This window comes from Echeneis naucrates, chromosome 17, assembly GCF_900963305.1.
Source record: "Echeneis naucrates chromosome 17, fEcheNa1.1, whole genome shotgun sequence".
In the NCBI taxonomy this organism is placed as follows: domain Eukaryota; kingdom Metazoa; phylum Chordata; class Actinopteri; order Carangiformes; family Echeneidae; genus Echeneis; species Echeneis naucrates.
In genome coordinates, this window is record NC_042527.1 from 13,561,811 (window position 1) to 14,095,838 (window position 534,028).

Here is a 534,028-nt window from a genome sequence, read left to right on the forward strand (position 1 = left end):
TCAGCTTCTTTGCTCCGGTGGTCTCTAACTGACAGGAACTCAGGCACTATTTGTTGTCTTTAGGCCCAATAAGTCCATCTGGTTTTGGTTTGGCTCCTCGAGATCGCCCCTGGAGATGTGGATGGAGGAGACTTAGGGGTGAGGTGGTGGAGGGGCAGTTCTAGGAGGCATTTTTCTCCTCTTAAATTGAATTTCTCACCATTCTAACTTGGGCCTTGTACCAGAGATTGAGCGAGAGCTTAATGCATCGGGCTTCCAACCCCTCAGGCTTCTGAAAAGCTATTCAAAAAAAAAAAAAAGTAAGTAAGAGCAGGCATAAAAAGGCTTGGAAGAAATCACTATCACCTGTTTTGCCAAACAACTCACATGTTCATAGTAATGGCTATTAACTGACTCGGATTCCCTCTGCCTGTGTTTGTAATATAGGAATGCATGAACTCTCTCTGAACCATTCCTGACATGAAATTCCTTTTGTCTGGTGAAATGATCTGTGAAAATGAACAAATAGAAGACTAAACAAAGCTGTCAGTCCTCGATAGGAAACTGTAGATGGACAATAGCTGAAATTCTTCTGTACAGTGGTTCATTTGAATGTAAAAATGTTATTGAGGAAATAATTTTAATAAATATGCACTATGCCAGAAATCAGCAACATCTGTAGCAAAGGTCCATGGGATGTTGATGGCCTCCGTATTAGTAACTATTATGAAAACATTTTTGTCCGCTATTTTCCTTTACACTAGTTACTTATGTCTTCTATGTCATATCTATCGTATCTTCTTATTCGACTGTCTTTGAGACCAGACCTTCTGTAAATATTTCCGTCAGTTTTTATTTTTAGCTGCACATCTCTCTTCTTGACCGCTTTAAAAAAAAAAAAAAAAAAAAGACTCTGGAGCCTGAGCTCAAGTCAATTTCAGGTTTTCATGCAGAAGGAAGACAGTTTGTCCATCTTTCTTGTCATTGTTCAGTGCATGATATATAAATCAAACTGGAAAAAGAATGAAAATAACCTAAAACTGTGAATTATTTCTCAGACCCTTACAATTTTATGGCCATGACAGCTTCCAAACTACTGGATGTAAAAGTGGCCAGTTTGCTTTTCTGGTATTTCTGTACAATTAAGTACACGTTTCCCACTGTACTCTCCCATAAAGTCTGCACGTATCCCTGACTAACCCTGTGGTTCTGTGAAATAAGACATTCCCATCTTTTAAAAGCTACAGCAGGCTAAAAGTTACAGTTTTCTTTGTGGAAATGTGCTTGTAATGTAAGAATGATCCTCACAAACTTAAGTTCAACTCAGTGTTTCTTCATTCTTTTAAATCCATCTTAATTTTTGTTTGTTTCTCAGCACCTCTCATGAGCTCTGGAAAAATCCTTGATAGACACTTTTCTCTCCAGTGTGTCTCAGTGAAAACCTTCTTCCTCTAACATGATCATCATCCCCTGTAGTTAGTTTATTTTCTCAGGTGAATAAACTATATCTCATGCACTGACTGCTTCAGATGCTCTTTATTAGGCTCATGGAATCAGCCATACTTTCATCTTGGGAACGGGTGTGTGTTTATGTGCTTAAGCTTTACAAAGACCTGGAATGGGATTGTAAAATTCTAACTAAAATTGACCACGACATTGTCACAGAGAGACAAAATGTTTTATGTAAACTGTGTTTAATCGTGCAGAGATTATGTTTTCCTCTCAGTAACCCAGCCAGAGTTGAAAGGCATTGAAAAACCTTTATGTGATTGTTTCGGAATTAAATATACTGAAGAAAACCAAGACGCATGTTGAAGACATTTGGTTGTGTTTAGATTAGTTTCACATTAGGAGACCACAAATTGGTTCTAATTTGTTTTTGAGAGTGTATCATCACCAAAGCTTTATAAATGTACCCATTCAAAGATTCTACCTATTAACAAATGGTATAAAAAATATTTTTTTTCTTCAATAAAAATATTTCTTCAAATAAAATATGATCTAAATTAGCAGACATGCACCAATATTTCTACACCTTTGGGTATTTAAGGGGCAATGGTTCAAATTCTAACCTTCTAACTTCATTTCCGCAGTGACTTATACTTTAGGTTTATTTGGGGTATTTCTTCACCACTTTAATGAACTCGTGCACCATCGTAATTTGGGGCACTCTGCTGCAATGTGTGTTGTCAAACTGAACCTTGTTAAAAACTGAATAAAAACAAACAAGTCACAATTAGAGACACAACTTAAGTTTAATGGGTGTGTACACACTTCACAAATACATGCTGAATTCGAAATTGTTAACACTGTGAGGACAACTCCTTTTGCTAGCACTTTGTGTTCAAAAACAATTCCATTCAATTCACATAAATGTAGTTCTGAAAATATTTTATCCACTGAGGAAAACTTAGGTAGGTAGTAAATTACTAACAGCTACTGAACCTTCACAGAAGGCATTTCTAAGGTAACTTTTTAATGTTTAAAAACCATCTACAGTGACATGGATACACAGTCAGAGTGGCACTACAAAAAAAAAAAAACGGAAATGTATTAAAACTATTATTACTCTATTTGTCAAGTTTAAGTTGTACCGTTGGATTATATATCAGCACATAACATGCGACAGAGAATTAAAATGTTACACCGAGGTGATAAGACATAAACAGTGAAATGTATTTCCTTTATGAACATGAGAATGAATGAGGATGAAACAAAAGACGTGGAGGTCCAACCACACAAGCCTTTTCAGGAGAACTAGAGGGCATTAATGTAGAATATATCTAAATATAAATAACATTATAAAGTGCACATACTACAGCTCCTAACACCAAGCACACAAAATCCATCCTGCCTATACATATAACACTTATCCTATACTATGATCTACAGTTAAGCATCTATTTACAGCCCGAAAAGAACATTTTTCACTGATGGCCCAAATGATTCGATGAATCATGCTGTAGCCTTCACACAAACGCAGTGGAGGTCTGTTTCTGAAAACGTACGCTGTGATCTACAGTTTCAGCAGAGAACAAGGACAGCAGCAAACAATGACAGCACGCTGTATTTGGTTTTTAGATAACTGAGAGTAAGTGGTTGTTTTAAAAGTAGAATCGATTTGAGCACCATTTCAAATTGTTATCTGTGACATAATGAAACAAAAACATATTACTAAACTATGCCAGGCAATAAATTACCACCACAAACTGCAAACTCAACACTTGAGTTATTACTCTCAGTTATTTTTTATCACATTTATTGCGTGAAAACTGATTAAAGTGAAAATATGAGCTCTTTCCATATCAGAGTAAAAAGTAGTACAGTACAATACTAACAAAGGAGTAAATCTCACTTTAATAAAAACACTTATCTCTGTTATAATTTCCTTTTATATTGGTTATTTTTTGGGGCTACATTAACTCATCTATCACATTTCAGGAAAATACTGCAGATGTACTGATGATCTGAAATCTAGGTAGCACACATAGACAAGAGGGTTGGTCCAAGTGGCCGCAGCCGGAGCCGTCACATTGCTGTAGAGCCCTAAAAAGAGATGAAGATTAGTTATTATATCTTCAAGCTCTTCCAGCTGCTATGCTGCCCTGCAGAAATCTGAGTCATGCTTCCCCCTTGTGGATGTTTTAAAAAATATTCCTATAAAAAGGTGGGTACAATATTTACCCCCTCTAATACCAGAATAAAAGCAACGTGACACAGAGACAATCAAACACAAAACAAAAAACAGACCGACCTTAACTATTAGTCACGGGTACACATGATGATCGCCGTGATCTGCACATAGTTTTCTGTAAAATTGAGAGTCAGCAATAATATTTCAATAGGGTGTGATTAATCAAATCAAAACAGATAAGCAGAGTGGCACATAGAATACGTGTTCTTATCTCAAAAGAATATGTATAAATATAGTATTACATTTAATATTTGTCTTTTTTATATTTTTCACTGATCATTTTATCTTTTTTTACTAGATATTACTTTCAGGTTTTTTTATCAGTCTTTTTCAGTTGCTGGATTTCTAAAATTACATATTCAAGACTTATATTTCTGGGAACTGTTTCCCTAGTATTTTGTCATTTATGATAAATGCAGGCCGGGGCTGTTTATATTACCTTTGTATAAAGGCGGTGATGAAGCACTGAGTCAGAGAGCCAAGGATGTCTTAAGGCCTCAGATGCCCCCATTCTCCAACTGGAGAGAAACACAATGATACTATTCAGTGCATACAACCTAGTGTAACCACATATATATTTTACTTCGCAACAAACATACAGAAATGAATGGAGAGAATGTGATACCTTTTATTTACAATGAGAAGCTTAGAAATGAAATCTTTGGCCTCTTCAGACGTTTCAATAAATTCCTGTTCCTCAAAGCTCCACTGACAAGCCAAGATGTTATTCAGAGTCGCATTGTCGTCATCACCAAGGAAGGGACACAGGCCGCTCAGACTGAGAAGAAGAGACAAACAGTCATTGGCATTAATCTCTTAAAAATGCGTGCATATGCTTATGTATCAACTTACAGCATGTAGGTGATGACACCAAGGCTCCACATGTCGGTGTTAAATGACACAAAGTCGTAGTTGATGACTTCAGGGGAAAGAAACTCTGGCGTGCCGAAATTCACTCGCAGCTTCTCCCTTGGTTTGTAGCTATAACATTGAATAACAAAGACATTTTATTTTTTGGAGGATTACACCCAGCAATAAAAAGGATCAAAAAATTGAAGCAAATACCAATACTTACATCCTGGCCAGACCAAAATCGATGATTTTGATCTTATTCGTTGCTCTACTCACACACAGAATATTTTCTGGCTGAAAGCCAGAAAAAAAAAAAAAAAATACTAAGTATTTTCACAGACAGGTTACAATGAATCTACAGGGATGTATAGGTGCTTTCCCTGGAAAATATAAGTGACTTGGTTACCTTTAAATCCAGATGTAGGATGTACATTTTGTGCATGTGCTGCAGACCTTCGCAGATCTGCCTGATGAACATCACAGTGTCCAGCTCCATTAAAGTGTAGTTTTCATCAATGATCCTGTCAAACAGCTCCCCGCCATCAACACTAAGACAAATCAAAATGTGTGCAGTTAAACTTAGATTAAACACAAATGCATAAAAACACAAAATAATGCCAACATTTTTAGATTATTAATGGAGAGTATCATTTTATTTTAGCAAAAGAATATCTTTCTCATGCAGAATGAATAAAAGTTTAATAAGTGAACAGATTTTTTTCTGGGCCCACCAACTTAAGTTGATTAAGGATAACATCTCGAAGAAGATAGATAACCTGATTTTAAATGAATGAACAAGTGCTTAAAATATAAAAGAAAGAGCATACTATTCAAGTACAAGGATGATGTCATTCCTTGACTCATAAGCTGCATAGAGTTGGATCAGGTTGGCATGGTCCAGGTTATTCATGACCTGGATCTCATTCTTCACCATCTCCTACCAAAGACACAGGCGCAGACAGATGCAGAAGCAGATGAACAGACACAGATGCAGACAAACGTGGACATGCCGACACACAAAGGAGCACACACACACACACACACACACACAAAAACATAGACACGGAGAGAGGTGTCAGCTGTTCTCTTTTATGAGACAATGCATCTTCTCTTCTAGGTCAAATATTTCTCACTTAGGTGAGAAGTATTCCCTTTGCTTCTGTGCTGCCTTGTGGTGGACTAGTATGCAGTGCAGACTGTAGCTAAGCCCCTTTCCTGCTTTTTATATCATGAGGTGTAGCTCTTGATGCACAAATCAAAATAGGACTCATTCATTATCATGACAGTGTGTGTTAGGTGCGGTACCTTTTCTTTCTGACTCCGGGCTTTGATGACCTTTGCTGCAAAAGTGAGACCGGAGGAGTTTTCAACACATTTGTGGACCTGACCGAAACGACCACTTAGAGAGAAAGAGAGAGAAAAACAATCCAATTGCCACAGCTGCTCTATCAACGCTACAATCTCAAGCGTCAAACATCCTTAGAGGCCTGCAACCAGTTGTGAAACAGGGCTGATGCAGCGTTTCATTTGTTTTCCCATGACAAATCAAAAAGTGATCTTGCTTCGAGTATCGTGCTTAATCTGTTGTTTCATTACATCTGAGCTGGGCTCTGTCTCCTCTTTGAAGACCTGGATTAACACTTAGTGATTAGCTACCAGCTGGCACTGGGGGTACAGTTTCACATACCACTCGGTCCTGAAGTAAAAATAACTGCTGTGACTCTGAAGTTATGAACAAGGGGAGAGAAGAGCAGAGGAGGTGAGGGATGGGGGGGGGGCGGGGTTATGCAATTGAGCTTTATGAGAATTAAAACTCTTTCTCAGTATTTTATATTTGCAATTCATCAATCACTCACTGGTATCTTTTTTTAACATCACACATGAGTACAGTGCTCACCCGCCCAGGACCTCCTGCCAGTTGATGGTGTAGAAATTGCTAATTTGGTTCGGTTTGGCCGACACGATGCGGTGATTGAAAGGGGCCGCTGGAGGAGGGGTGTTGTCTGTAGTCGGATTTTGGGGGACAAGAGAAAATAGAAAAGAGAAAATAATCTGGTTTAATTGGTTATGGGGAATGTGAGAACACAGGAGATTTGGTGTTTGCCTTGACAGTCCAGAAGAGTAACCGTACTTTGGCACATTATATCTTCTTGTCTTTGTGCCACACATCCTCAGAGCTGGTTGCAGCAACTTAACATTCTCAGACGGTCAGTTATGTAATGGCTCAACACTAGTTTGGCATTTCTGTACTGCAGTTTCTGCTACTAACTTTCTGCTAAACCATCATCAACAGCACTGACACCAAAACATCAGCAACGACTGATCGACTGATTTATCAGCCTGGCTGGTTTCATCATAGAAGCCCATATATTGTGTAACACAACTATAGGCTCCTGTCTGTTTTCACTAGTGTGCGTTACAGTAAGTCTCAGGATCTTGACCTGTGACCAAAATGTAGATTTGATTATTTTTAATTTTACCATTGCCTTACAGGAGTTTTCTCTGCACCAAAAAAAGGATGACATCGGGTAAATTCAAACTTTCATCGGTCTACCATGCCAAGTTTTCAGTAACTCTTAACTTACCAATGAAGTACTGCTCGGCATCATCATTATACTTCTCTACTGTGTCATTTTCATTCCTCTCTCTTTCCAGCCTTTGTTTGAGGTTCAACTGGATCTCAACTCCATCTGCCCTAAAGATGGCCCAGTCCTCAGACTCAGGCTTATGTTCTTCCTCCTTGATGTCCTCGCTCTTCTCCTCCTCCTCCACCTCATTGTCCTTCACCTCCACCTGGCTCTTTGTGTGTTCCTCAACGACAAAGTGTTCCTCAGTGACAAAGGATTTAATAGTTTTGCTGCTGATTTCTGCTGTCTGCTCTTGTTCAGGCTCTGGAGATGGGCTGGCTTCTGTGTTATCAGGGCTGAAACACCAACAAAGCTTTATGTTAGGAGTTTGGTCTTGAAGTCTTTAATGACTTCATGATATGTCAGATCAGTGACACAATGCAATGCCTAGATACATGGTGAAAACCAATTACAAATACAAATAAATTGTTACATTAGTTTCACATGCCCCAAACTATCACGCTATAAAATGCGTCATGGGGCGTATTTTTACTTGTGAGTAATATCTCAGCATCTTTTTTTAAATAGTTGATCCAGTTACAGTTTCAGTTGTTTTGTTTTAATCAACAGAGCTCAATTCAAAAACAAAGCCTGAGGATGAATTAAGGATGAAATGAGAATTTTATTGGAAGCTATTTTAAACCATATTATCATTAACATTTTTTATTGATTAATTTTCACTATCTCATGATTGAAGCTCTTACCCCAGAGCAGCTGGTTCTTTTTCAATGTCTTGGGCAGTCGGGAGCTCGGCGATTTTTTCTAATTCTACAGCAGAGGTGTTCTCCTCCTCCTTTTCCTCTGGGACATCCTCTTCTTCTTTCACTACATCCTCTACATCGAGCGTGGGCTCATTGTCTGTAACCACTGGCTCTCCTCCTGGTGCCTTTTCTTCCACTTTTGCCTCACTGACCTCCTCAACTACTTCATGCTTCTCAGCCACCTGTGAATCTTCATGCAGGTAGTCTGCCAGATCACAAGCAGGTTGTTCATCAGGTTGTTGATCTTTAGGGGGCACTCCAGTTTCCAGATTCACACATTCAGGGGTGAGCTGGTCAGCTGACTTCTCTGTATTCCCCCTGTTGAGTTTTTGAACCTCTTGAAGCAGCAAAACCTGCTTTTTCAGATTGATATGATCTACAAAAAGGCAAAAACAGAACTCTGATTTAACCGTTTACATCTTGCTAAATTGCATGCTGTTCTAATGATAGCAAAGCGACAACTTTTGGAAGTTAGAGTAAAGCGTATTTCGATCTCAGCACCTGCAGTATCTGGTGGCTTTGTCTTCTTTTGAGTTTTTTGAGTTTTAGGGCTCAAACATGGCTTCTCTGTCCCATCTTTGGCTTTATGGTCTTTCAACTGTGAAATGCGAATAAAAACAGTCAAAATAAAAATTTGAATCACACACATGGTTTTCAATGATGGTCATGGTCTTTACATTTTCAAAGATATAATGTAGTGAAATATTACAGCAAAGGAATATTTTGACATTTTCGTCTTTTATAGAATTCCACTTTTTAGTTTTTGCTCAAAATTAATGATTTTGGGCAGATTGTGAAGCTAAAATTAAAGAAGACATTGTGTCTTCCCAATGTAACAGAATTTCGTACTATTAGACTTTTCCAGTTGAGGATATCTGTACCATAACGTTCAACATATGCAGCCAGCCCAATAATTAAAACATGGAGAACAAAGTGCCAGCCTGAAGCCAAAAATGCAAACACAATAAAAACTACAACTTACAAATAAAAAGACATGTTCTGGTGTAAATATGCTCTATGAGCACGAAAAAACCTACAAACTTTCCACATTTGCGTGAGGCAAGGAAATGCTTTGGTCCGTGGATCTTTATCCTGTGAGAAGGTTGAGGAGTACTTGGCACACATGCAGCAGTTATCTGTTGATTCCCTTTACTGGCTTTATTAGAGGTAGTTTTCTAGTAAAAAGACAAGATGGCAATGCTTAGTAGGGTTATATGAATGCACATGAAATGGAATAAATATTACATGTAAGAATATCAATATGACTCATTGATTTAAGGCAGGACCACGTAAAAAAGACAGCATGACAAATTAATCAAAAATCAAATACATACTTCAATAAAAATGAAAATGACAGGTAGAGTTGATGAAGTTAGGGACATATTCAAAAGGCACAACATGGATGAATCAATAACACAATGAAATGACATAAAGTCATTAAAAGACAAAATATAAGCAGCACTTCCTCTGGATTCAGTTTGCAGATTAGCACATTTATTGCACGTATCCATGCACGGACACGCTCGTACGGCATGCCTTTGATTATTCATGGCAGATGGATGGACAGCAGCAGGGCAGTGAATTTATAGCTTATCGTTTGTCGCACACTCAGTGACAGAATGCAATGCTGACCCTGAGTGGAAAATATTACAAGTGACAGTAAGCTGTTGTTCAAATTTCTCAGCTGAGGGAGCTCACTAAACACTCTCTGGTCGGGTTAGCATGGAAAAACCTGTCTTGAACCCCTGGGTGTCTCACATTTGTTCTCTGAACACTGTGGTGAGATAAACAGAACAGGAGATATTTCGAGTGCAGTGTTTCCCTGGTGACAGCGGCGTTTTAAGGAGTTCGACCCCTGATTGGAAGAAGGCAAAGCGAGGCCACAGTAACAGGCTGAAATCTCACACCTCCGAAGGTGGAGTAACCACCTGACAAGTGCTCTGACGACAACAGAAATCCCCTGAAATGTGACTCACACCGTAGCCTTCAGATAGGTATGCATTTGTCAATCATCACAATGTAATCAAAAATAAAAATGGATGGGTAACACTTTCAATTGGCTTGAATTCAATAGTCAACTCATAATCTTGAACATTGTGCACCATGACATAAATATGTGATAAAATTGTCCCACAACGTCACAACCACTCAGGTGAGAGGAAAAGAGATATGAGTCTAACGTCTGCAGCAACATAAGTGACTGGAGTGTGGTGATGTCTGTAAGTGTGACTCACCACTTAGCGACCTTTAAATAGGGTTATGGTCCGTCCTCAGATTTAATTATTAAGGCCAATGCCTTTGGTTTGATTTTTGGATGTTGGGCTTGCTTCAAAGCTTTTGAAGCCTAAAAAATGTTAATTTGAATAAAATTTAAAACACTCATTCTAGGTAATCCAGTCAAACCAAAGATTAAACTTTGGGCATTAAGTGAAAATTTGAATTCAGTATTCAGTCGTATTAATGCCAAGCTCAGTTGCGCAATAGTAATCTTAGGGTAAGTACATATTTACTTTTTGACACAGCATGCTGTGTTAAATGCAGGCCTTAAGTGGAACCTCTAAATCAAAGGTACTTTGACAGACTTATCAGCAGGACTCCCCGTAACATTTTTATGAACAGTCATTTTGGACCACAGGCAGTTTTGCACTTTACAAAAAATCACAGAGCACTGACTTCACTATAGCAGCGCTTTACAGCGGGGGGGGGTTTACCTACTGGAAAAAGTGATGTGGAATATACCAAATCACTGGCACAGGACTGTAACGTACAGTGAAACTATGACTGACAGGGAGCAACGTGGCTAGTTTAAGTGAGTCAGTGACAGAAACGAGCTGCTGAAGAGAGAAGGCGAGAAACGCTGACTCATCACAATTTGTTGACATCTGATTCCTGGTGAGTTGCAGGGGTTAAAGCTCTCTTAGACCCCAAACACTGCAGCACAATCCAAAAACAGCATTTCTAAATTGGGCCACTCACATTTCACCCCTGGCCTCATAGAGGCTCTCTCGTGCCCTGGCAAGGTGGTGGTGCTGGGGTTGGTGCTGGGGTTGGGGGGTGGGCAAAGAAGTCGATGTACGCACACGATGAGTAGAGAAAACATTTTGAGTTCAATTTGATATTATATAACTTCCAAGTGAGATATTTATTGTGGATTAACTTACATAATGCTGTAAAATTAGTGCTCTTAATCTCTTTGACTTCACTCAGCAGTTGGCAGGTGTGAACATGCCAAAGCCTCCAGACACTACCTAGCACCCCTGGTCACTTCATGGAGAACTGGCACACAGTCCAGACCACATTTACATCCAAGTGGTTGAGTGGTCAGCTTTTCTGCTCTGATCACTTTCACATGTTCTGCCAAGAAAACAAGTTCTCAATGAGATCTAAGAAATGAAGACCAGCATGGAAAACTTTATATTGCATCTTTTGCACCACGAGGTGTCCATAGTGATGGATGGGCTCAAATGCCTGGAAACGTACTGCAATACAAAGTCCATATGATCATTAACAAATTGAATACAACACAATATAATGCAGCCTCTTCACATTTGACTACACTGGAGATACACACTGAAAGCAAATACATTTTCTTTCAGGGTTTTCTGGGCCGTAAACTCACCTTTTCAGGCTTCTTGGTTAATGCTTCTGTAGATGACTTTCTCTTGGTAGCTTGCTTTCCTTTATTGTCTTTAGATTTGAAGCCCTTTCGAGCTGCAGGGCCTTTTATAATCAGCTCCATAATTCTCGAACTCTTCACCATCTCCCCAATGAAGCTGATCACTTGCTGCATGCTAAGGACCAGCTTTTCCATTCCTTCCAGCTTCTGAGCCTGCTGCTCGGACCGCTGGTTCACTACCGACATGATGGAGCTCATTTCCTGGCATATCTCCCTCACTTCTCGTCCTATGACCTGGGTATGGTTCACCATGCTGGGCGGCAGATGGATCTCCTCTTTGTCCACCTTCAGAGTTTCCATATCCTTTTCAATGCCGTCAATGTCCTGAGACATCCCATTGAGTCGGTTGAGAACCTTCTCTTGAATGTTGATGAGCTTGTCCATCTTGCTGCTCATTGACTCGATCCGATTTTGGATGAGGTCTAAGCTTGCATTATTGCCATCTCCCATCATCACCAATGCACTCGTGGCTTCCGGTGATACAAAAATCACGTCAGGACACCAGCTTCAGACAAAAATAGGACTAGGAATGTCTGTGAAACAGACGAAAATGTTTTTCAAAATTCGTAGCCAGTTCTACCCTTCAGTTCTCCTCATTGGTGTACAAATGAATTAAAAAATAGAAATGTGAAATGCTAAAAAAAAAAAAAGCAATCCAGCAAGAAAAGATTCAAAAATCATAAATCACCAGCTACAAAGATTTTCAATCTCAAATGGTCTGCATCTCTCTAAGTAAAAAAAAAAATCAGTTTCTCTCACACTTTTTCCCTGTGCCTGCTTCTCTCCACAATAGACATGGTATTAAGAATGGAGTGAGCCGGTGTCCCTAAATGTAAATGGACAGCCTACGTCAGCAGGGGTCAAGTTTTCGGGGTGGGAGCTTGGCACTGCCTGGCCTATGAGATATTTGAGAGCTGTCGCTCACTTGGAGGGTGTCAAAATGGACATTTCTTCAGCGTGAAAGCGGAACAGTGCTCATTCAATTTAGCATTTTTTCTTTTCAACTGTCAAAGACATAAACACACTGTACCAAGTGGTCCACATTCTTGAGCTGACAGCATATGGTGTCCAAAAATGGAAAAGGGTAAAGATGGTGTTTTTTGGGGATCTTTTTTTAAGCAGAAGAAATTTTGAGATAATTTCTAATGACTGACATCTTGAAAGAAATGGTTCAAGTGGCTGTCATGCCATTCAAGAGACAAAAAGCACTGGGCAGCTGGTTATGTGGCATTGTTGCATGCAATTCTCTGTGTGCGATTGTGAATGAGAACCATGCAGATACCCTTCTTATCTCTTGAAGGCCGGTAACTTTCCACCAGTGTCTGGGGAAACGTGAGGAAGCCTGTGGCTTTTGGCTCGGGGGACCTACAGTAAGATATTTATCCTTTCTGCTGAAAGAGGAGATGGGTGACGCCGATGACTTATACGATACCACTGACAAAAACATCCACTGATAACCTCCCTGAAGTGAGGAAGGGATCAGTTTTAACTTAGCTCTTGTAATATGACCAGAATTCATGTTCCCTGTAAGTCAAAATATGATTTATCCTAACCACAGATGTGTGTTTATTTGAACTCACAGGGTACAAACAAACTGAAACTGCTGCAAAATTATTCAAAGCTTAAATAACCAGGGGCTGAACTGCTCCCACGGATGTTTAATCAATCTTTCCTGACAAGTTTGCCTTCACAAACTTCACAAACCCTCTTTGCTCCCACAATTCACAGATGATAGAGTGGAGGGGGAATCCAGATTTGCCCAAGCCACCATGAAATACTTTTGACAAAAGAGGCATGGACTGCACACTGAGCCACGGTGACCCAAGCCAAACTCGTCGAGCTCTAGTTGCTCGAGCCAAAATCTAGGCTCATGGGCGCGGGGCCCAAGGAGGGTTCTGAACTTGACAGATAGAGAAGTATCAAGCGGGGTGAGGTGAGGGAAGGGAAGACTTTATTTGTCAGCTCACATTTCATGACAAGTCATCATACCAGGTTGTACATTATGGTCCGTCTTATTTAGAGGACAACTGAGCCGTGTTGTGAAAAGCCTTGTGTAATTTTCCTACAAGAACAGTCTGAACCACGTGTCTTGATTTTCCTCTGGGTTCACTCACATTAAGGTGGCCGGAAAGAAGTGACTTTGACGGGGTAGAAACACATGGGAGTGGATCCAGCCATGAATCAGTCAGGGACAGACACCTGTCTCTGGATGCCAGCAGATGATAGAAATGTAGGTCATTTGCAGCATGTTGTATCAACCTGTGGGACACGGACCGTCAACTTTCTTGCGCAGTAGTGGCCCAAGGAATAAATTTGTCATTCCACACAAGCAGCAAGAATGTTAAGTATGTTGTCACTGTTTCTTTAAACAATACATATATCACATTTGAGTGATTCATGGACTCAGCCTGAGAAGTCACAGCTTTTTTTTTTCACAGCTGGGCAGAAATGTCCAGTCATGTACACATTGTGCATCAATGTTGCTCTAATGGCACTTCCTAAGAAATGTTTTCTTCTTTTTTATCTATTTTGAAAATATAAATCAATTTAAAAAATTCTATTCAATTAAATTCCGACGAAAAAACTCAAAATTTCAAACACTAAATAACAGGAAAAAGAGATGTAATTTGTTTTTTGTTTTTTTTTTTAGCATGCATGGATTTGCTTTGCATTGCTTAGAGGTAGAGAGATATTTTATGGTGACTAAACCCTGCAGGGGATATAAACAGACCTCGGGCCTCAGAGGCTTATGACATAAAACAAATCTCGAGTTTATAACACCTAAGCTTTAGAGTGAAGCCAATACCAAAGAAAGTAACAGTGCGATGACTATTGCTCAAAGCCTTCTCTCACCTTCTCTGCCAAGTCGAGGAATGTGTACACACAGGAGGATACTAGATGGCAGCTGGGAAATCACTGCCCTGTCTACTGATACATGATTAAATTGTTGTTCAGTTAATGTGACATCAAAATTATTTGGATGAATGGAGACACTGTCGAGATGCTGCATGAATGCCAGGATAGCCTGTGCCAAAAAAAAAAGAAAAAAAGATGAACAATTCTACGTATGTGTGGTTCGTGGCTGACCTTGGAGTTTAAACTTGAGGACTTCTAGAGGGGAAAAAATACAGAAAAAAAAAGGTTTGTTTCATTTAGCAGAAAGCCTTCAAACATTTAGGCCACTACCTTCGTATCCATAATGATGATGAAATCCAAGTCTTGTGCTTTTTCTCTCTATTGATGTTGCTGAGTGTCTAGTCCAAGGTGATGTTGTCCATCATCAAAAGTTTTTCTGACCAACATCAAAAGCCTCATGGATGGCATTGCCTCTAGGACATGAATGTAGAGCAACAGGGCAAAAGGGGACAAATAAGTTCAAGTGTCAGTAAGTGCACTGCGTAACTCATACACATGAAGGGGTGCATGGCTGATTTGTGCAACCTGCGTGGAGCTTTACGTCAAGTATTTGTTTGGCATTTGGGAGAACTGTTGAACTGTTGGAGTGCCACCTCCCTCACTGAGAACACAATGTCCTAGGAGCCAGTGGGGTCTGTGTGTCATGGCTACTGTCCAGTCACCTCTCCAGTCTTCACTCACACATTGCACAGGCTCCCAGCTCTGACTACGTTTTCTCTTGAAACTTGTGGGCTTAGGTTTGCGTGGCAGCCATGAAACTTTACTCCCTGTGCTAATGTCTAAGTCTCTTCTGTTCTTTCCCCTTCCTCTCCAGTTTTTTCTTGGCTTATAAATGCATTTTGCTGTTGCATCTTTTGGTTTTGTTTTTCATGGGGTATAAAACCACATTGGATGACATTATGTTCATTCAGTACACTTACATAGATTTTTAAAGCAACAGATACACCTTTTTCCAGATTAAATCACGACAGAAATTGTCATATAAAAACAAGAGACATTGCTGTACATTAAGTTTTTAATAGCTCCAAACTTAAAACTTAACCTTAAACATTTAACATGAGTATACTATAATGGAAATATAATATAGTAACTTTTTGTTCAAGCTTACCTTTAATTATATGTTGCTGTTAAAGCATTAGAAAAGAATTCTCTTTAAATTGTGAGGGAATATTTCATTTGTACGGTATTGCCATTGACCAGTGTTAAAGTAAATAATCTGAGTTATCTCTCACCACTATTTTTCTTCAGACATTAGATGGCATTGTTGTTGATCTACCAGGAATAGTACTAACTAGTAAATAGCTGATGCATTAAGGCATTACATTAAACATAAAAAATGTTGCACTAATAAATACTCTTATTTAAGACAACCAAACTGACATTTACCATTAATACCATAGATGCTGGCAACAATTCTTAAGAGCCAGCACTGAAATTGTTTTGCCCCAATTAGCTGTCCAACATTCATGCTCCCATCTAGTATCTACCAAAACATGTGTCTTTTTGCTGATAAATGAGCTGCTGGATGTTTATTCAGTTCATTCAGCTCATAAAATCCCACATGTACTATGTCAAAGTTCTGTGCCTCTGCTTTTATTATCATTATGGAAATGTGAGTACTGCTTTACATTGAAGATGTTATAAAGGTTATTAAAGGTTAGTGAAGGAACGCAAAGACAGCCTAGTCACATACTTGTGGATCTCCTATGGTAAATGTCAGCAGGGATCTCCTAAATGCCACGAGAGGAATGGAAACAGGAGATGGTGAGAAGGCTTCAACTCGTCTCTCAGGCACGCTATCACAGCAATAGAGATAACTAAAAAATGTTGTCTGTGTGCAGTCCATGTACTTATATCAAGGCAGCATATTATGAATTTTGCAATGTCAAACTGGTAAAGTCACAGCAGGACACATCTCGTTGTTTGAGAAAAACAATTTACCTATGAGGTAGTAATATTAAAGGGTAATGGCACTGGTGCTCCTGTAGCTCTGATAGGGACGTCACCATTAAAGCGATGCAGCAATGTTTCAACCACTAGGTGGCAGCAAATGCAGAATTTTGAGCCTTCAGTGTGCCTGTCCTATTCTGCCAGTAGAGCTCACTGTAACTTCGCAGAAGATTCTCCAAACTATTAACTCGTAAACACCACAAGCCACTTATCTCCTGTTTTATCCTGCTGCTATCCATAACACACATGCATCATAACAAACATTCCTGCCTCTTACTTTAGAGGCTGAGATTCACCTTACCACTTAAAGGATAATCGCCATATGCTGAGATAAACTAATTAAATTAGATGTGAAATATAGCTGGAAAATCACAGGATATAAGACTGTAATAGAAAGCACTTAGTTGCACAAATACAATGTATTTTAATGTAAACACAAAGATGGCTTCATGTCCAGGTTAGGTAGCTATATGATTATGATTGTCATGCGAAATATCTAGCCCAACTGGTAAAAGATGAACACAATATGAACGTATTCACAAGACAGGTGGCGGAGGGTAAAATAATTAATCATAATTACAACATAAACCCAATTCCTTTAGCAATTTGTCTATCATAAGAAATGACCAAAAGCTGACCCATCACAAAATCCTGATACAAATATTCATCACAACAAGACCAAGCCTCTGTTCTCTGTTGACAACTCATCTTTCGTGTTTAATAGAACTTGTAAACTGGATAGCAATTTCAGGATTTCAGGCATAACAGCTTTTTCATCCAGTACCTGAGAATACTGAAATTAAGAATAAACAACAAATAAATTGGAAGCACTTCAATCTAATGAGTCAGTGTGGCGATACAGTAGGTGTTTCAGGAAATCATTCTAGGGCCATCTACCTTATGCTATTATCTGTCATCTTAGTGGCTACAACTGTGTAGATTTTTTTTTTTTTTAAATAAAATGATACTCCATCCAAAAGGATGGAGAACAATAAAAAAGGTCATAGCATTAACATGTCAGTCAATACTTTCTCTGACTTTTTTTACTAGGACATTCCTATGAGAACAGTAAGAACAGCAGGATCACATAAGGAAGGTCATTGGAGCTACTACTCCTCTGACTACAATGCAAAATCAGTACAATTAGGAACAGTTGTGGGCATCTGGTTGCTAATCTCACATTACAGCTGTAAAATCAGGTTTCAGAAAAAAAAAAAGCAAACAGAGCTCTTAATATGGTAATGATTTTCTCTAGCGCAGTCACATTTGTCGCAGATGGAAACAGTGACATGATGGAAAAACATGCTTTCATCTAAAAGTATCAATGTTTGCAGTTAAACACCTCCCATCATAAATATGAGTTTGTGTGTTTTTTAAAAATGGAACACGTCCTGTCAAAACTGGGGTTTGATGTATGACATACTGTCTCAAAGGGAAAGTGATAATACAATAAAGATAATTTTTTTTCTTGACTATAGAAGAGGGTACATCTTTTTTGTATTTAAAATTTTCTTTCATCCACTTCGTTGTTAACTGAAGCATTAAAACAACACAAATTTTCACACGCTGACACTCTGAGACAAGTTGACATGCCAGACAATATAAACATGTTCCTCAAACATCCTTGTACATACCTGCATGGCAGGCGGAGTAGATGCTCTGTGCCTCCCCCTGTAGCAGAGTAAATCACCCAGCCTGCGCCATAAGTAGGAGGCGACCACACACATGCTCTTGACCAGCCAAACGTCCAAGCCTGTGACAAATTTCTCCACAGCTTTCACTTTGCTCCTCATCCTTCCTCTAGAGTCTCACTTTTCCGATCTTTAATCACAACCTACTCTCTGGAGCTTACGAAGAAGAGACTCAAGTGGAGGGTTAGAGGAGATGACAGCTCCGTCTCAGTGTAACGACCGCCCAAACATTATCCTCCACGGGCTCTTTTAATTCAGACAACAACCCCCCTCCCACCAGAACTTAAAGCCAAAGGACAGGCAGTTTGTCCTCATGACAAAAGAGTGAGAGTGACAGGTGCCAGCACAGGGTGTCTGAGAGATATGTCCCCGAAGATTAAGCTGCCTTTTATATTTCTCCTATATTTCTCCCTTTAAATGAGCTATATGAGGATTGGTCTACCAAAAGCAAGACTTACAACACACCAAGAAGATTGAAAACTGAAAGGATTGTGATAGGGGGCTCTCATCTCCCTGTCAAAACAGACACTTGGATGTGGTGAAAATAAATAGCCTGTGCTATTGGATATGTCATACCGTTTGACACGTTGTATCATTGTATCATTTTTTATTTTTTGCAAACCTAAATCATAGAATCTAGTGTAAACACAAGTGATTTATAAGTCATTTGTGTATAGAAACATACTAAAGTGCACATCCAGATGAGCACTTAACAAAGGCTAGTATGTTGTGCTACAGTCATAAATTTAAGGTGTTAAACCCATAAGGCCTGAGGGCCAAGAGTCCTACATCTGGCTGACGGTGACCAGTCACAGCTATGTGCAGCATGTCTGGAAACCTCCCCAGCCTCCTCCGGCTTCTTCACCGTCTCTGCCAAATACAATAATGAAATCACTTTTGGATGGGAGCACTGCTCTGTCTGCTGTTATGAATCTGTTAGCTGCCGGGTTCAAGCTACAAAATGTCATTAGTCGCCATATGTTGTATCACGTAAAAAGCTACGTTTGACACTATTGCTGGCACATCTTGGTCATAACATACTTTGGCAACTGATAAAGTTAATCTAGCCAAAACTATTTTGACAGTAACTGCAGTGAGGTGAGCAGACACTACACGTGGTGTCATGTTTTGTCATTTAATACTCTGTCAGCTTCAGTCTGTACCGAATCATAAGTGGAAACACAGACACATCGGACTTTTGAAACTTTACTATATCATCACTTCCTGTTTGTCTCTGTTTATATATTGGGGGAATAAGTGAACTGTTTCTTACAGGGGAATCTTTTATATAAAATACATTGGCGCCCTCTGCTGTTGCACCTGTGGCCTCAAAAGGCTGTTTCAAAAACCACCACTAACCCTCATTCATGTTCATCTTCATGTTCTTATTCGTTTCTTTTATTAGGATTCAATGAAATACATGAATATCTGGTTCAAAGTTAATTTCCCAGAAGCAGTAAATGGTTTAAGTCAGGGAATAAGGCCAGCTGACTTGTACTTGGCCCTACTCCCTGAGGGGGGACACTTGGCCGCTGGCCTTTTCCTTCTGAGCTTCCTCGCCATCTTGCTGGCCTGGTTGACCTTTCTGGTAGGTGTCTGTTGGCAAGATCTTTCATCTGCGTAGAGAAGGACAGTAAGACTGAGGAAATCTGCAATTAAGCAATAATTAAATTACTTATAAATAGCAGCATTTTAAATTAATTTCTAATTATAAAGTGCACAGAGTAGTCTACCACCATAAGGCGTGATTTCATTTTACTTATTGTAAACTCTGTAGTAGCTCCATAGACTCTTTATTAAACAATTCCCTGTATATTCATATATATTCATATATATATATATACTCTATACAGGTTTTTGTGTTAGTTTGAAACACAATGCATTATCAGTAATTAAAATTAAATTATATCTTATTAATAAATTCTACCCGTAAAAGCTTTATACTTATTATACATCACAAAATAAACCTATTTGAAGAGTTTACATAGTTTAAATCTAAATGTTTTAATGAAGAGCAAAAGAAGTTGATTTGACATACTTTTAGAGAAATCTTTAGTTATTATATTTAACTCTGGAGAAAGAAGTAAGTCTTCATTTTAAACACCGTTAAAAGTGACACGTTTCTCCCGCCGAGCCTCGGTCGCCGTTTGGTCACGTGATCAGACGCACACGTTTCGTTGGAGAACCAACATGGCGGACCAAAACACGACCAGCTCAGCGGAGGCGGTGCAGTGTCCCGTTTGTTTCAAAGACTTCAACCCGGACACCATTAACGGACACCTGGACGTGTGTCTGCTGAAAGGCGGAGCCGACGGCGGGCCTCCCATGAAGAAACCGCGCTTTACCGCGGGAGCTTCACCGGCAGCAGCCGGGACGTTTTCTCTGTTTCACACGAACCGGAGTAAAGTTTCTGTCCAAACCGAGCGGACTGATGTGCACCCCACCAAACCAAGCGGGGCTCCCAGTGCTGAGCTTTCAGCAGCGGGGACACAGACTCCATCCTCCTCCGGAGAGAGGACGCCGAAGGCAGCACATGGCTTATCGGCCCGGACGCTGCTGGCCGTGGACAAGCCTCTGGCCGACATGCTGCGGCCGAGCAGCCTGGAGGAATACTTCGGTCAGAGCCGGGCGGTCGGCCCACAAACGCTGCTCCGCTCGCTCCTGGACGCCCAGGACATCCCGTCTCTGGTCCTCTGGGGGCCGCCGGGCTGTGGAAAGGTGTGGAGGTGACAGCCGATAGATCAGATCTGAGGAGAAATCCACAGAGTTGACAGCAGCAGGACACACAAGCTCATACATCTATAAAAACAGAAGTATGGGGGAAAAAAAAGAATATAAGATAAATGAAACTATAGAGGAAGGCATGAGGAAGTATATTGCAAACAAGTAGGTAATTGAACAAATATATACATGTCCTCTGTAAAAAAGTACCCATACAAAAGGCAGGGCAAGTATTGATAAGGATGTGTAGATTACTAAATGTGGCTGTGATGGAATGATGAGGAGGAAATTGCACGTGTGATGTTGCTGGTCTACTTGGAGCAGTACTTGTTGTAAATCCCCATGTTGACTGGATTTTTATGTATTTTCCCACATATACCGTCGTTTTCTGAAAATGGATGTTGCATCAGACATGTTATCATTGAGATGATATGAACTGCTCTTATTCTCTGTTTTGATTATCCAATGTTGATCAGGTTTTCAGTTCGGTCTTTAACATATGGTTTCATAGACTGTGTACAAACAATTAGCTGTAGCCGAAAGTGACGCACAACTGTCCTTCTTGCCCAACTTGAAGCTCTTAATCTAAAATCTAAAATAGGCTACTGCCCTGATCTTCTACTATTATTGGCCCACTCTCAATAAGGACTGAAGTGAGAGACATAAAACCTTCCCAGCATGTTGACAGAGTCAATTATTCAATCTGTGCCTGCCAGGTTGGTGCTTGCCATGCCTCTTTGTCAGACATGAATATGGCCTGTTAATGACTTCTTAAGTATGCTGAGTCACTTGCATGGATTGTTGTACAGCAGTTTGTCATGCTTTGACTTTGTCAACATGTTTTGGTTAAACTTGACCCCTTTATTCCCTCTACCAGTACCGGCGCTTAGGTGAAGTGTGGATGAGATTTATGAGACTCTCAAAACAGGTTTAATTACATGGACTGAAATTACATTACGAGGCAGATTTTTCACTATGATTCTTTCTGGGGTGGGCGGGGGGTTGTCAGGTTATTTCCTCTGGGGCAATTCTTTTTGCCTAAGTCTTTGTAAAATTACTTGTGTATATGTTTTGTTGTTGTCTTTCAGACCACTCTAGCTCACATAATTGCTAGCAACAGTAAAAAGAATGGCACAGCTCGATTTGTCACTCTGTCTGCAACCAGTGCATCCGTCAGTGAAGTCCGAGAGGTGATCAAGCAGGCACAGAATGAGCTCCGACTGTGCAAGAGGAAGACCATCCTGTTCATCGATGAAATTCACCGCTTCAACAAATCCCAACAGGTACAGTACTTAGCGACTATGTTAGTTTGAAACGTTTGCTTCATTGATAAAATGAAGCCTTTTTCTTCATTCTGTATTTGTGTGTATCTGTAGGACACCTTCCTTCCTCATGTGGAGTGTGGGACAGTAACACTGATCGGAGCAACTACAGAGAATCCGTCCTTCCAAGTGAATGCTGCTCTGCTGAGCAGGTGCAGGGTGCTGGTTTTGGAGAAGCTCTCTGTGGAGGCGATGGGCTTGATCCTGGACAGGGCTGTAGCCACACTCGGTATCAGAGTCCAGGGACCAGATCAACCAAATCGTAAAAGTCAAGATAAAACAGATGGAGATGAGTAAGCACACCTCTTGTGGCAGAGTAGTATTTACAATCAACTAATAAATATTCTGCTTTGAATGATTTTTATGTGAGTTATTTAAGAGACTTGTTTTGAAGTATATGGTTTCATACCTGCGTCATCAGGCCCAATAACAAGTAGCATTCAGGGTTTGCCATTTCTCAGGTGAAATATGATCATGATGCAGTGGCCTTGTTATAAAATGAGTACAAATTGCTGATATTGATATATCATTATTTATTTCTCTTTTTCTATAAATTCTTTTCACAGAAACTTGGCACATTAAAAACAATAACATTCACATGACTTTCTTTTCTCCAGGCCTAAAATTTACATTGAGCAAAAAGCTCTGGATACCATAGCCTACCTCTGTGATGGTGATGCAAGAGCAGGGCTCAATGGTCTGCAGTTGGCCGTCCAGGCTCAGGTGAGCTTGGCCCAGCAAAAACTGTCAGGACAAAATGGTTGTCTTCAAGAGATACTGGTGAAGGAAGAGCATGTCAAGCAGGGTCTTCAGAGGTCTCATATCCTCTATGATAGAGCTGGTAAGCCTGAATCTTTCAAATCTTTCAATCTTTGTTTTGTAGTTATCAACCAAAGTATCTGGTGGCTAAATTTGTTTTGCAATTCATATTTTCAAAATGATCACTTCTATATAATGTCAATTGATTTTCTCACTAATGTTGATATTTCTCTGTGTTTGTATCCGTGATACTTAAAGGTGAAGAGCATTACAACTGTATCTCAGCGTTACATAAATCATTGAGAGGCTCCCACGAGAACGCCTCTTTGTACTGGCTGGGCCGCATGCTGGAGGGCGGTGAGGATCCCCTCTATGTGGCTCGCAGGCTGGTTCGCTTTGCCAGCGAGGATGTTGGTATGTGACACTGCAGAATGAAAGCTTTTTTTCATGCAGGGTCACTGTATTAAGTAAAAATAATTAATGTAAGTCATTTTACCCTCGCCCGGCAAATTTGTGCACTGCGTTTATGCCTATCAGTGAAATGATACACAGTTGCTACCTGTTTTGGCAGTAAAAGAGGGACCTCTGTAATATCATGGAGGCAGCCACAATGTTATGGCTGAGTGGTGTATCACAGGACAGAAAATAATGGATTAAACGGAAACAGAAAATCTTTCCAGAAAAAGATGGCCAAAATCTTAAATATCGTCTGACTGTATGCCCTCCTTCCTCAGGTATGGCAGATCCCTTTGCCCTCCCTCAGGCTGTGTCTGCTTTCCAAGCTTGCCACTTCATCGGGATGCCTGAATGTGAGGTAGGCTAAACCTGGTCAGGGTTGTACACAGTCCTCCATCGGCTGCCATACCTGAGTCAGTTACACAATAACAGATGTATATTATTCCTTCTTCTGTTTGTCCTCTGCTCAACAGGTGATCCTGGCTCAGTGTGTAGTGTATCTGGCACGAGCACCCAAGTCTGTGGATATCTACAAGGCCTACGGTAATGTGAAGGCCTGCTTGAGGAACCACAAAGGCCCCCTGCCTCCCGTTCCCCTGCACCTCCGCAACGCCCCAACAAAGCTGATGAAGCAAGTGGGCTATGCAAAAGGCTACAAATATAATCCAGCCTTCAGCAGCCCCGTGGATCAGGAGTATTTACCTGAAGAGCTGAAGGACATTGACTTTTTCACCTGGACACCTGCAGACTGATGGAGCGCCACCATGTGTAATCTAAAGCTAAGGCTGCTTGTTTATCTTGTTCGTTCATGTGTGAATGTATATACAGTTTAACTTTATTTACTTTACTTGTGGATACAATCATAAGAAATTCCTTAATTAATTGAAAATAACAGCTCTACAGTAAATATACCCAACATTACTCTTTATTTCAATAATTTATTTTTGAATGTTTACCGTGTAAACTATCTTGAGGTTTATTTTTTTGTTCATGTAATTGTTCATAAATCTTTCTTTATATTTTCACTGTACTCCTGTTAATGAAATTGACAAATATAATATGAATATTTCTTGAAAGCTTATTGTGCAGTCACTTCTTTGGGTAAGGGTCAGTTTCTGGCCATGGTCTGTAAGGAAATGACATGATTACGTTCATATATTTAACAAGAATCCTACATTTATGTGTTCGTGTGAAGTGATTGTGTTAAGTTGCATTTGTGTTTTCCGTCACCTCACTAATCCAGGGGATGAAGGAAGCCACCCGAGTAAACATTGTGTTTTTGAGGGGTATTACATCCTCGTCCATCCACAAAGCTAGTCACACCCTCAACATACCATCTGCCATCTCTGTTCTTACAGTTCAGTGGGCCGCCAGAGTCGCCCTGCAGGGTGACAGCAGATATTACAGCACAGAAGAAAATGGTTTTATTTGAGTTACTTCAAATCAAAGAGTTGCAATGTTCCTTACATGGCATGCTGACTTGCTTTCTCCTCCTGCACAGACCATCGTTGTTTTTGCTGAGCTGCCCCACCAGTCGCTTTGATTGCAGACACTGTGATCCACCACAGGAAGTAGGGCCTGCTGGAGTGTAGTTGCCTTGGGGCCTCCAGCTGAAGAGAAAACGACACAGTAACTGTCGCAGCTAATAATTTTAAGTATAATTGATGCGTCTTTGCAGGTCTCCGATCAATAAGCTGTTTTTGTTCTGGCAAGGTTGCACTACATCCAAATTGATTTGGGCGTAAGCAGACTTGGCCGCAGATCTTACAATAGAGACGACCCCAGCCTGTGACATAACAGGGCTGGTTGTGGGCAAGAGTAGCACCATGCGGCGGCAGGCAGGCCGGCTGAACCTTATCGCTGATAACAGCACTCGTCTCCAGCTTGAGTAGGGCAATATCATTCCTGTGCAACAGTATGAAACAAATAAGATGCATTCAAATATATGTAAGTGTTTATATTTTATGACTATCTCACAGACTTCTGGACTGTTTCTTCTATTTATTGATGCACCCATTTATATTTACACAGCTGCTGCTTTTCAACAGAAACACTCAAGGTAAGCACTTTTTTCAAGGACATATTTACTGTGGGTCTCTAATGGTCCACCAGAGAAGCAGTAAATGGTTTAAGTCAGGGAATAAGGCCAGCTGACTTGTACTTGGCCCTACTCCCTGAGGGGGGACACTTGGCCGCTGGCCTTTTCCTTCTGAGCTTCCTCGCCATCTTGCTGGCCTGGGTGACCTTTCTGGTAGGTGTCTGTTGGCAAGATCTTTCATCTGCGTAGAGAAGGACAGTAAAACTGAGGAAAGCTGCAATTAAGCAATAATTAAATTAGTTATAAATAGCAGCATTTTAAATTAATTTCTAATTATAAAGTGCACAGAGTAGTCTACCACCATAAGGCGTGATTTCATTTTACTTATTGTAAACTCTGTAGTAGCTCTAGACTCTTTATTAAACAATTCCCTGTATATTCCTTTCTATACTCTATACAGGTTTTTTTAGTGTTAGTTTGAAATACAATGCATTATCAGTAATTAAAATTAAATTATATCTCATTAATAAACTCAACCTGTAAAAGCTTTGTACTTATTATACATCACAAAATGAACCTATTTGAAGAGTTGATTAATTTCTCATTATTTATTATTCATAGTTGGTTCTGCAGGTGTGACTGAGGCTTTCATGTACCTCAGTTACTCCGGGAAAAACTGTTGTTTCTGGTCCAAATGAAAGAAAACCGTTATAGTCACGTCTTATTGGCAGGTTTAGCTGTATCTCTCATGTTAATACTATCCACGGGTTTAATCTGAATTTTATTTCAAAGCATTTCTATTTCAGTAAAGTCCCCAATGTCGAAGTGTCTCATCAGCACTTAAATGCACACAGGAACATACCGGAATTTAATCTAAATGTTTTAATGAAGAGCAAAAGAAGTTGATTTGACATATTTTTAGAAAAAAAAAGTTATTATATTTAACTCTGGAGAAAGAATTAAGTCTTCATTTTAAACACCGTTAAAAGTGACACGTTTCTCCCGCCGAGCCTCGGTCGCCGTTTGGTCACGTGATCAGACGCACACGTTTCGTGGGAGAACCAACATGGCGGACTAAAACACGACCAGCTCAGCGGAGGCGGTGCAGTGTCCCGTTTGTTTCAAAGACTTCAACCCGGACACCATTAACGGACACCTGGACGTGTGTCTGCTGAAAGGCGGAGCCGACGGCGGGCCTCCCATGAAGAAACCGCGCTTTTCTTCATGAAGAAACGTGGTGATACACACCAGGTAATAATAAGACCAAGATGTATGATGTAGAATGACCCGATCGTTATGGAGAAATAATCCAGGTAGGGTGAGGATTATACATCATGGCCATGTCTGTACGTGTTCCAGTTAAGAATACGGCCACGATGTATAATCCTCATCCTACCTGGATGAGGACAGAGGATTATTGTACGATGTATGTACATCATACATCGTGGCCGTATTATTAGCTGGAACACACATTAGCTTGCAGCCAGAGTTTGGATGTCTTCTGTGGACAACAGTCCAACTCATCACAGAATACAGGTCGGTCTGTCTGTCTGTCTGTCTGTCTGCCTACACACACACACAAAACATTAACAACGAGTAATGTCCCGGTCCTTGTGTGTGTTGTTGTGTCTGAAGCGGTGGAGTACTTATTCTAAATTTGCAGTCAATATCCTTGTGCAGAAATAAAGCCAACGAGTTAAATAAATTCCTCTGCCACTTTCTCTGTTACCTGACTGCAGCTTTAGCCCTCTCTGTCTCTTCCTTTCTGATAGAGCTACCAAACGCAGCTTTCTGTCAAAGATAACATTTTGTGTCGGGCTTTAATATAAGCTAGGCTAATGGACGTTAGCATTAGAGCTGGCCAGTTATCTTACACAAGCTAACGGCCCTGTTTCTTACCTTGCTCTACGTTTCTCGTCCCAAATTCACCGTCACAACCTTTAAAAAACATTTGTATAGAAAATTTCTCAACCCTTTATTTTCTTATTCTTCTTTCTTTTCCTTTCTGATCACCGGACTGATGCTGACTGGACATTTTCCTACCGAACTTCAGAGAACAGGCTAGCATAGCGACAGTAACCAAGGGGGGCGGGGCTTAGCGAAGGATCGGTGGGCAAACCATTTGTTGTGGGGGGGACAATTAGGAAGAAAACAAGTAACTTTACATGTCCCTTTGTCCTGCATAAAGAAATCATCTCAGTGGGTGATTCCTTTGTGGTTTTACTGGTCTAGTCTGTGGACGCGTCCTGTCTCCGGTCTGGTCTCGGTCCGTTCCTGGAGGGGTGCCGTCACCCGTCCGGTCTGGTTCGGCCTAGGTCCTGGGGGGGGCGCCGTATCTGCATTAGCCCAGTCCATCACTCGCAACCAATTAACTCCGTAGACACGTTCAGGTGCCCACACCGGGAATGGACCTTTACATACATACACATTACATACATACATTTACATTCATATTGAACATTACATACATTTAGGTTACAGTAATTCATACAATCACCATTACATTACATTTATACATGTATACATATTAACACCATCATCATCATCATCACTAACCCCGGGGTTACATTACATCATACACTACACATTACATTACATCACCTACCCTAGCCTGGAATCGAACCCCTCCCACCTAGGTGCGCGGCGGCAGCGTTGCCGCTGCGCCACAGCGCTGCTCGTGTTGCAGCCTACATTTTAGCGCTACTTAACCATTTCACATTTACGTCACGTGACCTAACCGTGATGACGTGCCACCCAGAGTGAGCTGCGATTGGCTCCAGCATCCCACGTGACCTCTTCTTAGCTTCGAGTCCACGCCTGTTGACTTGTTTATAATTTTTATGAGTAAATAAATACCACGCTTTGTTGCTGATTTTTTCTTGTGTATATGCAACAGTTTAACTGGTTGATCGAGCAATGATAATCATGTAGCCTATAGCCTATTTGTGGTAAATGTCTGCGACAGGTCGAGCGGCTCGGTGGCGCAGTGGTACCGCTGCCGCCCTGCGCCTGTGCGGGAGGGGTGCCTTTCCTGGCGAGGGTAGGTGGTGTGAATGTACAATGTAATGTAACATGTAAAAATGCACAATTATTTTAGTAAAAGATTATGTAATATTTGAGTTACATAAGCTTCTTACTTGTTCTTCTTCCTAATTGTACCTAATTGTACCCCCCCAACAAATGGTTTAGCCACCGATCCTTCACTAAGCCCCACCCCCCTTGGTTACTGTTGCTATGCTAGCCTTTTCTCTGTTGTCTGAAGTTCGGTAGGAAAATTTCCAATCAGCATCAGTCCGGTGATCAGAAAGGAAAAGAAAAGAGAATAAGAAAATAAAGGGTTGAGAAATTTTCTATACAAATGTATAAAAACGTAACAAACGTAAACAAAACGTAGAGCAAGGTAAGAAACATCTTGTGTAAGATAACTGGCCAGCTCTAATGCTAACGTCCATTAGCCTAGCTTATATTAAAGCCCGACACAAAACGTTATCTTTGACAGAAACAGCTGAGTTTGGTAGCTCCATCAGAAAGGAAGAGACAGAGAGGAGAGGGCTGCAGCTGCAGTCAGGTCACAGAGAGAGGGTCCTGCTAGGGAGTTTAGTTGTTTGGTATAGTTGGTTAGTATGGTTAGTCTTTGTACTGGCTGGGCCGCATGCTGGAGGGCGGTGAGGATCCCCTCTATGTGGCTCGCAGGCTGGTTCGCTTTGCCAGCGAGGATGTTGGTATGTGACACTGCAGAATGAAAGCTTTTTTTCATGCAGGGTCACTGTATTAAGTAAAAATAATTAATGTGAGTCATTTTACCCTCGCCCGGCAAATTTGTGCACTGCGTTTATGCCTATCAGTGAAATGATACACAGTTGCTACCTGTTTTGGCAGTAAAAGAGGGACCTCTGTAATATCATGGAGGCAGCCACAATGTTACGGCTGAGTGGTGTATCACAGGACAGAAAATAATGGATTAAACGGAAACAGAAAATCTTTCCAGAAAAAGATGGCCAAAATCTTAAATATCGTCTGACTGTATGCCCTCCTTCCTCAGGTATGGCAGATCCCTTTGCCCTCCCTCAGGCTGTGTCTGCTTTCCAAGCTTGCCACTTCATCGGGATGCCTGAATGTGAGGTAGGCTAAACCTGGTCAGGGTTGTACACAGTCCTCCATCGGCTGCCATACCTGAGTCAGTTACACAATAACAGATGTATATTATTCCTTCTTCTGTTTGTCCTCTGCTCAACAGGTGATCCTGGCTCAGTGTGTAGTGTATCTGGCACGAGCACCCAAGTCTGTGGATATCTACAAGGCCTACGGTAATGTGAAGGCCTGCTTGAGGAACCACAAAGGCCCCCTGCCTCCCGTTCCCCTGCACCTCCGCAACGCCCCAACAAAGCTGATGAAGCAAGTGGGCTATGCAAAAGGCTACAAATATAATCCAGCCTTCAGCAGCCCCGTGGATCAGGAGTATTTACCTGAAGAGCTGAAGGACATTGACTTTTTCACCTGGACACCTGCAGACTGATGGAGCGCCACCATGTGTAATCTAAAGCTAAGGCTGCTTGTTTATCTTGTTCGTTCATGTGTGAATGTATATACAGTTTAACTTTATTTACTTTACTTGTGGATACAATCATAAGAAATTCCTTAATTAATTGAAAATAACAGCTCTACAGTAAATATACCCAACATTACTCTTTATTTCAATAATTTATTTTTGAATGTTTACCGTGTAAACTATCTTGAGGTTTATTTTTTTGTTTATGTAACTGTTCATAAATCTTTCTTTATATTTTCACTGTACTCCTGTTAATGAAATTTACAAATACAATATGAATATTTCTTGAAAGCTTATTGTGCAGTCACTTCTTTGGGTAAGGGTCAGTTTCTGGCCATGGTCTGTAAGGAAATGACATGATTACGTTCATATATTTAACAAGAATCCTACATTTGTGTTCGTGTGAAGTGATTGTGTTAAGTTGCATTTATGTGTTTTCCGTCACCTCACTAATCCAGGGGATGAAGGAAGCCACCCGAGTAAACATTGTGGGTTTTTGAGGGTTATTACATCCTCGTCCATCCACAAAGCTAGTCACACCCTCAACATACCATCTGCCATCTCTGTTCTTACAGTTCAGTGGGCCGCCAGAGTCGCCCTGCAGGGTGACAGCAGATATTACAGCACAGAAGAAAATGGTTTTATTTGAGTTACTTCAAATCAAAGAGTTGCAATGTCCCTTACATGGCATGCTGACTTGCTTTCTCCTCCTGCACAGACCATCGTTGTTTTTGCTGAGCTGCCCCACCAGTCGCTTTGATTGCAGACACTGTGATCCACCACAGGAAGTAGGGCCTGTTGGAGTGTAGTTGCCTTGGGGCCTCCAGCTGAAGAGAAAACGACACAGTAACTGTCGCAGCTAATAATTTTAAGTCTAATTGATGCGTCTTTGCAGGTCTCCGATCAATAAGCTGTTTTTGTTCTGGCAAGGTTGCACTACATCCAAATTGATTTGGGCGTAAGCAGACTTGGCCGCAGATCTTACAATAGAGACGACCCCAGCCTGTGACATAACAGGGCTGGTTGTGGGCAAGAGTAGCACCATGTGGCGGCAGGCAGGCCGGCTGAACCTTATCGCTGATAGCAGCACTCGTCTGCAGCTTGAGTAGGGCAATATCATTCCTGTGCAACAGTATGAAACAGATAAGATGCATTCAAATATATGTAAGTGTTTATATTTTATGACTATCTCACAGACTTCTGGACTGTTTCTTCTATTTATTGATGCACCCATTTATATTTACACAGCTGCTGCTTTTCAACAGACACACTCAAAGTAAGCACTTTTTTCAAGGACATATTTACTGTGGGTCTCTAATGGTCCACCAGAGAAGCAGTAAATGGTTTAAGTCAGGGAAAGCTTTAGCCCTCTCTGTCTCTTCCTTTCTGATGGAGCTACCAAACGCAGCTGTTTCTGTCAAAGATAACATTTTATGTCGGGCTTTAATATAAGCTAGGCTAATGGACGTTAGCATTAGAGCTGGCCAGTTATCTTACACAAGCTAACGGCCCTGTTTCTTACCTTGCTCTACGTTTCTCGTCCCAAATTCACCGTCACAACCTTTAAAAAACATTTGTATAGAACATTTCTCAACCCTTTATTTTCTTATTCTTCTTTCTTTTCCTTTCTGATCACCGGACTGATGCTGACTGGACATTTTCCTACCGAACTTCAGAGAACAGGCTAGCATAGCGACAGTAACCAAGGGGGGCGGGGCTTAGCGAAGGATCGGTGGGCAAACCATTTGTTGTGGGGGGGACAATTAGGAAGAAAACAAGTAACTTTACATGTCCCTTTGTCCTGCATAAAGAAATCATCTCAGTGGGTGATTCCTTTGTGGTTTTACTGGTCTAGTCTGTGGACGCGTCCTGTCTCCGGTCTGGTCTCGGTCCGTTCCTGGAGGGGTGCCGTCACCCGTCCGGTGTGGTTCGGCCTAGGTCCTGGGGGGGGCGCCGTATCTGCATTAGCCCAGTCCATCACTCGCAACCAATTAACTCCGTAGACACGTTCAGGTGCCCACACCGGGAATGGACCTTTACATACATACACATTACATACATACATTTACATTCATATTCAACATTACATACATTTAGGTTACAGTGGTCATACAATCACCATTACATTACATTTATACATGTATACATATTAACACCATCATCATCATCACTAACCCCGGGGTTACATTACATCATACACTACACATTACATTACATCACCTACCCTAGCCTGGAATCGAACCCCTCCCACCTAGGTGCGCGGCGGCAGCGTTGCCGCTGCGCCACAGCGCTGCTCATGTTGCAGCCTACATTTTAGCGCTACTTAACCATTTCACATTTACGTCACGTGACCTAACCGTGATGACGTGCCACCCAGAGTGAGCTGCGATTGGCTCCAGCATCCCACGTGACCTCTTAGCTTCGAGTCCACGCCTGTTGACTTGTTTATAATTTTTATGAGTAAATAAATACCACGCTTTGTTGCTGAATTTTTCTTGTGTATATGCTACAGTTTAACTGGTTGATCGAGCAATGATAATCATGTAGCCTATAGCCTATTTGTGGTAAATGTCTGCGACAGGTCGAGCCGCTCGGTGGCGCAGTGGTACCGCTGCCGCCCTGCGCCTGTGCGGGAGGGGTGCCTTTCCTGGCGAGGGTAGGTGGTGTGAATGTACAATGTAATGTAACATGTAAAAATGCACAACTATTCTAGGAAAAGATTATGTAATATTTGAGTTACATAAGCTTCTTACTTGTTTTCTTCCTAATTGTACCTAATTGTACCCCCCCCAACAAACGGTTTGGACACCGATCCTTCACTAAGCCCCACCCCCCTTGGTTACTGCTCCTATGCTAGCCTTTTCTCTGTTGTCTGAAGTTCGGTAGGAAAATGTCCAGTCAGCATCAGTCCGGTGATCAGAAAGGAAAAGAAAAGAGAATAAGAAAATAAAGGGTTGAGAAATTTTCTATACAAATGTATAAAAACGTAACAAACGTAAACAAAACGTAGAGCAAGGTAAGAAACAGGGCCGTTAGCTTGTGTAAGATAACTGGCCAGCTCTAATGCTAACGTCCATTAGCCTAGCTTATATTAAAGCCCGACACAAAACGTTATCTTTGTCAGAAACAGCTGAGTTTGATAGCTCCATCAGAAAGGAAGAGACAGAGAGGAGAGGGCTGCAGCTGCAGTCAGGTCACAGAGAGAGGGTCCTGCTAGGGGGTTTATTTGTTTGGTATAGTTGGTATAGTCTTTGTACTGGCTGGGCCGCATGCTGGAGGGCGGTGAGGATCCCCTCTATGTGGCTCGCAGGCTGGTTCGCTTTGCCAGCAAGGATGTAGGTATGTGACACTACAGAATGAAAGCTTTTTTTTCATGCAGGGTCACTGTATTAAGTAAAAATAATTAATGTAAGTCATTTTACCCTCGCCCGGCAAACTTGTGCACTGCGTTTATGCCTATCAGTGAAATGATACACAGTTGCTACCTGTTTTGGCAGTAAAAGAGGGACCTCTGTAATATCATGCAGGCAGCCACAATGTTATGGCTGAGTGGTGTATCACAGGACAGAAAATAATGGATTAAACGGAAACAGAAAATCTTTCCAGAAAAAGATGGCCAAAATCTTAAACATCGTCTGACTGTATGCCCTCCTTCCTCAGGTATGGCAGATCCCTTTGCCCTCCCTCAGGCTGTGTCTGCTTTCCAAGCTTGCCACTTCATCGGGATGCCTGAATGTGAGGTAGGCTAAACCTGGTCAGGGTTGTACACAGTCCTCCATCGGCTGCCATACCTGAGTCAGTTACACAATAACAGATGTATATTATTCCTTCTTCTGTTTGTCCTCTGCTCAACAGGTGATCCTGGCTCAGTGTGTAGTGTATCTGGCACGAGCACCCAAGTCTGTGGATATCTACAAGGCCTACGGTAATGTGAAGGCCTGCTTGAGGAACCACAAAGGCCCCCTGCCTCCCGTTCCCCTGCACCTCCACAACGCCCCAACAAAGCTGATGAAGCAAGTGGGCTATGCAAAAGGCTACAAATATAATCCAGCCTTCAGCAGCCCCGTGGATCAGGATTACTATTTACCTGAAGAGCTGAAGGACATTGACTTTTTCACCTGGACACCTGCAGACTGATGGACGCCACCATGTGTAATCTAAAGCTAAGGCTGCTTGTTTATCTTGTTCGTTCATGTTTGAATGCATATACAGTTTAACTTTATTTACTTTTACTTGTGGATACAATCATAATAAATTCCTTAATTAATTGAAAATAACAGCTCTACAGTTAATATACCCAACATTACTCTTTATTTCAATAATTTATTTTTGAATGTTTACCGTGTAAACTATTTTGAGGTTTATTTTTTTGTTTATGTAATTGTTCATAAATCTTTCTTTATATTTTCACTGTCCTCCCATGAAATTTACAAATACAATATGAATATTTCTTGACAGTTTATTGTGCAGTCACTTCTTTGGGTAAGGGTCAGTTTCTGGCCATGGTCTGTAAGGAAATGACATGATTACATTCATATATTTAACAAGAATCCTACATTTATGTGTTCGTGTGAAGTGATTGTGTTAAGTTGCATTTATGTGTTTTCCGTCACCTCACTAATCCAGGGGATGAAGGAAGCCACCCGAGTAAACATTGTGGGTTTTTGAGGGGTATTACATCCTCGTCCATCCACAAAGCTAGTCACACCCTCAACATACCATCTGCCATCTCTGTTCTTACAGTTCAGTGGGCCGCCAGAGTCGCCCTGCAGGGTGACAGCAGATATTACAGCACAGAAGAAAATGGTTTTATTTGAGTTACTTCAAATCAAAGAGTTGCAATGTTCCTTACATGGCATGCTGACTTGCTTTCTCCTCCTGCACAGACCATCGTTGTTTTTGCTGAGCTGCCCCACCAGTCGCTTTGATTGCAGACACTGTGATCCACCACAGGAAGTAGGGCCTGTTGGAGTGTAGTTGCCTTGGGGCCTCCAGCTGAAGAGAAAACGACACAGTAACTGTCACAGCTAATAATTTTAAGTATAATTGATGCGTCTTTGCAGGTCTCCGATCAATAAGCTGTTTTTGTTCTGGCAAGATTGCACTACATCCAAATTGATTTGGGCGTAAGCAGACTTGGCCGCAGATCTTACAATAGAGACGACCCCAGCCTGTGACATAACAGGGCTGGTTGTGGGCAAGAGTAGCACCATGTGGCGGCAGGCAGGCCGGCTGAACCTTATCGCTGATAACAGCACTCGTCTCCAGCTTGAGTAGGGCAATATCATTCCTGTGCAACAGTATGAAACAAATAAGATGCATTCAAATATATGTAAGTGTTTATATTTTATGACTATCTCACAGACTTCTGGACTGTTTCTTCTATTTATTGATGCACCCATTTATATTTACACAGCTGCTGCTTTTCAACAGAAACACTCAAGGTAAGCACCTTTTTCAAGGACATATTTACTGTGTTTCTCTAATGGTCCACCACAGTCCAAGTGTGCCAGAATATATGTAAGATGAACATCATACCCACAAGAAACACAGTTGTCGTCCCATTTCGGATGGATAAACATTTTTTTCACCATAATGGACTGTTCAGGTCCCTCTTCCTTTGTCATATCATGCTCAGCAAGAACCACCTTGTAGGTATGGAATCTGGGTTGTGGGAGGAAAAATAGTCTATGTGTTAGATGTAGGAATGATGATCAATGACATTGCACCTACATCCCACTCATGTTAATGTGAGAATGTTATATTACCATGGCACAAAAAAAAAAAAAACGTTAATTCAGAGCTCATACATATTTTTATTATTGTTTAACTGAGATAAGCTTGTCCTCACGTAATGCAGTGAGCAGCAGTCAGGACCCAGTCAGGAGCAATAAGTGTTCCTCCACATGTGGGAAAGAAGGATTCCAAAGACACCTAAGAAGAAATAGGAAACAGATTCACCTCGGATCAGAACAGTCAACAATGCTGTTGGTGGAAAAAAAATTGTTTGCATGGACTCACCTGCCATGGCCAGCTGTACGGACGGGCTTCTTCCCCATTCACCACTCGGCTGCTTTTGGGCTGGTAATTAGGTACACCACACCCAGACACTTCAATGCAGTCATACACAGAATGCATAAGAAACAAATTAACTAATTGAGAGCCAAAGTGTGTCCAACAGTGTATGGCTTTCACTCAAATCACCATATCTGCTAGTTGTATACTGATTTCTGGCACAAACCTCCTCCAACAATACAAACAATGTCCAACAATCCAACAATGTCAAACATAAACTCACCAGCTGTGACAACCAAGAGGAAATAAAATGCCAGTTCCATCTCTTAATGATTGAGAAGCGTACTTTTAGCATGCAGAGGTATTTATGGGCTGCAGTCAAGACAACCCCTGATATGATCTGGGAGTTTTCCTTCCACTCTCCAGGTGGCAAAACTGGTGTGTGTCAAAATTATGGCTCAAACTTTTACTGTGAAAAATATACCAGCTGCCAGATACTGCAAATATTCAGACTGGCCTATCCCAGCAATACACAAATACTCCACCAAAGTTTCAATATTTTTCAGTGTTATTTTTTTTTTTACTGGCACTCAGATGTGTTGATAAATAAATGAGTGCTAAAGCTTAACACATGTCATTCCAACATCATTTTATTTGTTTAAACTATAAAGGTACAGGGGTAAAGGGAACAATTCCATTTACTGCCCCTTGAGTAATAAAAAGTGTATAAATGCTACCTTTTTAGGAGGTTTGGATTTTACCTTTGAAGAGCCTATAGAAAGAAACTGTTAAGGAAACCTTAAATTGATAACTGAAGGATTAGACACATTTGTTAAATGTTTGTATTGGTTTTAGGGAATTGTGTATTTGTGTAGTTTAATATATAGCGTATTCAAAAAAAGCTTTAAACATGTTTAAACATGCAAAACATTGCGTAGTGTATATTTAAAAAAAAATGAAATTATCATCATGAAATAATGTTACAAATTAATGTCGAATACATAAAAATACACGAGAAGCAGGGACTCCTTGAAATCTTAACGTGTTAATCAATCACGGTCCAATTTGATGAGATTCATTCATTCATTTCCTGTTAATTTAAATGTTCTTCCGTTTTACAGCCAATCGGTGTCGCTGTGAACACTCCTGTATACTTCCGGTCACCGCCGCAGAAGAAGAAATTGTAGTTTAAAAATGGCGCTGCCCGGTATTTCACTCGTGCGGCTGAGAGGACTGACCAAATTCGCTAAATGTGTTTACACGGGAGGTGCAACAGCGTCCGACTGCTGCCGAGAAATGCGGTGGTACACGACAAAAGCCGGAAGCTTTGAGAGACGCGGCGCATCTGATTTTCAGACGAAAAGAGGTGAGTGAAAACTGCCGCTAGCTAAGTTTGCTAAGTTAGCTTGGAGTCAGTGTTGGACCTCAAGGACGCCCATCCATCCGGTATCTGGACCTGTCACTGTTATTATTATCAGTGTTGTTGTTATTAACAGTCGGAGTGGGGGTTTTTATATACCTGTCTGCAGTGTCGCGGTCAGTGCCAGCTGACTTTGGGCTGGTTACATCAGGATAGGTTGGTCTGTTGCCGGCCACCATTTAGAAATATAAAGACAAACAAATATTTACGACACTCATGTCTGTGAATTTCTCACATCAATTATAAATATGTATGTGAGAGGAAGTGGGGGCATCCATAGGGGGTACGTGTCACACAGGTTTGTACCCGAAATACACTTGCTATCAGGCTTTGGTGCACTGCACTGCGTGCTCAAGGACGTCCTTCCTAAAACATCCCGAGACATCACCTTAGTCTTATAGTTCAAGGTTTGCTTCATATAAGAATGAAATGGATAACATTTGGAAGAAAATACTGTTGTAACGTGTGTGTACCTTCATTAGATTAGGTTCTTAAAAACATCTTAAGATGCAAGAAATTCTGAAGTTATAGTCACCATTTGGTACAAACATCAGCCAAGAAGTTATTATTCTGACATCAACTCTCTGAACTGAATGTGTTTTGACTTTTTTACTTTGTAGTTAACATTCCTGCAGACCTGTTGAAGGAGTTTCCAGATCCTAAAACCCTCTTAAATAACACAATTTCCCGGTCACTGGGAGTGAGTGACCTCTCTGACCTCATCCACTACAGCTACGCTGAAGAAGTGGGGATCAAGGTGAGAACCAAATTTGTCACAATATACAATTTCTGGATACGTCAATTCCTGTTAGCTATCCCATAGTGACATGTTACTTTGTTACTTTAGAAAGCCACAGTCACACTGCTGTGGCCATTTAAGATTGAAGAGGATGGTTATGCCTCCAAGAGGAGTGATGCAGAACGTTTTGCTGCTGCTGCTGTTTGTCTCAAGCTCAGAGTAGGATTTCACACACAAAAAAAATAAATAAATAAAAATCCACATTTCTCTTTTTGCTACTCCTCTATAGTGATTTGCTTATTTTCTCCTCGTTCCTTTCATTCTGTGCAGGAAATGGGTGTGATTGGTCCAAACAATCAGCTCCCAAGAAGGAAGGCTGGTCGGGGAAGAGGAGGGCTACATTCACTCATTTATGATGAAGAGGATGATTCATTGACAGGCATTGTCAATGTTTCCAAAGCTAAAACAGGCAAACAAAAAACCCCAGTGGAGGACCCCACAAATGTCTCTGAAGCACTCTCCCTTTTTCCTCAACCGAAATCTCTCCTGGGTAGGGTCATCCAGGTGGCCACATCATCTGAAAGAGTCAGGGTTAGTAGTGCTCATCTCTACCACAATGAAAGCCTCTCAGTCTCATTATCATATCTTCTAATCCCATCCCTCCATCATTAAAGGAGCTAATGAAGTTCAGAGTAACAGGGGGAAAGCAAAAGAAGTGTGAAATGACCTTGCTTTGGCCTGAGGAGATGACATTCATGGCTACAGCAAGCAACAGAGTGACAGCAGAGAAGAAAGCTGCAGCTCTTGCCTGCATGAAACTGAAGGTGGGAATGGTTTCAAAGAAATGCTGTCTTTAAATGTTAGAACAACACTAATGTGTCATGTCATCCTGTTTAGGAGCTGCAGCTGCTGGATAAAAACAATAACCCACTGACCCATGCCATGTACCACCAAGAAAAGGTGAAAGAGGCAGGGGAGAGGGAGAAACGTCCCCTCCCTCTGGAAATTTCCGGTGACCTAGAGACTCGAATGAGAGAGTACCTCTCACAGGTGGGTGATGATCAGGTCAGAAAAAGCAACAAAATGTTGTGCCACAAATGTTTTTAATCCTACAGTAACTTTTTGACCTATATTAATTTGGGAACGTCACAGGGATCCCAACTCACAATTTCAGAATCACTGTCATAAACAGCAAAATGGCATTTTTGTTGTGTTAATGCTAAAGGCTTATCTCTCTCTATCAGTACCCAGTAGCAACAGAAGTGCAGAAACTTTGGGAGGAGGAAGAAGCAAGAGAACAACAGGCAATAAACCAAGAAGATGTAGAAGAAGAGGACTTTGTGACAGACGCCATCACGGGCAAACCGCACAAACCTTTGTCGAAACAAGAGGTTCTGCAGCTTAATGCAATCATTCAGGAGGAATGGGAGCAGGCAAACCCTGGACTGGGTGTGGAGCTCCCAGTTGATGCCCATCGTCAGAAAGTGATTTCAGCTGTGCAGTCTTCCAGGGTGGTCGTGGTTGCTGGTGAAACAGGATGTGGCAAAACGACGCGGATTCCCCGCTTCCTGCTGGAGGAATGCGTGCGTGGCGGTGAGGGAGCTGAGTGTAACGTCCTGGTGACCCAGCCTCGTCGGATCAGTGCCGTGTCAGTGGCCCATCGTGTTGCTCAAGAATTGGGCCCAGCTCTGAAACACTCAGTGGGATATCAGGTAGATAGTTTTTCTTAATGTATATTATTTCAGTTACAGCTTAAGTTAATTTCAAGGAAAAAATGCTGAACATTAGCTGTGTTGATGATTGTTAGTAATGAAATGAACAGATGCAGAAATGCTGTGGGGGAAGGGGGTGTATGTAGAATAAAAGTAGGATTGAATCAAAATTGTCAATTAATTGACAATCTACCCATTAAAAAATTATTTCTCTTTTAGTGAAAGGTTCTAATTATTTAATATTTTGAACTGGAGAAAATTCATCAGACTTGCTTCAGTCTGGTTTCTTGAGATGGAAAGTGTGGCTGATTATTTGATTAAGTTATTATTCTTTGTAAATAGGTGAGACTTGAGAGTCGACCCCCAGAACATAGTGGAGGAGCTCTGCTCTTCCTCACGGTGGGCGTCCTGCTGAGGAAGCTGCAGTCAAACCCGTCCCTGAAGGGAATCAGCCATGTGGTGGTGGATGAGGTTCACGAGAGGGACATAAACACAGATCTGCTGCTGGCCTTACTGCATACCAGCTTAAAAGAGAACCCCAACCTACGAGTGGTGCTCATGAGTGCTACTGGTGACAATGAGAGGCTGGCTCAGTACTTTGGAGGCTGCCCAATTGTAAAGGTGCCAGGGTTCATGCATCCAGTGACTGAGAGATACTTGGAGGATGTGTTGAGAGAGATGGGACGCCCACTGTCAGACCAAGAGAAAGATGAGACAGATGGGCAGGTGAGTCTCAAGTCTGAGTGAGTTTGTTGTATCATGTACTACATCATGTTCAAATGGTTTTCTATCTTTAAGGGAGGGAGAGATGAGATTGCACCTGATCTGGATTTAGTGGCTGACGCAATCGAGCACATTGACAGGCATGGGGAACCTGGTAACTATCACAAAATGTATTCCCTATGTAATAATGCTGAAGAAAGTACTGTTTAAAATGCTAGCAGTGGATACATTTCTCAAACTCTGTCCCATCACGCTTCAGGTGCAGTGCTGTGTTTCCTCCCTGGATGGCAAGACATCAAGGCAGTCCAAGAAAAACTGGAGGCGAAGCACCAATTTTTGTCAGGCTCACAGATGATCCTGCCATGTAAGAGAAGACAGACATCTCTTAAAAAGATTCTCTCGCCATGAATAAAAATGTAACTATTGCTTTCCCTTTTCTTTTAGTGCACTCTAGTTTATCAGTGGCTGACCAGCAGGCTGTCTTCCAGCGACCCCAAAAGGGCCAGCGGAAAATTGTGCTCACCACCAATATTGCTGAAACCTCCATCACTATAGATGACATCGTCCATGTGGTCGACACTGGAACTCACAAAGAACAAAATTATGACCCACGAACAAAAGTTGGTAGATAACAGGCTTGTATTCTGCATTTAGTTCCTATGAAATCTTTAGCTTTGTAAAATGGCAACCAAGCAGTATTCAACTCACTTCATTTTGATTTTCCAGGTGTCCTGTCTGGATACAGTTTGGATATCTCGTTCCAATGTCACACAAAGAAGAGGAAGAGCAGGGCGCTGTCAGCCAGGACAGTCCTACCACCTGTTCCCACGAAAACAGCTGCAATCTCTGACTCCTTTCCCGATACCTGAGATCCTGCGCACACCGCTGGAGAATTTAGTGATGCAGAGCAAAATCCACAGTCCTCATTGCAAGGTATAAACACAACAAAAGATTTTGCTTTTTTTTTTTATTGCTATATTGCATTTCCTTGTTTTTAAATAATACCCAATGTCTTTTTTATTTATTATTATTATTATTATTATTATTATTATTATTATTATTTATTTTATTTTTTTTATATACACAGGCTGAAGATTTCTTATCCCAAGTGTTGGACAGTCCAGAACAAGAAGCTGTGAGAAATGCTGTTCAAAATCTACAAGACATAGGTGACTTAATTGCAATAACTTTTGCTTTGGCTCGTGTTGACATTTTAACCATCTCATGGGTCTAACTTTACACATTTATACACTTCTGTGCCAAATGAACTTGAAGGTCAGCGTAAATTGAGTGTTTGTATTTTACAGGAGTTCTGGACAACACAGAAACCCTGACTCCTTTAGGCGAGCGTGTTGCCTGTATGTCATGCGACCCTCGGCTCGGCAAAGCACTGGTCCTGAGTGCCATGTTCAGATGTGTTCTACCCATGTTGTCTATAGCTGCCTGTCTCACCAGAGACCCCTTCCATAACAGCTTGCAAAATCGAGCACTTGTCAACAAGGTGAGATTTTCTCAAATCCACATGAATATTCATCAGTATATTGTTTAAAAACAAAAAAAAAAAACACAACCGTTCATTTGTTGAACATAGATTGTCATTCAATCATCTGTGTGTTGCGTTTGCAGGCAAAAGAGGCTTTGAGTGGATCGAGCTACAGCGACTATTTAGTGTTTAGTAGAGCTGTGTTAGGTTGGAGGAAATGTCAGCAGGAGGGCAGCAGAGAGGACAGGGACGAATATCTGGACAATAACACCCTGTCCAGGGCCAGCCTTCGATTCATCAACGGTTAGTTTCAAATATCAGTTATGTTTTGTCCCTTTAAATACAGATCTTTTCTTGTACAGTTAAGAGAATCTGTGGCATGTTTGTTACTCATTAAATATGCAAGTGATAAAACTGACAAGTCAATCTGCCTCTCTCCAAGGAAAAAGTACTTTTTGTAACCTGAAGATGTGGCATATCATTTTTCACACCAGTTCATATACTTCAGTAGCAATTAATGACATTCTGTCTATGTCTGAGAGGGAGGGAGACTTCTTCATGATGTTGAAACAGTACCTCTGTATGTCTGCCACAGGGGCACGTGCTGCTGTAATGGCAGGTCTAATCCCAATACTGACAGCACTAACTGTTATCCACAGCTGCGATGGAAGTTCCTGGTGATTTGTTTTGGGAATGAAATGTGTACACAGAAGCGCATGGCATGTGTTCTTGAAAGGAAATTTTTGAGCAGTAGATTACGGTTAGATATTTTATGATGAAACGTCACCTTTATCAAACTGAAACAATGTGTGGAAGAGTTGAGGGACCTGAGGGGGGGAATTAGACCCACTCTGTGGGTCAGCTTATAGTGCCAACCTTTACTTACTGACTTGCTTCACAAGATGATTCCTGTGTTTGTGGTATGTGGTTACAGGTCTCATCTCTCAGTTCAGTGAGAACCTGTATGAGTCTGAGCTGGTTTCTCCTGCCAGTGAGTGCCAACGCCACACTTCTCTCTACAACCAACACAGTAACCAAGATGAGCTAATAAAAGCTGTGCTGCTGTCTGGATTCTATCCCAACCTTATTCAGGTACATGGCAGCTTCTCAGAATTGAGTCCAGACGTAGCTTTAAAGCGGTTATTTCCTGCTGTGCTCCTTTATACTGTATATTCAGAATTTTTTTTTTTTTAAACTGTTTTCCTTTTTATATATTGTAGGTAAAGAAGGGAGTTGTTACCAAAGCAGGCCGCTTTCGCCCAAACAGTGTGCTTTTCCGCACACTCACTGGACCAGTGCTACTTCACCGCTCATCAGTAAACAGGTTTGAGCAAGCTAGAAGAAAATTCAAGTGTGTGTGTGTGCGTGCGTGCGCTTGTGCAAAAACTTTACATCTTTGTGTTGCAGAGGGAAGGACGACTTCCCTAGCCGCTGGTTGACATTCTTCTATGCCGTCAAGTCCAACGGAAATGTTTTCATCAGAGACTCTTCTGTGGTCCATCCATTGGCCTTGCTGCTACTTACAGACTGTGACATCAAAGAGACAGGTAGGACATGTGCTGCTGTCCACTAAAACCTAAAGCACGTAGTGTCATGATTCAGAATACAAACCCACAAAAACTTCATTTGTTTGGACTAATGGCATTTTTCAGTGTCACTGCAAATTTTTCATGTTGATTCAAGACAATAGTAAGCTCTGTTCATTCAGCAAATGTTATAGGTGGTGTGAATCTCAACAGATTTGTTGCATTGCTGTTCTTTGAGTCTGGCAAGAAAGATTATCTCAATTCTTACTGCCCCCAAATAATTGATTGGCTCAGTTGAGTTTCAAACTAACACTATAGCTGTCAATGAGCAATGAACCAGCTTAAAAAAAAAAAGAAAATAAATGGAGATGTCTGCAGCATGGCTTCCTTCTGCCACTTCTCTTCACTGAATGAGTATTAAAAAACATTGTAGCTACTCCTCCATTTTCAGATTTAAATCATCCTTCCTTCAGAAATAACATTTGTGTTCTTATGTACCAGTGCAAGGAGACAGAGTGGAAGTGTCATTTCCTGGCCACTCTCTTGTGCGCTGCGAGTTGACACGTGAGACGTGGGAACTGTTGTGGGAGCTACGCACTTCCATTGAGACCATGTTATACCGAAACCTCAGCAATCCCAACAACATGATCCACAACTCCTCTCAAGATGGAAAGCTCATCTCTCTACTCGTAGAGCTGCTCAACAATACAGACTCGAACCCTTTGGCTCAGAATTACAACAGTGACAGTGAGGTGGACTGACAATAAATCACTTTCTACACATATGGCTGGCTTGTACAGACTAGTAAATGAGATGGTGGTTATTATTTTTTTTTATTATTTTTTTTTTTTAAATTGGCACTTATGATGACCTGATCGAGACTCTTCAAGAGGAGAGCTGGACTGTTGTACTTTTTGAGGTAAATGATAAGCTCAAACTGAGGCTTGAACAAATCTGTTCATGTGGCTCTTGGTGTGGAGTTCATGGTTATTTGCTTTTTGAAAAGCAGAAGTTGAGTTTTACTCTAACGAGTAAAGGCAAAGGATGATTTGACCATAGGTCACAAAGCACTGTATCCAGTAACTCATATTTATTGTAATAAATATTCACGTGTTAACATGAGTAAATTAGGTTTCTTGTATTTGCCTTTGTGCTGCTGGCTTTGTCTAAGAAAAATCCTCCATGAACTGTGTGTGAAAGATACTGAGGCGTTTCAGTAATTCCTCCATGATGTCTGCAGATGTTGCAATGCAGAATCTGGAAAAAAGGAAAATGAAGGGTGTAAAATGAAAACTTGTGACAGTGCAGTTTAATTTATTGCAAATGTGCTCATTTATGTGAAATGGACAACTTAGCCCAGTTAACTGGAAAATATACCTTATGTGATAAGTGCCCTCCTTTTGTCCATACTCTGAACCAGGTCTCACCAACACACCAGATTCCTCATAGAGTCTCGTACAGTAGTATGTGTCTGGTTTCATACCCATTTCCTAAAGCATCCAAAGATCATGTCTTATAACCAGTGCATCATATATGTGACATTTGAACAATGAGATTTTTCTTGTTATACAGTTTATACTTTCTATAAGATACTATGGTTACCTCGGCTTTCTCAATGGCTTTAGGTGGAAGATGCAATTGGGGGAATGCAAACGCTCCTCCTTCCACTGGCTGGCAGCAGAAACCCAGCATATTGTTGACAACCTCAACGGCTCTCTTTGCATTATCAGCCACTGTAGTCCTGATATTTTGCATCTCCTCCAGAAGCGATTTGGAGGCATTAGACATCCTGCAAACCAGGGTAGTAATATCAATATCTGTCCTCACCACATTATAAAGAGGGTATGAGGGATCTCCTGGTTGGGGAGGGTTTGCCATCAGATCCAAGGCAAACTGACCCAGCACAGGCGCACTGGAGTCTTTTGAGAACAGCACATAAATATATTTCATAACAGTGTGATCCAGATTTACCAACTCCACATATCCATCACGTAGACCACACCTGGTGCGAGAGGCAATAGCAACTAACCAATCTCAGCATGTACATGTTTAATAGATGTGCAAGATATTTCAAATCTATGACATAACTATAGATGAATCCCGGGGAGGCTGCTGTATATCCTCCAATTGAATGATGAAACTACATTCATAAGCAATCCCGTAGAGCTGCACACAATTGTAAAAGCATGTATTAAATAATCATATAATGTTTATGAACTATCACCAGGACTGACTTACTCTCCCATGAAGCCCTTGGATGCTGAGTGGAAGGACGCCAGCTCCACTGTGTCTGAAAGAGGAGGCCCCATTTCCATCAAGACAAACTCAGTCTTTTCCCCGTTGAAGCAGTCTTGATAAACCTTCGGAGAAGGACGCAGCAAAGGCAGATGTGTTAACTTACTTAGGCTGAGTTAGTGTGTATAAATGTTTCATTACGTGTGTACAGATAATAATGCTGTAAGACATCTATCTCGTCAGCCAGAAGGAAGAGAGACCTCTCTGAAACAAAGTGGATAACCTCTTGCATTGATTTCCTGCTTTGAACATGACCTTAAGTCATCATCGCATGAAAACAACTGTGTTAATTACATGCTGTGGTACAAATTCATTTGTTTATTTTCAGATGACAGACTTGTTGACCTGTTGGATTTCCAGGGTTGATGACATACAGAGCAACAGGATTGCAGACTCTCTGTGCCGACTCCAGAGCTCGATGTAGCTCCTCTATCTGCAACTCCCAGCTGTGCTCCTGATTCAGGTAGTAGGGGACAACGGTCGCTCCCTGTGCCATCATGGACAAGGTGGCAATGTTGTAGCATGGCACTGGGGTGAGAATGCCTGTTCTGGGTGAGGCCTTTCTGTTCATCAGGATGGTGACAATATTCTAGTGAGCACAGGAAAAAGCTGGGTTACCTTGAAGAAGATGATGCTTTACATGAGGAATGTTGTGGGTCAAACATATGTAAGGATCTTTGTAATATTGACTATTACCGTGAGTGCCCTCTGTGAGCCTGCACTGATGTAAATATTTTCAGGGTGAGATGGAATCCCACCATCTTGTCTTGTAATGAATTCAGCGACCCTGTGAACTATCTCTGGTATACCTGCTGTAGCTGTGTAGGAACCTGAAGACACAAAACTTTTTCTGATGCACTTACAAAACTCTGATTGATACAAATAATAATAATTATATATATTAAAAAAACGCCAACTTAAGCATGTAAAAATGAAAAAAAAATATATATATATATTTTGTTCTTTATTAACTTCAGGAATCAGACCTCATTAATAACACCACATACAAAGCCCGTACCTACAATCCCTCCATCACATTCCCTCAGCAGCCTCTGAGCCCTCTGCATGACTTTTCAGAAGCTTAGGGTACACACATGCTGCAAGAACCTACACATTTTGAAGACACACATCAGAGAAAGAATGTGGTGTTAGTTCTGAAGAAAATGCAAGGACTTGCATATGCTGTTCTTCTACAAAAAAAATAAATGGAAAAGAGTCACAGATTACCTGTCGGACAAATGACAGAGGTTTCACACCTGCTCTCTGCAGGTCACCCCAAGAGAGATCTATTATTTCTTTGTAAGGCTTTTTCATTCCCTGTTGACAGGCGATTACAAATCATCAGTTTGACATGTCAAAAGCTGAAAAACTGACTAAAATATATTGTACATTTCTTATCTTTACTTGACTGATCTCCTGTTGGATGTGGTTGGCTCGTGCTGCTAAGACTGCACACTGTAACAGCTTCATGTTCCTCATACTTGAACCAATCTCCTGCAAAACAGACCAATCTGCTCCAACACCTTTTGCCTCTCCAGAACAGACCAGGGACTCTAATTAGTTGAACTATGTCTTGCTGCAGCCTCTAGGTAATGTTTTACATGGGAGAAATTTGGTAATATGTGCCCTATTAAACCCCCTTCTGTCCTATAATAACACATTTGATATCTACCTCCAGAAAATGATTTTTGTATCAGGCACTTTGTTTATTCTTTGAATACATAAGGTGTCCCTTGAGAGACTTATTAGCAAATTTTATGTAGTGCCACCACCAGGTCTAACTTTCAAAGTAGAAAGAATGTATCTTAAACTTTTCATCCAAATCTTTTCAAATTTCGTGACCACCAGAAAAGGATAAACCCTATTTGGTGACCCCATGACCTTTTATTTATTTTTTTAGGTTCATATTTGTGGTCAGTCACCATAAAGTCTCACTCATCCCTTCTATTTTCTTATTTGGGTTTGGGACTGACAGTGGCAGAGTTTTATTTGTATATTTTTTATTTAATTTTTGTTTGTTTGTTTGTTTTGTACAGTCCAGCCAAATTGCAGATGTAGCTGGACTGTGCATCACATGCTGCCCAAATTCTGATGCAGGTTTAGTCAGCATATATTGTCAGAATGGACACAGCCTATGAAACACAGCAAAGCATTCATCAAGCGCCACCATGCAAATAGTCATAGTTCTCATTGGAATCATTCTTTCCCTCGCCCCATGTCATGTATCAACTCAAAAGTATCAATCCTGCACTTGCAGATGTAGGGATGTGAGTTTACACACACTAATCAACATCTTACACAACTTGAACAGCTTGAGGTCAAATTGACCCCAGAGGAACACTGATGTGTGCAAAATGTGTAGGGCAAAATGAAAAAGTATCATCATTATAATTTTCTGCATAATTATTTGTCCCCCTTAAAATTAGGAAAGGTCATGAAATATGAAGCCAAAAAACTACAATCAACTCCAATTGTTGAAAGCAGGGTTAATGGGTAATGCAGTTTAGATCAACTCAACCCTGAAAGACCTTTGGAGTTAACTGTTGGTCTCGATAGCAGGACTCCCAGCTAAAACTACAAATATCTTCCTCGGAGTATAATACCAATCTGTGTTGTCACATTTCATGATAAAGGATAAAGATCAAGAATCAAAAACAAGAGAATTATACTTATTTATGTTTCAGGATAGAAAAGTAGGAGAAACTGCGCAATCAACTGGTGATGATGTTGTCACATTATACTTAACTTATACTTACCAATATCAAAGTGCAGTTCACCAGATGCAAAAATTTGTTATTATTTTATATTATATTATTTATATTATTGTTATTGCTGTTATGTAGAAAAAAAAACAACAACAACAACAACCAAAAACTGGTCTTAAGCATGAAGGAGAGAAATTACCAACCAGACAAGTTTAATTTTCAAGCAGCAAGCCCATTAAGTCCATAAATCAATTACAAACAAAGTTATAGTTCGGATAGACTGTAAGAACAAAGCAAAAGGCAAATTTCCCCCACAGGGTCAGTAAAGTACATCAGATCAAATCAAATCTGAATACTCTGCCGTGAAATGTCACTGAAGTGTTTGGTTTCATTTAAAAAGTGGACTGATGGGGTTAGACAGCAGCCATTCATTTTTATTTCAGCCTGTGTGTGTGTCCATCATTCTGCAGAAGGTACTTTTATTTCTTTTCCCACTTTTTCATTTCCTTTGTGCTTGCATCGGCAATTTAGGGGCAACTTTGGGACGACAAATCTGAAATTACATGCTTTAAAATATATATTTCAATCATGATTGTTTGTTGATACCTTTTTGATTCATCGTGTTATTCGTTTGTTTTTCTAACAGTCTGCTGCTTCACGGCCACGTTTCTCTCCGGACAAAAATACGAGCCGTACTCCTGCACTTCCTGTTTTGTTTTTCTTTCGCTTCGTGTTTGTCTCGGGTAGATATGGACGAATCTGCGAGGAGAGCGCAAAAACACAGCCTGCCCGTGAAGAAACGCGCTCCCGTCGGTCACCGGTGGACCTTATAAACCCCTCCAGAGCCAGCGGGGCAGCAGCAACACCCGCAGCCTCATCCCGCCCCTCGGTGTCCGCGACATGGCTCTCAGCTCCGGCGGCTGGGCTCCCCCGGCCCCGGTCCCCGCCGCCTCCCAGCCGGCTGCGTGCGGCGGGCCTCCGCCGGCGGCTTGCTGCAGCACCGTCCTGATGTCGGTCCGGGTGTCGGTGTGCCATTCGGGGATCCGGCCCCTGTGCCTCCCCGGAGCCGGCAGTGAGACTCTGCGGCTCCAGCTCAGCATGGACCCGAGCCGGGCCGGAGAGTTCAGGCTGGCGCTGCGAGATACGAGCGGAAACCGCAGCGTGGTGAGAGACCGCACACACACCTGACTGCTGTCAGTGAGACCTGAGATGTGCTGTCATGAGTTAGTCCGACTGGGTCCTATTTATATTTGACACCATCGCAGGCCTGTAAACGCCATTTTATTTTATGGTGCATTGAGACAGAGGCATTCAGATCCACAGATGCACATTTGGGGATAAAAGCGTAAAAACAGTTTCAGTGTATTTCCCTGTTTATGGCAGGAAGTTGACACATAGACGATGACTTCCCTCTTGGACCCACTTTGACAGCTGTCTGCAAAACTTTTATCAAAGCCCCAACTTCTGCCTTAATTTCTTTCTAATTGTGTGATAAGTAGTAATAAATTATGAACACAGTAGTTTAGATGGATTTTAGTTTCACTGTCATTTCTGACTTTCCTATCAGCTGCCACTCAATCATTTATTTCTTAGATTCAGAGCAGTAATGGGGAAGTCCGTCAGCTCTGGTTGTGTTGGTCCACAGCAGCAATGAGACTCCTGGACTTAGTGGGAAGACAGCTGGGTATTTTCCCTCTCACTTGTCAGCTCTCAGAAACACGGCCTGCTGGCTGTCCCTCACAGTCGGCTTAAACCAAAAGATGACCGGGCGTTTTCCATTGTGGAACTCTCCTCCACAGGAATTAATGCCTAAAACGCAGCTGAAGACCCATCTGTTCAAACAGGCCTTTGTCTGGCCCTCCTGTCTCTATTGTGTCTTTTTTTTTTTTTTTGCTGCTGCCTTTTGAAGCACTTTGTGACAGGCTATGTAAAAAGGTTTGATGGAAAAACGTCTTCCTCTCCCTTGTCAACCACTTCACAGCCTGAAATATTACATATCTGCCAGGATATACTTCATACTTATGTACCGTTACACCTCTGTTTCTCTAAATGATTGAAAGTAGTAGTGTATTCTGCACGAGTTGAGCACCTAATGTCAGCTGGGATTGGCCCCAGGCCCCCGACCCTCGGCCCCCGTCCCATGACTCTGATGGATAAGCATTAGCTAAGTAAAGGGATGTTTGTTTTGGGAAACTCCTTAACACCCTTCAACACGATAAGGATATTACTTTACTGTGAACTGTTTCACATCTACATAACTCTTTAACTTACCTAAATGCTCAGTTATTCATTATATTAATGATTTCAAATAGTTTAAATAGCCCGAAACATTCTTTCCCTGTTGGAAGGTTTCAATCCAAATGTTTTGTCACAGCACTTTCCTACTTTTGTAATTGAGTTACTTTTAGAAATGTAAGATGAAAAATGTCAGGAAAGCTCAAACACAGACACATTTCATTACAAGGGACGCTTCTTGCTTTTTCACTATTGCAGTTAATTGCTGACAAGTCTCAGCCGAACATTTGCATGACTGATCAGGCTTAACGCTGACTTCACACTCATCTGTCAGTTTTTCATCAAGCTCCCTCTGTTCCAGCTTCCTAAAATCAGACATATCATTACATAAGCAGCTTATCCTGTAAAATCTGACAGATTTCCTCAGGACAGTTGAGATACTTTCTGATATGTATGTTTTTGCTTTCATCCTCGCTCTTTTTGATGATCTGTCTGAGGTAGCAAACTTTTCATGCAGACATCACATTGTTTGTTTTTGTGTGTGTCTGTGTCCCAAAAATACCATCTTTGCTGCATTTGTCTACTCGCTCTTCAGTCAGAGACATAATGTTTCTCGCCATTTCCCCAGTGAGAGTCAGAGTCAGATTATGTTGTAAAATCTCTCTACTGCCACTATTAAGACAAGATGAGCAGGATTTCACTCGCTTTACTATATTTTTTAGAACTGATTCCTTTTTCTCACATTAAAAATGACATGTATGCACAAATTCCAAATATTTTGTGCAGTTATTTTCACAATTGATAAATTGTTCTAGGTATTTTTCGAAAAACCTGTTTTCTGATTTTTTTTTGGACTGTTAAAGCGTGATTGATAAACCAGTCACTTTGAAGAAGTCACTAAATATTTTCCCATTTGATACAAACTGCTCTTGCTTTTCTATTTCATAAATAGAGATGACACTCACGACATTTCCTGCATTACTGCTAAGGAGAATGGATGGCAATTTGTTTTTAAGATTTTTTTTTTTTTTCCTATCCTCAGTTCATTGCAGAGTTTGACCTGCGCTCAGTACAGTATGAGGTGAAGTCCCCACGATGCCATGAGATGCGTCTTGCTGCTCCGCCTCACGACTGCATCCGCTTCAATTTCCGCTGTGACCGAGAAGCTGAGGAATGGGCCACGGTGGTGATGTCGTCACTAAGAGAAGCACACAGAGGTCAGTGTTTTTGGATATTCACCGACCTGCTTTGTATATAACCCATTGTTTTTACTGTTCAAAAGCCAGTAACAAAAGGTTAATATCCAACACATTCTACAGTGACTGAAGGACTAAATATTGATAATCTCATTTATTTCTACATTAGAGCACTGATAGTTATAATAAATTTGGAGTAAAAAAAAAAAAAAGACAGACAGAAAGACAGAAAATAAGCTCAGGCAACAAAATGTGTATTCTGCTATCAGGTAACAATCAGTTTGACAAATTTATAGTGGCACAAACATGAGTAAATTTCAAAAAGATTTCAGAAAGAAATTTGTCTCCTCAGATATAAAATACAGAGAGCAGATGTACTGCACCTTTAGCTTTTAGGGCAGTGCCTCACTGTCTATTAAAAATGTATAACTCAGTTGTGGCCAGTTTCCAAATTAAATTAATAAGTAAATCAGGGTTATCTGCTTCATAAGCAAAACCAAGAGGCCAAAGACAAAAAGACCAGCACCATGTCGACTACTTATGTAAAACACCACAAAACTCTTCAACTGCCGACTGGGACACGAGCATGTATCCAACAATGATCAGTCTTTAAATTCAACATTAATAAGAAAATTCTGGCTTTTCATGGACATGGAAACTTCTCAGACCCTTTGCCTGTGATTTGCTGATTTGTACTTTTGAACCTTCAGCCTCTGCAGCCAAAGTAAATATTGATATCTATCTATTCTTCTAACAGTTGCAAATATTAACACGTGTGAATCAGACGGCAGGCAGAGCCACACGGCAGCAAATATGGAGCAGTGGAGCACGGCCTCGCTGCCACTCACCGGTGAGTACTGCTTTTCTTTTTCATGTGTGTTTTTTTTTTACTCTTTATCCGTACACAAAATAAAAATGTCTCCTTTGATTAATTCCTTGCTGTGTTCAGAAGAGTTGTGCTTGGAGCTCACCAGGGCGATTGAAGCAGGAGACACTCAGGCTGCCTCCCAACACGCATCCGCTCTGGCTCGCCAAAAATCCGCACTGACCATTCAGTTGTCTGAAAAGAACTACGCAGACGCAGAGATTAGGTGAGGATTTAGTCACGGTCACTACAACCAGTCAGTATTTCAGTTGGCAGTTTTAATTACAGTCCCTACTCTGTGTTGCAGTTTGTGTGTGGTCGTGGAGGATGTTTCGTCTTCCTGCTGTTTCACAGTCAAAGTGTTTCCTTATATGACTGTAGCTGCACTCAAGCAACAGGTTAGAAAGTTACCAATAATGAAAGGAAAATATCATGTGGTAGTTTTGGCAGCTCCACTGATTCCATGTGCTTTTCTTCTTCAGGTGTTCCTCGAGTATGGTTTCCACCCTCGAGTGCAGCGCTGGGTGATCGGTCAGTGTCTGTGCACCGAGCCGAGGTCGTTAGCATCCTACGGGGTGCAGAAGGACGGCGACACAGCGTACCTCTACCTGATCTCCGCCAGACAGGCCCGTATTACCCGCCAGCTGTTCCAGCAAGACTTGGAGAGCGCCCTCCTCGCTCCACCTCTCCCACCAGGCAACGGACCCACCTCCCAATATTGGAGGGGTTACAGCACTCTGCCCTCAAGGCTGCCACAGAACAACCAGGGTTAGTTTGATGATTATGCCCTTTATGTCCCAGTTCAGGCAGGAGGTTACTCTTTTGACTCCCATGTTGGATTTAGAAACATAAGCACGAAGTTAAAGTGTAACCTTTCAGCTCTGTATGTTCAAGGGTGTTGATGTTTACATAGCTCTCTACACAAAGCACAAGGAGAACCGTGAAAAGATAGTTTCAGTAGCTGCCCAATTAGTCATCAAAAGTATTTCTCTTATCATATGATTCATTCACAAGTTTTGCAGGTGACACAAAGTTTGAAAATAGATTTTCCAAATGACTCTATTATTAAAATTTGTTTGTGTATAACCTGTAACCTGATTACAGTACAATGGAAACACTGGACAATGTCTCACTATCTTCTGATTCATTGTAAAGACTTTGCTGAAACCAGAGAGTGGAGCTTTATGAATTTTTTTTTTCTTCCCGTTTTTGTCAAATTCAGGCAGCACAGGCGGAGGAAGTGATAGATCAGGTGATATCAAAGATGTTCTTGACATAGAAAATCTGCAACTGAATGATCACTCCAACAAAGCCAGCAAGACACAGGTATGTGACCAGTTTATGCTGTTAGTAATTTAATGCCTCATTACCTTCATCCACATCCTCCAATAATTGAACAAAGTTAGGATTGCTGTCTAAAAGTCACTGTATCTCTGAGCTGTCAGACTCGTAATAAGTGTATCACCATTTCCCAGCAGACAGAGTGGGCTTGTCCCTCATGCACTTTCATTAACAAGCCGTCTCGTCCAGGCTGCGAAATCTGCGCTACAGCCAGACCCGACACACACATTCAGCAGGTACTGCCTTTATCAAGCCCCTTCTTTTTAACATTTCTCCTGAGTACCCGTCTCTCACCCCCCCTCCCCCTCCACCTCTCACACAGGAGAAAGGAAGGAAAGAAGACCGTGGAGAGTCTGGTTTGAGCAGCAGCTGACTGCCCATCATCACGGTCTAGTCCCAGTTTTTCACTCACTTACACACACATACATTTTGACAAAAAAATACTTACATCAAGACTGTCAAGTGCACTGAGAGTTCTCAGACAGCTGGCTGTATGCTGAAGACAGCAGCGTTTGAAGCACTGTAGCATGACAGAGGCTCAGACGTCGGTCAAGGTAGATGAACCGCGGCATCAGTTTTGACTGTTTTTCTGGACATGACCATGACATACATCTGAATTTGGCCAGACTTATTTATTTTACAAGTCGTTTGTGTGGAAGTGTGTGTGTGTGTGTGTGTGTGTGTGTGTGGTGGAAATGAAACACACACGGCCTAATATTTATTTTTGGGGAGAAAAAAGTGATTTTCTTTGCAATTGATTGCAGCTGAAGTTGAGGGAATGTTGTACTTTCAGTTTCTGCCAACTGTGAAGTGAAAGGTGAATCCTTGTGCAGCACGCTGTTCCAGTCTGATCTGATGGTGCCAAAAATGTTGGAAATAAAATCTGAAGAAGGCCAATGAACAGAGTAATGTTGCGTTTACAGGGTTGTGAAGTGCTTTTATTTTTTATAACATTGTACTAAGTGTATTATTTTTAAAAAGATGCAGAGAGTAATTAATGTACATTTTAGCAACTGGTTTTATTTGACCTAATTCCTTCCGAGCTGTGACAAAAACGGGATGATCTGTTTTCAGTACATAATACTGTAAAACTTGCATTAGATTAATAAACATAACAAGATTAAAAACGCTGGGAATAATTTTTTGTAAGATGCAGATTGACTGAATTTGCTACAGGTTCAAGTCTTAATTACTGTGTAAATGCAACTGGTTGTGACGTTATTGACGTATTCCAAATGTTGTCTCTGTAAGATGTTTTTCAATGAGCGTTCCTTAATGTTGAGGTTCTATGCAAATGCAGTACAACAAAGAGAAATATTGTTCTTCAAACACAGACCCAACTATTTCCTGTCCTTTATTTTGACATCCATAAATATAAAATAAACATTTCAAAGACAGCTATCAAAACAAATGGCTTGTAGAGATAAATGTGGATAAGCATAAAGAACTCAAGATTTTTTAAACCTGGGACAAAATTTTCCAATTTGTATTTGTATTTTTCAAATTTGTATTCTGTCAGTACTACTTGTGTACTTGTATGTAGGTAATGTCCAAGATCTGAATACTTCTTCCACCACTGAAAATTAAATAACAGTAAACAGTTGAGGCACCAGTTGACCAGAGAGTTAACGGAGCTACATAACAGCCAGATCCAGTTAAACAAAAAGGATGTTGTTCTTTAACAAAACTGTCTCTGTATCGCAGCAGCTGTTGGGCAGTTTCCAGGTATACCATCCTACTTCAATAGTGGACTTTTATACCAAGCGCTTAGAAAAACAAGGTAAAAAAAAACAAAACATAAACCCTAGTGTTATCCATTGGAGGACAATGGTTTATTGTTTTACACCGTTTTGTTGTGTCCAAGCTCCTCCAATTATAATGCAACTGAAAAAAAGAATAGAATATTCCCAAGGTAATACAAAACTAAGAATGATACACCTAAATGTTTTTTGGGTTTGGGGTTTTTTGTGTTTTTTTTTGGGAGAAACTGATCCAACCATTAAGTATTGTTAATTGTGAGAAGATTGTCCCCACTTAGACCAAATTATTTGTAAGTAATGTTGTCTGTAAAAAAAAAAAAAAAAAGAAATGTCAATTTTGCTTAGTTAAAAAAAAAAACTAATTTTAGTCCAGTGTTCTAAAGAGGAAATACTCAAAAAACTTAAATACCTATAGTATATCCCAAAAAGAGTTGCAGCACTTCCAAGTCAACTTCCAATATCTCCAGTGCATTTAACGTTCTTCATAATGTCCCTGCTGAATACAACCCTGAGAACACCTCAGAGGTTTTCCCTTCTCAGTAAAGTCTCCCATGGATCAGCAACTGGCATCTAATTCCAGAAGAGGATGTTCCAGAAAAGCAACCAACAAGGGTAGACCAGCAGGGTTATGAGCGGATAGACCAGAGAGCCGTACAGGGAGTGGTCCAGGATGCCCTGCGAGATGACTGACAGGAAGAGCAACCACCCATCCTGGAAGCTGATGGGCATTTCTTGTAGCTCTTGGAAGAAAAAGACAGAAAAGAGGAGTGTGCAGGCTGGACTGAGGATGACCAAGATGAAGGCGGACAGAACCCTTAGAGGAGAAAAAGAAGAAAATTGAGTATTACTTTCATGGGACTAAACTTGAGGAGTGCTGAGCTACTCCTCATGATGAATCTGAGAGTGTTCCATACTTTGGGACATGAGGTGTGACAAAGGCAGCCACGGGCACCAGGGTGAGAGCCAAAATAAAGCCCAGAGAGAAGTTTATGAGGGCAGTGCAACCCAGGAGCACAGCGAGGTACAGCACTGCGACCAGTTTCAGCACTCTCCATCCCTGCTCCGTCCCCTCACCGGACAGCAGTCTGCAACAAGCAACACAAGAAACATCACATCCACAACCAAATGCAGCCTGTGTCGTGCATCAGCTTGAGGGAACAGCATACAAACCAAATTCTTTTAATGTTTAAGAATATAGATAAAATTTCATCATTTCAACAAATGGGCTAAAGAAGGATTTGTAACTAGTTTTTGCTTTACGATTCTACTCACAACTTATTTCTGATTCTGTGTGTACAGATTTCACTGGACCTCACTCTGCACAAGCTGCAGCAAAGTTATAGAATCTGAAGGTTGCTGCAGGTGACAGTAGCTACCTGTGTGTGTTATGAGGCAACGCCAATCCTGCTGTGTAAACTGCTATAGCTGTCAGAACCACAGCTTCAGTCTCAGACACTGGGAAGTGTTCAACTGCCATCTCCTGGAAACGGATTGGCAGCATGTACAGAGCAACTCCAGTAAGGTGGCTGATGACCAGAGGCGTCAACAGAGAGAGCACTCCTGGACTGGACTGCGAAGAGGAAGCAAGTTTGATTTAAGCTGAAACTTGTCAACTCAAGCCATGTAAATACTTCACAATCTGCCACAGTTTTGAAGTGTGTGCCTCTCACCGGCTCAATGTCAGTAACTCCATCTTCTGTTCTTTGTGGTGGAGTTGAAAGTTGAACCCACAGGTCTAAGGCCTGCAGCATTGTCAAGGGAAAGTTTGGCAAATATCAACAGCCAAAAGTCATCTTTTTACGAAGTAATCTAGCCCTATCAAATACATTATTAAAGGATACACGTAGAAGCAGGATAACGGCTAGCAGGCCAAAGGCAGGCATGTAGTAACCAATAGAAACAAAGTGAGAGAGTGATGGCATAAGGTAGAAGAAGTAGGACTGGTGCAGGCGCTCCAGGAGATTATTCAGTTTACGATACATTCCTTCCAGGAGCCTGAAGGATATTTGTTAGACAAAAATAACTGTTGTTAACTTCAATTTAATCAATGTATAATGTATAAGAATTCACCAGCCAATTGTTCTGACCTGCCAATGGTGGTAGCATCAGTCTTGTACTGGCGGAAGCTATTGACGCCCTTGATGGTGGCAGCCTCGATGTGGTAGCGTAGGAACAGGCCATGGTCCCCCCATGGCCGTCCACTTGCCTGTTTCATCACCATCAGCATCATGGTCTGGACTGCGTGGCTGTAGCCAGATACACTGTCCCAGTCATTCCTCTGCAGCTACAGAAAGAGGAAAAAAAATCCAAAGGGGACCTGTCCGTCACCAAGGTAATCACCACTGCTTTGACCAAACACATGGGGGGGGGGGGAAGTGACCCTTACCTTGCCCTGGATAGTGCAAAGAACACCTATTTTCTGGCAGAAGGCATAGAAGAGATTGGCTAAATCCAGGTTGGGTAGCTGACCATTCAAGCCTTCGAGTACCAGGTCCAAACTGGTGATGATATCACTGCTGAGCTCGAGGGACAGAGCTGCCTGGATTGAACCACCACGGCCTTGCAGTGGAGACCAGTCCATTCCTAAATGAACCAACACAATTGATATTGCAGCAGAAAAATTTGATGTCTTCGTTGTTTTTTTTTTTATAAATCAGCTGTGACAGAATGTGCCTGAATGGCGCTGAAGAATTCAATACATGGCGGGACATTTGTGGTTTTGTTTTATAGGTGGTCACCTGTTGTGTTGGTGTGGTGGTAGCCCTCCAGCCAAGCCTGCATACCGATCAGATCATGCTCATTCACAAGGAAGATGATGTCCTTGGCCCAGTATATCTGATCTATTGAGGAAAACAATAGCCATTAAACCAAGAGATGCAAGTAAATTGTCCTTCAGTGCGTCACATTGTGTATAACACAGGCTAGGAAAGAAAAGAATTGGCCGGGTAACTCACTCCTGAAGTATTCTGCCAAACCAAGCAGCAATCCAACAGCCTGGTTGTTGTTGTCGCCTGGGCTGCACGGAGCACTCAGCACCAGGGCTTCAGTCCGTGGAGCTCTAGGGGCTCGAAGGATCCCATATACATTTGTACCTCTCACCATCTGAATATACCGCGACATGAAGAAGATCCAAAAGATGACGAAGAGGAGAGTGCATAACGATAACATAAAAGCAATACAACACAGCTTTCATCACAAACTCACATATCTCTCTTTGTTTTCATCTGGAAAGGGAAGAGTGCGGGAGAAGCGCTGAGTAAACACTTCCAGCCCTTTAGCCTGCATGGTCTTCATCAACCACTCCACCGGCATCCCACTGCAGAGAAACGAGTGGTCAGACTACAGCAAGGGTTCGAGTCACAAGAGCAAATGCTGCTGGGCTTGTATGATGGCTCAAATGAGAAAGAACAAAACTAAGGGAGAGCTTTGAAGCCCAACCAGACTAATAAATGACTTTTTAATTTAAGCTGCATGTTGCTCACCCTGTTCTTTTCTTATGAGCTGAAAACTCCCTGCCTGTGGCCAGAGCCCTCTCCCCAGCTGGAAACCGCTCCTCCACCATGGTAGAGCCCATGGCATTCTCTGACATGTATGTCCGCAGAGTGAAGGGCTCGAATGCTAAACCCATGAACCAGGCCACACCCGCCATGTAGCAGACGATACTGAGACAGAGACATGGAAATAGCAAAAATCATGTAAGTTGTACACACAGATCCACAGCAGGTGTAGTTATATAATGTTACATCAGGCTCATTGGTTTGTTTGATAGTTTTCTTTGGCACATTAAATCAGAGATCCATAAACAATGAATGGATAAGCAGATAATGGGACCATTCAAACATCCAAAATGGTCCCATAACTCAAACCCAGACGCAAGGCACAGTGTTGAAAAGATGCAAAACTACAAAAATGGGTAATTCTTCATCGTTCAGTTTTCGTTTTGTGGTTATGTTGTGCTTTAGATCAGTTTGTATTGTTGTCGTGGGACTGACTGAATCATTGGCTGACTCTTCCTGGTCAGTGCAGTTGTTACACCAAAAACTCACCAGATCGGGGTGTTTAGGCGGGTGAGCAGGCTGATCAGGGCCCGTCTCCTGTTCGGGTCTGACAACAGTCCCATGTTGTCGTCGGCTCTAACACGGTCCTGAAGCCCGGACTCACTGGGCACTGAAGGCAGCACACACACACTGAGACTATTATTTCAAATTAGTAATCAATTATCGATGAAACAGGGAACAGCAAAAGAGGGTATTGTGATTTTTGATCCAAGTATGACTCGGGTCAGTGTATATGGATTTACTGCATCCATTGATACACTGAGGTTAGCTTGTGTGTGCTAGCAGCCTGACTTCCGTCAAATAATGCAATGAATTAAAGCACCGCCCTCTGCACAAACCAAATTATTTTAACCATTTATTATTATTTTTAGCCCGTTGGTTAATTCCTTTTTTACTCAGCATAATATAAACGAGGACATACCTCCGTCCAGCACACAGCCGGTCACATCCACCTGCAGAGGTGGAGCTCCTTCACAGCGGCAGCTGTTAAACGAGTCGCACTTCCTTGTTGCAGCGGAAACATTAATGGGGCGGACCGATATCCGGTTCATATACAGGAGGAAAAAAATATGGGAACGACAGATCCAAGGCTTAAATATGACGATACATTATTGTTGTTGTTTTTAATAATAAAAGTAATAAAGTGAGTCATGTTTTACTCCATCCTGTGATTCCCGACAGTGTAAATGACACAATGAGAACCCAAACCAAACGGGCAGACGTCTTTGATAAGAAAAATGAAGTTAATTGAATTAAATTAAACTACTCACAAAAAAAAAAAAAACCCAAAAGAAAACGGATGCATAGTTCACATATTTATTAACTTCACCACATATATACAAAAATACACAGTAATTGTTATGAATGCAAAAAACAACAAAAAAAACAAACAAACAAAAACAAAATTTCCATCATTCAACAAGTCCAATTAAGATTCCCAGGTGCAGCACCCCACCCTCACTCTCCAGTGAGCATTGACACTTCCTGGAGATGCTGTCGCACCACATCATCCAGCACCTTACTCACACCTTTACAAGCTGTCATGGCAGCTTCAATCAGAGTCTCTAGGTGATCCTGATGTAGTCTGGCATCCATCTGCAGCAGAGCAATCTGTCCACCCCGGGGAAGCAGTGCTAAAGCCAGGGAGCTCACTCCTCCACTTTCCTCTGCGTAGCAAAGGTCAGCAAGTGGTGTCTCATCCACAAACCCGACAGTACAAGCACATACATAATCCCGCATGGGGATTCCAGCATCAATCACCGCCAAAGTGGCAGCATTCACACACACGCTGTAGTTCCCTCCATCTGACTGCAGAATCTGTTCAGACAAAGACATTTTCATAATTTGTTGCAGAGAAAATTTTAATTGATTCACACAGATGAGCTGATACTGACCTTGACATAGATGTCGATCTGAGATCGTGGGTAGAGCTGCGTCATCACAGCAGCTTCAAATGTCTGCTTGAGGTGGAGGCTCATCTCCGTGGACTTGCGGTCCCCGTGGGGTCTCCTCTTCCTCTCTGCTGTGCTGAATGTGGCCATGCTGTACTGACAGTTAATAACAGCCCGGTCGTGAAGAGTCCGGCTGCGGGAACCTCGCATCTGGGCATGGAAAAACACAAAAGAGTGGGTTTCAATCACAGTTGTTGTTGAGGTCAGAGCTCTGTACTTCCCTTTCATTGAATTGGATGGAAGAATTACGATTCTGCTTTATTATAACTGAACAACAACAATTATTATTATTATTATTATTACTATTATTAGGGTTAGACTTATGTAATTGAATTACTTGACTGATCATGAAACACGAAATAGGGTTATGAAGATTTCCATTCAGTCTTCAGTCTGAAGTTTTTTCTGGGTCAGTTATGTTTTCAGGCTCAACCAAACACAGATGTCGCTCATCTGGACAAACAGAAAAAACGAGCTCCAACTTGAGTAACGGAGCTTCGTTCTGATGATTTACACTGCACAGACCTTACTGATGGCAGCTGCGGGGCTAATTTAAGCAATAATCCCCTGATAAAGTCAGCCCCCCTTACTGATCCACGGGCCTTACTTCGTGTGGGCCGTACACCACAGCCAGGGCTTTGGTGTTTCCCTGCTCCAGATACGCGGAGCCGTCCGCCTGAGCGAACACTCCCATCCGGGCCTGGACCTTCCGCAGCTCGGTGGCTTTTCGTCCGTCTAGTCGGTAGCCCTGGTCGGACAGCAGCTCCAAGCCCGCCATGTTTGCTCAAAACTCCAAATGAACGGCGACGGTGCACCCCCACGTGTCTCCAACTGTACTACATTACCCACAAACGCTCTCTGGCTAGAAGCACTACGGCAAGTCCGAAGGTTGAAAAATGTGAAGTCCAGATTGATGGTCGGAAACGATTCAACAGTTTTGTCCTCTAAAGTGATAATCATTGTTTCAGAATGAGCAAAAAAAAATATATATAAATGAAAGTATATCTTGATAAAAGACAAAATAATTATGTAAATTATTCTCTTTAATGTTAGGAAAGTATTGTTTTTAATGCATGTGTATTTATTTTTTATGAAACTGTGCAGTTTGAATGATTTCCATGTTTATTAAGGGAGAAAAAATATTCATAAATTGTATATATGTATATTTTCTTTATGTCTTTCCCTTGTCCAAGTTTGAAACACAGGAGTCAATTCCTAGTATGTTTACACATACCTGGCAATAACAATATTTCCAATTCTGATTCTAATTGAAAAAATAAGTATGAATTTTCTAAGACTAAAATAAAACTCTTTCTTCAAATCATCCAGATCCTGGAAGAACTGTGGGTTCAAACTAGTATCACAATCATCAACTATGCTAAATACTGTGTGACAAAATTCAGATCATTTTTATGTGAGTGCCACATAAAAGGAAGCTGTGTTAATGGTCACAACTGAAGGAGAGTTGAACATCAACACTTTTAAAAATAAAATTTATTAGCATCTCTAATGTGTATAAATAAAAACATATATGAAACAATGCATATACGTATAATGTAATGAGCTTAACAATAACAGGGTTACATGTGATACAAAGGAGCAGTCTTTTTTTATTAGACAGTGTATTTTGAGGAAAACTGTACCTTCAAATCAAGCTTTCAATTAGGCATCCCTGTAAGTTGCAAATCTACATTCTTTGACAAGAATGAAAAAACATAATCTGTTTGGAGGTGGTAACAGGGAGAATATGGCAAACTGCAGTTTTGTGTTCTCATCTTTTAGATTTTAAAACATCTTTGACTTATTACATTATAAATTTAATAATTCTTTTTAAAAAGGTATCACTAACAATGTTGAGGCAAACAGCCACAACACTAATCACACTGGCCTTCCCAGCTTTACATTACACTCAATAAAAACCCTAAAAGGATTTCACTCACTGTTTTCCATTTACTGAAGTCACATTGTTCCACAGACTCGTAACAGTAGGTCGTTATAAGCAGACCTGAGATCTAGGGACAATAGGACTATAATGTCAGACATGGTGACAAACAAGGTTAGGATACTAAAAGACAAATTTTCACATGTGACTGACAGACCCAAGAGGATCTAACAAACTGGATTTAGATTTTACTAATGTAACAAGGTTTGTCATTTTCTGCAATTGGTTGCTGTGCCAAAATACAAAAAGGACAGTGAGTGGATGCTTCTGTGGGGGTCTGAGGATTTGGCTTGCTAAGGCAAAAGCAAAGAAAGGACCTCTCTTTTTATGTCTCCCAGTTTTTTCTATTTGGTCATGCTTTAAAACACATGATGTGTCCAAATGTCTCAAAATTGATAGTTATGCACATTGGACATATACTACCTCTCAAAGCTGGCCAGTGCTTGATGTGGACTTGTAACAAACCATTATATATAAACACCACTGACGACTAGAGGGGGTACCTTTCAGCCAACGCAACTGTCACAGATGAGTCAGTTACAATGTGTGGACTACTGGCCATTGTCTCAGTTTTTCCTTATAATTTCAAAAATATCACATTTGTAAAGGGGGAAAACAACATCCAATACTACCTGCTTTAAAGTAAAAAAAAAAAAAAAAGTGGATAGGTACAAAAAAAAAAAAAAAAGTGTCTGCGTTAATACACAAGTGTATGTGACAGTGAGGTTATTGACACCCAAGGATCATGGCAACCTCATTCAGCCTCGTGGAATGAAGGGACTATGTAGTAGATCTGAAAAAATGATGGTCTCTGCTCCATCCCAAGTCTTTAGAAGAGTGCAAAGATCCCCTTAATTTCCCTGATTTATCCATGTTCCCACGTCCTAAAACTCTGCAAACTCCTTTGCGCATTTTTCTGTTACAGATACACGGATTTCCTCCTCTTCATAATCATCAAAGTTGCTGGTGTCCCCTGGGCCTCTGCACTTTGGTATGAATGGGGCTTCCACCTAAAGAATAAAATAAATCCAAATTTTAACACAGGTATTCATATATATGCCTGTACATTCAGTCAAAAAAGGAGATACAGAAACAATGACAACTGCTACGCTAAACTTTCTGAACTGACATCTAATGGAGTAAATCCTGTGAACGGCAGATTATCACTGTGTGAAACTGTCCTCTCCCATGTCTAGGCCCAGCAAGTTCACATGGGTTCTCGATTAATTACCCACAACTGTCAATGCCATTTTTCAGGCAACTATATACCTCTAAGGTTTTTGTGGAGGCACAGTAAACAACCCATTCTTGAGGCTAACGCTTGGTATGTCACAAATATCAAGGCTGAGATGTACGATTTCTTTAAATGTGCCAACTGAGCTCCTTCAGTAGTAGATCCTCATAACAGTTATTTAATTTCATCTTTCTTTTAATCTTTCTATATTATTTTAATTCACAATCAGAAAAATCACAAATGCAAAGGAGTAGGTGAAAACCTTAACATCTTGTGTTAAATCATAAGCAGCATAGTATAGTATGATTGTTTAAGAACTGAAGAACTGAACAGAAACAGAATGAACCTACCAATAGGATTTAATAACTACTTTGATTAAACAAAAATTCTTTTGTCCTGTCTTGCAAAATGGCATGTCCTCACAGCCATCAGTGGAATTGGGTGCTTTCCAAGACAAGCATAAGTCTATGATAACCCAGTCTGAAAGGGATTGTCATGCAAAAAAACAAAAAACACCATTTCTCATTTCCATGGAACCAGGAACCATTAAATAAATGTGATGAATAGATCCTGGGTAACATAATAGGGTAAAATAATACTGTTGCAGAATCATGGCAGGGAATTTTCCAACTAGCAAAAATCAATATTAACAAATCAATATCCAATTAACTTGCTTTTATAGGGGTAACAGTGTTTGGTGTCACTACAAAATGCATTTGGCATCTTGCCTTTCTCTCATAGATTGCGATCCAGTCTGTTGTGGAAAACCATTTGTGGCCCTTGATGTCATTGACTCCATTCTTCAAGTTGCCATAACGTTTGGTCAGATCCACCTGCAGCAGGTTTCTCAACAGGTCCTTCAAGTCAGAGCTGAAGTGGGAGGGGAATCGAACCTACAAATGAGAAGCAAGAACTATATAGACTTCCCATCTGTTTTAAGTGCAAGCACAACAAAACATTTACCTTACTTATTCTCAAAGCAGGGCTAGGAAGAAAATTTCTGATTAGAGGACTTCTTTCTCCTTCATGGTGAAATTTCCAAAAACAAAAACATGCTTACCTTTCCAGATACTATCTTCTCATAGATCTGAATAGGCTGATCTGCAAAGAATGGAGGGTAGCCAGCTGCCATTTCATAGATGAGAACTCCAAGGGCCCACCAGTCCACAGCCTTGTTATAGCCCTAAAATGGTCAAGACAGACACCCTTTCCTTGATATGACATTCACAAAATTGTGTCCTGCATCTCCAATTGCAAACTATAACATCCAGACATATTGCTATTTTGGGCCCAAAAATGCTACATTTTTATCCTAAAAGTTGTAATTTTCCTACATTATTCAAATACTTACTGAGTACTGAATACTAATTGAGGCTTGTTAGGAAACTAGTGCCACTTCAGCCCAAGTGACTCTCTTTATTTGTGTAAAATCAAATGTACTTTTTCTTTTTGGTACAACTAGCGTGAGAGTTCATTTGCATTACATTACGGTCCGCTGTCACCACTGAAAGTGGGGAAAAAAATTGGTGTCCTTCCTCTTTTACAGATTTCCTGTTGATGATCGTTCCACTGTGAAAACAGTCAGCAAAAGAACCTGACATATACCTGTTTCAAGGTAGCTTGACTTGTTATTTACTTTTGTGCCAAGTGATCAATCAAAAGTTGAGCACACCTGATTGATGTCATCTATTGTGAAGAAGCAAATTAAGGTCTTTTCAGAGTACCAACTGAATTGCATAATTAAGAACTGTTTTGTGGGCCTGTTGATGCAGTTACAAGGAAAGCAAACATTGTAATACTTGTGAAAACATTTGTATATTCATCATCTGTTCAGATATAAAAAGAACCGAAACAAAAAGAAGCAGATTTTCCATACTTTGCTGAGGATGATTTCTGGTGCCAGGTACTCTGGTGTCCCACACAACGTCCAGGTCCTGCCTTTTACCCTCTTGGCAAATCCAAAGTCTGTCACCTAAAAGTCAAGAGCACACACACACTATAAACACACATCTATTTACAATGCATGTGCACAGTGTGGACATATATGACACAAGAGCATTACGTATTTATTTGTTGTGTTCTAGCTAACCTGAATGTAGCCATGGTGGTCAATGAGAAGGTTCTCAGGTTTCAGATCTCTGTATATGAGATCTAGTGAATGGAGGTACTCAAATGTCAGCACTATTTGGGCAGCATAAAATCTTGCATGTGGTTCACTGGAAAGGAAGAAGAGATAAGCGTGTTCATATCATGAAAAAAGCAAAATAAAAACAAGAAACCCATCCAGCTCAAGTAATTTTATCAACTGATCTTTATGAGCAGGGAATTTAAGATGAAATCAAAGGGGCATTGCATCAGATGCTGCCCATTTTAAATGTAATGAGTAATACAAAATAATACTCACCTGAACCTTCCAATTCTTCTCAAGTGTGAGAACATTTCTCCTCCTGGAACGTACTCCATCACCATGTACAAATTGGAGTTGTCCTACAAATAAAAAAAGCACTTGAATAATACTGATAATCTACAACAGGAATTGAAATTCTAAGATTTCTAAAAAAAAACAAAACAAAGAACAAATTCACTGTACCTTAAAGGCATACTCAAGTTTGACGAGAAAAGGGAAGCTCACAGCCTGTAATATCCTCTTCTCATTTAATGTGTGTTCTATTTGCTTGAGTTTCACCACCTGACACAAAAAGAGATAAGACGACCTTGTCAGGCAAATCTCACTTACACTAGCGACAACTGAGAAAGCAAACACTGAGCAGAAAGGAAGCCTTTGGTTATTTATTTATTTTACTTGTGTCCTCTAGTAACCCAGTAACGCAAAGTCGATAGCTTATAATGCCACCTCTTAGGCTATTTGGTGGATGTGGAAGTGGCTCAAACCATTTATTGATGCAGCACATTTGATTGCTAATATCAACACCTTATTTATTTGAAAATGTCCCTTGATGCCATGATTCGTACTTTCACTGACCTTCTGCTTGTCCAGTATTTTCATAGCAAAGTATTGCTCTGTTCCTTTGTGTTTCACCAGCATGACTCTCCCAAATGAGCCAGTACCCAGGGTCTTTAATCTTTCAAAGTCATCTAGGCACGTTGTGCTCTGTGGAAATAACAGCGTGTCAGACTTCTCTGTGAAAGAGGCCACTGCAAATGTTGAGTAAAACTGTCACTTAGTCTGACCTGTGGTGGGCATTCCCATTTCCGTAAGAAATCCTCTTTGGCTTTGGCTAGAAACTCTTTCACTGAGAAACAAAAAAAAAAAAAAAAAAAAAAAGTCAGGCTACACTTTGGACACAGTTTGAACCATTAGTATGAAGACATGTTAAGGACTTTGCGGGTGGAGCCGGCAAAAAGATACAACGCTAGGAGGGAACACACGAGGGAAATGTAAATTAAATGCAGAAGAAAACAGGGCAACATCAACCCTCATCTGGCTATAAAATAAATACAATATAAAAAATACCACATACTGTGTTCTAAAGGTGAGGCAAAACACACACACAAGACAACATCATTCAAGACGGACAGACTAGTGATGCATGCCAAGAAACTCAGTCTATTGATCATAAGCCTTATTCAAAGGGAACACGCCAACAAAACTTAAATATCACAGGGTTGGTTTCTCTGAGCATCTTGTGCATCACTTAATACAGGTTGAGGGAAAGCTATTAAACACAGCATAAAAATGGTAAGCAAAGACAAACCAATTTAATGGGAAACAGCAGACAGCAGATATCCAGATTGAGAGAATGTGGATAGTAAAAACACTGACTTATTATCAAAGCACACATTAAAAGCAAGCACATTCAGCAAGTTTTCACAATGAGACCAATGCCGCTCTGCCATTTGGGTCATCTTTTGGAGGAATGAGCATACCAAAAGTCTCTATTGATCACCAAGGTTTTGCAGGAACAGTCACCCACATGGATGGGATGATACAGAAGAAAAGACAGAGAGAAATATAGAGTTCATGTACATAACAACAGGTACAACAACAACAGGTGTATCAACAAACGTGAAGCATATGTAATGAACCAAAGCAACAAGAATGAAAACACAACTGAGATTCGCCTTAGGAATTCAAACAGAGACTGACTGTCTCCTATGGTTTTCTCAAAGAACAGGTGCATCCAAATGCCATGTAGCACAAATTCAGTCATGCATATAAACACATTGAAATGATAACAATCCACACTGGAGTAACTGTACTACAAAACTGTGTAAAAAAAATTGCATCTTATTTGAATTACTGAATTTGCCTTTACAAAATAAACCTTAATCAATCTGTAGTTCCATCAGTTAGCTGGCTGACGCAAAAAATTGAAACTATTTTGATGAAGGATTAAGCAGTTATTTCAAAATGCCAAATATGTCCTAGCTCTAAGCTTCCCAACTGGGTGACTTTTCTTTGACCTTTGTGACTGGTAAACTTCTGATTAAACAAAAAAGAAAATTTGAAGATCTTCCCTTGGGCTTCAGGAATCTTTATTTATATATATATATATATATATATATAAAATTTTAGACATTACATAAACCAAACAAGTTCTACAACAAAATTTCCAAACCTGGGATGATGTCCTCAAATGCAAATGTCATGTTTAGGGCAAACAACTATATGTGCAATTTTTAAAAGAAAAGCAGAAAGAGTGTGAATTTCTACTTTATATTTTAAAAGAAGAGAGTTTATAATTTATATCTAAAATGGAAACATTTGGAGACCATCAACAAACTGTTTCCATTCTAGAGTGATATTTTAACAGCCAAATGGTTGATCAATAAATTGAGGATTAATTTATAATGGGCTGTTATTTGCAGTCAGATTTTTTTCCCCATGCAGAAACTTTAGAGAATTGAAACATATGAGCTCTTTCTGTTCATAGCAACATCTACCCAGCATTTTGTACCTTGAGGGACAAATAAATGGTTCACAGCCAGCACACTGGGCAAACCCTTCCTGACAGCAACGCCAAAATCCAGACAAGCAGAACATGGTTTACTTATGTCAGTCTGTCCTGTTGCACTAGAATATGAAATGTAATACATTGGCAGAGCAAAATAAAATGGGTGTCATGATGTCAACTGTCTAATCTTCCTTTGACCAACTGATCCCTTTAGCGGCAGCTATATAGAGTAAACAGAGGTGGTCTTGTGTATAAACGGCGCCACAGGTAACCAGGTCGTCTTGTCAGAGCGGTTACACTCCAGACAAATCTGCAGCTCAGGGCACAGCATCAGCTTAAACAGGTTTACCAGTTAGCCACGGCCCAGGATCTCAGGATCATATTTACACTCAAAAGAAATTCTTGGCAGCACGAGAACTATTGCTAATCTGATCATCTCTGTCTGCCTGAGTGTCTCTGGTTGGCAGAGTTCACGCTGTGCCTGCCTGGTCTCTCTCAGCATGTCAATAAATCTCAGAGGAACATTTTCCCAGCATCATACAGTACATTACTTTAAACAAACTAAGTGTGTCACAGAACAAGGGTGGTTCTGTGCACAGGTTTAGGAGGCTAAAAATGCATTAGTAGTGGAGAAGAGTCAGTGTATTTGTGGCTGATTTTAGACAAAAACAAATACAACTGATTCTGCAACAAGCAATAAACATCTACAGCTTTTATGTTTACTACCAGGCAAGGGGAAACATGTATGATATACTGCATGGGATGCTCCACACTTACCAGCTGCACACATCAAAGCACACAAGTGCAAAGTAACACTGGCCTGGGCCGAGTTACGTCAAACCTTTCAAAGCTTGTAATACCCCTTATCCTCTGACGAAGGTCTGATGACAAGCTGCTCCAGTCAATGACAAGCTGAGTGTGAGAAGTGAGCTGGATGGACCTTTACCACAGCAAGATTTGAAATAGGGCTCTAAATAAGCCCAAGCAACACAACTGGAGTGTGTGCGCGCACATGCCAGGGAGACAGTAGTAGGTCCCAGTTTTATGAATGGAAAGAGGGCATTTGTCATTTCTTCACCATATTTGGTAAGAGTGCTGCACGGAGGGAAAGCTTTGTTTATGCAGCCAAGAATAAAAAGTAGCAGTAAAGCCTGAGGCAGAAAGTCCCACAGTACCTTCTAGTAAAATTTATTGGCTATTTATAACAATTACTCATGGGTTTGTGGTTTACTGCTGCAGATTTAAGACCATCAGTGCAAAGTTTCTGGCAAACACAGCTAGCCTGTGCTGAGAGGAGGCTGCAACCAAACACACAGTAAGAACCACACCGTGATTGCCTCAAGATGAGGATGACACTAAAACATCAGAGATGACAAGTTGGCTGGGTTGGCCTTTTTTTTTTTTTTTTTTTTTAAGTCACAATTCAAACATGTGTGAAGCTAACTCTGTGAGCACACAGGCCTGCACAGCTACCAGCACCAAGAGGCACTGAAATGACAGGGGCCTTCAGAGGGCTAATCCCCCCTCCTCATAGCTTAAGTTAGCAGGCTAGCTGGTCAACAAGCCTGATCCTTCTTGTGGTCCAGCTGGACATCCTTTTAACGGCGTGAAGCCATCAGTGAGGTGTCACTTTATCTGTACCGAGTGTTTTCAGTGCTGATACCCGTGAAAAGCTTTCTCGTTAACGCTGTCAAGTCAGAGCTGCTCCTCTCCACCAAAACCACCACATCCACGGGGTCTTACTGCTGCTTACAGGCCACTGACTAATCTCGAGTGCAAAAAAAAAAAGAGAAATTTTTAAGTGTTGTTTTTTTGTATTTAACAACTAAAACGTGTGCAGCGCTGGTGTGATAACTAACTAACTAACTAACTAACTAACTAACTAACTAACTAACGGACGGACCGTCGGCCCTCCTCTGCTTCACTGTAGCCGGACAGGACAGTGTTAAATGCTACACGGGGAGCTAGCTGCCTTACGGCGGCTGTGGGAGTGTTAAACCGGGATAAAACACGGCAGGGAGGCCGGCCGGAGCCGAGCAGCAGCCCGGACTTACCGCTCTCCAGCTCGTTGCCCTTCTTGGCGGTGGCAGCGTTCCCCATGGCGGAAGACACGGCGGGCGCTCCGGCGGAGAGGAGATGATGGCGGTGGCTACGGCTAACCTTCCTGCACCTCCCCTCCCTCCCCACCGAGAGCTCTTTGGAGATAAAAGCAAACACGAATGGATATAAATATATGTGTATATATATATATATCTACAGATTCAGCTCAAACGCCTGGAAGCTGAGTGTCCTCCCCCAGGCTCTCGCTCCCTCTCCGGCTTCCCTCTCGGAGGTGTCCGCTCAGGCTAGCGGAGCTCTGTCTGCTCGGCTGACATGAAGCTAGCGGTCACTTGTGTTTTCACTGAGCTGCCTCCCCCTTCCTTCCTTCCCTCCTTCCCTCCTTCCTTCCTTCCTAGCTTCCTCCGCCCTTCCTTGGTCACAGATCTCAGTAAAGATATCAAACATGAACAGCTTCCGCGGTTTTATTATTATTATTATTATTATTATTATTATTATTATTATTATTATTATTATTATTATTATTATTATTATTATCTGGATCGCCTTCACAGATAATGGGGGACATTTGAGCCTGACTTTATTTCAAACTATCAGATGCCTCTTCTGAGTTTGATTTGTAATTTGTGACAACGTTGGCTATTAATGGATAGCTGACAGTTTCTAAAGTGATATGTTGATATTATGATCTCATGTTTCACCGTCGAGCAGGCTATTTTCTTGAAGTATTCCTGGAAACTTTTACAGCATCACTATTACACTTTCTGTAAGCTTCTCACAAGACGTGGGAAGCTAATCAGATTTATTTCTAAATATATTACAGAATACTGCAGGACTTTGCATATAGAGCAGGTCTGGACCAAACTCGAACGAATTAGTTAAAGAGATCAACAAATGAAAAAAGTAAAAACTTAGTTGAATTCGTGACAACGCTGAAAGTAGATAACGAACAAGAATGACTTGACAGAAGTTTTCAAAACACAGTCAATGTCATCACAAATAATCCAAAAATCCAAAATTGTATTTAAGTTTTAATATGCAGGATAAACATGTATTGCACAATAAGAATTGGGGGTAAACAGAAGGATAACTTTAAAATGTTAAATACCTCCAAATGGCAGATTACTGTTTTTGCTTTCAGTTCCTGCTACACCAGCTGTGAATGGCTCTATCTGCACTTTCTTATTGCTAATAATCAAAGAAGACTTTATGACTTTAAAATTATGATTAAAAACTTTTGCTGTTTAACATTTTATTCACAAAGAAAATTAGCATTTATGTGTTTACAGATGCCAGCCGTCTTAGAATTGATGGAGAACCTTATTCTATTTAGCTCCAATCTCATTAAAATGCATCTAAAACACGATACAAACAAACAGGGAGCACTAAAGCAGAATGTTTGGAAAGTAAGGCTAATTTGTTTGTCAAAAGTAGAAGAAAATTACAAGCTGAATGGCTCCAGTCAGTGATATCTATTGTTTGATCAGCATTACAGGTGGATTTATGTGTTTTAGTAAAGTAAAAGTAAAAGAAATAAACTCAATCAAATTATTTTTGATTAAAATAAAAAAGAGTTGGCACATATAAAATAACTTTGCCATACGGCACTGGTCATTGCCAAAACGACCAAGATCACCTAAAGGGAATTGTACCTAAAATGCATAAGACTGTCCATTTTGCCAGCACAGTCTCAGACTCCTCCTTGGGCCAACATTCCCCTCCTCAAAATTTGGCCTCATTTTACTCCATGCACTCCAAATGACATAATTGCATACACTTACAAAATGATGTAATGACGGGGCCCTACAGTATTATTGCAGCATCCTAAATCATTGTAGCAAGCACAATGAACTCACCCACCCACAGCTGCACATTTGTTTAGTGCAGTTGTAGTTAACCTTTTTGTTAACTGCTCCAAGTTTGATGCGGTGGAGTGGGTGAAGTGAAGTATAAATTTGAGGTACTTGTAATTTACTCAGCCATTATGTTCTACATTTTCTGCTCTCACTTAGCAAGTGGGATCACATCTAAATACACTTCCAGTAAACCTAACACAATTGTTGGCATATGATGACTTTCTGAAAGTGTGAAATTAAAACCAAATAAATTTGAAACAGTTAATAAATATTCTAAATATTTTATAAGCTTTAAACAAGAGGTGTTGTGAAAAAACAAAATGGTTTCACCAAAAATCCAGAAACTATTAAAGATTTACATGATACATGAAAGGTTAGAAAAACAATTACAAAAAAGATATAAAAGCATTAAAGTGGTGAGTGTCAAATTACTTAATGCTTGGAAGAAAAACAATATAGAGCAAGTGCTCATACAAAGTAATAAACTTAATGTGTGAAGTTCCATAAAAGGCCCTAAAAATAAAAGTAAAAAGGGTGAAATAAAATCATTTCATCCCAGCAATAAATAAAGTTACATAACATGTTGTTAACAAAACAGAGCCTGAGCCAGATAGTCTAGTGGCTGCTTGCTAAATAGTTATCTGATGATGTGTGGGGGTGCACTTTCAGAATAAACAGCCATAATAAAAATATGGACACAGATATGACATGGTGCTGGATACAGCAATTATTTAGTTACGAGCTACTTCTCTGAATAAAGTGTCCTATACATAAATACACAGAAAATTTAAAAATACATAAAATGAAAGCCATCACCAAAACTAAAACAGTAAAATATAATGTAACCCCTCTTACGTGCAATATGGGTCAAGTATAGTATTGCTTCTTTTGTACATTGTATGTACATTTAGTGCAGTGGATGATTTGAACTGCATATAAGCTGCATCTTGTAATCTTTGGTTTTGATGAGTGCAAAATAAATGATGATTGTTATATATATACATATATTTCCCTCTCTTTCAGCTTTTCCCTGTTTGACATCTCCACAGCAGGTCAACTCTGTGACTTGCATGACTCTTCTGGCCACAGGTTTTAACTGTGATGCCCTCCCCATTTATCTGAGTTTGGCACCAGCGTTAACCTACAACGTGTTTGCCTCATGGCTCGGGTTTGAACCCAGGGCCTCACGCAAAGCATGCACTCTACCAGCGAGCTATGTGCCGAACATGTTTTTCTTCCTGATAGGTCCTTGCTGTTTGCACCGTCCTGGGATTAAATGTTCAGGTAAATAAATAGTAAATTCAAAATTAAGTTCAGTCAGCCTGTGGTCCTTAACACCAATGGTTAGTTTATGATTTATTGTATAGCCAGAAATAAGCCAAAGTGTTCACCCAGGTGGTTGGATTAACCAAAGTCCCTCCACAGCTCTATGCAGATATCTCGGGTGTAATTATCACCAACATTCCTCCATGAGCGTGTCAGTGAGGTTCCTCCCTCACTGACACGCTCAACCAGCTGTCATATTTTGATAAGGTGTCTCATGATTGGTTTTTCCTGTTTCTTTGCAGTCTTGCTCCACAGCAACTCATTGTATGCTTTTTTTGGTTTGGCTTGGTTAGGTTGTTCGTCTGTATTCTCATCTTTGAATTTTGTCGCAAGGCACTATAATATTACTAACGAGGGTTTTTAAAATTCAACCTTGTTCAGAAATGTATTTTTATAGCACTTCTCCAAACCAGAAATTAGAAAGGACAAAGTGAAAAAATAAGTAGAACACCAAACAGAGGGTGCCACGTTTACTAAAATTGAAGGTTATGAAATAAGCTTACAGAGAATAGAGCATTAAAAGGCAAAAGATTCACCAGTTCAAAAGAAATATGTTTTAAGAGACACTTGAAAAGAAGACGCCCATTGTGCAAGACCAAACAAATTGACTGTGGTATCGATTTTCTAAATTAAAAATCTATTTTTATTACCAGCGTCCCGGTACTGTCCACTTTTGTGCTGCCATTTTCAAATCTCCTCAGTATATTTAGAATATGACTGAACTACATTTGTGTGTAGTTCACCCACAAAGGAAATATGGGGCAATCATTATTTTAGCTTTTAGTTAATTAAACTCTTGATGGACTGCATATCACAGCGACATAAAAATTCTGTCTAATTTTACTATGTGCTTCTTCATGTTGCCAAGCTTGGTTTGTACTGTTTTGAGATTACCTTACAGAAGAGGGCAGCAGATCACTGCTACACTATCGCCGAGGAAAACATGAGCCATTTCTGCGTACTGAGATGTTTTGACCACAGTCACACAGACTTGATGTCATTTGTCTTGATTAAAGTCATTCAGTTGTTTTCAGCTTTGCAGTCTTTGCTCAGATGTTCTAATGATATTGCATTTGGCTGACGTGAGTGTTTTGGCTGTCTACTGGGTGTGTTTCACATTTTTCTTGAAATCTAGTTACACTTTTTTGGGGCAAACATGTGATGCCCATTGTGTCAGTCTATGCTTTTTTTTTTTTGTTTGTTTGTTTTTTTAGCATTTTAAAAAGCATTACTGTCTCCTCAGTTGCCAAAAAGAGAGGAGAGTGTTTCATTTTGTTTTCCTTAAAATCTGCCCAACTCTGTGTAGAGATATCTTTGGTCATTGAGGATGATGCTTGTCTGTTTTCATTCTTTTATCTCCTCATTTCTCCTTTTCTTTCTGTTTTCCTCCCAACAAACAGCATGTCATGTTCATCCCAACTGACCAGCTGCTCTCCATATTGGCTTTCTTGTGTTTCTTGCAAACAGACTGGGCTGCACTTCAAAGGGAATGATGTATGCCCTTAAATGAATGAACGAGAAGCCAAATCTTTTGTGTTTTCAGATTTTGACTCTTTGGAGCTTTAGCTGGCTTACTTTATATGTACCTGTGGGTGAATTTAATTACCAGTTGAAATAGAGCCAGCGTTCTTACACACATACACGCAACACAAATTGCAGATAAATGATGTACAGGGATGCTAGGTTAAGCTGAGACTCGCCAATCAGCTTACTAGATCATTTAAGTTCAGGCTGCATCGGCTCATTTCAGCTTTATGCATTTAACTAGTTTTAATCACAACGGTAATCCTGCTGATTTTGTTGCGAAATCTGATTCCAGAGATGGTAACATACAGTAACTTGAAAACTCATTTTAAGCTTTTATTTGTTCAAGCAATTGGAATATTGGGCAGAGTGGCTGCATTTCAGACACGCCCTGCTACACATTCACACAGAAGCTGCCTGGCACAACCACAAATTTCCTCTGATGGCTGCTCACCAAGTCTGTTCCAGTGGTTTGGGGTTGATGAGCCTTCTGCCACACCACATAAGCTGAATTTACAGGGAGTGGGGTGTGGGATATTTGTAGTTATCAAGCTTTTGGTTCTCACTTGATTCCTAATGTTCCTTCCTGTCACTGAGATTCAAACTGATAAAGCATTATAATGGAAAGATTTTTAAAATTATATTGAGGCAGTTTAGATGTTCTAAGCACTGCTACTGGTAAAAGTGTATAAAAATGTAATTTTTTACAGCTGCCACATACATGGTGGGGTTGGCACTGCCCAGCATGGTTCCCTGCTACCTAATCACTGTGCTGCTGATGAAAAAAAAAAGAGAGCAAACTGATTAATGTGTGTGCCTTAATTTGTTTATGTCGGCACTATTTCATGGTTCTGAGACAGTTAAAAAGAGAAAAGAGGTTAGATGTTGCAGGCAGACAGTGATGATCTGGTTATCTCCTTCTTATCAGTCACCAGCTCCTATTAGGATATTGCATGTGGTTCCAGGACATTACCCATTTCCTCCTCTGTATATCAAAGTCTCTAGGTCCCCCTCCCTCCTGCAGCCTAATTCACTCCAGATGAGCACAATGGGACATTTGATTTAGTGTGCAAAGACACATGTATACAGCTGTGTCAGCTTGCCTCAAACAGCTGGCGCAAAGCTTCAGCACAACTTTTAATCATGCATTTGTTTATGTAATTAAGATAAAAAGAGAAAAAATACGCACCGAGAACTATGTTATAATGTCCTCAGCTGCAGACTGATCAGATATTTCTGTGTGATGTAGGTCCTGTCTTTGTTGTAGCTCACACCGCTAGCAAATGTTCATGGCTTAATGACATGCAGGTGATACAAATCATGTGCAAACTGCAGAAGGCCTTCCAAGTGTGTGTCAACAACATGACAACTCTCCCAGCGAATATATTTCTGTTGAATATGTACTTTGGATGCCAGACAAGAGGCCCAAGTGACTTGTTGCAATGGCCCAAATTCTGACTTTGTTACCCACATGCATTAATTCTTTCATCCATTTTTATTAAGATGTTTAAAACTTGACTTTGAATTTGGCTCTATAAGCATGTAGAACACGCTGTATTCACTCCTTCATCAGCTCCAAGCTGGGTGAGCGCTGGGCATCAATGGATTTCATGTATATACAGTTTGCTTGTCTAGGAATTTCTGAAAAGCATGAGGGCTCTCCATTCAGTTTCTATTCACTGAACCAGGTCTCCTTTTTGCCTTCATTTGGGAAATATCTATATATTTTGTTCTTTGGCTGGCTCAATGGTGCACTACAACGTAAATGCCTGTAATTTCACAACCACAAGATAATGTATTCTTGCCAACAGGGGATGGTCTGGAAGTGCACAGACAGTTGCTCAGACAGCTAATTTGGGATAGATGCACAATATCCCTTTGAAGTTCTGCTTTAGTGCAAGCTCTTCAAAATTCCCCTCTTAAAAACACAACGTACAAGCTTCTCTGCAGCACACTTTTAACCGCTGAAAGGAAGCTAATGTTGCATTTGATTAGGGGAGGGTTGATTCATTAGCTAAACGAGTCACGTAATGGAGAGTTGAAGGACAAAAGGGTCCAGACCACCTAAATACTGTTACACTCATATATACCAGTTGAAAGAATTGATTTAGTGTATTCTGTGGCTGTATTCTATGATTTTTGGAGATTTTTTAATTGATTGATAAGGTGATTCTTGCTTACTGTGAGGGATGAACATATTGGCCAGGGCAGTGCAGCGACAGAGAAACCCAGTCAGTGTCTTTTGCACTGCAGTGTTTCAGAGATGGCAGAGATTATGGGAGGATAACACTGCACAACATGGTTGCCCCAAACCAGATCAAAGTCAAGACAATCAAAGCCAGAGTGAAAGCTACAGCAGCAAGCTCTTTTAAATGTCTGCCTCCCCCACCCCAACTGAGTGAGAGCGTTACCCTCAACTCAACTGTTTCCATCCCCAATCTTAAACTTCTGGGACAGACATAAGCCGTTTTTTTTGCATGAATATTGGACAGCAGAGTCGGCCGGACATAAATCCTTCAAAGCAATCCAAACAGAGCAGCAAATGACCTATGATAATTTTAACCCTCAGCAGCCATGCTGTAAAACCCCCATAATGCCAGAACAGATAAGACATGACACAAGTCGCAATCATTTATTGCCCAGGGTTTAGGCTGTAAGTTCAATGTGATAAACAGCTTGTCGTGACTCATCATTGGTTTTACATGAAAGGGTACAACCTCAGGTTTCACACACAGTACGGTCATAGCAGAGTTGGTGTTTTGACCCAATCACTCACAAAGGTTAGACCAGAAATCCACTGACACCTCTACATACATCTGTAAAGTCAAGCTTCCTTGACTTTTCAGCCTTTGACCTCTTGTCCATGTGTTGTTAGATTGATGGATGAATTTTTTCCACCTCCCAGACAGCTACTGGTTTCAGTTTATTTCAGAATGGTATGACCATCAACATCAGAGACCCTGCTTCAGAAAGGCAATCCATCATAATGGGCATTTATTCATTTTTATTCATCCGCAATAACAGGTTCATGGTAGCATGGAAATGCACTTTAAAAGCCTGCATTGTAGTGAAAAAGCCCTCAAACACTGATAAGAGGCTCAAACAACTAAAATTTGCCTGGACCTCAAAGCTAGACAACTGTTTTAATGTCCCAGAATGACAACTTTAAGGAGCAAAGTGAATTCAAATTTTGAGGAATACAATGCAGCCATGCAGCTCATAGCTTGTAGACATTTTTAGCGCATGTTTTTGGTTTTCTGGTCTGCATGTAGACTGTATGTTCGCAGCAAACCCTATGTTTTAAAACCATGAGCAGCTGTTTCCAGGCCATAGGATTGCACGCTGATTGCCAGAATTAAATGGCGGAGAGCTGATGTAAACTAGCGCTGGCGGGAAAAACACTCTGAACATCTAGCGTGCTGAAACCCCCAGATGTTTTTCACAGCAGTCTGTGAATGAAAACCACAGCTCCGAGATGAGTGAAATCCTGAACCTACATTTGTCAGGTTACCAAAAAGAAAACATAAGGAAAAAACTACACTTGGATATTGATATCTCTAGATACAAGCTTCATTTGAAAAGTAAGACGATAATTGTTTGTTTACATATTAGTCAGCATGTCGAGCAGACAGTGACGCCGAGCTGCAATACTCCTCCTGGAAGTCATAAATCTGAAACTTAAGCCATTTTAGCCCAGCGCATCAATTTGCGCATGAGCTGTATGACATATAACCTGTTCTAAGACAAATTCCTTTATAAGTTTTATGAACAAAAGGTTCATTAGATAATAAAAATTTCAACATTGAATATATTATGGCCCTTGAAGGAAAGTGTCTCCTGCATTTGAGTTACTCTATGTATTAGCAGTAGGCAGCCACAGTAACAAGGATCTATATCAACCACCGAAATGATTTGCAAAAATGACTGCAGTATGACTTTCAGTGTGCACCACCTAGAATATGCTTCAGCGCAACCAATAATGGAATAATACATTAATTATTGAAAAGGAATATTTAGTGTGAAAGATTAAGTATACGAAGCAGGTTTTGAAACTCTGCAAGTCCATTTTCAAAAGGAGTTAACTTTAAACAGTGAACGGTAGCTAAAATTATATCAATCCATCTAAAACGCTATATGTGTTGGAAAATGGTTGGCAGTGGAATGTAGACAATTTACTGTAAATGGGAAATGTGCAAAAACTCTAACTTTATGCACCTGTAGAATTATCTGTAATCTCCATGCTGATGCTGTTCTCAGATGTTTGATTTTGCCCCGGGGACAGAAGCATCTCCCAGAGAGAGGTTTACCTCAGGGAGCGTGAATCAAATGTTTCACTTGGAGCTGAAGCAGTAAAAAAAATACCTGTATCAATTAAGAGCATCAAAACTGATTACAGCTGAGATCAAACCTCTTCCCCCCCAACCCCCGACCTGGCACTGCTTGTCAGTGTATCAGACAGCAGCTTTTGGAGTCCCTATAATGTCGGTGAGAGCAGCGATGAGCCCGCTGAGGGGGAGCTTTCATTTTGATGATGTTTCATCAATGTGTTTGAAGTGTTTCTTTCTTTTGGGGTCCTTTTTTCTTTTTTGGCTGCGCTCTTGCTTGGTTTGCAAAACCTTTCAGTCTTGGTGACTCGAAGCAATATTTTTGCTGTCCTTTGTCCTTGAATATTTTCTTACCAATGTGAATAAAAGCGAGCTGACAGCTCCTTATAGTGCTCCCTGAAATTCCATGGTATCTGAAAGTACAATTCAGTTAGACCAACTACAGGTTAAGTGGTGCATTGGCTGGTTTGTGTATTAAGCTTGAACAGAAGGTCAGATTGAATGACTGTGCAGATGAGAGAAGTTTTATCAGATTCATCTTGAGAAGGTTTTTGATTTAACTTTTGCTCTCTATTTATTCTCAGTAGTGCACAAGTTGCCAGCAGCTGCTGCCTACTTTTATGATTTTTTTTAGCATGCCTTTCTATTATTTTAGCCATTATTAGCCTTAACAATCATGTTTTCAACAAATGTGACAGTTCAGTTTCTAACTTTTGTATTATTCTGCTTTTCCGCCCCTCAGTTTTCTGTGTGCTGATTAAATGACTGTTTGGCAACAGCGCAGCAGACTGTGGTTGTGTTTCGTACAAATAAAACGATTGCTGCCCATGCTCTAAATATTTTGCCATTTCAATCCTGCATAGTATGCTTTGTGTCTGCACTAATAAGACATGACTGTGTCTGGACTTCAACTCCATTCACATTATTGCACATTATTGTTTTCAAACCGTTCTAAATTTTGTCTTGGACATGAGAGACAGGTTTTGCCTTAGGTACCAGTGTTTAAGGGGGAATGGCTTGTTAAGCAGCTTGAAATCAGAGCTGAGACATCTGCAGAAGCTTTTCATACATTGAGTTCAAGACACTGGAAATTCCTGGAGTACTTTCTTGATATTTCAGTATTCAGCGTGACTTCAACTTTCCTCTTGTAAATCTGAAATGTGGGAGCAGTATTTTCAGCTCATCTCAGTAAAAAAAAAAAAAAAAATCTCCTGATAGTTCTGCTTCCTATGTTCAACATATTTTTGTAGCTTAGGTCTGCTTGGTACCTTTGTAATTAAGACCAAGATTTATCAGCCCGGAATCAGATGAAAGGCTCATAAAGCACTGCTGAATTTAGACGTGTGCCAGGGGCCAGCTCAGTTACAGACTTAATTCATACTTCCTTTGTTCCTCTCCAATCTCACAGGCAGCTTCAGGCAGCTGAAGGACTAGTGGGTCGAGTGACAATACAACATGTATTAAACCATTTCCAATGTCCATATGCGGTAACTGAAGGCTTCAAAGATCCAACAATTTGCTTTTGACAAGCAAAAAAGAGCCCTAAATAACATTCTTTTCTTGAAGACATAAGGCCACTGTGGCAATTAGCTGAAAGAATGTGTTCAATTCGACTGCATATAAATCACTAAGTGTTTTTTGTGAGTATGCAGTAAGGACGTGAATGTGCTTCATCATTCATTTCACTTCCCCCTTTTTTGGCTCAAACCTTTTAATAGGCTGTTTCAAGTCTATTTCTGTAAACATGGCAGAAATTATGCCACCTAACCTTGCAAGTGAAAGGATTCTGTTTGTTAAACCTGTTTAATATTCCAGTCATTCCCGACCAGACCATCTGGTGGCAGTCTTTTCACTCTCCCAAGTGGAACATTACTCTTAGTGATCTTGTTGCCCTATCACTTGCTACCTCATTAAAAAGAGTGATAATAAATCCCACCGGTTATGCGCAATGAAATCGTATTGATCATCAAACATATGCACATGCATAGCCTCGCCGTCATATTCACGTGTGCGTATCAATCCACAAACAAGTCCCTGCAGGAGCACTACAAACCACTTGCCTATTTCAATATTTCATTTTAAATGCCTTTTCGCAGTCTAGCAGCTTTGTAGCTGTTCAGTACATACAATCCATACGAGCATAGCCAAGGCTGGGTTTTCAAAATACACATCCAAGAGGAATGTTTAATCAGCCAAGGTCACTGTGTGCTGCCATGCACTGTTGTTGAAGGAGGTTCTGGGAGAAAAGCGGGACCATCTCTCATCTGTATTCTTTTCAGATGGCTTGTGTTAGTGGGATCATGCAGATATGGGATTTTTCTCTGAGAATTAAAACCCAGATGTGACGCTAACAGACACACACATCCACACACCAGTAAAATATTATTTATGGCTCTGCAGTCAGCATAACTAATGCCTCGTACTCAGCAATCACTCACCGTGAACAATGCAAAAATAGTCTTCAATTTGAACTTGTTGGCAATCATCCAGTTCCACCCATGTCCCCGAATATATCTCCTAACTCATACACACACACACACACACACACACACACACACTCAAAATTGAATGTTAAATATTAAATTACTTCAGCGAAAGCAAAACAAAATTATTTTTCTTTGATTTTTATCTCTCGGTGGCCCCATTTATTTCAAGATGTTAGTCCAAGCGTCAGAAACACTGCATTAATCCAGCCGGTTGTTTTTTTGATAAATCCTTCACCATGTTTTATACTGCTTCAGAGTGATGCTGAATGCCCTGGAAACACTGTTGTTTGAATTTTAACATTTCCTACACTGTTAGACCCTATAAGGTGTGAACAGCAAATGCATTTGATGAGTTATTTCATGCTAAGGTAAAAAAAAAAAAAAGTCATATTAACATGTATTCATACATGTATGTAATTCCACATAGCCTGTACAGCAACACACACAGATAAGATGGCAGTTCATGTGGCGTATAAGGGCCTCTACTCACAAAGACATATTCAATGGATTTCTCTTCATTTAACACAATTATGGTGAAATCACTTTTGCATCCCTCCGTCTGCCATGATTTGACATGTTCATACATTTTGTTGTGTGGCATAAATTCCAGCTTCATCCTCAAGTGGCAGTTGACTTTGCTACTGAGCTGCCTAGAGCCATTCGCTGTTTTACATTAAAACAGAAGCTTTGATGTCCCCCAATGAATTGTGCTGCAATAACAATGTCTCAAACAGAGATAAGATCCGCACATCACAGGTACAGGCAATGCAATGCAACAGAATGACAACAGCGCTTCGTGTAGCATTTGATTATGTCGTTGCACCAAATAAATAAGGGAAAGGCGTGAGAGTAGACGCCAAGCTGTGGTTTAATAAGTCTGCAGTAGCTAGAGTGAGTCACAGCAATTATTTTTGATTTCTTCTTTGCCAAAGAAAACTAACACCCAGACTTTTCACACAAATACCCCAAATTCTTTTCAAGCCAAGTCTGTCCGATGAAAGCAAAGACGTTGGGCAGGGTGAAGGTTGGATACAAAATACTAATGCAAAAGAGATGAGGGCCTTTGTCATTTTAATGTTTGCCATGTCATTTTTTGGCAAAACACACCGTTCTGTTGGGACCCTGTGACTGAAACCTTTTTGAGTCTCTGCCCATATTACTGCATTCTCTGTCCTGCCATTATTATTCCCCCACAAAGGAAAAGCACTCTGAGCCTGTGCCAGCCACCTATACTTAGAGCGGAAGACATTAAATGGAGACATACCTGAAGTGACACAAACTTGGCAGGGCTGAAATAGTTTCCAGATAGTTAATTAACCTTAGTGGCTTGTACAGGGGTCTTGCTTGGCTGGTCAGTCCCAACCTGTGCCGGGATAAATACAACCAGTCATGTTGACATGCCACAGCTCATACATGTCATGTGCACACTGCCAGCTTTTGCACTTTGTTTAGAGCCGAGTTCACAGGGTATTTTCATCAAGGAGGGGAAAATGGTGCGTAGCCACGATGTTATGCAAACATACGAGAAGTCTCTCTGCCCATAATTAACTCAAATAGTTTGTAAAATGGTGTTTGTGTAGAGCAGGTATCCACTTATGTGTATGCTTTTTCTTAATTTTTGATAACAAATGTATATCATCCATATTCGAAAGGTCAAATTTAATTTCCCCCACTGGGATTTAGCCATGCACATAGTTCGTGCTTTATTTGCAATAGTTTGAGAAGTACCCATGTGTTAATATATCAAAGCTCGAACCACTCTTTACTTTTAGATTTTAGAGATTTTTTTTTTTTTTTTTTAAGATTTAGAAACACTTAATATTTACTTAAATAAAAGCATTAACCATAAATTATCCCTGCTGATCAGAATGTTTTTTCCTGAAAAAATGCTAAATGCATGTCACATTTTTGGAATATTATAGCTGAACCATTAACATATAATAATATTTAACTTGTCGGCCATAAGAGTAAACTCTTTTGAAACGTGCACATCATTTCAGTACAGTTCTGATAAATAAAAACTGTGCTTAAAAAAATGTCCGATATACTTGTCTGTCTTCGTACCAAACGCGTAACAGTTACAGAAGGGCATTAAAAATATTCTATAGAAAAGCACCATACATATCATGGAGACTGTTTCACTGCTTAAGGGTTCATTTTGGCAGATTGAATATCTTTGGGGTTTTGTTTAAAATACGTCAAATTGTGTTTGACATTTTTCACTATGATCTAGCAGTTTATAGATCAAACTATGAAATGATTAATAAAAAAACAGATAAATTCCTGAACACATGATTGATTGCTGTATTCTTAATAAGGACAGATGGACTGCGAGGGGAATAGATTCTTGCACTATTGCACTACTCTGCTGGATTTATTGCTAAGAGGTAGTGAAAACCATCCTGATGTCAGAAGAGTCATAGTGGTTTGTTGCATGAAGTCCAGATGTCACTCCACTGTGATTTTTATGGAGAGAAAATGTCAAGCTAGGAGGTGGCAGCTGGAAGTAACCATTAAGTCCACAGTGCGACATTTATGCGGATCCCTCTTTTGGTTTTCAGTATTTCCATATTTTTCATCACCCCCACCACCACACACACACACACACACACACACACACACACACAGCTACCTTTTGACAAGATTTTTAAAAGCTGCATCTTGAAAATCAAAACGGCTCTTGGACTGGACTGAGAAACATCTGGTAGGCAACACCTCCCAATTCCTGGGAAAACAAAGAAAAGTCATTGCATTTGTTGAAAGAGATTGCATGTGTCAGGGGAAAGAATGTAAAGTTGGTGGAATGAACCTCGAGCTGGAATGAGGGGATGATGACACTTATGGCTGCGATTACACAAACGAATAGAAAACAGGTGGAATCAGCATGTGCCCATGAGAGACACTCAATGTACTTGTGTTAATTTTTTACAAGCTATTTCCCATCCTTTTTTGTTTGGGGGGGGCAATCCCACTTTTTTTGGGGTTGTGCACAGAGGGGGTCTCTTCGCCAAAGAGCCTCCATGCAGTCACCTCACAATACGTACGGCATTTTTATTACTGGCTTTGTCCACTTAGACCACTCCTTTAAGACAACGCCAGTTAAATCAATGCAAGCTTCATCACACCAATCTGTTTAGTTCCTCAAAAAGAGGATGAAATGACCTTTGTCCACAAACGTGAAATGGCAGCAATATTTTGTCGCAATTTGTTGAGCAATCCTAGTCATTTTGAAAAGGTGTATTGGCATCATATCGATGCCAAGAACAATGATGGCTGACGTCCCAAATTCTTGCCTATGCAAGCTCTACAAACATGAATGCCCCCTCCCCCATTGCCTGACGTGTTCTTGTCAAATTGCACACTGATATTTTGTTTAAACAGGGCTGAGGTGATTTAAGGAACCCTAACAGAAGAAGACATGCGGTTTGTATTCTCATAGCTGCCTCAGCTTAAATGTCTCCAGATTCTTTATGGAAGGGATTTTAGGGGTTGGTTTGCTGACGTTATTTACATGGAGAAGGTTTTGTAGCCTCCTTGTTGGCCAGAACATCAGGATTTTGGAATTTTTTGGCAGTGACCTACATCTGGATTTCTGCACTAGAGGGTGCCCCACCCCCTGACAGCCTCTTGCAGAGCCGCAAGGCAGATTTTCCCTCCTTCCTTTCCTCTGAATTACACTGCAGTGCACACAACTGTGAATCTAACCCCTTCGGTGTTCCCTGTCACACCTATCAGAGCGGAGTCCGGTGAAATCCTAAAACAACACTTGCTCGTTGTGTCACTGTTACAAATGTGAAGCAAAGGAAGGAGAGACAGAAAGCATCCTGTGGGCCTTATTCTTCATGCTGTATGTGGAGCAGTATGTGGAGCACCCAATCTGGTTTTCATCCTCAGTGCTCCACCCTGGCTGAAATACAATGGATTGGGAGCAGGCCTGTGACTTTTAACTCACTCTGCAGATTCTATGCTTTGCCGCCAGTCTGGCCAATCTGCAGCCCAGAAAATTCCCTTGATGTGTCAGCCAAAGCAGCTTTGAATCCAATCATAAGGCCATAGGTTCCCTTGTAATAGAACATCCATGTTCCTTCACTTAGACACAGGGGCATTGCGTTTCTGGTCAGAAATGTGGAAAAAGACAGATGATTTTTGCCATGAATCTCAGCTCTCAAAGTGATGTTTTGCAAGAGACAGATAGTTTAAAAAAAACTTTTCAATAGCTAATTAGTGACGTCCCTGGTGTTTCTCTAGATGGAAAACTGTTTAAGTAATTCTCATTTGTTTTCCATTGTCAGCAGCTGAAATTTTACCAAATTTTTTAAATGCAGTCAAACGTATTAGCCGGCACGCTTTCCGGAGTAGGTAATCAAATCTATATTTGTCTTAGTCATGTCCAAGCACTTACTACAGCACGGCTTTCCATTACAGAACAGGAATGGACAGTTTAATTAAAGAAAGCTGGCGTGAATGAGTGAAAGGCGGACTTTGAAAGACCAGTTGCTCATCCATCAAACTTTGAACCGCTGTTTCACAGACTTCGGTGTCTCCACAGTGGGTTTCGAATGATTTTTCTTGTTGTAGCCACCGAACAAACAAAGGCACCCCTGTAGATTTATGTCTCATCCCTCTCTCTCATATTGGACTCTGAGGGTTTTAAGGCTGTAATTAAATTCCAATCCCCACTCTCACTTCTCCACTGACTGTCCCCGTTACTGTGGGAGGTTGAGAAGCTGGGTTTTACCGCCTGTTGTGGTTTGTTTGAAAGATCCAGAGTTCTCTGGAAACCCCAGCCCTTTCGATAGAATTTACACATGTGGTGCAGGGAGAGAAAGAGGTCTGCTTGTTCACAGACACAGGACTAGTGTGACATCCGGTCTGGTCCACCATTTGAGACATTGCGCCATGAGTACGAGTTTTACCCACATTGCCACCTCTGCCTGTGAACTGCAGTATTTGACCTTTCTCACGTCAAATTCAGGGACTGCCATTCCAACACATGCCTATTTCATGTGCATGATAGTGCTTTCAGGGTGTTTAATGCCCATATGAATAAACCTATCACTGTACCTATCACAGCCCTTCCTTACCAGACGGCCACCCACTGCCAAAGCACAGATTGGTGGCTTTGGCCTGTAGCAGAGCCAACAAACTGGAATCAGCTGCACCAGCAGGCTGTCAGTTGGGACTCCTGACAGCGATATGAGGGGCTAGACTGAGCAAGTCCAGTCCAGCAGGGACCAGCAGGAGAGGAAGGATGAGTTCTGCACCACTGATCCAGAGTGACAATGATGGACAGGTTCAGAGAGGGGAGCTGATGGGCAAGGATTTTCTCCTGTCTGGACAGTGTTTGAAAAGATGGACATGACGGTCGTAGGGATTCACAGTCCAATGGGGCAAGTGTGTGTGTGTGTGTGTGTGTGTGTATGTATATGATGTATGTGAGTTACTGCCAGTTCCAGAGCGCTGATGTGGGTGTGCTTGCATGTCAAATGGTCAAGCAGAACAACAAATGAGAACGGTGGGACTGACATACAACATCCAATCCTTCTTAATGTTCAATTTTAGGTCCAGCTTAGACAAAGTCGTACATGAAACATAGAACAGCATGTAAAAAAAAATAAAATGAATAAAATAAAAATCAACCACCAGTGCTATTTACTTACTATTAATTAAATGTTTTTCAGGAATAAATCCTCAAGTAAAATTTTCAGATGTCTTTGGCCAATAATGTAAAACTTAAAAGTGTTTAATGTATCACATCACACTGCAGAGGAGTAATGCAGCAAATCCTCACAAATGATAAAACTGGAGACCCTGGAATATTTGTTAGGAAATGATTTATATCACTTGTCTAAATTATTGCCAAATATTTTTCGGCGAATAATCAACTAACTGTTTGATGAAAAACAGCAATTTATGAAACATGAATGTTGGCAACGTTTTCCATTCTATTTATTTATTTATTTTACCAAACTGACTCTGAAGCTGCAATCATGGCAATAATACCAGGAATACAGGGACACATTTGCTCTTTATAGAGTTGGGAGTAATCTCTATCTTGTTAAAAAGAGTTATTTGTCACAAAACATGTTCCTCTGCTTCATCAAGAGTCAGGGTTCCCTCTGACAAGTAATTACGTCAAGAACAAACGTTCCCAAAGGCAGCAATTAATGTTGAACTCATAAGGCAAAATGATACCCCAGAGCCGTGGATCTAATATGAACATTGGCGCCTCTTGTTGTGCCATTTAACCAGTTGTCTGCTTTGAAATCTCATACACTTACAGCTCATCTAACAAAGTTGTGTGCACGATGTGTGTTTCATTCACTAAGTCTCAATATTTCCTCTGCGTCCATGGTTGCTGTCCCAGAGACAAATGATATGGGCTGTCCTACCCAAGGACAACTTACACAAATAATTTTTTTTTCTACAGGAGCAGATTTTTCTCAGATACATACATTATAGAACAGTACGACTTCAGCACGCAGCACAGCTGTATATCCTCTTTATGATGAAATTAATCGTTTCTGACTACGACTTCTCCTTCAAGATTTGCAGTTCCTCCAGGAAATGCATGCCAAGTACATGTAGGACAGATACCTTTTTCTTCCCTCCTGAATTAAGCGAAAATACAAGCCCTGTCATCGTCATTTCCCCAGAAGGCTCTCAAGGTCTTCGCCGTATTTCAAGCACCCATGCACAAATTTGAAATATGTTAAGCTCAATTCAGCTGTGGTCAGGAGACGATTATGAAATCAGGACACGATAGGCTCGGTTAGAACAGTGAAAGTGAAATGAAGGTTGAATCCGCCCAACGAGGAAGATTGACACACAGTATTTGGTTTGTCTGGTTTGAGGGACAGCTTTCTGTTGTGAGTGAGGTGGTCAGAGACAGCTCAGGGTTTAGGCTTTAGGGGCTTTGTAAGGTTGTTAAAAATGTTCCTGCTCACTTTTCCAGCTGCAGCATTTTAATGGTGCGTTAAATGACAGTTACCCCCCCAAAATGTCATCAGGGAAAACAAGAAAATCAAAGGGGGGCCAAGAACAATCCTTTTGCATTATTCGTTTTCCCATTTTTCTTATTGAATTGCAGGGGGGGTATATTTCTACATATGTTTACTCAGAATTTTGCAACCCACATCTCATTAAGCCTGCCATCATGCTAAAAGCTCAGTGGGCCTCCTGGATGCAGAGGAAGGGTTTTTTTTTTTTTTTTTGCACTAAACAGTACTGCGTGTACGTTAACATGGTCAGTGCTTAGCCACAGCTGGCCTTCACTGAACTTATGGATTTCAATGGTTTGCTGTTCCTTTCTGTTAAAACATTTGAAATGTATGAATAAAATAAAAACTTTTCATTTCACTAAAACTGTTTGGTTTTTTTTAAACTTTAAACATTTTCAACTATCGCTACAGCAGCAGCTAAAGCCATAAAAGCTGGTTTTCTAATACCAAGGTGATTTACCTGAGCGAGGTGGATTACTCGGCTTGGTTACATTCAGAGGTGATTCTTGGATCAGCACTCAGTTACAAATGAAGTGGTCTTACCAACACCACCTAGCAGTCCACTCACCCTTTTTTCTTACAAAAGCAACAAACAAAGCAAAACACAACTGTATATTTTGCATAGGCCAAAACAACAACAGCCATGTTCTCTCCAATTGAAACAGTGCACACATGGTTGACTGACAATACAACATTAAAAAAATAAATAAATAAATCACCAGCTAGCTAACAGTTTCCTTCCTGACAATGTTGAAAGTATGAGGCAAAATGGGGACTGGAAATAATTATAAGATGTGGGTAATGAGGGATAATGTATGAAAGTGTGAGACACTTTCTTTGAGCTGCTTACCGGATTCAGGGCCTGTGAGTGAGTTGAGCTAGCCGACCTGCTTCAGCGCTTCAGGGCAGCACAGGTGCTGGGAGGATCGTACCATTTGCGAGGAGTGGGGGTGTTCTTTTCAACGATATGAATATACTAAGTTTAACCTACAAACAATTGACTCTTTCTTGGGACATTATTTTAGCTTGTGAAAGACGAATTAAAAGTGTAAAACAATAACTTTTCAACGCAACTTTTGGGGGTGCTGAAGCACCCCAAAAGTGGGCTAGCGTCGTCCATGGTTACATTTCACTTCAATCAAATATCTGGATTAATTTGTAGATCAGTCATTTTAAATTCCAATTAATTACATAAGGAAAGGAAAAAAAAACACAACTATTTTCCTTTTTGATTTAAACTTTTCTGTTTCAGCCTTTCTCTCACTTTCAGGCACTGCAAGTCAACCTCAAACCAATTTCGTAGCGTCCATTAGATGCTGAGATATTTTGAAGTAAAAACGCTGACCTCAAGCTAGAAAGAGCATCAAGCATCATGAAAGAATACATCAGTCACAGTCAGACATTTTAGTCTGTGCCAGTGTCGAGGACGAACCAACATTGTCATCCATAAGGCCACGCTTGCAGCTAAAACTACACAATTACACAATTTAGCATGTAAGATAAAATATTTACCATTTTTGGTTTTATTGGAGCAGCACTTTGATTTAAAATTGTTAAAGGAGGTTTATTACTTCATAGACTTCAGAGAAAAACAGCTCACTCTCAAGGCCAAATACTGTATATTCAATTTATCTTCATTATTTTAAAATAATAAAAAAAAAAAAAAACCCAACAGGACAGTACAGAGAACTTTTCCAACGCGCTGCAGGCTGTATTGAGCAAAGACCTTTCTAACAAAGTGATAAGAGAAAAAGGGGGGTTGCTCAGTGGGGGAGTTTCCTTTTATACTTTTACTGAAAAGACCCTTATTGCCCTTTTGCTCTCACATGTGTAGGTTTCTGAGATGTGGCTTCGCAAATCAACAAATTTCTTTTTTCCCCAAGAGAAAACAGTGTTATGTCACCAAGACAGGAACAAGTGTTGTACTGCACTCTCCGCAGACTGAAACGTTAAAGAGCTGTGGAGGTGTGGGGTGAAAGCTTGGAGATTCCCCGGGCTACGTCAAGCTTTTTAAGTTCAAGCTTTGATGGAATTGAGAACACAGAGCTGCAGCTCTGACTGACTATCAACAAAATATCATGGTTTTCTTCAACCTCTGATGCTCGAATAAATGAAAGACATTCTGTTTTGTTTCTCAACAAAACAGAATGCACATTTGTATTTATATTCATTTTTTGTTTGTGCTATATGAATAACATTTGATTATTTTTTCTCTATCCAGAAAAACTCTCTAGTCTGATTGAGCTTTCTGCTGATTCACATTCATACAGCCGCTCATAACCAGGAAAGACTATGGAGCCTTTGGAAGAAAGATCAAGAAGCTGTGGAGCTTCTGTCTGGGGACATAAGGCTCTGCACTTGAAGTAGTAATTTAAAAAAAAAAGGAAAAAAGGAAAAAAAAGTTTTTCAATTCAAGTCTCAGTGTTAATTTTTTTATTTGTATTTTTTTAAAGGAGGGAACAAATTTTTATTTCTGAGTGTGTTAGCTGTGGAAGTAATATTCTTCTAAATTACCTGAAAAAAATATGGCTTTGTTGCTATAAAACCTAATACCAAAATCAATACCACATGCTCTGCCTTTAAACTCATACTATCATAAAATATATATTTGAAATTTAGGGGAAAAAAAAAAGTAATACTAGTCATACTTAATTTTTTCCTCAATTCCTTTACTCAATGTAAAAATGCACGTTATTAAATGTCTTCATAAAAGATCATGAAGTTATATCTGCCTGGTCATATGGAAATGCTTCCCTCTTCCTGTCAATTTTACATGGATTTATATTTTACAAGGAAAAGGAAGTGACGCACCGGGGGCTCTATTCTCTTCCAACTGGCCGGGAGACCTGGACATTGCTTCACGGCACACTGATAGTGAGTATTTGAAACAGCGGTGGATCTTCTTTTTGAAATACGATCTTTACCTTTATAAAACTGTCAGACATGTTTCCCCCCCCCCCAAACCATCAAAATAAAGCATATTCTTCATTGTGTATTGCAGCAAGTGCAACAAACACAATTTCCAATAAAGGTCAACTAAAACACACTGATTTACAAAAAAAAAAAAAGAAAAAACAGTCAGGGAGGATTCAGATTGCAAAGCTCTTCCCCAAACAAAATGTCACAATTAAACATTTCGGTTCTTTCATTCTATTTTTTCTGTGTATTTGTGGGTGGTTTGGAGCAGATGTGTCTGTCTTAACTTCTAAACCAAATATTTTGATGAAATGTGAACCTTTGTTGATGTAGTCTGTAGAAAAGGTCATTTAGTGTCTACAAGAAAGCAATAATAAAACATGTCACCATGTGCAGCAGCTCGGTGCATTACGGCTCTGCAGATTCTAAGATGAAGCCAAAAAGCCTTAATTCAACTTTTCCTCTCTTTCCTCCTTTCCCTTTTCTGAACCTGTCACTTTGATTTTCAAACCAGTGGCCCAAGAAAACACTGCTATGGGCATCTTTTGAATGCAACTTGGAGCATGACATTGATTATCTTAGCTATATAATGATCTCCACATGCTACTGTACAACTGTAGTCCACATTCAGGTTTGGTACATCCCGGGTGAGTCATTATGGCAACTGTAAGTATATTAGCTGTGAATAAGTCTTTTACATACAGTATTTGTCAGAAACACCCTGACGTTTAATGGTTTAAATGTTTAAATGCCATCCAACACTTTTACACTTCAAGTTTAGAGCAGAATATGTCAGAAAAAAATAATAAAATCAGAAGTGTCTCATTTAAATATTTGGTCATTTTCTGTCCATTGTAATAAATTGCAGATGCAAAATAGGTACAGATGTGTTAGTGTAATGGTGGGGTTTTTATGTAAATAATGGCTATACAGTTTCAGAGATATATGGAAAACATCTGGGCAAATGATCTGCAATTAAATTCCACTGAATAAAACCAAAGAGCCTTTTCTTGAAGCATTTATACATATTTCCGCAAGGAAGAAAAAGAAAAAGGAGAGACCTCTGTGTTATTTATCAAAGGGCTTTCTGTCCAAGCTGTCTGTGACAACAGTGTCTCTAAATTGACAGATTTGAGGGGGGGGGGGGGGGGGGGGGGCGCTGGAAAAATGACCATGTTTTATATTAAAGGGCGTTTCTTACATGTTTGAAGTAAAGTCAGACATGCTTGACTGGAGTGTAGTCACATATTCATATATTTTTTTCCCTCTGTCTCTCAGCTCTGCATTTTTAAAAAATTACAATCATTATGTTTTGACTCAAATGGCCGAAAACTATGGGACCGTTTGCCTAAATGTAGGAAAATTCCTCTCCTGAGCATTTTGACTAATAGCAGTCATATTTTATGTTTGTGTCTCGGGGGGAATGCATTGCTGTTATTTGAACAGAAACAACCCAACAAAAACAGGGGCCTCTGCTGAGTGTTTACTGTATAATGGGTGTGACAGGCTACCTTAGACCAACTCTGAGGTCACTGCTGGTGTTTCCTACGAGGTATGACAGTTTTACAGCTGCGGGGTTCAGACTCGGATTGTTTCTGACATGTTAGACTGCTGCTGCTCCACGTCTGTCTCACAATCTCTCCCTGTCTTTTTCTTATTTATTTATTTATTTTTTGCTCTGACTGGCTCTACACAGTCACAAAGAGGCACACACACACACACACACACACACAAAGGTCAGAAATCACATCATGCCTTTCTCAGCCAGACTCAAAGAGGACTTGTGAGCATATTTTAAGCCTGAAGTCTTAATCTCTCATAATAGACCTCTTTGTGAAAGTTGAGAAGGAAGCCCATATTTCTTTTTAAACAGCCCTCTGTGGGACAGGGCTATTTAGGGTGATATCCTAGCAAACATTAAAAAAAAGAAAAAAACAAGCTGGAAATGTTGGAAGGCTGAAGTTCAAATATTTTGCAGCGCAGTTAAATTGTAATAATTGCATTGGGAGACAATGTGGAGAAACATCCCACTTTAGCAGCGCAACACGATCTTCACAGCACCATTTGGGCGTTACAATATTGGTATGTGCAGGCGATTCCTCAACAACACAAGTTCACACATTAAGATCCACAACACAGCTTCCAAGGGATTTATCCATTATGTGCCACGAGCTATAAAAATGCGAGGAAACCTGATTTCTCCTTGCTTTCCTGTTTCTGCAATGAAGAAATTCCCACTCTTTTACTAGAGCTATAAAACGTGCAAAGGAGCGGGATCAGCCAAGGCTGTGCTGTCTTTTTCAGCGGGACGGTGGCAGCAGAACAGGAGCAATTCAGATGTTCTTTATCTTCCTGCTGCAGAGTGAAATGTAAAGGAATGTAAGCTGTACGTTTACAGGGGCCCTAAGGAAATATAATACTCCTGCATTGTGACTGTGTGAATAAAATTATGCATAGTTTCTGCACTAGCTAAAGAAACTATTTCTGTCCAAGAATATAAACAGTTTCTGTGAGAGCAACTTTTTATGTTCATGATAATGTTATTATTATTCTGCTTATTTAATCAAGAACTTGGTGAGACAAAAAGCTGCCTGTGTGAACATAATACTCAGTTTCAGTCTTGAGAAAAGTTTGGGGGTGATTCATGAAGGAAAATAACAAAATTTTACATGGAAGTGTACACATAGGTTGTGCGCAATCAGCACATGCATACAAATTCACACAGACCACATTCTGGCTCAAACTGTGTGATCTGACTTTGAATGCAACATTTTGTTTGATGTGTTTTTGATGATGGACATGAAATAATGTCCAAATCACTGGAGGCTGGAACTTCAAACAGATCCAAATGAAAACACAGTAATGTCTTCTCGGACGGAGCCTCATTGCGCCTTCATTTGCCACTGCCCCATGGAAGCTGGGGTTCGACTGGGAAGAGATAAAAGATGAGTGGAAAAAACGAAGCACTTTCATCTCCGACAAACTTTGACCACTTTTTCATTTGCAACGCAAACACTGCGCGGCTAATATGCTGCATCATAGCGTAATCAGATAATCACAGATGGTAATGTTGAGGAGACGAAGGTGGAGGGGAGCTCCTTTGAAGAGGATGAATGGCTGGAAATCATCGCAGCAGGATAAGGAACGGCCAGGATGTGCTGATTTTTTTTTTTCCATTAATCAAGAACCCCTCCAGTCTTGTGGTGGAAAGGACGTGATCATCTATATATTGTTCAATTTCAGAATCCAACGCTGTCATAGGCTAAGAGAGCTAATGCAGAGCACAGGTGACTTAGTGATAATGAACCAATATATATGCATCATGCAAAAGTGATCCGTGTGCTTGGGAAAGGGAGCTCAGCACTTTCATTCATCACAATTTTATCTGTTATGAAAAAGCAGACAGGGGAACTTCCTCTCCTCGCAGTGACATCACACACACACGCACACACAACCTGAAGGGTTAGTCTCAAGCGGAGCCTGCTGTGATTCTATGGTGTTTATAATAAGGCAGATTTCATAGACAGTGCCAACCCATTCCCGGTGAACTGCGAACAGGTCATCAACTTTGCATTTAATTTGATTTATAACTCAGCTGAACTATTCATAACTGCAGGGAAGCCAACTTTCTGTTTAATTTACAGACTGGTTTGGTGTCTCTCAGGGCTTTTTGGATGGCTCTGTGTAAACTGAGAGGCTGATGTTCAAACAACAGGATAGAAAGCCATAGTGGACTCAGAGCTTTGCCTTGGCCTCTGCGTCAGTCTCCTGACAGCAAACTGGCACCCAGCTCAAACTAATAAAGAGCACCACCCAGATCCCACTGCGACTGCACATACTGCATGTCTGCTGACTGTGTGTGTGTGGTCAGTCGGAGCAGGATACTCCTGGAAAGCTACGGATGAAAGACGTGCTGAACACTAAATCTGTTAAATCTGATGAGCCTCCTTCTTCGGATGATGTGTTACAATTCGCACATGGAGAGATTTAAACGGTGACACAGAGACTGATCAAACATGAATACTGTCTGTCTTGCTAAACTTCATGATTACTGTTGCACAGTTTGTGTACACTGGAGGGTAAACAATTAGGCTCGTAGCTTCCATTATAGTCAAAACTCCCATAAAAAGAACAAAACTAACAATGAATTCACAGGACAAAGCTGGAAAACTAACTATAATTTATCTCCATATAATGTGATTCTTTCAAAATTGCACCACGTATGTAGAATATCAACTTCGGCCCAGTCAGACGGATCCCATGACAAAATCTTTCCCTCTGTCTTTTCACTGTTGGCAATAACAAAACATATCCATATTTATGGATCACAGCGGATTTTTAATACGAAATAAGAATAAGCAACCAGACATCTGCGAACAAGAAAAAAATTTCACATTTATTTGATATCAAACAGGAGTTGATTTAAATATCGGTTGATGATGGGCTCTTAAAAAAGAAACAGAATGAACCTAATCAGTGCTGCAACGACTTTTCACACTTTCTAACCACATTATTATTATTATTTTTTTTTTTTACCATTTTCCTTCTGAATAGTTCAGTTAATAAATTAATTTGTGTCAAAGGATGAAACACGTCCGCAAATACGGCAGAATCTCATTGACACAAGCATAAGTCCTTAAAACCAGACAATTTCTTTCAAGTAAAATAAATTACACAAGTATCCAATTCACTCCAAATCTGTGCATGGCCCGGTGTTAACAAATATACGACTGGCAAAAATTCATCATTCATGAAAGCAAAAGCACTTCACAAGCAGAGACGTGAGCATGATTTCATATGGACTGATATCGCTCAAAACTTTTTTTTTTTCTTCATATTCAAACATACTACAACGAGTCAAGTGTGAGAGGAAAAAGCACATTTCCACCATTTTGATTAACCTTGTCTGTAGAATTGTATTAACATTGAAAGGGCATAACTACTGAATGGTTGCCATTTCTTTTTTTGTCTTTTCTTGTTTTTTATTTTTCTTTTTTTGTTTTTCTTTTTTACTTTTTACACTAGTGGTACAGCAAAATATATTTTCTTTAGCTGTTACTTTGACAACAGTTACATGTGCAATAGAGAAAATATAAGGCCTGAGTCTGAATGAGTGGTTTCTTAACATTACAGTCCTGACTGTGTAGTGGAGCCACACTAGTTCTAGTTCTGTACTTGATGACTAAAAAGACCCTGGTCCTACAAAGTCCCCCAGAAATATATCAGGAGTTTCATAGTTCTTTGTTTGGAATTTTTTTTTAATCCCTTCTTCTTCAGCACAAGATAAATGCCATACTTATTTGTGGCATAGCATCCTGGTGTTATTCTCTGCATCTCTTCAGTTCAACAGCAGAGCTTTCCCAGTCCACATTTGTCTGGCCTCGGACGTGTTTTTCATGTTAATGAGATCTGTGTGCAAAAAGTCATTTATTAATTCCACTTCCCACCCAACAACATTACACTTCCTGTCCGAAGAGGAAGCGCATGCAGAGTGTGGAGCCAAACTCGCTGGCTCTCTCGACACCAACCAGAAGCACCCATCTGTTAAAATCCATGCAAACAAGTACCACCTGCTCAGAGGCTGGTAATGAGCTGCATTTGTCCATCGCTAGGTGCCTCCACCCCCGGTGCGCATTCTTCATTGTTGGGTGGGATGATGCACCCGTCACTGGTGCCTCGGTTTATGTGGTAGTATGACAGGGGTTGAGGCGCATCGCCGAGCTCGGGCATGCTTTTATGATACACGTCCTCACTCTCGCTTCGAGGTGAGGGAGAAAGCTCCTCCTCTTCCTCTTCCTCTGGGGGGTATGGTGAAGCTGAGGGTGAGGGTGAGTCTCTCAAGTTTGGCATGCTGGTGTAAAGGGAGTCTCTATTATTGTTGGGTGAATGGGAGCCCATGTCCTCCACTGCAGTAACAGTCTCAGAGCCATGGTCGTCCTCCCCCTCCAGGCCCCTCGGGGCCTTCTGGGCACTGTAGAGCAGGGAGTGAGTCCTCTGGGGCAGAAGGGGGGCCTCCAGCACCTCCTTGTGGTGGGGATGCAGGAGCAGCTCCAGGGTAGCGTGACCTCCTCTTCCACTTCCTCTCTGGGGGGATGAGGCCTCGGCATGATCCGCTACAATGGCGTCATCCTCGCTGCCGCTCCCACCCCCGCCTCGGTCCACTGTCACTCTGGTCTGGGGAGGCAAGGCTCTGTCCCTCTGGGCATTGCGACCTTTGGGGGCGCCGCGGGGCCTGAGGTTGTTATGGACAATCTCTGATATGATCATCTTCTCAAAGGCGACATCATCCAGGTTGAGGCCCCCCAGGTCGCCTGCAGCTCGAACACTCACGGCCTCGTAGTCGTCGTCTCGCAGGGAGTAGCTATTGTTGAAATTGCCGTTGAGGGGGAGGGTGTCCATGGCGCTGATGTCCCTGCTGTTGCTCAGAGAATGCTGTCCTGCAAGGAAAGGTAAAAGGAGCATGTGAGACCTAATTTTCTGCCTTTTGGTGGAGTAAAACTGTTTCCACTACACCATTCACGTATACATGATACTGCTCAGGACACTTCACTCTTGTGCTCTTTGATCTCTGGGTTAATTAAAATTTTATACAGATACAAAACCTTCTAAAATTCAAAGGAGAACCCAATTAGCTGTCCAGCATGTCCATCCTCATTATGGGTGAATCTCATTATAGCCAATCTATGAAATTATCCTGAACAATATTGGAAAAATGAGAACAAGCGATGACAAAAAAAAAAAAAACACAACAGCAACACATTAAAGTTTTAAAGTAGCTGACGACCAGGTAACAACATGGAAGCATACAAAAAAAAAAAAAAAAAGGAACAGACGGGATAAAAGTAAAAAAAAAAACAAGCTGATGAGGAAGTGTTGTGACATGAACAATTAATAAAACATTCCACCTATTCAAAGAAGGCAAGACAAGAGAGTAATGTTGAACACAGATGGTCAGCCACCTCTCTGCACTGGGGCCCCACAAGCACAGCAACAACCCCCACACAGCACAACAGACAGGCACGGTGCAATGACTCACTTTGCCACCACTCACATCAAGTGTGTCTGCTCAGGCTATCTGGCCTAAGAACAGCTGATGTGCAAAAAAGTAAAACAGATGCTTTTTTTCAATAGCAGCAGAAACAACAGAATCACCGAAATAAGACAAAGGTGGAAGCTCGTAACATCCAGCCTGGATTCAGTCGTTCAAACTCAGATTGTGTCCTTGCAGTTAACTATAATTTAGCCCCTTTGACGTTTGATACAAAGTGTTGTAGGTGTTTGGAGATAGACAGCGAAATGATGTTTAACAGTTAGAGGGAAGTAAAGGACAAATCAAGGACGACTGAATCCGTGGACTCAGCAGGTGAAAGGGTTCAGCAGCAAGCACAGTTGTTTTTAAAAGTCTACAGTCAAAGAAGGAATATTTTCTGAATGACATGTTTTCTTTTTTGCCTGTTTGAAATACCCATCTGTCAGTATTGTGTGAGGAAAAAATGCTGACGCGCGCACTCTCACATTCACACACTACGGACTACTAATTAATTTTTTTGCAGCTCTATGACTGCGCTGAAACAAAAGGGGGAGAGTGGAGGAGCACAGTTTGATTCGATATGAGGAGTATATTTTCTAGGTAAGCTATGGGCCTGTAAGGGCACCACTGACATTTTGACGACACGGATGTCGTCACAGGCAGACGCACAAAAAAAAAAAAAAGGGAAAACTTTGATCGCAAGTTCCAAATGAATATGTCAGAAAACGGATGACAGCAAATGAGGAAAAAAAACAAAACAAAAAACAACAAAACTCAGAAAACAACATCAAAGACTTTTCCGAGTAGGGTGACAGGAGCGCAGAGAGCGAAAGGGCAGAAAAAAAAAGAAAAACAAGAAGGGGAATTATTAGACATCGATCTAAATACATTCTACTCATATATTTGCATTTATTTATGTGCAGGCAGTGATTTTATAGCAGACAGGTATTGTCTACCAGGAGAGGCAGGAAATGATGTGAACAGAATTGAACTGGACACGGCAACAGCTGCACTCTGGGAAGCATTCCAGCAGAGATTGATCCAAGATGTTCTCCTTACAGGTTTTACTGCATCAGAGGAACATCTGCAGAGTATTACTTAGTATTAATACACTTATAATAGAGGACACGCTCATCCTTCCTGCAGGGAGCTAAATGTAATCGCTATAGCAGAAGAAATTTTTAGGGGGGAATGAAGAAGAAAAAAAAAGAAGCTCAGGTTAAACTTGACAGTCTCTCAGTGCGGATTTCATACTTGCTTGGTTATCTTCACACCAGGTTTGGACATTTGTGTGTCACACTGCTGCCCTTTCTCCTCAAACTGGTTTCCATATGTTAAGTCTTTGATTTATAAATTTTTTTGGTCACCACATCTTGATCTGCTAAATAAGTATGGTTAGTGTTCCCTCTGTATCTTGTGTCTTGTGATTACACAAGATGCAGCAAGGATAGAAAAAATCCTTCTATATGTAAAGGACATGTTTATGCATGACAGTCACAATCACATGCTAATTTAATATTGCCACATTTTATTTAGCTCCTGTTCTCCAATGTTAACTTATGATTATGCTACGACGCTTCAGTAATTTAACATTTTAGGGCCGTAAAGCTGTCAAACACACACGCATGTACACACTTACACACTAACAACTACCTCTGGCTTGGCTATTGCTGAACTCTGAGGTTTTCTGTGGAGGCATTATCTGGTCTCAGCCCTGCTTCATTATCTCTGGCTGTGAATCGCTCTCACTGTTCTTGAAGCCTCACAACAAAAAAATAAGACCATGGTGGCCAGGATGAGGTTAAATCTATATGTTGCTTCAAATTCTCTTCATACAAATCTCCTCCACACTGCTGTTTTTGCACATTCCCTTTTATGATCAAATGCCTGTATATCTGAGGGCTATGACTCTGCCCGCATTGCGTCATGTGGTTCTGTTTTTTTTTTTTTTCTTCTTCTATCTTCTTTAATTGGATATCTTTTGCTCTGCCTGTGTGGAACTAGGTCACCATAAACACTGGCATGATCAAAGCAAATTATAGCAAATACAAAGATTTCACCGTGTAAAGATAAGGTAAGGTGAGAGCCTAAATGATCTGGACCAGACTGTAAAGTGCATTTTCAGCAGGGAGGAATTCCCAAATGGCCGTTCGGAAGAGGAGATGAGATAGCACTGACGTTTCTGAGCTTTATCTCCTTCTGCGTTTACAAAAGAGAAACTTGTGCAGATAAGAACTACAGAAAGGGTGTGAACAAAGAAGAGCAAACAATAAATCTAGTGTAATTAGACTCAACATTTTCATTCATGCTGTGTCACAGCCATGGCCTCAGGAGTTTCCATGAGTTTAACATTCAGACATCTAACATTCTTGAAGGTATAGTCGAACATCTTGGGAAATGGGCTTACTGGCTTTCAGGCAGAAAGTTGTATGAGAAGATTTCATGGTTGTTGGCTAAATATGAAGCTTCAATCAATAAAAGGTTTGCTTATTTCAGCATGAAGACTGTAAACAGAGAGAAGCAGTAGACTGACTCTGTCATATTGTTACCAACCTGCATGTTTCTCTTTGATCTACTCAATCTGGTTTAATTAGAATTTAGAAACATGGAAATAAAAAAACAAACAAACAACAACAACAAAAAAAAAAAAACGAATAAAAACACTAATTGGCTGTTCATGGTGAATTATGTGCCGGATTATTTCTTGGTAGATGACCCCCTGAGGAAAATGGGTGGAAGTGCTATCCATCTTCTCATCCAACTTACTTCAGAAAGCGAATAAGTATATTTACCAAAATGTTGAAGGAACACAAATCTAGGTAAGAGTAAAAGACGGACGGTGGATGTGCACCTGGGGAGTGAAAGGTCGGTGGAGAGGGGGTGTTGCACACCACTGTTTCTGCCAGGAGGTTGTTATAAGGGTTAGTGTCGTGTGTTCGGAGGAGTGGGTTAGTTAGGAGGTAGTTGCCAGTCATCCCTGAAATAACAGGAGGACAGAAGGAGAGGGAGAGAGAGAAGAGAAAAGGAGAGAAATCAGGAGGGGGAGGGGGGCAGCAAAAGGAAAAGGAGATGGAGGCATTGTACTTCACGGTCTGCTGCAGGGTGCTGGGTAGCTGTCACCATAAACACACTAACGTCCACTGTCCAGAATCAGACATTACAAAAGATTTATGACCTGAGATCTGTCTGCCTTCTGGTGTACACAAAGCAGTCATTTAAACGATTGTCGAAAAAAACATTATTTTGGAACTGACAAAAAATATTATCCCAACAAGTATAAATCAAAGCACCAAAATCAGCTGCAGGGTTTATGTAAAAAAAGTTCATATTAACAAACTCATCCACTCCAGACACTAGACAAAACATGTCTAAATGGTTTGACATGAATAATACAGCATCCCTATCATCCTCAGCGTGCTTGTGTAAATCCTGAAGAATGTAATAACTACTCTCAGTCATTTGGACGGATGGCTGAGAAACTCTGTGCTGGCATGTGTGCTTAAAAAAAAAAAAAAAATCTCAACTAATTCCCAACTACAGCCAAATCTGCGCTGGCACAGTCTGGAGCGTGAGCACCATGTTGCCAGGATCTGTCCCAAAACCTCCTCTGACCTCCATTTGACTTTCCTCCTATCTCCCCCTTCCTACCTTCATGAGACTAGTCACTGCAAGGTGAAGTCTGTTGCTGTGAGATCAGGGTCAATACAATTTCAACTCAAGTCCTAAGTAACAGATAAATATCACACTCCACTACTCTCTCTAGTCCTCTCCTTTCAGATGATCCCCGTAAGCAGCAAAAGTGCAGTAAAAAGCTGTGAAGTTTGATTCGCAGACATGATTTAACACTGTCATTTTGATTGCTTGACGATAAGAGAAAACACTAAATTAAATTGGTTCTTATCTCCCTCTTTTCCGAGCTGCCACAGAGCCATGTAGGCTGTATCCATTGATGTGTCTATTGTGAATTCTGAGTCTTGTCACAAAGAGAATAGTGTATGCGCCTTGTCTGGTGTTGGCGGAAGAAAGAGTTGCTTACCCTGGTTGAGTGTGGAGGTGCTGTTTATGTCTCCTGAGATGAAGGAGGACTCCGACTGCTTCCTCACGGTGTCATTCCACATCCTCCTGATGCGGCTCTGGGTATGAAAGAAAAGCAGCCATTGATCAGGGCTCAACACGGTGGCACTGTTATTCAGCGCATTTAGCCCTAAGAATTGAGTGGCTACATGAGTTTGTGATTCAAAAGTAGATGGTGCACACGATGTACCAACTACTTGATGACACGGTTGTGCTATGGTCAAACAAATAGACACGCCGAGAATCTTCACAGCTTGTAATTTGAGACATCAGCCCATAGAAACTTGTTTTTTTTTTCCCTCTAGATAGAAAGAGCAGAAGCTACCGTGACATTCCCAGAAGCACTCTTAAGACAGATCTCACCAAGTCAACACGGAAGAGATTTATAAGACACCTGTACGTCCAGTTCAACTGTATGTTTTTATCTGTTACATACTTTTCAAATCCTCAAGGATCCTACCAAACACTCATGAGTGCCACAAAATCTATTTTCACTGATTTAAAAGCTAATTTTAATGCTGTCTGCCATCTAGTTATTAAAAAAAAAAAAAAATCCTATCCCTGTATATATCACCTTGGTTGACTTTATGGCTAAGCTTTAATGTAACTGTGTGAATCCTAAAATCACTTTAGTCAAGCTCATATTTATTTAATCATATGCAAATTAATCCTTTGCCAATGGTACAATGAAAAGCGCAAGAAGAGAAAACGGGTCAGCAGAGTGATAAAAGTACTCTGGCATCGAACCGTGTAGCACAGAAGTTTCTGCCTCAACGCCAAACTGTGTGTTTGGCTGCAAGAATGAAGAGGTTCAGCTTTACAATGATAAGATTCAAGGACAAGGTTGGAAATAAACTGACACATTTGAGTCGCACTGTACTTTCTGTGAAGCTGCCATACCCAAGGCTTCTCATATCCAAGGATGTAAATCTTTAATATCCAGTGCGCCAGCTTGTCCCGATGATGCGAGGGTGTGTTCTGTAACTTTTGGGTGAACACCTAACCTCTGTGTACAAAACAGAAACTTTGGGCTAAATGCGGGCAAAATCTGCTGGTCTCTCTTTATTGTTTTTGACCTCTCTCTGAAAATTTTCTTTCCAAGCATCACCAGAATTAACTAAAAAATTAGGTAACATTCTGAAAATAGCTTTTCTAAACCCTGAGACCTTGATTCTCAGTGCTGAACACGAACCTGTGTGGCGGATGAGTAGCGGGCTGTGGATCGGGAGGTGGCCGTCTTGGCTGAACTGTGGGGGCCTTCGGATGGCAGAGCACCGCAACATTGGGATTGACGGAAACATTTGCTGTACTCTTTGCGAACCTGCAGAGGAATAAAACAAACAAACAAACAAAAAAATCAGGACAGACTGAGAGCACGCAGAAAGCGACACAATCCCCCAACCCAAAATCCTTAAGAGGTGACAAACCAAAGGGAAGACAGGAAAATGCTACGATAAAACATTGAAACATTATATAAGAAGATGCACTTTAACATTAATTGTCTTAAATAAGAGTGTAATTTTAATATTTACTTGATTAATCATTTAGCTATTGCTAGTCAGTTTATTTAGCTTATTTAGTTTATTTTTTAGATTTACCAGGCACTTTTCTCTAACTATTCTAACTTCAGGTTGATGTTTTCTAGGTTCTTGCTTTATTTATTAGCTGCAGACTTTCAGCACCAGGATATTCAATTAATAGATAAATAAAAACAACAGTCCATACATCTAAGAAGCAAAATGTTGTGACACTTCTGACTGACTAATCAATTTTACCTTCTTCTGGAGGAGGCAGTGAAATATGAAGATGAACATCCCTTGAAGAGTGTTGAAAATAGTGAAGAGGTACGCCATCACAATGGAGGATTCATTGAGGAAGAACAAGCCAAAGGACCATGTAAGTCCCAGCAGACAAAGCAGAGCAAACGCTCCCAACACCCACGACCTAAGACAGATGTTAACAAGCGGAAGAGGAAATCAAAATGGATTTCTTCCTTGCCTGGCTGGGCATTGCTCTCCTCCTGAACAACATATGGTTAAACATAAAGAAAGACAAAGAAATTCTACCACTTTGCAAAAATGTTGGTATATGGACGTGTCTGAGACAAAAACTGGCTCTTTGGTCTTTCCTTGTAGATAACGGCTACAGAACATGCAGGCAAAATAAGTTTTGGCTCAGTGGCATCAAAGAAACCCTCGAGGAAATAAGATAATTGAACAATCATTTTCAGTAACGATGGCTTGTTGTTATTGAGAGGCAAGCTACTCTGAGCAATGTGTCATTTAGAGATTATCCACAGAAAAAAAAGAAGCTTGGTTCCTGATTAGATTGGCTGTTCAGTTTTTGTAGAAGAATATTTTACATCTGAATAATCATGCTACATTCATATTAAAACGTTTGACATGAACAAAACAAATATTTGAAGCAGATCATAATTAATAGCATTTAATTTGTTTTGACTGCTTTAGATAATGTGTGAAATCTCAAATGTAAATGCAAAGAAATGCATGTTTTCTGCGTGCTGGAAACAAATCTTGCAGCCAACTCAATGCCTTTATTGGGTTTGAACCAAAATCAGAGGCTGCCCAAAAATCAAACGCCCACATAGCATATGTTGACCTGAACTCAGACATATTGTTGATCAAGAATCCAGGCAAGTAATGGCAATGAATTCGTCTTTTTATCAAGCAAATGCAGCCCGCTGGAAGCAGGGAAAAGGGGAGTTTGGGAGTTGGGTTTTTACCACTGTTAAATCATTAAGGGCAGTTGACTCCGTCTGTAAACTATGCCAGCACAAGAGCAAAAGGATACCAAAGGTCAGAAACACAGTTATGCAGATATAAGAAAGAATTTTAACCCCACATAGTGCAAATGCTCAAAGCATAAAATTAACTAAAAAGACACTACATTGGAACCAAAATAAAATCTGAAAGGGAACATTACTGGCCTAGTTGGACTTAAGCGAAAAAGCAATTATATATTCATATTGGCAAAAAGCAGATTTCAAAATTTAAGGTCAGAGGCAAAAGCAGTAATGGCATGTATTATTTTTCTTCTCACACATAAGCGATGGCCCGACACACAAAGTCCCTGACCTGGCAACCACAGACCAGCTACCTAATCTTCTCACCTGATACCCCCGAGCCTGGAAGAATCGGGTTTCATGGAGGTGGAATGCTTCACCATTTTGTACATCGTCACCACCAGGAAGATGACATTGACCTGTCAAAACAGATGTGCATCAGGGTTAACAGACTGCACTTAGAAAGGTATCCGATTTCTGTTGCCAACAGGACAGGAAGGAAGCATAGAGTGCTGGATAAAATGCTATGCCATAATAAAGTAAAAGTAGAAAAATGTAGAAAAACGGACCCTCTAACTGTGAAGCCGTTATATATAGTATAATATATATTTTTTATGACCCATTCAATAATGTGCAAGCAACATTTATGGTTGTGTTTGAGGTGTAGTTCAGTTCTCTGTTTTTATATTATACAATCCAATTGTTTGGTTCCCTAAAGGAATACTCACATTATTCTATTCATATGATGACTCTTATCATTATTTTCAACTTCCTTGAATCAAAAGCGGGAACTTAGCAACGTTTTTCTTGTCCAAACAATAACACCAAATCTTCATCCAAAAGAAGCTGGAAGCCTCAAATGTTTGGTATTTGAAATAAACGACTTCAAAACAGTCACTACTTTTCTGTCAATGAACTAATTGTTTCTCCTCCACCTTGGGGCTCTTAGAGTGTGTTTATGCAGAAACTTTAATATCCAAAGCTGTCAAGTAGTGCGAAAATATCAGTGTTTTTCTTTAACCTGTTGAGGTGAAAGTATAAAGTGGCATAAAAAGTACTAAAGTATAGAAGAAGTACCTCAGAGTGCTGTATTTCAATAAATTTACTGAACTTAGTTACATTTCAGGACTCGGTTGACAACTACAGAAGATATGTTTCACATTGACTTTGGGTATTGCTTAATCTATAGTGGTTTTGGCTTTGTGTATTGAGCATCAACAACGGCATACCTTTTCCGAGAGGAATATGAAAATTTAATGCCTTGGTTCAGATCATAAAGTACACAGACTTCCAAGGAGAATAACAACAGTTAGAGGTTATTGCTTTGGTCTCCTTCACACAGCTCTGGCCTTCACCATAAGCTGCACTGAGACTTTCTCTTCTCTCTCTCTTGTTTGACATTATACTCAATCCCGAGGTGCAAATCCTCATCAAATATGAGAATGTATATCTGATGACCTCCAAAGCAGATTTAATGCATGCCAGGCAAAAGCTCTTGAAAAATACCAAGAGGGAAGAACAGAACCAAATGCCATATTTTAGAAACTAGTTCACTGAGGCCAAGAAAAACATTTAAGTGATTCAAGCCGTACATCCAGAAAAGGTTGTTCTAATGATGTCTCTATGTAGGCACTGCAGGGCTCATCACCACTAGGAGAAATGAAAGAGATGTGCTTCAATTTGGTCCAATGTAATATTAAACCTTTTAAATGATGAGCTGTAAAATTTTATTTTACTCAGATATATCCCATATTTGCCCTCAGTCAGCATTTTTCAATAATCAACAATACTGTAGTTGAAGGAAAATAAATAGAAAAAAAAAAAACAAAAAACAACAACACTGGTGGGTAAAGAACAAAGCAAAATGATCAAAATGCTGTTTCCTGAGTTTATCAAAGACTTCTTTTTCAGTTCATTTGCAAATAAGAACAACAGTTCTTTTTATTATCCCACACAGATGAATTGTGAAATACTGAGCAACAGAAAAGGGCCTTTAAGTAGAAATGCAGAGTGTCTGCACAAAGCAGAAAGAAACGAAACAGCAGCAGGGGAAACGACGTATGAAAAAAGGAGTGGCTAGACAGAAAGAGGCTTTTAGATCACAGCTTTCAGTAATGCAGTGTTTTGTCTCTCAACCACTGGGGCCGATTTACGTCCGCATGAGTCGAGAGGCTGGAGATGCATTTAACACAGCTGTAAGTGATGACACAGATCTGATGAGACACACGGACGGACGGACAGCGAGGCGAGAAGGCAGTGAGGCAGGGAGGGACTCTGCAGAAAGCCGAAGCAAACTGCACATGGACTCCCCCTCATGCCTGGTCTCCAAGGGTCCGTCCTTTACAATATTAAGGTGTTGCGCTACTCTGCCAAAACACAGCACAAAAAAAGCCCCAGGCATTGCTGATGGATTTTCATGTATTTACAGCCAACGTGTTTGTCATTACATCTACCTATATGGATATGGAGCATGTATTTGTTCAGGACTTTTTGCATGCAATCCTGTGTGCGCACGCACGCGTGTGTGCGTGCATTGTGAACACCCATTGCACCACATGAAATATTAAAAGGTGAAGATGGAGATGTCCATGTACTGGGATTGGCTGGGGACGTGTCATGATCCTCAGCAGGTCTATGAGCTGTGGTAATGGCTGTCTGGCCCACCCACTCATTACTTCCATGTTCACCCCCCCTCCTCCCCCTCCCATCACCACATCACCCTTGTTTTCCCACTGAGCCAATGACCTTCATGCCTGAGACGATTTCTCCTGATAGCAGGAGGGGAGTATTCTCCTGATGTACACCGAGTAACAAACAGCTCTACGTTGTTGCCGCTAACCTATTCTGATTGCAGAGGATTTCATAGCTGAGTGGACACTGATGTCCTTGTGTCAGCTATAATGGAACCGCTTTCCTTTCATGCAAATTGATCTGAGAAAGCAGAGCCATGACAGAGAGAGGGAAAATCTATAAACTGTTTTTCAAAGCTTCGAAAGAAAAAGGGGGAAAGGAGAGATATCACACGTGTGCAAAGTACCAACTTACCACTATAATCAAGGTTACAGGCCCAATGAAGCTCCAGATGAAATGGTTATCAACCCTCAGCCAGCATCTACAAGGAGCAAAAGGTGATACTCAGTTCATTAAATCATCTCAGTGCCAAAACAAAGTTGTGTCTCATCGATCAGAGTGCAGAAGAGTCGGCTAGATGATATTCCACAGCAAGGATAGAGTCCTCTGATTACACAGAAGAAATCCTGACTTTAAGGAAGTACTGGCTTTGTGCCATGAGAGGCTGCAGCCTAGAAGACAGTGGCTGAATGACTCATGACTTCACAGTCTGCAAATGTCTACAAATGTGTGATGTCTGAATGGGTGTAGCTAAATCTGCTCCCAAAAGTAAACAAAGAAGACAGTTCATGAATGACTTGCCCCTCAGACTGTGTTTCTCACTGGGAAACACAAATTAAGTTAAGACTATAAAATCAAATAGAACTGGAAAAAGGCAGTTCACGTCAATCCCATAAATTAGAGGATTGCTGTCTAGCAAATCATACATTTTGCTGAATGGATAACAAACAGAAATTCAAACTTTTAACTAGCAATCATGCACATGCAAAGAATAAAAACCCAACAGGCCAACACATTCATTAATGTTGCAACATTGCTCACATCCTCTTATTTAAGCAGTGACAGGGTGTTCATTTGCCAAGGAGCAGAGGTGGACCATGCTTCATGATATCACTGTCATTAGAACTCGTGATTGCTGTGTGGGTGTGTTTTGACTGCTGGAAGGGCAGACGCAGACTAATGTTGCTGATTTTTATACCACAAATGAACAGTGTCCACACTTACGCCCGCTGTGTGCCGTAGCTTCTGTAGTCGATTGCAGCTGAGATTCCCACCACCACAGCTGGGATGAGGTACCCGGAGATGTAGTAGTACTTCCTGCGAGAGAACTCACTCTCGAACACCTCGACCAGCATGAGGTACAGCTGCACGCCCTCCAAACACATCCAGGCGAATGCCGCCAGGAAGCAGAAATGAAGTATGCCGGCAATGATGGAGCATACCAGCTGACATGAAAAGAAAAAGTTTTTTAATGGGATGTATTTGGCATTTTAAGTGTTATTTGTTTGTTTAGAGATTTCAAGTTCAGTGACCAGAGACACTAGCCCATTTTAGCAAGATAACTGTGTTTTTAGGATCAAGGGAGTGGCTTTGCATAAAGCTGCTCTCATCAGTATTTGTACTGTGTGTCAACAAAGGCTAACTAACGCTTTAAGAATCTCTCAGTTCATTATTTAATCGCCATCAACTTTATGGTTCTGGCTTTCACTGCAGTCAGCAGCTGAAAAAGCCAGTAAGCTACTCATACTGAATATTAGTGCAGCATTTCAGAGGATGAAAAATCTTTGGTGGAGACCAGAATGGAGCTAAAAGACTGAATATGGTCTTCTTACAGGTACAAAGATGTGGCACCAGAGCTGATATGCCGGGGGTATAAATAAGCAAGTCATATGTATTAACTATGTGAGGTGACGAAGTAATAATAATATTAATACTGTCACTATTGCTGCTAATAATAGGAATAACAAAAATAGAAATAATATTCATAAGAAGAAGAAGGAGAAGAAAGATTTTGTGATCCAACTGCATTCTCCCCATATGGTCAAGATGTTCCACAGTACAGCACAGTAGTTATTAATTAAAAATACTTGTATCATCATCCAAAATGGTCCTGAGACCAAAATTATCCGTTAAATGGTAATTTAGCAAAACTAATCTAAGTTACATTACCACAATCAAACAAATAGCATGATTTTTGAGAGTGACTGTCACGCTGAACATCACACCTTAAACTGCTGAATGAAGCTGAAATGGAACAGATATATGATATTTGAATCTGTGAAAACATGGATTTTCTTGGCCAATATTAAAACCCCTTGAAATGGAAATGAAATAATTTCAAAAGGTTAATCACATCAGATGAGACATTTCATCAGTAGATTGAAAGCGCAAACTTTCTGCTGTACCTTTGGTTCCGTCATGTTGATGCCCACGAGGAAGATGAGTTCGCCGATGAAGAGGTTGAGGCAGAGGTTTTTGTGTATGGTGTTGCGGTCACTCTGCAGGCCTCGGAAGAAGCAGAAGGTGAAGAGGCTGATCGCGAGGCAGACAAGAGACACGGCGATGCCCATCCGTGTGATGACGGTGAGAAGGAGCTCATGGACGCTGCCCTCCCCCTGAACAGAAACAGAGACTTTCAATTACATGATAACTAATGAATTAAGACATAATGACGGGCGTCATTTGAGCACACCATGATTGCTCTTGTGTTTGTTGGAAGCAAAAACTGATGCTGCTATTATTGTTATTGTATGTATAAAGTTCTTACACCAGCATTTTACTGTAATTATCCTCATAGCAACCATTTTACACCAACTTTGTTAACTCTGATTTAGTGTCTTCATACAGCAGTAAATACAGCGATTATTGCTCTCTCTTCCCCCTCCTTTCTCACCCCACCCGTATTTGGCTCTATCTGAGGTTTCTTCTGTTAAAAAAGAGTTTTTCCTCTCCAGTGTGTGTTTGCTTATCGTGGAAACAGTTGGGTTTCTCTCAGGAATATGATAAGGTCTTGGCCTTACCCTGTAAAGTGCCTTATGATAATCTAAGTTATGAGTTGGTGTGGATAAATAAAATTGAACTGAACTGACTGCTGACCCAATGGAATCCTCAATATACAACCATGTAATGAAAACCTTAATGTCTAGGCTGTGGAATCATCCAAATGCTCTCTCAATGTGAGCGATGGAGGACAAAGTCCACAGTCCTCATTTTTCAGAAAAAAATAAAGCTGAAGGCAATATGAAATTTTAGTGGCTTTGATCGAGTCAAATCAAGCAGATTTCTTCCAGAGTTCAAGTCCTTTTAGTGTGAAATTCCTTTGCTGTGTTTCCCCATTGAGCTGCAACAGACAGCATCTAATGCTAAGAAGAATTTTGAAACTAAAAAACCATTTTGCAAATTCTGTCATGACTGTTGCATGTGATGACATTTGGCACTCCAACCAAACATGCTAAGATCAAATTATGCTGCCCATGTTGCAGAAAGTGATACTGAGTGAAAAACTGCCACAAAAGAACCAAAAGTCACTTGATGTGATGTCCACATGTGGGCTCAGTTTTTGAGGTCGCTGTGTTTTTTCATGTTCCAGAAGACCTATAACCTATAAAGTTTCAAGATGGGAACCGAGTGAATATGAAAATAGCAACATCAGCCATACAAAATATCACTAAAGAACATGGTGGCCTGAAAGTGAGGCAATTCTTCCTGTGATATTTGTAATTTTATTGAGGGCAGGAGTTGCAGCTGAGGTGATGTGTAGGGAATTGGTGTAAGGGTAAGCCTAGCCTCAGGGCTCTGGTTTCAAACTATGGTTGAGGTTGAGGTTAAAACAGATGACAGGGACAGAGTTCAGGAGTTGGGACATATTATTTAACAAACCACAAACTTATCCTCCTCATTTATTACTGGCTAGGTCCTACTGACACATACTATTTATCATGTAATTGGATTGTAATTGCATTTTGTGACCAAATGGATCCTATACCACTTCAAGAGGGGTGGGAACATAAGGAAAGGCTGAGGTTATTGTAGAATTTCCCACGGTTCTCTAAAATGTGTGCACAGAAGGATATTAGACATGGACCACAGGTAAAATATAATTACTTTTGATAATTGTAGAGCATATCCTATCCTGATCCACAATCTCGCTCTTTTACATTAAAAACCTGCTTCCTCTTCTCCACCCATCCCCCCCCCCCCCCCCCCCACCACCACCATTACCTTCCCTTCCAGCAATAATCTAATTATCTTGATTGAAATGCCATTCTTGTTCTTGCCGTGTGTGCACAAATTTATCAGCGAGACAAAAGAAGAACATCTAGCCAAGGCAGGAAAAAAAACGAAAGAAAGAAAAAAAATTAATCATGAAGCGAGCACAACTCACCACATTCCCCCGATGAGCCATGAGGATGGCAAAGTTGGTCAAATGACTGCAGGAGCAGGTTGTGTGACTCTTGTTGGTTTCCAGCAGTTTACAGCCCTGAGTGGACCAGTATCCCATCATGCTCCGCTCAGAGTAATTCCAGAAGGAGCAGTTGGGATTGTAGTAATGCTCCTTCTACAAAAAAACAAACACAGAGAGAAGAAATTATTAAACATACATGACTGTGTCCTACAATATGCATGCTGCACCTGCATCATATATTTCATATCTATAAATGTAAGGCACCGTATATCAGTATATCAGTGTATGTGATGTGGTGACGCTGTATCTATTTGTTTTAGCAGCTGGTACCTGTGCAATTAAAAACATGCAATGCAATGGACTTTTGTATGGTATCACACAAAAGGAAAAGCTGTAACGGTAAAATAAAAATAAATTTGAGTCCTAATATGTTGAGATGGGAGAGGGAGAGGGGTTATTATGGAAATTGCTAAGTATGCACAAGATCAATTCTCTTTGTACAATATCTTCAACAAGAATATTATGTCAAAGTGCTGAATTTGCTGTTCACTCTGAAAGTGTTATTGTCTAAACAGCCCAGCTCAATAGGGTGGTCTGGGGGAGTCTCAGGAGGGGGCTTACATCCAGGTGCTCCAGCGTGAAGATCACAGGGTCGGCCACAAATACACGGCTGGACTCCTTCGTAATAGAAGCTGAAAGGATGTGGGAGTTGACGATGAGGGAGAGGTTGCGTTTGTTCAGGTCCCCGATTCCCCTCAGTGTTGCATTCTCCGTGCTGAGGAACTGACCAAGGTGTTTGTACAGCACAAATACCAGCTTGGCCACACCTGCAACCGTCAATAATAAAGTCATTAAACATACAGCATCTATTTACTTAAAAGAGGCATACAGTGTTTTTTCAGTGGACAGAAAAAAAAAACTTAATGGGCCGCCCATGGAGCTGAGACCACAGTTGTAATAAGTGTTTCACTACCAGTGGGCATGGGGGCCAGTGTTGAGCAAAATCTCAATTTGCACCATGGGTGAATTAAAAGAGAGGGGGGAGAGTCTACTTTGCTATTTCTGACAGTGAATGCAAAAATGCAGAGGTACAGCCTAGTGAGAGCGAATGCGTCACATTTTTATTCACCAAAACGTTTTCAAGCTATGTTCTCTTTAATTCAGGAAACATCTATGCTGTTGAATAAAGAATGGCTTAGTTTTATTTTACTGAAAACAAGGTTTAAATTAATTAATTTAGCATATTTCAAAAATCAATCCAATATTCTCCAGCTGTCCTGCGGGATATGACATTCTAATAAAGGAATAGTTGAACAATTTGGGAAGAAGAAGCAATTGCAAAAACATCAATCACCACAAAAGTACAACTAGTTTTTTCATTTCTGTTCATCTACAGGTAAAACAAAACAAAACTCAATATATAAACTAGTCAGCTTTCAAGGTGCTGTTGAGCCAAATGAACATCAGAAAGAGCTAGACTAACTGTCCCCCCCAGCATCCAGTCTCTATGCATCACTAAGCTAATTATTAATCAATAAAAAAGTCAAGCCATTGTTTTGAAGAATATCCAATTAAAATGATCATACTGTTGGAGGGACATCAGTTTTTGTTATGATTACACTGCTGCACCTTGATTGCAGCAAACCAACTCTCCCATCAGGATGTGCTTGTACTTGATCAGTGTCCATAAACCCAACAACCATATAAAAGGTGAAGAAAAAGCAGAAGCCAATCATCAGTACATGTTGTTGCAGTAGTCGAGTGGTTCTCACCATTTTTGCTGTTGACTTTAACGGTGTTGGAGGAAAGTTGAAGAGATGCTCCACCTTTGCTTGTCTGTGGAAACCTGAAATCTTGCACCTGACCATCGGTGCTTAACACGTATACTTCCAACACTAAGAGAGGAGAGCGGTGAGAAGAAAGTGGGAGGCAGAAAAAAGAGACCTGTCGGCAACCTTTCAAAAGGCGTACATGGCATTTAACCACGCTGTAAAGTTAAAGCCTGGCGGGCTACGTGCATAGAGTCCAGGTTCATTGTACCACTAACGGAGACCAATCTTATCAGCAAAACCCTGTCATTTACTTAAAAAATCATGTTACCAGGCTGCTGGCTGAAATTGTGGATACCTCTGAGGAAGAAGAAGAAAAAAAAAAAACAAAAAACAACAAGGGCGTCGATATAGGTTGAGCAAATGCAAGTGCACAGCCGACTGCAGCATGAATGTCAAATATTCATAGGATCAAAAATATCATTGAGCTTTTACTTTTGCTTTTTCTTTCCCCTGTGGGTTCAGATAACTCTTGGCTCGAAAAAGCAAATCTCTGAAAATCCTCCAAATTCCTGCAGCCACTCTCTCCGGTATGTCAGCTGCCGGGTGGTGCTCCCTTTGATGTGTGAAATTACTGAAGGGTCAGGAGGACACACGTATCAGCACACTTCCTCCCATCCGAAATGGCCGCACTTCCTCAGATAGATGGCTTCTGACAGAGATGAGGAATTGTTCTCTCTGCCTAGTTTTTAGCTCCTTCTTAGCTCTCGCCTCCTTTTTCCCCCGCTCCTCTTACCCTAGATGCTTGTCTGGAGGTGCCACAGCACATTGCTAATTAGGACGAACAATCGTTTTTTAGATTGTTTCCAACTCTTCATAGGAGGTCACATAGCTTATGTTTTCATACGGCAGTGTGCTTCTTCACCTGGCTGTATTTGTGTTGCTCCACTGGAATATTACTATTACTACTATTATTATCACTGTGCAGATGAGCAAGAGCTTGACAAGCTCATAAAAAGTGCTTGAATGCAAAGATTAAGGAGCATTAATCAGCGCTTTTGGTAGAGACAGAGCAACTACTCCTTATCAGTTTAGCTAACTACCCCTTAATGGGAAGGCTTGGAGAGAATGGACAAACTGCTCTACTAATGGAACGATGCCATTCAATTGGTTCCTTTGTTTTCCCCAGAGGTCTGGACAGTTCATCTTGCGGCACTCAGTGAGGTGACTTTCCAATGTAAGAAAAAGATTAAAAAAAAAATTGTGGTACGAGACAGAAAGGGTAAGTCTGAGACCATAACCATGGCAACAGAGTTATGAGCAGAACTATGAAAATGACTTAAATTAATGTCATTGTGTTACTAATAAACTGCACGTAAGGGAACATTGCGTTCTTTTTTTTTTTTTTAATGTGAGACAGATGTGGCAGTTTTTTACAATCTTCAAGAGGAACGGTTCTCTAGGTATGAAAGGAAAAAAAATAAAAAAATCACTGTGAAATCAATTTAACCACAACCAGTTTAAACGGTAAGGCTGGATGGGGTAAACAGCCAAAAGAGGAAAATACCTTTCAGTATTATTGTGAATGACAGATGTGTGCATTTTATCTATTTTATAGTTATTGGAGAGGAACTTACTGATGTTCTCTGCAGGTACTTTTACGATTGCTGGCTCGATCAGGTTTTCTGCAAGAACAAATGCCCCTTCTTCCAGGGTATCCAGTAGCATTGTCGCAGCGTGTGTTTGTTCTGTTGAATTCATGTCTTTCCAAGATTTCAGAGCTTCCGGCCTCAGGAGGTTGTCAACAGTGTCCACAATTGCCTGTATCCATGGAGACAAGTGAAATGTCAGCTTGCTGTTTCCTCCCATCATAACCTCAGTTTCATAACAAAGCGTGGGGACTGGGCAGCAAATGATTGAAAGGGCATGCATGGCCAACAGTGAGAGCACCAACAGCAAGATCACTCTGAGTGAAGCTGTGAGGGTTCAAGGAAGTCGTGGATAACTAAAATTATAATGATGATAAAAAAAAATGCAATATGTATTATTCAATGTTCTGTACATGAAAAAGAGGTCTAATCTGGGGGGAGTCATTTTTAGACCAATTTCTTTTTCGAATAATAATGTAAAAATGCTTGGGGGTAAAAAGAAATACAAACCAAATGTTTCCTTCCCGTCACAGAAACAAGCTCTCTACAACGTGTTCTCAATTCCCAGTTTGAGGCAGCTGTTTTTCCAAAATAACTATTATCCCCATGAACAATATTCTCATGTCCATGACAGAATCTGCCCATAAAGGGCTTGAATACTATTCTCTCAAAAGAGACTGGTGGGGGGGCATTATCATTAAATCCATGTCCAGAGCGGCAGACTAAGTCAGGACGGGGAAAGAGGGTTTTCTGATTGTTTTCAATGGCAAATCCTTTCATTTCCTGCATTCAGATAAGAAGTAAGTAAGCCAAACATTCCACCAAACCCACACAAGTATCATATGTTGATAAAACAAGAGTTTCCCTTGACCTTGACGGGGCGAGTTCACGTCTCCTCCCTGGCACAATCAAGCCACAGCTAACTTTCTAAAATCTTGCTAAAGGCAAACAGTTGTACAGAGATCCAGAAACATCCAGGGCATCCTGTGGTGTGATAAATCAGAATGACAATTTAACCATAGGTGCCATTAACCACAGCAAGGCCCATCACAATACCGGTAATTAACCACATCAAGTCAATTCTCACTGTACCAATTAGTCACAGCTATGATTATCCAAAACACTAATTGACCACAGACAGGATTATCCCTTTGCCTGGAATAGCAAGAAAGGGGCTCAACCAAAGTCTGCACCAATATGTGATTAACCGCAACATTTAAACTCACGTTAACCACAGCAATGATGACGCTACGCTGACACAGAGCTTTGATTGCGCCTTTATATCTCCGTCCTAAGCACAGAAATCAATTTCTGTGGGCCTGACCTTGCAGCCAACTGGAAGCATGCGAACTGTGACTATGAGGGGAATTAAGTATGTGTGTGCAAGAGAGAGCGGCGACTATTACAGTGGTGCAGCCATTACAACGAGACAGACACTAAATGGTCTTCCCCCACTTCCCCCATCCTCAAAGGAACCATGAAATCCAAAAAGGGGTGGGGGTGGTGGGGCTGTCTCTAATTTGTGTAACAGAAAGTATTCTGCATTCTGTTCTCATTGAATCCTCTTTAATTCGTCACTGGGTGGAGGTCACTTTACAAATCACAGGGGCGTTACCAGGGGTGCCCCTGTGGCCCACTATAACTAGAAAAATATATTCTGTGCGGAAAATTCCATAAACAGGCCAGCACATGCTCTGCTCTGCTCTGAGACAAGAAAACAAGCTATCAGCTTTTGGAGACTGAAGGCCAAACTGCGTGCTGTCAGCATGCTAACATCTCACAGACGCTAAACCGATTATGTTCAACGTGTTTACTTTCTTACTTTACCATGTCAGTATTGTACCATTCACTAATTGGTATTAAACACAATGTAGGGAAAAGATGCTGATGAGGATGCTGGTCATTTCACAGCTACTTAGTCATGAACCATCGTCCGATTCATCCAATACCTGATTTGTTGACTTGTCTACTTTCCAATACAGTAAGTATTTGCAACTGCAGCAGAGGGTGTGAAAAAGAGCTCATGGAGGCAGTTCTGGTTTATTAAGAGTTTTACTGCCTGAGTGTTGCAATTTGCATCAGAAACTCTGCTTTTTGTTTTAGGTTTTTTTTTTTTTGCAGCTTTTATGACAGAATTTGCCTAAATCATGATTTTATGTTTTCTTATGCGTTAAAGTAATCTAGCAATAATTGCCTGGGTAGCCATGGATACATTACATACAGCAACTGTTCATAGCTAATTTGGCTTAACTTTTTGCAGTGCTAATTTGAGCAGGGCTACGAAAAGGGTGGGGCATCATAATCACTATTAATAACCAGTCATTACGAATCAACTTCTGGGAGCTGTGAATGCCTGTACCAAATTTCAACCCAACGCTTTCAGTAATTGTTGAGATATTTCAGTCTGACTGTGAGTGCTGGTCCAACTGGCCCACCAACAGAAATTGCTTCATATCAACATGCTATTAGAATAGCTAAAAAAAAAAAAGCTTCTGAACCAGCTGAGGGAAATACATTGCTCTTCTCACACAGGAAAATAGCCCACACCTTCTGGGAGTCTACATGAGCCACTGAGAAAAACACAAATCTGATCATTTGTTTTATGCCATGCAAGACATCCAGCTCCAGAGTGTTTACAGCCTGCCCTTGTCTTTCAGCAGAATCTACCCAAGGAAATAAACTTTGCCACAACAGAGGAAAAGTGAAGCGTCTGGGGTGGAGACCGAAAAATCAGAATGGATCACAAACATATTAATGGGCTCAGAAATTAATCCCACAGATAAAACACAACTGCGACAAGATTTTTTATTTTTTTACTAAGGGGACAAGTGAGACCAGAAATTGTACAATGTAAGCAAGTGAAAATTGAGCACACTGCCACTTTGATCACACTTCTGGTTGACAGGGAGGTGCAATTACGACCGTGGGAAGGCAATTACTCACACAACGCATAAAGAGCTGACAAGAGAGGCAAAGAGAGAGAGGAAGAGTGGGGGAGGAAGAAAAGGAGGAGAGAGAAAATGAAAGAAAGATATACAAGTGATAACACACGGAGGAGGGAAAGTAGGACAAAGACAGAGTGATATTGACAGTGGCATCCTCTGATGGACGGAATGACAGGAGAACAGACAGCCGAGTCAGATGAGGAAGCAGCCATATCTTGTACGAGCAGGCTCACCAGGCACATACTATAACAAGACAATCAAGGACACTGGGACTGACAGTGCTGCATGCAGCTGGTTAGACATTAAGGATTGGGGTAAAAAAGCAACATGGAAAGCCCAGTAGTTATACCTTCATGTATGCCCTGCACGTCTTCTCTCTTTTTTGAAGCTTTTCCGTACAACAAGAGGACCCCGCACAAGAGACAGATTAAAGAAAGAGGTGGTAAGAAAACAGGAAGCATTAAATCATACCACTTACCATAAATTACAGAACTAATGAAAGGAAGAAAAGACAAAGGCCGAAGAACTGCAACCTTAAATTGCCGAAAAGGCTCAGCTTTTTTGGGGAACAGTGTTTGAATTCTAGGTATGAATATGGATCACAATATAGTGTGAGGATGACAAATGCACAGCAGTGTGGAGGGGGAAAAAAGAAATAAATCTGGGAACAGATTCTGATGCTTCCCATTAGTGATGCTTTAGAATTTGCAGAGAAGATAAACAATGCGGGATGAGGTCATTTTTTTTTCATTGCATGGATTATTATAGCATCAGCTCTTCTTTAACCTCCTCTCCTGTTGGTCTCTTGATATATAATAAAAAGCCTTCTCCTTCTAATTGAGACAAACCAAAGAAAGATACATGCACACAAAATGCCTTGTGTATCCAGACTCCAACTTCCTGGTCATAAATAAGTCATGAAAACACAGTCAAGAAAAAAAATTTGTCTTTAGCACAATCTCTTATGGACACCTTGTGGAAAACAGCTGCATGAAAGTTTAAAAGCAATGAAAGCTTCTATCGACAAATCATGTATGTACTTTCAAGGGAATATTGTTTGGGTTTCTGAAGAATGGCTTCCATTTATTTCTATATTGTAGCAAATTCAGACACCTTTATGTTTACATGTAGAAATGGTTGCAATTGGCTTGGCAGCTGATTTCATTACACGGATGAGAAAACTAGTTTCCATAGGAAGGGCAGGTAATTAGAAAAGTTGGATTTTATTTGACTACAGATTTTCTGACCATGTGTGTTTGTAACTGGATTTCAATTAGCTTTTTGCATAAAAACAAAACAAAACCACACACTCACACACAACCCCCCCCCCCCGCCCCCATTGGTAAACTGATACTGATTTCAGACACCACCCTCTAACCACATCAGAGCAGTGATGTCACAACATCCTGGGATACGCCTGAGCACCACTGCAGAGATTTGTCAGTGTTTAGTCGCTATTATAATAGATCAAATTTGCTTGAAGGAAAAGCTGTGCTCTCTCCGTTACAGTAGGCAAATGCCAAAATTATGTTGGAGAGATCCGTGTACTGACCTGCTCCATGTATAGTATATGTGGGTTTTACAGTAACCGGGTCATTAGAGTGTGTGTAAATGCATTGTTTGATTTCCTGCACAGGCTGATTTCACTAAGTGTGTGATCAACAATGTCAAGCATTCATTTTTGTAAAATTTTCATTGTCAGAGCTGAGCAGTGCAGGCTTGTCAAGTCAAACTGCAATTAGACTGCATTATGAAGCAGCAGTAATGTAACTTTGACAAAGATTAATGCAGGCTTGATGTTCACTATGACAGTCTATCGCAAAAGACTGCTTAATAGATTTTCATATTGCACAGAGATGAATGGAAACCAATGGTTTCCTGGAACAGTAGAGACAATTAATCAAACAATCGCAGATGCAGCGGCATTGTTGGGAGAGTGGTTAGTTGTGATGTAAATTGCATGTGATTTTTAGTAAAGAGGATAAAACATGCAAAACTGTTGTTGCGACGCTTTAACTTGTGTCATTGTTTCGCTATTGTTATCAGTCAATCACAGTGGTGTTGTTCTTGTCAGTGCTCATCATTTGTGATGTACAAATCACTGCAAAATTATCATTGCTCCACTAAGAAAGCTCTTATCTTTTTTCCCTGCAAATGCATAATTGCATTTGAAGATAGGAAGATAAGGTGCATAAGGGCACCAACGACAGTCATCATGTCAGTGCAAATCACCTTGTTTACAGAGAAACTGTCGTCTAGAAAGTCTGAATAACAACGCAATTTTTCAGACTGTCACTCATCTCTCCATGGGACTGCCAGCAGCTGAGAGATGTGGGGTACATTTTGGGCCTACTCTTTTCTTGCTTGCAGGAACTCCAGGAGCGAGCAGTTCCAAACTTGTCAGCAATGAAGAGGTGTTCTTCGTGTTGGTGGGGGGGCTCATGGCCATTATCTCCTTTAAGGTGAGCCTGCGTTTCCAGACTCAGTAATTAGCAGGGAGCTGCAGAAGAATGAGCTTCCTCTCACGGCTAGACCTGCCTTCGAAACCCCCCCACCGACCTGAGACTGGATATGTTTATAAATATGTGTGTGTTTCTGTGTGTATGCAAGGTAGTTGTATGTATTGGTAGGTGTCCTGCTAATGAATGTCCTGAGTCATGCTGACACCAAGCTGGGCCAAAAGGGGGACAAAGTTTAATGAGAGGTTACAATAGGCCAGACAGGAATTTCACAGTACCTTGTTGAAGCTGCGCCCAGCTGAGTCCTTCTCGCTGGGCCTGAGCTCTTGCAGCTGAGCATCCAGAATGTCTACGAGCTGCTCCATCAGGCGCACCGAGGAGCTGACGTCTCCGGCAAACACTGGGCCCTGTGTGTGGCGTGCCAGCTCATTGGCTAAATTAGCAGCATTTTCACCACTTCGAATCTAAAAACAGCAACAAGGAAAACAGGCGGTGTCAGTGAAGCCAGAGATGAAGTTTCTGCAGTGTGAAGCTGAAATAATGTTTCTCATGCACTTCAATCATAATCCACTGCAACAAAGTTTGTTAGGTAGCAAAAAGTTATTGTGTGCTAAATTAGTGTTAACATGTAGATACTGCATATTTGGCAGTCAACATAAGAGATAGATGGTACAGAGATTTAAGGAAAGAAAAAAATAAATAGTCAGTGAAACCGCGCACTTATTTTCTGATAAAATACTCACACTGCTTTGAATTAGCTTTGAATGAGCTATTACCCAATTTCATACCACATGCTAATATTATATAGTATATATTATAGAAAAGCCTTCAGGTAGGATGCTTTTGCAGTTAATATATAAATCCATGTCCATTTACTGTTAAGTACTTCAACTTGCCATTACTCAGCCTCAAAGCTGTAATTGAGAATCAGAGATATCAGAAAATTCTACTACTTGGCCAAAAGTGGTCAAATAGACTCCGTCTTTTGGAACAATCTCAAATACTGCCTTTACGGTACTAAATTCTCTTCTTTTTCTCTCCCTGCTTCAAATTATTATACGCCTATGTATTGTTGAATGGATGTGGACTTTTGTTAGTTGCCTTTTGAACAGCGCTGCGTGAATCCGTAGGACTCATTTGGTGTTTTTCCAGTCAACGAGAAAAGGCATCATTGCAATATGTTGAGTGTTTGTATAACATGATGGTCCGCGCAGGCTACCAACACTCTTATCTAAACATCTACATTAGATTTCTACCTGCATGGCTGTTAAATATCAAAGTGGAAAAGTCACAGAAGAAAACAGAACTGGCTCTTTGAATTTCAGTAACTGAATACGATTCACTTATTCCTGACGTTTTTGATAGCTCATTACTTTCGGCTGCCACACTGTAAACTACTGCACTTGGGGAAAACAGAAAAAAAAAAAAAAAACTGGCCAGTTCACTGCTGAAATTATAAAAATAGACCCAGCAAGAAAACAGGTCATAAGTTGTGACTCCATGCTTTATTTTCGACATATAGCATTCTTGTTTGCCACTATGCTGCATCTAATTGACAGATTCCAGGTTTACCTTCTGTGCCACTTGAGTTACCCAGTGGGAAGTGCAGTTGCTGAGGTCTGGCCCTTTGGAGCACCAGGTCCCTGCCACAGTGCAGAGGAAGGAGGCGATGCCTGTGGTACAACAGAATAAACACAACAGTTGGAGGGAAGCCAAAGCCATGCTCAGATAAAGTTTCTCCTGCTGATCCTTCATTCATACAGACTCTCTGTTCAGCAGGAACAACAATTTCCAAACAATTTGAAAGCCTGGAAGCTTTGTACAGTCTATACAAAAAGACAAACGGAGGAGGGATACTAAAAGACGATCAGATTTCTACATAGGAAACAGGAAAAAAGAAACCCCCACACTGATTTGGTGTTGCTGTAAAACATTTTATATTTTCATATTTGAATTGTATGAATAAAATACAGTATTGCTCTTCTAAGTGATTATACTTATATAATGTTTGTATTGATACGTCACAGTAAACTCATTCCTTTCAACGCCGCAGTCAAAACTGCGTCTCTCTGCGTCTATCGCTTTCATCCTCGAGCAGTCCTGCATTACACAGTGACAGTTCTGTCAGTCTGTGTGATGGGGTGTAAAGGTAAGATGTGAGCGATTCCTGTTTGAGTAACATTGTCAACCGAGACGTCCAGAAGGGATTTTAACTGCAGGATCTAACTATGACTGTACTGTTTGGCTCTAATTATAAAAAAAATTAAAAAAAAAAAAAAAAAATCCTGATTTTGTAGTTTCCCAAATACCGTCCAATCATTTGCACTCATTTCTCTCCAGGTTCATTAGGGACAAAATAAAAAAAGCTTCCTCTTCTGGAAGAAAATAGGTTTGAAAATTACATAATACAGGTAATATTATGTCATAACCTTTTTTTCTTAAGTCTTATCTTTTTTTTCTTTTAAAGGCTCTATTGAATAAATAGAGAGTTTGACAAGCCCTTGTGCTGAAATGTCACAGACTCAGCACATCAAAACAAATCTCGAAACAACACAGTGACACCACAAGGACAAATAAAGCCACAGCTTCTTCCATGGTTTTTGAAACTTCTGATCATTTGTATGCTTAAAGTGTGATTTTGAGACTTTGTTTAGTAAACTTGGTTGTCAATGGAAACAGAAAAGAACACCGCACCGCAGATGATAGTAGAGGCTGCTCAAGGTGGTTAAAATAGCGAGACCAGAACCAGATAGAAAATAACAGAAACACAATTCAATACTATCTTTGCAACATAATAGTACTATTGAGATGCTAGAAATGCCTAGTTATTGTTCTCTATCAGAAAAACATTGCTTTGACTCTGTGGCAATTTTTGAGGTGGTAGTATTTGGTGCCATTAAATTCGATGGCATCATATTATAATTAGCGATTTTCAATGCAATGTGTTTTCAATGCAAAGGAGGATATATGATTTAAAATTCAGGAGCTGTAATTGGCCTTTAACATGGTTGCTGATATTTTAGGGAAAAATATTTATCTATTTTCATGCAGAGAGTTGAATCGATACAGCTTTCAACTCAAATCCAAAATGTACTTCTTGTTGGAAAAAGTTACAGCCCCTTGAAAAACAAGCTGAACTTTTTAACTAGACTAACTTCATACAGATTAAACAAACAAGATGCAGCCCATTATTGCTTATTGTTATTTTGTATCAGAGGTTTTGGTGAAACAAAGCTAAGGCAGCTGTTTCCTGCTCTTTCCAGACTTTTTAAGGGCCCAGGTAATAAGGCTCATGGCACCAACTTCATGCCAAACAATTTCAAGGATATCAACATAATATTTCAGATTCATTTATCCAACATAGCGCAATGGGTGGATTGCTTACAGAATACAGTGTAAAGCCATAGAAAATATTGGGGAGAATAGAGTTATTACAGAGTTATTATGTGTCACACTGTGGCCTACCTCTGGTCCCTTTAGGACAGGGCCTCTCCACACTAGTTCCAGTGTGAGTCTGGGGCCAGTCGATGGTTCTCCTCCTGGTTGCCTCACAGAAGCGTCTGGGTGTCGGCGGTAGCTCTGGGATTGTGGGCTCAGCTGTACCTGAGCCACGGCTGTCCTCAAACGGATCTCTCCCGTCTCTTGGATCTGCTCCTGCCACCGTGGTCTCACCATGCCCTTTTACTGTGGACATGGCGGTGGTGGTGACAACCGCAGTGGTCTTTGGTATGGACGACGAGACGGTGAAATCTTCTATGGTTGGCACTAGAGTGAGAGATGAATGGAGCTGTTAGAGCTTGAGTCACAAATGTCCTTGCCTCGAACTCTCATCATTTCTAGACATGGGGAAAATGCATGTGCTCTGAGTCCCATGGTTTGTTCCTTGTTGCCGGAATTACTGCTGCTCATAATTCTGGGAAAATAAAAGCTTCATACTGCTTTCACCTATAACTCCACCACTTTTCCACCCTTTCCCCAAACAAAATTAAGGCGAAACTGCCAATGCAACACTATTTGTCTCCTGCTATTTTTGGCGCTTATAAATAAGAAAAGCAGAGGTGGTAAAATATCCTTTTTACGTAGCTGTGATTTCTTGAGCTGATTAAATGTCAACAATGAAGACAGCCTGCCTTCATTTAGCTTTTTTCTTGGTGGTTCATTTCTTTCACTTTGATAAAGCAAGTGAGTGGAAGGAGAACCGAATTGTGCCCAACAAAACTTACATTACCAAAAATGTGATTCCTCTGTATTCAGTCCATGCCTACATTGCAGAGTAAATTTAAGCATGAATGTCTACATGGACATTTATTTATGCATCAGTGTTTGCTCCATTGCTCAGGTGCGGTACTGCCTGAAATCATTACATTTACAGATGGATATCTGATGAGAGCCTGGAGATAAAAAATGAGCTGAAAACAGAATAGGAAATCTATACTTTTTTTCAGGGATGAATAACCAGTATATATAAAAAGGAAAGGGTGCTTGACCATCTCTGAGGATATTCTGGATTCCATGTCTCCATGTCTCCAGTATCAAGATCATACATTTTACCCACAAGAACCTGATTATATTTGAAGATAAAAGCAGCTTCCCACAATGAGGTGTGTCCTCATGAAAGGCACAGCGTTGTCTTCAGGTTCCCGGGGTGCTTCTGGAAAAATGCAATATCATGCTATCTAGCACTCCATCATGAGACATGTATCTCCATTTCCTCAGGGAAAATGGTGACAAAGCCCACATTTCACACTAATCAGCCAGTTGGGCGAATCTTTGGCTTTTTCTTTCCACTGAAATATCCGAGTTTATTACAAAGCTGATATCTGTCTATGTGGTCATGAGGCCACAGCAGGTAGAAGAGAGGGAGGGCACAAAGGTGTTTCAGCGATGCTCACCATTAACATAAAACCTAAATCCACAAATCACCCCAGTGTGTGGTTTAATTGTGACAGTTTTCTCAGTCACCTTTTCCCTTGGCACAAGGTCCAAGATGAGTTACCTTACACTCACTCAGTCATCGTGAGTCTGCCACCCACACACAGCTAACGAAACCACAAAGTGTGTGGTTTACATTGGCACATGTTAGCACCCACAGCTATAAACATGTTATCACCTACCTTCAAGAAAAAAAGTAAACAAAATAAACAAAATAAAAATGCACAATACACAAATTGGCCAATAATGGAAAAAGGAATAAATCTGAAAACTGAACTGGCTTTGAAAGTATAATGCTCCAACAAATGACTGCTTCGGATATATTGTTTATTGTGGGTGAAGATTTTTTATTGACTGAGGAAATGTGAGATGATTCATAGGCTAACTCAGCTGATTTAATATAGACACATAATGCAATATAAGGGCAAGTGTAATTGGGTTTCAGAATATTAAACCTCTCCCTACTTGAGCAAACCTCTGCTTTTTCATGGGTTGATATAAACGCTAATATGCTTGCATCCCTTGATTAACCCACACCTGAGACCATATTAATCCAGATCAAGAGCCCAGTGAATACTTCAGCACATATTGTCATACAGTATCAAAAAATATTATGTAGAGTTTTGTTTTTGGGCTTTGTGTGTGTGTGTGTGTGTGTGTGTGTGTGTGTGTGTGTGTGCGTGCACGTGCATGCATGTCCCTTTATTTGGTAAATACTACTAGCATATTTTACCTTTAGTGATTCAAATAATTTTGAGATTCTGCAGAAATACTGTCACTGTAATGTTCATACATTCATCTAATGATTATTTTTGGCATTCAGTGGTCAGTTTATAAAATGACAATATAAATCATTCAATGATAAAGTCATGTAGTATTTCAACAAACAGCCCAAAATGTAGATAAAATTCAAATCTATTTCCATTTTGAAACAAGAACAAAAGCCTGCAGTTCTCCATTGGAAAGGTGATGTCACTTATCATAGACTAATTAATTACATTAATTCATAATAATCATTGGTAACAATCCTAATTTCATTGATCACTCACTCTCCAAAGGAGAGAAGAGCTTAGGGAACACTGAAAGAAGATATCTTCTTCTAATCTATAAAATAAGCATCAAGTGATTTCACGCTATGACTGACTTTGACATTGTCTCTAACATGTTCGCTGTTTTAGGCAGAATCATTTTAATTAGCAGGGACAGTCAGATGTCGACTGAATGATTTTTTTTTTTTTTTTAAATCAAAGACAAGATTCAGTCTTTGTGCGTGTTTATAAGTCAGTGTGTCTGGGGTTTCACATCACACTGTGAATGTGAATAACATCAAGAACATCAAATGTAAAGCATATCTATTCAATACTACATCAAGTAATGCAGTTGTCAGATGTTGATGCATCTGTGAGCTCATTTTGATCTGTCCATGTGCAACAATTTTCTTTTGATTGCGAACAGAAAATTCCCCTCGAGTAAGCGCCCTGTGTCCTCTGATAGCACTCATCCAAGAGAGGGCTTCACCAATTAGCTACCAATTTTTCTCAAGAGGCAGTGAAGTCACTCTTTATGGGCAATCTGACACCAAAGGCATACTGTTGCCATATGCTGAAATATACCTCTTGTAAATAATGGAAGAGTTTGAGATTTAATACTTGAAAAATGACTGTCACCAGTGTCTAAACAAAGCTTGTAAATTAAAACTGAGCTAAAGGGAAGGAAACCCATTATGCAAGATCATCAATCAAGACATGAAGATGAAGCAGAATTAGTTTTATCACTTTATAGCCCCCCAGAGTCTTTTATGTATCTGCAAGCAAGATGACAAAAAATATTAAATCATAATCAGATGATCACAGGCCGAGAAGCTCTAAAAGGGCATTTTTAAATATGAAATTGTATTCATGCATTGAGCAGTAAAAAGTATCTACTTGTCTATACAAATTCCTGGATAAAAGGACCATAAGCTGCCGAATACCTATTATTAGAGAAGCACAACGACAGCTCACAGCCAAATATAAGCAGTTTTAACTGGCTTAAAATTGGAATAAGTCACTTTTAAGGCTCATCCTCCATAGCTACAACAAATTGACCCATATAGTTAAGTATAGCATAGAAAGAGATATGAAATTAGAAGAGCTCAGTTGAGAAAAATCAGCCCTTAATTAGCAGGGATACATCTCTTGACCATGTGAAAAGACAAGCGAAACGAATGAGCACGACACCAGATTACATGAATCCATATAGAGGGGTATGTAAAAAGTAGCCTAGCACATATAAGGGGGAAGAATCCAATCACATTAAATTCAGAAACAATCGCTAACAATAATTAATTTCAGTTATTTATGTAGAAGAAAATGCTAACTATTATCGGACTCCAGGTAATGAAATGGAAGGATGTACTGCTTTTCTATGATTCTTGTAAAAGTAAACTGGACAGAAAATGGTGTTTGAAGATTTGAAGACATCTTCTTGCACTTGGATGCTATAAGGGACATTTGTTAGTATTTTTTGACTTCTTCCATATCAAATTATTAATTGTCTAAGCGGGTGATTTACGTAGTCTGTCAATATAGTGGTCAATTTATTTTCTTTTGAGAAAAATAATTAGCAATCAGCTCTATTTATTTCTATTCAGCTCTTGTAGCAGATTAAATTAAATTGGAAACATGTTAAAAATATTAAACAAAACTGGCAGATTTTCACTTATTTTAAGACAAACAGCATTTCAAGAGTCAGTATCTCATTAATCATTAATTATTCCAATGGAGCGTGTGAGTGTGTGATGTTATAGCAGGAGTGCTAATTAAATCTTCTAACACTGATGTTTAACATTTGGTGACTTATATATACTTTTACTCATAATAGTTTGGAATGTACTTGTCACAGGAGGTTATTTTTACATTACGTTATTGATGCCTTTAACTGAGTCAAGGCTCTGATACTTCCTCTGGCGTTGGGAGTCGGCTGAGCTTCCAAAGTCAGTTTTATGTTTTTACTCTTTGGATTTCACGCTAATTAAACAGTCAGTCTCAGACCTTTGCTTTAATCAAAGTAATATGTTTGTAGTGACACTAATTATACCCACTGTACCTATGCTGTACGTGAGGCTTTATATTTGCATGTCTCTTTATATGTTGAACTTTTCAGCTTAACTCAATAACAAGACTGTCTCTGCGGAGAAGAACTGAGTAAGAGCTACAGTTGGTCTTTTTGCCTCTTTACCTAGAGCCAGTGCTGGTAATTAATGACAGAGAAATAAATCCCACAAGACATGAATTTTGCATTAGGTTGTTTATATGCGGACATGCTGTTGAGCTTCATTCTAGCCTACAAGGCAGGAGCACACGGCTTGGCTTGGAAAGTAAAGATGCACAAGACAACTACAAAAGCAATTTCTTCTCCAACACAGAAGAATTATATATTTGAAAGTTTGATCGTAAATGAAAAACTCATGTTTGGAAAGCTAATTGGATCACTAACACGTCTTCTTCTAAAGATCAGTAGACAGAAAAAACTCTGCTGGGCATATCCTGTTTCCGTGTGGGTTAATTTATGAGACCTGAAACTGAATACAGAAGGTGTAGAGTGATCACAACTAGACAGTAAGTGAGGGGAAGGTGACAAAAAAGCTCACAGTAATGGAGAATGGAAATGGAAAATGTTTGTATATGCCCATAATGTCCACTTAAATCTATTCCTACCATTCAGCAGCCAGAACAATCAGAGCCCTTTCAACCCTCTGATGCCTTTGCTTCAGCCTCTGTTTCTGTTGGCAAACATCACACTTCAGAGGGTGGAAAACAGGCTTAGTGCATGATGCAACTATAAATGTCCTCCATCTTGAGCGCTCACCTGGAGCTGACGTTGGGGGAATATGAAAGCAACCCAAAATGCAGCAAGGTGCGCTGCTGGGTTTACCCACAAAATGGCTAAAACATCACCTTGGTGAGGACAGATACACGTGTGTGTGTGATATGAAGCAGCGTTCTCTTCTTGACATTTCACTTCAGCTCAGAACCCACTTCTGCTCACTCCTAGGAGATTACTCAAAGTGGCTAAGCCTCTCGGACAAAGCCATTAATTTTATGCCTCTTGTCTTCATGGCCTCAGATCAATTCTACCTCAAAGACAAATTAATTTTCTCCTTTCTTTCCTTGTTAGTTTAAAATGCTATTGGCAACTACTGACTCGTCAGATCGTTTTTTTTTTTTGGTTTTTTTTTGGTAATTCACTGGACTGAAATCAGAAATTTTGCACATTTTGCACACTTTGAACAGAGAATACACTCCCCGTTTGTCCTTCAAAGTTTTATAACAATGAGCAGGTTGGTGTGCTTTTTATTGGCATACTCTTTTTTGCAGAGAGACCTCTGAGCAGGTGGGCTCTGTAAGTATTGATCATTGCAGTTTGGTGTTCACAACTCATTAGTAGAGCATGGGCATTTTCTTTAAATGTGTGTGAACTGCTCGGAACAATAAAAGGAGAGATCAATGTGAGGTATGATCAAATCACTTCCCCCACAGCCAGAATTAGCAGAAACCTCGAGTGTTGTAGATGCAACACAAGGTAGAGGGAAATACCCCTAAGCCAGCTGGCACCTCAGCGTCTATCTCTAGGATGAACACACTGCAGGCAAGGTTGCTGCTGCTGACAGAAAAGGACGACGGTGTTCGTGTTACATGAGTTCCGCAAAGGAGAAAAATATACCGGGTTTAGTGTTCGAGTTAACTTCACTCTGTGGTCGATGAATCTTAATGGGCACAATTAATTTCCTTTACGCCTCAAGTGCCCCTCAGTTTCAGAGAGAGAGAGACATTTTTTCAGCACCATTAGATTACCCTGCAGAATAGGTTGTTTAATTCTACGCCATATCATGGGCAGCAATAAATCCTAATAGCTACACAGTAAAGAAGTTAAAGGTGTAGGTCTGAAAAAACCCTAATAAACAAGAACCAATTATTTCAAGTGCCATTCGTGCACACTGTTATGTTGCTTCTTGCATCATGTTTTGAGATGCTTCCTTTCCCCTTCCTGAAGTCGCAGTGTTCCAAACTGTTCCCATAAAACACACTAAATGATGCACAGTGGCATGCTGTTCTGCTGAAAATACTTAGTTTGATTGGATCGCAATGACAAAATAGTGGCAGAACAGAGCAATGAGTAAAATCAACAACTGTGTTTTGTTGGCTTCCTTGATTAAATGCACTGTTCCTGCAGCAAATGGCAACACTATGCCTATCTAGCATTTATGTTTACCGAGCCATTACAGTAGCTGAGAGAGCACATTAAACCCTTCATTGAAAATGCTCTGTGATGGCCACTTTCCTTCACTCCCTGAGCATCTTTTGAGACAAGAAGGGTAATTATGATAATTCACTTGTTAATTACATTTACATACGTCAGGACGTGAACAGTTGAACAGGCAGTTTGCATGCATGGAGAACTCATTTAAGTTTGAGTATTTTTCATATTAACTAGCACATACTCTTAATTGAGGCAGCAGACACAAACTTGGAGCTCCCCTTTGGTGCCCAGTTATCATGCTGAGGAGATTCCAGAGAATGGCAGGAAAACAAACCGACATGTTGACAACAAGAGGCCAGAGTTCAAGAGCACACACAGCCTCCATTGAGACATCAACACCAACCCCCTCTTTGGTTGGGAGGGGTTGTCAAGAATCAGATTTCCCCCAGTAACCCCTTCCAAATATCCAGAAGTTGAAAATCATAACCTAATCCGGACCAGTGCTCGGGGGAAATCTGAGCCTGCAACATAACGTGGAGTTGGCACAAGGCCCTTGTTTTCTCACTTCATAAAGGAGACTTAGGAGCAGCTCTATGTGATAACGTTGCTCCACTCAGGTAATTAATCCCATCATTGGCTGAATGTAAGGTCCCTGCATGAGGAGATGTTTGTCACCTCTCAGCACTTCACGGAGTGTCACCTAACTGCCTGACAAGATCCTTCACTGTAATCGTTCTCTTAGCAGCCATTCTTGAGCTCTGAGTCACCATGTGGTACAAAAGTTGTGCACACTTCAGCCTAGTGGTTTTAAAATATTGTGCCACAAAAGAATGGCCTTTATCGCCTGCAATATATATATAAAGAGAAAATTCACACTAAGATGGAGAGGATAACCTCTATCATATTCTGCAGTATGCTTCTTGAATGTATTTCTAACATTGTGGGGAAGTTCAGGAGGGCAGTGTTCATAATGACTTTGGATGAGGCTTGAGATTAAATAATTTGATATTCAGATAGAGTGACTGGCTCTGTTTGCCTTGTGGTAATAAAGAAGCAGATATTTGTAGCGACATGACGCCACGGGGGAGCGATCCCTCTGTCCAAGGTGAATCTGTAATTTCTGTTCCCCAAATGAGCCCTGTCCCACAGACTAACACAACCCTCTTTTCTCATCACACCTGATCTGTGACATCCTACGCTATGGCCCGGCGATCAATACACTGCACAAAGACTATAAACTAAACAATAGTTGGAAGTGCTCTCACCTTCGGCAGGATCCGGCGGCCCGAAGTCCAGGTCATAGCGCAGAATGTTAAAGTTATTCCACACATAAAGCTGGTTGTCCCTTGGGTTGTAATCCACAGCAGTGATGTACTGATACTGGTTAGGGAAGAGAATGTCAGTGTACTCGCCCTGGCTCAGCTTGGTGTTGTAGACGTAATCGATTTGGCTCCTGCTGGCCTCGCTCTCGTTCTCTTCATAGGTTGAGCGGACCACGTGCAGCACGCCACACACCATAAAGGCGTTAGAGGCAGAGCGCTTATCATACGCCGTTTCCCATGTGGCCTCAAAGCGAAGCGTGTACGGGTTAAGCTGGCTCACCACAATGCGCCCGTTGTTCTGCTCTGTGGCATAGATAACCCATAAGCCCCTCTCATCTACTGCCAGGTCAATGTCTGTCTTGCCGCCCCAGCGGTATGGTGAGGTGTCATGATAGTTGGCATTGTTAACAATAGCCTCGCCGCTTTTGATGCGTGTGCGCAGGTCAAACTTGACAATGTTGCGAGTACGTTCCTTGTTAAAGAAGATGGCACCATCGTAGGCGACAAAGCCTGTCCCATCAACCCGGTGCGGCAGTTTATAGGTGGTCGTCTGGCGACTATTTTTGAAGTCCTCTAGAGAGGCGTACTCGATGAGGGTGTCAGTGCGGTATGGTGTCCAGGGCATGAAGAAGACTTTGTCTCCAGCCTGCAGCGGGTCTTTGCACCATGACCCAGCTTGCTGCTCTGCCTCAAACAGGAAGGTGGCTGATCCTACACCCTTCAGAGTCCCAGGACAAATGAAAACTGGTGACAGAAAAGAGAGTGAAACAAAATGGAGTAAGGACACATCTTAAAGAGAAACATCACACACTTGACAGGCAACATTCTCGCTGCTGTACAACTCAAGATCAGGGACTGTGAGTTTGGAGGAATATTGTAACTAGTGCTTTTTATGATTACAAATGAATAGGGGGGGGGGGGAGAAAATAAATGAATATGCCATTTGATTATTCAGAATGAAAAATGTGAGGTGGAGAGAACTTGCATCTCAAGGGTCTGCTGCTACATCCTAACAGGGACAAACAAATAAATAAAAATGTGAACAAAAGAGATTTTAAAAAAAAATCCTGCAAATGAAAGACATGGCAAATGGGAGTAGTAGGGTTCACAATTTCTTTGTTTTATTTAAATACCAGTCTATCTCTCTGTTGTCAAATGCCACTTGAACATTTGGGTAAATGAACAGATTGCACATGCATACTCACATGACTGAGGTCAGAAATCAAAATTGTAAGGGGACAGACTTCACATCTTGTGAAAAGAGTGAATAACAGGTTTTCAATGGTGGTGGCGGCAGCAAAGCAGAGGTAAAATGAAAGTGGAGGTCGGGGGATATATCGAACAAGTGGTAAAGGATTTTCACTACTTCTGTGGCAAAGGACAAAAGTAACCACTGATGGGTGAGGGAGGCCATGGCACAGTTCCCATTTTGATGGTTTTTAATAATTGGTTCTGGATAAAATGAAACAAAGTAGATTATTGTTTCATTTACAAACTTGTTTTCTTTTTTTTCTTTTTTTTTTTAGTTTGTGCCAATCTCACTCAGCCATCACTGCTATTTCACATCACGTGCTATGGGTGCAGCAGAAGTTGGGCCAAGCAAACTACAAACTGAGCCAAATAAGAATATATATATACACAACTAGTCATTATTCAAGGGTTGAGAAAGTGCTAAGCAAGAGCCCCTGGAACAAATCAACACCAAACAGTTGGTGTTTTCTTTCACATTCTGAGGAGAAACTACATTCAGTGACCGTGGATGTCTTTTGCAATTCTGTTTTGAAATTCATTTGAACTCCATGGGTGCAAACAATCCTCCTATGGGTTTAGCATTTGACAGGAGAGGCAATCAGGAGAGGGGGGAGAGACGTGAGGGGAGCTGTACTCAACACCACAGAACAAGGAGCCAAAGGAGGGGGAGGGAAGGACCAGACCACTCATTTACCTTTTTGCTCCACTTCTATTTCAGGCATTGGAAAAGAAAGCAAAAAAGAGTGCAAAAGGGAGAGAAAGGTTATCATGAGACAACTACCAGGTACAAAGAGAAGAATTTGTTGGAGGACATGACCATGAGATGAACTGTAGGGCTGCTTTGGAAAGAGGAACTAAAGAAAAAAAAAAGGTTAGTGTTAGTGAAACGGCTTCTCATCCTAGGGTATAAAAACAGACAAGTTATGACTGGAGACAAGCTATGTGCCATGTCTTCCAATGCATTAAACTTTTCATCCCTATGGTCATTAACTGCCAACAAAATAATGCATTGGCCACTGTAAAAGCAGAATAAATCCCTCTAAAAAATGTTTCGCCTAAGTGGCAGGAGGAAAAAAAATATATAAATCAGAAAGTCCTGGTCGAACTTAGATGGATAACATTCTTAGAGTTATTTTTGGCTTGTACCAACTGAGGATGGAATTTGTTCAAGCTTAGCAAACACAAATCAAAACTTGATTCCGAACTTGCTCGCCCACACACAAAAAACTTGACACGGTGCTAATGTTACAGACCAAACTCCTAAATGAGCCAAGAGGAGCTGCAGCACATTAGATGACTGATGAGCAGTCGGCCTAATATGGAGATTCTCTAGTGGACAGTTGAAGCTGCATACGCTGAGTGGAGGTGGCTAGAGACAATTTGAGAAGTTTAAAAAATAAAAAATAAAAAATAGAGCAAAGATGTTAGTTGAGGGTGGGGGGAGGGATACCAGAGGTTAAAGGGAGGTCTGTTTGAAAGAAGAAAATAAAGAGGAGGATATTTCTGAAAAGGTTTACAATTCATCAATCAAATACTATGTACTTTCAGAGATAAAGAGATAAAGCTCAAGTCTCTTCTTAGAAAATGCTCAACAACAACCTTTGGAGGTAGATTAACTCAAATCAATTAGAGAGACAGAATTTAAAATAGTGCAGATTTAACCAGCGCTACAACACCTTTTATAAAGTCATTTTTACGACAGAAGAGAAGAGCTGATTTACCTGAGAAAAAATGAAAAATCTGCCTCACATTTTTTATCTCATATCATCTGTCATATGTTTTCACGGCTTTTGACTGAATGGGCTCTATTAATGCAAGACCTGTCACATTCTTAATCTCCTTGAGACACACCATCTATATTTAATGCCACTGAAACCATTTAAAGGGTCAGTTCACCCAAACTACAAGAAGCTTATTTACCCAGACACCCTTTGTCTTATTCAGTCATGCAGATAGTTTTGGTTTTATTTGGCTGAGTTCAGAAATATCTTTCTCAGAGATTTCCGCCCAAATATAATAGGGTTGTGTTTGTTGGTCTCACAACAGTGAAAAAGAAATATTTTTATGGGGAGCATTTTTTTTCAACAAAAAGTAATTCCAAAGAAAACTGCTCACAGGGAGTTCTGCAGATTATCTACAGTAACAGGAACATGTTACAGAGGCGACATTCTGCTGTTGATTTTTTTTAAATGTCATTTTTCAGAACTGTTCGCGGCAGAGGCTAAATCTACTTACTACTGCTATAGCTGAGGAAAGGTGCAAATCACAGATAGAAAGGGACGCAGTGATAGCATTTTATAAAGTACAAATCCAATATTGAATCTGCTTATCACATTCAAATCCATCAGTAAATTTAATTAGGATTAGTTTTCAATGATTGCAATCAAGTAAAATTGGAACAAAAACACATTCAGCGCAATGCCACAGCTTTTACTGCCTAACCTGATTTATTTTCACAACCTTTGGCAACAATTAGAAAGGCATTAAATGTTAATTAAGCTTGTATTACACAGTGATGGACAGTGTAACTTCCTTATATACCCTTTTTTTACCATGGGCTACTTTTTCCAATGACTTCAAGCCAGGTCATACATCTATTAAGTTAATGATCTTGAACAGTGATATATTACGTAAAAAAGTTTGTCTGTATTATAAAAACGGCGGTGGTGGTGGTGTTTCTTTTCCCTCTGAAACATCATGGGCTTAGTACAGACGTTGGCTTGTAGAGAGCACATTAACAAGATAACAGCCAAGACTTTAAGCCTCTGCAGAATTAACATTAATTAACATGTAAAATAAGAGCCAATAAGAGATTTGTTAGCCTTTGAGCTTAACAAATTCAGGTATTCTGCCAACGGGGAACCAGATCCCAAATAAAAGTTGATATCAGAATCCAATTCTAAAGACAGATATCTGCAAACCTGTCCAAATATAACCAAGAGGTAACAAGAGGAATAAATGCGGTATTTAATAATTGGGGTGAGCTGACCCTCTAACTTCATGTTTTCACATTACTTATCATTGACAGCTCTAAAATCTCATTCCAAACACTCCCACAAGTTGAAGTGTCATCTGTAAAATAAATGTACACACTGTATTTGCAGAGATCGTAGTCATAGCACATCTGTCTAGTCTATGGACACTTCAAAAACAGACAGTAAGAGTTCAGTATGAGATTAGGATGGCAATACTTACTATAGGGAACACACTCATACTGGACCTCTAAGTACTTGTAGGTGCCAGGGCATGGATCAGGAAAGACATCAGAGCCAGTGACAACCACACACTGCGTACGGTTGTTGCACCTAGAAAGAAAAAGATTGACCAGAGATTTCATCATGACTACCCATAGCAAGACTGCTCGGCAAAGACAATATTAAATAACACAGAGTGGGAAAAGCTCATCGTTACTGCTACAATGAAACTGACGAAATCCCAGCCAGGGCTGTCACATATGCACTCTAGTTCAAAGGTTCAAACCTTGTTGAACAAAGAGAGGAATGAAAACATTAAAGAAGAGCATATAAGCGTGCATGAATCTGATAATGAATAACCAAATGGATGTTAAGATTTAGCGATGACATTTCCTTTAACAGCGTCTTCGTACGGCTATTGAAAGGGAAGACATTCATTAAAAGTGCGCAAAACAGGTGGCTTGTCCTGCTTAGAATGGGGTAACAAGGGGTATGGGGGGAATGGGGTAATGGGGGGTAACCTCTGGTGAAACAGAGCTGCTCCTCTGCAGTGAGTGAGTGTGTCATTTTGATGAGAGGGTATTTGCTTTCCAGTATGATATGTAGGCCTTCAGTGAAAGGCCAGTGTGTCTGTGTGTGTGTGTGTGTGTGTGTGTCTGTGTGTGTGTATGTCTGTGTGTGTGTATGTCTGTGCAGATGTTTCTGGATGAAGGAGGAGGAGGAAAAAAAAAGCAGAGGAGACTGAGTTTGTGTAAATAATGTAAAGGGTGAAATTGGCCTCACTTCAATCAAGCTCTCTTGAGGCAGAGGACTGAAAGTAATGTCAGCAGTCACAGTGGCAGAGGCAAACAGGGAAAAATTGGCATCAAAGTAGGACATTCAACAATTTTGCAACCTGAGATAAATATTTCAAAAAGTCAGAAGCTATCATGCAAGTTGGACACATTACAACGTCTGAAATGAAACTGAGTAATTCAAGAGGCTCTCTGTCACTCAAAAACAGGACTGTGCCGCACAACAACCACACAGAGCCTCGTTTGTGCACCTTTAACTATACAGGTTGTTTAAGTAAAGCATTAGAATATGTGCATTATTTACGTATATGCTGTAATCCATCATTGCATCTTCCTAATGAATACTGATCCCTTGAGACTAACGGATAAATAAAGATTACACATTAATAAAAAGGTGTCAAACTCCATTATGAAGTTACCAAATGGCATCAGCATAATTGGTGATGATTTAACCGTTGACAATATGGTGCCGGCTGCACTTAAAAAAATTCACTGCTACGGCTTCACAGCACTGAGAGCTGCTGCAAGAGAGAAGGTCACTGCATTAAAATGTGAACAGATGAGAGCGACAGACTCGTTTCAAATGCACCCACAGATATTCTTTTTCAGCTCCATGTTTAGACTCGGGAAGTGTGGCCGACACTAGTTCCCAGCTTCCACAAATAGATTTACTCGGTTTCTGTACTAATGGAAAATTGTGAGATCATTTACTTGTATATCTAATTTTTACTACTTTGTGTATATCTGCATATCTAATTACAGAAGACAATAATTTCCTCTGTCCCACTAAAATGTGACAGTTAAGCTTGACATAAAAGAGATACCATTATGTTGTTTTGTGTGATATATTGCACTGTGTTGAATTGTTCTGAGAGGGCCTACTGTGCAAAAAAAGGATTTGAATCTAAATGCACATCTACTTTAAATGCTAAGTCAATAAATTTGTCAGTACAATGTTTGGAGATGGACTGGAAGTGTGCCGGGGGTTTGTCAGGGTTTTCTCTGCTCAGACAGCTGTCTGCTGCTGCCTGAAATAAAAATGATGAGAACAGGAAGGGTGAACCGAAACGGTAAAAGTAAAACACCAAGATCTTTGGCAGAATTATAAGCCACCAAACGCCATTTGATGATGTAGTGATAATGCGAAGATATTGATTAGCGTAGCTTTAAGTAAAGACTCCAAATCCTCCGACCACTCCTGGCTTTGTTATAAGAACTGACTCTAGGGTTTACTCTCCTATAATGTTAGAAATAGTTAGCATTTAGACACGCTCTCTCTTCTTTAAACTGCTGCTGAAGTCACCTCATGTAATCTTTACCGCACTGAGCACAATCTCATGGCAGTAAAATGTCTGAGTGTTGCTCCCTTTCTATCCAGGAGCTGCACCTCTGGCCAGGTAAAAGATTTTAGACGTTAGTTTTCCAGGGTCAGCGATTGGGGTGGCCATTAAAATGGCAATGGTGAAGTTAATGCAAGTCAGCGAAGCAATATTGTTTTCAGTACATTGTGTTGGAATAGTTTGTGCCTGCACAAATAGGTAGGGGGCAAGGCTAGCAGTGAGAGAGGGAGGTCAGACATGCAGTCCATTTACAGCACTATCCGAAGTAAACATTACCTGAATATTAAGCAGGCAGGGTAACTTGAGTTGCCACCAGTTCCTCATTGAATTTTATTCAACCACTCTTCTTGTGAAGAACCAAATGTTTTACCTGACAAAACACTTTGATAGATGTTGCAAATGCAGCAGTTTCATTACTGCCTGGTTGTATTTGTTGTGAAAAACGGACGACTCATGAAAACCCCTTTCTGCAATTTCCATTACCAACAAAAGTGCCACTCTGTGCAGCAGACTTCCTACTGTTTCCATCGCCCCAATCTTTTTTAATATGTTTTTTATCTGTCTGCAGAGCTATTGCCTTTTGTTAATCTTCGTAATGTTGGCAGAGCATGGCGTCTTAATGTGGTGCAGTTTAAATATTCTTCTTCTTGTGAGCTTGCTGCAGACTGAAGGAGTGATCAGTGTCTCCCAATGCTTTAACATCCCTGGTTATCACATCAACCTTAATTACGGTCAGGGGCCCATTTCCTCTGATCTGAATCATTAGGATAATTCTGGTTAAGGGCTTGTGGTGCACAGTCTTCTCAAAGCTTTCACTTGCACACTGCCTCCAGGGAATCTTCTATGGAGATAGGTTTGAAGTGTGGCTCCGGCAAGTGAGAGTCAACTGACATGCTGCACAGTGTAGCAGGTTGCAGTCAAACCGAAGGGCATGAACACTGTCAGTGGTGTGTTCCTGTATGAGTGTACTGGGACTTGGCTGTAAATTCAGAAAGACAGAGTAAGTACAGCAAGACTTGATCTATCCCTGAGCTGTTGTGTGTTACTGCACCTCATGGGAGTAGATACAATAGTGAATGAAACAGTGAAAAAACCTAGAGGTGTAAGAAGGAAGGAAGGGGAGATGATGCTTGGAAGCTTAAGGGGAGGGCAGGTTAACACAGAGGAGTGCATTAGAAGATGCTGAACTGTGCTGGTTACTATTTATGAAGTTCATCAAGTGCCTTTTAAAAATACACACCCCTCCAGGGGTAAGGAGCAGTCAAGCTGATGTGTTGCTGTGCTGTCATTTGACAGCGAAGGCAGCGTCCTGTAAGAGGGTAACTTGGATAAAAGACATGATGATGGGCATCGCTCCCTACCTGAGACAAAGCCACTTCAGTCGCAGTACATTGTGATTAAACAAAAGCAAGCCCAGTGTTCCAGGCAGAGAGTTGAAGGGTGTTCGTGTGATTTGTGTCTCTGAGCTGCACTGATTATCACTCAAGCAGCAGCAGCAGCAGCAGCAGCAACGTGCAGCTGGTGTGAAGGGCTCGGCCACATGGATGTCGATTCCTGCCTGTCAAGAATTAATTTGTGCCCTAGATTTCTGAATTGTAAAATACCACCTAGATAATCTAGTCAATGAGAGGCTAAAGAAAAATTAAAAGGTGTGTGGTGTTGATTAATTGTCCAGCGTGTAGGAGGCTGAAGAAGATGAGTGATTTTTGTGTACAGAAGTAAAAAAAAATATTAATAATTAAAAATATATATATACACACACACTACCAGTCAAAGGTTTGGACTCACCTTCTCATTCAAATCAATAGGAAAGTGTGTCTAACCTTTTGACTGGTAGTGTGTGTGTGTGTGTGTGTGTGTGTGTGTGTGTGTGTGTGTGTGTGTGTGTGTGTGTACATATATATATTAAACAAAGTCCATGCTTTTCCATCCCAGCTCCTGGATGTTTGTGAAATAAGATCCCTCCTCTCTCTGCAGTGTTTTACCTTTGTGATATAATCTTGTAGGCATCAGGGAGGTAGCAGTTGACATTCTCCATCTGGAAAGGGTCAGCATCACAGATCTTGTCATCGGTTCGGCCGTAGTTGGCCGTCTCGATCATAATGACATCACTCCCCGGGCAGCGGAGATCAATTGCATATCCTTCACAAGAGAGCTCTCTCCTGACCAGCCCAAAAGGCAAGGCCGCGCGGCTGAACCCTGATATACACAGAGACAGAGGAGAAACTATAAGCACATGCATGAAAAAAAATTAATGAGGATCACTGTTTCAATACAATAAGGCCACACATCATGCAGTAAAAATCCACTGGCACAAAATAAATAGGCAACAGCAGTCCAATGTTTACCACAGTTTTAAACAGACGGACTATTACACACAATACAGGAATGGGGAAAGACGAAACAATTCATCTCTCCATCTCCCTGTGGTCTTGGATGTTGGCTAAGACATCAGATTGTATGTCACTGGAGACCAATGGTAACCTCATAAATTCTTGTGCAAATACAAAAGCTACAGAGCATCAGGAAGGCTTCCACCTAGAGAACATCCACTGCAGAGCCAAATCTTTTAGAACTGAGAACAGTTTGTTTTACAGCCTTACAAGCCCTTTCATTTGTTTCTTTTGCTTTACTTGCTCTGTAAAGTAAGATAGAGAAAAAAAAGCAGGATCCGGGCAGAATGGAGAGTAATACAATCCATTTTACAGTGTCGGAGATCGAAGAGGGGACAGTCTGGAAAATACGCGGGGGGAAAATCTATACTTGGAACACAGCAGAAGAGAGTGCCTAAGAAAATGAACTATTTCACACAAATCTGTCCCCCCATCCCCTTACCCCACTGCCTCAATTCAGAAAATTACAGTGAAAGAGGTCATTCTCCAGCATTTCCTGTAACACAGCAATAAAATGCCTTTGATTGAAAGAAAGAAGGGAAAAAAGAACAAAGGAAGAAAGAAAGAAAAATCCATTATCTGGAGGTAAAAAGTAATTCTCTGAAATTCTGAAAATACAATTAGTTAAAAATTAAAAATACAACATGCAAATGTGTTCCATTTAAGAAGCACAAGCAGAGCACTGCATGAACTGTCAATAATTGCTGTTGTTTGCAGCAACAGTGGGTCCCTGAGGGGCCAGCTTCCACTTGCATTTTCTGCACTCCACTCTTCTAATTAGCCCTTCTTTCAGCCTGCTACCTTTTCTGTGCTCCCATTGGCTCCAGAGCATTGTCATGCACTAACACTTCAAACCCTGGGTTCACTTTGCCCCCTCAGTCTAATTATCTTCACTCTTTTGATGGTCAGGGTCCTGTGCAATTACCCTTGTTTGAACACCTCAAAACTGGATTGATTCCGGATTGAGATTCCTGCCCTGAAACCTCAGACCAATATGCCTGCTAGCCATTTCAGCCTGCTGTGCTTGGCTCACTTATAATGATATTCTGTGTCAGTCTGCACATGTCACAGCAGCAAACAGAAAAAAAACCCCAAACACAGACACACACTGACATCTGTGAAACATACACAATGCTGAAGTCACTGTATATTTGCACACCCTTGTAGTGGTAGCAGTATAACAAAATATGTAACTAATGGTATAAATTCTCTGGCACATGGCCACTAGACATTTCATTATAATACCATGATCTATCTAATGGCCAGTAGATTTTGCTTAACTGGACTGTTTATCACCTCATTAGGAGACGTCAGTGAAGCCGAACCATAAGTGGAGGGCTGTGGGGTCACTTCATCTATTCCAATAACCACTACAATTACCCAAACCTTTCAGAAAACCTGTCCAGAGTAGTGGATGATAAAACACAGAGTGAAGTCTCTGGCTTTATTGCGGAGACTAATGATTGTCCTGGCTGCCATTTCTCATGGAGGGAGTGACGGGTTTATCACGGCATCTACCAAGAGCAGACAGAAAAAAATGCATTTTGCAGGGCTTTAAAATTCTGAGCGAAGAGATCTTGGGTTGGCAAAAAACACCCTTTCAAGCTGTCCACCGGTGACTCTGGCCATCTATCAGTCCAGCGTGGCTTGATAGCATGCTGTTGTCAACACAGGCCCGACGATTGATTAGGCTTCCGTCTTGCTGGCCTCCCTCTCCCTTGCCAGCATAGATCTCTCTGGTCGTAGGCTAACACTACATCAATTAGAGGGAGTATTTTCACTGTACTGGAGGCCCAAGAAACAAATTGCTTCTTCTACAAACTGCAGACCGTCTCTCTCATTAATGACCATCTTGTCAACTTAATTGAGCTAGTAATGACAAATCTGTCTAAAATGTTAAAATATAAAGGAGATTTTTCTCTGTTTAGTGGGAGGAGTGTTAAATTCAAGGCAATGTATTTTTGCTCAACTTAAGTAGATTTTGCTTGAGATCTTAGGATTTAAGTGCAGCTAAGACAGAAAGACTCTGAAGCAATAAAGGTTTCTAGACATAGGAGTTCATTTTCCCAGTTTAAACAAATTTTGCAAGATTCCGGAAAGAGGGGATGATTGTTTGTGTGCACAAATGTCAGCGTCTTAAGGAGGTATAAGAAGCTCTCCATCTCACATTCTGTACTTTGTTTGACTGCTAAAGTTCGCAGCAGTTGAAGACTGTGAAAGAAGGCCACCAGCTGCAGGGAAAAACACTGTCGAGAAAACTGCAGGAATAAATCCCAGATTATATTTATGTGCACTTGTTTACATTTTTTTCTTTAAAGAAAGAAAACCAAATGCTCTTTTTATATCTGCACATCAAATTCACATTAAATTACATAATCAGTGAGGGAACCAAATAATGCTTTATATGTAGCATTCAGTCAAATCACCATGGTAACCAGTTTGACTTAGCTATAATTGGCTATGATCCCTATTCCTGGCCTTGTTGACACGGCGCCTTATCATGCATTCTGGTCAGTGAGTGACTGCAAGGAAAGTAGCTTTTCAGATTCCTCCCCCTGACCTGCCTGCTAAGCCGTCTATTGAGCTCAAGAGAGCAAAGCAAAGACTGGGACTGCTTCTCAATATGTTGCATTCTGGGAGTTTTTCTTCTCCCTCTGTTGACAGCCTTTAATTCACTGCCAGCCATCCTCCCCCTAACTCTCATAATACATATTTTGTTTTCTATCAACACCCTTGAAATTGGAAGCGGCACTGTGGCTCAGATGGGTATGCCTGAAACATCCACAGAGTTACACTATGTGGCTTTTAAAAGCCTGGTGATAAAACGAAGAGATAATGGGGGTTTGGTGACAACGAAGCACCAGAGTATAATGCACGTGCTGACATTCAACTTTGCTGGTCTGTGCGTCAGCTCTTTGTGGTGTAGTCGTGACCAACTTTAACCCTAAAAAACTCCATAGGACATCAGACATTGGGGGGGGGGGGCTGGAGGAATGTTTGATCAGCATTAAAAAAAAAAAAAAACTGGGCCATTTTTGGAGGGTAGACAGTGTGGCGAGGGCTGGCACAGACAGAGAGCAAAGGCGCTGGTTGACGCTTGTCATCCCCCATTAGGGTTCCTTTGATTGGCCTTTGTGGTCCTGGAAACGGCAAACAGCTGCATGCAAATGGCCCTGTTTGCCCAAGGCTGGCCCCCATTGTTCTGAGCTTGGGTTTGACAGGGACGCTTTCTCTGCAGCATAAAGGAGGGTGTAGCCTTTAGTCAAATAAGAGTCCCCCCACCGTGGTCTCAGCAGGAGTACTTCAAGATTGTTTGTCTTTTTATGTTGTTTTATTCCCAATATTACTGGTAGCCAACATCTTCGGAAGAAAGAGCAGATCTTAGAGTCAAGCTTTTCCTCCACCAGCGGGGGACTGGCTCCATAATCCAATATTCAGAGTGACAGAATGGTCATACAGCACGTTTTGCCCTGATGGAGTAAAGATTTTCCATGGAATGCAGTCGGAAAAAAAAAAGAAAAAAAAAGAAAAAAGAAGAAGTGATTTGAATTCTTCACTAAGGGAACAAAGCTTCATAAATGTTTTGCCTCTTTTCCCAGTCTCTTTGTTCTGAACTGCAGTATTTCTAATCTCTTCGATCAAACATTCTGATTGCTGGCCAAAGAATAAAATTTGCTTGAAAATTTCAATTGAAGAGACCCGCTGTGGAAAAGCTTTATTGTGTGAAATATAGCAGACGCACACTTCACTGTCCCTGCACATGCTTCTAAGTTGACAAACTAAATACTTGCACTAATTGGCAGTGCACATAGACTTAATTTCCATATTTCCATATTTCTAAAGCATCCAGCATTCTTGCCTAAAATATAAAGCAGAATTTCACAAATGCACTGCATGGCCACCCATCACATGTGAGAGACACGCAGAGTCAGAGTGGGAGATGAGAAAGGAGATTTGGGATTCACAAAATAACAAGTGCTTTTCAAATACAGACTACACCCTGAGAGCTCTTCACTTTGCCACAATGGCTCATATTTCATTTCAACTCCCGAAATGCGGTGAAACAGTGAAAATGTAGTTGGACATATGGTACCATTTCCCATGACACTTAAGTCCGCGTGCCGATCCACCTTGCTGGGAATTGTTTCTAATACGGTGTCAGACAAGACCACAAACCCTGGGGCTACACCCGCCTTTCCCAGATAACTGCTATCAGACACTCTTCATTCCGATATAAGTATTCTAAAATAGAAACTGGCAATACGGGATCGAGTCTATTTGTGGTTAGACAAAGCGCTCCGAGTCATATCCCTTTTCTCTTTCTGATGTTGCATGAATTTTGTGTTGCCATTTCATATTCCAGAGCCATCAGCTGTATTCGTGGCCTTTCCTCTAATTCATCTCCCCTTTTCTTCACTTAAAAAAAGCAGTGGGTGGGATGAGAGTATCAAATGCGGCACGCTGAAGCATGTCTTGTTGAACGGCTTTAAGGGGAAGGATTTGCCATATTGCTGAGACTGAGTGTGATAGACCCTGCTGCTGCCTCTTAACTCCTCAGGTGGGTCCATTTAGAGGAAGTGAGATCCTATCATGCCAGATGCGAGCGCGTAATGTTTTTTCTTCCAGTGAATGAATTTAAAGGGAAAGTCCTGTATTTTTCAACTTGCCATTTATTTATATTATTTGCTATTCTCCAAACCCCTCCTGCAGGACTGGATGTTAAGAGTGGTGGCTTTTTTTTTTTTTTTTGCCATCACGTAATTAAAATTCGACAGAAAAAGTGTAAGCAGTTTATTAAAATGGGCTTATTGGCTTTCATGCTTCCTCCAAACTGAGTATTTCTTGTGTTTCTTTGTCCATATGAATATCTGACAGATGTTTTTCTGATACAGAAGTTGTAGCCTTTTCAGAAATAGCACAAGTTAAGCTAGTTAATTTTTCACTGGATGGTAACTTGATATATCACTTTGCGGTTTTTCATCATCCTTTCACAACATATTGGAAGAAAATCTTGATATTCCATGATGCATTTGAATGTTACCCATGTCCTTGCTTGACAAATTGCTAGTTAGGAAGCTAGCATTAGCATTAATGGCAGTTTACTCACCAGACTTGCTGATAGCTTCAGGCAGCCATGTAGCCACAGCATAATTGGCAATCTGGCACCTTTAAATGAAATGTGCTACTGTTTGTATTCACTATCGTGGCTAACAACATGTACTGCCGCTGCAGTGAAGCTTGATGCCTGATTATTACCTTTTACACTGGTTTCCTTATTTCCTCCAGGAAAAAACAGGGAACAGGGAAGCAGTTCGCTTTCCCTCCAGTTAGCAAAAGAAATAATCACTCTTACAAAAAAGACAAAATCCCTTATGGAGTTTCTGTAGTTGCTTTTTCCAAATGCTAAATAAAAATGATTTGTATTTTATGATTCCAAGTACTTAATGTGGACAAACACACAGGTTGCTAGATAACCCATCAAAAAAGTTAGTTAGCAGCATTTTAAGCAGCAGTCTGATTTTTCTCTGTTTGTGTCATATTAAGAGATTTAGGCTAAAAATAATCTATAAAAAAGATGAAATACATCTGGGAAAGCTCATCTCACAACTCTAAGAAAAGCCTAAATGGCTAAAAGCTGAGGTTGAATAATACCAGAATTTGCCTTACTACATGCAAACCCTTTTTCTAAACAACCCCACAATGTACACAACACACTTAAAATTCACGGACTGTTGTGATTTGATGTTGAAGAAATCACCGTCTGAGATTACCTAACACACACAGTCGATACGGTGGATTATTTTGACTCTCCAGAGGTGGAGGTTCAGCTGCAGAAGACTGCAGATGAAGAATTCTTCCCCATCGGTGCAAGAAGTAAAGGAAAAAAGGGCAGAAAGTGAAGACTAATGACTGTCTTAATTTGGCTTGAAGAATCACTCTTTTCTCAGATTGGTTGGACGATCCCTGATCCAGTGTGTGCACATCAAAGAGAGCCAGCATGGAATCGTTTCTTTAGTTATCCATATAATCCTCTAAATGTAGAGAAGGTGAGTGCTCAATAAAAGTCATGACAGGAATAATTCTGTTGAAAAGACACCTCTGGATCTAAAATTTTCCTTTGTTGGTCCACTTTGATTAAAGGTGGTATAATTTGATGTTGTGTATTGTGATTTGAGATAACAACCTTTTTTATGACTGTCATGCAGGCTAAACATGGAAGAAGAAGAAAACCTATATGCTCCTGGGAGAATGTCATTTTGACAGAATTAGTTCATTGCTTGTTCAACTTTTCACATGTTGTTGCATTATAATCTTTTCATTTTTAAATTTTTTCTTTTGCATGGGAGTTGATGAAATATGCAGAAAGATGTGTTAATGCAACTCTTCCAAGTGCGGCAGGGGTATAGTTTCACAGGTTTGATCTACCCAGAGTGCTGCTTAACTCCCTGTAAGACCATATTTTACCCCGGTATTTAAACCCCTGCTGGATTTTCCGCTCAAGAAAATGTCTCAGAATAAGTCAGGTGCTTCCCTTAGGGTGGGGATGTAGAAGAAAAAGAGAGAGCATGAAGTGCAGAAACTGGAGGCGGATGTGGATTTGTCTCCATCACATGCTTGTGCCTCTGTTCTTGTTTGCTGGGGCAGAGCATCCCTATTTCACCCTCCTAATCAACCCCACCATCTCCTCCATGCAACCCTGCCTATACAGAGCCAAGCCCTGGAGGCTTCGTCGGTATGTCACAGACAGGGTGTCAGAGGAAGCTGCAGCTGGAACACGGATTACATGAATAATGAGCCACGGACTACAAGGAGGAGATCAGGGCCTTGAAACAATAATGAACAGGAGTGTGATAAGGTGGTTATCTTTATGCAGAGCCGGTAGTTGTCTTTGAGACAGTGAAGTGCTAACTTTCGTTTGGCACAAGTTCATTAAAGTTTTGAGTTTCAACTCGAACCCACCTTTGAGGTGGATGGAGCAGTGCAGTTGTGGTTGCTATTATGCAGATGAGATGGTGCAATGCAATTTTGTTACTCGTTTTGGCATGAAATTGTGTTTCTGTGGTTCATCCCTGCACAAGAAATGTTTGTGGTTTAAGTTAGTTGACACCGACACACAAAAAGCCCTTTTCATCTTTTTTGTAATGTTTTGTTTTCCCTCTTTCTATTCTGACGTACAGTACATTTTCCATCTTTGGCACATTTCAATGCAGTTTTTAATGCAATTAGGACAGAGTCGGTGCTGGCTTACATTAACGGGTGATTCTTATCAGGAATGTCTTTGGGACACAACCTATGCTTGTGCTATGTCCATTTTCAGGAATTCATACACATACCCAGAATTAGATGTTCCAAATGTTTACATCTTGATGGTTCAATTTTAGAAATTTATCTTTATCAGACTTTGTGCCAAAATAATGAAAATAAACATGATCTATCTCTATGAAGGAGAGACTTCACAGCCTGCTCCATCCTGCAAAGCAATAGTTAGAGAAAAACAGCTGCCAAGTTAGCATTACTGCTTGAAAACGAATCTGCTAACATGTGACTCTTGGTTGTTTTTTGAGTTTTTATGGGAACATCACACAGATGGATATTTGGTAAGAACATTAAATTGAATACTGGTTATTGACACTTGATATTAGTGAATTTTGACTACATGATGAAGCCATAAGCGTCAGCTGGTAAAAAGGCATTTTAAACGGCAGTGCTGTAATTATTTTGTTGGGTGGCAAACCCAAATACACATTACAGGATTTGAGGAATCTGTGATAACAGTGTTGTCATGTAGAAATTGGGTCCTTCGAAATATGGCCAAGTTATGGTTATGTCATCAATAAGAATTACTTTATAACTGGGCTTGGTTGCTTGCTTGCATCTTCACATACTTGAGGTTTTTAGTTTGGCTTTCTTGTAACCACTATATTTTATATTTTATATGCTAAAACTAAATAAAGGTGAAAATATCTTGCTTTGTTTTGAATTTACATAAACTTTTCAGATGATATGCACCTTTTCTGCATTCACTTTCCTCTGCAGGTGCAGCCATAGCTTGCGAGATTACCCAAAACAAGCCGATATCCTTAACTATGTCTGTCATACCGGAACAAGTCATCCTTGCATGTAAAGAAGCTCCCGTTTTTATCCATTCAAACTTATTGCATGCACACTGATTGCTCTACACAGGTCCATTGCGTATAGAGTGATAGGGAAAAGCCTTTGTGGTCTTTCATGCAGCTCTGCTCAGAGTTTCTCAGAGATTTACCAGGAAAGTCAGTGAAAAAAACCCATCCAGGCGCATTCCTTGGCAGTAACCCGCTGCTATCTCTGGAACACTGACCACTTTGATTGACTTGAGAGTGATGACCTTGCCCCGTTCCCTTCCACCAGCATTCCGGTCAATACGAGCAGAAAACAGGAGTGCTGATAAGAGACGCACAGATGGGGAGATCTTGATGACAGACAGTTTCCTGCCCCTCATCTTTGACGAGGCCATTGTGCCTTGCACACTCAGTAGGGATATATGCTAGAAGAGGGGGTCAGCTCTCGATAGTATAAGACAACAAAAACGTTCTTTGTGCTTCGCTGTTTCACTGACTTTCTTCTTGCTGCGTATTTATTCAATTTCCTGCATGGCAGGAGAGAACCTCCTTATCTTTGACTGTTTATACCTGAAAATCGGCTGGTGGCCTTTTGTTTGCAGGTGACCCACCCTGAGGTGACATTTAATTCCTGGACAAAAAAAAAATGTGCGGTCATGCTCTATGGCACAGACTGTCAGCCTGAGGAGATTACTAATACAGTGAATGCAACAGAGCTGCATTCATGGCCCCCAGTGAGAGCTAGCCTGCACAGAATGAGGGAAAAAAGCCAGCACACATCATTACATTGATTTGAATCATGTACTGCCATTAGCCTTGCAAAAGTGAGCGAAATGAATACGAGACCAATGGTAGATGAGACAAGAAGGAACCAGTTTTATCTTCTATTTACACACAAGTCCCTCTCTGTCTGTTTCTCTCTCTCCGCCGACTTAAGAAGATACATATCAGAAAATCTGTGCACACACTACAACACACGAGTCACAGAAAGTGCCCAAAAGGACTTTTTAACTAATCCTTTTAATTTCTTTTATTGATTGACTTTCCTTTTTCACTATCAACACTGGTTTCAACACCAGCATTTACAGTGTAAATCATCCTCAGAACTGTTTACAAAAACGAGAGACCTGAGCTGTTATGACATTTGTGATATGAATCAAGGTAGAGACAAACACTAAAATTTTAAGCAATTTCAACACTGGCAAAAAATTATTGAAGCCTCAATCTATTTGTTTTCCTTTCCAACAACAAAACAAAAGACTATTTGTTCAAATGGCCCTTGTTTTCATTTACTTACATGATGCGTGTCCAAAATCACTCTCTTTAACAGATTAATCCTTTAAAGGTATGTTACAGTTAGAGAAAAATAAAGCTTGAGCGGCTTTGCTAAAATAAAATGAAAAAAAAAAACTAAAAAAAATCACTGCCACACGTATTTAGTCAAAGCAACAATCTGCTTTGATTGCTTCAACAGTGTCCCTTTGGTGTTAAATATTATATGCTTGCTTTTGTTCCATGCATGCTTGTTTAGCTCTTGTGCTTTTTGTTCAAATGAAATTAGTTCTGACATACCTCTAAGCGATTTTAAAGTATTGGGTGAACATCACACTGAACCTTGCTAAAATCTAACAGGTTCTTGTTGACTCTCAAAATACGTTTGTCTCTGTTCCAAATCCGATTTGTAGTGTTGGCAAACACCTCCCCACATACAAAGGAGGGGAAAAAAAACTTCTACATCTTTCTATAGTGTAGACTTGATTTTATTTGAAACCCTCCTGCTACCTCTCAAGATTAAATGCATTACTTTGTTATGACAGCTGAACCCTCCTGTGAAGCAGTGAGTTACAGCAAGCAAATCCAAAAGTTTAGATTCCGAGGCAAACTACTCTGTGGTTAAGTCGGACTCATCTATTATTTGAAATAAGCAGCCAGGAGTGAAAAAAAAAAAATACAAGTGTAGACAGCAGTTAAGAGAGGAAAGACTGAGGAAGGCATCTGGTCCAATGTTTATACAACTTGTTACCATAAGAGGTGTGAATTAAATGGCTATAAGATGCTGTGAACAAGTGAGATTTAGAGCATGTTTAACAAATGAAATTAAACTGTCAGAAAACTGTAGGCCGTAGCCCATTAAATTTAGTGAATGCTCACCAGCCTGCTATATAACCGTGACTTTTACAGTCACATTCAAGCACAAAATGAAGCACAAGTCTCTCTCCAAAGGAAAAAGGCACATTCATATATTGGATGGAAACATTTCTTGCTGTTTTTGTTTTACCAAAAACGCACTCAGGAAATCAATGTTGCAATAAATCTAGGATGACCCTATCAGGGGTTATATTGTATTTCATTTCCTCTGAGTGAAATACTGATCCTCAAGATTCATGTGACTGCAGCTCATTTCAATTTCACGTTCTCTCAAAATTCAGAACTTTCCAGATCTTCAGTATTATTAAAACAGTATTTTGTTGCACAATGCTATACAGATATATATATCAGGTTCACTTTACAGAAACTAAGAGGCTACACTCTGCAGGGATACTGGAATATGCTGACAAAAGTGTATTAGTCAATAAGGGTAGAAATAAAATCTGAGAAATGCAGGGATTTATCCATTACGCTGCTGTTCTTGATCTGAGGGAAATTACTTTCAATCTCAATGATGATCCCTGTCTTATTTAAAATAAATAAATAAATAAATAAAATACTTGGCGTTATAGACAGGCAATCTCCCGATTTTTCTTTTTTTTTTTCCCTTTCTCTGCCATTGTTCTTGTCACACAGATTGACCATTCATCTGTGAATCTCCCATGGTTTTGCTGATAATTCATGATCGCCAGGCTAAGGACCGGCAGCATTTGATATGAATTATAAAATGGCAAGCCAAGCATATCAATGGATGACAGACTGGATGTGTATGGCCAGGGGCCAAAGGGGAGTTACAGCACAATAGCTTCCCTCCCATTCAGTCAACTCTCAGACTGGAAATACCAGTGTGGCACAAGGGAGGGTCTTCCATCAACACAAGGTATGGCACAGCTTGAGACAAATGTTGAGCTGTGTTGTATTGTTAACCTTTGCAACCTTTTGGGTAGAAACACAGACATGCTGGTATGTTCAAGGCTGGAATATTTCACAATCCGTAACATATATGTAAAAAAGAACTGGAAAAAAACCCAGACTGGATCGTTTTTTCCTATACACGATTATGGCAAATACTTATGTAGAAATACCCGCTTTTGCCATTTTAACACAAAAGCCCAAAACTTCATAGTATAACCCCAGATAAATCTTGATGTCTGTACATTCTTTCTATAGATAATTATGCCCGTCGACATGCCTTTGTTTCCACTGCTATTGAATTTGGTCATCTTCTCTCATATCTGCAGACTGGGCAGTCCGAAGCATCCAAAACAAATCTGATACCTGCATGACCCAGTTTGTTCTAGCAGGAGCCTTGTTTTGTATATCAGTTATATAATGGCACAGGGATGTGGAGAAAACACAGTAAACGTCACAACATGAGAACAGAGTCAAGGTTTACATCGAATATAACATGATGTTCATCTGTTTCTTTGTCGCAATGTCAGAACTTGGATGTTTAGAATAATCTGCACTTTTTCCTGCATTCCTTTTTATTTTTACAAGAGGATCCACCTTTAGAATAAGATTGTCTAACTACAGGCAAAGTGACTGTAGGAAATTATGCAAACGTAATGTTTTAAGTTGTATTTCGCTGATATGAACCTCACCGTTTGGTGTTACCTCTCCCTCAGCTGTATCTGAGATGCTAATGCAAACCAAACACCCCCTGCTGCTGGTGCTTCCTATTAAAAATGCTAAACTGGTGATTAATGGGGTGGCTCTTATTGTGAAGCAATCACAAGAAGCAGAATATATCTGTCACTGTTCATAGCCAAAACTGTGACTGTTCATTAACAAAACCGCCCTTGTCATTTTAAATTCCCAGGGCCTCAGCGAGGTATACAGCTTCTCTGCGCCCTGTGGTGCACCATGTGGGTACAGCTGCTTCTGGCATTATTAAAAAAAAAAAGAAAGAAAAAGAAACACTTATTAACTGAATTTAAAACCTACGATAAATGTCCTTTCATCATCCTTTTAAGTTAATATGGCAAAGCTGCTTATTACTTATTTCCACATCAAGCACTTTTGGAAAAACATTATCATTCAATTGTAGTCAGGTTTCAAATGTAAGAATAATATTCACTCGTGGTTTGTTTTTGGTCTCTACCAGTTCCTTTTGCTGCTATGTGCTTCTCTGTGTTCACCAGCTTGTCTCACTGTCTGTCTTCTGTTTAGTGTAGAACAGGTAGTGTACAGTTGGTTTTTTGTGGGCTTTGGGTTTTGTTTCATTTTTTCGTATCTTTTTCTAAAGACAGCTGCCCGCTGCTGAAAACCACAATGCAGGAGTAGTGAGAGTGAACTAAAATAGATTTTTTTTAGTGGAGTACATATACAACAGGTCGGCCATCTGTATACAGAGGTGTGTAAAAATTGATTACTGTCACAGCAGAGATTCTGACTGAGGTTCATTCTTTCTACAGGATGGAAAAGTCAATACCAAGAGAGGGAAAAAAAAAAAAAAAAAAAACCCACTTTTTTTCCCAGGTATGTCAGTGAGAATTTCAAAGAAGGGGGAATGTTTTGGGTGAATACGATAACCTGATTATACTCTCTCCTGGTGAGGGACAGACGGTAATTATCAGGCAGTGCTTTCATTGCAGGAACTCTGATGGAAACGTAGATCATAAGCGCTGGGATACAGGCCCTCAGGCCTGGACAGGCTGGAGGTGAGTGGCATGTGGATAGAGCCAGATATTGTATTCAGACTGCCCCCCCCCCCCAAACACACATACTCACACATACACACACACACACACAGCCACACACATTCCTTTATTGATGGATGGGCAAATATGCATTCTCAAGCCTGAGAGTCCTCACATCAACTGAAACTCAAAACCTGAACTTTCTGCATACCAAAGCAGTATTCCACTATTCTGAAGAAACTCAACAAGACTATCAACTCAACTTCAGTAAATCAGAGGGCAATACTTCAAATGCCTCACTGAGACCCTCTGTATCTAAAAATTCTGAAATGATTGGGTAGCCTGATCGAAGCTGCCTTTGTTAAAAACGTGTATACTCGAGCCAGACCTCAAATAAAATTGGATGAAAAATGTATCACAGGCCAAAACAGCAAGATGGAGAAAAAATGCCAAAATTCAATAACAGCAGAGGAACCCCCACAAAATAATGTGCCTCATCATCTATCTGTAATCAGGGCTTGGCACATGAAACATTTGACTTTGGGTTACTTTATTTCCCCAGTACAATGGGGCTGAAAGGGAAAATGTAATGATCATGATCTAGCACACATACCAACATCAACGGGTTTGATGGCCATTGAACAGACAGGGCTGTTTTGTGACAAAACTTGTAATTATAGCCAAATGTACTAATCAAAAGTGAGAGAAGGGACCCAAAAGAGCCTTGGGATATCATTGTAGATAATTAAAAGGACAGACATTCATCCCAGTTCACTACTCTGGCACCAAACCAAGTGACCTGCTTTTGATGGTTTCAGGTATTCTGAATGATCAGAACAATCAGATTTAGGTGCAAATAAAAAATGTATCTGTTCTCCGTGGCACAGGAACTTCAAAGTCCACACAGACAATCCACTGCAAAGCTCACCATACAAAGAGACACGCTGTTGTGCTGGAAGTGAGGAAATTTGAGTGAAAGTGTCCATGAGTTGCCTGGGACATTCAACGGGTTCAGAATAAAGCCTTTTTTTCAAACTCCAAGGGTAAAACACTGAAGAGGAACCTGGAAACCTTGATAGGCGACAGCTCTTCACATCTTTTGTGCAACCACAACAATGTGTGCTAATAAACTCAACACATTCATAAGCAGAATAATAAGTAGCTTCTTGAAAAAAATAAATACAAATAAATAAAAAACACCCAACAACATTAAAACTACTTTGGAAATAGAACTCCAGTCTTACTCACCTTGTGAACAGTGAAAGCAAACAAGGAGGAGCAAGACGCAGTGAAACACTGGACACCTCCCCAGTGCAGAGGCCATTTTGCGGCGTATGCAAACAATCCAGGAGCCTGATGGCTAAGAATAGTCGTTCAACTAGTCGCAGTGGGTTAACTGAAAACTGGAGCGATGTCAACGGTTGGTAGTTCTTGGAGAAGCATCACCAGTCATCCTCTCATCTGGAAGACAGAAGTGAAAAGTGTATAAAAACCGAAGAAATGGATTGTGATCATTAGCATCAACACAGACTCTTTGCTATGCTGTTGTGGGTTCAGTTCTTCCTCTGGCATCGCAACGTGTGCACCACAACACAAGAAGTCACATCATGCAAACCTGAATGCAGCGAAAGGGAAACTCTTGGTTGTTAATAGTAAACAAAAGCATTTTTTCCAAAGAAATATCAAAACTTTGTTCCCCAGTGTTTGTGAGGACATGACAAACAGAGCAGAGAGCATGTCTGGTAGCTCGGGACTTCTTCATTACTCGGCGGTGTGTTGCATCTGAATGTCTACACTGTCTCATTCTCCAGCTCTTCCCTGTTCCACCTTCCCCATTTACTCCCATGTTCCCACAGGAGACTGCTTGTCGCTCCAGCAACACATTAACACAGGAGACTTTACAGTCACGACTGCTTTGTGAGTTACTTTTGTCTCCTTCCTTATCAAGGGGTGGCAAAAACTGTCCTTTTGTCCGCAAAAGCAGCAAAAGGTTAGAGTCTGAGACGGGCTAACACACCAGACAGATAAGCTGCTTACCAAAATCAAACACCGAGGAGGGATGTGATGCATCATATGTGAAATGCCACACAGACGCAGATCCACAACACATGCAGACACACTCATGTGCATGCCTGCACAAAGAAACAGCCAAGGACATGCACACTCCTGCCGATGTTAACACACATGCAGAAAAAGGATCTTCTCAAGCAGACACACACACCAACACAGACATATTGTATCTTGTTTATTCCCTCGTGGTTGCCATCCAGCATCTCCCCGACGCACAGAGACACATATGTAGCCACATTGTACCCAAGATCAGTCACTTGGTAGCCGTCGCTATGCAGTGGAGGGCAAATGTTTCCCATTTCTGATGCTGCTCCTCCAGAGCCACTCGTCAACCGCCCTGATTATTTTATAATGAGCCTAAATTTGAGCAGCAGTGCAGTCAGCTCTGATCGCTCTCTGGGCCTCACTAATGTGGCTGGATATTTCTGGCAACATGAAAACCCACAAAACATGTGAAGCCTTCACATTAGCATGTTGAGTAATAATTTAAGTCACAGTTGAATTCATTCAATACGCGACCAGTGCCTGGTTGGGACGTAAAAAGCCCACTGGATCACCACATAGCCTGACACAGCTTGAGTTTGCTTCTTTTTTTTTTTCATTTTAGAGCACTCTAGTAGCGCAGTTGTGCAGCACAGTCTGTACCAAGAAGACTCACATGAAGTTAACTTTGAATTTATCTATTAAACTTGGGCGATTTTATTGGAATTATGGTTTTATTTGTCTCCCATTTGTTTATCTGCTGGTGGCGCCGAACCAGATAAGAGTGAACTAGAGATTGCTCGTCCCCTACCAAGGCAAGTCTCACACCATGTGAAAATGAGGCAGCGCTCAATTTCACTCAATTTACACTGAAGTATTCTAACAAGGCTGCCACAAGTTCAATATTGGACTGAGCTTCAAATCTCCAGAGACACATGTGACTTCTTCCTCAGCAATTTATCATCCCCAAATATAAGGCCTGGGGCCATGGGGTAACCATAATGGTGTTTGACAGGAGGAGATTGGAAACTGTTGGGGGGGACAGACCCCAGCCGCTCTGGCCTGCTGGGCATTCTGAGCCACTCAGCCCCTGCAGACACAAATGGTAAGGGCCAGCCAGGCCTCACGGATGAAGCCTTGCCCTCAACACCCCGGGGTTCTTTCTCCTGGTCGGCCATCATCCCGCTGAGTAACATGACTCCTTTCTCTCCAAAGCCGGTGGCGGACACAGCCGTGCTCATCTTCCTAAAACACTGTTTTGTTTGGTGCTATTTCTGCTCGGAATTGGTCTGGACTAGAGTTAAAAGGATTAGGCGATTAACATTAAGATGCTTCACACAAGCACTGACAGATGAATCATAATTTCACATCAGGGGATGGGGCAGGGGGGCGGGGGGCTGACGGTTGTGAGGGGGTAAGATGTTCTCAAGCAGAAAATAGTTTGAAGAGGTAAGCGAGGCATCGTTAACCCCTCACAGATTGTGTTTTGGCGTTTTCTGCTCTGAGCATCCCCCTCTGAATGGCCGGGAATTGAGGTTACTTGTTACTCAGCCAGTGATTTTCACATAATGATTATCATGTTCCACTGAGGCAAAAGTGTCGAGAAATTAAAGTGCATAGTTATGAATAGCTGTCACCACCTACACCAGATCTAATGAGCTCAAACATGCAACATACAACAGAATACCACTGACTAATTAAAAGTTATTCATTTTCATCTCCACCATGAGCGCCACTTCTTCCAAAAAATACACGATTATATATTCCCCTGAGTCTTTTCCTCTTTCTGTTAACACTATATCTTTCTGGAAACGAGACAAAAAAAAAATCCGCCAATGGAATGAAAAATGGTATGCAAACATTCACAACATCTGTTTTTCTTTTGTCTCCCATGCGTACGCCTTGGAAACCCAAGGAGAGAAATCTATCATCAGTTAAGATAATGGAGAAAATCACAGTCCACAGCAAATTTTTCACATCAGCCTGATAGAAATAATAAGCAAGCATTTAAAAGAGGATGGAAAGCAATTAAAAAATAATGAAAATAAATGGATAGAAGGAGACAGCACACATGTCTTCACATGAAATACAAGGCTGGGCGCAACAGCCGCCTGAATGAATGTGAGACTCCTTTGACAAAGCTTGTGTCTGCCTCACTCACAAGCTGGAGAGGAGTCCGGTGAAAGAGAGAGCGAGAAGGGGGAGTTTGCGAGTTTGTAAGCCGGGTGGGACTAAATAGATGGGAGAGGGAGAGCAGAGGAGGCGAAGAATGGAAGGGGGAGAAAGAAAGGGGCGGTAGGGTCACAGAGGAGGATTGACAGCCTGTGAGTATGGCCTGACCTCCTGAGTTCGCCTCCAAATTTTCTCCACAGGCTTAGAGAAGACAAAAATAAAGCCCAGGAATGTTAATTTATTTTCAATTGTCAACGCCAAGAAGAGAGAGATAAAGAGCGCATACATACATATCAAGTAAGACTGGAACAAAACTAATGCGCAAGTCCAAGTGTAAGCTGAAAACCTACAAGTGAAATAGAGAGCTGGCTCTGTTGAGCTGCATCTTGCCAGCACAATGATTCGTCTTACACTCTTTGAATAACTACTAATTTGGAGAACTTTCTGTCCCGCCCCCATGCCCTACATTCAAGGAAAAAAAAAAAAAAAAAAAGACACAAGTGAGAGGGGAATTGAAAACATCAGAAAATGGTTGATGGGCAAGAAGTGGGAGACAGGAACTACAGCAACTAAGAAAACACAGCCTCCAGACACTTTTTTTTTTTTTTCGTTACCCGGTGAATCCTGATGTTCCCAAGAAACTCTTTTGTCATGACAGTCCTGTCAGGGCTGAGCTTTCAGTCCCAGCAGGGACATGATGTCATTTCCTTGGCTCCATCACTGATGTATGGAAGTTGGCATAAACTGCCAGAAACAGAGATGGGATAAGATATAAGACTATTATGGTAACAAGGTTATAAACTGCGGTTTACAGCTGTACACACAAAAACAAGATGGGCTTCTTTTAAATGTTTTGATCACTGAAACTAGTAAAAGAACTGAGTAGATGATCAGTGGAAATTTATATAGTTTTTTTTTGGCTATAAATTGGAGAAACAATTGATTACCTAGTTTAAGGCCCTGGGAAATTGCTGTGTATTGTTTTATCGATACTCAGTTTAAACTTTTAAAAGCAGCACAATATGACAAAAACTTAAATCTGCTTTATTCAGTTTTTAATGTCTGCAGTGTGGTGATATCTTTCAGGCTGCAGCCCATGATGCATCTACTGATTATTTTCTTAAATAATAGTCGAAGAAACGCCAGAGAAATACTGTATGTCTATTATTGTCCAAGGCCATATCTTCAAATGTCCAAAGATATTCAGTTAATTCTCACAGCAGTGTGAGAAAAGCAATGAAGATTAACATTTGTAACCAGAGGCTGTAACAAATATTTGGAGTTTTTCGCTTTAAAAATGACTGGAACAATTGAGTTCAACAGAGCTGCTGATTCATTCATGTCGACTAAACAAGTTATTCATCTAATCTTTGTCTGGGATGTTTTGGGTGTTTTCTGTTGTTGCACTATGAATTTTAGGAAAATTTGGAATTAGTTCCTATAATCCAATAAATACTACCTGTTCTGGCATAATTACTGCTTGTTTCAAATCAAATCATTTAATTATGGGTTGTTGTTTTTTTTTTTTTTTAAGATGGCTAAAAGATCAAGGAGCTTCTATTTAGGTCTGTATCATTCCTGAAACATTTAAATCTAGTCCAATTCAAGGCACTTCAACTACAGCTGTCCTGTTTTTGTTTTGGGGTAAATGCCTCTAGATTAAAAGGCGACCTCAGGGAAAATACTTTTACTTTGAGCTCTTCTTCAGTGTAGCTCAAATAATCCAAACAGAAAGCCCCCCGCGAAAGGTGCAATGCTTCACCATCTTGTAGCGAGCGCACAACAGTTGGTGTGTTCAGCGGCTTTTGGCCAATGATTGAGGCAATAGATAAGATGAAGTGCCAGCGGGCAGATGGACATAGTGAAGCAGAAGGGTGGGGGGGGCAGCAAAAGAAGCTTATTTAAGTGATGAGAACAAAGACGATCCCCGCTGAAGTACCAGGTTAGTGTCAAGCGAAGTGAAGAGGTGGTGTGTTCAAAAGGAGCAGACGGGCAGAAAATGGGTAAATGTAGATGTTTCTGTCAAGGTCTGCGGCTAAAATTAAGTGTTAACAGAATAATGAAAACTCACTCTGGTGATTTTCTCCATCTACTTCATCAATCTGTAATTACGTTATTCTTAACAATCGCTGGCTATGGATACATGTACATTTATCAGCAGCTAAAATAAACGTGTGGTAGAAAATTTGATTAATTGAATGTACTATTTAATTATATACAACTACTAGCTCTGGAGCTAAATAGCCACTTCTTCTTGGCATTGAGAATAATAGGTTGACCTCAGAGCAGTTGGTTAAGCAGGAGGGTCACCAGAGAGGAACAAAGAGCAGCTCAGCACTGATACAGAAGAGAGAGGTTTTTCCTTTCAATCGGTCTCTTTATGAAATTACTGAACGCCTCACTTCTTGCCTCCACCACCTATAATTGTAACACTCCCCTGAACACACTTCATTCACTCATACCAACACACCCACACACACACTGTTCACCTCTAACTCGCTCCAGTGTGAAAATGTGTTTTGTACACAGAAAAAAAAACAACTGACAAACAAACATCACCCCCACATAGAAAAAAAAAATCTCTCAGTCTTTAGGTGTTAATGTTCACGCTTTCTGAAGAAAATTGTAGCGACACAACATTTTTTTTTTTTTTTTAAACACAGTATACTCCCATTGTGTGCATTCGTGTTCAGTGAAATGTGCATAAAGTAACTGTTAATACCTAACATCTGTGATGTTAACGTACAACATTCAGGCAGGGAGAAATCTGTGTAATCAAACTCCTGCATTACAGGACTGTATTTGTATGCTGTCATGGCAAAAGAAAAAAAAAGTATTCCAATAATCAAACATAATTTCCACAACTGACAGCAACTTTCAACATTGACAAGGCAGCAAAAGGAGAAGAAATGCTGCATCTGGACGAGGGTGAGCACAGCTTGAGTTAAGAGCAAGAAAACTGTGTGGAGTCCTTCTTTCCATGAAGGGAATTACACATTATTTGAAAAATATCTCTGGGTTGTCGTTTTGGAGGGGGACTAGCTGAGAGTTCATCACAGGTAATTTCTGCTGGGCGCAGGGGGTCCCAGATTTGGTAGGGCACTAAAATGCACACAAAGTTACTGACATGGCAAGATTCTGATGGGGCCAAAATTTACAGACATGCTCCATTTTTGATTACATTTCCATCACATTCCCCCACTAAAAACTAATCCCATCCAAACGGAGCTTATGACACAGTGGTACAATGACTAAGTGACACGTTTGTTGCCTAAAGGAGACACCACAAAGTTTTTTGCACTTAAAAAATATATGCAAATTGAGCAAACACTATTAATCCCCAAGGGGAGCGCGTGAGGAGACGGGAGTAACTGAAAAACAAATTAGGATTGTGACAAGGGTGAGCAAAGATTTGGTTTTAGCTGTGAGGTGGCCACATAGAGCTCTGGGTCATGTTTCTTGTATTTATGCACTTATATCAGTACAGAACAGTACATCATTCATTATTTTGATGTTGACAATTAAGCTCTTCTTGTAAAAATGTTGAATTTGCTCTGTAAAATACAGAATTATTGTTACACCTGTCTGAATAGCGTTGAAATGAGTCAATCAACAAAATATTTATGAGAAGAATGAACTTATGAATCACTTCTAAAATAAATTTTGATTCTACTCTTGAAATCTTATACTTGTATCTGAAGTGAAACTGAATATTTTTTAGTTTAGGACAGAAAACATTTGAAAACAGTCTGTGTGGACTGGAAGGACATTCAGATTTTTCATTATTTTCAGACGTTTTAATTCACAGTGACTAAAACTTATGGTACACCATCTACAAGCAATATAATCCCAGCTTGTATTTCAGCCAAACAGCTGTTAGATCATGCCAGTGTCTGGTGTCACACAGTAAGACTTTATTTTTAATCAGAAGAACGTGAACGAGTAAGCAGACGTTTCCCATCATCCAAACAAGATGCTGCATCTTTCCTGCCATTCACGCTTCATGCTCAGAGCATTTTCCTGTTGATTTTAAACGGCTCTTGAAAGTTATATGGCCTCTTGCCCACGCAGACAACTTCATGGCTCCTTTCACATGACACGTTCATCCTCTTGGTTTTGCGTTGTAAAAGTGGATTAGTTCGAAATTCGTTCACATCTACTGTCCAAAATCTGGTCTCCTTCACATGCACTGCCTATGCGCGATGAACAAATAGGCTCCATTCCAACTGTGGACGGTATGTGTGGTCTCTATTCATTCAGCATTTGAGGCGACTGACATGCATTAATTTGCCTTAATTCAAGGCTGTCATGGTGCCTCCGAGGCAGCATGATAGGTATCGAGTTTTTGCCTGAGAATTTCTTAAATAACAGCAGTCAGCAGTTGTTGTTGTGTGTGTGTGTGTGTGTGTGTGTGTGTGTGTCACAAGTCACTTCTCACAAGGACTGAAATCATTAAAACAATATCATAACAGATCCCTGCTCTACACAAGCACTTCAACGGCATGAATCCAGCCTCCAAAATGACCATCCAGATGAGTTAACCTCTCCTTCAACAAAAACTGAATAACATAACCTTCATAAAGGTCAGATTCATCGCACAGTGTTAAACTGAATTTGTTGGCGCTATGAACACAGTTTAAATCATAACACAACCATATGAACTCAGAGAGCAATATTCCCAAATACATTGTAGATTCTCTCATTTCTGTTTCATATCTTAATGGACTGAATAGTTTGGGATTTTGGACTACTAAGCAGTCAATCCAAAATATATCTGAATACGTTATTTTAAAACCTTTCACTATTATAACATGTGACATATATTAAAGCAAATTATAACAATGAATGAATGAAAACATTGAAAAGAATTAAAGTAATTATTATTTACAGCCCTGAAATTTAATAATTGAATAATATTTGTATTTTATTAGCAGTGTCAATTTTGATAAATTGGCATTGTTTCACAATGTCACAATATTCAACTTTCCATCCACATAATCCACAGCAAACACCATATGAGAATGTAAACATCGTGTTTCATTATGCTAAATGGATGGTAACCTGAAGACCCAAGTGCAGTGCTTTAGTGAGTTAAAAAACATAACAAGCAGTGGATAGAAACCCTGTTGGTTAACTATAAACACTGTAATTTTCTTACACGAGTGAAGTGTCTGGTTGTCTGAGAGGTTGAGGAAGAGGAAATTGACCCCTCTCTGTGAGATTTCCCATGATGTTAAATGATGGTTAGACCTAGTGACGTAGGGGGACCCCTTACAAAGAATTTCATTTAATCCATGCAACCACCGGCACTGGGTGCAGCTTCAGCAGTCCTGTAAAAGTTGCCTTATATACCTCAGCCGTTACAAAACCGTGTGGAGTAATCGTCAGTCCTAATGAGTCCCATGAGATGGCTGCCAATACTATTATGGACCCACCACCACGTTTAACAGTCGGCAGCAGACATCCTCTGGATCTCTCTGCAGGTAAAGCCATCAGCATGGGGGAGTGTGAGAAGCATTTAATGGCACTTTTTTCGATTTTCTCAGTCATTTGCTTTTTACATCAGGTAATCATGGTGCATGTGTGCGCCTGAAGAGGGAGTCTACGTCATTAATATCTGCTTTGTATGCGATGTGATTGTTTTTTTCTTCCCGAGTTTCTGAGGTCAAAGTTTTATTGTGTATTCTCAGCAGTGCTGTGTCAGTGAACATAGATTCACATCCATGTTCCTTTTTTTCCCAACACTTTTTATTTCTTTTTTAGATCAAAACAGTAACGATGAAGTACCGAAACATTCCTACTCTTATGTAGTTGCAAAGTTTTTGATTGAAAGAGGTAATAGTTTTTTTCTCTGAGGGAAATGCCTGGTTCGACAGTAATCACCAGCTATTTGCTGGATGTGTGTGACTGCTGCTTGCTCCTGCGCAGGTAGCATACAGTCAGTTTATCACTGAGAATAGCTCCTTGCAGCAGTTCAAAATGGCAGTGACATAAATCAAAACAGTTAAAGATGTTAGGGGCTGAAATCTTTCACAGAGCTGTGAGAAACAGCGAAGATTCATATGATTTAGCCGCATCACTACACAAATCTCCTTCATATTACAAGTATAATTCTCTGCAATTGTTACGTAAAGATAAAAGGAGGGCAGATTAAAAAAAAATATTAAGAAAAATCAAAGGCTTTCATCTGTAATGCTGTAAACTTAAAATAAAAAGCACTGAGTTGGACTTTCAGATTGCTCCCAATGCTACCTTCACTCATTTTAGTTTCCGTGGCCATGCGCCGCAATTCAAGTAATGACTGTTCACAATTTCAGGCTAAAACGTGGTAATTAGGCTCTTTGGAAGCCGACACATAACTGATAATTTAACAAGATACTGTTTACCACCGAAGAAGCCTTGTTTGTGTGTGTATATCATTGTGCATTCACGTTGATGAAGGTCTCCATGTTAGGCTGCAATAACTAAATAAAGGACATTAACAATCTTTAAATAAATCAAATTGATCTGAAACATCATTTTTAAAAGTTCATTATGGTCTGTGCTGTGTGCAAACATTTATTACGGGATGATTGTTTCAAGTCCTCTGATTAGAGAAATCCATCTCTAGAGATGCTGTATTTCACCACGGCTGAAAATATCCAACTAATATCTTTTAGCCATATTGCCCGGCTCGACCATTTGACTGTATTGATTTGCAAATGAACCATGGACTTAATATGCACACATGCACTGTAGACCTGGATGGGTTTTGTGATTATTTTCAATTTAAAGTCATTTCTTTCTGTTGGTTTTGTATTAATTTGTCCACCCACTCTGTCTGTTCCTCTGGAAACTAACACACAGGCATCAATCTGCAGCATTTCCAGAGGGAAAGGGGAACCGGCTGGACTTGTTTTTCTTGTTTCTTTGTCCATAATTACTTTCCTGTTCTTTTCCTGCATCTTCAACAGGCACAGTCTCAGCATTATTATTTAAGAGTTACTGCCCCTGATTCAGCCGTAAACCACTTCATTTTCATTTTGAAAGATGGACCACTGCAGATTTACCAGAGGGCCTGAAATATCTCTTCCTTTATAGCAGATAGACTCACCCCTGCTGTTAGAAAAAAGCTGAAAAGATGCTTTTCTTAAAAACCCCTCAAGGATGCAACCTACGTTGTAACAATTCAATGGATAAGAATACAACATAATTACACAGCTTAGTCTCTAAACAATTAGATAGGTTTACAAAAAAAAAAAAAAACAGAAATTCAACATAGGCTAGATTGCATACTTTCTATGAAGATTGTGTGTTAAAGATTATTTTCAGGTTCAGAATTGTGATTTTTAGTGAACAATGTCAACATGTCTAAACAAATGTTAAAATGGAATTTAAAATGTTGCTTAAAGGACAATGCTGCTTGCCAAATTATATGCTTTAGCACTATTTCCATCAGTTTGTTCTGCTCGGCCCATTGTAATGCAAACTGGAGGACCACACGAATGAAATGGAACAATGATGAAAGTGCATACTTCACAAATCGGGACAGCTGTCAGTGTCTATGGGTGTGTTTAGCAGTTATTGACAGATATTAGCGAAATGGAGCTATGACTGCAGTACACACAGGGATTGACACAATCATTGTGTGTCTGCAGGGTGTCAAGCAGTTTATCGCTTATGAGGCAGCTCAAACATCTGCGTCATCCTTTAAAATCAGTTGTGTACTTTAATACTACTGACATGCATCGTCCATTTTTGCAATTCCTTGACCAGTGGCATACTCTATAAGTCCAAAGTATTACTTAAAGTATACTATAAGTCTTTCTTGCTGTCTCATTAGACCTGCTAAACCCCCGAACCCCAAAGAGATTCAGTTTGCAAGAACAGAAAACAGAGAAGTAGTAGAAAATCCATCCAGCAGCCAGAGATTGGTTGGTGTCTTCCCCAAAAAGCAGCTGCAGATAAATTTTCTTTCAACCAGGCATACAATTAATCAACTAATCATTTCAGCTCTAGTGGCTACAAACTTTAATTGTTTGCTTAAAGTCAAACAAATAAAACAAATATTTGCGCTGCACCTGACAGCTTCACAACACATCACATCACGTCACTGTCAGAGCATCCAGTATTGGTAAAAAAAAGAACCCAACATGAAATATTTGCTTTGACAAAATATTAAAATAGACAAGCCAGAGTGCTGTGTGCTTTCATACAAAACAACAAATAAAAGCATGAAACACGCAGCCACCATACCACTTCTCAGTGCTTCAAAAACAGAGCAGACTTTTGGAGATGCATTGCTCCCCCTTTGCTGTGGCATAGCTCAATAGTAGAGTAAAGGATGCATGCTTCTTTTATTTTATTTTCAGCCCCCTGTCTCTGTTTTTTTTTTTTTTTTTTTCTTTCCTCCCCCAGTACATCATTCCTTTGGGTGTTTGTGCGGTGTCCCTTAGTTACCGGATAAGAGACCCAGCAGCTCAGAGAGTTAAAAGCCTGCCCTGTCCCACTCATACGAACAAGACCATCAATAATTCACCCTCTTCGGGAAGCATTATCTAACAGCCTTATGAAATTTTAAAGATTGTGGGTGACAACACGGAACCATGAAGAAAGTACTCCGTAAGAGGACACTCCAGGTGGCAACAGTGTTGGCAACAGATATGTTAAAGTGGAGGCAGAGGAAAACTCATCTGCACCGTCGTCTCCACCTACCCGGCGAGGCTGATTTAACCATAACACACAAAAGACAGACGCCTGACCGAATTAAGAAATAGTCAAAGGGAAGACATATCTCTTGTTTCCACCAGCCCTCTGAGTCTCAGGTGTGTGTGTAAATGTGTGTGACTGAAGCACAGGGGTGGAAGCGTTTGCTCGGCTGTATTAACGCCCAGGCTCATTCTCATTGACAGTGAAATCCCTCTAAGCCTAGATCAATTACACCCAGCTCTGGTGTAATTAAAATGTCCTAACAAAGGTCTTAGGACCACAGGACAGAAACCTTACCATTGAAAATAAGCTCAGTCCAATCTATAGCACCAACTCAGAGAAAAGAGTTGAGGATTAGATTCAGGCTTTCTGCAGCAATAAGCATAAAATGTCCCCCTGCATTGCTGCTGCATTTAAAATAAATAATTTTTATTCTTTAATAAGGTCAGGATATGATTTATCATGCAAAAATTACATGAGCTCACATGAAATACGCTCATGCTGCTCGATTTTCAATCAATGCACGTGCATAAGATAAACTAGAATTGTGCCTCCAACAACCAGGCAGGTTGCAGTTCATGTCATGTCTGCCCAGACTCATTTAATACACCTACTCAAGACTTGGCTACAGTTTACTACGTGGTGTTGAGTGGATTTGCAGAACATAGTTATGTCCCACTTTGACCTTTTGAATATAGAATGTCATCCTTTTATCCTGTCAGAAGCTCGTTTGGCACTGTGAAATGAAAGTACTAATGTGTTCACAGTGATGGACCTGATGTGAGATCACAGTCACCTTGACCTTTCAACTTTGAGCACCGGGGTCCAATCAGTTCATCGCTGGGGGAACAGTTACGCCAGCTTTAAAGAAAGCGCTATCACAAGGAGATCAGTGATCAGCGAAGACTCACTGATAGAGAGAAGAAAAAAAAAATGCTTGATTTTGTATCTGAAATAGAATTATCTGTTCTCTAAAGTACATCTGATGCTTGACAGTACTCTGCTGAGAAATGACAGAATGCTTATGCATCTCCTAATTAAAACACAGCAGTGAAGTGATTAGCAATCACAACTCCGCTCTTCAAATATCAGGATCTGATTTGCTTGGCTGATCAACAACAAGCTTCCTCCTCTTGATGCAACTCAAAGAGCCTGCAGTCCTCCTCTCTCTGTCGTCAGAAGGCGTTTGAAATGGAGGAAATCAGCAAAACTCCACAAGGAAAGGGCACAGCTGAATTTTCATTACGGTCCTCTGTTGTGTTTTCAGAATGCCATCTCCCTTTTTTTTTCCTAATGTTGACTACCAGTAATCTCACAATGGATTACACACTGCCACTGACGCACACGTCAATGTTTTTGGGTTTATACAATAATGCATCATAGAATGAAACCCAAGAATAAAATATCAATAACACTACATATGGCAGCCACAAAAATTAAAGTTGAAAGCTGTTCCCTCATCGCACTGAAGAGGGACTATTCTGCAGATGCAGGGAGAGCAAGATGGCTGACTGCACTGACACATTGTGAAAGCATGCCTTGCAATTCGAGGTAATAGATTCTCTCTGCTGTGTGACTCCCACCACTTCTCATTTTCTGTGACAACGCCTGCCAATCAAAGGCCCTGGGAACGTTCAAGAGCTTTTGACAACATATCCTCACCTTGAAAACACATTGCCTCTATAGTACGACACCAAGTGACACCAAGTTGGGCATCAAATAGCCATTAGACATGGCCGACAAAGACCTGGCAGACTACAGGTGAAGATCCTTGAAAATTGGCATTAAAAGTATTCATTCAATACATAAGGGCACAGAAAAATCAACAACAAATGCCAGCGATAGCGTGGGAGGTGACATTTAAATGCTAGAAAGAAGAGGCAATGCATGAGAAGTGCAAGGCATGGGGAAGGATTTTATGATCTGGAGTCTGCAGCAAAAGTGAAGTTAATGAAAGAAATTAAAAAAAACACACACATTTAATTTAGCCTTTCAATGCACTGAATAACAGGGGTCTCGGGTAAGCAAATGTCCCTATGCTATTCAAGTGAAAGCCTTTATTAGAAGAATTCAGGCTGTCTTTTATACGAGTGTGGGCTGATATACCTGTAATGCTTTTTCTTTTCACAGCAAAATGAGACGCAACAATGTTGGCGTCAACAGCCAAGTGATTTACATTTTTATACAAATCATGAATGCCATGAAGAAGGACAGGGGAGATTTTCTCTGCAGCAAAGCATGGCCTCAACCTCAATTTCTAAGATAATTATATGATACTATTTAGGAATTTCAGGACGAGAGAAGCATTTCCTCGGTGGAAGACAGATGACCTGTCAGATATATCTAATGCCAACACAAAGCCCTCAGCTTTTAATCTGTACACTTCCTGCGACCTATACTGTGGCAGAACCAAATAAAGCACACTATCTTCGTATCCCCCTGAGACAGAGCGGTGTCCTCATATGCTAATGTCAGCCAGTGTTGGAGAAGACGCTCTGAGGGCGGCCCAGACAACTCACAGGTCAGTGCTAATCTTCTAATATATGGAGCCTAAAGACCCGGGGCCCATCCATCACACACCGCCGACGGCTCACCAAGTGGGAGAGACCCCCACGCACCAAAGGGTTAACGCATACCCCAGTGAGACCGCCGATGATCCATCACTCACGAAGTAGCCTCTTTTTGAGCGGAGAGCCCTTTAATATCACAGAGGGGGCAGCTTTCTTAGCAGAGCCTCTGCAGTGAGCGCATATACAACCAGCGTGACTGCTAGACCTAAGCTCGAAGCCTCTGTTGATGATTAAACATCCATTTTAAAGCAGTGGGGGAAAGTTAACTGTCATTTAGAACGCAGGAGGTGGCGGTATGGAAGCAAATATTTCTCCTTCACTTGTATTTTCTCAGTGAAAAGGAGCGAGACCGTATATCCATCCATCGGGTTAACTACCCTAACGCATAATCATTCGTTCCAGTCATCTGTCTCTTTATTTTTGAGGCAAGCCACAAAATGGCTATGATAGTCCTTCGCAGTTAAATGAGAAACTCACTCAAAAGCACTTTGTTAAATAAACAAAATGCCCTTTCTTTTTTATTTTTTCAACCCACTCCATGCTCCCTCTACTTCTCGTTCTTCTTCCGATAGCTGGAAAAAAAATAAATAAATAACAAGATTGTTGTTTTGGTCCAATTTCAGAATGTTTATTTGTCAGATGGTGAGGCTTCCTCAGCAACGCCGGTAAATGTCATGTTTGGTGCCCTCAGCATCAGACACGACATTCCAGACTCCAGACCATTTTGCTGTAACACTTACCCAGGAAGAAATCCATCTTAGAGAGAGAGAGAGCACGGATGCCAATTTCTCCTCCAAAAGCTGCCTCTACAGACCAGAACACACGTGCCTCTTCCCTTCAGCAGCCTTTTAATAATTTCAGGAACCAAACTCGGCCCAGCACACCACGGGATGGTTTCCCCTCTCAATTTTTGTTGACCTAAACTTACTACACTTGCTTTTTCTCTATCATTCCTGCCTCCTACACATATCTGAGCACCAAGGCCCTGTTCTCTGGGCTTTTTTCTCAAGTCCTTGTTAAGATACATGGGAAAGTACTAACAAGGGAAGAAGTAGAGTGGTGTCTCAGTACAAGAGGAAAGGAAAAATAACAACATTCATCAGAACATGCACCTAACATACCAAATGGATGGTGTGCAATGGTTGTAGAGAACAATCCAAAAAAACATTATTAAACTCCCCCCTTCTCTCCATTCGCGTTTGTCCAACTTTTCACAGCAAGCATGTTACAGGAACTGAACAAGACAGCTGTCAAGCCCATCCACTGTGAGTGAAGATGGCAGGTGAAGTCCTGTTTTCTCTCTCTCCCCCTCCAATCTGTCCAGGACCAACACTTAAAGCTGCCCTCCTGCTCTACCCTAAGTTTTGCAATGTTATTTTATCCCAACAATGGGAAGACGGGGACTGAACAAGCTCTCCTCTCTTGCAGGTTAGCCAAGCAGTTGGCTCATATTATTGCCCACGAGCAGGAGGACCAAGACGGGGCCACCAACCCCTGCTGTGCGCCCAGTGGCATTTAAATTTCAAGTCTCTGTATAACAACATCTCACATGACGGACTTTCATTCGTTATTGACCTATGCTGATCCTGTTTTCAAAGTAAGGGCACACACAAAGACAAGAAAGGACTTTTGAGTTTTTCTTTGTGCTTGCCAAAAATGCATGGTAGTGTCAATTTTCATCAGTTAAACCTCCCTGAGACTGTATAGCACATTAGGCCGTGTATCATGTAGGAGGAATCCATCAAAATAAACTCCATCTATCATTCTCTGATTCTGATGTCCTTTCTCTGACAAACAACAGCTGCACAAATTGGGAAACAAATGTTTTCTCTGTGACATAAAAACTAGGTGCCCAGTCTGTCACAAAGCTTGGGTGCTTTGGCTCTTTACATTTACAGTCAGTGTATGTGGAATCAAACCATTTGTGTTACAAGAAAGTACTAGAACACAATTTCTTTTTTACCTCACTACAGTCACTGGGGAGGGTCCTCTTTCGTCTTGGAAATAAGATATAGACCCTTGTTGATGTTTTATGCTCACGATGAGAGAAAAAAAATAGCGGAGAAAATGTTTTAACGGATGAAATCTTTTTTAAAATGACCACAATGCTGAGTGGCGTCCAAGATTTCCACTAAATACACGGCTTTTGGTGTTTGATAATAGCCAACAAATTCTCAGAGTTCACAGTAAATCCGATTCCAACAAAAACACTTGCTTTTCTCTCTCTCTCTCTCTCTCACACACACACACATATGACCAAATGCGGTGTCCAGCAATCCAGTGAGTAGCTTCCACCAGCAGCAGCAGCAGCAGCAGCAGCAGTAGCAGCACTCCTTTAGAACAAAACTGCTTAGAGGAAGGGGGCTGGTAACTCGAGTTTTCCCTATTGAAATGCTGACACTTTGATATGGAAATTGGCAGTTACAAAAACCCGCTAGAATTCACACTAGTATGCATTGAAACCATTTGCGCAATGTGACATGAGATGGCACTTCCTTCCAAGACAACACAGACAAATGGACCAAACCAACATGTCTGGGGCAAGTGGGAGAAGGAATGGAGGTAGAGTGAGCGAGAGGGTGGAGGCAACAGAGCACCCCCACCCATTTCTTTCTTTCTCTCTCTCTCACTTTATTTGAATTCCTACCAACTACTGTCCCACCATTTAAGATGAGCTGAAATGCAGGATCTTCAAAGCGCAATATCTACATTCACCATTATGGCATCCCATTGTAGCCCGTTGGCGGGGAGGAGACTTTTTCTTTGGCCTTCAATAAAAGCGGGTGGCGTGACACAAAATCTTGTCCTCTGCGGTCGAAATACTTTCCTACTCGCTTGGTACCAAGACAATTTCCCACACTGAGCATATGCCTTATATAATTTACATACACTACTGTCTTTAAAATTGCACATTTGCTTGGATTACCAAAAAAACTGGATTTTAAAAGTCATCATCTATATTCCCTGTGTGAAGGCTGTTATATAAGTATATGCCAAGGAGGCTCTCAGTTTCCTAACTTGTCAGTATGACTTATATAATGTTGCACCACTATCCTGATTTGGCTTTGACAGTATGGATTATGTGTAAATGTGATTTAACCTCGATATTTCAGTCAACCACAGCCAGCAAGAAAGCCTATGTGGCTCTATTTCTAAAAGCTTTACGTGAGAATGAGATATGGTTCCTACCGTCTGTAAAAACTCACTATGTGTTTGGCTTTGTGAGTGTGTGTGTACATGTGTGTGTTTGTGAGTGAGTGTGTGTGTGTTCCATCATCACACATGGCTGACTAGGGTCTGTAAATTATACATGCTCTGTGAAATGATCTTATTTTATAGCAACAAAATGGAGAAGTAAATGAAGACAGTAGCTGACATCCAAGTACTTAGCTTCTGTCCTGCACTGGGTGGAGATGTTTGTGGGAGCTCTTTTTTTTTACACCATGTTATCACGCTGATTATCTTCACAGAATAGCTAATGAATCTACTCCTATCAGATTTTTTTTAAACAGGCTTTTGATTCCCATCCAGGACCTGCTTTGTCATGGTGTACACCCTGAATAGAAAAAGCCATTTGTGCTCTCTTATAACATCTAAAATGTAATCATTTTAGCTGAAATCGCCATGTGATTGACAATGCATCAATTGGTTTGCTTTTAACTTCAATTATATCCAGATGCACAAACTCAAATGTACATTGAGAAGATGCAACTTCATTTTAATTCAAACTCAGGCGGCTTCAGACACCATAAAATAAGACCATATACCAACTCTAATGTATCGATCTCATCCCAACAGGTATTTTTTAGCTGCTGGATGAACCTGAGGGCCCAGCCTTCTGACATTTGCCTTTTCCTGTCCTGAGAGTGTAAATAAACGCTGTTGAGTGAACGAGCCGTAACCGGAGCATCTCTCCCCGAAAGACTCACCCCATCCCCGGCTACTTACAGCGGGTCGCCGCGCAGAAGGAGCCTCGTGGATCCGGACGCGGAGTGTGAATTTCGGATCAACAGCCAGGGGAGCCCCCTTTTCCTCTCCTCTCCTCTCTTTTCCCCAGAAGAGGCCCCCAGAAACTAAGCGGCGGGTGTCACAAAAGACGGCTGGGGCTCGGCTGCATGCTCCACTTTCTTCACAGCGGACAGACGGCGGCAGGTATCGGCTCTTCTCCCAGCCGGCCGGCCCGACAGCGGAGGGATAGCTCCATGGCGAGGGAAGGAAGGAGGAGTGTGTGTGTGTATGGGGATGTCTGCTCAAAAGTACCGATCGTTACTTCCAGCCCTTCTCCCGACAGACTGCATTAAAAAAAGAAAAAGATAAAAAAAAAAAAAAAAAACAAGGATCACTTCAAGGAGACGGGATGCGCCCCGGTGTCGGCGCTGAAAATGAAAACTCCGGGCACGTCTCTCCTCCTTCCCCCCTCTCTCTGTCTGTCAACTCCGTCTCCAAACCTCCAGCCGGTCCTGGTCACAGATACACCCAGCAGAGGCTTCTTCTTCCTCGGTGTGGCTCTCGGTGTGCTCCCGGTTCTCCTCCGCCCCCCCACTCTCTCTCTCTCTCTCTCTCTCTCTCTCTCTCTCTCTCTCTCTCTCTCTCTCTCTCTCTGCTGGGTCGTCCACACGCCGTGCAGACGGTCGGAGCTCCGGCCGGACTGGAGCATGAACCTGGGGAGCAGGATCGGAGCACCGGTCGCCCGCTCTGCGGCAGCTGGCCGGGAGGAGCCGCACCGAAAACCCGGGGCGGATCCCGCGGATCGGATCCCTCCCGGTGTTAGTTGTGACAAACTCGCCATCGAGGCTAATACGAAAATCTTTATCGGGCGTTCAGGCTAAATTCAGATTCATCAGAGTGCAAAAAAGCGCAAAAGAGTTGCTGCTGGGTCTCTGTCCTGCAATAACTCAGGTTTTCCCGGACTGGGATCAGGACCTCCCCTGTTTGGTGTTTTGGTCAGCAGCAGAGTACAGGGCCATTCATTATTTAAAAAAATGGTTTATATGGATAACAGAGTGTTTTTCATTCCGTCAAGGTTTCAGTTTTGCAGGTAGGAAGTTGTTAAGTTCTTTTAAATTCATACTTTACTATTTAATGAAAGGACCCAAACCATACAGAGTAACGGATTCGTTTTGTGTGGTGGACTCACAGATACTGTACCAAATGCAAAAGTGCTTAATTTTTTATTTTATTTTATTCTTTCATATGTAGCCTCCTCTTTATGAGCGATAAGGCAAGAGAAAGAAAAACATGATTGTTTTAGTTGCCATTCTGTAAGATTAAATTCAACTTCACTGTCCCTGTAAATAGTATGTACCAATTTAGTGTCTAATTAGGCAGCACAAATAGCAGCAAAGTACATAAACTTCAGTAGAGATAACTGAATGTACCGTGGAGCTGAAACAATGAGTCAATTATTCATCTCCAGCTACAACTGCTTAAAGGTTCAAGTTGTTTTTCAGCCAAACATGCTCCTATTGTCTCCTTCCACTTTCTCAGTTGTGATTGCTGCTTTTCTTGAATAAACTATGATACTATGAAGAAATCATCTCGGGCTTTTCGATGTATTGTGTCTGTATTCTCTTGATTGAGGGATTAATTCATATGTCAAAAAAGATCAGTCAGCAGATTTTTTTCAGAATGAAAATAGTTCCAATAGTCCAGCAAATGAACACATCTGGAGTAGATGTCAGGGGAAGCAGTGTGACATGCAAAGCACTGCATGAAGCGGCAGAATGTGCAGGAGAGTCTAGTTGTTTTATATACAGTAAAACCAGTTTACATCCTCACTGGGAAGAGAAACAACAGGGCTTAAACAATAAATCCAGTCCAAAATCATCTAATCAGACATACTGTAGCCTGATGTTCAGTCAATTTCTGACTGTGATACACTGACAGACATTTTTTCTATACATCTATATGTTCATGGCAATAATCTGCTTAATGCAACGCCTTCCTTTGACATTGACTGAAGTTGATGTGGAAAGGCATCTGAAACATTTAATCACTGAATCATTTAATCCATTGAATTGCATTCCTCCACTGAATCCCTGGATAATACGGTAAAAGCACAGCTAATAACAGCTTCATGGATATACTGAAATATGTTTAATTTGGTTTACAGTAACTTACCACATCACCATGTGGAATCCCCTCTTGTGAATATTTCATAAGATTTACAGATAAATTCAGATTCCTCTAGATTAGGAGTTTATTACTAAGAAAGCCAAAGTGGCTCTTTCACTCAAGCATAACTTGATCCTTCATTTCGCACCCCACCCCAACAATACTGTATGTGTATGTGCATGATTATTATGTGTATGTATAGATTCTTTACTCCACAAGCATGTGTTTTATCTCAAATCAAGTCTATTATTTTATTTTCTAAAGTATGTATGTAGATGTCCTGATCTTCTAGACAGCCACTAGTTTTTATTCATCTCTTATAGTATGACAATCAATAACAAATTCTTAAATGTTGTATAATGTACATATTTTTGGGGGAAACTGAATACATACTTGATTGTAGATGGGATGGATTACACAACACAAGAAACCTTTTGGAGTTTGTTAGATGATTTTTATGCCATCTGGAGATGAATGGAAACCAATGGCTGCCTGGGATGGTTGAATGAATGCATTCAAATTTCTTAAACATACCAGCATGGTTTGTAAATTAGTCAGCTTTCATGTTAAGTATACACCATTTGGAGCAAATGGGCTAAAACATGAAAAAACTCCTAGTGGGATCCGTTAATTTCACACGGAAAAACAAAACTTGCTGCACCGTAAACATCATTTCCATCAGGGATATGTAAAATTTTGAACTGTCACATTTGATTCCAGTATGAGAAACAGTATTAGATAGTAAGATATGTACTGAAATAGTCTGCCTCATTCAGTATTGCAGTATTTGGTAAACATACTTAGTATACAGCAAACTGCAAAATGTGCTGTTTCAAAGTTAGAAGAATATTATTCTAACAGAAGTGAATTATATCTCTTACCGATCTTCCAGGAATATCAAGACAATGTTATATGGATTTTTCAGACCACAGGTCAATAGCTTTGGTCATTGTGTGTATACTGAACAGAAGAACAGTATTTATATATAATGTATTGCCATATTTTCCACAGGCATCTGGCTTTTAGTGAGAAAAATGATCAGTGATGCAAGCAGGAATTTGCAGTTTCTGACCCTGGCTTCCTTTCTAAACCACATCATTCCTTTTCTCTTGGTCACAATGGAAAGCGGGTAAATTAAATCCTGATTTTCTGGTCGTGAATTGAGAACAGAGCTGTGACTGACTTGGCACCCTAAAAACACATGAAACTATAAATGAGAAGACTGGAAATGATTCTGCTTTTGTCAATAGAAATTACACTTCAAAGCTGAAAGCCAATTAGAATTTTCACTGTACGCTGCAAAACATTGGCATTAAATTGCCGTTTGCCAACAAAAAAGATACAATCTTAATAACTAACTGAAAAACTGTATGTTTGTGCAAGACAGATCTCTAATTATTTAGTCAAGATTTGTTGACTGCTCAGCTCCAGGCAGAGAAACTGGGCACAGAAGAAATAACTGGTTTCATAATGTGAAGTTTTATTTGTCACCAAATTAAGGGTGTCATTAGAGAACATCACAGCCATGGTTTGCCAAAGATACAAATTACATTTCTTCCTCATGAGAGGTGTAACCTGTGTTGTACTACCAGCCATGTCCTTAGTGAGCTCAGCGGGGCCTGCACAGCCACCTTTCCTGTCTGAGTTCTGTCGTTTCACCTATAAATATCATGTGAAACTTCTGTTCTCATTTCTCAACAATCAGCGTGCTGGACGGAAAATGATCTGCCCAGCTTTGTAACATCTTCCTCAGAGTCCAGCCCCTTACAGCTTTCTTTTGAACATGATATTATTCCTATCTTTAGATGCCCAATTAACAGCTGTGATAAAAAAAAAAAAAAAAAAAAACTACCCCAGGGGTGGAAATTCAGGCAAAGGACATATTTGCCTGGGAAAAGTAGATCTGAAAACAAACAATTGATTGCCAAACGTGGAACTATTCATGTCCTAAATATCATTTCTCTTCTTTTCCCTTAGTGAGCTAAAGTACATCGCTGGGTCAGTGGTCTCTGTTACACGTGGCTTCAATAAAAACGGTCCCCTGGCCGCACAGGGGAAACGCGAATTTGGGTCAGATTCACCAGGTGGAAAGTGAGAGGATTAGTGCAGAGCTCGCATGTTTTCTGAGGCATTCTTTTACATAATAAAGAATAGCCAAGTAAAAGAAAACAGATGTAATGATGCTGATCCACTGGCACATATTCTTATTTAGAGAAACAATGTTTATGTATGGCCAACTACTGAAAGTGTAAACTCTCGATTTCATTTGAACTGACCCAGGAGAGCATGGCTTGCTGGTGTTTTATTCATTGTGGTCAAAGCAGTATATATGTAAATACACACAGACAGGCCTTGTCTCTGTTTTTCTTTCGTTCTTTTTTCTTTTTCTTCTTTTTTTTTTGAGGACTGATGAAGCTGTCAGGAAATGCCTTGTTTTGCTTTTTCTCTGCAGTTTGTCATTCTTGCATTCAGCGGGCGATCAAAACCTTGAAGTAGCAGCACTAAAGAACAAAAAGTGAAACTGTTTTGTTGCTGATTCATCTAAAAAGAGCAAATGCATTTGATGCGTGAGAAATCTTTATTATAAGAACAGACTCTATGGCAAAAATTATAGGTCTAGATGAAACCATGCTTGAAGCCAAGTTTAGTTTAAAGCAGCAACAAAACAACATCCTTCACTATATTGCCTTGTGTTTTGTCATCCAATTTTGGCTTATCTTGTTTAGCAGTATGTGGTTTATCTTGTTTTTGTGTTTTTGTGTGATGTGAACGCACACTTGCGTTACCTTCATTACTTATGTATCTCTTTACACTCTGCATTCTGCATCGCTGATCTGATACCAGTTCTTCTACTTGAAAATTAGCCGCATAAGCTCAAAAAAAAAAAAAAAAAAAAAGCCCGCAAAAAACAGGCAAAATGGATTGAAACCCAACGTCAGTTCCACTTCTTTTGACTTTACATTTTGATCCATTATAGGAGTGCTTAATTGTTTCTTAGTTCCTTGGCTGCGTAGTTTTGTGGGTGTGGGTTTCAAGAGGGACCCCACAGAGAGACACAGAAGAAAAAGTCCCCCCTCACCTCGACACGTTGTCTTTCTTGTCCTCTCATGCTTGGTGTGTGTTCCCCATCAAATGTGCTGCTCAGATTATAGGCAAAAATCCCATGAAATAACGTGTGGTGTTTCAGCAAACATTTGTGCGGTAAATAAAAGGCTTGTTGGGAATGTCGTGGTGAATACTGTATGTCACGAGTCATTATTAGGTGGTTTTACTCATTAAGATCAAAAGCTCTGAATTCAAAGGCAATTTCAAGCCCTAAAGTGGAGAGTCCATGTATTGTGGATAGAAAAAAGGAAAAATCTGAGGAGTTTTCGAAGAATTTTTGTGGGATTTGATAAATGCTTTACTTTTGTACAGACGGAAACCATGTCTGCTTTTTTTTTTTTTTTTTTTTTTTTTTTTTTGTGCATGTAAAGGAGGCAAATTCTTTGTGGCACCCGCTTCCTATGTAATAGTGCAGAGCAGTTTTCTACAGTTTGGTAATCATAGGGAAGTAGACATTTAAAAAAAGGGTGGGAAGTGTCATGAGCTTGATAGTCATTTAATGATGGTTCCCATGAGGGAACAGGCCCAATAATAAGGATCAGCCCGCAGTGCACCACATTTCTGACGTGACAATGACTTTATTCAATGAGCAACAGGAGAATTGGCTTGCACCAGCAATTCATCAATCCACTACCACATCTTTTTGTACAGTATATTTATATCAATTGTTTATATTTTGTGTGCACCCATGAAGAAATTATCTTTCTCTGTCCCCACAGGGTTTCAAATGTGTGGAATACATTCAATTATTGTTACGCTAACCTAAGGGAAATTGATTTTCCCTGAGAGTAGCAGTGCAACATTTTCTAATTAGTTATTTGCAAGGCCTGTTGTGTTATTTTTGTGAAATGCAATTTAAAATTTCCCAGACATATTGTTATCACTGTTGCAACATTTAATCAAGGGTCCAGTGTGTTGGCCATGTGATGTATTCGGCCACCTCTGACTGTGCAGCCATAGGTAGCACGTATTTTTAACTGCTGTCGCGAGCTCGCTGGTGCAATTAATTTTAATTTAGCTGTACATTAATTCTGCTTAATTTCATTATTATACGTTTGGCCATATGAATAACGTCTCCCACAGCTTGGAGTTATAGACCTTAACGTTTCTAAAGGTAGATGTCGTTTTTAACTTGCAAACATAAAGACATCCTACATGCATTACATTTTTTTTTTTTTTTTGCTTGAAAAATCCCTTGCAAGCCTAAAATAACTTCGGTAGCTATGCTGTCAGTCTGAGTGTAAGAAGAGTACTCAGTTATTAATTTAAGCCTTTAAAGTTGCTTTGAAGGATGCATTCAGTTTCAGAACCATACTGTATTTTCTCCCCGCTAGAAGTGCTGTATTCCTCCACTTTCCCCCATGAGTATTGTGTCAACTGCAGACTTTACTGACAGAAGTTAGATCAAGCATAGAAAGCAAATTCAGTGCTGTACAATAGATAAAATCTGACAAGCAACATGAATCCAGACTTGTCTCCACCCTAGATTTATTTTTTTATTTTTTTGCTCACAAAACTTTGCCTATTTTTTGTCATTAGGATGTCTGTAAAAGTGCTCTTATATGGAGAAAAGCACCAAACAAATAAATGTAACGCACCAGAGCCACTGCTTTCCAACTGACGTGATTTGCCTGAAAATATATCAATGTGTCTCTGTCCAAAAAGCAGCTTATCTGAAAAAGGCATGTAAATATATGCTTGAGCATTTTAAAACACTTGGTAAAGCATTTGGGAACATTTGGTTTTAAAGCAGCTTCCAATGGGGAATGTTTATCTTCGAGTATTGTTTTAAGGGCCGTTGCTGTGTTGTTTTGCAGCGAGTCCACCCTCTTCCTCATAGAGGCTAAAACACTGCAAAATGGAAACAGATGCTCATTGTTCCAGTGTGAAATGGCCACAAAAAAAAAGAAAGGGGAAAAAAAGAAAAGAGATTTACAGCATCTAATGATTCTGTTGAAAAGTAGCTGATAGTTAAGCTTTCTTCGCACTGTGGTGGTATTCACATGCCAAGTCAGTAATTTTTCTTTAAAAAAAAAAAAAAAAAAAAAGCGCAGTAGAATAAAAATATGCATCACTAAAAATATCTTTTAAGTAACTTTCCTGGTAGAAAATTCGGACCCTTAAGCCAATATCTACGCCGAAGTAATAGCATACAGAGGGTGATTAATATATTAGTAAAAAAAGGAAATAGGTCATCTTTGCGTGCCAGTCGAAGGAATCCTGTCAGTCAAGCAGGAGTTCTGGGGCATCCTCTATTTTTAGCACCTAGAGCGAAGATGCATACCATACAGTGTACCCCTGACACAAACACAGACATGGTACATAATAAATCCACCAAACAGGAGCATATTATCTTCTCCAGGGTTGGTTAGAAGTCATTAATTTGCAAAGCAGCTCGCAAGGAAAATTGGGTGAAATAAAGCCGTTAAGTAAAAACACACGGTGGAAAAGAAAATCCTGAATCATGTCGGGGCTTTTGCGACATCAGTCCCCTTCCTGAGATAGCTTCTGTTCAGTTAGCCTTTGTACCGTATCACATTTCTCATAAAGCATTTCTGTAATTTGTCTTTCAGAAACGCTTCAGCGTGAAGCAAAAGAATTTTCTCTGAATAATTTTTAGGTAACTTGTTGCACACTATGGCTCTTGATATTACATTTGAAGACTGTCTTTTTTTGTCATCATAGAACAACAATATACTGGCATTAAAGGGCCCACATGTCAGCGGTACACCAACTCAAATGTTTCACTTATCGTCTCTGATACAGAGCCTTGTCAGAACACAAAGACATTTTTGACTCAAAATTTGGACAATCAAATAAAATGGTAGTGTGTTGTGACAGCGTGTGGAGGGCAATGTTTTATTATGCTTACACTCTATTAGTGACAGCCGTGTGTTTCCTAGTGTGGCAAGTCAAACTGACAGATGTGAAAATGGCGTAAAAGAGCGCAGTTTCACCTCCGACCTGAATATAGTTTTATACTGACAATGCACAATGTTTTTCTTTGCCCTCAAACAACTAACTCAAACACATAAAACCATTCTGTTGTCCAACAGTGTATCAGAAACGTACCAAAAAGAAGTCAGATGTTTTCATGTACTCCACATATTTAGATTATTATGGACCAGAGAGCAGCATATTGCACTGTTCAACAATGTAGTGAGACCAAACAGGAATTGGCTGGGGGTCACGAACTCTCAGTTGCAGCAACGAATAATGGCTAGAGGTGTTTTTCACTCAAGTTGACCTTCCCATTTTTATTCATTTGAGTTGAACTGCTTCATAATAAGTGTATGAATTTGTGAGTTACAAGGTCACAGTGACCTTAAGCGTTTGACAACTACAATCTAATCAGCGGAATGACTATTTGTACCAAAGGCGTAGACGGCATATCACATTCAGAGGGATAAAGCGGTAAGGTCAGAAAACTGTGAGGTAATTTGAAAGGCCACCATAATCTTGACTTTTGATGTTTGTCTGGTTAAAATTAATCTCTGTGCCAAATTCAGGACAAAGTACTTGTCAGTAATGTCCACCTGTGTTGTACTGAATCCAGTCAGTATGAGAATTTAAAGCAAAAAAGACAGTCATCTACGACTTTGCAAGTCTGGCTGTAAAATTTGCCTTCATGCTCGGCTTAATGTGCTCAGAAGACCTGACTCATTTCTTGCCTGCCACTCAGTCGTTTGAAGCCGTCACCCCTGCACATCTGTTTTCTGCAGAGCGTTGCTTCAAATGATCATCACAGCATTTCACAGCCACAGGTACGTCGGCATGCGGAGAGCTGCCTGAGAGAGGCTTTCGGAGCATGTGTTTCAGGCAAAGTGCAGGCTCTCGTTATCTGAAATTGTACCAATTGATGGAAAATACAGGTACAATGCGTTACCTGGTGGGAGCAGAGGCAGAAGTGTGGTATGAAAGTGATTCGATAGCTCCATTTTAAAGACAGAATGTTTGACGTGAAAATGCACAGACGTGTACATGCTGTAGCAAATATGTCCATTTTCTTGTTTCCTGTTTTGTGTCATCATACTTGCAGAAACTCTTTTAAGTGGCTAACGACAATGGTATTCATATTTAAGAAAGCCATGTGAATGAGTATTGGCACAACTGTATTTTGTGACCGAGAGTTATGCTGAAGCAGATGAGGAAGCATGATCCGGAGTTACTCAGGCTCTGTACAGGATTAGAGTGGCGAATATGTTGGTTTTTCAAGGTGTTTATAGCGACTACAACAATCTGGGCTCAATTCAAACATGTCTGATTCAACGGCAAATTTCATGCTGCGACATTTGTCTTGGGACTAAAATGAGAGAGAACAGCAGGCAGAAAAAATATGTCAATCATGGCTACTGTTGAAGGCTCTGCCTAGTTTGGGATTTATGCCTTTCAAGTGGGATTGTTTCACATTTCAGTTTTTCTACCTGTCCTTTTATATGTATGCCATGTGTGGAGTGTAGACACACTACTGCGGTAACAGTCAGGATTATGGCTTCACGATAGATACTTTACACACACCAGACTGTTAGACGATGGAAGACTGTGAGACAACGATAAAATGTTCATATTAAAAGCATTTACCCCTCTCCAGGCGCCAGACTGTCTGACACTGGCTCAAATTGATTCTTAATTGGGTTTGTATGGACCTTGGACCTACTGTTGATGAGCACAGTGAAAAGTGGACATCTACTGCTTGGACTCACGCTCCGCAAGAAAGGTGATAACACCACTGACCTGGCAGAGAGGAATATTACTTCTCACCCCTGAAACGTAATAATAATTATGAAATAGATAATTCTCACATCTTGAAAACAGATTTAAAAAGAATGATCCATCATCCTGACGTAGCAGAACAAAGCCACTGACTCAAAGGGATGCCATTACTCATCACAAGTCACAACCAGTTGGCATTAACCAGCTGCATAGCTATATGTCTTTTGGAGAGGCTTGGTGCTATGTTGGTAATAATAAATCATTCACTCGCTGTGGAATGCGAGTCAGTCCTCTGGAACAGCTTGGTCTTGGTAGAGGTGATTTTTCTGTTTCTGGGCTGACATTCCTCATTATCTATTTTGGCTTTCCTTGCATGGGCACTGTGTCATGGAAAAGGCTGTTTAAAAACTGAAGAATGAACAAGAGCAGGACCTGAATGGCCCCCCCAGCCCTCCTCCCCACCTCCTATTGCTACCCTCTCCGGTGAAGCTCCACATGCCTCTGTTTGAAGAGGATGGTTATCCCTACCTTTGACTTATGAATTTTTTCTCCCCAACTCAAAGAAGAGGCTTGTTACCCGAGCGAGCAGACGCAGGAGAGAGCCATACTGCAAAGCTTTATTCAGGCTGAGGGGAGAATCTGCTGTGGATTAAGCCTTGTCCACAGTCTGGTCTGGTCTTAATTTCACTCCTTTTGTGCAGTCAGGCTGGAGGGGTGCTTCTGATTACTGTCTATGCTTTTGAAGGCTCACTCCAATTTTATCAATTTCAGGAGTCGATAATAGTAATAATAATAATAACAGCATGATTTTTGAATGACTTTCTTCCCATGAAATCTCAATATGCTTTATAATCTGTACGTAATAAACTGTCTGTGTCAATGTAATGAGTTTACAATGAGTTAATCTCCGCTCATTTTTTTATGTCAATAGTGTTTCCAATGTATGCATGTGCTAATGTTGGAATAACATAAATGTCCTGTTGTACCCAGTAATGTACCGTATAAGTCATAGTACCTCATAAACTGCACGTTGCCATAGTGATCTTATAAACAAATTAAAATGACTGTGAAATGCTGACCATCTTCCAAAGTTTGAAGTAAGAATTGAATCTGTGCTGGAAACAGTTGCTGAGCTATAGATCAAACTGGAGTGAATGCACTGTCCATTGACTTTAATGCAATATATAACTCATAACCTGCATTTGGCTTCATAATGATCTTGTTTGGGACAGCACGCAGTCAATATTGGAGTTTTTACTGTATGGTTTGGATATAAGTGCAATGTTTGACTATATAACAATCCCATTAGTAATGATAATGTGATAAATCTATTATTGTAATAATGTATAAAAGATAGAGCCCTGAATTGAAGCAGAAAGCAGTGGGGCAGGCCAGTGACTTAACCACTTGGTTTCTAAAGTGTCTGCAGTGCAATACCCCCTCGTAGGTGTCATAAATTGGCCGAGTCACCCTGAGCTGCTGGGGTGGTCCTCCACCAGCCCTATCTCCGGGTGGGCTAACGTCATCCTGCAGGCCCGGTGTGCTCGTCAATGTCGCTTTGCTGCTTCTATTCTGGTCGCAGAGTGGAGAGGAGTAAGTGGGTGAGTGTTTCAGTCAAAAAAAAAAAAAAAAGGAACCTGTTGCGAGTGAAGGTATGTTCCAAACACATGGTGGTCTTCTGCTCATTTTCAAAGCACTAAAATGCATTCAAAGCAAGAGCAGAGGAATTTACAAGGTGGGACTGCAAAGTGCTTCCGTTTGAGGATTGGGATTCACAAACTGATATTCCATGAATGTCGTGTGTGTGAGGTACGAGGGCCTCAGGGAAGTATTTGGTTATCTTGGGGGGGAGGTTGGGCAGGAAATGGCTTAAAGAAAGTCAAAGCTTCCAACACTGATCTTTTTCCTAAATCAAGAATTACTAGTCATTAATCTTTAAAACAGACATTTACAACCACAATTTTATGCCAATAAATCAAGATTTGGGGGTTTTCTTAGCAACAAGATATTTGTTATCTGTGCCATTGGAGCTATTTGTAGGTTGTGGTAGTAAAGTAATCCCGAACCAAATGTTCAAATGTTTCAATTTAAAGAGTTTCATTGTGATTCTCTCGGTTATTAATGGGATACAAAAGAGAGGTTATTATGTTGTAATTATACTCTATTAATTAATATGCCCAAAAAAAAAACAAAAACGCCAACACATTACTATTTCCACAGTGGGTTCCAAATTAAGATGAACAATTTCTATGTTTTGCTTCTCTTCTCCTCTGCAGACAGAACATTCCTATGTTATGCGATAACCAAAACCCTCTTCCAGGACGTGTCCACCCATTTCTTTATATCCCGTAAATAAAAAGATTGTGATCTATTTGTTCTTTTATATCCCTCGTCGGGTTCTGGGACATCCTTAGATCGTTTGTGTGAAGTCAAATTTGGCTTTTTTAGACATTTTATTGCATTCCTGCTCCAACCAAATTGCTCTTGTGCTTTAACGGGTAGATGTTTCTCTGCATTTTCACTCAGAAAGAGCTGCTGCTGCCAGATTTGTGGCCTGTTGCAGCCCAAAAGAACAGCACCACAGGGAACTTCAGAAAAACTCACTCAAATTTCAGTTTTTGAAATACCGTAATATTTTAAGGGGCTGAGAGCATCTCCCACCCCAATATTTCAAATCAGAGATTGAGTGGTGCTTCGCTCCAAAAAGAAATAAGAATGGCCTCCCACAGAATAAAGCACCGAATAACATGAAGTCCCATGAACTGTACCGTAGGCTGGCTGCATGTTGTTGGGTGCACGTGGTTACCGGCTGACACTTAAGTTACCCCTTGACAGGTGCTAAAGTCTTATGTGTCTGAGGGCCAGCTTAAGAGTTTTCTGCCTTTTTACAAGCCCAGCCTTGGTTTGTTCACCCCACACATGGCAGTGTTTTACAGTGCTCTGGCAAATGGTGCAACACGACTGCACTCTATAATACTACAGTGTCCACAGAGTGAACGGAGCCATTGTGGATTCGAGGAAATACAGAACCACTTCACAGCATCTATATACAGTACAGTACTATGCTGTATGATAATATATTGTTTTAGGTCTGAAATTTTAAGTTAAGCAAGTGTGTGTCTGTCTGTATGTTGGGAAAGACTAGAAATGCAGCCTAGATAAGATTGTCGGCAAAAATCTTGACAAAAAAAGTGTTTTGGAGAAGGAACAATTTAAAAAAAACAAAAAAAAAAACAAAAACACTTTTGTGCCAAGAATTAAATAAGCAGATCAATGCCACTGTCCCATCTGTGCAGTGACTATGTGGCTGGAATCCGCAGTAATATAACTTAAGCCCCTCTAGTATCTGTACAAAAATAAAATAGTGACAAGTTGCTCCTTTATCAGGACACAACCAGGCAAATAGTTCATGTGCTTCCAGTCTTTGTAGTAAGCTAAGTTAACTGTCTGCCGGCTGCAGCTTCATATTGAAAGAACAATTATAGACAATATCATACTATGCAAGAAAACCAGTATGTGCATTTATGAAGATATTCTTTTTATCTACATGTATTTTCTATCTATACCCAGACCTTACATTGACATCTAGCAAAAAAGAAGATATATTGTGGTAGAAATTCACAAAGGCTGTGTTCATTCTTTACAAAATATCAAACTATTCAAAAGCATTTTATTATTTATTGTGCACTTTGTGCCGAGAGATAAAAGAAGATATCAAAAATCGAAAACCGCAAAAAAGTTCAAAAGACTGCTGATTCCACGAATTCCTTCTACATATGATCACTTTAGCTCGGTTAACACCAAGGCCTATGTGGAACAGAGTAGTTTTACTCCCAGCGTGTTCAGTATGCAGTAAATGTATACAAAGCTTGCGCTGTCATGTATATGCAGCATACATTGATTTGTTTTGTGTGGGTTACACTCCAAATCCCCCATCTCTGCTTCTAATTCTGCTCATTGGAAATATGCTAATGAGATCTGTCACAATCGCTGATTCCCTTTGAACTTTTTATTTCGTCACGGGCTGACTGAAACGACAGAGGTAAAGAGCAGGAGGTTTTCTGCCGCAAGCCCACGGCCCCTCTTCCACCATCTGCCGGACCTCATTTGATTTGAATAATAAATGACAGACTTTCTTTTTTTCCTGTCTCTCTCTTTCGGCTACACAGAAGCGTTCCGGCTCCTCACGTTTTTTGTTTTTGTTTTTTTTTTTTTTCTTTCCTGCAGTTCAAGGGAAAAATGGCTACCAGCCATGACGGAGGATTGTTGTCTCCGCCTGGAAATTCCTGTCGTGGGTCTGCAGGCCACTCTAGCCCACAGACTATGAAGCCTGCTGCAGCACACACAGTTTACATTGTGGTTCAAAGATTAAATGCATCCATCAGAACCTCAGTGAAAAGAATTGGACTCTTCCTTTATTTTAAGAAACTGCTCATGAATTGAAAAGCTTCTGCATCCTGCTTTTCTTTCAGAACAAAAAGATATTGAAAATTGTTTTCATTCTGGCTTAATTCCTTAATGAAAAAAACTTCAGTCCTTACAATCAACACTGAAAAATACATTTTATCAGCAGGATATGCTCTCATGATTACATTCTTGCTGTTGATGGCTGCCAGATAAGAGTAGGAGCCCATTCAATCATTGGTACATGACATCTTATGGACTGGTCACCCAGTGCAGAGGATACAAAAGGCCAGTACCTGTGGCTATGGAGCTTATGGTAGAGGCTTTAACTTTTCTTGCACAGATAAAGTTCCTGGCTGTCAATTTACGGAGCTCCCAGCTGGAGATGTGCTGAAGCAAACCTAATTCAAACTTTTCAAATCTCAGAGACACACAGCAGTGCCCCAAATAGCAATAAAGCCACTGGCTTCTGCCCTCTGGTGTACTTCCCGTCGCCACACTTTATAACCCCGGTTCTCAGTATTGAGATTGGAACATGGGCTCACCAATGGATTCAAATCGAGTCAATAGGAGCCTCTTTCCCCTTCAGCAGTCAGCATGTGGAACTCAAATGGCAACGCAGCGCCATTAGCATTCACATAGTTTGTTAGAATTCAATCCATTGTAATTTCCACTTCATACGAGGCAGAGCCGCGATGTAAATCTTAACAGAATGTTAATCCCCTTTGTGTCAAAAACAAAACAAATGATTCTTCAACTTTACAGTGTACATTTTTACAACTGTAAAAAGCTATGGTATTTATTAAGAACCAATGTCCCGGACATTCTGTCAAAGTGAATACTGGAAGAGTACGTAAATCTGGTCCCCTGCTGCGTGCCTCCGCCAGCTTTTAGAATGATTGACCTCTGCAGGTTTTCCAGAAGCATGGAAACACAAAATGCCCTTGACACACTAGGTATGAGAGAAAAAAGGGAAAAGCAGCTGAAACCCGAGGGATCAGCCAGGGCAGTGAAGCAGGCTGTTCCATTTCCCCTTTGTTTCAAAACTACTGCCAAGCTCTGAGTAGGCTTGGACCCATGTGCCTGGTCAGGAACAATGAGAAGCAGCTAGAATTGATGAAACAATTATCAGCAAAACCTTGCAATTAACCACCTCTCCAAATTCTACTCTGCATGAGTTGCTGCAAGAATATCAGTTTGGGTTAAGCATACATGGGTGCTATAACAGAACAACAGACTCTAATAGGCCTGGAGGGTCTCTGGGACTCCTGGGATACAGAGGTGGGCCTCCCTTTCCCTTTTCCTGTTTCCCTTTTCCGATCAAAACTATTAGTAGTGATAATAGCATAGCGGGCATACCAGCTGCTGCCTCGGCGAAGAATTTTCAATATCATACCTAAAGTGAGATTACTAGTCCATTCCAGTCCTCCCTTCTGATGAGCAGGCAGTGCTAATGACTGGGAGTTCTGTAAAAACAATGCGCATTTTCACCTTTGATCAAGGCCAGATGCTTGAGAGGGAACGGAACTAACATGAAACAGCAGGCGTTGCAGCAGGTTGCAGCATTTGGTAATGTTTTGAATCATTCCTGATCCTGAAATGGGTTTTCAATGTAATGTGACATTGTGGTGCAGCACCTTTGGGTACCTATTAAGTGTAATTTCATGGTGAGTGGGGCTTGTTAGTTGTACTGGTAAATACATATCAGCTGAGCCTCCATTCTGGAAAACTATTCTGTCCCAAAAAAGAAGAATGCGTCCAGATACGTGATCAAAAGAACTATGTCATAATTTTTGCAATATAAAAAATGAAATAAAAGAGCACAGCTACAACTGTGACAGCTAGCCAATGAGAATACCACGATTAGCCTTAAAGTATAAAGTAAAATATTTATTGGCATGGCTCCACTCACATCTTGTTCTTCTTTTTTTTTTTTAAAGATCTATTTTGGGGCTTTTATGCCTATATTTTAGTCAGTGTATGACAGAGAAGCTGAAAGGACAGACGGACAAAGAAAGGGGAAGGAATGACCTGCAGCACGGGTCGGATTCAAACCAAGGATGCTGCAATTACACAGTGTGCACACCCAACCAACCCAACAAACCCACCAACTCTGCGCCTGTTATTCAGAAAACTAAATTAGGCAGCAGCTAAATGCAGTCAGCGTGAACACACACACACAAATTCTACTCAAACCTCACTAAAGCTAAGCTAATTAACAGACTAACAGTGACTCAGGACGAACTGAATTCAATTTGGTGAAATTTGGTTAAATTATAGAGTTAAATGTAATTAAGTGTTGACTTCCACATTACAATTAAATAAAAAAAATAAATATTAACAACAGATCATCTTTAAAATAACAAAAAATTTATTCTATTAATATGAGCAATAAACTGTAAATAATCATGTTTGCAAATATCTCCTGATTGTCAGCTTAGGCAAACACAAAACGAGCACATCACACTGTTGTAAATTTTTTGGCTTGATACCTTAAAGCATTAAATCTTTTTTCCCCAGGTGTTCCTCTTAATATCTGCAGAGAAGAAAGGATACTTTTGTTTAGCTTTTGTTTATATAAAATGTCCAAAATCCAAATTTGTGCCTCAAACAACACACTGAATATTGACCTATGGATTCTTATTTAGCCTATATTATACAGAAATTGATGCAACTTGCAAATACATATATTTAAGTAGGTATGTGCTAAGACCATGTCTGAGGAAAACCAATGCCTACAAAATGTTTTATTCATAACTGCTACTCTATCCCCTGGACAAAGCAGCTGCAGCAGTGGATACATTCACCAATAAACAAACATGGGGACATTATGTTTCATGCTGTGCAGTCACACAACTGTTCAGGTGATTTAGTTTTAACTATGATCTTGGGGCAAACCTTTAGTTTTGCTTTTTCCATCTTGCTTTTACTATTTCCAATGAATTTGAATGTGTCTTTTGCACTACCAGGTCTGTGCTCTTTGTGTACAAATACAAATGAAATTGAGAGACTTGTGGTGCATTGGCGCACATTTGTCTGACAGTCCAGAATTATAGTAGGCAGACTGGATCCGGGCCGTGAGCAGGAGGAAAGAGAGGGAGAGTGAGAGGGCCCCCGGCAAGCTGCCCTGGCTTTGTTTACAACAAAAAGCCATTGTTTGATGTGGCTGCGCAGCCGGCTCCAAAGCTCCCACTCCCACAGGATGTGCTCTGGGTAAAATGCCAGACAGAGGCCACTGCTGGATGACTTCGACCTCGCCATGCTGGGACTCAGAGCAAAGTCCTCCTGTGGCCTCTAGAGACTTAAAGAAGTGTATGAGACTACAGCAGTTTGATGCGTTTTTGTATTGCATCCCTCTGTCTCCCAGTGGACTTCAGGTATATTTGATTTCACAGAAAAAAGTTAGGGCAACGATTTCAGTTGTGTGTGAAGTATCGAAATCTTTTACTTCTGAAAGTGGAAATATGACAATTTTAAAACACTTACAAGTAAAAGCCCTGCAGCCACAACCTTTCTGAAGTAAGTAAGTAAGTATGTAGGTATTATCGACAAAAAGTACTAAAAATATAGAAGTAAAATTCCATTATATAGACAAAATTATGATATTGGATCGCATTAATGTGTAAACACTGGAATATTATAGGCAACATTCAGGAGGATTAATGTTCTTCAAAACAATACATTGAGCTCTGTAGGCTCAATTTTATTAAAAGGTAATCTGAGTTATGACTAGTAATTATGATATTAATGGAGTGGAGAAAAAAACTACAATATTCTTTTCTGAAATATTAGGCTAAAGTATAAATTAGCATAAAATTAAATATGTAAAAGCAGTCAGCTGTACGGTTACATTTATTGTATGGTAGATTTCTTGAAAATAACTTGTGGGAAAAAACTTGTTAATTTGAATAAATTATAATGACAATTTGGGCAGCACAGCAGCATAGTGGTTAGTGCTGTTTCCCCACAGCAAGAAGGTTGTGGGTTCCCTGTCCAGGCCTGTGGTCTCTCTGTGCAAAGTTTGCATGTTCTCCCCGTGCCTGCATGGGTTTCCTCCCACCATCCAAAGACATCATATTTGGGTTAATTGGTGAATCTAAATTGCCTGTAGGTCTGAGTGAGTGTTTGTTGGTCTCTGTGTGTCTCTGTGTGTTGGCCCTGTGATGGACTGGCGACCTGTCCAGGGTGTACCCCACCCTCGTCCAATGTGAGCTGGGATTGACTCCAGCAGCCCCCGCAGCCCGGAAGTGGATAAGCGGTAGAAGATGAATGAAATAATGTGTGTTTAAATACGAAAATAAAGCTATTATCCATACCAAATATTTTCACAGTCCACACTCCCCAGAAACACAAAGTAGTCATTCATTCATTTTCAATTGCTTTCCCCGTCAGTGTCGCCGGGGGGTTGCTGGAGCCGATCCCAGCTAATGGTCCTGGCAAGGGTGAGGTCCAGAATGGACAGGTGGTCAGTCTATCATAGGGCCGACATATAGAGACTTACAGAGGCAAACAACATTCATACTGAGATTCAAGCCTATATTCAATGAAGAGTCACCAGTTAACCTAAACATGCATGTCTTGGAACTGTGGGAGGAAGCCAGAGTAACTAAAACAACTAGAGGATTTCTTTTTCAGTGACGCGCTGCCTGATGCTTCTTTTCTCTGCTAAATCACCAGCACAACTAAGCAACATACTGCCAGGTTACAGACTACTGCAAATCCAGAGAGCCCTTAGTGCATTTACGATACAGCTGTTCAATCGAACAAATGTAGGCCATGTAAAGGAAGTGCAGTCAAAGGAAACTGCAACCAAACCTAAAGCTTTATTAATCTTTTATCACATACAGTGTCTTTAAAGGAGTGTCTGGGTGAATGTCAGGGTGGAAATGACCTAAAGAGTCAGGGTTATTATGTAGACAACATACTATGTTATTTTTGAATCCGTATTGCTGAAGTAGCAGGTAAATAAAAAGTAAAGATAAGGCTGAACAACCAGTCTGCACAGATGTAAAATCTGAAGCTAATGCTCCTTAAATGTCTCCCAGCTCTGCTTTGTTGATGTATATTTTGGTAGGAAATCCTTTAAGACTCTTGCTAAATGTCTTTGTGTTTGGGTAAATTCTTTAACAGTAAAGCGAGCACAGGGCTTTGGCTGCATAAATTTGAGAGGAACGGCAGGAAAGGAGAGTTTCCTCACATGCCAGTCAAGATCTGGTGTGGCACTGAAGCCACAAAGGTAGACTGTAACAGTAGCCGCTATATGGTGATAATCTCTGCCTGAAGCAAGACTGGGCAAGCAAAGAAACATGTGCTGGTGAGCCAAGCTCAAATCCCCCATGACCTTGCCCTTTTGCTGCAGCCAGGATGAGATGAAAGGAAGTGTTGATGTCTCTACTGCCCCCCAGAGGTGCCGACTTCATAGGCAGGAAGGAGAAGCATCTTCAAGGCTAATCTTCAAATAGATCACTAATAGCCCGTGTGCTGCACTAACTGTTAGACTAACTGCACTTTGAGACCAGGGTTATTAAACCCAGACTACAGTTTAACAGTTTAACGTTTAACATTTGGGAGAGTAGTGATTTACTGCTCTTGGACAAACAACCGATCTAGACAAGAGGTTCAACATACTGCAAGTCCCCTGCTGTTTCATACCGGATCCATTCTTTCAATTTTTCATGTCTGTGGAAGTACAAAAGCCCTGAAAAAAGGCTACCTGTAAAGTCCTTAAGGAATCCTAAGAAACAGTGCTGAGTGAACTGTTATGGAATGAAATATGTCCCTGGTCCTTTCTCTTAAGATTTGATGTTTCTGTGAGGATTGGACAAATGCAGCACAAGGGATGAGAGAGGAAATAAAAAAATATATACATTATATATATATATATATATATATATATATATATATATATATATATATATCACTGTCCCAAAGATTGTATAATTACTGTCCATTTCTTTCTTTCTTTCCTTCCTTCACACAAGTTGGTTGGGATAGTTTATAGCCAGCTGTTTCATCTTCCAGCAGTCATGGCTGGAATTAATAGACCCTTAAACACAGGCAGCTGTGCATTTTCTATACTCTGGCTTGTGGCATCAGAAATGACATTTGTTATTTTGATATGATGAAACATCTCTCTCCCGAGTGGTGTGGCTACGACTGTTTCATCTCCCCGAGAGCAAGGCAGCCGACAAACAGCCCTGTATGCAAACTCAATCAAATGATCTTATTATTCCGAGGTGGCTTTGATAAAAGCTGGTGATTTTGAGCAATTATTTCAAGAAACATACTGTATATGAAACCACATTATTTGCTTTTTTTGTGAGTGCATAAAAAAAAGATGGAAAAAAAATGTAAGTGATGTGCCAAGGCAGTATACAAACACAAACGCTTCTATTCATTGTCAACTGTCATATGCAAATGATTGATTAGGATCCTTCCTCTTCCAGTGATATGCAGCAGAATTCTTAATACTGCTTCCTGCACCATGATGAGTCAGGGTAAATCTATATAGTGAATATAAATAAGATTGTGCCTGCAGAGCTCTGTTGTGTCTATCTGCACCTTCTCTCTCAGTAGCAGCAGACTTTCCACACTGCAGGAACAGAAATCTGGTAGCCTGAACTGTCAGTGACCTAAGCAGCGTATACCTCTTGCTGGATATCCTCAGCATGTGTGTACGTGTCGGGCTTGTAATGCACACCAGGAGCTTGTTCTGCCCCATGCAGCCGGGGCAGCTGGTCCAGGACTTGTCCTGAATACATATGCCATCGCCAGCTTTTTGCTTGGTGATCGATACACTGTTAGCAGCTGTGCAAGAAAACTGCCATCTTATATAACCAACTGAGGTATAGTCAGAAGCGCCCACAGAACCACCACCTGCCTACTGCAATGCTCCACTTTCATATTTAATCCTAGTCATGTTTGGTTGACGAATTGCTTATCACAGCAAGAGAGTGTGGGCACTTCATTAGTTACATCTGTTTAACACGAACACACAAAATCGGTCAACTTTCTACTGTCCTGTGGAAAACTGTCAGTCAGGTGTGTGAGCTAACTTTCCAAGCCAATGCAATTAATCATCTGTGTTTTTCAATAAAAACAGAAATCAATATTTGCTGTGCCTACCTTTTGCCCTTTGAATTACACCAGTTGTATTCAGTACACTTGAGCACAGTTTTTCAGGGTACTTGGCAGGTAGTTGAGGATCTTGCCACAGTCCTTCAGTGGATTCAGACTGCCTCTGTGTCTCTTTCTTCCCAGAATGACTCTATGATATTGAGATCAGAGCTTTGTGGGGGCCAGACCATCTGTTGCAGGATCCTTATTCTTCTTGACACCATTTTTTATGACTCAGGCTGAATGTTTGGGGTCATTGTCAAGCTGCAGAATAGATTTGGGACCTTTCAAACTCCTCCTTGATGGTGTAATGTGCAAAATGTAAGAATCTAAACATATAAAGTGCCTTAAGCATTTGCACAGCGCTATATGTACATGTTCTCTTTTATACTTCTTCCATATTCAAAAAGTTCAGCAGTATACGTTATGATGATAAATGATTTACTTTCTTTAACTCTCAGCACACAGGTCAATTTTTCTACTGACAAACATTTCCTGAAACTATTGCTCTTTCCCTGGAAGGTCAGTTTATGTGAAACAATTTATATAAATGTCTTTGTAAATCCACTGACAGAAGCGTGTTATAGGTAACCGCCATAGGTCACAGGTTTGTAAATGAGTTGATGCGCAACAAAAATGTACTTCAGCTACATACAAGTCAATGCAGCCATGCAAATATATCACCATTTACCTAAACCATTATAGTGGTTTCATAATTTATTCTGCTGTATGTACTGTAAAATATATTGTGTAATGTATTTAATGCTGTTTTTCATTTATATGATCTTAATGTACACTGAAATTTTTTTTTTGTGTTATTTACATGGCACTTAGAAACTGTCAGTAAATTATACAAGGGCGATCATCAAGTGCACTTAACTTGCAGATATAAGTTTCTGAAAAATCTCTGGCTGAAAAAGCCAATGGGTTTTCAAGGTAATTTGTAAATACTTTTTCAAGCTTTTATTTATGGACTATCTACAAGTTGAAACGTCATTGAAACAATGACGTTTAAAAAAATGAAGCAACTGTTTAATTTACCAACACCTTTATTTTTCATAAGAGACAAAACATCTGTTCACAGCTATATTCATATCACTGGAACAGATATAACATCAGATTGTCCTTTCAACTTTTATATATGTTACATTTTATGCGACGCAATGCATAAGTTCACAATTCAAAATATATTCTGCTTCATTTGAATTTGGAATAGTGTGCATGTTCTGTGATGAATACCTGAATCGCCAGAAGGCTTTGCTTGTGATACAGCTCGCTGTAGTTGCTGCTTGAGAGGGCACTGTGTCAACTGTAGAAAGTTCTTGCTTTGGGCCTAAGGACAAAAAGGACAAAATGATACATTAAAACTAAGAATCATGTAACCAAAATAAACTGTCAAACCAATTTTTGATAGCACACTGTCAAAATATTGCTGAATTTTTTCTCATCTAAAAAAATTACACAAATTTCATACAGACTCTGAACTGTTTCCACATATGTTATATCTGTTTCTGGTCTGTAGTCTCTGGTCTCTGGGGGGGTCCGGTCTAGTCTCTAGTTCAGTTCCTGGAGGGGGCCTGGTCTCCAGTTTCTGAAAGGGTCCAGTCTGATCTGATCTGGTCCAGTTCCTGGAGGGGTCCTGGTCTAGTCTCTAGTTCAGTTCCTGGAGGGGGTCCGGTTTAGTCTCTGGTCTCCAGTCTTGTCTCTAGTTCAGTTCCTGGAGGGGGCCTGGTCTAGTCTCTGGTCTCCGGTCTAGTCTCTAGTTCAGTTCCTGGAGGGGGCCTGGTCTAGTCTCTGGTCTAGTGTCCAGTTCAGTTCCTGGAGGGGGTCCGGTTTAGTCTCTGGTCTCCAGTCTTGTCTCTAGTTCAGTTCCTGGAGGGGGCCTGGTTTAGTCTCTGGTCTCCGGTCTAGTCTCCAGTTCAGTTCCTGGAGGGGGTCCGGTTTAGTCTCTGGTCTCCAGTCTTGTCTCTAGTTCAGTTCCTGGAGGGGGTCCGGTTTAGTCTCTGGTCTCCAGTCTTGTCTCTAGTTCAGTTCCTGGAGGGGGTCCGGTTTAGTCTCTACGGGGGTCTGGTCTCTGGTCTAGTCTCTTAGTCTGCTTGTTGGCAGACTTGACAAGATAATCGGGAATTGAACCGCAGCCTTCTTATTGCGGGGCAATAAGATAATAACACTGACCACTCCGCCATCGTGCTGGTGGATGAACCACCAGGGGGATATAAATTTACAAATCATGCAAATGTACTTCGCGTAGCTACATTTGACATTAAATCCCTCTCTGTCAGCAGACTGTGGCAGTGAGTCCGGGCTTGACGCTAACTTTTTTTTTTTTTGTCTGACCCTGTGTTGTAGACTCTGAATCTTGCTAGCATAACGATAGCTTTGTGTCTTATAGATGAACCTGACTCAAGTTTCTGTTGCCGCAGCATCATGTAGGACGTGGAAGAAGCGGACTCCCTTGGCGGAAAAACGCTGAATGACTCACCTTGAGGATGATTTATCCGCTCCTGCCTCCATAACACCTGACCGCCGTCGTCATCTTCTCGGGTTTTGGCGGACTACGAAGCGCATGCGTCCTGAATTCGCGTTACAAAGCGCATGCGCGGATTCAAAACACCCAACTGCCCAACTGCGAAAAACCTTTAAATATTATGTGAAGAGATATAGTAAAACTTACTCTTCCCACACAGTTTATTTATTCCATGAATAATATGTATAGTTTTACTTTAATAATTCCAGTTCTCACTCATACTTACATTTAGAAATTAAATATTGTGACAGTGAACCTAATAAATATTACTACAAAACTTTTTTTTTTCAGTGTAGCAATGAAAAAAGTCATCTAACACTTCATGGCAATGCTCACAACATCAGCTCAATTACAATGCATCATTAGCTAAACCAAAAAATAAGAAAATACTGTCAAAGATAAATCCATCTTACTATTTTCCATCATTTTTTGATTACTTAATTCTAGCTCGCCAGCAAAAAATATAATACAGGTGTCACAGAACAACAGCAGAAGGCTCCTTTTTAATATCTTTATTATCGTGAAGGGGAACATTTGACAGCCCCACTGCTTTTGAAATTATGATTAGGATAATTAAACAGGACCAGCAGATATCTTTAAACATAGTACTGGAATCTCAATCAGGCCCATATCCAGGATCTCACCTCTTTGCAAAACCAAATAAATCAGGAAGTTTGGGAGAAAAACACTTTCATATGAAAAGCTAGGCACCACTTTGCTGTCAGCGTGAAATAACATCAGGCATGTGAGAAAAACAAAAGACCTGACAATATGCAAATTCCAGTGGCACTACTTCCTTATCAAAGCCTCTGATTATGTGGGCTAAACCCTGTCTAATTGCAAACGCAGCTTGTTAGTAAATGAAAGAATGGTTTACTATGTGATGTCTAACTCCACACCTTTGAAAAAGCATTGCATGTGCTATAGGGGGTAATGGCTTCCACCTTTAAGTGGTGTCAAAAATTCTAAGGCCTCCAGGAGTCAAAAGGATGCAAGAGCCATCAGTCAGGTAGCAGCACATCACCGTGTTGACTCCCACTGGTCTTAAAAAGTCAGCCAAGACTGCCACTTGCCACTGGTAGATAGGTAGACAGGAATGAAGATAGATGGCTGGACCAAAGGAACTAAATCATCCTTTGTTTCTGTTGCTCTAGGCTTGTTATTCATCTGTTGTACTGTGGACATTTTTTCAGCTTTATATGTGATAGAATTCAGCTCAGTATACATTCCTGACATGAATGTCAGAAAAAAGGTATTGCCAGAAAGATAATAAAGAATTTAACAGTAAGTTTGGGGGAAAAGAATTGATGATAAAAATACGTTAGAGAAAATAAATAAATAGATAAAATATGTGTGTGTGGGTAAACACGTTTCGGTGTGGGAATGTGTTCAGTATCTCTAATAGGGTATGTCAAGATAATTGTAGCTATGATGTTTTAATTATGTGTCCCTCAGTATGTGATATAGACTCACAAGTTGTGCAGCTGCATGCCTCCTAATTGAATCTCCCACTGGCAACTCCCTCTGTGAAGTTTGAGACTAACAAAACAATTTCTTTAAGTATATCACAGACTCTTTCTTCTGCAGGAATCCAGCACTTCCTGTGTCACCCTTTCTCTCCGCGGTTAGACTGTGGTTTCTGTTTGGTCAGGATCTGTTTCTGCTTTCTATCTTTGATGGAAAAAAGACATTCTGGCAATTTCTATCCATGGTCCGTAGCAAAATAGCAATTAAATTTGTTTTGAGTTTTGGTTTGACTCACCCAGTGTTCCAGATAGACATTGTTTGCTAATTCAATCACTTGACTCTTGCTGATTAGTGGTTAGAAAGCAGCAGCCATTTGAGGTCAAACGGTATTTGATCAGGAAATCTCAGGATCTGCAGACACGGGGGGGCGGGGGCTCCATTTGATGTCCAGTTCTAATATTTACGATGGACAGTCTGGTTTTAGTTTGTTATTTCATTAATGAATTAATTTTTTTTTTTTTTATGAAAGTTGAAATTGAAATTAAATTCCTGTTCAGCATCGAAGCGATCAAAATGGCCTATGCACTCGGCACACTCTGGAAGGTTTTAGTGTTTTTATGACATTTTCTATTTATTTTTTGGTAATTAGGTCATTAATGGAGATGAAATAATTTTGATTGTTGATTCTGTTCATAATTCAGATTTTTATGCTTAAATTGCTCTTTTTTTTCTTTTACACGGTTAATTTTAAAGCCAAATTATTTAAGGTTCTATACCTCCCCCTTTTCCTTAGGGTCATTTTTGCAGTCTTTGTTATAAACTACTTCCTTTTTCAATCATTTGGAAGCAGAATTTTTCTCAGTACAACCTGCTCTCCCAGCTGATTTATGATAAGAATGTAATTTATTTCTAATTTATTTTTGGAATGCCCTTAATTAATTTGTTTGGTTTAAACTGCACAAATGGGATTGTGTTAATTAGATCAGAAATTTCAGGTGAAGTAACTAGATTCGTAAATCTAACTTCACCATCAGGATTTCATTTATATTGATTATTTCATACAAATTTACTGGACTCAGATTCTGTTATAACCCCATGTACGGTTAGTTTTATGTAGGCACTTATCTGGCAGTGGATCCATTAATGAGGAAGGAGTCGATTGTCAGTGACATAGAGTAAACAGTCTATGGTTGCAGTCGACTACAGTTCGGCATGAACGAATGATAGAGCACCACGAGAGTGTAAGAAATTTTATAAAAGTGAACAGAGAATACACTTAGTCCCCAACAGGAAGGGAATCCCCAAGGGAGTGATTTATATGCTTTAAATTGCTTCGAATTAGAGGAGTCCTTCCCCAGAGCCAAGACACTGGTGGTGGTGGTGATGAACGTGAGGATGAGAACGTCTTGATGAGAGGAAAACTCCGGATTGGATTGTTCGATTGGAGACAGTGTGGTGTCCATGCTTGGGTCGGGGGTGGGCTGTGCAGCAACACAGCTGAATCACAGCAGAGAGAGCCAGTTTAAAAGTTCGACAGCTTACGAGTGATTGGCTGAAGGCAAACATGTCACACTGTGATCGGATGAAAACAGGTGGAGCTCATAGATAGCGAGAAACAGCGCTTGCGACTCAGAAGGCCTGCATGAGGGGATAGTCCTCATCACTGAACTTTCACTAAGCTTCATTAATCACAAAAGCTTAACGAAATGTGAACCTCCCAAATGATTCCCGGTTCGTTCTGCTACTGAGCGTACACATACATAAGAAGCAGCACAGATCCACTAAGCCTTTCCTTTTTGTTCACAATGTTGATTTTGTTCATGGCAAGTGTTTTGGGGTTAAGTGAAAAAAGGGCTGTCCAATCCATCTTTGAGAAAACAATTTGGTGAAGACCTTTATGTTTTTCAACATGCCAATGCCCTTGTGCTCGAAGCCAGCCCTTTAAAAAGAAACCCAATCCAGTATCTTCGGGATGAACTGAAAGCCAGACTACAAGACAGCCGCTATTGTCCAACATCTCTCACCAATGCTCTTGAGGCTGAATAGGAGAAAAATCCCTGCAGCCAGGCTCAAACACAAAAATGGAAGGACGGAAGTACAACTATACAGGTGCTCTAATTTTGAAGTTGGACGAGGTAAGGCTAATTTTAAAAAGATTCTATGTGCTGCTGGGTATATAAATCCCTAACTGGTCATATTGTCTAAAACACGTTTGACCCATTTTGAGTGCAGCAGCATATTTTATGGAAAAAAGCCGGCTTCACAGTATAACGAAAACACCAGATGTGGTGTAAAAAACAAGTGATCTCATCTAAACAACCAGCTCTGCATTGTTCAAGAGATTTTTGCAGGGGATATGTGAAGCGTGAAGAAGGCCACATGTAGTGAAATGAGAGACCTGTGATGAAAATCCCGGAAAATACAACTCATTCTTTCACAAATAATTGATAGACTCCAATAATTTTGGTAGTGGAGGTAGATTGTAGTAGCAAACATGCTGCTGTGAGTGTAGAGGTTCTCACAGCATACAAAGGGAAAGTTGTTAGTGTTCATTGGCCCGGCAGCTCTGCAGAGGCCTGCGGATAAGCCGTAAGCCAGAGCACAGCAGATAGCCAGGGGTGAGTTGAAAGCTCAGACAATAGGTTAGTTAGGCTCTGAGGCAAGCATCCTGCTGTAGCGGCAGACAACACCAAAAAAATGTGTCACGCAGCAGTATGCTAGTGTCACAAACAACAGGACCCTTATTCACACTCACAGGGAATAAGGGTCAGCTTCATGGAAAGAATGAGTAACTACAGAGTGAAGCACTTGAGAGGCGTTAAAACAGAATGACCAACAACTAAATAGGTTAGCAAGAGGTGTGATTGCTGCTGGAGTGTGGAGCGAACAGATCGAGATTTCTTTCTGTCCCTTCCTTCTCTATGAAGTGAAGGGGCTGGCCGGATAATGTAATTGATTCCAGGAGTGTTGAATGATGCAAGGAGGACTAAAATGTACCCCAAGAAACCTGACAGTACACGCCGGAGAAATAAAAGAAAAAAGGAAAACAAAATAAATGCAAGTTGACAGGCAAAGTGGGGGACAGTTAGGCTTAGTGTTATTACCATGACAAAAAGAAAAGAGCGCAGTGTTTGCTCCCTGCGTGGAGGGTGAAGAGGTTTAAGGACAGAGCAGCAGGAGATGAGGAAGTGGCACACTGAGCTGTGTGTGTGTGAGTGTGAAGCGCCGTGTGCTTGTTTCAGCCTGCGGGTGTGCACGTGCGAATGTGTGTGCTCCCAGTCACTTTCCATTTCCCTCTGTCAAGTGTGTGTATGTTATCAGACCTCTTGCAATGCCTCACACTTTGTCTGCCCTGATATTCATACTTCCTAACTAGAACATGAACTAGTCAGGCTTGCAGAGGAATTTCTCCCCTTCTCATGACTGAAATCCTTAAGTATGTTTGTTGTATGCTCACAAAAGGCCTGAAGCGGCGTTACAGATTGAATTAGATGCAATAGAGACAAATATCAAAGACTGATAACTCCTGAGGGGCCCTTCAGGCACGCAGGAGACTGATTACTCCTGTGCAGGGCAAAAAGTGACATCATCTTTTGCTGGAAGCTGTTAGGTGAAGGACTAGCAGAGAGCATACTTCATAGACCATCTTCACATGCCTCACACACAACTCGGAGCATTAGCAAGGCGACCGGTTTGTGTGTCATTACGCAGTTGGCTGTGCTGCTTTTACATGAGCAGACCACATCAAACAGTAGAGGACAGGGTTAATCTCTGCCTATGGTAATGCCCAGAGGTTTGTGCAGAGATGCAACTCTGCAAGCAATCCTCTCTGCCACATCTAATGACATAGCTAGCTCAAGCCGTCTTTTACATTCTCGCCATTCAATATCAAACAGCACCTAATTCATTACGAAACGACAAAGAAATAATTGGATCAATCTGCATTGGAGAGTACTGAGGAGTTTCAATCCCAAATTAGATTTCCACACAGCATAAATCATGATCTGTTGTGTACGACTGCAGGGTTAAGGTTACAGCATTCAGCCTTTGTTGTATTGTACAAGGTTTGGAGGCTTTGAAGTTTGTAAAAAAAAAACAGGTTCAATATAATTCTCCATTGAGATTAGAGGTGGAAAATGAGAAAAGTAAAAGCTTAATGAAAAAGACTGTCTAATAATCAGCCTACATGTGATGACACAGTTGTCAATAAGTAAAGTAATAAACATACATTTGCTGGCCACTGCTGTTATAAACGCACACTACACAACGCTGAAGCAATCACTACTCAGTAAACAGCTTATCAATTCATTCATTGTAATCTTTTTTTTTTTTTCTCAGGAAAATTGTGAATGTGGTGAAGAAAATGGAAAATGTTATGGTTGGCTTCACCGAAAAAAGGAAAGATTTTAATCTGAGCAATTTATAAAAGGGTCAAATGTGTCAACTAATCTTATTAACTTTTTAGGGTAAGGTAATATATAATAATAATATAACTATCTAATTATTTTTTTTTATTTTGTTTCAATTTATGAATATTTAATTTTACTTGGTTTTTTTTCCCAATTTACAACATTTTTCCATTTAAGAGCTCCACAGAATCTCTCCATTTCTTACAAATTCAAAAATCGATGAATGAATAAATTAATAACAGCAGAGGTTGGCTACTTCCTCAGGTTATCTACAGTGTTAACTAACGTGGTGAATTCATGAGCTGTCTGATTGGGCTTTGCAACTCATCATCAAAATATTATCATGTTTACAAAATGAAAATACTGTGCTTATTACCAGCTTGAAACAAACAAACATGCAATTAATTTTTATCAATTGACAAATATAATTATCTGCTTAAGCATAACGTCTTGTATCCCAACAGATTTGTGTTATTTTTCTCCTCCTTTTTTGGCCAATATTTTCAACATGTTTGGATTTGCTTGCGAGGGGAATTAGCAGAAGCAGCAGAACCCACCACACCTTAGTGCCCCAGACAGGTGGGTTATGTTTTTTTAAACTCTTGTTTTTGAGCACCATACAGTGTGACAAAATCCACAGCAAGTGATTTGCAGAAAGTAAGTCAAAGCAGCGGCAGGAAAGCTGCAAATATTTGGCAGCACTGCCCAGTTTTTCTTTTTGAGATTGACTGTTGTATACAACAAACTGAACTCCTATAGGGCTGTTTCTGCCCTGATTATACAATAAACACCACAAGGTACCAGACATATATTATAGAAATGATGTTATTGTGAAAAAGACAGGAGGTGACAACATGCAGCGATATAGATTTTTTAGATAGCGCTCTATACTCAGAGCATTCAAAGAGACTGCCAGAGTTATCTTAACAAGAAACCTGACACTAATGCAAGTCAATTGGACAATGTTGTTATTGTGTTATAGGCCACTACTGATCATGTTTCAGCTGCTGTTGGCTCCCGTTCGCGCCTCGACTTGCTAAATGATGGTACAGGGTGTTGTGCACATTGCAGCTGAGAAGCCCAACACAGTTTATACCACTGTTATATCTCTAATTGCCCAAATGTTTGTCCAAATACAGGATGATGGTAACAAACTGGAGGGTGTAAAGCGTCAAATGTGTTGCATCATCATCAGTATGACATGCAACGCAGCAGTGGCATGGTGTGGTGGGAATTATACAGCAGAGAGACATTTAAGAACGGGGATTATGGCAGAGAGTGTCAAAAGATATTTTAGTCACAATTACTGCTCTTTTGTTAGCATTGCTAAAACCGTCTTGCTTATTCTTATGTCAGCCATAAGAAGAAATAACTGACACATTCTTTCGTTATCAAGACAAAATTAAGACATTGGATGATAGTTGGAAAGTGAAGATATTTCACAAGTTAACAAAACAAAATATTACAAATATTTTTGACTGAAAAGACTGGCATATAAAATATGTTGGAAATAAATCAATATTTCAAATTCAAATTGTTGTTTGGATGTGGTTAATACGAGACTTTAACCCCTCCCCCCAACCCTCCCATTTCTTATTTTAATAAATAAAATAAATAAATGAATGCAAATTTTTTTGGCATTATCACTTCCAACTCTACATAGTTGAATTAACACCTCACCAAAATTAAAAAGGTAAGCATTATAGCCTCCATAATGGAAGAGTTTCTTGCAGTTTTTTGTGAATAAGATTGCATCTGTTTTCGTTGTAGATGTACCCAATAAACCAAAAAAGTGTGTAATGTACATAAGGTGTGCAACGTGATTTTAAGTTGAGCAGCAAAGTTTTTGCCTTTGTTGCATTCTTCCAATATGCAATATATAAATGCATTTTTTTGGTCCTGTGTTATCGTCACCTTTTTTCCCCTAAGTTCTTTTCTTTCTCTGTAGACAGCTTTGGCTCTACTCTGATATTTCATTTTAGAATTTAACTGTCACTATTAATAACTTTGGTGAAAGACATCTGCCAGAAGGGCTTCAAGTGTTGAGCTGCTTTAACTGAGAAAACAGAGGTTACTCTATTTTAGGAAGACTTTATTTATGATAAAAATGTTAACAAACATTTAAAGCTAACAAAAACAGATTTCAAAAAAATGTTTGCCTATCTCTGAATCAGTTTTTAATCTTCCTCATCAAGCAAAGTTTAACCTTCATCTGTGGCTAAATGGAGGTTACAGAGGAATGATTCCACATCACTATTAAAGAAGGAACTATTTGATGTATAGCACAGGAGGGAATTTATAAAAATTAAAAAGTCAACATTAAAGAAAAAGAAGTCTGCTGTTCTTTTGGCTTCCCTGTCAGTTTCCATTACCTGCGTTGTATACACTGAGCTGAACTTTGAACGCTTCCAGAGAAGCTGCTTGCAACCCTGAGCATCATGGAGCACTCCGTCTTTGGCCTCTATAAAAAAGTATAAAATCTCAGATCTCACTTGTGAAAGCCTCCCTAAATTTTGGTCTAGCTGCCACCCTTCACCCTGTAGTCAATTTGAAATAGTAAAAGCACATTCAACCCTCGACTCAACACTTAAATGGTAGATGCCTCTTGGCACAGTTGGGTTCAAATGCATTTGGAGAATTAAGATTAAACTGATTTCTCAACGTTTTTCTTTGTTACTACAGTTACTTGACAATAGTGTAAAAATAGTGATCATGTTTTTAAAAACATGCAAATTAATGCTTAACACTTCAACTGCTACTTTTTGAGCAATAATTATGTGCACTCCTGTAGCAGTGTTAAATTGAAGCCTCATGTCATTTCTGGCCATGCTGAAGAATTAATGAGTTTTTTATTTCCCCAGCCAAGAAAAATAAAGGCTGCCTCTTTCTGTTACATTTCTCTACAGTGAAAAGGATTTCCAAGGAGTCCAAGGTTTCTTGTGTTTAACTGTAAGTTATTGTGGCACCTGAATGAACATATATACACACAAACATACACTGCGATTAACTGTCAAAGAGAATGTACAGAAGAGAGAAACTGTCAAGTTTTCAATGCAAAGACTAGGAAAAATAAGTATATTAAAAAAATTGATATTAGGGTGAAGGGTGAAAATATCAACTTCAGTTTCCCAGCCTCCAAGGTGATCTCTTTAAATGGTTTATTTTTTCTGAACAAACAGAAAGATAATCATTTCATAGTGCTATAAAGCAGAGAGAAGCAGAAAACCTTAAGTATTGTAGAAGCTGGAGCATGAGCGCAGACCAGCCTCAAAATAATTAAATCACCATCGAAATAGCTGTTGATTCACTATCGATTACCTAATCATAAACCTCTAAGTCAAATAAGTGGATCATTTCACGTTAACACTTTGGAAATCCATTAGTCTTTACTAGAATTAAAGTTTCTGCAGAAGATTGACAGTTTTGCAACACTGGCAATAGGGCGTCAGACAAAGGCGGAAATTGGGATGCTGTTCGGCAGGAGATTCTCTATTTCTGCAGCTATTATAGGCGAATTAGACACGCTGCAGGCCTACTTTCCCCCCCAATGGAAATGACCCACATGGTATAATTTAGGAAACATGCAGTGGACAGCATAAATGTTCCATCTCCCCCCGTAATCCCTCCTGCTGAAGATTTTTAGTACAGTCTGCAGTCATACACGTTGATGAGCGTTCTATTCAGAGCCACTGTGGCTGTATTGTTATTGAGTAATGGAAGTTTTCCTTTATTTCACTGAGGAGGACATTTTAGGAGCCTGTTTTCAAAAGATTGGCTGTAAAGTTTGTTTTATTTCATTTCAACTACATTCAAAGATACAAATCTTTTCGAGAGGTATAATGTCCCTAATATCAACATCCATTTCACCTGCTTGCCATAAATCTAAGGGGGGATCGTTTTGGTTTAGACAATGAGAAGTATTGAATGGAAGGAACAGATAGCACACTAAGCAGAGCTCATTATTGTGCGGCTCTGTTTTTTTGCAGGAGATAAATCCAGCAGGGCGGTTGCTCAGGCTAATAACTATTTTAAGTCCCAATAAAGCCCGAACATCTGATATGACTTAGGAAGCTGATAGAGGCTTGGCATGATGGAACTTGCACAGAATGGTGGAACCCTTTTGTTGGAGCCATCCTGCTACAAAAATCCCCCTAGACAAACATAATCACCTTTCCTCTTTTGTATTTATTTATGTCTTATTAATGTTTACGAAGAGATCCAAAGCCAAATCTGTAACTCTGCAGGCTGGGATTTACCAAAGGTAAATACGGCAAAACAACGTTTTCCATGACTATGCCAACGTCTTCATCAATCAAAGCTTTTATTACCTGGATTTGATAATAGGGCAAATGTGGGATTAGTTTCATTTGCTGGCATAGTTCCATTACATTTAGCTACTCTCTTTTAAGCAGATAAACATGTGTTTCGCTCAGTTTGCTAATTACTACAATTGCACTGCGTTAACCTTGAGACTAACACACTGGAAAGTACTCCAAACACTAGATTGCAAGTAAATTCTTTGCACATGGTGAACAATACAGGCCAATGATTTACAACTGGACAAAGTCGATGCTGATAATAACATTTCTAAGATCATTTTTCACCCTGGCTGGCTATTCATTAAGGTAATTAAATTCCCTTTTAAATATTTTCTGGATGCTATTGGAGCCCATCTGTTGCCAAGGTGTTTGGCCACATTTACTTGTAATTTGGCATGAGTAAAATTCAATTGGGTGGTAAAAGCAATTTTCTTTTTTCTAAATTCAGATGAGTCACAGTGTGTTTCAGGGTGTTTCAGAACATTAACCTGTCATTAATAAATTGTATATGTTTACAAACTGCCGATGACCGTCTGCTCTTTTAAGTATTTGTCTCATTTAATGGAAGCTCACATGACATCTAAAACTAACACAACATCCACAAACCAACCTAAATCCTCCTCCCTTGTGTTTTGTCTATGAATCCATTGTTAACAGCCCTTAGATGAGCCACAGGTAATTCTGCAAGAGCGCACGCTTGTCCTAGTAGGAGGTAGTACACACATTATCAGCCCTAATCCTCTTATTTCCTTTCTCCTTCAAAAAATGTGTCTTCCTTTCGACCTCATCAGAGGAGCTAGTATTTCTATACTACATGCCGTCTGGCAGCTGCTTGTAAGCTCACACTTCATTTTCCGGGGTCTCCATGAACCTCAAGGTCCAGAGAAACACAAATAACACATGCTGCTGAAAATATAGAATGTCTTTTTCCATGTGCTGCTCATCTGAACTATAGGCTGAATTACAAAAAAGATCTGGCTGACAGAAATGCTTTGAAGGTTTTAGTCATACCCAAATGTGCTGGTTTTCCTCTCATGCTCCTCGTCAAGGTTTCTCCCGCGTGTGTCTGGATCGTAGATGTTGAGAAAGGATCTGGTACAAAGAGAATTACAGATCAACTTCAGCTTGACAAGACATGAATACAGCCAAGCACAAAGAGCCTAAACAGCGTTACCTGCCCTTAACATAAGTAAGAAGCACATTTCCTTTCGGATGAAATCTGCAGAGAGGAAATAATGCCTGTACGTAACTACTATTTCCAAAATCTCCTTCTCTCCATCTTCGATTAAAGAAAAACAAAACAAAAAAATACTTTGCTGATTTATAATTCATGATTCATCCTCTTCAAAAATTGTTATGAGAATATCATTAGAGGCAGTACAAAATTCATGAAAGTGAGTCTACACACAATGAATGAAGAGGCACATGGCTGTGGTTTGCAGCACAAAGCAGGCAGACAAGGCGTTTGCAGAATGAAGCAACACTGAGGGTGTTGCTGTGATCGTCCTCGCCAGGCACAGCGGGTTTATAAGCAGACATCATCCTTTTACTATTTATACATTGGACAACATGCAAGCCCTGTTCAGAGGACAAAAAAGCAAATCATCAATAGCAAAGATCGAGGGAGGTTAGCAAGGACCCAGTAAGTGAATGGTGGGGGGGGGAGACACAAAGCAAGCAAAAAATAGCACAGCACGGCATTCAGATACAGAAACCGTGTGATGTTGGAGACAAGCTTAAAATGTCTGTGGGATTTTTTTTTCTCTTTCCCACACACCACTGTGTCACTTTGCACAAGTCAGACGTCTTCTCGAAGGCAAAAAAAAAAAATCTGTTTTTGCCATCTCATATTTCTTTATACAGGAAGAAATGCGGACTGACCTAATTTCTCCCTCACTTAGCATTTAGCAAAAATTTTACGACCAACACTAAAATGGGGCAATAAGGCTCAAATCATTCCATGACCACGTATATGGATATGATTAGCCCATTAGCTTAGTTTAGCTGTAACTCTAAATTTCTCCAATCAGGTGCAGGCTATGTTAACACTGAGCAGATGTTCTTGTCAATTCGAACTCCCCATGTGTTAAGTCTCTGTGAATGATACGGGTGATTTAACATAAAGAATTCACATATAATGAATTATGAGTCGAACATATTTGATTCTCACACTTAGTGTTGACATTTTGTGTTTGCGCTTGTAGATTTATTAGTTGTCGTAAGATAATTAGGCTTTTGATGGAAAAATGAACTATTACTGACATTACATGACAGTTAACACTTATTTCCAAGCAAAGTTAAATTTGCTTGCAAAACTTGGACACTTTGATTAAAATTTTTTTTAGAAAAAAGTCAGAAGCAATTAGAATAGATAAAATGCATAATAAATACATAAGCTCACTGTTTTTCACTGAGACAGTCTGGTAGCGAAAAGGTAAGTGAAACACTGTAGAAAATAGAAACGTTCTGTACTGAAATAAACTAATTCAACAATACTCAGATAAAGTTTTATTTGAGTATTTCAACATACTACAGCTTTTAAAGAAATTGTATTATTTCTACTCACATAAGAAAATATCTAATTAAAAATTGTTAATGATGTACTATCATGTATTAAACTGGCCATGAGTATTAATTGAAGAAAGAGTTATAGTTGCTAAAATTAGCTTCAACTGAAAAATGATGGTTAGATGCATTGATAATTACAACCTTATATCTGACAGAGGTCATGCCACATCAGTGTCTTGCCTTTGGTACTTTTGGCCATTTTTCTCCTTCTGTACAAGTACAATGCTGAATGCAGAATGTTTCAGCTTAACAGTGAGTTTGTCCACACTGTTGTTATTTTTACTTTAGTGAAGGACCTGAACACATACCATAACACAAACCATTTGCATAAACAACTACACTCAAAAAGACTGCAGCCACACACACGATGCAAAATTCAAAAAATGTATGCAATTTCCAATACAACTTAAAAATTACAGCATGTGGGATAGGATGTCACATTTCACTCCCTGTTTTTGAGCAGGGTGAGGAGGGGGGGGAGGCTCAGAATTAGCCTTGATATGTTTTTTTCTAAAACCACTCGCTGTGTGACAAACAGATATAAGCTGTTAATATTGAGGAAGAAACTAGAAATAAGTAAGCAAGATGATGCGAGCAGCAATATGAGAAGGGATCCAACCATCACATGGACGGAAAATTTAATGGAACTAAAACAAGAACAAACTCTACGTTGCTGATAATGGCAGCACAAGCAAATGCGTAGCTGCAATTCAGTAACGGAAACCTCATCATCCTTTGTCAGTGATGAGCTGCAGTAAAGGGAGTCTGGTCTGCAGCAGGCTGTACTTAATAAAATAACCACTGTGTGAGAGAAATCTAGGCCAGAGCTGTATTTCTGTTTACCACTCTTTACCCCCACCCCGCACTCTGAGGACTTTTTGAGGAAAACAGGTGCGAAATTCTGTTCCATCTTATGAAAAATTTGCAGAGTTCTGGTCCTTGCCACATTTCAGACAAACGGCAATCAACAAAGTCTCTTTGTCATGCTTTAATTACTTACATAAACTATTTTATCTATCAAATCTGTAAAACATCAATGAGTTTTTCACTCCTCCACGTACGTAGCACCCACTCTTGCCTCCATTGTCACTTCTCTGATTTCCTTTGCATGTCAGCTGTGTCTCTCTCTTCTACTCCATCTGTTTGCCTATGTTATTCATCATCGGTGTTCTTTCCTTCTCCTCTTTGCACTCCCTTGCTGATGCTGAAAATCAGTAAACCCCTTTGAAACAAGTAATAAAATAGAAAATCAGAATGTGATTGTGCAGCTTTTAATTGTGTCTCTCTTTTCCTTCTCTTCAGCAAGTAAGAGAAAGGCAGAGGAAGAGGAATATACCTAGTACACTGAAGACAGTACCAGGAAAATGAAGGGCCTATTTCACAGACATGGATTAAACTAATCCTAGTCTAATACACTGAAAAAAAAAGAACTTTGGCTGTCTGTCTGTGAAACCAATCCTTAAATCTCATTGAATATAAAATGTCTGATATTTCTGCTCTACACTCAGCTGTATTACACAATACAGAGGACCATTTAGTGCAGATACTTTATTAATAGCGTAGATCTGGGTCATGTTGATTTCCATAAATGTGTTTACAAATGATTTGGAGAGGAAAAGATTTACATTAAACAATAAAATCTGATGGTTCTCAAATTTACTGCGTGTTTTGTTTGCTTACCCAACAATTCAATCATAGATCTCCCTCTCTAGTTTTCCTCCTCTCTGATTGCTTGCATTTGCTTAATATATTAATCTATTCTCTTTTATCCATTTGCGATTATACCAAACCTTAGCTGTATCTCTGTGATAGCAGCCTATACAGTGCTGCGTTGCCATAGTGTGAGTTCAGTCAGAAGGCGAAGAATTAATTGCGATATTCCTGTCCAAAGCATTTTCTTTTACATTTAACTGACAATTCTGCACAGGGGGAGTTACAGTAAAAGCTCCAAATAGTCGCCAAATTGTCATCTCGCTCTGCCCATACTGAAGATATTTCAGAATCCATCCACAATAGCAAATGTAACAATTGTGTTAATTATTCACGATTACATGATCTCAAATGTATTTTGCTCCCTAAACAACTGTATATGTACGCAGCTAATGTGAGCCTGGCACAGTGTAAAATATTTAGATGTACAAGCCCATAACACTTATTGGACCGCCACACAAGATACTGCAGTCAATACTAGAGCCAGAAAATGATCAATGAAGACCGCTGTGCTGGGTATGAATAATATGTGCATCACTGCCATTCGATTGAGCCAAACCTTAGCTCATCTGTCCTTGACACAAGTGTCTTAATGCTGCGTATTTGGGAATCTTTGATGTGAGAACATTGCCCCCTGCTGATTCAATTCTGAACTCTAATGGGGGCCTGTACGTGCTGTGCTGACTGAAAAAGACATGAAAAGGGCTGACATAAATGCTGCAGAAAAGCAGCTCTCAGCTATTTGTCATAGCTGAGAGCTACCTTTACTTTTTTTTTTTTTTAGGTGGTTCCCTCAACTGTCTTATCATTCGATAACTTCCATTTAGATGTGTTACTTTCTGTTGATATTTGTTTGCAGCAGAGTGGTTGATGGAATCACACAGAATAAAGTTTGCGTTATCTAAATTAATTAATACGCATCCTGAATGAATATTCAATACATTTCAAAATCATACTAATTGATTTCAAGCATCTGAGCAGCATTAATTTTCACTGCCATATTAAAATCTATTTAATGCATATATATATATATATATATATATATATATATATATATATATATATATATATATATATATATATTTAGACGACCATCCTTTAGTCACCAAGTGTTATCAGAATTTGAGTCAAATCTTCACTTCACAATCCTCACTGGTGAAGTGAAGCACATGACATCACCTTGCTTTATACCCTGGGCCCTGAGTTTTTGTCTGTAATTCATTTTCCTTTACATGTTAAACAATTTGTCAATCAATCAACATGTTGATCAACAGATTATAAAACAGCAATTAATTGATTCATTCCAAAAAAGCCCAAAGATGGCCAGCATAAGAAAAGCTTAAAAAAATCCAATTCATAAAGCTAAAAGCAGAAAATGTTTGGTCTTTTATTGCTGCCTAAAAAGGTCTTATTAGGGATGCTGCTAATGATTATCTTAATATGAAATATGTTCCTAGCAATGGTTTTGAATTTACCTAATCATGCATTCAGGGTTTACAAAAGGCCAAACATCCATCATAATATCCACGAGAACAAGGATAGCTTCCAGTTGAGGACCCAAAGATGTTCAGTTTGCATTAGGGTAAGATAAGGGCAAGCAACTAAACTTGATTTCAAAAGTTTATCAGAATATAAACATAGCTGCCAATTATTGATTGACAATTAATGAATTGATTGTGCAATGGTTGCAGCACTTGTTCTGATTGGTTGACCTGGTGCCAGAATCACTGAGCTAATGAGAGATGCCATGGATGCAGGTCTAACCGCAGGCGTCAGACAAAACATCCCAAACAGATACCACTGATATAAATAACCAAAACTGTTTCTACTTAAACTAAGAAGCTTGTTAAGAATATAGATTTTCTGAGAGTTTGATAACACAAACAGAGGCTCCAGAAGGAATGCTGCAAGCTCAGCAGATGAAAAACAAAGCTTCTGCATTCCTTTGATTTGTGTTTTTTCCCCTATAAATCAAACAACAGCTGTCAGAGATAGTGTCAGTTTCACATACCATTTGGACTGAGTTTCATCTATTACACAGGAAAATATAGATTTCATGACGACATTCTTATGTCTGCTTCTTGAATCATCCAATATTATGGCTGGAAGATTCAAAAAATAAATGGTAAAATTGCCTGTTGAGAGAAATTGATATTCTTCCAGCACTACAGCTTCCAACTGATGATAATCTGTATTCACACAGTCTGCCATGTTAGATGAAAGCCTTCAATTAGCAGTCACTTCTATTCAGTATTTCCTATCACGCCAAGGCGTATTTACATTTGCTGTCAGAACCAAAGGCAGCTCCCCTCTCGATAGTAGGAGGAAATGCTCCTGGCGAGAATATAAGTCACCCTGCTGTGAACAAAGAGTAAAAACAAGTGTTTTTGTTGTAATCAGAGTGGTGGACTTCTGATGCCTGATGCGCCTTACCTCATGGCCGTAGATGTGAGGAGGTGTAGGTTGAAGTGTCATCCTCTCAGTCTTAACCCCGGATTAAAAAACTGAGACTGAAGCAAAGAGATGAAACACCTCTGATGCTTTGATTTGCAGCTTCTTGCTGGCGGGGGTCTACACAGGTCCTCAGCGTGATGCCTGCCCCCTTACCAGGTGTTTCTACCGGAGACAAACCAATGGTTGAATTGCCCTCTGTTATACTTGAATGGCACAGGTGGATTCAAAGCGAATTCATCTAAAACAACATAGTAACTCACTTTACGTTTTAATGCTCTTAAATAACATGGCGGCATCATAAGTCTGGCTATGAGAATATTATCTTGGTATTTGCGTGGTTGGCATCATGCGCACCGAAAAGCAGTGCCTTGGGAAATTCTTTTCTGGGTATAATAAAGCATCAGCAGTTGGCCTCATCTCTCACAACTCAATAACCAAACTCACACAGAGATGCTAAGGAGCATCTCAATTCCTTTCTGTATTTGTAAATTGGCCCAGTGTGGAGATTTTCATCCGATGTGATTATTATTAGTATTGTACTGTTGTTGTATGGGGGGGCCTGCACATAAAGGAGCATATTTTCAAAGCCATGCAGAGACCAGTGGGAGTCCTTTTTCATTGAAAAAGAGCTAAAGGCCAGTGTGGAGCAACCCCACTTTTACTCAACCCATGTGTCTTGCTGGGTCAGCCCAATAGCGCTCCAGGCCAGCCAACTTTCTGATGGACCCCTGCTGGTAGAAATGAATTGAGATATAAAATTAACTCCTGGTTCATATAATGTGGCAGATTGATGCAAACATATACCCCACAACACACTGTGTAAACAATAAGTAAACCTGCAGATGTAACAATATAATGGCTACAAATATGAAAATATAGCTTCAGTGATTAGTCTGTAATAAAAGTGACTGTTTTCTCAGTTGTTTCAGGTTCCATAATTTAAAGGAAAGAGTAATTGGATTATGGCAAACACAAACGTTTTCTGTAAGCTAAAGCTCATTTGATTAACATATATTACTTTTGATTGATTAATGCGTAAAATAATCATTTGTTGCAGGTTTTATCCAAATTTCTCATAATATTGATAAGGATATTTTCTCATGTAACCAAGTATCACAATGAGAAAATGCATGTCCTATCACTTAGAATCATCAAAGTGATACTCAAAAGAATGAGCTTTGTTTCACTGTTTTGCATCTCATTAAAAAAAAAAAAATTGCTTTGTTGTTCTCAGATCATTGGAAAATTATAACATGATGCAACCATATCCTCAAAATACCATGGAGCCAAAAGCCTTTAAATAATATTACATTAGAAAATTACTTACAAATATCCTTTGAAAAGCAAACACTGAAAAGTGATAAGATAAAACATCAAAGATGACTTGCTGTTCTTTTTAAATTTGAAGTACTTTAGAGCTAAATTACTGAAGACAAAATGATGGATACATCAAGAAGAATCACGATAAAACATCCCAGAAATTTGATGTAACTCAAACAGTAGGAATCTGTTGGAGACTGTCGGTGAGTTGTTAGTTATACCAGACAATCTGGCTATAATTGTCAGACTGACTGCTCTCCAGCACAGTAAACTTTTTTTTCTCCACATACTTTGCATTTATCCTTGGTGGCAGAAGTATTTACTAAGTAAAAACACTTTTCTACATGGTAAAAACACTACATATAAGAAGCAAAATCTAGAAGTATCCTACAGTACTTCTATTTTTTTGTAAGGTGAAAATGCAAAGCAGACAAAAATTAAAGCACTCAAGTACAAATTTGTAGGTTAAATCTTGTTGTCTTGAGCTTAAGAAATGCAAAGCAGCCACAATGAGACACAACATGTAGGACCCAATCGAGCACACAGAGAAATACACGAAATGACACAACTTCAGCCTAGGCACGCAAAATTAACAACAACAAACATAAAATAACTGCTAATATGTGCAAAATACCTCGGAGACGCACAAAGCAACACTTAAGGATCAACGAGACGCTAAACAACAAAAATCACATAATAACTCCAGAGACATGCACAACAATCACAAAGAGACACGAAACAAGGATTGCAAATAACAAGAAAGAGACACAAAACAACTACAGAGATGTTTACAACGACCCCAAAGAGACACGATACGACCAGAAGGAGACACAGAAACAACTGCTAGGAGGCGCAAAATGACCATAAAGACCCGCAGCCTTGCGGGGTGGGGCGGGGGGACCTACTTACCCGTGCCCAGGGGGGCTATTTTCCAATAATCCGTCCATGGCAGTCTGTTCGGGGGGGGGGGGGGGGGGGGGGGGGAGGATGATGATGATGATGATGATGATGATGATGATGATGATGAGGAAGTTGTATCCGCTCTCAGCACCAATCAGCTGTGAGATTCTCTCTGACGCCCTGCCCAAACAATACAGGCAGCAGGAACTACAGAGAGCGACATTTAGATTCTCTAACAGGTCGTGTTTAGTTTTAGAAATCGATTAAAAATACTCTGACCGTGTTTTCCGACCCAGTGCCGTCGGGGCAGGTGACTATAATCGCCGCTCAGACGATGCGATAGCACAGAAACGTCATCCAGCCTCGGCTAACTGCTATTAGCACAGAGCCCGACTCTAGCCGAGTTAGCTAATGTAGGCTTCGTGTGAACTCTCCTGCTAGTTGTAAAAAAAAAGTTTTTTTAGGTAATCTTTCCGGGCTGCGTAACGTAATGTCGACGGGCTTTTGAACATTTATGTGAGCGGGGCGTTAGTAAACAGGGCAGCTGACAGCAGTGGCCCGATGTGTTTTTATCCGCTAGCTCCGGGTACCTGGTTGAAATTCAAGCTAGCAGGCGAACGTTGAGTTAGCTTAGCGGCTATACTAACCTCAACATCCACAAAACTGGACAAAACATTGGATTTAGTCGGGTTTAAGTCGGGCTCAGCGGGTTCGCTGACCCCTCAGAAGAAGATGAAGAAGAGGAAGGAGTTGAATGCTTTGATCGGACTCGGGGACAGTAAGAGGAAGAAGACCAAAAAGGGCTCCGGTCACCGACTTCTCCGAACCGAGCCGCCGGATTCAGAGTCGGACTCCAGCTCGGACGACGATGAGTTCAACAACCTGAGCGGCGGAGCCAACTTTGGGAAGTAAGCAGTCCGTTTCATAACGTTTTGTTGTGCAGTAAGAAATCTGCCATCCAACACTAACTGTGAATTTAAAACAAACAAAAACAAACAATACTGCAAACGGAGCTGAGACGATCGGACGAGTCTTTTAATTAATTAATCAAAGTACCTCATGTAAGAAACAATTAAGATCTCAAACATTTGCAGGTTCTATCTCTTTAAATGTGTTGATTTCATGCAACTCTCTGTCAAAGTTAACAGTGAAACAGTTATGATTGGCTCGTGGAAATGATTTAAATAAGTCAGTGAAATGGATCACCAATAACTGTGGGTTAATTTAATGTTTTTTTTTTTAATATACAACAACTACTACAATCAGTATCTTTCCTGTTAATGATCACGACCTGCAGTTCATAGGAAAACTGAAAACAGGAGCAGTGGGTTGGCTTTTCGTAATCTTAAAAACAGCTCTTTTTCCACACTCATTATGCTTTATTGTCATATTAAATTATCATTTGTTAATTCGTCTTACCCTTTTAAGGTACACATGGAATAGTGAAGCTGTTTCTGTTTCTGTTTCATCTGAAGCCTATTGTCAGCCAAATTAAATTGATGTAAAAGTCAGCATGGGTATGATGTGATAGATAAAGTGTGGAACAGTCTGTATTTTGAATCTGAATCGTTCAGCACTGATCTTCATAATTCTCACAATCTGAAAATATCTCCTTAGGTAATTTTGAAATACAATGGAGTTGTAATGTCTAACATTACCATGTTTCTCTTTTTCACAGGAGAAGCTACACACAGTGCTGCAATGTCTGCTATCCCTTGTTTCTGTTCATCATATTAGCTGCCTGTGTCATGGCTTGTGCTGGACTCATATGGATGCAGATAGCCCTGAAAGAAGATCTCGACTCACTGAAAGAAAAACTGCACAGCAGTAAGTGTCATTAAAGTTACCTTGTGATGCCCATAAAAAGTTCACTAACCTTTGGATGGTTGAACTCGTTATATTCCAGGCAGCTATTACAGTCATGCATTCCTTACTTTCTAACATTGCTACTAACTGTTTTAATAACAGTGGAATCCAGCCAGAAGGTATCATCAAGTGAAATCCCAAAACTAAGTGAGGACCTCAAGAACAAGGAGCGAAAGCTTGATGCCATTGAGAATGGGGACAAGGGGATGAGCAAGCTCTGGTCTAACCTGACAGAGATGAACAGAAAGGTCTGTTTCAATTATTGCTAAGGGGGGCTTTAAAAAGTTAAAAGGTTTTAAAAAGCCAAAGAAGCTTGAAGAAAATCAGATGATACAGATTAAAAAAGGAAAGCAATATGTATGCTGTAATAATGACGTATAAATGCACATTAGTATACCAGTATTCTGCCACCTTGAAGTTAGAAAACTACCTATACAACTTTAGATTTGTTTGTTTTTTTCACACACCGCTACTTTTCACTCACTTCTTACTGACTCCTATTCACTCACTCACTGTTTTGGAATTGCAGCATCATATTTGCTGGTGATAGGACTGACTGTGTGTGACAGCTACACATGGGCTTCAGGTTACACATATATTTTTAGAGAGGAGTTTCACACAGGGTTTAAGTTTGCAAACACTGGAGTAAAATACTCAACCAGAGTTTACAGTAACGCTTTGATTAGATTTTTTATTTTAATTTTTTTTTTTTGGTTCATCAAATTTAAAAATTACACTAGTATTGTTTTCTAATCATGTGTAACTGAATGGTGTGTGTCACGTCTCCTGCAGATCAGCTTACTGGAGTCCGCTGTAAACCATTTGAAGGCCAACTTGAAATCCGCCGCTGATTTAATCAGTCTTCCAACCACAGTTGAAGAACTACAAAAGGTAAACACAAAGCAAAAAGAATGGAAATAAGAAATCTGGTTCAGAATCAATTTGCTATTCTGTTTCATACTGATTGTGATATTTGACCTTGTAGAGTGTTGCTACAATTGGCAGTACACTAACGAGTGTCCAGCATGATGTGAAGACTATGCAGACTGCACTTGAAAATCAAAAGAAAGAAGATGACTTGAAGAAGACAATGGTAAATTGTAGTCAGTCACATTTTCAGTAGTTTAACAGAAAACAACCGGCTGCTATGATAACATGCGATGGGTCTCCATGCTTCTCATTCTGCTTTTTGCGTTGAAGTTGGATGTCCCTTACATTGTTGGGCACCTTGTCTTATTTTATTTACCCCTTCACTTTGCTGCAGTTATTTCTAGAGGCTTTTTCTCTAATCATTTATCATTCATGTATGGGTGTATGGAGCACAGTGTGTAAAGAATGCATGTCAGTTCATTGATCTTAGATGAATCACGTGAATAACTTAATGCACCAATGTGTAATTACGAACTACATCTCTACTCTTAGATATAGTGATGCTTAAGCATATCTGTCTCATATAGAATCGAGACTAATCCATTAACATATGGCCAAGATGAGTCTGTTGATGAAATGTCAGTTGATCTGCTTAACGGTAGCTTGGTTCCAAAGCAGAAACAACAGTGAACTATGCCATTGCCAGATTAATTTGTTTATCTGTTTACCACAGCAAGCATGCATGTCTTTTGCGGTTTAGGCACTCATACAGTCACTGGGTTAAGAAGGTCCTGTCATTTCTTGGATCCCTGTGTTGGGTTTCCATTCATAATACATGAAACAAGTGCCAATCTATTTTTGGAGCTTAGATGCTTTTCCTGTGTAAAACTAGGTCAAACATGTGAGACAACTGCAGAATGTTTTCTCTACTTAATTTTTCATAAACACAATAAGACAGGGAGAAAAGAGGTTGACCAAATAGTTAGCCACTTGTCTACTTTTTTTATAGTGACCTGAATAATTGAGGTATGTCAATCATTGCCTTCAGGCTTAGATCACGACAGCCTTTTTTTTTTTTTTTTTTGACGTCAATTTGCAAAAAACTTGGGTCACTTTTTGACTTCCATTTACTTAATCTTTGAAGACACTTGTCCTCAGTGCTCTTGTGTTAGAAACAAGAAATCTCATCTAACAGCCAACTTCAGGTTGGTTAACGGTATTTTTCATTGTCATAGGACATAACAGACCTGAAAAAGGCAGTGAGTGAGACTAACAAGACAGGGGAGCAGCACCATACATGGACAGCCGAGCAGATCCACACTCTCCTCTCAACAGTCGCAGATCTTGGTCAAAGAGTGGTCTTGTTAGAGGATGGGTCAAAGCAAAACGTGAGTCCTGTAAAGATACACATTTACTTCTTGCATTTTAAAGTTTTGTTTGTTAATGTTTATGCTCAGGTCAGAGAGTTGTGATCCATTTTACTTTTCGTCTTCCAACTGTTTCTCAGATAAAAGAGAAAGGTGCAGGAGCTCAACCAGTAATCACGACTGAAGCTCCCGCAAAAGAAGTGGCAAAACAAGCTACCACAACCAAAGCAGCACCTGGAGATGTGCAGGGTACGGTGGTGGATACAGTGGGCTGCCATTTAATCTTCCCCATGTTGAATTTTTATATAATTTTCTCATATTTCATTTTCAGAGATATCCACGCCAGTGACAGAGCCGCTCATTAGCAGGCGTCCACGCTTCTTAACCCCGAACCGCTCCAAGAGAAATGCCCAGACGAGATGCCCAGAGAGGATGTCCCTGCCTGGTGTCAGTTCCCTGAAAGGTGCGTACTACGACTACAAAACTATGTGTTTGTGTTGAAATATATAGGCTGTTATTGAAATTCTATCTGACCTGACACTAACAATTAAGGGTTGTTTTTTCGTTTTTTGTTTTGCTGAAAAAACTGAATATTGGATTTTATCCTAAACGGTTTTGTGTCGTTTTGAATAAAAATATATTTTGCTTGTCTTTCACCCCCCCAACAGACTTGGAAGACATCTTGCAGCAGGCGGGTGTTGGACATAATTCCCCCATTTTAAGTTACCAAGACCTGAGGAAAATATTTGGAACATCAACTCCCAGGGCTCATATCTTGGAGTGCTTTGACAATGACGGGGACCGGAGTTACTCCCTGATGGAGCTGAAAATTGCTGTTGGTGTGTGATCATATTATCACTGACAGCATTGAACAGTATTGAAACGCTGTGGGCTATGGCGATGCAGAGCTCCCAACAGTCTTCTGTAATTGCTGCACTTTTGTAAACTGAATATTTATCAGATTGTGGAACAGTGGCGCTGGCATGCCCCCAACTCATCTCCCCCTCTCCTCAAGCCATTTCAACACAACCTCACCACATAATCTTAAATTTGAACCGTAATTGATATCCCTGTATTCAGAAATTAAATTCTTATTTTAGCAAATCTCTTGGTTTATAAAAATAAACCATGAAAAATAGCAGTTGTACATTTTTTTGGGATTTTCCACTCTGGTCGCAAATCTGCTGTTTCCCTGTACCTTTTTGTTTTCTTCTTTTTCAGTGTCATCTCGATGTAACATTTGTGTTTTGCTTTTGTGAAGACTGTAAATGCCAGTCTGTTGAAAACGTCCCCACCATCTACACAAATACTTGGTACAAATCACCTGAACCTTATTTATAGAAGACCAGATAGAATTTTATGAATGTTTACAAATGACTACTAGAAACTAGGTTTTTTTGTGAAACTTTGGTTTTGTTTTTAGACAGTTTCCTAACATATCTGAAATATACAACTGAGCATAAGAATAAAGATTTTTGTATGCTCTTTTCTAAGATTAATCTAAAGCTTCTGATTCTATCATCAAGTGTTTTCTCATTTATCTGCAGGCTGTTGCAAATCGGATTTTTTGTTTAGTCAATGTGTACATTAATTTGCTTCATCTTTAGTTTATCATCATCTAATTTCCGCTGTTTTCAGTTGTACTAGATTTGAAGGGCTATCAACACTTTGAATTAACCTGGAAGAAATTTAAAGTGGTAACTCGTGAGACATATGTAGCAATAACTAAATGACAGATGTTCCTTGTTTGAAATTGCAGTAGACAAAAAACTCACAATGTGTAACAGGTAGTATAAGACGCACTGACCATCACTCTTTACTTGATTAATTTTGTTGTTTTTATGGACATAACAATTGTGTATTTACATAATGAGTTCATAATACTCCAACATTGTTGTACTCTGTAAAAATTGTGTAAAAGTATTTTCAGCCACTATCGTGTGACTTAGGTTGGATTGGTAACATTTGCTTTATGAATCTTATCATTGTACATTTTTTAAATAATTCTGTTGTGCTTTGCATGTTGCTTATAATGTAACATGAACAAATAATTTATAAGCATAGTAAAGGACTTGTTTTACAGGACAATGGTTAGTTAAGCTCAAAATGTAAAGTAGCTTTGGTCATCAAGACTAAGACTTTTGGTCCATGCTGCTACTGTACGCGAGAGATTTTATGAATGTGTTTTTGTGTGAGCACCAAGGAATAAACACACAGTTAAAGATTCCACCTCTGATCTGCCTGGTGTTTTAAGACAATATGTGAGGAGCCTTTGTCTACTGGTGGTATTTCATGTCTTTACTAGAATGCTGCACATCTCGTCTAACTCAAGTCCAGTCTGAATTACACAAAAAGAAACAACAGGGTCTTTTAACATATTTACACATCTCTGAAAGACTTGTACAAAAGTACCTCTCTTCGGTACTTCAGCAACATTGTGAATGAAATCATTTCCCAGACTTATGCCAGCGCCCCTTTAGCCCTCCAGTCCCTGGACAACAGCCCCAGGAGCTGCTCCTCATCCTCCTCTTCCTCATCAATGTTGTCATCAGTCTCCATCGGTTCCTCCTTTCTGGACGACTTGCTCTTCACCACATCGCGTTTGTCTCTCAGCAGCTCAACTCTTTTGTAGCACTCAATTTGCTCATCGATTTCGTCGATCTGACGTTCAAGGCGACCTTCCTCGTCGTCCTCAGCCACGATGGCTTCTGATTTTGTGTTCACCTGTCTGATCTCCTTCTGAAACTCTTCCCACTCCTTGTCCATCTGATCTTTGGGCGCGTCGACGTTGCGCACTTTGGCGTCTCTTACTGGGTCGTCGAAGAAGCCCTCCGGCAGCGCCTCAGCCGTGTTGTCTTTCTTTTCTGAGCTTTTCTCCTGCACCTCCGGTTTGAGGATGGAGCCAGAGTGGGAGATAGCAGGTGTGGATGGGATGGAGCTGTCAAAGAAATCAGACGGAAGCGCTGGAGCTTCAGCCCCCTGAGGATGATGATGCGGGTTTGTGCCTGCCGCTTCCCCGTCTGCCTTATCGTCATCATCCTCATCATCATAGACTCCAGCCAAGAGGCTCAAACCTGCAGACTTCTTGACGGAAACGCCTTCTTTCTCTCTGGGTTTCTCAAAGAAATCTCCCGGTAGCCCTGGCGACAAGGACTGGCCTGCAGCCGGCGCTGGTTTCGCCCTCTTCCCGTTAAGGTCCTCGCTGTCGGATGTTTTCCTCTTGACCGGTTGGTTCTGTGGAGCCTCTGGTTTACTCTTGGCTTCCTTCAGCTCGGCTACCTTCTCTTTGTGTTGTTTTCCGAGGACGTGAGCCGGCCATAGCAGCTCAGACTTCACCTGCACGCTGCACAACACGCAGCTAAGATGGCCTAGACTGTTGTATTTGGCAAAAGGAGACTCTACGCGCTTCTTGTCCGATGTTTGCCTTTGTTTTTCTCTCATCAAGCGCCGCAGTTCTTCTTGATTAACAACTTTCTTCCCCTTCTTCGAAGCTGCCATTTTTTCCAAAACAACTTCTGGGGCTAGCTCCCTGCTGGCTCCTTGGCGATCTGAGAGTCCGTCTCACAAAGATGACACCAACTCCACGAACTCGCGTCCAAACGGGAGGGGGTGGGTATCTGATCATCTCGCGAGATCTCCGAGCTAGCTTAGTCGTTAGCTGTCGCTACTTCGTTGAACCGTCTGAATTTTGCCGCAAAGCAAATAGAGCCGATGCCATTTAAGAAAAAGAATATATATAGATATATTACTGAGAAGCAATGGAAGTGAGTAGTCGCTTGCTGCTCGTTATTATTCTTAGCGGTGTGTTAATTTAGTGCGTCTGTGTTTTGTTATGTTTAGCATTCTTTTTTGTTTTCGCCGCCGCACCCACCGTATTCATTTTCATTGCGGGCTAGCTAGCTTCCAAACTGTGCCGGGAGCAGATGTTATGTCGTGGAGCCGGGCAGCAGGTGTAGCCTTAATTTGACTAAAACACAGCAGCCAGCTACGACAAATCTCAACTTGCCAAGACGCCGGGGTTAAATCATATCTGCGGATATCGCTAATGCTGACTCGCTTCTTGGTTTATTGACTAGCCCGTAGCCAGCCGGTACTTCAACCTGGTACACCGATCAGCATGACAGGTGAGAAGATCCGCACCATGCGAAAGGACCACAACAAACCAAACAAAAATGACGAGATAATGGACACGTACGATGACACCTCGAACGGGACTATCCCCAATGGCACCAGTAACCATTTCAAATCCAACAAGGCTTTTCAGAAATCCGTCAAAACCTCCGTACTGCAGCATCAACAGCAGCTCAATGCAAACAACATTAATGGAAACCCATCATCGATCAGTACCATCGTCAGTGATAATAACAAGAACCCAATAATCCTGAAAAGTGAGGGCTTGGATTTCCCTGTTCATGAATGTGTGTTCAAGGGAGATGTGCGTCGGCTGTCCTCTCTCATCAGGACCCACAGTATCTCTCAGAAAGATGTGCATGGTGAGCTTTTCCGTGCTGCTATTATCAGGCTGCTTTCTGAATGATTTGCCGAAAACATAACACATAATATTCATGTTTGTGCTCATTGTGCTTGTCCTCTCAGGGAACACACCTCTTCACCTGGCTGTGATGCTGGGCCACAAAGGTAAATGTGATCAGAGTTGATGTTTTATTTTTTTATTTTAACAGCTGTTTGGTCGAACACGGGATTAACGAAAATGAACAGAAAGCTTCTAAAAAAGATAATCCACCAGTTTCAGTTTGAGTCCAGAAAATTACATTTGCCCTGCATCTGTCGTGGCTTTATTAGAGGAGTTTCAGGGTTCCTCATTAAAGGCCATTTTAAAGCACAGTCATTTGTTCCATTTTGGGAATAGCATTCTTACTTCTGCAGTGCCCAGCGTGTCTCCTCTGACCCATGCAGTCTTATACACAATATAATAATGATCTGAGAAATTTAAATTATTCCAATGCAATGCAGTTTATCAGCACAGAACCTCAATTTCATTAAGAAAAACAAAGCAACTTCTTCTTTAAGAAGTTTCTTTTTTTTATTAATGTGGTGTTTTATCTTTATTTGAGGTCAAGTCCTCCTCATCATTCATCTTTATCTTCTACCACTTACTCATTTCTGGGTCGCCGGGGGTGCTCATGTTGGGCGGGGGTGGGGGTACACCCGAGACAGGCCCGAGGTCCTCCTCATTAATAATGTAAATGTGGTCAAGAGTTTGCTTTTAATTAGTATTATATCAAAGAGTAAATGGATTTTGGCTACAACAGAGTATTGTATGCTGATGGCCCCCTTGAGTATGGCTTTATGTATATGCACTACCTTATTTACCGACCACACTTGATGCACATCAGGCAGTGTATGGACACAGCTTGAAGGTACAACATATCTGGAAATGTTTTTGCTTCGTGATTTGTTTTATATACTTGCATTGAAAGATCTAAAAGATAAATAACCAATGAAGGGTGGAAAAAAGAATGGCAGGACTCCTCTTCCAGGACAGCCGAAGTTGTTGCTGATGCTGATCTTAATGAAGTGTAGATACATACAGAATGCATGACAAATGAGTTCATTGACATTTCTCTCTGTGATAATTTCATTTCATTTCAGAATGTGCCCTCCTCCTGTTGGCCCATAATGCACCTGTAAAGATAAAAAATGCACAGGGATGGAGTCCTCTAGCAGAAGCAATCAGCTATGGCGACAGGCAAATGAGTAAGTCATATCAGTAGGACACTGAAAAGCTGTCTGCTGTCGTATGGTTTTGAAATTCAGATGCTTTTATTATCATTTCTGGAGCATACCTGCAATTATACACTCTCAATGTTTTAACATTTAGGTTGAGTGCTGTGTGTCTTGACAATTTAATAGATTTTTAATAGCTTAGTGTGTTCTGGAGTTTCTACTGTATTATGCAGACCAAAAACTGTAGTCAAAGCTCAAAAATGTATTCTAAATACTGGAGATAGTCACAATATACATGTGAGTGAAAGAACTTTTAAGAGCCATATGAACAAGTCAGTAACTACATATAAAGATGCAAGTGGTATCTGGTTATCCCAACCAAAAGCTAAAGGCAGGATTTTGTCTGAGCAGTCGTCATCCAGATGGGCTGGAACACAGCCTGAACAACGGCTTACTGTCAGGAAGCCCTGAGCTTACGGCCTGGTCACCACACTGCTTAATGATGGCACTGCTTTTAAATCTGACATCCAGTGAACGGAGTAAAATGACATGTGAAAGGCACCAGCTAATACCACTTTAAATCACTGTTCTGTCTTTTTATTTAGGTGTGTGCTTAATTTTGTGTAATTCACAAAATGGTAAAATAGTACATGATGGCTGGGCTATCTTTCTAATCAAGACGCCAAAACTAAATATTTTATGTCCGATTTTCTGAATAAATTGAGATCACTAAATTTCAGTTGTTGGTATTTCAAAGATAATGTAACTGTGAATTAATATCCCTGTCTCATATTTCCTCTGGGGGTTGTGAGGCCCAGTGTTTGAGAAATGACCCTCAACCTCATTAGTATGCATCTCAACCCTCCATGCCTGCTGTGGCTGGCTGGCTTGGGATGGAGACCAGAAGTTTTGCTTGAGAAGGTCACGCCACTCACAGGGGTGAAGGGGAGGCAAGGAAGCAGACAGAGGGGGTGGTAAAATTCATCCCATCAGCAAGGACAAAGAAAGTAAAACTCCAGTGAAGTCAGGTATTTAGATCTAGGTCTCTGGTTGAATACAATTTATACCTGGAATAATGTGTGCAGAATATTTAATTAGTGAGTTTGTGCTTTTCATAGAACACTGTAGTCTCTTCAACAGCTGTCACCTTTCACATATGTGCACACTGCCTCAGCAGCTCACTCACAGGTTTTCTGTGTGCGCAATGACGAGCTGCATGAGTGCAGCCAGTGCCTCATCAGCATTTTTCCTCTTCTTTAATGTTCATATTCAGGCCAGTATTGTGGTGAAGATAACAAAGATACATTTGAGATATTTTGCCTGATTGAGGTCCATTACGTATCAGCAGATGGTTACGAGTCAGTTTGTCAGAGAGCAGCTCTTCACATGACACAGTATTCAGCTAATCCAGTCACTGCAGTAGAGGGTTGTAATATGGAACATATTACAAGGTAGCAGAATAGAAATGCGCTTTAATGTGTTACACTATAAAAATCGGAGAATTTAACTGCCTATGGCTCGTAACAGTTTTAACTAGCAGTGTGCTGCCTAAATCTCATACACTAGTTGTGACTTGAATACAGAACAGTCATCCCTCACTCTTTCTCAGCATCAGAGGTTTTACAAAAATTTGGGGAACAGAATGTGTCCAAGGCAGAATTAGATATTTTACAGTTGAGCGCACCTGCACCAGTAATGAAGCCCAACAGTAAAGTCGACATTCAGGTTTTGTTGGCACGGTCACAGAAGTATTATTTAAATGATATGGTATTACACTGTTGTCAGAGTTTGTGGCGGTGATATACTAAACTGTTTTGTTCAGAGGTATTTAATGATTGTACCTTGGCACTTCTGTGCGGCAGTTGTTATACCTGTGACAAGCTCCAATTGGCCAATAATATAAACTGTATTGATGTACTGATCAGTCTTAACTTACAAAGTTGTGGTGTAAGAGAATGGACAGCATATCTTATTTAGCTTCATCTTGGTGTGTAGTTGTGACATAAGAGTGACTGACATAACCACACCATGACACACCAACCCCCCCCTCCTTTTTTTTTTTGCAGTCACAGCAATACTGCGGAAGTTAAAGCAGCAATCCAGGGAGAGTGTGGAGGATAAAAGGCCAAAATTACTGAAGGCTCTCAGGGAGGTGAGGATCACAGATGGCTTTAGCTTCCACAGATGTTGCTCCCACACTGAATCCAAGGGTAGATTGCTGCATTTTCAATACATTGCATTTTGAAAATCTCTGCAGGCCTTGCTCTGCATAAATGACTATAGTCTGTCCTTGAGGATGCATACTAATTGCTGAAATATATAATGTGAAGTCTTCGCTGAACTGTACTTTTTCTCTGGTTAGTTAAATGAAAATGTACCAGTTGAAGTCTTTCATATTGAAGAGTTTTGTCTTTTGTGTAGCTGGGAGACTTTTATCTGGAGTTGCATTGGGATTTTCAGAGCTGGGGTGAGTTTTTACACAAAAGTGTCGCACACTAATGAATGATAATACCAGATAGTGATTTAAAAACAATTCTTGGAGTATTCAAAATTGCAAGTTGAGAAAACTCATTTGTCTGTCAAACATGAAAAGCCCATCATATTAACAACATGGCTACACTAGAATTCATTCACACTCATCTGTATTGCAGTGCCCTTGTTGTCACGGATGTTGCCATCTGATGCTTGTAAAATCTACAAGCAGGGCATCAACATCAGGTAAGACATCAAATTGTGGATGATGGTTAGTGTAGTAACTATTGGGGGACTCTGAGTTCACTGAGTGGTTGAAGCAGCAAATGATAGATATTCAGGTCGAGGACTTCTTTTTTAAATCTGTTAAGTAGGACGAAACAATCTTTGCAGACCCTCTCGTCTCTCTTTTAATTTAGACTTGACACCACACTCATAGACTTCACTGATATGAAATGTCAGCGTGGGGATCTTAGTTTCATTTTCAACGGCGATGCTGCACCCTCACAGTCCTTCGTGGTTCTAGACAACGAAGCAAAAGTGTACCAAAGAATACACCATGAGGTGAGCGGTATCATCACAGCACAGTTTCACGTTGGGTCATCAGCAGCAACAAATAATGAGGCCTAACTTGCTGTTTGGTTGTTTGTCTTTTTGTTTTATTTCTTATCAAAGGAGTCAGAAATGGAGACTGAAGAAGAGGTGGATATTCTGATGAGCAGTGATGTCTACTCTGCAACTTTATCAACCAAGTCCATCACTTTCTCCCGTAGTCAGATTGGCTGGCTCTTCAGAGAGGATAAAACAGTAAGGCCTTAATGATAGCACAGACAACCTGACAACTGCACTGTGACTTGAAATTTAAAGGGGGTGGGTCCCCTGCACACCCACATAGTTGGAAATCAGCATTGGATGATATTACTGAGAACACTGTAAAGTCAATCACCCCGTGTAGCTTTAAAATGCATGCACAATGCTTTTTAAAATTGATTAACCAAAAAAGAAAATCACAAATGTATATTGAAATGAAATGAATCAAAAATATCTCTGCATTTATACTGTGTCTATTCTTTTTTTTTTTTCCCTCCTCGCCTTAAGTCAGACATTTGTGTGTGTGTACGAGATGAAGGTAGTGGGAAGAACGACACTTTTACCTTCTGTAAAGTTAGTACGTTCTTACCCTCAGGCTGCTCATCGGCACATTTTAAGTGCATTTAAGCATGCTCTAGGAACTGAAATCACTGGGTGACGTAATATCAACATCTACTTGTTTACTGTGCAGGAGCGAGTAGGAAACTTTCTGGCTGACTTCTATGCAGTAAATGGTCTGGTGCTGGAGTCAAGGAAACGACGAGAGCACCTCAGTGAGGAGGACATCCTGAGGAACAAAGCCATCATGGAAAGCTTAAGTAAAGGAGGCAGCATCAGTGAACAGAGCTTTGAGGTGAGATGAAAGAAAGCCAAACACCCTCCACAAAGGCACTGTAACGATCAAGATTATTCCACTTACTGATATTTTCTTGACCCCAGCCTGTGAGAAGGCAGTCCCTCACAGCTCCAGCCCCCAACACAGTTTCATGGGAGGAGTACATCACTGCAGAGCATGGAAAGTAAGCATCTCATATTCTCTATGATTTTGTCAGTCCTGTGTTAATCTTGTCATTATAAATGTATTCAGGGCAGCTACATGTTGTATCTGATGTCATGTGACTCACCGTAGATTATAAACATCAGTATTTTCCTTGTGTTCATGTGTTTTCTTCTCCCACTTTCAGGCCACCTCATCTTGGGAGAGAGCTTCTGTGCAAAGAAAGCAAGAAGAACTTCAAAGCAACTGTAGCCATGAGCCAGGATTTTCCTCTAGGCATTGAGTCGTAAGTACATCCCTCCCTCCTTAGATCTATTTACAAAGCTTTCTGCACAGATTGATCCTGGGTGGATACCCTTGGATACACTTGGGATTTTTAGAAAAGGGTAATGTGGAGATAAAATGATATGGATGAGATAAATGGGCCAAGTAAATGAGAGGGCTTTGGCAGAAGCCACTGATTGACTCATAAAAGCAAATGCTGCACTGTTTTTACTTATTAACTGTCTTTTAATCCAAGACAGCGCTGATGACATTAGCTGCACTTTGACATTTCACTCATCTTCTTGGTCCTTCTGCTCAGACTTTCATGCATCTTGTGGCATTAGTGAAATTTGGTTCTACGTAGTGCTGTGGCTTCTGCTGTGGTTTGGATTGTGTCTAACTGTTTTGGAAAAAACAATAATGTTGATTATGATGTCTAGAAATTGCTTGATTTACCCTAACAAGTCAAAATCCTAAAGATATTCATTTACTATCAGATAATATTAACTAAATCATCACATTTTACATTTTAAAAGCTGGAACCTCAAATTCAGTTACTGTTGACTATCTCAGTAGTTGGCAATTCATTTTCCATCAGCACACTAATTTATTGTCGGACTAATTGTCCCTGCTTTTCATAACCACCGGTTTCTGTGGGTATTATAGCTTTATATTTATGACTGCAAAATACATTTTTAGTCTAAGCGTTAATTTTATGTATAAAAGATGGTGCTGGTGTGACTTTGATGTTAATAGAGATGTGAGGGAAAGAGACATTTTAACAGAGGAAGTTATGTCACACTGGGTAGACGAGGAGAAAGGATTGAAATGGGATGAGCTTTGTAACAAGATACAGGCTGTGCCGTAAAACATTATTTGGATATAATGTTCTACATTGTTTTATCTTTTCCACTTAATGAACCTTAATGGAGCCAGCAATAAAGCCCCACCTTTTATAATAGCTAATGGTTTTTTAATGGGATTTTTGGTTTGCCATTTGTATACTGTGCTTTGTAATGTAAAAAAAAAAAATCTTGTACTTGGCACTCACTAAATGTTCCATTTATTTTCAGTCGTCACCATGATGAGACAAATAATCTTAGGTCTTAACAATATTAATTTGCTAGTTTTCAGCGTAATCCTCACTAATTGTTGGAGGCTGTTAAGGCTGGAAGCATACTGTCAGTTATCAGTCCATCCCATTCAGACAATATGGTCTCAGTTACACTTCGTTTGTGCCAAATTCACTCAATTTGAGTGAAGGATGAAAAGGTCGAGGACACTGGACCTCACACAACATGTTTTGCTGAATTTAAAACTTAAGTTTCAGTTTTTTGTAGCATCTTCTATGATTTGTACTGAAGCAGATTTGAGATCCATATCCAAATGACCTGGAAAGTAGAGCTGAGATAATCAGTCCAGCCATTGATTAAACAATTACTCAATCCAAAGAAAGCTGTCCCAGGTCATCAACTGTAAGCATTTGGTGTATTTGCTCCTTCTTCATGCATGAGCTAAGATTGCAGTTCAACTTGACCTCCGTTTTGTTTTTGCTGTTGTTTTGGGAGCTTTTTTGTCATACCTTGCAGTAGAGAGTGTGAAAGAAAACGGCTGACTCACTTTCCCCTGTCTGCAGGTTATTGAATGTGTTGGAGGTCATAGCCCCATTTAAGCACTTCAACAAACTCAGAGAGTTTGTTCAGATGAAACTTCCACCTGGGTTTCCAGTCAAACTCGGTACGTGTGTTAGTTTCCTACTCTGTTCCTGCATGCGGCTGAACTTCCAAGAGAACAAATGCCAATGAACACGTTTCTTTCTTTTCTTTCCTTCATCGCAGACATCCCCGTCTTCCCAACTATCACTGCAACTGTCACCTTCCAGGAATTTCGCTATGACGAATTTGAAGACTCGACTTTTTTCATCCCTCCTGAATACAAAGAAGATCCCAGTCGATTCCCAGACCTCTGACCCGTGAAAACTGAAAATATGTGAGAAGTGGGGAAACACAAATGAGGAATCTTACGTTGTTTATTTCCTATGTATGTACATATATATATGTATACTCCATTTAACAGGTTGGGGTGGAGCCGGGGGGGTCTGGTCTTATTGATCAGTCATAATTCATTTTACAGATGGATCCAAAGCATATCAATGCAAGCAGATGTTACAGAGCACCAACTCACACATAGATGCGTATTGGCAGGTGTTTTGTGGGAGCTTTCATTCAACTTGCTGTTAACTTACTGAGCAGCACATGGAGCTGCTCAGTGCTGCTGTTCCCTCCTGTGAGACCCCAGCCCTTATCTTCACTATTTTATTATCTATTATAATTCCTTATCTCCAAGGACCGATGAATGAATCCTCATTCTTGAAACTGCACTGACATCATCATCTGTTAATAGCTCATGCCTCCTCTGGAATTCATAAAAAAAAAAATCACAAATCTAGATGTATCCTGAAACTGAGCTTAATATTCATTTATAGATTATGTACTATATAAATATATTTAGAGGGGGAGATACCCAAAGGAGTAACACTGTGTAGCAATACATTTCCAGTACTTAAAGAATGTTTTTAACCAGCTAGGAGAAGGTTTAGCATAAAAACTCATTCTGAACAGTTTAATATCAAAGCCTTTTCCCCTGTGCAGGAGGCAGCCTCCTGTGTTTTCAGGTTAGCTCATGTTACCTCTCAGCTGTCTCCATGTTTTGTCATGATAGTATGAACTCTGCTCGGTGTGAGTGAATTGTACTGTGTCAAGGATGGTTGTATGTACGTTTGTGTGGGAGAGCCCAGATATCAGGTAAACTGTTCTTAGTTTAATACTGCACTGAAGTTAAGTATATTTAAGGCATGCTATGGCTGTGTTGGCTGACTGGCTCACGTGCATCTTTAAGCTGTTTTCTCTGAGTGATTATGTTGACTGCAGACTTTAGATTAAGGATAAAATTAATTGAAAATGGTAACACTAACACTTTGAAAGACCTTTTTGTGCTCATAAAATCTCTCCTTGACAGTAGTCAGCGCAAAATTCTTTGCTGTTTTTGTTTGTCCTTTTGTTTGTTTTAAATCCAAGGAGAGTAAACTAAGCTGTGAAGTTGATATTGCTGGATATCTTAAAACTGCCCAACTGGGAAATAATCTGATCCATTGAGTTTTCTCTGGCTTTAGCTAATGTGTACTGCAACCATACCTACTTCACATCCCTTTAAATAAAGCACCAGCATCATGTTTCAACTGACTTTGTGCAAGTATAATAAAAATACCAGATTTGAAAAGAGACTTCCAAACTAGGATTGGTTATGATATATATTTGTCAGCTGTCTGTGTGTTGTTTAAACCGTAAAGTATTTTGGTTATCATTTATTTCATCTGAAAGGTCAGTCGTGTTCTCAATGTGCCTCTCACCTTGAAAAACATATTGCTTTTCTCAAGATATTTCCAGAAAAGTGCAATTTCCTATAATGTTTGCCCCATTCAAACCAATAATGTAATCTGAGTAACAGAGGCAGATAATGGCATGTCAACAGCACCATGAAGTGGAACATGTCTGTTGCATAATACGCTGTTGTTTGGATTATGAAAAAAACAAACAAACAAATATATTAAATAACAGTATCATCATAGTGTGTATTACATGCTGCAGGAGTTGTTTTTTTTATAACAGCTCTACCTTCAAATTCCTTAAGATAGCGTTAGGTGATCTAGCAATGCAGGACGAGATGGTGGAAATACTGTCATGATATGTGAAACCTTACAAGAATGTTGCAATCAGTGATGGCTGCATCTTTGTCAGGTACTTATTTTTGCTGCTTAGACAAAAAAACTCCATTACCCATCCATTTTAGAGGCTAGAGCTCGCAGCCACCGCTCCATCTGAGGTAAAATGGAAGAGTAATTCAAAGCCTTGGCTCTTCAAACAGGCTTTATTATAAAAGAAATCTTTGATAAAAGGTACCTTCAAATAAGCAAATGGAACTTTCAAAGAAGAGGCCTGCGCATCACATCACAACACTAAACAAAATTGTAAAGATACAATATATGAATGACAAAAATCTCACAACACAGCCTCAAGAAGCAAACCTTCTTCCAGTTTTAAATGATCGACAGTTGTAGAGCCAAGAAGCAGGATGGTAATTTAAAGCAATGCAACAAAAAGACTTTTCATTAGGTAGAGTAGACTTAACAGTCAAGTGTTGTACGTTCTATGGGACAAATCTATGTCATGTCTATTACACACTTCACATTTTAGATTAACCCAAATGGGGAGAAAAGAGTTTTGTTTTTAAACACCTTGACAAACAAAATGGAGGGATACTGCAGAAAAAGCTTGAATGGACCTTCAGTCGCTGACATCCATGTCCTCTTCATGGTGATCGTCAGCCCCATTAACTTTGGCCTGCTTCATGGACCGCGCTGTTCTGTTACCGTCTACTGACTGAGGGGACAGAACAGAGTCATCTGAATCCTTCCTCTCCTTCTCGCTGTCATAGCCTTGTTCCTCTTCATCATAATCCCTGGTGATCTGTGAGAGGAAACCAAAGGATGTAACAATTTTAAGTACTATTGCCTCCAGTCTGGTTTCCATCAGAACAGACGTTCAGTGTGCAAGAATGAAAACGGTTTCAAGTATATTACGACTCGCCTTAATATCTCCTTTCTCGCTGTCTGACTTTCTATCTCGCTCTCTGTCTTTGTCTTTACTCTTCTTTTTCTTGCTGGTGGAGGGTTCACGTTCCTCGCGGCCACGTTCTTTATCACTCCTGCGGTCTCTGTCTCTTTCCTTATCTCTCTTCTTCTCCTTCTTGTGCCTGTAGAGGGAAGAGAGTCCTTGGTGTCACAAAATGCTCCAAATGTAACTGTTCCCCTGAGTTCAAGTCGTATGATTGGACTGACTTGAATTTTATTTTTGATTGCACTGTTTTTTTGACAGTTTGCTGCTGATGCAGATGTTTTAGCGTGACTGCTTTCTTGACAGACAGACCTGAAATTGGATTTAATACTGGTTTCATTTTGGAGTTCATTTCAGAATATAACAAAATCCTGTCCTCAGTCTACTTTGCTTTCACACCACACACTGTTAATGTCAGAGTCCTCTCTCAATCTTGACACCCCTGACCTGATCTGGTTTGGCTAAAAAGACATTTGGTGTGTTTGCAGTTTGAATCCTGTGTTTTAGAGTCAGACTCTGGATAAGACTGTTTGAAAACTTCACTTCAATATGCATTTGTGGGTCTGAAAGCAGACAGCAAAAACACTAATAAATACCTACAACCTACTGTGACCTGATCTAAAAATGTATTGGTATAACCCATGTGTTTATTTTTGTAAATCATTTGGTAACCACGGAGACACGTATGACTCCATTGTGTCGTAAAACCTTCAGTATGTCGCAGATTTTCAGCCTGATAATACTAATGAGTTATTTGTCTGTGAACTCCTCCCCATCTTGTTTTGATATATTTATTTCATTAGAATGAGCATAAACACTACTGTGTAAAATATTTCACATTAACACACCAACCTTCGAGGAGATGGAGACCTGGAGCTTCTCCTTTTAGGGGACCTTTTGGGGGACCTTTTAGGAGATCGGCTGCTGCTGCGACTCCTCCTGCGCCTCCTGTAAAATAAAAAAACAGCAATTAACACGGTGCCCTTGTAGACTGAGGATTGAGTAGCTGTAAAACTAAATTCTGAAGCACATGAAGACCCAGGCTTTACTCACCGGCTCATGCTGCGCGACCTCCTGGCTGTGCTGTAGCTTTTGGGTGGTGTTTTAGATTTTCTTCTCCCAGAGTCATTCTTTTTTCTATCCCTAAAAAAAAGAAGTATTTTTTTTTTCAAGGCTGTTAATTTTGGAAAAAAATTCTTCAAGTCCAGCGTTTGTATTCAACCCACCTGGATCTGCTTCGAGTTCGTCGGCTGCGGCCTCTGGAGTGGCTGCGTCTCCTGCGTGGACTTTTTGATCGCCTCCTGCTTCTTGAAGTTGATCGTCGCCTTGATCTGCTTCTTGTCCGCCTGCAAACACACATCAGGTTCATTTAACTTTTTTGCATGCTGATAAAGTTTTCCAACTGTTTACACCATCAACCGAATAATCGACCTGTGTCTTGAACGTGATCTGGACCACCTTTTTCTGGACCTGGACCGGGACCGAGAATGCTTCCTCTTGCCTTCCTTGTCTGTGGGACAACAAAACCGGCCATGAGCATGGGACAGAGCGATTATGTGATTTCAAAGCCTTAATTACGACTGCTCCACACCACAATGTAAATAAAATACAACTTTTATACATCGTTAGCATACTCACTTCCAGGTTCAATAGCAGCAGAAATAAGCGACTGAGCTTCTCTAACTCTCTTCATGGCCTCTTCGATTTCTTTATTTGAAGCATCAGCCTTCAGTCCTGGATTCAGATTCAAGCCTGCAGCCAGGGGATTCAATCTAAACAAAGTAATGTACATTAGTGGACTGACTACACAAACTCAACAACAGATCTACATCTTCACTGCGTTATTTAAACTTTCTTTCAGGCACAGTTCAGACAACAAATGACCTATTTTATTCAAACATACTTTGGATCCGTCATGAACTTTAACAGCTGATCAGCAGCCTGTGAAGATGTAAAAGGGGAATGCGTTACCTAATATGCATTTCACTATTTTATTATTTTGGAAAAATTACTACTTACTGTAAATCAAAAGAACTTCTCACCTGGGGATTCATATTGGTTCCTGGGAAGCCAAATGCTGCCATTGCATCCATGTTTGGAGCACCAAAAGGGTTCCCTCCGAGCTAGAATTAACAAGAAACGCACACACGCAGATGTGTTAGGAGACTTCTGGTTTGCTTGTTCAAGTCTTTGATCAGGTGCAAAAAGATTCAAGTGCTATACTGGTGTTAAAACGTGGAAATCCTGCACATAATCACACAACACTAAAAATTACCCACAAATAACAAGTGACCATTTTACCTTTATGTATTTAACTTTACAATTTGAAAGCAAACTAAAATTGTATCACAAAAAACCTGAGATTAGTCTGTTTTCCAAGTGTTAGTAAGGTGATACATCAATCTGGAAGCTAAAATGGAAATTTGCAGTGCTCAGAGGAAAACAAATTATTACATCAATCCCTCACAGATCTCGCTAATCCCCTCCTGCGAAACTGCTTCTGACAGAAAGTTTCTTTTTCCTGCTGATCCACATATTTATCAATTTATCCCTTCAGCTCTATACATCATATAGATCTAGTCTTTTCAGTCTTACAGGTGGATTGGCGATGGGGTTTGGCGTTGGAAGAAGTCCTCCACCTGGCAGGATTCCTGCAACAGCATTTGCCGGCGCCAACAGTGACAAAGCTTTAGCCTCATCTGGAATAGATCCTACAGGAAAATAAAATCAAGCATTAGGAGAGGACAACATCTCGACATACACACATCATGCATTTCTTCATCTTAGGCTCAAAATGGTTACCTTACAGATCAGAGAAGAGGTTCCCTTATTTGAACAAAATCATTGCAGTGACATAACTATAGCTGGAATAAATCACACTACTCCAATGAACACTGCCAAGAATATATCACCTGAACGTGTTTTTTAAGTCATGAACCAAACGTTAGCAAGCACAGCTGCTTCTCCAGTTGGGTGTGCCCTCAATTTTCATTTAGACGTTTACTGAAACAAGCGACGTTGGCGGCTTCGCTACTAAAAGCACACAGAGAAAAATCGAGATACAAACAACAAAGAGAAATTTAGGGATTTGGCAAGAACACTAAACAGGCTTTAAGTGTCTACTTACCAAAACACATTTCAGAGGATAAAGTGATTTATACACTAAATGTCAATAACAGAGTGAAGGGTAGGTAGCGTGCCTTCTGTACATTATTCTGGTATCCTTACCTGCCACTGTACCATAAAACCAAATTTGGGTTAGGATGTCTGATTTGATATATCTCCACTACTACAGTCCAAATTCAGTCTTGTACAACCTTTGTTTGCAATATGATGATTCCATTTAAAAAATGGCCCACAAATAACAAAACCTCATCATCATTACTATGAGATGATATGAGGTTTTGTATCATCTCATAGTAAATACAACCCCCCCCTCCCCCAAGAAAACCCAACTCTTTCACATAAATACAAACACACAGTAATGACAACATTTAAACAGAGAAGCACACTGGAGAGAAATTGCTGCAGGAGACAAAACTGTTGGATGGTATTTTCAGCAGGGCCTGGTATACAGGACTGGCTGAGCCAGGAAAAAGAACTGTAAAACACAACAACAAAAGAAGACCACTGTTAAAGAGAATATTGTACCAACATCGTGTCATGCCGGGTGGGTATCTGAGACAGGTTATGACGAGATGGACTTGAAAGGTTATATCCAATCAACTAATCATTGATACATCCCAAACTTTGTCGTGAATTTCCAAAGTAGATCTGCGTTGTCAGCTGCCTGAGATTATGAACAGACTTTCTGTGTAGCCTTTTGCCATACAACTAAATAACTTATTTCAAGTTTGACCTCCGTAACCATTTCAGCCATTTGTTCTTATTATGAAGACAGGTTGATTTTTTTATGAAGCAAATTACTCATGAAAAGACCAAAAACAACACTATTTTTTTTTTTTAAACTGTCTTTCTTTGTGGCTCTCAGGTGCTTTGAAATTTCAAAAAACACTTCATCAGTACTTCTTTTTCACAAATGCACAGGATTTCGGGAGGCAACTGTAGTTTGTAGCACAAGTTGCTTAAGCAGGAGTAAATAGTGAATTGTCAGTGACCATTTTCAGTGGTAGATAAATAAACATGTGCTGCATTGCTGACTACTTTCAGTAACAGAATGGTGCTTCTGGCACCGACTCAAAGTAAACTGCATTGCGAGCATTCATTGTAATGGATAAACATGTCATCCAGTGCAATGGTGTCGCTCACTAAAGTGCTTTGAAAGAGGTTTCTGACTATACTCTTTTTGTCTTTTCATTGGATTTGGAGAAAAATGAAAAATATTGCTAGCCTCATCTGTTAAGGAATAAAGCTTTAGCCATGAACTGAATGGCTAAGCAGAATTCAAAGGTGTTGCTAAAGAGTGCAGAATAAGCACTGTGTCAGGCCATGTCCTTGATATCTGGCCTTTATATTCTTAACTAAAGTACCTAGAAAAAAAAGTTTGACAGAAGGAAAGAGAAAGAGAGGGCAAGAAAGAATAGAGGACACAAAAGAGAGGGATGGGGCTTGAATGCTTGCTGTCCTTTGCAAATGTCTACAATCCTCTGTTGGCAGGCAGAGGACCACTTTGAGCCATCAACGAGGGGGCTGCTTTTGCCTTCTTCACTACAAAAATCACACACACACACATACACACACACACACAAATAACAGAGAGAAGTTTAACAGAGGATAGTCCAAAATGGGGGAGAAAATAAAATGCACGTGGTTAAGAATTTAAACAACTTCACTTCTGAATTTTGAGGCATCTGCAGCAGCCACAGTGTGGAAATGTTCAATTCACAGTCTGAAAAGCCAATTTTGGTGTACTGTGCTTTCTATATGAAGAGGAAACACTTGGTCTAAGAACATACACAGCATTGAGTTTGTTTGTTTTTTTTTTATTAATTCCAGTTTATCACAATAAATGTGTTGTGGTGATAAAACAAACATGGCACATGATACCACTGGATACTGAAAAATCTGACAATTGTCTCCTTGAAATGTTTCTTGCAGGGGGAGGGGGGGGGCAATAACCACTATTTTTCAAGTTATTAATAAAAGGCTCACAGAAAACGGACCATGAGCTGAGTTGCGCACAAATGGGACAGATTTTGCATTGTCACTGTTCAGGAGTCATGCCATTCAATCAACAAAGACCACTCATACGTGAGAATAATTAAGGGACAAACCTTCAGCAAATGGGACCACGATCAGCGCTCTGTCCACAAACACGGTGTTCGTCAGATGTTGGGACACTCCAACAGATTCAGGCTCCTGGAACTTGACGAAGCACACCCGAGACGTCACTGGCATCGGAGAGTCACTGGTGGGGGGGACAAAATCCAAAAGTTTAACGAGAGGATTTGGCCTCATGTGAGCTTTAAGCTGTAATCATTCAAATTAATGCAAAAAAAAGTCACTCCATTGTTTAAATAACTTACAAGATGCACTGAAAAACTAGATGGTAATAAATCATACTACCTCACATTGTTTCAACCACTCATCCAACACATGTATCAATAAACAAACAAAAAACAGCAAATTATGTCATTATGTGTACAAAATCACCTTTTTGCTTTACCAGTAAAAATTATTATATTTTTACTTACTTAATACTTAATCCTACATTTTTTTTAGTGAGCACGTGTACTATAAACACTTCAGTGTGTATAAGGTGTAATTCACTGTAGATTGCATGACTTTCTTCTGACACCTGACACTGTGGTTCAAAGCCATGTTTCCGGGCTAAACTGTCCAAGCTGAGCGGAGGATCGGTGTTAGCATGGAGCTAATGTCATGTAGCAGGCCGCCCAGCTATGAAGGTCAAATCCCCCATCGTGATTAGTTTTATTTTTCTAAGTAGATCAGGGGTCGGTGAACTCACTCTGGTGGAAATAACTTGAGCTCTTCGATGGTTCCCAGAAATCCGAAGAGCGTCCTCATCTGCTCCGACGTCGTGCTCGGCGACACGTTCGTCACCTGGACCACTTTGGTGGTGTAATTCATCTTCCCCGACCCAAAAACGGCTCCAACAACAACACCGGGCGTCGAACACCACACCTGAGCCGAGGCGACGTGTATCAGTTCGCTGAAAAAGTATTTGGTTTGGAGGTAATTTGCTGGCTAAATGTTAGCTAGCTCTGAACTACGGCGACAGACGGGAGCGCTGCGACGCCATATTTGGTCGATCCCGCTCAAAGTGCGCATGCGCGTAGTTTGCACACTGTCGGTGACGATTACGTTCATACTCTGAAATAAACCCGATTATTATTGTTGATATTATTATTGTGTATCTATTTATGCATCTATTTCCACGTCATCCCACCAGTGAGTGTGATATTTGCTGTGTACACTTGTGTGTGTGTGTGTGTTTGACCTGGAATTAATAACCAACAGAGGTCGCTCTGTCATTTTCTAACATGTAAACAAACGTGGTCAGAGTGAAGGAGGTAAAACATTTAATATCTCTGACATATCATCTTTAAAACACTGTGCTATTTTCAATATTTCATCCACTTTGTCTGGATGCATAGACAGTTTTCAATATGTTATAATCTCATGGTGATCATGATTTAATCATGACTGTCCTTTACTCCAAATTTGAGGTCCTTGTTCTTGAGTGTTTTCATGCCTCTTTCTACTTGTGCTAAATAGTTCTAGCTATATTTGTAGATCTTTTTCCCCCCATGACACATCTGAGTAACTATTTACTTATTTTCGTTTTTACATTTAATTCACATTTACACGTTTAATTCAGGAGTAAAAGTAATCTATTGATTTAAACATGATAGTAGCTTTAAGGAATAGTAAAACAATAACGGTACATTTTTCTTCCGTGAGTATTTTCATTTTCTTTAGGCTGACTACTTCATAACATACGCAAAGAACAAAAAAGACTTTAGATCATTTGGACATGATTTATTTCTACTTTTAAAATGAAGGATTGGATGCACCCTGCTCTCTTAGATATGACAACTATTTCAACTACATTGAACTGTTATTAACTTTCACACATTTTCACAAGTTCAGGTGTTTTCGATCCCCTATGGCAATGACCAATAACTCTGACCACTGACCCTTCCATTTAATTGAAGAGAAGAGAGAAAATGCTGGATTAATCAGCTATCACAAAAATGTCGCATATTGCTAATTAAAGCCACCACACGTGTTGACCGGTGGGAATCACACCACAACACAGCCACTGCCAAAAGTGTGTCTGAGGAAACTCTGCTAATGGTGTTTTTTCCCAGGAGAAACAATACAGCGTTTGTTTCCAGGCCTACATTGAACATAATCCCTACACCTGGATTAGAGTTGGACTGAGACAAGCAAGTTAAGGCATTGTGTGTTCAGACCAAAGACCTTTTGGGCTCATTTCATCCAGTTAGCATTGTGTGTAACGGGCATTGTACAATAACACCTAATAATAGATGTGAGCCTTCACCATTGTTTCACAATATTTTTCAGCTCCTCCTATTAATCTACTATTTAAAAAAAAACATAATTTATCTTAAAGAAGGAAGACCAAGACACAATAATGTCTGGATCTTTATATAAATGTATGTATGCCTCTCAAAATATAAAAGTTATTGGTTAACACGCATGTCGTCATGAATTTGTTACTGTTATTTTTACTAACCTTAAATCCACATTCTTATCTCTTGTTGTTTTTTACATGCTCACAGTATTCTTAAATATACTGCACTTAGTATGACTCAGCTTTATCTTAAAGCACCAAATCTGAACAGTTTATACAGCCAAGAGAAAAAAAAATCACATGCACCATTGCAAAACATTTGCAAATCATGGGTCGCTGTGACAAATATTCTCTGCGATAAATCCGGTTTCAGTTGTGTGGCCATTGAGACATCCAGAGGATATTGGCACAATGGGATTCTTGTTCATGGTGTGCTGTGATTGGCCAGAAGAAGGCTTTACAATGCAGATCACAGACAAATAAAAAGCCCTAAAATCACTGGGAGGTCAGAGACTTCCAGTTCAGAGGTGACCACAAGTTTTCTGAAGAGGTGCTTTGTGTGTTGCCATAACAAGAAGGAAACATGGTCAGCCGGTGAGTTTCTCATCATTTTGGGCAATTCCCAGTGTAATTTTTTAATATCAGGTTGATTATGATAAAGTAAGTGTGGAAAAGATATTTGTTAACCGGCATATTCAGTGACAGGTTCAGCTTTTACATGTTAGTTTGTCAGCAGCAGATGGAGTTCCTGAGGGATTTAAAAACTCACACTGTGAACTGTACGAGCTGATGGGTTGTTTTTTTTTTTATGATTTTGTCTAAAGTTTAACTTGCTGCAGATTTCACCAAGTTTCATTTGGCTTTGATGTTTGTTGATGCCTCTCTGGTGACAGATTTGAACACCCAGCTGGTGGCTACAGGAAGATTTTTGAGACTTGTGAGGAGCTGTCTGAGCCCCTTCCAGCAACAGTCACAGGTTTGTTTGCCTCTTTCAGCCAAAAATAGATGAGAGGCAAATGATTCTTTGACATCCGTGTACCCATTGTGCTGACAGCTAGGAGTCCCTTTTTTCTTTTCATTGAGAACGCATAACTGCCATCCAAAGCTGTCTCTTAAAGCATCTTTACAAACTGATTTAAAAAAAATATCTCCCATTTATGTTCATCACATTTAACAGGTAGGATTCCTTCATTTCTGAAGGGAAGTCTTCTCCGTTTGGGACCCGGGCTTTTTGAGGTTGGAGATGAACCTTTCTATCACCTCTTTGATGGCCAGGCCCTCATGCACAAATTCGACTTCAAGAACGGCCAGGTCACCTACTACCGAAAGTGAGCACAGTGTCATGTCACGCATATATTCACCTTTGTCAAGGTGTTTTTTTTTTTCCCAGCATGAACAGCTGCATTACCACAATGAAACTATATTTCGAACTTAAACAAAACATCTGACATCTGGTGTGCTTCATGTTTCTGTGAGGTGATTTGATTATGAGAAGCAGGTTATATTTCAGATTTGCAGACATTTGCTGGTGAGAAATTGTTCATTTTTCAGTGGAACACATGAAATCACTCAAACCTTTGAGGAAATATTCATACAAGTAGATTTCATTATACATGCATTATATGTTATATGTATTTTGGAATGAAATTCCTGATTTTTCAATCCCACCTCTGTCTTAGGTTCGTCAGAACAGATGCTTACGTTCGAGCCATCACAGAGAAGCGTGTGGTGATCACTGAGTTTGGTACATTTGCATATCCTGATCCCTGCAAAAACATTTTCTCCAGGTACGTTCTGTACCCTACACTGAATATGCTGTGTCTGCTTTCTGAAATCTCCACACTCCACTGCATCATTTTACTTTTCAGTTTCACTGTTGGACAGCAGCTTGATGTGAAATTTTGTCTTCTTGCTGTTTTCAGGTTTTTTTCTTACTTCAAGGGTGTTGAGGTCACAGACAACTGCCTGGTGAATGTCTACCCTGTTGGTGAGGACTTTTATGCTGTAACAGAAACCAACTACATCACTAAAGTAAACCCTGATACCTTGGAGACACTAAAGAAGGTACATCTTTACAAATACATCATTGGACTTTAACCTGAGAACTTCATGATCATCAAACGAAAGCACACCAAAAGTTTTATTCTACTCTTGCAGGTTGATATGTGCAACTACATCAACATTAACGGAGTGACAGCCCACCCTCATATTGAGAGCGACGGTACGGTATACAACATTGGAAACTGCATGGGCAAAGGAGCAACACTGGCTTACAACATTGTCAGGATCCCACCCACACAGAAAGGTTTGCATCGCAACTGTTAAATGAAGCACAATGGCCCTGATGTTGGCAGTTTTGGGAATGCATAAAGAGTGTATTTAGCATTAATTGCTTGTGGAAGAGAAAGCAAAAAAAAAAAAAAAAAAAAAATCTCTTCTTGTACAGACAAATCTGATCCCATCGAGAAGTCTAAGGTGGTGGTGCAGTTCCCCAGTGCTGAGAGGTTTAAGCCCTCTTATGTGCACAGGTATGCGACTTTTGTTAGTGATCCGTTTGCTGTGTTATTGTCCATGTTGTCACAGAAAGTTTCTCTACATCAATTTCAGCTTTGGAATGTCAGAAAACTACTTCGTCTTTGTGGAGACCCCGGTGAAGATCAACCTGCTCAAGTTCCTGAGTGCTTGGAGCATCCGAGGTTCCAACTACATGGACTGCTTTGAGTCCAATGAGGGTCAAGGAGTGAGTGAGAGTAGAGTCATATCTTTGGTGATTTTAAATGTAAACACCCCTCAAATGGTCACCAAGTCATCGCCCTAAAATTTCATGGTATCTCTCTTTCTATAGACTTTGTTCCACATTGCCAAGAAAGACCCAGGAGAGTACATTGACCTTAAGTTCAAAGGGGCGCCCATCGGCATGTTTCACCACATCAACACCTATGAGGACCAGGGATTCATTGTTTTTGACCTGTGTGCTTGGAAAGGGTGATGACTTACTTTGACTTAAGCCTCTTTATATATTAGTGGCCTTGTGTTACTCATTATTTTTAACTTCTTTCCTTTAGATTTGAGTTTGTGTACAACTACCTGTGGCTGGCTAATCTGAGGGCCAACTGGGAGGAGGTGAAGAAAGCTGCCATGATGGCGCCCCAGCCAGAGGTCCGCAGATACGTTATTCCCCTGGACGTCCACAAGGTGAGCCTCCCCTCATCTACAAGGACTGAAGTTTTATTTGTTGGCTTGCTCTCATTTGATCTGCATTATTGGTTTAGGAGGAGCAGGGGAAGAACCTGGTCAGTCTGCCGTACACCACAGCCACCGCAGTGATGCATGCTGATGGGATGATCTGGCTGGAGCCTGAGGTGCTGTTCTCCGGGCCACGCCAAGGTGCCAACCCGCTATTAAACTTGCTTTTAATCAGTCATGGTGGATACATTGATCTTTAATGGATACAGGAACATATTTGCATTATTTAACCATTTCAGTATATTTTGGTAGCATTTGAGTTCCCTCAGATCAACTACAACAGGTATGGAGGAAAGAATTACACATACACCTATGGCCTGGGTCTGAACCACTTCATACCAGACAGGGTATGTCAATAAGACATAAAAGTGCTCCTGTGTGTAAAGCAAACCTGTGAATTTACTGATGTCTTCTGTGCAGATCTGCAAGTTGAATGTTAAGACCAAGGAGACTTGGGTATGGCAAGAGCCAGACTCCTACCCCTCAGAGCCCCTGTTTGTCCAGACACCTGACGGGATAGATGAGGATGATGGTGCGTCAGCAACCATGTAAACACAACAGATTTAAAATTACAACTGTGTCATTATAATTGTGTGCCGTGTCTGACAGGAGTCCTGTTGACCATCGTGGCGGCTCCTGGCTCCCAGAGACCAGCATATCTTCTCATCCTCAATGCCAAGGATCTGTCTGAGGTCGCCAGAGCAGAAGTTGAATGCAACATTCCTGTAACCTTTCACGGGATGTACAAATCCTAAGAATGTGTCACTCAGGAAATCAACAGAAGTCAAGCCTTGCAGGATTAACAACTGCCCATTAAAATTTGAATAATTTCAGACTAAATGTGATATTGGTTCATTAAAAATAGGCTGGTAAAAAAAAGGTAACATTATTGTGTGGCTTTGGTGCATGTCTAAACGTGAATGTATTAACAGTTCTGTCGCTGAAATGTCACAATTGGTTTAATAAAAAAATGTATATTTCATGGATGGAGAAATAAAATCTGTTTTTATTTGTATTGCTCTGATAAAATGTTATATTAATCTGTTATATGGCATATTATATACATAGCAAACAGCAATTATGTTCATCTCCCTTTATGAAAGTGAGTATAACTGAATTAGATAAATAATAATTAAAAAAAATTTAATTGATCCCAGCTTCATGTGGTCGAATCTGCCTGTCTGAGTGAAACAAAACAGTTTTTTAGGTCTACATTTCTTTTGTTTTTGAGAAAAAGCAAGTATTTCAACTGATGCTTCAGAAAACACAAGCAACACAAATAATCCATCAAATTCTTGAGATATTTGTAGAGATTTAATATGTTGCCACACAAATTGGTCACATTGAACAAGTGACCTTTCTGTGTCTATCCCTATTGTGTTGCTCAAATTTGTCTTGAATCAAATCTAAAAAGTAAAAGCATGCAGATCTTGCAGCACTACTAAGCTGATTAACTGTGTCCGAGGTTAATCTGCAAAAAAGAAGGAGCATGTTGCAATCAATTATGCCATTTGAGTGTACAAAGATGGCTATAAAGGCCTTTTGTACAATGTTAGGACCTCAAGTGAATTACATTCAAGTGTGGTCTCCTGTCCTGCAGACAGGGATAGATGAAGCTTTCCCTTGGGTCTGTCATTAAACCTCCAATCTTAGATGTCTCTAACTCACATTTCCGGCCCAACTGATACAAGCCAAGGAAATAAAGCAGTAAACATTACTAATAGGGTTTGGGCTCCATTAATGGAGAACCCAGATTACGCAGTTGCTTTTTCTACTTCACTGCCAGCATGTAGGATTGATTTCATGAGGGTATCAAACATATTTTTGCAATCACACACTCGGTAATCTCTCATTTAAGTAATCAGGGAGTCCCTTTGTATGTATTTTGACTTTAAAGAGTGTTTAATTAACCAAAACCAAATTAGTTTTATGTATTTATTTATTTTTTTACATAAGGGCTTGCAAGCCTTCCAAAAACAAAGAACTAAACAAGTACAGGAAATATGAATTTTCAGAATAAATCAGGTTGAGAAACACACCAAAGGAAAGGTTCAAACTTGATATTTCAGTTTTAACTATCACGCCATTAGAGAATTCTCTCACACTGCAATTCAGTCAGAACAGAGGTTTGCACAAGCAGACATCAACCAGATTAATAGTTTTATATTTACTGCTCTAAATAAACTGTGGGTTTAAAAAAAAAAAACAGAAAAATGTAACGGCTAAAGATAACACACAGGTAACAGAAAAAGGCGGCCAAACTGCCAACAAACAAAAAACAATTATTTTTGTAACAACAGTGAATAGAGCAATGAAAACATTTAATGTAGTGCAACAAAACAAAAATGTCATATCTAACAAAGAAAGTGGCGCGGTATTAAGGTGGAATCATTCAGAACTACAAAGTATAAAATTTGTTCCAAAATATGACAAGTCTCTGTCATAGAGGGATAGTTCGGCATTTCTGGAAATGCTCATCCCATCCAGTAAATGTAGAGCTAGAGTAACAGGATGATGAGCTAGGTTTAGCATAAACTAAAGCTACACTAGCTCTATCAAAACTTTAAAAATGGCCTACCAGCAAAGTGAAAACGTTCATTTTCGATGAATGAATGTGAAGACAGTGGTTTTTCCTCACTGCTTGAGCTTAAGGGGTCACTGTCTGAAAATTCTGAACTCCTCCTGTGGGAGTTTGGACAGACGTGTTAAACAGCACTCTCCAAAATCATCTTTAAAACATCAAACTTCTTAGGAAAATCTTTGGAAGAACAGTGTTCATCCCTTCAATGGCATTCAGTGACTTTTGAACTAAAGTTATTGTATTGACCGAACACTTTTTTTTTTTTTTTGCAGCCCTTCTTAAATGCACAACAGCACACAAGTCTCTGTAAAACTGTCATGTTCACATTAACCTTTGTACAAACTTATCAAACTTCAGTGTTCATAAGCATACGATGTGGGAAAGCATGTTTCTCTATGTTAGTCAGAGCCAAACTAGTTGTTTCATATCCTTATGATATGCTATCTGCCTCTGGATTCCAACTCCATGCTTACCTCACAGACTAATTAATGGCAGCAATCTTCTCACCCAACATGCACCAAGAACGTCAATGAGCAGATTCCCCAAAATGTTTTACTTTTCCCTTTAACCTTGAGCAAGCCTCTGTCCTGTCACTAACACACACAAAACACACAAGACTTAAAAAATAATAATAAAATCAAGCAGAACAAAGTGGAGGCTCACACAACTGAATCACAGATTTCATGAAATACATCTTCAGGCTTACTTCAAAATGGTAAGTGACTAATGACAGCTTTGAAAATATCAGCTATATAACTTTTGCATCTCAGGAAATAAAGGAATGAAGTATTGATAGTGCAAGGTTATAAGGTACATATATTAATATATTGTTTTAGATACTGTCCTATAAGTAAAGTGCAAATCTCTGGATCAGATGAAAAGTGTGTGCAAGCATTTCTAATTTTTGACTGACTGATCCACCTGCCCATGCACAAATGAGCCCTTTACATTGGCTGCCAACTACATTACACATCCTCTGGTGAAACATTCACATTTCACATCATCATTTTTCCCTTAAAACTCAAAACAATCCAGCTATTTGGAGTAGCCAAAGACAAATGGCATGTAAGTCTTGATTTCCATTAAGTACTATATACTTAAAAACTTTGGGTAATTTCAGTAAGGTTTTTGACTTTCTTCTGTAATCTTGAATAACAGGAGCGTAATTTCTTCTGCAGCAGTGTGTTCCCACATCTCTGGAGTGTAGGGCCATTTTAACACGAGAGCATGTTTAGGAGATCAATATGCAGAGGAAATCCTCTAGGCGTTTTGGTCGACAATTTGTTAAGCTATCTGGCCATTTAAATCATGGCTAACTGGGAATGAAGGTAAACTGGGGAATCGCCACTGAGACCAGCTCAAGTGAAAATGCAAAGTCATCAAACAGCTCTAACACCACACACACCACGTGCACTGAGTCAACACTGGATGCTGCTTCAGCATGACAAACGCACACAAACACACACTCGTGCAGGGTGGACTGGAAATAGATTCTCACTGACTTGTGTAATTGATATTTAAGACCAGCTTACTTAGACCTGGGGGTATAGAAAGCCAACATTAGATGAGTAATTTATGAAATTTCCACAGTGCAAGACAACAGCCAACCTATTTTAAACCCTCCCATCTAGGGAGGCCAGACGTCATGTTTGTGTGTGGATTTGGGGCTGAAAGAGGCATATTTGATCTACGTGTGGGTGTGGAAGGATGAAAAATCAGTTGGTCTCATAGGTGGAGAGCAGGGCAGCATCCACAGGCTCCATGCAGGAGGGGCAGGTGAAGGATCGCATCAGCCAGTCATCTATACAGTCCATGTGGTAGATGTGCATACATGGCAGGAACCGGATGGGGTCCCCGTATACAAAGTCCAGCATACAAATCACACACCTGAAACAGACAAAATGAGGAACTTAGATGTCTGTAGATAAAACAACACAAATAATGAATTACATTATTGAAACTTCACAGCTTATTTTGTAATCAAATAAGATACAGACAGAAAAATATGTCCATTAAATAGGTAGATATGAAACAGAGATGTAGTTGAAAGGGACAATTTGAAGTTATGTTGTCACTGCTATTTTTGCATTTCTCACTTTGAGGCGAAATAATTCACATTACACTTACGCATAAAATCTAAAAAAAAATATTAGCTTATAGACACATTATACAATTCCCCCTCTTTGGACTTTGGGTACAGAGATTTACTTCCATAGGTACACTGCTTCATCAGCAAAAACAAATAGGTTGTTATTGGTCTTTATATTATTATTATTATTATTATTATTATTATTATTATTAGTTGTAAATTGCTGGTTGTTAGTTTCATGCTAATTTAAAAAAAATCTTCCAGACCACATAGTGGACTGTGAGGGCAACTATGACTCACATTTTAAAAGTGTGAGTGACTTCACACGTCCTACGCTCTACAGTAAGACATCATATGCAGCGAAAAACAGAATGCTCACTCTCTTATCTTTTTCTCAGAGCCGTCCTGCCCTCCATCATAAACACCCTTGGGGAGGTGCTGGATGAGGCCGATGCGCTGAGCTATGCGGATCTGCTCCTCCTCCGTCAGCTGGGTGGCCAGACGGGCCTGACTAGGCGTGGGATGGTACATGGGCATGTGAGCCTGCTCCTGGGAACAGAAACACACCCCCCCCCCCCCAAACACTTCCGTGAAACAAAAACAACAGAAACTAGTTCTCCTCCGGCAGCCTGTCACTTCCTTAAAGTGAACGGACACGGTTACAGCAGGTACAGCACCTGCCTTATCCACAGCCTGTCGCCAGGCCAGTTTGTGAAAAATGACACCAAATCTGTTTGTTTACTCAGGCCCAGTGGAAGATGGCTTACAGAAAGGCCAGGAGCAATGAATGCCTATCGTGCATTAACGCACTCAGTGGCAGAAGGGGTGACATTGTGTTTGCAGCCTCTCACCTGGTACGGAGGAGGGGGCTCCAGGTCCGGGTCCGTTCCGTCACCGAAACTCGCCCTGTCTGACTGGGATTCATGAAGCAGAGAGATGTCGTCTGATGTCGGAGACTTGAGACAGTTGCCCATGTCTTCGTGCCCCAACTCGTGCCTTCCTCACGGACGTCAAAAACACACACAAAAAAATGTAATCTGATATCGTTGCTTAAGTTGCTTTCGGTTGCTGTTTGTTTTGTGTTTCTCCGCTTCCAGAAGTCATGAATTTACACTCAGCTACCGGCCACCAAAGACACCATGTGCATTGTTAAAAAAAGACAATGTAAGCGCGAAATTGTGGAGGAATCTTCCGAGCTAGTTTGTCTTCATGTTTACCCGGAAAAACAAAACAAAGAAGTCCTTGCTAACAGCAGCTAGCAGCCGAGCTAGCTACTTTTTCGCCCGACTTCCTTAATATGTATCGCTCATTCCTCCTTAAAGAATCGGAATTTTTACTAAATATCTGCTTCAGCAGTCGCTTGGGTTGTTGGACTGAGCGGTCTGGCAGTCGGACTGTGGCGACATTTCCCCCTTTTAACTTCACGAGTGACATAAAACAGTTTGCTTCCTTGCTAGCTCTTAGCTCTTTCTTCAATCAAACGTCATGTTATCGGTCCGTTGGATATGACGTCAGAGGGGGGGGTTATGCGCCAGTGATTGGATCGCTTCAGCTACGTAAAATCAGTGCCAAGTCCCGCCCCCTTTAAAGACATAAAATAGGAATGTATAAACACTAATATTGGTTTTAAGAACATATATATATACATATGTGTGTATATATAAATAAGATAATAAAGGACTGCCTGAATTATTCAAACACATTCAAATACAACTTGTTTATAATTTTTCACTGTCTCCAGTTGGAGTTATTTGTTACTTTGCAGGTTGGGATTTTATTCTGTACATTGCACGATTGCATGGTGAAAGAACATGTTTGGGTGATGTTTTTGATAATCTTTTCATTACTGCAGCTGCCAAGTAAAATGTGTTTCTTATGTAGGCTATGACCATGCTCACATTTTTAAAGCAAATTTCCTCAAATGCCCAGATTTTATGGCATTGCACAATTCATTGAGGCCATATTAAACAAGTTCACACACTCCCCCTGTACCTCTGTGTGTTTTGACTCTCACTCTGAATAATTATTTTCTGGTTTTAACCTTCATGGTCATTTGCCCATCTCCATAGACAACTAAAGTAATCTTCTCACTTCCTAGCAGTCTGTTGGCACCCTTGTAGGTGTCGTAGATGTCTAATGCCAAGTCTATCTTGGCTCCAATTTTCTGCGCTGCATCAGCAGTGGCTTCTAATGCCATCAAAATAACTGTTAGTTCCTTCAGTCCATCTGCTGGGATCAGCCCACGGTAATCCATTTCAACAGTCTGCTGTTGCAATTATGTTGAATAAGTGTAGGCTAAAGTGATTTTCACCAATAATACCAATGTTTATAATTGTTAATCAACTATTGTAAGCCCGCAAAAGATCAGACACTGGAAGAAGAAATGGTCAACATCTATGTACTGACATAGACCAGAAATTTCAGTTTCCTGTATCTGTACATGTACATGTACATCTTTAAAACATGTTTTACCATGCTTTATGAAATAAAGATATTCATTAACAGCTGCAACTTGGGGACACCTTTATTTGTATATACAGCTATTGTACACATAAAAACCCACAAAATTTGCATTCCAGGAATTTATGATACAAATCTCAGTGTTTTTGGTTAAGTGAGTTTCACTGAATTGGCCATCTTTAGGCAAATAAAACATACACAAACCTTAAAATGAACATTTTCAAAGATTCCTTTACCGTTAAAGCTCATCAGCTCATATTGTTATCTTTTTTCTCTAAATGTTACAAACAGCATAATTTCTCTGTACATTATTTGTCATAGAGTAATGTTTATTTATGAAGCAAAATGTGTCATGGTCTGACTACAGTGTTTCTACAGTCATTGTCTGTAGTGGTTCGTACAATATTCACAAGGAATAAATATGATGAAAGTTGAAGAAAGGTTGTGATAAAATTACATGCCCAGCAATTCTCCAAATCAAATTTGAAATGTAACTGTTGGAAATTTCTCCTTTAAAAGTAGACTGGTAAAAAATAAAAGCAGCAGACTGTTTTGGAGGATAATTAAGAAAATTTAAAGGTCTGAGCAATTCAAGGAGGCTTGGTGACCAGGATGAAGTAACAAATAAGCATCTTTTCTATATTATTATATAACTGTATTCATATCTCAACTTATTATGTTCAATACCAAAAAGAATGTTGGAGAAAATCAGGCAGTTTTCCCCCTTACACAGTCATTCATACTGTAAAAAAATCCAGCATTATTGAGTGTTACATATTAGTATCCACATTGTCTGGTGAAGTATCAGATCGGGTCTCCATGACGGCTTGTTGTATTGATCTGGTCTAATAAATGGTAATAGTATGATGACCACAATGTATTTACAAAACAATTAATTTATAGGAAAATGTAGTTACATATTCACACACCCCACAGATAAAATACCATTTATAGCAACACTGAATCATTTAGAAACATCTTCAGAAATGAAAATACCTTATATTGACACAAATGACTTAATTTGATTTATTGATTTCATGTATTTTCCGTATCCCGTGACTTCTTGAGGTGGATTATTACTCTCTATCGTCAAGTACAAGTCAGGAAATAGACCTTATATATTTTTCAGTGTTCTGTGTGAATTGGCAACTACAGTTTCAGGAAGTATTGTTCTTTGCCATATTGGGTTCACATTTTACCAAACATCCAGAAGGCTCATGGCCTCAAAGCACTGATGCAAAAAGTGTCACATTGACCTTCTCTCTACTGTTTTACAGAGTCTTCCTCTAATACCTCACTGGGACTCCCAGTTTTCTTTCATGCTGCGCCTCTTGTCCCTAGCACCTGTCGTCCTCCTCTGTGTCACTGAGAGTATCACAGCCTGCAGCTGAGACCGTCTGCGCCAGACGCTTCCTAAAGTGTCCATTGGGGACCTGCCAGCCAGTTCGCAAGCGTGGGCGGCCTGAGCTAATGGTGTTTGCACGCCCCAGGCTGCAGGCCACAGCCGCTTCAAAGGTCAACGTCTCCATAGGACCAGAAGGGTCTGGACTGTGGTCATCATCTTGTGAAGCCAGGAATGGCTCTGAGGGGTAGCGCCGAGGTGGGGACGGTTGTCGGTGTGCTTCACTCCGCCTCTCTGCTGCAACCCCCTCTTCCGTCTCCCAGATGGGCTTGCTCCGCCTTATGGTCTCTGGGCTGCCTTGCTCATCCTCATCTTCACAGGCAGAGGCTTGTGTGCGACACACAAGTGGGGAGTAGGAGATGTGAGGGCGAGATCGGGTTGGGGTTTGTGATAATGGCCGTCGGCCGCTTGGGGTGCTGGACTCTGAGGTGGATGGCACTGGACTGTCTGAGCTGTTGCCCTGAAGACAGGAAAAAAAAAAAAAGAACAGGAGACACTCAGACTGCAATATGTCATCCTCTCACCTCCACAACGAAAGAACACATATGTTCAATGCACTAGTACTATGTCAGTGCGAATGCTCAACAGGTTTGAACAAATATTAATAATATGCACATTTATGAATACAAATCTAAGCAATCATCTACTCCATGAGGACCTCCTGCGGCTAAGTACGAATCGATCTATTGATTGTCACCTGAGTTGCTGTGTTCTGATTTTCTGATTTTGATTTATATTTATACATTTTAATTTTAATTTAAATCCATCTTAAGTTTGCCGTTGGAAGCATGCTACAGATATTTTCTACCTTTCCTTATTCTACATAGTCAGCTGTTTTCTCCAATGCTGGCCCACAATGCAAGAAATAGAAGCTTGTCTGGTAGCCTGTGCAGGATGACAGCAGCATACACAACACACAATAGACACATCACATGTGTAAAGAAAGGCTACCTGGCAGGTAAATTTACTCCATCCTCTTTAATTCTCCAGGTGTCAGAGTGTTTTTCAGCCACAGTTATTGTTCAGTTTTGGCACAGCTTTGTTGTTGACCAGTTTTTTGAATCAGTTGCTTGGTGATCTGGAGTCTGGCCTACCTGTTTATCTTGGGGGTGTTCTCTGTCTACACTGGAGGATCGGGAAGGCTGCAAGCTTCTTTCCTCTGAATTACAACGAGATGTGTCTGGAGACAGGAGATGACAGCGTTCCTTGGATCGACCGCGCTCCCTGTCACCCTGCTGCCAGTGCTCAGACCGTGAAACTAGTGGACAAACATTCAAAAAACAGAAGGACACAAAATGTCAGAATAAAGGGAGACACAATAGTAAAGAGTTTATTTGTGAAACCAGCCATCAGTGGTGGCAGATGTACAGTGTGACCTGGAGTTACCAGCAGCCTTGTAGCTTTTGTGACGAGGTCGATACACTCGCTCAGGACTTTTCTCCTCTTGCCAGAGCCCGTTCACCTGCTGATCCCCAACAGTGGACACGGAACGCTTCATGGAGCTGCTTGCAACCTCTGTCTGCTTGTATGTGAAAACACAGACAAACATGCAAGCACAGGGCACATACATAAAGAAAAAAAAATTATGTACTCTAGTTAAATTGAGATTATTTAATCTAAAATTAAGTGGACCAGTGTGTTTACCACATCTTTATCATGCTTTACTTAATACATTTAAGTCCTTCTGGAGACAAAAAAAATTGAGGTAAGAAGGCAGTTCAAGTATTCAAGGATCAGACCCCGATGTAAAAAGTCACTAAGCCTTAATCAGAGTCCCAGAGGGGCAAAAGACAAACCAAACCTCTCATTTAAACGTCTGTCCTCTTGTGCACACAAAGATCAAGTCACTTTGGCATTAAAGCCCATGCAGCCACTGAAGTCCTCGAGATCCATCACAGAGGCCGTGTCATGAAAGATGTGTGTACCTGCAAATCTACAGCCAGACGAGGCATGGAAGAGGCCCGCACACACAGGCCCCTCCCTAGCGGAAGCTCCAGTGGGGCTTCAATCCCCCTACTGCACTCGCCCACCTAGGTGAGTACAGAAACAAGAGAGGAGGGCAAGGAGAGGCAGAGCACCAATCAGGCTCGTCCCCGCCAGGACTGCTCGAGGACTAGTTCAGGTGAGTGGAGGGCAGACAAGCCATTTCATCACTGAGGGCCATCTATCATAGCCATCACCATCGCCATCCAAGAGAAGCCATTCAAGCCAAAAAACAGACAGATCAACAACCAGCAACAAGGAAACTGACTTCAAAAGAGAAGTGAAACAGAGTGAGGTTTTGGATGAGAAGGCGACGGGTGAAAAAAAAGACCAGGAACAGACAAAAAACAGAACAGTTCACAGGGAAAGATGGTATCTATATTTCAGCTTGGAAAGACATGTAGTCATGCATATTCAGATCTCACTAGCTACACAAACAGAGCCAGTCAACATCTGTCCAGAGGCTGCAAACATTCCTCTGCATACTAATGTGTTGCTACTTGAGAGTCATTATGTATCATTCATCTAGCAGGCAGTTTATACCAGGAAAACCAGACAGTATGCACAGCAAAACATCAGCATTTGCCAATCTGCCTCAGCTATTTTGACCTCAATTGGACTAAAACATGACCAAGACAGGAGCACAGTGAGTCAGCGATGCCGTGCTCTGCAAGGCACTGAGAAAAAAAGTCAGTCACGAGCTGAAACATGTTAGTACCATTTTGTACAATTAAATGCGTAAATTAATGATGTAGGTTATACATTTTCACAGAGAAAACCTGAGAAGAAAATCCAAGTCAGTGGTTCCCAAAAAGGCAAAAGAAGTAAATATGATTCAAAATAGTAAATTTTTGAGAGTTGCTAATTTTTAAATATAATATAAAAAGCCTTTCCTTTAGAAATGAAAATGGGATTTCTGGCCCAATTTGGATGAGAGTCTTCTAATATTAAATACGTACTGAAAAATCTGTTTCCTTGTTTTCTTTGATCTGTACTTTGTGTTAATTGTATTTTAACCAACAGCAGTGATTGGGTCTGGTTCTGGTTTTTTAAAGTGTGGGTGTCAATAACTAGGAGGGAGGTTCTTTATATATCTCTGCCTAGCTGCCCCCTAGATAAAGCAGGTTGTGACAACAGATTGAAAGTTAACAATTCTTTGTTTCATAGGGTTGTACAGAAAACGGTTGGGAACCACTATTTTAATACATGACTGTGATGTTGTAAGACACTGTTAGGCCTCTTTCTTACCGGATTCTGCTGTTGATTTGCATCAGTGTCGGAGCTCATGGGCTGCAAAAACAGTTCCTGGGGTGAGATAGGGCTCAAAGCCACGAAGCCTCCCCTGGTCCTGTGTCAGCACAGAGAAAAACAGTGAGCAAATACAGACAGAGACGCACCCGAGTACACAGCTTTGCACACATTTTGCAGACTCACAGGGCTGAACCAGCACTGTGAGCCATTGTTGGCAGTGGCGCGGTGTTGGAGAGGATGTCCTCTGGGAGGGTAGAGGCATCCAGGCGCTTGAACATCAAGTTACTCTTCTGAAATAAGAGACAAAACAAGTCAGAGGATTTTCCACCTATTTCATTTTCAAGTTATTCAAGTGACATTTAAGAATTTGAAAGGTACAACATTTAATTATGGAGTAAGACTGGATGACGTACTCTGTTCCAGTCTACACTGTACACCAATGTACACTGTTGTATTTCAAAACAATGTACGCTAAAGAAAAGACAAGAAGGAACATCATTCTTGTTGGCTCGATGATTTTTTTTTGTTTTTTGTCCAGATTATTTTAGTTTTAGCTTTCGTTTCGCCTCTTTTTTCCCTTTAGATGAGATAACTTCCAGCTCAAGCTAACAGTTTAAAGTTTGTTTGGCTTCTCCATATGCTTGCTCAGGTGGTTCTTTAAATGAATGCTACAGTACTGTATGAAGAAATTATCATGGATCTGATTGAAGTTTGCCGAAAACTTCTTTGACTATATAATCACAGAACTGGGTCACCAATTTAATTGCCAGTAGAGAGAGAAAAAAACTAAATTCCAACTAAAGACGGCATGAGGAAGTTCATCATGAACTTACCTGAGCTTCAAGTTGTTGCCTTAGCTTCTTGGCCTTGTTCTGTTTGAAATAGTCCATTATCATCATTGAAGCGTAGATCTTCCCCACAGTCATGTCTGTATCTGTGAGGACAGACACACTACATTAACCACTAACACTTGTCTCTGTGTTAAATTGAGTATTTCTACTATAGTTAGAGCCAAACCTTTGTTGATGGGTACCAGTAGGTCCAACGTCTTCTGGGGCAGATAAGGCCAAATGATGCTGATCTCTTTTTGGAGTTCAGTATCCAAAGCAACACGGTCTTCACCGCCTGTGGCAAAAACACATTAAGCCACTTTAGCAAGTAGAATATGTTAAAACGTTTATTTTTTGAGGACTGACTGTCAAAAAATTTGTTGAAGATGTCATCTGGGACTTAGGGAAACTGAGCTAGAGATGATTCAATAACGGCAATGGTTATTAGTTGCACTCCTGACTGCCATATTCACATTCCCCCTGACCTCGTGCGATTTTGATCTCCAAAGCTGTGCGGATGAGTGACATCAGAGTGGAGGTGAAGTGGACAGTCATGTCCTCGTCCACAGGCATGTTCATCAACACCAACCTCTAAAGGAGACAAAGGCAGGACAGAGGAAGACAGGGGGATTGATTCATTCAGGGCTAAAAGTAAGAAAAAAGCCTGAAAGTTTATCCGGGGGTGCAATAGTAAACGATTTAATTCTTATTCCAAATACAAAATAGGAAATAAATAACCAAAAGGCTTGTTCTCTGCCCCTCTCTTCTATCCACCTATTTTAAGTCCTTTGTCTGTTGTTAGGACGTCTTCCCCTGGCTTCATAAACTTAGTCTCCATCATCTCCAAGTGACTTTGATGGAAAAAAAGCCAGCTTGGATGCTGCGTTCATGAAAACTTGGAACCGAGAATTCCAAGTTCTCCCGGACTTTCTGGGGAGGGGGGGGTCTTGTCTAGTCTCTCGTCTGTACAAAACATATTTTATATGGACACAATAAACAGGGGGTCTGGTCTCTGCTGGTTGTGTTGTGTTACCTTGTGTTGCTGCCTCTGCTAGTCACCTTAATGAATAGACTGTCCTGTGTGCTCAATGTCCAGTTCCTCCTCTGCCTCCTTTTATGATTGTACTTCTTGTCATAGATGCAGGAAAATGGCAGAAATGGAGGCGAGAATCAGTGAGTTAGAGTCGCGGCTCTGCACTTTAGCTAGCTCAGCTTATGCTAGTGTAGCTAGCTATCAAAATAAGTCCGTTTCACCTTAGCTTGGCTCGTAGACTCTGGTAACCATGGTAACTAGCACACACACAAGAGGAGGTGAACACATGGACCGGCTTTATTCAGCTCTTTAGTTCAGTATTTTTATGAGTTTCATCACACTGACTATAAAGCTTACAGCGGCTACTGCTGGCGCTACTTCTCACACCATTAACGGAGAGAGGGACAAACACGCTTCTCTGCAAGGGTACACACAACACAACACAACATGGTTACGTGCTGACTACGTCACACATTACCCACAAGGCCACCTCCTTAAAGGGGAATGGTCAGACTGGTCACACTGCAGCAGCCATGGGTCAAGTGAATGAGAGACTGAGGACAGAAGACCCGGAGTCTGAGCCCCTAAAGTGGAGCTGTGTGAATATTAACCAGCTGTTTCCCCTCAGGATAAATAAAGTAGATATCTATCATATTTTTCATAAAATAAAAAATATATAATATTTCTGTTTCCCAGTTCGGAATGCAAAGGAAGAATACAGATGGAGGATGCCGATTTTTTTCTGCGTTTAATCTTGAGCAGCACGGTGGCAGAGTGGTTAGCTCTGCCGACCGAAATAAGTGGGTCATGAGATGGTCAATTGGTGAAGAGTGACTGGGCTACAGCAAAGAAAAGCAGATAGTATTCAGATGGTAAACAAGGCCAGACCAGTTCGATTTCTGGTGCGGGCAGCCTAACACGACTGGTTTAATTGGTTAAGAGTAATGGACTGGGCTAATGCAAGATACGGTGCTCCCCCCAGGACCTAAACTGAACAAGACCAGACTACACCGGTGACTGCACCCCTCCAGAGACAGGACCAGAAATGGGACCGAGACTAGACCAGATAATATGGACCAGAAAAAACAGAAGGAATCACCCACTGAGATGACTTATTTATGGAGGGAACAGGGACAGAAGTTAATGCACCAGTTTATCAAATGTAAACAAAAATCTATAATTATTTAACTATTTAATTATTTCTTGGTCCTGTTGCAGTGCTACATGAATTTGTTTTATCTGTCAAATTCACCCATCAATGTTTGACCCCCCCCAAACAAATGGTTTGGCCACTGAGCCTTCGCTAAGCCCCGCCCCCCTTGGTTACTGTTACTATGCTTGGCTGATTTCTGTTGTCTGAAGTTGGTAGGAAAATGTCCAGTCAGCATCAGTCCGGTGATCAGAAAAGAAAAGAGAATAAGAAAAAGCCCGACACAAAAAGTTATCTTTGGCAGAAACAGCTGAGTTCGGTAGCTCCATCACAGAGGAAACAGAGAGGAGAGGTCCTGCCATGGGGGGGGGGGGGGGGGGGGGGGTACTCAACCGCTTCTGACACAACACATTTATTAATGTTTTTTTTTGTGTGTGTGCAGAAAGTCAGACCTGTATTCAGCTGTGACTGATGAGGAGTTGGACCGTGTTGTAAGTGATGTCCACAGAAGACATCCAAACTCTGGATACAAGCTAATGTGTGTTCCAGGTAATAATACGGCCACGATGTATAATGAAGAATGAGCCGATCGTTATGGAGAAATAATCCAGGTAGGATGAGGACTATACTTCATGGCCATATTCTTACCTGGAACACGCACAGAGGTGTGTGTGTTACAAAAACAATTACAATTAAAAACAATGAAGCAGTAATGTTAGACTAGCACAAAAGTAGCAGGAAACGAGAGCATCAATAGAAAGGTAGTAAAAAGTACAATATTTGTCCTTCAAATGTAGTGAAGTGAAAGTAAAAGTATCCCCCCAACATAATACTCAAGTAAAGTACGGATACTCAAAAACTGTACTTAACAACAGTACTCAAGTAAACTTTGTTACTGTCCACCCCTGCTGATTGGTTAGTGATGTTAGTTTGGCTGAGAGGGAAAGCTGTGTTACTCTCATTCTGTTGATAGGCGGACTATCTGACAATATCCCGGATCAACAGGTTTTTTTTTTTTTTTTTAATGTTGATCAGTTTTTGATCGCAGTCCAACGACACTCGCCGTTGTACTTTATTTATTCGACACACAAATTCACACAAAAATAATTGTTACAACTGATACCAGCATAACACACATTCAATGTTTGAAAATGACCACGGAGGAGAGAGCTGCAGACCTACAGACCTACAGTTAGTCACTGCTGTTAACACAACATTAAGTAGATATTTGGTTTATTTTGATGAGTTGAATAATAGCTGAACAACATTTCAAACTTGAGTCAGTACATAGACATGGAAAACCCATCTGGTTTCATGGATTCATTTTTTGTGACCATCATCAGCTGATTTTAAAATGAACAGCTTCAGTAAATAATTATGGCAATCATTTTTTGAGATTTAAAAGTTTTAAATTCAGTTTTATTACCCCTGATCTGATGTTCCCATCAATGCACCTTTATCACTTTTATCATTTGTATAGCTCTTTTCTCTAGTATACAGTATAAAATTGATTTAAAATATGCAGTTAGGAATGTCATCATGTTTTTAGTACCTTGTAGGCGATCTTAGCCGGACATTTTTTACCCAGGCCCAGGGGCGGCGACATGTGTGTCAACATCTCGTACATGGCCGTGTAGTGGATGCGACCACTTCAGGAAGAAATAGAAGTGTAAAGTTAAAAAGGGTACCCATTTTATCACTAATACTGATGAAGACAAATGACAAGATCCCATCTCAGACTTCAGCACTTTTTGTTTGTAATTTGAAACATGAAAATATTTATCTTTACTATAAACAATTAATTTTAGCCCAGTAATTTTTTGCATGTCCTTTGGACTTGATGAAAAACAACTTGGCTGAGCAAATCCACTCAATGCACTGGAATTTAAGGTGTATCCAGCAGAGGGCAGCCCATAAGCTGCCCTCTGCTGGATATAGACACAACAGGACTGTTGACGAAGTCTGCTTCAAACTAAATCAAACAAGATGTAAAAATGCATCAGTAATACATTCACTTCTCACCATGCCAAACGATCATATTCCCCCCAGATGCGGACAAATTCGTCCAGGTGATGGGGACCGAGGATCGAAGAATCTCTGGTCAGGTACTCAAAGTTATCCATGATCACAGCCACGAACAGATTTAGCATCTAAACAAGATCATCACAAGAGAACGTGAGAAGGAAAGAAGCATGCAAGACAACAAAGAAAGAGTGAGAGCATCAAAGCACTGACCAGGAATGAGCTGAAGAAGATGAACGAGACAAAGTAGCAGTAAGCAAAGTCGGTCCCACAGCCTCCCTCGTGGTCTGGAGACATGGTGAAGGGGGCAATGGAGGGATCTGGCTCACACTCCTGACCCGATAAACAAGACAGCATGATCTCTTGCCAGGACTCTCCTGTCGCACTCCTGGTGATTTAAACACAAACAAAAACTAACCATAACTAAACAAACATTAACTTAAATTTTAATGAGGCTATGAACATATTTGTTGATAAGTTCACCTGAACAGAAGCATCAGGGCACTGAGAAATGTCTTAAAGTTGTTGTGCTGATTGATGTGACTCTCGTCGTTCAGCTTAATGTTTCCAAACACCTGCAGATCAAGAGCAGGGAAAGAAAAATCTATTTGTGCAATCAGTTGCTAGTCCTTCCAGTCCCTCCATTGTAAAATTAAACATAAAAAAATTATAATAATAAAATAAATAAATAAAAATCAAGGTCCACCTGAAAAACACCAAAAAAAACTGTTAAACAAAGCAGCTAGTTCCAAATTCAGGAATCCAGGACATGAACCATGGATACTTAGCTATGGACAGTCTATGTTGTGTGATCGGTGACCTTTTATTATTTATTGTTGTTACTGTAAGAGAAAGGATACCTGCATTCCGATTATAGCATATATGAAGAAAAGCATAGCAATCAGCAGACAGACATAAGGAAGAGCCTGTGGCAGAAAAGACAACAAAGACAGGTGGTTAAAAACCAGCATCAAGGCCAATATTTTTATTGGTTTTATTGCTAGAAAAAATAAAGGGAACTAGATTAGAATATGTCTGACCTTAAACGACTGTACAAAAGTCCAGAGCAGGATTCGGATGGTGTAGCCCTGTCGCAGCAATTTGATCAACCTGGCTGTTCGGAAAAGCTTCAGGAAACTCATATTGATGGTGTTCACCGACTGGGACAGAGACACAAACGGTTGGAGAGAGCAAGAGGGTGGCAGACAGAAGGGAGAGAGAGCACGTAAAACACAGATGGCGAAATTCATCACAACATGACTTAAGTTGTGTCTGGAGGCAGGGATCGTATCACTCGCACAAACTTGGAACGAAAGAATGCTACATTTAAAACTGGCTGTTTAAGGGTCACAACATTGTGAAAGAGAATGCTGTCTTGGCAGTGACTTACCTGTAAATCCACAATTATCTCTGTGATGCTGCCAAGTACAGTAATGAAATCAAAAATATTCCAAGTGTCTCGAAAGTAGTTCTATGGGAAAGAAACATTTGTTTACTTTTCAAAACAGACAAAGTCCATATAGACAATAGTTGATCTTGATATCTAGAATGGAAATGACTCTTCTTTGAGTCACGTTCTTAAAATAATACTTACCACTAAACCAAATGCCATAATCTTGAGTACACACTCCATGGAGAAGAGGACCGTGAACGCTGTGTTCAGGTGTTTTAGGACAGTATCATATGCTGTCGGGGCCGAGTGGTACTGAAGAGGAAAAACACTAAGTTAAAAACATCATTGATCACTGATCACATCAGAGTCATACCTGACCATTAGCTCCAAACTCTTTTAAAGACCCTCACATAGGGATACATTTTAAAGTGTGTCAAAATATTATATTTTATATATTATATAATATGTAGGATGCATTACATTTTCATTTATTACTTTGGATGTTAAATGTGTGTACATCCACAAAGCTGTTGGTTTTATTCATTCAGATATAAAAACATTCTCAGGGAGGCTTGAGATTGTATTACAGTGAATCAGCCTTTGTTTCAGTTCAGTTATTTGCTGAATTGAGCTGTAACTGTGAAAAAAATAAAAAATAAAAAATAAAAAAATAAAAAAATAAAAATTCGATGTTCCAAATATTGGTGAGGAAAAGTGTGTTTTTTCAGCTTGGCATCAGTCGGGCCTAAGGAGTTGAGTCATAGCTTACTCAACATGAGCAGTGAGAAATGACTTTTGTGTTGTATTTTTTCCTGAAAAGTTTAATATTTGGTCTTCATCTCTCGTGGTTCAAATGGGATGGTTTCTTCAAAAAACCCCAAAGTTACCTGTTCTTCTTACTAGCTTTTGCCATAATTTCCATTTGTAATGAGAAAAACCAATGACACATTAAGTGTGGAGATCTGGGTGTGTAACTCCTAATAAGATGCAAACAAATGCTAGACAAACTAACCATGTTATTTGGAAATCAGCTTTGAGAGGAATGTACCCAAATGATGGTTATAATCCCTCATTGCATCGTAAAAACTGACTGGAAAATAATTTTAATGTTCACCATAAAATAAAAAAAAAAAAGAGAGAGAAATCGTTGAACATTAAGGGTTTGTTTAAAACCTCAATGATCATCTAACTGTTTTTGTGTTTCTCTCCCAATGAGACTTCTTTATATAGATGTCATGCTTCCACATCACTGAAGGGTTGTAATTATACACACATCACATATACAAGAGCAGGCCTTCCGAAAACCAGTATCATTGAAAAGAGAGGCGTCTGCACATCGAACAGACAACACTTTGATCCCAGTCCGGTGGTTAACCACCAAACCCATCCTGGGTTATAAACATTGCAAAACAATTAATAATCCAAATGTATATGAAAGAGCAGAAATATAAAGACAACGTAGCAAAAGTCTCAAGAGTGCAAGAGTACAAATATGAAAAATACAATGAGAAGCTATGAAAAAGGGGAACCTTAAAAGTACCAGAAAACCAGAAAATCTGCACACATATGCAGTATAGTTGGCATTTAACATGAAGGCCAATGATGCCGATCATTTTTATATAGCATATTTTCACAAAGCAACAATTGTGTTGCTCAGAGTCAGTGTGCTATTATATAAGAATAACAGTGGTATTGTTACATAATAATAACATGGTTGATGATCAGAGTGCTGAAAATAAAACCAAATTTGTGCAGGGTCATAGTTCTTTATTACCACCCAGAAGACAGTTCATAGTGTTCATGTCTCTAGCTTTTAACTCACTGAAAGTAGTTAGTCAGTTTTAGCACCATATAAATTATGTTAAACATACAATCCAGTGTTCCCCTACTGTCCTATGGAGTGCTTTGATGTTTACCTTCATCATGAGCACCACGGTGTTCAGGGCGATCATGACAAGCACTGTGTACTCAAATGAGGGCGACGCCACAAAGTGCCACAGTCTATACTGAAAGGTTTGTCTGTTCTGAGGCATGTAGCGGGTCATTGGCTTGGCACTGATGGCAAAGTCGATACAAGCCCTCTAAAGGTGAGAAATATGACAAAACAGACACATCAAGCTCCATCATGCAATTCTTATGTGAATGTGTCACTGTGTTCGAATGTCTGGGTGGATTTCACTGCTACAAACCTCGTTCTTTTCCAGGCTGCACTCCTGGATCATCTTGTCTCCCTGCTCCTGGAAAGTGATGATGATCAGAGCCACGAAGATGTTGACGAAGAAGAATGGGAACACCACAAAGTAAACCACATAGAAAATTGACATCTCCATTCGATTCCCCCGACTAGGCCCCATGTTCTCCTCAGTTACATCTGTCGAGTGCTGTAAGACCCTACAAGTAGAAAAGACACTTGAGACTCCTTCATCCGAAAACAAAAAATGGAATTAAAGAAACCCCATGAATTGAGTGCATATTATTTTAAACACTTACTGAGGCCAACCCTCTCCAGTTGAGACAGTGAAAAGTGTGAGCAGGGCCCAGCAGACATTGTCATAATGAAACTCATGTCTTCTCCACTCTCTCCTCTTCACCTCCTTTTTGTCTCTGCTGTAGTCGATGTAGTAGCCTCTGTAGGTTGCACATGTAAACATTATCCTCCTTTCAGACAGGCCAGTCTAGTCTTTTAATTGTAAGCTATGTAGATTCTCCCTAGAGCTCTCTCTTGTTTAAAGGTGAAATGTAATCGAAGTTACAGTCATTTAGTGGCTCAGATATCTACTTACTGGCATTCCTTCTCTGAATTCATGGAGCTGTCTGTGCAATAGAAGAACTTTCCCTTGAAGAGCTGCACCGCGATAACAGCAAAGATGAACATAAAGAGCTGGTACACAATGAGGATGTTGAAGACGTTCTTCAGAGATGTGACCACACAGTCAAAAACAGCCTGTGGGGAGGAGGTAGATCTGTCACAGCTCTGTGAAACAGCAGCAAAATACTGGAGAGCACATATAGAAGTTTTCATCGTACCTTGAGTTTTGGAAGTCTCTTGATGGTTTTAAGAGGCCGCAGAACTCTCAAAACTCTAAGAGACTTTATTGTCTTGATGTCTCGGCCTTTGTTGTTCCTGTTAATATTGAAACACAGTAATTAGGAACCTGGCTGTACACATAAAAAACACACAGGACACATTTAAAATGGCGAAAAAGAAAAACAGCCAAATGTTCATTAAGTGAAAAAATACAAAGAAAGACACACCTGCACCGAGTGTACAGAGCCCAGCAGGCCAACATTTTCTTTATTTGACTAAAATGTATAGATTAACTTGGATAGCTTACATTGCTGTTATTCTGTTTTTTCTTTACTGTCCAGACCCTTATAAATTATGTTATGTCCTTGAATGCTGAAAAATTCCCATCCCAAATGTATTGTGTTTAACTAAGCAGCTGCATTTTAGTGTTTAGTTGCCAAAACAGAGTTTACCCCATAAAAGTCATAACAAATAACGTAAAGGTGAACTTAGGCACCTTATGAGCAAGATTTCCAATTTGAGGGGAAGCTCATTCACGACCAGGCAGAAATTACTTTTTACAGTAATTAGCAAAAAGATTTACCCCAGATACCTATTAGGCTGTGCAGCTTGGTGAGATTAGACTGAACAACATAAAAACACAAAAAGAAAAGGAGTTTCAGACATCTAAATAAAAGAAAAATATGAAAGGGTGTATGAAAGACGTTCACATTTATTGTGACTGAAATTTTTACCCCATCACATTCCTGGTAGCCCCAACAGTGACACAATCCACAGGAATAACAGAAAAAAAAAATGGAGGCATAAAGAGAGATAAGCTCAGAGAATCACAGCTATATTCACAACAGAGAAATTCACATACACTACAGTACCCTAACAACACGCACAGCAAAAGGCACAAAAGGTTCAGTTAGTTATCTGTTGTGACGGACCCAGCCCATGTGTTGACCCTCAGTTACACAGAGATCCATCAGCACCATGGTGACAGTTCAGTATGAGTTACATCATATTTACAGATGTTGAGCCCCCTGCCCTTTGTCAAGGAAGCAGAATGTGTTTTTTTTTATTATTATTATTATAAAGCTGCAAAAAGCATCTTTGAGGGAAAGCAGTTTAGCGCTTTACTGTATGCTAAAAAAAATGGTTTGCTGCAGTGAGTCACCCACTAGTCATCGGCAGGCAGCACTCAATAGTGACTCACGTTAGAGCAAAGGCAATCAGAGCTCCCACCACCACAATGAAGTCCAGGATGTTCCACATGTCTCGAAAATAAGAGCCATCGTGCAGAATAAGACCCTGGTCTATCATCTGGAGGACGAACACAAACCCACACGGACACGATTTAATACCTTCAGTAAATCTGAGAAAAAGTTGAATTAAAAGCGTGACTGATGTTTTCAAAGTGAAGAAACCGCAAGTTTGAGCTACCTACCTTAATGATCATTTCAAAGGTGAAGACTCCAGTGAAGACATAATCAAAATAACGAAGGACCTAAAAAACAGAGGCAAAGGGGGACACATTTAGATGGTACAGCTGAAATGGAACACATAAAACACATTGGTTGCAAAAACCTTACTACCTGCTGGTTATTATGCTTCTCATTGTCAAACTCGGAAGATTTCCTTCTATACTTCTGTTAGAGCAGTCATACATTTACATATTTGGAAAATATTGGTTAAAAAAAGCATTATAGGGTTTCTTTTACACGCATCTGCTTGGATAAAGCAACTGTATGGGGGATGTAGAGTCAGTGGAAGACAAGTTGACAAAATACACAATAACCCTTTCTTTTGTTTCCGCATATTTTGGAAAAATACAGTGTGGATTTTACTACTGAGTATTTATTTGGGTACTCTTGACACGTTCTGTGATACTGAGTTGTGAAAAAACAAACTGCTCTGCTACTTCCCAGACTGAAACTGCAGATTCTCACCTTTTATGTGCGTGAAACCAAATGTGTCGCGACACATTGTTGTTGATACAGTGTTATGTCAACTTGAGATCAACCCTAAAAGAGTTGCGGTGAGCTAAACCTTCATCAATGATCTTAGACAATGTGGTATTTTACAGTATAACAATAATTGTTCAGTGCAATTGAAATTTTTGCTTCTTTAAGTATAAATGTCTGTAAAAGCTCATATTCTATAAATGCGATTTTGAGTGAGATGACAAACAGGTGATGCATATTTTGGAATTCACCTTGTTTCTGTCTGAGTTTGTGCGCACCGGGTCCTCAGCGGCCAGTGCAATGCTGCTCGCCACGATCACAAGGAGGATGGTCATCTCAAAGTAGCGCAGGGTGACAACATAGTGACAGATCCTCCTGATGCTGCAGATCAGTGCAGGGGAGGATGTTAGTTGTTGGTTTAATGATCACAAAGAAACAAACAAACAAAACAAAAACAAGATGACACTGAAAAGAACAAAAAGTAGGACAATGTATTTGATCATCTGGGATTTTGGTGTCTTACGGGTTAGATGCCTTAAAGATGAACATGCTATCTGGAGCTACAGGCTTGGGAGGTATCGGAGGCTCCTCCTCCTCCGTGTCCTCCTCATTTTCTCCCAGCTCAGACTGATATGCCTCCAATTCCTTACTGTTCACTAAAAAGAGAAAAAAAGGAAACTGTTTTAGCTGTATGACAACTGCTGTGACAAAATAATGTGAGTCACCAGTACAATGGATTCATGAAGAAACAAAAGACAAGGCCAAGTGTGGCACTCTGGTGTCAGAAACACCTGCACACTGCAATGCAGAGTGATACTGACACTAAATCCCACTGATAATGCACAATAAAGGAGCGTCCTACCTGTCATAGGTGTGAGCTCCAGCAGCGGTTTGGCAGACATCTCGATGGCCACGCTTCCCTCCAGGTTGGACTTGTCACGTTTGATAGAGAGTGGGCAGTTCTCAGCTTCAATGGTGCTCACAGTGTATTCCGTGGCCTCCAACGCAGGCTCCACCGGGATGGTTTGGCACAGGGGCTCATACTGCTCCGTGTGCCCCCCCCCACTTTGCTCTGACCAGGTGCCGTCAAGCAGCTGCTCACATTGTGGGGGGTCGGGAATTTTGGCTCTAAATTGGCAGAGAAAATGGTAAAAATGACAAAGAATTTTCCCTCCAAAAATCCTGCACACATGATCGACTGTCAGTAATGACAGCAGCGAAGCCCAGTCTTTCCCAGTGCCATCAAACGATTAAAATTTTAGTAAATAATTTGGCTTATCACCTGCAAAACTAATTACCTTCCCATCAGCCTCGGCTGTACTTTATGTTTAGCACTAATTAGTTAATGTATAGAATGCAGACTGAAAGAGACACAAAACGCACAGTGTTTTGCCCCTTTAGGGCCATTTTGTGCCTCTTTGTGGCTGCTTTGTTTCTTTTGGAGATAATTTTGTGTCTGTTACTGGTTGTTTTCCATTCGTGGGGGGTTTTATGTGTTATGGTCTTCTTGTGTCTCTCTGCAGTCATTTTGCATTGCATTCTAATCTCATTGTAGCTGCTTTGTGTCCAGCATGAGTCCTGGTCTCGGTTTTCTTACATTAGCTGGTTTTGGGTGGTCTGTTTTTAAAAACAAAACTCACACGGCCATGTGTACATTTTTAAAACTAATCGGTCACTGCAGTAGCTACTCCTTATTCTGTGCACATTTAAATTCTTCTTCTTACCTTCTACAGTCTTCCCCAACTTCTGCATATGGGTTGACAATGGAAGTACCACAGTCCTCTTGGGCTGACCCTCCTTCTACCTCTGGTTTCTCCTCTCTGTCGTCCCTCTCTTCCTTCTCATCCAGTATCTTCCTCTCCTGGCTACGTGACCGTCTTACTGGTGGCACCTCATGCGGTGCCTGAGTGCAGTCCAGGCTCTTGGCCTCAGTTCGAGCATCACGGTGACGATGCCGTCTGTGTCGGGCCCCTTCATCAGGCCCCTGACTGGGCCTGCACTTGCGAGCGATCCTGTGCCTGCCCCCGCCTGTAGTCCGGTGGTTAGCTCCCCCTGTTTTGTCCTCACTCAGGTTCACCAGAGGCTCGGCCGCCGGGGGCTCAGGGATTGCGATGGAGACGGACATTGGGGGTTCAGGGAGGGGCATCCCAACAGACATGGGAGACTCAGGCAGGTGTGCTGGACTGGCTTCTGGGGAGAGGGTGGAGGCATGGTGGGGGATAGTGGGAGTTTCAATAGTGTCCTCCGTTGGGCTGCTAAACAGCTCCTCCCTGCTTGCCATCTGGCGGCGCTTGCGTAACTGGTTGGCTCTCTGCTCCCAGACTGACATGTTGACTTTTCTTCTTCTCTCACGGCGATTGGCGAAGGCATTGGAGCCATTGAGAGGCTGCTCATCTGCTGCACCTGTTGCAGCCTCAGCCTCCTCTGGGAAGTTTGGACGGCCTCGGTGGATCGCCCGTTTCCTGTATAGGTAGGGTCTTCTTCTGCCACTAAAGACCACAACATATTTCACATCACTATGAGGAAACAAAAGACCCTCAGCTAAAGATGATAAGAAATATCAAGCATTCATTCAGCATATCAGTTACATCAAACTATACTCAAACAAACAAAATAAAAGAAACAAGAAAAGGCCAAACCTTTTCTGTGAATTTATAATGTTACTTGATCAGTAACACACCAAAAAAAATTCCTATGGAAAAATGAGCAAAATGTTTCAAGCTAAAAAGTGCAAATACATCCAAAAAATTAAAAATACCTGAAGGGAAGTAAGAACAGATAAAAAAAAAGGGAAAAAAACATAATCCACAAGAACAAAAAAAGGGAAGTGCAGGATTAAACATAGTGGAAAATCTAAAAAAAAATAATCTGAGTAATTGAGTAAGAAAAAAAGAAAAAAGAGAAGAATTCTGTGTGACAGGGATGCATACAATCATACTTACTGGTGTTCAGATTCTTTTGTTGTCCATGTAATCAATGAGTGATTATTTGAAAACAAGACATTAGTGTTTTACAACATACACCAAACATTTTTTGTGGCACAGAACAAAACGTATACAGGGGATAAAAATGACAGACTGCATACAGTCTGAAATCATTAAGTTATCTTGCAGAAAAGTCAATAATGTCTGTTTCACAGTGTCCTTAAACTAAACATTTTGGTCAGTGCCACATAACAGGCATAAAACAAGACAACATGATGGGACCAATAAAACACTGTAATGCACATTAATATCAGCATCTAGATAGCTGTAACACATACAAGACTAACATTCAAATATGTAACAGACAAATGATACATTCAGTGTCACAACTAGAGTCCAGCTAGAAAGTCTAGGCAGATTTACTTAGTGTGAAACAGCACTCATGAGATGTGAAAGACTTAAAAGGAGCCACTATCAGAGATTCAGAGATGTTCACTGATAACCACTGATTTATGTCACTGACAAATGCATACGTTATAATCATCAGATTTTGCAATTACCTTACTGCAGTCGGCTATGGATTTAAATATTTTATAAAAGTCAACTTACAGAAGCTTAAAACAACTTGAAACAGGTAATGCATCACAGTTCGTGGAAATGTTACGATGACTTGATGTTGCTGATGGGAGCAGGAATTGTTTCCTTGTTGGTTTATTCTAGTTTATGTTTATGCAAAAACCAACGTGATGAATTACAAACAAGTTTCTGCAAGTTCTTTTTCCACATAAAAAAAGAAACAACAAATTCACTGGCGTGTTAGAATATGAATTTTTTTTGGCAAATATTTGCTATAAAGTTTGGAATTAATGGTGCAATTTCCGGTGCAAAATATGCAAAATAATGAGTAATGTTCTAACAGGCCAGATCAGCCACTCCAGATCAGTGATGTGTCATGCAGTTATTTTTTCCCCCCGGCAGCAAAAGCTCCAGTGGTGATACAAATCAGACAAATCACACTAAGTAGGAAAGCTTGACCAAAGTCTGACACACTCCAAAGTGTGCCCCCTCCCCTTCCCCCTCCTCCACCAGAGTGACACACTGAGACTCCTCACTGTTCCCAACAACCTCTGAAAAATGCCTCATCCACTTGACTTACTGGATCATTAGACCTGTGGGGGTGGGGGTGGGGGGGCACCAGGTCACTGAGGCGAGCAGGAAATCAACCAGTCACAGAGTTCATCTTGGCAAAATTGCAGAAGCAGTTTCTTGGGGTCATGCTTTTCAGTCAGACATTCAATGCAAATACATCATTGTGTCATCAATGTCATAGACATGCCTTTCTGTTTTACATTCACCATGCAGCTGAAGGAACAGCGGGACATACCATTTTAAACATTGGCCTTCATTCAATCTCATTGGCCAAACATTAAATTTCTTTCACAGAGTATCTTCTCTGAAATAACAGAAATAGCTGCATACATTTCCCAGTGTCCACATTTTAAGTAAGCCTTAGATTGATTCCACTGGGTGTAGCTGCTGCAAGAAAGCAGCTGAAAAAAAGGAAGTAAATGAATATAAATCGTGCCAAATATTCACCCCATTTCAAATTTCCCATTTGCTCAAGAGAAGAATTGATCTGAATCACACCTCCACACTTGTTCACTAAGATTTACTTAAGAGATGTTGGACGCTCTTGGTGTTGCATCATAAATCTTCGACTTTGCAAACTGTTAATCAGTAACTTACTCAGAGATCAAGCCATCCCTGCCCCTGGCATATCTCTGGTTGAAGAACTCCTCTTCCTCTTCTTCATCCTTAGAAAGACAGAAAGAATACATGACATCAAAGAGGAATTGACCAATTCGACATACGAAATTTGGTCTAATAAAATGGCACACTTTATTGGGTACATTTGCGCCAAAAAATATTGATATGTGATTGGTAAACTACTAAATGTGAGATAAGAAAACTGCAAACCTTTGTCAGTTCCTGTGCATTTGCCAGATTATCCACAGCGATGGCCAAGAACACATTCAGCAGCGTGTCTGTCATGAAGGCAGTTAAGAGCACACACAAACCAAACTTAACTGACATGACAGTACCGTTTTTTTATCAGCTTGCACTTGACTTGTTTCGGAGATGATGACTCAGGGACTGTGTTGTGTAATTATTGTGCATACAAAATACATAAAAACATATAATCTATATAATGTGCTATTTTGCACCATGGCCCTAAAGAAATGTTCCTCCATTCTGACTCATACACAGATTCATGGTTGAATGACAATAAAAGTTTAAACACAACATTCTCTTTGAAAAGATAACTAGGAACTGGAATATAATATTAATCTTTAGCACAGATAACATGTTAAGTATGGGAGTAGCAAACTACATGAAATTAACAAGCAGTGTAACTCCATTTTGGAGCAGCTTGTTTTTGTATGTTTTGTCAGTTTCTATATGGCCTTTGAACAACTTCTTATTTATATTGAAAGCTGCTTTAGTTAACAAATGTAGATTTCTCCTTCGGCTAAGTTAAACTTTTTCCAGTAGGAAGAATTGGTAGTTTGCAAAATTAAGCTTTAAATGGAGCTTCCCTTACACAGCATAATTGCATTTTTGTGTAGTGACTTTCACAGTGTGATTCTGTTTTAGAGCTCTCTGACAAACCACTTTTGAGGACTCAACAAGGATACAGTTTCCAAATAGTGTGAGCACAATGAAGTAGATCGATGACCACATCCCGTACTGCACACCTCCTTGTGAGCGAATCCCATTGTACATAACCTCATTCCAGTCCTCACCAGTTAGAATCTGCAGTCAGATGCACAAAGATATTTCTGAATTAATAATAACATTGCTCTTATTACATCCAGGAGAGCACTGAACTAAAAATATACCACACAAGACACATATTACATGTAAAGCAGTTAAAGATGTGTTATTAAAAATGTCAGCAAGAGAAGTAATTACTGTGTGTGCTGATCAAAACACTCTTTCACAGTGCAGTTGGTTTTGTAGCAGATCCAATGTGGATGCGTTCACGTTTCACTTGTCTGATATTCATGTGCGCATATGTGTGCATGGATGTGTGGGATGATAGCAGAGGCAGGGGGTGGAGAGCGAGTGAGGAGGGTTGTTTAATCTGCGCCTGGGGTGAGAAATATCCAAGGGTGCAATGTGTCATGGGGAGCAGGCAGAATGGGGGGATCTGTGGGAGCCAAACCTGAAACACTGTCATAATGGCAGCTGGAAACGTGTCAAAGTTGGTGGGAGTGTAATCTTCAAAGATGAACCTAGAGGGGAGGAAAATTGAAAGCAGGGTCAGATATGACCAAGGAAGAATAGGAGGAGGAGGAAGATGTAGAGCTATTTTCATCCTGACATGTCACTTCCTCTTTGTCTTATCAACGCAGCCATTGAAGAAACTGCTGCTTAGCTTGTGTTGCTGCTTCGAGTTTAGATAAGATTTTAAAACTGTCATTCTCAGATCAGATGCAGGTTAAATTACTGCATGTGTTAAAATATAGCGTGTAAATCAGCTGCAGAAATCAGGGACATAACTCTCCTTGACCTTGGCTCAACCTTTCATACATTGGACCTTAACTTCCTAATCAGCTGTTTGAGGAACTATGTTGGGATCACTGATGTAGCTCTCATCTGTCCAACAGGTTCTTCTCTATAATGCTTGGAGAAGCGTCGTCCTCATCTCTGTGGGGTCCCCAAAGGCCAGATTTTGGGTCCCGTATTAATTACCATGTACATACAACCCTTGAGGCAAATCTTGCGTAGCCAAGACATGACTTTCCATTGCTAAGCGGATGACATCCAATTATGTCCCAGTACAGCCTGGTTCCACAAATGCATCATGTATTATGTCCTGCTTCGCTGAAATAAAAAATTAGATGTCCAAAAACTTCCTGCAGCTGAATGACTTCAAATCAGAGGTAATTATAATCACTCCCTGTAGCCCTGGTATTAAAAATCTATCCTCTGGTGTGGGTGACTTATCCAATAATGTTCACAGAGAGGGCTACAACCTCTGCGTTATTTTGGGGGATAAATTGTCCTTTGATGCTTTTGTGCCTAAAGTGGTGCAGCTGTACTTTACTCCAGTGAGACAGCTATGTTAGATTTAGCCATTTTCTTTCTTTAGTGACTTGGAAAAGGTCAGCCATGCTTTTTATCTTTTCCAGACTCAAATATTGCAGACATACTTTTTTTTTTAGTGTCTCCAGGAGAAATAGCAAAAAAGACAGGAGTTGATACAAAATGCTGCTGCCAGGCTGTAGACCTGTAGGCTATAGGCCTCAAAAGAAACAACTCCCGTATTCTTCGTGGATTTCCAGTAAGTTTTAGAATAGATATTTAGATTTTACTGCTTGTTCTTAAAGCCTACATGTTAACTCCCCATCAGCCTGGTTGATGCTGCAGATGCTCTGGAAGGGCCCAGCTCCTTCTAAATATATAAATCTAAATATGTCTTTGCTGTCTGGCTGCTTTCTCTTAAAAGTGCTTCTTAAACCACACTTTCATCATCTGTTTTTTTCTGTTGTAATTATCTTTTTTTTCTATATTCCCACATACCTGGAAATGTGTTTGTATTGTAAAGTTAGTTTACTGATTACTAATGAAAATCACTTCACATAAATAAAATCTATTATAATTGTATAATTGTTATAATTGTTTACCTTCCTCCAAAAAGCTGCATCCCTAGCAGAGCAAAGACCACAATGAAGAGGAAGAGAAGAAAGAGCAGACTGATGATGGACTTCATCGAGCTCATGAGGGACACAACCAGGTTTCTGAGAGAGGCCCAGTACCTGACAGAAAGAAATTACACATAATTTATGCGTCTTTTTTGTCACAGATCTGTGAAAAAACAAAAACAACACTAATCAAACAATCTGGGCTTAATTTATTTGAAATGCCTCATTGTCCCTCTTACTTGGTGATCTTAAAAATCCTCAGAAGCCTCAGTGCTCTGAGTACGCTGATCCCAAAAGACATCCCAGGCCTGAAGAAGCCCCAAACCACCTCAAAGATGCTGCCAACAATTACCTGCAAGACATGATATGACAACGAAAATTATTTTGTTTAATCTCCACCTGATCAGCAGCACATTAGTCATTTTTTTTTAATCTTGTGTAAATTATAGCAGAGGTGGGCAAATTGGTCAGGTAATTTACCACACTTCAATAAATGTATCACAGTTGTCTGTTGTGCTTATGTTCCACAAGATCTTTAAGATCGCAGATAAACAAGCTGTACTGACTGGCTGGAGGCTACAACATTCAGCCTGAAATTCAAGCAACTAAATATACTACTTGAGGCTCAACTAGGGGATTATACAAGATTTTGCAAACTTTCAGAGTAAGAGTTGAACGACCTTACCCCACAGTCAAAGCAATTGAAAGATGAATGGAAGTAGAGCCGGAAACCCAGACCGTACATTTTCAAAAACATTTCAGCCAAGAACAGTCCAAGGAAAACAAACTCTGCATAGTCTGGAGATTACAAATGAACAGCAATTAAGTCAAAACAAAATGAGGTCGCAATGTGCCAAAAAACCCCCCAAAACTATGCATTAACATACATGATGAGAATTAGTTTTTGAGTAGTAAACCATAGAGCAAAAACAGCAGAGCAATTCAGAAAAATGACACCTACAGAGGAAGATGGTGAGCCAGTCGGGCTGGTTATGGTGGACGATGGCCACACAGATGGTGTTCAGAGCCACCAGACTGAGCACCATCAAATAGAACGTGTCTGTCTTCACCATACGGCGGATGGAGATTCGTAGCATACGTTCTTTACGACGCAGGTAGGCGGCAGGGCCACGGCGGCCACTGCGGAAGTTCATTCTTGAGCGTGACATGCCTGAAAAGAGGAAAGAGAGAGAGAGAGACAAATGTTCAGACATAAGCACAACAGGAGGTCGGGGAAGTGGAAAAATCTATGGGAAATATGCAGTATGCAAAGTCACTAAATGGTTCAGTGTCAGGTGGAGGGAGGAGGAAGAGGCCTGCTGTGAATCTGATGAACTGAAATGTTCTTCACTCACTGGCGGTGGACATATCTGCGTACTTTTCGTCCCCTGGTGCTCCTCTCCGTGCTCCAGTCTTCTTACTTGCTCTCTTTAGCACTAAAAACAATTCACAAAATTTAAAGTTTGCCAAATCTCTCAATTACTGAATTTTGATTTTACTTTTAGACGTGGAAATGAAAACAACAAAGGATGCTACCGGTGATACTCAAGTTCCCCTATCCATTATTCATAAGCAGTATTTTAGCGACACAATCTCCTTAAGAGGGATTATGGTTGTTCAACTAAATATGACAAATATTACAAATACTGGATATTTATAAACACTCTAAACAAACAAATATGAGCTTAACTATACATATGCATATTATAGTTCATGTATAACATGTTTGTACCTGACTTAAAAATAGGTTGACTTTATTTCAAGAAGGAGGCCTGTTTTTAAATGATTGTTTCAGCTTCACAAGTTGTAGCCAGCTGATACAAACACTGTTCTTATGCCATTTTAACTGCAGTTTACTACATCATGTACAATGGTTTACTTTAGTGCTTAAATTGTAAGCAGTGAAACATGACTAATTTCTGTTTCATAACCACTAAAAGTGTATTTTTGGATACAATTATAAATAGCTGTATTAGATACAGGTACTAGCAGTAGGAGTGGATTACAAAACTAAAGTGTGTGCACTCACCATCTAACGGTGATCTCCCAGAATTTTTATTCTCCTCTGCAAGCATTACCTCCTCTGTAATGTAATAAAAGTAGACGTTATACACAGATTTAATCAGATTCATCAAAACGCAACTCATAGCATCAGATGTGGAAATATATAGGGCTGGATTATTTTGCATGTCTGCAAACAGTTACAGGAACTGAGGCTGAACTGATGTAACTGATGTTCCTTTGAGAGGCCACTATGACCTTCTTCAAAGAGCTCTCATTCTCTCTCTCACACTTGTAATATCTCTTTCTCGCTCTCTATGTCCGTTTTCTTTCTCTCCCTTCCCACACTCTCCCACATACATGCATACATAAATATGCACAGCAGTTCTCTCTCTTTCTCTTTCTCCCTCTCTCTCTCTCACACACACACATATACTGTATATATGCACGCAAACACACAAAAATGCCTGGGCACAGACATACATGCACAAATTTAAGTCAGTGAGTCAGTATCACCTTTTTTTCACCTTCTACTTGCGTAGGAGACTAGAAATGCAGATTGCCATTACAGCAGTCTGTGTGTGTGTGTGTGTGTGTGAGTGCGTGTGTTCAACTCCGCTGAGCTACTCTACTGTTGGTCCAAATCTCTGACAAAGTCTGTAGCATAGCAGGGAAAAAAAACCTAATCCTGCCTGCTCACTCGGAGCCTTTATGTAAGTGTTCAAATATATGTCTACTGGGTAAAGTTATTCTGCTGCCCAGTACCTGCCCTGTCTATCCAGGCTCGGTAGCCGTTCAGTTCTCTTTCCACCTGCTGCTGGCGGCGAAGCTTCATAAAGGCCCGTCGGTTCTCCACCCTCTCCCTCTCCTTGGCAAATTCTCTAAAGAAAGAGGCATGGAAACAGCTCTTGCCATCCACAATACAGACAGAAGATATTATGAACATAGAAAGATTTACACTCACCCAGACAAGACTCCCAACACCAGGTTTAAGACGAAGAATGAGCCAATAATAATGAGAGGAATGAAGTACATCCAGTTCCACGTGGGACCCAAGGCGTCATTGGTCTGAAATCAAACATTTGTTCATTCATTAAAGCACTGAAGTTTACGTTTTGCCTTTTATTTGTTGATTGAACTCACATTATAAAGAACAGCCGTCCATCCTTCCATGGTAATACACTGGAAGACAGTCAGCACAGCGAACAGGATGTTGTCAAACTGCGTTATGCCATCATTGGGCCCAATCCAGGTGTCGTTACAGTCGTACTTCTCTGGACACTTCCTGACGCCACATGCAAATGCCAACTCGGATGAGTCTACAGTCTCATTTTCTACAAAAAAAAGCATGTTGTGATTTTATTTTGGTCCAAATTATTGATATATGTATATATACATACATACAGGGAGAGACAGAGAGAGTTTATAACTATAGAAAAACTGACAGAGCTTCGTATATCATATGTAATGCGATCAACCTATTCAGGTAAGATTTCTCAGTCCACCTCTGAGCTGTATGAAGCAATGACAGTAAATGCTATTGTGTGGCGTGTGATTACAGAGTAGCTATTGACTAATTAAGCAGTAGCTAAATCAGCCGGCAGCAACTTTAATAATACCTCTGAGCTCCCTGCTGCTGTAATCTACGAACGCCTAATCTTATCAAACAAAGATGTTCACATCCTTTGTTTACGAACAAGGTACAGATGTGATGTACCTGTTGGCCAATCAGTCACAGTCAGTTCTATATAATCCAAATACTAAGGATAATGATATTCCTCTAAAGCCGCCAGTATTGTGATAGATGCATCTGACAGAAGATGCCCACAAATGGCAATGTGAAAAAGCCAAATGATAGTGGATTAATGCATGGATGCACGTTTATTCAAAATAATTTTTGGTCATTTTCTCTTGTGTCTAGGTTTTAGCTTGGCACATTGGTAGAGAATAAAAAGCACAAATGGTTGATGAACTGCCCACATTTCTTCACAACAAGAAGAGACTGTTAGAGGTGTGTGTGTGTGTGTGTGTGTACCTTACCCAGGATGTCAAAAGATGCCAGGCAGGTGTGGTGAAGTTTCCCACTGTAGAACTCGAGGCCTATGATGGCAAACATGAGGATGGCAAAGAACAACAAAAGGCCGATCTGGAGCAGGGGGATCATGGCCTTCATGATGGACTTCAGCACAATTTGCAGGCCTAAAAGCATCCACAACAGAGAGGGACATCCCATTACAGAGGACAGATCTCAGAAGGAAAGGTGTTTGTCGATATATTTGTGGCATTGATATGGGCAGATTTGAAGGGGTTTTCTAGGGGAAAAAAAATTGATGTTCAACTTGTTGGCTCCAAATCAAAGGACCTAAAAGTTTCTAGTTGTCGGCGTTTTTGTCCAACAAGTTTCTGTGTTTTAATTGAGAATTGGTTTCTCTCAATCTGTTCACTTTCAACATTACTGACTCGGACATTCAATATGTCTGAAAATAAAGGAAGGACTGTCACCTTGCCGCATGCAATCATACAGCAGTTTGTTTGACTTTGATAGTACAGTGTAAAAAGGTCAGTAACTGACTCACTGGGGATCCCAGAGACAAGTTTAAGAGGTCTCAGCACTCGCACTGCCCTCAGGGTTCGGAGGTCAACTGGGATATTCATGTGGGCACCAGCGGTGGCCAGGATCCTGATGAGCAGCAAATTAAAAGTTATTAATTAGGAAAAAGAAGGAGACATTTGGGTTAAAAAAAAAGAGCACCTGGGAAAAACAAAAAGAAGAAAGGCTTCCATTAGTAGCTAAATATGGTGGTAGGCCCCATTTTCCTTTAATGAGATTAATGTTTTTGTCCAGTGGTTGTGTGATGACCTTGACTGTAAAAATAGTGTTTTTGGAGACATGTCATTCATTTTAAGGGAAAAGGGAAAATAAACTGGCAGCTGCGTAAGCAACGAGATATGGTATTTTTACAGGCTATGTAGTAGAGAATTAGAGAATTGTAGAGAATTGTATGGTAAGAGACTAAGAATGCACATCGCATACACCTGGCAGGCATCTCCGCACACATCTGCCCACGCACACATTGATGTCCCTCCTCCTACACACAAACACTGAAAAACAGCGTCAGGAGCGACCGACAGGCAAGCTCTCACCAACATTCATCCAACAAATTACATACAAATGTTCATTTGCTCTCTCTAATTCAAGTAATGCAATAATCCTGCCATAAAAACACAACATTTTTATTTAGGTAAAATTTTTCATCTCAGATCAACATGAGGCAGAGGCAGTTTGGTGGCCAATAACACAAATGCTTATACTGATGAGAGAATCAATACCCACAGCTAAATTACTGTAATATTTTAGATGAGGAGTGAGAACAATCTGAGAAATCATTATTATTTTGTCCATCCCTTTTTCCTCTCTCATTTACACACAGATACAAATATACAAACTCAAAATCTTTGGACAGTGTTGGGAAGTGTGGGGGAAGGTGTGTGTGTGAACAGGGGGTAGAAAGCACATGGCAAAAACTCAAGTGTAAGCCCACACAGAGTCTCTCATGAAAGCAGTGGGAGGGAGCGAGTCCGGGTGAGTGAGTGAGTGAATGAATGAGTGAGCCCATGTTATCACCAATGCAGGTAAACATGAAAGCTCAGCTCTTTGTGGTGAAAGCTCACAGTCAAAAAAAAAAAAAAAAAATCATCCTAAAAGTATACCACCAAGAACCAGAGCAGTGTCAATCCACTGCCATTGCACTGAATCTAAAAAACTAGTTCACATCAAATGACTCAGAATTGAAATGAAAAGTGGGCTTGTTCATTTATGCTGCTCCTGCTGGTTTTTCCATCATACTTTCATACTTTGTGAAACAGACATCTGGCTATTAGGTGAATCTGTATGGGGTTTAAAAGGTTGCAGCATATAATCGTGGTTGTATGTAAAATAACTAATGATTAAGTACCCTGAATCATAAGATGGTCATAATATGGTGAAAATTTTGTCTCTCTGGGTCACAGTGATAAATAATGGCAAAGTTGTTTTTGCAGAACATTATAGTGAATTTGACCTTTTACCCTTTGGATAATAACATCCTGATTATAACATGGCATGACTGATTCAAATTGATGTGGCATTTACTGTATACACCTTAGTCTAGGTTAGTGAGTGAGTGAGTGTCAAAGACAGAGAGACACTGCTGAAGACATGGAGACGGGGTGGGAGCAGAGAAGTGGGAGTGTGTGGAAATAGCCTTCAAAGAAATGCAGGCAACAGCACAGCTCTTTCAAGGCTGCACTTTGTGCAGAACAATTCAGTGGAGGCTCCCTCAAAATTAAAGCAAATATTGAGTCTGCTTGTGCTAGCTCTTGAATCATCCCGACACAGATGGGGGTCATTTTCTTTTTGTTCCTTCTGTTTTCCTGCAGAAAATTTCACTGAAGCAATCAGTTCTCATGCAAAACAACATGTTTGTAGTTTTTCATAGTCGATGAAACTTAGATACTGTATGCACCAATTTACAACTGGTCTCCATAGCTGGTCTCTGATAAATCTTTCTGCGTAAATAATAACATCAAAAACAAACAAAGCCTGTACAGTAACGAAATAAATTTACTTGAGTACTGTACTTAAGTACAGTTTTCGAGTATCTATTATTTTGGGGGATACTTTTACTTTCACTTCACTACATTTGAAGGACAAATATTGTACTTTTTACTACCTTTCTATTGATGCTCTCGTTTCTCGCTAGTTTTGTGCTAGTCTAACATTAATCCTTCATTGTTTCTAATTGTAATTGTTGTTGTAACACACACACCTCTGTGCGTGCTCCAGGTAAGAATATGGCCATGAAGTATAATCCTCATCCTACCTGGATTATTTCTCCATAACGATCGGCTCATTCTTCATTATACATTGTGGCCGTATTATTACCTGGAACACACATTAGCTTGTATCCAGATGTCTTCTTACACCACGGTCCAACTTCTCATCACTTACAGCTGAATACAGGTCTGTCTTTCAGCACAAAACAAAACATTAACAACGAGTAATGTCCCGGTACTTGTGTGTGTTGTTGTGGCTGAAGCGAAGGAGTACTTCTTCTGAATTTGCGGCCAATATCTTTGACAAAAGCAGAAATAATGGCAACAACTAAACTCCCTAGCAGGACCCTCTCTCTGTGACCTGACTGCAGCTGCAGCCCTCTGCTCTCTGTCTCTACCTTTCTGATGGAGCTACCAAACTCAGCTGTTTCTGTCAAAGATAACATTTTATGTCGGGCTTTAATATAAGCTAGGCTAATGGACGTTAGCATTAGAGCTGGCCAGTTATCTTACACAAGCTAACGGCCCTGTTTCTTACCTTGCTCTACGTTTCTCGTCCCAAATTCACCGTCACCACCTTTAAAAAAATATTTGTATTTTGTACCCTTTATTTTCTTATTCCCTTTTCTTTTCCTTTCTGATCACCGGACTGATGCTGACTGGACATTTTCCTACCGAACTTCAGACAACAGAGAACAGGCTAGCATAGCAACAGTAACCAAGGGGGGCGGGGCTTAGCGAAGGATCGGTGGCCAAACCATTTGTTGGGGGGGTACAATTAGGTACAATTAGAAAGAAGACATTCAAATATTACATAATCTTTTACTAAAGTAGTTGTGTATTTTTACATGTCCCTTTTTCCTCCATAAAGAAATCATCTCAGTGGGTGATTCCTTTGCGGTTTTACTGGTCTAGTCTGTGGACGCGTCTTGTCTCCGGTCTGGTCTCGGTCCGTTCCTGGAGGGGTGCCGTCACCCGTCCCGTGTGGTTCGGCCTAGGTCCTGGGGGGGGCGCCGTATCTGCATTAGCCCAGTCCATCACTCGCAACCAATTAACTCCGTAGACACGTTCAGGTGCCCACACCGGGAATGGACCTTTACATACATACACATTACATACATACATTTACATTCATATTCAACATTACATACATTTAGGTTACAGTAAGTCATACAATCACCGTTACATTACATTTATACATGTATACATATTAACACCATCATCATCACTAACCCCGGGGTTATATTACATCATACATTCATATCGCCTACCCTAGCCGGGAACCGAACACTTCCCACCTAGGTGCGGGGCGGCAGCATTACCGCTGCGCCACAGCGCTGCTTGAGTTTGCGCTGACATTTGCACTACTTAACCAGTTCACATTTAAGTCACGTGACCTGACAGTGATGACGTAACACCCAGAGTGAGCTGCGATTGGCTCCAGCATCCCACGTGACCTCTTATTCTTCGCTTCGAGTCCACGCCTGTTGACTTGTTTATAATTTTTATGAGTAAATAAATACCATGCTTTGTTGCTAAATTTTTGTTGTGTATATGCTACAGTTTCACTGGTTGATCGATGAATGATAATTATGTATACCTATAGCCTATTTTATGGGCATGTCGTGCAAGAGATAACAGATAATGTGTAGGCTTTCAGGGAAAAAACATTTGAAGTGTTCAGTGAATGCATCATTGACTTTCCTATAAATCATGCCCTTACTTGGAACCAACCCAGGGCATAAACTAATTCCCAACCCAGTTTCCCAAAGGGCGGCAAGGATGAGCGTTTGTCATGTGAGTGTATGTTCTTTATGGTAAAATGGACAAACTTGTGTTCAACGAGTTCGTGAATTATGAAACATACGGACACTATCCGGTGGGTGTTTCCGAGGAGCAGAAATATGTCATTCGCAGGCGCTCTGCCCGTTTCCAAATGAACGGTAAGCAATAGTTACGTTATAGGTCAAAAATAATGTCATCAATCAGTCAGTCGAACATGCTAACCAGTTAGCTAGCAGTCCATTTCTAAGCGACTAACTAGTGTAAGTGATCCGGCAGTGAGGTTTACTTAACGTAGACTACTCTCGCACAGCTATGCTAGCTGGCATCCATTTACACAAAGATTGAGAATGAATGGCCAAACAAATGCATTCTCATTTTTTTATATATATAATAAATAACATGCCAGTAACCTACACATCGGCTTGTTCCATTTCGCTGTCCGTACACCCAGCTGTGTTTCTATTTGCGTTTCTTCCTGAAGTAAACACGGTAACATAGCACGACTCAGCACAGCAGTAAATCATCTTAAAGGGGAATAGGAACTTGGGGGGAACCGAATCGGTGAACACCCCGGCTCCTGCTGGTGAAGCTCCCGCGGTAAAGCGCGGTTTCTTCATGGGAGGCCTGCCGTCGGCTCCGCCTTTCAGCAGACACACGTCCAGGTGTCCGTTAATGGTGTCCGGGTTGAAGTCTTTGAAACAAACGGGACACTGCACCGCCTCCGGTGAGCTGGTCGTGTTTTGGTCCGCCATGTTGGTTCTCCCACGAAACGTGTGCGTCTGATCACGTGACCAAACGGCGACCGAGGCTCGGCGGGAGAAACGTGTCACTTTTAACGGTGTTTAAAATGAAGACTTACTTCTTTCTCCAGAGTTAAATATAATAATATAATTTTTTTTTTCAAAAAGTATGTCAAATCAACTTCTTTTGCTCTTCATTAAAACATTTAGATTTAACTCCAGTATGTGTCTGTGTGCACTTAAGTGCTACTTTTTTTTGTTCAAAAACATTTCTTAACCCTTTATTTTCTTATTCTCTTGTCTTTTCCTTTCTGATCATCAGACTTATGCTAACTGGACATTTACTTACCGAACTTCAGACAACAGAACAGTCTGGCACAGCAACAGTAACCAAGGGGGGCGGGGCTTAGCGAAGGATCGGTGGCCAAACCATTCCTATTTTTTTGTTGGTTTGTTTGTTGTTGTTTTTTTTTTGGGGGGGGGGGGGTTCAAACTTTGATGGGTGAGTTTGCCAGATAAAATAAATTAGCACCACCTAAGGTTGCCTTTTAGTTGCCTGCAAATGAAACTCAGATTGCTGCCAATGGCTGTTTCATGAGAGAATCGATTGTAAATGGCTTTGTGTGATTAATGAGACAGCATAAAGTCATATTTAAGGACAGCCCATTCAACATTTCATGTGGCATCTTTGTCAATTTCTTTTACATGCTGCCAAATCAACTATAGTTTGAGGATATCTAAAATATTATAGATACAATAAATGGGATATCCCATTTATTTGTATCCTAAATCTGAGGGCATCCTTTGAAATAAATAATCTTTCTTATTTGTTATGAAAATCATTAAGGCTGGAACAATAAACCTGCAGACATAAGAACTGCACTTTGGGATGATAATGCGTTGTTCCAATTTCTAGTTTTGATGTAATTCACAAAAAATGACAAGCAGGACAACTTCAAATTTCAAAGTGCAAACACTGATCTCATTCGTTTAGCAGAGCTATCAATAAATCAACAAGACAATAGAACGAATGGGGCAGCTGCATAGTCTTCTGATTTGGCTCTGCAACGATGCAGCCACCAGTTAATGCTCACAATGAAAATCTAATCTCTTCATCGGCGCTCTTTAAGTGAAACACTGTTGAGCCAGTTTGGTACAATACCGTGCACCAAACTGGCTCCGGAGAGGATGAATTCATTACATGCACAGAACGCAGCCTCTCCCACACACCTCCACCTACGCTCACTAAGAACACCACAAAAACTACAGTAATCAGCAGAATCACATTGCTCACATTTCAGCACAGCTCTGCATCTGGTAATGCACACTTGAATCAACATCGGCAGAATGCACCAACAAATAAATGGCTTTGAAGTGAATCACGAAAAACATAAATCATCCATCTGACAGCAACATTAATGATATTCTGGTGGATTGGGATTACTTTGAAAGAAACAAAAAAAAAAATTGGCATTTATTCACTGTTAGTCATAGAATAAATGGCTGGGTGTATGTTTTCCCAAAGAAAACCCACATGGGACTGTAGGCTATTGTTTATTCAGTTCAATTATACGAACAAAATTAGAAATGAGACCAAAGCAGCCAAATCCAGGCACACAAGACCTTTACATTTTACACTTAATTCCTAAATTAGTTTTGGGAGTTATCAACATGGATGGAAACACTTGGGACAATGTGACTAAAAGTTCTGAGTAGACAGGGCCTAACTGACGGGTTTCCATCCACTTGTGTAATATACACATTGCATGCGTAACGAATCCCAGCCGACATTGGCTGAAATGCCCCATAAATGCCCCAGATGTGGGAATCAAACCCAGAACTGTCTTTCTGTAAATCATTTGTTGTGAAGTGTGTTACACTCTTCGAATCATGTCAATCAGTTATATCTCATACACTATAGACTAAACAACCGTTTATTTGATTAAGTGGAATACCTTAATCATGCCAACCTGATGATTTGACCCCATCAACAATTTTATTTGTGTCCACTGGAATCACTTTTATTGTATTGTTAGTGTTTGCAGCTAAATTATGTATTATTTGAATGTGTCTTCTTAAGCAGTGCATTTATATAGCTTGTTCACATGGTACATATTCCTAAACAAAGGCATGTATTTACTGTAAGTGATGTGACTTGAGAAACATCTGTAAACAATGTTTAACCAGCCACAAACTTTGAATCTTAGTCCTGTTAAGTATGGCTAACGCACACTAACACAACACAGAAGAACCAGGGCAATGCAGTAGTGTTTGTGTTTGAGAGTAGAAGCACCCGTTGCTCTTTGGGTCTCTGGGTAACTAACAAACTCGCTGTGTCCTGTTCTGTGCACAAATGGGAACTCGGTCAAAACAAGGTAAATATGCATTACAGAAGATGGAAACTTTCTGCCCTGTGGCGTCCTTATGTCAGCTATGCCACACAAACACACACATTTAATGCTATGGACAAAAATTGCTTTAGCATGTGTAGACAGGCACACAAAAGCGAGACTGTTCTCTCTCTTTTATGTCTATCTTTGTGCCAGATGGCTAATGAATCACTCCCAACTCCCACCCAGTTGCATTATTCATCTTGTCTAAAAGCAACAATTTTAGCAAGGTGTCAGCGTTCGCAGGAGGGACAGTAGACTGTGGCAACAAGGGAAAGCTGATATCCTTCACAAAAGATGATGGGATACTGACACACACAAACAGACACGCAGGTATAATGTGCATCCAAAGTTAGGATCAATGTCATTTAGGTCTGACGAATGAGTTATCACAACTCCCCAAACAACACGAAGGCAGCTGCTTCACTGGTAACAATCTGTACACGTAGTCTCCTAAATGGAGTAACAGGCACACACGCACACACACTCTCAAGTCATTTGGGATACATTTGATTGCTAATCAAAGCATCAGATCCACCTGTGCCAATCTGTTTGCCGCAGGATATAATTGACCATTTTAGGAATCCCACTGAATTAAATTGCTTTGTGGATGACTTGTTCTAGCTGTGGTTCTTTTTGCTACACACTCTTCACTCAGATTAAGGATTTTAATTGAGCTCAGTGTCCCAGCAGATTCGCTTCTAGCAATTCATTAATATGAAATGGAATGAAAGCCGCCAGCGCTGGCCCAGTGGCCTCGATTTTATTCCCAACTGGCCACTTTGACACATGTGTGTTTTCTTTTAAGTCTGACTTACTTGTACTCCAGAGTGAGAGAGAGTCAGGGTGTGTGTGTGCGTTCGAGCATATGCGTATTTGAGAGAAGAGAGGAAAGCAGCATATGTGCTACCAGAAAATGTGTCAGATCGAAGGCAGAAAACCAGGTCGTCACACACCAATTCCAACTGTGGCTGGAGTTGATTGAGATGATCTCTCGGCTTTGTGCATTCTACTCACAAAGTGACACTATCAGTTGCATTAGAAACACTGAAGTCACTTGTTACATGAGTTCACTTGTTACATGAGTTCACAGCAGTTAAAGTGTACTCTTAAGTCTTAAAAGCTAGCCTCTGCTCTTTCTTTAATCTATCTCTTAATCTCAGTCATACGTTTATATAATTAACATTTCTAACTTCTCATCAATGCATTTTGGTCCCTAATGCAGAAAAAAAATAAACATAGATACATTTGACAACATTTGAGGTACAACAAGAGTAAATTTCATCCTTCGGTATTTTTACTAAAGTGTTTAAGACTGAAAGATTCTTCCATACTGGATTGTGAGAGGGTGGTTTAATCAAATTTGATTGACGGTGCTGGCAGACATAGGCAAACACCACCACAACTGTCACTGCATTTTGTTTCAAATGTTGTTGTATCCTGACTACCCTTAATATCTATTTTCAGCACAGCTCACTTTCTTTTGGCTTGAAAGGTGCAAGCAACACGTATAGCCATATTTTGGCAATTGTAAGTGCAACATACTGAACATATGGATTAACAGTGAAGTGAATGATCCAGCAACTGTGAGAAGTATATAAAAAAAAAAAATACAAATACATCACAGTAAACACTGTATTGTGTATGTCCAAAAATGGCTCACAGCTATAACAGTTATTTATGATATAGTGTGTGACCAGAATTATTCAGGTATTTTAGTAGGTCAAGTACCTACGTTATATTGCATACTGTTAGGTAGTTTGGTACAACGGTTACCAACTACCAAAGGCTCACAAAATAAATGTAAGGCCTTGTCAGACAACCAAAAAAAAAATTAAAAAAATCAGAGAGGAAAGATGAAAAGTCTTTTACTCTTTTGTTTGTGCATTATTATGTCAGTAGTTTAAGCTTTATCTACAACTGAATGTCTGTGTTGCTTCGAGTGAGAATATCTTACAGAAATGGAACTGTGCTGTTTTCTTATCAAACTAATGTTCTGAAAGTGCAACTCATCAAAGACTTGTGAGTAATGAGCTAGTCGAAAATGAGCTGGTTCCTCTGAATCAAACAGCGATTTCCTTCTTGTCACTATAATGAGACATTTCTTGAGAAACTGGAAGTGAAATGAGTTTGCCCCAGCCTGATGAGAGAATTTCAAAGTAGCCTTCTAAATCACCCCATGATGTTCAGAACAGATGATTAAAAGTGAGTGAACACCTTCATCCCGTAGGTTCTGCAGAAATCTGTCATCGGCACAGCTGTTCAGCACTGAGGCAAGCACTAACCGCTCTGTAAACGTGATGCTGATGTCCCTTTTATGTAAGAGGCAAAGAGAGAGAGACAGCGAAAGAGAAAGATATAAGAAGATACAGAGAAAAGGAAAGATGTGGGTGTCGGGTTGAAATGAGATGTCAGCATGCCGACAGCAATCTTCCCTGAATGCTGTACTGTACACTCGGCCATAAACAGTATACCAGAGCTGACAATACTTCATTTACTGAATCCAGGCTGATGTGGAACAAATCATCAATCTCTTTTTCCTTTTTGGTCTCTCTCTCCATCCTCCCTTTTCCCCCTTGAATACCCCTTCTTTTCTTCTACTTCTCTCTTTTCTTTCTTTCTTGCTTTTAGCACAACATCTCCAGCGCTGCATTCACATTTAATTTACAGGGGTCCTGGCGGCGAAACCGAGGCAGGTTTTAGATACAACTGCCAATCCACTTATCCACCCACCTATTGCTGACTGCAGAGTCTGCCTGTGTCATGGAAACGCATTTTCCTTCATTTATGGGTTGTGATTTCCAGAGGATGTATGTGGTGTGTAAATGTATATGCGTGTGGAGAAAATTGCATCAACAAAACAACAAGGAAGACCAGCCCATATGTTCAACCACTGCTAAGTGTGCAGCAACGATGTCAGACACGAGGTACAGCCTGTCGTGATTGGAAGTCTTTAAACTGCAGTATGGACATGCATGGAGAAATAATGATAAATGTCGACATAAGCAGAGTCACATGCATGAATGCGCCAACATAACTTGACAATCAGTGTTTGAAATTAATCATTTGGTTCAGCAGCCACCGCCTGGTAAACCAAAAATGAATGTCAAAATTAATTGCAGAATCAGTTGCTGAGCATTAATTTAAAACTTTTTTTTTTTCCACTCTCATACAATCAGTGAAGTTTGTAATTCATCATGGAGTTGAACCAAATTCAAAATTAAAACAGAGCAATGGGAAGCATACCCCTCTCTCTCATACACACATAAACACATGGGTGCTAGTGATGTGTCATTCGTTCATTTTGAACTAATCTTTTGTGTGACTCGGGAGTAACAAGTCATCTCAGTGGGTGATTCGTTCATTTTTCCCTGGTCCGCTCAGATTCATTCACCAACAGGTCTCTCTGCCTCATATTCTCTGTGCAGGAATAGCTGATTAGTTCACGACTCATAACTATGCGGTCTCTAGTCTGTGGGGGGGTCCGGTCTGTGGAAGGGTTTGGTCTCTGGGGGGGGGTCCGGTGGAGGGATCTCTGGAGGGGTCTGGTCTGGTCTAGTCTTTAGTCTCTGGGGAGACTAGATCCGGTCTGTGGATCCAGTCTCTGGGCGTGGTCTGGTCTACTCTCTAGCATCTGGGGGGGGGGGGGGTTCCAGTGTGTTATCAGATAATCCATATCATAATCCATCTACTATCTTTTCCGTGCTGTAGTCAGTCCCAGCCCATCACTCACACTATGGAACCTACTACCTAAATTTCAGGAGTAGCACCTTTTAGGTAACTTACAGACGTTGCAGGCTGTTTTTACAGCAACAAAGTAAGTAAATTTACTTGAGTACTGTACTTTTTGGGGGATACTTTTACTTTCACTCCGCTACGTTTGAAGGACAAATATTGTACTTGATGCTCTTGTTACTCGCTACTTTTGCACTGATAAAATAAATTCATGAAGCACTGCAACATTAATTAAATAGTGAGATAATTATATATACTTTTACATTTGATGAACTGGTATATTAATGAACTAATGACACATTTAAGTATTTATTTCCCATTTGAATTAATGAAATTTATGTAATTATTTAACCTAACCATAGGGTTAACCCCTAAAGATTTATTTATATATTTCATTCTGTCCCTTTTGAACCGTAAACAAGTCACCTCAGTGGTCTGGTCTTTTTTCCCTGGTCTGAGCACCACAGGCTCATTCGTTTCTATCTGCCGCATCTCAGTGTAGAAAGGAGTGATTCGCTGGAGGGGTCTGGTCTGATCTGGTCTAGACTCTCGTAATTGGTCCAGTCTGGTCTGGAGCAGTCTAGGAGCTGGGGGGGCACCATTCCTTGCTGTACCCCCGTCCACTACTTGTAACCAATCACCAAGTGCCCCTACTAGGATTCAAACCGCGCCCATCTTCTTGCGGGGCGACATCACTAACCACTACGCCACCATGCTGCTCAGGTCACCACATACATTTACATGCATGTTTCTTTTTGAATCAGCGAAACTGCACATCACAATCATGAATTAAGCTAAAAATGGCTGATTATGGCACACCACAAATCCAATACTTACTTTAGTCTGAGTTAATAATGCTTGTGACTGTTTCATAATGAAGCTGGGATAGCTGGACCTTAATGGTTATGGTGCTTTGTTGTTCTTTTGATTTGTCCCTAAAGATTTTAGGGTACCCAGCCATGGCTGGGATTCAGTAATATGAGTTTCTAATTTTGGATTTGTTTAGCCCAGAAGTCTCAACAAAAAAAAAAGTAGTTTTAATTCTAGTTGGCTTCCATCCACTATACTGGGCAATTGAGAAAGTTAAGCAAAAGTGACAAAATAAGAAAAAGAAAATAAACAAAGAACCTCCCGTTACACATTTCACTAGTGGCAAGGGCAAAGTACTGTAGTATAAACAATGCTGGCCAAAGTATACAGCTCCAGTATTTGAGTCAAAGTCAAATGTTAATCCAATAAAAGTGAAAAGTGCCAAGTTAAACTACAACTGAAGTTAAAGTACAGGAGTATTTGTTATTAAAAATACTTATGCATTCAAAGTACTTTTCATTGCAGTGCAAGGTGTCCTAAAACGGTACATTCAAAGAATCTGATGGAATTGATTTGAACTGAATTGAAATATTTAATAAGAAACAAATTCTATAGAAACAAACGTAAACTGACAAAAGGACCGAAACTGTGATTATCTTGTTCTTTTTTTTTCAAAGAAACCCGCCCCTGTTCAAAATCAAAATGCTAAATAAAGTAAGTTTTAATAGACCTCTTGGCTCAGTGACAAAACCTCTGTGAACTGAACTTAAAGCCAATGACGGAAAGTTTAATTTGGGCTAACAGTCCAAAAAGCGCAATTTTTCCTCTGCATTTCTCTCCTCTCCTCCTTTTACTCTACTGTTCTAACTGAAAGCATTTTTTGTTCGCCTTTAGGAAAATGATGGTTCTCAAAGTTCTGTGAAGTAATTCTCTCCCGTCTTGGACCGAAGCTGCACCCAGCAGCACTAAAAAGCCTTTCACAGGCAGCAGAGGGAGAGACAGGGCTGTGTTCAGCCTGAGAGACGGTTTTGGCATAGCCGGGAAGGTAGCCACAATGTCAAATCCAAATTTAAAATGACAATCATCATTCTGCTAGCTCTGTGAGTTTAAGCATGGAGTTCAGGTACAGCCGAAGGTTGACCAGAGAGAGCAGGAGCAGCTTCGTCTCCATTGCCTGATCAGCTGCCGAAGCTGCAGCTGATCACCTTTCCTCCTCCACTTGAATGTTAGCTGCAAGCTACATAGTAGCCTACAGGCTGCTCCAAATAAACACATGCTATTTTTATCAAAATTTATATCCACAGCATATGGCAAGATGCTAATAATTAGTCATTCAGTTAAAAAGGGAGAAAAACTCCATGGTCTTCCCCTCCACTGCCAAACTTGTGTACCGATTTAGTGCTACAGTTAGATTCTGGTCCATTAGTTTTTGTTTCTCAATATATTCTAAAAACGACAGTGAACAGGAAAACTAGAAATGATAAAAAAAAAAAAAAAAAAAAGCAATACTTCAAGCAATGTACTAATGCACCAATGTTCTAACACACACCAGCAGAGAACTGATATATTTTACTTCCTCAAACTTCGTGTTTAGTGAGAAGCGAATATGTGTAACACTGAAAATTGATGTCATGCACTCATGATATCACTCACCCACTGAGCACGACTATGAAGTCCATGACATTCCAGCCGTTCCTCAGGTAGGACCCTTTATGGAAAACAAAACCAAGGGCCACCAACTTGATCCCCGCCTCAAAGCAGAAGATCCCAATGAAGTATGGCTCTGTCTTCTCCTGCAGGGAACAGCAGAAAAAGCAGCAGCAGGTTAGTGAATTCTGTTGGGAGGAGCAGCTAAGCTGACAAAGTAATATCTCTCTAAACTTGGGGCAAACATTAAAGCCAATAACTAAACATCACCTACTGCACTCCTGTATTCATTTTATAAGCAATCAATGCTGCATGAACATCAGGGAGCAGAAATCACATTGGCACAATGTCATTATAGCTTATATATGGCGTGTAAAGTGATGGGAAAATGAGTTAGAACAATGTTTCAGATATACTCTGTCTTTTAAAAATGTTTTAATCCATTATTTTAAGCACTTGGAATAGAGTTTGTATATTAAATGTTCCCAAACCACTTCACATAAGTGCAAAGTATGAACCCTTGAAAGGTAGATTACCATTCGCGGATATCGAATTTGTGCACCTTTTACTTTTAAAATTTGTACTATTTGTCACACAGCAGAAGGACAGGTTGTTTTCTACCTACTTCCGTGGGTGCATTTCATGACACCATTTCTCAAAAATATATGTCTGTGTGATGAGGATGTCCTCACCAGTCTCTTTGCCATAGGAGTCTTGTCTTCTCCTGGGAGATGCTGCTCCAAAGCCAAAACGACACAGTTGGCAGTGATGGTGGCCAGGATCATGTACTCAAATGGTGTAAAGGCCATGAAGTTAGGGAAAGTACTTATCAAAAGTTAGAAGACCGCAAGGACACAAGTGTCACAGAAACACAATATTATGTAGAAAGCATGGAGACAGCTCAGAAAACATCCTGGCTGATGGCGACGAAAGCTGAGAGGATGTCACTGTTACTACGATAAAAATACAATATACATCACCACACAGTTTTATATTACAGTGCTGTAAAAAAAAACCAATATATTCACAGTTGAATAACCATTACGTTCAATAGATTGAGAGCAATAATAGTTTTCTATCCAGATGTGATATATGCCTTTCTTTTTGTTGGCCAAACGTGTCAAAATCTGTCTGTAGATGGTTCAGTAAAAAGAAGAAAAACATAGATCGATGAATGATTAAATGACACATGAATTATGGCAGGGCTCATATTCTCTGGTATTTGAAGCAATCTGTTAGAGAGATTGCAGTATCCATGGCAACCTGCTTTTAAAAGTGCTTTTCATGAAGAGAAAAAGAGCAGGTAAGGGAGGGAAAGAGAGCAACGTGTGCAAGTGAAGTCACCTTGGCCTGAATGGTGTAACTACACAAACTCAACGAAACTGCTGAACTGCTGTCACAGCCGACAGCAGAAACTACAGCAGACCAACAGTATGTGCTGTACGTCAATTTCCTCCCTCTCCTGGGACAAGCTGACGTCTTTCAAGTATCATCTCTTTGCTATTAAAAGAAAGCAAAGTCCCAGCTTGAACTCTGATTTTTTTTTTTTTGTGGATCACTGTACATCAGTTTTGGCATTTTGCACACAAATGGTTATATAAACAAAGTCACTGACTGTGACTGCCTATAGAAACAATGGAAGAAAATAATGATCACTTTTGATTTTGTATAATGTGAAAATATGAAGGTATATGAAGTTGAATGCTAGCAATAACATATTTTTAAAATGAATCACTTTAATGTCTCTCGAAAGAGACTGAAACATAATTTTATGAATCAAGTTATTTCTTGAATGGGATTGTTCACAGTTAATATCAGTACAACAATGAAAATAAACAACTTTTTTTTCACATTTTTACTTAAAAATTTAGCTCAACCCTTAAAAACCAAATCTGCCGATCCAAACTCTCATCTCTCTGCAAGAAACCTGTTGCTAATTTTGCATCCAAAATGATTTTCTTTTTGTGCCAACAATTGAATAAAATAAATGCCTGAATGCTTCTTGTGTTTCTCAGGAGTAATATTTGCCTCCACAGATTTTCAAAGCTGGAACATCTCAAGTCTATTCATTAAACTGTGTGCTGCGTGTAATAGTGACTATGTAGGCCTCAACACTTGTATGTGCTTTCGCTTCAGTCCCTTGAAGTTCCCATGAGGCAGCTGCTCCTTGTTATTAATTTCCCTGCCTTGAGTGGAATGGGGTCGCTGACTCACAGAGGACTGCTGACATGGGGGGGCCTTTGGGACCCACACTCACTCACGTTGACAAGTCTGCATTGTTGCCACTGAAAGTGGCTGAAAAGTGGGAAACAATTAATCATACACTTTCAGATTCATTTTCTGCCTTTTAACCAACCTATGGTGCCACATTCCCATTTGAAATGAAGCTGAGAGGAGGGTGACTAAAACAAAATGAAATGATATTTGGAATGTATGGAGTATGCTGGATAGGGTCATCACTAAACCACTAAATAAAGATTGGTGTGTTAAAATGTCTTGGTCTAAGCTACTGTCCAAATCCCAAAGACATTCATCTGACAAGGATATTTCTCTGGAAACAGAGAAAAGCAATAAAACTCAACAATGGAGAAGCTGTGACATTAAAATTTGTCCTTTTTTTTTTCTTTTTGCGAATTAATTTTCTATCAACTTATCGAAAATTCAATGACTAACTGGAGTTGAGTTCTCCAACATGATTTGCTGGTGAATGGAGGAACATTACTGTGTTCCAGTAACTTATGGTACTGACATTGGTCCACATTGGGCAACAGAAGCTTCAGTAAACACAATACTTGTAACTTGTTATAACTCCACAATGTGTTTGCGCAGCAACATTCATCAAAAACACATCACTGCTTTCGATTCAAGATAAGCTTGTTTTTCCATTTGCAATCTCAGAACATGAACACTATGTGCAAAAATCTGGGTGTCGCCAAGTCAATTCTCTGACATGTGTTGCTTTTACAGCCCACGATCCACCACAGTACTGCTGGCCAGCTCTCTCCCACATACCTCTGCCTCTATGATACCGACAGTCACATTACCGTGCTGCTGGTGGCCAGCTAGTCTTGACCACTAGCCCCACTCCCACACACTCACAGAGCTTGTGGTTAGGTAACAGAGGGAGACTGGCACGCTGCACTGAAGGGGGTGTAAGGCAGGAGGAGCAGTGGGTAGATATGGCAACCGAGTGATGCTGTTGAAATTATTATGCTATCAAAACATTTAAACATGCACAGGATCTATCAGAAAACAACTCCAAACACAAGTTGTATAAATAATTAATTTAGCTAAACACACAGCACTGGTGGATGGATCTTTGGCCTATGATGACTGAATATGATTGCACTTTATGCTTGTGTCACACGAACTTGCTGTGAATGATATCTTTGCTGATTATCTTGGTGCTGCAAAAGTTCAGGACAAAGAAACTGTTGGCTGCTGTTGGAGCAGGAGGCAGAAGGAACGCTGCCTGGTGGATCTGAACTGACACCTACTCATGGCCAGGTTCATATTCCAATGAGCACTAAGGCAGCAGAAATGTGCCTACATGCCTCCCCCACAGCAAGAGAGCTGCGTCTAATGATCACCACATGCTATCTTTCCATCTCCTGCCAGCAGCGGAGCACATGGAGGAGCCAACAAAGTTACTTAGCAGGATTACTAAGAGGTTACATTCAGGTTGTTTAGAGGGATTCATGGCAGAGCTGGTTCTCAATCTGGTGATTTAACTAGATACTAATACTAACTAGATAGGAATCAGGGAGAAGAGCAAAGAGAATGGGAAGGGTGAAGGTGACAGGAAGGACAATAAACTTAGGCAAAGTCATGCAAAACACACGGAGGGTGCACTTTGGGCACTTTTCTCACACGAACCGTCAATGGGAGTCAATGGGTGCTCACATGCCGCTGTCCGTGGTGCTGAATTGACAAAAGCCAATTCCACACTTCCTCCATCAGAGTCCCAGACCAGCCCAGACCAGGTCCCCCCAGCTCTCTGGGTTTCAATGGAAGGATATGGCCACTCAATGATCCTCCTTGCGTATTTCCTGATGATGTTGTCCTCTGCGAATATGAAGAGCGACCTGTTGACGGTGAGGCAGTTCTGCTGGTGGGGGACGGGGTTGTACAGAGCCATGGTCCGGGCCCGCTGCGCTTTAGCCTGCTTCATGGAAGCCGTCAGTCCCGCCGCCGCCTCCGAGGCGTCCTGGCCGTCCCCACCGCGCTCCAAGTCCCCATCCCCGGAGTCCACCGTGCCGGGAGCGGATTCGTCTCCGAACCGAGCCATTCTACAAAGAGATGAGGACACGGTCCGCTTTAGTGGTTTTACTACAGGAACGTGAGGTACGAAGAGGAAAAAAAAAAAAAAAGATCCACCTTCAATCCACTGGCAGCTTCTCGAGCAGCAAAGTCCCCCCCCAAAAGTTGCAAATTCCTATCACTCCATATCCAGAAGGAAAAAAAGCAGGGGGTGCAGGATTGTATCTTTCAGCTGACTCTTATTTTATGGAAAAGCATCCATTCATCTGACCGACTTTTCACAGACTGCACAGACTCAGCATCTCTGTTATCCCATCTGCTTCAGCTCTGGACAACTTTTAATGGGTGCGCGTCTGCAAACACAGCCAGCGGAGGAGAAAGGGGGGGGGGGGGGGGGGGGGGGGGGGGGGGGTGGGGGGGGGGGGGGGGGGGGGGGGGGGGGGGGGGGGGGGGGGGGGGGGGGGGGGGGGGTGGAGGGAAGGAACACAAAAACAAACAAACAAAAAAAGGATCCACCGAGTTCACACCTTGCAATAATCTACTAACATCCAAGCTTGTGTCGATATATCAACCCGGCAGCTTCGTGGAGAGAAACTATTGCGCGGTCGGTCGTCAGATGGAGAGAAGTCTTCGCAAACTTCATACATCTTCTCCACCCGGACGAAAGGAAGCTCTCATCTGTTTCATCTCCCTATAAAAACGAGCTCCTTCTCTAATCGGTCGACTGTGGAGCAGCAGAGTTGCTTGAATGGCTGCAGGTCTTACAATCTGATCACCTGCTGGGAAATTATCACGCAGTCAGGAGCGCACAGCCATTGGCAGCAGCCCCCCCCCCCCCCCACGGTAAAATTTCATGATGGCGATTTTCAAAGTTCATCTGAATGAAAGCTGGCAAAGAGGAGGGACATATATTTTGTTACCATAGCGATTACAGTTTGCTTAAAAAAAAAAAAAAAAAAAGCCATTTCCTGAAAAGAAAAAGGAAAACAGAGGGAGTCTATAGTCTATATACAGAAAGGTGTGTGGGCATGTGGCTCAAAAGCAATTATGTAAAGATGTTTGTGGGTGCTGTGGTAGGAGATGGGAAAAGACATTTGACACTAAATAGTAGAAGCAGAGAAGAGGCTCAGGTCAACGTCAAAGGTCAACAGGTGTGTGGATAAGGCAAGCAAGTCCAAGAAATAACCTCTCCATTGAAACGATTCCACCGATTACCAGTCAGACAGCATTGTTATATTTTCATTAATGGAGACAGACTTGTACTATTAAACATTTAAAAACTAGGCCATTGTGCTAATATTGGAGTAAAAGTCAGGAGTAAAAATAGAGCATGAAATAGATCTTAGGGCTGCTCCCTTTTTGAGGGAGAGAAGAAGAAAGCAGGGTCTTTTTCACACTCAGTGACACAAGTGAGACCTCATTAGGCAACTGGGCTCCCTCGTTCCATCTGCTGCTCTCCTCCCTTCTCCTTCCCCTCTGTTTCCTGAAGATGACCACTTCAGCCCCCACATGCATGCTATAATTCAAGTGGGTAATGCACGGGGTTTGCTTTTTGTCACAATAATAAAAAAAAATAAAAATAAAAATAAAAAAAATCAGCGAACAATCAGTCTACTGGTAATCCTGACAGAAATATCACAGGCTGGATGGTGACGGGCAGACTGCTGTGTTACCGGCAAAGCGCAGGTATCACAGACGGGCAGTGAGCGAGGGCTCAGACTGGGGATTGTGAAAGCAAGCCAAGAAAGGGTGACAAATTTAAGTTTGGTAAACAAAACAAAATCAGGGCAAGACAGGGTAAAAATGATTGAACAGGATCTATGAATAAGTCTCTAACAGGGCGGCAGAAAACTCAGCCATGACCGTTACCTTCTCTTCCTAATCTGCATTAAGCAGCCAGGCGTGTCACGTCATGCAAAGCAGGGAAGGAACACAAGTCTACACCAAGCATTTGAATGGAGACTGTAAAAATAGCAAAATAATTATAATAATTAGCATGCATTGTGCGTTTCCTAATAGTTAACAGTTAATACTGAAAGTATCTGTACAATAGATGAACATATCTCGACTTTCTACTTAAAAAAAAAAAAAAAGTAATGCACAAGTAGGCATCACAATAAACCATCTATTTCTATGTTGCCCAACAAAAATATTTGTCCATCTCTGCAAACAGTACATATCTGTGCGTGCGTCTCTATCCCTTTCTTTGCTGTTGTTTCCATAGCGACATAGCTCTCTTGAATTCCTGCTCTGTTTTTTTTTTTTTTTTTTTTTTTTTATAGCTGCCAACAAAAGCCATGTTGCACAATAGAGCAACCTCTTCCTACAGAAATCTGTTTCTCCTGACACACACACAAACAGAGGCACACACACACCTTTCCCTCCCTTCCTCCCCTTGATCAAGGTCATTGGACGTCCACAAGGAGGAAACTGACAGACTACAGTGCAGCGGAACAGCTACATGGATGATCTGTTGTGCTGCACAGATGGGCAGATGTATGCTAATTTGAGAGTGTTTGGAATTTGCTCTGCTTTGGCTCAAAGCCTACTCAAAAAACATCTGAAAATAGCTGTGTAAACTGTTGGAAACAATAGAGAGGCTCATATAAATTTGCCCGGGCCTAACCAAACTTTGGATTGAACAAAAAACATCATGATTAGCTGATAAAAGGTGCAAAAGTGGATTAGAAGCCCAGAAGTGTTTTTATGTCAAGATTCACAGCATGGGAAAAAAAAAAAAAGCAGAGAGGAAGATAGATGAAGCAGGGCTACAGGTGACACGCACCGTGAGTTGAAACGTTAATGGGTGTACTTTGTGGCAGGTCTCTGAAGAGCATTTATATAATTGCAGACAGGCTTTCACCCAACATTGAATGGAGTGGTTTTAGCATTTTATTTTTCTCTCTGTTCCCTAGCAACAGTCATCCTCTAGTACTGAGTTATGTCTGTTTGATTCAACCAATAACGGCTGCTTATGTCACTGCATATTGGCGTGACATGGTGCCATTCAGTTCACCTGGAAACGCATGACATCCAAACCTGCACGTCGGTACCAAAGAGGCTCAAAATGATATGAACCTCAAGAGACGTTTAAGCATCACAACCCCCCCCCCCCCCTCAAAAAAAACAGTTCCATAATTATGAAGCTATAACTTAATCACTCGGTGTTTTTTCAGCGGCTCCACTTGCAGTATCATAAATATAATGAACATATTTGTCCTCAAAGCTAATTAGCACTTTTCAGGCAGGCTTCAATCTCCACATTGTACCATTAGGCTGTAAAGGCATTACACGCTACTTCCCTGCTGCTATTCTACTTTGAATCCGTAGCATCCCCTAATGGACAAATAACCACAATACACGTACAGTAGTGCTCTGCAATCAACGTGCTGTTCTACCTCTCTGTGCATCTTTCTCATTTGTGCTGCAACCGTTCATTCTGATGACACTTAAAGGCTGAAAAAAAAAAAAAAACATGCACATATTAGATGAGTGGTGCACATGTTTCTGTACATGTGAGAAAGAAAACTGAAATAGAGAGCAACAGTTAAGTGGACATGGAGTGGATGGTGGAGGTACAGCAGAGGATGGAGGAAGGGGAGGAGGAGGAGGGAAGGGCTTGTTGGCAGGTTGGGGGTTACGCTGATGGAGTGACACTCCACGTTCGAGTGGTGGGAAGCAGCTAATCAGAACGATGCGGCTCCGGAGTTCAAAAGTTCACTAACAAGCACACTCGGCTCTGCCATTAATAACGCTATCTAACGTCTGATTACGGTAAGCCAGAACCAACAATGTTACACAAAAAAGAAAGAAAAAAAAAAAAAAACCACAAAATGTCAAAATCAGCGGAGGAAAGCAGTGGGAATTGATTTGGTGATTCATTGGTGGAATCATAACAATACTGGCTAAAAAGACCTCTGCATATGTATTGCAAATATGGAGCACCTTTTGAAATAAGCACTTTGTAGCTAAGCAACAGAATAACAATAATAAGTGTTATACTTTATACTGTATAACACTCCTGCACTTTCAACACTCCCCTCAAACTACCAAAAAGTAGCATGACGGAACAAAAACGGTAAGTGTGTGGCTTCATTTTGTCGTGCACACGAGGTATGTGATGAACTCATGATGCTACATGGTGGCCACATGGAAGAAATTTAGTCATGTGCAGAGAAAGGTAAGAGAGAAGAAGACCAAGCCAACATGGATGTAGAAATGTATCTTTAAAACAGAAAAATGTTCATTAATGACTGTATTGTTTAGAACAAAGAGTCCATCTGATAAATGTAAGTTAAATATACACTGTCCTTTTACCTCTGTTTTGGTCTCCTCCTGTCACCTGGTCTCTGCCTGCTAGACGCCGTGTTCACCAGCTAGCTACTAACTCTATCTGCAGCATGACACTGGGCAGAGATGTAAACTAGCATCTGAAGATTAAATCCCGCTGGTTGAAGTGAAGAGGACTGAAACAATAGAGCCATGAGGCTGAGATGAAAATTTTAAAAAGTGAGCTGAAAGATGCCAAATTAGTTCATAAAGCTGCAGCGTCCTGCTGAGATCGGGTAATTCAATGACACGATGAAAGACACCGCATTCAGTCCTTTGATCAAAAATGAACTATAAGTTTAAGCTCATTGTATGTGATAACAGGTTTGGCACATCATAGCAGGAAACTGGTATGAACCGGGACCGGGCTAACATTACTGTTTACACCTGTGCTCCTTCTGCTACGACAAGCCAAAGTGTCCGCCCTGAATAAGATCTGCTAACCGAAATAATAAAATCAATACTACTGTTGTGGCAGTTTCAGCAGTTTGAAGAAAGAACTCCGTACACACTGAAGCATGTGGGCCTCCTTACCCCGGTGCTTTCATCCTCCTCCATGGAGATTTATCATCTTTACACGAACAATTTAAAAGGAATCCTTTGCCTGTGAATTTCTTTTATACTCACTCCCACTCCTTCCTGCGGGCCTGCGGCGTGCTCTGGATTTTATGCGCCTGGTGAGCCATGATGATATCCTTCTGCTCCACAAGTCCCCCACGCCGCCGCAACATACCATGGGGGCTCAGAGACCCCGAACCCTGATCGGACGAGACCTCTTCCCGGCCATAAGGCACATCAAAGCTGGCTGCTCGAGGGGGCAGGCCCAGGCACTCCGGGACGGCGTGGGGTACCTGCAGAGAGCTGGAGCGAGCTCCCTGAGCGAGGCCGTGACGGGCGGTGGGGCTGTGCGTCCTCCAGGCCTCGGGCTCAGGGAGGGACAGAGAGGACTGGACATGAGTCTCTCTGGACGGACCACAGCTGGATGGAGAGTGGAGACTGGGTGTGAAGGAGAGTGACTGGTCTGAACTGGTGAGCATCTCTACAGAGGCCAGGCGTTGGTGGCTTCAGCATAACGCTACAAAAGGAGAGACATATAATGAGTTTAGAGAAAGTTGGCAAAAGTACAGTTCGTGAGACACTACTCAGAACATACTCAACTATTTCTGAGCCACCAGTTTGGTGGAGATTTATGTTCCCCGGTTAACATTTTCATTCTACTGCTGTTCAGCTGACACTTTTGTCTCTTGGCTAGTATCTCAACAACTGCCGGACGGATTGTCATGAAATTGTGTGTTCATGTTCTCCAGAGGTTGAATTGAAGTGACATGGATAAATCAATAACTCTCCACTTATCTCCAGGCAGATGGAAAATCTCCCATCAGCCTCAGTATTCATTGGAACGGGAAACATTTGGCCAGCTAAACATCAACACAGAAGCATTGTAATTGTGACCAGTGTGTTAGCACAGCACAGCCTCACAGGCCAGGGCTGTGGTCTGTGGATGAGAAATATATCTCACGTATGCTGATAATTTATGTGTTTGACTACTAAACAGGGTAGCTTGAATTCACCATCAGTCTGGACTACTTTTACAATGCTAAATGATCTCCTCCGCCAGCAGGATCTTTGATAACAGCAGCGCATCATTAGATGAACAAAAGCTCTGAATCAAAAAGCCATGCAGAAATAGTACATGCTATCGTACTTGTGGGCGGAATAAGACTTCGCACAGACAGCTGGTCTAGTAAAAGTGATAAAGAGAGATTTAAAGGAAGGGGGGAGGGGTGTCTCAGCCACATGCTTCGCTTCCAGAAAACTGAACATGATAACAATCCAGTCAAACCTTTACAATGTTGCTGCTTCCACTGTCCGGTTAAGCATGTATGTGTAAGTGGGACAAAGAAATATGGGGGAGATGAGGAGTCAGGTCTGGAAAGCACAGCAAGTTTGAGACAAGGCAGCAAGAGACAGATAAAACAAGGCTGCTTCCACCGAGCTGGAGCTGAGAAAGAAGATGCCTGAGTGTGGGAGCGCTGAAGCAAACGCACGGTGACTCACTCATCAGCGGCAGGGCTCGTCAGACGTGAACTGGACACAGTCTGAGTTGAGCTCTGCCCTTGGACGCGGAAGAGCGCCTGTCTGAAAGCCTGGAGAGGGCACAAGGTCAGCGCACACATTTACACAGGCGCTTTGATTGCAGCTTTGTGCTGCTGATGGGCGGGCTGTCTCTGATTCTTAGCACGGCCGTGCAAGTTCAAAAGATGCGTGATACCTCGAATTTATCAGCCTTTTTTTTTTTGTTTGTTTTGTTTTGCAGCCAGAGCTGTTTGGGGGAAATTACATGTCATGGCACTTATATCACCAGGCAGGCGGCAGGGACAACTCAGATGATATGCTGGGTGGATCCGTGACATCTGGGTTTAAACAAAAACAAAATGAATCATGAATGTCAGCACTGATGAGACAAAGGCATCAATGAAAATCCACATCATCCTTTAAATTCATTAAAGCTTTTCTTTCAGTTCAAATTCCCTTTTCCAGCTCTTGGCTGGGATCCCCTTCGCTTTAATTAAGCTCTGCAGGATCACTGAACAACTGGCAGCCCACTCGTTTGATTTGAGCTGCGGCTGCAGAAATCCACGAAGTGTCCTGATCTCAGGTAACATTAATGAGGAGGCTGTTTCTTCCTTCTTCTGGAGTTGAGTGCACGATACGAGTGAATTTCAGATGAGAAAATAAAACAGCAGAAATCAACGTAGCAGTCACAACAAGTGGAGACGGATGGTGGGAATGTTGAAAAGAAAAAAACGGGATTAATAATGCGGCGATGTCACTGAACTGATGAAATGATTACTGGACCTGACAGCTTTTACCTCCAGCTGAGACGCGCTCCTTCCTCGTCACAGTCCAGGTTTAGCGGCTGGCGGACGGCTTGGCGAGGACTCCCGGAGTGAACATCGCCGCCGGCCGGCTATAAATACCTCGGAGCGTCGGGGAGCGCCGATCACACGGAAGTGAACGACCGCGGGGACCCGGAGCGAGGCTGGGGAACAATCCCGGTCACACGAGCCACTTTTACGGTGCTTCACGGCCAACTTCAGTGACAGAGCAGACTGAAACCTCCCCGGCTGAGGGAAGTTGCTGACCCCGGTCCAGCTGGATCAGGACGCAACATGTTGAGCCAGAGCTGATCCGATCCGTCTGCCACTAGGTGGTGGACTAAAGCCGCACAACCGGGGCACCGCCGGCCACACGTCCCTGAAGCTCCGGCTGAACAATTCCTCAGAAAGAAAAACAGACCTCATTCAAAGTAGATGTTTGCTAAAAACTGTGAGCCGATGGAAGTGATGATTAATGCTGTATATGAAACAACAGTGCTGTTAAAGCAATGCACTTGATCTGTCAAAGGTAAAAAGCCATTTTAATGATACACACCAGCTGTACCATGTGAAAGAACACATCCAAATCTCAGGTTCAGTCTCAGGTAAAGTTCAGCTTTCTTTCAGTTTGAGTTTGAAGCACTAACAGTGTGCATTCTTCCTCACAGTGACATTATACAACTACACAATTTATTAGTATTATTTTCCCTCTTTTGGCTTTTGGCCACAACCCTCCACATCTATCTGGGCTTGGGACCTGGTTGTGGCTGGGGTTTTAACCTCGGGGGCCACTGAGTGGCATTTAACCACACACAAGTAAGAAAACAAGTCTTATTTCTTCTAGCACTGTGTATCTGTTACAAATATTTCAACGGCAAAGTCACAACATCAGTTAGATGTATGTGTTTGTGTTATTTGTATTGAAAAAAAAATGAATAAGAGGTATTTCATCCTATTATTTAAAGGCCACAAACAGTGAGTCATATATCTGTACTATTATAAAAGCACAGCCAAGGACAGGGAATACTTTTCATGTGATTACGCTGCAGCCACTATGGTCCATGTAGTTAATTAAAAGGTCAGCTGTGTTCGTTTAACCAATCCTATTATTCCCTGAGCTGAGGAGGAGGTGTAAGCAGTGGGACTGAGAACAGTGCAGAAACCATCTGCTTCCACCACCACTGAAGGGAAAATGAAGACTTCAAATCCACACACACGCTCCACAGTTGAATTCAGTCTTTGTCTAAACCTCTTCACTTTCTTGACATATCTTTGTCTCAATAAGGATTAAGTTATTCTGTCATCACTCAGTCCACTCAGTTACTGCTGACCGGAGGAAGCGTTCAGATATCTGTTGACTGCAGCATCTCTGTAGCTGTTGTACGGCATGTCTGCAGCGATAATGTGACATGAAGAACACTGAGTAGGTTCTTGTGTCCTGACTGTACTGTGTGAATTAGATATGGATTTATGTAATCTATCCGAATCATCTATGAGAAAATAATTGCTGTCTCCAGGCACATAGCCAAATGGATGCTTGGAGCTCAGACACCAAGCACAGAAAAATACAAAAAAAAAAAAAAAACTAAACAAAACATGCGAATGAACCATTAGGTGTATATATGCGTTGGGGGACACGGATGCTGTTCGGCTCATGAGACAGTTGGTAGTAAATGGTTGGCAGATCAAATCTGGTTTGGCATGAGAGGCTGCCCTGGAGATAAAGATCGAATTTGTTTTGTACACTTGCTGGTTCACATTTCGCAGACTCCAGCTCGGTGTAATGGTTTTAGGTGTTTCAGGCTGAAATGCAGTCTCAAATCTTGTGGGCTGACAGCATGAAGCCAAGTAAGTCTCTGAGAGGCTTAAAGAGGAGAACAAGAGGTGAATTATTCATCTGTAATCCAACCAAAGCAACTAGAGTGGAGTCCTTTTAGCTGAGTACATTTACTCAACTACTGGACTTCAGAAATGTAGGTATTTATTGCTTATTTCAGTATTTTTAATGGCACCTGAATCTTGGCTCCTCCTGGCTGACAACATGGCAGCAGGAACTATTGTACTTCATCGAGCCACATATTCATGACAGTTTTACTTTACAAATTAAGATTACTTTACACAAATTATGTGCCATGCTTACAAAGTATGACTGATACTAATAAACGTAAATGTAATCAAAAGTGACCAAACATCGTGGCCCTGTCTTCTAAAATATATTAGGTGCAATAATTATCACATTTATTCTTAATATTTTTTTATTATTTTTTATATATATTATTGTATTTTAAGGTTTAGACTCCTAGCTGGATAAATCAGGCCTTTAGATTTTACTTTGGCCCCTGACTAACTGTGATTTGTCGCCATTTTCAATTTTTTACAACTCAAACATCAAACAACCAGACAAGAAAATATTCACAGTGAGAGTAATAACGCCAATCTGAAACAAAGTACTTCAAAATTTAAGTCTAACCCAGCGGTCAAGTTGTAGGAATGCATTAACACAAACGCAACCTTTACATGGAAATTTGCTAAGCAGACACCTTCATTTGCACCGCTCACATTAAACTCTAATGAAGTTACTTTTCTTTCTGAGATGTCAAAAACTGAAAACAGTATTTTAATCATCAAGAGTCAATTTATTTTCATATTCTAAAATTCAAAGGACATAACAGGATTTGAGAATAAATCCAAGGTTGAGTGCACAAAAATGTTTCACTGCAAGCGATTATGTACAAGAATGAAATCAACAAATCTGTACAGAATTCAACAGGTACTGCATCAATATTTAGAGTCAACTTTTTGAACCTAATAATGTAGACTAGACTGGACTTAGATTCATTTGTACTTAAGATAATCTTTTCAAGCACATCACATTAATTCATTTACATTTTAGTGAACTTTGTTTGCTGAATTAAAAGTTCACTTTTAGTGCATTAAAGACCACTGTACGCTTGTTTGTTTTTCATACATTTAAGATTAAAATCCCACCACGGTAATGCTAATTGGCCTCAGAAACAGGCCTAATTTGTAAAGGAAAACAAACCAAGCATGTCCCCGCCCTCTGTTTACCCAAACATGCCACCCATAAATACACTGGCTAGCAATTACAATTTGATTGTACCATCATTGTATAATTAATGTGAACATTAGTGCTTCATATGAACATCAGGAATCAATGGTAAATCCTTATCGTTTTGTTTGCAGCATGAAGAATAGTTGCCATGAAGATTTTGGCAAGTTATTTTTTTTTTTATTTTTTTTTTTTTCCTGTCAAGCAGATAACCTGTGAGGAACTCTCTGTTCAACAAGTCATACAGAAACACAACTTTAGCCTTGTGTGTAAATCATTACGATAATTAGTTCAAAATTAGGGCTGGGTGATGCAGATACATCCTTATTACTGTAAGCGCATGATATATTTGTGTTGTTTTTTTTTTTTTTTATTGTTGTTTTTCTACCATGTCCACCTGGTTGCCTCTAACACGAAGTTGCTTTGATCCAACTAAGCTGCTTTAGCTGTATTTTTTTTTTTTTTTTTTTTTTTTAACCTACCACGTCAATTAAACAATGACCACTGCTCCTGTGAAATGTTATAATGTCCCCATTTCCGACATAAAACAGTTGAAGAATGATGCAATCAGGTGACTGAGCGGTTTGGTGCACAGTCCAGAGAAAAATGAGTAACATGAGTGATGAAGAATATTCGTATGCTTTAACCATCACAATTAATGTAACTCACCCAGCCCTAGTTTCACTTCACCCCATAAAAATTTGGGACTGATCACCTTTTCAGTGTCAGTCCATGAAACAACACTGCATTTTGCTGGAATTATGCCTCTACTGAATACAAGATACAATGAATTGGAAAGCTATAATTCAGTTCAACACTATGCGTGCTATCGAAGAGAAGCCAAAAACACTTACTATCAGTTTAAATAAAATCATATATGAAACTGACCTTTTCTCATAACACAGTTGAGTTTAAATACATGAGTTACACAATTTTCTTTTTTTTCTTCTTTTTTTTTCCAAACCTTTAGTAGGGAATAACGAAAGTGCTCTGGGCAAACCTGTAAAAAAATAATTTATACACACCCTCCTCATCTGACTGGAGGGTTCGTCACAAAATTGTTGACAACTGTTTTGCTTATTGATGGTCCTCCCCCCAGTCACTCTGCTGCTTCTTGCCCTCATTGCCCGTTGGTTGGATTAGTTGTCATTTGTTAAAAGGAAGGCAGGCAGGCAGTATGACAGTAGAACAGGCTGGGCCTGCTAAAGGCTCTGCCACCTCTCCCTCCAACTCTGTCCATGTTCCTTTTTCTGGGCTGTAGCAGATGGTAGAAGACTTATAGGCCCCCTGGGAAAACAGGAAATCAAGTCATTTTCTTCATTCCTCTTAGTGTTCTTTGGATTTCTGACTAGGGGATGGAAAAACTCTGTTTTAAATGAGTTGAGATGAATGCATGTGATCAAAAACAGCAGGGACAAAGTCAGCAAGGGAAAAGTGTGGTGATTTTCTATAGCTTGTCCACAAATTCCACGGAAACATCAAAACCAATGAACTGATTATAATGACAAGTATTTCCTCAGTAGCCAGATATAGGTTATTGGTCTGAGCCATAGTGCTCGACAAATACAATTCAAAACACATTAGTAAGCCACTCCTCTTTACTGGGAGAAGAGCACTGGAGTTTATTTTGAGTTTGGTTTTTTTTTTAGTTTTTTTTATTTTATTGTTTTTGAGCTACATACACCACCCAACTGTCTTATGGTAAAAACGCACATTAAATGTGTATTCATTCTCAGATGAAAGTAGCTCCCTCAAATAAATCCCGCAGTAAAAACTGCAGGACCCAGGAAATTATGAAGTCTTTTACAAACATGAAAATATACATTTGAAGGATTTGATTCAGTGAGCCTTTCTGAGTGGCCCCACAAGGGTTGTGCCTATTTTTAATATGAGCAGAACAACATGCACAAAAATGGTCTTAACATTTGTGCTGAATCTTGATCAAAATCTAGAATCTGTTTACATATGCATGATGCTAATAAGGTTTTGGGAGTACCTTGGTTATCTTTTTGTGCAGTTAAACATAAAAACCTGAATGCGGTCCCTAGAGCAGCAGTGTTCAGAATGCTTACGTGCCACCAGGATGCTGTGGCATGTACACCCTTTGTCAGATTTCTGATCATTTCCTGTTACAGAATACAGCGACTGAGATGATAAGAAAGAAACGCACAGAAACCTGGTACCTGCACCTTGTCAACTATTTACATGTACAGTGAGTGTTTGCTCACAAAATGATGTTTATGGTGTGGCATATGGAACATCACAAGCCCCGTCATTTCATGTAAAATAATCTCATTCAGTTTGTAAAAATATACGGTACCATGCTCCAGCTGTAGCCCCCCACGAGGAAGATACTGTCGTCCAGAACAGCACAGCCTGGGCCGCTGCGACCCTCCAGGATCGGTGTCTGCAGGATGTTCCACTGGTCAGCTTTTGGGTCGTAACACTCAACTAACATCACATCTAGATGGGAGAAACCTGTTAGAAGAGGAAGACAACTCAAATTATGTATCCAGCATATCACATGCAGTTTAATATAACCTGCCACTGACATTTCAGTCAGTGGCAGACATCAAAATAAGTTCATGTTAACGTTTATGCAGCCAAAAAAATTTTCTTTTCTATTTTCTCTCAAGGCCTCTTAATAAATCTGTAAGGCTCTACTTTTGCCATGTGTAGGAAATGTAGCAAAATACGGAGGAAATTTTATCAACACAGCACATTTCATTCCTCACTGTAACAAATACTAAAATCAATGTGTTTCAGTAATAATGGCGACTTCTCTTTGTGTGAAACACTCGAGCACTTACCTTTCAAATGGTTTCCACCAATAGCATACAGTCGGTCATTCATTCCAGCCAAGGCATGAATGGCACGCTTTGTGTTCATATCCTGTTTCCTGGCCCACACATCCATTATGGGGTCGTAACAGTAGAGCCAGGACACATACTCTCCATTGTGTACTCCTCCTGCAGGAGGGAACACAGCACTATGTACTTTATTATTGTTACTATTATTGTTGTCCTATAATTGGCATACACTAATTAATGAAAGTTCCTATCTTTTAAAGTATTGATTTATTACTTAACCTAACATTTATCAGGGTTCCCACGTTGAAAGAGATCACAAAAGCTAATGATCTTCTAAACTTTGCTAACAGTAATGTTTTAGTGGATGCATTTACTTGTAGAGACGTTTCACGACACATCACAACATTTCTTTAAAGGAAAACAGGATAATGATGACAGCAAAAGGCTCTCTCCTGACCTGATATGTAGATCTTGCCATTATGCACTGCCCCTGCATGAGCAGCCAGAGGCTGCGGCAGAGACGACACATAGTTCCACTCATTTGTCTCCAAGTTGTAGGACTCCACGCTGGAGAGGTAGCCCGTTTCGTTCCTGCCACCAATCACGTACAGGTGCTTATCCAGGCGGCAGGCAAAGAAACTGGCTCTCCTGAGGGGGAAGTGTCAACCAGACAACATCATTAAACCAGCAACGACAAGATCCATTGAAGGATTTATCTGTGTGAGGTGAACATTGTTCAGGAAGAAGATCTCAACCAAGATTCTCTTTGCATTTGTGATAAGTGAACTGTGACTTGCTATAGGGGTTAGGTTTTTGCCAACATTGAGCAGCTGTTTTCCTGCCAGGGTAATTTACTTATTATCCAAATGATTTATTCCGACAACCTCAGTGCATACTGTGTAACCTCAGACTCGTATAAATATAAGACTCACCTCTCCTGCATGGGGGGCAACTGTATCCAGCTGTTGAATCTGGGATCATATCGGCTGACAAAATTAGTGCTGTGCTTTCCTGCAAAAGAGATAAGAATTTCAATGAAAGCCTCATTAGTTAGTTCAGTAAGGAATTTCTTCAAAGTTTTGGCAGTGCTCACTTCCACTTGGCCAAGGTTTTGTTCTATACCAATAAAATGCACAACTGTGATTGCAAGTATTGAGTTAAAAATAAACCAATGATCTGAAAATCACCACCCACACTTGCTTGTTTTCACTGTTAATATATGGTACTTTCTACTGCAATTAGAGTTAATAAGTGATAGACTAATGCGATTCTGTACAAAAAGCCTTAAATTGTGTCTGATGATGTGTGTTGTGTTGATTTTCACCCTCACTGCTATTCTAACACTTCATTATTATGATACTTGGAGGAATAGAAACCAAAGGACAGCTTTAATGTTTTGATCATTTACAGTCTTTGTTAATTACCATGGTTATTATATCCACAGTTTCAAAAAAACACTCTTGGCACTTCTAAGCTACAAATATTTTAGTGTAGCAAAATAAGGAATTTTTTGCCTCTCCCCCCACAGGATTGGTTTGATTTTAGGAAGAGTGTTTAAAACGAGCTGAGTTTTAAAAAAAACATTCGTTGTGAGACGGTACAGTACCATTGGGGTTCCACTGGTCCTCTCCGCCCAGGAGCAGCAAGAAGTTCTCCACCTCCACCACACAGTGATGGGCACTGTTGTAAGGCATTACTGAATGAGACACAAAAAAGGTGTCAGTCACTGAAACGTGGGAATGGTATAGGTCAGCGACAGGAAAAGAGCAAACTAAGGGAAGAACCTGGCCCTCCAACAAGAATACTAAGCCCCAAGGGAAAAATTCAGTTTTCCCTTTCGTAGTTTACATCAGAATTTATAGATGATTTTATCAAACCCTAGTAGGCTCAAATTTCAAACCGCTTTAATCCCAAAACATCAGCCTTTTTGACAGCAACAACACAATTCTGTATCTCAAACACATATACAGTTGTCAGTTGATGAGAAATACCCACAGAAATGTAGTGCAGTTTCTGAGAGGCGTTGATTCATTGGCCATTTTGGAGGCTGGAGCTTTGTGGTTCAGTTGAATTGTATTATGTTATACAGGCAGATGTTTCTATTATTTTCTTCACCCAATTTATATCAATGAGGGTTGGCTAAAAAACAGAAATGCCTCTCTTATAAGGCAATACAATTCAACAGCACCACAAACTGCATCCTCCAAAATTATCCCACAGTTGAGTGAGCACCTCTCTAAAACAGTTTCAATAAAAATGGAATATTGTAACCTTCATAAAGGAGGATTTATTACAAGATTGTTGTGTTAGACTACACTGGTTTTAGCTCGAGATACCCAATAAACTGCCTAAATACTAATAGGAGTTGCATCGCCCCCAAAAGTAACAATCTTATAAATTAGAATTCAAATAATACTCAAACAAGCATAAACACTTGGCCTGCACTAAAATTACACCATGTTTAACCTTACAGCCGATCCCTGATGTAGACCTACAGGTCTGAACAGTAGATGTTAGTGACAAATAAACAAGGTTCATATTCACAAATATAGAACATCCACAAATGTTTATATTTTTTCTTTAAAAAGCAAGATTTGGACATACAGCACCTCGTTCAGTGATTGCTGTTATTACTCACCACCCAGAGTGTTGTGAGAGTTGATAGGCGGTGTACTCCATGCTGTCATTTCTGTTGTATTAATGTACTCTCAACAACAGTCCAGAGTGTTGCTGATAATGGCACAGCCAAACTTCGATTTCACAATCCTCAGTGAGCATCAGTGTTATATGATTTTTGTTTTGAAACCTTCCATTCATCCATCTACAGGAAGTGATTTCTTGAGGGGAATCAAGCCTGTTGACTCTTAAACTGGAACAAATGAAAGTGCGAGGCAGTGTAAACAGGCTACTCTTTGTTATGAAAATATCTATCCACGTATATCAGTATTTGTGTATCAGATATTGTAAATAACTTTATATTTTGAAGACTTATCTACTGGTGATTACTCAAAGGACTGACTGATAGTGCAGCACAAATTATCAATCTGAAAATCCAGTACACCCAATAAATGTGATCTTTACTATATCATACAGCTCATTATCTTCAGCACAACTTTAGCATAAACAGCTTCAAGCAGCAGCACGACCCCTTGTTTTCCTTTGTGTATGTTTTTGTGCACCTTGCCTCTCTTCCATCTTCTTTTGCTGAAGTGACCCCATTGAGATGTAGAGAAATGGTCTTAGGTGACAGTCATAATGAACATGATCGTGTTCACTCAATAAATCTCAGGCCCGGTGCTTTTTGAGCACAAATCAGTGAAATGTTAAAGCCCACCTGTCTGTCTCCATCAGTCATTTCCACTGTCACCTCCCCACCGCCTGATGGATCACAGTTGCTGCAAAATTAGACAGCCTTGAATCTCATTTCTTTCCTATTGGCCTCTCCCTGCAATCTCACTCTGCCTGGCTGACATGTGCCGGGCCTCTCCATGGGAGGGGAGTCTCAGATAGGAACTAATACTACATACACTAAACACAGCTTTATCTTGAACGAGGGGATTAGGTTGCTTGCCTCCAGTGCACCTCAAAGACGAGTGCCATATGACTGCCAAATTCCCGTACATGCTATTTACATTATCATTCAGTCGGCAGTATATAGGACATGGATGGCTGGCTTTTTATTTGATGTCTAGTGACTTGTACTCATACTAAAAATCATTTCATACCCATGTGAAAAGAAGATTATTGCTTTACAGTATGTCACAGGCTACAGTATGAGGGGCACTGTGGGAGTACTTGGGGCATCTGCCCTGCGTCTACAGGTGCCACAGATACAGGTGAACAGCGGGATGAGTGCTGGGCTATAATAACTGTAGATCACTGTATTAGACTTGTGAAGCGCAAAAAATAAAACCCTCAGCGAAATGATACAACTCTTTCCCCTCTGAGACTTTACTGGGAATTATCACCTGAGAAAAAATACGAAATCGGTCTTTATATTTGTCCCCTTTTCCCTAAATTCACCACAGTCCCCAGGGGGTGAACAGCCAAGGGAGGGCATGATGAGCACGCCCTCCATGAGATGGACGCCATCACTTCAGTCTACAGTGAGCTCTAGGGCTCACTAGAGGGAGTCAGAAACCTCTGCATAGTGGCACAGTCGGGGTTGGTTGAATGACTCCACAGCTAATGCACCACTGCTGCTCGAGCTCTGACGTGCCTTTAAAAACATTGCAATTGCATCCCACTGAGCTGATTTCTTTTGTTCCAGGCCGTTTTGCATGGATGAGGTCAATTTCCACGTGTCAGATTCTAATATCAGGTTAGTTTAAGGAAGAGGAAGAAGAGCATAGTCCAGCATTGTTGCTGAATCTGTGCCTGCCTTTGTCTTGCGTTCGTCCACGCTGCTGTGGGTACACTAGATGGCAAACTTTACACTAGAATCACCGAGCAGCAGATATATCTGACACAACAAGAGGGATCAGATTCTTTCCAAATTGTGTTGATGAATGTCTTAATCAAAGGCTGTCCCTCTCAGGTTTCGCCTCATTGAAAAGTTATGATTGAATGTTAATAATCTTCTATTCCACATCCATTGTGTGGAGGCTACATCAGATGATCACTGATGTGTTAAGGGGATGATTTTGCAGTTTTGTCCCTCCACTTGGCCATGGACCATTTGAGTGTTAACTTTTTAGTTCTGAGTGATGGAAATCCCTATTGACCTTTTGCTTGCTTCAGTTTATACCCAGGAGTGCGAATTTAATGAGAAAATGACAATATAAACACCAGTGGGCTTCAGGCTGTTGTGTATGCATGCCTCCTTCCCTAAAATGCACCCTGAAAGATTTAGACAAACAGGCTGAAATCGCAGAATTAAAAACTCTATAGTGAGAATATCAACCGCCCACGCTGAGGTGAAAGGAAGCAGACTTGTGGCTAATATGTATGAATGGAGAGATGCTGCTGAGATATGACACCGACCAAAACAAAAGGACAAAAACTCGATATGTCCCGCAATGATGATGCAAAGGACAAAGACGCTTTCCCATTAGCTCTTGCTTGACCTTTGCAATATGGCAACAATATAGTGGTGAACCTTAAAAGGTCAAGGAAGACAGAGAAAAAAACCCAGCATGGTACAGCTTATAGAGGTGAGTGCTGAAGGAACAAAGGCTTAAGGCAGCTTCTCTGTCGTCATAACATTTTTTTCAATAGCACTGATTTTTAAATTATGACAACTAGCTTTCAACGTGACATCATGAAATCAATATCTTAAATTGCGTCCTGGTATCAATTCCCGCAGGATTAGAGATACAGTGTTTTATTTTATTACTTTTATTTATTACTTGTATCTATTACTTTTATCTTCCACAGTTTTTGTTTAGTCAATTAAAATCATCATCTATTTTGACTGTGTGCACACATTGCAGCTACTGACCTTATCTGTTGCCATCTGTTTTACCTTACATAAAACTGATAACAATCATGACACCAGATCCCATGCTGTGTATTGGTATGTATGGGGCAATTCATTCCTGTATATTGATCAATGTGAAGAAATAATCAAGCTACATTAAAATGCGGAAATGGAGGAAAGGTGTAATTCATTATTGTTCTATCTCTACTACAATAAATCATTGGATTCAAGTAAATCTCATCATGCATCCTGCCGGCATATTTCAGCAAAAACAAGGGAAACCGGGCATGAAGCTCCACAGTGCTGTGAAGTCACGCTCTGATTAAAAACTTATATTAAAAGTGATAGTGATACATTATTACCTGAAGGATTTAGGGAACTCCTTCCCCTCATTTCTGTGAAAATTAACCTGTGTTAAAGTCATCCATAGGAACAAGAATTTCTCATCATAAAAGCCAAGAACACAAGATGGTTACAAAAAAAGGGCAGCAAAGCCTTTGCAACTCACTTGTGAGGATCTTCCATGTCTTTTTCTCATCGTCGTAGTACTGGACCAAATTGCTGGGGAGACGATCAGGTCCAGGAGGCAAACCACCCACCAGTAACAGCATTCTTTTATTGGAACGGATTCTGTAATGTCAAAAGAAGGAGTGAGTGGACAAGTACTGAGAAACAGAACAAAACAGGTACTGGGCCTTCAAATAAGACATCCAAAGGCCAAAATAAGGATCGTCACCTTTAAATGCTTTATTTAGTTATAGCAGAATTGGCGGTTCTTCGCATTGTGTATTTAGATTTTTCATTTTTCAAATGCCCAGTGAATGAATGAATCTGTGAATTAATGGAAGAGAGTAAATGAAAGGTTAAATGAATAACTGCTCCTTGTCCAAGTACAACTACTAACTCAGGCAATGTGTGGCCACGTTTATTATAATTAACATAAAATTGCTCAACAGTGCACTTATCCTTTTGATGTGTTATTGAACGGTTATTGTACTCTAAAGATATCTTTTCAATTAGCTGTGAAGCGAGGACAATCCTGCAGGGTGCCATGCTGGAGGCTGAAAGCGCAATTGAGTATATAAACCTGCCTATACAATGTCTCCATTTCATTGGCTATGGTGATTCATGTGACATCCCTGAGCCAGTTGTGAGATATTTCCTACTGTTTGTATGTGAAATATAAACTCATAGCTGCACACTTTACTCCACAGTAATGACCATTATCTGGCTCCTAATGGATTTTAACACAAATCTACAATTAATCACAATATGCAGCAAAAAGATTAAGAGTGGCTGGCCTTTATATTTCAGACGCATTCACCTCTTTTTCCGCTTTTTCATATTTTACTTTTTCATGCTTGGGTAAATCACCATTGTCTCGGTACATTCTCCCTGCTACCGGCCCACTCGGAAGTGTTTTGGGGTTATTCATATGCAAATGAGCCCCTGGACATAGATAATAGTGATTAATTGAGAGGAGAGAAACAGCAGCATGTGAAACTAATTATGAGGATTCTGATTCCCTGCTCATTTAGGTCCATATGTGGGAATAGATATGTTATTGGGGTAATGTAGGAAGAGCTGCATGTGAAAAGCTCCTACTTTTAGATTTATTGTGCAAAATTTGAGCTTCAAGTTTCACTTCTCTAATGTGACAGCTTTATTTTTTCCTCTGCTCATAGCCATGCAGAGCAGTTTAAATATTTGAATACTGCTCAAAACATTTTTCAGCCTTGACCATCTAGCTACAGTCAGCTCTGCAAACAAAATATGACAACAGCACTGCCAATCAATCAACTTACTGATAACACCTGTCTGCTCACCAGCCACTTAAAGTGCTGATCGGGACAAACATGGAGGGAGGCCATGCTGCCTGGTCTATTTTTGAGCCAGACAGACGCATTTAACTTGAATAAAAAGGCACCCGGTGATAACTAAATGAAAATAAATGCTGCTCTAAATCCCCTTTGAATATATTACATTTTTTGCTTGTTGCAATATCAGGGCCAGGGTTTTATTTGTAGTTACATCTGAATTGTAAAGTAATTTCGATGTAATTCTAGTAACAATTTAATCACAGCATTTCAAATTGTATTCATGAGACTTCCCAAAAATCAAATGCATAACCTTTATCTAGTTTGTTACATCTTGTCAACACTGATTAGAGAACAATTACACAGATGTGTGGGGAAATAAAGAGTTGTTTTTTTTTTTCTTCATTAAAACATAAAGCAACCCTGTAATTATGCATACAGTGTAGCATAGAGTAGATCAGTCCCCTGACAGGTGGAATCCGTAAACAGGAAACGCCACACAGTCTTCATTAACTGGGCCTCAAACCTCACACCTCTGACTGACCACCTACAATGAGTACATGGTTTGGACGACACAGGTTGTAGGACCAGCACATGAATGAGTGGGCAGTGCTTGACTCTGCAATTTGTTCACATTTAAAAAGTGGGAGGCATTTAATCACCTTCTCCTCTCAAATAGCACTTTGCTGTGTGTGTGTTTGTCTTTTTCTCACCTGCTGGCCATGGTCTGCCTGCAGTGTTGCCTGAAGGGCATCAGGTGGTAGTTCATGGCATCCAGGAGTAGTTTCTGGCACACAGGGTCACTCCTCATGAAGTCAACAGACTGCACCCTCTCCACCAACTCTGGGGCAGGTATAAGGGCAAAGCGCAGCCTCTTCATCAGGTCTGGCGCATAGTGCATGCGAGTCTCCCGGTCATGCTCCAGCCAGAGGACTGACATCTGGAAGAGAGCCAGCTCCGACTCCACTGGGGGTGGCAGAGCATCTAGCATGGCACACATCTCCTCAAAGTTCAGCAAGAGCACATCCTCCACCAGGTACTTGTTGGCCAGCTTCTTGGTCTCATCCAGTCCATGGAGTGCAGCAATCTTGCAAATCTGCTTGTAGTTCTGCACAGAGATTTGATCGTTGAGGAACTGCACACTGAGTTTGGTAATCTGGGGGATGTTGAGGATCTTGCTGACTGACAGCACCTCTTCCACCGTGTCCAGGGAAAGAGTCACGTTGGCAGTGTAGAGGTACTCCAGCACTAATCGCAGTCCAATTGAGGAACAGCCCTGGAGTACCAGGTTATTGATGGGCCTGGCACTGGGGGTCACCAGCTTGTCATCGGGAGAGGACGAGGGGGTCCCACTGCTGCCCTGGTCCCCTTTGCTCCCCTCATTGTTGATTACATGCTGGGAGGAGAAGAGGGATCTGAAATACTGGGAGCAGGATGCCAGCACAGCTTTGTGGCAGTGGAACTGCTGTCCCTGGGCAGTGAGAGTCACATCACAGAAAAGCTGTTTTCTCCACAGGAGGTTGAGCCCATGCAGCAGGGTGTCACTGTGTGTTGGGTCAAAGGTGGATGTTCTATCACCCGATCTGGACATGACTTCCTGACTGTGAACGCCACCTAGGCAACAAATAAATCATGCAAGCCATTTACCTCAGGTCATTTATTTTGCACAACACACGTAGCCCCTTTAAAAAAAAAAAAAAAAAAAAAAAAAGGCGCCCGTCAGTCAACTATTACAACAGAAAACGACGTCTGGAATAAGTTATTGAGCAGATCGCCCTTCCGTCCGGCGGGGGGGTAACCAAAGCTGCCATGCCAGCCGGCGACAATCGACATCCAACACGGCTTCTGTCGCTTTCAACTTTGAGCTCTGGTCGTAAAGCAGCAAACAAAAACGCAGTAGTTCCCACAGCGTGCCGCTCTTTTTCATTCTTAACTGGAGAACCAGATGGTTTTAAATGGAGGCTGAGGTTTGAAGGGCGCTGTCAAAACAAAAAAACGGAGGATACGGAGATGCTGCAACGCTTTTCTCCCCCCCCCCCCCCCAAAACCCCAACTCCCCCCTCACCCCCCCCCCCCCCCCACCTCCATCCACCATCCACCTCCTCCTCCACCTCCTCCCACCTCTCGGCTCCGTAACGCGGCTGAAGTTGTCGGATCAGGGGGGGAAAAAAGACAAGAGCCACCGGTGGACGGATAACATGCAGCATTCATCCAACACTTATCCGTCCTGTCCCTCTGCACGGCCCCCCACCTCCTCCAGCAACGAGGACATTTGCACATCGCACGGATTTTTTTTTTTTTTTTTTTTTTTTTGTATTATTTTTTTTTTAACGGAGTCATACAAAAGCAATTAGTTTGTCTCCGAGCCGTCAGCAGCGATCTGGGTGCGTTTGGCTTTTTTTTTTTTTTTTTTTTTTTTTTTTTTTTTTTGTAGTCGACCTGAGTTACGCGGAAATGAGTATCGAAAAAATATCCGGCGAAACGCAGCTTTCGGTAAAGTTCAATGTAAAATGCATCCGTAAATGTTTCCCGGGCGGAACAAAAAAAGCGATTTCTATGTGCGTGATGTGTGCAAACTTGACACAAGCGTGCGGTAACGTTGTCGCCAGATTCACTAAAAGCGCCTGTCACAACTAAATGATGTGAGCAGCTCGAGCCTGAGAAGGAGCCAAACTTACCTGACTTCAGCTCTTGGCACACACAACAAAAAAAAAGAAAGTAAGCTCCAGGTTCCCCCCAAAAAATAATCTCACTTGAATTTTCCTTTGTTCTCCTTTTAAGAAGTGTCCTTTCCTTTAAAAAAAAAAAAAGTCTATGGTCGGTGGTGTCTCAAAATAACCATTGATTCCAACTCATAAAGTCACTATTTCAGGTTATTTGTTGACGTTGATCATTTGTTCTTCTGAATTAACAAGAAGTGTGTGAGTGTGTGAGAGGGAGCTGTGCTTTCTGCAAGAGAAGAAGAAGAAGAAATATACGTGTGACAAATTATGCTACCAAGAAACAACACATCATTATCCTTGGGCCTGGGGCTCAGTGAGTCGTAACGAGAGTAATAGGAAATCCACGGTTGGGGAGAGAAACGGTCGTGCATGGCCGGTGGAGAGAGACCATGCAGGGGTATGGATGCTGGAGAGACTCGCAAAATTATGGCTCAAGGCTATTGTAAAAACTGTCGAGCGTAAATGACTGCGATTTCAAACATCTATGGAAGAAAGAAAAGAGAAAGGGGGAGAAAAACCGAGTCTTTCCCTCGCTGTTATAGAGAGAACCGTCAAGTTTTAGTGCGCATTGCTAATTAGTCAATTTCTCTCTGCCTTCACAGCCCGACGACTTTGCTGCTGAGCTGAAACTGCTAATTTCTGGGACCAGCCTTTTTTTGGCTGTGAACTGGATGGATGAATGGCTTGTCTCGCACAAATGACAAAAAGCCCCTGCCTTAATCTCCATCGCCAAAATAACCCCTCATCTCATTCTGCTCCTGCTAGTCCTTCAAAAGAAGGTGCTCTACACAAACTCAAGTTTTGCATCTGTGTTACATAAATACTACATACGGCACAACACTGCCTGTGTTTATAATGTTGAATTAGAAAAGGATGAAAAGCTCCTTTTCTCCCAATTTTACGTGAGAAAAGCACCAGGCACCAAACCATACAACACCAAAGACAACGCATAATTAAAGTGGTGCAAAGTTAAAACAAACAAACAAACAAACACAATATATATCAAAAACCCAACATGCAGAACAGATAGTCCAAGACAATATGCTGTACTTTCATGGGCTAATTTCTTGTCTGATCGGGTTGTTGTTTCGCAACCTGGAGGCCGAGCTGCAGGCCTGTAAACACAAAGGGTGGGAACCTAATACACCACCCATCGGTGCACAGTGGTGTGTTGTATATTTAGATTTCACACTTTCTCCTCCCAGACCCTTAGTAGCTTTCAAAGACATGGCAGGAATAAAAAAAAAAAAAACAAAAAACAAAAACAGACAGATCTCTTGTTGTCTTACGTGACTCTCTACTTGACCTTATGGGTTACATCTGACACTCTATCACTACCTAGCTGTGAGCTTTGGTGGGAGTTTTACTCCTGTAACATTGTGCTTGTTTGAATCACTCTGCTCAGCTCTGTACAGATGCTTTATGGGGTCTGCATGTCTTACTCCATCATTCCCATTCTTGGATACAATGACATTTACTCTCATTATCCAAATTAGGATGGTATCCTTCCTGTGACCCTGCACATGTATAATCAGGTGATGCCATCCTGATCATTAGGAGGTTGACAATGGATGGTTATGAGTTGTAGAAAAAATATACTTGGAAATTCAATCAAACACAGTTAGATATGACTTATTAGGACAGAATATAACTGCCAATTAAGTAAAGAGCTCAATTAGAGCAAAAAAGAAAAAAAGGAAAAAACTTGGATGCAGGACTCCCATGGGACCAGAAGTGACAGATACCTCACAAGTTATGAAATGACAGATAAGGATAAATGGGTTTGTTCATGTACTATGAAATAGAGCAACACCATGCTACAGTTGAAGCAATAGCAGGCCACATATAGGTAGCACTTTTAATAGATGAAACCAGAACATTGTTTGATGTCTGAGTGTTTGACAAGCATGCATATCCTCCACTTGTAGTTATACTGAACAAATTCATTCTACATGAACTGTGGGAGATGACTGATTAGATTGTGCACTGCATCCCAAATAATTATCATCACTGAAGGAAAACTATAATACTGTAGTATTAATTAGTGGTTTGAAACCACTAAGAAAACCATTTGTATTGTTGTTTAATGTTATTATTGTGTTGCCTCATTTTCAAAGCACTCGTCACTGCTCTGCATTACAGTAGTTCACTTTATTTCACTTCGCAGTCACATACTGTTATCGTTACTTGCTCCCAGTTAGCACTACATTACCCAAGTCTCGAGCGAGCTATTCTAACGCAATAAAATGACCATTTCCAACTCTTTCAGCTCTTTGTAGCAACTCAGTCTCCTGAGGCCACTGGTCTTCAGATTGCAGGGCGTTTATGGTTGTAAGTTGTTGCAGTGTGCAGAAGGAGGGGGGGGGGTCATCAGATAAGAGAAGAATTTCTAGACTAATTAAACCCTTTGAGACAAAGAATCACACTACAGTGATTTACAACTCTCTGTACCAGTTAACCCGACTCATATTTATCTGTCATATTACTCAGATACCATATCTACCTCTATGGGCAAAAAGTCTTTACATTTTTTATTTTTTTTTTTCCTCTTTATTATACTGGGAAGACAAGAGGGTGAGATATTCGAGTAAACAGCAACCGTAAAATAAGATTTAAATACTGTAGTTCACAATAATATTAGTTTTCAAGGATATAACTGCTAAAAAACTGTCCAAAAATACTGCAGTCAATGACAATCTACTCCAAACAGTGCAGTGGCATAATAAGCTCCTTATTTTACCCTTCGGCTGCACAACTTTCCATCTAAGGGTAACATTTCAACACATTCTGTCATCATTTACAATACTGCAATTGTGTGCATATAACAATACATAAAAATACAACGAAACAACAGAAACTGTAGACATTATTGTGGCCTTGAATAACTGATTAAAGAGTGAGCATTTAATCTAATCAGTGCAATGAAACAAAACAAAGGAGAAGCTCCAAAGTTGTGAATAGCAAAGTGTACCAGGCATAATTCCTTTTGCTGGCTGCTGCAGAGGGGTATGCTAAGATAGAAAGTATTATTTTCCTAAATGGAAGGTGTCAGATGGTCACGGAAATGTGATCGGCTGTTCAAGATCACTGCTTCCCATCTGCAATTTGTGACGTGTGAAAGATTCAGCCCAAATGTGCTCACCAAGCGTAAATCCTCAGCAGTTTCTCTTATCGTGGAAAGCAAGATAACCAGCTGTTTACAGATCAGAGAACATATCATATTAATATCATGGAGAGGGTGATATCATCTTGTTTGTAAAATATTTTGTTAACTAAGTGTGGTGTGGTATAGCAACCTATAAAGTCAAAGTTGCGATTTGCGCTTTAGTAAAAGTGATGTAGTTTAAAGCCTTTTTCTAATTAAAAAAATTATCGAAAGGGAGAAAAAGAGACAATGTGAGCCTCTTAAATTAGGTTTTAGTGAGACAAAATTAATGCAAACTGCAGGTTATAGTAAATACTAAATTATAAAGCTTTCAGCAGTTACATTTAAATTAAAGACCCTCCTCCTCAATTCCAGTTAACTTTATGTTTTAACAGCAGGGTTACTTTTTTTTTTTTTTTTTTTTTTACATCTCCATCCCGGTTTTTTATCTGATTTTAGAGGCATTCACTGTTATGTGTGAAATGATAATGTTATGTGATATAACTGCTTTGAATATGGAAACAGTTACTAGACACTGCATTTGACTGGCTTTTGATTTGGACCTCCACCCAGTAAACTGTTACTTTAACTGTCTGGAGCAATGTTTATGCCAGTTTATCATCTCAAGAGGGCAACAAATGGGTGAACTCGCAGCATAGGTTTAATTTATACAGGTGAGGGGGAAGTGGGGTCAGGTCGAGTACAACATCACTAAAAGCAGCTTCGCTTTACTGTGGTGAATTTGTAAATCTGATCCAGTGCAGTCACCTGTAAACTTGATTAAATATATTTCCTACATATATTTCCATGCTGAGACTGATTAGCACATGCTTGTCATTTCAGATCAAACTTAGCCAGAGATGATTCATAAGACGTCCACTGTGTAATAAATTGTAAGCACTTATATTTGCCATTCAGGGAGTATGGGAGGCCTGCTGTTTTAAACCCCTAGATCCCCACACATGGCTTAGCCACCACAGACACGGCTCAGAGAGTCAGCCAGCAGCCGGGAGGTGAGCAGAAAGGAACAGGCGGTGTCCCCTCCAGAGTGAGCACAGGAGCGTGTGTGTGTGTGTGTGTGTGGCATTCTCAGATGACAAAGGGATACCAGTTGTGCAGTTCAGGTGGGAGGAGACATGGAGGTGGTATGGCGACTCACCTGAGGGAGAGTCTGGGCTGTTGGGACTGGAGCTCGAGTGGACACCAGGTGATGTGTACAGGCCGCAGGAGGCCACTGTGACGTGGAGGTGGTTTGGGGGCTGGAGGGAGAAGTGGGGGATGCTGTTGTGCAGTCTCCCCAGCGTGATGCATCTACCTTCAGGGTGGCAGCAGGCGTGGAGTGGGGTGCGATGGAGCGAGCATGGGCTCAGTGGCGCGGTCACCTAGGGACGCTGAAGCTGCTGTAGCAGGACTGATAGTTATTCCTTGAGAGAATTGCAAGATGAGCCCCATTGTATTAGCAACCCCCTTTTACTAAAACTGCATCAATGTTCTCAAGCCTTTTAAGAATGAAGTTGGGATGTAACATATCTGACACATATCCTAAAAGCAAATATATTTTAAGTTATCATATAGAAAAATAAATGTTATGTAAGTTTAATATACAACCTACAGCTTCTGTAATTTAGCTTATTCTAAACCGCATGTTTCGCTGTGTATCAGAATTAATGTTGTCAGAGTCAAACTTCAGTAAATTTCTTTGGCAATGGGAAGCAGGCAAATTATTCCATACTGATTTGAAATTTGCAGACATTAAGCTTTTTCATTTCCAAGCCATACTTTTGTGTTGCAACTGTTTGAGTCGTATCTTTTAGAAATTCTCTGTGTCTAATATGGTCAGCACTCCCAATTATTCACTCCACTGACAAGTGAAACAAATGGGACCAACCAGTGCATTCTGTATTATCTACACCCCTTGGATTCCCTGACAATAATTAATACAATGGCAAGCTGCTGTTACCAGCCCTGACGACATGAGCTCAACAACATAAGCTCTCCCTTTCCAAGAGCTCTTGAGAGGAAATTACATCCAGCAGTGAGGTCATATACGTTGCGGCCACTAGCAGCTGGGTCATGTCATACTCCTGTCTGGAAGCTTAGATTAGATAAAGGCCCTATTGTAGTGTGCTGTTAACATCACCAGGTTATTATTCACATCATTACACCATGACTTTAAGGTGCATGGAATATGTCAGGAATAATATGAATGTAGTCCTGACCAAAGAGCTATATGGAGGCTTTAAGAGCAAAGACTGCCCCATATATATTGTGGAAGTTCATTAATATGCCCCACGATCTTACTGAGGCAGCAGTACTGATGACCTCATGGTATGGTTACACACCATTACATAGTGTACTTAATTTTCTCATAATAAAGATAAACAGAGAAACAACATTATTAATATATTGAGAAAATAGATTATACTGTATGTAAGTAGTGTTAGTCAATTTAGGTGTTTATATTTAAATCGAAACACACATTAGACTCAAGATAAACCAAAGATGAATACTGTTCTCTTCGTGGTTTAACAGTCAACTGACCAATACATGCCTTTAAAGAGTTGCCATATAATCATACTAACCCCTCCTATTTTAGCCTGTGAGGATATTAACAGGTTTTTTAATTATAGAGGAGCACATTCCCTCAACATCCATTAAAGGAATGCCATGCTAATTTTAAATCCTCGCAGCAGGCATTGGCATCAACAGAAGAAAAGTGGATGAGTTTCTCTTTAACAGCTGTAATTTGTGTTTTCCAATCACCATGCTGATTTCTGCTCATTATACTCACACCGGTAAGTGAGCAAAGTTTGGATTGATTGACTCTAATTAACTAAAAAATGTTCCAAGCCATGGATTTATTATCATGCTAGCTAGCCACAAATGTCAGAGACTTTCACAAATTATTATCCTGTTAAGATAAATATCTTTGAAATCAAACGAGTGTGGAAACACAAGGAACATGTATTGTTATACTGATGAATTTGTTTGGCATGTTTTCTGTGGAGTTCCACATTAAAGACTCACCTGGGCAAACACACAGTTCCGGTGTATTGTTAAGCTATTCAGTATGACTTGATGACAGGTGCTGCAGTTAAACTTTAAAGGAACACACTCCCTCAATATCTATTGCAGTGTATGAGTGAATGTGAAAATAAAAAAAAATTAATAAAAATAATAATAAAAAAAAAAGGTCAGTAACACACATATATATTTTCCACATGTGGCCATATTGAGGCATGGTTCCCTCTGTATTAATAGAAGACCTATTCCCTCTTGTGTGCTCCAAAACTTGGCAGCGTCTCCCTCATTGATATTTTAGACACAGTAGCACCTCTCTCCACTCACATTCTTTCTTTGGCTCCATCAGCTCCATGGCTCAACTCTCCACTTGCCCATGAACAAAGACAGGGCGGTGTGAGTGGACACCTCAGGTTTCCCGATTTTAAAAAGATCTTGCAACAGAATTTTGGTTAGCTTGAGAAGTCTGAATGTTGCTCTGATTCACTTGGCTTCACACCAATGATCAGAAGTGATCGCTGAAGTGAATCCAAACAAAACAGGCCCATCGTCTTCATGGTGGTGCCAGCCTGAAACTGAAAATCATGCTGCTTGTAAATCAGATTTTCCCCAACATGTCTCCTGCAAAATCTGCCTCTATACAAAAAAAAAAAAAAAAATCTTCCACCTTTGATGTATCACAGAACACAATAACACAATGAGGCTTATACTACATATTTCATCCTCAACTCTCTAATAGAGGAACATGTTCCTAATGCAAAATGAAATACATCTCAGCTGTCAAGTAGTATTCATCAGTATTTCCACATTACACCCTCTTTTGAGTAGCAGCATTTAGGTGTGTCCAGTTTGAGGCACGCCTGCAGATGAATGTGATGACATGTAGTTGTGGCTCCTTTTCATTTATTTTGGGATTGATTAGATGGAGCGGGAGCAGATAAATGCGTTGGGAGACAGGTTCTGTTATTGCCATAAAGCATATATCCTAGAAGGAGTTTCAGACAGACTTTTCTCTTCTACGTGGTTTTGTTGAACTAGTGGCATCATGGCTTGGTGAACTGTCAATGTGGGATTTTAGAGTGTGCGTTTGTGTCACTGTAATTATTATGTAGCATACATTCAAAACCATACGAGAAAACTTTATACCTTCTTCACTTTTTGACAGATAACAGAGACTCTAGTTGTAAGTTGTAATATGTTGTTATTATTATAATTTCTATCCCCACTCACATAGGGCCAATTAACTAAATAATGATAATATTTCATTTGAGATGGAATGCTATGGTAACCACAGGAAGATATTAAGCTGCTCAGGTTACAGTCAATTGTGTCTCCTTAAGGTTGTTGTGTCCATACTGCCCCCTTCTGTCTCCACTAGTATGAGAGGCATCCGGCGTATCAACAAAACAACAGTATCTCTATCAAGCAGACACAGACAGGAGAGGGCAACATATATTTATAAGGAGCCGTCTAATAGCACCAATCTAGACATAGTCCAAAAAAAAAAAAAAAAAAAGTAAGAAGAAGAAGAAAAAATAAAATAAATAAATATATATATATCAACTGCACTTGAACTTTTAGATACAATTAGTATTAGTATTAATTATAGATTTGTGTCCTTTTAAATGGAATATAAATATTATTATATATTCACAGTTTTGATAATATTGCAAGAAACGTTATTTATCCAGATTTTTTTTTTTTACTGAACTTTCTCAGTGTATATGGAACAGACATTACTGTTGTCTACCATTAGTATGACATTGTTGAAACATGATGAAACAAAAATCTATTTTCTACAAGTAATAAATGTGATTGAGTTAAGATTTCAAATTGAAAACTGTGTTTCCCCAGGGTTCTTTAGAAAAGCCAGTGGATAGTGCACACACAACATCCTTTTGTGCACACTATTTACCCCTGGATTGCTTCAGGCTAATGTCTCAATAATTTTCACTCCTTTCTCAGGTCCTTCCCACAAAGGACTTAACTAATGATCCATGGACAAAATGAAGCATTTAAATTTATTCATTAATCATTCATCTCCAGCTCATTGAAAATGCTAAACTTCCACAAAATTAAGATTGAATATTGAAAAGTGATTGAGGGAGACAGCTTTCAGAGAGTGAGGAGAGTGAAGAAGTGGAGAAGTGTGCGGTACGGATACAAAAACAGGGTCTTTCAAGACACAGTGGTCTTCACTAAAGCATGGTCAAGGTGGCCAAGGTGTACTAAGTGCTAGTTAAGGTCACGGGGTTTCACTAGTTGTAATTAGATCTTGGAATCTGGAGAAGCGTAGAATTTCTGTCAACACTGCCTGTAATTATTCTCTTTTCCAATTAATGGTGACATAGATTAATTATCTGATGAGGCAAAGCCAATTGCAATCATTCACCCAGCTAAAATTAGATCAGTCCTGACAGCAGCATGAAAGTCACCTGTTTCATTGTTATGGATTTGCTGCAAGTAAAGAGGGGGGAATAGTGAAGCGTGCTAGGGTAAGTAAGTTGTCTGGTACAGGTGAATGTCCAATTACATTGCTATTTGAACTGAAGGCATCTACTCATTCCATCCAGAAGCATCTGGACTGGCTTGTTTGTTCACCCTGGCATCGTCAGTGGTAGTAGAGTCATCTGTCAAGGATTGTAGGAACGCAGAGATGTGCTGAATTTCTTCTGACAACTCTTCCTGTTTGAATAAGAGGTAGACAGAAATGAAGAGACTAATTAAGAGAATGCTATTTCATAAGAAGGCAATAAAACCAAGTTACCTCTCTATGTGCATCCCATGATTGTGAAAGTAAAGGTACCATCTTGTTTTTGTGAGGAAAGAGAAAAAGAGGCTCCTGGTGAACCACGTCCAGGTTCAGTGCGCTTCTGTTTTAAAAACCTCAGCATCCAGTTTTTCTATTAAACTGCCTGGCACTGTCAACCAGCTTGGGAATCTGAACCGGCGTAGCCATGCAGAAATTCTCTGACTAACAATTATATCAGAAACAGGATCTTGGATTACTGTCCCCTGGGACTGGGGCAGTGGGTGTCTGCACCAATCATTACTGGCCATTCAACAAGGCTCTGCACTGCTCTCCGCTGTTAGCCATTGTCAATTATGCCTTCCCCAGTGTAAACTCACAGAACACAAAGCTGAACTGCCAGTTCTGGCAGGAGTATAACAGGATGACAGCCTGCCGCACCCCACTACCACCCACAATCCACCCCCACCCACTTCCAACAACCCACCCACCCTAGGGTTCCCTGGCCCTCCTTCCCTCAAGCTACTTTTGAGGAAACCATTCGCTTTCTGATTCAAGCCATGAAAGCACTAACTTGACCTCTCTGTGTTCTGCTTGTGAGGTTAAGTGGACATGATGGATTAGTACAGGCCTCATCAGGATTCAGCCTGGTTTAACTCCAGTTACAACTGGTATCAGTTCCACTGATTTCTTCATTGCTTTTTAGAAACTGGCAACTTATTTTGGTAATCTGTGTATGATGTAACTGTGCAGCCTTTGTGCTTAGCTCCTCCCCACTAAGACTATCTAGTGAATTCTCACTACTTGCATAAAAGTCAGTGCACGTCTTTATGAGCTACATCGAAGGTCTTAGTAGTTAGGTAATCATGCACAATGTGTGTTAATGCGTGCTCATAAACTCATATAGATTTTCTTTTTTCCTCATAACGGTTTTGCTCCATGTGTATTTTTGGATAGGATAGAACCTGACTCAGATGGTTCACGGAGGAGCCTGTTTAAAGTGAATGCTGTCTGCTCTGATGGACCCTGTGCTGAGCTGTGACGGGTGACGGTGTGGTGCGCTTGAATACACCAGCTCTTTTGTCCTTCACACTCTGCAGCTCTCTGATAGCTCCTCCCCCTGTGCCCCACTCCTCCCTGCCTTGAGCTGTGATCTGCTGGGGCCTTTTGAGGTTGGACCGTTGAGACATGGCTGCTCTCTGTAATGTCTGGGCCAGATCTATCAAACAACATGTCAGCAGGCAGAGGAGGATGAACTGAGATGGAAGCCCTTAAAAGCATTTTGACCAGATATTAACCTGGAAAACCTCGAATCAAACCTTATCATCATATTTAGCTTCAAGCATATCTGACAAACTCATATAATTTTTGGTAACCAAAAATTGCCCCCCCTGCCAAAAAACGACAGACTGCAACTGGTAAACATGGCTAGCTGGGAGTTTGGGATGAGGGTGAAGGTGATAACAACATTAAAAAGGAAATCGTGATCCATAGTGTGGCTACATGCTGCCTGGCTCTGCGGTACAGCTGGACAGGACATTTCATAAAGATTCATCACTGTCCCTCTGTCCGCTTTGACCTCATCTCACGTCACAGCACAGATTAGACACCGATTATCCTCTAATTGAAGATCCTTACTTCTCAACCTTGCAGAATATGCTGCTACTCTTCTGCAAGACAGACAGAAGGTTATTCGTCCTACACAGAAGAAACTGTAACGCTGATATCTTCCACCTGGCCTGATGAACTCCCTTTGAAATGCACGTAAATTGAAAAATGCCCATGCTTAACAGGAAATAGGCCTAAATATGAATACAATATGACCATGCAGAATGTGTTGTGTGTATAGAGTTATCCAGAGAGGCAGGGCTAGCCTCAGAGATGGGGTCACTGCATAGGCACTCTAGTAGACACATCATCCATCACATCAGTCTGTGATCTCATGAGTGAATGTATAGACTGTAATGTAAGAGTGGAGTCTTAAACTTCACCGTAGCACAGAAGCACAAAGACTTGGTGAATGTTTGCCTGACTGCCCTTTCTTGGCAAAGAAGACACAAGGCAACTGACTAGACAGATGAGGCTCAAACAATACCAAGCATAACATAGAGTTACTGTAGTATGCAAAAGAATACGCTACCATCTGGTAGAGTACCTAGACCGGGATAAAAGTTGAATAAAGGGATTTGCCATTTAAATGAATAGTTACAGTATGTGCTATTTCCCTGCCTGTTTTACATGTATATGTACAAATACCTGGGCTGTTTTTATTTTCTGGTTGGTCTCTTGATAGAGAGTCTGGCACAGGTCCAGTTCAGCCTCACTGTTGAGGCTGCGTTGTTCGAAATATTTCACCAAAGCTTTGTGCATCCTCTTCTGCAACAAAGAGAGCTAGGGGGAGAGAAGGCAGAGAAAAGGAATTGGTAAGGCAGGAGAGGAAATTAATGGCAGTGTTCAAGAAGAATGATGGAGGGGAATAGAGAAAGCAGTCAATAGCCCATTCTGCAGTACACGGGCCTGACAGGAATTTCACAGTCTCTTGGTTTCTCTGCCCACTCGTGTGCACTCATCAGAATCCAGTCACATCTGGCTGCCAGGATGGGGGGTTAATTTTCTCTAAATGCTTCAGCAGTTTTGTTCTAGCCGAGGCAAACTCTGTGACTGCAAAGCTGATGAGTAAAATATTTCTACTTCACCCAGTTTAACTTTATACCAATCCCCTCAAGACATATTTTACACATACACACGGAGTCATGAACCCCCCACTGAAACCAGAAATTATTCCTAGTCTCTTGGAAAGACATGCTGCTTGCTTTATTATTTGAACACAGTTTCAAGCAAAGAGGTTTAAATTCTGATAGATGCCATTGCTTTTCTTCCCCCTCCATCTCTCCACTCTTCCTACAAAGCTTATCATTGCTTGGCAATGTGTTCCCCAGTGCATTGAAAACTAAAGCGAATTAGCTCAGTCATCAGCTCCTGAAGGAAAGACAATAACAAGAATGCTCTTTATGGTGTACCCCGTTAAAACCCAAGAGCTGAATGTTGAAAGCCTCCATATAAACAAAGCAATGCTTACATGTACAGTAGACTCAAGAAGAATTTTATAAGAGGCGCATAGTGGCAAGTGGTATCAGATGGTAATTAATCAGGCCTTTCTTTTACAAGGAGGAATTTTGCAAATTTGAATATATTACCTACTTGTTGAATTTAGATGAATTCATGCCCACTGAATACAAATACATTCATCTTTGCTTTAAGAAAGTCTCCAATATAACATAAAGCATCTGAAGGGGGTCTTAATTGGATAATAATTCCAAACCATTTCTTTAACCTTTTCCACTAAAACATGAATAAACATAAAAGTTGTGATCTATAATATAATGGAATTTAGTATATCTGTACTTTTATACTTTATCTTCATCTGTAATCATGGAGTATAGCATACCACTGAAACTAGTATATTCATATGACTAATCATGCTCTCCAATCTCTTTCATCCTTAATTTAAAAAGCTATTAGGAAAGGTTGATGATGGTCGTGGGTTTGCACTTGTCCTGGATGACTACGGTCAAAAATATAGGAAAAAGAATATATTTTAAATACAATCAGTGGTAGCAATTGTATTACCTAAGCAATGCTAAAATATTACTTCACTGACAATGTGACATGAGTGTATGCAAGTATGCAATTATTATTATATATTACACTATTGGGTTATCATTACTGGTGCATTAATGTGTGAACACTTTGCCTTTTCAGTGTTGAGTAGTTCAATCTTGTGTATTGCATCGCATTTTATATGATTATCATGTGTTTCATGTGTAAAATCTTAATTAATTAACAAATTACTAAGGCTGTTAAATAAATATAAAGCAATAAATAAATATAAAAACTCCTCCTTATCCTGAATTATAGTTCCTAGAATGATGGATAAAGTAGCAAAAAAAAGTAACTCCAAAGTACGTCAGAGTCTTGAAAAGATCTACTTTCACCACTGACTACTTTTCAAGGTGACACTAGATACTGCAAATACTCAGCTGCGTTCCAACATAACTTGCAGAAAGTTAATAATTTCAGCAGACCTACACCCTGCACATCAACGTGTTATATCAATGGGTCATGCCATAGAAAAGTTAAAATTGCACCATTTATTTCCCACGTCAAGAATGTTTTCATTTGTATTTTTAATGTTTTAATTTTCCTTGTTTTAGATGTAATATGTATTACTTAAAAAATAAGTGTGGCAGTTTTAGGAAAAGAAATCATAATAAAAGTTACCTTGCAATTCAATATGTAGCAACCATCCTACGATTATATATTTGAAAGCATGTTGTACCATATGGTATCAGTCTTGAAATGACACTGAAGATTGTTTTAAACTGAACTGTATGTCGGGGATGCGAGCTGTCAAGGCTTTTCATGTCCCTTAATTAAGTAAAAAAAAAAAATGAATTACATACTACACAGAATAACTGGTGTGAGGCAACTCACACACATGCACTAATGCTCAGATTTTTCAAATGATCCTGACAGTGTTAAATGCATTTACATTGTTGCCTCCAGATATAAATAAAACACTGACACCGATCACATTGTGTAATATGTGTACTAACTGGGACATATATATGCAAACATTATAAGGATAATTGGAAATTCATAACAGGAAAGAAGAGTACTTGAATGTATAAATCTGATTAAATATGATAGGCCTGTATCTACATTTCAGAAACACTGCTGATTATGAGCTTGTTATAAAAACGAAATTTAGGCATGAAACAGTAGCTGAGAGCTGCTGTTGTAGAAGTGTGGAGTTGAAACAAACAAAAATGGTGAAGGCTGAATCCAGAGTAAAAGAAAATCAGGCTTTGATCATGAGCGTGGAAAATCCTGTCCACAGGATTTTATTTTTGCATGCATTTTTCACTTGATAACATTCATGCAGTTAGATGAGGAATTGCTCAAGTAAAGGTATTAGTCATTTTTGGAACAAATAATATATATTTTTTATTGCAGGAGCAGCGTTGCTTCTTCCTGGTGTTATGGTTGTCATGTGTAATTCTATTCCAGTTAAACAGTGTCAAAATCTATAAAGATTAAACAGTAAAATGCTGCTGAATTGTCTCCCTTAACTAGTCAAGAACTCTGATGCTATTTTAGCGCCAAAGGCACATTTGTTGTCTGATCTTAACCTGTTTGCCTCTGATCCCTAATCAATTGCCGTGGTGAGCAGAGGCAAATTTGTAACACAACATTAATAAAATGCTTCACCTCTGACCACCTTACAAAAACTTTAATCAGGAAAAAAGTAGAAGTTAAGAGTATTTACATGTACCATCAACCTCTTGCTTTACTCCCCTTGGTGGCAAAACTACATAGTTATCATTACATTATGTCACATCCATCATCCTCCTCCACTCAAGTTATCTCATCATTATTACATTGCTGCAGTAACCTCCTCACTGGTTCCCCAGTTGAAACCTTCTTAAAAATCACTGTCCATGCAGAGAAGAGTTATCTAGAGCTAAGAAGCAAAACATGGACTAGAACATAAGGGGAAGGAATGTAAGATACCAGCAGTAATCTGAAGTCACTAAACATATTTAAAAAGAGAAACATGGTAAAATAAACACAATAATTTAGAAACCTTACCCTTGTGTAATAATTCCAAGTTTTATGTTCATAGTTTTTCTTGCTCAATGCTGACGATGCCTCCTGCATGGCCTTCACAACGATCTTCTGAAGATCTTCATACTTGCTTGCTAGTTGATTGTTCTCCCTCAGTGCCATTTTTAGTTTTTCCTGCACACAAAAGAAAAGATTAAAATAGAAAGGGTATGTAACATAACTAAGACACAAGCAGCTGCGAGGTTGACTTCAGACTTAAGATATATTAAATATTGTAATAACAATGTGACAGCGTTACTGCTGATACACTGACTTGGCTGTTTGTCTCCCAATCCCAGTTCTGATACATCATCAGACAATGTCAGTCCTAGATTTTACTCTTTTACTCTGCTGCCTTAAATTCTGGTTGCACCAAGAATTTAAGGCAGAAGAATGTTAAGACTGAATTAGTGCAAACAGTGAATTGATATTGACCAAAAAAAAAAAAAAAAATACTATATTCACAGTTATATGGATCAGTTGTCTCATCATGAGTTTAACTGATCCATTATTGTCAACAATTTATGAAAAGAATTCAGTCAGATAGTCAGAGATAAAGGTAAATTCCATGATTTGGGTATCAGGTATCAACTAATTTTACCAATCTGTTTGTAGAAAACTACTGCAACAATGGCAGAGAGACAACTGTTGAGGCAGATGTGAAGCTCGATAAGATGAATGATCTTACAGGTCGGTGTTCTAGCGATTTATAATCTGCTATGTACAGATATTACTGAGAGAAAAATATAGTATATATATAATATAAAGCACTGCAGATACTGTACGATAGCAACACATTGAGCATTAACAAGATACATTAATTGTACAACTAGCATGCTACGTGTGGAATTATAATACATGCATCTGTATTGGTGCCGTTAATTAAAGCAATACAAATAGCAGGCATACAACAATGGACCCTTTTCTCTGAAATCAAGCAAATAAATCACAGTGAGTATGTGTCTCTCTGTGTGTCCCCTTCTCATTGGAACAGTGTTTCCCAAGTACCGGATATGTTGTTGGTGAATATCTCAACTCTACCTGCAGACATAATGAAGTGTGTCTCTGCAGTAAAACAGAACAGCACTAAAGTGATGAGTTTAACCCAGCAGAAAGAGGGGCTGTAAACATGACAAATGCCTGCTATTGATTTCAGGTTTAATTACTCCATGCAGCACTGACAAAGCCCATCTGACGCTGTTGTGAAGTGTAAATGGAACAAATTACACTTCATTGCCCATAAGAAACTGATTGCGTCTGCAGTTTGCATTGTTTACTTTGTCCTCACCAAACGTCAGGCCTTGATCAATTCAAAAAATAGGTGTATGTACGAAAGCTGAAGTCCTTTCAGATGTGTAAGGGGCAACAGATTTTTTATTTTTTTTTCCCCAATCTATTTCACCTTAATATACTCTGCAGTTAAAACATACAAACTCCCATCACACTCTTAGACTAACCTGTATCAGCTAGTGTTTAAGAAATAAGCTGAAACTTACGGGAGCTGATGGGAGTTAAGTATTGGGTCAGCATCTTCATAAGAAATCTCATATTTGAGAGTGTCTGACCATTCTGCTTCATGCTCTGTGACTTCTGAATGCACACTCTGCTTATTATGTTATGCTAATGTAGACATTATGTGTGCTTTCTATTGCTACCAATGATTAAAGTGACCAATTTCCTCAGAACTTCAAACTCATTCTGATCTTTTTATTTGGTGAGGAGTATTGTTGTTATATCATCTTATTTCGTCAAGTGAGGAGACTAAACCCTTTTTTTTGCATGGCTAATTTTTATCTGGCTAATGGGAGTTGTGTCTATGAGGAAGACTTCTAATTCTTAAATTGTCTCACACCAACAACTTCTTTAAAGTTGCTGCACTTGGATGCATGGCGGCTTAAGCTCCATTGCCTTTTCTTGTTTTGAACTAATGCATTCTTGATCACCGTTTAATGAAACTATATACCACATGGCGATTTCACATTAGATAAGCCATGTGAAACCCCCATCAGCAAAGAGGCTCTGGCTGGGGCTGATAATCCTGCAGATGAAAACCTTACAATAAACAGGGGTTTCTCCTACAAAGGAGTGTTCAAATACATGCCATTTTGTGCACCGTACACTTGTATTTTTACAAGTGCCTGTTTGGGGCATTAATATAAAAAATGTTCTGAATATATGCTTATTTGATAATGTGAACTGTATGCTTCTATTTCAAATTGCTATTGAAAATGGTGGCCTACAGGAAACAAAATAGGCAAAGCACCTCACCACGACACGCATCATCAAATTCGTCCAGACAAAAGACTATAACAACAGTGAGTTGTCATTTGTGTGAAAAGCTCTTAAACAAGATGGCCATGGCTTGTAATTTTAATTGCACACAGCTCTTTTCACTGCATCTTAAGGGAAGTATTTTGACAGGCAATGTGCTGACACTAATCCACAAACAAATAAACAATGAGATGTTTTTTACAACTTGCCTCTGATTTCACAGCACATGACACAAAAAGACATGTATTTACCGAGAATTAGACTGAACAACATTTTGTTACCTTGGCATCTTCCATTTTCTTCCTTCTTGCTTTAACATGAGCTGTGCGTGTCTGCATGAATCGCTGTGTTCGCTGTTGGCAGTTATTAATATCAGATTCCAAGGTGCTGATTATGAGAGCAGCTGATTTGTTTTTGAAATCCAACACATCAAACTCACTCCTGGAAGGAGAAATGAAATATATTAAACAATATTATGCCGCTAAAAATCATCAAAACACATTTTGACAATAATAGTAATTGTAATAATAACTCTTAAAAAAAACTGTTAAAGATTTAAAGTCCAAGAAACACTTCACATTTTTACGTTGTATGTGTCTTAGAGGAGTATTTACTCCTCTTTTAAAAGAATTTGGCATTGTCATCACCATTATTATCCCAGCCGTTTCCTTAGTCTAAGCCCCTTTGTTGACTCTTTCGTCTGAATGCTAAACTTACTGAAGTTCTGCTATCACTTTGGGCATTTTTTCAACAATTTTTTCCAATTTATCTGAAGCATCGTGGTATTCTCTACTCTTCTTCGTAAGGTCACTGATCCTGCCCAGAGTGTCAACACATCTCATTGTAATGGCGGTGTGTAAAACCTGTAAACAAGGAGAAGCGCTAAGGATTAAAAAATAAAATAAAATAAATAAATAAATAAAAAAAGCCTGAAAACTTTATTTTACTTTGTTCACACAGAAAAAAACGACATGATAAATAGCTGCGACTAGTTGGTGCTCAGTGAGCTTCACTTAGCAAATCTGACTTAGCAAGTTGTCCTTTGACTCTGGGAGACTGCCTTCAGGCAAAGTTTTCCTTTCTTACCTGAGCAGCCTTCAGATGGTCTCCTTTGAGCTTCTTCTCCGTTTCAAGGTAGACTAATGTGTTGTTGTGCTCACACTGAAGCTTTTCCAAATTTTCTGTCACTTTCTTGATTTTCTGTAAAAACAACAAAAAAAAAAAGAATAGAAATCACAGGTGCAATTGACTTTTAATGAATTTCATTTAATTTCAAGTTAATTTTTTTTATAATAAATAATAAAATGATATTTCAAATGAGAACAGCTTTATCAGCACCTCAATTTTTGGTGTCAGAGCTTTTGTTGCTGAAGATGCATCTTCAAATTCTTTCAGAAGTTTTTGGTTGGCTAGCTCTGAACTTCGTTGCTGTTGTTTCAGTCTTTCATTGATACTTGCACACTCACTCTGACACAAAAGAAAAATACAAGGCAGTGTAACATTACCCTAAAGTCTTAAAACGTGATCAATTATGGGAAATGATACAGCTTGAAACTACCTTTATGAAACTCATAATGTTCAGCTTTTATTGATACTGTGCCTTTGTCTCCATGAAAAAGGTAGCTATAATCTTCTGTTATAAAATTACTGAAAAAGCTTTTCAGATTTAAATTTCAATTTTTTTGTTTGCACTGCAGTTTTGGGGTGGCATTTGACTTCATTCTTTTCAAAGTGAAGATTCTCAAGTATCTCTTGATTTTACCTTCAGTAGCTCTAGAGCAGTCGTTTGACCAGTGAGATCTTTCCTCAGGTTTTCAATCTCCTTCTGTAAAGCATATTAAGTGCATCTGACTTTCTTTTTTTTTTTAAGAAACTGAAACTCGAGCAGTAAACATAGCACGTGTACATATGTTGTCACTGACCCTGGCCCTCTGTTCTTCCATGAAGGTGAGTTTCTCCTGTTCTTCTAGCTTTGTCTGGGTGACACTGTGCTGGGCTACAATTTGGGTCACTTCCTCCTTGGCCTTTTCCCACTGCTCGTCATTGTCAATGATTTTTTGGAGCATGTGCTTCCTCTCCTCACACATCTGCATCACTGCTTTTTCACTAACAAAACAGACAAACAAAAACAAACAAAAAAAAAAAGTCACAGTAAATACACGGTAGACACGTGGCCTTCTAATGTATACCATAATGCACCGTTTCTCTACTTTTTTTGCTTTGACATTGTACCTCTCAGAAATTTTCAGCTTATAGTCTTCAGCATTCTGTTCATACTGCATGTTTTCCTTGTCGAGAGCTGAAAAAGCAGAGCGTTTTGAATTGAGCTGCTCTTGTACGCAGGAAATCTCTGCTTCCCCATTAAGTTTCTATGGAAAACACAACATACAGAGAACACTGAATGGATGCACAAAGACCTTACAGTGCTGAGGATTCAGACATAATTAGCATACAGTTTCATGCCTTGTTTTGCCCAATGAACTCTCAAGACCCACATAAGTAGCAGAAGCAGCACCAATATTATGAAAAGATGTCCAATATGTTTTTGTGGCTTAATTTTGAAGCTACTGTGACAATACTTACACATTTCTCAATATCTTCTAGCAATGCAATAACTTTCTCCTTTAATTTCTTATTCTTTTGAATTCTTTCATCTATTTGAAGTTTCAATTGCAAAATCTGGAATAAAAGCAGGTGTTGAACATGAATTTCATAATTTTTGTAAACTGCTGAAAATAAGAATTCTGATAAATGTAAAAACTGGAATATGGACAATATCAGTAACCTGGTCTTTTTCACTTTTCTCAAGCTCCATGATTTCAGGAATACGTTGTATTAGGGCTGCGCACTTTTCTTCCATAAGAGCAACTGTCATTTCAGCGTCATTTATTTCACCACACAGGTCTTTCTCAAGCATCTTCAATTGGTTTAAATCTTCCCTGGAGAGAGAAAAAATTACGACATCTCTCGTAATTTACTTAGTGAATGATGGAGAATGATGGGAGTTATACAGTAACAAACGTCCCAATGACAGCAATAATATCAGAACTTAGAGCAAGAATATAATTTAACATTTCATGATACCTATACGACTGTACAGAAAAACATGCTTGTGTACTAGAAATACATTAAAGGGTTTTCAAACTTTTTATGAAAGATCACACCTGTCTACTTAATTGTACTGTTTTGAACAGTTAGGACAGATACTCACAATTTTTTAGCCAGCTGATTATTCATTGTCAATAGTGCATGGTCCAGTGATATTTGTTCATAGTTGGCGTCCAGTTCCATCTTTTTTAACTCCTTCTCAGCCATTGTAAGATCACGTTGTGTTTTTGAGTATATTTCTGTAGCCTAAAAGAAATACAGAAAGGGATCATGGGATCAGAAAACTCAGCCAATTAATACAATATGATTAAAAAAACAAAAATTATATTTGTCCTCATACATTCAGTCTGTTTTTTTATTTATTTAGGAAGCATAAAGATGCAGTAGACTTAGGTTAACATGGACCTGTTGCATGTTGATCGCTCCTTATTTTATATGTCACACTTCCTTCCACTAATGCACTTATTTAAACCCAGATGGGTTTTTATTTTCAAAGCATCTTTTCATAAATGAGAGGATTTAAAAAAAAAAAAAAAAAAAAAAAATCAAACATCTACACCTAATTGAATAACCAATCCAATGAATAATCCAATCTATGGTTAAAATCAAGAGATTTCTAGACCAAAAGCATCAGATGGACAAAACAGACCAATTAACATTGCAATTCATCCATCAAACTTGAAAAACAAAAAAAACAGAGTTGTGTGGGTGAGTGAGATGGAGCGGTTGTTTAATGGACAAACTATATGAAATTACAGTACAGTTTCAATCTGGAAAAACATGACTGGGAGATGTTCATCACATTTAGCAATAAAGTAAGAAGTACATTAATCTTGTCTGGTTTGGCTGTAAAAAACAATCAAAAGTAGACACAGTGCTGACACAACGGGACTATGAACAACAATGCTGCTGAATGTTAGTTGAACTAATTCTTGCAAAAATGCCAAAATGATTATTCAGGTTCCACACGAGGTAACTTTTAACCACATCCTTGCAATCAGAAATGACGAGCTTTTCTCAAATAAAAATATACACACTGTATAAGACTGAATCAAAATAGAAGCTACCTCTGCCTGTGTAGTGTTGATTTTATTTATGATTCTTTCCTGGATTTCCAGGTTTTCTTTGACAATGGGGATTTGTTTTTTGGCAAAGTTGATGTTCTCTTGTAAGTGCTGGTTCAAGATCTCAGTATGTGACAGTTTCTCCTGGGCCTGGTCAAGCTTCTCCCTTTCCAGTTTTACCTGCCACTTCAGTTCAGTGATATATCTGGCACAAGCCTCATGCTCTAGGAAAGCAACAGTAAATTAGAGGGTTTATTCATTGCAGCGTGGAACCACAGAATATCAATATGTCATAAGAAAGAGGTCTAGGTTGAGATAGTAAACCATCTTATTGTCACAAACCTTTTTGGACAAAAAAACAACGTTCTTGTTGCTTCCATAGTGAAATACTGTCAACCTTGTTCTCCAAAAACCTTTTCCTTCTCTTTTCTTTGGAGAGGGCTTCCTCTGCATATTGTCTATCTGCTTCCAGCCGCTCAATCACATAGGCAACTTCTCCAAGGGCATCATTTATTTTCTTCACTAGTGGCGATGATGGACAACTTTCTGGAAGGTGGGAAACTTTACAAGATTGGCACATGTATTGTAATATATCATGACTTTCAACTCAAAAAACAAATGGCAAGTAAAATATCCCTGCTTAGCTACATTAACATAACGTGACCAAGTAAAATTGTAGGCGAACATAAACCTAATTAATGGGTTTTTATTAGCACAATTTATTAGTTGTAATATAATTTGATATTATTCAGGCAAAAATACTTTAACCAGTAACTTAGACTCCACTACTGTTACACTAATGTAGCCATTGCCTCTAGGAATTAAACATCTAGACCTATAGCTTATCCACTTGATATTAGGACCACTGTTTGTTGTTTTATGGCAGATCAACAACTAAAACAAAATGATTTGACTTTAAGGATTTGAAAAAAGTTCACCTCTTGCATTAATTGAGAAGCCTTCCACAAACAAATCTGTAGACATCATGGAGTCAGTATCCAAGTCTCTCGTTTGAACTCTGTTTAAAAAAAGACTTCACCTCATATTATAGTTCACATTTTCCTGGAAATGACAAACAGCAAATGAGAATAGAATACAAACATTACCTTAAAGGGTTGCTGTATTGGTGCTTGCCCTGGTTGGTCAGTGGCTGATATTTCCCGCTCTAGTTCGAAACAAAAAGGGGAGGGGGGGGGGATTAAAATCCCATCTGATTGGGATATTTGGGTTCATTCACATTTGACATCATTTTACCTGCTGACACCAATTTTCCAAAATCATCTTAAGCTCTTGCATATGGTGAAGAACATTGTTGACACATGGTGAGGGACTGTTGAGCAACGGACACGTGCGACGTCTACCAGAGCAGACAAATTGAAGATCTGCTTGATCTTGAGGAACAAAAACATTCAGAGAAGTAAAGAAAAGCCAACCCCACCAACAGTCTGTTTCACCTAATAGCATAAAGCACCAATAAGCCATAGACCACTGAAAGAAAAATCAGAAAACAACAGGCTATTGTTCGAAGAGCCGACCCAATTAACTTTATTTTAAAAAAGTAATTAAAAAATGTATTTGGCTGTGAAAGATGTTCTGTGATTCCTTTCTTTCTCTTTGATTCTGTTTCCTGAGACTGCAATGCATTGGAACCATCAGTGAAAGAGCAGAGACAACTAATTTGAACATCTTAAGGCAAACCCAAGGGCACAGTTGTGAGCGGTGAAAGGACGCCATCTGGCTGAAAAAAGGTGCAAAATGTGGTGCTGACTATAAATCTATTTGATGTTTGTGGCAAAAAGTTCACTAAGATGTACATTATTTGAGTGTAGCCTAGACAAATTATTTAAGAACCACAGACTTACACCTGTCTTGTCTTGGTCAATTTGAAGTTGGTAGATCCTGTAAATAAAAATGCTCTGTTGGTGTTACTGTTAGATTATAGCAGGATGGACTTTGTAAGCCTCCTAGACAGTAGAGAAAAGAGAGTACACAATGGCAATTGACATGCCACAAAGATCCCCTGAACCAGAATGTTGCAGTGTCTTAAGTTTCATCTGGTGGGGAAGGAATAACCTCTCCCCTTCTACCTGGATTGATACAGCTAAAATCAACAAGAACATTCACTGAGTCCCGTGTGCCACATTTAAGAAGGCCAAAATGGCTATTGTGACCCCTCAGACAATCCAGGTCCTCTTTTTTCTGTGTGGGCACAATTTAGCAGTGAGGACCTGCTCTAGATGAAAGGATTGGTCCCAGGGAGTAAGAAATATAACAACATATCCACAACAGCATCTACAAGCAAGTGGAAATGTGACATGTGGCACTAGGCGTTGCTGGACATAACAATAAACTGACATTTTTCATAAAAAACTTCACGTCTGTGGTCTAGTTAATAGGCCCGTTGGCTAAAGTTGTCTTTTTACTGTGTACAGCTAGACAGATCAATACCACCCAGTGGAGATACAACCAAACCTGCCAGGGACCAGCTGGAAAAGGGTAGGCCACAAACTCATTTTTTCACATTTGGAACTTTTTGAAGCTTTCCCACCTCTGATGACACTTGATACCATTATTCTCCATCAATTATTCGGATGACCAGTGAATGAGATGGCTCAGACCAATGCGATAGCAGAGAAGAGGGGAAAACTGGGGAGGTGGGGGTTGGGGGGACTGAAGTAAAGGCCATCTGTTGATGAACAGTTCAGATGAATAATACACACTGAAAGAACCAGGTGGGGTAGCACAGTGGTAAGGCAATATGTCAGGGACAGGCTGAAATAGCTCTAGATCATACTGACAATGTGTATTGTGGCCATAGAACAGGCCCATTGTACCCCGAGGGCCGATTACCTGTCATTTAGCCACTGACATTCGATAGATGCAGTACTTCAGGAGCAGTCAACATCATTACAATAGTTGAAGACAGACCAAGTACCTATGTCTACATCTGCTTTTCATTTTAGTGTAAACAATGCGACAAACAGTGAACAACGGCAAATTCCTGTTTACTCTGAATGAAACTGAAAGATTTACACTTTCAACTCTATTTAAGGGCTTAAAACAATCAATCATTTCCTGATAATAGCCAAAGCACGTTAAAATGAGAGAAATCACTACACTAGATAATTTGAGGAATTTATCATAAAAATTAGGGGTAATGTAAAACAAAACAAACAACAACAAAAACAACAAAAAAAAATTGCATTTTAGTTAACAGGAAGGACTCCAAATCATCAACATCCTGCTTTCTGGGCAGGTTAGCAAAACCAAGAACACTCAAACTCCAGATTTCAACACACACACACACACACACACACACACACACACACAGGTAGGTGTTAATAAAAACAGCTGTTATATTATTTTTAAAAGTCAAATCTACAGAAGCCTTGAAGAGGCGATTGTGTGGAGGAGCAATGGCAGGAGAGTGACAAAATCCAGCAGGAAAAAAAGTGTGGCACAAATATTGAAGCGTGGGTTATAATTGAAGGAAAGCTAAGTAGGACAAGAGAAACTCTGAGTCAGGTAGCCAACTTTCACCAGGTGTTGTTCTCACCTTGCTGACTCGGTCGCTCCTCCGCTGACGGGAATCTGAGGGGTTCAACGTCGGGCATGGCTGCAACTTCTTCGAATATGTGATCGATTGTCCGGCAGCCCTTTTCACGACCCTGTCGGAAAGTGCAGGCATTTACGTTCACCGTCAACCTGCACCCAATTGTTTAGCTGTCAGCACGGTTGGATAGCAGTGGTTGATTAGTAGTGGATCCACAGAGAAGCTGTGACTTGAAACTGATTCAATCATAGGTCGCTCTCTTTGCCGACGTTTATTAACGTAGCTTGTTTGTCTGTTGCATAGCAACCGCTGTTCATTATGTGCAGGCAGCCGGGTGGATCACTTTTTTTGGATTTAATAAAAAATGTATATTGATTAAAAAAAAAATCATAGCTGCGTGTCTGGTAGTTTAGCTTTTGTGCCTTATTTTGTAAACGCTTTTATGAAAGCAATAGCTCAAAAGGCGCTTATTAAATCACATAACGCCCCTTATCTGTGAAAGCGAAAAGTGGCTGGCTATTAAATTACTTATATTACCGGACTTTTGTTTGCCAGATACCTGCAGGTAACCTATCTTCGGAGGGATTCTTTGGGACCACGCTGCAGATATTTAGATAAAAAGTCGATTTTTTTTAATCAAAAGTTTTTTCTCCAAATGAATCAACTGAAGTTGCTGTCAATCTTCTGCGGTTGTTGCTAAGCAACAATGGGCCTCGCTCGACGAGAGCGAGTTGCGTTCAAGAGCAGCAGAGAGTGTTTGAGCTTTTGTTTAGCAGCACTGAGAGGAGATTTTCATGCGTGTCCTTTTAAGACAGGCAGAATTTGGATTAAGATCGAGAAAAATAAAATCAAGACCTAATTGCAACATATACAGACGGCCTTGATTTAGATACTTGGCAATGACAGGCCCACTGGCATGCAGAAAAATAGTTTCTGTGACAAATATAGAGTTATATTAAACTTGACACTGGATAATACTAATCTTCAAATTGTATTCAAAAAGTATTATCTTATTTAAATCTGTGTTGGTTCCATCCATCCTCCTACCGAACATTCTACATTTACGTTACAGGTTTGTATAAAAATGATACAAAATTTAAAACATTCACATGCATTTCATGCTATAGCACAATTTGAGAAGCCCTAAACAAATATAGTTGCTTCTGCAAAGTAAAAACTTACACTAAGTAAGCTTACAATTCGTTCACTGGTTGGCAAGAATAGTTTTAACTTAAAAAAAACAAAACAACCACGACGGCAGCAATGGTCAAAATGGTAAATCAACACATGTATGCAACATAGGTAAAACTCTTCTCTTTTGTTTTTTTCATGCAACTTTAACATTTCGCAGCTGGAGCAAACTGACGCATGTGAAGAGATCCCGCATTACGTCATCGTGAAGGCCACGTACTGGAGGCAGACGCTGCCTGCTCGGCTCAGCCTGTGCGCTACCCGAAAATTTGCAGGAGAAGCGGACGCTGCGTGCAGTGATGCAGCAACACACACCAAAGAAGCCCTGATCGCTCGGCAGGACACGATTCGCGGAAAGGAAAGCAAACAGCGACGTTGCATGACATGCCTCGGCATAAATTCTGGTAAGTCTTGTGCAAGTGCGCTGCTGCGGCTGCTGGAGTCTGGCGAGCAGCACAGGAGCGACCTTAACCTACTTTGTCACTCCGGCTGAAATGAGTTTGCGATCGAGTTTCAGCCACGAAAATGGGGATTTGCGAAGATAAAATCGATCGTGAAAGCAATCGTAGACATGTGCAGGTAGAAATTAGTGTCACAGTGAGACCTTTGTCTCTCGCCTGCACAGGTGTCTCCAGCGAGACAGGTGATGCCTGCGCTGAACATGCATCCATGAGATGCCTGTTGCCTGTCTGGTACATTTGACCAGCTCTGCAGTGATGGCATTCTCATTGTCCGGACTTCAACATGCCACTGTCTATTCCCTGGAGTACTTCTCTTTTCAAGACTAAAATACAAACGCAATTCTATGATGGCTATCCCATTGAACATTTGCACATAAAAACAAACTGTGAATCCTGCAGCTTAAGTGTTTCTGCGACAACTGTGACTTCATAAAATTTTCTCTGCTTTAGGTTTGCACAATGAACTCAGCAACTGTGTTGTTTGTAGACAAAAATGACAGCCCCGGCCATTTAAAATTTGTAGCTGCGCTCTCGTTTATCACCGAGCCCCCAAAAGTTTTGGCCTTTCTTCAGCTGAAACCATGGTGATCATCAGCAGGCGAAAGAGCAGCGGGCCCTTCAGTTAGACATCTCTGGCTGGTGCCAGTTTCACTACCTACACAGCTTTTACTACAGCACTACAGCCAAGCAACCTTAAGTCAATGGTGCAGCTTCTTTATTCCTGCCAGTGGACTGGATTCTGATGCCGGTTGAGTTTATAGTCCCATGATGTAAAAATAACTCTGGCCCAATCAGTGGCAACAGCTGCGATGTACTGTACTGAGCCAGCCAAACACAGATTGCTCTGTAACTCAAGAAAGTGCTTGTGTTTGGACATGTTGCATGACAATCTGCTCCAAGTACATCACAGAGGCCATAAATTAACACCGCTGTCGTCTTTGTTTTGTTGGGCTGACTCAATAATGTAAATAACTTAGAAGGCATTTTCTCATGTTGACCTAAAATGCAGTGGAATATCAGGCCAAGTGAAGCCCATAGTTAGAGTTAATACTGTGAGACTCTTTGGTTTTGGCAGCGCTTAGCCATACCAGCATCTCTGCTATGTTAACAGTAAAGATGATTATGTCTTTTAAGGCTGGTTATTTTGTAATTTTGCCAGAGTGACAGTGCCACAGAGAAGAAGTAATATTTGCTGGGCACAGGCCAGGAATGAGGTTTGGGGTCTGCAACTAGAGGGCCAGTAAAGCTTTACAAGAATGTCAAGCCTTCTCATTTGTAGTTAAAGATAGAGGCAGCACAGGCTGTATCGTCACTGACAGTTTCTAATTTCAGATGTCTTCACTTCGGCTCATCCATTGAGGCTGTTTATGTTGTAGTGTTTGCTTGTTAGAAAGGAGTTTGTGTTGTGGACAATTGTTTCTGGAAGGAGAACTTGACTTTGTTACATATCAGCCCCCACCCCCAGAAAGGAAAAGGAATATAAGCATGGGTTTTTTTAAGAGGTATGTTCTTTTCGCCATTGCACAATTTCTGTTGGCTCTGCTGGTTTAATATCTGTTCCTGTGATAGATTGTATCAATCTCAGTTATTTCTGAGACTGAAAACAGACTGCGGAAGCTCTCATAGCTGGGACTCAGAAAGTGTATCAACGTTAATCTATAAAATATTGTATATTTGTGCACCTTTTCATTCACTCACTACGTAAGTGATGAATGGGTTCGCATAGCCATTATTTTCAAGATGACATTGGATTACCAGCTGCGGGCAGTAGCCTGACATTGCTGTGCATCCATCTGAAGCTGCTATTTAATATTGTAGGTGCATTTCCTTTACTGATGAAACATCAATTTATTATTCATGATATTACAGGGTTGTCATATGCTACCTTCCATCTAAACCAAAGCATGTAGCCAAGTTTTACTCTCATGTGAATTATAATATGCCATTAATACTTTGATATTTCCATTTTTTTCTGTTGAAGCTATTACAGTACTGCCGTGCTGTAAGTCGATTTTATAAAATCCTCCGCTTGATTCTGTAAGGATAGCTTATTAGCCAAACCTTTCCCTTCTTGAACTGGATTCCAAAGATTCCTTGGGCTCCATAATTAACTGCTTGTGGATAGCAAAAGAAAAAAAAAAAAAGTGGTTATTTGCTTTTTAACATGAAGTGAATTCTAATTTGTGCAACATGGTTCTCTGAGGCACAATATTTAAGTCTACCAATTACTGTCAGGGCAATTTGAAATATCATGCCTGAATGGCTGTCTGGTAGAAAAACTGTTTTGGAGCCACTTGCCCAAGATGTGCCACTGGGCTCACAGCTATCATTCCACTGAACGTTATCTCAAAAGATATTCACTGGTACACAAAACTTTACTTTGAAAACTTTGCTTGTCTGCACAAGGACGTGAAGTGTGTGTGTTGTTGTTGGGGGGGCAAGCAGCATGTTTTTACGAACAGTGTGGCTGGGATCTTTACTGCCATGGCAACAAACCACATGACTAGGTGTATTAGATTGCCTCGGACAGTGTGCAGTGAGGCATGGTGTGAGCATTTTCTCTGCTGCTTTGCCCCTTTGGAAGAATTGTCCTTTGCTTACTGAAGTCTCCCCCCACCAGGGCCGAATTATCCTGCCGTGGAGACCTGGGGCACAATGACCTGTGCCCCCCCCTGCCCCCCCCCATCTGGTCCATCAGATGTGACTTTTAACGGGGTTGTCCTTTATTTTAACCTTTCGTTAACCAATGAAATAAGAGTGAAAATGTAACGGTTTCATTCATTGCTGTGTTTACCTGCTTTATCATGAACTGCAGTTGTTAGCATGCACACCTTACTGGTTAGGTTCTGGCCTTGGAGAACATCAGTCACTACTTGCTTTTTACACTTTTATTAGTGAAAAGCAGCTCAAAGCTGCAAAAAAGGGACATGTAGCTACAGCCCCACAGCATGATTGTGTGTATGTGACCTTCTCTATACACGTCATATTTTGATTGATTGAACTGTATTATATAATTTAATTAAATTGTAAGATACAAATGCAAGTTTAATTATATCAGATGGACATCATATAAAAGTATGTTTAGCATTGCAGCTACAATGACACACTAATGCTTTGCGATGGGCCTTAACAGACAGATGACTAAAGTTAATGGTAATTTATACAGACTGAAGCAGGAAGAACTGATATTACTTTCTGTCTTCCTGAACAGAATGACTGAAGACTGCGGGCAGCGTGGTGACAACATGGCAGATAGACGGCAACTGTTTGTCGAGATGAGTAAGTGCCTCAGGCCACAACTCAGTGTGATATATGTTGAACTTTTTTTTTTTTTTTTTTAAACACACATTGACCATAAAAATGGCCAATTCCTCATTCTAAGGCTCATTTAAAGCAAATATCACAAAGACAAATGTCTCCCCTAGCGTCAGCTGGATTGATTTTAAACTCTTACAGACAGACCTCTAGGATGACTTCATGCTCTCTCACTGTTGGCACGATGTGAAAGCACACATTTAGGCCCAATAATCTAATTTAAGGGTCAGGTAAGATTAAAAGATGAAGAAAAAAAACCAAAAAAACAGCACACTATATCATGGTTTACACCTTGGGATTGAGACCCAAGATAGCAGAGACAAAGCAACCCAAGACTGGGAACGATACCACAGCGGTTTATTGACAAATAACCCAACCCAGCACAAAGCACAGTCCTAGTGCTAAAATGACAAACAAAGTGTCCCACAACAGAAAAAAAGCCACAAAACCAAAAATGGGAGTCATGTAGACTGGCTGATTGGCACTCAGCCTAACAATTCAATGCCCAATAGGTGGAAGTTCATAACAAAAGGTAACCCATATGAAAAACTAGAGAGAACACAAACATTTTTGGCAGGAGATCAGATATGTTGAGGAAGAGAGTGTAACCACACCTTCTCCTGTAGTGGCTGAACTCTCTAATGTGATAAGCAAGCAAGAAAAAACACACGTGGGTCAAATCTGGCACAGGAACTCATTCAGCAAGCCACTTAAGTGCAGGAGGGATGGTGATGAGGAGATGGAATACAGGTGCGCCGTCTGCCAAGCTGCTAAAACCAGGCCACACCTCCATGCTACTCGAGAACCACACTCAGGCCACAGGCAAAGAAAGCACCAGAGAAAAGCTGGCAGGGGAAAAACAATCAATGTGACAAGCCCCACTTCTATTACCAAGGATTTCATGGTGCCCCTTTTCACGTCAACAGTTTATATTTAGTCACTTTTTCACTTAAGTCAATAAGTTTCTAATTGTAAAATTAACAATGCCATGTTTTCACTTGATATTTTTACTTAAGTCTTCCACTCTGCTTCTATAAAGTCAATCTAATTTTAAGATGGTTCGACGTATGTGAGATAAGTGAATAAATGCTATACCAGGGGTTCCCAAACTTTTCCATGCCATGCCCCCCCAAACAGCATTGGCTTCTCGCCAGGGACGCCCTTTGCAAACCCACCGACAAAATATGTCAAGAAACATCAACTTTTAGAATGATTTCCTTAATCAAGATGAGCATGGCAAATAACATATAATTTATAATATTATAAATGATATTATATAATGATGCTTTAAAAAATAATAATATTTAATCATAATAAATTTGCTTTTTTCCCTCGTCTTCCCTCTAATTTCCTGAGGCCCCCCCAGCGCCCCCTGGCGGCCCCACTTTGAAAACCACTGTGCTATACTATACCAGTATAACCTAACACACATTTTAAGAATGTGCTTTGGCCAGACACACACATCACAAAGTACTGCACAAAGTAAATGAAGGACCTGCCCACTGCTGGAAAAAATCATGCTAGTGCTAGAACAGCATTGTGAAAAAGGAAAATAGGTCTTGCTTATGAAGTTTAATGGGCAGTGATATTTGTAATTGTTATTGATGTGGCTAAAGGCTAAAGTGTATTGATTTAAAAAAAGAAAAAAGAAAAACATACTACTGTACACAATTAGTATTCAGTATGGAAGAAGGACACACAGGTTGTGTGTCAGTCAAGACAACAAAGGCACTGCTTCTACAAATCCAATCAACAGCCAATCAAAGATGACATTGTGATTTAAAAAAGGCATTGTGAAAAGACCTGCAATACACTATTATAGTGAGAAGGTAGTAGGATGGAAAAAAATGTGTTACATTACATTATTACATTTCACAATTAGATTAATGTTATTATTATTTGTATTCAGACTATATTTAATATAATTATTGGATGATTTTTATATATGTATTGACCGCTCTGGGCCTCCATATGCTTTCACTCTAACGCTTCATTTTTGTCTATGATGTACTGTATTGATATTTCGAACATCGTTTCATGAGCAATTTTTCCTCAGGGGCTCAAGAATTGGATTTAATACGGTTATCGACATACAGGACGGCATGTAAACTCAGATTTGTGCAAAAGAAATGCAACTGTGAGTAAGATGGACTTCTAACTGCATCATTATGCTCATATTTATTTTTGAAACAAATGTTTAAATACTGTTTTATGTTGAATTGCAGTGCATTTGGTTGATATTTGGAATGTTATTGAGGCTTTTCGAGAAAATGGCCTCAACACCATGGACCTCAATGCTGAGCTCTCTGTGGCTCGTCTAGAAATGGTACTGTCCACCATTTTTTACCAGCTGAATAAACGCATGCCCACCACCCACCAGATCAACGTGGACCAGTCCATCAGTCTTCTCCTCAACTTTCTGTTAGCTGCCTATGACCCGTGAGTAACCCGTCACATGACAGTCAGTGGCTTGTAGTGTATTCTCACTTCTGACGTTTTGGCATAATGTGACACGTAATGTGCCAAAATTGGGTGAAAATCTAGAGTATTGACTGTAATATTGTCTCAACGTGCTTGTGCTTTTGATGATCATCAAAGCCAGTGCCCTGCAACACCACACAAGACTTTACAACTCCATGTAAAAGAATACATGTCCATAATGGAAAATGTATTTGTATTTCAGGGAGGGCCAAGGCAAGATATCTGTCCTTGTTGTGAAGATGGCCCTAGCAACCATCTGTGGTGGGAAAATTCTGGATAAATTAAGATGTAAGCAATGCAACAAATCCACATTTTCTGTTTAATTCTGAAAAATGAAAGAAAAACCCAATGCAATAAATCAGCTAATTCTCCCCGAAAGGTTCTGTACAGTTCCTGGTTAAAGTAATGCACTGCTTTGGAATTTATAATACAAACGTATTAGTTGTTGCATTTTCTGTGTCTCTTTCTGCTCAGACTATTGCAGTGCAGTGCTGCTTCATATAATGGAAAAGTCATTATTCATTATCTGAAGCATAGGGTTTATTACATAATCAACTAAAATCTGTGGGCGCAGTAACAATAGTTCATGAAAGAAAAAAGGAGGGCTATGTTGTGAAAACTCCGATTTGTTTTTCACCATGTGGGATAATTATATTGTGTAATGCCACAATTACTGTGGTGGGAACTGACAATTAGCTTGATTAATTTATGTGATGTCTCTCTTTATTGTTCCCAGATATTTTTTCACAGATATCAGATTCTGCTGGAATAATGGTGTACTCGCAGTTTGATCAATTTCTGAAGGAGGTTCTCAAATTACCAATGGCGGTTTTTGAGGGACCTTCCTTTGGTTACACAGAACAAGCTGCAAGAGCCTGTTTTGCGCAGCAGGTGAGGGAATTTTAACCACAGAGTGTAATCGTGGATTTTTTTTTTTTTTTTTAGCATTGACACTTTCGGTGAATCTCATTCTCCCCACTGTGCTGAACATCAACAGAAAAAGGTCTCCCTCAACACATTCCTCGATATGTTGATGTCAGACCCGCCCCCTCAGTGTCTGGTGTGGTTGCCACTCATGCATCGACTCGCCAATGTTGAAAACGGTACGAGACCACACAGAACATCTGTAAACAAGGAAAGGCTAACAGAGTAGGGGAGGATTTGACGTTCAGCTTTGAATCATAATCTTGAGTCACCACAAACAGAGTCAGTCAAGCACTCACACACACACACACACACGGGCGCTCTGTGAAGATGACCCATAGGGACTTTGCACCCTGTGTGCAAGTGCATGAATGCATATTTGCACTCATCATCACAAGCCAACTTCATGTGAGCTGACTGTAGCACACACCTATTCAGTCTGACACTGCTGCGCGCTGGATTGTGTTTGTTTGGAATCAAAAGGTTGTTGGCATGAAAACAGGCTCAGTCTCCCAGCACATCTGTCCTAAAATTAATGGAAATGAATCCTGTACTTTGTGCAATGTGCAAAATATCTGGGTTTACAATCATATCTGTTTGCGAGCTTGCGTTTGTGCATCTGTGTGTGTGTGCACGTGCCTGTTTATGTTTGTGTGTCTGACCCCTCCTCTCCTCCCTGCAGTCTTTCACCCGGTCGAGTGCTCCTATTGCCATACTGAGAGTATGATGGGCTTCCGCTACCGCTGCCAGCAATGTCATAATTACCAGCTCTGTCAGGACTGCTTCTGGAGGGGGCATGCCAGTGGTTCCCATAGCAACCAGCACCAAATGAAGGAGTATACGTCATGGGTAAGGGAAGGAGAGGGGAGGAGGTGGGGCGGGCTGAGGGAGGTGTGTCTGCACTGGACCAGTCGTCGTGGCTATTTTTGCTCTGCTTCACAGCTATGCAAAGATGCAAAATGTTAAATGCAGGTGACAGCATTACAGCCATGATTCCATGTGTGAAGAAAAAAATGAAGCAGCCCCATGTCTACAGAATCTGCACCTTACCTTTCTGTCCCCCTCCCCCCAGAAATCCCCTGCTAAGAAGTTATCCCATGCACTCAGTAAGTCACTGAGCTGTGCGTCAAGCAGAGAGCCTCTTCACCCCATGTTTCTCGAAATGCCAGAGAAACCTCTCAGCCTGGCTCATATTGTGTAAGTTAATCTTCTTTCCTTTCTCCTCATGATACAGAAACAGCTCAATCAGCCCCTGCTGTCAGATAGTTGCATTATTTTCAGGGCCTCTGGTTTGCAGTTCAGATTTTAAAATACTTGATATCAACATAGAGCTGATATTTATCCTGTAGCTGCCTCTAAGTCTGAAGTCTTGGGTCCACTGATCAATGAGGCTTAATTATAGCCTTGGGAATGATTGTAATCTGCAGTGGTGCTGCAACCTTTTCCTTGACTTGACTGATGATGTGTGTTTTCTTATTAATAATGAAACAAAAGGCTACACAGCCACTCTGTTGCTGTACATTAAAGGTCAAATTGGGCATTTCAAGAAAAAGCCACTTCTGAAATGGCTTGCTTATTCCTTCCACTTTAAAACATTATTTACCTTTAGACTGAACGTTTATGGTCTTCTATTAATAGCTACAGTATTTTGCAGCTCTTAAACAGCCAGGAGAATTCAGCTGTTAGCTTTCTGGCAGACAGATACTGGACATTTTAGGTCAATGCTGAGGTCAGTAGTCAATACAACTATTGGCTGCCTATATTTGTATATATATTTCTAGATAAGGATTCAATACTAGGTGCTATCTGAAATTGTGACCATGATATGTACTTAAGTGTCAGTGCACTCTGCGGTACACCCTTCATGCTTTCAAAAACAATGTGCATATTACTGTAAACACATATTTGGCATTTCTATACTGCAATTTCCATTTGAGACGCAGTATATGTTGACACAGATAAACAGGAACAGTGGCGTTTTATATCAATCTGGCTCTTGACAATTTCAACAGTTTTAGTAAATCTACAGAAAAATGGTAATTTCCTGTTTCTTGTATGTTACATATAAAAGATTTGAACTATTGAGATGATTTGTAATCAAATATTTTAATTCCCTTCCCTTTTCTTTATTTCCTAACAAAAAAGAGACACATGGTGAGTTTGTTTTGATTCTATAACACACGACAAAACATGTTTTTTGTCCACTTTGGTAGATTTATTTCTCTGGACTTACTGTGCTTATTGTAGTGCCATTCCTTCTAGTGTCCTGTCAGTATCTATCATTGGTTTCAATTTGAGCACTTTGCTGTATTTGTTGATTCATCGGTTTGATTCTTCATTCACTGCATGTTTCCATTGTTGACCACATCCTGCGTAACTAAAAATATCCACTAACATCGCAAGGATTTGACTAGAAATGCACAGCAATGAAAGCAAGACAAAAGAAAAGCCGAACTTGGATGACTTATTTTGATAATATTTAAAAAGCTAATATTGTTTTGCTCCCCAGGCCACCAAGACCAGTGAGCATCACCAATGACTACTCACTCTCCCACTCCATGCCTACATCAGGGAACCCTTACTCCACCAAAAAGTGAGTACAACGGCAGCAACAATGGATGCCCTTGATTGACCAATAGATCTTTTCAGTTTGCCCATCCTCCCTGAAGGCTCCATCGCCCCCCTGTAGACCATGCTGTCTTTATTTTCTTTCCTACATTTGAGTATCGCCATTTGTTTGTGGTTTCTTCTGCTGAATGGAAATGGCTTGCCTTACAGCAAGAATGATGATGTTGAGCAAAGAAAGCCCTTGACTGCGGCTGCTCCGCATCTGTTGAAAGGGAGAGGGTAAGTGACGCAGGTGTGCATATGAGAGTGCTTTTGTAGGTGAAATGCATGTGTGAACTAATATAGATAATAATCATTGGGCATAAACTAGTCTGCTTCATCCTGAGGAAGCCATTAGCAAGGCAGATTTCTTATAGAAGGGTTTACATTGTCGTACTCAGGAGGCTATTTCAAAAACACTAGCTAAAGCATGCGGCATAAAGATCATTGGCCGTTAGTTTGAGTGTCTATTACAATCTTTTCAATCACAGAGGAATGGGAAATTCTAAGTGCCAGTTTCTAAGATAATCTGATTTGAATCTTACCTTTCATCTCTTCTTTGTTGATATTACAGCATTTATATAGTATTAATCCCCAAGCTCATTGTTTATGACGTATATGAAAATTTATAGCTGTTGAAATGAAATGGGAGTTTTATGCTGCATTTGAGAAGATACAATTGATTTTTCCTGTTTAAAAGAAGAAAAAAAAAAGTATTTCAACTCCTCTGCACCTGCATCTGATGGGAAAAAAAGTGTTTCTCTAAGGAATGCTGCTCCCTTTCATAACAAAGAGACGATGTGATGAGTGAATGGTGTTCTATAGGTTATGCATGTCAGAGTTTCTGATATTGCAGCTGCAGTTTGCACAGGCTGAGAAACTGTATAATACAGAAGGCTTCAGGAGACTTGCCGTCTGGAGGTTGACTGGCACTCCAGATAGTTGGTTTTTGTACTCTGATGAAGGTGGAGGACTTGTGACAGCAAAATGTAAAAAATAAATAAATAAATATAATGAGTGTAATCTGACAGGGGAAGCTGATGCCAGCAAATGAACATAATTATCAACAGTTTGAGAAGGTCTTTTTCTGTGGCTAACACTAATCAACTCTGCTGTGATCCTTCGTGATGGCAGTTGGCGTAGTCGCTACATTAGAGGGGTTTGTGTGACACAGGTGGAAATACCTCCAGAGCTATAGAAGCCACATCTGTAAAGACTGTACATGCTTGACATATAATGGAGACTGAATGTTTGACTTACTATGAATAATGTCTCTCAATAGTTTTAATGACAGAGCCCTGAGTGATTGATGGGTGCCTGTATACAGTGCATGAAGCTGATGTGTCACTGGGCATGTCCTCTATCGTGCTCCCAGACTTCATCAGTGGTGTCTCTCCCAAACATAATATAGCCTTGTTTCTCTCTAGTCACCCATGAATGGCTGCTTTTCAGCCACTCTAGGTTTTCTTTCTTTCTTTTTTTTTTATCTCCCCTTTTCCCTCCCATCTTTCTCTCATCTTTTGTGCCTCAGTTGTCACCTGTGTAATGTTATGTTTTATGTCTTGTGAAACCCTGCACTGTTCCAGGTTGAACTACAACCTCGATGTTGCTGATAGACTTGCTGACGAACATGTTCTCATTGGCCTCTATGTGAATCTGCTCCAAAATATCCCCAAAACATGGTTAGTTGGTGTGCTGCTGTGTTTGCCAAACACCAGTGGAAACTATGTGCTCCTCTGATTTGCCACCCCGCAACCCTCCCCTTAATCTAGCCTTAGCCTGAATTTACAGCCCTCGCGCTGCTTGCTGTCAGACTAGTCCCCTCAGCTTCTGTTACCTACATCAACCTTTTGTTACCTTTCATTAGCAATTTGTCTTTGTGACTGATTTGAATCCAAGATGACACAACAGAAGAGTTTCATATTTTCGAGTATACATGTACACATAAGTTTACATGACCTCTGGCACTTCTTCCAATCATGTAATGTACACGTGGTTACCCTTGACCTCAATGTGCGAAAGAGAAAAGAGCAAGTATTCTCTTATTTGTACGAAATTATTCTGTATTGCTTCTATACATGCTTTCTGCAGATTAGTTACTTTATACCAAGTAGTTTAAACAGTTTTAGCTGCTGTTTTCTTCAGATGTGACCATCTGCTTTTAACACAAACTCTGTTTGATCCAATGGATGCTATGTGTGACTGGTAATCCTGGTTATTCCCTCTCCATCCCTGCTTATTCCCTTGGTGTTCCTTACTTCAACATGGTGTTGTTTTTTTTGTGTGTGTCTGTGTGTGTGCACTAATATGCTCTATTACCATCTATCATTTTGGCTACATGTACTATAGTTGCAGCTCTGCAAACACTCCCATATATCTTCATGTGTGAGTGCATTTGAGTGCCTTTACTGTATGTGGGGGTGCACATAGATAACCTGTGTAATCCCTCCGGCCTTAAATACATAGCAAATGAATACTTCACCTCCACTTATATATAATAACTCAACTTTGCTCCTGCTTTTGTAGTTTCACATGAGTAGCTCAGCATGATTACAGGGGCCTCTACTGTCAGGGTGAAACTTATGGGGCCTTTCTGATTAATCAGACTCTTGGACAAAATAAACTTTGGTCGATTTTTGCTTGTTTTTTTTTCCCTGCATATTTTATTTCTCTCTAGCTGAGTATTATTAAGTGTGTCATGTTGTGACTCCCATCTCTATTTTCCTCTTGAGCAGTTTGCTGGAGAGCAGTAACCATCAGGATGAAGAGCACAGTCTCATCGCCCGCTATGCTGCTAGACTGGCTGCTGATGCTGCGGTGAGATATATATACATACATATATATATATATAGTGCCAAAAATCTGTCCTTAAATGAAAAAAGCTTCTCTACCTGTCTCATCGTGTTTTACTGCTAACATGAAGAATGGACTTAAAGTGGGTGATAATTTCTAATCTGACTTATGCTGTGATCAGGTCTCGATATATATCTAGTGACATAGCCATTTTGTTACCCGGCGACATATGAGATAAGCTAGTGGATGACATCATCCAGCAGTAAAGTCAGGTCATGTGATGTTTCTTGCTTGGTTTCATTAACAGGCCCAACAGCAGAGGGTCCCCACAGACCTCCCCTGCTCTCTGGATGCCAACAAACAGCAGAGGCAGCTCATTGCTGAGCTCGAGAGCAAAAACAGGTTAGAGAAAACTCCCTCTGTGACACCTTTCTGTTGCCATCAGAAGTAGGCACTCATTTTGTCTTCTACCTGCTTGAAAATGTCTTTCACAGAGAAATCCTGCAGGAAATCCAGCGGCTGCGCCTTCAGCATGAGGAGGCCTCCCAGCCGCCTCCTGACAGGGGTCAGCAGAACCCAACTCTGCTGGCAGAGCTGCGACTTCTCAGGTGACTCTCCTACCTGCGCCCATCCCATAATTACCAGTTCATCTTACACCAATAGAACTTGCATTCTGTAATTGCTTGCACTTTTACAAAGAATATGCTAGCGAGTGCAGATACACATAATGCTTCTTTGCTCTTGTTTTTTCCATTTACACAACATTGTGGTATCATCACTCTGTACAACTTGTTTCTTCTGTTAGGCAACGCAAAGACGAGCTTGAACAAAGAATGTCTACTCTGCAGGAGAGTCGCAGGGAGCTCATGGTGCAGCTGGAGCAGCTAATGATGCTTCTCAAGGTACCACAGACATGTCTTTAATCTCTTTCACTGCACGGTCGTCACATAAAGACGCCTTTATGAAGACACACTCCAGCGTCTGCTGCGAGGAGCAGTAAGGTTATTGTACCTTTTTTTTTTTTTTTGCTTTTACATTTTTCGTTACAGTTTAGGTTTGCATGTTTATATAATACTACATGAACATGCACTGCTTCTTATATTGATGCAGATGGTAAGCAATATGGCCAGATGATGAATTTCCCTTGTATTACAATCTTTCCCAGATGTGGCTGATGACGCCAACCAATGTAATGCTAATGCTGCTTTTTTTTTTTTTTTTTTACAGCAGAGAATACATGTGAGCATCTACCCAAAATAAACGTGAAATGGCATTGGAATGTAAAGAGCCCAGTATATCTTTTTTTCTTTTTTTACCTTAGAAACATGAGGCACAGTGAATCCATACATTTAATTAAAGAGCACCGGGCAGCGTCAAACAAAGTTCACTGTTTAGTTTTGTGTAGCATGCTTCAAACCCTGTTCATCATTTTATTGGCCCCCATCCTGCATTTTTTGCCATGTCATGGATTGCTGTTGTTGGATAAAAGTTACCACTGGATGCTGAGTTTGGGATTTAACTTAATCAAACCTCACAAGGGAGCATGCCCACCCTCTCTAGCCAGGATAGTGATTCAATGTTGACTGCAAGCCTACTTAAACAACTTACTGCACTGGTTTAAGTGAGTAGGATATCAATCTAATTATTTTAAAAAGAGCTTAATCCATTAAACTTGCATGATGAAGCCACCCGCTTCACATCCTGGAGGATATACTCAATGTGATGTGGTTATTGTTTCATGAGCCATAAAATATTGTGTTTCAGCTGGAAGAGGAACAGAAGCAAATTGTGACAACTGAGAGGCAAAAGGAGTCTGAAACTCGGATGCATGTTTGAAACAAATACTTAGATATTGTTGAGCAAACCTTTTTGTAGAAAAGCTTTAGCTTTTTCTTTAAAACGAAAGCATTGAATTGAACGCAATTCTTCAGTCTGTCTGAAACTTTGGAAATATATTACAAAACAGCTTGCGGTTTGGTTTGTGGGAGTTATTGGAATGGTTTTTAAGGAGAAACATCTGCTTTAACAGCATGTTGAGTATATGAAAAGTGCTGTGTTCACTCAAAAACTGTTCCAAGCATGCATGTAGTCTATGCACTTTTGTAAACACAAAGCAGTCATACAGATAAAAAGAAGTGTATGAAAGTGAGTTTTACACATGATTTTAGGCTTTAAATGAGGTTTATTTGCTGTGATTTACGACCTGAGCTTGCTGGACCATTACTTTTGCTATAATGAAATGGTTTTTAATCAGGGTATTTTCGACTCAACATTGTTTTCTTTTTTGAAAAATACAGTTGTAGAGACACAGGACTTAAACTGTGTGTAATGTGCTGCAGACTCAGGGTCCTGGCTCTCCACGCTCTTCCCCCAGCCACACCATCAGCCGGCCAATCCCTACACCAATCCACTCAGACTCAGCTGGCACGACTCCAACTCACACACCTCAGGACTCGCTCATGGGCGTGGGAGGGGATGTTCAGGAGGCCTTCGCTCAGGGTAACACGTGTATACATTAGCGCTCATTTGGGTACAGCAGTACTGTTCAAAGTATGACTGGAACCTGGGTGTAATCACATTTCAAACCTGGTCTGTTTTTAAAGGTCCAAGGAGAAATCTGAGAAATGACCTGCTCATTGCTGCTGACTCCATCACCAACACAATGTCGTCATTGGTTAAGGAACTCAACTCAGGTAAAAATGAATCCAAAAAAATAAATAAATCACATAACTGTATTTTTAAAATTTCACTAAATATATTTATTTCTTTTTTCCACAGAAGGTGGAAGTGAGACTGAGAGCACTGTGGATTCAGACTTTGGACGTGGTGACCTCTCAGCTACAACCTCTTCAGATCCCTTCATCACTTATAAATCAAGGTATTTGTTCGATACTGTATCATATATCACAAACAATCAGTACAACCTGCATAATATGAATAGCTTTTGTGTTATTTTAGGGGAGAGCCTATACATATATTGGTCAGGAATACATAAAGGTTCTTGAGTGGGAACCTGCCATCATATACTGCTGATTTCACCTTCATAAGGTCAATCGGTGGTGAAATCACCACCCCTCTTATTCAAATACCGTTCTTCATCTCCACCTTTCCACTGTGTAAAAAAAAAGAAAAAGAAAAGGCATTCTTTATTGATGTTGCATGAGATTTCTATTAAAACAATACGTTTTGTTTCCACCTTCCACTTCACGTCATCTGTCATAGGAGCGTCAGTGCTGCAGAGGAGGAGTGCTTTGAAAACGACCTGGAGCAGCAGCTGGAGGACGAGCTCAAGTTGGAAGAGCTAATGAAGCACAGACAGGAGCCAGACAAAACCTGCATGGTGAGTTCCAGCTTTCCAACACTTCAGTGAAGTCAAAGAAAGCATGTTGCATATTGTGCGTCTTCAGCAATTAAATCTTTCTCCTTAAATTCTAATTCTAACCTGCTGTATGTGCTGTTGTGGTGCAGGTGACTCTTCAGCAGTGACCATGACTGGTAAGTTTTCTAAAACACCATTGGTATGATCTGATCATGGATTACTACCCATGTAAGCAAACTGTGTCTTTCTTTTCTTTTTCTTTAGCTAATGTTGGGCACTAATAATTCATTTTGTGTTTTCACAGGTAAGCAATATGAAAATAGTAGGGGACACTGGATGGGACAACTCTGGGCCAACATACAGAGCACTGAGGATATGAAGATACACAAACAAACAAACAAAAAACTGAAAAGCTAAATCCAACCATAGAATACGTTTATGTAAAGATATATATTTTTAACCAACCACATATTTAAGGTAATACTGTGAGCTGATGTAAAGAGATTAATTACTGAGCTGTCTATTATACCACAGGTGCCATAAAAACTACATGATTTTGGGAATTTTTTTCTTAATTTTTATCCTTTTTCTATGAGTTATCTAACAAAAGTACAAAATACTGTACAAACTATTCTGTTTGTACAGGGTGGCAAACTTGATCCCTTCAAATTGTCACGTTTCTGAATGCAGTGAATCAGGTTTTGTTTGTCATCTGATTTATGTTGTGAACCTGAAATTACATTGGAGGTGAAGTTGTAGATGACAAAATTTGCAATGTTTTTGTAAATGTATGACTCTGGCCTGGTTACTACGAACAGATTTTATCACTATTCCATAGATTTCTTACTGTTGCTGTCAAGTGGCTTTTGTATTGTTTTTTTGACTTGCTTTTGGAGCAGGCTGACTGCTATTGATCAGATAAGTTTGTGTTATTGAAACATTAGTTCTAATAATGCACACTGCCTTAGCTGATTGGATGACCCCTAAAGGTGTTCAACCTGTCAATGCAGCATGTAGCTAACAACACAATACACCTGTTCAGCAGCAATGTTAGTTGTCTTCACTGGAAAAAATGAGTTTAAACTCATTGAATCTGATGCTTGGAAGTAATTTTGTCTGTGGAGAGATTTGGTCTGAAAATACATACACTGTCTACATATAAATGATGGATAAAATATAAGGTACAGATGCGATGAATGTGTTTTAAAACACAATGAAAAAGGTGTTACATTTCCAAATTACTCAAATTCAAGGTTTAAATTGGTGAGGGCATTGAACAAATTGTGTTTACCCTCAATGGTTTATGAATTAAGGTTCGATCACAGATCATTTGCCATTGTTTCATTTGTTAGCATCAATGCTCTCACACAAATCTGTATATGACTTGCACACCAAGATACACAGTCTTGATACATTTTCTGAGTGGGCGTGAAACTTCACTCAGTCACTCTAAGAGAAGTGGTGAGCCAATCTAAAATCATAAATGTGTGAAATATATCTAGTTTGATTTTTGAGCAAGTTCATAGCAGTGATTTTGCATGGTGGTGATGCATAATAAAGTGTTGACACAATATCACAATTTTTGCCTATGAACTTCTTTTCTCTTTCTTTTTCCATTCCAGAACGGCACACTTCAATTGGCTGGGTTTGGCAGTGCACATTTATTATCTGTCATAAATGCACTGTTGGCTGCCCTCAACCTATTGTCTATAATTCATCACATAGACCCACCATCTGAGGTAACATAAAAGCAGCCATCCAGCACTGAATCTCAGTCATGTGGATATTAGGAAGGAGAATTTTGCTCTCAGGCCAAGGCAGTATTAGCAGCATATGAATTAACTGCATTATTGCTATTATTTACTTTTTAGATCAACACAGCTCTGTCCTTTCAACACTTAAAGGCAATATTAAACTGACCCACACCATCCATGGATCTTTACACAATAACCTTAAAAAGAAAACATGAAATCCTCCCATGGCAGATTCAGTACCTGGTCAACATTGTGTCTACTCAGCATTGTTAGCAAGCTCCTCCAAGAGTGATGAATTATAGAGCAAGCCTCATCTCTTGTCGTTTATCAAGCGCATGACTGCACCCTGGTGTTAAAAGAGGAGGAATGCAGTTTTGTAAGTGGCTGAATGTCAGGCTTCCTTAATCAGAGAGGCAAATTTTGAACAGACTATTTACTTTTGTCCAAAAAAAAAAAAAATCAAAAAACAGTTTGTATTGGATTATATTTGGCTGGTTAACAAAGTAGAGTATTCTTCAGTAAGGCCTTTTAAACTAATGACAGCTTTGCCACAAGAATGCAAGAGTTCACTGTTACCCTGCCAGTATACACATAATATTAATGATAATCTCTTTTTTGAAAAAGGTAATCATTACTGTCAATTAATTGTTAGTATGTAAATGTATATACTTATACTTATACTCCTAGTATTCCACAAGAACTCACAGTGACATCATCAAAGGTGATGCTCCACTACCCCCCCCCCCCCAAAAAAAAAACAAAGAAAACAAAAAACAAAAACAAAAAAACCCCAACAACAACAAAAATATTTTTTTCATTAATTCAGTAATTTTCATACAGTGAATAAAATCTAAAACAATAATAAAAACAACAAAAATCAAGCCTAAACGAACAACACAACAAAATACTGTCTACATATTAAAGCTGTCTAATCACCGAATCATATAACATATGGAAATATGGGCAGAGAACTTTATTATTATTATTATTATTAGTAGTAGTAGTAGTAGTAGTAGTAGGAGTAGATATATAGATAGATCTAACTTTATTCATCTGCAAGAGGGAATTCACCTAGCCAGGAGCTCATCAAAATAAAAATAAAAATATAAAATCTAAAAACAAAAAAGAAAACATTATCCAGTCAGTTGGGGTTGAGATCTCCACATATTAATACAAGTACCTCAGTAGTAGCAGTAAGTGTTGATGATGGAACTTACAGGCTTAAACGCTTCTACACGGTTAGTATTTAAATTTAGGAAAATCTTCTGAGATTTGTTGTAAAGAAAAGTGAAATTACACCGTGCGAGCCGGAAAGTTGTCTTTAGTGTTAAATGATCAACGCATCAACACGTGATTGGTCAACTTTGCGACAGATGTCAACAGTGAGCCAATAAATTGCCTCTCCGTTGAAGCGCTGTCCAATCAGCTCTCCGCTCTTGGCTCAACGCGTAGCGAGAATGGGCGTTTGAGGGTGGGGTGACTCAGCCGGAAAAAGGCTTCTCTCTCTCTCTCTCTCTCTCTCTCTCTCTTTTTTTTTTTTATTTAACACCTTGTAACCTGCGGATCCGAGTTCACTGGTAAGTCCAGTTCGCTTTGCTGAGTGATTGCAGTCTGCCGTTTGATAAGAAAGCTGCAGAAGAAGGTTTTAATGCAAAAGGCGGTGCGTTTTGACGCGTTAGTTGGCCGGTCGGAGCGGAGATGTTTCCCCGGGTCAGGGCATATGTCGGCTGTCACTGCTCTGACAAAGTGTCGGCAGGAGCGACATTAGCTTACTCTAACTTGGCAGTTGGCTGAAGGAAATGTGCTTCCTTGACTGTAAGTATAGTCTGGCTTGGTTAAAAATACTGAAATAAAACTCTCTCTTTCTGTTTCTCTGCGGCTCTGTGTGAGAGCATGCTATCAAATCATTGTCTCTCATTTAACTGTCACTTGGGAACCGGAGCTGAGTTAGCTTCATTCACCGCGGCTAGCTGCTCAGTGGCGGACTCGCTTTTAAAAATCTAAGAAATAAGATAACTGCCTCTTATGTGCCTCCCAATCTAAATCAACCCCAGTTAACGCTGCTTCTGAGCAGGGGAGGCACACGACAGAAACACGGGGAGGCCGAGGTTTGCCCTGGTGATGGATCTTCGGTGTAAATTAGTCTTTGACAAATGGCAAATTCAAACTCTCCTCTCATGTTGGATCCGAAGGGAATGCCTATAAGAGGTGCTCCCACCTCACTGACCCTGGTCCCCTTCTGTCCAGTTAGGTTTGTAGTCCCCCCCTGGAAGTGATTTGTAAATCTATAAACCTCTTTTCCAGTCAATAATATTTATGCACTATAAATAGTAACAGTATCTTTCAACCTTTCCAACCCACAGCTCAGGGTTCCAGTGACCTCTTTGCTCTTTTTTTGAATGCTGAGGGTTTGATTTGCTGGGTGAGGCTGCCACCCCTCACCCACCCACTTGATTGTCCAGTGCATAAGAGTCACAGCTGGGATATAAATGGAGAAAGCGCAAGCACAGCTCTGCCTTTCCTCAAATGCAATGAACCTAGCATTATAGATTTTGGCCTACACATCACAAACGTATTCCCCCACCTTCACAACACTTGACAGCAAACAACACGAACAGAAAAGCTTCACAAAGCAGATGCTTGTTGGAAGGGTTTGCTGGCCAGCTGGCTTCATTTTCCAACCATTTTGAGGGATTGTTGAATTATGAGCCAGTACCAACGTTCAAATGCCTGAATAAAAGTCCAGAAACCACACGGCGTCTGAACTCATGAGTAAAACATAAAAGGGAAGCTCATGTCTTACACGTAACAAGTAGCAGGTTAGTGAGTTTTATGACGCATTTGTAGAAAGAGCAGAGCATGCTCTGCTTTCTGTGGATTTGAGCATACCTTTGACCTGCACTAAAGAAATGTTGCGGCATTAAAATCTATTCCAACTTATTATTTATCTATGCACTGAGCTCGCTGGACTCCACTCAGAATTTAAATATCTTAAGTTTACTGCTACCCCTGCATGTAGGCCTATTACAGATTTTGAAGCCAAATGTTCAGCCAGACAATGAACAATGTAAGGCTGTGTGCAATGAAATGCAGCATCATCTTGCAGTGCACTGAGTTGACCACATAAGTCTTTCTTTGAGCTCTGAGTTTGAGCTTTGAGCTTATAGATCTGTTCTCTAAACTTAACTCAAATTGTATATTCTGATTTCTCTGACCCCAGCAACACAACTGCCAGTATGTGTTTCTTCTCTTTTCTCTTTTTAAGAGCGTTTACAGTGCTGTTCTTGAACTGAACACCGGTAACACACTGATAGACAGAATCATTCCTTTTTCAAGATGTTTTCACAGGGAAATGCGTAAAACCTTTTGTGCTCTCAGTGTAATGTAATTAGATCCTAGGCTTTTGTTCAGAGCATCATCGACAACAATTCCTCTACAGGTGAATGTGCTGTGCAAAAATAGGCCTTGTTCATTCCTTATCACCTTATTTGCATACTTCTCAGTTGCACCTCTCTGGTGGCACTTTAAGGCCCTTCAGATTGGGAAGTGGAAAGTTAATTTCAGTGACAACCTGGAAACAGCATGCCAGTGCCTCAGGGAAGAGTTAGTTTTTGTATTTGCTGCCACTGAAGTTTTGCTGTTTGCTACCTGATAAGACCTTTGTTTTTGCAATTGTGAGATTGTGATGAGATGACTTTGCGGCAGTTGTCACTTTCCAGTCTGATGGGGCCTTTAACATTACTGTAGTGGAAATGCGTGCTTTTAGTTGCTAGTGGACAAGTTCCTAGCATCCTAGAGATTAAGACTTGGTTGTGCTTTGTGTTTTTGTGTTAAGGCGAAAGAGTACTTTTGACCCAGTTGTGTAAGGGAGGGTGCAAAATACATCCCCTCAGATTGACCCTCCAGATTGAGGTTTTCTACACTGCCTTCATTTTTTTTTTCCTAATAAATTGTGAATATTCAAGAAACACTTAAAAGATAAGTGCCGATGATTTGTTGCCGACACAGTCAAAAGTGCAATCTGAGAAATATACTGTGCATCGACTTTGCTAACACGACTTTTAAAAGCTTCAGTGCGATTGGTTAAAGTTGAATAAATGAGACAGATGGTGTAAATTAGAGCCACCATTTCATGGTGTAGCACCGTTGGAATTTGGAATATGTGTTTATAACATCTTGAAAGCAAGGCAGCGTTGCCAGAAATCTTACATCATTCAACAGAAGTTGACTTTATCAAGGTTTAGCCACGGATCAGGATGATCATTACATAACAACACAAAATAAAACAACAAACAAAGGTAAAATAATGGTTTCTTGTGAAGAGATTGAAAATAGAACATAATTATATTCCAGTAGCCAGAGTTGTGTTTGAGATTATTAAGATTTAAATTTAATAGTCTGTTTATAGGCTACAAGTAAAATGTTCCTTACTTGTAGTTTAAAAAGTGATATCAACTTTGGCCTGAGGGTGGCACTAGAGTTTTAGTTTGAGTGTAAGTGAGCACTCAATAATGCTCAAGAATTGTGTTGACATCATTTAGCATCATTTAGCATTTAAAAAGTATAAATTACCAAAAAAATGAACAGTAATTAATTACCTTGCTAAAAAAGATAATTACTGCAGCTGGAAGTGTAAGTGTTCAAAGGAAGATTTGATAATTAAGTTTGTTAAAGTGCTCTAGAAGATGTTTCTTTTCACTTGAATGAGGTTTTTTCAGCTTATGGCAATAACAATAATGTATTTAACAAAATATTTTATGGGTTAAAAAAAAAAATAGACTTTAAATTTCCAAGAACAGACAATGCTGACAGTGACACAAAAATGAAAGCATTACCAAAATCTTGAGTTATCTTAATTCACCTTTGGACTGACATATGCTGGATGAATCGTTGTATTGATCTTAAGATACAGGTTTATCAGCTTCACCTTCTCTGTTTAACTTCTCTAAACAACGATTATAGGATCATTTGAAAATAACCTGAAATAAAAAAAAAAAAAAATCAGGGCAATCAAACAACACTACAGAATAATGGGGGAAAATGATTCGTCCCTGAGGTTTTGGCACAGGCTACTTCATTGGTGGTGTTTGATGCTATGTTAACAGCTTGACATACTTCCATAAAATTCCTGCATAAAAAATTGTAGCTGTGTGGTATTAGCTGGTGTTATAGTCCACTGCTGTTTATGGGAAATCAGTTTTTCATCATGTCTGTTAAATACTGTGACCTGCTGGTTCACTTACACAACAGCTTCTTATCCTTGATTACTAACCATGTGCATATAAGGTTGGGCTGAGCTGGCTTTTCTTCCTGACTCACACATGGATTTGGACTTTAGGGGTGTAATGATACACTCAGTCACTCGCATTCTCAAAACCAATACCAATGTATTGTATAAAAGTGTTTTGTGTCCTGTTGTGAGTGGTTGCTCAGCAGCACACTACATGTGCGTGCACGCACAAACACATGCATGCCTGTGCACACACACACACACAAGAATGTAAAAAACAGAGGTGGCAACAGGAGATAGTTTAACAACCCAGGGAATGTGTTGTTTTGTCGTTCTGTGTTAGTCCGTGTTTGTTATTTTAACCCCAACACAACTTAACTTTGGTCCTAAGGACTAACACACTGTATTGTTATGCCCCTGATGGGGTGTGTAAATTAAACATTTTTGATCGAGAATATGTTGATTAATTGTACACTGGACAAAATAATCTATGGAGATTTTACGCAATTGTCCACTGAAAGAAAATGTAGCTGCAACTATTAATTTGATTATTGAGTCATTCTACAGATATTTTCTTGATTAATCATTTGATCTATAAAATGCTTTAGAAAAGGCCCTTCACAATTTCCAAGAGGCTTATTGACCAATTCATAATTTGCTATGACCAATCAACTATAGTAAAAGCAAAGATTTAGTTTACTGTTGCATAAGACAAAGAGAAGCAGTAAATTATTCCACCTAAAAGCTGGATCCTGTAAATCGGCGTTAAAGGATGACTCCCCTTAAAAACTGTTCTAATGAACTAATCATTATAGACAATAACTATTGCTACAGACATGCATTCATCTGCCATAGATAATTCATGAAACCAGATAGTTATGCTTAAAATGAATTCATCTGAATAGATTGATTAGTTGCAGTTGTAAATGCATTTACATAAACACAATTGAATTAGAGAGGTTTAACTGCCCGTTTTAACTGATAGATTTGCTGTTCATTGAGTATTTGTAAGCAGTATGCATTTTGGTAATTGATTTATCATTTTAATTAAACATCTTCACATTCTTAGGTTTTTAAAAGGCAAAACGTGGTGTACATCATTCTCAATTCTGATAATGAGCTTCGATATTTAGAACAAAAATAACCCCATTTAAAGATTTTACCTTCAATTGTGACCTGAAGTCACAGCAGGTATTTAGTCACAATTTTTTTTCCACTACTGCTACTACAATAATGAGGAAAGTAATTGACAATTACACCCCTACAACTAATTTATACTGTCTTATAAGTAATTTCTATGTTGCGCATATGAGTGATTTAAAGTGAGGTGGTAGCATTGATTAATTTGGTTAGTATTCAGCAGCATTTATCTGACAATGCCACATGTGGTCATCTTTTACTATTTTTGCCTTATTTTTCTTTTAGCCCCATCTGTTAGGTGTTAGAGTGCTGAGCAACTGTTTGATTATTATGGCGGGGGGTTTAGGGCGAAACTGGGTGGGCTACAACCCCCCCCAACACACACACACACACACACTTTTTTTTTTTTTTCAAATCAGACTCATCCTCTCTCAGTTGATTGGGTTTTGTCTCTTCGAGGATCTGACAAGTGGCCTGGCAGAGTGACAGAGTCGATCTGCATCTGAAAAAGCACTGTTGGGGACCGATGATGATGATGATGATGATGCTTTTGTGGCACATCCAGTGATCAATGTAATTTGGTGTACTGAAATAGCCCACCATCAGGAAGAGGCGGCCAGCCCCGGCGGTCACGTGGTGCAGGGTGCAGCGACGTCACTCGGGCAGAGATTTGTGAAGAATAAGCAGACAGGGAGAGAGATACCCGGAGGTGCAGCACTTTCTGAGCATTTTGTTTTGCACCGCTCCTCTTGTTTATTTTTTTCCCCCCCTCCTCCTCGGCCGGACAGAGAACAGAGTATCTGTTCGACATCTTTAGAGACCCAAATGCCCGGTCCCACCCAAGCCCTTTCCCCAAATGGAGAGAATAACAACGACATCGTCCCGGACAACGGAACCAACATCATTCCCTACAGGAAAAATACAGTGCGGGGAGAACGCGCCTACAGGTAACACGGTGTAATGCCGCATTTGGTTTCATGTTGGACGAAAAATAACAAAAATCACAGAAACCTGCATTCTGGCCTCCTCCTCGGCTTTGCACCTATCCTCTGCCCCCCCCCACTCCTCCTCGTTGTCTTCCAGTCTCCTGTCATGTTAGCCTTCAGTCTATGGCGTCAGTCCCTCAACTTGGCCGAATAAACCCTCTCCCTGCCGGCGTACAAAACCCCGGATCGCCGCCTAACGTTGTCAGCCATATCGGAGCGCTGTTGCTCAGGGAGGGCTTCATTTATTTCTTTTATGATTTTTTTGTTGGGGGGGTGGATGTCTGATGTCAGGAGTGCACAGACAGCCGCTGCTAGAATATTCTCCTCGTGACACTTGGCGGCTGCATAATATCGCCACAATATTGTCACTTGTGTGTGTGTGTGTGTGTTGTTGTTGTGTGTTACCGTTCATTTACATGTCTCCTAAGCAGCCCCCCCCCCCTCCTCCTCCTCCTCCTTCCCTCCGTCTCTGTGCGAGTCCAGGCATCAGCCCAGCCCTGGGTGGCTATCCCTGCGCCGGCTAACAAAGCATGCTAGCAGCGGCTCCATACATCCGCTTTGTTGACATGAGCTCCTCCGGCCCGCTCTCCTTCCTGCCGGAGCGGAGGATCCGTCCCTGCAGGGCTGCCACAGCCTCGCTTTAATCACCGTCTGCTGTTATTACCCCGCATAGCTCGGTGTCTGCTAGCTGATGGTGATGGCGACGATGATTTGGCATGATTTAATACCTTATTAGCTGCTGCCATGTTTGAATGCAGATGTCCCGGTCTTCCTTATATCCTTCAATGTTTTTGGGGGCGAACTGATGAACCTGATCAATGTATATGGTGGATATTTTAGATTTTTTTTTTCCATTATTGTTCACTCTGTTGGCAGTTTATTAGATTCACAGCAGCCTAATAGAGCAGTCCAACAATCTCTCATGAAGGTTATAATGTATTCGTTGAAACTGAGTGGATTATCCCACTTTATTGTCATTTTAATGGTTGCAGGTTATTGTCCTGCTGTACTGTTTGTTTTGTCTGGCAGACAGACCTAAAGAGATTTTATGTACTGTCACGTATGTGAAGGTTAAACAGAAAGTCCCTCAGTGTGAATGAATGAAATAATGAATCGATCAGTAAGATATACTCACTGGCCACTTAAACTGGCACTCCTTGTTAGTACTGCCTAAATTCTCCATTGCATCGATGTAACGAGGGGCTGGAAACATTCCTCAGAGAGTTTGGTCCATCTTGAAATGACGCATCGCACACATCGCTACAGATTTTTTGCCTGAACATCCATGATGTGACTCTTCCAAAACACCAAATCCCTAAGGTGCTCTGTTGGATTGAGATCTAGCATCTGTGGGGGCCACTTGAATACAACAAACCTATTGTCTTGTTTAAGAAATCAGTTTTTGATTATTTTAGCCATAAGAAGATGGGTGCTGTGTGGGCATGAAGGCTGGGGTGTTACCCCAATGCTGAATTGATACTTGGGGGCCAAAAGTGTGCCAAGAAAATATCCCCCACATCATTACATGAGCTCCAGCAGCCTAAATAGTTGATACTAGACAATATGGAGCAATGCTTTTTATTTATTCATATGCCAAACTCTGACCCTACCATCCAAATGTCACTGCAGAAATGAGACTAATTTGTTTAGGCAAGGTTTTTCAATCTTTGATTGTCCATTTTTGGTGAGCTTGTGTGAATTGTAGCCTCAATTTCCTGATTTTAGCTGACAGGAATGGGACTTGTAGTCTTCTGTTTCAAGGTTTGATGTGCTGTGTGATTGGACCTGCTCTTCTGCATACTTTGGTTGTAACTAGCAGTTGTTTAAGTTACTGGTGCCTTTCTGTTGGCTCGAACCAGTGTGTCAATTCTCCTCTGACCTCTGGCATCAACAAGCCTTTTTCCCCCAGAGAACTACAGCTTACTGGGTATTTTCTCTTCTTCATTCTCTGTAAACCCTAGAGATGGTTGTGAGTGACAACCCCAGTAGATCAGCAGCTTCTCAAATACCCACTGTGGTGCTAACAACCACGCCACGTTCAAGACCACTTAAATCACCTTTTCCCCACTCTGATACTCAGGTTGAACCACAGCAGATTGTACTGACTTTGTCTACCTGCCTAAATACTTTTAAGTTGCTGCCATATGATTGGTTGATAAGATATCTGCATTAACACACAGTTGAACAGGTGTACCTAATATAGTGACCAGTGAGTGTAGTTAATAATCTGCCACTTGACTGATAAATTAGTCAACCAATTGTTACAACTTTAAATTATCCATAGGATTTACTGTTTCCTAACCCTCACTGACATAAAAGGGTTGGTCGAAACTTATGTCAGAACAACATGGTACAATTCAGTGCAACCGTAAACTGTGGTATGATCATTCATTTTAAATCAGTGCTTCTCTACCAAGTTTTAAAAATAAATGAATAAATAAATAAGCTCAACTTCATAGCTTCATGAAGATGAAATGGCTGTTTTCCTGAAACCCCTTTTCCCCTTGGCATAAAAAAGAAGGCGCATTCAATCTCCAACTGATAAACAGAATGGTTTTTCCAAGCATGACCAATATCAAAATATATTTGTGAGATTTATCTAGGTCTATTTCAGTGTGTTTAGGATAGCATCTCAGGTTTACTAAAACCATACATGCATATCCAGTTTCTTGCTTTAAGAGGTGACAAAAATTTAATTGCGGGCGATATTGTAGCATTTTGTTGATGCATTTTCTGGCTCATTGGGTGCTTACAGTGTATAGACCTTAATATCTCCAAAGTAAGTGGGGCAGATGCCCTGGGAGCCCAAAAGCCACAGTTTTTGATAAAATTGTGCCATCCTTCTAGTTGCACTGTGCAGTAGTTCGTCTTTACAACCAGGTAAAATGAAATGCAAGGGCCCATGCGGCCTCTTTCAGTCTCAGTGTTAATATTGCAAAAGTTTATTAGCAACATAACCTGTAAAGTATTACTTGAGCAAAGCAGACTTTTGTTAGTGTGTCAAGTGTAGAGATTAATTTTGTTCTTCATGATGAGGGCAAGAATGTGCTTAAAATGTTGCAGTCAAAAGTTGCAAAACAACCCTCTCAAATTGACAGGTTAAATCATAATATAAAGTTGAGACCATGTTTTATATTCCAATGAGTGGAAAATAGTTGCTGTTTCTAATTTATTGCACTACAGATGTGAAGCATTTATTATTATTATTATTATTATTATTATTATTATTACAACAATATGGTATACAAAGGTAAGGTTTTGGATAGTATCAAGGTCTAACTTAGTCTTGCAAGTTAAACTGTGTCCTCATTGGACCCTTGCCTGTGTTATTGTTTGTCTAATACTGTATGACATGTACGTGCTCTGTGAGAAAGGGTATGTTCATGCAGCAATGAGGGGTCAAATGTTTTAGCCAGTGTTAGTATATGTTTGCTCCTGGACTTTTTTGTGTGCCGGTCTGTCATCAGTCTGTTATAACACATTCTTGCTGTGTGTTTTCCAGTATTAAAGGGATTTATTCAAGTCATTGCTAATTATGATGTGATTTGATGGGTAGACTGTTTTGAATAACACTCATTGCAGCCAGTCGCTGTAAAGTGGTTACAGTTTCTGGGTTTGTAAAGTCCAACTGTTACAAACAATCCTTTGAGTGGATACAGTACAGTGTGGTCCTTTTCTTTCAACTGCATGTTGTTACATTGCTTTCATTATTGAGTCTTATTGCTTTTCTGTTGCAGCTGGGGGATGGCGGTCAACGTATATTCTACCTCAATAACCCAGGAGACTATGAGCAGGCATGACATTACTGCCTGGGTTAATGATATTCTCTGCCTAAACTATACAAAAGTGGAGCAGCTCTCCTCAGGTGAGAACTTAATGTAAACCTTCTGTGTCCTCATCTTGTCCTCTTCCCTCCCCTTAAGAACAATATATCAGCCAGACTCTGTGAGATGAGAAGGATATTGCAGAGATTACATCTTCTGCGTTAAATCGTTTTCAGTTTAAGATGGCAGTTACGGCGACTTGTGGAAACATGCTCAGCTATCCCTGGCAGAGAACTGTCTATAAATAAACTTGTAGCCTGCCGTGCTCTCCTGCTGTGACCAAGTAATCCAATTTCAGTCACTCTGCCTACACAAAAAGAGATTTACACACTCACACAGGTTTTGGTACAGTCTTCTTTATGTCTATTACTTCCTCTGTGTTCTCTTATTGGATTTGTAGTTTTACTTGTTGGCGTCCAGTTCCCCACTAGCAGTTGAGCTGGCGCCTTTTTTTTTTTTTTTTTAAATAGATAAAAGTGAATATAAGCCATTCTACCCATTAATAATTTTGATTCTAGGCTAACTAGGTGATAATCTGGACATAGAAAATTGCCCCTGGTTCTCTGTTATTCCAGGGGATTTCTTTAGTTTGAGTGACTTTGCTGTCATCTCCTCAAGCAAGGGTTTATATGCTCAACAAACTTTTTACTTCATCTGCAGGAGCTGCATATTGCCAGTTCATGGATCTGCTCTTCCCTGGCTGCATCAGTCTTAAGAAGGTCAAGTTTCAAGCTAAATTGGAGCATGAGTACATTCACAATTTCAAACTGTTGCAAGCATCCTTCAAACGAATGAATGTGGACAAGGTGAGTTCACAAATTTCACTATGATCTTTTTCCACTTATCATCAATGTCATTATTATAAGACATCATTCCATCCTGTGTATGAATGAGCCTGTGTTTGACCCTTCTCTTTGATCAGATAATTCCTGTGGAGAAACTGGTCAAAGGCAGATTTCAAGACAATCTTGATTTCATCCAATGGTTTAAGAAGTTCTTTGATGCCAATTATGACGGTAAAGAGTATGACCCAGTTGCCGCCAGACAGGGTCAGGATGCCATTCCCCCACCTGACCCCGGTGAGCAAATCTTCAACCTGCCAAAGAAGTCCCACCATGCAGCCAGCTCCCCTACTGCAGGTAATGTCCAGTTTACAAATGATTCGTGATGAGTTTAAATGCAGTTGTCTCTTGTGATGCAGTAGAAAGAATTAATGTTCTGAAATTCAGACGTTTTACTCCAAATGCACTTCTGAGGCAGAAATACATTGATGATAACTCATATGCGTTATCACAGTAAATGATACAATACTGAGTTGTGCTTTAGGGTACTGGTGAAAAATCAGGTCATCTAAGTGTGAATTGTAAAAATTTGCTTTTAGGAGCATCAAGGTCAAGTGCAACGACCCCCAAGTCCTCAACACCAACATCCCGGCCCTCTTCAGCCAAAAAGATCCCTGCAACAGCAACTCCTGCCAAAGGAGAGAAAGAACTGGAAGCACAGGTCACACATCTTACCGAGCAGGTATGTTCATGTGTATTGATTCGGACATCTCGCTGTCTTTTGTCCCCCACTTTATCTTTTTTTCCCACATTGCTCACGTACCTCCTTCCAGCTCTGTCTGTGGTCACGATTGAATTGCACTCTCTTTCAATTTGCCATGGCTGCTGTGAATGTTGATTCGAGGGGAGCTGCGACTTCAAAGAAGTTATTGGCTGAGAAGACTGAATTATAGATAACGTTTTGAGCAACTCCACTTTTTCAAATGAGTTCACACAACTAATGTTGCCCGCAAACCACAAAGTGTATAAACTTAAATAGATTATACAATTTTCTGTACCCTGTTTGCCACTTTTCTTTAAATCTGTCTCTGATTTCTGATCTGACTTTTCACTGTTGTTTGTAGCTTTACATATAATTGAGATAAACAGTGTAAATATGTGATAGTTATGTTTTGGGTGTGATGATGTGTTGTTTGATCTGAATCTCAATAAGTGTGTTTCCACCTTAATGGACACATCAGCAGATGATCAGAGACACAGCTGGTGCATCCAGAAGTAACAACTGTTGACTAATTACTTATCTGTTTGGTGTTTTCTGTGTCTGTCGTTGTTGCTTCTGTTGTCTTATGAAAATTAAACAGTGGAAGAAATTGAAAGTAAATATGTAGTATATTTTTCAGAAATGGTGCTGTTTGCATTGGCTGATTTAAATAAATAAAGTTGGGCAAAGTTAGTTAAGACATGAAGATATGATACTCGCTGACTGGTAAAGTTACAAACAAACTCTATACCTTTTTTTTTTTTTTTTTTTTTTTTTTCCCTGCCATTTATATGCATTTTTTTTTAATGAATGCAAAAAAGTATGTCTTCCTGCCTACCTTCACATACTGCATGGGGGTTGACAGACAAGTTACCATACAGTTTTATTTCATCACTTTGTACGCTCAAACAGATTACTTGGTTTGAGCTACCCATTTTTTCAGAGAGAATATGATTGCTGTCAAAGGTTAGATTTTGTTCAGAATTATCAGTGACACTGCTATATTATTTAAAATGTTTAGGTTGTCAGCCATATAATAATTAATGTATGGTTTCAGCACTATAGTAGATATAATTTGTGCTATTAAAACATTTCTGTCAGTTACATTATGTTTGAATCTCATTTCGGATTAGCCTAAATTTATCTGGATCCTTCAGAGCCTGATTGTTCTTTGAAAACTGTCCAGTTCATGTTGTGATTTCTTAACAAAGTCAATTAAGTATTATGTGCTTTGACTTTTCAGGCTAAAAATAATTTTCTTTTTGTAGGTGAACACATTAAAGTTGGCACTGGAAGGGGTGGAGAAGGAGAGGGACTACTACTTCAGCAAGCTGAGAGAGGTGGAGCTGCTGTGCCAGGAACAGAGTGAAGAAAATGCCCCGTTTATCGACCGGCTAATGGAGGTCCTCTATGCCTCAGATGAACAGGTTGGTCTGTGGCCCTGGGTCGATCTGGGCAGGATACAGTACAGCTAGAGGATGTTTTGTAGCAGTGTACACCAGAAAAATGTGACAGCCCTATTTCCCCCGGTGGTGAGATCCAGTGGAAATTATTTTGTGGCAAAGGTATAAGAAAACAGGTCTTTGTATGAAATCACATGCTTGCCTCAAACTGGTGTTTTGTGTCCCATTTTTTTTTTAGGAACAAGTGGAGCTGGCTGAGGGTGATGGACAGGAAGTGGACCAGCAAGCCCACGAGGAAGCACCAGATGATCAGCAGGAGGAACAGGATGAATACTGACTGCTATCATCCCTCACTGCAGTTACACCCCACGTTTTAATATGTGAGAACTGTTTAAGGATTTTTCATTTTTCCTCATGATTTATTTTTATTTTGTTTTCTCCAAGACTGAGCACATGAAGCAACCTTCTGAATAGAAGCACCATCACATTTTTTTATATCCCTCTGCTCACTGTTTGATATTTTTCATGACTTTTGGTGAACTGCTGTGGTGGGTTTGTGGTCACGACCTCAACCAGCAGACAAGCTCAGACCATCACAGAAGTTTCCAAGGACTGTGTGGGTGAAAAAGTCAATTCAATCCTACAGTAGATGTGATGAAATGCTGAAGTTTAGACAGGTAACTATTACCTGTCAGTGCAAGTGTTAAGTTCCCAGCTTCTGTCCTTTTCTGTTTTTTTTGTTTTGTTTTTTGCATATCAAAAATATTAATCACAAGAATGCAATAAGCAAAGCCCTGAAAGGGCTCAGAGTAGCTCTTATTTAACCTCCTTCCATATATTGCACTGACATTTGACTCTGTATTGGACAATCTGTCCATAGACCCTAACCATATTTATTGTTGTAAATCCTTAGGAATAGTGCAAGGTTCTCAATTGCATCCTCATGAAGGAGGACAATACAGTCAATGAATTGTGAATAAAATGTAGTACAATGCCATCTTATGACCATTTAACAGCTATCCTCACAAATGACATTTTCAATTTTACAATTTCAGATAATCAGTGTGCTCCACAGCGTGTTGCTGACACTACACAAGGTGTTTTGGTATTAGAATTTATTTTGTATGCATAAACATAGGGAAGGAAGAAACATTGTGGACTAGTCTTACTATAATGAAGCATTTTAAGTTTTAAACTTCAGTTGGAACTTGTGGTCTGTTCAGATTTCAGTTGTTTGATCAGTCTTTTTTTAAACCACCGGTCTGAGGGAGATGAGTCGGTTCACTGAGTAATTTGCCATGCTATATTCCAGTAAGTACATTGTATACCCTTTCTTAATATTGCATTTACTAATATTGAACTGGGCAGTGCACCATAATGCTTTAGTCATATATTATTGTGTAAATGAAAAGGAATGTAAACTTGTACTGTCAATAATTAATGAATGGTAAATGTTTTTTTTCATGTCCCACTCATTATGCATTCCCCAAGAAACAACGTGTTGCATGTTTGCATTTTATTTGTGAATAACTTGACCTGCTTTTTACATATTTAATAAAAAACAAGTATGTTAAGTGAGCTTTTGTATGTTTAACCTGCTATTTGAAAGATGTTGAGATTCGGATGGATTTACTGTAATAAAATTGCGTTTTGAGTCCATGGGAAGGTTGTTGTTACTCCATAGTGAGTCACGTTTATAAAAACAGAAGCTTTGCCTATCAATCTGTGTCTAAAACTAAACTTTTTTTCCCCAGATTAAAGGGTGGAGGTTAAGATGACAGAGCATACGATTTCACTAAAGAACTGAAGAATGAGGTTGTTGAGGTAAAAAGTGCTGAGATCTTTGAATCAAACAAAGGTATTACTTCCACAGTGTAAGCACTCCACCGCAGTACCACAGCACTGAAAATGATTGTCCTGCCCTGTAAGATCCCTCATGATAAAGAGGATTTTTATTTATTTATTTATTTTTTACATTTAATCCTCTGTAGTTGTGGAACAGCTATATTACCTTGCTGATATAAATATACTTTGCATTATAAAGTATTTCAAATTCGTCTAATTGTACATAAATGAACAATACCAGGAAATCATCTTTCTTACCCTTATTTATTTTGGCTTTACTTGAGTCAAATTTTGAATGCAAAATATGGACTCGTAAAAGGCAGCAAATGACTGGAATCAGGTGAGGCAGGCAAATTCACACTGCTTCATTTTATGTTTCGTGACTTGCCGTATAAGGTAGCAGGCCGTTATTCTGAATGGGAAAAGACGCCACCGCCCGCCTCCAGCTCAAGCTGGTGGTTTATCAAACACCCCTTTTTCAGATTGTGAAACCGCCGCAACTTCTTCATCTTAGTGAGTTATACAAAAGGGAACAAACACGCTCCGGTGATGGGCTGGAGTTACAGAGTGTGTTGTTTAACACGTGAACAACAGCAGTAGTTTAAAGTTACTATATTTTGTCGCTATGTCCTCCAGAAAGGTAAGTAACCAGCATGCTAGCGAGCTAGCTTCGGATAGCCTGCTAACCAGCTATACGCTAACCCCACTGGCTAGCTAGCTTTAGCAGCACACGCTATCCTTTCTGCCCGCCCACAGCTGAGAAGACCCCCCCACCACCCTTCACCTATTTGTATATTATCTTGATAGAGATTTTAATATTGACTACCATACTCGATATTGTTTGCAATTACTCTATTGACCCGTCTCAGGCAGTATCAGGGCTAGCTTGGTCGGAGCTATCAAACCGTTGCTCAGTGATGATAAACTCATCACACCTGGCCCCTTTCCTTTTTTTTTTTTTTTTTTGGTAGCGCAAAAAGTACTCCAAGGATCTTCAGTGTGTTTATTTCCCCGATGATGTCCAACATGCCGTCCAAAGAGCGGGGAGAGAGCCGTCAACACTTTCATCCGCGTCTTCAGCCAAGAGCTGGGGGAAGGTCGGAGACAGCTTCTTGGACATGCGGGCGACAAAGGTCAATACAGTTCAACAGAGCTAACGGTGACATCAAATAAGATGAGACAATTCAAACTTCCCTTCAAAGGTGCTGAACAGCATTTCTTGTCTTTTAACACGCAGACTCATGCCATACCGGATCAGTGCAATCACGCAAAAACAGATGAATTAATAGTGAGACCGTCCTTGCATTTTCTGCCAAGTATTTAGGTGGAGGCGTGGATGGATTGAGACAGTAGTTTGCTTTTCAAGGATTTAAAACAAGAAACACAAACGGAGAGCATGCAAGGCCATCTGTGTCTATTCTTTTTTATAATTTTGCAGCTCTCTGATTTTTCAAATAAGAAATATCATATGTAGAGTTAGGACTTACAGAAGCTCCAAAACCTTTACTCCAAAGGCTGTTCAGTAGTCAGTACACCAGCTGAGGGAACAGTAATTATTTGTTACATTAGTATGAAGTATTGTTAAATATTTAACATCTTGGAAGTATGGATGGATGCATCATACAGATGTAACACATTTTAATGAAAATACTTAATTGCCAGCATGTATTCGTTTTCCTTCATTCTTTGTCAAAGGTATAAAAAAAAGTTAAATTTACACTGTAAAAACCCTGTTCAGTATTACATTGTTGATTGATATTATAATTTGCTCTAACATTATTTACGATGTTGATATTTTTTATTGCAGAACCCTAAGTCATCAGGAAGAAAACTGTCTGCAGTTAAAAAGTTGATACAGACCCCTGCTTCAGGTAATTTTAATTTAAACTTATTTAGGTGTTTACAAAGCAAAGTGGTATCCTCAAAGTAGAGGAACAAACATGAAGTATTTTTCTATCAATACTAGTACTGAAAATGCATAAGCTATTACTGCTTAAGAGTGTTTTCTACAGATGTAGAATAAGCCCTGTTATTATGACTGTGGTCTTCTCCCCTTCTGTGTGTGTTTGCCCAGTGCAGACCAGTGGCACACACCATACTGAGGACCCAGTGCACATTGCATGGAGTTCAAGTGACAGTGGAGCATCTGGTGATGAGACACAGGAGCAGAATCAGTCCAGAGCTGTTGCTCTGCAGCGCCAACGTCCACGTAGACCAAGAAGATATATGGCTTCCATACAGTCTTACAGGAGAGACCTGTCCAAGCTCAGCTGTGATCAAGGTAATTTAAGTCTTTCATGAAGTCTGAGCTGGGTTGATCAAACTTTGATAAATAATGGGGAAAAAATTAGCAAATGACGTTTATGTTGCCCGACTCAGTCACACCCTTCAATTTGTGAGTGGATTAAACCAACAAGATGCCACATATTGATTGAAGAACTCTTCTGGTGCTGGTAGTTTGGTGTTGCTGCATTTGGACAGAGGCAGGTTGGCTCTTTTCCCCTGTTTTTATTCTCTCTTCTATGCCAAGCCAAGATATCCCCTGTAGTATCATGCAGACTGTACACACGGGAGTGATATGTGGTCATCAAGTGCTTCATTCTGTGCATGTTAGAAGAAAAATTTGCCAAAGTGAATATAGCTGTCCTGCAGTTGATTTCTTTGTCATTATGTTAGCATGTTTGGTCATGTTATTACAGCTGAGCAGTCTCGCTGATGAAAATAGTGAGAGATTATAGCTTCAGAAAAAAAATAGTAATTGGACCTTGAGTTAAGATAACTCTGTTTAATGTATACAAGCTCTTATTTTCTTTTCTTTCTCTAGATGACCTTCCTACCATAGACACAGACAGTGATCTGATTGAGTCTGAGGAGGATGTTGAAAAGGACAGTGGACAACAGATCTCAGAATGTGAGTCACAGTTGTTCGATGAAGAGCCGAAAGACTTGCTGCTTAAACCTACTAATGTGAGTGAACTACATTTATTCTGACAGACAATCATTATGATGTGCATTCATACCTGAAAGACATCTTTCAAATCCTGTTGGGTAATACATAATATAGTAATTTTTAAGGGTGTTATTAGTGTTTAGTGACGCTAGGTGGGGCTATACACCTTCTTAAGGTCTACTGAGTTTCTGTGGCTGAGTACATGATCCTTATTTTCAAAGTGTTATGCTAAATGCTAGTGTGGACAGTTATCTAAAGAGTATACATGTGTCAGTACTTTTAACAGAGTCTAATGAGGTGCAATATAATATTCTTTTCACTATGTGCATTTAAACCTGCTGAGATTAATCTTTAACACTCTGTGAAAGAGTTTTAATGCTTTTTCAGAGCAATATAAATAAAAAATGTAAGATGTGGTGTTTTATTTTAAGTCCTTACATTGGTTTTTTTATTATTTTGATTTAATTTATTTAATGGTTTGGATAACCTTTATCCACAAGATGGAGTGGGATAGTGGTACATTTAAAGTCCTTATAGGGCTCAGCAGGAGTATTTTATAGATTCAGGTTCTAAACTTTCAAAGTTCACAAACTGAGATACTGATAACTCAGTGACTTATCCTGGCGGGACAAGCATATCAAAAGCTGATATTAAGACAGTGGTTAGTGTGTTCAAGCTAAAGAATTTGTCCCCTATTTTAGAAAGAGCACAAGTCTAAATCAAAAATATAAAAATTTAGTCAAAATGCTGTAGCTCTGCAACATATCCTAACTGAAAAAAATATTGAGATACTTTTCAAGTGCAAATGCCATGTACTTCATGATTCCAACTTCTCTGATGTGGAGATATTTTATCTTTTTGGGTTTACATTACAGTGAACAGAATGTTCTGGGGAAATTCAATCATGAAATAAATTCTTCAGTTTTCTTAGCATACTTTTAGCAAAAATAGTATTTAAATATAATATGATGGCTATGCCACTTGCTTTTTGAACACAGCACTGCTGCCTTTTCAGAAGTAATTGTGTTTTCTTTGGATTCAGTTTTTAGTGGAGTATGGAGTTTAAGATTGACTTTTCTTTAGGAGCAGTGTTTGTTAAAGGTAGGGCTGGCAGGGGAGATAGTAAGGAGTGGATACCAAGGAGTGGTAAAGGTGTTGTGCTTAGGTCCAAGACCAAACACAGGGTTGCAGCACATATTACGACCTGTAACTGATGATCTACATGAGACCAAATTGCTGTGGTTGTCTAGATAGCAGTTTATGAAGCTGTCATTGATGAGGATAGATCTGCTTTAAGCCAGTAATAATCTGAATCATCACAGCACAGAACAGAGCATCACTGTACCCACTAATTTAATTCAAGTTCTTCATGTTGTAACACACAGGATGAATATAGGTAACCACCGTCTTGATGAAGCTCTTGAGTTTGCAGGGTGTTTGTGGAGAGGAAGCCTGTTGAAAGATTATCATCACTCCCACAGACCCAGCTACTTCCTTTTGTCACAGTTTAATTTGCTGCTATCAGCTTTCTGGTGTCAAATAAGATTTAAGATCCCCTAACAGGACGCTTGTGGTCAGAGGCCCAGTGAAAAGAAAGACTCTAAAAGGTTTTCGTTTTTTGTATTGAAAGTAATGCGTGTGACAATTTTGACAGGTTGTGAATATTCATTAACTGAAATAGCATTTAACCGTCCAGCAGGTGGTTTTGTGAAGTGTTTGTGCCAATTTATCATTATATTCCAGTGTTTTATTTTTTTGAACATGCAGATTTCTATTTTATTTAATAGCAGAAACTATAAACGTAGTTTGAGTTTTTTGTTTACTTCTTCGACTGTGAATCAAACAGGATCTAACAGGATACGGGGGGGAAGATCCCAGTCCAAGTCAGGGTTTGTTACTCTAGATAAATGCATGGCTGACTCACTTGACGTATTTCTGCCAGATTTCTGGTGTTATTGCTCTAGCCCTGTGGGGGTAAAGGCGGAGCTCTGAAGGCTACTTTGCATTCAAAGACCAAGAAGGATGACCACTTCCCAGATGAAGTGAGTTGCTCCATATGAGTCCCCTAAGAACAACCTCCACCACATCAGGTTTTTGCCAGATCAGGGCCATGTCAACATGGAAGGACTATAAAAGTCTTTTTACTATTGTTTGTTCAGGAAAACATTTGAGTGTATGAGACTGCACTGAGCTGTGCACTTACAATGCTTTCAGTGCTGGGTGAAAAAATTTTTGAGCCTTGGCCAGGAACATAGTGTTCCTTTTTCTCTGTGGCTGGTTGGAGTGTGACGTCTGCTGGCACGCTGCCTAGCAGGGTCAAGTTGATTCAAGTAAGAGAGCACGTTAGCTGACAGAGCCTGGTATGCTGGTCTTGTCAGCACATGACAAGAACTCAGGTTTCTCATGGATTTTTCCATGAGAACTGATTCCCTCAGGTGTAGCTAGCAGTGATGCAGCAAAAAACATTCTTTTGTTAACATATCTTAAGTATTATTAATTGGTCTGTCAATGTATCACATTCACTGCTTCAATATGTTTTATTGACTATATTGCATCTCAAATCTTTAATTCAACACTGTAAATGATCCAAATTAATGCAAACATGACACATTTTAAATGGGGTCTTATTATTATTATTACCACCAACTTGTTTTTGGTCATTATTATTTTTTCCCTAGGTGGCGGAGCTAGAGATCTCTGGATACGTGTCAGATGGAGAAAATATTGGTGACACAATGATCCTGAGCAAGCTGGAGTCTGAGATCTTTCCTCTCCAAACTGGTGAGGGCAGCACTAGGTCAGTCAGTGACTGGGTCAGATCTGCTCAGGCCATGTTGCAGACACCTCAGAAACCACTTGACAGGGTGGCCAAGACTCCTGAAGACTCTGCCAAAAAGAGAAGAAAGTTGCAAAGGTTGGAAAATGATGCTCTTATTTTTTTAGACTCCCATTATTTGATCATCCAGGTTTTTCTTTAGTGACATGAATTGGTATATCTTGATTCTGGGAGGTCAATTAACATTTTACTACTCGTGTCCTTACACCCCCACCCCATATAAATGTGTTAATCATTAACTCATTGGGATTAGTTTGATGTGAAGTACAATGAGGGCAGTGAGTTATGTAAAGGCTGAATCAGCAGCGTAGCAAGCCCAAATGAATGTTACTAAATTTTGGTGAACTGAATTTGCCAAGAATTAAAAAACTGTATTTAATAATGTAAACCAGCCTGATCAGTGTACTTACCCCATATTAAATACGCACATGCATACTATAATAGGCAGGCCATAAATTTCCAATCGTAAAAAGAATAATGTTCAGTATTGATTGACACTGTTATGAGGCTATTAAAGCAACTATGTTTGTCATTATGTTTGTAACTGAACTGCTTCATATTGAGTGATGTTTCTGTTTTTCCCACCAAAATTATAAACATGAAGGATGAAGAATATGAGAAACACATTTTGAAATAAAACAAATCCAGTACAAGATCGCCACTGCTAACTACAGCCTCATAAACGTATTGTTCAATTAACGCCTCTCACAAAGATCATCAAACATGATCTTTGCAATATACATTTTGCGACAGATATGCCATTTTGAACAAAGTAGGCAGGGAGTGTGGGACACATAATAGCGTATTGCTACATGGAAGCAGAAGCACCAGACAAGATGTATTGCAGCCAGGTGACAGTCAAACTTTGCTGCATTGTTTCCACACCAGAACTGATGATGAAAGGGACACCAGGTGTCATGAAGTGGGTGCTAAATGTCACTGCCTTTTCCAAGCCCCCTGTAAATTTGACAGATGGCTATCTGTAGTATGCTAGAAACGTTTGAATTGTCTCTCTCTTCAGTTGTGTGTGTTGTGTTACTTTGTCACATAACATCATTTTTGTGTATTTTGTCTGCACAGTGGAGGTTTTGCTGAGAGGCTGAATCGACTCCAATGCAGACAGAGGTCATCTATAAACTTCTGGAGGCACCAGTCCATGTCTGACACCTCAGCAACAACAGGTGATCCAGATTCAACCAACCTAGTGCATTTTCATATCACCTCAGGAGACTGCACAACCACACACACACATTGTTCAAGTTTAACATTGAACTTTGATTTGTGAGTGGGATGGAGCCTTCTCTCTAAGCATGTGTGATTTTTTTTTTTTTTTTTTTTTTTTTTTTGTGATCATATGGAGAGGCTACGCAGAGGAAGTACTGGCTGTTAGTTGATCACTGTGAACTCAATATGTAGGTGACAGGAAACCGCTTGCTTAGGTCAATAGTGTTTTGTTTTGTTTTTTTTTTTTTGTTGTTTTTTGTTTTCCTTTTGAGGTATACGAAACCACTTTTGTATTCTCACCAGCCTCGAGCTATAGTAGGACACAACAGTGGCTTAAAGGTGGCAGTTGATTGTGGAAGGAAAACACCCACCTAAAGAAGCTTACGAGTCTGTGGTTAATCAATCATGATTAGTTTGGAGTGTAACTGGGGGATAAAATGTGATGGGTTTTACTCACACATTAACATTAAACTTAATCAGTATTTGGTCTCTCTTTGAAATGATAATTCCTGAGCTTCCTTGAGCTTTAACTTTACTATTGTCAAATGGCATAAACAAAACCTTATTTTTTTTAAATAATAATTTTGCTTTTTTAGCACATTTTCTCTTCCTTTTAGTAACAACACTTTTACATGAGTAAATTGCAATGTTGTCACCTTACCATTATCTTTGTTGTAGTAATTTTTTGTGTCATCTAAGAGCACATGCACATTTCCTTCATTTGTTTCCTGACATCATACGCTGCCCGTGACTTATCAGATCATTATAGGTCAAGAGGAGGAATCAAGTACTATCTGGGTCTTGGCTCAGTGCCCATGGTAGATCTGATGATTTGGAATCCAGAACCTTAATGCACTCAGCACAAATAAACCACTTAACATTCATCTTTGGACTAATGCATGTTAAAACTGAATAGCTCTCTAGCGATTTATGCTTATTGTATTAAAACTCCCCCATAGCTGCATTTGGAGGGTCTGAGGTGCAAAAGCTGTGAGCTCTCATGTTGCAATTTTCACATTTCAGTGCAATCAAGTTTACACACAGAATTTATATACAGCTATGCTTACTCCCTTATCTGAGGTTGATTTATAGCTTCAGGGCTTTGTCTTGATTTGCTCTTCTCAAGTATCAGTGACTTTATTGTACAGGCCAAAAGTGCAGTCAGATCTGTGGTAAAATTCCAAGCATTTGCACACTCACCCAGAGGAATTAACTCAGTTTCATATCCACCTCAGGCTGACTCACTAACAGTTTCACATTTATGCAGTGCAAATAGGTCTGATGCTTAAAGTGAATTACTCTCATAATGCATAATGAGTCCCATAGGGAGCAAGAGTCCGTGTCAGCATGAGTACGCATACACACACATTCAACATCTGTGTTGTTGTTGCTCTGCTTTCCAGTGGACAGGCCTGGTGTGCTGGTGCTTAGGGTGCTGGAGGTTCAGGAGGAGTGCAGCATGCAACTGGTGCGCTGTGAGCACCATGAGCCCCCCACACAGGACCCCCAATGCAATAACCCTGTTGCAAAGGAGAGTGCTCGTCTGCTGCTGTTATTTACCAAAGAGACTGCAGCCCAGCTGATTCCTGCGCCCGGAGATATCATCCACATACACCCGCCATGGTGAGTGGATGCAATGTTTGTCACCAGTTTTGGTCCCCCATCCAATCATTGTTCATCATTGTTGCATCACCTGAATGTTAAAACCCAAACATGAAACATGAGACCTCCAGGGCACATAAACGTATTTATGTATCTCAGAAAGACATGGAAAGAGAAATCATAAGCCCTTTTTTTTTTTTGGGGAGGTGGAAAACATAAATATTTTATTATTCAAAGCAAAATATCTGTTTATCTAAAATGCAAATAAACTGTTCATTTTCGAGAAAAAAATTAATTAACAAAAAAGATAAGAATAAAGACATAAACAGTAAACTAAATATAACAGCACATACTAACAAAATGACGAATCAAAAATCCATGAGAATGGTACCAGTCTTAAAAGCAAAGTCACACTTTCTGCAATTTAAATCCTCACAAGCATTTAGATGTGGATACTTGGAGCTGTGAGTCAGAAGTGTCTAAAATTGGAAGCTGTCAAAGAACAAACTCCAGGAAATATTACATAAAATTATGTAAACATAAATCACATTACATAAAAATACGTAAAATTAAGTAATAAGGATCACTTCTAAGTGTATTTCTCATTAAATTGTTGATCAGCCAAGAATTATCTCATAAGCCCAAAATTTCATCTTCACATTGTTTTTCGGGGGGGGCATAGGGGTTTATTCAGTTTAACAATGATGGAAAACAAAACTTTTGAACAAGTTCTCAAAATCTTTGCTTCGGTTAAATGAAGCAATACGTTTCAAGTTGAAACGTGCAATATCAGCCATTGAAAACATTCTTACATTTCCTTGTTGTTGTAAGTCTTTGTAATTTCTTGGCAGATAATCAAAAACTACACAAAAGAGATTGTGTCAGATGTACTTACACAATCCACGGCTCACATCCACTCAAAAAATAATGCTGAGCAGGCATTCTGGCGGCCTACAGATGTAACAATGGCAAACACAAGTTAAATAATTATGTTTCATTCATAATGAGAGATAATTATTCAGGGTTTGAAGTATCAACATTGTGTTCTCAGCAAAGGCCCAGATGTGGAGAACAATCCCTCGTGTACAGATGGGGGAGGGGAGGGTTATGTGTTTGGGATTGTTTTGGAGTTGGCGCAGGGCAGAAACATTTGACTCAAGCTGTTGGGAGTTTGAGTTGAGTGTGCTCTGGAATATCCAGGCTGGCGGAAGCACAGGGGCCTCCTCTGTGCTCCGACGTCACGAACAGCTCCAGGGAATGTTTCACATTCCTCTTCCTGGCAGTAGTTAGGTCATTTCCAGCAAGCCGGGGAAAAAACACAGTAGGATTATTTTTTGGAGCATTTGGGAGCAGAGAGTGGAGGGAGCCAGAGGGCTGAGATTGAAAACACATGGTGGTTTGAGAGTATCCCTGGCTTTTGCACCTCTTCTTCCATGTTGTATTCTATTCACAATCATAAAAGCAGTTCAGCTCACCTCCCTTTCTCCAAAAAAATCACACCCATTTATTCTTTCAAAGAATTGCTTTTCTTATGCTCTGTTTGTATAAATCAGTTTCAGACATTGCAGCATTTAATATCAAGGAGAGATTGATGACTAGAAACTATTTTGAATAGAGAGATTAGTTTATCCAACAGCTACAAGACAAGCCAAAGTGGAAAAACCCAGAAGTTAGAGCTGCAACATGGCTGGTAAAATTCCTCTTATGAGCTTCCTGTGTGACACTTAACCTCCCCCGTAATTCCTGGTGTGAGTAGGTTGACTCCTCCCACCTCCCACGCCTTGTTGTGAGTAGGTTGAATACTGAGCGGAAATACCTGCAGGGATTATTCATTTATGTGCTGTGACGCAAGCAGCCACAGCCACTCCTTAACCCAGCTACCTGTGTGATGATGACAGCTGCCCACTCACCTGCTTTCAGTGGGGTCACACGTCCTTTATGGGTGTTGTACCTGTGAACAGTACATTCTGCTCCACTAAGGCTGGATTAAAGCTTTCAGAGATGACGGATGTCTGCTTAGATATTAAACTGATAAAAAATTGGATACAGGCTTAATCATAAGATGACTTTGTGTGTTTTTCATAGGTGAGATAAATTAGTGTTGCTCTTACCAGAAGTAAGAGTGCAGGTGAAGGAAGTATTCCCACTATTGTCATAGTCACAATCAACACAACACAATCAAATGACAAATCTTTAATCAAGCAAAAGGTACTCAATCTGCAAAATGGTCGGCATGAAAGGGGTGCTTCAATGTTATTGATGGTCGAAGTGGAGATCGGAGTTGCCACCTTTTTCACCACCATTTACCCAAATTAGATTTTCCTGAAATGATACAAGATACAGTTTTTGTAAGTGGGAAGTAGAATAAAAAGGAAAACAATGAGTAAAGAATTAAAAATTGTGTGCTTAAATTCAAGACTAAATCTCCACTTCATCACTTTCCTGCAGGCTTTGATTGTAAAAAAAAAAATTGCTAGTATTTAGACATCTGCTTTGTCTTTAGTTATTGCATAGATATCTGTTCATACTGCTACGTGTGATTTATTTATTTATATATTTTTTGGGGGGTATGTTTGTGCCTCCTGCAGGCATCATGTTTTTGTGCTGTCTTTCAGTCACAATATCTGAACAATACCTTGAGGAAATTTCCTGGCACGTGGTACAAACTTACTTGGAACCAAAGGTGAACCCATCAGAGTTCATTCACTCATTAATCACACCTAGAGGAAAGAGTGTTTTGGATTACATTATTTAGACTTGCTAGCACAAAGCACTTAATTTAATTCACCAAAACTTTTCATATATAGCATTTCTATCCACAATACACACTTTCTTTTTGTGCAGGTATTATTGTTCAATAATATGGAGGCTGTGGTTTAAACAAATTTGTGACAATATACTACAACAGTGCTGGAACCAGCAAATGTTTACTTAAAGCAATGACTGAATTGTTTACTGTCAAAACAGCAATGATCAATTTTCAGTTGACCAATTAATGGATGAGTCATGTTTGAGTCTGTGCTAGTATGGGAAGGTATGTCTGTAAGAACTTAATTTGCGAATCCTTAATATTGTCTGGCTTGACTACTTGAGTACAAGTGACAAATGCAAAGAACTGTATGTAATTTTATAATTTTCAGTGTCAAACAGCTCATTGTCAGAGAGATTAATGTGTATGAGGGTATGAGGGTGTAGTTTGTGTGTTAAATCGAACCATCTCTTTTTATATATATATATACACACACACACACACACACACACACACACACTTGTAATAATAGTGATATGTATTTTACCCCTGTGCACAAGATGCACAATTATCTTGTTTATTTCAATGAGAGTAAACTATTCACCAATACAAACAATTCTTAGTATAGTATAAATCAGCACTATCATATCAGCACTGCTTTAACCAAGAGTAACCTAAACTTAACAGAGGTCACACTGAACTTCATTTCATCCCCACCAGGTGTACCTGCTGTGTTCCAGCTGTGTATATACAATAAATTATTTTCTTAAAAATCTTCTCCCTTTTTGTTATTGTATGTCTAATCAACCTTTTTCTCCCTTCTCTTATCTGTACATTTGATTTCTGGTTCACCTATCACTACAGGTTTGAGACAAGCTGAGGCGTGTACAGCAGTTCCAGTCACAGAGTGCTCTTGGCTCTGAGTCAGTGTTAAGTCATCATCACATGTGAAAAAAATTAAGTTGTAACTCAAGCTTGATTCCAAATAATGTGCATTGTAATTATCTGGCTGATATTCAAGTTCTTTTACTCTGTGGGTCTGTACCACTCAGGTGTATGTTATTTGTTGAGATTTTAACATAAATGTTTCCTGCTAATTTAAGTTGAAGTTTGGCATCTCCTACTTGGCACATAGCTTAGTGAAATCTCTGCTGGTATCATTACATTTAAAGCATCAAGCAGAGCTCCACAGGCCACACGTAAGCAAGCTGTGCATTCGATTTAGTGTTTTTCAACAGCAAAGTCTCAGCCTGTTTGATTGTGTCGGGTATTGAAGTATTTTTCCACAGATGATGTCACATTTGGAAACCGTTGCAAGCTGTGTTGTGCTGTGACGTGTAGCCTTTTAAGAACGTCAGTTACATGGAATATGATGTCTTACGTTGGTAAAAGAGGACATATGAATCCACTGTGTATTTTAAGTTGCCTTGGGGGAGTTTCATGCATTTTTGCAGACCTGCGGAGGTGGTTGGCTCCTTATCTGAGTTTGACATTCAGGCAGTTTAGAACTGTCTGCCCCCTCCATGTCTGTGCAACGGCCGATTCCATTTCTCATGTTTTTGAATTTTTTATCAAGACACAATGTTTATCTATGGCACACCTTCAAGATGTTGATTTTCTTGATAAACTCAAGGTACTAAATTCAATTCACTTGTGCCATACAAGAAGAAACTGCAGTTATTGTGTTCCAAGCAGCTGCTCAATGCTGAATCTAAACTTGATGAATTTTATCTTTTAGGCAACGTCTCTCTGTAGAGGGCTTCAGCTGTGATATTATTCTCAACACACACTTCAGCCAGAAAGTCTCCTCTGCGTCCAATCCTGCCAATATCTCGCTCTCAAGAAGCCTTCTCTCTGTGAAAAGACGCATGCCTTATTATTTGGGTAAAATATTTGGACTGTTGGAGCCGTGGAAGACCAACACAGAGAACAATGGTAAACAGGTCTGTATTCTTCAAAAACATGAGAATCATTTGGGTTCCAAATTGAGCTGCCACATTATGACAATGAAAACATTTTAAATTCTTCATCAAAATACTTCAACTTCTGTCAATCACTTGAAGTGCACACTCAATTCCTGTGACAAGGAATTAATGCCAGTCCAGCAAACTAGCATATAAACACTGACAGCTTCACTATGTAGCTTGCAGGATTTTTGGCTTTTAGCCATTAGATGGAGCTCAGATTTAGTTGTCTAGGTCTATAAAAATGAAACCACCCCTCTTTCCCCCCCCCCCCTTCCCCAGAAGTTCATACTTAATCACAGGTGCTACTGTGTGAACTGCATGTTTTGCCACAGGGTATTTTGGTTAATTTTACTATGATAGGGTTGGGACTCATTAGGATTTTAACGATTCCTTACCGATTCCTTCTTAACGGACCAATTCATATAGATATAACACATAATAACAATGAGCTTAACGTTGTGTTTTAGGAGACATTTCATTACAGTGGATGTGCTACCACCAATGCAAGTGATGGCTGCATTGCATTTAATTAACTTTGCCTCGTTTTAATTAAGATTGTTAAAATACAACCACACTTGTTTGATATTTTTTGTCTTGCTTTGTAGCTCATTGTCTCTGTTCCGCTTGACCGATGCTCGTGATCTGAGATCAGTGGGCGGATCCTCTCGACTCACTCATGTAGATGGATGTGACATCAATTCAATGCATGGGCACAGCCAAATGAAAGAAGACCTGTTTCCAAAACAGAACCAGATCTGGGTCCCAACCCTAATAACTATGTGTTGGCAGATATTTGCAGTATAATAGTATTATGTGCTCATACCGTATATTGATGCTTGTATGATGTTTACATACAATAAATGCTTTGGAACTGCTATTTTTTTATGATTCAGTATGCAAATATTTCCTCTGTTTATTCTCATTATGTTAGTATTATTATCATTAGTACCAGTAGTGATTTGACCTAAAATGTCAGAGAATGGGGAGAAAAATCTTCATGTCAACTTTGCAAGTCTGATTTTGACATTGTTGAATCATTTGTTTTGACTGACCAAAGCCCAAAAAATTATCTGATTTTCCTCTTTCTCCTTCTACAGGTCGCTGTACCTGATGGTCTGTGCCATACTAGAGGTGTGGGGGTATTGAATAGACACTGTCTTTCTCTCCTGGAAGCTATTGAGGCACTGGGCCAGGCCGGTCGCGTGGGGCAGGATGTGGAGGTGGTGGTCCAGAGAGTTTTCTCCATCCCTGTTCCAGACAACTCTGCCGTGTCCATCCGTAAATCCAGAGGTCCTTCTGGGCCCACCTCAGCTCCTCTTCTCTCAGAGAAAGGAAAAACCAGGTACTTTTGGATAACTCAGTAATTGGTGGCCCAGTGAGGCCCTTGGTTTTGTACTTGATGCCAAGAGAGAGAGAAAAATGAATCACATTTTATCTCTTGTCGTCTTGTAAAAATTGCGTGCTGGTTTCCTTGGTCTCAGGGCTTGCATGCCTCTCCTTGGTGGCAGAATGTGTCTCAGTGGTTTAGCTATTGTTCACAAAGCAGCAGGCCCCTGAAAGTGCTCACTCTGTTTCCAGCCATATGGCATTGCTTGACAAAGGACACAAATATTTCTAATTGAATCCAGCCCCTCTGAGAAATTCTGGCAAAGTCTCAGGAAAGACAGCATGATGTTTTCAGAAATTTGTGCACCAGCAAACAAGAGTTCAACTGGTGCCCATTCATACTAACATTGGGAGGAATGGCTTTTTTTTTTTTTTTTTTTTTTTTTTTTTTTTTTTTTTTTTTTGATGCCCTAAAGAAATAACACAAGCATATTTTATTATAGATGCAGAAATGTCAGTCCCATCAGCCCCAGCAACATATAAAAATTATGTTTTGCTTTGTTTTTTTTTTTTGTGGAATAGAAAAAGATTTATTTGAAGTTTAGTTACCTTTATGTGAAGATACAGTTATGACACAGAAAATAAAAAGAACTGAAGCTGTTAGTCAATTAATCAACTAGTCAATGTTCAGGAAATGAACTGCTTGCTTTTTTGATGACAGCATTATCATGTTAGTCATTTTTATTTTAAGAAATTAATAAACAAGTACTTCCTCCAGCCTCTCAAATGTACATCAAATTTTTGGACGTAATGAGCATTAAAGAAATGTATTTGTAGTTTAATCAGTTTTGACAATGAAGGTTGGTTTCAGCGTTACTATTCCAATTTATTTTTGCTCAAAACTTGCCTCCCCTAATTTTATGTAGTTTAAAAAAAGCCACTCACACTTAGGTCTCACTGTGGCAGCTGTTAGCTAAACAATGAGATAACATCAAGGTTGCTATGAAAATTGTAGCCAACAGTTGCCTATTTACAGATTTGAAACATATAGAGTAACATATGCCTTTATTTGTAGACATGTTTCTAGTCAGCTAACAAATGCAAATCCAAAATTTACGCTGCAGCCAATAAATGCTTCACTGTGTTCACCAGCTAGTTGCTAAAAGTGTTTGCCTGCCACTTAGTGCAGGGTGGGTTGTGTGCTAAAAGACGCCTCTGTTGAGCTGAGGACTGTGGTGGATGATTATCTGTGGGTTTCTCACTGTGAGTGACATAGATCACATTTTATGTCGTTAAATGACTGTTTCCATTGTTGATATCTATAAAGTCGATCAGCATAGTTTTAAATATAAAGTGTGAAGTTTGTGGATTTTGTTTTTTTGGGGGAGTTTTATTTTATTTATTTATTTGTTGTTGTTGTGGTGTTTTGTTGTTTTGTTTTGTTTTTTATAAAAGCAAGAACATTATATCCATTGCAGGCTGCTCAAAGTGTCCTCTGTTGACTTGGAGGTTTACTCAAGTGGTCTTGTTATAGTTAATGAATCAGTGAATGTTCTATTTGAAGCAAATCCAGAAGTGCCTGGCCTGCCCCAGGCTTGTTGTTTTTGTCCTTTGCTGAGTAATAAAAGTAAAGTATTGGTTTCTCTGAGTGGAGGGGCCCGAGGGGCTCTCTGTGGTGAAGGGGGAGAGCCCTGGTCAGCTGACAAGCAAACTGCAGAGGTTGTAATATGACGCCTGCTCCTGCCATGCTGCTTCTGCGACTGGTAAACAAACGCCGCCCTCTGACCGGAAGCTCCCCCTCCCATTTCTCTCTAACCCCACCGGATTCATCAGGCTTAGTTGGTAGTGAAAGGGTGGAGGTGGGGCAGATGTTAGGAGGTGATCTCAAGGGCTTAAGTTCAAAACACCTGGATGGCTCTTCCTGCATCTTATGATAAATTACGATATTGTTTGACTAGTCCCCAAAAAAGCGAAACACTTAAACCTCGGCACTTTCGTCTTTTCCTGCGAAGTTTAGGTCTGAATTGTTGGACAGAAATCACAATATTTGGTATATTGTGCTGCCTTAAGTACTTTTCCAGGATGCATGTCTGGTCTGTGGAGAGCAGGGTAGTTTACGTTGCAGCCCACGAGCCTCATTCTGTATAAAGACAAGGACAGTTTGTACTGCTCATATTGTGTCCCCAGCCTCTATGACTCACTCCCCTGGTCAGTGTGCTTATTTGATCCTTTTGTTGTTAAGTCTCTGTGTTAACACACAGGGGAGAAAGGCCAATATGATATTTATGCCTGAAGAAGATGTCAAGTTCCCGTAAATTCAGAGCAGAATAAACAAAAAAGATTAACTGTTTGCAGGAAGTGAGGAGAGGCTAGTTGTTTTTTTTTTTTTTTTTTTTTTTTTGGTTTTGTTTTGTTTCGCTCTCTCGTTCTCTCTTTTGGTGGAGAAGGAACACAATGTGCTGCAAAGATCCTGTTACAACCGTGTTTATCGCTCTGCCTGCACTGATTGGTGGGCAGCACATAGGAAGGAATCCCGCCTGTCTGCCCCCCACCAATGAGGCCTCTCTGCTGTATTTTCAATGTGTGGGTCGCTTACTTAGTGTGTTGCCAAGTAATGTTCATGTGCGTGGGCTTGCATGTGTACATAGTGTGTGTGTGTGTGTGTGTGTGTGTGCGCGCACGCGCACACAGACTCAGTGGATCGTAGTTCCTGGAAAGAAACCTGAGTTGCTGAGAATTTTCTGTGATCACTCACAATAACAAATTCCTGAAAATGGTCTGTGACTAATACTGGCCAATGGCAGAGGACGTTGGGAGTGAGGGGTCACTGTTTGAGGAAGTGGGGCTGTGAACAGCTAAAAGGAGGGACGAAATGGAGCTGTGGTTGTAAATGTCAAGCTGGTACCAACATGAGTCTCATTTCGCTTTCCCTCTCTTTTCTTTGTCTTATCAGCTTTCACCCTAAACTTTCTTTCCAAGTTCAAACAAGCTCCGCTTAAAGTGAAAAGTATATTTACACCATCAGTCAAAAGTGGTTGTTTTTATTGAAATAGCTAGCAGTTTAATGGCCCACGGTGAAAAAAGGTGACAGGAAGAAAATAAAAAGTCTTGTATATCTTATAGAAAGAAGGCCTTTTTCCAAGAAACCAGCCAACATTCTTCTTCCTGTTGCAATGAATGTGAAAAAGTTAGTAACTGCTAATCTATCATTAGCACAAAACTGCATTGCAGGAAGAAGTGCTATATAAGACTGTCAGAAAGGTGAGATAAAGATGAACAAGGAAGATAAACTGCTTGGTTGAGGCCTCCTACATCAACATAACATTGTTAGACAGAAGGAATATCACAGAGGACCAGCACTGAAGGTTGGCCCATTGGTGATGATGTTGGCAGTCATTATAATGTTGAGCTCAGTAACATAAAAAAGAAGCCATTGTTTTTGCTGTTAGCAGTAAACTACCACCAGTCTTTCACTGGCACACACTGTACTCAGATATGGATGAATGGTGATCATTATCGATTGCACTTGATGGCAGTGTAGCATTCTCCATGGGAGAATGGTGTACATACAAGAAGTCATTTTTGTGTAATTAGTACATCACTATGACTAACATTTTAGATATTTATTTGTAACTGTGCAGCTGGTTTAAAATGAACTGGACTAAAGGTGAAAGCAAAACAGTTTCCAACATGCATTTCTTTCATGGGAATAATAAAGGGCAAGATATATGGAGTTTTGCCATGGGATAAAAAAAAAATTGTGGTATTGAGGCCATTTGCCAGTGATAACGGTCCACTGTAGTCAACTCCTCTTGGGCTCATCAATAGTTAGTTGTTTTTAGTGAGTTGTTGTTGTGAGTTGTCATAAACAGACAAAATAAGCTGTTATTTAAAATAACATATGCATGTAAAAGTTGTAGACCTGAACTTGGAAGTTGTCCAGTACTCAGGAATGAGATTGTTTTGAGGCATCTTCTTTGTGACTTTGTTTTTCAACATGTCAAGCTGTGATTCATCTTTGCTGTTATACAAGCCATCTATGGAAAAGGGGCGATGGTCCACTGACTTTACCCTTTGAACTTTGCATTCATGTTAACTGGCCCACAAGCTTGGCAGCTAAAGAAAATGCTATTTGCATACTAGCTGTTCCTTACAAGGCATTGTATAGCTTGGATTTTGGGTTGTGAATTAAACAAACAACTGGGAATAATCTTGGTAAAAAGGTTGGCCCATGCCACCAGAAGTCATGTCAGGAATGCTATTTAGATATCTATTTCCAGGTCTCTCAATGCAAATGCAGAAAGACCCCATGTTTACCAACAGAGGACATTTATAGGCCTGTCAGGCGGTTGAAAACAGTCTCAAAACGATCCCAGTGTCCGGGATATGCACGTGCATGCAGATGCATGATGGGCACGCACGCAGTCCTCCTCCTCCTTCCCTGTTTATTTCTCCCTGCTCTTCTCCCCTGGATGTTGCTTGACAAACTGAGGGATATAAACTGCACTGTTTACTCTCCGGGCTTGTGCAGGGCTGTGCCGAGGCTTGACTGACTGAGTTATTGGAGCCAATAGCAATTCAGGCTGTGGCTCACTGGGAGCAACAGGGTGAAGGAGTATACTGCAGTTCACTGCTTAACAACTTCGTAGGTCAAAGGTCTTTTCTGTCAGCAGGAGCCTGTCAAACCAGCCACTAGTGTTAACACTTCTAAATGTCATGACTAACCCTAAACTGTGTATTGTTAGCGTGTCACTGTGAGCCATTTGTATAAATGACTCATTATTCCTGTGGAAAACAAAAACAGAAACTCACGGTTCAGTTAGGATAATATTTGGAGCACAACCTTGGAGAAGTTAATTAACTTTAATCCTGATGGTACTTTTTAAAAAATGGCTTGGATGAATTAATCAGCTCATTTGATTGGTTCAGTGGAGTTTTGCACAGCTGTCATCAAACAATAGAAGTTTCAGTTTTGTATTGTTCTGATGACCCAAAGGACATCTTCTCCATGTTGGCTTAAAAGTAAAACAAATGTCTGGCAAAATTGACTACCTTTAAGGTCAAGGCATTGCTTCAATACTGAGCAAATGTTTGGCAACAGAAACCAGAGCGGAAAACAATGTGCTGTTCAGATTCAATCAAGATTTTGTCAACAAAAATCTGGAAAAATGAAATGATTTTCAGCTTTAAAACTGCCATGTGGGATTTTACCCACTAATTACAATGAGGATCAGTGTTTAATATGATTAAGTTAAACCTTTGTTTTTATTGTGTACCTGCACACTCAGGCAACACGCTGCCCCATGTGCATGATATCTGTTGTAAGCAACATGTTAAAAGTACCTGACGCCAGAAAAACGGGTCAAAAATGACAAGCTAGTAAATAATGCAGTGCTAAAATTTGGAACATGTTTTCGCAAATGTTATTTTGGGAGCTCAAATTGATTTTTTTTTTTTTTTTTTTTTTTTGGATGCACACATTGTAAATGGGAAAGCTTGTTCACTCAATGATAAATACTTTGCCATTTTTAAAGCAATGCATCAAATCCATTTGGTTTTTGTCCCTGAACTTGTCACTTGTCTTTCGGTGTATATGTGTGTCTCTATGTTTTTGTGTGTGTGTGTGTATGGAAGGCTGTGTGTGCTTGTCCAGGATAGTTATGGAATTTTCAGCGTGGTCCAGCTTCACCAGCTCCCCTGCAAGGATGACCTCCTCTGCTACTGCCAGAGGTGGCAGGGGAAGACCTGTGTGCTGAGAGCCATTAAAGTGGTGCAGCGGGTCACTCGGGAAAGGTGAGACCTTCATACTGTACTGCGCTAATCCCTCCCTATGAGAGGAGGCTAACTTTTTACCTTCCAATTGTTTCATAGACAAAGGTAAATCTCAACCTGCGACCAGTGTGACGTTGTGATATAGATTTTTGCTATATCTGAGGTGATCTGATCTTGCGCTGTTGCCACTTAAAACAACAGCCTGGGGTATATACTTGTAATAAATGGGTCCTGATATGAAAATACCGGTAAACTAGCAAGTGAGCTTCTATTTAAACTATCAAGCTCACGTGGCTTTTGGTGCACTACGTGTGGGTCTCCTTTGACTGCAGCAAATAACCCCTGTTTTTATCCTATCATTGAATGTCCTTTTGTAAACATCCGCATTCACAATACAAAGTGAATTTCATGTTAGCATCTTACTATCCTCTCCTACAAGCTGTGTAACTGTGTTTATATGTAAAATGATACTGAGGTACACGCTGTGTGTCCCTTGTGCGTTTCCATATTCAAGATCCAAGATTAGAAACAGTTAGAAGAAGTGTCATGGGAACATCCTTGGTATTTTCAATGCTACCACAGCCTATAATATCTCTGGTGCTTGTTCGTGGTCATGCTGTGATGGATGGATCTTCAGAGTTCACACGTGGGAAAAACACATGGTTGGTTGGAATAACGCTCACTTTTCTTAACAGTTTCTGAGAGAATACTGGACAACTGGACTTCTAAAAATGTTCTAATAATTCACCCCTTATAGGAATATTTCGATATTTTGGGAATTTTGTTTTTTTTTACTTTTCTGCCAAGTTAAATCAGAAGATTGATATTACTCTTATGTCTTTTCTGTTAATCATTAAGGTACTGCCAGTAGAGAGCAGGCCTATGTTAGCTTAAAGACTGAAAGCACAAGGAAACTAGACTGTGTGCCTTCCACCTAGTGTGCCTGCATTCAGACCTCATACGCCCTCTTTTTTCTTTTTTTTTTTTTTCCCCCCCATTGTTTATCATCCAACAATTATAATGAAAACTATCATTGGGATAATTGTCAATTTAATAATGATAATTGTGCATTTAATTGCCTCACCAATACCTGTGGTAACATAGCCTAAACAGTGAAGCTCCTTAGGGTTTTTAAACACAGTTACAACAAGACGTCATAGTGACTGCTACCAGATGATCTGAAATAGATCTGGTGGATTTTGTTTCCTTTGGGCAGAGCTAGGCTACCAGTATCCCTCCATGTCCAGTTGTTAAGCTAAGATAAGATGGGCAGCTGCTGGCTGCAGCTTCTCATTTTACTTAGTATCACTGTTACCAACCACACAATGTGTGTTGAAACTCTCAACATTTTTTTTTCTTTTCTGTAACCATAAGCTTTGTGTCGAATATTGCAATAAACACATCTACTTTAGTTGGTTTCATTGGTTAATTGATGAAGAAAAGTGTTACAACTTTTCTTCTCATGCTTCTGTTAGCATGGGACAATCTTTTTTTCTAAACAAAAGATGAGGAGCCACTCCATCACTTTTTGGTATCGTGTCCTGTCAACAATGCCATCTAGGGAATTAGCATATTGTGGAATATGTGCTAACTAAATTAATGGAAAATGTGCCTGTAAAAATTGAGGTTGAGACTTATAGATATGACTCTGCCTTTACATTGTAAATCAAATGTGCTTAAATCTTCTTTAGACAAGCAGATAAGCTCAAATCAAAGTGTGTTGCGTGAGTGCTCTTAGTTGGTCGTTACTCATCCTAGACAGGCTTCACTGGACTTGAATGATCTGCAGAACCGGTTCCACACAAAGAAACCCTGTGATTACATGCTGACTAACAGGTTGTTAACTCCTGGCTGATATGACAGCGCCTACATGAATGAATAAGAAACATTGACTGGTCACTCTGAACTCGACAAGCTCTTAGGAAATATAAAATGAATTAAGAGATAGATCACTAAAGCCCTTAAGCCACTCCTACAGGTGTCTGTGCAACGTAAACTAAGCGTCATGAAAGCATGAGTACCATTTTATCTGTCATTACCTAGATTAAGACTGTGTTTGGAGGGGAATGTTGCGATCAAGCATTATAGAAATGGAACAGTTTTTTTGACCCTTTGTTAGTTTTGCACCACAATGGTAATGTGATTTATTATTATTTATTTTTATTTTTTTCCCCTTTTTCCCCAAGGGTGGGAACCGTTTTCCCGCCCTTGGGTATCAGCAATGGTTCTGGTAAAAACAGTTTTTGTGTAAATCCACTATGCCAGCCCAAGCATGTTCTGTGTTAATTCTTGGTGAGGTTAGAGCAGGCTCTGTCTAAACAGATTCGTTTTTGACTGGAAGTGAAACTGGCGCTGAAAAGTTTGAATCTTCTCACTGAGCTTGCTTATTCACCAGTTTCTTCTTAAACTACCCCCACCACTTTTTAGTGACTCCTTCCTCAGTTTCTTTCCATTTTTGTGTCTCACTCTCAGGCGCACCAGGCTTTTCAGCCTGATCGACAGTCTGTGGCCCCCGATGATGCTGCTGAAAGATCATGGAATGACACAAAGCATGTCCAGTGTAAGTTTTGATTGCAGCAGAAATCATGCAGCTTCGCAAGACAAGCTTTAATTTTGGAATATTTACACATTTTTGTAACGCAACAGCCGTTGTATCGATTAGCCTGAAGATTAGCTTTCTTGAATTGTTAACGCAAACATCATTTGGTCGATTAAAATTTCTGAAAATCATGTAGCCTAAAAAATTGATTGATATAAAATAAATCTGCCACCATTGAATTGATTACTTTTGGCCCCTGAGGGGTTTCTGCTTTTATGTAACATCTTTTAGTGAGAGGTTGAAAATAACAAGTGATTTAATAAAACTCCAATTTCTGAAAAAAGCCTCAAGGAAATTGGGTTTTTCCCACAATTTTCATCACCATTCATAATGATGCACAATATGGGAAATCCATAAAAGGTCAAGGAAATCTTAGACTGTTTCCAGACCTCTGAATCAATGCCCACATCTACCAATGTGCCAGTCTCCCTTTTTCTTTGGTGGAACAAATATATACTATTGCTGCAGATATTCAAAGATCATAGACAAAATGTCAAATACTATTATAAAGGGCTGGAAAATGAGCTGGCTCTGCAATCTCAGTGCACTGCAACTTAGACAACACAATACATGCAGCATTTCGAAAAAGTACTTGGATCCATGCTGTGATTGTCCAAGTAGTTTTGTTAAGTCATGGAAAGTTGGCTGGCGCTGAGAACTCATTAAAGCGTATGTGAAACTGGGAATAGTAGGAGGGTTTTTTTTTTTTGGTTTGTTTTTTTTTTAAATTGCTCCAAAGAAGTAAGTCAGGATTTTAAGAATTCACCAGTTTTGCACCACAAAAACAAAATTCAAAAACATGTTGGCAGGTTCTATTTATTTGCTGTATCTGTGGTAACACGGCATGAAAGTGATGCAAATGTCTATCTTTTCTTAAACATGGGGAGTATTTACAAGTTTCCTTTGTTTATAGGAGAGCAGACCTGCAGGTCCAGCTCCGAGTTTCTGCTATCTGCTGTCAGGTCAGGAGACCTCTGTTGAACCCACTGAGGGGCAGACTTTCTCTGCAATGTACTTTCCCCCGACTGGACAAACTTTACGAGATATATTAAAGGTGAACAGACTCACAAAACGCACACATTTCAAGAGTATCTACAGACTGAGATCACATCTTCAGTAGGTCAATCTCAAACTATCTTTTTTTTTTTTTTTTTTTTTTTTTTTCCCCAGATTGAGATGAAAACCTGTCGGTGCACTTTTGTTGCTACTGTTCTATACAAGAGAATGCAGGTACTTTTTACTTTTTTCTTTTTTTTTCTTTAAATCTTTTCAGTCACTGCAAAAACACTGATTTCATTTGAATTTAGCCAAATGAACAGAATAAACAATTTGTCTCATGGAGCTCATCAATCTTCCCTTTGAACCAACAAACTGATAAAAACTTAAACTCTGACGTTGACAGCTGTGTTCATATCACTGCCCAGAGGACTATCTGTGTCAGGGCCTGGCATTCTTTACTAATGATTAGTTCAACCTTTAAACTTTGACCAAGATGAGATAGCAGCTCAGAACAAATTGGTGGACTTTACCACATGCTCACACCACTGAAGCACTCTTTAAAGTCATACTAGTATATCAGCTTTGTATGCAGCTCATTGAATGAATAATCTCATCGGAGCTGTTTTCAGAAATGACAGTTTGCGTTTATTTGTGCTTTATAAGCGTTTTTTTATGCACTGTTCCTCTTTCTAGGTTGTAACGTGTTTCCAAGTAATGATGACTCTTTCTCTGCCTTCTTGTTTCAACTTCAGAGCAGTGATGTAGGCCATGGTGAGGTTTGGTTAGTGCTGACAGACCCCAGTCTTCAGGAGGAGCACTCTGAGAAACCATGCAGACGAACAGTGGCCCTGTGTGTGAGCACTTCCTGTGTGCTCACTTCCGCTGTCCTCGAAGCACTACATTCCTCCACTGCATGGTGCATGTTGTTCAGAGATGCCATCAAAGAAAATGGTAAATGTCACATAAGATGGTTTATTGTGACCTAATATGGTAGTCCTGCTTTAAATAACCATACATGCCAGTTGTGTGTAATGCTGAAGCAGCTGCAATGCCTTTTCCCAGATATTTTTTTCTATATTTCACTTCATGTTCATAGCATTGTATCTGACAGTTTGGGCAAACTTATTTCCCACTACTCATTTCCAGTAAAAGTATTCACATTTGTTGCTTAAGCAAAAATGTCAATAACACAATATAGAAACTGTTCAAAAAGCGGTCATTGAACGAAATGAACTAAAATAGCTAAACATAATTGAGGTGTGTAAACAGTGCAGATGCTCTAAGTGTGTGTAAATTGTGGGTGAGTATGGTGTTTGGTATCCTCTATGGTGCACCAAACCAAAAATACAAACCTGCAGAAGAAAAACAGATGAGCAAGAAACCAGTTAGAGGCTTGTTATCAACATCAGAAACGTGAAAAATAGACAACTACCTCAAAATTGTATTTAGGTACAGTACTTTAGGATGTTAACTTTTTCTCACCATTGTTAATTAGTTATTCAAAAGTTCATAAGGCACACAAGCTTCAAGATTCAACCTGTAGGTCACAGCCTTTTGTCACATCTGAAATGTTCCACAAAACTGACATTTCTCTTATAAACGTCTCATATGGTTTTGTTTAAGGAACTGCTCTAGGCCCAAAGAGGCAAAATTATCCAGTTTTGGCAAATAAATCAACAGCTAGAGAAAAGTCCCAAAAATGTGTACACGTTTGTGTAGCAGAACTAATGTATTTTTCTCCTGTTCGACAACATTAATCATCATGACCCATCTGGTTTTTTTTTTTTTTAAACATCATATAACGTATTTAAAACTAGCTCTATCTTGATCAGCTACAATAAAATGCTACTTATACAGTGACACATAAGCCATATATTAGCCACACAAGTAATGGTAATACATGCAATACTCATACTTAAAGGGGAACCCCACTGATTTGATCAGTTTTGAGAGATGATGGTCAGTACTAAAAAGTACAAATTTGAGTTAGAAAGAAGTGACCTTAGCAGGCTTCTGCTGTCAGCTCTTCATCTTTGCTTGATGTTATTCAGTGTTAAAGAGGGATTTTATAATATTTTTAAAGTGTTTTCTTGATGTTTCCCCTTCGTGGTGGAAGAAGTACTCACATCTTAAGTAAAACTCCCACCAAAGCAGAGTAAAATACCTTGCCACAAGTGAAACATTTACTGAAATTGAAAGTCCAAAATTAATGGCATGAAAATACTACTTACTGACTCAATAAGTAAGTAATGTAACCAGGAAAAATTTTTATAAACTGAGATACTTTTTTTAATTTTTGTTTGCCATCAGATATTGTTGCTGTTTTTCAGGTGGCTTTACATCAGTGGACATGTTTGCCTAGGTCACAGTCTTCAATTTTTTTCTCCTTTAATAACTCTTGATTGTTGCTGTGTTTGAGATCATGGTCATGTTGGATAGTTCCTCTCCTGCCAAACTCCCTGAGACTTGGAGCTATCATTTCATTTACAATTATTTTTATTTTTTTTATTTCATCATGATGTCTCTGAATGTCATCATTCTCACACATTTTGCACTCATACAGCCTCATTTAAGCAGACTTGCACCTCTTTTCCACAGTTGGCATCATATAGTGGTAGTTGCTGCCAGCTTTGCACTGGACATGCTGTGTCATCAGTGGTTTCCTTCTTGGACTCTGTCCATAGAGGTTGACTTCATGTCTAATCAGTCACTAAAACACTGGTTTCCACAAATAATCTTGGCGCCAAGTCGTAAGCATTTACCCGTCTGTTTTTCAATGCAAGGTTACATAAATAACAAATTCTGTGTGGGGGTCATATTTGAAGGATGTTGCTGTGCCCTCTGTTATTGGGAGTGTGGCTCTTACTATAGCTCCTCGCAAAGCTAAAAGAAACGAAGCATGAAATAAAAATACTCTACCACAAATACCTCAAATACCTAAATTAACTTCTCAAATAAAGGACCTATGTATTTCTTCCTCCACTGCATCCTCACTAGTCTGCTGTTTTGGGGGCAATTCAACATTTAAACTTCAATTTGTAGGTGTCCTCCTGTGTGCGGAGCAGTCGGTTGTCGAGATGTGCCCTGTCGAGTCTGAAGACAGCTTCCAGTCAAAAACCAGATCGGAGCAGCACTCAAAGTCACTGACTGAGCTCCAGGCAAAGACCCTGTCCCAACCCGTGAGACTCGATCCCCTGAGTGTGCAGACCACACCCAACTCCCTCTGTACTCTCACAGGTTAGTTTCCCCCTTTCACTCTCTCAATTGATTTTCAGCTGACTCGATCATCTGAAGTGACTCCTGTAGAACATGCCCAAATGTTTTCTCTGGGGAAGAAAACAACTTGTTTTGGAGGGTCTTTTTTTCATATACAAGTTTACAGCTCAGCAAGAGACCTTGATGTGGCTTCAAGGCTTTGCTTTCTTCTGTTTCTTATTCACTGTCCTTTAGGCTGTTATTGTTTGAGACATTAAGAAATGGAGACACATGAAGTATTGTTGCCTTCACATCGATTCTCATGTCAGTTTCGGTGAAATCAACTTCAGTTGAAGGTGGTGCAATGGGGGAAAATTAGGCCCATTTCAGTCCCCACCCCACTCCCCCCATGTCTCTTTTGGATAAAATTAGTCTGCATCCAGTGGTTTCTTTAAATTTTTAAGCTTTTTAGTGTTCATGAGCACCAGATACTCTCCACAACGTTATACTGAAGCAGCTTGACTTTGTAGCATTAATTAAAATATCAGTGAGCTACTTTGGCTGCTTTTGTCTCATTTGCTTTAACATTTGAAAGTCATTTTTTTGGGTGATATTAATTACTTCCTATAAATTTGTTGAAGCTTTACGGTTATGTAAATGTGGTAAAAGAGTAACCCAAATCAGATAATGCTCTCGCATCTGTTGACTTTGTGTCACAGTTGAGGGCAAAGATCAAACTGTGAACCCTCTTGGTTCTGGCTCCTCTGGCTGGACATGTTTGGTCAGGTGTCTGAAAAAAAATAAAACAAACATATTTTCTTTTGTACTTGTGTGAAAATAGTATCTTCTGGAAATTAAAAGTAGAAAAAGCCTCAAACCAGAAAGTACATCAACTGTTTATCAGTCTTAAAGTCAATATCTTATTTAGGTTCCATATTTGTTTTTGTGGGACAGCAGCACTGCTTGTCAAGTGACATGGTGTTCAGGCAGGGCGATACATCGTCCCTGCATTTATCACAACAATCTCAGATAAAAATGAAAGGGATGCGTTTATCACTTCCCTTCAAACCCTGTCACAAAAAACCTGCACTTAGACTTTGAAACCTACATGGAGATCAGTTATAAGTTGGTTTTTATGTATTTTTTTTTTTTAGTCAATCTTTATCCTTTGGGGGTCCACATAAGAAAATAGCAAGAAGTGCAGTTACCTTGAACTATATACAAATACAGGGAGGTTGATTTTGTGTATTTTGTATTTATTAACAGCTTTAATTCGTTCACAGGGACGATAGTTGGCGTGGATGAGAACACAGCTTATTCCTGGCCTGCCTGCAACTACTGTGGAAGTGACAACTTGCAATTGTTTACGGAAAAGCCGTAAGTTTTCAGAGTTGCATAGAATAGCTTCATGTAAATTTCCAGGCAGATCAACACTTAGTTTGTTCTTTTTTTTTTCTTTTTTTTTTTTCTCTCAAAGTCAAAGCTTCCACTGCACGTCTTGTAAATCGGTGGTGGACAAACCAGAAAGAAAGATTCAGCTGGAAGTGTTTCTGCGTTCTCCGAATTTGAATAGTTGCACTTTAAAAGTTAAGGTAAGAACACCGCTTTTGGGTGTTGGGTGTATATTATATTTATTATTCTGACCTTAAAAAAAAAAAAAAATATATATATATATATATATATATATATATATATATATATATATATATATATAGGGAAAATCAGTATTTTGTGAAATACATTTGCTTTTTTATGGTGCCTGAGGTGATGGTTCTTCTTAGCATAGCATAAAGGGAATACAGCTAACCTGACGCTCTCTGAATGTAAGAGTTACCTACCGGCACTAATAATATCTAGTTGATTTCATCTGCACTAAAACAAAAGTTAGATTTTGCAGGAGGGGTTTCCAATCCTTCCCTGTTCGATAGGCTGGAGCAAGCCTCTGATTCTCACTCCTGTTGTTATGTTCTCTAAGTGAAATATACTTTCTGAGATTGTTTATCACTAGATGTGTTCATGCTAGCTGTCGTCTGTGTCCAGTGTTGATGCTATCTAGGCTGACTACTAACCTCTCCATCACGTAGGCCTCATATCTATTAAGCAGACATGAGTTGTTTCAACCTTCTAACTTGTAGTACGTACACAATTAGATGTTGGATTGATGCTTAATGCACAAACGAGAAAATAAAAAGAAAAAGTTTTTTGTTGTTGTGATATAAGCATGACAGCACAAAAAGCAGCAGGATAGGACAATGGTGCAGTGATTGGAGAGCTCAGTTAACACCTAGTTTATTATTATAGAAAACTTGGTGTGACTGTGTAATCAGAAAACTGAACCAAACTGATAAAATTATCAGTGTTTTTCTTATCCACAAACTAATATTTTAACCCCTTCTATCAATCTGGTACTTACCAAATGGGACATTATGTTTGGTTCAGCATTTATAATTTATGACAACATTAAGATGACAATCAAAATGGTATTAATTGCTTGACACCCTTTAAATCTTTCCCGACAGCTGCAGAAAAAGACAATCCTGTCCATCCTGAACACCACACCACTGGAGGGTAATGAGGTAGGTGTGCTTTTATAAACTGTTATGTAACACTGGGCTGAACTCCACAGTGCATTGATCTTCTGTCAATATGTCCTGAAAGCACCCTCATCTGTTCATGTCAGGGTAATAAAGCTCTATTCTGTACTAAATGAGAAAATCCTTGAGTCATGCTGTTCATTGAAGCAGATAATCTGCAGCTCCCATGATGTGGTTGTCTTGATATTGGCTGTTTCTAACTTCTCAAACATGGAGATCTGGTGGTAAACTTAACACATTTAGTTTTTCTAGGCTGTTGCTCAGAGAAAACAAAATAGGTAAAGTTGTCTCTTTTCATGTGAGAAATGTAGCATTTTACAGTTAACTGTCAAAAGATAAACTGATTAAAAAATAATTGGAAAACAGTGATTAGTTGCAGCCCTAACTGACAAAGAATGTGATAATGGCCTTTTTTCGCTGGATCTCACGAGTGCTCTATACAATTAATGCTGACTCATATGTGTGGTGCAAAGGCCAGGGCCTTAAGTGCACTCACATATTTTTGAAACTTCAACAAATTAAATTCAAAACTATAATTAGTTGATTTTCTTCAAAGGCACTTATAACGAAAATGTATTATTATAAAGAAGTAGTAAATAAGGTGTGTAGCTTGTTTGTTTCCCTGTACCAGGTGTCAGTGTTTGTGATTGGCTGTGTCTCAGTTCCCAGGTTACGACGTGGAGAATGTCCTGGGAAAAGAGGTGGGCCCCCTCACTGTTTATGTCAGAGTGGTCACTAGGAAACCTGCCCCCTGGATTGGCCTGGAAGAAATCTGCCTTTAAAGGCTGTCAGGACAAGTAGCTAATGATATCAATCCTACTGCCCAAGGATTTGCATACACACACTCAGCCTTGGTCTGAGCCAATTTAGCAGCGCCCCCCCCCCCCCTCCAAGGCCTCCCTGACAGCTTGTAGCTGTGCTGAGGAGAACAGGCTGCCAGAAGACAAGGTCTTGTTTGTGTTGATATGTGCTTCTTTGGATGAGGAGTTGACAGCCCAAGGGTACACCAGCGGCATGCAGTGTCTGTCAGAGCAGCCCATGTGGTTCGTCAACTTGGATGTGACTTTCAGAAGAGAATTTTTCAGTTAAGGCATTTGTAAGTGGTTTAGAAAAACCCAAGTCGTCTACCTCTGTATTTAAAAGTACAACTCTGTGCCAATAAATTTATTTTTGCTGACTTAACTATTTCCTGTTGCACTTCTGACTTCTTGGGAGAGAACACTTATCCTATGTGCAAAAACTACTCACAAACCAAACACGTTCTGCACGTTTTTCCACTTTTATTGTAGATTCCATAAACAAAATATTTTCAAGGTTTCATACAAACTATATAAAAGGTCATGCTCTGGCTCTTATACAAAGTTTGGAATTATAAAACAGGTACCATATCAGGTATAACATCATATCATATAAATGCAGTGGTAAAATAATTTAATACAGATAAAATCCCACAAAAATATGGCAGCAACATCATATATTTTCCAGTGCCATTATGGTAAGCTTAAAATACATCTGGTACAGATGGTAAAAACAACAACGTCTCTTGAGGTATGTCTCCTGAAAGCTCAGTTCATACTGTTCATGTGTCACCGGCTCTCCATGCTGGTGGAGAGAGCTGCAAAGGAGGAGTTGGGTATCTGCTTGAAGAAATCTCTGAGGCCGGTCAGCTCTCTGGTTAGCTGCTCGATAGTTTTGTGAAGTCTGTCGTTTTCGGCGCTCAGTTCAATGAGCTTCTGCTGCATCTCCAGGTTGCGCCTCTTGGCTTTATCCCGGCTCTTCCTCACCGCTATGTTATTCCTCTCCCGCCTCTGCCGGTACTCCACGCTGAGCCTGTCCACCGGCTTCTTGCCCTTCTCCCTGCCGATCTTCCGCGGGGAGGACCTGGCCGAGCTCACGGCGGACACGGGCTCCGGGGTGGTCGGCGGGGTCGGCTGTCCCGTGGTCAGGCTGACGGAGGTCTGGGCGCAGGTCTCGATCTGGGACGGCAGAGACGAGGACATGTCGCTGTCGCTCCAGTCGGACTCCTGCTTGACGGGCGCGCTGAACGCCCCCTTCTCCAGCCCGCCGTCCGCCTTGTAGGCGGCCGTCAGCTGCTGCACGCCGCCGGGCAGCAGCGAGCTCTGCATGGTGTAGAAGTCCTGCTTCTCCTGCTTCACGGTGTTGAACAGGTCGAGGAAGAGCTCGTCGTTGCACAGCTCCAGGTTGGGCACGGCCGTCATCGACTCGATGTACTGGCTGAAGTCGATGGCGCTCTCGTCGTCGTACATGGCCGGAGCGGTGCTCAGCTCCACCATGCTGCCGTCCTCCGCCGCCGCCGCCGCTCCGTCGCCCCTGCTGCCCGGCTTGCAGAGGCCCTGCTGCGGGCCGCCCAGCTTGGTGCTCTCGTAGAAGTTAGCCGGCTCCATCGCCCAACTCATGTTGCATTGTGGGGACACGCAGTGGGAGTCCAGGCTGTATATGTCACACATGAACCCTGCTGACTGCGTCCACGTGGTTTGGGGGAGAAAACACAGCAGTCAAAGCACCCAGATGTGTCAGCTCTCCGCTGCACAGCTACCATACAGCTGGACCTCCAAACTCCTCTGTTTGCCTGGTGCTTTGTTGTTGTTGTTGTTGTTGTTGTTGTTTGCTTTAATCCCTGGATGCTGCCTGTCGGGCTCCTGTCACTGACTGACCGACACAACACACTTCTTGTCACTCCTCTGAGATTTTTGCACTTTTGCGGACAGTTTTGTATCGTTCCCTCCCGCTGACGTCACACAAGTGCCGCCCTGTCACGAGCCAGTTAAGTCCAAAGGGGGGTCACGTGGTGCGCCTTGACTTCCCATTTGAGGAGAAAGGGGCGTGTTGCTCCTGCCGCCCACTTTCTACTACGACAGTATGAATGGTGCGGAGTTGTTTACATACTGGAGGCTCTGTTCCGGGGCGAGGAGGAGGGGGAGGAGGAGGAGGGGGGGCTAACTTTAGTCTGCTGGTCTAAAAACATCTGCCTCAAAAAGAAGAGATATTCTGTAAAAATACTTTAACGCCAGAAAGAGACCCACCTTTAGTCCACTCTTGTATTTTCAACACACTGGGGCTTTTTATTCAAGTACTCACTATGCTAGACTAGATTATTTTAGTTAGGTGAACAAATCAGGGAGCTTTGGGCGTCAGTCACACATTTGCAAGATCCAACATGTGACCGCAAAGATGCAAACAGGTTGCAGAGACTCTAAATGACCACTAAGAAGCAGCATATCTACAGAGACTCCAAGTTATCACAGAAATGGTAAATTTCCTCAACAAAAAAGTCTTAAAAGTAAAAGTAAAAGTAAGAAATGAATACATTATTGGATTATTATTGTTGATTTCTTCACGTTAGTGATACCTGTACCTGGTCATGGTCAGGCTCATTGTAACTATTTAATATATTAGTACGTGGTTTAATCAGGAATCCTATCATATCTTAAGCAGATAATGCGTTTCCTTCAAAATAATCATGAACATTTTCAATAAATGATCAGACAAATCTAGTGAAGCAAAAAAAAAAAAAAAAAAAAAAAAGACAATCTGAATTAATCTCCATCTGAAATTTTGTGGTGTATAATGTAGACAAAAATTGAGAGACTCAATTATTGCTCAAATATGTCATAGTTGGACTTCAGAAAAAACTGGAGCAACCGCATTTACTGTCTACCACAGATCAGATCAGTTGTCAAATGTAATGAATTATACAGGGATGTGTTCATCATGTAAGATTGCCTGTACAGGCAGTGTCATGCTGGTGGACATCTTAAGGATCAGTGACAGTTCATACCAAGAAAATTCATGTGTGATGCAACAGGAACATGATTTATGATTCTGGATAAGCCTGCGACATTCCTATACAGGACCATATAGTTAAACTACATGACTCACTTCCAACCAAGGAGAAGATATTACCACATTAGATCTATTGACAGTGTGAGTGTGTTTAGATTATTTTCAATGTCATATTTTGTTTTATTTCTTAGCTGCTAGTTAGTTGTGGTTTTTTTTTTCCTTCATGTTGTTAATACAATAAACCTTGATTCAGAGAGTGATCTTATGTACAAAATTCTGTGATAAAAGGGGGAAATTAAACTATCAAACAGACCAACATACCTTCTTTTTGTAATTCAGACTGGAAATGCATATATACATCATAACCATTCAAAGCAGCTGGAATATACAGACAACAGAATATAAGAGTGTGTAATCAATTTTCAGAGACAGAATCTGCTTTAGCTGCCAAATAACGACTTCAATCTCATATTTTTTCTGGTTAATTTGTAGATATAAAAGTAAAAATCACCATAGCTCCATCTAAAGGTAGCAGAAGTAATATATAACTGGGAAAAAACAAAAATCAGGCACTTCCAAACAATATTTGTTGCAGTAAATGCACTTACTTAAATCACAGAGTGCTACAAAACTGGACATAGAACAAGGACTCAAAGCCAGACACAGTATAGGCAAACATGGACTGTGACTACAAGTATAACCTGAATAATAAACTGACTGTACAGTACAGGCCAAGTGAGGCTGTCACTGTGTAAAAGGTTAGAGGAATTTAATCTACCAATCATTTTATTAGACATTATAAAAACCCTCCCTTGGCTTGGAATCGTATGAATATTTCTATTAAGTCGTATAATTATTAATTATAACTCAGATAGCAAATAATTTAGCAGTATTTTGTAAAATAAATATCAGTCAGATAGATTGGAGGTGGTGGGTCAGGTCTTCTTGGAGTGAACAGACTGTCTCTGATGATGAGTTGTTAGAGGTATTCTCTATAAACAGCCTCCATAAATGACACATGTCCTTACTCTTCCAGGAAATGTTTCGATGCTTTCCTCGTAGGAAGTGATCTGTACTTTTCCTTTCATACTCAGGTCGTAAACGTAAAGTGCGCCACCCTGTGTTCACTAACTGTAATTGCAGGATAACTTTGGTGATAAAACTCTCAGACCATCCTGGTGACACATTAGTATTTGGAGATAAGGTGAAATTTACATTATCTTACATCTTCAATTTAAGTGTCCTTGAAGTCGTCTCTAAATAGGCTGCATTTGCATTCCAATCATAATTTAGCAAATACATATAAACGCCACATAGACAGTTCCCAGGGCTGGGAATCGAGTCCAGAACCTCCTTGATGTGTGACTGTGCCGCCCCTTCCTACTGCCACTTTTATTAAATTTTATTATGGATTGTGAAAATTGTCAATAAAGATATACAAAAAAAAAAAAAGTCAAATACTTTTGGATCAAACCAAATCAGTGCAGACATCGATGACGGAGAGATTACGGGAAGGGACCGCAGACTGTACGCTAATTATCATACAGAGAAATGTGCTGATTTAATTTTACTCTGGATGCGTTTATTTCATCTATTAGGCGATGTTTTAAAGTTTAACTAAAGCCAAATCGGTAGAAACGCCCTTTGAACCCCCCTCTGTAATGAAAGGGTCGACGGGAAGGAAGCGACCCATCCTGGCTGCTCATTCGTCCAAAGTTCCCCGCGAAAATAACGTCATCTGCAGTTTCGCGCCAGATCTGCAGCGCTGGGACGTCAACAGAAGAAGAGGTAAGAAAAGATGGATTTTATGATAAAAATGCTTATTATCTCAGTGGAAACAAAGTAGCGTCTTTTAAACACGTCCGACTCAACAGGCATCAACGTGTTGTGTCGTTTTCGTGTTTACTTTTAACGTTAAATGAGGTGAGACTGCAGGAGGAGTCCGCTTATTGTCTGACTGTGCAGCCACATGTCAGACGTGGAGAAGTTGGCATCAACCGAGGAAAATATTTTAAGTAAAGCAGCAAAACGCAATGATCGTTCAAGTAAAGTAAATGGAAACATTTTCTAACATTTTGAAGGAAGTGGCTGCTGTTTTTTTGGAACCAGCCAACTTAAGTTGATAGAACACTGTGGGTTGGCTTTGTTAAAATTAAAAACCCTATTGAAATGAAAGTCTAACTTACAATATTAACAATATTGTTGAACATTTGCTCTGTTTACATCCATAACCTGATTAAATGTGCAGGAAACAGGAAAACAGCACTCCAGTGAGGAATGTTCATATTTAGTTAACTTTGTCTCCCTTGCCTTTGGTGTGAGTGAAAGCCATCTCTGCTTTTAGACAAAACAGTTAGAAGAGAAGTGAAATTGTCCATCTATGTACATTGTTGGACAAACTCAGGGGCTCCACTTGGAGCAGTGGAAGTGCCGACTTAAAGAGAACTGAGCACAGCCAAACACACTGGCCCTATTTTTACATTTAGGGCTGTTAATAATATCTCCTTCCATCATCATTTCCATCTGATAGAAAGTCAACTAATTTCAATCTGTCTGATCTTTATATATTATAGCAGCAATGTCTTCCCCTGCATCCACTCCTGGTGGCCGCAAACGTGGCAGGAACACCAACCCATCAACACGTAAGTTCATCTGTTTTTCTGTTTCTTTGCTCAGCAAAAACCCGGAATCCAGAAGAGGTGGTTGGTCTCCATTACGCTGTTTGTAACTTCTTGTATCTCTAATTGCCTCGTCAGCCCGCAGCGAGGGTCCCACGTCGCCTCCCTCCCAGCGGCGCAGAGGTCAGGATTCTTCCACTGGGGACCTGATGCCGATGCCCAACTCCCCGGCTACAGACATGCTCAGTCCTTCAGCACCGCAGGACACATCTCTGCTCTCCAGCCCCCGCCCCTCAGGTAACAAGACAACAAGATGTGGCCAGTTAAACGTCATTTGGATTGATTTCTCATCCTGAAGTGGAAATGCGCAGGAATGCTTAATAATAAAACAACTTACTTGAACAGTCCAACCCACCGAAGTGGACATGAGCTCCCCTCTGATGTATGGCACCCCCAGCTCCAGAGTTGAAGGGACTCCTCGCAGCGGAGTGCGCGGTACTCCAGCCAGACAGCGTCCTGACCTGGGCTCGGTCAGGAAGGCGCCACAGGTTGATCTTCACTCTGACCCGGTCAGTGGAGGAGTCCAGATTTATTATATTTATCATTAAACCGTCTTAAACCAAACAATCACTAAACATGGACGACTGATGGCGTTATGAAGGCGTATAAAATAAAAACCAAATTAGCTTAACGTGGCTCGTGTTCTTTCAACAGCCCAGAGCTGATGGAGCCAGCGATTCCAACACAGGCCAGAGACTGGTGATTTGGGGAACTGATGTCAACGTGGGGACCTGCAAGGAAAAGTTTCAGGTATGTAGATGGCCACACATTCATAAGATATTCCCCAAGTCTTTCAACGCAGAGAGTTCATGTTTCCATCTTCTGTGCTGCTTTGCCTCCAGAGGTTCCTGCAGAGGTTCACTGACCCGACGTCCACTGAAGACGAGAACGCTGGCTTGGACCTGAACGAGCCTCTGTACATGCAGAAGCTGGAAGAGGTGGTGTATTAACTCAAGCTTGAGTCGTCGTGATGCATTAGCCAAAGTTTTCTTTGTAAAACACACCTTATTATCACGAGACATCCTCGTTAATGCAAACGATCGATGTTGATGTTTGTCTCGCAGATCAGTGTTGTTGGCGACCCAGTGATGAACGTGAACTGCCTGCATGTGCAGTCCTTTGATGCAGAGCTTTACAGGCAGCTCGTCTCCTATCCCCAGGTAAAGCCCCAATGTTTTACAGCCAAATCTTACTGTCCACATTATGTCTTTAGTTTGGAAAGTTTTGGCTCAGGACACTTTCCTGTAATGTGGCTGTATAGATTAATATGATGTATATTCTATTTATGTGTAATATATTTGAGTTGAGGAATGGAATAAGAAATCTAAATTCTAACCTCTTAAACAGCCATTTAAGGGTTAAAAGCCTTTTTAATATACTTTCAACAGAAGAAAAATGTAAAGGGGATTTACAATTTTCAAATGCTAATAGCACAGAACAGAGGGAATATTCTTATCTCACTTCATCTAAAGGATGTAGTCAGTCTTAGGTTAAATTTTCTCTTTTTGTGAGAATGGAAATTGAAGTTTTTCTCTAGTGGATCATTGACAGCATATTTATACTAATGCGTGAGCCATTTGTTTCCTTTACAGGAAGTCATCCCCACCTTCGACATGGCAGTCAATGAGCTTTTCTTTGAGCGTTTCCCAGACTCCATTCTCGAGTACCAGATCCAAGTTCGCCCCTACAATGCCCTGAAGACCAAAAACATGCGGAACCTTAACCCAGAAGGTGCTTAGTGGCGCCGAGATATTCCATCTCATATTTAGTGTGGGATTTAGTGAATATTTATCATTGCTCTGATTTTTTTAAAATGTGAGGCATCAGCCTGAGACTAAAGCTTCTGTGTGCTGCCTCCGCAGACATCGATCAGCTGATCACGATCAGCGGCATGGTGATCCGCACCTCACAGCTCATCCCTGAGATGCAGGAGGCTTTCTTCCAGTGCCAGGTCTGTGCGTACAGCACCCGTGTGGAGGTGGATCGCGGGCGCATTGCTGAACCGGCTGTTTGTCGCAACTGCAACACCACCCACAGTCTGGCGCTGGTTCACAACCGCTCCGCCTTTTCAGACAAGCAGATGGTGAGAGTTCGTTGGGACCGAGAGTTTGGTGACGGGGCAGATTGCTTGCAGTAAATGACACCTAATTTCAGAATATGTCTAATTAGTGATGGGTTGCTGTTGAGGTTTTGACATCTGTTTTATCTTCTTTCAAAACAGGTCAAAATTCAGGAATCTCCTGAAGACATGCCTGCCGGTCAGACACCTCACACAACTATTGTCTATGCTCACAATGACCTGGTAGATAAAGTGCAGCCAGGAGACAGAGTTAACATCACTGGTAAGCTCTTACATGTCAATTGCCAAGGCTACAATTTTGCTGTTTTGTTTGTTTTTTTTAATCCAACCCAATGTCTCAATCAAAAAATATTCAATAATTGGTGACCTGCAACAGAGAAAACTCAGCTCTTGACAGATGAGAGAATTGATGCAAATTTTATTTGACTAGTTGCTATAAGTTTCTTGAGAGAAGACAAATTATCACTCCTGTACTAAATCCATCGGAATTATACAATCTATGTAATCATCATACAGTAACTTCAACCTGAAAAATGCAGCATTTCAGACAGCGAATGAATCCAGGTTTCATTCAGGAGAAATCATAAGGACTCTGTAAACGTCCCCACAGGTATCTACAGAGCAGTCCCCATGCGTGTCAACCCACTCCAGAGCAACGTTAAGTCTGTGTACAAGACTCACATTGACGCCATTCACTTCCGCAAGACGGACCAAAAACGCCTTCACGGTTTGGATGAGGAGGCTGAACAGAGGCTCTTCACTGAAGACAGAGTGACGACCCTGAAGGAACTGGCTGCCAAGCCAGACGTCTACGAACGCCTCTCCTCTGCCCTCGCACCCAGTATCTACGAGCACGAAGACATCAAAAAGGTGTGTGAGAATGGATGCAAGAATGAAATTGTACAAGCATCCAATAAAACATGAACTTTGAGTTGTGAGGATGATGTGGATGCTAATAATTTAGTTCAAACCAGGGTTTTCAAGACGATATTTAGTCAGAGCTCAGTGGTCCAAACAGATAAAACTTTCAATCTCATTAATGAACGGGCATATTAAATACCTTTTTTGTTTTGTCAGCCTTCATATTGATTTGAGCCTTACAGAATTTAAATAAAGAGACTTATTTAGATGCAGCATTCATCTTTCAGAAGATTTTTTTTTTTTTTTTTTAATCGGACTTTAAACATCAACCTCCGAAATAGCTTTGTCCGAGCAGTAACAACACTCTGAGCGGTGAGCTCTGAAAACAGTCAACATGACATGCAATCACTGAAGGTTTTTTGACAGCAGCTTTTCATATATCCCCTCCAGGGTATCTTGCTGCAGCTGTTCGGCGGCACCCGTAAGGACTTCAGTCAGACGGGCCGCGGTCACTTCCGTGCAGAGGTGAACATCCTGCTCTGCGGAGACCCCGGCACCAGTAAGTCCCAGCTGCTGCAGTACGTGTACAACCTGGTGCCCCGCGGTCAGTACACGTCGGGAAAGGGCTCCAGCGCCGTGGGTCTCACCGCCTATGTGATGAAGGACCCGGAGACCAGGCAACTTGTCCTGCAGACTGGAGCTCTGGTGCTGAGCGACAACGGCATCTGCTGCATTGATGAGTTTGACAAGATGAGTGACAACACGCGCTCTGTGCTGCACGAGGTCATGGAGCAGCAGACCCTCTCCATCGCAAAGGTACGTCTGATATGTTTAAAGTCAGCTGGAGCCTGTAAGACTGAAAACTCAACGGTGTAGGATACACTGTGACCTTTTCACTGAGGATCTTTTTTTTCTGTCGGCAGGCTGGAATTATTTGCCAGCTGAATGCCCGTACGGCGGTGCTGGCCGCTGCCAACCCTGTTGAATCTCAGTGGAACCCCAAGAAGACGACCATTGAGAACATCCAGCTGCCTCACACGCTATTGTCCAGGTGACTATTATCAGTCAGGAAATCGCAATGAAACACATGACGTAAAATGATCCTCACAAATTTGGTCAGTGAAAATGCTGTGAGTGAAGTCAGCAGGTAGAGAAGATCCTTCGAGCCGAACTGTGATCTTAACTCAAACCAACATGTGGGTGCTGCGTTTAGATTTTTAGAGAAGATTTCTATTTCATTGAACATTTTTATATCTTTGCATTATTGGACATTATCATGGTGATTATCGAGGTAAAGGGTATGAACTGATAAGACACACCTGTATAACTGGCTGGCTCTTTATAACCTATAGTGCTATATAACTTAATGACTTAATTATCTCCAGTATCTTGCTTGATCTTAATGACTTTGTCTCATCTGTGTTAGGCCCACATTGTGTTACTGCTGTTTAATGCTGCCTTCTTGTGCTCCACCAGGTTTGATCTAATTTTCCTGATGCTGGATCCTCAAGATGAAGCTTATGATCGCAGGCTAGCCCACCACCTGGTGTCGCTGTACTACCAGAGCGAGGAACAGATGGAGGAGGAGTTCCTCGATATGGCTGTGTTGAAAGATTACATTGCATATGCTCGTACATACATCAGCCCAAGACTGAGTGAGGAAGCCAGTCAGGCCCTCATTGAGGTTCGTTTGCCACAATTTATGAGCCTCATGTTTCAAGTTTTAAGACAGACGTGGTTTATTTAAAACACCTGTCAGCCTTTGTTTTGGCATCGCCCTTGTTGACCCCAGCTGACCTTGTCCATGTTGATCCACAGGCTTATGTGGACATGAGGAAAATAGGCAGCGGAAGAGGCATGGTGTCCGCCTACCCCCGACAGCTGGAGTCCCTGATCCGCTTGGCTGAGGCCCACGCTAAAGTGCGCTTCTCCGAGAAAGTGGAGACCATTGATGTTGAGGAGGCCAAGAGGCTTCACCGCGAGGCCCTCAAACAGTCAGCCACAGATCCCAGGACAGGCTTTGTTGACATCTCCATTCTCACAACTGGTATGTTCAACAGGGCATGGTAAATATTATCAACCAGTTAATGTGATGCACCCTGAATTTCAGTCAAGATGGTGATAATACTTTATTTATATAGCACCTTTCAAAACAAGTGTTAAAACTGCTGTACAGCAAACCTTACAACCAATAAAAGATGTACAATTAAATAGAATCAGGAAAAGTTCTCAGATAACCTTAAACCATGTATTTTTGAAAAATTGGTACATCAGCCCTTAATGTTTGGTTATCTTTGACTTCAGGCAGCAGCTCACTATACATATGTGTCATTTGTTCTTTAAAGCTTTATAAATTATTGACAACACCGTCTCAAAGAACAGAAGCAGTGTATTTCATTGCATTGGTTTCTGATCACAGGTATGAGTGCCACTGCCCGTAAGCGTAAGGAGGAGGTTGCCCAGGCCCTGAAGAAGCTGATCCAGGCCAAAGGAAAGACGCCTGCCATGAAATACCAGCAGCTGCTCGACGACCTCAGAGGACAGTCTGAAACTGTAAGTGTTTATTTTGCCTATCTCTGTATTAAGTGACTACAATTCACATCAAATTCTTTGAGAACGATAGTTTCAAATACTGCAGAACAAGAGCAGAGCTGATTTTTTTTTTTTTTTTTTCTCGATGACATTACTCTAAAATTCTTTTCAAACTTCATTAGACAGAAGTTAAAGTGCATTAACAGAACTACAGCTCTGCTAATAAAACACATTTTAGTCAAAGAAAATGAGTTATGAAAGTATCGAATGCTTTTTTGAAATTATAAATTGTCTGTTTCTATCATCAACACAGCCATTTCCTGTAATCACTTTGTTCTTTGTCGCTCTGTTTAAGGCGATCACTAAGGAGCTGTTTGACGAGGCGCTGCGAGCCCTGGCTGATGAGGATTACTTGACAGTTACTGGAAAAACTGTTCGTCTCCTTGCCTAAGGCACACCCTACAATTATGTACAGTCCTTAATTTTAAAACCTGTCCAATGCCAATTTCACTTTCTTGTGCTGTAAAAATAAAAAAAAAAAGACCTGTTTGTATAATTGAACCACCATATGTGGACATGTTAGATGTTTGAATTGCCTGGATTTTGGACACATGATTAAATACCAGATGACTCATTCAACCTGAATTATAATATGCTCTTAAAATAACAAAAGAAAATACACATGCTGACATTTACAAGTTGATGTTAAAACTTTTGTGTTTATCTTGTGTTTAAGTGTTTTGCGCTCTGTGATAGTAAAAGGTCATTTCTTCTGCCTTGTACATTCTAATCACACAATTTTTTTTTTCTTATTAAAAGATGTGTTAAAGCAAGATTGAAGCAGGCAGTAAGTTTTTGTACCTGGTTCTGAAGCTTGAAAACTTAATTTAAAAATATATTTCCAGAGTTGAAGTTCTTGTAGCTTACATTGACTACTTGTTAATAGAGGAAATAAAATGTTGCTCACTCAAGGAGCTTGGAAATCTATTTTTTTTTCCTGTTTGTAAGGCTGCTATTGAAGCAGGGTAACATAAACCCAAATGTTTTATACTGATTATTTTACATACATCATGTTTAAATTCAGCCTTACATTCAGTGTCTCTGGAAATGTAACCACTTGGGGTGGAAATATTCAGATAAAAGAAAAATGGAGTCCAGAAAGTTAAAAGCTCATTATTGATGCAAATTAAATGAGACAGGCTTCAGCAATAAGACAGTATGTCAAAAACCAGCATGAACTCGAGGTGGCATGCACAGTCCCCTGACCTTTACGTTATCACGTTTTGCATACATGACAAGCTAAAAATATCCCTGAACTTGATCTGTGTGAAAGAATGGGCCTATTATTATTTATTACCATAACTAAATCAAAACTAATGTATTCATATAGAGCATTTCCAGATCTGTTGTACAATAAAATACAAGGAAAAACAATAAGCTTAACCCTGGCCTCACCCAGGGGACAACCACAAGCAGCTGCCCTCTGACCTGAGAAATCTGCTCATCAGCTGGAGAGCGACCTTGATTTGTCAATTTTTAAGTGTGAATGTGAGATTGAGTCGAGCCTTTGGGCCTCGGCCTGGAGATGAGGGGCCAGACATGGTGCTCTGAGCAGATGCATTACACACAGTGGAGTTGGACGGGCCGAACAAAACCACTTTACCGTCATTTCATTTGCCATCCAGCACTGCAATAAGTGAAGGAGAGAGCAGACTGAGTCATAAACAGCTTTTAATGGGAGGCAGAGCCAGATGGAACCAGAAGGGAGCGAGTAAAACCGAATTATTCCATGTTTTTGTTATTATTATTGCAGGATTATTTTGCAGGGAGTGCTGTGATGCATCGGCCGCAGTTATTGTTATACACATACCTGCACGTGAGCACACACCTTTCTGTGTCTATCTGAAAATCTGTGTTTACTTTGTGAAGCTTGTGTTTGTGTTTGCTGGAGTTTGCAGCTGCAGCAGCAGGTCTGTGTGGTCCGGTCGGTCCGGTCGGTCCGGTCCGGTGGAGCAGGTGGAGCGGCGGCTGTGTCGGTTTTAACGGCTGTGATGTCACACTTGTGTGCGCTTCTGGACTCGGCTGAAGAAGAAGATGGCGGCCTCCTCAGGTTTGTGTGTCTTCAGACTAACATCTACAGGGACAACACGCGTTACCCGTTTACCGTGTTTCACAGAATTGTTCCCAGTTGTGATTATTTTAATTTTTTATTTTTTTGTTGTTGTTGTTAATAGTCTCCTCGGTGAGCTTCGCGGGGCCCCCGTCTAGTTCACGGAGCTGCGGTGTTAGCTAGCGCTGCTAAAGCGAGGCGCTGTGACTTAGCGTGTCTGGGAGTTAGCTTGCTGTAACTGTATGTGTTAGAAATAGGCGTCGGCATCGCCAACGTTGATTGTGTGCTTCAGACAGAACATCTCTGTCGGTACAGTGCGGTGCTGGACTTTAATCAGACGGCGTCAGTTTGCGTTAATACGAAGACTGTACACAACCGCAGAGGCTGCTAGCTGAAAGCTAACTTAGCGACTAGAATATTCTAACGCGGCGCGGCTGCGTCCGGATAGATCTCCTCCTGACTGTCGCAGACCCCTCAGCCTGCAGCCGACATTAAGCACGACGCCTTCATGGTGATTACAACTCAGTATCTACACAACGAGGCATTAAATTGCGGGCTCCAGTCGCCTCTGTGTGAGACCTGACACGGCGGTGACAGACGGTGTGACTGCAGACAGTCCCCGCTGCTCCCATTAGCGCGCCACTTGCTAACGTTGTCGTTCATTTTCGGGCGGACTGACACTTTATCACTGCGGAATAAACTTTAAAAAAAAAAGAGACATTTTTGGCGTCCAAACGCCAGGCCGAGGTTTGCCTCTGCAGGGAAGGAGAGGAGGGGGACGGCGAGGAGCCCATCGGATTGATTTAAAAACGTTTCAGCTACCGTAGTTAGACACCACCAGTCTCAGCAAATAGTCGAGGCCCGTGCTTGCGGAAGCGTGGATCACAAAACTTGCGATGTAAAACTATTTGAATCATAGAAAACCAAACTAATATTCATTAGACTGTTCCCAACACACACAGGGTGCTCCCCCCCCCCTTTTGGTTCTGGGTGCCTTTAATCAATGAACACAGTTATGTCGTTACAAAGAGGGGAAGTAGTTGACTCCAGGTCGAAAGTAGCTCCGGACGAGTCGAGGCGAGCTGCAGCGGCTCATTTTTAACCTAACAAGGTTTAAGTTACTGGAGCTCATACATAACATGAGCTGGAAGGAGGAGCTCAGAGGACGACATTAGTCTTGACACGTAGTGAAGGAGAATCTCCCCCCCTTCCCTCTCTGTATCCTTCAAGGTTTTAGATTTTAACTGCGAACCAAATGTGGGCCTTTTGTTTATTGCTGTTGGCAAATTTCAAAAAGTTTGGTCTAAAGGACATTGTGTCTCTGCATGTAATGATGGAGAGGATGCAGTAAAAAAAAATAAAACAGGGAAGTGTTGGACAGCTATGAACAGATTAAAGTAAACTGTAGTAACATGTATACATGCAGCCAGCACAGACTGAGGCTGATCATGATTATACGTTATGGATCATACATCCTGATCGTGTCCTTATTTTGGCAGCCATCGTCTTGTGGTATTCATCAAGCACATTGCTGCCAATGTCACCAGATACACACTAGATCAACTCATTTCTGTGTTCATTTCCTGAAAATATGCTGGCCCTTGGATTCATACTGGCTTTGCACAGTCCTTTTGTTGGAGCTGGATTGATGAAAGATTTTTGATCTTCCACCAAGTTTAAAAAGCATTAGAAGATATCAATAACATGAACGAATAAGATCCCTTAAATGTTGGTATTAAAGCGCAGTGATTTAAAGAGTTGGACAAACGAACCTTTTCAAAGCATAAAAGCAACTGCAATAGTAATGGTAAATACAACTGCATAACACCAACTTATGCAAAAATAAAATCAGATGTGATATTGAGGATTTTAATAAATTCAATGCATTTGTGTGTGATTTGATTTACAGAAAAATCTGATATTTTGTTTTCTGCCAATTTGGTGACCTCACATATGGGAGCATTGGTTGTCTTACAGCATTTGGGTTGCTGTGGACTGTAGGTCACAGCCACAAATGAAATTTCAAAACTAACTAACTAACCCTAATCCGTTTCTTCAGGGTTCAGGAACATTTTTACTATTTGTTGTAGCTCAGAAGATTAATCAGTAAGATGAGAAAATGTGTGTAGTTGTAACCCTAGAAGCTAAAGCTCTCTTTTTCAGTTTGGTGAACTAGACTTAACCCTCTGGGCCTTTTATAAATCTGAGGGACTGAAATCTTGGAATAACTTATCACGAGCAAATTCCGTTTAACAGAAGAGGACAACTAATGCACCATTGAATCATCAATAGTTCGTTGCGCTAGCTCCACACCAGATGTGAAATATAGATTTTTTTCAGAAAAAAATTTGTGATGTGAGTGTGATGAATGTTGCCTGAAATTAGAGGCTGTGAAATTAATTGAGTCTCCAGGGAAAATTTCAATATTTTTTTCTGCTGTCTTTTGCCTCATCGTGTGGCTTTCTTATAAATGCTCCTCTCCTCTCTCTGAATTTGTCCACGGGATCATAATTATGAATAGCAGTAGTTTAGCTGAGTGCTGTCTCCTCAACATCCACCATTTTTACAGTCATGAGCTTTAAGTGGTTCATCACTTAAACTGCCATGAGTGTATGTGAGACCATATGTTTAATGCCAACTTGCAACCCTCTTCCAAGAATATTTTCCAGTAGCTGGACACTGATTGACTAGTTTTGAACAATGTTATTATCAACTCAGCTGTTACAACATCGGTCATAAGATGACCCGATCATTTGTTGAAAAATCAGTACAGGCCCATGTGCTCCTCATCTCATGACTGTTTCCACACAGCTGTCAAGAGTGGTCTCAGACTGTATTTTCTTTATTAAATGCCTTGTGAATGAAATAGGAAATTAGATGCAGTTTCACATTCAATAGATGAGGATGTTTTCTATTCTGTGGCCATGTGCTTATCACGCATCCATTGAGTCATTTCTTGCACATGCGTCATGTCCTAATCATTTCATGCATTACTTTTCTGCATCAATTAAAAAAAAAAAAGGCTTTGCTTTATCAAGAATAATATAAGTAGTTGCAGACTACTCTCTGTTGATCAACAATTTACCAACTTTTCCCCTGTAGACTAGGTATAAAAAAAAAAGAAACTCCACTGTGGTGCCCTTTCCTTCATTTTTTTTGTTACCTAAATTGCATGAAAAGACCATTGTCTCTTAATTTGGCTTAATGGCAGCTAGATGGCTGATGGTACGGTTCACTCAAAATGAACTATAAAGTCTGTTTTTCCAAAAAGAAGGAACATGCCAGAAAGTTTGAATAGTTTCTGGACAGCAATGGAGAAAAAAGATACATTGTTTGGCTTTAACTAATGTGAGTATGATCAGTTCATTGTTGGTCTTTCTGTAAAATTTGCTGACTGAAAGTAAAATATAGAATCTTGTCAGCCATGTCTTTTAGAATCAGTGTAATTCAATCAAATTCAAATTTGGTGTTATTCAAAACTGGAAATTGGACATGTTTGAAAAACATTTCATCAAGTCTTGTATAAAGGTTTGGCTACAGAGCGCGAGTGTCTGTTGGTACGATCAGATCATTGTGTGTTTTAGTCTTTGCATGGAATTCGCTGATATAGAATATCCCCAAACATGTCTTTTAAAATCACTGTAATCCATATTCTGTTTTTTGTTACTTTAGGAGTTAAAGTTCCACGCAATTTTCGCTTGTTGGAGGAGCTTGAAGAGGGGCAGAAGGGCGAAGGTGACGGCACAGTCAGCTGGGGCCTCGAAGATGATGAAGACATGACTCTCACACGGTGGACAGGCATGATCATTGGACCAGCAAGAGTAAGCAGGCAGAGCTCAGTCCATTGTCCTTCCACTGCAGACACAGAATACTGTCTATCAGATAATATTGGTACAAAAACTGATTCAAATGTTCCGCTTTTATACTTGTTTGTTTTCAGACCAATTACGAGAACAGGATATACAGTCTGAAAGTGGAATGTGGACCTAGATACCCAGAGACAGCCCCGACTGTTAGATTTGTAACAAAAATTAGCATGAATGGGATAAATAATTCCAACGGGACGGTAAGTGTTGTCTCAGAAACTGACAAGGTTATTTATTAGTGTCAAGTTCAGAAATAGTTCTACTTTGCAGTTTTTCTGATGCTCAGATGTGATGAAGTGAGCAATCGCTCAATGTCAGTGGTCCTGTCACAATGACTGATGTGGTGTGTTTTTTGTGTCTCACAGGTGGATTCACGTAGCATACCAATATTAGCAAAATGGCAGAATTCTTATAGCATTAAAATTGTTCTTCAAGAGTTAAGGCGTCTTATGATGTCCAAAGAAAATATGAAGCTTCCGCAACCACCAGAAGGACAAACCTACAGCACTTAATCGTAATGGATTGTGTCGACCCTCTGTCTTAAACCTTACTCTCTTAGAAATATTGTGTAAAATCATCAAGAGGCTCACTTCACACATCAACAATATCGTCTGCAAGAGCAAGATTGGACTTTCTTGTTACATAGCTCATTCAAAAGAAAAAAATGTCCCTGCAGTTAAGCACTGAATAGATAGTTAAAAGACTACAAGACCACAGTTATCCGCCTTCAATAAAGTTACTTTGACAATGACTTATGTTTGACCTGTTCCAGCTTTGAGTGGGCTTGAGGAAGGAAGCATAACCCAGATGAGGCTGTACCAGAATCCCAATAGTTTTATGTTCCTGACTGATCACTGAAGAAAACAGCAAGATGTGTGTACGATGGCATGTTCTGTAACTAATATATAGTCAAAGAGAAGCCACATTTTTGAGTTGTTAGTCAAATTTAGCAGGCTCATTGAGATATCATGCAGATTTCAGAATATTCAACTGTGGCTGTAGTCTAAAAGTAGTGTCACAAGGTAAGAAAGATTTCTTTTTTTTAAATATATATATATATATATATATATATATATATATATATATTTGACACTATACCAATATGTTTCTGTTCTCCAGCTCTTTGACATGTAACAGACGTTGAAGCCTGTTCTGTTCTGAAAACCCTTGCATTTAACTTCTAGTGAAAATGGCAGGTGTATGAACTTGTGATTTTCTGAAATTAAAATCACTGTCTGCGACAAAAAAAACCTACCCAAAAAAAAAAAAAAAAAAAAACTAAAGCAAATCTAAAGGTTGAATTTTTTTGACTCCCTAGCTGCAACTATAGTTGCCAGTTTTTCCACAAGAGGGCTGTAGTTGACAAGTCAACTTCATTTGGCAATTTCCACACAGGACGTGCATGGCATTGTGAGGGCCCTCACTGTCCCTGTTGGACCTGTAGTATAAGCTAGGTTAATGAAACGGATGGCTGACGCCACACTGGATGCTTGATATGTGACATGTCTTCATTAGAAAAATATAATCAAGGTGCCTTTTAAAAAATATATATAAATACTGCGACTCATTTAGTGGGACATTTAGGCAGCAAGCCTGCATGGCTCTGATTGATTGGTTATCCACATTATGGCTTAAAGCACTCATACTTGTTTTAGTCAGTGAACACTGCAGTGTTGTAGATGCTCAACGTGGCAGTGAGAAGAAAGGGAACTGTTCCTTCTTAGTATGTGACCTTTTGTGATTTGTCAGCTGTTTGATTATTCATGAAGTTTAATTAACCAAATGGGTATTTTAAGAGTGTTCACTGCAGATGGTGTACTCTTCTGTCCTCGGTACACTAACTTAATCTGTCAAAGTTATATTGGGGAACATGAATTTGCAGAAACATTTTAGAATTTAATTTTTTTTTTTTTACAAAATTTTAAAGATTTGCAAGACCTAGTTTCTCATTCCAGCGACGGCCCGTGACAGTAGTTGGAGGTGAAATGTTTCTTTTGGGGGATTTTTCTTGAAATTTTCACTCCCACTGGCACTAGGCTTCCTGACTTCTTTAGTCACAATCAGGTCGACGACGATATTTGATGGTTCAGTCACAATAAGCCATCAGTCGAATCATTCATTTGACAGATTGATCTAATGGTGTGAATACTGTAATCATGGATGTTAAATGTGAACAGTTACAGGCCAAAATCACCCGGCACTCCAAAATGGCATTCGAATGTATGGCATCTAAAAGCGATGAACTGCGCTGGCTCCACATTCGACCTTTGTGACCTCCGGACCATAACTCCCTCCCTCTCACAGCAGCAGCTTGTCTTGTCTCGGGGCTGGGATGTGCACATGTCTGTTGGCCACATTGTGACCTGCACTGTAACATTGTCTACATTGTGGCAAGATGATTCAAAAATATCTCCCCACAAAAAAAAAAAGAAAAAACCCAGCTGACTCCTGTTTTACAGAGGTCACATGCTGTATCTGCAGGTGTAATCTCCAGACAGGTGAAAAAGATACTGTGGAATGAAGCACAAAGGGCATATTGTTTGAGCATGTTGGAGGAAATGAAATGCTGTTATGTAAGAACAAGTGATAAAGCAGCATAGACACAGAAAGAAAGCGTTTGTGAAGTGTAGAACATTTGTGCAGCCGTTGCACATCGAACCGCAGATATTTCTGTTTCGCAGACTGAGCCGCACCAGCTCAGACCTGCGTCCCCTGGAGGGCGCTCCACGCTCATGTATGTCACTGGCAGGGCTCTGAAGGGGTTTCTGTGTGGAGGACATGACTTTTCTGAAAAGGCAAAGCCACTGTGATGCTCCCCGGCTACATTTGTGCATGCTGACATTATTCTTTGGAAAAGTGACGTGTTTTGCAATTTGCTGTGGGGAACTTTAGCCAAGCAGTTAGTAGGCTACTGCGTAAAAGCTCCACGCTGGTGTCCCAGCATGTCCTAATCAGGTCATTGAGTCTCTGTACATTAATAGATAACTGGTTTGTGCTTTGTATTTAAAAAGGCTTGCAAGATTTGTTATGAGAATTTGTGACTGTGGGTGTGAGATGAGTCAGTATTTTCTGCGGAGGATGACCTCCCTCTTACCCAGTCTGTGCGAGATGAGATATGACTGTCCGTGTGATGGTTAGTGAATGGGCCTATGTTCCATTAGCCATACGCTCCTTGCTTGTTATTTTGTTTTTCTTTCCTGTGTTCCTCTCGGATGTCATGAATATGAAGTGTCTTGTGTTGCAGCCAGTTCACTCGGCAGCAGTTATCCTCAAATATAAAAGACACAGCCTCAGGTCACACAGGCTCTTTCTTTGATTCACCATATGCACTTTCTGAGTAGTCTTCTCTCAACCTTTGGTCATTGTGGCGACACTCTTTGGAGAATTTTATTTCAATAGAAGTGGGAAATCTTAACTTGACTATTTAACCTTCAGCCCCATCAAATAAATTTCAAACTCGGGCACCTGCACAAAGGTGCCAGCTGAACCGCAGTGGCAGCTCATTGATTTTATTACACTTGTACCAGCCTTTCTATGTACTCCCCCCCCTTCTTATTTTTTGTAAGGTGCCATCTGGGCTAAAATAAAGAATTGAATACTTTGGTTTGGAAGGGACTGACAACAGCAAGCCAGAGTGAGCTGCTCAGTGATCTAAGATGGGAAGGAATGTGGTCAGGAGGACATGCGTCTCGTCTGCTGGCAGACTGCTGGAACCAGGCCTCTGCTCCCAGAGCTCACCTATTGCCCCAAGGGGCTCGAAGGTCACGTGTTGCGCCTGTTGATACTGTAAAAAGCTTTGTCTTCTTTATGGCTGCTGAGGGGAGAATGTGACAGTCTTGCTGAGCAACTCCATTTGTTCCCATTCCCCCAAGTCCTTGTCAAATCTTTATTTTGAGTTTTACGAGAAGTGTTCATATGATCTGTGGCTTCACATTAAAAATAAAGCCAACTTTCATGCAATTTTTAGTTCTTTTGTGACGTTAAAGTTTTCAAGGATCGTAGACTAAAATGATGACTAGTAAAAACTAAATATCATCAGAAGTATTGACCTCAAATCCCAACCTGTCAGGCTCCGAGGATATACTCCTTCAGTTTCCTTTCAGCCTCTGGACTGCATCAGCAGGGCTAACCCAGCAACACGGGTCCTATGGGTGCCATGTTTGTATCTACATACCTGCAGTGTTTCCACATTAACACATTGTCACAAGCTTCGAGGATTTTTTTTCACCGACAACCAAAAAGATGCCAACCAGGGCTTTGGGATGCACTTCTTGTCATGTGCAGCCTACTGAGCTGATCTGCTTTATCAGAACATTCAAACGTTTTGTAGCCATTATGGCAAATTAACCAATTTCAATACATGTAAATAGAAAGGGTTAATGTGCTTCCTGGAGCACAGAAATATATTTTGTTGCTTTTAACTTTCTCCCCAAGTGACCATTTAACAAGTAAACATGACTGAGATCAGAGAAGTCTTCTGATTTTGTCAGATGACTTTACAGTTACAAAACCAGGATGCAACCGATTATGATGAAAGAGACGCACCACATACGCTGAAAGAACAAGTTCCCATGTTGGTAATAAACCTCAGAATCAACTGCAATCCACCTGGCAAGATGTTTCCTGACCCTACGAAGGTGGTCTTTGAGATTCCTGTGGATTCTTTTGTTATACATGCTGTATTATTAGCTGCCGTCACACAGCCCTACCAATCATTTCCGTTTACCTGAGCTGTTGATCCCGACCCATCCTGAGAGGTCTCTTGTTTGTCTTTATATTTGTACTAATTGATTTTGTTGCTCACTTGGCAGCAGTACAACAAGCAGTAAACAATACATTGAGCAATTATCACCTTTAAGGGCAGCAAAAGTATTTTCAAACAGTTGTTCATTTACACAACCGCAACAGTGTTGGTGTTAATTTGTAGTTGTGTTTCTGGCTACTTGCTGAATTTAGATTTGATGCCCGTTCTGTTTCAGCTCTGGTTTTGGTTGATATCAACTGTTGAGCTGCTGAATACTCTGCACTCTCCACTATGTTCATTAGATAGCCTCTAACTTTGTTGTTTGTCTGGACATGTAGTGTACAGTTTCCTGAAGTTGTGGCGCATGAAACCAAAATGATGGGCCAAAAGAGGCTAGATGTTTTGCAGAATTGACGTCAGCTATAGAGTTGGCGATCTTTTCCCACACCTTTAAACCACGAGAAGATTATCCATCTAAAAAGAAAACCACAGAGCCGCAGTCTTAAATAGTCTTAATCAACTAGAATATCTTTTTGCAAGCTTGTTTGTTTGGTTTTTAGATTACGAAATATCTAGAGATGCACAGAATGAGATACTACTTGTGTTTTTTTTTTTTTTCCTTTTTCCATGTATTCTTAAGAAAGATAATCAGCAACAATAACATTGTTTGCTTAAGCTAATTACCCAGACAGTTTTTTTGGGGACTTTCAAAACAGTGTTTAAGTGCTGTATTTACAGTGAGATAAATGGATGACCTCCTCTCTCACTGTGAGAAAAGAGACAGATTGGAGCCACATGTCTTTTCCTCTGGTGACTCTCTGGGCTATTGACATGCACTTCACAGAGCCATCCACGTTCGGATACACTTCTGCAGCGAAAGCTTGAGGTCATTTTTATGCTCACTGATGGTGAGAGACTGGGAGACTCATAGAATGACAGTCTGGAGTTAAAGGAAAGCTTTGATTCAAATCCGCTGTCAGGACACAGCATGATATATGGATCATGCAATCTGGAACATGAATTTAAAACTCAAATTGTCGCTTGTAACTACACAACTTCATCTCAGGGTGAAGTGACACAGAACAGGGCTTCTTGCAAAATGCTGCAAAAAAAAAAGAAGAAAAAATTGGTAGAAAGAAGAAAACTCCCAAATCGTCTGTCTGTTTACTCACTGCATTCCGGGTTATTTATACAGTGAAGTGAAAAAACAGTGTAGACTTCATGTCTCTACTTGGTGAGAACTATTAAATTACATGTGGATGTTTTTAATTACTTCACATAAATGTTGGAGCACAACACTTCTCCAGTGTTTTGGGGGCGAGGGGGGGGTGGTCTATAATGTCTCACATGTTAAGAGAAGCACTGGCTTGCACTTAATCATGGTGGTCCCTGTGTGATTCTGGCGTTGGAAATGTGGCTTTGTGAGAGAAAAGTGAGCATTCCTTCTGCTGGCGCAAGGGAGAGGAAATGGGTAATAAAACCAGGAGAAAAAAAAGGCTCGGCGGCATGCTGGAGCCAGTGATTCTGGGATCCACTTAATTGCTCTTAAATGAAAAAGATTTTTGGCTTCCCATTTGCTGTGTTTAACGAAAAGTCAAGTCAAATCCCACATGTATACCAGCCAAGCGATGACTTCTCATCCAGCAGTATGAGCACTAATCCGTCTCTTTCAGTGGTGCCATTGGTAATATTAATATTAATATTGAGAAGGCTGCTGTTCGCAGGCAGCGAACGCCAGAGGAGGCGGAAATTTTGCTCCTCTGCTTATTTACTGAGGCTGTATAAGTCACCAGGGATAGAGAAAATCAATACTGGATTGCTGAATGTTTCATATCTGTTTTTAGGTCTCTCTCTCTGACAAGTATGACACAAGACATTTATCTTTGCTTTAAATTGACTGCAGTGGTGATTTTTTTTACTTTTTTTTTGTAAGTTTCATTAAAGATTAGTGATCAGTGGTAAGATGTATACAAATGGATTTTCATCAGCAGGACGTACCTCAAGTATTTAAATGAAAAGCACACATAATGCAGAAGAATGATAATTACAACTACATTACTATGTTTGCAGCGCATAGCTGGTCACGGTGAAGCTAATATAAACTACCTGATATACTCTCGTCGTGTATGTAGTGAACAATACAAAATGGGAGCACTGAAGTAAAATCCAAGGATCTTAAAATTGTGCTTTGCTTTTCATCCAATTGCAGTTCAGTTTTTTCAGTATGTTGACTCCCTGTTGAGTGAACTGTTTTACCAAGTCTTTTTCCACGTTGCCATCCCTGGCCATTCTTGTTTCTGAATGTGCTGACCGGGTGTGAAGATGGCACTCAGGGAGCCATTAAGGCCTAAAGTGCCACGCTAGGCTGTCATGTCGTGTCAGCCATGCCTTTTGTACTCATTAATTGTTGAGAGAAGTGTGTCACATCCTGTCAGGCCGACTGCTGATGTCCCTCTGGTCACCCCTCAGCGCCCAGTGCCCGCTGATGCTATTGTGGCAGCGGTGGCCGCAGAGGAGAAGAGAGCCGGGCCCTGCAGGATGTGGGACAATACTGGGAAGGAAGAGGAGGGAATCCCGGGGCTGTGTGCAGAAGCCAGGTCAGCCGAGTGTCTCTGAGAGCATTCCCCAGTGAACCCCCTCACCCCCCACCCCTACCCCTGAGGATAGACTGTCATCCTCTCACCTTTTTATGAGACTGGAACGAAAAGAATCTTTTTTTTTTTTTTTTTTTGGCTTATGCTTCTTCAAAATTAGTCTTTAGTCTTGATTTAAGAGTATAAACCTTTATATAACTGTGTTATGGAATTCACTGATATATTTTATTGCCTTTTTAATATTTGAAAACTGTAAAACAATGTAAGGCACATAGATAAAGTTTTGTTTAAGACCAATTTGAAATATTTTGTAATGCCAAATAAGCATAAATGGACCAAAGAAGAATTTGTTGATATTAAATAGCTACAGCCCTCATAATTTAGATCAAAATAATCATTTATTGGTTATCATCCTTACCAAATTAGTATTCATCTCTCTAAGGCTCGTTAAAGAGCGATCAAAAGGATATACAAAACTAGTATATATTCTGTTACATTATTTTAATTAGTGTACATAAAACAGCCCTCAAAACTGCAGCCTGTCCAAGTATTGCTTCTTGGCGGCAAAGCTCACTAAGCTTCTCATTCACAGCTTCAGCAATCCCTTGAAAACATTAGCTACCTAGAAATCTGGGCAATGTCGCAGGAGTATCAGATATTCTTTCACATAATTGTAATCTCAGTCTAAAACAGTGATCAATTTAACAATTAAAACTTAAAGGTGTAAGATAAACCCTCATATGCATAAAATGTAAGTCTTAAGTGTTAAATAATACAGTTCACTTGTGAGCAAACAGCCAAGGTTTGACGTCTTAAGAGATAAAATATAATCCAAATGAAAGATTTTATGGCTGTTATGAGCTCAGTAAGCTGCTCGACTTTTAAAACGAGCCCAAAGCTCCTGTGTTCATTTTAAGGCGAATGCAATTACATAATCCTTTCTGCATGTATCCACGAGCAGTTTCACCACATATAACACTGCTACAGGACAGTGTACAGCGACCGTTTTTAGTCTGACTGAGAGCAAGCTGTCACAGTGGCTCTGTTATTATGGACCACTCTGCATGAATCAATGCCCATGCAGTGATAGACTACACGGCACGGATGGGGAATTAATGAAGAAGAATCTGCGGTGTCGGGATGTGGTCGCAATTTGCTCCTGCTGAGTGGCTGAAATGCAGTCACACAATAAAAAATTGCAAGAGCAACCTTTTAAGGTTCTGCCTCTGGCCACTTTAAAACGTGTCTCTCAACCACAAAAGATGATGCACTGGGTTGTGCTACAGACAAGCGGGGGAGCAAAAAAGATGTCCAAATATTTCCATGGCTCCTGTGGCCTTCTGCTTGCATAGTCCTGGCATGAGCTCATTGGCGTGCGGCTAGTTTGTGCTCCCTCAGCACTGTTCTTTCCCAGTCTGTAAGTATCAATGTCGACACTAACTAGGCATTGACAAAGTCTTCTGAAAGTCTCCCTTACCCAAAACCCTCTAGACTGTGGCTCCACTTGGTATTGAGGGTAGGGGTTTTCTTATAGGCAGATTATATCTTTGTGTCACCGAATATTGAAGAGAGCGGAGGTCATGCTCTCATGTTCGCCTTGATATCTGGAAGCCTTTAGTCTCTGCAGTGGTCATCTCCATCCAGGAGTCTGGATGGTAGCACCATTTATCACCAGCTGTATGAAGGTATGCATTCTTTGTGGTTTGTAATGTCTTTTTAAGTGAGCTTACTGTATAAAACATTTATTTCTTTAATTCCCTCTCAGACGTTATTTTTGAAAGCTCAGATCCAAAATGGAAAAATTCATCGCCAAACGTTCTGAGGACCATCTTTTTGGGGATGGGCATTCTTTTCAGCTGCAGTTCAATTCTCCTATAGAGTGACTCTTGTGGGGTTTAACCAGCGAACTAAATGACATGAAATGTATTCTTGATAATGCAAACATCGGGAACAGAGGAGCCAGAAATAACTCTCCCAGGCAAGATGTGGAAGAGATTAAGACTGAACCAACGAAATACGCGAGTGGAGGCGGGAGGTTGGAAAATGAGATGGGGGGAGGAGGGAAAGAGGAGAAGTAAGAGGTGGTGAGGAGATGGTGTCTGCGAGGGTGACTGTGTGTGTGTGTGTGTGTGTGTGTGTGTCTGGAAGGGGGAGACAGTCCGTGGAGGGTTTGAAGAGTGAGTCGTGAGGCGAGAACTTAGCTGAGAGGGGGGGTGGCCCTGTGAAAAGGAACTCATAAAAGTCACATTTGTTGGTGATGCATGAGGAAGTGAAGCCAGCTTTGGCACATGTGTCTGTGGTGCTAAATTAACTGTTAACACAAATAATCAAAGTGCAGGGCCCATTGAGCGCTGGCGCCAGTGAAATGAGGGGGAGAGGCTGGCTTGCTTCTTTCTGAGAACTTGCAGCAGACTAGTGGTGAGCTAGCAGGTGGAGGTCTACCAGGGGCTTTCACAGGATGGAAGTGCTTACAAAACAGGCTGACCAGCCCACTGACAGAGGAAAGCACCACCACACTCCTGCTTTCCAGCTATTGTGTAGGAGCATGCTTCTCTTTTTAGATCTTTCTTTGTAAAGCGTGACATCTCGGAGTACTGAAGGACATGGCACCAGCAATTACCTCCACAATTAAAATGCCACTATCGTGTCCTTGTGAGTTTGGGGGCCACAAACAGGAGGTCTGAACAACTGGACTTCCACTTTACGAGAGCAAGACTTGTTGTTTTAAGCACAGACAAAGACCTGTGACCACAGAGCTGCTCTCTGGGCCCAGATTATGTGCTCACCACTGATATTGGGGCTTAATGGCCATCCAAACACCTTTTGGATTTTAGAAAGTGAACTAAAATAAGACCTTATCCTTGAAGGAAACAAGCATATCACTGTTCTTGTGAAGGCACTGGCTTCCTGAAATGTAACAGCTGTTTAGCATTTTCTGTTTATCTGCTTATAGCTTGCTAAATCAGTCACAGCACGGCCATTTTGTGTTATATTGTTTGAAAAATTTTAAATGACACAACAGAAAAAAAAAAGAGGCCAGCCACTGACACCGGGGACTGCTTTTTTGTGACATCACAAAGTTACAGAAGTTCAGATTGATGCTTTCACAGAATTCATATAAAACACGCGCTTTACAGCAATCTCATCTTCTATAATGTGAGGTTTTGATTGCGTTCATCTGTCTCATTGTAGCATTGATAATTTTTTATCCTGATGACAGTTTATGTAAAGTATTTTCTATCTGAAAAGTCCCATATAAACTTAATTTATTATTATTATTCTTATTGCTATGTATTCTCAGGGCTACATCAAATTATCTCTATTGTTCCCAACTTATTTATTTTATAACCCCCTCAAGCTATAGTGAAACGTTTTGGGAAATATGCCCGTTTGCTTTTGTGAAGAGTGAAATAAGAAGATTAATCCAACACACATGCTTTGTTCAAAGTAAAACTGGAGCCAACAGCCAGTTAGCTTAGCATAAAAAGTGAAAACAGGTGGAATCAGTCCAACAGCAGCAAAATCCATAAAATGGCAAATTGCTGTTTTTTCCCCTGATTAAACAGGAACAGAATACAACATGTTAATAGGTGAGCTTTAGAGTTTCTGGTAGGTAGACTTTCTTTATTACATTTGGATCATGTCAGGTTAGCCGTTTTACAATGTTTTCTTTTTTTATGCTATGCTAAACTAGCCAGACACCGCCAATAGCTTCGTAAAGGCGTAGTAGTGGAATCAATCCTTTTTTTCCCCCCCCCAATTTTTGGCAAGAAAAGTATTGATTGTGAGGAAAAATGTCAACTGTGTTGGCTACAATTAGAGTTTGGACATAAACAGTCAAACTATGTTTTCAATTTAGAGACTTTTTCATGTAAATAATTGTTCAGGGGCCTAAGAAAGTAGGATTTAATGAGATCCCAGGTTGGGTCCCGAAACTCACACCAGAATGTTAAATGTATTATTAATGATGATATTTGTTCTTTTTCTCTTTTTCTTCATGATTTTTTTACATGCTCTTTGCTCACTCTCACTGGATGCAACATTTCCAACCAAACACGATTTGTTTGTGCGTGAGTGAGACAAATAGCTGTTTGAAAAATACGAAAGCATTGACTTTGGGCTATAAACTGGTAATAATAATAATAGTAATAATAATAATAATCTGTTGGGGGGAAAGTTGATTAAGAGAATGATCTAAACTTACGTTTCTTAAAAAATATCTCCATATCACCATGAACCAAATAACATTGCACTGTTTTATAAAGTTAATAGATCAAAATGTTATTCCGTTGGTTCTGTTAATGCTCACAGGACATCTTTGATGCCTTTATGCAAGATTAAAGAAATAAGCAGCGTTGGACTTCCACATCAAAAGAGTAATCTTTGTCTTTACAAGACCATTTCAGCTCTAGTTTCCCCCTGCCAAAAACAGTCAAGTCATGAGGGGAAAATAAATACAACAATTTGGAAAAAGTAATACCCTGCAGCTTTGTGACATCAGCACAAAAGAAGCATGGCCCCTGATGCTCTCCACTTCCCATGCAGCCCACAACTGGGCCGTAGACCGAGGTTGCCTGGCGCCACAGTCATCATGTGTGTCAGTCACTTGCAAAACTCACTGTTTTCCTTAGAGGATGAGCTAAGCTCCTCCTTTAGCCCTAACGATTTATTTTAGACTCCAGCGTCCAGAGACCCCCTTTCTTGAAATCCCAGTTTATCTTGGCCATGTTGTTTCAATGTGAACCAATCAGCTTAGCCTCCAGTGGAATGTCCCCTGAGACCGGCCTTGGTTTCCCAATAGGCCCATTCATTTTGAGGACACAAGTTTAACATCTGGTTTGCATTAACGCTCCCTACAATAGCTCTCATCTTGGGCTCAGTCACACAGGAGGGACAGGAGGGCAACCAATCCAAACAGAAATATTATTTGATACCAGGATGGGTTTCTTCTTGTAAAATTGCATTTGAGCAAAAAAAAAAAAAAAAAAAAATCACACAAAGAAATAGTTTGATGTTGTGGGAAAAATATTGAGGAAAATAATTTCACAAATCGACAACACTGTCGTGTGATATGATGGTGGGTGGCTCCAATGATCAGTTAGCTTAGCTTAACATGAAAAATAGAAACGTTTCGCTCTCTCCAAAAGTAATGAAAGCCGAAGAAGTAGTAATTAGTTTTATTATTGAACTTAACAGATGCTAGTAGCAAAAATTCTTTTTTCCAGTCTTAAGTAATTGCATTCTCTAGAAAGAAAGCAAATAAGCAGACTTCCGAAAATGTTTTGTTTACAGTCGCTCTTCTTTGTTCATCTTCCCAAAACCCCAAGACTGCAGGAAGAGTAGTTATGGCATAGTGCAATTGCTAATGGAAGCCCTAATAAACTAAACTAAACTTAACTAAACAAAACCAATCAATTGCAACAGTTTGCAGGAAACAGTCCATCAGATAATCCCCAGTGATGACATAACCAAGATATAATAAATTAGAGGTGTTGATAGGTGGATGCTGTTAACATCAGAGAGAGCAAGGCTTTCCTTCTGTTTCCAGCTGTTATGCCACGCTAATTTAGCAAAGTGGGATGGATATTCTCATTTTACGCTCTGAAGAAAATTAGATATATTTTTCCTAAAAAAATCTATTATAATTTCTGTATATAATTTCAATAATTTTCATGAATTCATAAATCTGTGGAGGGGTAGGATCTCTATCGCTCCATAATTCGTGGGTGAGTGTTTTGCACGTAGTTTGGTTGAGCAGACAAATCCCTCCGATATTAGACAAGAACACTCCAATACTAAAACGCCTCTGTATAGCAGGAGAATCCTGATGCTCAGCTGTAGGGGGTTTGTTCTCCGTGAGAACACACTGAACCAGCACAAGTCTCAGGTAAAGGCTGCTGCTCCCAGTTCCTGATAACGGACCACTTTTTCCTCTTCCCCTGCGTCACCCCCCCCCCCCCCCCGCCTCTCCTTGCCTCTCTCTTTCTTTATCATCAGTACCACCCTGGAGCACAGAGCATTGAGGTGTCTCCCAGAAATGCATGCCAAATGAAGAGCATGGCCAGAAAGCAGGCAGGCGTGCTCTAAGGTCCCTTATCTGGGTGCCACTAAAATTTTCTTGAAATAAGTAATTCATTTTAGTCAACCTTCAATTAGGCAGTGTGCAGAAAAGTCTAGTCTTTTGACTGCAGCACTTTCACTATTGTTTATCACGGAAGCATGTCAGAAACAGCAACTACTTTAAATTAAAATAGTTTTTGCAACAAATTGCATCTCTGGTCATGTCTGATGGAGCCTTGAAAATTATGAAAATATGAAAATTGTGCCGAAGCATGTTATCTGTGGTTCACTGCCCAAATTGCTTTCTCGGTATTCATAAACCAATTTAAGCATATCCATTGCAGTTGCTTACAGACATGCAGCATAACTCTAACTTATCTAGACATTACCGAAGGAGCTGGATGTGAGAACACAAATGTCCAAATTATTTGGACATACACAGACTTTACTCTGCCAGCTCCTCAGTATTAACGTGATGAAATTTCTGATTGAGCCCATGTGTTAATAGAACAGGCCATTGTCTGGAGAGTTGTGTTGTGAAGTGAACATGCTGATGACGTCTACATCCGACAGATGCAAAAGACTGTTGAGAAAAGTTTGTTTTAGGCATTTAGGACGTTCTAGCAGAAGCATTTCTGACAGAAAGGCTTTGTGCTTTGGTGAAGAAAAATTGCCACTTAGACAAAGACGGCAACAGAGCTGTCTGACTGTGGGGGTGGACAATATTTAGGATTTTCTGTGTCCAAGGCCTGATGCCAAAATCATATGAGAAATTCATCATCAGTATGCATCGTGCCTGCTTCTGGACTTCTGCCCACCCCTCGCCTAAACCAGAGCATTTCCAGCAGCTGAAAAGATGCCTGACAAAGGTTACCTCAGACAATGTCCAGATCTCCGGTCATTAAGGGAAACGGCACTGCGAAACTACTGACAACAAACCATTTGCTTTTCAACCTGAAATTACAACAAAACACAGATTGTTAAACAGAATCAGAGATCAACACACCCGTTCAGATGAATCCCAATTCACACCTCACAGATAGGACAAACTATGTCCACATTATTTATGTGACATAAAGTTAACTCGTCCAATGTCACTCTGACCAGTCTCTTAAAATTATGCGGTGTATCTCATTGTCGGTTTCTTGCATTTGCAGATTGAGAGATTCACATAACCCTGGTTGTCATGGTTTCATAGTTTACTCTGCAGCGATCTCTGAATTCAACATGGCAACCTCCTTTGCCGTTGTCATGTTTACTGTTAATAGCGTACAAATTGAGTGTTTAAATGGCATTTCAGTCACCTGCGTGACCCTATATCAACATACACAGCGAATTATTCTATTCATTACATTCACAGCGCGTCCTTTCCCAATGCTAGGTGAAGCCATCTGCACAGCGCCAATGCCAACACGCTGATGTCAGACAGGTTTACAAAGAATCTAGCTTACCATTCAACTTGGTAACATTTGCTTCTAACATTAAACATGTGTCTAATGCCTGAACAATGTGGGCTTCCTCTGTGTTGTTCTGCAGCACAACAGAGTGGATGTTAGGGTCTCTAATCAAAGGCAGTAGCGCTGTGTCATATCATATCCAGGCCCTGCTCAGTCTGTGGCATCTCTCTGAAGCTCAAACTTTTTGACCTCTGACCCCCAGGGAGGTTTGGTTTACAGCCAGAGTTAACTGTGCTGATAGCATGCTGAGAGCATGCCCATTTGATCCAGGAGACGGCTTGCTCCGGCCTGTTGTCCGACCAGTGCCTTCCGTGGATTATCACAAAAAAGTTCATTTATAATCCTGTAGAGATAACTAGCGCCCGTTGCGTTCCCCCCTTATAATTTAAAAAGTATGCACTAGTCCACAGTAACACACAACAGACGTTTTCAAAACTTATATAAAATATATATTTATCGGTAGGTTCTCTGTGGTTGTATGTAGTATAAATTATGAGTTGTGTGATGTTGGTCACATAAGAGATCGTTTATAAACAACACAGTAATTCACTGTGTTTTAAATGGGACAGGACCGACTCTGCTCTGTGAATGTCCGCCTAATAAAATGTCTGATTTCTCAGTAGTGTATGAAGTGGTAGGTTCCCCCACTGTGAGCGTCATGGCGTAGATGATAATTAGTGGAAGGGATCAAATATTCGAAGGGCAGCACAGCGGCATAGTGGTTAGCGCTGTTGCCCCACAACAAGAAGGTCGTGGGTTTGGTTCCCAGAGGCCTTTCTGCATGGAGTTTGCATGTTCTCCCCGTGCCTGCGTGGGTTTCCTCCCACCATCCAAAGACATGCATGTTTAGGTTAACTGGTGACGCTAAATTGTCTGTAGCTCTGAGTGTGAGTGGTTGTTGGTCTCTGCGTGTCTCTGTGTGTTGGCCCTGTGATGGCGACGGTGACGGTGACCCCGCCCTCTGTCAGCGTGTGCTGGGATTGGCTCCAGCAGCCTGTGTGACCCAGAAATGGATAAGATGATGAAGAGGAATGAATGGGTAAATATCCGAGCTTCAAGGTTGATTGATTGTCCTTGAACATTTGAACACAAAAGTAAATTTGCTAACAAAAATATCCTGAAACAGTAACAGTCCTGACAGTTGTGTTATCTCACATAATAGATAGTTGTAATTAGTGGGTGTTAATAGTTAGCTTTTTAGTAAGTTAATAGTTATTTAATTCCCTTTTCATCTCTTGCATGCCGGTTAAGATCAATTAATTATATCAAAATGTGCGATAGATTGTCCGCAATGCAGGTTTATTAGCCAGCTTGCTTTTTATTCATTCATTAACTTTGAGCTTTTGATACAAATAACACGCATGCTTTCTTCATTTATACTCTGTATACTTGACACTGCTACTGACCTTCAGAAAGCCAATGATTTTCATTAATTTCAGTTAAGAATGAAAATCAACAAAGCTAATACATCACGTTTGTCAGGGTATTGTTATTGCTGCGTGGTAATACAGTGCAGACTTCTCAAAGCAAAACAAGATGTGTTTGTCTAAATTCTTTGGACAAACAGAAAGATATATAGATGAAAAGAATAATATGAAATTGGAGACTTCATTCATTGCCAAGTATGTTGCTTAGCAGTTGATTCACTTTTGTGGATATCAGAGGTCAATATGCGACACACCAGACTCATGTATATATCAATTCATGCTTACAGCTCTGAAGAAAAAATAAAGCTGCCCTGGGAGATTATGTCTATATGAGGTTCACATTTCTGCATTTCTGTTTTCATCGACTTGAAATAAATTGTCAAAATTATGCAAAACCACCACAGTGACCTTTCGTGTAAAACTGAGATGCAGCTTATTAGGGATGTAAAAAGGTCAGTAAAAGTTACATGAGCTACATGTTATATGAGCTCCTGCAGCGCAAAAGAGTAGATAACATCACTGCAGTATATTAGACATGTAATATACAGTTCAGACCTCAAAAAACCACCCGATTAGTGAGTTATGTCACCACTCACACAGGCTTATTGGATTTGTGTTTTTTCAAGACTTGCCTTTGACTCAGATAGTTACCGAAATGTGATCACTGTAATAATGTAAGTTACTCATGCAGCAACTCATTTTTTACACGGCACTTTTTTTCTTCATCAGCCAAAAAGACTAATAATAAGACGAATAATCTTGGGGCTTAGATAGATGAACACTAGTAAATGGAAATCTATCTTATCAGCTACTGAAACAACACAATTGGTCAAAGGCCAGTACTGCAGTCTGTCTTGCACGCACGGAGTAATAACTTTATTTCAACAAAAAGTTCCTTCTGAATACCTGCTTTCTTTGTGTCACATTTCCCCCTTAATTGAGATAGAAAATTATGTCGCGCTGTTGGCTGGAACCGACGTGATGTGATTCAGCGCTGTTTGCTTCGTAGGCCATCTGTCTTATTGACGGCCCAAAATATCGAAGCCCTCAATTTGATGTCACAAACTTGAAATTGAGGTCACAACAAATAGGTGTTATTTGGACATGACATATTGCTTCCGAGATGGTGGCAATATATATAATTTTGTACGCATGGGACAGTTATTTTTAAGGTCAAAATCTCATCTGGGCCAACCCAGAGACCATTTTCACAATTTTCACAAAAATCACCCACACAGACGGACTGGATAATGACACAAATTTAGAAACCACATAGATTGCACCGCAAAGACTGAAATGCTAAGGCAACTGATGCATAGCTTCACCACACAATATACCCTTAGGGCAGTATGGTCTGATAGCTTAATTGTTTGGGTACCAACTGGGTTTTGAACAGAGCAGCTGCAGTACCTGATTTCAATGTATAGACAGAATGTTGGAAGTGACTTTCATACAATAAATCCAAGTTTATTTTGTGCTCCGGCTTTAACAAACAGTTTTTCAGCCTGTGTAACGTGTAATGTCTGCTTTCAGTGGAGCTGCTCCACAAAATATCAAATGAAGCCATCGCAGATAAGCACTGAGACTATCTGGCTTGTGAATTTATGAAAGGTCCATATCTACAACTGCCCATGATCATTACTTAAATATGCAGCCATATTAATTATGCTTCAATGCATGACATAAAATTTCCAAGATAATTGAACTGATATTTAGCTGCAACAATGCATAACGCCTTTGATGCTGACTTTTGATGGCGCCAAACGAAACAATAAATGTATTAAAAAAAAATGTAATGGAACACTATAAAGGGAAAATAAGAGAGCCTCTCTGATCAAACAATGCTTTGTGAGAATGACGCTAATATGCTCTAAGTGTCCATTAAGAGGGTTCCACATTAACTACCTCATCTCAGACTCTTTTTCCACACGTTTATTTCCCATTTAGCAGTAACCCTGTGAATGGCTGGCAGAGGATCTTGCTAGATTCACTAAAATAGGACACAATTAGATGCATTGTATTGAATTAGCATTGTGGAGCCTGAAGTCGTGCTCCTATGAAGGGTGCTGTTTTATTTGTCACCTGGGAGCACTGCTCTGAGGCCAGGTCACAGCCTCACACAGCAGGGACCCTGTAAATTGCCTTCTGCTGCCGCCTAGGCTGACCTGCAACAGGGCTGCCATTCAACCATCTTGTGAGGAATGTCTCCTGCAGCAGTTGAGGGATGGGGGGGGGGGGTTAAACGGAAGTTAGACGTGGTTTTAAGGGAACAGACAGATGAACCGTGTGTGGACAGTGTTTCCTTTGAAAAAGCCATTCAAAGAATCCTTTGACAGAGACCACGTCAGCTGGTTGCATGTCCTTTGACTTCGACTACTGTGGTAAAATACTAAAACCTCTGGCAGTAATCAGTTTATGATCCTCATTACTTTGTACTGTGTATGCAGCTTTGTCTATGACCTACCAATTCAAATTCATCAAGTAAATAATGCGTTTTTTTTCACTGCCTAATTGACACAATTGATACTAGTACAGATAAAACATATTCAGCCTTGAAAACAACATGAATTGTAATGAAATTATCATGCATTTCGTTTATATTTGTTTTTGGTTGTCTTATCTTTATTAACAGTGACAGTGACAGTGATAAACAGGGCGGGCCAATGAAAGAGATAACTTGGACGGATGCAGCCATGAGAAAAAAACTCAGCTGTGACCAGGTGAGATACAGGTGCACCTTAAAATGCTGCATCAGTAATGATAGCTGGATTTTTTTTTTTTTTTTTTATTTAAATACAGCATATACAGTAGTCCAAATGAACCATTCATTTTTAAAGTTTGCAATAATTTGGATAGCTTAATTAAAACACTGACTATCTCCAAACTCCTCAAACCCGATGATTAAATTCTAGCTGAGCCACTAAAACAGTTTAGATCAATGCTAGTCTGACTCCATGTTAGTGTGACCGAATCCTGCCAATGAAAACGGATTCCAGATGACACTTTTAAGGTTTAAGGAAATTTATGCAAGGCTTGATCAATGCTCCTGCCTGCACCTTGCCAAATGATGATTTTTTTTTTTATACACACTACCAATCAAATTGATAACATTATCAATAAAAACTAATGTTTTGTGATTAGCTGTACTTATTTATCCCCTTTAACTTGCATTTGCATATGTCCCATAACAATATTTGAGCTGACACTACAGCATGCAAAACTAATTTCTACCTTAAAATGAACTTTCCACTTATTAGTCAAGTGGTGACCGAGTGCTTCTGTAAGCGCTTTAAGCTTGATGCTAATTTGTTTGACACTGTTTCAGTTGTGAGAATAATAGTAATAACACCACTTTAATACTTGGTGGAGTTATTAGTGTTTTTATATTAAACAAAAATCATTCAATAGGCCACTGACGCCAGAGAAGGAAAATTCTGAGGTGATTAAAGAGGTCAATCTGGATTTCTGGCTAAGGATGGAAAAATGGCGTGAAGCACTAAGACTTGCTGTCTACAGCCAAAAGCACCACGACTTGTGCGTCATCAAATTACCATGAGTGTTGCCAGTCTCAATTGTAGGGTATCATAATGGGTGTGCTTTGCTGTAATAGCGAATAATTGCAATTCTATTGGAATGGCATATTTGTCTTCAGTGCTGTATAGTTTTATCATACCTCCCACAGTCATTTTCTTTCTTTCTCTCTCTCTCTGATTTCATCTTATCAGTAACCTTTCAGTCGACTAAAACAATTATTTTAAGGGACTGCGTTCACATGAGACAGAAAGTGTCACAAAACATTACAGAAGTTTTATGAGCCTGTGATTCCATTCTTCCTGCTGCAGAACCGCAACCATCGGCTCATTCTCCTTCATTCAAACACAAATAATGAGCGAGACACTTGGGCAACAGTTCGTCAGTCAGTTGATCCTTGCTCCCAGCTATCCATGACAGTGAATAACCCATGACTGGAGCACAATTAGCTGCAGCAGCAGGGGGCCAGTCTTAACAATGCTGTTGTTTTCCTCTTGCCGTTGTGGTTGACTTTTACAGCCATCCTCAGCAAACATTTTCACCTCTGTTTTAGATTTATACTATAGCCTGGCTGCTGACAATATCTGTCACCTTCAGGAAATACAAAATATTCAGGATGTACTCTCCATAGCTGGGAAAAAAACGTAATAATAAAATGCACTGCACAATTTCAGATGCAGTCAGGTGCAGGGCATGAACGCATACATAGTGCAGCAACCTGCCATAAGCAGCTCAAAGTGTAATTAAATGGTATGCTGAGGGGACCTGTGCCAGCTTGTGGTTGAACCTGTGAGTGTGTGTTGCCGGGTAGAATTGGCGCAGTCAGGGCCACAAGTTGAAAGGGCGAGGGAGGTGGTGGTGGCAGCCGAAGTGGAGCAGTCGAGGATAGACCTCCTGTGTTTGTGGAGGGAGGGACGGCGGCCAGCTCAGGTTCTGGGGGGACTGTGGGGCTCGTGGGTTGGTCAGGAGGGGGGTGTGGTGGTGGCGAGCAGGAGGGTTTTCTAACGTGGAGACTGTAACTCATTGTAGCCTGACTCCGCTGGCTTGGGTGGCAAAGATCGTGAAGTACTGGACATTCATCAACCTGCCGAGGAAGGCCGACTGACTGGAGCCAGGGCCTGTTTTCCTCCCCCCGTCCTCTCCTTCTCACCGTGTCAATGGGATCCAGTGCGACTGTGCCGAGGCAGCCGCCCTGAGGAGACAGACCCGGGTCAGTGCAAATAATCAGGCCTCTGACGCCTTGCCTCGTTACTGGGAAGGGGGGGGGGGCTGATGTTGAGCATGGGGGATCCCAGAGGAAACCAGTGACAGGGGGTCGGGTAACGGGTCTGTCTTTCAAAGAGGAAACAGTCATGATGTTGGCATACATACAAGAGAATATCAACATAAACATGCTGTACATTTAGTAGCATTAAGTTTCAGGAGTCTACCCGGGAAATTGTTTTCCAAAAAGATGTCTCGCAGGTACAGCCCAGCATTATACTATAAAATCAGCTTTATCCATGACTTCAGCACATATTAACACAGTGGTTTTTGTAAAATAACTTTCGACCAGGTGCCCTTTAGACAGTCTGGCCACCGGCTTTATCCCTCTGTTTTCTGTAGCTTTCTCATGCTTTAGACTGTGCAGTGAGACACAAATGTGGATGACCTTTAACAACATCAGATGGGAGGAAACCGCATTGAGGATGGAGTTAAAACATTAGTCTGGACGTGAGGACTTCACTCTGTAAGTCATCACAAGCGTTCCTATGACTTGCTCCCAGTCATGATGGCGCTGAGTCAGGGCCTGAGCTCTGAGCATGGGAAAATGTAAAGGGAGGAATGTGCGGGGGAAACGCTGTCTGCCCTGATGACACTCCAGAGTCTGCTCTGTGTCCTCTCTGCAAAGAGCTGTCTTTACTATGACTCAGGCTGCATATATTTACATTATCTGAGTGATGCTGTAATGTTGCTGATGACCTCCATTTTTTTCATATGTACATTTTCGCTTTAGCAGCTTGGGCTACCTCTGGTCACCGGCAGTAACCGTGCTTTTGTTTTATTTCAAGGGCTGTTGGATTGTCTTGTTTCTGGTTTTATGAACTTGTATCATTTTATCCAGTGGGAGCCCGATGATTTGATTTAAACCATGCTGAAATCCCCGACTGTGACCTGCTTCCACACTCATGTCTCCATTTTCAGCAGCAGATAAATTTCTCTGCGAAAGTCATCATTTATTCTTGTATCGACGTCATTCTCTTCTGCTCATTTGCCGTCCTGCAGCTGAGCCAACTGAACTCATTATCCCTTTAGATTTGAATATTCTGACATTTGCTGCACCTTTTGTGTGTGTTAGCTGTGCCTGTCCCTTGCTACTCATCAGTTTCAGTTTGGGGTTCTCACTTCCCAATAACCTCCCCTGCCCCCTTTTTTCTCTCCCTTCAACACTACTCCCTCCACACTGCCTCCCCCAGGACCTCATGGGAGCTCAGCAGTACAAATTTCCGTTTATACCAGTGGCTGGGGCTGACGACACCGCAGCGCTCTACCCCACAGATTGACGAGCCCTCAGATGCCGATTTACTGTACATGGCAGCCACTCTGGAGCCGCCGCACATCTGGAGTGGAGTACGCTTACTGAAAAACAGGGGCCAACCTTGGCCCAAACAAGTGTAGCAGAGCAAAACCGATGAAAGGCAGTCCCCCCCCTCCTTTCACACACACATCCTCAAAACCTTCTCTCCCCTCTCCAGAGCCCAGATCTCCTAAGCTATTACAAAGACCTTGGAAGGACTGGATTCTGTAAACAAAAACTTGAGAGAGGCATTAAGAGACATGCTGGAGCTAATGATGTGATCGCGGTGGGAATGTCTTCACCGGAGCTGCTGAAATCTCCATTTTGAAGTTGTGACTGTGTGTGTTCAGTCTTTGCTTTGCCAAAGTTTGCAACAGGACAATTAAAAAAAAAACAAAAACATAAATACATAGATTTTTAAGTGACACACGCATTTACCTAATACTTCCAAAGTAGTTTATTTGTCTTTAGGCCATAACTGAAAATGCATCCAGAAAAAAAAAAAAGAGTTGGAAAAGCACATAAAAACTTTGATTAGATGTCTTGCAGGTTTGAATTGATTTCACAAACTGATGTAGCATCCAAAAACAGCATAGGAAAACAGTTGGCTTCCTGTAGGAACCTCATATTTTGTAATGTGGTCTTTTGCAATTTACAGCTGACATTGTTCCCCAGAAGGAGATGTTTCATAAAGCTGGGATGAGGCCAAATCAGGAAAAAGACACTGTAAAATGTCAAAACATCACTTGACACAAAGGAGAAGTCAAGTCCACAACTGGCTTCTTTTGTTTTTTTAAGAGATAATCTCAAAGTTACTTCACTGTGACGACATAAGGTTCAATTTATTAAATCTCTTAAATCTGAACCTAAACTTTCTAGGTTATTGTTATTTTACATTCTTCTGTCTACAAAACTTTAAAACAGGCTGTTCTGCTCTCAAAATGTGCTCTACATCCTGCTTGTATTACCCTCCGATCTGGTTGTTACTGAGCTCAAACCACAGAGACAGCGTCAGGAGTCTCTCCTGCTCACCATATTGAAAGTGTGTTACTGTGCGTTCGAGAGCGTGTCAACGCGTCTGCGCATTTGTATGTGTGTGTGTGAGGTAAAAAGTGTCAAGGAATTCATTGTCTGTTCTCCACCTGTTATTATTCTGGTCCCAATCAACCTGCTAGCCAGTCTGGAGCCAGTGGCCATCTGGAAACACTGCTCTGTTTATAAACTTGGCAAGGATCAGCACTCCGGGGCTCTGACCTCCCACACAAATCTGGAAACAATTAGAGCAAGACAGTCTGGCTGATTACTGCAAAAGGGCCCAGCGTGGATCCCACTGACGGCTGCAGGGACGCCAGACCCTTGTTAGAGAAAATGCGAACTCTGCAACGCTACATGAAAACCCTTACACCATTATCACACATGCACGCATGCACACACATACACACACATTTATACTTTAAGGATTTTCTAGCTTTTCATCTATAGTCTCTATATTTGTATTTATGACCTTCTTTTTTGTTCTTGCAGACGGATGGACACACAAAAACCACCCACAAGCATAAACAAACACAATTTATTGATCTTTTTGCTTTGTTCACAGAATGACTCGCACCTCACTTTTATTTAAGGAAACTGCCTCCCATAACCTCCACGTGTTGACTCATGCTCATGAAAACTGCCAACGCTAAAGCTAATTTTAGAAGTGGTTTTGGGAAAAAAAAAAAAAAAAAAAAAACAATGAAAGGAAAATCGTTAGATAATGTTTTTTCAGGTGATGTTTAACCTCTTCTTAGTTGCTATAAACAGTACTTAAACACATCAAATGCAGTATACACACACACATGAACCTGCATGGGAATATAAGGCAACTCAGATTGGTGATGGCTCATGACGGGGTTCCCCGGAGAGAAAGCAAGAGGTGATGTGGAGGTCACTGTAGATCATTGCATTATTGATTTGGTGTCTACATCGTATCCATCACAACATCGGTACAAAGATTATGGGATCATGACTCGTCGGTGACAAACAAGTATGTACATTTTAATTGTAATTAATTATTTTTTATTTTAATTTCTATCCAATATAATATTGGATCTATAAGTATATATAGTAATATATTAGTAATATAGTAGTATTCCTCGCAGGATAATTTGTGCATTGCAAAAAAAAAAAAAAAAAAAAAAAAGGAAACATTTTTTTAAACCGCTCTCATTGTGATGTTGTAAACAAAAGTCTGTGCAGTGATCCAAAGTCAATATCACTAAATTACCCCAAAAGATTAATTAACAGCATTTTTTTTTTACCGTTAAAAGGTCTTAATCACTTCTCACTCATTATTCACACTGCCATTAAAGCCCCAAAAGCTTGATTGAGTTGAAATCTGATTATAAATAGCCAACACACATTCATCGCTGGTTAATATCAAAGCCATGCATCAAGTAATGACAACTTATCCGATTCACAATTTGTTTACGGCGCTTGTTCAACAGTTTCTGTCTCACTGATTGCCAGCAGTTTTCAAATTATTAATATCATCCATTTTGCTAATAAAACAACAGGAGTTGAAGAATGTTGTATAGAATATTGAGTCTTAAGGATTGTCCCCTCTTGTGCGTTTGGAGATCCAATAATTAGGAGGATAATGAATCAAGATGATAATAATGATGGTGAATAATTGCTCCCCACATTTCTCTTCCCTCTTAATTTTCTCCCTCTCGGTTCCCTTCTTTTCTCTCTCTCACACATTCAATCCTTTGCAGGGATTTATGGTATTCTGTTGCACAGAGCATGTGAATAAAGCGGGAGGGGCTGCTTTTAATAAGCAAAGATTATAGGAAATGGGCCCAAAGCCCAATAGAACATTTCCAGCTGGAAGTACAGCCTCTGTGCTGAGCAGGAGTGCAGCTCAGCAGCTATAGTTTAACAAGGAGGGAGATGAGATTGAATGCAGACACTACATTACATGGTACTTTCCTATTTCTGTTTCATTACTTATGTTGTTGGCTGAGCTGCTCATGTGCTCCCAGTGGTGGAAGAACAACAAGAGCTTTGACTTGTATTTAAATGCCATTACTTTTATTTCAAATTTACAAGTAAAGGTTTAGCATCAAAACTATATAAACACGTATGTTATCACCCTAAACATAAACCAGAAGTACCTGTTTTCTAAGGATGAATTATCGCTGTGGCTGAGGCTGTATACATTAATCCAGTGGTTTGTGGCCTTCCAGGGTTACAGGATAAATCTGGTCACGAGTTGAATAATGGGGAAGGAAAGAAGAAAAAGAAACAAACGCCTGCTACACAAATATGTGTTAATTTTACTTCCGCTGGCTCTGGAAAACCATTGTTTGTTTTCAGCTTTTTTTTTAAGTACATAAAAGTAAAAGCAGCTATGACTGTAGCTACAATACTTCCCTCTACAATGTTGCCTTAGTACTATACAATAAATTGGAAATAGTCAAATAAACAAAATCCCAAAATGGCGCTGAGCTACTAGACAGTAATTCTAACAATAACTCCACATGACTTATTTCTGTTTAAATATCAGATAAAGAGATCCCAGTTTTGACAATCAGTTTTAAAAAAGTCAAGTGACTTATGAATCACTGTCAGTTTGAGAATGTGACATGCATTCAAAAGTTGGCAATAGCTCAATGAATCACTACCGCCGTAGGCACTTCCTCAAAGCCTTTAAGCCCCTCAATATATATATAGAATCTGTAGTATCTTTAACTATCAATTACTCCCACTTGGTCGCATGTGCCCTCCGAAATTAGATACCATACCTCTGCGCAGGAAATTAAAAATTCTAGTTTGATTTGGTTGCATGTACTGCAAAGAGTTCATATTGTCTAAACCTTGACCCTTCTCCTTTTTGGAAATAGCAAATGTGGAACAGAAAGAGAGTGAAAACAGGATCCTGATGGGGCAGAGTCTGGTGCCTTGGGCTGGTGTATTTTTGACGTAGCAGAGGAAGAGCGAGGGCAGTGTCCTTCCTGGTTTTCTACAGCTTCCTGTACAAACTGGAATTTGATTCAGAGCCACTTGTTACATTCACTCCCAATGCCATTGTTTCGCTGGCCATTGATCTTTGGTGATTTGCTTCAGCAGGCAGCCTGGATCTGCTTCACTCAATACTCTGCTTGTTTAGATGCTTATGCTTTCCTTGAGCATGTGTTATACTTTATACACTTTAGTCCGTGGCGTTAGTTTCACAGTTAGAATTAGTTGTTATTCTTCAGATTAAAGGCTCACGCAGCTGTTTTCAATGACTCCCGCTGATCTGACCTCCAGTCAGGTGTTAGTGTGCTGGAGCTAGGCTGGAAATATCAACCAGCTCCATGTACTAATCAGGAAAACAGCACAACATGATTTTGTAGCAGTACTGATGCATATGTGAAAATACCTGTGGCTCCAGAGGGAGGTCCACAATGTAGAACAACAAACAAAATTAATTTTATGGACAACTAATTTGCAGCAGCAAATATTTTTGGAGGGAAGCACAAGTATGAAATTAGACTGTTTCCAGCTGTACCAAATGTTGTTGCTTTACATGTTTTTCCAGTAGCATAAATGTTGACACCCGATGTATCAGTAAATTGTTCGTAGATACTTGTTTTCAACCAAAAACTAAGTCGTGCATAACAACTTCCCCTTGTACATGTTATATGGACTCGGTCAAGGGTGTCTGACCTTTGTATTTTTATTTAATCTGAGTAATTGTAGCCTTAATTGAACGCAGAGAAAAGGCAAGATGTACAGTTGCGTGCTACGTCTGTCACCCACGTGTCACCCTTGGTGTTGATTTAAGAATTCTTGCTTCATTTGGTTGAAAAGAAGTGTCGTCTCTTGACCTGCTTCTGTTGGTGATTATTTTTTCCATTGATGAAACAGATGTCTGAGTCAGCATTGCCTGGGGATAAAGACATTGAGTTTAAAAAAAGAAAAAAAAAAAAGAAGAACCAAACACCCAAATGATTTGCTGTGGCTGTGTTGCATTGTGGGTAATGTAGACAACTGGTTTTCACAAGAAGAAAGTGTGTGAAAAACAAGACAGTATCTTGATGATATACAGTTCCCTTGATAGGAGTACAATACTTACAATCTGTACAGGAATTGTGTAATGCACAGTAACATTCAAAGAATTTTCATCTCACTTGCAGTGATTGAGCAAACTAAAACGTCTGACTGGGATTTTGATTGGAAACATAATGTGGCCTCGGCATTCATTCAAAAGCTTGATTTTGTGTATAGTAAGCAATTTCTGCAGAATTGCAGATGATGCCGTGACCAACCACATACCTCTGTGTGTGTGTGTGTGTGTGTGTGTGCGCGCGCAGACAACACATACTCATCAGGATGAATAAACACACCTGTCTGTCTGGGCCCAGGTGTTCCCTGCAGATGATGATGCACTGCAGCTCTGCTCCAGTTGGTGGCAACAGGCCCTTTTTTCATCAGGTACAACAAACCCTTGCACTCCTACGCACACACCGCAGGTCTCTCTGAGCAATAATGTGATGGAATTTAGCTGGTTAAAGATCCTATGATAAACATCTGTGCTCCAGAGGTCCACCATTAGAGAATAAATGGTAAAGACCCCTTAGTGCACATACATTAGATGGTTTATTCACCTCTGAATAAAGTTAGTGTAATCAGTTCAATTCCTTTATTTATCCACCATTTAGTGAGTTAAAAGGTCCTCACTCAGCCATTCTGTATAAACTGTCTGACGGGATTGGATTTTAATTTTGCTGTTGAAATGTACTGCCTGTTTTTCTTTTTAAACCAAACAGTCCAGTTAAGTCAATATATCATGATTGGCTTTCATTGACACTCGTCCATAATTGGGAAAAAAAAAAAAAATCTAGTTGGGTCAAGTCTTAAGCAGCCTTGACATTCTCCTGGAAATCCTCCACTCAGTGGGGTTGCATCATTCAAGTTGGACAAGCTACAGCAGCTTTGTTTGTCACACAGCATCCAGGATTTTGTTCAGGCTGTAAGGATTTATTCTTCTAATTCATCCTTTCTATTTTAGAAGGGCAATAAAACTTTAACTGTTAAATAGATATTATCGCAATGAAAATATACAATATATCCTCATGAATGAAATACACGTATAAACAAAGAATGGGAAGTGGATTCTCAAATTAGTTTTTTAATACAATACATTAGCTTATATAATTTACATGTATATTTCTATTCTACGTGCGACCCCAGTGGATAAGCGGTTGGAAATGAAAGAATGAATATTTATTCTAATGACGGTGCGCATATCACTTGTGTCAGAGTATTTGTGGTAGCTATTGGTGCTTTTCTCCAGATCAAATATGTGAAAAATGGACAAATGACACACAGGCAATGTGTTTCAAAAGGGCAGCTCACAATTTATAATGAGAACAGCAGCGAGGGAGTCAAACAAACGTAATGAGGACCACAGCAGTGAAAGACACTTGTTATCAAGTCAAGAGCGAAGGCATCTGAAGACGCGTTCTGTTATGCCCGGTGAATTCCTGTAGGTGGAGTGGATCCTCCTTCCTGTATGCTCCCACCGAGCATGGCGCATGATCATCAGTTCACCATCTAAAAACACGCTGACCTCTAATCACCAGTTGCCTCCTTCTAATGCCGGGGAATATTGAGTGCTACATGGTCACCCTGGCGAGTCCGCTTGATTAATGTTTCAATTAAAGAAAGGCGAGCAGGGAAAGGTTAGCAAGTAGATGCAGTGAGTGGGGATTATTATTGGGAACATTTTCTATTTGATTATGTTGGATGGTAGTTCAAGAAAGTTCCTCACATAGCTCATGCAACCCCCGGACAGCTGGAATGAGAGTGGAAAAAGGGAGCATAGTCAAAAGGGAGGGTAATAAATATGAGAAAAGCGGGGATCATACAGGAGCTCTGACATATTTCTGTATGCATTTATGGAATAACGTGTTTCAACTGATGTGGCTAAAATGCTGATATGGTTTGGGTCTGATTTTGTATTTTCTATGGCTATTTTAGGATTTTCTGTAGTGAGCCAGCTGGCAGTGGACGCTGTAGAGGAAGCAGGTGTTCCAGATTTGAGTGGCAGGTGGTGATCTATGCAGATCTATGCAGCCAGAGCGAGCCACCAGAAACATCCATAATTTCTTATTTCAGCTAGATGGAATCCAAGAAACCATCTGAAGAGCCCAGAGGTATTATTTCACACCACACGAAAATGTAACAATAAGGTACAATGTATTTCAAAAATACACCAAATGCACAAGCACAAATGTGTTAAAAGCAGTAGTGGGACACTTTTCCAAAAACCTTGATTGAAAGAAAAATGAGGAGAATCTTATGACTATCATGTATGTACAACAAAAGTGAAACTAGAGCCAATCTGTCAAGTTGTGTTTTTGCAAACTGTCAGTTTTTGTTTATAAAAAGAGTGTTGCTGAGAGTTAGATGAAGAGATCAATGCTACTTTGATGGGGTTAGTTGGGTTAGCTTAGCTTAGCACCAAGTCTGGAAACAGGGGTAAACATCTAGCCCGGATATCTTCAAAGCTACAATAATCCACTTGTAATCTGAGTAGGCTCAAAAAACGATTTATCTATAATTATAAAACTGAAATGTAAAAGCAAAGCTGTCGACTCCTTTCATGTCCTTGTCCTAAGCTAACCTAACTGGAAGCCAGCCATGAAGACTGAGGGGTTAGGCTAGCTTTGGAAAGTGGACAGTTTTTGTTTTATCAAGCTAACCAGCTGTCAGAGTTTCATTCTTTGGTTTTGGTAATGACTAAAGTGAGCATTAAAGTTGCTGGCAAGTGAATTTTGTTGATTGTTTTTTGAAAGCTATCAGTTTCCCCATTATGCTAAGCTAAGCTAATGGGCTGGTGGCTGTAGCTTCATATTTACTGTGGCGATGTTATTTGGTGTTGTCCTTCAGTTGGAGAACAAGAATATTTGCCTAAAATGTGAAGCGTTGCTTTGAAGAGTTCAGAAGTTTTGAAGAACCTCCGTGGCTCTTTGGTTAGCAGGTGATTTTCCTTTTCCGCCTTTCCACAAAATCACAGCACATAATCCTTGTTTGGGAAATCAATCCCAGTCTTGTCCTGAAGCTGTGATCTCTAAACACTAGCTCTGAAAGTATTTACTAAAACAGTGGTGGCTCCAGGCTGCATGTTTTAACTCGCAATCTATGCTCAAATTCACAGCTCGCAGCCCAGGAATGTAGAGCCTTTCTGCTTGCTTGGGGTGGTGCTGTCGCTCCTGCTGTCAGTCTATTATTATTCCCGAGTTGACATAAACATACACATGCATGCATGCACACACCCGCACACATAAATGCGTACACAAATATTGCAAAGGTATCCCATTGAAATGCTACAGCCTGGAAGATTTAGTGCAGTTTGAGCACAAACAATCTTCACAACATGACGTTATGGAATCAGAGTATTTTGAGCTGATATGAATTATGGATGACCACAAATGTTGTGTCAACATTCATTCATTGTACTTTTGGACCACACAGAGTGTATAATCGTGTCAAAATATAATGCAGGATGCACACAAAAAAACGCCCCTGAATTCGCACACATGCGGAGACAGGGATGCATTAGGATGATGGTCACACTTTTCCTCTGTATCCCAGAAGCTCCAATGATCAATGAGACTATGTGATGAAATGGAGAAGGGAGAAGCATTTCTTTGCAGTACAGAAAGTGACTCCAATCAATTTAAGGAGAAATACATGCTGCTCTGGTGAGAATGCAGGCTATTGCATCGTTGCCTGACAGCTGATCGTTCTTAGAAGCTCAGGCAAGAAAATCGACTGCTCTGCGACACCTCTGAAAAGCTTAGTGTGGACAAAAGAAAAGATGTCTTCGTGATAAAGCTCCGCCTATAAAGGGGTAATAAACTATAGTTACATGATTTATTATCTGTTATCAAATCATTTAATGAAATAATTTACTCATGGTTCTTCGAGCAGTTAATGCCAATTAATCTTGGGTCTCCATGATATAATTCATCATGTAAATCCATCAATGTATCGTTTGATTGCCTGGAAAAAGGCCGCCAGACATCTGGATGACTTCATCAAGTCTGTAGACTTGACTGATGTTTCACTGACATGCATTATATGACTGACTGCGCAGCTCCTGTTGATGTCTCATTGGTGTTATATTACAAAATTTAGAAATTTTGAAAAAGTCATTCATTTCATTTGGTTTACTCACATTTTAATTGACTTGTTTCTGGTTAGAAATGCACAGTGAAGCAATTATTTAGTATTAAGTATTTAGGGCACGAGAGTGTTTATTCAAACAAAATTACAGGAACTTTTAATTATTAAAAATCCACACAGACTGTAATATTTTCATTTCTCCTATTTATTTACTCAGTTTTTCAGATAGCCAGCCTTTGCAGCTACAACTCTGTGAACAGCTTATAAATTACTTGATGCAGATTCCGTACAGCGCTTTTCCAGGAGGTATTTTGCCAAGCAGTCCATTACAGAGGATTCCTTAATGAGTTAAAGAGCTGGAATGAAAGTGGTGTCTTGATGGTTTGGGATTTCCATGGCAATATAGCAGTCCATTACGTATAACTAATAATTATTATTAATCTATAAATCGTTAGGAAGTGATTTATCAAATAAAAAAATCCATCTTATAAATCATTTAGAAAAATGCCTCATTAGAAATTGGTATCACTTTTCTCATGTTTCCATTTTCCCATATAATGCTGATGTGTGATACTGTTAGTTATATAATGTGAGAGCATGAGTTTGCACTGACATGATTGGTCTGACAGACTCTGAATGCAGCTGGAGGCATTAAGCTGACAGGCAACACTGTGTCTCCTTCCTGGACAGGTAATCCACCTAACAGGTCACCATTCCTGGATATCTCAGGGGCAAATCTGTATTGTCTCTGTTCCTGGTGTTTTATCGTATTGAGGTAGAAGCCTGAATGACCCCCCATTTCTTCACAGTGCAGGAAGATGCAGGAAGGTGAAACAGGGACAAGGCAATTACTATCTATCTATCTATGTATCTATGTATCTATCTATGTATCTATCTGTCTATCTATCTATCTATCTGTCTATCTGTCTATCTATCTATCTGTCTATCTATCTGTCTGTCTGTCTGTCTGTCTGTCTATCTGTCTATCTATCTATCTATCTATCTATCTATCTATCTATCTATCTGTCTATCTATCTGTCTGTCTGTCTGTCTGTCTGTCTGTCTGTCTGTCTGTCTGTCTGTCTGTCTGTCTGTCTGTGTGTCAGTGTGTCAGACTGGTAGGTTCAAAAATATTTTGACAACACAGACTTATTTAAACTTTCTAAATACATATGCAATGCAAGGTTTTCCTAACACATTGGTGTTTGATGCAGCAGAAATTTTGTCCCCAATATTTGTTTCCGAGGCTCATAAAACAACCACTGGGTAATTTTCCTGGTGTCACTGTGACTATTCTGTGTAGAAGATACCAAAACAGAATAAAGCTGCCTTTGTTGAATCAACACATTTCAGTTGTAAAATGTTATGAATTAACTGAATTTTTATACATGTTATGTTTTAGTGCTCTAAAAAAACGTACTACATGATGTTACAGTGATAACAGAACAATAAAACACTGGCCAGTAGCTTGTTAATCTCAGTCATGCATGGTTAGCTAGTCTTCATGTCAACTCAGTATTCGATCAATGTTTGGTGTTTTGTAACAGTGATTGATTTATCAACACAGCTCTATCTAGTTTGCTAAAATTAACCCAGTGTTCACGGTGTAAAGTGAACTTTGTTACGTCATACACTTATAGAAGCTTGAGTAGTAGAGTAACAGCCTCTTATGTCACACCCATACATTTTTGTATGATATGATTGATTCCATGTATAGCAGTGTAAAGGAAAAAACACAATGCTGTTTCGTTTTTTTTTTTGCCTTGATAAATGTTGTATGTAAATTGTTTCATTTCTATTTTGTCATGGAGCCAGGTATCGAATGGCCCATTGTCCCATAAAATAGCTAGTTTGTATGCATTTGATCAGATTTATTAAAAATACAAATAGTCCTCTTTATGTAAAATCATCATGTTTCCTGATTGGAACAAATAAATTCTTTGGTCGAGTAAAGAAAGCAGTGAAGTGGTTGTGCGAGCAATGACCCCTTAACCTGTGCCTTTGGGCTCTTCATAGAAGAACTTCCTGTTGTTTTCTTAGTTACAGTGATTGAAAACTCTGAATGGCTTTGGAAAAGCCCTCTTTTATTCTTAGCCCCAAGCTACGATTGGAAAATAACAGATAGCTGAAGGCGGTATGAAGATATTTTCCAGATAAGAGCTACTTGAACCTGCCCTTTTCAAGACTTGAATATCCAGAATGTCTTAATAGAAAACTAAGTGGCTGTCATGTGTTAAGGAGAAAGACTGTCTACAGTTTGTAACATACTATTCTTTGACTGCCTTAAAAAATAATGAGCTTTAGTAGCATGAGAATTCCTCTTTGAGTAAAAACGGGTCAATTGTGAGGTAGAATTTATATGGCTTGGCAAATATGTTTATTGCAGCTCATTTTCAGTTTAAACTTCGTCTATTTGTGCAGGTATATTTCCCAGTAGTGAGAACGCCTAAGTACACCATGCAAGTACATGTCTCAGGAGATTGAGTGACATCCTTTGCTTTTAAGAGGATTTTATTTTGTGAGGCCAGTGAGATGAGCCATGGTGCTAATCTATTCTGACACTGCCATGCTGGTGGAGCTGCTATTCATTCGGGCAAAGCAAACAAAAAGGGGGAGGGAGATCGTTTTGCTTTCTCTGCCCTCATTGTCAAAAAAAAAAAAAAAAAAAAACCCTCCACCCCTTCAGGTGTCCACCGTGATAATACGAACTTGGAGTTTTTATGCCCATATCATCACAGTGGCTTTTGAGAGTAACGCAGAAAATGTAATAGCAGCACATAGTGCCTAGACTTTAATTACCTGCTAATAAAATGCTCCAGGCAAGGGGGCTTAAAGAGAGCTTAAAGAGGTGTATTTAAATTCCTCTGACTCCATGTTGGTGGGCATTGGCGTGATTGCTGATTTGCCAAAGCAGCATGAGGGCTTGAAATCTTTCATATCATCTCACTCAGGGTTTTTTTTTTTAAAGACGTGTTGAAACAGGCACTGGATCTTAAATTTCCTAGCTCAGATCAAACTGCAAACATCCTGACATTGAATTTTCAGAAGATCTAGGTAAACACCACCAATGGCGAAGCTCTCTCAGTTTCTTTGTTGGTATCTCAGAAATATATTTGCTACGACAAAATGTTTTCAGTCGCTGTGGCTCATGTCACACCTTCAAATTATTCTTCTGTTCAGTTCTCCACATTAGATTCTTTTTTCTCCCCTTAGTCAGACTCTATAGCGTGCTGATGATTACTGTTGTACTGTGATGACAAGAATCCCACTTGACATGGCCAGACTTGCAAACTTACATTCATCTGTGATTTGCTGTACTGTGTAGGCAGCTACAGGTGCCTCTGTGGCGCAAACACAAGAGAAGCAGAAGATTTTTAATCAGTCCATCCTCGAACTGGGGCAACAGGATGAGTCGAGCGAGCATTAAATGAACAAAGAAAGATTGGTTCTATAAGAAATACAGCCACATTTTTGGAGTAAATCATCAGTGGGAAATGATCTGCTGTAAAGCTTGGTGAGGGACCTAATTATTATGTTCCCTTGAAACTCCAGCTTTAGGATTAGCCCACTCCCATCAAAACTAACATTTTGAATTAAAAAAAAAAGAAAAACTGCTGAACACTAAGAATGATATGTGCCTTTATTTTAAGTCTGTAAATACATTTTGTGCTTTTTTAAAGGGTGTAACATAAAAGAGACAATCCCCCGGATTATAATTGCTGTTATGATGTATTATCTTCCACATTAGCCTCCATGACAAGCATCACAACAATCCTATAATTTTATGTTGGAGCTCAGGGATTTTCCAGTTCCTCCATAAAGTCTTTAGAAGTGCAAGTCATAGTGTGCGGATCTGGTTAGCTTTTCACAGCAGGGTGGTGACTTAGTCCTCCAACTTGTCCTGACAACTCAGCAGGTAGGGTACTTCTCAATAGAAACACCTCAGCAGCGTCACGTCTGCTACCTGCACCTGCCACAGGCAAGTGCTTATGCCTTACAAAGGCATAACTTAATGCCGGAGCAGGTCCCAGCCTGCATCCCTCCCCCCTGCATCCTCTTACTCGGCCCTGCCTTGTTCTCGCTGCCTTATTGTCGGAAGGCAGGCTGGCTACTTGACCTTTTTTGGTGGTTTCATTTGCCATGACTTTAAAATGAGCCAGTAACTTTTACACCGGAAGAGCAGTTGGATGTTTAACAGCATTAAGAATCTGCTGGAGAACTTGAAATCCTCCTCCTAGCAGATGGAAGGCTCGCAAAATTAGGCCCGTTGACAATATTGTTTACAAGCATCCCACATTGCATATCCAATTTGTCTTCCAAACTGACCTAATGTGCTCTGCAGTCAGGTGGGGATATCTATGTTTATTAAAAGCATCTTCTTTCAAAGATTTGTCACCATTGCTCCACAAAATCACCATTGCTGATTTTGTTCAGGAATGTCAGATTGCCATAGTTTAGACCACTGTAAAATGAAAGCACTTGAGTAACAGTGAATCAGTGAGACAAAAGTCAAAACATGATCCCACTGTGCTCATGATAACCCCCTTCTTGCATGCCCAAACACATATTATTTTGAATTCTTTCTCCTTTATCTCCATCTTCCTCTGCATCTGCTGCCAATTACATCATCATAATGCTCAAGTTCCTGTTTCCTCCATCTCCTGAATGGCTGATCACCCCTCGGTGGCAGCCGAACAGACCCACAAAGGCATAAATTTAGAAGGTGCACATAGTGAACAGATGAAGTGGAGTTATTAATGTCAAGGAGATACAGCGCATATTTGAGAAAGATAGTATTATTCTGCTCCAGAGGGTGGAATTAACATTATCAGAGAGCCGTTAAAATATATTCTCTGAGGCGTTTAATATATACAGGTGGTGGACAAAAAAACAGAGACACCTCGGAATGAAACCCGGTCTGTTTCTTTTCCTCTCACGCTGTTTATCTTTTGCTGACATAAGTGTTGATTGAATCTTTTTAAAGTACATTCAAGTCAACTCTGAAACTGTCTTTCAAGAAACTGGTAAATGTGAACTAATCCTTCAGTAGTTTTTAAATGTAGTTTATAAATAACGTCATATATGTCTTTTTTTTTGTTGTTTTTTTTTTTATGTTAAACTGAATTTGAAAAACTTCCAAGCTTTCTCTGTTATTCTGTTCATCCCTACCCTTGCCTTGGTCTACCACAGGCAATTTCCAGGCTGAGTAACAGTACTTGGCTCAGTTGAGGAGCTGAGGCTGAATTAATGTATGTATTGAAAAATTCCCCCTTATAACAGCTTGCTCCAGATAGTTTTACCTCACAGTCTGTTACTTTGATGGATTTCTCGAATCTGCTTTGAACGATGGAAAGGGATATGGGTCAATAAGACACATGCCTGTTCTTTTCTCATTGTGCTCCATGAAAAGCCAAATCATTTGTCATTGATTTTTTTTACCCTGTCTTGCCTCAAGATTACTCCGCTGTGCTCCTTCACTACGCCCGGCACCTCTGGGAGAGTGCTGAAAAAGGAGGGCAGCTACACCTGCGGCTGCTGAACAAGTGTATCACTGTCTGGGTGCTCTGTCTTGGCTTGTCGGACCCTCTCACCTGGAATGTGCCGATGAGACAATCAGGTGCAACAGGCGCGTGGCAGCATGCTGCAGGGAGAGATAACCTGCTCTCAGACAACCTGCGAAGAGTGGTGAAGGACTTTGCACCCTGTGGTCGACACCCCTCTAAAATCCTGAGACATGCCGGTGCAGAGAGAGCCGTGTGAGACATCGGTGAGCATGGTGACTTATTTCTAAACAGCTCCTCTCCAGGAGTAATGTCTGTAGATTCATCATCGTGCAGGCTTGTTGGACTATCCCAGCATTACTCACAAGCAGGGTGGAGTACTATGAGATTTTGTTTAGCCTGAGGGGGAGAAAATTTAATTTCTCTCAAGAAAAGGTCATGAGCAATGTTCTAGCTTCACAGGAAATGCATCAACGTACATAATTGGATAACCTATCAGTTTTAGGGGCACCATGATCTCAGCGACAGTATTTGCCAGTGATATTTGGTCAGTGGGATTGGAAGTGAATGAAAAATCACGAATATCAAGTAGCTCCTCACCTGCACTGCTGTTGTTGCATTAATTTTTTATTACCGCAGGGATACAAAGTGTCCTGGGTTTAAATATATTCTAACAAGAGTTGTTAAGCTTACGATAACTGCATTATTGGGGTACAGTCATATAAAAGCTACTCAAAATATGCCTCATGATAACATTTCTAAGTGATACAAATAACCACCCAAGCTCTAAACTGCTTAAGATTTATGAGCTTCACCTCCACACACACAGTCTTGGACATCATAACCCTTCACTACTTGTAATTTTAGATTAATGGTCTGATAACACCATGTCGTGTATGTATTATCTCAAGGCATTTTTGTTAAGCTGCATGATTTTGTTCCCTTCAGATGGGAATATTATTTACCACTGAAACCCAAGCAAGGCGTTTTGAGGAGAAAACGACCCCTCTCAAGTGTTCATTTTTCCAGAATGTGTGTGTTTTTGTTGTCTAGGTTTTCCTTGGTGGCAGTGAACAAAGCGTTCTACTGTGGAGCAGTTTCAGCAATCGCAGACACAGTGTCTGTACAGGGAGTTCCTGTCCCTGGCCCAAACCCACAGACCAACAGCAAAGAAGGACAAGGTCAACCATTGCCTCTGCTTTCTCTTGGCATCAAGGCAGAAGAGCTTTACCTCACCCTCAAGTTGTACTCCTCCAGGCTTCATGTTGGTGAGAGATGAAAAATAAAATCTAACAGACCTTATACATATATATATATATATATATATATAAATATACATATACAGTGGAGTTTCACACTGAAAGCAATCCAGTACGGCTGCTTTTTTAATTAAAATGAATTAATGAGGGGTATGGAGAGCAGGAAAAAATATAGTTGCGTGGGAGAAGGGCATTTGCTTCAAATGTAAACATACTAGTTAACATGACAGTTTAGAGCCTCCTGCCAGCATGATTCAAAGAGGTTTGCAACACTTTCCTGTTTTTTCTAGGGAACCATAGAGCACGTGTATTGGAAAAGCAGTTCGACAATTTTAGAATATATGCCTATTTGCAATATCCCCAACAGAAAACTGACGTGACACAAAAACTGGACTGGAAACAGGGAAAACCTGGCTACCGTGCAAAGATTTTCAGTTACAATAAAATTCAGCAAATAACACAACAGAATGAATGTACGTTTAATACTTCATACACACAAAAAGTAAGACGTGAGTGAGATATTGCAAAGAGCACATTGCAGTGTGTCTGCTGTGGCTTCATGATTATCATGCAGATGTGGCAGAGATGGGATAGCAATCTTCTCATTTCTCATTCACTCCCTGCGTCAAAGAGAATAAGCGGATTTCTCAAAATGTCAAACTATTCTTTCAACTTGAGAGAAATGCAATCAATGAAACTCCTGCTGTGCCAAGCCATACATTATAAAAATTACAACTGTATGTATTCCCTGCGTAAGACTCCTCTCTATGTTTCTCTGCTACAGTGCGGCCTTTTGCTTCCATCCATGACGATATTGCTTCATTAGCTGAGGGGTCTCTTGGAAAAACAAAGATTCACAAGGTGCAGAACTAAGAGGATCCATCATGGCAATTTTAATGACCCACAGGTAAGATAGGAAGCCTGCTTGTGAAATATTTTACAGTCCACATTGGTTTAACTCTTTGGTTGGGTAACCAGAGATTACGAGACAATTATCAGAGGCTGGAATTCCAGACTGTGCTGCACATGATAAGAGAAGCTCAGCGGTTTTAGAAGATAAAAGCAGAGACACTCACCAATGAAAACACCACGAGTCTTATCAGATTGTGATAGACTTTGGAGATCCTCTGTAATCTGTGTGTGTGTCCTTGCTTTGAAAAAGCTTTCACTGTCAAATCAACTCTCAGCTGTATGTGGTTCGTCACTTTGGTCCATGTGGGAATTCATGATGCTTTTTAATTTGCGGTCTTTTTTGTTGTTGTGGTGAAAGCTTTTATTCGTTTGAACATTTTTTTTTTTTTTTTCAAATGATGTGTGTGCCGATGCTTTTCAAAATAGACGGTCAATTATTCTTTCACAAGTGGGAACATGTATCAAATTTGTATTAGAGTGAGGTTTAACTGTAGCAAGTTAACGGACAGCCAAAATATCCTTTAGGTTAGTTTTTAATGTGCATCAGTCAGCACAAAGTACTCACTGCTGCTACACTGCTACATTTTGTAATACACTCAAATGATGCACATAAATATAAACATATACGTCACAGGATTTTACATAGTGTATGATGCAAGACTTATTTTGTTGTTTTATTGCTCTGACAGGGAGCTTGCACATTGTCTTTGACAACTGCACCAGGCCTGCAGGGGGATGTCTGGCCTTTTGCAATGCACCAATCTCAAACATCATTTTAGTTCCATGCGCTGGTCTCAGAGAGGCTGGTTCTCTACGAGGCTTCAGCAGTCTTATGTGGAATCTGACCTTTGACTTTCATCCTGACTCTGACATCATCAAAATATGATGATATGTGCGTATGACAAAAAACCTAAACCTGGCAGCCTGATACACCTCCACTTTTCTTTCTTTTCTTATTTTTTCAAATAGTCTGAAGGTATATCCTTTGACATATCATCTGAGGGCTAAAAATTCATATTTTGTCCACTGGGCAGGCTGAAGGGAGGATCTCACTATCAAACCCTCACCAGTGAGCTTGAACTGTGCAAGACCACTGTTTTTGGAGTGGCTCTGAAAGAGTTAGGCATATTTCTGAAGCCCTGATTAAAACTGCAGCTGCTGAAATGTAGCTGTTAATCTCCAAATATGACTAACATGTAATGGAACGACATAAAGGATTGGAGTGCATGTCTGGTGAAATTATATCTCAGTGTCAGCAAACACCATGAAAAGACCACAACCAACAATGAACTGCTTCTGCTGACAAATATTGCCAAACCTCTTCTAAACCTGTGTGACGCTGACCTCCAGTATTTAAAAAATGCTGAGGCTTTTTTCTTCCTCTATGATCATGGCCACTATATTTCATTTTAAGTTGACGTCACACTCCCCATCCTGCTGCTGCAAAAATTCACTAGCACACCAAATTTAATATCCATTGCTGAAAATAGTCCCAAACAAATCCACTCTTTACTCTGCTACTATTGCTAAAAACTACAGTGCCAAATATTTTTTTAGGAAATACCAAAATCTTTCTTTGAATGAAAACATACATTCATGAATATATTCATGAACTTAAAGATTAATGTATTTCGTGCAAACCAGTTGGCCTGGGGCTTAGCTGAAGAACTGGAAAGTATAGAGACACTCATGCATTGTCATAGGATATGTAGTGACAAAAATATATATTGTTGTTTGACCTTCACCACCCTTATCTTTTGAAGAAAAAGTTCATCATTTTGGGGAAAAAAACCACTATATGCATCTTACAATTTTCCTTGTATCGAGGTTAAAAAAACAAAGTTTAACATATGTGTTAGGATGCCTTTCAGGTGTCTTCTCTCATGTTTGGACAGAGCCATGTCAGCCCATTAACCATAAAATACTGAGCTATGTCTTTGATTCACAACTTAAAGTAAAGATGAGAAACTCCAACCCAAACACAGAGCACAGCTAAAACACAGATCATATTATTCTAAGTTACTGGCGCTTTTCCAAACTCTTGAAACACCATGATCCAACATAAAATAACATTTTAAACATGGCAGCAACAGAAATTTTGCTGCTTTGCTTAACTAGCTTTTGATGTGACACCCCAGAGAGAAAAAAGCACAACAGGCCTGTGTTTCGTGATAACAATACAATTATACGACATTATTGACCATGTTTGTTTCTTCCTTTAACACATTGTGCCCAAGCAAGCATACCCCCCTGGGAGCTCCCTTGTCTGCACCACATCCTTGTGAGTAAGAGGCTCTCCAGACACTGATGAACTCCAGGACCCTGCCTACTTCTCTACACCTACCCCGCCATGTCATCACGGTCAGGGCTACTTGCTGAGCCGTAATTACCTCGGGCTGACACACACAACAAGGGAGATGCCTTCAAGTAAACACACTCCAGATTCTGGCCCAGCTCACTTCAAAGCTGGAGCATGCAGATAACAAAGCAGACCCTGGAGAGTCCCCCTCTTCCCTCCTGCAGAGAGGGTGGCCAGGATTCACATCGTGGAAGGCGGAGGGAGGAGTCGGGGGCGGGGGTCGGTAGTGTGCGAGAGAGAAGAGGTGTGAAGTAGCTTTTGACAGCACAGCACCTGCCGCGCATTCACTAGCAGGCAGTCCCTCGCCATTTGTCTTTACCGACCAGTTAGCATAGAGCTGGGGGGGTTACTGAGTGTTCAACCAAGAGGCATGTTTATAGAGAGGGGTGGTGGTGTTGAGAGAGATGGGGGGGTGGGGGTGTTGTTGTGTGATGGGACACACCTTCTGCCATCCCAGTGGAACATTCCAGCTGTATGTGGCAACTAACACAACTGTTGTGGGATGATGACACGTCTGCCCCTGCAGGCCCTCAATCCAGATCCATTGCTGCGCTCAGCGGCATCTCTCACACTGACGCTATCATCAGTGATCCCAAGCCAGAGGTTTCTCAGTGTTGCCTCAGTCACAGAGGCCTATATTAGTGTTAATCTGAATGTCATTAGCATTATCGCCTAATACAATCCAAATGCTGCTTGTTGCCTTTAAAGCTTATCCCACATCACTCATTGTCTTCTTGGTCTCTTATCAGCTGTGGTTTCTCTCTGCGGCTCATGACACAGCTGGATCACTTCTCTTGTGATCAGTCCACTGGAATGAAGTCACTGGTGCAGACCAAGCAATCTCGCAAAATGCTCAAAGGATGCGGTGAAGGCAAAGGAACGAACCAATGACAGGGCGATTTTTATGGCAGGGAAGACTGTGACTGCTAGCTTGGAAACACAAACAATTTGTTTCTCGAAGGGGGATTGCAATATTGATGCAGTGTTTATAAGACTCAAAATTGCAAAATATTGCCCCATACGAGTATTCGACTGCCTGCTATGTTATGTTTGAAATCTTAGAGTGCTGAAGTATTTCCGACTCTTCTCGAACAACAGGAAAATGGCATGAGCAAGTTGTATTCAACATAAATAAAAACAGGTCTCAGATTAGTTTTCACTTCATTGTGGACAGTTTAGTCGGATGCAGCTGTAAGCATCTGTTTTGTGCCACTGATCACAGAGGTAAAATAACTCATCTTATCTAAATTCTTTTTAGAAATGAACTTTGCAATTCAGCATCTCTGATGTTATTTCATGATGCATAACTGACCATACTGAATTCATTATTTTGTATTGTATTACAGCGAGTGTTAGTTTTCAAAAATCGCACGTCCAAGTGCAAAATTCTGTGTGTGCAAAACTAAAAACCTTGAAAAACAATCTGCCTAGGGAAATTAAAATGCAAGCAGACTTCACACTGTGTTCTTTTAATTCACAAACAACTATAAATGATGTCCACCCACAGAATAATTTATTATGTGATAAACTTTATGTAACTTTGGCCTTGCTTCAGATTCTTGACTTCTTGGCTCAAAAACTGAGTTACTCAACTGGAAAGAGAAAATCAAAAGCAATCAGAAAATCCAATGCTGATGTGTCTATTTGATCCTGCTTGGGGTTTACTTTTCCTCTTAAAAGCATCAATATCGCAAGAAGTCTGATTTTCATTAGATTTTTTGTGATATTGATGCTGACATTTTGGCTGGAGGAAGGGAGGTTCACCAGGTCCAAAATTGTTGTGTTGAATGTTTGCAGTATGTTTTATATCAGCTCTGATATCCTTTTTTTACATAGACAGATATTTTGGACCAAATGCAGTAAACTTAGTGAAATGTTCGAAATAAGCTTCAATAATGATTCAACTACATCACAATGGGAATCTCTGGATTTGGATTTGAAGTAACTTGTACGAGACCAAAGTGGTTGCATTGCATTGTGGGTTTTTTTGTGTTTGTTTTTGTTTTTTAGCTTTAACATATATGTAAAGGAGGTTGGTAGAATATAAAGAGCCCAGTTTTATAAGTGTGATTTACAGCAATAGAAAGCATGCCTTCAAAAGGTAGAATCAAACTGCACAAACCAAAAATGCAGCGTTGCTCTGCTGCATTATGTAACATTTTACAGGTGCCTCTGTATTTCAAATTGTGACATTTTAATGTAGTGCTGCTGCTCTGATTTGTGATTTGTTTATGCATTATGCAGCAGTAAAGATAAAGAATATCTATCTAACCTTTATTGGCCAAGATCCTTGTCAAGTAAAGGAGTAAAGGAGTCCTGCCCATCCCCAGAGAAGCTTCTCTGGAGGTTTGTGTCCTGTTGAGGCTTGTCAGAAGAGTACAATACCCAGAGTCTGAATAATGTGGCCGGGAGCTAGTTTATTCAAGCACCTTTTGTTTGTGCTCCATACTCACCTTTTCCCTCCACTGGTGATCAGATAACCACTAAATAGAAGGGGGAAAAAAAATCCAGACTCTCCAGCGGTCCCCGAGCTGCCTCCTGCTCTTTGCAGAATGTGCCATAGTGGATATTGTAGACCAATTTCAGACCATGTCATGGTTTGAGGGTAACATCACCATGTACGCAATCAAAAAAACTTCCTCAAAGCAACATGTTTAAGTCTTAAACTTAACGTGGATGGCGCCAAATACCCCTCGGAGTACCAATGTCATGCCAAACTACAAGGCGGGCCTTTTTCAAGCCCCCTGGGGTATTCAGTTTCACTATTTACCCATAAGTTAGGGGAGGTCACGCCGTAATGTGTGTGTTCCCGAACAGCTGCTCCTTGATGTCAGTACCTGGGATTCGACAGGGCTACGGATATTCCTGTGACGAGCCCACACAAATTTCATCCCGTTTTGTAGCTGATCAAGATACTCATGCCTGCTAATTATAAGGGTGATTACAGCACATGCTTATCTTACCTTAGTATAAACTACTAGTACAGGGGGAATCTGGTAGCCTTGCTCCGACTGAATTTAACACAATCCTCCAACTGGCACCTCTAAATTTCACAAATTAACATGCTAATAGCATTTTTCCGCTGCATGGAACCGACTTGACTCCACATTTGCTTTTGATGCCAGGTGGTTCTTTCTCAACTGCAGATATTTATACTGTAGTGATGATGCACAATGTTACAGTGACATCATCATCAGCACACTCAGAGACAAACAATAGAGGATATTGAATCTGGCTGCCATGCTATAGTGCGATAAGCTGTGTGTGTGCTTGGCTGTATAAACATGACGGATCTCACAAAACAATGATGCACTAATGACAATTCTCTTCAATCAATCAAGAGTCTGCAGTGTTTTTGTGCCACTATTTAGTTTCCCTTCAGGCCACACCAAAAAGATGTAGAATTCAGCTGACGCTATGCACGGAGAAGGCTATAAGAAACTTTAATTTGCTTCCAGTCTCATTGCCCGAAGGGTTGCTATCGTTCTTATTATCTAACTCTTGGCAGGAGATCAAACAAATATGAAACTCTTCTTTAAAACTCAATCTTTTAAGCCACAAAAATATCCCACCTCATCTTTTTCATTACATTTTCAAACCCTCTTGCTGCATTTCCGACTCATGAATGAATGAAAATGAAGTGCAATGAGTTGTGAGCACTGAATCACGCGCCTCTGTTGTGTTGCTGTTTTGTTGATGCTGTTCATGCAGTTGCTGTGGTCGAGAGTAAACTACTTAGAAACGGCTGGTGGCCAGACACCTCTCCCCAGGCCTGATTCATCATAATTAGGTCACTGGCTCGGTCTGCTGGACTCCGGGAGATCACCTCACACTGACACGGTCACATACACATGTGCACCACCAGTGCAGGTTATCAGCGACCAAAGCCTTCCTCGTATTTACCTGCAACCTCTTTTTAGCACAAGCTGACTCTCTGGATCGTCTTGTGCATCCATTTTCAGAAAGTGAAATTAATTAAGGACAATGTGTTTTCCCTCACATTCCCTCATTACTGGTGTGAAGGAAATTTTCAGTGTATGTAATGGATCGGAAGAAAAGAACACTTTGTGATGCGCCGTGCTTTACACAATAGATAAACACAGTGAGGATAGTAAACTGAATAGATGACTTGAGACACAGCTGTACAATTAGAAAGGAAATCTCATTTCCGTGATGCTTGATTGGTCAGCTGCATTCTGTTCTGTAATTTCTGCTGGATGCACGCAGCTACAGAAATTACATTGTGCCTGGACCCAAAACAGCTGGTAAATATGCAACTGGCTAAAAAGGATAGCCACTGTTAATTTGTTGCTGTGTGTAGAGTTGATGATAAAATTGTATAATCACGCCGTGCCCAGTCTGTGCAACTCACAAACCGAGTGGAAATATCTTTAAGATCTTGGAGAGCAAACAAAAATTTGTGCCACATTAACTAGCTCCGCTCATTTAAATGTGCGGATATTTCTTCTTACGCATTCACTCCAGATTTCTCTCTTTGCTCTTACATTACTGTCCACATCTGATTTGTTGTTCACTGATGTCAGGACCTATTTGGCAGAAGACAAAGGAACTGCTGGTGCCTAACATCCATTACGATAACCAGTTACTGACAGCCTACCATGTTTTTTGAACACAGACAGTATACATGAAGTTCCAGTGGGATCAATTAACTTCTAACTTCTGATGGCTGTCAAAAATCCCCCAAAAGAGGCAAACCAAGTTTCATATTGTCTTACTAAATGAGGAAAATATTAATATTTCATGTTCTTAAAAAATGCTGCTGTTGAAAATAATGATCAAAACTGGGTATTTGTTGTGAATACAAAATGAAGTACTCCCTATTCATAGTGATAAAGCAGAACTGCTGGCACAGAAATAATGCTTTTTAAAAGTGTAAATTAGTTTGTTACACCCTCTCCAAAAAATTAATCTTCGATACTTTTTTATTGTTTCCATTGTTGTACAAAGGAACTTTTAATTTCAACTCCAACCCATCATCAATGTAAAGTCCTGAAAATACAACAAGATCATACTGTACAATATGACTTAAAGAGAGTGCCATTGTTTCTTTAACGACTGTGACCAGATCCCAGTCATCAGATCTCTTGCTATAGTCATATCATATGATCTTCATGTGGACATAGAGGTCACAGTAGTTTATAGCCATACTGTTTAAAGCGTCCAAAGATTTTCGGTCTTTATTACAAATTTTAACAACATGAAAACAAAATGAAATTGATGACCCGGGGTGACAAAAGAGAAAATTGGTACGCTGAGGTGCTCCAGATGTGATGTTTGCTTATGAGAAGATGAGGAAACGGAGGGGAGGGAGATGAACCAGTGAAGTAAGGGGCGGCCAAGACCAACCAGTGCTCATGGCTTTCAAATTCAAATTGGATGAGCAGCAGTGTCAAAGGCAGCCCTGAGGTCCACAAGGATTAAAAATGAACAATTTGCTGCATTTGCTTTTCAAATTCCATCATCATTTTTTAAATTAAAAGCAGACTCTCCCGTCTTCATGTGACGGCACTTTGTGAAACTGGCATCTAAGTCCACATCACAGTTGTATTGGTTGTATCCTGATGATTGTCCAGCGCCACCTTGTCCTAAAATGCAGCAGAGACGTGGAGCAGTGAAAATAATATTTATCTGCAAAGACCTTTTTGAACTTCATTCTTGACCTTCATCCCCATCTCATGGCCTACATTAGCAGCGTCATCAGTTTGCTTTGCTATCGTAAGAGTCAGGATACATTTTACAAATAAATCAACATTTAATTATTAAATAATATACTTAAAATATCAATCAATGATCACAGGTTAAGTTACTGCTCTCTGTCAATCCATTAACAAGCTCTTAGAAATATAATGTATATGGGGGTGAGAAGCTCATTGTTTAACATTAGGAGACTGAAAAGCTTTATATAAAGAAAGGCAACTTTCATTTCAAATCATCTGTGGCCACAAACAACCATGTTGTTTACAGAGATGCTCTTTTACAGCTGTGGTCATGAGGTTTGTGGGTTGAACATTACAGGGAAAATACAATCAGGTAAATATCATGACAGGATCACAGGATCACCATAACCCTAAGCCTCTGACAGCCTGACCTCTGCTCAGCAAGAGAGCAACAAAAGCAGACCACAAAGTTATTGATCAAGACAACACAGCCTCGCCTCGTCTGTCTCTGCTGGACCCTTCACTTCAGTGCCATTAATGACTCAGTGAAAGAGAACTCCCTTCTGACCTACATGGAAAGTTTTACATTACTGCAGCCTGCCAAATATCAAACAGGTGATCAGCACCTGATATTTTCCTTATTGCAATTTCTTTAGAACAACTGTTTTTTGGCCTCTTAACATTCGCCCCTTTGCTCTAATCAGATAAAAACACAAGACACTAAGAGGCACAGCAAAGCTTCAAATTAATTCATCTTCCCCAGTGATTGAATTATACGTGCTCAGTCTGCATGAATGAAATAAATCAACAAATAGAGCACTGATGCAATGAAAGCTGCACAATTAGAGGCAAACAGTATTATCTGGAGAATATGCACCTCCAGCTGAAAAACAGGACCGTTCTAACTAGCGACCAAGTCACTTGAAGAGACGACAGAAATGAGAGCGAATAGTCTTTAACAAGATGCAGAAACTCAATAAATAGGCAAACATTCCTCCAGGCAGTCGGGGTAAAGGGGAATACACAATTGTCTCTATTCTGATGTGGCAGGGCTGAGAGAAAAGGGCTGAGATCACATCCCTGCTCGGACAATCAGACCTCAGAGGACACCCTTAAGTTTATTTGTTCCACTTGAAGACCATAAAGGAATCATACTCCCTGATTCACCATAAAGTCAGCAGGTCTCTGAGTCCCACTCTTCAGATCTAACATACTCCTCTTGGAGGCTGCTTACTTTTCATTTTGCCCTGGGAGAAATTATATGAGCAGAGTGAGGTGATTTATTTTTTATATGTGGTAATGTACATGATAAAATAAAGAATATAGGCCTATTATCACTTCGGGTTTTAATAGCAGTCGAAATTCAAACCAAGTAGAATGAATAGGCAGCTAAAATGAAGATGATGGAATGGAAAAGGTAGTCAATCAGTTAACCGTAACATATTAATTTGACAATTAGTTCATTGTTTTTGTCATTTTTCTAGCAGAAATACCAACATTATCCAGTTCCATCTCTAAAATGTGAGCATTTAATCCTTTTCTTGTTCTATATGTAAAGAATTTTTATCTTATATTTTATATAAAATATTTTTTGTGTTCTGGATGATGATGAGCCAATGAGGGTCTAATGTGAAAATATTATGAGCATTTTTTCTGAATTTTCTGACATTTTAAAAACTAAAAATGGAGCACTTGATACAGAAAGCGTTTTGGAAATGATTTGCTGGTGTCCTTTGCACATATGATACATTTCTAATTCATGCCTAAAATGTGCTTGCTTAAGTTTGGGGGAAAGAACAGATCCAGTACCTTCGTGAGAGTAATGTGTGATTTTTCTAAATATTACTCTAAATATAAACACCCACAGGGTATCTTACCTGCGTATGACATCTTTGGGTAAACACAGCCGTGTGACTCTTCACAGTTTCCACACCTAACAAATATTAGATCTCACATTCTTTAACACATCCACTAATAGCCTTATGCTTTAAAACAAACAAGTTCCCGCTCTCTCCCCTCCCCTTCTCCTCCTACTATCATCACAATGGCTAAATCAAATATTCATGTTGGCGGGGAAAGCATTTAACACATTGTTGTTATCTGAGAAATCAGTCATGCAGTTAATTGTTGTTGTAAATGGGAAATCCTGCAAGATTATGAAGCTAATTGGCATTATGCATTAATACCCCCCCCCGACATCAACTCGACAAAGTGTTGCCTATGCAAGGAGAGATATTAAATTCTCCAAGCAATAGTGAGGACAAGCACCGCCAGTATCTCAGCAGTGTTAAAGTTTAGAGCGCCCTGTGATGCCACTTTCCTTTTATGAGGCAAATGATCCGAATAACAGAAGCCGCTGCTTGTAACGTTCCCACATTAAGCTGGGGCAGAAGTTTTTCTCCAGTATCAGTGGACCGGTGGCTGTGGCTTGTATCGTCCTGGTTGTACCTGCTTTTTCAGCCGGGGCGAAGAGTCATGAAACCACCTGGCCCGAATCAAAGAGCCGCTGTGAGCACCTGGAATAGCTTGACGACGACTCACAGTGAGGAAAATCTACCTACAGGGGAGTTCAGCCCAAAACAAGTGTCTATGTGTCAGAGCACATCTTTTAGGTCTGCGACTCTTGGGCATTAGGGCAAACAGGAACACACTCTGGGGTCTATTAGAAGGAGTTTAACTTTGACTGTATTCCCCCCGAGGCACTGCACTTTTTGTGCTATAATCTTTATCTTCTGCTAGACAGCATATGGTAAAAGGCAACAAAATGTAGCTCAAGGAAGTCTATTTAATCCACGATGGCAAGCATCCCAGAATTCAAGGAGGTTGTCAAAGCACATGCAAATTTGAGCGTTTTGTGAAAACATATTAAAATCTAGATATCTGAGTGGCCTCTTCCCCTGCAAGGATGGTTGTGATTAAAAGGGAAGATAGAAAGAAAACATTTCCCTCAGGTTAGCTCGATGACATGACTTTCCAAATTAGGATCACGTTCCATAATAGCATCACCCTCACTTTTAAACGTTGCACACACTTGGGCAAAGACAGAGTCATGTGCCCTCAAAGGGTCTAGCAAGTGAGTGCAGATCAATATAGCTTGTATGTGTTAAATTTCAAGATTGTTTGATGTCTGGACAGGTTCACAGGGAACAGGTTCAGGCCTGATTTAGAGCTGAGTCACCTCGTTTGTTGTTGGGGTTTTTTTTTTTTTTTTTTTTGCATCTCCATTACATGAGATGGTGCAAGTTGGATTAAATATCATTTACTTCTGTAGAGGGTATGCTGTTAAAAGCATTACATTTGTGAATCTCGCCGAGTCCTGCTGAAATACCTACTTACAACACCGGGAAGGCTTCCCGAGTGAAAAAGCAAGTGAAAATGCCTCCATAAATTATACAAAATGTCATGAAACTTTATTTCTAAAAGTGTCATGAGAAATATGAAAAATATCAAAATCATTCAGCATCACAGTTTTCACTGTTGGAATACAATCATCTCAGTCACGCTTACATTCAATATATAAAAATATAAAATAGAATTGTTGTTCAAAAGTACATATTATTGCCAAGTAAAATTGAGGCACTTGGGAAAAATTGTATTGCTATTTGAGTGCTGGCAAACCTGCTTCTAATGACTGTGCAAAAGTTATTATAATTTTCTCCCTAAAAACTAAGCTTGCACTTGTTCCCTAAATAACAATGGCTTCAGTTTTCCTCTGGTTATATTCATATTGTCATTCATAATGCACCTTTTGGTATCGTTCTTGTGGTTTGTATATAAAAAAAAAAAGAAAAGTGGAGGACTGCATAACAGCCACTGAGATACATTGGTACAAACACTGAAGATAACATTGTGAAGACGTATTAAACATTCTAGACATGCAGAAAAGTGCATGAATAGCACAGGTAGGTGAGTACATGGTTTGACAAAGCTCGACACTGATTGTAATCACAGAAACACTGCTTGAAATGAGAAGCATGGAGCACAGAGCTACTTTTCACTTTGAAATGAAATCGACTGTGGGCGGGGGGGGGGGAGAAGTCTGCACATTTGGGAACAAATCCCCCTCGGATGAGATTCCCTGACAGTTCTCCTGGGCTTGAAAACATAAAGAAACAGAGCAATGGAGGGTTTTTTTTTTCTGCTGGTGGAAGAGTATCCCAGTTCAGTGTGCTACACAACAACCAGATTCCTCATGCTTGTGCAGAAGAGACATCCTGGAGAAAGTTTTGGAGCAGTTCTTGCATTGGTATTTTTTCACATCCGAATGGGTCTGTAGGTGCGCCCTGAGATTGGACCTGTCTGCAAACGCCCTGTTGCAGTGAGGGCAGGAGAACGGCTTCTCTCCTGGAATGAGAAGGAAAGACCTCGTCAGTGATTGTGCACAGATACATAAGCACAGAGCCGTGGTGGCCTTTTTAAGCCGGCTGCATCGTAATATTTGAGAGAAGGGCGCTGTGTTGAGTTTATTCTACTGCTGACATGCCATTTGTCAGAAAGGAGTCAACATATATTTCACCAGAAGAAAACTTACAGGAAGTCATATCATTCTGAAAGCTTTTCACAGCAGTAACTGGCTTGTCCTTGCTGCCATTACAGCTGAAAGCTTTGTAACAAAGTCTGCTGAAGCGGTAAATGTATTGAATTATGTACTAGGTCGAATCTGTACCTGATAAAGGCCACAAATAACACATGGAGCCCCCCCACCCCCCTCCCTCGCCCTTCCTTTCAGTCACTCACCGGTGTGCGTCCTGATGTGTCCTTGGAGCAGCCACGGTCTGGAGAAAGCCTTCCCGCATATTTTACAAACACAAGGCAAGGTGTGAGTCCTGATGTGCATTTTGAGAGCTCCGAGACTAACGTACTCCTTCTCGCAGTATTTGCAGCTGAAGGATTTCCTCGTTTGGGCGTCGCAGTGCAGCTGTTTGTGCTTGAGCAGTCCAGAGTACGTGGAGTAGGACTTGCTGCACAAACTACATTGGAATTTCTCAGCCTCCACTCCGTGAGGGTCCGTCAGCTTGGGCAGCAGCTGCTCGTCCTCATCGCTCCTCGGGCTCTCCGAGCCGCTGTGGTCTTTAGAGGAGGTGTCGGAGAGCGATGAGGGGTATCCAGAGATAGGGGACAGGTCACTGGGGAGCGGAGACAGCGGCAGGTTGCTGGTAGTCCACACTGTGATGGGGCTGTAGGCTGCCGGGTTCAGGATCTCCGGCTGGGGGATGACAGGCAGGGGAAGGCCCTTGTAGATGTGCGGAGAGATGAACACTGCAAAGGGAAAAAAAAAAAAAAAAAAAAGACCAGTTGAGTGAAAATCGTTTCCTTGGAGTGAAGTTTTGTTTTATTTTAGGCCAAACGCTTTTAAAATATCAATTCCTGCGCTGAAAAAAACAAAAAAACAAAAAAACAAAAACGCAATGCACCAAGTAGAAACAACTCTAACAAACCTGCGAAAGTTACACTTGTTCTTTTACTTTGAAAAACTTTACCTGTTGGGCTTTCCAACTCACTATAATTTGGCTTCTTTGCGGAGTTTATGTGCTTCTTCACCAGGAAAGAGCGTGGCATCTTGGAAAACAAGTGGGCAACTTTGGCAAACTTTTTTTTTTCTCTCTTGCTCTTATTATTATTAATTTTTTTTAAAGTAGAAGTGGTCGTCAGTTTGGTGAGTGAAGACGGAAATCCTTATTGCTTAAGTCCAGTGGAGCGTCATGATGCAGCGCTGCGCTCTTGGAAACAGTGTAGTGCGAAGCTGTGAGCTGTAAATATCCCCATCAGGTGCATGGGAGGAGCCACCCGCTGCCATTTACATAGACTGGGGGGCTCAAACCAATTAAATGTCGTGTTTAACACGGAGCTTTAACAGTGTGCTTTTAGCCTATAGGCGTGCGTAACCTCCCGAGGGGCCGGGTTACTGCCATTCACTCCGCTCAGACAGGTGCTTTGTGTAGCACTTTCAAAGATGCAAGTGTGCGTCTGTGGAGGTTGACTGTCAACACGAGCAGTGGCTTTTATATATATTCTTTCAACCTCAAACAGATCATGAAAGAAGGAGAGATAGGCAGGAATGTTTATCATGCTACTGCTAATGCGCGGTGGGAAAGTGGTTAGTGCTGCTGCCCCACAACAAGAAGGTCACGGGTTTGATTCCTTGAACTGGGGTCTTTCTGTGCTGAGGTTGTCAGCTTCTGTGTGGGTTTCCTCCCACCAAAGACATCATGTTTGGGTTAACCGGGGATTGTGAGTGTTTGTTCATCTCTGTCTGTCTCTGTGTTGGCCCTGTGATGTGGGATGGGATTGGCTCCAGCACCCGGCGACCCGGAAACAGTTAAGCTGTAGAAGACGAATGAATGAATGCTAATGCAATCACAGCACAGAGTGTGTACAGTGTTACTGACGATCGTTGTTTTGGAAACCTCTGGGGACTTGATTATCCTTGCATGGGGGTGCATATTTGAATTGGAGAATACCAACCGTTGGCGGCCTAATGATGATGATAATGACTGGATTGAAGGGAGATGGAAGATTTGTCATCTACATTTTACAAATTTTCATTGCCAAATCTACTAAACTGACTAAACTGACACATTTGTAGCTGAGTTCTTGTAGCAGCCAACATTGTCATTCTGTGGCTTTGTCAAAGGGTGGATCTTTCTAATGCCGTCGGCTGTGGAGAAAGGTACACATTTCCTTGCCAGTAAAGCAATAAGGCATTCCTCCTTGAAATGTAAATTTAAGTGTTGTTCACTCTCAAGGTCAGACATGATATCATAATCAAACTTATCCCCTTTGCTGTGCCTGCTGAACTGGATGAGGAGAGGCAAACTTAGCAGTCTACGCCCCCTTGTGTTCAACTGGGCTCTTCTGAGAGAGAGAGGCATGAGTTGAACATCTAAATATAACAAGGCAGAGGGTAAAAGAAACACAAAGGCACAAAAGCTTGGCTATGGCGATATTGAAAAGCAGCTCAGAGAGCAGTTTGATTGGCTAGGTCAGCAGATACGAAAATCTCCGTCTAGGGCAAGCCTTAAGTTAATTGTGAACTGCTTATCTTATCAAGGAAACATAATTGCAGATCATGAATAGTTTCCCTTTGTGCCTGCTTGGATTATAAAAGGAAGAGAAGGTTATCTGTGCATAATAACTCCCAGCTACTGTCACACATTTAGTGCTCTGTATGGCGGGCGAGAATGACTGAGGCATGTTGGGTGATTGGTGGTGATCCAGTAGAAAACAATGTGCCCCATAAAAGATAATACTTGAATCCGGTGATGCCCGCCAGCCAACATATATCCAAGAGAAGAGAGGCTATGTACGTCCAGGTGAAAGTGCCTTCTACCACATTTCCTGCTTCACTTCTGTGCTTTGCGTTTTGAGCACGTGGATGCTGCTCTGCTGAGATTAATGAAGGGGGTAGTGGGTGAAAGCAAGGCAAATCATATCGCTACTTTGAAAAGCCAAGGCTGTAGCTTATGAGTACGGCAATTAATTAACTCTGTATCCTTGGCTCTGCAGGATGGTGCAACACCAGGAAAAATGTGCTCAATTAAACATGATCATGCTTTTGACTCTGTGTTCGAGCGCAGGGAAGAGAATAACCTTTGCTGTCTTTAGAGGTAGGAGCAGCCGCTCAACACAAAATGCAGACGCCGCTTGCTAGAAAGTTGACATATCTTCAAATCTAGATGGAGAGGTGCTGTTGTATGGAATCCAGCCTACATTTCACATTGCCCATTGTTTTCCATCTTTGTTTACTTTTACATATCTCAAACAAACACCGTTAAGTTCCCGATTGCAGTGCTGATTAATGAACAACAGTAATGAAGAGTAATTGCTTGTATAAGCTTTTATCCTCCTTCCTCCTCTGCGCAGGCTTTTGTTTCCCATTAATCCGTATGCACATAGGTGTAAGTGTTTCAGCATGTATATAAAAGGTGTACTGTAAATACAGAAAAGTCACATAGGCCCTGTACTACTTGGTGTCAAATCGAACTGTTTTTATATTCCTGACTAGATAAGCAACAATCTGAGTTAAAGTTTTGAAAAACAAACATCCTTGTGTAATCTGCCTTGACTGCTTTGACAGGTCTGTGTGGGTGTGCGCTCTAATCAGTTTTGATTGAAAGCGGCCTGCAAACATGGTGCAGTTATTGTCATAAGATTGTGGTTAAAAAGTTGCTAAATATGAAATATACAATATTATCTTTTTTACAACATACTGTACCCACTTCGAAGTGGCTGCAGGGCTGCCTTTAAGGATGTAGAACAAGGAGCTCATTAGAGTTGGTGTTATCACTTGATAATCAGGTGGGATTCAGCTGGCAGGGAACCTGAATGTTGGTAGAAACGCTGATGTAATTTTTCTTTCTGAATTCAGTCACAAGCCAGGCGACGTATGCGTTCGTTAGTCATTATTGTTTACATTGCTGCTGGTACGTTTGGTGTTTAGGTACGGGATGCACAGAGCTGTCAGTTCTTGTTGGCAAAGGCGGCATGTGAAGGTTTTGCGTTTCAAATTGAAATAGTGTGAAACCTAGTTTGGGGTCATGTTAAGGTTGGAGACAGGTTGAAAAAGCTCACTGAATGGGACTCTGCACAGTGACTGTCTCAGGTTTAAAGGTTTAGGGGTAACAATTGGCAGATATTTAAAAACGATATTCAGATTTATGTTTTCATTAGTGTTATAATCATCAGAGAATAGAAAGCATGTTAAGACTTTCATATCGGCACAGGGGTGGGTCCTTTTCCCTTGAAGCCTCCATGTTGCATTGTCATGTTTCTATAGTAACCCAGGATGGATAAACCAGACACTACCTCTAAAAAGGGCCTGTTATGGTTTTATGTCACCCAATGGCCCCATTGGACTCTCCAACACACTTTGCACAGGAAGGAAAAAGAAGGGCGTATTCAGTTGGGTGTTATTTGCAATCGTACTGCAAAATGCCTCTAAGTCTTCAAAGTCTGCAAAGAGAAATCAATATCAATAGGAAAGCGATTATGTGATAGTCCAGATTTGCTGCGTCCCCCTTGCAAACAATGCTTTCAGACATGCAAATACACTAATCTCTTCAATGTAACAATCAAAGCAATTCTCACTTTGTAAGCTTATACTTTGTTTATGTTGGATCCCAACTCAGAGTGGGCATTTCACTGAGAGAATATGTTTTCAGTACGGATCAGGGAGGCTTTTATTTTTTGACACAAAATTTTGTACCTCAACTCAGCGCATTATGTGCTTATCCAGTACAAGTCCTTTTCACTGCCCAGAGCTCATTCAAATTACTTTTGTGTAAGGTACCAGGAGACCTGGGATGGCTAAGCCATTTAAACAGTCAGCCAACAACACTAAATGAATGTGCTTGATAGTCAGAACGTCAACAAAATTACTGTGGATCAGATGCATCGCAAGTGATATCTGATCCACTTGATAGGCTCAGAATTGGCACTGATCTGGATCCAGCATATCTCTATCAGATTGGGCCAATGCTGAGTCAGGCAGAAGGATATTAAAGGTACAGTGAGGTCAAATGTAGCACTCCTGCAAAGCCCACGGTGATACATAAAAAGCTTTATAAGAGTCATAATCATTTATGTTAGCTTTGGTTTGCTAATGTATCTGAATGAAGCCATTAGAACGGACAGGGATAGAAAGCCTTGTGTCTTGTAAGACACTAATAGAGGTTGCTGTAGTCTTTGTGAAATATGAAGTCACTGAACACATCCATTTATCATTTCCAGTTCACACCACCCGCCTTGTGTGCAGCACAGCTGCAGGTTGAAAGACCATCAGGTCCAAACTGGTCCAGAGCTACAGGAGATTTTGACCTTTACATAACCAACCTTTCAAAATAAAAGGTTTTATCTGTGTTTTGTTGCAGACTGAAACGACCGCCTTACGGGTAACTGCTGTCAGTGACATGCTGCTGAGGTTGGTGAGCAAACACTGAACGTCAGAAGAGTCAGCTTGCATCATGAGGGGTGGGGTTAGAGTGGGGGGGGTGGGCAGCAGGATCTTTCAGCTGGCATGATGACAGCATGGAAAATGAGGTGCACCTGGTTACCCTGCTCAGCTGCTCAGGGAGGGCCTCAGGGGAGGAGTGCACTTCTGAGTGACTGAACACATATGTATCCAACACCCTGCAATGTGTTCATTGACAGCAACAACTGAGTCACGAGAGTCTGACTGAGCAGGAGAAGAGAAAATCCATCCACGCTCTTTGTTTTTCAGGTGGATATGTCATTTAGCCCAGAAACTTCCAGACACACAGTGGCAGCACAATGAACTTCCAAGTGTGAGCTCAATGTGAGATTTTGTTTCTCCTTTGTCTTGTTGCTGCACATCTCAATTGAAACACACGCACACACATGGAGGACCGCAGTGCACACAAATGTAATCGCCAAGAAAAAAAAAAAAAAATGTGTGTGTGTGTTTAGCTGGACTGAGACGGATGCGGGACAGAGCCACAGGAACAGCAACAAAGTGGGATCATGTAATATTCATGGAGCCGGAGTTGTGCGGTCGGTGCAGCGGGTGAACCGAGTCGGTGGACGCACGCGTTAAACCCCCCGCATGTGATTTCCAGCCTCAGTCATTTTGGCAGCACGATGCGAGCGAGAGAGACGGACACGGAGCTGTGAAAGCGGACCCTCTGCCAGAGATGTCGACGGACAGGAATCCCTGAAACCGCCGCTGCCCAGGAAATATGGACACATCTCGGTTTGTGTGTGCGAGTGCGGCTTGTTTTTTTTGTTTTTTGTTTTTTTTTTTTTTCTGTCGGTGGTTTTTGCACATTGCTACGGTGTTAGTGGACCAGGATGCCGTGTGGGCGATGCTTGCTGCCACAAGGGATACATTGTGATTTCGCAGAGATGTTTTAGCAACCGTTGCATAAATTAAAAAAAAAAAAAAAAAAAAGAGAGAGAGAGAAGAAAAAACAAAAAAGAAAGACAACCCATCACATGAGGGATTGGACTCCAAAGGGATCTAATAAGACATCACCACCTGTTACCAGAAAATCAGGTAAGCCTCAGAGACCTTAATTCGCTTTTGCATTTATGGTTGCCTCCTTGTACAGTGCATGACGGATGCAGGTAGTTAATTATTATGCCAAACACCCACCAAACGAAACATTTATCCATTCACAATATACTTTTATACTTTTTGGAGATTTCATTTGCTTTAATGTCTCGCAACAAGAATTTATGTCCCAATCCCTCCGCATGTGATCAGATAGATGATAAAGCACCGCACCGTGTAATGTCAAATTAGCGTGGTGCACTGAGCTGAACAGTTAACTTATGATGGGCCTCATGATGACACACGTCCTGTTTTATTGGATGGCTTTGCTGGGGAATTTGTGGGCTTGCTTTGTGGAAACCTTTACCATTGCTTCAGTGCAGGTACACGCCAGGCATCACCCGCAGTTCTTCCAGCCAGTGCAGAGGCAGCAGACCTCTCTCCAGCCACAGATACTACTCTGTCTGTACTGGATGCCAGTAATTAAAAGCAATCCCTATTTAAAAAAAAAAAAAAAAAAAAGTATTAGGCCATCAAATGGCACTGAACTAGTGGCTCACTGGTCCTGCTCCCCTTGTTTCTGGAGCATCATCAGTATCCATGTCCATCAGAGATAAACCTGAGGAGTGTTTCAGCTGCTGCTGCTCTCGTGTGTTTTATTAGCCAGGCAGAAAAGCTCCTGAATCTTCTACTGTTTCGCAAAATTTATGTTGCCTCTCACTATAAAGCAGTCTGGCAGGATGCTTTATAAAGCAAGCTTGTTATTTTTTTTTTTTTCTTCTTCACATTGTGGTCTCGAAGCTGCAGTTTGTATCTAAGAAACCTACTGAGATGTAGAAATCAGTCTTCACATCACTGACTTCAGGTCTGTACCCTCTCAGCTCAGGGGGACTCTGTGCTCATGCAGGCACACTGAGCTGAGGCGAGCCGGTCCGTTTGCCGGTCATAGGTCAGGAGCAATCTGTCTGATGTACTGGGGGTCGTAGTTCATACAGAGGGAGAGACGCAGACATGTCATTGATGATTTTATGCCCTCATGCCCCGACCCCATCCCCCAACACAATTTCTGCTCAAGCCCTGAGTCAAACAACAGCTTGGCCACATGACAGAGGTGCGCTGTTGGAATGGCAGGCCTGAGTGAAATGGTGTCAATCATATCTCGTTAATATCAGAGCCTGAGACAACTTGCTTGAATCCTTCATGCCGTGTCACAGTCTGGATCGACTGCCGTCAAAAGTTTTTGCCATCGTTTTCTAAAGCATCCTGGCATCAATCATGGTGCGGAAAAACAGTCTGCACTGCAAAACTGAGTTCCTCCACAATTTATCTCCCCTACTTAGTTAACCGATAATCTGCTCTTTATCCTGGCCATTAGGTCGTTTAAAAACCCCAGACTGGTTAACTGTCTCCAAATATACAAGACGGGTAAAATGTCCTGTCTTAAAAAAAAAAAAAAAGTCAGCAGAACCAGCAAACATACACATTAGCTTGAATTAGGTATGCTAGCAGAGGCCAAATGCTGTTACACTCCTCCAGCATCACACAGCAACTGTAGATGTAATAGAGTTGTTCTGAATAATCAAGGATTACACTTTCAGTTCTTGGACTGAGGCGTAATTTCATTTTTTTTAATGGCATCTGGCTTTATTCAGTGACCCATTTTGTTGGTAGAAAGAAGTGCTGTGATGAAAACGATTCAGAAGACAACTAGACAGCAACAACAGAGAAAAATGAAGATGTGGCAGCAGGGATGGGTAAAGCAAAAGGTCCGAATTTAAGCATACATCTTAAGGTTTTTGTGTATTAAAACAAAACAGTTAAGGACCTCAAAATAGAGCAATCCTTTAACAACTTCCAAAGGGCAGCTGGGAGCGCCTACAGTATGTCACTGTGCTGCTGGACGTCTTCATTACGATCTAGCCCCAGAGCCTGACAGCGGAAAGGGAAGATGCATCACACCTAATGTTTCTGTGGGGCTTTTACAGCAACTGTTTGGTTGACCGTCCATACAAACTGCTCCAATGTTTAACTCACACAGGATAGGCCATGTGCCTTAGGTGATGTACGATCTGTGCTCAAATAAGAGTAACTGTAGGTATTTCTCACTAAAATGGCACACGCAAAAATATATTAGTCATCTGTGCACACAATGTCACTGTCATGCAACAAGAAAACCATTAGTCTGGCTTAGCAGAGACTGACGGCTAATGAAGCGAGTGCACACCAAACTCTTGTGGCAGGGAAGATAGAAGACACAACTCATTTATATGCGCCTCATATACCAGCCCATCTGATTTAGAGGTTCAGGACTGGAACACAGACCAATGCACTGAAAGCTACACATAGGTGATAACTGCTCTAAGAGAAGCAATGAGGGTTAGATTATACACTATGATTTATAACGCTAGTTGACTGTTTAACATACAAGCAACAAGACTCTCAGATATTACATCCATACCTCCACTGCTGTTTTTCTGCTGAGGGCTAGCAGTATTTCCGTCATGCTTTACAACCTGTAAGTAGCCCAGGTTGGACAATTTTAGGTCACATCTGATTAATGTGGACAGTCTGCTCATTCGTTAAACACTGCTGCCTTGACAGCATGCTAGACCGTACTGTAGTAGCTCAGCCTTGATGGAAGACGGTCTTGTACACTGAGAGTTTCATTTCAGTGTCTCCTTGGAGCATTTGGAAAGCACTCTGCTATTAACTTCACACTTTTACCACACGTCAGTAAAGCAAACTGCTCAGCCATCATAGTTTCTATCGACCATAACAGCTGTTACACAAGCATTTGATGGATTCATTGTTATTTGAGTTGAGAGTAAACACCAAATTTTCTCCATTTTCAGCCTTTGAAATGTGAGAATTTGTTTATTTTCCACGTTTTCTGTCACCCAAACTGTAATACAGTGGTGTTTTTCCAGACACAGTAAACTATTTATTCATTTGTCTTCAAATGGATCAATAATTAAAGCAGTCATGAGTTGCAGCCACAGCTGGAAATGAAATGACCCCGAGGGAGTCATGCAAATCTTCCAGGAGGCGATTAAAAAAAAGATGACAACTTTCTAAATGATCCTTTTATCTACAATTAAATTCACAACATTTTAAGGTTTATGATCTCCAAAAGGCAATATAGATCCCTAAGATAGCAATTTGTTTCATGTCACACAGTCTGAATTCATAAATAATTTTGCAAGCCATTGAGAAACAGTTCTATAGCCCGCGCTTTATATTCAGCAAGGGAGCAGATGTGTCCCTCGAGTTCATTTCATTGTAGCATAGCCCTTAGCGATTATGCTGAGGTTTTTAATCCTTTCATGTACTTTACACACAGCATGTGGCCAGACCCTCCAGTGTTTTCCTGGAGGGCTGCTCAGGCCCCATTGGTTGAAATACAAAAAACAACAGCATGTACACACATTTAGCCTGAATTAATTCATATAAAGCACAATTAGGGAAATTCTATAATTCAATAAAAGCTATGTATTCATTTCGTTGAGTATAATTAAGACCCACATGTAAGTGTGATAACATGCTTGACTTTTCCAAGCCATTGAATTAAAAAAAAAAAAAAAAATGGGTTTACCATCCAATTAAGGAGCCTGTCAGTAGTAGAATGGCTGCAGGATCAGTTTCTTTCAGCTGTTTATTATGTCTATTTTTGCTTCCTCATATCCAATGATATAAGAGGAAACCAGTTTGTGAAATGATAGCTGATTTAAGTTGGCACCCAGCTGATATCTGCTGGTTCACTCTTGCCAACAACCATACATCATAGTCAGGAGGGTCAGGAGCTCAAGTCTATAAATGTGTCCATCACTAATTTACTCCTTTGCCTATCACTCATGAGCAGCTGGCATGGAGAGCACCGCTGGCTGTTACCAGCGGCCGCGGTCATTGACTTATGAGGTAATGAAAGATTTTTTTTTTTTTTTTTTGGGATAAATTCTCTCAAAGAACTCTAAACACAAAATGCTCTCTTCCATTTTGTCCGGAAGATCAATCTTGAAGGTAATCTGAGAGAAGGAGGAGAGAAGTAGCACCTCCACCTCTCATTAGAACAGAAAACAGGCCCAGTTGAACACAAGATGTACTCTGTAAATACTGAACTGTCCAAACAACTGCCTCTTCACACACGTCTGTTCACTGCAGCGGTAAGACCGGGCTGTTCACTTTATTAGCGCCTCTAATTGTCGTATGAAGGGGAACCAGCACACCACATGCGTTTCATTTAAAGTTAGTTTAAATCAAAAAATTTTGATTTAAACAGTGTATATTTGAAATGTTTATGATCAAGCAATGGTTCAGCTTGTTACGTCTGACGATATGTAAATCTTCTGTTTTAAATGACTTCAAATTGGATGTATTTTCAGGGGGTTCAACTGTTCCATCAGCCAAAACAGCTAATTTGAAAATTTACTCTTAAATTGAACTTCCATAGACCATGTTTTTGGAACAAAAAGTTGATCAAGAAAATAATTGGGCAAATGAATCAAAATGTTTGAAGCAAAAACTCTCACATTCGCATGCAATATATTTTATGGTTTTCTTGGTCGTCTTGCTCTAATTTGAACTTTTGTGGGTGGTGGACCCTTTTTAAAGGAAGGAATCTGAGATATTGTGCAATATTTTACAATAACAAACAAAAATATGGCAAAATTAAATGTATGACACTGTCAAGTGAAGACCACAAATAATGCATTTTCATTCATGGTAGGAATGATGATAATTGATTAAGAAATGTCAGGAGTGATGACTATATATAATATGTCCCTCGAAATAAGTTATCATAATTAGTTCAGTGCGTTTCTGTTATCTACAAAGACTGCAGATAGATAAGGGAAGGTGAACGTTTTCAACAAAAGAGGAACAAGAGAAATGTCATTGGGCTGATCATGTGAAGTTTAGTCGGTGAAATGTTGTTGATGTCTGTTTTGCTTAATATCTTACATCTTCACTAGCCAAATGAAAAAGCTGCTCTCCCAGGCACCATTTGTTCCAGGCCAAAGAACAAGTCAACATACAGTAAGTGAAAACCATCTCAATTTTTGAGCAGTAAAACTGCATTTGCTGGACTGCTCTGCAGACAGCTGCCCCACCTGCATGCACAAACAGCCATTCATCATCCTGTGTGGGCCACAGCTGTCCTCAGGTCTAAGAGATGGAGATGTCAGGCTACAATCTCCACATCATCCAAACTGTCTCACGGTACTCCCCTCGCTCTGTTTCTTGCCATTGTGTCAAAAACAGGAGCATTATTTGAAGAAAAAAATGGAACACACTGCTCTGCAAATTGGTAGGAGTGAAAATATCTGATGGGGTGGTTGTAAAAGGAGTTACGCTGACTCAACGTAAAAGGCACAAAAGGTTTGGTTTATTTCATCTTTGGAGTCTTGTAAGGGGACAGGGGGAAAAAAAAAAAAGACAAATGCACAGTTCTTTTGACAGGATGTTCAGGAGGGCACCTGCAAAGACAAAGTGCTCATCTCAGAATTGCAGACACATTTTTCAGCTGACCATGGGAATACATTAATTCTTAAAGCAGGTCCACAAATAATGTCAGGATTTTCTTTTAGGTCCTCTAGACAGAGCCGCCCAGTCTCCCACATAGACAGCTCACAGTTTAGGTGCCGATGGACACAAAAAAACTGAGCTTGTGTCTCTCCAATCGAATATTCAACATCAGTAAAACACGATCAATCAAACATGTACTGGCACATACTAAGAAACTACAGATTCAAAATGTTACACATTGAACAGACCTTTATAGTGTGTATCGAACTCCGGCAGCAACTGAGGGATATATTCAGTATTGATCAATTCTGAATACTTTGATTAATCAGTTAACTCGTGAACTTAAAATCCGTCTCAATGTAACCAAGGGTGATTTTTAATAAGCAAAGGTCTATCATATGCAGCGAAGAAAAACTGCACTTTGGCATTTTAGGAACAAAATAAACGAAACAATTGTCATGATGACTGTAGATGGATTTTCTGTTGGACTGTTTTCTCTTTTACAACTGAGCAGGATTAGTATCATTTTCTGTTTCCTGTCTCATTTTCAAGTAGTAATATTAAATGCACATCAATTCATTTGCTTGTTTATTAGGTATGCCGAGCTAAAAGAAATGCGGTCTTTACTTCAAAAATGAAGGCATGGCAGGAGAAATGTTGGAAACTGCTGTAAAGCTGCTGTAAACTGCGGCCTTTAAAAGAATCATCATGTGAAATAAAACATTTCCAAAAAGGGAATGTCATGAACTGCAACCTGGTAGGACTCACCACAAGTCTATCAGCGTAGGGTGCATTCATTTAGCTTCACAGTAGTAAGCCGGCTGTATATGGACATATTTGATTTTCATTCAACTCATTGCCATGTATTTTGGGTTTCTGAAAGGTTAGAATTCAATAGCTGAAAAAGGCCAACTTCTCAAACTACACAGATAGCTATACTTACAAAGAATACCAAGTTCAAACCTGCACATGAAGGTTAATGCTTTTTGTTGAATTTCAACAATATTCATGACTTTTTTATTTTTTATTTTTTTAAAGAGACTCTGAATACCTTGCTCTTATTTCTTTATTGCTCCTTTCCAGTGCTTGGACAAATACAGTTGCAAATTTCATTAAGGCTGCACATACTGTATAATCAGTATTTGCTGTTTTATGCATGAAATATAGCTTGAAATGAATATGCTTGTTTTTTTTCTCATCCTGCAAAACAATGATCATATTACTTCAACATGTGGCTCAACAAGAAGGTGGCGTGGAGCCAACAATGCATACTAATGAGGAGGAGTTCTCGAGGGTACGCTGGTGGAACTCAATAAATGGTTTTGAGAGTAATTCATGCTTCGTGTACTGAAATCCAAGGAAATGGAATAATATAAGCTAATTGCATTTTGGCATTTGGGCACATGAATCCACAGGTTGGTTGGTGTTGTGTTTTTTTTTTTTTTTTGTAAACAAGTGAAATATCTGAGGATTCACAGTTTTGAGTTTTGCTTTTGAGTCTCTTGTATTTTTGTTTTTATTTAATTTTTTTTAACTGGTTGCTTTTTTAAGACATAAAGTGGATTGCCACTGACTCAACTGCTCACACTTATGCAGCATTTTGTTGACATCACGCTTATCTATGTTTCGAGCAACTGTAGATTGCATCTTTTCAGACAGAAGCATTTAGCAAACAATCTCCGGCTCCGTTTCTGAGCTTCATTTGAAGACTTACTGACCTTTTTATATTTTCTTTCTTTTTTTTTTTTTTTTTCTTCCAGCTTTCATCAGAACACAGCACCTCCTCACCTGAGAGTGGCTGTAGTATCAGTATGATACCTTAGCTACATCCTCCTATTACTGCAGCGCAGCCACCGATTAGGGACCACCAGGAGCGACTCATTCCTCCACCTTAGCCTCATTCTGTTCTTCGGTACCAGCTCCACTGGAAATAAAAATCCTGCAACACCTACAGCCATCCAGGAGAGGTGACAGCATCACTCTTGCTCTCACCACCAAAGTCTGACAGCCATGGTTTGGGGAGGCTCCCTGCTACGGCTCAAATCAGGGATCTACTCGCTGCTCGATGGCTAGACCTCACCGTACGAAGAGCTGGGGGCCTTTCTGCTGAGGTAAGTCTCCCAACTGCCTCTGCAGCACAGGCTCTGTTGAGCCATTTCTTTTCTGCACTTGTTTTGTCGAGTCAAGTAGCAGTCATGTCTGATTAAACATGAGTGGAAATGGTTTATGCAAATGATCCACTCACACAGCATTACTTGAGACTGCTCATGTATCTCTGTGTAGAGCAGGTCAGGTGATTGAAGAAGGATGTGGTATTTGCTTATAATGCTTTCATTTTTTTCAAACCACAGTACCTGTCAGGTTGTGGTGCTTTTATTGTGGCATTTTCTCTTGTTGTTGGTTTTATGGGCTCTCTGACAAGGTGCTGTTACAGTTCCACACTTAATTTCTGGGAGCCTGGACTCGATATTGAAACTTTTATTAGGGCACCTGGGTTCTCACCTTTTTGCTAATGAATTATTCATTAACGCTTAATGGTCTCTGGTTTTCTCCCAGGATTGCTCAATAGGGATTTTTTTTTTCCCTTTTTTGCACAGTCGAGTTTAAAAGAACCACATTTCAATGAAACATCTGCTCCTCTCCATTGCTGAAGTTCTATATGGGAAAGGCAGGGCTATAATGAAAGTAGGTGTCCTGCTAACAATGCTGTTTTAAATCGACTGCAGTTTCGCTGCAGCGAGTCGGTCATGTCATTAAGCGTTTGTCTCCACAGTCTAACTCAATCTTGTTTTTCTCCTTTGCAGTGTCCTTCACTGCATAGTAGCACATGGATTTCAAGACTTCAAATGAAGAGGTTTGTAGGATTCAATCATGGTAACAGTCTGACAGGGAACTGACTGATTAAACATACTGCCTTTGACATTTTCCAACACTGGAGAGCAACATTAAGCACCGCAGCATATCTGGAAGCATGTGATTACAACAGAGCTCTGGGCCCCCATACATAGGCAGGCCCCTGCCTTTTTAATATATCCATTGTCTCATTTGTATTAACAACTGAGCCACTATCTTTGGCTGTTGATATTATGTTAGTCAGCAATGTGGCATGCCAAGAGGAAAAATCACTCAAACTCTTTTGGCACGCTGCTTCTCTCGGGTTCCTGTCCTTATCATTTGTTTATTATTTTTTTTAATTAATTAATTAATTTTATTTTCAGGTTTTGCTTTGACTGAATGACTGCTGTTATGTTCACCTGCGGCCCACATTTAGTTCAGTGACAAATTAAAGACATCATTGGACTAAATCTGGTTCCCCCACCTGTCCTAAGAAGGCACTAATATTGATAAATGTGCCATCGGTTATCTTGTTTTACAAGCCGTATTGGTGAAATTGTTACTATAGTAAAAGCTGAAAGAAAGAGCCTGTATTCTCAAGAGTATACAGGCTCTTCAGTCAATTTATTGAGTCAATTTTCTGACACAGAAAATAACACACACCAGTCATCTGTTCTGTTGCCATTGATACAAGAATATAAATAGTCATATTTATTCATCCAGTAATTGCTGTGTTTTTACTGTGTGATGCTACAACAAAGTGCTGCTGTAAAAAAAAAAAAAAAAAAAAATCCACTGTACTTCAAGGCTTTTTGGGGTCTCTCTCCATGCTGTGGCCGGCCGTACTTAAAATATTGTCCTTTTGCTGTTACAATATTGGTTTGTGTCGTCATGGCAACACATCTGCTGCAGAAGTTGCTCTGTAAACAGACACGTGTCCACTGTCAGGTTGGAGATGAAGATGAAGATTAAGACAATATTGGGGAGGTGTAATAGTGATGGGCAGCATGGTTAGTGCGGTTGCCTCACAACAAGAAGGTCGTGGGTTCGATTCCCGGCCTGGGGCCTTTCTGCGTGGAGCCCTCACCCAGTGTGAGCTGGGATTGGCTCCAGCACCCACAGCGACCCGGAAGCGGATAAGCGTTAGAAGATGAATGAGTGAATGTAATAGAGAAACAGATAAAGCTAACTATGGATAGTGGCACTTCTGCAGGCCCAACAGCACTCAACCGTGCGAGCCACTGATGTCTGACCTGGCTTTGTACAGTTATGGCTCTACTGCCCTCATTTTGTTCAGCTAATGACTCTCACACACAGAACTTCACATTCTGTGAATTACTGCCCCCTCCCACACCTTATGTCATTTCTCACGCTACAGCTGCAGGCGGGGGCTCGTTTCTTCACATCCCTCATTACAGGGGTGAATGATAATATGCTTCATAAACTGACTCCGATTCGGGTTTGACCAGCAATTCGGAGAGCAGCCTCACAACTGGCTGTCTGGCTAATGGATGAGTAGCGTGTCCCAGGTGACAGGGATGCTGACATTGGTGCTTCTTTTTATTTAGACCTTTTTAAGTCAAGGACAGGGCCGGCATCACAATTAGCTGGGTGGGGGGTGTGGGATGGGGGTGCAAAATGCAAATTTATGCGGATTAGTGTGTTTTTAAATGGATCATTGGAAACACACACGGCCCTCACACTTGCTTGTATAGAAGCAAGGAAATTCAAATGTAGAGGATGAGCTTGACACAAGCCACCTCACTTCACAGATTGTTAATTTGTCATCATCAGCCTTACACTTAGAATAAATGCCCCAAGTATTTTTTTCTCTTAACATGCGCCCAGAGGACAAAAAATGATGACTCATAAAAAGCTGATTGACCTTTCATTATGTTAAACCAATTTTTATGTCTTCCTTTTTACTTTTTCTCTGAATGTGTTTCATACCAAGAGCACTGATTACTGTTATTTGTTCCAACATTAGAGATAACTAGCAAAGTAATAAAAAAAAAAAAAGAAAATACCAGACATCAAAACTCTATATCCTAATTTCCATGTTCATCTTTCAGTGAGTGCTCTGAACGACATTTCATTTCATGGCCAGTTAATTTAGTCATGGAGAGATGATGAATGAATTTATCTCTCTGACTGTTCGCAGCCAAAGACTGGGATTTATTTGATGCAAGAAGGTAATGAGGAGCCGTTTAATATTCGACTACACTTGGCAAGAGATATTCTGACCATTCAAGAACAAGATGTCATCTGTGTGACGGGAGAGCCTTTTTATTCAAGCGTAAGTAACGTGGTCACCTCTAAACATGACTGAATCCTGCTCCACCATCATGAAGTCAAATAATTACCATGTCCTGTGCAGTATGGGTCAGCTAATGAAAAAGTTAAATCAGTTAATCCAGCCTTCATAAATCGAATGGAAATATTCAATTTATCTACTACAAAATCACAGACCTTTGTCGAGTATCAAATTAACAGTATGAAGCCATAACGTAGGGCCTACCTGTACCTACCAGGTGTGCACGAGCCGATTTCACACCACTTGTTTTCAACATGTCTGCTCATGAACCGAACTGTGAAACATTTTTTTTTTTTTAACAGTTATACACGCTTTTGCCTTCTTGCATTTCATTTCATCTCATATTTTCCGCACGGGGATGAACAATACAGATGCTCTAACTTGGCTGGAAAGCAATAACTATAGTGCAATGTCTGTTGCTTCAATGACTATATATATATCTATCTTGCGTCACTGTTATGTTATTTTGCAATGGAAAAAATTCTAGTTTTTAGACGCTGTCACTTCCATTTGTTCTGTTGCTTGAGCCCCCACAGGTTTGGTGTTCGCCTGAACTTATTTGTTGGCTTTGACTGCATCTCTTCCAGGAGAGGACTGTAACGATCAGGAGGCAGACAATTGGAGGGTTTGGTCTGAGCATCAAGGTAATTTAGATCCTGGCTGATTAGACCACTTCCCTGAACTTCTTTAAATTAAGTCTGAACAAGTGTTATTGATCATTTTCTTGTCAAATGGCAATAGAAACATTAGCTGAGGGACTCAGAAAATTGAATTGCTCTTGAGTGTCTTTGCGATACATTTGTAATTTGGTTTGATTTAATGTGTCTCCCCAGGGTGGTGCTGAGCATAAAATCCCTGTTGTGATATCAAAAATATCGAAGGAGCAAAAAGGTATATAGATATTTGGGGAAAAGTTTTGATAAGCAAGTGTATTTTCATGCCGATTTGTTCTTTTACTAAAGAGGTTTTTTCTATTTCCAGCTGAACTCTCTGGGCTGCTTTTCATCGGAGATGGCATCCTTCAGGTAAAAATGCCAAAATTCCCATTAAAGCCTGTTTACTTGACTCATTCTGCAATGCAAAACAACCTAGACTGTGTCTTCAATAATTCATGTGCCAGATTCACGAAAAAAAAAGTGTTCAAAGATTATGCATCTTTATAGCCAAAATGTCAAAGCCCAAATCTTTCATTTGTTGTATGAATGTGCCAAAAAAGAAAAGAAAATCCGCTACATCTTCTTAATGCATGAAGTGTTCATGACAGCCGTGGATGTGACTCTTGTTTACAGTTTTCAGTGCAGATGCTATCACAGTCGTTGCGCTTGCTTCATTAATCATTTTTAAGATGGAGCGGCAGTGATAGGGTGGCAGCAGTAACCCTGTTACTGTTGTTTCTAGATAAATGGAATAAACGTTCGAAGCTATCGCCATGAGGAAGTGGTAAGCTGTCAGCTCACATTCTCTGCCTCCCTTTGAGTTGTATCTTTTTGACATGTAAAGCCATTTTTTGTTTCATCCCTTCATAAATGTTACTGTAAGAAATGTAAGGAAAAAAGAAACTTGGTCTGTTTCAATCCCCTATCTTGGATTTCCTTTCTTAGCTAGACTTTTGGCACACCATGTTTCATCGCAGCAAGCAATCAGCAGAAAAGCTCACAGTTTACGGCTCCGGCAGTAAAAATATTCTCTTGTTTTTACCTTCCAGGTCCAGGTTTTGAGAAATGCTGGCGAAGAAGTGACTCTTACTGTCTCTTTCTTAAAGAAGACTCCTGCCTTTTTGAAACTGCCCTTGTCTGAGGACTGCACATGTAAGACACCTTCACACACAGTATTTCAATTAAAATCCATAATCACCTTTCCTGCTGTGGAGGATAATCAGCTGAGGGTATTTTTAGCCGTTGTTATTTTCCATCTGGGCTGGTTGTTGTGGTGACAGTAAACTGGAGTCCGGAAATCCAAAAATGAAGAAACATACATTCTTCTGGGTGTTTGTTTGTTTTTGTTTTTTTTTTCCTTTTCTTTTGGTCTTAATTTGCATTGGTTTATCTTGACAAGCAGAAAATGAAGATGCCACCTTGCTAAAGAGATTGTAGGACACATTTAAAGCTCCACAAAAAAAGGCTGAAGACTAAACTGGAAGAACAGACTTTGCTCATTGTGTTGCAATTGATTGCTTTTACATAGGAAGGCTTCAGCCTGTCAGACATGAAAGCTCTTATGAAATCCTTTCATACGCCAGTTTGGTCAGCCAATCAACTTAATAGAAACTGGCACAGAGAAAAAAGTGAAGGAGGGGAAAAAATTTTTAAAGTTTGAAACTTTCAAAATAGAAGGAGCTATTGCAGAGTTTGAAGTGTGAGTTTGGGGTTCATTGCCTTTCCTTTTGTGTGTTCCTGTTATGCTTTCAGGCATTCCCAGTGACCAGAGCAGTGGGACATCCTCTCCTCTCTGTGATAGTGGCCTGCACTTGAACTACCATCCTAATAACACGGTACTTTTTTCATTAATCTCTTCTTTCATCATCTCCATATAGCTGAGAGGCTCCATCTATAATTTTTGAGTCGAGTGAATCATCTTCCCTCTGCAGCTATTGGCCTGCCTGTGCACCTGCATCAACAGCGGCAGCAGCAGCAGCAGGATTCAAGCTCTTTGTGTGTCAACTGTTTGAAATGTGCAAGGTGGAGAAACAACAAGCTCTCCTAAATTGTATTTCACATTTAATGCAGGACACGTTGTCCTGCTCATCCTGGCCCACATCCCCGGGACTTCGCTGGGAGAAGAGATGGGTGGACTTGCGCCTTATTCCCCTGCTACACTCACGCCTGTCGCAGTACGTGCCGGGCTCCGACGTCTGCAGGTGAGCTGCAGGGACTTCATCTTGAAGGGTCAGTGGGATATATTCTCACTTGCAGAGCTGCTGTCGCCTTTGAGTAGTGTTCTCAGAAAACTTTTAACACAAACGACAACAACAAAAATTTGCAGGAAGCTTCACTAACACAGATTCTGTGCTTTTGCTACACTGCAGCACAGAACTAATGAATAGTGAATAATGGATAATGATGTAATAAACCATTAAGCTGTTAATATTTGCATTGGATGATGGAAGCTATAATCTTTTGGAATGACTAGTGATGAAACACTGTGTTGTAGCATATTAGTTAAATGTTTTTTATGAATATCATGGATTGATTATCTGCAGTAAGCCCTTAGGATTTTTTTTTTTTTTTTTTTTCAGCATAATGACATGTTGCTTCAACGTGATCTTGGGTTATTTCTGCTTTCTCATGAATTTTTGTTCAGTCGGCTTCTTAGTCCTTTTTTCTTTGTTCCTCCAGGAAAAATGCTTTCCAAGTTATAGCCGTGGATGGAGTTTGCAGTGGAGTTATACAGTTTCCTGCAGCTGAAGACTGTTTGGACTGGCTTCAGACTATAGCGAGCAACATTTCCAGTCTCACCAAGCACAATGTGAGTAAGAAACAATTATGCTTGTTCGGTTTGCAGCCTCACGCACTCACCCATGTAAACCAATAAGAGACTGGGTGAGATGTTAATTTCACCCCAATTTGTGGAGTGTCTAATAATCTCACTGAAAATGTCATGGAATTAAATAGATACAAACTAATGTCTTCACAGCCCGAGTCCACAATAACAGAAGGTGCTCTGAAGCTTTCTGTATTTACAGTAAACCTTCCAGCCAAACCCATGCAGTTGTGTAATCTATAATGCATTATAATATATTATAAAATAATGATAGCAAGAGGCAGCAAGAAATAAAGAAATAATGAAGATGTATTCTTTGTCCTATTACACACACATTTTTCCAGCTCTGCCACAGCTGAAATGGAAGAAAAGAAAGTGTTTCTGGTGTTTTCTGTTTACAGATGGGCGGTGGTGCTCAGTGGGGGGGGGGGGGTACAATACAAATACTTCTAACAAGCGTCATCATGCGTGGCAGCTCATACAGAACCTGACGAAAATGCCGTATTTTGACAACTTGCAATAATTTCGCATTGCTAGAAAGGGCCTGTCAAGGTGCAGAGAAAAATTCAACCAGACAGTAATGTTTGCTTTCCACATGACATGAATTCAACGTGGAAAGAGCAGCAGTGAAAAGTAGGGATCTGTAATTATCTAGTGTCCACTGGGGGGGTGTGTGTGTGTGTGTGTGTGAGAACGGGATGGCCTGTACGCTAGAGTGTGTCTGGGGAATAATGGCGCTCTGGTTAATTGGAGTGGACAAAGTGAGGGATGTACTAATCGTAACACCAATGACTCACTGCCAAAGCAACCACAACAATACAGAGTGTGTTCCCACTTTGGCATTCATTGAGGTGTGTGAGTTGAGCTAGTAACATGGCTGCATGCAGGATCAGTTCAGGACAGTTGAATAACAATGAAAGTATACATGATTTTAAAATGCATCTTTTTCCTCTTCAGATTTTAAACAAGTTAATATCACCTCAGTTTTATGCTTTCACGTTTTAGGTTTTTATATTAAACAAACGTATGCATATGTGCCTTGTGTTTTTATTCAGGTTTAGTTTAGCTGCTGCTTGAGCAATTGACTGTCAGTGACAAATAAAGCAAATGACTAATTATGCTGTAGATGAGCCACAAATAATAAAGTCTAAAACTAGAGAATGTATCTGGAGGGTTCAGGCTTCTATCAAATCCTCACCTGTTTTTTGTTTTTTTTTTTTGTTTTTTTTTTTTTTAAAAAGGTCAAAATAAATATTCATAGACTGGCTTTCTTTTTTCTATTTTTAAATTAAGAATTCACAGAGCCAAGTTATTAAACTGAAAACCCTGCAAACGAGATGCACAAGCTGTGGACAAGTACAGTGCCAGCATCAAAAAACATTTTAAGATAAAGGATCCATTAACAAACAGGGTCAACCTTTGCTTGCAGAAAACCGCCACTCCCTCGTAGTTTTGTTGTCAGACACATGAACTGAGCTATTTGTACCATTTGTAGCTATGTTTCTACATTTGTCAGCATGAAGTGCCTCAAGTTTTGTGGCAATGATAGAAGAGGGAATCCGTTTGGTTTTATTTGCTTCAAAAAGCTCAATAAAGGTTCAGTGATGTTCAGGTCTGGTGACTGTGGAGGCGATCTCGGTGTTCATGAGGCCACTCGAGTTTGTTTTGCAGTGCATTTCAAGGCAATATGTGAGCATTAGGACAGGGAAGTGTTGCTCCATTGGTCCTAACGACTCCCACTAGTCTGCACAGAAGAGCAGCACATAGTATGGGCTGAAGCTTTCTTTTGGTTTTCTGCAAATGTAACCATGAATGTAGAAGCTACATTTAAGATTGAGACGAACCTCATGATTAATTTCTTTCTTGTCTGGCTGTAATGCTCTCTGTGGCAGATTAGGTTGTGTGTCCCTGTGCTTTGGCCTTGAGTAAAAATGCTGTCTGAATTGCAGCCCAGACTCCAAAAAGCCGAACAGTTTCTGTTGAGACTGTGATTCAATTCTGTGGCAATTTTCAAGGTTGTTTTTAAATGGCCTTTAACAGCTCTGCCATTAAATGTGTATTTACACCCTGTCAGCAAGCGTAGATCTGTCATCACTGTTCATCTTAGCTTGATTATGTTTTGTATGCACCATAATTATTTTGGAGACAATTTACTGCAACAAATTAAATAATTGAGCAGTTTTTAAAATGGATCCTCTTTCCATTAGTGGCTCATTAAGCCCTTTTGGACCTCAGTTAGTTGATGTGTTCACTGATCTCTCAGTGGAATTAATTTTGCTTCTGACATTGAACTTAAGTTGGAGCAAAAAATCAAATACAAAAAAAATTTCAAAAGTAATATACTGTCTCTAAAAGTACCTGTCTGAGGAAGAATATCTTTGATAACTCCCCCAGGACTGTGTTATTATTTGTTGGATCAGTTACTGTGCATCTTAATGAGCATTGCGTCATAAGTGCGGGAGTTAGCCAAAAGTGTACTTTTCATTTGCAGTCCCTCGACAGCTGTTTCTCAGACTAATAAAAGGAAAGATGCCTTTTTAGACTTTTGGAAATGTTGAGTAAATGTTTTTTGTCTTTTGTTAACTATGATTACTATATTATTCTGCAACAATCACAAGCAAGAAAGCAGAACTGCATTTCTCCTGGAGTAAATTTTATACTCTTTACACATATTAAAATAAACATACACATAATATATCAGCAGAATACAAAATAACAACTGTGCCAACAAGTAAAGAAAAAAATACAAGAGTATGTATTACAGTTTAACAATACTAAGATGAAACAAGAGACCAAATGAAGAGCAAAAGTTTCCCCAGCATTGCTATTCCATAAACACAAATATAGAAAGGGTTGAAATTCAGACTGTATTTTATTATGGCAATAGCCAAAGTCAGTAAAATTATATTTTCATGTTGACCATCTCATTCTTAGGAATTCAATATCTTAGTAACACATTTGTGGTCAAAGGTCAGCTTCACAGCAGTTCAAACGCTTCTGGCCGTTATTCTGTGAGGGAGGAGAGATCGTTACCAGATTTGCCTGCAACTTGCCTGCTTTCCAGAGACAGAAGCCCAAGGCGGTTTGTCTTAAATGAACATTCAGTTGGCCGCGTGAAGACTGAACCGTGTTTTACTTGCTGAAATCATTTATTCTCTTCATGGAGAGAGCTTTTCCTCTAATGCAACTGAAGTGTGACAGCCTTCAGTCTACACCAAATTAGCCCAGAAAAAAGGGGCAATGCCTTCCAAAGTCTCTCTTTGTTACTGCCGTGCTGTAACTCCTCTGTGGAAAGATGAAGAAAGGATTTTCGATTTGAAAACTTCTTAACTTCAGATGCTTTGGCGGTAACGTTTGACTTGCCTCGCCGAGACTTGCTGAAACTTCAATAAGCTTTGGATACAGTTTGAAGACGTTTACACACAAAAAGAACATTTTTGTACTCCGCAGTTCCAGTAAAACTAGTAAGAGAAAAAAATAAATGCACCTGCACTGTCCGGGACTCTAGGTCAGGGAACAGCCTCCCTCTGGGGTTCAGTTTTCAGTCTCGTATCCAGACCTTTTCAGAAGTATGCAGCCATGATTTATCTCTTTATTCTTTGAATCATATTTGATGGGTTTTTTTTTTTTTTCTTTTCTTTTTTTTTTTTTTCATTGGATGTTTTGGATGTTCATCTTATGAAGCTTTTCGTAACCCTGTCTGAAGAGACAGCATGAGCACAACTCGAGATTATGGTTAGCAAAATTCGTTGACTTAATTTACTAAAAGATTTAAGTTTGTGGTACAATGAGGTCATGTAAAAAAAAAATGAATCAATGGGTACAAAAATTCCCCAGAAAAGTAAAAAATATAGTCTGTGAAAGCGTAGTGAAGTTGTTAGTCACGTATTTTCCACCATAACTCAGTCTCTGTTCCCCACCTTATGCTTTGAAGTAGAGTGAGAGAGATGTGATTTGTTTTTAAGAACTGGACCCCTCAGCCATCCCTGATTTATGTTGGCGGCGCTTTAGACCTGCAGTTGCTGTGACTGGCCTCAACAGCACACAGCTGAATGAGAACAAAACCCGCCATCGCTGTTCCCATATATCCGAACCCAGCTCACATCTTGACAGTTATTTTGCCGTTTCCCTTTCAGCTCCGCTGCTGAAAAAGAAAAATCCTGTTTTCTCCCTCAAGGCAAACTTCAGTAACTTTTCACAATAAGCAGCTGTGACTTGGTCCGGCCTCTAAAGGGCAACAGGATCAGGCCTGGATGCCTTAATTTGGTTTTCTGCTCCAAAGAAAGAGTTATATTGATAGTGTAGCATGGATTAGGAGCGAGTGATACCTGTGATCTGAGGAGAGTGTTTTAATTTAAAGCCTGACTGCTCTCTTAGTCGTTTCCCCGCTTTTATTACCTCAGAGAAAATGGATTTCTTTAAATGGATTTTTTTTTTTTTTTTTTTTTTTTTTTAAGGAATAGCCCTAGGTCCTTGCGGAAATGACTCCGTCCCATTTTGTAATTTGTATGCTTTGAATAAATGATGCTGCTCTGACAGTGTTCCTTCAGTGCTGTGGTCAACATGTTCGCACGGATGCTGCGATCATAGTTTATTTCTGCTTTACACACGTGGTGACTCTGATTGTGGGTCCCTACAGGGTTCTGCAGATATTTACATTCTGACAGTAATGTGGGACTGCTTGTTAGCGGGAGATTTGATGATTACTTAATGATGTTCTTGTTGAATTTTGCAGGTGAAGAAGATTAACCGAAATTTTCCAGTAAACCAGCAGGTAAGACATTTCCATGCGCCACCAGCTGGTTCTCCTGATCCTATATGAACACTAAAGTTATTCCATCATAAAACCCAGAGCTGAATCCAACCAGGTCACCCAGTCAGAGAGGACACAGATTCAACTTGCCAACTTTTGCAACACAAGCAGAGTTTTTGCATCATTAAAGACCGTCCGCTGAGAGATGATCAAAAAACAATTTGAGTGTCTTCCTAGTGTCATCTTTCAGTCTAAACATGGAGCAACAGTGGGATACCTTTTAACTTACTAATTTATTCCATCTTCTGCTTTACAAAAATGTATGAATTCACTTGACAATTGGTTGAAGACTGCATGAGTTGCGACTACTTGTCCTGAATCTTTCACTAGCTTGTTTTGCAAATCCATCAAAAAAAAAAAAAATCTCCAAACAGAAAAACAAGCAAACATTTTAGTTGGTTTGAAATCATCCTGACTTTAAGAATTAGTGATGCTGTGAGCACTTGATGTCTAAAATCATGTCTCAGAACAACAACACATGCAGCACAAACTCTGCTTTAGGTCTCTGCATCTCCTGGGTGGTTTAGCCTCTTTTTCCTCTCAGTCTTTATATCTTCTGCCTACTAAGCAACATACACATATATAAAGTTATGTCCTGAGAGATTTCTGCCCCCCAACCATCGCTAAATAAATGTATAAATAAATAAATAACTATGTTGCTGGCAGAACCTTGGTATTATCCAGAGGTCCACTGTTAGAAAACGGTGCTTTTAAACTTTTTTTTAAATGGATTTAATTTATTTATATCTCGATGTAAAATGAGCACGGGCCACTATTTCCTTACCCTTTGATGCCTTTTAGATGCCACATCTCTGGTATCCATATTCTGTAATGTTTTACCCTTTGGTAGATAATCTATATGGGCTGGGTGGATGAGAAGGAGCAGGACTCTGTTCAGGACCGAATGTATTCACCAAAGTTCCTTGCATTGAGGGGTTCCTCACTCTTCAAGTTTTCGGCACCTCCTGTAAGTTTTGGCTTTCGTCTCTATTTGCTTTTTATCAATGTCTTAAAACCACAAAGCTTCTATGTTTGAGTTAATGTTGCTCAATTCCACAGGAGATTTTTCATTTCATGTTAATGTATTGTTGAGGGAGAAAATGCTTCCCTGCTGGAAAAAAGGAAGCAGCTCGCTCATCACCATTTGTGTTGACTTGATCTTCCTTTTGACTGATGAAGATCATTAAATCTGTTTATATTGTGCCAGCCATTTAAGTGATTATGACAAGAGGGATAAGCTGTCGATGGTGCTGGAGATGGGAAAAGATGGATAGGTACCTGACAATCGCCTGTTCAATTTGACTGTGCTGATATAAATGGAATATGCTGCTGTGAGCGGGTGGTGGTTCAGAAGTCGAGACAAACCTATTTACCTGAAGATGGATTTTCTTTGACGAATATTTCCCCTTGTGTCACAACATAAGAGCCACCCAGGTTATTGTAATTAACCTGATACAGCTTAGTATCCTCAACTAGACACTAAGTATGGAAAGAGTTTGGATGGTTTTTGCTTTTAAATAGAAATTTTCCAAAACAAAAATACAGAACCGCTGGATTTAACAGTGTATAAACCTGCCAAGATTAGCACGACCAGCTAACTGTGTTACCACCTACAGTGGCGTTTGCTACCTAATTGGCTATCCCTGATGCGTGAACACCAGTGGAGAAAGGGTGGCGGGGCTCAGCAAATGTTCAACTATGTTTTCATTGAAATGTATTTCCCAATCAGCCACTCGTGCAGAAACATGCACCTGCTTTACTTTTCTTCTGCTTTCGTTCCTCCAATCAAACTTAATGTGCATCTGATATTTTCAGGTGACAACGTGGGACTGGACCAGAGCAGAGAAAAGCTTTACTGTCTATGAGATAATGTGCAAGATTTTAAAGGTAATGTTTCTTATTCACTCATTCATTCATTCCATTTAGAGATCAAAGTCCCATGCTACACATGGCTACAGGATGAAAGCAGTAACACAATCTGATGACTGCACATGACTTGCAACGTTTTCTCAAACTCACAGATGCACTTGGGGTCACATTGTTTTGTTTAGTCTCTGCAGATTTGAGGTCACTTTGGATTTGACTGTGAGAATTTATCCGAAACTCATAATGCCCAAACTCATTATGGTTGTTTTCATTCGTACAGACATATTAAATCAGATATAAACTGACCTACACTTCCAGGCCAGTTACTTTGTGCTGTTTGTGTAACATAAAGCTATATGAAAGTTAGTGTTAGAGTCCCTTTATACCTATTACGCTAATGCAAATGTTAAAGAAATAGAGAGTAAGACTTCTGTTACAGCTGCAGTCTGGAGCCTATGCTCGGTCATCAGGGTGAAACAAACCTCCCTGTACCTCCCTGCATTGCTGTTGCTCGTCTAACTGCGTCATTCTGCCCGTCTGTACCTGATCAACATGGCAGTCGTACTGTCTTATCTCAGGATAACGACCTCCTGGACAAGAGGAAGCACTGTTTTAGCGTCCAGACAGAGAGCGGGGAGGACATGTTCTTCAGCGTGGAGCTGGAGTGTGAGCTGCTGATCTGGGAAAAGGCTTTTCAGATGGCCACCTTCTTGGAGGTGGAGAGGATACAGGTCAGCACCTGAACGGTTGGCAACATGCAGAGATTGGTGAAGATTTTAATCTAGCAGGTTCCAGTTCGGTCATTTTAGTACAAAGATTGATTATGTTCATATGACATTTTCACAGGAGAAGAAAGAAAAAAAAAAAAAAAAAACTTTTCTGTCCTCGTCGGTAACATCCTGTTCTCCTATTCTGCAGAGTAAAACGTATGCCTGTATCATGGAGAGCCACCTTATGGGACTGACGATTGACTTCAGCATGGGCTTTGTGTGCTTTGATGCAGCTTCAAAGGTGAGAGGACAGTCCTTTCATCATCAATACGCGCTGGCAATGCGAAAACAGCCCCTTCCAGTGACAAATTACACACTGTGATGAAACTAATCACGATGCCTCAGTTTTCTTTCTTTTTTTGGCCGCTGCTAACTTATTCTGCACCGTGTGCATTTTGGGAGTATGAGCACATTTGTTTTGACGGCTGGTTCCCCCCCGCTCAAACCTCTCACTTCTGCCTGCCGTTCGTTTTGGCCTTTGCCCAAGTCTGACAACCATGCAGACTACTCCACTGGTGCACATTATGTGGCTGAGCAGGACACGAGTGTTGCCATATTGTTCTCTAAGATTCTGGCCCTAATTCTTGCAACGTGAAGCAATAATGTCCCCTAAGGACGATAAAAATGTTGCCAGCGTATTGTTTACAGAGTGAAATGCAGAAAGCACAATCCATATGTAAACTACAATCACAGACAATACACAGGGTGGGATTACTCCATAATTAAAAACTGCAATTGGCAAATTCGAAAACCCATGTTAGAATTACTTTTAATCGAAAGCAACATGAATAAAACTCTGTTCAGCAAGTTGAGCTGTATCCTGTTGGCTCTGGATCCGGTGAGAAGCTCCACGTCTCTCGTTTTTCTGCAGATGCCATTCAAAGTCAAAATTCATGTTAATTATAACTTGTATCACCCACAAAAGCAGGCTGACAGATGAAAGACCTCTACTGCACACTGACCTGTAATCTATAAAACTCTAAAGGTGAACATTATTATCTCTGAGAAGGTGTGAGTAGAGAGATAAGCTGCCGCCCTCTGAAACCTGATAAATGGATAAAACACTTAGTATCATCAATGAAGTAAAAGGCATTAAATGGAACTACAATATTTGCATAACATACGAGGATTACTGTATGCGTGTAGCAGCCAAGCTGCCAGGACTCAGACGGTTCATGCTCTGGTGGAAAACAATGACAACTTTAGACTCAGGTGTTGAAGTAATTGGCGGAGGTATTAGAAAAATTAGAGAGAAACGGTAAGCAAACATTAAGAGGTCGATGTGAATGTGACACTCTGCCTTAAATGGGCTATTAAAATATTTTATATCAGGCTATAAAATTGCTCCGTACTGAACTGAATATTGTTGCGACTTTATCTACTAATCTTTATACTTTATCTAATCTCCTTGTTTATTTAATAGCATAAAATTGGATCCGCTATTAAAATCAGTTCAAATGAATAAAGTTAAAACGTGACCGTTTCATACGACAGCAACAAAAGTGAAACAGAGCAAAGATTGGGAGAGTGTTTTCTCGTCTCGTATGGTACTCCTGGGAAAGTCAAAGATATAATGCCAAGTGGTTGCGACTGACCTGGAACGTGATGATGGAAATATCATCACCTCTGTCAAGGTTAACAAGAGTCATGTGGGCTTTTAGAGGCAAAGAAGAGAAGGTGACATTCTGATTGTTTGATGACCTGGTTTTAAATGATATGTTAAAAATGTTATGTGATATGTGACAATCTATAGAAACAAAGAAATTTCTCAACCAAAAAAGCAACATATCCTTCAGTCAGAAATGAAATTTTAAAAGTAAGAATCTAATTTAGAGATGTGCTGTTTTGTTTTTGTTTTTTGGTTTTTTGTCGCCAAGATGGGAATGAAACATTTCAATCTTAAACGTGATGAGTTGCCATTACTGATAAATTCAAACATACAATATTGAGCAGCGGAAAGTACAATATCTCCCTCTATGCTGTGGATTAGAAGTTTAAAGGAAAAAACTTCCACCACTGCTGATTAAACAGATCAGTGGTACGCTCATTGCAGTCACAGAGACGGTAACATAATGAACAGGCATACCTGAAAATGAACAGACATGCGTGAAAAGTGTGGCAAGTTGTCAACCTAATGAGTCAGTCTGGAAACGGACTGTCGCCTGGCTCACTGCTCAGACTTTGTTTATTCACTTCAACACTAATTGAATCAGTGAAATTCTGCTATTCCAGGTGAAATTGCTCTCGCTTGTTAAATTTCCCAGCAGTGAAAATAACAAGTTTATATCTGAGAGAAACTTGCATCTGGTCGATCTGCTGACGTGCCCCATTTCTCATGGTATCCATGTGGATTTTTAATATGAATTATTCATGAAATGGTGACAAAAGAAAGAATTGACGGATTAGATTGCTGTAAATAAAGACACATAGTAGTATTTGCTGTTTAATACACTCACTTTGTGTCTGTATTTCAGGCGGTATTGTGGCGATATAAGTTCTCCCAACTGAAAGGATCATCTGATGATGGAAAAAGCAAAATCAAGTTTTTATTCCAAAATCAAGATTCCAAATCTATTGAAGCAAAGGTAATTATCTTTTGGCAGATGCTTAAACGTTAGTCCATGCGACGGAAAATCTCCGTTCCTTTTACAGAAAAGAATATTTTTTCTCTTTCAGGAGCTGGAGTTCTCAAACCTCTTTGCTGTGCTTCACTGTATTCACGCTTTTTTTGCTGCCAAAGTGGCTTGCCTGGACCCGATGTTTGTGGAGAGCCATGGCGCCGCGACTACCACAGGGATTCCTTCTCTCTCCAGTATCTCATGTAACTCACAGACACCGAAACTCAAATATGCTACTTGACAGGCGCTGCCCTCCCCGGACCCCTTCTGAAAAGACGCCGCTCTTAGTCATGACTGTGGCCTAAACTGGGGGGAGGGAGAAGTGGAAGAGCCTCATTTTATGGCATTATGAAGACCAACTGTATACAGTGGTGGGGGGAAAAACGTGGACCATCTCTGAACTGGACCCACCGTGGACCTAAACACAAACCTCTACTATGAATGACGTCACAGATGGACTCTATGAACCCAAAACGTGAGACTCCAAAACCTTTTTTAAGTGGATTTGTTCCCCTGTTGAACCTCAGACAGCCTTGTAATCGACACCACACGATCGGAGCTCTTCTCCCAGGGTTGTCCGCTTTTTTTAACGTCATTTTACTGAAGATTTGGGGTTCGACCAAAACAGATTTTAGCCCTTTTTTCCCCCCCCCCTGACATCAGACAACACATCACTTGCAAGGATATTTCTGGACAATGGATATGATGGCGCTTTCTACATTTCCATTTTTGTGCTTGTTCTTGAAGTGAAAACCTTAGCCTACATTCATGATTCAATTAGCAGCAGAATTAATTTTCCACCGATGTGGGATGGGTCCAGCTAAAAGTTAAAGGAGAGCACCCGTCTGGTCTTGCAATACAAAACCGTTTTTATTTTTGATTGCATTTACTTCGATATTTAATTTTCTTTGCAGCGTTAGTAGAGGAAACGGATGGTTTTAGATCGTGTGTACAGATGTACTCGGTAACCTCATTTATTTTTCTCTGTATAGATGTACACGTGTTCGAGGTCAGAACATAACCGTTTCCCAGATTATTGGAAAGGACGGCTGAGCGAAAGTGTAGCTGTTTGTTTGAATAAGAAATAACACTCTGATAATCAGGTTCACCATATGCACAACCATAATCTGACAAGATCCCTCCCAATATGATTAGAACACCTGCTCTAATGTTTTATTGTGTTTTTCCCCCAGAAAATTTATTATATAAATAAACAATGACATTCTAATGAACTGAAAGAATTATGAAATATGGTAATTACTTGTAGGGATTACTACATCTGTTAATTTGATGTGCACCAGAGATGAGACAGTAGATAGTGCATAACCTTGTACTCTCCTCATCATTTACTCTGTGGACCAATTCAGAAGAATAAAATCAGCAATGGTGTATTTTTGGAATATTATATCCTTTTTTTTTTTAACTTCAACTTGTAAATATAATAAAAGCAAACTTTACATGGACCAATTAGGAAAACAAACCACAAAGAAAACCGGGGGGGGGGGGAAGCATCATGGCCTCCAAAGGTTTGAAATGCCACTTCACACTTCACTATCCTGTTTATAAATACAAAAGTGACAACTAAACCATCCTGTTCAAAACGAGTCGGGTCAATTATTGCAATTAGTCATGCTCTTACCCTCCATTTAAAAAAAGTTGAATCCAAAACACAAGAGGCCCGCTGCTCAGTAAACTCTAGAGGATCGCAAATGAAATGGGGTCAGTAAAGTGCTTCATACGGTGTGGGCCTGCCTAACTGATGCGAGCGTCAAGGGAAACTCATAGCGGTGCAGTCTATGCAAGGAAAGTCTGAGGGATGCTTTAGTGCTTTAAAATGATCTTGGTCGCATATACCCTTATAACACAGGATCTCGAGAGTGAGGTTTATTTTATTTTTTGCAGATGTTTTATTAACAAATATACTATGTGATAAATTAATAAATGAGACCTTTTATAACATGGCTCACTTGTCCTTGGGTTTATTTTTCTGGGCATTCACGATGGACCCTTAATTCATATTCTAAGATGTTGTGAAAAATTTTAACACCAGCGTGGAAAAGTAAAGTTTACTTACCCAATGTGGAAAAATGGCTTTGCATATGTGATACTACACGGGTTTTGCATATGACTTACATTTAAAGCTAAAACTACTCTCATATCAGTCAATTAAATATGGTGCTACACCCAGCAGCTGGCTGGGCTCTGTTCAAAGGAAACACAATCTGCCTGCCAGCACCTCCAAATCTCTCCAATTAACACATCATATGTGTCGACATTGATCCAAGCTCTTCGCTCTAAGATAAACTAAGCTTAGACAACTTTGAGCTAAGCTAAGCTCGGACAATATAAGCAGATACGCATCTTCAGTTACTCTTGGCAAGAGGGAGTGCCAATAAGGCCTATCTGTTTCAACGATATCCATAAAAAATGTGTATGTATTCCTTTCTTATGAAAAAAGGATGCCATTTAGCCTGCGGTCAGAAAAATAGCCCTGAAGATACCATGGGGGTTATCGTGGCCCAGGCTTAAAACATTTATCAGGGAATGTTTTCAAAAATGCTCTTGAAAGATGTTGGTGAGCTGCTTTACTGGGAATTACAGCGTCCTGAGTTTCTGGAGTTGGACCCATCCTACAGACTGAGAGCCAGCATATCTCAGCCTGTGCTGTTTCTTCTTTTATCTGCCTTTTATCAGGCCCCTGAGATTATGGAAATGCAATACTAAGTCTCTTAAGTAGAAAGTATCCTTTTAAATTCAGTCACATGTCTGAAAGAGTCTCATGTTCAAGCAGGGAAATATATATATATTTTTATATTAATACAAGGAAGCCTAATCCACTCTATAAGATACCTAGTGGGTACGAACTATGGAATAAAATCATTTGAAGAAACTTACAACTTCTTTACAGAAAACTGAAAGGGAACACAGTATGTTAACAGAATGTTAAAAGGATGTTATAGATTTATAACACGTACGTCCTTGGATTTTACTGCAGATATAATCTTGTCTTGTTGTCACCTGTGCATGTTAATACTGCACACGGCTGAGGGGCTAATTGAAGTTTCTTTAGAAATTTTTCTCAGAATGTGTCTGACTCTAAATCGAGTCATGGATCTGCTGGAACAATGCGGCATCCAAAAATCTGTCCAAATCGACCCAGGAAGGGTAAATAAAAATGAGCTGATGAGTATATTCATGTAGCATCCCCAAGTTTAAATCCAACCCGGCACCTTAATCCTGTAATTCCTCTCTCTGCTCTGATATGTGAGCTCAAAGTAGCAGATTTTTTTTTTTTTACCATGTCTGTCATGATTCATGACTCATCTGACTCCTTGACCACATTGGACAGCTGAAGAGCAGTTACAATGATCAGAAGAGGCATGATGTGGTTGTGACCTTTATTTTTGTGCCAAACATTTACGGAGAAACATCACATTTTCAAAATAAACTGCGCATACTAATGAGAAATCAACCTAGGCCTGATTTACAAAAAAAAAAAAAAAAAAAAAAGTCATTAACAGATCTGTTTTGGCTCTCAACAAACATAGGAGCGGAGAACTGGTTATGACTTGGTGACCGGGTGCTATTTCTGCAGTCGAATTAAATGGAGTCACAGCAGTCCCATTAACTTTGGTGCAAGGCATGACCTGAGAGTCGAGGTTGTAGGTCCCCTGCTTTCAACTCTTAATGTGCTCTCTAATTAGCAATTACATTTTAGATAACGGTATATAAACAGTTTGCATGCCTGTAATTGGTTTTGTGAACTTTAATGGACACTAAGCAAATTGGACTATGCTTTTATTGGTAATTATAAGATGAGAAATTATTCCATTATTGCTTACTTGAAAAGCTTGCTGATGAATTTAAAAAAGAAATAAAGAAAAAATTAAAACAACCCTTACTGAAAATGTATGTAACGCACATAAAACTGTTATAGAATAATCAGCCCGTTTTCAAACAAAATATTTTTTCAATACACCAGAACAAAATGAAGACCTATAGCACTAATATATTTCATCTATTCAACAGACAGCAGTGAAGTCGTGATCTACAAAGTTCCCAGTGTCAAGATACAGTACAGCAAGAGGGCGCTACAACAAACCAAATGCAAATAAAACTGTATGCAGAATCATAACAATACATATATATCACTTTTATATTGAATAGAATTAATATTAACAACATTCAACTCAGTTTTTGGAATACTAAATTATGCATTCAAAGTAAGATGAAGGAAATTTCCAAGTCTGTGATAACATTAAGAAAAAGTGTGACATCTATCAACGATGTGCTGTTTTCTTTCTTATTTTTTATTTTTTTGTTTTTTTTTTCCACTGTGGAATGTTTTTATAGAAATAGAAATAGTTTGGGCTCAATTTACTGTGTGAGAAAACTCACAGGAGTCCTAATGTGGTGGGGGATGTTGGCACTTAAAAGCCATCACTATCCGGGAAGTTGGAAAGTGAAATGGGATTTACATTTACAGCAAGTTCAGTCCAGTTTAGTACAAATTAAGCCACAAAAATGGCACCCTTTTTTCTCTTCTTGAGGACTGCAGATTAAGGTGCTTTGCGGACAATGTCACAGTCCAGAATAGAAAAGGCTTCGAAATCCCCAGCGAGATGCTGATTTTGCATTGTTGTTGATTAAAAAAAACAAAAACAAAAATAAAAGAGCATAATATAAACATAATTTGACCGTTTTCTGAAGGCAATCTAACTGATTATCACCTCTGAATCGGTTTTTTTTTTCCTCCTCCAGTGAAGCAAAGTTAGACAAGCAGAGTAAATTCATGCATGTAATCACTAGCATCTCCCCATTACCAGTCCCCTATAAAAAAAAAAAAAAAAAAAGTAACATGAGCCATCTTTTTAACAGCCGGTCTCAGTTTTATGATTTTTTTTTTAATTTTTTTTTATGCCTTTGATATGATCATTAAAACTAATATGTCAAGGAAACCACGGGGACAGGACCGACGCCTTATGTCAAGTAGGATTTCAACATTTTGTATGCAAAGTGAGAAAACACAACTTTGTATGTGAACACCCTGTGAAAAAGGTATATTAAAGGTGCCCTATAGAAAAAGTTAGAAATCAACCAGGGCTCTCGCTGCTCTGTTGTCATAGGAAGATAAAAACAGGTTGACCGAAAACCAAATATCCAGGAGAGTAATGACCCAGTCATGATTATGTAAGAGCATCTTACTTTTTAAGTTCATAATGGGACAATGTGGCCTTATTTTCCTCTCAGTGTCTTCTACTCTTTTCAGCCAGACACTGAGACGGCGTTAAAGCTTCTAAAAAAGGTGCAATAGAAGTCTCATCTTAGCATGATTGTTTTTTTTTTTAACAAATATAGTAACAATTCTTTATACAATTTTAAATCTGCCCCCATTTTGGCAGAAATGACACATGATAAAATCTGAATCTCAAAATGGGTTTCTGAAACTATTTCCATTTAGAATACTTTTTACATTGTGGTTTTTTTTTGTTTTGTTTTTTTTGGATATAGAAATCAACAAATCAAAAGAACCAACAAGTCATGACAATCATAACATTATTATCCAATATTATCTATGACGTTTGTCTCCGTTACAGTTTCGCCATCAATATTTTATGGACATAATGCTACATTTTTACTGAAAAGGGTGAAGAAAAGCATTTCAGCAGGAGCTGCACCCATGACAAATGGGTATCAAGGGAATCAGTCATTTCTCTCTGTAATACAGCAAATATGCTTTCAGTGACTCAGGCAGCGGCAAAGCCATTATTTGGTCTCTCAGTATGTTCACTTGTTTGAGAATTTCAATGTCACCAATGTCTCTTTCTTCCTCCTCCTCCACTTCCTTGTGTTCTTCTTCAGGCTGCTCCTCCTCCTCGCTCTCCACCATTTGGGGAATCAGCTGGTTGCCTACAAAAACGTAGGTGTTGATTCGCCGCCGACGACAGCGCCTGCGTTTGCGCTTCTGGGGGACTCTTTGCACCATCCCCTTCCCCTGACTGTCCTCGTTGGCCAAGTTTCTGAGAGTGCGTCGTATGTAGATCCGAGACAGGTCCTGAAGGCTGCGGACAGTCACTGGGGCTAAGGACAAACAGACATGACACAGTGCTTCAGGTCAATGTGCCACACACACACAAAAGAAAGAAAGAATAATCCATCCCACAGCACCATCCCCTCAACTAGGTCAGCATAAACAAGTGAGGCTGTCAGAGAGAAAAGTGTCTCGGTATATCAAGGGAAGAAAATAACTGGCTCTATGAAGCAGCTGCAGGGCAGGCTTCATATGTCAGAGCAGATATTGTCTCGGAATCATCTCATCACATCACTTTGAATGGACTGTGGAACTTTAAAAGATTGCCTGCTTTACGATTTAATTCACTTCAGGCAAAATAAAGCACAGTGGGTCAGAGAGGGGGTTCTTTTTTTTTTTTTTTTTTACTTTTGCTGAGGATGAGTAACTTACGCAGCTGGACAGCATCAGGCTTCTCTCCATCGGCTCTGTTTTGCTGGACCAAGGGGGCAAAGGACACCGCCAAGATGTTTTTGCTCTCCCATGTGCACTGACCAGTCCTGGTTATCTGGGTCAGCTGCATGAAGAGACAACTTAAACTCAACAGTGAACACTTATAAAATATGAAATGGTGCAAAACCTCAGGGAAGAGTGGCTGAGCTCCTCTGACACACACACACACACACACACACACACACACACACCTTAACCAGCTGTCACTGCATCTTTTATGTTTTTCTGAATTTGACACCTGAGGTGCATTTTGATTCTCTGCAGTTGTCACCAATAAACAAACACACAGAAGCAATTACTCAAACACAGTTTTTGCCTACTAAATAACAGTCACATACATAAATATGCTGCTCCAGATTCATAATGTTTGGCTGATCTATGCACATACCAGAGAAATATAAAACATGCTGCCTCCTTTACATTTGCATCTATGCTGCCACATCAAATAAGCATATCAACCAATGAGTTTGTTGTTATGCTGGCTTTGTATGACAAGAGATAGAAATGTATTCATGTTCATTGAAAGCTTCATTGAAAATGTGTCAATGAGTAAAAATGACAATGTTTAAACAGACAGATAGATCAGATAATGGGATAAAACATGAGTTTAGCAGAAGGAATAAAAAACAAACTAAACAAACAACAACAACAAAAAAACAAAACAGAGACACACAAACTTAAGCCGAGACAGACAAGATCAGAAAAACTCACATGCAACTCTAATTATAAGGGACAAAAATGAAAATACATTTGTATTAAATGTTTTGACATGATGGCGCTGAAGAGTGGGAGAAATGCTGGAGAAGGAGAGTCTGTTATTTAAGTGCTGGTGAAAACTGAATCGGGTAACGACATGATGGATGAGGAGGGTCCTATGTTGATTATGTCTACTACTGCAAGAAAATTTGAGTATATGAGGAGGGACTTGTGGAGCCACTCATGGCCCAACAGGACTGCAGCAACTATTATGGGATTGATTTCAAGGAGAAGATGAGGAAATATTCTTTCATAAACCATCTACTGTTGTAGAAACCCCCAAACAGAGGAATCATCGGTGTATAGAGATAGATGGGGATGAGTCAGTTGGTCTTAGCAGGGATCCTCTACCAGTGAGTAAGTTTCTGTGCTGGCCAAACTTTCTTCAGAGAAGGAAACAGGACAGAAGAATGACAGATAACAGTATGTCCTTGTGGAAAGATGCGTCGGGTGAATTTGAATTTGAATTTGCTCGGTAGAGAGAAAAGCAGAAAATGATTGCAGCGTGAAGCAAGGATGAAATTAGACATCAGGCTGATTTAGTTGAGCATTTCAACCAGGAGTGAGGTCTGAAAACCGTTGGTATTGAGGGTGAGTCCGAAGAACTCAAGAGATGTGGAGGGCTCTCAGACAGGCTTAGCTTGGGTTCAGCCTGTTTTCCATTGAAATGTCCCAACATCAAGGTCTTTAACATCCTTAATGGAACAGGGTCCACCTACATCCCAAAATATCTTGACTGCCCTCTTACATGGCCCACAGTCCATCTACATCTACTATCCACCATAAATTCAGCATTTTAAATAAATGATGTACTTATAGAGCCCTGTCTGTGCTGCTTACACAGCTGCTCAAATTCATGGCCAGTTGGGCCTCAATAATGCATGTGAAAGTTGCATAATCAGTCTTGCTGGTCAAAGATTTTATATATTTATTTTTTTTAAACCTTGTTTTCCCTCGTGTGCAAGCATTTTGAGCAGCAATCAGCATGTGTTTATTCTGTGTCATTGTGGTGGCTTGGCAGTTACCTGATCCTCTATAGGCATCACCAGAATGCCTCCAATTTTGAGCAGCACTTTCATGTAATTTTCATGGTCCTTCTGCACCCCAGCGCCGCAGTAAATGCGGTCATATTGATGACTGTCTGTTGAGATTTCAAGGCAATTCCCCACCACAAAGATGGGTTCACAGAATTCAAATCTGTGAAAACATAATAACAAACACAGCGAATATAATAAACAACCACGGAAAATACATAGTTCTTTCTTTTTGGCTGAGCATCACATTCGTAAGCTGTGACAGAATTATGCAAAAAGAAAAGAAGTATTTTAGACATTCAAAAGCATTTCATTCAAAAGACAAGGTGTTGAGCTAAAAAGCTGCAAAAAGTTCTTGCAAGAAAAATCTTGTCATTTTAGGAAGTACAGTTACTTATTTTCCTGCTTGAGGCTTTGGCTAATCAGCACATAATAAGCAGTAATAGTTTCAGGACGTGTATTCTCAATCTGTGCAAAACGAGGAAAAATAAGAGTGTACTCACTTATCAAAGCTGTCGCTATTCTTAATGAAATCATCCAGTTTCTCTCTGGCATATTCAACCACATCTTTATGGAACTCAACTCCATGGTTCACCCCAAATGGCCCTTTGAAAAAGAAAAAAATAAATGTTTGGACATGGGCATTTTCATACTAAAAACATTATGCAAAACATTATCTGATTTCAGAAGCTTTTGTATGTTTAAAATGATAGCAGACTGAACATTTTTGGCCTTTGGAAACTTATCAGATAAAATAAGTGACAGCAAATGTAGACGGTAACTTTGTGATGGGCAACTCTCATTATATCTTGGCGTCTTGATAACATTATTTGAGAAAATTATTTAGTGAGAGAATAAATGGTTTTGCAGTCACATACTATCACCAGGGAAATGTTTTATCTAAATCATACAGAACACCTGAGCTTATCCCACGTGGGGAAAAAAAAAAAAAAAAAAAAAAAAGGGTGGAAAAAGCGTACACCATGCTTACCAATGATAAGGCCAACCATTGTGCTCAGGTAGCCGGTTCCACTGCCCAGGTTGAGGAAAGAAAGTCCTGGCTGCAGTTTGAGGGCCTCCATCACCTCAGAGTATATACATGGAGCAGACAAATGTATGTTGCCATGTTTCCATGCCAAGTCTTTGTAGGCACTGTCCCGGTAGCCGTCCAGATAGTAGTCACCGCGGTCTATGGCCCGAAAGGCCTGCTCAACTTTTTCTGTGCGAATATACTGAGCTTCTTTCAGATTATCAATGAGGTCATCATTATCCTCTCCTGCACTCACAGCTCCTCCCATGGCAAAATGAGAAGAGAAGCACAAGGGGTGAAGTCGTACTCAGGATGACTGATTCTTCCTCACAGTGGCATGAAGATTAATGGCTCACTGAAGGATCTCAGCTCTGTGACTCCCCAAGCGTCAGTTCAGGCAATACACATGTCCAGGCAGCAGAGACCTGAGAAAAATGATATGAATATGTTCTGGTGATACACCTAATACGGAATACAGAGCAGAATTAAGATGCTGATGATAGATACACCAATATTCTCTCAAGTGAGGTTGTCTTTTGTCAAAAAGTAAACAGATGTGAGAGAAACAGACGTGTTATGCTACGGCCGAGATGCATTTGCAATATGCCAAGGAAGTAATTCAGCTGCATTTATGCAAATGTGAACAATGAGACATTTTTACTTTAAATTAAAGTTACGAAGGGCATTGGGTAGACTGTTGCCTTCACGTGCACCTCAAGGGAGCACACACGTCGCTCAAAATTCTCACACATTTTGGCGACCATAGCACACCACAGTCACATCTCATAATTTCCTGCATGAATTGTGTGCCAGCAGACAAGATGTACTGCATTGTTATACGCCTTCTTTATAGCAGCGACTATATGGAATTAGAGACCATGCAAGAAGCAAACATTCTGTGTCTGTATGTCACGTATACACCATACAGTGAAAATGTCTTGTATAATAAATGGTTGCCACTCAACATTTATTTTCTGTTTTCAGAAGCTTTGTGACACCATAAAGCGATGCTGTAGACACAGTGCACTATAGGCTCCTGTCGACAGCAGAGGGATATGTCCATTTCCCAAAATTGATGTTTCCATGCACTGATATATTGGCCTGCATTTCCCCAAGCATACAAATATTATTTTATTTGGGCAGAAGACGGAATTACATTGGAATAGTTGAATATGAGTTTTTACGTGTGTCCAGGGCACGTTGAGAAATGTAAAAACGTGATGGAAGTCACATACGCACTGCACTACATATGGCTCTGATAAGACAACTGATAATGTCATTCTGATGTCTCAAAACATCTGCATAAAAGTTTTACAAAGAAACTGTGCAAACAACAAATCATTTTACTGCATACTGAGTTACAAATGTGTAAAAAATATACAAGAAAGCCATGTTTACACATCAACTTATTACAGCTCACGCAGCTTTTTCTTGATATCTGCAGGGGGTGCTATTTGGTGCATCCTTTCAAAGCCTTTTCTATCAGAATGTCTTCAGACCAGCTGTGCTAAATTATTAATAGTTTCAAGTGATTATGTTCTTTACTAACAGGAAATGCCAAACATTCACTGCTTGAAGCTTGTCAAATGTAAATATTTGCTGGTTTTCCCATTTTTGTGATACAGTGATTGAATGTTTTTGTCAGTTTTTACATTGTTAACTGGAGAAAACATATTAAAAGTCATCCTGAGCCCCAAAAAACTGTGATGGACTATTTCAAACTATTTTCTCACATGATCTAGTAGAGGTTTTTTTTTTATATTTATAATAACAATACAGCCCTGATATGTTATTAGTGACTTTCTCAGACACTTGCAGAAACAAGCAAAACATGGTGAAAGGCATATAAGGCTCCCATTGTCTGCTCAAGTGACATAATACGTCAGTGGAAGCTGATATGTCCAGAGGGTAAAGGTGGTGTTATGTAATTTAGAGCTGACATCAGGGGTGGGGTGGATAAAATCCTCTGTTGTGGAGCACAGAATTTTACTTGCACTATGGATTCAGTTTAATGAGACATGGCAACAATTTGGGAAATTCTGTTGAGAAACTGTTAATGGGCTGAGCAAAAACAAAATGACCAACATCTTCAAAGGTCAACCAGCATTCACAAATTAACATCACCACCATAATGAGCGACTATACCTGACCAAATTTGTGTTGCCTCACAGTATTAGGTACAGCTGGTTAAAATTCACACCGACACAATCAATCCTGCAGTCATTAACGTCATAATGTTCACATTTTGTTGACAGCATTTAGAAGGATGTTGATTCTACTTTCCGATTGCCACAGAATCTTACTAAGAAGTGCCTCTGATATTTACTCCCTCCTCACAGATATAATGAGTTTCTGATGTGAGGGACTCCTCCCGCAGAACATTAAACCCATTATAATCACAGTCTGATGAAGCTTTCCTGTCAATGCACGAATCAGATTTGTGAGTGTGTTAGCTGGAAATATTATATCATTGTTTCCTGACGCAGTTGCCCAAACTTCTGTTCCGTTCAGTTGTCTCTGCATCGTTTCTTCTCAACAGCCTTTCAAATCACTGTGAAAGTGGAGTTTAACAAGTCTGCCTACCACATACCTCTAAGTATATAACTATAAATGCAAATCCATCACTTACATATATACATAAACATATATAAACAATATGTATATAAAGAAGACACTATCTCATTTTTAAGTCAGGAGCCAAAAAGTTTGAAAAGTACTGCTATACATATGTTTGCTCTTGCTAAAATACTTTTGAAAGTTACTTTGCTGATCAATATTGAGCTACTTGCTTTACTATGTAATACTCCTTCATAGTATCACATTGTAAAAAATTAAGAGGCGATTAAGCATTTTATCAATAATTTGATAACGAAAAATATCCCACTCTGCCAAAGATTGGGTGTACTGGAGCTGACGGAGACAAGTCTTGAATTCCCTTTTTGCCTTCTCAGCATCTCCAAATCTGACTCAGCTAATAAAGATGAAATTCGGAGGTGACTTTGTAGGGGGAGGCCTGCTAAGGTAATTTTCCATCGGCTCTTTCTTGCAGGCAAAGAGTCATTGATTCGCTCACCATCACTGATTGTAAAGCAGTGCCTTTTTATTCCAGTTTTTTCCCTTGTCTTCTTTGTAATGCATATCCCTTTCAGTTGCCTGCAGTTGAAAGGAAATCATGAAAAATGCCTCAGGGGAGGTATGCTATAGGCAATTTGCTTTAAGGAACTGCTGTAAAGCCTTACCAATGATAACCAAACCTTGAAACAGCTCGTTATTTATCCCAGAAAAATCAAGACAGACCACAGTGATGCTACGGTCAAGCTAATTTTAAATTCTTCTTTCTAAACGGGACACACAAGAAGTCTTGTGTTGACCTCTGGGATGTAAAGAGAGCACATTGATGCCATTTCAACTCCCAGTAAGACGACAGGAACAGTTCACAGAAACCTCACTGAGCAAGGCGGGATGACTTCAACATGTAACAGATCCTCTGTCCGCAGAAAATCAGCTCTAGTGGCGTAACTAAACTACTGAGGCCTGTCTAGGCAGCACATCCGACACGTACACGCCGCTGATAAACAGACAGTGCGAGGTAAACTGATCATCTTCACAGCTACCAGCATTTTAAGTGCATCACAAAATGCAGCTCTGGCAGCTGAAAGACTACTTTGCTAACACACCTAGCAAAAAAAACAAAAGCAACACAAAATTACAAATTATTTGCATATGATGGGGAAAAATAATCAGAGTGATTAATTTGTGTTAGATTGTACATGTGTGTATGAAAGTGGCTGCTGTGTGTAATTATGATTAGTAATTTGAATCATCTATCAATACTAACTTGCACCCATAAAGCCTTATTGTTAATTTACAGTTATGGAGGCTGGCATGGGACTTTTTTGTTACATTTTCACTTCAGCAAAAAAGAAAAGTGAACATGATGAAGGATTAGTCCACATCTAATGACATTCACTCTGCATGGAAGAACATAGCTCTTCACATTAAATTGATGAGTAAGTCTGTCCAAAACGACGCTGTGTTGGGCTGCAGTAAAAATTAATCTGGTTTTACTGCTGACAAGATGTTTGGACAACAAATAACACAGATGCTGCAGTGATAACTTTTTACAGTTCAAAATCTGTGGAGACAACAAACCAATGAGCCATGTTTTGGCATCTAATAAACTTTTAAACACAAAATTTCATTTTATTAACTGAATTTCCATTGTTTCACTCTGGCATAAACGTTTCTTTACAAAAGCAAAAAATCCTGTGCTATTCAAGCTGCTATGTTTTCTTTTTTTTCTTTCTGTAAATGTGCCTGAGACACTAGATAAAAGAGGAAAGCATACCTAACGCTTGAAAAGGTTTAATTAATTAGATCTGGCTGAATGGGAAATAATTTCTGCTACAATTTTGTCTATGAAGCCAATGCATTATTAATATGAAAAAAGTTAAAAAATATTACTGCTCCTAAGCCCAAATAGAATGTGTTCTACAAATGCATATTTCATACAAGTGCTCATGCGACCTGAAAGGAAAATGCTATTTAAGTCACATATGCCAGAATATTTGTCTGTATATAGACTGGGACTAAATGGAACTGATATGAATTCCTCTCCAGAGCGACTAAAATGAAAATTATAAAACACCTGTATGCAGTAATACAGTTGGACATAGCCATCCCATAACAAATTTTACCTTTGTGAAGCCCATGCTAATTTATGACCACAATAATGGCTTGGCTCGAGGTATTCCAGTGTTGGTCAGTCAGTCAGGTGCTAATGGGCTAATAAATTTGATGATTGGTTACTGATGTATCCTTTTCCTGTAGTATCATATTCGTGATGAAATTTAAACATATATGTAAACATATCTGTTTATATGAAACACTGCAGTTACCCGTGCTCCCCACAGAAGCCGCCCTGTACATTTCATTGACCTCTTGACCTCTCCAAGGAAAACGTTTTACAATCTCTTGGAACATATTTTTTGCCACTATAGAAACTTAATGCTGCCCAAGGGAGGATGGCTTTTCATTGTTTTAACCCTTATGACCTGAAGCCGTTTTCACACTTTAATGCATTAAAACTTTAGAAGTAATCCATACATCCATACAGCAATATATTGTCTTCTCATTCAACAGCAGTGTGTGTGTTCTGACATGAACACACAAGAGGGTGAGACAAACTGTATTTAAAATTGTACTTCATCATTCCAGGCATTTGCTATGATGATGATTTGATATGATATTTTAATAATCTGCATGTTGTCATGTGATTGATTTCATTCATAAAATATTTTGCCATTCCAGTTATTAAGTTTTGGGCAGTATTAGTGGAAGCATTACATCATATGTTAGTTTTCATTTCCACAATTAAAGAAGATAAAGGTTTCACTGAGACACTTTCCATAATGAACTCTGTTTTACCATCTTCCTCAGACAACATTGTGAGAACAGCCACCCTTTGAACATTTTAATCCACAGCAGGGGCTCAATCCTCCAGATTTAGACTGTAAAAAGGCTGTCTATCCGACTCCATCCTCAAGCTTGTTGTAATGACCTTATGGTGCCTTCAGACTTAATTAAAAGTATATGTGCATCACTCTTCATTGATGCATATGTGACCATCAGTGTTGAGCAGCAGCCATGTGCTGCATGTCATCCCCTCTCTACCTCCCTGACTTCCCTGTCTGTCTGTCACTGCATCACAACGAAGGCAAACAACTCAAACAGTTTTGTGGCACAGAGATAAACTTCAAACTGTTAATGTCTTACCGTTGACTGTTTACACGAAGTGAGACTCAGGTCAGTTCACTTTCTGACAGAGGACATTCTACACACATCTACTGTTGTTTTCTGATCAGTAATGAGAATGGCAGGATTACAGCAAGTCAGCACACAGTATTGTTGTCAGCACAGTGTCACAGAGGCACTGGACTGGGTTTATGAATTTGTTGATCTACAGAAAATTAATTGGACACCGTTTGACAGTTAAATAATGAAAAATAAATCCTGCGAAATGTGTTTGCTCCAAGTTTAATTAATGCTAATATTTTGTGCTTTTTTATGAAAAAAAAAACAAAACACCATCTTGGAAACCTGACAGTGCTGCAAGGCTGTTCAAGAAGTCTGGCTTGCAGTGAAACTTGACAGCAACTCTGAATGTTAAATATGCTGAAAAACATGTCTCAACAAAAGAAAATGACATGCTGTGGCTTTAAATCCACCAGTCGGTTCATTTATTATGTGTGTCAAAACACAAGTTATTTCATTAATCTCATAGCTGTGAATCGGAACTTCTATAGGTCAGATCAAGTCGTGAAAAATCTGCTTCAAAAGTCTTCTTTTGCCTTGATTAATGTTGATAATTACTTTAATTAACACTCACTAAAAACTGTGTTTCTAGCTTCAGGTCCAGCAATTAACAGGTGATGTTCACCGATTCAAAGTAAATATTTGAGTTGTAAATATCCAAAATCAGGTTAAACTGATACATATAATGGAAAAAAAACATCAGAAACTTTCACTGTCAGGTGAAATAAAGTTGAAGTTTCTGCTTCTAATCCATATTCAGATAGGTGGCCGCAGACGGTCCGAGGTGATTGACACCCGGCGGAGCCAATCAGCTCCCGAGCTGGTCACGTGCTGCAGTTGCCACACAGACGGCGGTCTGTCAGCCAATCAGAGAGCCGGACACTTTCTCCGCTCTGCGTGTGACGACGGAGCAAAACAACGGCGTCTTCACGGACATGTTGTCAGGCGTTAAAAATCATGGCTGCTGCCTAATCCTGTCCGTCCACATCTGTGAGAAACACACGGCCAATCAAGCCCCCGCTGCACAATGACGGCGCACACAAACACACACACACACACACAGAGGGAGATAGAGGTTGTGTGTCCATCCAGCTTTTGTTCTCAACCCGACGCAGTTTAGCTGCTCAGCTCTGCAGTGTGATTAGCCTCAATCTGCAGCTGCGGCCATCCAAACCGGTTTGTCATCAACGAGCTGAAAATGAGCCTGCAGGGTTTTTATAAGGAAACAACCGAGGACAAATCCAGCAAAACAAACGAGAGAGGGGGGGGGGAGCTAAGATACGCTTCTTCCGACTTCAGCATCAAAATAAAAGAAAGTGCAGATTTTAAAAATGCGTGGTGACATGCTAGCTGAAATGGAGGCTAACGGCTCGGACGAGCTGAGGCTAAAGTTAACTGGCTAATGTTAGCTTCAGCGGGCCTGAGTGCGCCATCACCAAAACAGACAAAGCGCGTTAGGTAAGCTGGCGCTGTGGAGTTCAGCAGACTCACACATAACAGCAACAATAACAACAACCACACAACCATGCAACCCCGTCCAACTCTGTCTGACTCTCTCTCTCACACTCACACTCTCTCTCACACACACACAAACACAAACACAAACAAACTGCAGCGAGCTGAGAGGAAATGAGCGGATACTCACGGCGCCGTGTCGCATTTAGTCGCTCCTCGTTGCGAACGCGCTGTGCACTGCGGCGGCCGGTGACGGTCCCTCTGAGACCCGGACTGTCTGAGGACCCGGTCCGGCACAGACCTCCGGCTGATCGGTCCGAGAAAGGCGAAGAGTCCTGGACGAGCCGCCGAGTCGAAGTGGGTGAAAAAAGCAGCAGCTGAGATGTAAACACAGGTCACGTGGGTTTGTAATGTTGTCGATAGAGGGAAGCACTGTTGCTTCACACGTCTATCTATCCATCAGATCTGGATTCATCTGGAGAATTATTGGAAGATTTCCAAACAATGACAATATACAAAACTGTTAAATACTGGTCCTCCGTTGTTTTAATTTTTTTTGGCTGCTTCCTCTTCCAGTACATTTCAAATTGCACTTTTTTTTTTACTCCATTTGACTGGCAGCAAAAGTCAAACCAGCGTTTCTGCATAGGTATGTTAGGCATAGGAGTTTTAGAGCCAAAATAGGTCATATACAGAGAAAATCCCACCATTAGAGAGAACAAACGTTGACTAATGAAGTTCATTTAAAAGTTTAAAGATCTAACAATGCCTTCTTTTGTTGCATCTTGAATTAATCTAGTAGGCTTCACAGAGTGTAACAAGTAAACAAAGATCTAATGTGGCTGTGACTGTAGTGTCAGTCATTTTAATTGCCATTGTCTCTAACAAAAGAATATCAAATCTGGATGATACTTGGAAGCGTCTCTCACTTTGTAACCTGCCACTTTTAGATTATGTTATTGAATTGTTAAGTTTTAGTAACAAGAGTCAATTACTCTCAAGAAATACTGAGATCGTTGTGTTTTATGTTATATGGCAATTATGCCTTTTGTTTGTGAAAATAGTCACATAAAAATAGTGAATCTAAAACTATGACAGCCATGAAAACCAATAGTGTAGAACTTCTCCTCAGGTCATAATACCAGTGAAGACCAAGGACATGGCCTGAGTCCTCAGGTGACGCTGTTTTATTACTTGGAAACAAGATCCTCTGGTCACACTTGCTTGTTCTGTTGTTTCCTTGATGTCTGTTTGAGACAGACGGTTAACTTCAGCAGAGTTAGCTGAGCTCACAACCCAGTTGTCTTTGTGTGTGTGTGTCTAGAGTATATATTTGTTACCTTCTCACATTCTACGCACCCAGCAAGTCAAGCCTACCTTACAGGAGGTGGAAGTTACCTGTAGCATGACAGGAAAAAAGCTTCAGCCTCATATTCTGAACAATGCATCGTTACTTTGGATCATTACTTGCCCCTGTTTCTTTGTGTCTATGCATATAAGTGCTCTTATTCCCCACTTCGTGTTGGATGAATGACAAATAAAGTCAGAGGAGAGTTCAACTGTATTCACTCTGAGGATAATCCCCCTTTGAATGCTTTAAATTTGTTGATTTTTGTGTTATCTGTGTTATAAAACCTTAAATAAAATAACTTCTGTTCATCTTATTCAGAAGTAAACTTGTTGTTGACTGGACAGCGCAGTATTGCAGTGGACTGTTGCCTCATAGCAACAAGGGTCTGGGTTTGAATCCCTGTCCAGAGCGGCCTGTCTTCCTTGTGTGGGTTACCGTCTGGGTACTCTGCGTTTCTCCCACACTCTAAATCCCTCCTTTGGTTAAAGGTGACGCTGAATTGCCTGTAACTTCCTGTGACTGACTGCTAACCTGATTGGGGTGCTACCTCACCCTCACCTTCTGTCAGCTGTGTAGGCTCTTGTAATCCTCTGGTATAACGGATGGATGGATAAATGAGTCGGACCAATGAAACATCATTTTGCACTTGAAGAGACTGTGATTGGCATGTTTCACCTTTTTGACATTCTGTAGACCAAATCAACTGAAAACAACTAACAGGTTCGAAAACAGTTGCGACACTAAAAAGACCAATACGTTTTGTATATTTAAATATATTTCAAACCATTATGGGGGATTCTTTTAATGGCATGCAGCAACTGTGCAGCACCTTTTCATTTCAACTTCTGACCGTCTCTGCTCCACTTGTAATGTACAACATTCACCGCTAGGTGATGCTGATGCTTAAGAAAGCTGGTACTTTTGACTTCTGAGGTAACTCGGTTCACATTTGACTTGAGCTTTGAGAAACCACACAACCGTTTGAAAAGTTTATTTCTACCATACACAAACTGTACAACACAGCGCATATCTGTTTATTATGAAATAGTAAAAGTAATAGGAAGTTTCAATTTACAAACTACTTCAACTGAAAAAAAAGCATTACATTTTAATGTAAAAGAAAAGAAATACAATACAATTTCATATCATACTAATATCAGTCCACAAAAAAGCATTTCACATTACAAAACATCAAATACTAACAGGGAAAAAATAAATATTATTCACAAAACTTCCTGAGCAAACGATGTGTGGTATAGGAATTAAATAGAAGAAATTATAAATAAAGGATTGTTAGGTTTAAAGAATGCGATTCAATTTGTAAAAGATTAAAATTCTTTAAAACATATCGAGTATTTGGAGAAAATAGGGTCTTATTTTTCTCTGTAATTTGGCTCTTTTGCTGTTATTTGTTTCTTCGCAATGTCCTCAGCTACATGTCTTTGACTTCTTTTTGCAGTAGTGAAAAATGTATTGCTCAAATGAATTACCATTATTTGATTTATTTGTTTTTCTGTAGGATTAGCCTCATGTTAATTTGAGATATGTATAGTTTGGTTATAAGACAGTATCCCATTTCTCTCTTTTTGGGCAGTATGGTGGAATTAAAAATACAAAATAATCAAAATACAAAAGTGCAATCGATGCAAACAAACAACTGATTAGCCAACAACTATCATTTGTCTATGTTTTCATTTCTTTTTTTTTTCCTGTTCTTTTTTTTTATATATTTTTTTTTTATTTTGCATTAATGATTTAAATGGAAATGCGAGTTGTAGTGGTAGTCCGTTCAGTTTTGAAATAGCTACTATTCAAATCTGCCCCAAGCATTACAAGAATATTGAAACTGTCAGACTGGTTGAAATGTTAAGGCTTGTAAGCACTTTAAGATGAAACAGAAGTAGATGTTTTGTTTTATTTTTTGAACTTCCATCCTTCGTCTTTCCCTTCTCCATGCTAGCAAAAGTGAAAATAAACACCAGACTTTTAGATCTCAGTCATGATACTTCAAAACCTGACTCTGAGATTACAGCTACTGAGACAATGGT

At 40.3% G+C, this 534,028-nt stretch overlaps 31 protein-coding genes, 1 long non-coding RNA gene and 1 pseudogene across 58 annotated transcripts; 15 read left to right on the forward strand and 18 right to left on the reverse strand.

Moving 5' to 3' along the window:
* Nucleotides 1-2,227: 2,227 nt before the first annotated feature.
* On the reverse strand, nt 2,228-12,362 carry mylk4a (myosin light chain kinase family, member 4a). Of its 2 annotated transcripts, XM_029525559.1 has the most exons (15): nt 11,533-12,362; nt 8,951-9,088; nt 8,415-8,511; nt 7,857-8,289; nt 7,111-7,448; nt 6,423-6,528; nt 5,831-5,924; nt 5,353-5,462; nt 4,932-5,073; nt 4,749-4,819; nt 4,526-4,654; nt 4,299-4,451; nt 4,113-4,191; nt 3,734-3,788; nt 2,228-3,525 (listed from the first exon to the last, which is right to left on the reverse strand). In XM_029525559.1, exons 1-14 carry the CDS (start codon nt 12,040-12,042, stop codon nt 3,735-3,737), a joined length of 2,454 nt encoding a protein of 817 aa, XP_029381419.1. In that variant the 5' UTR covers nt 12,043-12,362; the 3' UTR covers nt 2,228-3,525; nt 3,734. The 2 variants fall into 2 exon arrangements, with proteins under 2 accessions (XP_029381419.1, XP_029381420.1); XM_029525560.1 differs by lacking the exon at nt 8,951-9,088.
* Nucleotides 12,363-20,331: 7,969 nt separating this feature from the next.
* On the forward strand, nt 20,332-24,468 carry wrnip1 (WRN helicase interacting protein 1). Its single transcript, XM_029525561.1, has 7 exons — nt 20,332-20,864; nt 21,956-22,150; nt 22,244-22,482; nt 22,807-23,030; nt 23,207-23,362; nt 23,683-23,762; nt 23,878-24,468. Exons 1-7 carry the CDS (start codon nt 20,337-20,339, stop codon nt 24,154-24,156), a joined length of 1,701 nt encoding a protein of 566 aa, XP_029381421.1. The 5' UTR covers nt 20,332-20,336; the 3' UTR covers nt 24,157-24,468.
* LOC115058250 (proproteinase E-like) lies at nt 23,580-27,395 on the reverse strand (annotated as a pseudogene).
* A 1,685-nt stretch (nt 27,396-29,080) lies between these two features.
* On the forward strand, nt 29,081-30,175 carry LOC115058251 (ATPase WRNIP1-like). Its single transcript, XM_029525562.1, has 3 exons — nt 29,081-29,164; nt 29,485-29,564; nt 29,680-30,175. Exons 1-3 carry the CDS (start codon nt 29,095-29,097, stop codon nt 29,956-29,958), a joined length of 429 nt encoding a protein of 142 aa, XP_029381422.1. The 5' UTR covers nt 29,081-29,094; the 3' UTR covers nt 29,959-30,175.
* Nucleotides 30,176-30,314: 139 nt separating this feature from the next.
* LOC115057628 (proproteinase E-like) lies at nt 30,315-31,145 on the reverse strand. Its single transcript, XM_029524797.1, has 4 exons — nt 30,977-31,145; nt 30,676-30,818; nt 30,437-30,589; nt 30,315-30,332 (listed from the first exon to the last, which is right to left on the reverse strand). The coding sequence occupies exons 1-4, from the start codon at nt 31,143-31,145 to the stop codon at nt 30,315-30,317; spliced, it is 483 nt and encodes a 160-aa protein (XP_029380657.1).
* A 2,436-nt stretch (nt 31,146-33,581) lies between these two features.
* Nucleotides 33,582-34,162, forward strand: LOC115057205 (ATPase WRNIP1-like). The gene is made up of 2 exons (XM_029524138.1): nt 33,582-33,731; nt 33,847-34,162. The coding sequence occupies exons 1-2, from the start codon at nt 33,654-33,656 to the stop codon at nt 34,126-34,128; spliced, it is 360 nt and encodes a 119-aa protein (XP_029379998.1). The 5' UTR covers nt 33,582-33,653; the 3' UTR covers nt 34,129-34,162.
* A 318-nt stretch (nt 34,163-34,480) lies between these two features.
* Nucleotides 34,481-36,329, reverse strand: LOC115057204 (chymotrypsin-like elastase family member 3B). The gene is made up of 8 exons (XM_029524137.1): nt 36,290-36,329; nt 36,013-36,101; nt 35,843-35,925; nt 35,530-35,655; nt 35,145-35,281; nt 34,844-34,986; nt 34,605-34,757; nt 34,481-34,498 (listed from the first exon to the last, which is right to left on the reverse strand). Exons 1-8 carry the CDS (start codon nt 36,327-36,329, stop codon nt 34,481-34,483), a joined length of 789 nt encoding a protein of 262 aa, XP_029379997.1.
* An 871-nt stretch (nt 36,330-37,200) lies between these two features.
* Nucleotides 37,201-45,075, forward strand: dhx30 (DEAH (Asp-Glu-Ala-His) box helicase 30). Of its 2 annotated transcripts, none has more exons than XM_029524508.1 (19): nt 37,201-37,372; nt 38,062-38,183; nt 38,274-38,384; nt 38,496-38,756; nt 38,840-38,989; nt 39,063-39,215; nt 39,410-39,877; nt 40,220-40,603; nt 40,676-40,754; nt 40,860-40,964; nt 41,045-41,220; nt 41,327-41,533; nt 41,688-41,769; nt 41,908-42,101; nt 42,227-42,386; nt 43,018-43,175; nt 43,304-43,407; nt 43,491-43,630; nt 44,111-45,075. In XM_029524508.1, the coding sequence occupies exons 1-19, from the start codon at nt 37,201-37,203 to the stop codon at nt 44,368-44,370; spliced, it is 3,486 nt and encodes a 1,161-aa protein (XP_029380368.1). In that variant the 3' UTR covers nt 44,371-45,075. The 2 variants fall into 2 exon arrangements, with proteins under 2 accessions (XP_029380368.1, XP_029380369.1); XM_029524509.1 differs by having other exon boundaries at nt 37,209-37,372; nt 38,047-38,183.
* Nucleotides 44,776-49,511, reverse strand: LOC115057629 (alanine aminotransferase 1). Its single transcript, XM_075353384.1, is given in 13 exon segments — nt 44,776-44,866; nt 44,987-45,099; nt 45,212-45,367; nt 45,437-45,611; nt 45,848-45,969; nt 46,074-46,159; nt 46,250-46,493; nt 46,601-46,734; nt 46,923-46,969; nt 46,971-47,011; nt 47,132-47,221; nt 47,309-47,436; nt 49,445-49,511. Coding segments are annotated over 13 exon segments (1,494 nt in total).
* Nucleotides 49,331-55,579, forward strand: LOC115058339 (ranBP-type and C3HC4-type zinc finger-containing protein 1-like). 3 transcript variants are annotated; one of them, XM_029525678.1, is made up of 9 exons: nt 49,331-49,773; nt 51,887-52,061; nt 52,798-52,890; nt 52,990-53,131; nt 53,213-53,303; nt 53,388-53,673; nt 54,128-54,231; nt 54,381-54,482; nt 54,569-55,579. In XM_029525678.1, the coding sequence occupies exons 1-9, from the start codon at nt 49,510-49,512 to the stop codon at nt 54,617-54,619; spliced, it is 1,308 nt and encodes a 435-aa protein (XP_029381538.1). In that variant the 5' UTR covers nt 49,331-49,509; the 3' UTR covers nt 54,620-55,579. The 3 variants fall into 3 exon arrangements, with proteins under 3 accessions (XP_029381538.1, XP_029381539.1, XP_029381540.1); XM_029525679.1 differs by having other exon boundaries at nt 54,384-54,482; XM_029525680.1 differs by having other exon boundaries at nt 52,993-53,131.
* gpaa1 (glycosylphosphatidylinositol anchor attachment 1) lies at nt 55,175-60,542 on the reverse strand. Its single transcript, XM_029525677.1, has 13 exons — nt 60,486-60,542; nt 60,053-60,173; nt 59,489-59,668; nt 59,211-59,322; nt 58,961-59,108; nt 58,745-58,846; nt 58,393-58,589; nt 58,094-58,290; nt 57,848-58,001; nt 57,677-57,748; nt 57,383-57,576; nt 56,921-57,091; nt 55,175-56,820 (listed from the first exon to the last, which is right to left on the reverse strand). The coding sequence occupies exons 2-13, from the start codon at nt 60,124-60,126 to the stop codon at nt 56,577-56,579; spliced, it is 1,845 nt and encodes a 614-aa protein (XP_029381537.1). The 5' UTR covers nt 60,127-60,173; nt 60,486-60,542; the 3' UTR covers nt 55,175-56,576.
* A 334-nt stretch (nt 60,543-60,876) lies between these two features.
* Nucleotides 60,877-62,331, reverse strand: exosc4 (exosome component 4). The gene is made up of 3 exons (XM_029525454.1): nt 62,123-62,331; nt 61,459-61,665; nt 60,877-61,381 (listed from the first exon to the last, which is right to left on the reverse strand). Exons 1-3 carry the CDS (start codon nt 62,291-62,293, stop codon nt 61,022-61,024), a joined length of 738 nt encoding a protein of 245 aa, XP_029381314.1. The 5' UTR covers nt 62,294-62,331; the 3' UTR covers nt 60,877-61,021.
* Nucleotides 62,332-62,989: 658 nt separating this feature from the next.
* On the reverse strand, nt 62,990-71,986 carry prkacbb (protein kinase, cAMP-dependent, catalytic, beta b). Of its 2 annotated transcripts, XM_029524714.1 has the most exons (11): nt 71,662-71,986; nt 68,580-68,588; nt 67,884-67,945; nt 67,675-67,803; nt 67,282-67,380; nt 67,096-67,178; nt 66,781-66,907; nt 66,568-66,663; nt 65,752-65,874; nt 65,420-65,584; nt 62,990-64,467 (listed from the first exon to the last, which is right to left on the reverse strand). In XM_029524714.1, exons 1-11 carry the CDS (start codon nt 71,705-71,707, stop codon nt 64,342-64,344), a joined length of 1,065 nt encoding a protein of 354 aa, XP_029380574.1. In that variant the 5' UTR covers nt 71,708-71,986; the 3' UTR covers nt 62,990-64,341. The 2 variants fall into 2 exon arrangements, with proteins under 2 accessions (XP_029380574.1, XP_029380573.1); XM_029524713.1 differs by lacking the exon at nt 68,580-68,588.
* Nucleotides 71,987-97,474: 25,488 nt separating this feature from the next.
* adgrl2b.1 (adhesion G protein-coupled receptor L2b, tandem duplicate 1) lies at nt 97,475-175,983 on the reverse strand. 3 transcript variants are annotated; one of them, XM_029524636.1, is made up of 23 exons: nt 175,651-175,983; nt 157,469-157,681; nt 142,924-143,137; nt 138,806-138,915; nt 136,305-136,316; nt 134,303-135,103; nt 126,330-126,629; nt 124,437-124,537; nt 123,143-123,328; nt 120,755-120,793; nt 117,449-117,632; nt 115,815-115,937; nt 114,664-114,869; nt 114,022-114,195; nt 112,043-112,252; nt 110,862-111,082; nt 110,052-110,118; nt 107,334-107,425; nt 105,979-106,147; nt 105,396-105,524; nt 104,166-104,262; nt 102,981-103,106; nt 97,475-99,536 (listed from the first exon to the last, which is right to left on the reverse strand). In XM_029524636.1, exons 2-23 carry the CDS (start codon nt 157,542-157,544, stop codon nt 98,674-98,676), a joined length of 4,500 nt encoding a protein of 1,499 aa, XP_029380496.1. In that variant the 5' UTR covers nt 157,545-157,681; nt 175,651-175,983; the 3' UTR covers nt 97,475-98,673. The 3 variants fall into 3 exon arrangements, with proteins under 3 accessions (XP_029380496.1, XP_029380497.1, XP_029380498.1); XM_029524637.1 differs by lacking the exons at nt 102,981-103,106; nt 136,305-136,316; XM_029524638.1 differs by lacking the exons at nt 102,981-103,106; nt 120,755-120,793; nt 136,305-136,316.
* Nucleotides 175,984-219,013: 43,030 nt separating this feature from the next.
* On the forward strand, nt 219,014-225,152 carry efcab14 (EF-hand calcium binding domain 14). The gene is made up of 9 exons (XM_029525599.1): nt 219,014-219,736; nt 220,507-220,655; nt 220,797-220,942; nt 221,487-221,585; nt 221,680-221,787; nt 222,800-222,952; nt 223,072-223,180; nt 223,263-223,394; nt 223,600-225,152. Exons 1-9 carry the CDS (start codon nt 219,561-219,563, stop codon nt 223,776-223,778), a joined length of 1,251 nt encoding a protein of 416 aa, XP_029381459.1. The 5' UTR covers nt 219,014-219,560; the 3' UTR covers nt 223,779-225,152.
* znf830 (zinc finger protein 830) lies at nt 224,725-226,508 on the reverse strand. Its single transcript, XM_029525600.1, has one exon. The coding sequence runs from the start codon at nt 226,427-226,429 to the stop codon at nt 225,392-225,394; it is 1,038 nt and encodes a 345-aa protein (XP_029381460.1). The 5' UTR covers nt 226,430-226,508; the 3' UTR covers nt 224,725-225,391.
* A 64-nt stretch (nt 226,509-226,572) lies between these two features.
* LOC115058279 (ankyrin repeat domain-containing protein 13C-like) lies at nt 226,573-236,181 on the forward strand. Its single transcript, XM_029525593.1, has 13 exons — nt 226,573-227,424; nt 227,528-227,569; nt 228,545-228,649; nt 230,686-230,771; nt 231,041-231,086; nt 231,271-231,337; nt 231,511-231,655; nt 231,767-231,898; nt 232,374-232,535; nt 232,622-232,701; nt 232,867-232,965; nt 234,580-234,680; nt 234,782-236,181. Exons 1-13 carry the CDS (start codon nt 227,049-227,051, stop codon nt 234,910-234,912), a joined length of 1,572 nt encoding a protein of 523 aa, XP_029381453.1. The 5' UTR covers nt 226,573-227,048; the 3' UTR covers nt 234,913-236,181.
* A 675-nt stretch (nt 236,182-236,856) lies between these two features.
* LOC115058280 (serine/arginine-rich splicing factor 11-like) lies at nt 236,857-243,846 on the reverse strand. Of its 5 annotated transcripts, none has more exons than XM_029525596.1 (12): nt 243,546-243,846; nt 242,851-242,984; nt 240,212-240,327; nt 239,659-239,739; nt 239,520-239,557; nt 239,255-239,388; nt 239,075-239,126; nt 238,843-238,962; nt 238,670-238,759; nt 238,469-238,564; nt 237,590-237,755; nt 236,857-237,469 (listed from the first exon to the last, which is right to left on the reverse strand). In XM_029525596.1, exons 1-12 carry the CDS (start codon nt 243,665-243,667, stop codon nt 237,287-237,289), a joined length of 1,332 nt encoding a protein of 443 aa, XP_029381456.1. In that variant the 5' UTR covers nt 243,668-243,846; the 3' UTR covers nt 236,857-237,286. The 5 variants fall into 5 exon arrangements, with proteins under 5 accessions (XP_029381456.1, XP_029381455.1, XP_029381454.1 ...); XM_029525595.1 differs by having other exon boundaries at nt 236,857-237,473; nt 237,591-237,755; nt 239,048-239,126; XM_029525594.1 differs by having other exon boundaries at nt 239,048-239,126.
* rpe65a (retinoid isomerohydrolase RPE65 a) lies at nt 243,417-249,460 on the forward strand. 3 transcript variants are annotated; one of them, XM_029525592.1, is made up of 14 exons: nt 243,417-243,483; nt 246,032-246,114; nt 246,316-246,466; nt 246,818-246,925; nt 247,061-247,202; nt 247,296-247,443; nt 247,585-247,666; nt 247,746-247,878; nt 247,984-248,123; nt 248,204-248,333; nt 248,411-248,525; nt 248,637-248,731; nt 248,805-248,916; nt 248,994-249,460. In XM_029525592.1, the coding sequence occupies exons 3-14, from the start codon at nt 246,420-246,422 to the stop codon at nt 249,137-249,139; spliced, it is 1,398 nt and encodes a 465-aa protein (XP_029381452.1). In that variant the 5' UTR covers nt 243,417-243,483; nt 246,032-246,114; nt 246,316-246,419; the 3' UTR covers nt 249,140-249,460. The 3 variants fall into 3 exon arrangements, with proteins under 3 accessions (XP_029381452.1, XP_029381451.1, XP_029381450.1); XM_029525591.1 differs by having other exon boundaries at nt 243,420-243,772; nt 246,320-246,466; XM_029525590.1 differs by lacking the exon at nt 243,417-243,483 and adding an exon at nt 245,722-245,732.
* Nucleotides 249,461-250,305: 845 nt separating this feature from the next.
* Nucleotides 250,306-254,541, reverse strand: LOC115057509 (RING finger protein 11-like). The gene is made up of 3 exons (XM_029524661.1): nt 253,906-254,541; nt 253,434-253,603; nt 250,306-252,852 (listed from the first exon to the last, which is right to left on the reverse strand). Exons 1-3 carry the CDS (start codon nt 254,026-254,028, stop codon nt 252,681-252,683), a joined length of 465 nt encoding a protein of 154 aa, XP_029380521.1. The 5' UTR covers nt 254,029-254,541; the 3' UTR covers nt 250,306-252,680.
* Nucleotides 254,542-255,552: 1,011 nt separating this feature from the next.
* On the reverse strand, nt 255,553-301,642 carry LOC115057948 (voltage-dependent R-type calcium channel subunit alpha-1E-like). Its single transcript, XM_029525209.1, has 46 exons — nt 301,489-301,642; nt 301,131-301,400; nt 297,804-297,909; nt 297,118-297,257; nt 283,766-283,869; nt 283,230-283,388; nt 282,333-282,523; nt 282,154-282,257; nt 281,955-282,070; nt 281,218-281,271; nt 280,544-280,624; nt 280,150-280,359; nt 279,874-279,986; nt 279,428-279,540; nt 279,171-279,302; nt 277,706-277,775; nt 277,176-277,293; nt 276,457-276,524; nt 276,226-276,293; nt 273,280-274,044; nt 272,418-272,683; nt 272,079-272,211; nt 271,807-271,936; nt 271,039-271,098; nt 270,808-270,914; nt 269,606-269,702; nt 269,362-269,522; nt 269,069-269,206; nt 268,768-268,969; nt 268,495-268,659; nt 266,780-266,890; nt 266,576-266,656; nt 266,226-266,345; nt 266,046-266,111; nt 265,669-265,760; nt 265,399-265,573; nt 265,186-265,313; nt 264,716-264,812; nt 261,466-261,571; nt 261,168-261,275; nt 260,984-261,084; nt 260,334-260,440; nt 260,148-260,247; nt 258,303-258,438; nt 258,011-258,174; nt 255,553-257,376 (listed from the first exon to the last, which is right to left on the reverse strand). The coding sequence occupies exons 2-46, from the start codon at nt 301,397-301,399 to the stop codon at nt 256,852-256,854; spliced, it is 6,657 nt and encodes a 2,218-aa protein (XP_029381069.1). The 5' UTR covers nt 301,400; nt 301,489-301,642; the 3' UTR covers nt 255,553-256,851.
* An 11,153-nt stretch (nt 301,643-312,795) lies between these two features.
* Nucleotides 312,796-323,307, reverse strand: klhl14 (kelch-like family member 14). The gene is made up of 8 exons (XM_029525449.1): nt 322,409-323,307; nt 320,387-320,508; nt 316,066-316,155; nt 315,392-315,470; nt 314,917-315,107; nt 314,460-314,618; nt 313,970-314,127; nt 312,796-312,936 (listed from the first exon to the last, which is right to left on the reverse strand). The coding sequence occupies exons 1-8, from the start codon at nt 323,284-323,286 to the stop codon at nt 312,796-312,798; spliced, it is 1,818 nt and encodes a 605-aa protein (XP_029381309.1). The 5' UTR covers nt 323,287-323,307.
* Nucleotides 323,308-333,140: 9,833 nt separating this feature from the next.
* Nucleotides 333,141-349,057, reverse strand: ccdc178 (coiled-coil domain containing 178). The gene is made up of 19 exons (XM_029524798.1): nt 349,000-349,057; nt 346,698-346,825; nt 346,550-346,608; nt 346,382-346,461; nt 345,786-345,989; nt 345,447-345,667; nt 344,483-344,625; nt 344,057-344,210; nt 343,855-343,950; nt 343,504-343,640; nt 343,194-343,377; nt 343,034-343,096; nt 342,610-342,738; nt 342,358-342,471; nt 341,989-342,134; nt 341,553-341,712; nt 338,986-339,135; nt 335,590-335,724; nt 333,141-333,269 (listed from the first exon to the last, which is right to left on the reverse strand). Exons 1-19 carry the CDS (start codon nt 349,055-349,057, stop codon nt 333,141-333,143), a joined length of 2,490 nt encoding a protein of 829 aa, XP_029380658.1.
* Nucleotides 349,058-352,041: 2,984 nt separating this feature from the next.
* On the forward strand, nt 352,042-367,641 carry dtna (dystrobrevin, alpha). Of its 6 annotated transcripts, XM_029524118.1 has the most exons (24): nt 352,042-352,150; nt 353,860-353,927; nt 356,020-356,100; nt 356,189-356,402; nt 356,647-356,732; nt 357,181-357,335; nt 357,442-357,547; nt 358,051-358,217; nt 358,441-358,565; nt 359,514-359,522; nt 359,878-359,961; nt 360,147-360,215; nt 361,562-361,657; nt 362,711-362,792; nt 363,076-363,170; nt 363,263-363,376; nt 363,574-363,670; nt 364,533-364,556; nt 365,108-365,267; nt 365,372-365,461; nt 365,547-365,646; nt 365,991-366,108; nt 366,237-366,263; nt 366,392-367,641. In XM_029524118.1, exons 1-23 carry the CDS (start codon nt 352,134-352,136, stop codon nt 366,252-366,254), a joined length of 2,175 nt encoding a protein of 724 aa, XP_029379978.1. In that variant the 5' UTR covers nt 352,042-352,133; the 3' UTR covers nt 366,255-366,263; nt 366,392-367,641. The 6 variants fall into 6 exon arrangements, with proteins under 6 accessions (XP_029379978.1, XP_029379976.1, XP_029379979.1 ...); XM_029524116.1 differs by lacking the exon at nt 364,533-364,556; XM_029524119.1 differs by lacking the exons at nt 360,147-360,215; nt 364,533-364,556.
* A 1,740-nt stretch (nt 367,642-369,381) lies between these two features.
* Nucleotides 369,382-383,626, forward strand: mapre2 (microtubule-associated protein, RP/EB family, member 2). 3 transcript variants are annotated; one of them, XM_029524446.1, is made up of 7 exons: nt 369,382-369,418; nt 378,935-379,062; nt 379,682-379,827; nt 379,944-380,160; nt 380,403-380,545; nt 381,832-381,990; nt 382,205-383,626. In XM_029524446.1, exons 2-7 carry the CDS (start codon nt 378,942-378,944, stop codon nt 382,301-382,303), a joined length of 885 nt encoding a protein of 294 aa, XP_029380306.1. In that variant the 5' UTR covers nt 369,382-369,418; nt 378,935-378,941; the 3' UTR covers nt 382,304-383,626. The 3 variants fall into 3 exon arrangements, with proteins under 3 accessions (XP_029380306.1, XP_029380307.1, XP_029380305.1); XM_029524447.1 differs by lacking the exon at nt 369,382-369,418 and adding an exon at nt 369,477-369,656; XM_029524445.1 differs by lacking the exon at nt 369,382-369,418 and adding an exon at nt 374,890-375,158.
* A 664-nt stretch (nt 383,627-384,290) lies between these two features.
* Nucleotides 384,291-414,796, forward strand: spidr (scaffold protein involved in DNA repair). Of its 2 annotated transcripts, XM_029524443.1 has the most exons (20): nt 384,291-384,451; nt 384,783-384,944; nt 385,619-385,682; nt 385,886-386,092; nt 386,636-386,778; nt 389,440-389,675; nt 390,678-390,778; nt 392,225-392,444; nt 396,911-397,115; nt 398,237-398,481; nt 404,100-404,258; nt 406,710-406,797; nt 407,750-407,890; nt 408,007-408,066; nt 408,588-408,786; nt 410,878-411,072; nt 412,314-412,407; nt 412,508-412,622; nt 413,550-413,606; nt 414,287-414,796. In XM_029524443.1, exons 1-20 carry the CDS (start codon nt 384,437-384,439, stop codon nt 414,404-414,406), a joined length of 2,826 nt encoding a protein of 941 aa, XP_029380303.1. In that variant the 5' UTR covers nt 384,291-384,436; the 3' UTR covers nt 414,407-414,796. The 2 variants fall into 2 exon arrangements, with proteins under 2 accessions (XP_029380303.1, XP_029380304.1); XM_029524444.1 differs by lacking the exon at nt 384,291-384,451 and having other exon boundaries at nt 384,898-384,944; nt 385,891-386,092.
* An 88-nt stretch (nt 414,797-414,884) lies between these two features.
* On the reverse strand, nt 414,885-416,340 carry cebpd (CCAAT enhancer binding protein delta). Its single transcript, XM_029524939.1, has one exon. The coding sequence runs from the start codon at nt 416,090-416,092 to the stop codon at nt 415,211-415,213; it is 882 nt and encodes a 293-aa protein (XP_029380799.1). The 5' UTR covers nt 416,093-416,340; the 3' UTR covers nt 414,885-415,210.
* Nucleotides 416,341-419,160: 2,820 nt separating this feature from the next.
* On the forward strand, nt 419,161-426,535 carry mcm4 (minichromosome maintenance complex component 4). Of its 2 annotated transcripts, none has more exons than XM_029525157.1 (17): nt 419,161-419,216; nt 420,002-420,070; nt 420,185-420,343; nt 420,452-420,615; nt 420,761-420,856; nt 420,949-421,044; nt 421,171-421,266; nt 421,699-421,837; nt 421,969-422,189; nt 422,328-422,448; nt 422,797-423,056; nt 423,498-423,863; nt 423,971-424,098; nt 424,524-424,731; nt 424,866-425,094; nt 425,467-425,600; nt 425,935-426,535. In XM_029525157.1, the coding sequence occupies exons 2-17, from the start codon at nt 420,007-420,009 to the stop codon at nt 426,028-426,030; spliced, it is 2,577 nt and encodes an 858-aa protein (XP_029381017.1). In that variant the 5' UTR covers nt 419,161-419,216; nt 420,002-420,006; the 3' UTR covers nt 426,031-426,535. The 2 variants fall into 2 exon arrangements, with proteins under 2 accessions (XP_029381017.1, XP_029381018.1); XM_029525158.1 differs by having other exon boundaries at nt 419,163-419,216; nt 420,005-420,070.
* Nucleotides 426,536-427,542: 1,007 nt separating this feature from the next.
* Nucleotides 427,543-432,833, forward strand: ube2v2 (ubiquitin-conjugating enzyme E2 variant 2). 3 transcript variants are annotated; one of them, XM_029525460.1, is made up of 4 exons: nt 427,543-427,689; nt 431,362-431,528; nt 431,630-431,755; nt 431,921-432,833. In XM_029525460.1, exons 1-4 carry the CDS (start codon nt 427,674-427,676, stop codon nt 432,065-432,067), a joined length of 456 nt encoding a protein of 151 aa, XP_029381320.1. In that variant the 5' UTR covers nt 427,543-427,673; the 3' UTR covers nt 432,068-432,833. The 3 variants fall into 3 exon arrangements, with proteins under 3 accessions (XP_029381320.1, XP_029381319.1, XP_029381321.1); XM_029525459.1 differs by having other exon boundaries at nt 427,544-427,689; nt 431,362-431,510; XM_029525461.1 differs by having other exon boundaries at nt 427,674-427,695; nt 431,371-431,510.
* A 35,909-nt stretch (nt 432,834-468,742) lies between these two features.
* LOC115058377 (uncharacterized) lies at nt 468,743-488,747 on the forward strand. Its single transcript, XR_003842058.1, has 4 exons — nt 468,743-468,851; nt 469,639-469,853; nt 470,629-470,751; nt 488,663-488,747. It is a non-coding gene; the product is annotated as an uncharacterized LOC115058377 (long non-coding RNA).
* Nucleotides 481,955-484,535, reverse strand: snai2 (snail family zinc finger 2). 2 transcript variants are annotated; one of them, XM_029524640.1, is made up of 3 exons: nt 484,295-484,535; nt 483,531-484,052; nt 481,955-483,137 (listed from the first exon to the last, which is right to left on the reverse strand). In XM_029524640.1, the coding sequence occupies exons 1-3, from the start codon at nt 484,350-484,352 to the stop codon at nt 482,956-482,958; spliced, it is 762 nt and encodes a 253-aa protein (XP_029380500.1). In that variant the 5' UTR covers nt 484,353-484,535; the 3' UTR covers nt 481,955-482,955. The 2 variants fall into 2 exon arrangements, with proteins under 2 accessions (XP_029380500.1, XP_029380499.1); XM_029524639.1 differs by having other exon boundaries at nt 484,274-484,535.
* An 84-nt stretch (nt 488,748-488,831) lies between the features above and the next one.
* On the forward strand, nt 488,832-515,421 carry sntg1 (syntrophin, gamma 1). 2 transcript variants are annotated; one of them, XM_029524740.1, is made up of 20 exons: nt 488,832-489,804; nt 494,769-494,832; nt 497,082-497,432; nt 498,126-498,175; nt 500,318-500,452; nt 501,058-501,114; nt 501,304-501,361; nt 501,452-501,495; nt 501,869-501,910; nt 502,176-502,278; nt 502,879-502,961; nt 503,197-503,327; nt 503,806-503,935; nt 508,686-508,724; nt 509,614-509,730; nt 510,579-510,650; nt 511,208-511,360; nt 511,548-511,640; nt 513,874-513,984; nt 514,076-515,421. In XM_029524740.1, the coding sequence occupies exons 4-20, from the start codon at nt 498,149-498,151 to the stop codon at nt 514,256-514,258; spliced, it is 1,578 nt and encodes a 525-aa protein (XP_029380600.1). In that variant the 5' UTR covers nt 488,832-489,804; nt 494,769-494,832; nt 497,082-497,432; nt 498,126-498,148; the 3' UTR covers nt 514,259-515,421. The 2 variants fall into 2 exon arrangements, with proteins under 2 accessions (XP_029380600.1, XP_029380599.1); XM_029524739.1 differs by lacking the exon at nt 494,769-494,832.
* Nucleotides 515,422-518,275: 2,854 nt separating this feature from the next.
* On the reverse strand, nt 518,276-531,023 carry pcmtd1 (protein-L-isoaspartate (D-aspartate) O-methyltransferase domain containing 1). The gene is made up of 6 exons (XM_029525522.1): nt 530,820-531,023; nt 523,322-523,785; nt 522,834-522,936; nt 522,322-522,493; nt 520,481-520,604; nt 518,276-520,098 (listed from the first exon to the last, which is right to left on the reverse strand). The coding sequence occupies exons 2-6, from the start codon at nt 523,626-523,628 to the stop codon at nt 519,725-519,727; spliced, it is 1,080 nt and encodes a 359-aa protein (XP_029381382.1). The 5' UTR covers nt 523,629-523,785; nt 530,820-531,023; the 3' UTR covers nt 518,276-519,724.
* Nucleotides 531,024-534,028: the final 3,005 nt, after the last annotated feature.

What these genes read in the sequence shown, in the direction of transcription:
- mylk4a (XM_029525559.1), bottom strand. Translation starts at nt 12,042, where the DNA reads ATGATGGGAGATGGCAATAATGCAAGCTTAGACCTCATCCAAAATCGG. An exon ending in TAACCAAGAAGCCTGAAAAG is followed by an intron (nt 9,089 to 11,532) that starts GTGAGTTTACGG and finishes TCTTTTTACTAG; the next exon opens with AAAACTACCTCTAATAAAGC. An exon ending in TGCCGAGCAGTACTTCATTG is followed by an intron (nt 6,529 to 7,110) that starts GTAAGTTAAGAG and finishes ATCCGACTACAG; the next exon opens with ACAACACCCCTCCTCCAGCG.
- wrnip1 (XM_029525561.1), top strand. Translation starts at nt 20,337, where the DNA reads ATGGCGGACCAAAACACGACCAGCTCAGCGGAGGCGGTGCAGTGTCCC. An exon ending in GCTTCAACAAATCCCAACAG is followed by an intron (nt 22,151 to 22,243) that starts GTACAGTACTTA and finishes GTGTATCTGTAG; the next exon opens with GACACCTTCCTTCCTCATGT. An exon ending in GATAAAACAGATGGAGATGA is followed by an intron (nt 22,483 to 22,806) that starts GTAAGCACACCT and finishes TCTTTTCTCCAG; the next exon opens with GCCTAAAATTTACATTGAGC.
- LOC115058251 (XM_029525562.1), top strand. Translation starts at nt 29,095, where the DNA reads ATGCTGGAGGGCGGTGAGGATCCCCTCTATGTGGCTCGCAGGCTGGTT. An exon ending in CTTTGCCAGCGAGGATGTTG is followed by an intron (nt 29,165 to 29,484) that starts GTATGTGACACT and finishes CTCCTTCCTCAG; the next exon opens with GTATGGCAGATCCCTTTGCC. An exon ending in TCGGGATGCCTGAATGTGAG is followed by an intron (nt 29,565 to 29,679) that starts GTAGGCTAAACC and finishes TCTGCTCAACAG; the next exon opens with GTGATCCTGGCTCAGTGTGT.
- LOC115057628 (XM_029524797.1), bottom strand. Translation starts at nt 31,145, where the DNA reads ATGCATCTTATCTGTTTCATACTGTTGCACAGGAATGATATTGCCCTA. An exon ending in AGGCTGGGGTCGTCTCTATT is followed by an intron (nt 30,819 to 30,976) that starts GTAAGATCTGCG and finishes TTTTCTCTTCAG; the next exon opens with CTGGAGGCCCCAAGGCAACT. An exon ending in AAAGCAAGTCAGCATGCCAT is followed by an intron (nt 30,590 to 30,675) that starts GTAAGGGACATT and finishes GTCACCCTGCAG; the next exon opens with GGCGACTCTGGCGGCCCACT.
- LOC115057205 (XM_029524138.1), top strand. Translation starts at nt 33,654, where the DNA reads ATGGCAGATCCCTTTGCCCTCCCTCAGGCTGTGTCTGCTTTCCAAGCT. An exon ending in TCGGGATGCCTGAATGTGAG is followed by an intron (nt 33,732 to 33,846) that starts GTAGGCTAAACC and finishes TCTGCTCAACAG; the next exon opens with GTGATCCTGGCTCAGTGTGT.
- LOC115057204 (XM_029524137.1), bottom strand. Translation starts at nt 36,329, where the DNA reads ATGGAACTGGCATTTTATTTCCTCTTGGTTGTCACAGCTG. An exon ending in CCTCTTGGTTGTCACAGCTG is followed by an intron (nt 36,102 to 36,289) that starts GTGAGTTTATGT and finishes ACTGCATTGAAG; the next exon opens with TGTCTGGGTGTGGTGTACCT. An exon ending in ACTGCTGCTCACTGCATTAC is followed by an intron (nt 35,656 to 35,842) that starts GTGAGGACAAGC and finishes CCCACAACCCAG; the next exon opens with ATTCCATACCTACAAGGTGG.
- dhx30 (XM_029524508.1), top strand. Translation starts at nt 37,201, where the DNA reads ATGGCGCTGCCCGGTATTTCACTCGTGCGGCTGAGAGGACTGACCAAA. An exon ending in TGATTTTCAGACGAAAAGAG is followed by an intron (nt 37,373 to 38,061) that starts GTGAGTGAAAAC and finishes ACATTCCTGCAG; the next exon opens with ACCTGTTGAAGGAGTTTCCA. An exon ending in CTGTGACATCAAAGAGACAG is followed by an intron (nt 43,631 to 44,110) that starts GTAGGACATGTG and finishes CTTATGTACCAG; the next exon opens with TGCAAGGAGACAGAGTGGAA.
- LOC115058339 (XM_029525678.1), top strand. Translation starts at nt 49,510, where the DNA reads ATGGCTCTCAGCTCCGGCGGCTGGGCTCCCCCGGCCCCGGTCCCCGCC. An exon ending in CGAGCGGAAACCGCAGCGTG is followed by an intron (nt 49,774 to 51,886) that starts GTGAGAGACCGC and finishes TCCTATCCTCAG; the next exon opens with TTCATTGCAGAGTTTGACCT. An exon ending in ACAAAGCCAGCAAGACACAG is followed by an intron (nt 54,232 to 54,380) that starts GTATGTGACCAG and finishes ACCATTTCCCAG; the next exon opens with CAGACAGAGTGGGCTTGTCC.
- gpaa1 (XM_029525677.1), bottom strand. Translation starts at nt 60,126, where the DNA reads ATGGGACTGTTGTCAGACCCGAACAGGAGACGGGCCCTGATCAGCCTG. An exon ending in GATGCTACCACCATTGGCAG is followed by an intron (nt 58,002 to 58,093) that starts GTCAGAACAATT and finishes AATATCCTTCAG; the next exon opens with GCTCCTGGAAGGAATGTATC. An exon ending in GAGTTACTGACATTGAGCCG is followed by an intron (nt 57,577 to 57,676) that starts GTGAGAGGCACA and finishes TCCTCTTCGCAG; the next exon opens with TCCAGTCCAGGAGTGCTCTC.
- exosc4 (XM_029525454.1), bottom strand. Translation starts at nt 62,293, where the DNA reads ATGGCGGGCTTGGAGCTGCTGTCCGACCAGGGCTACCGACTAGACGGA. An exon ending in TGGTGTACGGCCCACACGAA is followed by an intron (nt 61,666 to 62,122) that starts GTAAGGCCCGTG and finishes TTCCATGCCCAG; the next exon opens with ATGCGAGGTTCCCGCAGCCG. An exon ending in AGATCGACATCTATGTCAAG is followed by an intron (nt 61,382 to 61,458) that starts GTCAGTATCAGC and finishes TTGTCTGAACAG; the next exon opens with ATTCTGCAGTCAGATGGAGG.
- prkacbb (XM_029524714.1), bottom strand. Translation starts at nt 71,707, where the DNA reads ATGGGGAACGCTGCCACCGCCAAGAAGGGCAACGAGCTGGAGAGCG. An exon ending in AACTTGAGTATGCCTTTAAG is followed by an intron (nt 67,179 to 67,281) that starts GTACAGTGAATT and finishes TTTTATTTGTAG; the next exon opens with GACAACTCCAATTTGTACAT. An exon ending in AGAAGAATTGGAAGGTTCAG is followed by an intron (nt 66,908 to 67,095) that starts GTGAGTATTATT and finishes CTTCCTTTCCAG; the next exon opens with TGAACCACATGCAAGATTTT.
- adgrl2b.1 (XM_029524636.1), bottom strand. Translation starts at nt 157,544, where the DNA reads ATGGCCTCTGCACTGGGGAGGTGTCCAGTGTTTCACTGCGTCTTGCTC. An exon ending in AGTACCTGCAGAGAACATCA is followed by an intron (nt 115,938 to 117,448) that starts GTAAGTTCCTCT and finishes CTCCTCTCTTAG; the next exon opens with TGTTGGAAGTATACGTGTTA. An exon ending in CACCTCCACACTCAACCAGG is followed by an intron (nt 103,107 to 104,165) that starts GTAAGCAACTCT and finishes CTGTTATTTCAG; the next exon opens with GGATGACTGGCAACTACCTC.
- efcab14 (XM_029525599.1), top strand. Translation starts at nt 219,561, where the DNA reads ATGAAGAAGAGGAAGGAGTTGAATGCTTTGATCGGACTCGGGGACAGT. An exon ending in GGCGGAGCCAACTTTGGGAA is followed by an intron (nt 219,737 to 220,506) that starts GTAAGCAGTCCG and finishes TCTTTTTCACAG; the next exon opens with GAGAAGCTACACACAGTGCT. An exon ending in CAGTTGAAGAACTACAAAAG is followed by an intron (nt 221,586 to 221,679) that starts GTAAACACAAAG and finishes TTGACCTTGTAG; the next exon opens with AGTGTTGCTACAATTGGCAG.
- znf830 (XM_029525600.1), bottom strand. Translation starts at nt 226,429, where the DNA reads ATGGCAGCTTCGAAGAAGGGGAAGAAAGTTGTTAATCAAGAAGAACTG.
- LOC115058279 (XM_029525593.1), top strand. Translation starts at nt 227,049, where the DNA reads ATGACAGGTGAGAAGATCCGCACCATGCGAAAGGACCACAACAAACCA. An exon ending in TTGGGATTTTCAGAGCTGGG is followed by an intron (nt 231,087 to 231,270) that starts GTGAGTTTTTAC and finishes TCTGTATTGCAG; the next exon opens with TGCCCTTGTTGTCACGGATG. An exon ending in TGGGTTTCCAGTCAAACTCG is followed by an intron (nt 234,681 to 234,781) that starts GTACGTGTGTTA and finishes CCTTCATCGCAG; the next exon opens with ACATCCCCGTCTTCCCAACT.
- LOC115058280 (XM_029525595.1), bottom strand. Translation starts at nt 243,667, where the DNA reads ATGAATTACACCACCAAAGTGGTCCAGGTGACGAACGTGTCGCCGAGC. An exon ending in GAACCAATATGAATCCCCAG is followed by an intron (nt 239,558 to 239,658) that starts GTGAGAAGTTCT and finishes ACATCTTCACAG; the next exon opens with GCTGCTGATCAGCTGTTAAA. An exon ending in AGATCACGTTCAAGACACAG is followed by an intron (nt 238,963 to 239,047) that starts GTCGATTATTCG and finishes GTGTGTTTGCAG; the next exon opens with GCGGACAAGAAGCAGATCAA.
- rpe65a (XM_029525590.1), top strand. An exon ending in AGTCCAATGAGGGTCAAGGA is followed by an intron (nt 247,879 to 247,983) that starts GTGAGTGAGAGT and finishes CTCTTTCTATAG; the next exon opens with ACTTTGTTCCACATTGCCAA. An exon ending in ACCACTTCATACCAGACAGG is followed by an intron (nt 248,732 to 248,804) that starts GTATGTCAATAA and finishes TCTTCTGTGCAG; the next exon opens with ATCTGCAAGTTGAATGTTAA.
- LOC115057509 (XM_029524661.1), bottom strand. Translation starts at nt 254,028, where the DNA reads ATGGGCAACTGTCTCAAGTCTCCGACATCAGACGACATCTCTCTGCTT. An exon ending in AGCCCCCTCCTCCGTACCAG is followed by an intron (nt 253,604 to 253,905) that starts GTGAGAGGCTGC and finishes TTCTGTTCCCAG; the next exon opens with GAGCAGGCTCACATGCCCAT. An exon ending in TCTGAGAAAAAGATAAGAGA is followed by an intron (nt 252,853 to 253,433) that starts GTGAGCATTCTG and finishes TGTCTGTTTCAG; the next exon opens with GTGTGTGATTTGTATGCTGG.
- LOC115057948 (XM_029525209.1), bottom strand. Translation starts at nt 301,399, where the DNA reads ATGGCTCGGTTCGGAGACGAATCCGCTCCCGGCACGGTGGACTCCGGG. An exon ending in AGCCTGGATAGACAGGGCAG is followed by an intron (nt 281,272 to 281,954) that starts GTACTGGGCAGC and finishes ATTACATTACAG; the next exon opens with AGGAGGTAATGCTTGCAGAG. An exon ending in TTATGGCATTTGGTTTAGTG is followed by an intron (nt 266,657 to 266,779) that starts GTAAGTATTATT and finishes TCTTTCCCATAG; the next exon opens with AACTACTTTCGAGACACTTG.
- klhl14 (XM_029525449.1), bottom strand. Translation starts at nt 323,286, where the DNA reads ATGTCCAGATCGGGTGATAGAACATCCACCTTTGACCCAACACACAGT. An exon ending in AGGCAGACCATGGCCAGCAG is followed by an intron (nt 320,509 to 322,408) that starts GTGAGAAAAAGA and finishes TTGACATTACAG; the next exon opens with AATCCGTTCCAATAAAAGAA. An exon ending in GGACCAGTGGAACCCCAATG is followed by an intron (nt 315,471 to 316,065) that starts GTACTGTACCGT and finishes TCTCTTTTGCAG; the next exon opens with GAAAGCACAGCACTAATTTT.
- ccdc178 (XM_029524798.1), bottom strand. Translation starts at nt 349,057, where the DNA reads ATGCCCGACGTTGAACCCCTCAGATTCCCGTCAGCGGAGGAGCGACCG. An exon ending in TGGAAAATTGGTGTCAGCAG is followed by an intron (nt 346,609 to 346,697) that starts GTAAAATGATGT and finishes GTTTCGAACTAG; the next exon opens with AGCGGGAAATATCAGCCACT. An exon ending in TCAACACTACACAGGCAGAG is followed by an intron (nt 344,626 to 345,446) that starts GTAGCTTCTATT and finishes TATTTCTTTTAG; the next exon opens with GCTACAGAAATATACTCAAA.
- dtna (XM_029524118.1), top strand. An exon ending in AGCTAATGATGCTTCTCAAG is followed by an intron (nt 363,671 to 364,532) that starts GTACCACAGACA and finishes ATTGTGTTTCAG; the next exon opens with CTGGAAGAGGAACAGAAGCA. An exon ending in AAGAGGAACAGAAGCAAATT is followed by an intron (nt 364,557 to 365,107) that starts GTGACAACTGAG and finishes AATGTGCTGCAG; the next exon opens with ACTCAGGGTCCTGGCTCTCC.
- mapre2 (XM_029524445.1), top strand. Translation starts at nt 375,037, where the DNA reads ATGCCCGGTCCCACCCAAGCCCTTTCCCCAAATGGAGAGAATAACAAC. An exon ending in AGTGGAGCAGCTCTCCTCAG is followed by an intron (nt 379,063 to 379,681) that starts GTGAGAACTTAA and finishes CTTCATCTGCAG; the next exon opens with GAGCTGCATATTGCCAGTTC. An exon ending in TCACACATCTTACCGAGCAG is followed by an intron (nt 380,546 to 381,831) that starts GTATGTTCATGT and finishes TTCTTTTTGTAG; the next exon opens with GTGAACACATTAAAGTTGGC.
- spidr (XM_029524443.1), top strand. An exon ending in TGACACAAAGCATGTCCAGT is followed by an intron (nt 406,798 to 407,749) that starts GTAAGTTTTGAT and finishes CTTTGTTTATAG; the next exon opens with GAGAGCAGACCTGCAGGTCC. An exon ending in CACCACTGGAGGGTAATGAG is followed by an intron (nt 413,607 to 414,286) that starts GTAGGTGTGCTT and finishes GCTGTGTCTCAG; the next exon opens with TTCCCAGGTTACGACGTGGA.
- cebpd (XM_029524939.1), bottom strand. Translation starts at nt 416,092, where the DNA reads ATGTGTGACATATACAGCCTGGACTCCCACTGCGTGTCCCCACAATGC.
- mcm4 (XM_029525157.1), top strand. Translation starts at nt 420,007, where the DNA reads ATGTCTTCCCCTGCATCCACTCCTGGTGGCCGCAAACGTGGCAGGAAC. An exon ending in CCTTTTCAGACAAGCAGATG is followed by an intron (nt 422,190 to 422,327) that starts GTGAGAGTTCGT and finishes CTTTCAAAACAG; the next exon opens with GTCAAAATTCAGGAATCTCC. An exon ending in TCAGAGGACAGTCTGAAACT is followed by an intron (nt 425,601 to 425,934) that starts GTAAGTGTTTAT and finishes GCTCTGTTTAAG; the next exon opens with GCGATCACTAAGGAGCTGTT.
- ube2v2 (XM_029525460.1), top strand. An exon ending in GAGTAAGCAGGCAGAGCTCA is followed by an intron (nt 431,529 to 431,629) that starts GTCCATTGTCCT and finishes GTTTGTTTTCAG; the next exon opens with ACCAATTACGAGAACAGGAT. An exon ending in TAAATAATTCCAACGGGACG is followed by an intron (nt 431,756 to 431,920) that starts GTAAGTGTTGTC and finishes TGTGTCTCACAG; the next exon opens with GTGGATTCACGTAGCATACC.
- snai2 (XM_029524639.1), bottom strand. Translation starts at nt 484,352, where the DNA reads ATGCCACGCTCTTTCCTGGTGAAGAAGCACATAAACTCCGCAAAGAAG. An exon ending in TGAGTTGGAAAGCCCAACAG is followed by an intron (nt 484,053 to 484,273) that starts GTAAAGTTTTTC and finishes TTCCCTTTGCAG; the next exon opens with TGTTCATCTCTCCGCACATC. An exon ending in ACACATCAGGACGCACACCG is followed by an intron (nt 483,138 to 483,530) that starts GTGAGTGACTGA and finishes TTCTCATTCCAG; the next exon opens with GAGAGAAGCCGTTCTCCTGC.
- sntg1 (XM_029524740.1), top strand. Translation starts at nt 498,149, where the DNA reads ATGGATTTCAAGACTTCAAATGAAGAG. An exon ending in TCGGAGATGGCATCCTTCAG is followed by an intron (nt 501,496 to 501,868) that starts GTAAAAATGCCA and finishes TGTTGTTTCTAG; the next exon opens with ATAAATGGAATAAACGTTCG. An exon ending in ATTTTCCAGTAAACCAGCAG is followed by an intron (nt 508,725 to 509,613) that starts GTAAGACATTTC and finishes ACCCTTTGGTAG; the next exon opens with ATAATCTATATGGGCTGGGT.
- pcmtd1 (XM_029525522.1), bottom strand. Translation starts at nt 523,628, where the DNA reads ATGGGAGGAGCTGTGAGTGCAGGAGAGGATAATGATGACCTCATTGAT. An exon ending in AATGGTTGGCCTTATCATTG is followed by an intron (nt 522,937 to 523,321) that starts GTAAGCATGGTG and finishes TCTTTTTCAAAG; the next exon opens with GGCCATTTGGGGTGAACCAT. An exon ending in TGATGCCTATAGAGGATCAG is followed by an intron (nt 520,605 to 522,321) that starts GTAACTGCCAAG and finishes CTCTTCATGCAG; the next exon opens with CTGACCCAGATAACCAGGAC.